The 576716-nt window shown below is 44.1% G+C and overlaps 1 non-coding gene across 1 annotated transcript; it reads right to left on the bottom strand.

The window, feature by feature from the left end:
* Nucleotides 1–415207: 415207 nt before the first annotated feature.
* Trnak-uuu (transfer RNA lysine (anticodon UUU)) lies at nucleotides 415208–415282 on the bottom strand. Its single transcript has one exon. It is a non-coding gene; the product is annotated as a tRNA-Lys (tRNA).
* Between the last annotated feature and the right edge of the window lie 161434 nt (nucleotides 415283–576716).

The following is a 576716-nucleotide window of genomic DNA, read 5'->3' as shown; positions in this document are numbered from 1 at the left end:
CACTCGTCCGCCCGTTGGGGTGCTCGAAGGTGTGTTCCCGCTGGGTTCCTCCGCCACTTAATAGAAGACAATAATGAGCAACGAAGGACCATCTGTGTGGAATTTCTTGAGTGTTACGAGGCCGTTCGTGACAATTTTATGTCAAACATCGGCACAGATGATGAGACATGGGTTCACCACTTCAAACCGGAAACAAAACGGCAATCCATGGAGTGGCGCCACACCAACTCTCCTCCGAAGAAAAAGTTCAAAGCCGCACCGTCAGCCGGTAAAGCCATGGCGAAGGTCTTCTCAGATTATTGTGTTTGATGTCCATCCTCATGATGCAACGATCAACTCTGAAGTGTATTGTGCTACTCTCAGGAAATTGAAGAAACTACTTCAGCGTGTTCGTCAACGCAAGGGCTCATGCGAGTCTGCACAACCGACAGGAGCTCACAAAATTTCATTGGAGGATTCTTCCTCATTCACCCTCCCTCCTTCCGACTTCCTTCTGTATGGTCCAATGAAGGATGCACTCCGAGGGAACCAGTACGAGAATGATGGGAGACTACTCATGCAGCGAGACATTGGCTCCGACGTCGGCTAGTAGAGTGTTATCATGCGGACATACGGGCCCTTCCAGTAACGTGGCGAACGGCCGTCACATTGAACGAAGATTATGTGCAGAAACAGAGTTTTGTAGCCAAAAGAGTGGGTAATAATATGGTGTATTGAATCCTCAACGAAACCAACCTGCTTTGAGAAAAAAAGAATGTCCTGCATCGCTTATTGAACGCCCCGCGTATATTGGTCGACTCTTCTAAGAATTTACACAATCGCAATATTAACAGTCAATGACACTGTGATGTACAAAGCCACTGAAGTTGAATAAGCATCTCTGTGACACTTTCGCGTTTACTAAACACGAAGCTGTGAAGTAACTCGCGTCTCCTCTATGCATCTTCGTTGTTTCGTCTGCCAGTCGTGTCCGACACAATTACGAGCATACTGAATTACCAGTCGAACGATGGTTTTGTAAGATACCTTTTCCTTGCGTGGACTACACTTCCTGGGGTCTTTCCAAAGAATCTCAGACCATGATCTGCCATTCCTATGATTGTGGTCTTTCCACTTTAAATCGCTTGAACAGACATCCATCTGAATAGGCCTCGGAAAGTCCAACGTTACCGACCGACCGCCGTGTGATTCTCAGGGGATAGGCGTCTTGAATGCGAATATGGAGAGTCATTTGGTCAGCACACCGTTTTCGTGACCGGAGCCGCTGCTTCTCAGTCAAGTAGCCCCTCAATGGTCTCAAAAGGGCTGAATGCACCCCGCTTGTCAACAGCGCTTGCAGTCCCGGGCGGTCACCCATCCAAATGCTGGCCAACCCCGACAGCGCTTAACTTAGATGATCTAATGGAAACCATTGTTATTACTGCACCAAGGCCGTTGGCCTGAGCACATAGGCCCAGATATATAATGCATGCAACGTGTTTCTGCCTATTTCTGCGTAATACGTTACATCTGTTCATGTTGATGGTCAACTGTGCCAAGAATAGAACCTCTGCAGGTCATCCCTCATTTCACTTCAGTTTTCTGGATTTGCAGCTTCTGTGTATGCCAACAGCAGTGTGGAGCTTCCGGTATTATCCGCTGTATTATTTATAAATGTTTTAAACTTAAATTGTCTTATAAATCTCCCTTGGATGTACCCGAAGCTACATTTACGTCTGAAGATTTCTCTCCGTTAAAGACGACATTCTGTGTTCTATTTGCTAAGAATTCTTTAATACAGTCACAAATATTATCTGATATGACAAACGCTCGTATTTTGTTCACTAGGCAACAGTGCGGAACTGTATACAACGTCCTCTGGAAGTCAAGCAACACAGTGTGAACCCGGCCGTCGGCATCTAGTAACTCTTGGGAATAACGGCCGAACGGGGCGATCTCTGTTTTATATCATCGTTGTTTGTGAAATCAAAACATACCTGTAGAGTAGGTTTTTTTTTAGTTTTAGAATGGTCATAGTATGCGAGAATGGTAGCTGTTTTAAATTTTCAACTGTCTGTCATCACCCATCCAAGTGCTTGCCAAGCTCGACAACACTTAACTTCGATGAGCTGATGGGAATCTGTATCACCACTGCACCAACACCGTTTGTTCGGCTAGCCTGCTTGAACGCGGACATAGCCTGCGTAGCTGTTGTAAGAGCAGCAATGTAACCACCACATCGTTGTATTATTGCCTACCGATTGAGGTGGTGCAATGATTAAGGCACTGAGTCCTTAATGAGGAGGAGCTGGTCCGAATGCCAGTCTAGACATCAAGAGGTTTCATTATAAGTCACTAAAGGAGAAAAACTAGTCTGAAGTCGTCCGGAGAACGACGTGCCACGCGGAGTGGCCGCGTGGTTTGGGGCGCCATGTCATGGATTTCGTGGCCCCTCCTGCCGCAGGTTCGAGTCCTCCCTCGGGCATGGGTGTGTGTGTTGTTCTTAGCGTCAGTTAGTTTAAGGTAGTTTAAGTAGTGCGCAAGTCTAGGTATCGATGATCTCTGCAGTTTCGTCTCTTAGAAATTCACACACGTTTGAACATTTGGGAACGGCGTGCCATGAAAAAGTTGATACCTCACGACGGAACCACAAGTAAGCACAGTCGGAACCAGACTCGGCGACGACTGAGAGACATCGGCGAGGACACCCACAGAAGACTTTCCATGCGCCGCCGCTGCTGAAAGTTTACGTCAGAGCAGAGTGCCGCTCAGCCCAATCTGCAGTCATCGCCGAAGACGACAGCATTGTCTCACTACAGTGCCAGCAGCGCGACAGTTGTATTATACAGAACTACGTAGCGCAGCTTGTAGTCAGTTGTACATTTAAGACAACAGACTATTATTCTGTACCGAGCGAGGTGGCGCAGTGGTTAGACACTGGACTCGCATTCGGGAGGACGACGGTTCAATCCCGCGTCCGGCCATCCTGATTTAGGTTTTCCGTGATTTCCCTAAATCACTCCAGGCAAATGCCGGGATGGTTCCTCTGAAAGGGTACGGCCGACTTCCTTCCCTACTCCGATGAGACCGGTGATCTCGCTGTCTGGTCTCCTTCCCCAAACAACCCAACCCAACTATTATTCTGTACTGCATGAAGTGATACGATAGCGTTAGGCAACTTAAGTATTTCATGTTGTTTAAGTTATAGTAAAGTGATCTCAAATTTGTGCGTGTGTATTATCCACTTGGCTTGATCCAGAAGTAAATCTAAGAACCCATCACACTGCCGATGAGTGTTTTCCGTCGGACATAACAACTAGGGCGATTCCTTCAGAGAGACATCAGTCTTTCTTCCTCTTCGCGCGCAAAACAGCAGCAGTGCAGCCCCCATACTGCACAGTTTAAAATATGAACCCTGATGTTATCGATACCCTGGAACGTTTGGTGGAAACGATATGAGAGTAGGAAAATTTCGTGATGTTGGAAAGCTATCATTACGAAGATTAATTTGGCAACCAGTCAACAAAATACAATGCCTTCAACCAAAGGTAGTATTAGCAACTGTATGTTATGGAAATAGGATATAATAGTTCCTGAAGTAACCGAAGAAAAAGTGGAACTGTTATCAAGAAAGGGCATAATGTTTCATGTACCTGACGACTGATCTCATGAGAGTGACTAAACCCCATTCCATTCGCTCCAACAATAAGACGTTTATGCGAGCGCCTATGTTCAAGCTTAATAAAATGTTCCTCGTATATAAGCCGCGTCACTTCGAATTGCTGCGCGGGATAGCCGCGAGCTCTGGGGCGTCCTGTCACGGTCCGGTCTTATTCATCTGATCTTGCGCCCTCAGATTTTCACTTTTGCCATTCTCTATTCAATAATCTTCAAGAAACTTCCTTTCCGGGTGAAAATGCACTCCGAACATGGCTCGACGAGTTACTAGTCTTAGAAGGACGCGATTTCTGCAGTCGCGGAATCGAAAAGTTTCCCCACCTTCGCAGACTATTGCAAATAATGGAGAAGAATACACTACTGGTAACTAAAATTTCTTTTATATATAAGTCCGTTGTGTTTACTAAATTACGAACTTACGCACCACGTAATATTTTGTCCAAGCCCTGTACGTCCTATGCCTACGTGACCCGTCACTTGCAGACATTTCTATGTGGAACTGAACACGCGAGTGCGGACGATGTTAGGAGGAAGAATCGGCGGCAGCAGCCGTGTGTCGGGGGCAGGTGCGCCGGTGGCAAATAAGCGGCTTTGCCGGCCCCATTAGCCTCCATAGGCGCGTGTCGCCCTGCTGTGGTCGCGGCCTTCTAATGCTATTAAGCGGCTACGTGCGCCGAGGCGCGCCACGCCGCCAAATATAGCCGCGTCGCCCATAAGTTGCAGCAGTCCGCCGCAGTAGTCACAGCCTCCGACAGGCAGTCCGCTCTGTGGGCGGGGTCCTTCCTGGGGGCCGGCGCGGCAGAGGGGCATCCGGCATTGGAGGGCGACAGTCTGTAGTCTGCCCAGTCGATCAAAATGGCTCTGAGCACTATGGGACTTAACATCGGAGGTCATCAGTCCCCTAGAACTTAGAACTACTTAAACCTAACTAATCTAAAAACATCACACACATCCATGTCCGAGGCAGGATTCGAACCTGCGAACGCAGCAGTCGCGTGGTTCCGGACTGAAGCGCCTAGAACTACTCGGCCACCGCGGCCGGCTGCACAGTCGATCACGAGTTAGTATCTAAAGGAGGGGAGTCCGATCCAACCCACGGCCCAAAGCAAGTATCTGTGCGGCCCAAAAAGTGAGCGTCTGTCACACGATCGTCAAAAAAAAAAATAAAATAAAATAAAATAAAATGTAAAAAAATAAAATGAAATAAAATAAAAAAATAAAAACACTTATCTTTAGTTGATAATAATATTTGAATATTTTCAATCTGAATCTCTCACAACACGATGCTGTTTTCTGAATGGTCCATTCTCTTCTTTTTTTCTCAGCAGTTATTATTATTGTGGCAACGGCCTTGCCGCAGTGGATACACCGGTTCCCGTCAGATCACCGAAGTTAAGGGCTGTCGGGCGTGGCCCGCACTTGGATAGGTAACCTTGTGGGTCGCCATGCACTGTTGCCGTTTTGCAGGGTACACTCAGCCTCGTAATGCCAATTGAGGAGCTTCTCGACCAAATATTAGCGGCTGCGGGCACAGAAAACCATCATAATGACCGGAGAGCGGTGTGCTGAGCACACGCCTCTCCTATCCGCATCCTCAGTTGAGGATGACACGGCGGTCGAATGGTCCCGATGGGCCACTTGCGGCCTGAAGACGGAGTGCTTTATTCTTATTGTAAAGTTATGAGTAGCGCAGAAATCCACGTCTTCTTCCAGTGTGGCCCAGGCAAGCTAAAAGTTTGGGCGTCCCTTATGTAAAAGAGTACGCTTATACTGCAGCCTCGCTGCAACCACATCGGTACTCGCTGGTAGCAGAGCATCTAGGTTTCCTGCCAGGTACATTTACCCTACAGCTGCTCACATCGCTAGTTGTGTGGACTACTTGCAGTTTCTGAAACAAAACAACTATGTTCTATACATCATCTGACGACGATAATTGTCGTTCCTTCACGCCAAAAATGTGGTTATTGGCAATGAGAAAGAAAAAGGCGTGTGGACGCATATTTTGAATACCGATCGTCCACCCTGCAGATAGCTTAATCAGCTCTACAAACAGATCAGAAGTTATCCACAGCACTTTTTTTAACAGTTAATAATGTCGTAAGAAAATTCTCAGTTTGTCTTAAATATTATTGAACCAGAACTGCTTAATATTTCAAGAATCGACCGAAAAGAATTAGCATAATTTGCCTTGAAGTTGTACAATGTGAAGCACCCACTGCCATGCGCTTCACCGAGGTTGCAGAGTGTGCATTTTGATGAAAATATACAAGCAGATCTATGGACTACCATAAACCGCGAAAAAAGATGCAGTGAAACACAGCACTTCTGAAGTGATCTTCAACAGTCAATCGCAGGTCATGTTTGAGGACTGATCGTTGCTCTACACACAAAGCAGCTTGATATCATCGCCTCGCTAGGATCATACCAGGCACTGGGGTAAGCAGCACTGGTGCGGGTTAAATGCACCAGTTAGACTCAGTGGATTTGTTTGGACACCGCCGGGGCTTGCCAGCTAGCAGCGAGAAACGACGTGGTAGGACACATACCTCCTAAGGGTGTGTTTATGCTGCTATCTCACGGCTCAAGGGTGCATTTATGCTGCCACCTCGCCGGCATGTTCTGGCGATGATAAAACAGACTCAAAGAGTCTTAACAGAACAGTGGCCGCTCGCTCTGGTGCACGCTAAGTTCCTCGGCAGACAATGATATCAAGCGGTGTATGTTTGCAGCAACGGCCACGGCCGCCAGTCAAACCAGAGCTACGATTGGCTGCTTGAAAGGCACTCCAGAAGCGCCGTTGTTCAGAGAGATGCACCTCACTTACGTACTTTCTCACAAAGCATACGTCTGCTTCTAGATCTACATCTGCAAACTGCAATTAGTTTAATCTTGTTTTCGCTATCGGTGTAAGAGCCATATTGTCTTATATTTCTAGAATATTCCCTTGATACTGGTAGCCTACTTGAAAAGACATATAGTTTTCGTTTTTCTTCAAGGATCTGACAACTCAGGTTTTTCTACGTCTCCGTGACACTCTCTCATGGAGTGAACAAATGTCGAACCACTGGCCTTAATCCTATTATTATATCTTCAACAACCCCTGATGGTCCTATTTGGTATCTATCTCACACACTAGAGCAATATTGTAGGAGACGTTTTGTAAGCTTTCGCCTTTGTAGACTGCATTTTCACGGAATCCTATCAATGAAACCACTACACAGAGGCGGTAACGTTAGTGAGAGCATATTAGATAATTTCTAAAGTGAGAACGACGATTTTAAACAGGCACTTATTTTAGCCTTTTCTGGATGCAAGCCTATCTAGGACTGGAGGCATACACATTTTCCCAACCTGTTTATGATGGACAATGTGAAGTGTAATAATGTCTGGAAATTAGTTCCTCTGCTTCACCTAATCGATCTTTTCCTTATTTTCTCGATAGAATAGCATTACGAAAATCTGAAAGTTGCCGCTGTAGTACGTGAAGTAGATGTGGATAAAACTGAGGAAAAAGTACCTCAGACTCAGTAGTCTTACGAATCGCTGTCCCACAGAAATTGCATTACTAATGTTGGTTGAATTTTCATATCTTTAACTGTTCTGGCTAAATAATACTGCAGAATTTTTTGCGATACTCGTAACTGTCTGAGAAATATCTCTGGATAATTTTTGAGATATTTTTAGAACCAGTGAAAGTATCTGCATTGTAGACTGGCTACATTCAAAGGATGCGTTAATACCCCTTCTTATTTCTCGATTTCAGTAACCACATTTTTAGCGTGAATGAACTATGTTATTGTTGTCAGACGATGTCGAGAATATCGCTTTCGCTTCACGCCTTCACTCACTCACACACACACACACACACACACACACACACACACACACACACACACACACACCGAAAGTAATCCGCTCAACTAGCGATGTGAGTAGCCGCAGTATAAAGGCACCCGACGAGAAGCGAGACCCCTGCGCGACCAGCAGTGTGCCAGTACGGAGGCTGCAGCGTAAATGCGACAAGGCCTCCGGCGAGCAGCAAGTTTCGATGTGCCAGCATCGAGCAGCTGGCAGCCAACAGCGCTGCTGCAACGTCAGCCTCGATGCACTCGACTCAGTAACTGCTTCGCATGCTCGCAGCATCAAATTCGTTTCAATACACACTCGGCGACATCGCAGCGATAATCACGAAGCATTACTAGATTGGAAGGCAACCGGTACAGATGCAGACACAAGAAAGCAAGTGTTATGGCCGTTACACAATAAAGCTGTTTATACACTGAATCAGCTGAAATCCCTGAATCCTATAAAAATTATGTACTGTGACCTCCTGAAAAGTAATGCCTCCGAATTTTTAATTTTTTATGTGAATAGTCGTAAAGCTCTCCAAACAAAACAAACTTTATTAACACTCTACATCTCTGTTCGCCATGTCTACATATTTACTTCTCAACATAGTCAGCCTGGCGGCGAACATATTTTCCCAAGGAGACACCGTTTTGATACGGTACCTGTAGAAGGTTTGACTTTACTGATCGAACCACAACCTCATCTCTGCTTGCATTGCTTTTTCGCTACCAAAGTGGAGTCTTTGAAGGTGTTCTTGAAGTTTGAGATACAGACGAAAATCGGATTGGACCATATTGGGACCGTATGAAGAATAACACAGGCCAATGAAATTTTTTTTAAGAAACTTTTGCTACTTTGATAGCTGATCTTTATAGGTTGTTATGAGCTGAATCCAAATTTAGCATTAGTTTTTCTGTATCACCCACAGTTTTCGATCAATATGCCTTTTATCATATAGTATAAAAATCCTATGCTATACGGTAAACGGGGAAATTAATGAATCTCTTTGTTACAACATAAGCATGGTATGTATTTACAGTAAGCTGCTTAAAACAATGATATGTGTTAATAGAAGTTTCACTTGTCAGCTGGAACTGGTTTGTATTTTCTTTCTCTTTTTTCTTTGGGGCTTCTTGTGTAGCTTTTTGTACGATGAGTGGCTTGCTGAACTTTTCGGTGAAGTGACCAACAATAGTCTCCCATCATGTTAGTGTTCCAGCGGCCTTGGTAGCGTTTTTCCGCCATTAGTTTTGGATGAATCAATAAACAGCCTCCAGTCTTCCTTTTTGTATTCAATACCAAACTCATTCATCAGACCAGGAATGTCTGAGCAGTACACTAAATCACCTTTTTGTTGAAAAAACTATGCTGGTTCCAACTGCCAATGAGTTATTTTCTTTCATTCTAGATCCAAGCAATTCAGCTTTTTCTTTAGTTAAATCCAGATCCCTAAACAAATCGTTAAGCTCAGTCTGAGTAAACAATTTGAGCTCTAGACTTTGTGTTTTGCAATGGAATTCATCATCATCTGGTTCATCGAAATCAGATTGTTGGAATAGAATTTAAATCATCTGGTGGTTCAGGAGCTGGCAAATCTACACCATGCTCTACTGGTCGGATGGTGGACGGGAGGTTATGGTAGCTTATTACTTTCTTGTTCTTCGAATTATAACCAGTAATATCAACACTTCAAAAGTAGCAATCATCGGAATGGTTTCTTGGCTCCCTCAGTATCATAGGATCAGCAAATCTAACGACTTTTTTCTCCTTTTTGGACCAATTTCTCAGATCTTCAACATACACATAATATACCTTATACGGCGTCCAAGATTTATCTTGATCACCAAGTTTAGATCCAAAGTATGATATATAAACCTTTTTCACAAAGTCTGTAATGCTTCTTTGGTGTTTTTTAATCACAAATTCACCACGAATATAACAAAAACAGTTAGCAGAGTTTTTACAACCACAATTAGACATTGACTGAGCAGATGTACAGGAAACAGGAAAGTGAGGTTACGCTGACAGTAAACAAAAGACAATATGTTAACACAAAAATAGAATCGACCTTTTTTGCCAGCAAATGTTTTTCAGCAGCGCTACCAACGTCATCTACATTCAATACACCTGCTATTAAAATTATTTTAGCTATATAAAAGCTGTTGGGCAAAGGCGTTGCCGCAGTAGATACACCTGTTCCCGCGAGATCACCGAAGTTAAGCGCTGTTGGGCGTGGCCGGCACGTGGATGGGTGACCATTCAGCCGCCATGCGCTTTTGCCAGTTTTCGGGGTGCACTCAGCCTCGTGATGCCAATTGAGGAGCTACTCGATCGAATAATAGCGGCTTCGGTCAAGAATACCATCGAACGACAGGGAGAGCGTTGTGCTGACCTCACACCCTTCCTATCCGCATCCTCCCCTGAGGATGACACGGCGGTCGAAAGGTCCCGGTAGGCCACTCGTGGCCTGAAGACTGAGTGCTTTTTTTATATAAAAGCTGTTAAATTCTTTAAAAATCGCTTAATTTAATCAATTAAACTCTAAAATGTGAACAAATGGTGGCTGATACAGTTTTTTTAAGTATCATATTTGGATTTCCCAACCAAAAAACATAAGAATAAGCATTTTCAGCAAAAACGTTTTTCCATCGTTGGCCTGTGTAATCGATGACAACAAACGAAGACGTCGGATTGCTGCAGATGTCGCAGTGCTCGTGTATCACCTGGCATTGTCATGCTGAAGGAGATGCTGCTTTATGCGTGTACAAAGTCTTCGAATTCATGCTTTCAATTTTCTGAGGGCCTCACAGTACCTAGCAAAGATTATAGTGGTCTCAAATGCATCATACTTTGAATATCCCAGAACAATATGAGCATGATCTGCCTGCGGATGGCATGGCATCGGTGATCCTCTGTTGCGGAACTCCATTGGTCCTCTTTTTCTAAAGAGTCAAAGTGATGAACCTAGCTTTCATTACTTGTCACAATGTTGTTAAAGCGCTCGTCCTTTCCGTGCACTGTCACACAAGTTGAGTTTAGAAACACCGTTTCCTTCATTACGAGCACGAACAACCCAACTTCGTACATTACTCATGTCGATACAATTATTATCGTACACAGCTTTCATTTTTCTATGGGCTGCAATTCGAGGCACGTTTTCTGCGCTTAGCAACCAGATTACAGCACGCTGTTCCTCATGCACTATCATACGAGTTACATTACACACCGCCATGTTACCCGCTACAAATCGGAGCAGTCTAGCGACAGAGGGCTGCAACTTACATGAGCGAAGTGAAAGTTGACCGAGTAATATGCATGACTTGAGATACCTGAACCTATATTGAGAACAGAAAACCACTTCGGAGGCATTAATTTTCAACATACCCTAGTATGGAATGTGTGTTTATTTCCCCCAGAACTACAGGATCGATTTCAGCCAAACTTAGCATGTATATTACTTACTGTCTGAAAAAAAATACTGTGGGGGTAAAAAGTACCAACTCCCCATTGAGGTGGGCCGGCCGGGGTGGCCGAGCGGCTCTAGGCGCGACAGTCTGGAACCGCGCTACCGTTACGGTCGCAGGTTCGAATCCTGCCTCGGGCATGGGTGTGTGTGATCTCCTTAGGTTAGTTAGGTTTAAGTAGTTCTAAGTTATAGGGGACTGATGACCTCAGCAATTAAGTCCCATAGTGTTCAGAGCTATTTGAACCCATTGAGATGGGGCTGGGAGTGATAGCGGGGTGATGGACGGGGGGAATGGAGGATGGTTCAAATGGTTCAAATGGCTCTGAGCACTATGGGACTTAACTTCTAAGGTCATTAGTCCCCTAGAACTTAGAACTAGTTAAACCTAACTAACCTAAGGACATTACACACATCCATGCCCGAGGGAGGATTCGAACCTGCGACCGTAGCGGCCTCGCGGTTCCAGACTGCAGCGTCTAGAACCGCACGGCCACTTCGGCCGGCGGGAATGGAGGATACATAGAAAGGAGGGAGAAGCAGACAGATAAACAGAAGACTGAAATAATTAAATACCGAGGCAATACCGGGTTTCTCAGCTAGTAAGAGAAACTACACTCCTGGAAATGGAAAAAAGAACACATTGACACCAGTATGTCAGACCCACCATACTTGCTCCGGACACTGCGAGAGGGCTGTACAAGCAATGATCACACGCACGGCACAGCGGACACACCAGGAACCGCGGTGTTGGCCATAGAATGGCGCTAGCTGCGCAGCATTTGTGCACCGCCGCTGTCAGTGTCAGCCAGTTTGCCGTGGCATACGGAGCTCCATCACAGTCTTTAACACTGGTAGCATGCCGCGACAGCGTGGACGTGAACCGTATGTGCAGTTGACGGACTTTGAGCGAGGGCGTATAGTGGGCATGCGGGAGGCCGGGTGGACGTACCGCCGAATTGCTCAACACGTGGGGCGTGAGGTCACCACAGTACATCGATGTTGTCGCCAGTGGTCGGCGGAAGGTGCACGTGCCCGTCGACCTGGGACTGGACCGCAGCGACGCACGGATGCACGCCAAGACCGTAGGATCCTACGCAGTGCCGTAGGGGACCGCACCGCCACTTCCCAGCAAATTAGGGACACTGTTGCTCCTGGGGTATCGGCGAGGACCATTCGCAACCGTCTCCATGAAGCTGGGCTACGGTCCCGCACACCGTTAGGCCGTCTTCCGCTCATGCCCCAACATCGTGCAGCCCGCCTCCAGTGGTGTCACGACAGGTGTGAATGGAGGGACGAATGGAGACGTGTCGTCTTCAGCGATGAGAGTCGCTTCTGCCTTGGTGCCAACGATGGTCGTATGCTTGTTTGGCGCCGTGCAGGTGAGCGCCACAATCAGGACTGCCTACGACTGAGGCACACAGGGCCAACACCCGGCATCATGGTGTGGGGAGCGATCTCCTACACTGGCCGTACACCACTGGTGATCGTCGAGGGGACACTGAATAGTGCACGGTACATCCAAACCGTCATCGAACCCATCGTTCTACCATTCCTAGACCGGCAAGGGAACTTGCTGTTCCAACAGGACAATGCACGTCCGCATGTATCCCGTGCCACCCAACGTGCTCTAGAAGGTGTAAGTCAACTACCCTGGCCAGCAAGATCTCCGGATCTGTCCCCCATTGAGCATGGTTGGGACTGGATGAAGCATCGTCTCACGCGGTCTGCACGTCCAGCACGAACGCTGGTCCAACTGAGGTGCCAGGTGGAAATGGCATGGCAAGCCGTTCCACAGGACTACATCCAGCATCTCTACGATCGTCTCCATGGTAGAATAGCAGCCTGCATTGCTGCGAAAGGTGGATATACACTGTACTAGTGTCGACATTGTGCATGCTCTGTTGCCTGTGTCTATGTGCCTGTGGTTCTGTCAGTGTGATCATGTGATGTATCTGACCCCAGGAATGTGTCAATAAAGTTTCCCCTTGCTGGGACAATGAATTCACGGTGTTCTTATTTCAATTTCCAGGAGTGTATTTCAAAGTGTTATTATTGACTGAAGATTTGTGCATTCAGATGAAATGACTCTCGCCAGGCAGTGAAGCATTTGCTGATTAAGTCTGTTTCAAGTTTTGAATGAAAGCAATTTACCAAAGACGTCACTAACAGAACACAAATACTATATAATTAAACACTGATCCTTGCCTGTATCGTTTCTGATCCTATTTTGCTGGAAAACCCTAAAAAATGTTTACACATTCTTAAGACTATGCGCCTCTCTTGTTAATCTTATCATGGTATCCCTTTGGAGATGTGATCCATACTTCATGGTACCTCCACCTATTTGACAAACGATTTCACGTCCAAAGCTGTTGCACCCATGGCAGGCCGACGACAGCTGATGCTAGGGTTGCGAACGATTGTGTACTGCGAAACTCTCACATTGCGAGTGCTGCTTCGTGGCAATCGGGGAGACGACTACGAACCAGCAGTGCTTGGCGAACACAGTTATCTTGACGCATCTTCGTGACGATTTCTCAGCTTCACTGCAATAGTGTGCGTGGCTTCGTTGGTTCATAAGCACCACTGAAACGCGTGAGGAAATTACATTGCGAGCTCGCGATAATAAATCGCTCCATTGTATCGAGCCTACTGTAGACAGATGAAAGGGGACATAGTAGTCCCACATTACAACGCAAAAAATGATGCTCGAACAGCGACTGATAATCTTTAACTGATATTCCCTCGCTTTATCCGTCCTAAAATCTAAGCAAGTAGCTGCTACTGCTCTGCCTTGAGGAATCAGTTGATTCCACATTAAATTTAACTGAATGATGGTATCGGTGAAGTATAAAGAAGTGCATGGAGAACGAACACAGACGTTTTCGTCTTTCGGGTGAGTGTCACAGAAAATCTACATTTTCTGAACCAGCAAGCCCATACACTAAGGCGACTAGTAGTTTGGGAACGCTTGGAACTAGTTCTTAGGGCTGCATCTACAGTCTTCCTTAAGTCCTCTGCACAATGTCCCTTAGCCGGCCGGGGTGACCGAGCGGTTCTAGGCGCTACAGTGAGGAACCGCGGGACCGCTACGGTAGCTGGTTCGAATCGTGCCTCGATCATGGATGTGTGTGATGTCCTTAGGTTAGTTAGGTTTAAGTAGTTCGGAGTTCTAGGGGACTGATGACCTCAGAAGTTAAGTCCCATAGTGCTCAGAGCCATTTGAACCATTTTTTAACAATCCCCCTTAGAGACCAAGATGTGAAAATCAGTCTATTAAAAATACCTTACGAGAGCATACAGGTATTTCTACATTTTATCTCTTAACGAAAATATTCTTAAATAAAATGGAACCATATGGCTATATATAACTGTTCAAGTCTCAAGCATCTGTGATTTATATATGCAGACAGAAGCGACGAATGAAAATTTGTACGAAGGCCGGGATTCGAACCCAGATCTTCTGTTCACTAGGCAGATGCACTGACCACTACGTCACCCTGGCACAGCGGCTTTTCACACTTGCACAGACTACCTACCCTAGCACACCTCCCTCCTCGAGAGAAATTCCCATTCACGCCTCAGCCGATTTGGTATTCGCCCTAAAGTCGAACAGCTTCGCAGTGGCTCTCCAACTGCATTGGAATGGGAACTCGGATCGAGGAAGGAGGTATGTTAGGGTAGTCCGTGCAGTTGTTCAAAGCAACTGTGCCAGGATGGCGTAGTGGTTAACCCGTCTGCTTAGTGAGCAGGAGACCCTGGTTCGAATCCCAGGCTTGTTAATAATTTTCATTCGTCGCTTCAGATTGCATATATACATCGAAAATATACTTATTGTACAATAACCACTGGGCTCTGTCAATAATTTTTGATATTTTATGCACAGTATAAGTACTGATTTTGATCCATTTTTCCAATAAAACGTGATTATTCAGAATAACACGTCCTGCCAATAAACGTCCGTGTTCTTCGAAGAACCATTAAAGAGATAATCGAGACGTCAACCGCACGTACGCTCTAGCGTGGGCGTTTCCAGCGACCAGCAGCGCATATTCCGGCCGCTTTTCCGGGCGCGCACAGCTCTTGGTGCGGGCTTCCGTCCTGTCACAGAGCACAAAGAGGAGGTTAATGACGCGGCGGAGCGTGGCTCGTCGAGACCACAAGAATCCCGCTGGTGAGTTTAGTGTTTCACGCGCGAACAATACGTTTATCAAAACGGGGGCGTTACAGAACCAAACGGGCGGGACAATATTTTTGTATCGCCATGTTGCGTGGGCCATAAATCAAAGGCGATAGTGAACACGAGCACCAGTGTTTGGAATAATTTCACGCCGCGGCCAGCGCTCTGTTTGAACGAACAGTTGTCCGACATGGGTGCTTGTTAGCGGGCACAAAACAAATGCGGGGCATCGAAATTTTAATTAAACGACACGGCCGTCAACATGTCCCGCGAAACCTCTATCATGGGAAACACAAGTGGCTGGACATGTGTTGCGATACAGAACAGCCATCCGGTCGCTCTCCCAAGACCCTTCTTTCGTTTATTAACGAGCAATGTAAGTAGACGTGATTTAAGGTACGGTAAGATAATTTCGCAGTATAGGTAATTTTTCGATACTTTGCCATAAGATAACTCCAATGATCCCATTCAGTGTAGTGTTTCCTAGTTTTGCCAACAATTGGCATGGCGTATTCTCGAATAGCACTACAGTTGCGCTCTAAGGCGGTCGAAAGATGAGCTGAAGAAACAAATTACTGTTTTGTGGTACATTTCGTTATGAAAGCAGAGCGGTTGTGTTCTTCATAATTGTGAATCCATTATAGGTCTGCAGTAAGCAAACAGTACATTTCATTTATACACAACAGGTACTGTGAGGCATACAGTGATTAATAAATGATTTGATTTTACGTATTTTGTGTAATATGTGACGAAATGTAGCTTACGAAGTCAACGCTTAGTGTCATGGCAATCAGACTCCATCTTGGGTTACTCACGAGCGGTTCTAGGCGCTTCAGTCTGGAACTGCGTGACCGCTACGGTCGCAGGTTCGAATCCTGCCTCGGGCATGGATGTGTGTGATGTCCTTAGGTTACTTAGGTTTCAGTAGTTGTAAGTTCTAGGGGACTGATAACCTCAGATGTTAAGTCCCATAGTGCTCAGAGCCATTTGAACCATTTTTTGGGTTACTCACTGGGACAACTGGGAACATTGCTCTTACATCAGGTCCACACCTTTCTAAAAGACGTTTACAGCAAATATTATTGGAGGCAGGTTTTTCACACACATAACTGATGTGAAGAAAAAACAGATGTATCATGGACACAATGCTCTTTTTGCTTTATACTGTACCATGACGCCGGCCGGAGTGGCCGTGCGGTTCTAGGCGCTACAGTCTGGAACCGCGTGACCGCTACGGTCGTAGGTTAGAATCTCGCCTCAGGCATGGATGTGTGTGATGTCCTTAGGTTAGTTAGGTTTAAGTAGTTCTAAGTTCTAGGGGACTGATGACCACAGCAGTCAAGTCCCGTAGTGTTCAGAGCCATTTGAACCATTTCGTACCATGACAGTTGCTAAAAACGGCCGACTAAGAGAATTGTCTACCTGCCTGATAATTGTTGTGAACATTTAAGTTCTGAAGGTGAGGACTGATGCAGTAGGGTGAAAGAAACTTTGTGTTGCGAAGTTACCTGACCGCTACTGCAGGATAACGTCACCTATTGCACAATTACCTTCCATGGTTCAACGTTATGTGCAATTATAAACAGTGCAATGATAAGAAGAGTGTAATACATTTATAAAAGGCGGCTCACATTTATAGTTACTTCATAAAATTAATTCCAAATTTTTTTGTTATTTTGTTCTAATAAAACAAACATTTCTATGAAAATACTGCCAAATGTCCTTTCCTTACCCTAAATTTTGGTGCAGGTCAGGTGCTTATTCAGGACATTCTGATAACTCGTAGCAAATTCCGCAATATTTTATTGCCCGATAAGTTTCAGGACACCAAAGCTTCATCTAACACATTTCGCGTTCTCTCCACTAGCGCCCGTAGCATCACATAGTCAAACGGCGTGTTTCATATTCTTATATAGCCACATATCTGTCTCGAAAAGACGTGAGACTTCAAATGCATTTAAGCGCATGGTAAACACTGTATGGACATTGTCAAAACTCCTGGGAGCACTGACGTGGTGAATAATGTACGACAAGATTTAAAATCTCACGTCTAATAGCTTAAAAACTATTCCTTCTTATCGTATATGAAGAATGGTTCGCGATCTTTCCAAGTGCTGGTTTTAAAACCATTCTAATACCTCGAAAAAATAGAAAATTTCTATTGAGCAGCTTAAAACAGTGCATTGTTTGGTTGCAAGAGAAATAAAACTCACCGTACGCAACTATTTATTTATAAATGTATAAAACATCTATTTTAGGCTTCTTAGGCCTTCATCAGGTTAACACCAATACCGATCCAAACTTCCATACGCAATCCGGGTCCGAGTGCCGGTCGGGCACAAATTTTCATGTGTCGCAGACAGCTGGTGTTAGTGCATATTTGCGGAATGCGTAGCTATTTCACAACGTTTACCACGGCTGAAGTCGACTATGAAAGAGTCTGAAGGACATTCTGTTGTGAATATGTAGACACTGTACAAATACAGGCATTGTAACCATGAATGAGATATCAGAATCATGCCTCAACACATATAACAATGACGATGAGTAGAGAAACTGGAGGAAAAAAGAAGAATGACGAAAAAGAAATGCATCGAGTTGCTTTAAGAAATTGATGCCCGGCCACTGACCTTCAAATGGAAGAGACCCTATGTGTAATGTCTGCTTGTAACTGCTCTGCACAAGTACGTCGCACAGAGCTACTGCAGCCCCTTTTCTTTTTTTTTTTTTCTTTTTTTTTTTTTTTTGCCGGACCGAGACTCGAACTCGGGACCTTTGCTTTGCCTTTCGGGGGTAAGCGCTCTACCGACATTTTTTTTTTTTTAAACCCCGTGACCGAACACGCTTTTTTTTTCGCGGGCAAGTGCTCTACCATTTTTTTTTTTTCGCGCGAAATTTAAATAAGTGGACTTTTTTTGTTTGCAGTCCGGTGTAGCAATAACAAACATAAACTGCTTCTAGCATTTTTTTATATAAGAAGACGACTTTTATAAAATAAAATATTTCTGGGAAACGTAAATACGTGAACTTTTTTTTTGACATAATAGTAAAAAAAAAAATCCTGATTCTGTCAGTATAAAACAATAACGGTCTACATTCCTCTTTTGAGCGCGGACCTCGCCAATCCCGTTATACCTCCCGTTGGTGTCGGGTACGTCTTCACGTGTGGTTGTGGATCCTCTCCACTGTCCTGGTCCTTTCTTGTTCTGATATTGATAATCAATAATTACATTCTCCTACCCGGGACACCCCAACTGGGTGGGGGATCAAGCAAGGCACTCCCTAAAAAATTTGCGTAATATGTTCGATATCTCGGATGTCTCATAAGCTGTGAGTGATGATCTTGTAGTAAGGCCCAAAAGTCGAGCACATTCTTACTGCCGTCTCGGAAAAGATAACGCACAGTCAAACCTCGAATCCAGGTCACTGCGTTTGTCTTTGTTCGGGGATAATATGTCCTATCTGGGAGAAGTAGTATCCGTGGTTCTATTGCTTGCGGCCCCACCCGAAGGAGGAAGGCCATCATTTTTTTGACCAAATACCATACGTCCGCCGAAGGTCCGCATATCAGGCGATGCTCCTCTGTGTCTATAACATTGCACTGCGGACACAGTGGCTCGTCCTCCATATGAATTGTATGCAACCTGGAACGAGTCACGTATTTCCCATTGACCACCTGATACCACAGTGCGCGCGTTCCCGTATCAAGGTGTGGGTGGTGCACTGTACGCCATACCACTGACCACGTAACTGATGGTTGGCGGCGCTCTACGGCATTATTCGGCCGTCGTCGAGTTAAGATTTGATATATATCACGAGCCGTTGCCGTCCTGGTTGTCGGTAGTTCCAGATGTAGATAACTGTGTTCCACAAAGAAGGTTCGCATATGGGCAAGCGATGGTGAGATGTGAGACACCGCAACTGGAGCCGAACGTGAAGGTGGAGCGAGTTCGTCTATCAAGGTGCCCGTCAGACTTGTCTGGTGTCGTGTCCACATTTTTCTCATTGTGGTTACATAAATAGCCACTGCTCGGTCGCGTACGTGGACTAGTCCAAGACCTCCACGACTACGAGGAAGCGTGAGGGTTTCGTATCCGACCTTAAAAAGCAGACCCGTGCTCACAAAATATCCCCACCGGCATAGGAAGAACTTGTGCCAGGTGGGGGATGCGAGAAGCTAGATAAGTGTTGGCAAAGGTGACCCGTTGTATCATATCCAGTGCCCTTAACCCGTGACTTCGGACACTCGCACGAATTGTTTGCAGAAGATGTCTGTAACTCAGTGCCGCCGTGCGTCGAACGTCTGTAGTGAAGATAATTCCTAGGCATTTCATCTTGTTAATCGGCTGTAATTGTGCTACACTTCCTGGTGGGAGTCCTCTCCCGATGTTCATCGCTCCCGACTTTGCCATGTTCAGGCGACTTCCCGTAGCCATACAATACAAATTAATCCAATGCAAGGCCACTCTTGCCTCGTCACCTGACCGTGCTAAAAACACTAGGTCATCCGCGTATGTTCTGCATATAAACGTGTTGTGCCTTATGGTCATTCCTTGGAGTCGATTCCGGAGCCCGCAGAGCAGCGGCTCGACAGCGATGGCATATAATATCGTTGACAGCGGGCACCCTTGTCTGACCGATCGTGAGATGGTGATGGGCCCCACCAAGCGTCCGTTGATGAGCACTTTGGATGCGGCTCCGTGGAGTAGTCGCATGACGACGGTGACAAAACTTTCCGGAAACTTCATTTGCTTCATCACGTCCGTGAGGTAAGCATGGCTCAGCCTGTCAAATGCGCGATCGAAGTCTATCGATACCAAAGCACCCCGGAGACGACATGTTGCTGCCAGTGCGATAACATCGCGGTAGTCGCTGAGTGCCGTTTGTATATTGCTATCTCCTCCTAGCTGGGTTTGGTCGAGTGATATCACTTGTCGTATTACGCGTTTAAAGCGTGCTGCAAGTATCCTGGCATAGATCTTGTAGTCGCAATTGAGAAGAGTCAGTGGACGGTAGGCCTGTATCCCTGTGCCGCCAGATGGTTTGTGGATGGGGATGATCATGCCTTCCACGAAGGAGGGTGGAAGAGGCACGTTGGGAGACATCAATTCGCAGTACATGGCAGTCCATCGTGGAGTCATAAGATCTTTAAATGTACGATAAAACTCTAACGGAAACCCGTCGGGCCCCGGCGATTTGTACGACGCTCCCTTATCAATCGCTTCCATTACGTCGTCAACTGTGACTTCTCCTGTTAACTCCAGGTTGGCCGACTCGTCGAGACACGCGGAGAGCGTTCGTCGGACCTCATGAAAGGCTGCCTGATCGTGTTCCGCTTCGTCATAGAGATGACCGTAGTGTTCCACAAAAGCGTTGGCAATGTCTTTTTGCGTTGTCATACGGCGTCCATCCGGCAGTACGACCGTCTGTATTAAGGTTCTGCGGCTACGTTGTTTTTCTCTGATAATGTGATACATCGACGGTGATTCTCCATGGACTCGTTCAAAGGCCCTTGCACGGATTGCGACACCCTCCAGACGGCGGCGCGTTATTGAAAGTATTTGAGCCTGTGCTCGTTTTATACCGGCACGACGCTCCTGTGAAGGTGCTTGTACAGAAAGCTCGCGGAGCATCGTGAAATAAAATTCCGTCGTGTGTCGCCTCCACATCACCTGCTCTCTTCCGTATCCAATTAACGCTCGGCGCAATGCAGGCTTAACGCATTCCAGCCACCACTGCAATGTCGTCGGATATGTCGGGAGGCGTCGTTCACACACGTGCCAAGTGTCTTCGATTAAACGTCTGCACTCAGGTTCCCTGAGGTGTGCAGTATTCAGTTTCCAAACACTGCGACTCCTCCACACTTGTTGACGACTCAGGGAGACCGTGCATATATATGCTATGTGATCTGAAAAGGTGACAGGCCACAATTCCGCATCGAGGATCGCAGCTTCGAGACGACGTGTTACGTAAATGCGATCTAGACGACTGGCAGAGTGACTCGTAACGTAGGTGTATCCACGTCTGTCGCCATGTATCGACTCCCATGTATCAATGAGATTCATGTCCTGTATGAGTTGCCGCAGCTCCGGGCATGAAGTGTAACGTGGGTGTTGATCTCTTGGTGCGAGCACGCAGTTAAAGTCGCCTCCAAATAAGACATGTTCATACCGACCTAAGAATAGTGTTGCAATCTCCTCTGCGTAAAATCGGGATCGATCGCGCCGTCTGTCGGACCCCGACGGTGCGTAAATGTTAACGACCCGTACCCCCAGCACTGTGAGCGCCAGTCCCCGCGCTAACGCCAGGTACACCACGTCCTCGGCTACTATGCCGCTACGTAGAAGTATCGCTGTTCCGCTCCCGCCGTCGGTAGTAGGTGTAATGTATGTATCGTACTCGTATATGTCGGGGAAGCTCTCGACATATACTTCCTGCAGAAGAACGATGTCGACGTCCGACGCACGCAACATGTCTCGTAGTAATTGCAATTTGACAGGCGTTCTGATCGTATTAATATTAATAGAGGCCGTTCGATATGCCTGCCGCTGTTCCTTAGTGCGTAAAGCGCACATGAACGCTTATGTGAATTGGTGTGCCGCTGCTCGGCGACATGCTGTCTGTGCGGCAGTCTGCATCTTCTGCGCGGTTAACATCCGGTGGACGCAGCACTCGCCATTGCGGGTGCGTCGTCGGTCTGTGGGTCAGTATCGGATTCGTCGGCCCAGTTCCTGTGCTGGTGTTCCAGCTCCCGCCGTGTTTCTCCGGCCTGGCTGACCGAAGGCGGTGGCGTTGCTCCGGTGGGTGGAGGGACTCCTTCCGTCGGCTTTCCGTCCGGTGTGTCTGTATTCAACACCTGTCTAGCATGCTTCGCGTCGTACAGCTGTGTGGGAGGTAGAACCTCTCGTTGCGCATCCGGATCCACTGCATCGACGTTACCCCCAAGTCCGTCTGACTTGGGCTGCAGTAAGCAGGTATCCGACGGCGCTAGTCGTCGTTTCTTGTGGCGCTTCGGCGATCGTTGTTTGCGCGTGTGCGCCTCCGTATCCGAGTGCGGAAGTGACTCCCGGTGCTCAGGGACGAAAGCAGCTGTTGGCACAACCGCAGGATCAATTTCCATATCTCCTACCGATCCTTTCCGTTCAGTTAAGGGCGTCGTCGTCTCCGGGGCGTTAGAAGTGTGCGTCGTTTCGTCACTGGAGGCGGTCTCTGCTGCAGTCGGGTGCCGTAAACTGTCAGTATTCATTAGCTGGTCATTCTTCGGGATGGGATCAGTTCGAAACGCGTCCGCGTACGTTAGTGGCAGCGGCGTCAACGTGGACTGAGGCACGGGTTCGCCGGTTGGAACTTGGACTACCCTCCGCTGCAGACATTCGGAACGGACGTGGCCCTCTTTCCCGCAGCCTGAGCATGTTTTGGGTTGTCCATCGTAGATGACTATAGCTCTACATCCGCCGATGAACAAGTACGAGGGTACATGTTGTGTCAGTTCTATTCTGATTTGACGCACCCCATTGAGAACGGGGTAAGTCGTGAAGTTGGACCATTTTTCCTCAACGTGGCTGAGCACTCTTCCATATGGGCGTAAGGCGTCAACGACCAAGTCAGACGGAACCTCGAAGGGAAGTTCGAAAATACGTATGTTTCGTAAGCCCAGTCCTGCGTGATCAATAGTTACTTCTCCAACATGTCCATCAGAGTGACGAAATTTGAGTCCATGTTTAGTATCTCGGATGATTCTGTCACATACTGCATCGTTAATCAGCTTGACGTAAACGACACTGCTCACTATGGAAAGGTGTATTCCGATAAGTTCGTTGTAGTCAAGTTTAACGTCGTCTCGTAGGAACCTTTCGATTTCGTAGGCTTTCGGTCTCGCGTATTCATTCGAAAAACTAATCTTGAGAGTCGACTTTCGATATGCATGTGCCATTCTATATCGAGTCGTCTAAACGCGCGAGTACGCCGAAGAGGTAAACAACTGCGCGAGCGCGAACGTCTCCGGCAGGGACGTAAACAGACGTCCGTGCCGTAGCACTGCCGAAGGCGACTGTCCTTTAAGGGGTAGCGGTGAGACCAGTCGGCCACCGCACGGCAGAAAAACAGCGCGGATCGGCGGCCTGTTGTGTGGCAGCGAGCAGCCAGCCATGCGTGACCTCTGTCAGGGTTAGGCAGGGCAGGCGGAGCGCTGGGTAGGGTAGGGGGAGCTCGCGAACGAGGGGGGCGGGGCGGTGCGGGCGGTTGTTAATGGCATAAGATGCGTCCGGAGTTTCTTATACGCGCTGCCGAGGCGGCGGGGTCATTAAGTTCTCATTAAACGCGCGGTCCATTCTTCAGGGAGCGCCGGAATGCGCCGCCTCGGCCGCGGCAGCTCTGGGGGCGGTGGAGGCGGTAGAGGCGGCGGCAGTGGCGGCGGCGGCGGGCAGCGCAGCTTTGCTTATTACGCGCGCCGCCCATTCGTCTCACTTAGCGCCGCTCCGCTGCAGTTCCCCCGGAGCTTATTCGCTTTCTGCTCGCCGTCCACGTGATGCGTGGGGCGCCCGCTAAGTCCCTCCACTCTTTTCCCGTAAGTCGGCACTTTTTTTTTTCTCTCTCTCTCTCTTTCTATCTCTCTTCTGGCCCCTCAATTCACGCTGCAGTCAGATAAAGCTCCCACTGGTGGGCGGTGCTGTGACTGCAGGATTGGCCGCCATGTTAGAGATGCTGTAGCACTCTCAGAAATTAACGAGATAGATGCCAGGAGTGCTGTTTGTCTTCCCGCAAGTCGACATGTTAACAAGCTCTCGTGAAGTACTCTCGTGTAGTACACAACACCGTTGAAGCCATAACGCTCCGTTGTCGATATGCAGCTAAAACCCAAACCGCCAGATGTCAGACCATCAAATTGGCACCGAACTTTGTATATTGATAGAGTATCAATCAAATCTCGAATTTAGTTCGCACTATGTGCTGTCGTCCGGGCCGGCCGGTATGGCCGTGCAGTTCTAGGCGCTTCAGTCTGAAAACACCGCGTGACCGCTACGGTCGCAGGTTCGAATCCTGCCTCGGACATGGATATGTGTGTTATCCTTAGGTTACTTAGGTTTAAGTAGTTCTAAGTTCTAGGGGACTGATCACCACAGATGTTAAGTCCCGTAGTGCTCAGAGCCATTTGAACCAATTTGCTGTCGTCCGGCAGAAATGGCGTAAACGTTACTTAAAAACTACGGAGCACAGGAAAAGCATAACTGTGAGTAACAAATACATGTAGTTCTGTGGGGAAGTTGGTTGAGTGTTAATCGTCTTTCCAAGGGTTGTGTGTTCATACCCCAATGACGACAATTTCTTTCTCTGTATTATGCGTGAAAGTGTTATATGCGACTACTAATACTTCCACACCTGTGATACAATTGTTTCTTTATTCTAGCGTTCCGTTTGCTTATACTTATCCTCTGAAACTACAAACGCACTAACTGCTTCGGCACATACAGTGTCTGTTCCATCGCACGTGTTCGACAGAACAACACACGTATCTATACAAATATACGCTATAGGTTTGCTGCTTTCAACTAATGAAGCGAGAGCAGAGTGCCAAAAGGACATTGTCGAAAACTCCGAAAGGTCCTTTTACGTGTCAGGAAAACCAGATCACCGATTTAGTTCGTGCTGTTTGCAGTCGTCCACTAGAACATGCATAAACGGTAATTTAAAAAAAATTTTTTTTGAAATGGCTCTGAGCACTATGGGACTTAACATCTGTGGTCATCAGTCCCCTAGAACTTAGAACTACTTAAACCTAACCTACCTAAGAACATCACACACATCCATGCCCGAGGCAGGATTCGACCTGCGACCGTAGCAGTCGCGCGGTTCCGGACTGCGCGCCTAGAACCGCTAGACCACCGCGGCCGCCGGTAATTAAAAGTAATACCAGAATTGCCGAGAACACGAAAGACGTATCTGTGAGTGATAATTTTGTAAATACCGCGTGGGTGAGTTAGCAGCCAGTACGGTAGCTTGGTGTTTTCGGTTAGAGGGTGAGCTCCTCTCGGTAATAAAAAAAAAACTGAACGAACAGATCCATTATGAGCTTGAACACGTGTCATGAAACGTCCACCCAGAGAAATGCAACAATAAGATGAGATTTTTTGAAAAAGAAAGTACGCACAAAAAACTCAGTAGAGCGTGAAGTTGTCGCACAATGGGCCCTGTGTACAAACACCACTAATGACGACTTGTTTTAACTGTTTACGCGTGAATCTGTTGTATGAGAGAACATTTTCCGGTGGAAGTACAGCTGTGAAGAGGGGTCGTGAGTCGTGCTTGGATAGCTCAGTTGGTAGCCGGCACGGTAGCTCAGCGTGTTCGGTCAGAGAGCTCGCTGTTCTGTAATGAAAAAAAACTGAGTGAAAGGATGAACAACGAACTTCAGCGGATGCTATGTGACGTCCACTATGACAAAAAAAGAAAAATGGTCGGTAGAGCACTTGCCTCCTAAAGGAAAAGGTCCCGAGTTCGAGTCTCGGTGTGGCATACAGTTTCAATCTGCCAGGTAGTTTCATATCAACGCACACTCCCCTGCAGAGTAAAAATTTCACTCTGGAAATACTGTAGTTATTGGAACACTAATTCTTAAACTATACAGAAATAAAAATAGTTCTTATTGCTCATATAGTGTACTAAACATTTATTTACCTTGAGCTACTTCTCTTTCAGTGTTTTCTAAATTTTTTCAGTCGTTTCTGTTGTAACTTCCCACAAAAATTAAAGAATGATAATGGAGCCAAGCGTAAACTCCCCACACAAAAATTAACGAATGAAAATTGACCATGAACCCACAATAATATTTATTAAATAATGAACCATGAACGAAATGTAAACTCCCAACAGAAATGATAATATCTGGTAAATTTTATAAGGACAGCAGCGCTGACCTTCGGCCCCGTATTTTGAATAAAACAAGCAAAAATTCTTACCTCAATAAAAACTGCAATTATATCTGCTCTTAATTATACATTCTTCGACACAGCTTCGTGCAATGCTGGCGTATATATATATATATATATATATATATATATATATATATATATATATATATATATATATTATTTTAATTATTGAAAGGAGTGATGATCCATTGGAAATGTTCTTTAAATTGAAATGAATGTTTTTCTTTAAAAAGTTACTTTATAAAAAAATTATTATTGGGGCATTTTTTTAACAAATTAATTACAATTAACATACATTATTAAATATGCGCAATGCTGCTTCTTTACCTTCTACAACAATACTCATCCTCCAGAATCCTGACCAGAGTCGCGAGCAGAGCACACAGCCGACGCATGCCGACTCCCGCAGACTACTACTGTCCACTCGCTACTAAAGCCGACCGACTACTACTGAGGACTGACTATAACTGCCGACTCGCGCAGACTAGCGCAGACTCGCGACAAGCAACAACTAACAATAAACTACTCTCTGGTCAGAGATTCTGTCATGCCTCGCCCATCGCCGGCGAAGCATACACCTTACACTGGAATTATTTTGGTTAATGTGCGCTGTCCTATTCGAGTGCTGTATTGTAAACTTGTGTAGCACTCTCCTGTTTCAAGCAATCGCAACGTTACGGTGAGCCCGTCTTCTACACATATAGCATTTTTCAAGTTCTGTTTCGTAATATGAGAGGCCTCTTTACTGAGCATATACTAAAATGCACTCTCATCCGTTCGTAAGCAATTTACATAACACTTGAGGTCTTTCACTTGCAGCTCTCGTAACAGAACTTCACCCAAGTATGTTTCCTTTTTCTCCGCCGCTTCCCTTCCAAAATGCGCACATGCTGTAACTGTGGTACAAGCAGCTGCACCGCATAATAACAAATTCTCATTGTCCACCACCTTGAACTTTGACGGAAAATACACTACTGGCCATTAATATTGCTACAGCACGAAGATGACGTGCTACAGACGCGACATTTAACTGACAGGAAGAAGATGCTGTGATATGCAATCATTAGCTTTTCAGAGCATTCACAAAAGGTTGACGCCGGTAGCGACACCTACAACGTGTAGACATGAGGAAAGTTTCCTACCGATTTCTCATACACAAACAGCAGTGGACCAGCGTTGCCTGGTGAAACGTTGTTGTCATGCCTCGTGTAAGGAGGAGAAATGCGTACCATCACGTTTCCGACTTTCATAAAGGCCGGATTGTAGCCTATCGCGATTTCGGTTTATAGTATCGCGACATTGCTGCTCCCGTTGGTCGAGATCCAATGACTGTTAGCAGAATATGGAATCGGTGAGTTCAGGAGGGTAATACGGAACGCCGTGCTGGATCCCAACGGCCTCGTGTCACTAGCAGTCGAGATGACAGGCATCTTATCCGCATGGCTGTAACGGATCGTGCAGCCACGTCTCGATCCCTGAGTCAACAGATGGGGACGTTTGCAAGACAACTACCATCTGCACGAACAGTTCGACAACGTTTGCAGCAGCAGGGACTATCAGCTCGGAGACCATGGCTGCGTTTACCCTTGACGCTGCATCACAGACAGGAGCGCCTGCGATGGTGTACTCAACGACGAACCTGGGTGCACGAATGGCAAAACGTCACTTTTTCGGAAGACTCCAGGTTATGTTTACAGCATCATTGTATTCGCTTCCGTGTTTGGCGACATCACGGTGAACGCACATTGGAAGCGTGTATTCGTCATCGCCATACTGGCGTATCACCCGGCGTGATGGTGCCATTGGTTACACGTTTCCGTCACCTTTTGTTCGCATTGACGGCACTTTGAACAGTGGACGTTACATTTCAGATGTGTTATGACCCGTGGATCTACCCTTCATTCGCCCCCTGCGAGACCCTACATTTCAGCTGGATAATGCACGACCGCTTGTTGCAAGTCCTGTACGGGCCTTTCTGGATACAGAAAATGTTCGACTGCTGCCCTGGCCAGCACATTCTCCAGACCTCTCACCAACTGAAAATTTCTGCTCAATGGTGTCCGAGCAACTGGCTCGTCACAATACGCCAGTCACTACTCTTGATGAACTGTGGTATCGTGTTGAAGCTGCATGTTCAGCTGTACCTGTACACTCCATCCAATTTCTGTTTTACTCAATGCGCAGGCGTATCAAGGCCGTTATTACAGCCAGAGGTGGTTGTTCTGGGTACTGATTTCTCAGGATCTATGCACCCAAACAGCGTGAAAATGTAATCACATGTCCGTTCTAGTATAATATATTTGTTCAATGAATACCCGATTATCATCTTCATTTCTTCTTGGTGTAGCAATTTTAATGGCCAGTAGTTTATGATGTCTGTGTAATACCCCTTATATGCGCCGGGTCATAGATCTTTGTCAAAGGTATTTGAGGAGTATTTGATCAAAGTTCTTTATCAAAGTAATATGGTAGTGTAGTACACGCCTCAGTCTATACCGACAGGAGTAGTTCACATAATAGTACAGTTGCGGCCGTGCGGAAAACATCAGGTTGTAAATTATTTGACACGTTTGTGGAAGTACTGTTCGATGCAGAGGAATAGGTACGATACGTAAACGTATGAGCGAATGGTAATATTGATTGCCCTCCTCCCCTCGGATGAAATTGTTTTATTTGTTGTTGTGGTCTTCAGTCCTGAGACTGGTTTGATGCAGCTCTCCATGCTACTCTATCCTGTGCAAGCTTCTTCATCTCCCAGTACCTACTGCAACCTACATCCTTCTGTATCTGTCTGGTGTATTCATCTCTTGGTCTCCCTCTACGATTTTTATCCTCCACGCTGCCCTCCAATACCAAATTGGTGATCCCTTAATGCCTCAGGACATGTCCTACCAACCGATCCCTTCTTCTAGTCAAGTTGTGCCACAAACTTCTCTTCTCCCCAATCCTATTCATTGCTTCCTCATTAGTTATGTGATCTACCCATCTAATATTCAGCATTCTTCTGTAGCACCACATTTCGAAAGCTTCTATTCTCTTCTTGTCCAAACTATTTATCGTCCATGTTTCACGTCCATACATGGCTACACTCCATACAAATATTTTCAGAAACGATGTACTGACACTTAAATCTATACTCGATGTTAAAAAATTTCTCTTCTTCAGAAATGCTTTCCTTGCCATTGCCAGTCTACATTTTATATCCTCTCTACCTCGACCAGCATCAGTTACTTTGCTCCCCAAATAGCAAAACTCCTTTACTACTTTAAGTGTCTCATTTCCTAATCTAATTCCCTCAGCATCACCCGACTTAATTCGACTACATTCCATTATCCTCGTTTTGCTTTTGTTGATGTTCATCATATATCCTCCTTTCAAGACACTGTCCATTCCGTTCAGCTGCTCTTCCAAGTCCTTTGCTGTCTCTGACAGAATTACAATGTCATCGGCGAACCTCAAAGTTTTTATTTCTTGTCCATGGATTTTAATACCTACTCCGAATTTTTCTTTTGATTCCTTCACTGCTTGCTCAATATACAGATTGAGTAACATCAGGGAGAGGCTACAACCCTGTCTCACTCCCTTCCCAACCACTGCTTCCCTTTCATGTCCCACGACTCTTATAACTGCCATCTGGTTTCGCTCCCTGTATTTTACCGCTGCCACCTTCAGAATTTGGAAGAGAGTATTCCAGTCAACATTGTCAAAAGCATTCTCTAAGTCTACAAATGCTAGAAACGTAGGTTTGCCTTTCCTTAATGTAGCTGCTAAGATAAGTCGTTGGGTCAGTATTGCCTCACGTATTCCGAAATTTCTACGGAATCCAAACTGATCTTCCTCGGGGTCGGCTTCTACTAGTTTTTCCATTCGTCTGTAAAGAATTCGTGTTAGTATTTTGCAGCCGTGACTTATTAAACTGATAGTCACCGAGCGAGGTGGCGCAGTGGTTAGCACACTGGACTCGCATTCGTGAGGACGACGGTTCAATCCCGTCTCCGGCCATCCTGATTTAGGTTTTCCGTGATTTCCCTAAATCGCTTCAGGAAAATGCCGGGATGGTTCCTTTGAAAGGGCACGGCCGATTTCCTTCCCCATCCTTCCCTCACCCGAGCTTGCGCTCCGTCTCTAATGACCTCGTTGTCGACGGGACGTTAAACACTAATATCCTCCTCCTCCTCCTTATTAAACTGATAGTTCGGTAATTTTCACATCTGTCAACACCTGCTTTCTTTGAGATTGGAATTATTATATTCTTCTTGAAGTCTGAGGGTATTTCACCTGTCTCCTACATCTTGTTCACCAGATGGTAGAGTTTTGTCAGGACTGGCTCTCCCAAGGCTGTCAGTAATTCTAAAGGAATGTTGTCTACTCACGGTGCCTTGTTTCGACTGAGGTCTTTCAGTGCTCTGTCAAATTCGTCGCGTTGTATCATATCTCCCATTTCATCTTCATCTACATCCTCTTCCATTTCCATAATATTGTCCTCAAGTACATCGCCCTTGTGTAGACCCTCTATATACTACTTCCACATTTCTGCTTTCCCTTGTTTGCTTAGAACTGGGTTTCCATCTGAAATTATGTGGACCGTTTTATTATACATTTCGAACTAATAAAGCAGGATGTCTAAATAATGAAGATCTGAAACTGGGCGTACTCGCGTCGATAACACACAAAAGGATTTGCACGTTTCATGCTTTCTTCCCGCAGTTTCGCTTGTAGAAAGCGAGCGTCAGTGTTATTGCGGTAGCACTCCGATTCGCTGGAAGGATACAGCAAAATGTGGGAGGATGTGGTAGTGTTTCGGTGGCGCAGGGGTTAGCCGCAGCTGCCGCTAGCTAGTAGTTTCATACAGGCGGGCAGCAGCCGTGCCAGCTTATACGGCTGTACCCAGCACAGCACACAGCAGACAGGGCGGAGTAGATGCCGGTGCCGCTGCAGCGGTATTGCGGCGACAGCTGGTCGCTGCAAACACGGAGCGCGCCGAGCAAGACGATCGGTCAGCCGTGGGCACTGGCTGGTAAAGAAACCTGCTGCTGCCGACTCACAAGAGGCGTGGACCAATGCCTGTGCTACGGAAAGGCCTTTAGCTACTTACCATGCGCACCCACCTAGTACGGTGTTGGATGCAACAGGTGTAGCCTATTAATTGCCTTGTGTATGTGTCCCAGACATCGGGGTGTCAAGATATACAAAAGTAGGACTTTGAAAAGAACGAAAGGTTGTTGTCTGGAAACATTTATGAGAACAGTACGACACTCATTTTGCTACTTCTCAACAACATACATGATGAAAGCTATACGGGATACCTCCGAATATCGTGTCGGGCGTCATTCTTGTCGGTGTACTGCAGCCGCTCGACCTGACATGCACTCGAAAAGTCCTTGGAAGTCCCCTGAACCATATCCCCTGAATCGTACTGCCTCTATAGCCATCCATAATTGCAAAAGTGTTGCCGGAGTAGGATTTTGTGCACGAATGGACCTTCGATTACGTCCGACAAGTATTCGGTGGCATTCATGTCGGGCGATCTGACTCGCCAAATCACCTTCTCGAACCGTCCAGAATGTTCTTCAAACCAATCCCCAACAGCTGTGACCTGGTGACAATGCTCATTGTGATCCATAAAAATTCCATCGTTGTCCGCCACATCATTTGAGGTCCATTCAGTCGCGATCTCTGCGTGTAGTGCCGCTCTTACACTGAGTTTCCAAGTACCTTGCGAACGAACCATAGCCTACGTGCATTATTTGTAACTGAGACAGTTTAATTCTTCACGTATTTCGAGTTACTTTGGATGAAGACTTTCATGCTGTTTATATTTTCCAATGTATGTAGATCTTTGCAGAATAAATGTATGGTAATGGAATTATTTTTGATATGATTTCGGTTATTTAAGTGATCTCACGTCATTTGAATGTAGATTAACCCAGACCATCAGCCATACTTACTTGTGAGGGACGTTCTTTCTTATGACAATACCGTAGTGCAAATCCTCTCGGAGTGGCCGAGCGGTTCTAGGCGCTACAGTCTGGAACGCGCGGCCGCTACGATCGCAGGTTCGAATCCTGCCTCTGGCATGAATCTGTGTGACGTCCTTAGGTTAGTTATGTTTAAGTAGTTCTAAGTTGTATGGGACTGATGACCTCAGAAGTTAAGTCCCATAGCGCTCAGAGCCACATTTTTTTTTTTTTTTTTTTTTTTTTTTTTTTTTTTTTGCAAATCCTCTTTAAATGCCTCTAATGTCCTATTTCGAGTACCGACCTCTCCACGTCCACGCCTATCTGTTATTTCATCCCCTTCGCCTCATACGGGCGGTGGGCGCGCTGTCAGCAGATACTCGGAGGTGTTCATGATCGAAGAGAAGGGCTAGAACTTTTGTAAGTTGGTGGAGGATTCAGTCGAGGCAGGCGCAGCGCGTGTCAAAAAAAAAATGGTTCAAATGGTTCTGAGCACTATGGGACTTAACTGCTGAGGTCATCAGTCCCCTATAACTTAGAACTAATTAATCCTAACTAACCTAAGGACGCCACACACATCCATGCCCGAGGCAGGATTCGAACCTGCGACGTAGCGGTCGCGCGGTTCCAGACTGTAGCGCCTAGAACCGCTGGGCCACCCCGGCCGGCGGTGCGTGTCATTCGAGGATTCATACGGCGCGACAGAAGGAAGAAGAAGCAGAAGTCCAAGCCACATTTGTAAAGCGGAAGATGCATCGGGTCAGGGATTTGTAGGTGTGGAGGATCGTGGAAACGTGCAGTCCCCATGTTCAGCAGTTTGTTTTACCTATCCTATTGTATTTCATTGGTTTTATACAGATAGGGAGAGACCAGTGCATGTCCTGTTATAATATCGAACAGTCCCCAACTTAGATTAATACAGTTTTGTTGTTTCATTAATTGATAGGATATTTTCCATAAATTACTAACTACATTTATGTAGATGCAGTTCCGTATGCTTCTGTAACCTTGGAAGCGCACCTTACTGTTCGCTCATAGAGCAACTGATGGTGCCAAAAGTTTGCTCGAATCCAGCATTAAAGATGTGGTCTCTCACTGCTTGCAGTAGCTATTCAGACATCGTTGTTAAAACTAGACTCACGCATGATTTTAAAACTTTTCTCAGTGATTTTACTGAAGTGAGATGAAAGATCTCTGTTCTCCTATAAATACCTACGTAACATAAATATCTACACACCTAATGGCAATGAAAGGAAATTGTTTTAATCAACACTAAGTAACCTGCCTTATGGTCATCTGTCCGTGAGTTTTTTGTTTAAGCAGCACTTCCGCTTCAGCATGAGATTGCTACTTTTGTCTCGGGCTTTGCTCTAGATTTATTTAAGGTATATTAGACCGCAGGTGGAATCCTGTGGCCTTTGGTAACGCATCTGGCTATCTTCGACAGCCCAACTCCCAACTCAACCGCCTATCGGTGCAGAAGTCCACCAAACTTTTGGAAAGCCACGAAGAGGATGAAGTAGATTATCAAAAAAATGAATGTCGAATATCTGCATTTGTTGAGATCTTCCCGTTCTGATACTTAAAGTTTGTTGAAGATTATAACAACTGTGAATAAAATGGACATATTACGGTTATTGTTGTGAACTTCAATCCAAAGACTTGATTGATGTAGCTGTATGTGCTAGTCTGTACTGTGCAAGCCTCATCATCTCCGAATAATTGACAATATCAATGTATTGACAATAACAAATATTTTTTAGACGACCCTGTAGTCTTTCATATTACATTGATTCATATTCTCTATGTGATAGTGTTGCGAAGACCACTAAAAACGGTGGTATTTCGTTGCAGCAGACATGAAACCCAAAAGATTTCCATGTTACTTAGCAGTATTATGGTATAGTAACTGCAGTAATAAAGCCCTGGCAGACACTCGGATGACAAACACACTTGATTTATCTGTTTCAGGTACGTGCAGTTGTCTTCTCATGAACGATTACGTGATCGTCATATGGCCGTATTGGGGTGAGTTCAAACTATCAATAGTTTAGATATCCGAATTATTTTTAATGCTTTCTTCTTTGATTATTCCCCAACTTTATATTTAAACAGCTGATGTGAAGTTCGTCCTCCACCATTCACTACTTTTTGCAAATCTAAATAATTCAAGAAGTCGTCATTTTATCTGTTTTCCTTCTTTCCTTAGTTGTTTTAAAATTTGTGGACGTATGTTCCATCTATGCAACTAATCGAAGGCAGTTCATTTATTGCCACGGCGTTTCGCTTGTTTTATTTGTGATGCATCTTCAGTGGCTTGTAAAACATGTTTCTTTTTATACATATAATAAACAAATTATGTGGTAGTTACAGTATGTTACTGTTTTACATTTTGTCGTGTTTTGCTCTTTTTTGTTTTGTTTTTTTTAGTGTAGAATCAACTTTTTCACATCGCGAAATTTGTGCTACGAAAGTTGATTCCAACCTAAAAACAAGAACAAAACACGACAAAATGTAACGTAGGAACTTACAGTAGCTACCACATAACAAGTTTATTATATTTAAAGGCCACTGAAGATGTTTCACAAATAAAGGAAGTGAAACACTTATGGAAATAAACAAACTGCCTTCAATTAGATGTGTAGATGGAACATACCTACACGAATTGAAGATGTATTTGCATGATAAGCTGTCATGCACTTTGGCCAAAACGTCAGTGAATCACAGGTTGCTGTCAAGGAGCTAAGAAAGGCCTTGACGAAGAACCTCAAGTGTAACTTTGAAACACTGATGTCGACTCTTCCGTTGGGAAAACCGTGTGGGAAATAAAAGCCGAAATACAGACGCTCGACGGACTTTTACGCATAAATTTCCGTTTCTCTCCGATATGATCATATTACTGTTATGTACAGGTGACTTACCTCCAAATGGATAAAGTCGCAGCAATATATTACTGTAATTGCTCTTCCTACAACGTTACACGGCATGTCTTTATATTGTTTTCAAGCACTGAATGGCTTCAGCTCTTAGCTGCGTTCTTCAAACATTGTTCAAATGGCTCTAAGCACTATGGGACTTAACATCTGAGGTCATCAGTCCCCTAGAACTTAGAACTACTTAAATCTAACCAACCTAAGGACCTCACGCACATCCATGCCCGAGTCAGGATTCGAACCTGCGACAGTAGCACCAGCGCGGTTCTGGACTGAAGCACGTATAACCGCTCGGCCACAGCGGCCAGCCTGCGTTCTTCAATCACTAACTCACACATCATAAAACTGTCAGGGAAGTAACTGGAATATTGAGAAATCAATGTTACTGTGTGAAACTATATATATTTCTTTAAAAAAAAGTTTTAATGATGAAGTTTACGAGTATCAAAATACACTTCTGGAAATGGAAAAAAGAACACATTGACACCGGTGTGTCAGACCCACCATACTTGCTCCGCACACTGCGAGAGGGCTGTACAAGCAATGATCACACGCACGGCACAGCGGAAACACCAGGAACCGCGGTGTTGGCCGTCGAATGGCGCTAGCTGCGCAGCATTTGTGCACCGCCGCCGTCAGTGTCAGCCAGTTTGCCGTGGCATACGGAGCTCCATCGCAGTCTTTAACACTGGTAGCATGCCGCGACAGCGTGGACGTGAACCGTATATGCAGTTGACGGACTTTGAGCGAGGGCGTATAGTGGGCATGCGGGAGGCCGGGTGGACGTACCGCCGAATTGCTCAACACGTGGGGCGTGAGGTCTCCACAGTATATCGATGTTGTCGCCGGTGGTCGGCGGAAGGTGCACGTGCCCGTCGACCTGGGACCGGACCGCAGCGACGCACGGATGCACGCCAAGACCGTAGGATCCTACGCAGTGCCGTAGGGGACCGCACCGCCACTTCCCAGCAAATTAGGGACACTGTTGCTCCTGGGGTATCGGCGAGGACCATTCGCAACCGTCTCCATGAATCTGGGCTACGGTCCCGCACACCGTTAGGCCGTCTTCCGCTCACGCCCCAACATCGTGCAGCCCGCCTCCAGTGGTGTCGCGACGGGCGTGAATGGAGGGACGAATGGAGACGTGTCGTCTTCAGCGATGAGAGTCGCTTCTGCCTTGGTGCCAATGATGGTCGTATGCGTGTTTGGCGCCGTGCAGGTGAGCGCCACAATCAGGACTGCATACGACCGAGGCACACAAGGCCCACACCCGGCATCATGGTGTGGGGAGCGATCTCCTACACTGGCCGTACACCACTGGTGATCGTCGAGGGGACACTGAATAGTGCACGGTACATCCAAACCGTCATCGAACCCATCGTTCTACCATTCCTAGACCGGCAAGGGAACTTGCTGTTCCAACAGGACAATGCACGTCCGCATGTATTCCGTGCCACCCAACGTGCTCTAGAAGGTGTAAGTCAACTACCCTGGCCAGCAAGATCTCCGGATCTTTCCCCCATTGAGCATGTTTGGGACTGGATGAAGCGTCGTCTCACGCGGTCTGCACGTCCAGCACGAACGCTGGTCCAACTGAGGCGCCAGGTGGAAATGGCATGGCAAGCCGTTCCACAGGACTACATCCAGCATCTCTACGATCGTCTCCATGGGAGAATAGCAGCCTGCATTGCTGCGAAAGGTGGATATACACTGTACTAGTGCCGACATTGTGCATGCTCTGTTGCATGTGTCTATGTGCCTGTGGTTCTGTCAGTGTGATCATGTGATGTATCTGACCCCAGGAATGTGTCAATAAAGTTTCCCCTTCCTGGGACAATGAATTCACGGTGTTCTTAATTCAATTTCCAGGAGTGTATATGACTTGAGTGGCCGTATCTTTTGGTTGCATTGATAAAGAAGCTTAAATTTTTTATATACCCACGGTACTGTAGACCTTGGTATTAGACACAAATTTCAACTTTATCCCTTTAGTCAGTACTGAGAGAAAGGCACCTTAACAGACGAACAGACAGACGGAAAACAAAGTGATGCTATAAGGGTTCCGTTTTTACAGACTGATGTGCAGAACCCCAAAAGGTAGAAGAGATATAATTTTTGGTGCTAGTTATGCATTACTGTCAGTTGTTGCTTATATCCGAACAGCAGATGCATCAAAAACTTTCTTATCATGTATTCAATTTTAGTGTTAGTTGTGTGAGGGGCACCTTCACTTTTAACCACCTATCCAGTGTTTTCTTGCGGCAGTCACTTTGCACTTTGTTGGGCGGAGTACGAAAGCACAAAGAGCTCTAAGACAATCCATAATTTCAAAGAAACAGTTTCCTTGCGACCCTGTTAGTTCACGGACCATTGCAGATACCCTCTCACCTCTCCGGCACTTAATTCTTCTGCAAAACGGACGTTTAACTTTACAGCTGCAGTAATAATCTTGCGGAGCGGCGGTCTCTTTCCTTCTCATCCCAGTTAAATGTCATTTAGCCTTCCCCACATCCACCAACTGCACATTACGTCCTCTGACCACATAAAAACTGATGAAAAATTGCACATAATTAGACCCAAGGTTTGGGTGGACGTGAATAAATTTGAAGAACGCAGAATGAAGGTAGCCTTTTGTCTTAAAGAATTTAATTTTCTTTTACTTCCTACCATAATTGTTTCTTTATGATGATGCTTCTACCTCTTCATTTTTCTTTCATAAATGAAAAGCAGTTGCTGCAGATGCTGTTTCGTCTCTTAGTGGTAGAAGTAACTGTAAAGGGTTTTGTAATGTTCTTCTGGTCGTCTCTGTCACGAACTACCACAGTACTTTGCAAGTCATAATATGCACGGCACTGCCGCAGTCTTAACAAGAATGTGGTCGGAATGGTGCATAGCCAAAGCACTAAATCAAGTAAGTTACCAGGTCGCATAGATATAGAAATGAAATCCCCTTCTCCTCCTGTCAGTCTTTCGAGTAGCGCTGCTCACGACTAGCATCCAGTATTTTAGCACGCTTCTTCTGTTGTTTCTCAACTGGAGAAAGACTCCCCCTATAACGACGTCTTATCTTGACTTCCTCTTTCTATCAAATACTGTCATAAACTGGAAAATGAACATAATTAAATACGTGTTTAAGTTACCATTGCGTTGGATCTGACGTTGTAGTTATTGTCTTCAGCCAAAAGACTGATTTGACGCAGCTCTCCACGCTACTCTATCCTACACAAGCCTCTTCATCTCCGAATAACTATTGCATCATTCAACCGTTCGGACCAGCTTACTCTATTTCTCTCTTGGTGTCCCTCTTCAATTCTCACGCCCCACCTCCACCCCCTCCCACATACACACTTCTCTCCAACACTAAACTGGTGATATTTTGACTTCTCATGAAGTGTCCCATCAATCGATCTCTTCCTTTAATCAAGTTATCCCACAAATCTCTTTTCTCCCCATTTCTGTACCGTACTTTCTCATTGGTTAAATGATCTACCCACCTAATTGTAAACGTTCTTCAGTAGTACCACATTTCAAAAGGTTCAGTTCTCTGCTTGTCTCAACTTTTCATTGTCCTCGTTCCACTTCCATATAATGCTACACTCCAGGAAAATAACTACAGCAATGACTTTCTAATACTTAAATTTATACTCGCTGTCAACAAGTTACTATTCTTCAGAAATGCTTTTCTTGCCATTGCCAGGCTACATTTTATATCGTCTCTACTTTGGCCATCATTATTTATTTTACTGCTCAAACAGCAAAACTCATATACTGCTTTTAGTGTCTCGTCTCCTAAGCTAGTTCCTTCAGCGTCGACTGATTTAATTCGACTACATTCCATAACCCTTGTTTTGCTTTTGTTAACATAAATCTTATATCCTCATTTCGAGACACTATCCATTCCTTTCAACTACTCTTCCAAGTTCTTTGCTGTCTTTGACAGAATTACAATGTCATCGGAACACCTTAAGGTTTTTATTTCTTTTCCCTGAACTTTAATTATTTCTCCAAATTAATCTTTGGTTTCCTTTACAGCTTGCTCAGTGTACAAATAAGCCGGCCAGTGTGGCGGAGCGGTTCTAGGCACTTCAGTCTGGAATCGCGCGACCAGTACGGTCGCAGGTTTAAATCCTGCCTCGGGCATGGATGTGTGTGATGTCCTTAGGCTAGTTAGGTTTACGTAGCTCTAAGTTCTAGGGGACTGATGACCTCTTGTATCAAGTCTCATAGCGCTCAGAGCCATTTGAACCATTTTGTACAAATAACACAGCAGATATGCCACAACCATTTCTCACTCCCTTCTCAACCACTCCTTCCATTGCTTGCTCCTCGACTGTTACAGCTGCCGTCTGGCTTCGGTACAAGCTGTAAATAGTCTTTCGCTCCTCGTATTTTATCCCTCTTTCCCTCAGAATTTTAAAGAGTGTATTCCAGTCAATATCGTCAGAAGCTTTCTGTAAATCTACAAATGCCGTAACCTTAGGTCTGCCTTTCCTTAATCCGTCTTCTACGAGAAGTACGGTCAGTATCACCTAGCGTGTTCCTATTTTTCTGCGGGATCCAATCTGAGCTTCTCTAATGTCGGCTTCTACAAGTTTTTCCATTCTTCTGTAAATTATTCGTATTGGAATTTTGCGGTTTTAACTTATTAATCTGTTAGTTTGGTAATATTAACACCTTTCGGCACCTGCTTTCTTTGGAAGTGGAATTATTGGATCTGATATAAAGTAGTAAAGGCAGACATATAAGTCGCCGTTCTACGTACAGTTCAGGTACCACTTTCTGAACAAGAGATCGCTGAGACTGAGTCAGTTGTATCTGACGTATTGAAAGAATGGTACGCTATTTCGAGCATTGTAATGGATTTATAAACTTTGGAAAGAAAAGGAAATATGATTAGGTTGCGTCGACGACGTGGTCGTTAGAAACGGACCCCGATCTCGGACGCCGGTAGGATGAGAAAGGGAATCGCCTGCTTCGTTTTTAAGGAACCATCCCACCGTTTGCTCTGAGCGAGTTGGAGAAACGCCGGAAGAATCTAAATCTTTCACGCTGGCGTTGGATTTCAACCACCTTCACTCTGAAGATGACTTCGATGTATTGCCACCAAGCCACCTCACTCGGTCTATAGAATTAGGTAATGTGAGTAGACGGGGACAATAGTTACCATTAACAGGCTTTCGGAGAGACCACACTGCGAATGTGCAGGTTGCTGGACGGTCTGTCCAAAAATCTGCCAAGCACTTTGAATATAATTTTGCAGCTGTACGTCACATTTATTCATGTTAGTTGGAAAAAGATACTCATGTTGAACGTCCCACTACCCGACGCAAGCGGAATCCACATTCAAAGCTGGATCGCCGCGTCAGAGGAGCAGTCATCAACGACTGAACAAGGAATGTGGCTCAGACCGGCACGAATGTTTTACCCAGAGTATTGGCTAGATACACGAGAATTCGTAGGTTAACATCTGGAGTAAAATATAGCATCAAAGCTTCACATTACAACCATCACCAAGTGGCCAAATCATGCGGTGCAGGGAAAGAGGTACCGGATGGACGAATTGCGCAAATTTGATTTTAGCACTGAAAGAACAGTGGATTCAGTGATGATCGTTGAAGCGTCCTTTTATTTCATCTCGTTGTCTCTCTAAGGCTTGTACCAAGGAAGCAAGGGGAGGATGTTGTTTGGTGGCCAGTACCCTCTTTCTATAGCACAAACTGCATGCAATTAATAACTGCGTTCTTTATTCCTAAGAACAGAAAATTACTTAACTCTAGATAGTCGTTGTGGTACAAGCTCTTCCGTTCTAGTCGACGTTAGCCTCACTGCTGGTGAAGTACAAGTCCGCGTCATGCACTATTCTGGTCGCTATGTGCTGGCTGATTCTGAGCTAGAGGCTGTGACTGCGACTCCGACTCGGTGACTCACTCGATGACAAACTGAAACTCCTGGGTGCGACAGACTGGAACTCGGTGCGACAGACTGGCCCCCTGGTCCGCGGCGGCGATCCAAATACTGGTGGCCGAGATGGCGTTGACGGCACGTTTCCTGCAAGTCTATCATTGGCCTCTATCGATCTTCTTGTAACCTCTATGCCGCATAGAGTGCTGGCGCCAGCTTACGCCAGCACACGTCCCATATCGATCGCTGTTGTAGCATTTACTGAAGTGAATCAGGCAACAACGTACCGTACCAAATTTGGGTATAATGGTGTGACAAAGCATAGGCACCAGTGCCCTGTGGTGTTTCTTGAAGAAAACGGACGGTTCAAAATACAGACAGCATATTTCCAGTCCATTATATATTTCTTTTTCCTGTGACGTCTCCCTCTTGGATAACATCTTTTCATTCGGTTCTCGTAGCACCCAGTGCACTGTTTAGTATGTTCAAAACCCATGGCAAGCTAAATTATGCAATTACCATGTGTGGTATATCATGAACCCTATTTATCAGCCATGTCCATTTTCAAGTTTAAAACCAGATAGAAATAGCGTAAATACAACATTGAAGTGACAAAAATAATGGGATACCTGCTGAAAACGTGTCAGGTTTCTTTCTGACCGGCGTACCGACGTAGTGCAACAGCTATATGTGGCATAGGCTCAACAAGTTGTCGGAAGTCCGCTGCAGAAATATTGAGCCTTGCTGCCCCTGTAGCAGTCTATAATTACGAAAGTGTTGCCTGTGCAGCAGTTTGTCCACGAATTGATATCTCGATCATGTTCCAAAAATGTTTGATGGGGTTCATATTGGGCAATCTGGATGCCAAAGCATTCGCTTGAATAGTCTAGACGGTTCTTCAAACCACTTCCGAACAATTGTGGCCCGGTGACGTGGTGCATTGGCGTCCATAAAAATCCCATCGTTGTTTGTGAACATTAAGTCCACAAATTGCTCCAAAAGGTCTCCTAGTAGTTGAAGAGACCAGAGGGCCTAACAATCACATCATTATGTAGCCACCATCAGCTTGCACAGTGCCTTGTCGATATCTTAAGTCCAACGTTTCGTGGGATTTGCGCCACAATCGAAAGCTGCCATCAGCTCTTACCTACTGAAATCGGGACTCATCTGACCAGGCCGCGATTTTCCATTCGTCTAGTGTCCAACGCTATAGTTATGAGTCCAAGAGAAGGACTGCAGGCGATGTCGTGCAGTCAGCAAAGGCACTCGCACCACTCGTCTGTTGCCATAGCTCATTAACCCCAAATTTTGCTTCAGTGTCCTAACGGACACGTTCGTCGTACGTCCCACTTTGATTTTTGCGGTTATTTCACTCAAGGTTGCTTGTCTGTTATCACTGACAACTCTACATAAACGTCGCTGCTCTCAGTCGTCAAGTCAAGGCCATCGTCCACAGCGTTGTCAATGGTGAGAGTAATGCCTGGAGTCTGGTATTCTCGGCACTTTCTTGACACTGTGGCTCTCGGAATATTGAATTCCCTAACTATGTACGCAATGGGCTGTCCCATGCCTCTAGCTCCAGCTACCATTCAAAGTCTGTTAATTCCCATCGTACAGCATAATCACGTCAGGAACCTTTTCACATGAATCACCTGAGAACAAATGGCAGAACCACCAATGCTCTGCCCTTTTATACCTTGTGTACGCGATACTACTGCCACCTGCTGTACCATGACTTTCGTCATCTCGGTGTATCCCCCAGTGGTGAAGATCTTAGTCCACGGTACAGTCTTAGTGAGACCTTTATACAACCGTCGGTGGCAAATGGCTGATGATGTTGGTGGTGGTGGTGGTGGTGATGGTGGTCTCATAAGATCACACGGAACACTTCTGAGATCATCTATACGCACTATCGTTGCAATGTATTGTAGCTAGACGAGGCTGTACGATAAACTGACACTTCTAGGTATATTTTACTGAGAAAGTGACATTATTTCCATACGTTGCTGACCATTTTAGTATGATTACATACAATGTACAACCTTCATAATGTGTAGCCAGCCGCTGTGGCCGATCGGTTCTAGGCGCTTGAGTCCAGAACCGCGCTGCTGCTACGGTTGCAGGTTCGAATCCTGCCTCGGGTGGCTTAGGGCCATAATGTATGAAAAATTTAACTCGTCTGGGACAATTTCTTTCAATTAACGCTTCTGAATGGAATCTAAAATCAGCTGTCCAGATTTTTGTGTTGTGACTCCTATCGGGAAAGAGAACGTGCAGGAAGACAGTTTAGAACGAAACAACAGTAGGGGATTCGGCAGAAGAGACCTTCTCTGCGCCCTTTCAACAATCGTTTCCCCCTGAAGTGTGGCAGAAACAGTTTCCTTCAGAAAGTGAAAAAATAAATATTGCATTTAACGTCTCGTCGACGGCAAGGTCAGTAGGGGCAGAGTGCAAGTTCATAATAGCAAAGTGGAAGGAAATCTGCTGTATCATTTTCAAAGGACCCATTCCGGAATTAAGGTTAATGGATCTGGAGAAACTACGGAAAACTTAGATCTGGATGCCCAGAGGAAAGCATGACACTAGCAGAATCGTGGGTGATATGCGTAGCGGAAATTCAGTGATGGTATAATTATCACAAAACAATGTAGATATAAAAAAATTAAACTAGACTATTGCTTTCGTTTATTAGGAGTCGTTGGGCAACCATTACAACCTGGAAGTTGCACAGCTCATGCCATGTCATTACGTCTGTGCGGTATGAGACTATTGATTTCGATTATTAGGAGTCACTGGCCACCCTGGAAGTTGCACAGCGAATGTCATGTTTTTACATTAGACTTAAGTTTCGGTACATCGAATTTGTGTCTTTTCTTTCACAGAACGCCGAAGCTTTCTTCACTCTTCCCTGGCACCCTTGATGGTCTACGACATCTCAGTTCAAACCGTCTGCGATAAGACTATTGCTAAACGGTGTGAAGTCGTTGAGCGAAATACGGAATCGGATTTGAATTAAGGTGTCTGTTGGTAGTTGAGAGACACATTTTCAGTTCAGCTTAACTGTTCAAACGAAATGAAGAGAAATTCTTTTTCATGTCTTTGCTCATTGTAAAAGTTTCGTTGCTGCTCCTTGCTATATAATATTTTGTAATTCGTTTGTTAGCCTCTATGGAGATAATTAAGTGCTTTCGTCCATTGTTCTTAGATCCCTTTGACACAGGTTCGTAAGCTTCCAGTTTGCCTCGACAATGAGGCAAATACTTTCTCCGCAGATATTTGGCGACAATTTTTCTTCAATTCTAGCCTGATTATTCTTTCATTAACTCTCTCACAACATTTAATGTCCTTTGACCGTCTTCTGTGAATTATTACGTCGAGTCCTTTTTCGACTCCCTCGTTCTGCGCTCTCCCCTGCAGGAGGGAATGTAGTTGTTAATTGTCTCATTTCCTCTTTGTTTATTCTTTCTGTACAAAAGGACAATAGTATTTATTTTCACTCTGCCTCTATTTTATGTCGCCAAATCCATATTCCGTTCACTTTTGCCGTTTCCGACTAATCCAACGCTTCAATGCTCCATTTTCGCAAATGATTTATTCACTCAGTTTATAATCCTGAGAGTCAAGACAGAGAAATTGTCAGATAACAATTTTTCTCTCACTCTTTGTTCTACGCCTCATTCAATGGTCTTGTATTTTTTCAGTGCGTTGGTCACTTCAAAGGTTTCCCCATATGCCAGTGATTAATAACAAACACCAAATTTACTATTTCCAGTACATCCTAGATGTTGTATTTTAAAATCTAATTATTTTAATGACTTAAGATAAAACAGAAGCTTATTTTCTTCGAACGGAACATTTTCTGCTACTTTTACTCTAAAATAGTGGCGTTCGTCAAAAATACGATCAAAAATATCCAGTGAAAGGTTGATGTTTCTTGTTGGGCGACTTACAGCATTTTCCGGAAGGAGGTTTTCCGTCTACCACGCAGATATCCTATCAAATAAAAGTTGTAAGCATCCCAAGTCTCTTATTCTCTTGCTGATCATTATAATAAATGTCACTAAAATGAGTTTGTAATATTTATCTTCCTTGACAAATTTTATAATCACCTGCGGTACTGGTCTACTGTCATATCTTTTTCTAATGTTCTGAGTTATAAGTCATCAACTTTCATCGCTGCATACACTAACGCTTGACTTTCAGTGCTATACCACCAGTTTACTGTGTTCTATATTTCAAATTAGTAAGATCTGGATGTCTTGCATACCTCCCATCAGGTTTTATTTCCTTCTGGTGAGAGTTTTTCCTGTTATTTTTTTCCCTTCACAGTTAATAAAATCATTTTGGCCATAAACACGCGGTCAAATGGATTTTCCACGTAACGTCAACAGTTCGTACCTCGGCGTAGTGGTCATCTTGATGGCTGTTTATGACTTTGATTAATCGCACGTGTCATCTCACTACTGACTGATGAGAAATGTCGTAGTGAATTACAGGGCTACTGTACATATAAAGCATTCATTCGTTTTCATGGTTCCAAAATACTACATTTACAAACGATTTATGAATGAATCCAACCATAGACTCATGCGTTTGCAATGTTCCCACCAGTTGGCGTTACGAGTGCAGTCCCTCCACAAAATGGCGACAAAAAAATAAAAAGTTTTTTTGTGTATGAACATGTGAGATGTCTTTCGATTACAACAATGCAGGTTTCATTCAGAAGAAGTTATGGAAAAGAACCACCATGAAAGTAGAGTATTATGCGTTAGTGTTGACAGTTTGAGGCACTGGTTTTCTTTGTAAATAGTGTAAATAGAAAAGTACCGATCAACCAAGTGTGTGAGACGCAACTGTGGAGAGAGTGGGGAAAAGTTTTGTACGCTGTAATGTTAAGGTTTCTATTGGCGCCAGTGTGGCACTCTGTGTCTCGACAGTGGAGTGTGCAAATTATCTACCGCACTTACGTTCTCGACATGAAACCGTTATACAAGTTAGTGTACACGTTGTTCAACATTAAACCAACAAGTTACTAGTTACAATAATTGTAACTCTCTATTATCTCAACACTGTGGTAAATACAAATGAGAGCAATTCTCGTTAATCATTAGTGTTGCAAATGAAGTAAATTTCTTACATCACCCATTAAATGTTCCATGTAGGGGACCTGTTCTTCAATGGAACCCCACAACAGTGAGAGCGTAGTGTAGCTGTGCAAAAGAAGCCGGACATATTTATTTTTCAGACAGTTTCGCCTGACCAGGTCTGTTGTAGGATGGAAGAGAATACTATCCTAAGCTTTAGTCTACGAGTTTATTTTTTCAAGTTCGTATCACAGTTAAATGATTTACAATTACTTACTTGAACCAAAATGTGAGTGTCAATTTCTTCAAAAAAATGTTCAAATGTGTGTGAAATCTTATGGGTCTTAACTGCTAAGGTCATCCGTCCCTAAGCTTACACACTACTTAACCTAAATTATCCTAAGGACAAACACACGCACCCATGCCCGAGGGGGGACTCGAACCTCTGCCGGGATCAGCCGCACAGTCCATGACTGCAGCGCACAGACCGCTCGGCTAATCCCGCGCGGCGTCAATTTCTTCAATTACGACAAGGCTAATTGCTTACTTGATCTCTAAGTAAAGTGTTATGTATCTCAAAATGAGTTCAACAAAGTCAATTCCACAACCAAATACACGTTGATGTACGCAAAATACAGTAAATGACTGCTTGAGTGAAGCTCAGCTGGTACAGAAGAAACTGTTAACAATTGGCAGGTACCTCAAATTAGGTGGGAGATAGTAACGGAACCGCGAATGTCTTTCCAGATCTGTGCAGCTCTGCAAAAAAATAGATTGATGATCCAAGTATGTGAAATTACTGAAGAAGCTATACAAGTTGCCAAATAGACCTTACAAATTGTGAGCCGTGTAGAGCAAAGACGGCGCTGATCCTGAAAACAACACTCACTCAAGGGTCTGCAAAGTACGTAGGGGTTGCAGGACAGGGCACCTCTCTCCCGACGCAACCTCGCACCACGAGTCTCCACACCGTCACTCTCTCTCCCTTCTCTACAGTCCTCTCCGCTACCAGAAACCGATGTCTTGAATTTGAGGATTGACGACTTTCGCCACAATGACGAGCGAGAATTTCCCTGAATACGCCAAAACCTAGCAGAAGCGTGTTAAAACTTCTGCACTATCGCATACCGTATGTCTATTAACTAACCAGAGGTTGGTGCACCGCATTTGTCGTGTCGCCAATCACTGGCGTAGACATTCCCGTCACAGTTCTGATGCATGTCAATGGCTGACAACATCCGGACTGTGAGATTCGGAAACGTCCCCACGTTCGAGACCGCACAATGGCGGTTTCGCGTGTTTGCATCGGCTACAGGATACGCAAATTCGTCACACCAGAGTACCCAAGAGATTCACGATCGCAATGATCTAATTTCCAGGGCCCATGCCGACGCTTAGACAGTAAAACAAGCCAGCTTTCGGCCAAGCAGTTCTGCGAACCCACAGTACAACGGGGGTTTGTAAGCCGTCCCTAATTCAAGGTGCCAAGACCTCCCAGACTTCTTTCAACAAATCCGCTTGCGTGTATGAGGGAAGAAAATTTGAAAAATCTTACTCCAGAAGCCACTAGCTCTGTATTTTCCTTCAGCAAAGTTATTAAAATACAGGTGCAAAATTTACAATTTAGACCAAAGCGATATGCGACTTTACTGTCGCAGCTCAGTCGCAAAGTCAACCGACCGTACTAGCCAAGAACTTGTAATACTTCAGCAGACGACGTGGAAGATTTTGTGATAGCGGTTACGTCTGTAAATCTTGCAACAGTTAAAACCTGAAGATTATTGCCGGTATGATCAATTTTGCATCACAGTGCAGGAAGCACTTGAGAATGACATTCGCCCCCAAGCTGATATTCAGGGCCGAAACAACCTTCCATTTGTATGGAAAAGTTAGATGCCACAAAGTGAGACTGTGGGGCACTGAAAATCCTCGCAAATTGTGGTGCATGAAAGAGATTCAGTGTTAATTTTATCAGTGCAATGTATGTTATGGATGAAGCCGTATAGGTCTTTTTTTATTTCGTTTTATTTTATCTCATTTTCTTGTGGGACGATTGTGATATATTGGAGTTTTGATGGTTTCCATAACTGACAGCTGACTCGGAGAACTTCATCTTCTCCATCGTTGGAACAGCGATGTTCGTAGCTACCTAAACGACGGACTTCCGCATCGCTGGATTGTGCAGTGTTGAAGATGACGGGATTTGTACCATTGCCATTCCCAGGTCGTCAGACTTAGTTTTGTGAGTTGTTCCTTTGGGAGTATATTAAGGACCTCCTTCACGTATCATCTCTGCCAAGAACGTTGGGACAGCTCAAGTAACAAATCAGTGAATCTGCGAGGACCATCGACAGGATGCTGCTACGTAAGGTATGCAACGAAATTCACTACCGCTTGGACGTGTGTCGTGTGACCTGAGGGGCACTCTTAGAACATTTGTAGAAGTGCAAAATGCAAAACTGGTGAGCTTAAGATTATATGCACACATCAGTCATGTTTGTATGTATAATATTTCGAAAAATATAGAACTCTGAAAACGAATGAATCATTTGTGGTACCCCTGTACACTCACGCCAGTGCGTAACGTCACACATATTTTTCATACATGATACCCTTGTGCAGGGTTTTCTAAACTGTGTTCGCCGGAACACTGGTGTTCCGTGGGAAGTGAATAAGTTTTCCAGGAAAAAGTTTTCTATTTTCCACATTTTGACCATACTAACTACTTATAATTTTATTATGATTTTTGTGTTTTTAGTCACTGAAAGAGACAAGATATTTTCATCTTTTTTTTAAAAAAATGTATTAACCTTGAAAATAATCAAGGTGTTCCGTCAGAGTACCAGGATACTTAAAGTGCTCGTTCAGAGGGAAAGTTTGGGAACCCCTGCCCTAGCGCTCTGTAGCTTACTACTAAACCCCACTTCTATTAGTAGAGAGTCCTACTCTATAGTGAGTCGAAATCACTACCTCTGCTGAAGGTATTTTCTACGACGAGAACGAAACGTTGCGTTGATCTAATATTCGATCAAGGTCTAATGGGCCGAAATGCTTAAATACCTGTGGCACATAAATCCGTGCTAGACTTCATTATTGTGAATCTCTCTTCTACCTTTACATCATTACTACTTTTATTAATAATATATATAGATAAACATTTTTAACCGACGACTGTGACTCCATAAAACGTATCAGTGACGTATCTCCCACTGTTCGCGTGGCATCTCTATGCATTGCCACTAGTTTCGGAAGCATGTTCTTCAAATCTGAACCAACGTTTTATCCTGCCTTTTTTTCCCTCTGTCTCTTCTACTTGGTCTATTTTCTTATAGTCCACTATGCCTCAATTCTACAATTTCTCAATCATATATTCAACAATTTTGTTGTCAATCTCATTCTTATTTTTTTTTTTAACTCTGCATACTGTCGGGCAGTTGATGCACGGTGCCTGGCGATTCTGACACAACCCTCGGCAGCGTACGGGAGATTTGAGAGCAGACGGGTGGGAACGGATAGAAACTTTAAAAAAATGGTTCAAATGGCTCTGAGCACTATGCGACTTAACTTCTGGGGTTATCAGTCGCCTAGAACTTAGAACTAATTAAACCTAACTAACCTAAGGACATCACACACATCCATGCCCGAGGCAGGATTCGAACCTGCGACCGGGGCGGTCGCTCGGCTCCAGACTGTAGCGCCCAGAACCGCACGGCCACTCCGGCTGGCGATAGCAACTTACATTAGTTCCGTGGAAAGGGGAAGGGTATATGTAACGACGCACAATATCTTACAAAAATATACTTAAAACTACATAAAAGTGTATCTGTTAAACAACAAGCATATTAACGCTTTTACTTTGTAATAATTACCTGCCGGTCGGTGTGGCCGAGCGGTTCTAAGCGCTTCAGTCTGGAACCGCGCTGCTGCTACGGTCGCAGGTTCGAATCCTGCCTCGGGTATGGATGTGTGTGATGTCCTTCAGTTAGTTAGGTTTAAGTAGTTCTAAGTCTACGGGACTGATGACCTCAGATGGTATGCCCCATAGTGCTTAGAGCCATTTGAAACATTTGATAGTTAAAATGAACTTAAGTGACGCAGTGTAGTTCGTATGAGATTTGTTTATATTATTTTTTTGATATGTAGACTAAGTTCAGATAGATACGACTAATTTCTATATTCAAAGTTGAGGAGCATTTAAAAAGGAAAACGCTGGAGATACGAAAAGAAACACAGCGCAGTTAAAGTACACTTCTGGAAGCTTTCAGAAACCGGAATGATTTCGCATTTTCAATTTCAAGGAAAACAGCGGCAGAATAAGTTTCCAAGTTCACGACAAAGGGCTGTGGGTACACATACTACTATTCCATATCCGTATCATGTTCTGATTTTTATCAAACTGATATTGAGTTGTATGTATGCAGACTGAAATGACGAATGAAAATTTGTACCTAGGTCGAGATTCGAACCCGAGTCTCCTGCTCACGAGGCAGATGCGCTAAACACTACGTCACCCTGCGATAGTGACTTTGCACAACTGTACAGACTACCCTACCACGCCTCCCTCCTCATTCCAGTTTCCCATTCACGCCTCAGCCCTAATGATATTCCAGCTAAACGCGAACTGCGTTGTATAGGATCTCCAAATGTATTGGTATAGCACTCAACATCGAACGAAACGGGGGATCCAGTCAGAAAGGTTCTGGAGACCTTTTCAAGTTTCAAACAAGTATACAGTATACATGCAGAGTGAAGTGACGAATGGAAATTTTTCTATAAGTGCCAGGATTCGAAGCCAGGGCTCCTGCTCACTAGGAAGATGCGCTGAACACTACGCCACCATGAACAGACTACCCTAGCACGACTCTCTCCTCAGTCCAGATTCCCATTCACGCCTCAGCTCACGTGGTGTTCCCCCTAACATTGAACAGCACTTCTTTTTTTTATGAACGATGTTTTAGGAGCGGAAAATGGAACCATTGTCCTTACCACCTGCCCGTGCCGCTCGCTGTGTATGACCTCGACAGTCTGCCATATGTTTGTTATTTCCAGAAACGTCTCTTCAGAGTCTACACAAAATTTGATCGTTCAGTGCACAAAAACTCGTTAAAGAATGTGATTATTCTACACAAATTGAGCACTTATCCAGTCACGCCTAATGTAACAGTTCAGCACGCAACAGTGAATTCGGAGAGGAAATACGATTTGGAGCAGAAAGTGCAGAATAATTTTCAGCCCTCCGAGAAAAGTAGCTGCATTCTTCGCTGGGACAGACGAATAATTGTCGAGACTAAGGTGCAGATTTATGGAGAGCCGGGAGGAGCGAGATTATTGGGGCAAATTACTGGCCCTGCGGATAGGGTTGTGTGTTCTCGTTATAAGCTAATGCAGTTCCCGGGGAGCAGCCGATGCATCACGGCCGGCGGAGTAGCCCGAGATGAGCGAGCGAGCGCCTGCCTTCCCCTCCCCCTCCTCACCCCCCCACCTTCACCTAACCCCTCTCCCTCTGCTGCGTTCTCGCCTCGAGCCCGGCTATAGACTGATACATTGCAAAATCAATTTCACGGTGGCTGCCCATTGAGATAAAAACATTGTGCAATTACGGCGGGAAGAGGGCGCGCGAGCGCTCTCTCATTTCATGCAGCAGAAGCAGAAGCGATGGTACTGCCTTGGTGGGCGGATGGGGGGAGAAGGACAGACACGCACACACACACACACACACACACACACACACACACAGAAAGAGAGAGAGAGAGAAAGCGAAGGAAACACTTTCTGGAACGACGAAAGACCTACATTGCCGAACACCATTTTGTGTGCGCCAAAACGAAGAAATAAAAGACAGTCGACTCTAACTTTCAAGCAAAGGACTGCTACGTCTTGTCTCTTTTCTTTTTCTTCTTCAGCTCCTGCTCGCACTGTTCCTCCTTCCCTTCCTTCCCTTGCTCCGCCTCCTACTTTTACTACTGCGACGAAGTTGCACTTTTCGGATTAAGTGTATCCGAACTGATATTCTGAAATACATGTTAATAAAGGGCACCACAGCTATGCTTCAGGTATCTTTGTTACGCCACAATCGGTTTCGTCGTAAATGAACAATCTTCAGGCGACATCGGAAGTTCATCGATACTCTTCGCCGGTTATCCTCACAAACTCGCTGGAAAGCGCTGGTCTCATGAATCGTAAATACCTAATCATCATAGAAAACATTAACAGGTGCATTCTGGAATACGAAGAGCACACTGAAACTGTTGTGATCAGGCGAAACTACTTTTGTCCGGCTACGAATGCGAGTTCATTGATTGCCCTGACAGAAGGCTCAACAAACTAGAAGACATGAAATATTAGTTCACTTCATTACATTCATGAATAAAACATAACTTTTCCATATTTGTCTGCCACATGAGTACTGGGTCATTTACAACTGTTATGCACCAGCAAAGCATCACTTGATGCACTAATCAACAAACTTTTCTCTCGCAGTATGATGTTCAACATAGTACTAGTTCGTCATATATTTTAACACTTCGTCGGTCCCATATGATGACGCTGACTATTATTCTCTTTAGGGCAGACGTGGTCTGCAGGAGCACTTCCCTTACGTCGTTGCAGAATACAACAAGTACTCGCTAACGTCTGTGGCATCGATTCGTGTTGCCAATGTTGGTGTGGTATCGCGATCTATGTACGACACCACAGAAGCGCTTCGCGCACTCCACAACCATCAGTGCATGCAGAGAACATAACAACCTACTGTGCTGTAGTGCACTGATTAGACGCAGTGGCTCTTAGAGTTCCAGAATGTGCCTTCTAGCGTTTTACATGGTGATTAGACACTTATGAGTCATGAGACCGGCACGTTTCTGCCACTGTATGAGGTTTAATTATGAACACTGTTGATGAGCTTTCGGTAAGGTGCTCACGTACTCATGAGTCAAAAATACTTTTACAAACGTCGGTAACATGTTCCTTACACTAAAACAACAAAAAAGTATTTAGTAAACACGGACTCTAACTTGAATACCTTAAGCGCTATTAGTACTTCTTCAGTAGAAGAGAAGTGCTCCACAGTATCCAAGATAAACACGTGCTCATAGCTCTTAAGATAACAATTAATTATCAAAGTTCGCAAAAGTGTTTTTGAAATCGATTGAGGCTTAGTAAATGCACCTGAAATACAGCTGTAATCGTTTCTACTAATATTTAGTTATGCAGCCTTAGAGCACAACACGAACAATATTATTCTAACCCCCATCAGAACACACTAGTGCATATGAGGTAACACAAACAAATGATTAAAGAATTCGCCCACTCACACAATCGTTTCACTACGGCTCTCATCAGTCATACTCATTCATACATCGGGGTTATAGAAGGTCGAAATCTCAATCAAGCCACTTGAACAAAGGTGGTTACCAGTAATGCTATTGTTTCATTTTCTATATAAATAGCTCCATCGTGCAGTGCAGAACAAAATATTTTTACAGATTTCATAAACTCAAAAAGTGAATTTATATGTCCTAGAAAAACTCTTTAATCTAGTATGTTTTACTAGTTGCTATTAACTTTTTAGAACAAAGGAAATGCGTACTTGATGCACTTGGTATATCGACTTATGAGTAAACATGATTCATTTTCTTTTTAAATTAATCCTTCCTACTATTCCCAGTACAGGAATCAGATACGAATTGTAAATACAATTTAAAAAAATCTGAGTAACATACTAAGATGCCGTATTAATTCTTTTTTTTTTCAAATCAACAGTACTTTGTCATTGCTATATATGTTACACGTACATCCGTGGTTTTTAGTCTAATTACAATCTGTGTCATAAATATTTATGAAAATGAGACTGGTAGTTTACATTTTGCAGTTAACACATTAATTATATGCCAAAAACTTTTTATTAAAACGTAAGAAGTATAATAAAAATTACACGCAGTTCGTTTTTGATAAATACGAAACACTATACCAAATGCAAGATTATCTAGATCGTACCCCACCAGTTTAATTATGTAAAACTAGAAACATTAGAAGTAACTGCGTGCTTTCTCCCATACAACTTATGATTACAAATGTCCAAAGGCAAGTAATTAAGTTTGTTGCTATATGATGATTTAAATCAAATAAGACTGAATGCGCTTCAGTTACGAGGACGTTCTGAAAAGCAATGCCTCTGAATTTGTTGTGTGAGTACTGTTGAAGATTTTTAAATAAAAGAAACGTTATTAGCACTTTACAGCTTTATGCTTCACGAGTACGTATTTGCAGCCCTCTTCCGTTAGAGCACTCCGAATTACAGCGTGTAACATGGCGGCGAATAACATAACTATGTTGGTACGCGTGAAATAGTGTGCTGTAATCGTGTTTTGAATTCCAAGAGTTCGTCAAGACATGGAACTCCCTCTGTTTCAGCATGACAATGCCAGAAAACAAACCTGCGCTGCTACTCTGCAATAATCCGACGCCCTGGATTCACCGTCATCGATCATCCTGCAGACAGCCCCAACTTGACCCCATCCAATTTTCATCTCCCCTCAGAACATAAAGAACACCTTCAAGAACTTCATTTTTATGGTGATGAAGCGGTGCAAGCAGAGATGAGGTTGTGATTTCGTCAACGAAGTCAAACATTCTACGTTGGCGGCATAAAACTAACTGGTTTCTCTTTGGAACAAATGCGTTAGTCGCCACGACGACTATGTTGAGAAATAAATACGCGGACTTGAAGAATAAAGATGTAGGATGTTAATAACGTTTGTTTTATTTAAAAAGCTTTAAGGGATTTCACGTAAAAATTTCAGAGGCATTACTTTTCAGCATACTTCGTATTTCTAACGAAAGAGTCTGTTGTATACTTTGAAACGTTGTGTAGACGAATATCTGTAAACAACAACCATGGTGAAGCGTATTTTGTAGATTGATCTCATTAACAGCTATCCTGTTAAATATATTTTGCCGTATTTTCAAAATTAATAGTTATCATTCGTATAATTTACAGTAAAACGTTTTTGGGAAAATACAGATATTTACAACTGTTCTCAATTCTCTTTCTCCTCAATAAGTAAAATTACGCTCAAAACATAAATATAAACTCTCTGTTATAGGCAGCTGAAATGGCGTAAAATTTTCCAATAATTTGCTTTGAGAGGCGTTTAAAATAAGTTAACGTCGGTATGTATTGTTAGCTGATTTTGAAGCTACAACGATTTCAAACGAAAGCGCTGGACCCGTACGCTCGGGACATTAATTAAATCAGTTGTACCACATAATCTGTTTTAATTACAGAATAGAGAATAACAAATTACACAGGGGCTGAGTGACTGCACTACCCGACGTCCAGTCGTTACCCTGCCAGCCTGTAATTGGATAATTTGTTTCAAATATATACTTAATTAGTAAATAGCCTACAAATCGACTGCCCAGAGAATGCACAGAATTTTTCGTAAAAGCGAGTGTAATCAGTGGAGCTGGACTGATCGAACGCCTTCCAGTAAAACTTTCATTCGGGTATTCATACATTGTTATTACTATGTCCAAGACAGGCAAGCTTTATTCGTGATATAGCGTACATGACTCTACAAACGAGGTCACTAATTCACTTCTTGTGGGCTGGCATTAGATCAAAATATACCTCTTTCGAATCCTCGTGTGGGAAGAAACTTGGTCTAGAAAAGAAAAGAGGAGAGGTGTTGGCGCAAAGCTCCTGATCAACAAACTGTGCGTTATTGGCCGTTGTTGAATCCCAAACTAACTCTTACTTGTGTGTTTAAATGAAGGCATATTGACTACGTTGTCTATGGAAGGAGAAGTTATCAAATAAAATGGTTCAAATGGTTCTGAGCACTATGGGACTTAACATCTGTGGTCATCAGTCCCCTAGAACTTAGAACTACTTAAACCTAACTAACCTAAGGACATCACTCACATCCATGCCCGAGGCAGGATTCGAACTTGCGACCATAGCGGTCACGCGGTTCCAAACTGAAGCGCCTAGAACCGCAAGGCCACACCGGCCGGCGGAGAAGTTATCTTCGGCAGCTGTCTTAGCGCCACTCTTCGAATTTATCAATAGTTACACATCACTCCACAAGCACCTTGTCATAGACCAATCATTTTTGAAGTAGATAGAAGTATTAGCCTAGTAAACCAAACAGCGATCTCTATATGTACTTATTACTCGTTTACTTGTCTCGATGCATGTCATCTTTTACAATTGTTTGTAGCTGAGTCGACTTCAATTGACCCCTGACATTTGCAGAGGGATGGGAGCAGTAGCTTCACCGGCCTACCTCAACCAATAACGTAACGCCATTTTGTAGACTTATCTATTGCAACTCTTGAGTGTTTCCACAGTTCCGCAGAGGGCTACTTCACAGTTGAAAGCTGGCAACAGCGTTGCAAGCTGCCAAGGATATTCTTACGCCGTCTCGACTGTAGGATGTATCGAAAAGGACTTTAGAGCTTTGAAAATTCGTACAAACTTACTTGTATGACTTACAGACTTAGTCTTGAAGTCATCTTGAAGGAAAATAGATCAAGCTTTGACTGCCTGGGAATTCTTAAATGCCCGCTTTCCACGCACTGGATGGCCGAGATGCATCAATTGCACGGCCCTCCCGTTCTCTGGAACTGACTTTTTCTTTTGGGGACTCATCAAGACTACCTTCTCCATGAAAGCAGAGAGCTAGAATCTACCTCGCAACTGAACAAGTCACGTCTCACATGCTGCAGCGAGTTTTGCAAGAAACGAACTTCAAATCGAATCTGAGTCACATAACCAGTGCAAGTCAGTTTTATACTGTTTCGGTATGCGGAAAAAAAACCTTTATGTATTTTTCTTTCTAATGACACCAAAACTACATCCGTAGGTTAAATGAATAAGTGATATGAGTCTTCAAACGTATAGTCTTTTTCTTTCACTCGCTTAGCTTAGATTTATCACTTCGCAAAGAGGTACATTTTAACTGTTAATGAGCATTTGAAGAAGTGGTAACTCACGGACCCACAGATGCCTGTGCTTTACCGCGCGTTAGCACGTGCAAGTGCTTGAATTTGCGAGCACAACGGCCTGATCGGCAAACTTGAGTTGTAACTACCTCGGAAAAAGGCACAAGACATCGAATTTTTTCTTAACAATTACTCCTTGGTACAGCCTCCCCTGCAACGCCCTTACAAGCTTTTCAGACAGTTTCTGGCCGCCCCGCATATATGGTATGTGCCGCGCGTGGCTAAACAATAAGACGAGCTGCGTGGTGAAGGTAACAGCTGACAGGTCCCTTTTTTTTATTGTTACTTCATTTCCTGATATGACGTGGCTGTTCTTCTGCCCAAAGCATTTACAATATTTTCTAAAAAAAATAATAATACACATACGGCCTTTTCTTAACTATTAGGAATGGCGGTTCTATAATGAAGATTTTAGGGTAAAGATTATTGGTTTTGAACACCTTTGACGGAAATGGAAAGTGTTAATCATAAAGCGCCAGTCGATAGACATCAAAATTTGAGGGAATGTTTACGATGTAATGATTTTTAAATAATTAAACTTCATTTTCATTCATAACTGATGTCTATTCATCAACTTCAAGACGACGTGCGAACCGCACGTGTTTGAATACACTCTAATCTTCGTTGTTTCATTAGAGAGAACTATCTCCGAATGTCGTCTTGAGGAATTTCTCTTTGTGCCGGAAACACATGTCGTATCAGTTGAAGAACGTACCTACTCGGAGGCTGGTGCGATAGTACGCGTCTTCCCATCGCACCCCAGATGTTTCTTATGGTTGAAAAATCATAGACCAGCCAGGCCAGTCAAGGATGCACATATTCCTAAAATCGTTTGTAGTATGAATTGCAAAAAAATGGTTCAAATGGCTCTGAGCACTATGGGACTCAACGTCTGTGGTCATAAGTCCCCTAGAACTTAGAACTACTTAAACCTAACTAACCTAAGGACATCACACACATCCATGCCCGAGGCAGGATTCGAACCTGTGACCGTAGCAGTCGCGCGGTTCCTGACTGAGCGCCTAGAACCGCTAGACAACCGCGGCCGGCGTACGAATTGCAATTTGTAGTCTTTCACTATCCTGCGGGAACGGCATTTGGTACCCTGGCCATGACAGGAATGGCTACAGGGTTTATTATTCTTGCCACATAAGTTCCAAAATATTCCTACCGTCACATCTAATGGTTCCCCACATCAAGACTCCAGAAACTGAAGAGGTACGGGTCATGAGAATCGCTGCATTCTCTGACGTTTCAACAGCTCGTCCAGCGACATATTGGCTTCGATCTGACGGCCACAAAAAGGAGCGAGACTCATCAATGAACAGCAATATTCACTCTGGCTCTACGCCGTTCAAGTCTCTGTTGTTTGAGCCGCATAGCAGCTCTGGACTTCAACGCAGCTTCCAACAATTCTTTTCCGACCGTTCATGTAGATACTACCCGTAACCTGTCCGCCTGCTTAGCTGGGTGGCCACGTGCCCGCCTCCCATGCAAGTGGGCCCGGGTTCGATTCCTGGCCGGGTTGGAGATTTTCTCCGCTCGGGAACTGAGTGTTGGGTTTGCAGTCATCATTTCATCCTCATCACCGGCGCTTAAGTCGCCCAATGTGGCGTCGAATGAAACATGACTTGCACTTGACGGCCGAACTTCACCGAATAGGGGCCTCCCAGCCATCGATGCCATGCGTTCATTTCCATCTACCCGGAACCTCAGCCCGTATTTTAGCGGCTGTCATTCATCTATTCCTCAGAGCCTGTCGAACAATTCTATGATCTTTTCATAGTAATTCTGCAACGACCCGCACGTACTACTACTTTCACTGTGTTTTGCTGGATCCACCTCGATCATCAGTCGTTGTCCTACAGCGAACTATCTCTGCAGTCTCTCTGTACGACACGCACTCACACCATTCTTCAAATCTAAGGATGATTTTTTTCCGCGCTGAAAATATTGAAAATAATTTTACGTACGAAACGTATTCCACAGGCACGGTAGTAATGAAGCTTCACATTCGTTGCGTTCAATCAAGCTGTCCGTGATGTAAGTGTGTATAGCTGAGAAGGAAAGGAAATGTCTTCGGCAGGCACAGATCTCAGCAAGGGAACCTTTCGAACGTGGCTGTCTCAGATCGTATCTTGTGCAACACGAGGATACGGGATCGAGCCTCGGTCCCGCACATGGGCGTCACTATACCGCTGAACTGTATTACTGTTCACACTTCGATGCACACTGTGAGATACTCTCTGAGGAGCTGCTCTAAGAGGATTCAGTTGTTAGTTAATACTATCCGGGTCGGGCTAGCGATACTTTAACAACGCAAGGTTAATACAGAAATGGAAACAAAGATTTTGAAACCCACACCGGGACTCAAACCTTGGGACCTTTACCTCTCGCGAGCAGGTGCTCAACCAAACGAGCTAGCCAAGCACGACTGAACGACTTGCCCTGACGACTTACCTTCCTCTCCTTCCTTCCAGACTTCACAGTTCTGTTGCAGACTTTGAGGGACTAGCATTGCTGGATGAAAGTATATTGCGGAGATACGGTATAGCCACAGCCATCGAAGAGGATACAAGAGAAGACTTTCTTCTTCAGAACATACATCTTTAACTACAGGAAGCTAGAAATAATAATATCCTTAACATAATCGTGTGTGTACATTTGTATATTTTGAGCGCAGGTTTTTTGAACAATGGAAGAAGTCTGGAACTGCACAAACATAAGGCTGTTTTTGAATCGCAACTTTATTTTTTTATTTATTATTCTCTTCTTACATACATACCTATCAGCTATCGCTGATTAAAAGGATTTCCAATCATATCAGAGTAAAACTTGACCCTTTTCCGATAATCATATTAGGGCACATATTTTTGAATTTATTGCCAGTTTGATGTATTCACCAACATGCAATTATGCTACAACATATAAATTGATAACTTTTCACTCCTTTGTATTAAAGTCAATGAATTCACATCCTTCATTAATGTCAGTACCGACCATTCCTTATAGATTTTGATGTATTCTTGTAAAATAAACCTAGCTATGACGTCATATGTACTCCTGATTCTAAATATTCGAGAATAAGAGTAGTACAAAGTTTTATGAGGTAATTTCACTTTAGATCGCTCTGGACGGTTACTCCGGGATATCTTACTGTTGTTCATTTTTCCAGTGATTTGTCTCCAATAGTGTAATCGAGCACTTCAGTACCAAGTCTCAGGCAGGCAGTGGCCAAGTCTCACGAGCGCCAAGAAAAATTCACTCATGTTTTCGCAATGCGCTTGCGCTGAAAGAAGATGTAATTTACTGCATCAGTGGTTAGGTCATTTCGTTGATAGTAGGATGTGTGCACTATGCCGATTTTATGTAACGTCGTATGCCAATGGACGCTATTATTTTCTTTGATTTACTATACTTTGCAAACCGTGGCTGCCTTGGTATGAACATCTGTAAACTTGCATAGTTTTTCTCTTTTTTGCGCTATGAGAGGACCGCTAGTTGTTTTATTTTTAGGAGGGAATCGGTGTATAGGAGTTTTACGTCCATGTGTCTTCCTCGTAATTGCGTCTTTTACTAGTCGATTTGCTATATCCTGGTATTTAGCACTTTTTACTCACAAGTAAATTAATGTTGTTTCGGATTATCCCATGGTTCGACTCCCATATCAAACCTAATATAATTTTTTATCCAAGCATACACCTCCAGCCTGTCTGGCGAGGCAAATTTGTGCCGAGGTTTCTGTTTTGTGGACGCATCTTACTTAGTATGTCGCCAGGACAACGACTCTGGTTGCTGCAGGCAGGGGCAGAAGGTGATGGGAGGCGCTGCTGGCATTTCGTCCAAATGTCAGCGCGGCCCAGGGCTGTAAGGGCGCGCCGCGTACTGCGGCGGCCTGCCCTCGCCTGCGGGACAGCTTCTCCTCAAAATGCCGCCTCCGACAGCGCCTCTCACGTGACTGCCCCACTTCCGATCATGGCAGCAGCCAGCAGTTGTCAAGTCAGAGGCAGAGCCCTGCTAAATAACCAGTTCACTGCCCTCGTTCTCCATCCTGCTTCGTTATACGAGAGCAAAGAGAAACTTTCACGGTCTTACGGCAAAGCAATGCTTTCGTTGGGTCAAAAATGTACTTTCTTTCCGACGTAGCCACGTTTTAGGCCACTGGGGTTCGTCCGGATTTTGTCCCTGAAAAGTGCTTCTCGAAGATCTCCTTATCTTTCCGCTTTAAGCTAAATACAAACTGACTGACAAAGCGGACCATATGCATTGGCGTTCTTCGCTTTAATTCATATTTACGGCATTTGAAAGTCATTGTCTAGACATGCATTGAATAAAGCGATAAGTAGAAATCCTCAAAAAAAAGCTTGTTTACTTAGTGGTGTCTAGCTAAGTTTAAACTGGTGGAAGAGGTATCACTATAGCGTGAGTGATTCCACCACATGCGACGCATTTTCGAAAAGTGAAGAACAATAGTCTTACGTGATTGTAAGGCAACTTTATTTGTTACATGGTATATAGGAGACGTTTAGACTGAAGCAAACAACACAAATTTTGCATCGAATTTGAATTCTATAAAGTATACAAAACGTAACATAAATAAGATACAAAATCACAAAATCTGCATTTGTGAAAGAAAAAGAGTAACTGTTAAGAAAAAATTGTAGATGTTAGAAAGTATAAGCTTCTTTAAAATGACACTGTATTTATTTCTTTCAAGTTACAAATGTAGACTACAAAAAATCAAAACAGTGCACCATACTTGGATTGAAATTATTAAATATGATACGGCTCATCCTAAATATTATACACATGTGATACTGTTCCTGTACATCAAAGATAGAAGGTTGAAGTCATAAATGAGACAGAGAAAACACAAAACGATACATATGTCTAACTGGGACTTTTATGTGAGCGATAATTCCAGGCTATTTATGGCAAGAAACGTAAGTCAGAAACAGCTATATAAATTTATCTAATTGTTTTTCATATTTTCATTACTATAAAATTAACCATCGTTCGGTAGGAACAGTTTGCAATTATACTTAATATATTCACACTAACACGGAAATAAGAGATACGCGAAACACAATCATCATCTTATAGTTTTTCATGGACAGCAGTGGAACTCTGACACATTAGTTCCTTCTTTGATGTTTCCCATTCCAATAGCAAAACAAGCATTTGGAAATTTCCCTAACATATCGTTTTTATTGATAAGAGATATGCCTGTTTCATTTAACTGAAAAACGATTTTGTCCTTATGCACAAACTGTAGAAACATAACTTTTAAGTCATTTTCCACTATTTTTTGTATGGTGCTGGCATGTCTGTAACTGCATGAATTACTCTTCCCCCATCGAAATCTAGCCAAACTATCATCTCGTCCACCGACATATGCTGGGTCTGTCATTACAATATTATCCAGTGTGGATTCTCCAAAGACTTCAACGTTATCCATGTTGTCATCATTCTTCCAAGATATCTCAGAGGCAGACTCCTCAGTTTCCGTCTCTTTCGTACACCTGTCACAGCTTTACTCACAGACACAGCTTTCTGGCTCTCCAGCTTTTGGCCTGCTCCTTTTTTGTTTGAAGGCTTTTCTTTTTCAGCGATGCGTTTACTGCCGGAGAGGTGGTCTCTGGCGGTTGTGCTGCTGACATATGAAAAGGACGGCAACCGATGGTATACTGCTGTGTGGCTGGGGATGGAACGTAGGCGACATTGTATCGCTTTTGGGAATCAAATGTATCATATTTTGGAATGGAGCGTATTACATTTAAACAAATTTATATACTGCTTAATAATGATCTCCATATAATAAATGTGACTATAATGAATGATTCAGCAGAGATAAAAGTTTTATGTGTATGTAACACATTGTGAAGGTGATATTGGTCGAAATAATTTTTACCGCAAAAGTGAAGTTTCTAACGGAAAAATGAATTATGAATAACTATTCCTAAACAAGGGCAGCATAACTAATAGAAGGAACATTTGTGATAAGCATGGCTTTTTTTAATGACCAGACTGGGTGAATCATTCTTTGGGAAGTTATGCCTTTACCACTACTAGGAGGCCTTACACTACTAGATAAGAACGCAATATAAAATTGGGAAATGTGTTAAGAATAATATTTCATTATCAAGGAAAAGGATAAAATGTAATGCAACTTCAATGGGACGAACTGTCAGAAACCAGAACTAATGAGCCCCATGTACTCAATACCTTTATCCGTATTCCATACGTCTATCATTTGTGAGTGCTTGCTGTAATGATGATTATGTGAACGTTGCCTTCAGACACACTGTTTAATGTGTCACGGGCAATTACAAAACAACAATGGTGATCCATTTATAACAGGGCATAATGTTTTATACACAGGTACTCAGATGACGAGAAGATGATTTAGAAAAGAAATGTGAACAGCATAGTGATCTTGTGATCGTAAAGTTGATGCTTTGAATGCCACTAGTGGTAACACTCTTTCTTATAGCTTTCATTTAAATTCCATTTTTCTTAACAAATGGGAAGGCTAATTAACAAATTTTGACCTATAACGTTGCAATAAAAGTAACATATTTTACTTATATGTATATTTTAAAGCTGAATCTCTAGAAATAAAAAGGACCATACTTTGTATTTGAGATGTTCCATTTTTTTACCAAATTTTGACTTCTCTTGAATACTGACACCTTCTTGTTGTAAGTAATTAAAATAAACCGATGTTATTTGAATTAAAAATGCTTCAAAATTTGTAAATTACTATTCAAATTTCTTGATAAAATTCTAATTTATATAAAAGTTAAATTAATGATGGAACTAGTGAATTTATGATCACAAGATTGCTACACTACACACTCAGCTACTGACCAATATTTTAATAAGTTATGGAAGTTTTACGCTTAACAGAGCTCTGAAAACTTGACAAGAACGATTTCTCGAGCTCTTTTTTTTAGTTTTATGGTTTATGTCTGGGCACTCCCTTAAAATATCATGAAGAAAATCGAAAAGGACCTTTGTGTAAGGTCCCCGAGTTAGTTACGACAAAAATTGGAAAGCAAAGGATCCCCAAAAGTGACTAATTGAAGTAATTTGATACACTCCACACTATCGCTTGCTAAGCAGAATAAAAGTGTACTAGCATCGGAACAGATCTGTAAATAGATTGAAGAGGTCCAGAAAAATGGAATCCGACAACTCGTTCATAATGGGACAAAAATGACTGACAAAACAGTAATTCTGGGAAAACTTAAAAGGAGTGTAATACATGTGATGTTGATTGCAACTGATGTAACTGATTTGTTGGATGATATTTGAAACTCCATAATGATAATTGATGCAAGGACTAGTCTTGCAATTAAATAAAACTAATGGATTGCACATAAACAGACGAAGAGATTCTTTTCTGTTTGATTATGCTTTTGGGAGACAAATCGTTGGAAAAATGAACAATAGTGATATATCTAGGAATAACCATCTGGAGGACCTAAAGTCACATTTCATAAAACTGGTCATAGGAGAAGCAGAAGATAGCTTGACATTCGTTGTGAGAATCCTAATGAAATATAGCTCTTCGACAAAAGAAGTGGCTTGCATAAGTCTGGTTGAGTACGTTGTTCCTTTCATGTTGAAGTCACTATAAATTTTCGTTGCAATAACTTGTTCAGGTAGATATTTAAATTAATGAAGACACCCTCAATTAGTCGTTTTTAGTTACAAATTATTATTATTAACCTTGCTTCTTGGCACCAGTTGTTAATGTACGAAACTAATAACGATTACAAAAAACATTGATCAATTGCGTTAGACACTTCATCAAAGATTAAAACAATTTCAGTACTTGGTTCATAATTTTGCTTCTAATTGTCACGTCTATATTGCACCTTCGACATCCAATCAAAAATGTTAATTTCATCGATTCTTCCCCCTCACTCCTGCGACAGCCATATCCAATCCAATCCTATCGCTGCTACAGTACTATTCAAACTTACGTGAAGTCACTTCAGCTGGGTGTCTCTAACCGCATTCCACACAGTGGTAATGTGGACAACATGCAAAGGTCAACAGCAACAAGGCATATGCCTTTCATGTGGTTTTCAGAGAAGTGCAATACTCTTCTGAACAGTTCGTTTGCCTTGCTATAATTTATGTTTAAACAGCTACATCAAAGGGGCCCTGAGATTGGGGGAATATTCAAACATTCGTTTACATATAAATAATTTCAATCACCTGTGAATTAATAAAAATGTTAGGTGACATCTGAAGCTTCTGAGGATATGGTCACCATAGAAACCTTCCTCCTGAAAACAAAAAGAAATTTTATTTAAAATTGAATATTATTTACAAATGTATATGATAACTCAACATTTAAAGATAAGGACATCTTAGGCTCTGAACTTGACACAACATGGTAAAAGAACATGAAAACTGAATGAAGTTAAACTTCAAAGAATTTGGAATTGTAAACACACTATGCAATATCCTGTTTAGAAGTCTGTTTCAGGTAACTTAACAAGCAATACAACAATATAAAAATCCAATAGGAAACTAACATTTTGAGAATCTTTATGAAATTATTTTCATTTCTTTATTTTGATTAAATATTCTTGGCTGATGAGGTGTTGATACTTTTGAATTATCCACAACAGTTGTAGTGTTACAGGTTCCAGGCATTCTCTCTGGTAACTTCTCATCTCAGATATTTTTATAAGCCTTAATTTACGTGCATAGGTATGTAATTTGATACATCATGCTTATAAAGCAGGAAACAAAAGAAATGGAATTAGTAAAAACCCAGACTATACAAAGTACTTGCATACCATATCATAACTCTTAATAACTAAGAATCTTCAAATCTGAAATATAAAAAACAGATATAGCAGAAATTGTTAACAGAACTATCGCAAAAACTGTTAATCAGTCTGGGAACAACGACAAACACAATAAAATTCCTACCACATGTCAGAACTGAAATTTAATGTTCTTAATCTAGTATGATGAGATTGCAGCTCTTACTACTGGGAAACTATGTCTATAACTTGTAGTCCTCGCCGTCTGTAACAAGCGTAATTGGTAGCGACAAGACCAGTTTTTTCAAGTTCCAGATATGTGGAACTTTCCTCTAGCCTCCTGCTACATAGAGCCTGCACTTCCACAACATTTGGATAGTGAAGATCTGGCAGTCGTAAAGTTCCCCAATATACTCCAATGACTTGTACCCTTACTTTCAAGTTTATTGGTAAAATAGTGAGTTTGGACTAAACTGTTTGCTGCACGAAGAATGTCTTCAGCTTTATATTCACAGTTTGTCTTTTGAACCTGGAGTCTACTGCTTTCTTTACATTTTTAATTTCGATAATTTTCTTACCGATGGAAAAAGGTAAAATCTTCATGTTTCTGTAATAATGTCACTATGTTCCTTATTGAAAATGTCTGTAGTGAGACACAATCCCGTTGACCCATGTAGTGTATTATTTAGCACTTCCTGAAAGTTTAAAGTCCTAAGCATTCTGACACTTGTGGGAATACAGGTGATGCATTTGCTCTAATTCCTTCTTCAGTTGTTTAGTTGGCTTTGGTGCAGGAAGATACAAAGCAGTATCAATGTATTTTATACCATGTCTAATAAGTGTTTGTTTCCATCTTTGTAAAATAAATTGTAGTCCATTATTAACAGTACTTCATCCACATGCCCTACACTTAGCTGTTGTATTTCACTTAGGAGCAAAAACTGTAAATCTTGAAAGCAGCTTCACTGGCGAAAAATCGTTATCCAGCCTTTGTTCGTGGTAACGACCCAATATATCCGCAGCTGCTAGTGCTTTTAATTTTCTTTGTAGATTCGAATGCATTGGAATTCTAAATGACATATTTGTTACTTTAGTTGAGTGACTTTCTTCACACACTGAAGGAACTCATCTCACTAACTGATCCATGTTGTTGAAATGTCAGGAGTCCTCTAATTTCTCTGTACATTTTTTAGATTCAAAACAAACGCAATTAACACTGTTATGTCGTATGAGCTGATTGATGAAGTCTTCAAGTATACAAAGGAACCAATGTGTATGTGATGGATTAGGTCTATAGAACTGGATGTCGTTTGTCACAGCACAGTATTCTCTAACCTTCATCTGAGATAATATCACTCCGATTCTTCTTAACCCTAGAAATTTACACCTCTGAAACTGTCGCATGAAATGTACGCTAGGGTTACAGCGGTCCTCAGTTATTGTCTGGAGAAACTGCCATAATAGAGAATATTTTATAATGAAATTGGCCTCTCATATACCAAACGCACTGTATTTCAACTTTCTCGTTTACTTTTTCAATCAATATTAATATTAACGCACGCAAAATGCGAGACAGAGAGAACCTCATGGAAGCTTTTCGATGATGAAACTTGAAAATGATCTGGGTCTAAAGATGTTAATTGCGGTTTTTAATTAGATGAAGATGCTATTCATTTAATGAAATAAGCATATTACACAATTTTTTTGATATGTTCTCTATTACTCATAAATCCACTCATTTATTGTTTCCACTCCCTTGGAACATAGACCACAACGTTATCGGCAACTGGCCGACCTATTTTACTAGGAACAGTTGTGTTTCGGCAATGACCATTCTTATCGTGGACTACTGTCTTTTCTTCATCTCTGCCTGGCGATTCGGCAGACTGATCAGTTTCCCCATTATCCATAACTGCTGCAGGAGCAGCAGCTTCAGAATCACTATTGTCAGATCTGTCACCTAAAGTCACGACTGAGCTCTTCTAGCATTCTATCCCGTGTACCTTCTTCCCTTAGGAGATTGTCATTTCTGTGTGTCATTTTCACATAAATTTTCTTGATAATCAGCGACAGAATTGTTACACAATGTGTACTCTAGGTTCACAGTGATCCTTTAAAAAAAATTCTGTAAAATCAGTTAAACAATAATGTCTGAGAACTTGGAACATTTGTCGTTTACTAGGTCTCACTCAGTGCTGAATTTACATTGTTGGCAGCAGGCTGAGTACGTGCGGTGGTGAAGGCGCAGTAACAATTAAAAACTTTAGGATCAGACTGACACTAGTGTACACATTTTTTAGGGTTCAGTACGGGGAGAGGGGAGGCAGCTTTGGCTCCTCTGTCACCACCTCGCTAGGGTGCGGTTTGGCAGTAGCGTCTGCAGGGAAGACACGTGGCGACAGCGCGGCGTGAGTAATGCGGCGGGTCGTGGCCCAGCCCGGCCACGTGGCAGGCGCGTGATGGAGTGCTGACAAACACGCCGGCCAGGCACAATTAATGGCGGCCGCGATGGACGTTGAAAATTTTATTGATCTGCTGATACGGAGTGGATGGTGGACGCGGCGAATCGAGGCGGTGTGCGCCGACGAGTGGCCGTCGCTCTCTGGTGTGGGGGGCAGCGGCGCCGGCGCTGACAGCAAAACTGGAAGGCATTCTGTAACGGATACTACACAAGCGGTTGCACTATTACATGACTCTCTTCCAGTATTTAATCATGACAATAAAAAAAATTCATTTACACATCGTCAGGGACAGCTGCTAGAGGACCACTTCGTACCGTGTTTAGCGTACTGGGTACTACAAGAGTTGTAGAACTACCATAGGTTACCGTAGACAATCACAAGCAAGCGTAAACTATGGTAGTTTCCTTGGTAGCTTTGGTCAGTTAAGATCGTAACCGCATTACATGTACGACAGGCATGTTGCATACCTATCAGGCGTCACCTCATTTCGATCGCTTTGTTTGCATATGCGATCAGTGTCTTACTAGATCCCCTGGAAACTGTAAGCAGTGAACCATCTAGAAACTGAGTGAGGATACATAAATGTCTGTTTAAAATATGGAAAATTTGTGTTAGACATAGTTATATTCCTGTCTGTCATTTAAAAGTGAACACTCTTTATAGCAAAATTGAACTTCTCAACGTTCAGTTCAGATTTTATGCGAAAATTGTTCATTTGTAACGTGGAAAATAGGGATGTTGTAGTAAAAATAAATACAAAGAACAGAAATATCATATGGGGCTGAAGAAAACATAAAAGACGCTTCAGTTTCTTGTCTTAGGAGGTTAATGGGGCCCCTTAGGAACACGGCTGCTAAGGAGGGAAAGGAAGCCAATGTGCACTCCGTGTGCATGCCGGGGGGAGGCATTCCCGGTGCGGAAAGGCTGCTTCCGGATGCCATGAAGAGTACAGGGTGCAGCCAACTGCAGGCGGTGGCTCATGTCGGTACCAATGGCGTATGTCGCTTTGGATCGGAGAGATTCTCTCTGGTTTCGGGCAGCTAATGGAAATGGTGAAGACTGACGGTCTTGCATGCAAGATTAAGGAGGAGCTCACCATCTGCAGCATCGAAGATAGAACCGACTCGGCTCCTTTGGTGCAGAGCCGAGTGGAGCGTCTGAATCAGAGGCTCAGGCGGTTCTGTGACCGTGCAGGTTTCGGATTCCTTGACTTGAGCCATCGGGTTGTGGGTTTCCGGGTTCCGCTTAATAGGCCAGGAATCCACTACAAACACGAAGCGGCTACACTTGTAGTGGGGGTTAAGTGGAAGGAACTGGGTGGTTTATGCCTCAGGGAACCACAGAAAGCGTGTTCATCTAAAAGGGGGCAGGTAAAACACAGTAAGCTAGTTGTGCAAACGATCGGTATTGCAGTTGTAAATCGTCGTAGCTGTGTTGGGAAAGAACCAGAGCTCCAAGCCCTAATAGAAAGCACTGAATGTCAAACAGTTATAGGTACAGAAAGCTGGCTAAAGACGGAAATAAGTTCAGCAGAAATTTTTTCAAACAATCTAACAGTCTTGAGAAAGGATAGTATAATACAGTTGGTGGTGGAGTGTTTATTGCTGTCAGAAGTAGCTTGCCTTGTAGTGAAATTGAGGTAGATAGTTCCTGCGAAGTAGTATGGTTAGAGGTCATACTTGACAATCGGACTAAACTAAAAGACGGAAATAAGTTCAGCAGAAATTTTTTCAAACAATCTAACAGTCTTGAGAAAGGATAGTATAATACAGTTGGTGGTGGAGTGTTTATTGCTGTCAGAAGTAGCTTGCCTTGTAGTGAAATTGAGGTAGATAGTTCCTGCGAAGTAGTATGGTTAGAGGTCATACTTGACAATCGGACTAAACTATTAGTTGGATCGTTCTACCGACCCCCCTACTCAGAAGATATAGTTGCTGAACAGTTCAAAAAAGACTTGAGTCTCATTTCAAAAAATGGCTCTGAGCACTATGGGACTTAACTTCTAAGGTCATCAGTCCCCTATAACTTAGAACTACTTAAACCTAACTAACCTAAGGACATCACACACATCCATGCCCGAGGCAGGATTCGAACCTGCGACCGTAGGGGTTGCGCGGTTCCAGACTAGCGCCTAGAACCGCTCGGCCACACCGGCCGGCCCGGTCTCATTTCAAACAGGTACCCCACTCATACAATAATAGTCGGTGGTGGCTTTAATCTACTCTCGATATGCTAGAAAAATTATACATTTAAAGCCGGCGGCAGACATAAAACGTCATCCGAAACTGTACTGAATGCTTTCAAAGAAAATTATTTTGAACAATTAATTCATGAGCCCACTCGAAGTGTAAATGGTTGCGAAAGCATACTTGACTTCTTAACAACAAATAATCTTGGACAATTAGTGAGTATCGTGACGAATCCAGGAATTAGCGACCACAAGGCAGTACCTGCTAGGCTGAATACCGTAACTCCTACAACCATCAAAAAGAAACGCAAATTATATCTATTTTAAAAAGCTGATTAAAATGCTCTTAACGCCGTTTTAAGAGACAGTCTGCACTCCTTCCGATCTTATCATGCAAGCGTAGAAAAGTTGTGGAATGATTTCAGAGAGATGGTGTCGTGTGGAATTGAGAGATATATGCCATATAAATTAATAAGTGACGGTACTGATCCCCCATGGTACACAAAACGGGTCAGATCGCCATTGCAGAAGCAGCGAAAAAAGCATGCCAGATTTAAAACAACGCAAAATCTCCAAGACTGGCCAAGTTTTGCAGAAGTTCGAAATATAGCGCGTACTTCACTGCGAGATGCTTTCATTAATTTCCACACCAAAACTCTGTCTCGAAATCTGGCAGAAAACCCAGAGAGATTTTGGTCATATATAAAGCACACCAGTGGCAAGACGCAATCAATACATTCACTGCACGATAACAACGGTGAAGTCACTGACGAAAATGCCACCAAAGTAGAGTTATTAAACACGGTTTTCTGAAACTGCTTCACGAAAGAAGACGAAGTAAATATTCCTGAATTTCAATCAAGAACAACTGCGAAGATGAGAAACATAGAAGTAGATATCCTCGGTGTAGCAAAGCAGATTAAATCACTTAATAAAGGCAAGGCTTCCGGTCCAGATGGTACACCAGTCAGGTGCCAAAGGAAGTATGCAGATGCAATAGCTCCATATTTAGCTAATGTATACAACCGCTCGCTCACAGAAAGTTCCGTACCCAAAGACTGGAAAGTTGCTCAGGTCACACCAATACCCAAAAAGGGAAATAGGAGTAATCCACTGAATTAAAGGCCCATATCACTAACGTCGATTTGCAGTAGGGTTTTGGAACATTATGAAGTACCTCAAAGAAAACGATTTACTGACACACAGTCAGCACAGATACAGAAAATATCGTTCTTGCCGAACACAACTAGCTCTTTATACACGTGAAGTAATGAGTGCTATCGACAGGGGATGTCAAATTGTCACCATATTTTTAGATTTTCAAAAGGCTTTCAACACCGTTCCTCACAAGCGTCTTCTAACCAAACTGTGTGCCTATGGAATATCGCCACAGTTGTGCGACTGGATTTATGATTTCCTGTCAGAAAGGTCACAGTTCGTAGTAATAGACGGAAAGTCATCGAGTAAAACAGATGTAATACCCGGCGTCCCCCAAGAAAGTATTATAGGCCCTCTATTGTTCCTGATCTATATTAACGACATAGGAGACAATCTGAGTAGCCCTCTTAGATTATTTGCAGATGATGCTGTCATTTACTGCCTTGAAAGTCATCAGATGACCAAAACGAATTGCAAAATGATTTAGATCAGATATCTGTGAGATGTGAAAAGTGGAAATTGATCCTGAATAAAGAAATGTGTGAAGTTATTCACATGGGTACGAAAAGAAATCAGCTGAATTTAGTTTACGCGATAAGTCACACAAATCTGAGGGCTGTAAATTCAACTACATACTTAGGGATTACAATCACAAGTAACCTAAATTGGAACGATCATATAGATAATGTTGTGGGTAAAGCAAACCAAAGGTTGCGATTCATTGGCAGAACGCTTTGAAGGTGCAACAGATCTTCTAAAGAGACTACTTACACTACACTTGTCCCCTCTATTCTGGAGTATTTTTGTGCGGTGTGGGATCCGTATCAGGTGGGACTGACGGATGATATTGAAAAAGTTCAACGAAGGGCGGCACGTTTTGTATTATGGCGAAATAGGCGAGATAGTGCCACAGACATGATACCTGAATTTGAGTGGAAAATATTAAAACAAAGGCGTTTTTCGTTGCGACGGGATTTTCTCATGATATTTCAATCACCACTTTACACGTCGCGTCACTGACTGCTGCGCGATACTTGGGTAGCAAAAGCTTAAATGTATGAGCACTAACATTTAGGATCACCGACGGTTTTTCTAAATAATTCGTTTATCATCCATCACAATAGACTTTACGGAGAGGAGTACGACTAAAACCTTTAACACAGTTACTTCATATCGCTTGTCTATTTCTGACGCAGATGCACGACTTCATTTTGCAATATATGAATAGGTGGGTGGGTTTCAAACTGTTGCGCTCTCTTATACAAGACTATGTTACTTTTGTATGAGTAGTTACTCTTGTTAAAACGGAAAGAAAAGACCATATAGCACAGTCACATTCATAAAAAATTTCACGTACAGACATTTTATAAAAATTTACCTGTGTGTGTTTCTCATCTCCTCCTAAACCACTGGACCAATTTCAACCAAACTTCTTACTCATATCCCTTAGTATCAGGCAACAATCGCTGTGGGGTTAAGAAGTACATACCTATCATAGTTCATGAGATATGATATCATAAACAATGAGATGCTTGAAAAAGTGCCACATAGTGCATATAGTTTAAATATATTACTTCTTTACTACTAATTCTATTCGCAACGTATGTCGCATACAGTATCCACATATATCGCTGAATGTATCTACTTATTGAAGCCTCTCGCAGTTTCCCGTGATTTTCCTGCATCTGTAAAGGGGAATGCTGAGACGTTTTTTTGAAAGGACACTGCCTATATTCTTTCACATTCTTCCCCAATTCCATGTTGTGCTCTGTTTATAATGACCTCACCGTTGATGGGGCGTCGAACCTTAATCTTCGTTTTTTCTATCTTCAATTATAGCTCTAACGTCCAGACACGTATCGCATAACGTCGACTGCAGATCACTTCAGTCTTTTCAATTATTTTCATTGAGTTCTTAGAGATAACAGCAAGTCATTAAGGAAACAAAACAATTACAAACTCAATTTTACGTCCTGGTTATAAAGAGGGATAAAATTGGGGCAAGCATAACAAAAGGTAGAGGACAAAAACTGGCCAGTTTGCCAGTGAGCTCTGGCTACTGCTGCGGGCCTCAGTCAGCTGAGAGCACCCACTCGCTCTGCTTGCTCCAAAGCTGCTACATGTGTACGCAGCATATTGCCGCTCATTAGCATATTGCCCGTGTTGTACCTGTAATAACATCCCGCTACGGGTGATTCTGTTAGTACATGGCAAACACACGCCAATATCAAGCGACAGAAGAAAATGGATTATTGCCAAATGAGTTACTTCTCAAAAAATTAGCTGTCATCTCACCTGATGAGTAAATAGAGCGTTATATTTAAGCAAATTTCGGGTAGTTAGAAGAGTGAAAATGGGCAGGGAGCTCAAATAAGCAGATACAACATAATTTGAGCAGAAGAACAGTTCTACCTCCCGATAAAAAGACTCACAGTTATATGTAATATTACCTTTACGACGATTGAAGTTTTTCTTGCCTCCAGCAGAAAAGAAAGGAAGATATTTCACAGGGTATCACTTGTTATAGTGTAAGGTATACACAAGTGAATTGCACAGTAATATAAAAGCCTTAGAGAGTAACAATTGACTAACAGCATTGGTACCACTTTCGGTCTTCAAAGCAGCTCAGACCCTTCCAAGGTTCCACGCAGTTCAGTGTAATCGATGGTTGAGTTGTATATTATCCCCCCCTCCCCCCCTTACGTTTAGGACTACATTTTTTATTCAGTTACAGTTTTTTTTTAATTAGAGAGTTGTGGAGTTCAGAGAAGAAATATAATTCTATCCTCACGCTCTTCTGAACAAATTCTCAAGTGTCTAGAAGAGTGATTATGTGAATTTTGGAGAATGCAGTTCCATAATACAGGGTGGGCAAATAAAAGTGGCCTGGAGAACAGAGCCCCAGGGTACAAAGAAACACAGAAGAGGAAAGTAAATACAGTACTAACTTGCTTACAACAGATGTTGAAAGTGACCACCATTCATCTCTTGGCACTTCTGGGTCGTGATCACCAAGTTGCTGAAGGAGGATCGGAGTTGGACTGCTGTGATTGCTGCGGTCTCATTCGAAATTTTCTGGTTCAGATCTTGAAGACTATGAGGGTTGTTGCGATACACTTAGGACTTGGAGACCTTCCAACACAAAGTAGTCGCACACTGACCAGGCCAGGCGACCTATGTGGCCAGCTAGGGTCCCATCAGACTGGCCTCTGCTAACAATTCTGTAGGCATGAAGATTGTGTAAATGTGCTCAAGGTTCGGCCGGCTGTACAGGCAGTTGCTCCGTCCTGTTGGAAGTAACTGTAGGTCTCTTCCTCCTCAGTTAATGCCCCCACAGATGGTTTCAAAATGTTGGCATGTAACGCGACGAAGTACGAACCACTTTTACTTACACCATCTTGTACAATGGATGACTGCGCCGTTGGACGAACATTGAAACCCGGGGCGTTCCAATTAGCTATCCCTGTGACCTTCCCAGCAGTGGATTATAGTGAGTACTGAGAACGACGATATGAGCACACAAATAACGCCTACCAAGGCACACAGTCGTCTGAATTACGTGCATACTCTGTTTCTCTCCACACATAAATGTGTCCTGAGCTAGCGAATTGTTTAAAACTACTGATAAAATCTTCTCGGACTTCCAAGTGGTTCGCTGCGTTCAAATTCCGCGACATTTCGATGAATGTAACTCTCATCATCTTCTGGTGAAGTGTCGAGATATGCGGACGTCCCGTGTACAGTGAAGAGCCAAAGAAACTGGTGCACCTGCCTAATATCGTGTAAGGCTCCCGCGAGCAGGCAGAAGTGCCGCAACACGACGTGGCATGGACTCGACTAATTTTTGAAGTACTACTGGATGGTTAGGTTAGGTTAGGTTAGTGGTGTTTAACGTCCCGTCGACAACGAGGTCATTAGAGACGGAGCGCAAGCTCGGGTTAGGGAAGGATAGGGAAGGAAATCAGCCGTGCCCTGTCAAAGGAACCATCCCGGCATTTGCCTGAAACGATTTAGGGAAATCACGGAAAACCTAAATCAGGATGGCCGGAGACGGGATTGAACTTCTGGATGGAACTGACACCATAAATCCTGCAAGGCTGTCCATAAATCCTTAAGAGTACGAGAGAGTGGAGATCTCTTCTGAACAGCACGTTGCAAGGCGTCCCAGATATGCTCAATAATGTTCGTGTCTGGAGAGTTCGGTGGCCAGCGGAAGTGTTTAAATTCAGCAGAGTTTGTCTGAACTGCACACACCCAACAGCATTACAATTTGAAACGAAAGTCGTCCGACCAGGCAACATGTTTCCTGTCATCAATATCGATATTCAGGGGCCCAGTCGAGGCGTAAAACTTTGTGTCGTATGTTCAAGGGTACACGAGTGGGCCTTCGGCTCCAAAAGTCAATACCGATGTATTGTTGTTGATGGCCCAGCATTGAAATCTGCGGCAGTTTGCGGAAGGGTTGCACTTCTGTCATGTTGAACGTTTCTCTTCAGTCGTCGTTGGTCCCATTCATGCAGGATCTTTATCCAGCCGCAGCGATGTCAGAGATTTGATGTTTTACCGGATTCCGGATTTTCAAGGTACTCTCGTGAAATGGGCGTACAGGAAAATCCTCACTTCATCGCTACCTGCTTTGTCCCATCACCTCGTGCGCCGGCTATAACACCACGTCCAAACTCACTTAAATCTTGATAAATTGGCATTATAGAAGCAGTACCCGATCTAAAACCTGCGTCAGAGACTTGTTGTCTTATATAGGCGTTGCCGACCGCAGCGCCGAATTCTGCCTGTTTACGTATCTCTGTATTTGAATATGCTTGACTGTACCAGTTTCTTTGCCGCTTCAGTGTATATACCTTACCGGCGGCCGACTCTCCCCACCCATAATAATAATATCTGACACTAATAATAATAACAACAGAAAAGGACATTTTGAATGATGGGGATCAGCATAGCACATTTGAAGCCATGTTTAAAATTTTCAGAAGCGGAATGGATAAAGGAAAAGGAGAAGACTGAAATTTAAGTAGCCGATAGGTGGTAGGGAAAAGGTGTGGGGGAGGGCAACTGATGAAAGTGAGCTGCGTAGAATATGGGAGAGGTCGATATTGTGAAGAAGGTGACGCATTTTGAGGTTTTGATGGAATTTAATTTCTCTGATATTTTAGGAACATTGTTCCATAGTCAGAAAGTGGTTTACAGTCATGGCATTGTTATGTGATGGTACAGAAAGTATTTTTCTTTGTTGAGAACGAGTCTTTCTGCTATGCTTTTCAGATAGTAGCGCAAGAGTTGAAGACAAATAAGAAGTAGTGCAGTTGTAACGTATCTTTCATATATGGCAAATAAAAGTAAGATAATATTTAAATTTTGTTACATATATACAATGCCTGAATAAAGGACTGCCTCCAGAAAGACACGCTACAAATACGACGGCACGATCTGGTTAGTAATATTACAAACATCGAGATACAATCAAACTTTCTACCGTATTGAATTACCGTCATTTGCATTCGTAAACCATCGCACATCATGACCTTTCGATGTACCAAGCCCTGGTGGGTATTGAGCATCATCTATAACTGAAGTCTTGTTAACCGTGAAAATACTATACTGACTTCCAAGTAAAAAGTTGGTGATGAATAATAGTTCACACTTCGTAAAAATAGACATGCAGGTTCGACTTGCGGAGAATAAAATACCCAAACGACACGACGCGATAAGCAATCGGTCATCTGACTTCAAACAATGTGCACACAGTTTCCTGATACATCTACCTAAAAAATATAAGATCGACAAAAAGAAATCAAACCGGTAGTAGCAAAAGATCTGTACAATAACTGCAGACCCTACTATACATGAATAAAATTCTTTCTATTTGATGAATCACATATTACGCAGGTAATCCGTATCTCCTAATCCATTGAGTGAGTAGCTGGAAGAGGACGTCTCTCTTTTGTGACGTAAGAGTATTTTACAGATTGATGGTTTCTTCTTAAAAATGATGAAAAACTTCTTATATGATACGCTTCACAGTGTTCGAGAAGATGAAAGAGTAAGCATAGAGTATATTAGTCTCTATGCTTATCTGCACTTGTTGTTGTTGTGGTCTTCAGTCCTGAGACTGGTTTGATGCAGCTCTCCATGCTACTCTATCCTGTGCAAGCTTCTTCATCTCCCAGTACCTACTGCAGCCTACATCCTTCTGAATGTGCTTGTGTATTCATCTCTTGACCAAGAGATGATTTTTACCCTCCACGCTGCCCTCCAATACTAAATTGGTGATCCATCGATGTCTCAGAATATGTCCTACCAACGGATCCCTTCTTCTAGTCAAGTTGTGCCACAAGCTACTCTTCTCCCCAATTCTATTCAATACCTCCCCTATAGTTATGTGATCTATCCATCTAATCTTCAGCATTCCTCTGTAGCACCACATTAAAGCTGCATGCCCTCGAGAAAAATTACGGCTGTAGTTTCCCCTTGCTTTCAGCCGTTCGCAGTACCAGAACAGCAAGGCCATTTTGGTTAGTGTTACAAGGCCTTAGCTATGATAATTGTTCTAAGACTGATGAGATACTATCGAAAAGGCTTACGCCACAGATGTATCGCACACAAGGATTCATCGCCGGTTCCAGCCTGGCAACTATCCTATTCAATGTTCCATTACCTGCATCGGTACATTTTTTTTCATCCTCTGTTATGTTTTCAGATGAAATTTTCGAACGAGCTCCTTATGCCCTTTTTGTCAGTGCACCGAGCGAGGTAGCGCGGGGGACCTGCACTCAGGAAGACGATGCTTCAAATCCCCGTCCGGCCATGCCGATTTTGCTTTTCCGGAGTTTCCCTTCACTGCTTGAGGCAAACGCCGGGATTATTCTTTTGAAAGGGCACAGCCGATTTTCTTCCCCATCCTTCCTTAATCCGAGCTTGTGCTTCATCTCTAATGACTTCATTGTCGACGCGACGTTAAACCTTGATCTTCCTATGTTCCTGGCCTATACAGTAGCTCTAGATGTTCCTGGTAACTTCTGAACTGTTGCACCAGCAATTTGGGGTCCAACGGTTTCATTTCGGTGGCAGTATGCAAAGCATGACATTATTTATTTTATTTATTCATTTATTTCACCTTTTCGTATTCGGGCCTTCTGGCACTCTCTCACATGCGACCACTGTTTTGGGAATACAATACTTTTAGCATAAGGTAATTTTAATATTTATGATAAATAATAATAATATGCTAGTGATATATTGTTTGTAACCTGAGAACCAACAGCAATAATGATTGTGCTGAACTACTACGGCGGTTGCTAATCATTCATATTCTTTTATAACTTCAAAGGTGTTTTGATGAATAGATGGAAATGAAATATTTTCTATATTACACTACAAACATAGTTTTTTTTCGTTCTGATTGAAAATTGGCAAAATGAATACCCGGGTAATGTCAGGTTTGTCAGTTAGTACTAATGATAATGCCATTAACGCGCCTAGTGATAGCATCAGTATGTCTAGGAGAGAAGTAGGAGGTTCACTGTTTCCACAGGATGTCGTGTTGCAGCAAACCTGAAGTGATCACCTGTGTCCTTTGTGTTGAGTACACTTTCTCATTTTCCAGCTCCACTCACCGCTCCTTACCACAAATGCGTGAGTTTTGAAGGCAGCTAAAGGCTTCAGATCGTGGTTTACTTTAATCGTCGTGATTTTTTTCTTGGTTTGTTTTTCAGTATTGAATACGATATTAGCACATTTTTTATCACAGTATAATTTGTACGGGTATAATGGACACAAACCCCATTTGGGGATCGGTCTAAAATTTTGAGGTTTCAAAAATGTTCTGCAGTGCTTAAAAATAAGAGTTTTTCTTACTATCTGGATGTAAATGAATAGTACTAAGGAAAAATTTTTCAAAAAAAAGTATTTTATGGCTTAAGATAGTAAAGGCAACCTCATATCTACACCAACGTGACTGGTCTGCAAGTCACTGTCGGCCGCTGTGGCCGAGAGGTTCTAGGCGTTTCAACCCGGAACAGCGCTGCTGCTATGGTCGCAGGTTCTAATCCTGCCTCGGGCATGGATGTGTCTGATGTCCTTAGGTTAGTTAGGTTTAAGTAGTTCTAAGTCTAGGGGACTGATGACCTCAGACGCTAAGTCCCATAGGGCTTCGAGCCATTTGATTTTTGCAAGTCACTCGTAAATGCCTGCCACTGGTTTACTGGCAACTAAAGATATTTCAAGATTATGGTAGAAGATGAAACAAAAAATAGCTTCATGGCGTTTCTTTTGAGTTAGAAATCAAGCTCCGGAACTGCGATGTTTGTACCAAGGTGCTTGGATTGATCCACTGTAGATTAGAATTATTTTTCCTATTATTTCAGTCATTTGGAGTGTCCGCTGCTGAATACGTGATAGCGTATCACCTACCCACTTAGTACACCAGAACATATATTACTGGAACAATGGTCTGCGACTAATGCTGATAACAGTGCAGTCGACATTCGCGGGCGCCGTGTAGAGCTGGTCGGGCCCTCGGGCTCTGCAAGGTGGCATGAAAATTCGCAGCGGTAATCTCTTCTCCAAACAACAACAGCTCGCAGCTTATCTGAATTATCGGCGCTATCATCGGGGCAGCCCGCCCGCTCGCCTCTTCCACAGGTAATCCCCTGAAATTAGTTTCGGCGAAAATGTGCTCAGCGGATACGGAGCAGATAGGCGGGAGCCTGCGATCAGGCCGGGGTTCTCGGCGGAAGCTCACGTATCGATACCTCAGCTGTCTACAAAAACACACGCTACGGTGGAGGGAGGAGGGGTGGGGGGAGGTGGGGCGGAGGACATACGGTATGCTTCTATTATCAGGTTAATATGCTCTATAGATAATTATTTTGTCATCAGTTCTCGCCCCGATCAGTTTGTCTTGCCATTCTCCTAGCCCTTAACTAGAATATCTGTCGATACACTAGGTCTTACTACTTCTTAACAAATGGTAACAGCAGGATAAGTACTAGTTTAACAGAACCGCAATAGAGAGACAAACCGCTCCCGTCGAAAGAAATAGAGTAGATCGGGGGAAGACCCCAACTTAAGGCTTGGAGTATCAGAACGTTAGACAGAATGGGAAGTTTAGATTCGACACTAAATTGGTGTTCACTGAGGAGCCTTTCCTGTGTGTAGGTCAGCTGGTATTATGCTACCATTTTTTTTATTTTTTATGAATGGTGTAGCTTAGGCATCTCACCCGAGCATCAGAGTGAGAAGGCAGTTATATCGGAAGCAGAATACAGCGCTAGTTTTTTGGATTTATAATACAATACATAACTCGGGAAGCAAACTTAATAGATTACAAAGACGAAAATATATAAATGCGTTTAGGTTCTAAAATGGTTCAAATGGCTCTGAGCACTATGTGACTTAACTTCTGAGTTCATCAGTCCCCTACAACTTAGAACTAATTAAACCTAACCAACATAAGGACATCACACACATCCATGAACGAGGTAGGATTCGAACCTGCGACCGTAGCGGTCACGCGGTTCCAGACTGCAGCGCCTAGAATCGCTCGGCCAACCCGGAAGGCGGGTTTAGGAAACTCGAAAATATCATCATTGCTTCCACATTAAATCAGAGCTTTACAATTACTGCACACGTTTTCTTCTTGTGTACATACACTCCTGGAAATGGAAAAAAGAACACATTGACACCGGTGTGTCAGATCCACCATACTTGCTCCGGACACTGCGAGAGGGCTGTACAAGCAATGATCACACGCACAGCACAGCGGACACACCAGGAACCGCGGTGTTGGACGTCGAATGGCGCTAGCTGCGCAGCATTTGTGCACCGCCGCCGTCAGTGTCAGCCAGTTTGCCGTGGCATACGGAGCTCCATCGCAGTCTTTAACACTGGTAGCATGCCGCGACAGCGTGGACGTGAACCGTATGTGCAGTTGACGGACTTTGAGCGAGGGCGTATAGTGAGCATGCGGGAGGCCGGGTGGACGTACCGCCGAATTGCTCAACACGTGGGGCGTGAGGTCTCCACAGTACATCGATGTTGTCGCCAGTGGTCGGCGGAAGGTGCACGTGCCCGTCGACCTGGCACCGGACCGCAGCGACGCACGGATGCACGCCAAGACCGTAGGATCCTACGCAGTGCCGTAGGGGACCGCACCGCCACTTCCCAGCAAATTAGGGACACTGTTGCTCCTGGGGTATCGGCGAGGACCATTCGCAACCGTCTCCATGAAGCTGGGCTACGGTCCCGCACACCGTTAGGCCGTCTTCCGCTCACGCCCCAACATCGTGCAGCCCGCCTCCAGTGGTGTTGCGACAGGCGTGAATGGAGGGACGAATGGAGACGTGTCGTCTTCAGCGATGAGAGTCGCTTCTGCCTTGGTGCCAATGATGGTCGTATGCGTGTTTGGCGTCGTGCAGGTGAGCGCCACAATCAGGACTGCATACGACCGAGGCACACAGGGCCAACACCCGGCATCATGGTGTGGGGAGCGATCTCCTACACTGGCCGTACACCACTGGTGATCGTCGAGGGGACACTGAATAGTGCACGGTACATCCAAACCGTCATCGAACCCATCGTTCTACCATTCCTAGACCAGCAAGGGAACTTGCTGTTCCAACAGGACAATGCACGTCCGCATGTATCCCGTGCCACCCAACGTGCTCTAGAAGGTGTAAGTCAACTACCCTGGCCAGCAAGATCTCCGGATCTGTCCCCCATTGAGCATGTTTGGGACTGGATGAAGCGTCGTCTCACGCGGTCTGCACGTCCAGCACGAACGCTGGTCCAACTGAGGCGCCAGGTGGAAATGGCATGGCAAGCCGTTCCACAGGACTACATCCAGCATCTCTACGATCGTCTCCATGGGAGAATAGCAGCCTGCATTGCTGCGAAAGGTGGATATACACTGTACTAGTGCCGACATTGTGTATGCTCTGTTGCCTGTGTCTATGTGCCTGTGGTTCTGTCAGTGTGATCATGTGATGTATCTGACCCCAGGAATGTGTCAATAAAGTTTCCCCTTCCTGGGACAATGAATTCACGGTGTTCTTATTTCAATTTCCAGGAGTGTATTTCATACAACCACCTTTTGTACATGACAGACTGAATCCAGTGGTCCATTTTTATCGTAGTAGTGCGTGGCACACTGAGCTCAATACCCACCTGACTGGCTAATCCTAGATGACCTTCCGGTAGATTTCTTGATTTTGGATCTAATTCGCTGTTAGTTACTTCTTGCCTCTTCAGTTCGACTGTGTACTGTGAGAACTTGAACTGGTTTCTTTCTGCCCTTAGATGATAACGGATGCGAGACAGGCACAGTAGCAATGACTTCAAAGGATGTTCCTGGCATCGCGCCACTCTCAGTCTTTGCTTCAAGTGTGCCGTTGTCTGTCTGTGAGATAAGACCCCGACCAGAGTCGTCTGCTTCCGAGCCTATCATCATTCCTGCCTGCCTCAACAGTAGCAACCATGTCAGAAATTTGAAGTTTCCTCTTGAATTGTTCCTGGGTTGAAAGGGTACAAGCCACAAGTTTCCAAACCCAGATTGAGCAATGGATGGAACTGCAGATTTCTTCCAGGCTTCACTGAGGAAGAGGGGGAACTGTACACTTGAGACTTTACACCCAGGCTGAGGCAATGTCCAATTGCACATTTCCCTGTAGGAAGTTTATTTTAACCGATTAGAAAACATACTTATCAAGAGACTGAAGATAGTGCATTATATGAGGAGATAAACAAATCAAGATCACCCGCAGCAAGCTGTTGCAATATCAGGATTAACTGAGTGTAGTGTATGGCCATAGAGAACCACTATTCTTTGTCGTTTCCTGTGACAAAAGTGGCGTTGCATCTATCTCATGAATATATCGGAGCTGACATACTCTGATTTCTCATTCATAAAAAGGAGCCGATCGGTCATACATCTCAGACTTCTTTCTTATACCCCCCCCCCCTCCCCCTCCATCCTTTCTGTGTAGATGACGAACAGTTGACAAAGATGGTGCCAGGAAAATAACTGCATAATTACACGAGATAGAACAGAATTTAGCTGTAAGAAGGAGCTGCTAACATTGAACATTAGTTTAACGCTTTTTCTTTTTTTAATGAACACACAGCCATTTGACTCCATGCTGTATTTTTGCTACGATCCAGGTTTCGGCGTTTTATGTCATTTTCAAGTGACTGAGTTCATGTCATTAACATAAGTGGAGAACTGTTTAGTAACACGGGGGAGGAAGGGGCCTTGTGGGAGTCTGTGGTGAAGCGGAGTTGTTTAGGCATTGTCATGAGGAAGAAAAAGTGTCAGAAAGGAACACACGAGAAAGACCACGACTACATTTCAACAGTCAGTAATACAAAATACATGCTCAACAATATATTCTGAAATGAAAATACATCCTAGAGACAAGGATAAATCACAACGAAAATTGCTGCTAATCAAGCAACGTCTGAAAATTCAAGGACAAGTGTCCCTGAAAATGTCATCGCCGCTTACATGCGTTTGATACCGTTCTACACTGGCATTTATCGCGTAAAACACGAGCTTACGGCATATCGCACCTGTTTTGTAGCGGAACTCAGGGCTTCCTTGATGACACAATTCAAAACATCGCTCTTAAAGGGACAAAATTGACAGATGTAGAGGTACGTTATGGAGTTTAGAAGGAACCGTGCTGGACCGTACATGATTACAATGTTTATAAATGATGTACTGGATAAAGTCTGAAACTCCATTAGTACGTCGTAGACTATACAGTTGTCTGTAAGTAGCTAAAACGCCCGAAGACAGCAGCGAATTGCAGGAACACATCCAGAGAATCGCTAATTGGCACGAGGAGGTCAGCTAATCCTGAACGTAAATAAATGTGATGTACTGCACATAAATAGGCGAAAGAATTCACTACTGTTTGTTCACACTGTGGGCACAAATCAGTGGAAGCACCATCTTCCGTAAAATATCTTGGGAGTAACCATCTGGAACAACATAGAGCAGATTGGAACATAACATAAAGTCCAATAAAACGAGATAACAGGCCGAGAGCCATTAGAACAATGTAATTCATCTACGAACAACGCGGCTTACAAAACACTTGTTCGACCGATTTTTGAGTACTGCTCATCAGTCTGGGACTCTTACTTCGAGGATCAAAAAGTGATTGAGATCCAAGGAAGAGCGGTGCGGTGCATTTCTTCAGGGGACTATAATACATTTCAGAAGCCACATTTCAGTCATAAAATCAATCATAACAATGCTATAGATCAGCAGTTTAGCCGCGTTGTACTAGCAATAAACAAAAGATGTATTAGAGTAAGTCCACCATTGAAAACAGACGTATTTTGTGGGCACCAGAAAGATATCAAACTGTTGCTCATGATTATCAAATAGCAAATTTCTGGACTATTTGCGACATTCCTGAGTGGATATATGTAAGTATAACTCGATATGTTAAAAATATCGCACAATATGCAGTTAGAAAAATCGCATGAGATCTATACATATGAGTACACGCTGTCTCTGACCATTTTACTATAACAGTACTTTCCACGCATTTTTATTATCTCGGAGTAAATCTTGTTGAAAAATCTCCGTAGAAACAAATGACCTACGATTTCCGGAAATGACTGCCGGCATTTCAGTATCATCAAGACGCTCCGGGACGTTTATTACGTGCAGTGTGAGTGTCAATGGATGTGTAATCAGAACTGTAAGGGAAGTATTCCAAAAATTCTTCCCTAACGATAAACTGAAGGAAACACCAAAAAATATTTATTGTAGAGTAATGAAATACATTTGTTCAGGTAATATATTTGTGTGATTAACGTTGGAAGTTCACAGATTAATGTAAGCTCGAGCTAAGCCGTTGCAAATGTGAAATGCTGGTACATTAATAACCGGTGTAACTGCCAATATGTTGAAGGAAAGCATGAAAACGTGTGTGCTTTTTGTTACACAAGTACCGGATGTCAGTCTGTGGGATAGATTTCCACTTGGTCGGCCGATATAGGCACGGTTAGTGCCTTGTGTGGATCACATTGGAGTTGTCGTCCGATGATGCCCCATTGGCCCTCGATTGGAGGCAGATCTGGTGATCGAGCGGGGCCAAGATGAAATGTCGACACTCTGTAGAGCATGTAGGGTTACGTCAGCGGTATGTGACCGAGCGTTATCCCCTTGGGAAACACCTCCTCTAACGCTGTTGATGAATGGCAGTAAAACAGGTCGAATCATCAGGTTCATATAAAGTTTTGGAACCAAGGTATGTGGCATAATCACGATAATGGTCATGCTGTCACACGATGTCATACCCCAAACCATAGCTCCAAGTGTCCCGCAAACATACAGGTTGGGTGCAGGTCGTCAAGTAACCTGCGGCCATCGCTGACACCGAGAGAGAATCAGCTTTCTTCAGAAAACACAACAGACGTCCACCCTGCCCTCCAATGATCTCTCCTTGACGCCACTGAAGCCGCGTTTGGCAGTGATTTGGGATCAGTGGAATACAAGCTACAGGGCGTCTGGCTCGAAGCTGTCCTTAAAATAACCGATTTGTAACAGTTCGTTGTGTCACTGTTGTGTCAACTGCTGGTGAAACTGCTCCTGCAGGCACAGTACGATGCGCCAGAGCCATACACCGGAAACGATGCTCTTACCTCTCTGTAGTGCCACTTGGCCGTCCGACACCCGGTCTTCTTGTCATCGTACATTCTCGTAACCACGACTGCCAGCAATCATGTGCAGTGGTTACATTCCTGCCAGATCTTTCTATAGTATCGCAGAAAGAACATCCAGATTTACGTAAACGTATTAACAGCCTCCTTCAAACTGATTGAGGTGCCTATAATGCGTCTTTCTCGTCTCAAAGGTCATCTTGACTAACATTAACTCGGCACGTCCAGTCTCAAACGTAACCACCGCTCACAATTGTTACAGCGGTTAGTTAAACCAAACTTTATTTGCATACTCATAGTGGCGCTACTTGGCTTCAAATGGCTCTGAGCTCTATGCAACTTAACTTCTGAGGTCATCAGTCGCCTAGAACTTAGAACTAATTAAATCTAATCTAAGGACATCACACACATCCATGCCCGAGGCAGGATTCGAACCTGCGGCCGGAGCGGTCGCTCGGCTCCAGACTGTAGCGCCTAGAACCGCACGGCCACTCCGGCCGGTAGTGCCGCTGCTAGCGCCACTCTTAGGCGACTAACACAAAATCTGAGTAAACAATATCTTTCATATTACAAACATGCCTATCAACTTTCGTTCTTGTCGCACAACTCCTTCTTGGTATTGCATTTTTTTTCCATCAGTGTATGTATCGCCTGTGTAATATAAACCACAGGATGTCCATACGCATTGACATGGAAATAAAAGGGGTTCTCAAATTTGCATTGTGTCAACCCCCCCCCCCTTTTTTTTAATGAGAGTAGGTCTCACATTTTGTTGACGTTCTCAACCTTACGTAATACATCAAAATTACACAATGGTGTGATTGTCTGTACAACTGGTTTCGTTTCGACATTTTCGACTTTAGTGAAAGGGAATGATGTGACAGCCTGTACTGCTGACTGACTTTCGTGGAAGAAACCAACATTTTATCACCGGTTTCGAACAAAGAAAAAAATATACCCTCTTCGTTTTTCAACCTGTTTTTACTCGCTATCTCAAATTCGACAGCAAGGAACCAAGTTACCTGCCACAGACGATCTATGCACTCAAGCTAAGTTCTGTCGTACATTGTATCCTGTCGCTCTACTCTTTTTTGAAATCTATAGTGCTTCTTGTAGTGATATTAATAGTAAATATTTACCCATTACATTGAAGTCTTTCATTTTTGACTTCTACCCTCAAAAATTTGTACATATAATATGTGGTATACGTCAAAGAATGAGAGACAAAATCTGAAGATGGGCTTATGAGCTGGAATGTGTCGTGTAAAACACTAAATAAACCTGTTTCATCACTAGTGTTATATGAGTTTTACATCAGTTACATTCCGCAGCTTCGTTAACAAAGGAATAAATATTGCGAATTTATTTTTGGCCTCTTGTTTACACTGTTGATGGCCTGATATTTCGGGGACAAACGCTCTAATTAATCCTTTGTGGGAGCGACTCCCGCGTTTACACTCGCCGTGTAGCGGCTGCCTTTAATTATATCCGCAAAGGCGGCGTGGAAGGCCGGACTAGCGGGCGGGAAAGGCAGATCTCCGCGTAATTTGCATTTCCGGACCAACTTCGGCTCTTTTTTAATCTCGCATAAGACGTAGGTTAATTAAAAATACTTCGAGCAATTTATAAAGTATTACGGCGCCGAAAATATCACTGCACTTGATGATGACTAGGGCCACTCTACTGTGTCTGCTTGAAGGTTTGCGGGTAGTTAGGGGGATAAACGTACTTTCAACATTATTCTCATGTCACAGCCCACTGCAGCCGTTTTTGTTGGGCATATATCTCTGCCTTTCCTAGCGTTTATATCGTATTATGAGGTCCGCTGTTTTAATGATCTGGCAGATTTATTTCATTGTAATTTTTATCGCGGTACCTTTTCCTTGTCGCACAACCGTCAGTAAATATGAGAAAGGAAAGTCATGTTTCCCATCTGTTTGTGAATTGTGTCAACTTTGATCTGCTGCTATCGTATTTTAGCTGTTTGCATCTCGTTGTTTTTGAGGCGGAGAATGCATACTACACACCATTCGCCGAAATGAGCGAGGAAAACCGCTTAACCCCTCTCAGGCTGGCCGGCATGCCGCTCGGTGCCGCTCCGTGTCCATTCACCTTCTGGACTGTCGAGCCAGAGCGATGCACGTTAAGTTATACGAGCAAGACGATTGCGAGTTATACACCAGTTAGTAATTTCCTTAACCTGCCAAAGTTGTTTCTAGTTACTACAGGTGAAGACGTATCCAAATCTGAAGTGAAAACGCCGTCTGTGTGGAAATGCAAACATTCACGGCAAATTTCACTGACGAAATCTTCTCAGATTATCAACCAAGTCGTAACTATGATATGAAACAAAGTTTCAACTGGTTTCCTACCTGTTATCTTCACACGTAAGCGGAAGGCGTAGTAATCTCGTTGACACTTTACTTCAGGCTGTCGCTGCCACTAGCCCGATAATTCGAGAATAACACAGGCCAACGAAAATTTTTTTTGAAAAACTTTTTTACTTTGATAGCTGATCTTTATAGATTTTTATGAGCTGAATCAAAATCTAGCCTTGCTTTCTGTATCACCCATAGTTTTCGAGCAATATGCTTTTTATTATATAGTATAAAAATCCTATGCTGTACAGTAAACGGGGAAATTAATGAAAACTTTGTTACAACATAAGCATGGTTTGTATTTACAGTAAGCAACTTAAAACAATGATATGTGTTAATAGAAGTTTCACTTCTCAACTGGAATTGGTTTGCATTTTATTTCTCTTTTTTCTTTGAAGCTTCTTGTGTAGCTTCTTCTATGATGAGCCGCTTGCTTCACTTCTCGGCGAAGTGACCAACAGTAGTCCCCCATCATGTTGGTGTTCCAGCGGCCTTGGTAGCGTTTTTCCATCACTTTAATTTCCTGGTGAAAACGCTCTCCTTGCTCCTCACTGACATCTCCAATATTGTCCGAGAATTAATCAAGGTGACTGTTCAAAAAGTGAACTTTCAGGCTCGTTAAACATCCTAAAGTTTTAAACTTCTTTACCATTGTAGCTATAACAGAAACATATTCTGGGTCTTTTACATGTCCTAAGAACTTTGTAACGACCTGCTTGAATGATACCCATGCTTCTTTCTCATTTAAAGTCATTGTGGATTCAAAGAAACATCAAACATCAATTTTCTAATGTCAGGTCCGACAAAGACGCCGTCTTTTAGTTTAGCTTCTGAAAGATGTGGAAACTTTTGGCAGAGATACTTAAAACATGGTCCATCTTTGGGCAAAGCCTTTACAAACTGTTTCATGAGGCCCAACTTTGTATGAAGAGGTGGTAGGAGTACGTTTTTTGAATGTACAAGGTTTTTGCATAGAATGTTCTTCTCACCAGGTTTAGAGACTCCCTCACAGGCCAGTTCTTTCTGCACCAGTTTTGATCCCTAGCCCTACGGTCCCATTCACACGAGAAACATGGAAATTTGGTAAAGCCACCTTGCTGACCAAGGAGCATGCATGTTGTTTTTAGACCGCCACATATCACCCAAACATGAACAGAATAGCCTAATTTACTTAGCACTATTTCTAGGTTTTCATAGCTTTCTTTCGTATGTACAGAAGGTCCAACAGGTATAGACGCAAACATGTTTCCATTTTGTAATAAAACCGTCTTTAAACTAGTTCCGAATGAATCAATAAACAGCCTCCAATCTTCCTTTTTGTATTCAATACCAAACTCATTCATCAGATCGGGAATGTCTGAGCGGTACACTAAATCACCTTCTTGTTGAAAAAACTTGGAAAATTGCTGCTCTCTCTTTCTATACGTGTATATGCTGGTTCCAGCAGCCAATAAGTTATTTTCATTTAATCTAGAGTCAAGCAATTCAGCTTTCTCTTTCGTTAACCCCATATCCCTAACCAAATCATTAAGCTCGGTCTGAGTAAACGATTTTCGGCTGTAGACTTTCTGTATTATAATGGAATTCATCAGCATCTGGTTCATGTAAATCAGAATATACATCAGAAAATGCTTCTGTTGGAACAGAATTTAGATCATCTGGTTGTTCAGGAACCGGCAAATCTACACCATGCCCTATTGGTCGGATGGTGGACGGAAGGTTAGGGTAGCATATTACCTTCTTGTTTTCAGAATTATGACCAGTAATATCAACACTGAAAAAGTAGTAATCATCGGGATAATTTCTTGACTCCTTCCATATCATAGGAACAGCAAATCTAAAAGCTTTTTTCTCCTTTTTGGGCCATTTTCTCAGATCTTCAACGCAAACATAACATAACTTATACGGAGCCCAAGATTTATCTTGATCACCAAGGTTTGATCCGAAGTATGATAGATAAATTCAGCTGATATGAACACACTGGAGCACATCTTTGACCCTATCGGAAACCAGATAAGCCCCCACGAGCCAACGGCCCGTAATTTGGGGGAATTGACTGACCTGCGTGTCAGGTGACGCATACTTCCTAAAATCTACTAAGAACCTGGCGAATCCATGACATCCATAATCGCTGCTTATTGCATGTAGAAGCGTATATCCACGGATATGTCTGTGAAAATACACATTTTTAATTACTGTTGTGTTAAAAAATAAGGTACAGGGTAAGTATTACGGTTTTTGTATCGTCATCACACACTATCTGTTATAATTACTGTTGTTATTAATATTGTTTTGTTGGTTTTGTGGTTTAAATTACGGGAACTGAGGCTACTATGGTCCACTTAAGTAAAATTCGTATAAAACTTTGTTGTTATTTTGAAATACGGTATGCCTGCATAAAACGTTTACTTGAACATTTGTTTTGATGTAACTGGTGTAAAAAAGGTTACTAACCGAAACGACAGACAACAACTCTCTGACTTAACAATTCGAGATGTTAAGAAAGTTTCTGTTAATAGGGGCGTTACAATAAAATATAAGTTTTTAAATAAAGACAAACGAATTAATCTGTTTACATATGAAAAGTACAATGTAACTAAAACAACAGATGGTTAGAAAACCTTTCAGCTTGCCTTCGACTGAAAATGACAATCGCATTAAACTTGTCTAACGAGGGTTTCTATAACACAGTTCTGGAAGCTTCTTCACAAAGTGTTCACAGAAATCTCTACCTGCTAATTCCTACTCCCTATTAAAAATGTGAGGCAGTTTTAAATTTTATGCCAAACTTTAATCCAATTTTTGAAACTCATTCTTTAACTTGGAAGCTAAATCTCTCACGTGTGCTGTAGGCATTTATTCGTTATTTTCCTCAAACGTTGGTTTGGAAAACACCATCTGAGTGCCACAGATGTCTGCTGATGCTGTACAGTGATTTTAATCTCCTTGTCATTGTAGTTCTAGCAACATTAAAAAGTTCGGCAGCAGACCTTTCCGTCATTTCGCCTTACAAAATACTTGAAACCTCTTGTCTCACTGCCGTTTCTGACGCTTCTATTTGAACTTTGGCATCAAGACCAGGAAATAAAACAAACTTTGCTTATATGACCCACACCACCCGACTTTGGTATGGCCCAGATTACCCGAATGATACTGCACATTAAAACATACCAGAAACAGAGACTGACTCCGGTGAGCAGAATTTCATTATTACGATATAATATACGTTAGAAAACTTAAATATTAAAACTAGCATGATAATTTTACTTCCTGTCCTTCAAGGGTGTAAGCCGATGCCGATAATTGCACCGTTCGCCGGCTTTTACCCTCGAACTAATAAAATTTACTTCTGACACAAACTTAACAGCTACGTCATTTAAGTTCTAGAAAATGGCAGAGTGATTTCTGCGCTTTGTTCCAAGCACTGCATGCGTTCGCTTTTACGCGGCAAACACGACAAAGACAAAATGACCCCATTCTACCCGCCGGCCCATACAGACCGCCTGATCCTCGTCTGTTATTACCCATTAGATTCGGAGCACCGCTATATTGGCTTCACTGCACAGTTCTCCACAGGATGGATGTGTTATTGACGTCCGCAAGAGCTTAACGTGTAGATTTTCCCTTCTCCCGTGTTTTTGCACTGTTACACGTGCATACTATTTCGGTCGTAGTAGCAGTTCCTTACGTATGAGGTTAGTGTTTCTTTTATAGAAGCAGAGGTAGTTTGTACAATTGTAGTGACCAATACGAAGGCTGTTCGAGGACAATCAACCTATCGGACTCTTCATTTAAGTGTCTGACTCATTTTTGTGTATCATAAACAACTTTTTAGTGTGGAATCAGGAAATCTGTCAGACTTTCTCTTGTATAGGAGGTGTGGCTATAAAATAGCGGGAACATTGCTGTAAAATAATTTATTTCAAAAACATTCATATCACCCTCAACATACACCTCTCCTCTAGCCGTAAAACACTCCCTGTGAATTTTCCATTAATGGAAACGGCGTTCGAAGTCTTTCTCCGTGAGCTCCTTGATGACGTGTGCCGGTTTTTCTGTTACAGCTTCAACGGACTGACATCTTGTTTCTCTTAATGCAGATTCGACCTTGGGGAATATACAAAAGTCACATGGTGATAGGTCAGGAGAATAAGGTGGGTGCTCTAACATTTTACAGAAAATGCGGTATGAGCTGGTGCGTTGTCTTGACGCAGAACCCATGGCTTGTTCTTCCACAATTGGGTTCGTTTGCTTTTTCTTATTTTTTCACGGAGTTCAGCAAGGACCTCAAGTAAGCAAATAATGTTAGTTAGTAGTTTGACCTTCAGGAAGGCAGTGAATATACACAACTGAATGACATCGAAAAAAGTTATCATCGCTTTGAATCTTGCATTGCTCATTCGTGCTTTTTACGCTGTCGGTAAAGTTCGCCCCTCCCAGTGCAGGGACTAGTCCTTAGTTTCTGGATCCTAAGTGAAAAACTAAGATCCGCTACATGTTATCACTCTTTACAAAAAATTATCGTCATTTTCAATGGTGTACAAAGTGTCAGTACAAATTTTTCGCAAGCTTCTTTTGTTCGATAATATTCGGCACCAGTTTCGCACGCACTTTTTTCGTGTTAAACTGATTACATATAATTTGCCTTACACGTTCTTCGTCAATTCCTCCAGTTTCAAAAATCGTTCCTATACTCAACGGACTGTCTGATCGAACCAGATTATCTACTTTTTCGATATTTTCATCCGTCTGTGATGTTTAAGGAATACCGGGAGTGACTCATCTTCAACATCTTCTCGGGCTCCTTGGAAACAGTCAGACCAAACAGAAATAGGTGTAACTTATAAACGATCTTCAACATACAGTTGTTTTAGTAAAAGGTATGTTTCAGCAGCAGTTTTTCGAAGTTTTATTTGAAACTTCACGATAATTTGTTGTTCTATTATTACATATATCAGTTCTCCGGTAAAACAAAATAGCAGCTCTTACACAAACAAAGGCCACAACTATTGGTCTACGGACACCAGAGATGCTGCATTTGACTGAGAAGGCTTCACGCTTGTCAGCTATTGGACGTTCATCTTTGGCGCATGCGAACTTACTCTGTAACAGTACGAGTCCCGTTATTTTATAGTCACACCTTGTATATTTAAAAGTGCATAAAACTAAAGCTTATTACATTGTGAAGAGTAGTACGTTAACGCGATTCAGCACTGTGGTGAGCCGTCGGACGTTTGAGCAATAAACAATGCAATTAGCCTTTGACAGTATGTAGTGTGTGACGTCAACTTTAACGCGATTTCATTGACAGAAACGTTGCGGAAATGTTCCACAAATAATTTCCGAAATCCATTGCAGGAATTACAGTATAAATTTTCAATTAAGAATATGACGGGCTATGTTACACTAAAATGTGTTCACAATCTGCCCCTACCTTCTTACACTACTGGTCATTAAAATTGCTACACCAAGAAGAAATGCAGATGATAAACGGGTATTCATTGGGCAATTATATTATAGTAGAACTGACATGTGATTACATTTTCACGCAGTTTGGGTGCATAGATCCTGAGAAATCAGTACCCAGATCAACCACCTCTGGCCGTAATAACGGCCTTGATAAGCCTGGGAATTGAGTCAAACACAGCTTGGATGGCGTGTACAGTTAAAGCTGCCCATGCAGCTTCAACACGATACCACAATTCATCAAGAGTAGTGACTGGCGTATTGTGACGAGCCAGTTGCTCAGCCACCATTGACCAGACGTTTTCAATTGGGGATAGATCTGGAGGATGTGCTGGCCAGGGCAACAGTCGAACATTTTCTGTTTCCAGAAAGGCCCGTACAGGACCTGCAACTTGCAGTCGTGCATTATCCTGCTGAAATGTAGAGTTTCACGAGGATCGAATGAAAGGTAGAGCCACGGGTCGTAACACATCTGAAATGTAACGTCCACTGTTCAAAATGCCGTCAATGCGAACAAGAGGTGACCGAGACGTGTAAGCAATGGCACCCCATACCATCACGCCGAGTGATACGCCAGTATGGCGATGACGAATACACGCTTCCAATGTGCGTTCACCGCGATTTCGCCCAACACGGATGCGACCATCATGACGCTGTAAACAGAACCTGGATTCATCCGATAAGATGACGTTTTGCCATTCGTGCTTCCAGGTTCGTCGTTGAGTACACCATCGCCATGGTCTCCGAGCTGATAGTCCATGCTGCTGCAAACGTCGTCGAACTGTTCGTGCAGATGGTTGTCGTCTAGCAAACGTCCCCATCTGTTGGCTCAGGGATCAAGACGTGGCTGCACGATTCGTTACAGCCATGCGGATAAGATGCCTGTCATCTCGACTGCTAGTGATACGAGGCCATTGGGATCCAGCAAGGCGTTCCGTATTATCCTCCTGAAGCCACCGATTCCATATTCTGCTGACAGTCACTGGATCTCGACCAACGCGAGCAGCAATGTCGCTACACGATAAACCGCAATCGCGACAGGCTACAATCCGACCTTTATAAAAGTCGGAAACGTGATGGTACGCATTTCTTCTCCTTACACGAGGCATCACAACAACGTTTCACCAGGCAACGCCGGTCAACTGCTTTTTGTGTATGAGAAATCGTTTGGAAACTTTCCTCATGTCAACACGTTGTAGGTGTCGCCACCGACGCCAACCTTGTGTGAATGCTCTGAAAAGCTAATCAGTAGTTTAGTTCGGTCGAACTTCAGCAGACGAAACTTCCAGCCAGACGCCAGCCTACCATCAGGTCTCTTGCATACCGAATTGATTAATGTAGTTTATAAGATTTTAATATCTGCAGTTGTGGATGAAATTTATTCGGGTAGTGGCATTCCCGATGCAAATTTCGTTTCTCTTGCACGTGCAGAAGTCTAAGAAAGAGAAGCGTTTTGAATGTCACGTATAAATTGGGCTCTGTTAATGACTGCTATCTCCTTTGGACAAGAACTAGTCCACAGGGTTGTGTAGGAGTTTGGAGCCCGAAGCACGCAGGCGGCGTACCGAGATGCTCGCTCGCGCCACCTCCCGGCTGCAGCTGTCTGCGCACCGCGCCCCGCCACGGCGTGTCGGCTTAGCGGCTGACGGCATTCGTGAACGATGTGACACGCGCCGCGACCCCAGGCCCCCTACACAGGGATAAACTGCGCCGGAGATGTCGCTGACGTGGCATAAACCTATTATGGACGGGTTTTTCGGTATATTAAACTTGATCTTACACAGCGGCGAGGGGAAAGGCCGCGAGGAACGGATGGGGAGACATTCGCGAGGGCATCGAGTGTGAGGAGGCGAACTATGCAACACGCCTGGCGCGCCGACAATGCGGTACATCTCCGAACGACATACGGCGTACAAATCGATCAGCAGTTGCTCGGCTACTGTTCTGTAGTACCGAACACAGCTAGACAGCATCACTAAATACTAGGACCACGGCTGGGTCACTTGTGATGCGTTCCTTAATCCATTGGCCACTATTTTGTGTTAATGTATAAGCTGGTGAATTTTTATGTCAATATACAAAATAAGTTAATTAATGATCACACTTAACCTTAACCTTAAAAGAGAAAAAAATCCAGCAGTTCTCCAGCACTGCAGGGAGGGAGATAAGGTTGAAACACGTCTGTACGTGTACTCATGTATAGCACAGCCAGTGCTTTTTTCCACGAAATACGGTGTTTTTAGTGGATTAGCTTCAAATGGCTCTGAGCACTATGGGACGCAACATCTAAGGTCATCAGTCCCCTAGAACTTAGAACTACTTAAATCTAACTAGCCTAAGGACATCACACACACCCATGCCCGAGGCAGGATTCGAACCTGCGACCGTAGCGGTCGCGCGGTTCCAGACTGAAGCGCCTTGAACCGCTCAGCCACACTGGCCGGCTTTTAGTGGATTCTAACTATATAAATAGTATAGATGCAGACTGAAGCGAGGAATGAAAATTTGTACTAAGGCCGGGATTCGAATCGAGGTCTCTTGCTCACTAGGCAGATGCTTCACCCTGGCACAGCGGCATAGCACAACGGTACGGACTACCCTTGCACGCCTCCCTCCAAGATCCAGATTCCCCTATGCGCTTCAGCCCACTGGCATTCTCAAAAACTCGAACGGCCCTGCAGATGCTCCCCAGCTGTATTCGCATAGCACGTTAGCATTGAATGTAATGGGGGATCCTGCCTGAAACCCAGGCACAGATGTTTTAGTCTAATAAAACTATGTGGTACCAGAGGTGTTGTCAGGTCTCAAACATTTATGATGTATATATTCATTATAGATATCTGTGACTTGATAAGGTCTCTGGAACCAAATAATTTCATTTAATTATACAGCATACAAGTTTATTATGGCAAAACGTTTAAAAACAGAAGAGAACATTTTAAATGACGTGAATGAAATTTTGACTCACGAACTTCAGGGTGAGCCGCTGGAATTTTCATGTGTGGAAAAACTGCCACAAACTGTACTTTCAGATTGTTCATCAGAAAATAACGTTAAACCACATCATGATTTACTGATTTCCGATGCAGAATGTATGCATGTTTCTTTATTTATTTTATAACTGTTTATCTGTCTCCTGCACAGACATATTTTTCAATTGCAACGATTATGTTTATACTTTGGTGTAACCAAACTTGAATGAGATAAGAAACATCACAGGTGACAATATTTTCTCCTCCCTGGCTGTCTCAGAAACCTTGAAAGCGAATGATACGAGTATTGAGGGTTGAGGGCAGCAGGGAAATACCAGTGTCTAGCAAGAAAGCAACAAGAGATTCTTGTTGGAGAACAAAGATACGACACTGACTGTTTTTAGGGAAAGAGCAGCTACGAATGTTCTGATTCTCCGTACTGTCCATGCTTATGTGAAAACTGAGGCTGGTTTGAAAAAGAAGCCGGCTACAGTTACATTTTATAACTGCTGAAAATATGGAATGGCCGTGCTCGATGAAATGGCTCGTAAATACTCAGTCAAAGCACCACCCTGACTTTGGCCTGTTCAGACATTTTACAACTTGTTTGATTTGCTTAGGAAGACAGCGCCGCTCCCGAAGATATGCCTGAGTGACAAGAAAAGCTAATACATTCCCTTGCAAAGTCTGACTGCGCTGGAAACAAATCATTTGTGAAGAGTCACAGGTGTAAGAAATATGTCTGCAATTAATGCACATCAATCTACTATTATTTGAGCTCATTATGTGATGCCGGCCAGTAAAGACACCCAGCAAAGATAAGTAAGTTTTCTTAATAATATTTGGTAATTTGAAAAGAGAGAATTTATTTTTGTTGATTTTATAATAAAATGTCCAACACTTTTAAGAAATATATTCATTATTAGCCACAATATCCCACTGACGCAGGATAACAAAAGGTAAAGATACTGAGTCATAAGTAATCCAGCCGCGGTTTCAGATACGACGAAATATCAGCGGTTCTAGTGTTAACCTGTATCGAACGAGGCAACGCAGTGGTTTCACCCGTCCGGTTTTCCTTGGTTTCACCAAACCGCTTTAAGTGAATTTTGTGAAAGGTCCTTGCGCAAAAGACAGGGGGGCGGGGGAATTTCCTGCCCGATTCTCGTCCAGGTAGAGCACTTGTACCATTTACATCTGTAATAATCTCGTCACCGACGGGACGTTTTGCACTTCAGCATGAACTTTTCTGAGATTACTCCGTCTTTTTTCCCTATGATAGAAGACATCCTACGTCTCCTTATTATTAAAACTCCTCACGAGCAGTACAGCAGCCTCAACTACGGCTGCCTGCAAGACGAACTTTTAACCTGTCGCTTTAATTATGTTGTCGGCGAGCGCGTTAGCCTCAGGTAAGCGTTTGTACGCTGCAGTAGTTTTAAATTAACAGCAAATATAACAAGATTCTCTTTTATGGCTGCTCTTGTTAAGAGAAAGCTAAAATAGAATAACAGCGAAACTCAGTTTTCAGAAAAATAGATGTTTGACTCAGATCCATTGTAAAGTCTTAGAATGTGTTATTCTTAAACGAACGACGTTGGTTACCGAAGGTTTATCGAAGGTAGGAGGCTTTTTTTTAATCAAAAAACACTTGGTTGATAATAACTACTGCGCAATATGGAATAGTGCTATACACTGTGAGTGCTGATAATTCTGACGAAGCTGTAGTTCATGTTACATGTTAGATATTAAACACTCTTTCAAGGACTCACTTCTGTAGCTCTGTTGCTTGAATGTTCCCGTATTCCCTGTTATCATCGAATATCATCAGCGATTGCAGGCATTTCCATGGTTATTGGAATACACAGTAGGGATAACATGGTGTGTTTGCCGTTGTGAACTACAACGCTGACGTCACAGGCGACATTACCACCGCTCAGTAGCCCACTACAGCCATGACATATTGTCCTGTCATTGTGTTTTTGAGTTTTTCGAGTGTGTACACTGTTATTTAGGTGTGCGTGGTATTTTAGCAGCGACTGATGATCAAGTGCAGAGTTATGTTACAGCTATTTATGTATGAATGGGTCTAAGACTAAGTTTTGAATTGTTTTCAGTGAAAGATGGCGGTTTTTGTGTGGTCAGGAGTTGTACTAACCACAGTAAACAACGAAAAAAGCTAGGAATTAAGTTTCGTATACTTCCTTAGAATAATGAAACGAAACGAGAATAAATGAATGCTTGTAAATGTGGCGGTTCATTTATAGCTGATAATGCTTGAGTGTGCTGGATACATTTTGACGATCCAGATTATGAAAGGTATATGAAAAATGAACAGTTAACTCTTCTTCTGAAATGAAACTCGACAAGTGATACTGTTCCAACTCTATGTCTCCTAGTGTTTTTAGGGGGCAGTAACGAGCCTAATAATGACAGAAAAACTCGGGAAAAAATAGAAGTTATCGTACAGAAACAGAAGAGATTTATCAGGTAAATGTATTACCAACTAATCAACAAACTGCTAGTAGGGAGAACATTAACTATGAAAACAACCAATAATGTTAATGCGACAATAAGCCTATGTGACAAGAATTAGAAACTACGAAAAAACAAAAAAAATTACGTAAAAAGATACACATTTACAAGGGCACCTCTATCGTTTTATTGCTGAGGTAATATAAAACACTATCGCAAAATAATTGAGGGTTCTTTCTCAGACTGTCAAAAACAAGTGGTAGATGTCCTTTGGAAGCATTGTCTCTGCGTTTCACCGATAATGGGAAAACTAGCCTAGATAAATTTTAGGAAACAAACCATCTTTTGGATATTTCTTAACCAAATTTCGGTTGAGAGAAAAACTTTCAAATAAAGCCAAATTTATTTTTTATATCAGTAACAAATAAGTTAATAACACGAAACATTCCTGTTGTAGTCACAATTGTGTACATGTTTAACGTATGTGTGCAGTGTGCTTATGAGGTTCTGTGAGGTGCGGTGCGTTGAGGCGACAGGATCAGCGATGACGTCACCGTTCACAGCACATCCGCGATTGATACTTGCCATGCATTCCAGTAACCTTTCATGTTTCCTGTATTGTGATAATGTTGCGTACCTTACCGGGAGAGTGATGATGATCTTTGGTTTGTGGGGCGCTCAACTAAGCGGTCACCAGCGCCCATACAAAGTCCCAATTTTTTCCACAGTCCAATTTTTTACACAATCCAATCTAGCCACTGTCACGAATGATGATGATGATGATGATGATGATGATGATGAAACGATGAGGACAACGCAAACACCCAGTCCCCCGGCAGAGAAAATCCCCAACCCAGGCGGGAATCGAATCCGGGAGCCCGTGATTCAGAGGGAGCTTACCGGGACAGTGCCACTCCGAACTCAGTTCTCGACGTTGCTCTGACCACGGCGACAGACACCCACAAATAACACCACCGACCCTTAGACGGTTCTCCACCCGCGCTACTAGAGTTCACCAGAGATGGGACAATCTGCAAGAGAGAAAAAAGAAGAAGGAGGGAGGCCGTATTAAAGTATCCCGAGGGAGCACCTGGTCCCGCGCGTTGCGTGCGCAGTTGCAGCTGCCGAGGAAATTTTCGCGGAGTCTGCACGGGCGGAGCGGCCAACAAACTTCTCGAAATTAGTTAATTAAACTGTATTCTTACGCAGATATCTGCGCCGGTTTAATTAAAATGGGACGGCAGGCTGGCAGGCGCAACAGCGCAGCCAGTGGCTCCCCGATATGACCACCAGCTTGCGCGCGGGCCGTCTTACAGGGCTACCAACCTCCTGCACACAAACATTTCTCTAGGCCTGCTCCACTCTCGACGAACAACGCTGCTTTTTTCCATAGCATAAAATAATGTTGGCATCATTTTACCGACTCAAGACAACAATTTGCATTAAATAACTCCGATATTGGAAAACCTTTTAAAAAGAACAAAATTTATGGTACGTTCAAGAACTCATTCTCCAGCACGGCACACAGTTTTAATTACTCCCAAATGTAAGGCACATTAAGTAAAAATGAATGCCAGGTGCGAGTACGACACGCGCACTGAGGAAAAAATTTAATCATGTATACAGACAGTTCTTCCATTTCGGGAATCGAGAACCTCGACGATTTTTGCCTGTTATGGACATTGATAGTGGCAAGACATCGCTCCCAGGGGTACCAGGACTTTCGAGGATGTTTTAATTTCAAGTCTGAAGTCAGACAACAAATGACAAAAGAAATACTTTTCCATGTGATATAATTACGAATCAATAATTTCCTAATCTTTTCCTTTACAAATGTTGTGAAATCTTTCTTCTTGCCAGATTTTATGATTCTCTATCAACGGGAAATACCTATGAGTGAATTTGGAAGTATCAAAATATGTGACATAAATGACCGTATCTTTCGTTTGGACAGATTTAGAAATTTCACTTGTTTATGTCACCAAGGGACTTTACACTGGATACGTGACATAGATTTCAACTTGATAAATGTATGCATACCTGAGAAATAGGGTTTTGAGAAGTTAGACCGACAAATAGTCAGACGAACAACGACGTGAACCTACAAAGGTTCCTTTTCTCCAGATTAGGTACGGAACCCTAACAAGACCAGAATAGCGCAGCTATCGAAAAACGTGTAGGCAGTTATTATTCAACTGAAGCACAAGCATAGCTTTTCTTCAATCAGTGCTTCACAGTCAAGGAATATGTTTGTCGCAACATAGTCACATTCTGATGTACTATATTCTCCACAGAGGTTGATTCAAGTTCGATTACCACCGTTATAGTTATAAATTTGATCCACCAAGGAAATCGTAGAGATAACCTAGACATGGCTTGGGGAACGTTACCTACTGAAGTGCACTTTGAGGCTGAGAACTGCTGAACTGACACATCTTCCATTTACGGATTATACTACTTCCTCTGGTTTTTATTGCTTTCTTGGTCGTAGTTCATCGCCTCTTTTCGTGGTTGTTTTACAGCAATCATTGCTTCTTTCATAGAGTGACGTTCCTCTTTGCAACTATTTGCAGTCGTAACTAACAGTCGCGTGTGTAGTTAATACTGGACGCTCCTATCATGTAGACATGGTGACCCAGTGGAGCCGGCACGGTAGCTCAGCATGTTCCACCAGGGAACTGACCACGCTTTGTAAGAAAAAAAAGGTGAAGTCTTCATCGATGGAATCTGAAACATGTCATATAACATCTGCACATAACTGTTGAAGTAAAAAACGACGAATAAAAAAACAGACATGGTGAAATATGACAAAAAATAGGCTACACTTCAACCTTGTAAACCTAAAAGTCGCGGGATCGAATCTCAGTCGGACCATGGAAGTCTACCTTTAATTTAGCCTTTAATCTAGCCTGCATCTCTCATAGATATGAAAATTCGACGACGTGTGAACCGAATTTCACGTTTCCCTGTTGGGGTACACAGGAGGGTAAGGGACACGCAAGTCGACGAAGTGGCGTCCAGTGGATAGACTTGCACAAGGCCTTTAAGGCACAAAGAACTATTAATCGCTTCTTAATATTACACTGCTTTTTGTAGCACTGAACTGAGCTCAGCACCATTGTTTTCACCACCTGTAATTTTGAGAGGCCTTTCTAAATGCTTATGCTTCATTGCTGTATGTCACGACTAAAATCTGCCGTATTTTGTAAAGGACTAACCAGGTTTCAAATTTTCATTATTTACACTCAAATCAAAACAACAAGTCCTGAAGACAGGCGTTGACTGTGGATATTTTATCACAGACACAGTCCCTTTGACTGTTTAGAGATATCACTAAACCCGCCCAAAGATGTAAACAACCATGCATGAGCAGCGCCTATTAGACGGAGGGGGTCCGACAGCTGGACAGATCCAGTCAATCCACCAGAAAGGAGGTACACTGTTCGTGTTGTCTGTAGTTCAGCCATGCCTAGGAGGTCAATACCACGGTTCGATCGCGTCCGCATTGTTACCTTGTGCCAGGGATGGATCTCAAGAAGTAAAGTGTCCAGGTGTCTCCGAGTGAACCAAAGCGATGTTGTTCGGACATGGAGGAGATACAGAGAGACAGGAACTGTCGATGAAATGCCCCGCTCAGGCCGTCCAAGGTCTCAGAGAAACCCTGACAGCAACGTCACCATGTTGAATATATGCTTTTCGTGCAGCCACAGAAGGTCGTGTTGCGACTCAAACTATACGCAATAGGCTGCATGACGCGCAACTTCACTCCCGACGTCCACGGTGAGGTCCAACTTTGCAACCATGTCACCATGGTTCAAGTGGCTCTGAGCACTATGCGACTTAACTTTGGAGGTCATCAGTCGCCTAGAACTTAGAACTAATTAAACCTAACAAACCTAAGGACATCACCCACATCCATGCCTGAGGCAGGATTCGAACCTGCGACCGGAGCGGTCGTTCGGCTCCAGACTGTAGCGCCTAGAACCGCACGGCCACTCCGGTCGGCTATGACACCATGTAGCGTGGTACAGATGAGCCCAACAACATGCTGAATGGAAACCTCAGGTTTGACATCAAGTTCTCTTCACCGATGAGTGTCACATATGCCTTCAACCAGACAATCGTCGGAGACGCGTTTGGAGGCAACCCGGTCAGGCTGAACGCCTTAGACACATTGTCCAGCTAGTGCAGCAAGGTGGAAGTTCCCTATTGCTTTGGGTTGACATGTGAGGCCGATGTACGTCGCTGGTGGTCATGGAAGGCGCCGTAACCGCTGTAAGATACGTGAATGCCATCATTCGACCGATAGTGCAACCATATCGGCAGCATGTTGGCGACGCATTTGTCTTCGTGGACGACAATTCGAGCCCCCATCGTGCACATCTTAAGAGTAACGACATCGCTCGACTAGAGTGGCCAACATGTTCTCCAGACATGAACCCTATCGAACATGACTGGGTCAGTTTGAAAAGGGCTGTTTATGGACGATGTGACCCACTAACCACTCTGAGGGATCTACGCCTAATGGCCGTTGAGGAGTGGGACAATCTGGACCAACAGTGCCTTGTTGTGGATAGTATGCCACGACGAATACAGGCATGCATCAATGAAAGAGCACTTGGTACTGGGTATTAGAGGTACCGCTGTGTACAGCAATCTGAACCACCAACTCTGAAGGCCTTGCTGTATCGTGGTACAACATGCATTGTGTGGTATTCATGAGCAATAAAAAGGGCGGAAAAGACGTTTATGTTCACCTCTATTCCAATTTTCTGTACAGGTTCAGGAACTCTCGAAACCAAGGTGATGGAAAACTTCTTTTGATGTGTGTATCATTTAATTAACCTTATACTCTAATTAAATTAGATTACAGGCTTGAGGTTTGTAGCTCAGTGACAGTTATTGGAGATTTATTTTCTGTTTGTTGTACAAAGAGTAATCTGAAAGCAAGTTCCGACGGAGACATACACACACACACACACACACACACACACACACACACACACACCTATCATTTTTTTTTACTGAAGTACCAGTCCTGCAGTCACTTTGCACGAAGACAAGCCTTATTGACATCTCCGTACCGCATCTAAAACTGGAGTTATCTGTTGTGACAGTCGAGTGGCAAAGAATGTTTCACAAAATATCATCCTGGAATATGTTGCCAGTAACGAAAACTTTCGAGTTCAAAATAAATTCAGGCTTGACGAAGCAAAGCCGAAAAGAATCGTTGAGAGTTGCTCTAAATTGTCAAAATAAGTCCTTTAGGTTGGTTCAACCAAGATTTTGAATTAGTATTTAAGAAGTGTTAAAAGGGCGTTGTGGACTCGGGGTAGAACTTGGATGCCTACTTTTGAAGGACAGCGTCGTTCGCATACAGCGTTCTTCCAACAGAAATATCTGAGTATATCTCATAGGACGCCTCAGAAATCTTCTATATCCTTCTACAAATGACTAAGTTAACTAACATCCTACGCTTCAAACAGCTGCAAGGAAATGCGATGATCTCGCTCGCGTCGGATGTACTGCGTTTCACTTCAAAGCGACAACGAGGACAACAACATCACACGTACAAGACACGTCCAACTACGTCATTTGTCGTTAACGTTCCCTCACTATCACAGCAGTCATTTTCTGTTGCGCTGTTCGTGGATGTAAATTTTTAAAAATATCTTTTGATGCGTTTAAGCAAATACTCTCTAACTGTTTCTAAAGCTAACGGAAGATTAGAAGGACGACAATTTTAATAGAAGGCGATGCTGTACAGCAACTATTAAAAATTAACGGTAGGGTGTCAGATCAGAATTCCGATCATGAACATCGCAAGAATGGGTCTAGTATCTTACTGTGAGGATTATCGCACAGAATGGGATTTGCTAGTGGCCTGGAATGTATTTTGTAACAGAGAGCCCTGTCGTTAACAGGAAACAGCATCGACGTTTTCCGCAACACACTGCGCGACGTGGGAAGTTTGCCAACCGCGCATCCGCGTTGCGGTGATGTGTTTGCACCGTGCCAGGCTGACAACATGATTGATGGGCTGGAAGCGCGACACACGGATTCAAACAGATCAGGCAGTGCCGGTTTCTTGTTCCTGTGTCTCCGCTCATACGTCAACGTCCCTACACGTGCCCTGCCTCTTCTGCAAGCAAATGCTGTACCAGATTCATTTGCATGCTTTTAGTCTAATAGGCACACCATGTCATACGTCCCTTGCTACTTCTGTCTGTTGACTAAATCGACAAGCGGAGTAGTAGCAAACCGTACTGTTCTGCGCTCGGACAGCTGAGAAACTGTATTGTGGAATACGTGAAGCAGAATGGCCCGTTGACCATTTAAGTCCCTCTGTTCACACACAGGCCTACACGAGATGACCAGTGATTACTAATATTTCAGGATTTCCCACGGAAAATAGAAGCTTGGGTAATCGGAATGCGGCTTGCAACCTACTCCTTTAGAATAAGCGTTCAGTGTGTTAACAGTTTCACCCCTTCGCTTGGCAACATCAAGCATAACAGCATCAGACTGCACATCTAAGTCACCCAGAACAGTACTGCTGCAACGACATAAGTACCTCAAATACTTACGCGGGGATAACCGTTCGCTGGAGACAAACAATTTGACTGATAAATTTATGTTTGTAATTTCTAATAAGTAAATGAATAAATACCCAAAGCAAAATGCAAGCTGCAGATAACACAGGAAAGAGGCTGAACGTGGGTAAAACTCACAAGTTAGCACCGTGTTGACGCAGAAAGTGAATTGGTGAATAGGCCTCTTCCCCACTCCTCTATGTCTTTAAGCTCCTGGGCTGGCTCCTGGCAATATAGTTTAACATATATTGCCGGTAAATAATACGGTCCACTTCAAGTAATGTAGGCAGTGCCAATATTTTATTACTCACGGTTTAATGCAATAAATATCTGATAGGCGCTAGTATATTTCTATATGTGCGTCTGCTCTGTTTAACAAGAGAGACAGACAGGGAGAGAGAAACGGAGAAGGAGACAGAGAGAGAGAGAGTAATCTTCTCATCTATTTACAAAATTCGGATATATATTGCTCAAGTGAAGGTCTAACCGATTTGCAAAATAAATGAACGTAAAATTAAGAGATAAACATAGTACAGTCATTAAGTTCCGAGACCAGGTGCATAGTCGCCGCGGTATGCTAACGTCCCGGTAAGAGACAGTTGAGTGCATGCACTTCAAGGAGAATTACGGTTGTTCTGCAGTACTGAAGATGATCCGAGGTTTCTCTACTGGATCATAAACGAAGAAGAAACATGGTGTTTCCTGTGCGATCTGCAACTGGGGCCGCAATCCTCCACCTGGAAAACGCCAACATCACCACGGCGGAAAACATCGTGACAAGACAGGTCAAAAGGTAGTAGTGATGCTTGAAATGTTTTTTGTAATCACTTTATTTACTTATTCAAATGGAATTGTTGACATGTTTACCCAGAAGGTACAACAGTAAACAAAACCCGCTGTAAGCAAATCCTTGAGCATTTAGACGATTCATTTCGTTGTAAGCATCCTGAGCTTTGGTGTGGGAAGAATTGGCTGTTTCTGCACGACAACAGTCCTACGCGTCGCTCTGTCCTCGTCTTAGAGAAATTTGTGAGGATATGGTCACCGTTACGGCACACGCTCCGCACTCACCTAACCTCGCACCATGCGGTTTTTGTCACTTTTCCTACTGAAAGCACTCCTACGTGTGCGTGGATCTCATTCGGCCGAAGAGATCGTGACTACCACAAGAGAAGACGTACGGGGCTTTCTTGCCAAAATGTTTCAGCAGTGCGTCCACCAGCTGTACGGACGCTTACAGTCGTGCATAACGGACAACGGCAAGTATTTTGATTGAGGATGAGGATTTGTTTGCGTGAAAACCCTGGTCGTATGGCGTAGAGGTCACAAGCCAATTAAAAAGAAAAATCGTAGTGTTACGCGGCATCTTGTGAGGCATAAGGGTCCTTGAGGGTGCCTACTCTCCAGGCGTCAGTCTCAAAACTTAATGGCTGTAGTAGAATAGCACTACTTTCAAAATCATGGAAGAAGACTGGTTGCCTTACGTCACAGCCGGTGGAGTTAGTGATATTATAGCTTGAAACAAATTTCCCGTACATGAAACAGAACATTAACAAATCAGTGGTGACGCTCTGTCATCTGCGCTAAAGTTCAGAACACATTTCGTGTGAGATTTGTTACAAGAATATGACTGAACTGTCTATAAACTGCTGCGCATCAAGAAATATACCTTTTGCAGTCTTTCTCAGGGCTCTAATAAGCTGAAGCAGGCATTAACATTCCAAAGAAATGATAACGAGATTTTCCAGTTTCTCTGTTCCAGAGCCAGCTTTCTTTAATGACCCCTGCACGTGATTTTCGGCCAGCCCATATTAGAAAGAAAAACATAAAAGAGGAGACGAAGGGACACTGACAATTTATACCTTTGAAATTAAATAAATGAGCGTTAGCTGCGAGTGCGAACTGTTTGCCTTAAGACTTCACCAAACCTACTGCAAAGGCACCATGCTACTGTCCAGATCAACACACGGATTCAGCAGTTGCGATAGCGTATTTAGGATGACTCTAGTCTGGAGATAACCGTTGCACTGAGGTGACAAAAATCACGGGATGCAGATAACCGCTCGACTGAGGTGACAAAAATCACGGGATGCCTTCTGATTCCGTGACGGACTAGTTTTGCCCAGCGTAGTGCAGCAACTCGACGTGGCATGGACTCAACAAGTCATCGAAAATCCCTTGCAGAAATACTGAGCCACGCTGCCTCTATAGCCGTCCACAACTGCAAAAGTGCTGTCGTTGCATGATTTTGTTCACGGAGTGATCTCTCGTTTACGTCCCATAAATGTTGGATGGGATTCATGTCGGGCAGTCCGAGTGGCCGACCCATTCTTTCGAATTGTCGAGAATGTTCTTCAAGCCAGTTGCGAACTGTTGTGGTCCGGCGACACGGCGCATTGTCATCCACAAAAACTACATACCTGTCTGGGACCATGACGTTCATGAATGGCTGCAAATGGTCTCCAAGTAGCTCAACATCCAGAGGACACAGTCCATTCCACGTAAATAGAGCCCACACCATTATGGAGCCGCCGCAAGCTTTCACAATGCCTTGTTGACAAATTGGATCCATGGCTTCGTGGGGTCTGCGCCGCACTCTAATCCTACCGTCAGCTCTTACCTATTGAAATCAGGACTCATCCGATCAGGCCACGGTTTCCCGGTCGTCTAGGGTCCTACCGATATGGCCACGAGCCCAGGAGAGGCGCTGCAGGCGAAGTCGCGCTGGTACCAAAGCCAATCGCGTCAGTCGACTGCGGCTGTAGCCCATTAACGTCAAATTTCGCCATACTCTCCAAAAGGATACGTTCATCGTAAACCCTACATTGATTTCTGAACTTATTTTACTCAGTAGTTTATACAAGCAGTTGAATGTCCTCATTTTCAGAAGACAGAAGGAGCGATCTGTTTTGCTTGCTAAAAACATTCTGAAGCCAAGATCACATAAATTTCTTCCTTTAAAGAAAGTCGATTTCGACAGACTTCGTTGTCATCTTCAGGTCTGTGACAAGGTGTATATACATGGAATATGTCTCACAACATTGATTAAAACGTAATATTTGAGATAAAAGTTTTAACCTGGCATTACAAAAAAAAAAGGAAATGGAATTGTATATTTTCATACTTTCAAAAATCTTTTTGTTATGAAACGTGCTCATTTTAAGTTGAACCTCACACCACGTCATCATGTAGACGATGCCTGTCAAAACTGGTTGTTTTAAGTAAAGAAATATTTATGCGATCTTGGCTTTGGAGTGTTTCTAGAAAATTTCATGCAGTGTTGCTTGTCTTTTAGCACTGACAACTGTACTCAAACGTCACTGGTCTCGGTCGTTAAATGAAAGCCGTGGCGTCTACGTTGTCACGGTAAAAGTTAATGCCTGGACTTCGGTATTCTCGGTACACTCCTGACACTGTGGATCGCGGAATATTGAACTCTCTAGCGATTCCGAAATGGTATGTCTCACGCGTCTGGCTCCATCTACTATTCCACGTTCAGTGTCTGTTAATTCCCGCCACGCATCCATAATCATCTCGGAAACCATTTCACATTGATGAGCTGAGTACAAATGACAGCTCCGCCAATGCGCTGCCATTTTATACCTTGCGCACACGGTACTACCGCCGTGTGTATACGTGCATAATGTTATCCTACGACTTTTGTCACTTTGTTGCGTACTGACCAAGGTAGAAGATAGGAAACTTGCGGATGCGGACGTGCCGAGAATAGCTTGCTGGATAACGGTTACTGGCAACTGAGAGTATGCCTGGCCACTTGGTCGGGGACTAGTGCTCTGCGAACGCTGGACACCGAAAATTCAAACCGTTCTCAGAAATGTTTGCCAAGGCGTCTCGTGACTGTTGGGCTCTTTGTGAAACCAAGGCGGTTGTGGAAACTCTGAGGCTATTTTGCAAAGATAAAACGAAGATCTCTCGAAGGCTGCCAAACCTCAGACACAGTCAAGTTAAGCCGTTCTCGGAAGTGTTTGTCACGACGCTTTGCGACTCCTGGAGTTGTTAAGGATCTTTAGAAGTTCTGGGAACTCCGAGGCTATTTTACAAACGGAGAATGGGAGTGTGTCTGTAGCTGCCATTGACTGTAATATCTGTCGTCCCCAGGCAACAGTTATATCCTAAAATTTCTCTGGCAGGAGCAAGAGAGGCAGTGACGTGGTAGGGAACTGAGTGACCATTGATAGCTCGTCGGTGTTATTATGAGATAGCCACTGGGGAGAGGGCAGAGGCTAGAATTTGTGTGTCGGGATACAGGAATGAAAAGAGTAGAGAAGGCAGCGGGTGCTGGTCCTGAGTCAGGGCCGGTAGTGTAATTGTGAAGTGATGACAGTGGATTTGGAAGCAGCCCGGAGAACGAGAGGGTAATTCAGTAAGGAATGATGAGAACGGAGAGGCGCAGAGCTCACTGTCAAAGGTAACGTACCGTAGCAGACATTCTGCAGTTCCATTTATGGGTGAGAGCAGGTAATTATGATCCATCGAAGATTGGATGACTTCTAGTTTGTGAATTTTACTAGCTGTCAGGAAGGAATGGAAGTGTCTAATGCTTAACGAAGACTACGTTGCATCTTATTGGTGAAACATTTATTAAACAGTATAAATACAGGGATTATATGAAGCCTTACTTGTCAGAGTGTAAAAGGATCGAAATGTTTATTAAAGGATGTAAACAGAACACTTTCACTTTCAATTTATGTTTCTGGGTCTCTTTAACAGTTAGTCTCTACACCCGTAAGTGTTTTTATATTCTACGTGTCACCGTTTCTTATTAAGTGTCCGACGTAATCTTTGTGTAGGGTATGTTTTTGTAGAGTGTCTGTATTTTGGCACTGATTTCCCTATGGTTCGACGATTCTTATGAACTGGCGCAGGGTCTTCGCGACTGTCAGATAGTCCAATGGTTCCCGAGTAGAGTAGTTAGCTTTGTGTCGCGTGTGAATATTTTATAGTGATGCTGCCGACCCAAAATAATTAGAATTATCAGTATTGGAGAATTGGTATCAAATGCTGCCGAGAACAGTCAACCCCATTTAGGTAGCATACTTAAGAAAGGGAACACTGAACTGTAACTGTAAAGTATAGTTTGGGTATGTAAGGTAACATTTTGGTCATCATCTCCATTCTAATTTACCGATTACCTCAGACATTTACCTAAAATTCATCTGAAAATATCACTTTGGTCCACATCTATTTTTCCCGTTCACGATGTTCACTATGTCAGTCCAAAATCTGAATACGTTAGGTGGAAGTCAGTGTGAGACCGCACAAAGACTTTCAGAAATACAATTCTGTACAGCAGTGGTAAAAAATATTTTGGTGGTGGGGAAGAGAGTGGGAGCCTGAATCGTGATGCGATTCGAGCAGCAGAATAGCTTATGTTTGCCTCTCTTGCTATTTGACCAAGAAGAGAAAGGTCTTAATGATATATTGGACACTTTCCATATTCTCTGCTGTTCATATATGCTTCTGATCTTCTGGTTATAGCCTGTTTATTCAGCATAGAGACCACACCTATGCTAATTGCATTGTTCTCACAAACGCGTCGATTAGCATTCGGCATTCTCAATGACTCAGATGACACCTTATTCCCCATACTTACTAATACGGTAAGACATTCGGTTATTTGAGTTTCAAACAGCGACTTCAGATCACTGTATAGAGACTTTCTGTTGCAGCGTTTTCTTGATAGTGCTCGCTGATAATGGTGTTGTGTGTGCAGCTAGAACAGAATGTTAAAACCGAGCGCCACTGTGCAGTGAGTAAGACGGTCCGCATTCCGGTTCAAATCCCCATCCGTCATCCAAATTCAGACTTCCCGCAGTTTTCCTAAATATAAGGGAAATAATGGAACGGTTCCTTCGAAAAAGACAAGGAATCTTCCTTATCAGCCTTTACAAATCGAAGCTAATGTTGCATTTATGGTGACCCTGCACTCATTTCATTAACGATACAGAATAACCCACCGCTTTGAAATGTAACGTGGGTCATGTGCTTCTAAATCTAACAGCAAAGACTTCTTATTATTAAAATCTTATCGATATACTGTTGTTAATACTTTTTTAAATAATACAAAGAACATAACATATGACAATTTCTTTAAGGCTACACAGAATTGAATGTTTAACCATATTTGAAGTGGGTCTGTATAATTTGTTTCTGCCTATTTGATGAGAATATAATTTACATAATGCAAATGTCAAAGAAAAAAAAAACAGTAAGTGTGGTGAAAACAAGTTGCAATATGTAGAGGGAAGCGATACACTATATTTGGATGTGTAATATAGTCTAAGGTGCTTGATGTTTAATAATAACCTATTTCTGCCTACTTCAGGCGAGAATATCTAGGTAGAACCTCGAGCTAATCTCATCTGAAATGGTTTGTGTTTATATGTCTATTGTGTTTGTGTACTTTGATATATTACTTGGAGTGTTGCGTGCCAGAGCACTACATGATATTCAGTAATTGTTTACTTGTCTTATTGTTGATAGATATATTATATTCTGTGTGATACCTTAGATACATACACCTGGTAGTACATAGATTAAATACGTACTATATACAGAAAAAACATTTGATATATAAAATCCATTGATTGTAGCTTTACACAAAGAGGAGAATATACTTCTGTCTACACATAATAAGACGGGAAATACATCACTACTTGTGTGCAGTATATTTTAAACAATATGGAATGTGTCACTGGGAAGGAGGAGCCTCAGAATAAAAGCCTTCTCCTTCCAAGTGACATTACTTTAGTATAAGAGTCTAAGTATGTGGTGTCGGTGTTTCTCTGTTTTATGATTGTTACTGCCTTTTGTGTTGTTTGCGATTCTGGTATGGCCTGCAGAGTCATGTGTTGTTGGTTCGGGTCCCTTGTGTGTTGATCTCTTCTGAGTCATGTTCACTTAGTGTGTTGGTTCCTTCCTCGGCTTCGGAATCTGTGGTCGTGCTTGTGTCCCTCCATGTGGTTTGTCGTGTTGTTCGTTCTTGTCTACGCCTCCTTCCATATGGGTTCTGGCGCTTGTATTCTTAATGCAGTGTGTTCAATACAATACCGGCTACGCTATTTATTGTGTTCTAATCATCGGTATTACGTATTATTCTGGCGATGTCACTGTCGTTCTGTAAAGGTCTCGCGTGTGCAAGCGTGTTCCATAGCAGTGTGACATGTTCTGGTATTGTACTGGACGGGGAGTTGAAACCTGATCTTCTCTCCCTTGCCTGATGCCCTTTGCTAGCAAAAGCAAACAGAAACAGTCGTCAGGATCGTGCGGAGCAGAGGTGCGCTGGAGGCGATCTCTTTACGCACGAAAGCACCGAGTAAACATTATTCGCATTGTCATGTTTATTAATCCGAAACACAGAATTGTCTTCCTGGCAGTTCAGTCGGGTCGCGGCGGACGGTTCCTGTCAGAAATAGCAGGCCGGTATCTGCACAGCAGTACTGTTGCATAGGGGATAGCTCGGGTGGCAGCCGTGACGTCACGTCCGATCGGTGGTCCTCACTCGTCGGTCGTAGCCGACGCTGCCCGCGGAGGACGACGATGGATACCAGCTCCACGAACTGATCGCCGAAACGCTCTCGTTGATTCGCGCGCCTAGGAGACTTGCCCTCCACCCCAAACTGAAGCAGTCGTTGCCTTGTGAAGTTCGACCCGCGGCTTCTAGTTAGGACACAGGGGCCGGCAGCATCATTGTCAGCTGCAGGTTCAAGGCGAGCAGCACAGCATAGATTAAGAAAGATTGCTGGCAGTTTCTGTGCGCTCTTCTGTCGTGGACGTAGCACTGACATCATGTGCACTACTTTCCTCTTGTAGACAGCTCTCCCAGTTGCTTCAGACTTTGGTAGCTTCGTCTTTCAGACTCTATTTTCTGCTGCATCAGTGGCTAAAAATATACTGTTGCGTTGTAACTAAGACTTTTGTTACACTCCGCTCTGTCACCAGTATGACAGCATCTGTCTGTTGCCATGATGTCGTTGCGTTTCATTTGTGGACTTCGGGTCTCGGCCGGCCCTGCTTGTCGTAATCGCTTCTGCGTTCACCTCGTCTTCCTCAACACCCAAGCGCTTTGCCGGTCATTGACTGAGGTGGCTTGGCTCGTAGAGTCGCTGATGAAGAACCTGTGATACCATTCTGAGGTGCAACAATTGCAACTTGACAGCCAACGTGGACATCTTGTTGCCACAGATTTATTGTTAACCAGCAAACTACGCGTGGGCACCATTACAGGAAGAAGAGCCCTGGAAGGCATCCATGAAAGATGTCTCTGAAAATGAACTAAGCTCACCGAAAAAAATGTTAGTCAACTACTAAAAAGAACACACTCGTAGCTTTCGAGCGATGTAAATGGTGTGGAACTTGTACCAGGCGGTCATGTAGCCCTTCAACGCTAACGTACGCCACGGCAGTGACATGCTGTCTGTTTGACAGTCAGTTGTATGAAATCAGCACAGTAAGGTGGGTCGACGTGGAGATGTGACAGAATGGTAGAAAGAAGGTACCGTGTCTGGACGTGCCCTTGAGCACACCTTCAATGAAGTTGTCCGATTTGTTGGTGCATCAACGCCAATTGCAATGTGTCTACAAGGAAAGATTTACCACTTGTATCCATGTAACATGACACAAGAATGGTGGTAGGAAAAAGGTTCTAAGGACGGGATTGCATACGAGTGTCACCCTTTGTCAATTACAAATGGTTTCAAACACCACAAGACGTGCTGCTATCGGTGGACGCAGGTTCATTACAATCAGTTTCCGAGCGAACTCTGGAACTGAAGTGTGTGCAATAGACGAGGTACTTCGCCGAAGGACATTGCCAACAGCGTCACTTAAAGCTACAAAGATTTACTGGAACTGGGCTGTAGCTGACTGGTGGCATGCGATGTGGTCGGATGAGTCGCGACTTCGTCTGCTTTGTCAAATGATTCAAGACTATGAGTGCACCAACAGCCCTATGAGATTTTCAGCCCACAGTGTGTGGAAGGTGTAGTTCAGTTCAGAGGTGGTTCTGCGATATTTTTGGAGTGTTTTTCGTATCATGACCCTGATCCATTTATTCAGGTTACCGTGAACACGAACCAGGTTATTTATTTCTAGATAGGCGGTGACCAGTGTATGCCTCTTCTACAACTTCATGACGCAAAGGCTGTTGACATCCCATCTTCCAAGATTACAACAGTCCTGTTGATAGGGTCCCAGATATGATGACCAGCCAGGCATCCTATCGATTATCGACAGTCCAGCTAAATCACCTGGTATTTATCACGCAGACAACGTGTGCAACTGTTTGTGACAGTGGACGACACGTCACAGTCACTGCCACCACTATCTAGTAGGTCTACGCGACCGAACCATATACGAGCGCTCCAGCTGGATACGAAGTGCCCGAAGAAACTTGTCTGCTCTCTTCCTCATAGAATTTCACTATGGAGGATAGAGTCGGTGTTACACGGTACTGCGTGATGTCTCTTGAGCGTGACTAATTTTTTCCGGTGTTCAAATGAACCTGTTACTGGAGTTTAGAATAATAGAGTAGTGCAAAAAATGCCAAGTAGGACACAAGTGCTAGACAGTTTCGTTATTATCACAGTAAGAACAGCTAATACAGTATTATTCATAAGTACCTTCAGGGCCTGAGAGCCGACTGCTTAAAACTATAAGACATATACAAAATCGACACAATCAGTAGACAGAGCACCTCTCCAAGTTTTTAACTCCAGTGGGCTTCGTTTTTGATGTGGAAAACGTGAATACCTGTATGCAGTTCATAGAAATACAAGGGCTACTACGAAAGTACGGTCCGATAGGTCCCGAAATGGGCAGTGTAAATTCGATGAAGCTTTGCACAGATGAGTTGGGCAGGTCTCTATCATGCCCGTCGATCGCGTCACACCGCTCTTATTAGTTCTGAGCGCACAGTGAGCCCGTTAGGGCGCCTAGAACAAAAGTGCCTCCTGCCCGGTATGGGTGTCCGCTGCGAGGTTTCGCCTGATTTCATGCAGCCCCACATAAAGTGCCTGTCATGCATTTCCCTCTTCATGAAAGTTCTCGGCCGTACACTGCAGAGGCAACGAGGACGCCCCTGCAGCGTTTTCCATGGAAATTGTTTGATCACCCATCTTACAGCCAGAAATTGACTTCCTCTAATGTTCATCTCTTCCCACATGAAAAACTGGTTACGAAGATAACATTTGACACAGACAACGAAATCCAGACCAACGTAGAGAAGTGGTGGAAGGCGTAGACGGCTGTCTTCAATGACGAGGGTATAGGAAAGTTGGTACAATGCTCCGACAAATTGAAACGTCCCCTTAGAAATACACTCCTGGAAATGGAAAAAAGAACACATTGACACCGGTGTGTCAGACCCACCATACTTGCTCCGGACACTGCGAGAGGGCTGTACAAGCAATGATCACACGCATGGCACAGTGGACACACCAGGAACCGCGGTGTTGGCCGTCGAATGGCGCTAGCTGCGCAGCATTTGTGCACCGCCGCCGTCAGTGTCAGCCAGTTTGCCGTGGCATACGGAGCTCCATCGCAGTTTTTAACACTGATAGCATGCCGCGACAGCGTGGACGTGAACCGTATGTGCAGTTGACGGACTTTGAGCGAGGGCGTATAGTGGGCATGCGGGAGGCCGGGTGGACGTACCGCCGAATTGCTCAACACGTGGGGCGTGAGGTCTCCACAGTACATCGATGTTGTCGCCAGTGGTCGGCGGAAGGTGCACGTGCCCGTCGACCTGGGACCGGACCGTAGCGACGCACGGATGCACGCCAAGACCGTAGGATCCTACGCAGTGCCGTAGGGGACCGCACCGCCACTTCCCAGCAAATTAGGGACACTGTTGCTCCTGGGGTATCGGCGGGGACCATTCGCAACCGTCTCCATGAAGTTGGGCTACGGTCCCGCAAACCGTTAGGCCGTCTTCCGCTCACGCCGCAACATCGTGCAGCCCGCCTCCAGTGGTGTCGCGAAAGGCGTGAATGGAGGGACGAATGGAGACGTGTCGTCTTCAGCGATGAGAGTCGCTTCTGCCTTGGTGCCAATGATGGTCGTATGCGTGTTTGGTGCCGTGCAGGTGAGCGCCACAATCAGGACTGCATACGACCGAGGCACACAGGGCCAACACCCGGCATCATGGTGTGGGGAGCGATCTCCTACACTGGCTGTACACCACTGGTGATCGTCGAGGGGACACTGAATAGTGCACGGTACATCCAAACCGTCATCGAACCCATCGTTCTGCCATTCCTAGACCGGCAAGGGAACTTGCTGTTCCAACAGGACAATGCACGTCCGCATGTATCCCGTGCCACCCAACGTGCTCTAGAAGGTGTAAGTCAACTACCCTGGCCAGCAAGATCTCCGGATCTGTCCCCGATTGAGCATGTTTGGGACTGGATGAAGCGTCGTCTCACGCGGTCTGCACGTCCAGCACGAACGCTGGTCCAACTCAGGCGCCAGGTGGAAATGGCATGGCAAGCCGTTCCACAGGACTACATCCAGCATCTCTACGATCGTCTCCATGGGAGAATAGCAGCCTGCATTGCTGCGAAAGGTGGATATACACTGTACTAGTGCCGACATTGTGCATGCTCTGTTGCCTGTGTCTATGTGCCTGTGGTTCTGTCAGTGTGATCATGTGATGTATCTGACCCCAGGAATGTGTCAATAAAGTTTCCCCTTCCTGGGACAATGAATTCACGGTGTTCTTATTTCAATTTCCAGGAGTGTATTAGTGAATGACTGTGCTGATAAACCTCTTCGTTATTTGATTTTCAAACAGCTGAGCAAAACTGAACGTACTCAGACATTACTCTCTTTACTTATTGTGATCAACCCTAAACTGACACAATATTTTATGCGCAACGCAATCTGACTTTCAAAAATCCCTTCAAAAGAATGGCCCTGACTAACAATAACCTACACCTTTCATGACTCACTTACCACACAAAAATCTTCGTTTCTCGAAATACTGCAATACAGCGAGCGCCACTACTGGCAGCTAAATAAAAGAATCTGGCTACTGAAGGCACTAACTACTGATAGGCATGGTCAGCTAATGAAAGATTTTGATAGAGAACAAACAATGTATTTACCTTAATAATGTTCCAAAGTCATCATATACACAGGGTGTTACAAAAAGGTACGGCCAAACTTTCAGGAAACATTCCTCACACACAAAGAAAGAAAATATGTTATGTGGACATGTGTCCGGAAACGCTTACTTTCCATGTTAGTGCTCATTTTATTACTTATCTTCAAATCACATTAATCATGGAGTGGAAACACACAGCAACAGAACGTACCAGCGTGACTTCAAACACTTTGTTACAGGAAATGTTCAAAATGTCCTCCGTTAGCGAGGATACATGCATCCACCCTCCGTCGCATGGAATCCCTGATGCGCTGGTGCAGCCCAGGAAAATGGCGTATTGTATCACAGCCGTCCACAATACGAGCACGAAGAGTCTCTACATTTGGTACCGGGATTGCGTAGACAAGAGCTTTCAAATGCCCCCATAAATGGAAGTCAAGAGGGTTGAGGTCAGGAGAGTGTGGAGGCCATGGAATTGGTCCGCCTCTACCAACCCATCCGTCACCGAATCTGTTGTTGAGAAGCGTATGAACACTTCGACTGAAATGTGCAGGAGCTCCATCGCGCATGAACCACATGTTGTGTCGTAAAGGCACATGTTCTAGCAGCACAGGTAGAGTATCGCGTATGAAATCATGATAACGTGTTCCATTGAGGGTAGGTAGACGAAACTAAAATGAACCCTAACATGGAAATTAAGCGTTTCCGGACGCATGTCCACATAACATATGTTCTTTCTTTGTGTGTGAGGAATGTTTCCTGAAAGTTTGGCCCTACCTTTTTGTAACACCCTGTATATATATCAGTTCATCATATCCAATATTACCTCTTTCTGATGGACACAGGTCCAGATCGTCCGCTCTCAAAATCCTGCCATCTCTCTTCCCACATCCACCACTGCTGGCGGCTCACCTCCAGCTGCGCAACGCTACGCGGTAATCACATCCAACCGCCCAACACTACAATAGCAAATTCCAACAATGCAAACCAGCCACAGACTGCACACAGCACAGTCAGTGGTTTTCACACAGAGAGCTACGTGGCGTTACCAACATAAAACCTAAATAGCCTACTTACAAAATGTGGAAGTAGCAGCGGCGACTATGTAGAGAAGTAGCTGGAAGGTGTAGCAAACTGTTACAAATGAAACATATTTGATTTTCACAGTCTTTCAATTTCGGAAAAAATCATACGCTACTTTCCGAACGGCCCTCGTAGCTCCCTCTGCTGCCTGCGAAGACGCAATCCATTTTGGGAATGTGTTTACTGGGTTGCCTATCTGGAGGTGCGGACAAAATCGAGGCAACAAAATGGAGCATTTGACTCTTCTACACAGCCCAGACACATTAATGAGACCACTGTCTATGTTAGAAGTCAATGTGAAATAGCCACGCACAAATGGCAGGTGGCCGCAGTAGCAGTGCAAGGTATATAAAGAGCGTTTAGGGAGCACAGAAAACAGTGCAGTCGTTGTCGTAATGCGGGAATGGAGCGATTTATCTGACGTCAAAAAGGAGATGATCATTGGCTTTTGGGCCAAGAGTGGAAGCATTTCTCAAAAAGTTACGTTTGTAAAGTATTCGCGTGCCGCTTTGGTTAAAGCATACCGTGCATAACAAACTAGTAATATCCAAAACCGGAGCCGAGGCAACAGTGGTGCACCACGGGCCATAGACTGTAGGGGTGTACAAGGACTACAGAGGTGTATAGGGGTGAATAGACGTGCAGATCCAGAATGAGGTTTTCGCTCTGCAGCGGAGTGTGCGCTGATATGAAACTTCCTGGCAGATTAAAACTGTGTGCCGGACCGAGACTCGAACTTGGGACCTTTGCCATTCGCGGGCAAGTGCTCTACCATCTGAGCTACCCAAACACTACCCACGCCCCGTCCTCACAGCCGCACTTCCGCCAGGACCTCGTCTCCTACTTTCCAAATTTCACAGAAGCTCTCCTGCGAACCTGGCGGAAGTACGGCTGTGAGGACGAAGCTTGAGTCGTGTTTGAGTAGCTCAGATGGTAGAGCACTTGCCCGCGAAAGGCAAAGGTCCCGAGTTCGAGTCTCGGTCCGGTACACAGTTTTAATCTGCCAGGAGGTTTAGACGTGTACATGACAGCCCACATGATCGATGGGTCTACCAACAGAGTCTTCTCAGCGACCAATCAGCGAAAGTTGCTGCGTTTGGGTCTCCTCAGCAACCGCCAGTTTCATGCACCCACTGTTCATGGGCTACGAAGGCTGAGATTTGGATGCCAGTACTGCAATTGGACCTCCACTGAGTGGTGGCGACAGGTGGCCTTTTAAAATGAATCACGTTTTATGATCCCTCAAACAAATGGCCTTTCGTGCAAACGGTCAAACAACAATCGCTAGGACTGACAAGGCCGGACGAGGGAGTGTTGCGGTCTTGGGAAAGTGTTATTGGCAGTCTCTGGGTAATCTTATCATTCTGCAAGGCATAGTAGATCAACACAAGTATGCATCTACCGTTGAGGACCATGTCCACTGCCACATTCAGTACGATTTTCCTTGGTACGATGGTATCTTCCAGCAGGATAATGCAACGAGTCACGCAGCTCGCAGTGCACGTGAAGGGTTCGAAGAGTATTAGGATGAGTTTACAGTACTCATGTGGTCACCATAGCCCCAATCGAGGATCTATGAGACCATCTCGACTGGGCAGTTCGCTCCATTTTTCCTTAAATGTGAAACCTAGCGCAGCTGGCCATTGCACAGTAGTGGGCATGGCTCCATATGCCTGTCAGTGGCTTCCAGAACCTCATTGACACTCTTGCTGCACGTCCGAAGCTGGAATGGTGGATAATCAGCGTCTTGACTGGTGGTCACATTTATGTGAGCTGACCGATGTTCTGACAAGCGTGCCTTCTAGTGGTGCACTCTGTAGCTACGCCACAGTGCGCATTACGAATGCAAACTTGGGGATATGCTGTAACCAGCGATATGCGTCTTTTTCAGTATGTCTTGTAGTTTCCGCGCAAATGTCCTCTGAAACCCCGGAGATATTTACGAATGACTACGTATAATTGACTCCTGAACGAGTGGCAAGTCACTAGGGCCAATTAACTAGTCACAGTGCTTCAAATCATTTTGAAAAGATGTCGGATGCGTTGTTAGCTACTCCACGGTCTGTAGTGTCGTTGTTGGACAGCGCGTGGAGTAGTGCAGGATGTGTCGGGCTGTGAGCGCCGGCAGTGCAGTGTCGGAGCGACGCGAGAACACGCCGGCTTACTTCCGGACGCGTGTGAGCCGCGCTGATAGCGGTGTCGTGTTTGCCCCGGGAACACCGCCGTCCGTCACAGCGGGCGGCGCCACACGCACTCGCGCGCGCTAATTGGTGGCGACCGTCCGCTTAATGATTAAAGCGTGTCAAGTGCTGCGACAGCCGCCGCCGCGCCGACCAATAAAACGCCGCCGTTTTGAGGACAATCTGAATCCGCATTACGTCCCGCCCCGCGCCGGGTTTGAGAACCGCCGCCTGCGCGTCCTCATCCTCTCTCGTTGCTGGGAGGGCCTCATACAGCAGGCCGCCCCTGCCCTCAGCGAGGCTGCTCACTTTTCAACGTGGAAACCTCGGCTGGAACGTCCTGAGCTCGTTTACTTCCATATCTGCGTAGAAAAGAAATCTACATATTCTCTCTCACGGCAAAAAGCTGGAGATCGTTACATGCTGCGATACTGAAACTTCAAGTAGAGTGTTATAATGATGCTATGAGTATGACATAGATGGAAAATCGGCCCCGAAAAATAAATTTTTTTTAGCATAGAATATTAGCGTTAGAAAGTCTTTTCTAGAAGTGCAGTGTGAGCCAGAAATTACGTTGATCTCGTCTTCCTTCCTAACGGCTGAGAGATGTTCAGCATTTTGGAGGAATCCATTTTGACACGTTCCACCACCATAGGAGACTGAATGGCTGTGGCTGTCAAGCCTCCTCTGCACTCAAAAGAACAAAGACGGCGTCATTCAAAAAATGGTTCAAATGGCTCTGAGCACTATGGGACTTAACTTCTGAGGTCATCAGTCCCCTAGAACTTAGAACTACTTAAACCTAACTAACCTAAGGACATCACATACATCCATGCGCGAGGCAGGATTCGAACCTGCGACCGTAGCGGTAGCGTGGTTCCAGACTGTAGTGCCTAGAACCGCTCGGCCACTTCGGCCGGCACGGCGTCATTCTGGCTAGTTACCACTGCACAACAGCTGGGAGCAACAAAGAGTTGTTTCCTATGGGTAAATGTATATGTAGGGTTTAATAAAGATACTATACAAGAATATTTGTTTTCGTATTTCCTATCAAGCCAAAAATCCCAAAGAAAGGCTTCCATGTACATGTATAGGAAGTGGCTAGTTGGGTGACGTTGGAAAGTAGTAGAAACTAGGTATTTGGAAATATAGTAACTCTCCTTTCGTATGAAATGATGGAGCTTACATCAGCGTTATCCGTTTTACGTATTAAATTATTCTCGTGACGTCACAATAAGAGGCTTGTGTTCAACAGAGTGCAACTGCGTTGCGTGCAAGTGGCTGACAGCATTACGGCCAGTGCGGGAGCTCTGGACGAGTGGGGGAAGGGATGGCCTTGTTTATAAAAAAGTGCTAATGTTGATCTCAATGATTCCCAGAATTACTGTGGTGCAAGTGACCGGATGCTATGATGGCAGAATTATCGGAACGGCCTCGATGGTAAGAAAGCGCTCATGCTAATGTCGGCGACATATAACAAGCGCGAATGCCTTGGAAGCGGATGTCATGACCTTGGAGATTAAAAAAAAAAAAGTACTAGGGGATGCTGTCAGGGCGTTCCACCAAAACATACTCTGACCCATTATTACTCTAAATTCAAAAAAATACAAGTTCTTATTAATGTACTTATTATGTACACACTCTATATATTTTCTCATAATAGATGGTCTTAATGTCCTCCATATGGTACAACACAGGCCTCAGCCCTTTTCTTGCTGTTAGCTGCTACCTTTTTGATGGTCGCCACACTAATGCGTGATATTTCGTCTTCGATGTTGTGATTCAGCTGGTCGACAGTGTGAAGGTTCTTGCTATAGACGTTATGCTTCAGGTGTCTCGAGAGAAAAAGTCGATGGAGAGATAAATCTGGGGATCTTTTTTTACTTTTTCCAACGGAGTTTCCCTACTACAAAGAGCCAAGACACAACAATAATGGAATCTGGAAGATCGGAAAAGTGTTTACAAAGGACACACTTTTGTTGTACGTGAATGATTCAAGTCGTCGAAGACGTCGGTATGCTTTCGAGCAGGACGAGTTCAATAGTGGCGTGACGTTCTAAGGATATTTTAATTACATACAACTTGGTCATTTGGTAGACGTAACACGTACAAAGAATGTTGAGGGGCGGGTACGCAAAGGCCTCCTGCAACAACGGGGCAGGCATCGAGAAAGTGATGTCAGGGCTTTGATCTTTTCTACGTGCCAATTTTGTGCAAAGTTTTCTGATCTTTCAAAGCCTCATTAGGATGAATGTTGACACAGCTTTTTCTGCTGGACTTTTCAAATACGATGATCTTTGTACTTATTGATCAATTTACATGTGAAATCAAGCATTTTCCTTATCAATTTTCATGGGAGATAACAGAAATTAGAGATCTAAGCCTACGAGCTAGACTGTTTTCGACTAAGTTGTGAAAAATATGCATGCTGACCTCAATGCAGTGTCCCATTATGGGTTTCGTTGTGCAATATTTCCAATTAGCAGAATTTTCTATGATCTATTCTGTTATTTCATTTTAACTGTAGCTACGATATGAAAGAACCATAAATGTATGAGCCATCGTATGTAACTCAAAAAACAGTCAGATTCATAACCGTCGACATAATGTAAAATAGGGAACCAAAAAATTGGCAGCAATACTGTCCGCATCGGACAGTAGTGTGTGCAACACAACAAATAAATAATTTGGAGAATTGTAAGAGGATCTAGTGGTGTAAACCCGAAGTGATCTCTAGCATTTGTGATGTTAGTCAAGTGAAAACACTATGAATTCAATCCGTCTTGAGTAGAAACTTGCGTGCGTGAAGGGCCAGCCCATAATGTGTCTCTGAATATGAGATAATAAAGTCGAAATCGTCCATGACTTGTTTATGTATTTTTTTGCAGGTAACAAAACTGATAACAATACGTAAACTTTAAAAGCACTGTTTTGCTAGAAGCTAAGAGGCGATGTATAGTAGTCATTATGATCCCCAAGTTCAAATGCCTCTGAGCCCTATGCCACTTAATTTCTGAGATCATCAGTCGCCTAGAACTTAAAACTACTTAAACCTAACTAACCTAAGGGCATCACGCACTACCATGCCCGAGGCAGGATTCGAACCTGCGGCGGTAGCGGTCACTCGGTTCCAGACTGTAGCGCCTAGAACCGCACGGCCACTCCGGCCGGCGATCCCCAAGTGAAAGTTCTATCCTGTGGTCAATATCTCTTAACTAGAAACCTGTGGGCGGGTGATTGGCCAGTCCGTAACGGCTCCGCAGGTGCAGCAGTAAAGCCGGTACCGTTCACGACCTGTGTGTGTGTTTTTTTCTGAGAATTGAGCTAAATATGTTATTTTTAATGACTTTCAGTAAAACAGTTGTTTAATAGAATTTACGCTTTTTGTTGTGTCTAGACAAGACAGCCTAGACACAATGAGAGGAAGCCGAAAGGCACGCGCTAAGCTAAAGCAGGATGGCGTGAGGTCTGAAACAGGATACGTAATAAATGCTATAAAGAAAAGTACGTAGCTTCTGGAATACTTAACTTTAATCCATCCTTTTGGTACGCCTGGAGATTGTGGCGATACAAGTGAGACTCTTTAGATACATGCAATGTTACTAATGGCGCCTTGCTAGGTCGTAGCCATTGACTTAGCTGAAGGCTATTCTAACTATTGCTCTGCAAATGAGCGAGGCTTCGTCAGTGTAGTCGCTAGCTACGTCGTCCGTACAACTGGGGCGGGTGCTAGTCCGTATCTCGAGACCTGCCTTGTGGTGGCGCTCGGTCTGCGATCCCTGACAGTGGCGACATGCGGGTCCGACATGTACTAATGGACCGCGGCCGATTTAAAGCTACCACCTAGCAAGTGTGGTGTCTGGCGGTGACACCACACTTTTCCTCTAATTTCAGTGACTGTCAGAGTCAACGTGTGGTAAGGCAATAAAATACAGCAAGACCACTTCAGAAGACACTCCCTCCCGTCCTTTCCGCACTCTAGCCCACACGTTAACGATAGTATAGGGCAAAATAATGGTGGAGAGACGGCTGCTGATTGCAAACAGCCTGACCCCAGCTGGTAGCGCCGAGGGGTAGGCAGATGGGAAGGCAACAAGGTTCCCCAACGAGCAGTTCCCGCGAGGGAGTGCCGCCGGAGACAGCTACGGGAATGTGACACCGGCCCGTATTGTCTCGGCCTCCGTCCCCATACAGTGGTGGCGAGGCCGGAGAGCGCGCTAACAGCCTGCGTGCCCAGCTCCGGTGTTTGGGTAGGGTGCAGCCCCTTACACCTGTAGTCGGACACAAAAGTCTGACGTTATCTCACATTTCTGCACACCGAAGGCTTCTTCTTATGTTACTCGTTTCCCCGGAGGTGTCTGAACTCTGATAACTGAAAAAAATTCATCAGAAGAATAATTTATTTTCGTATACACTAACTACAGTATTTTGCTTAACCTGCCTGGCATCCTATTAACGCTTTCTGTACAGGCCCTGAAACATGCGGTCGTGCACTATCCTGCTGAAATGTAGGGTTGTGCAGGGATCGAATTAAGCGTACAAAAAAAAAATTCAAATGTCTGTGATATCTTACGAGACTTAACTGCTAAGGTCATCAGTCCTTAAGCTTACACATTACTTAACCTAAATTATCCTAAGGACAAACACACACACCCATGCCCGAGGGAGGACTCGAACCTCCGCCGGGAACAGGCGCACAGTCCATGACTGCAGCGCCCAAGACCGCTCGGCTATGAAGGGTAGAGCCATGGGTCGTAACACATCTGAAATGTAACGTCCACTGTTCAAAGTGCCGTCAATGCGAACAAGAGGTGACCGAGACGTGTAACCAATGACACCCCATACCATCACGCCGGATGATACGCCAATATGGCGATGACGAATACACGCTTCCAATGTGCGTTCACCGTGATGTCGCCAAACACGGATGCGACCATCGTGATGCTGTAAACAGAACGTGGATTTATCCGAAAGAAATTGACGTATTGCCATTCGTGCACCCAGGTTCGTCGTTGAGTACACCATCGCAGGCGCGCCTATCTGCGATGCAGCGTCAAGGGTAACCGCAGCCATGGTCTCCGAGCTGATAGTCCAGGCTGCTGCAAACGTCGAACTGTTCGGGCAGATGGTTGTTGTCTTGCAAACGTCCCTGTTGACTCAGGGATCGAGAAGTGGCTGCAAGATCCGTTACAGTCATGCGGATAAGATGCCTGTCATCTCGACTGCTAGTGATACGAGGCCGTTGTGATCCAGCACGGCGTTCCGTAGTACCCTCCTGAACCCACAGATTCCATACTCTGCTGACAGTCATTGGATCTCGACCAACGCGAGCAGCAATTTTGCGATACGATAAACCGCAATCGCGATAGGCTACAATCCGACCTTTATCAAAGCTGGAAACGTGGTGGTACGCATTTATCCTCCTTACACGAGGCATCAGAACAACGTTTCACCAGGCGACGCCGGTCAACTGCTGTTTGCGTATTAGAAATCGGTTGGAAACTTTCGTCATGTTAGCACGTTGTAGGTGTCGCCACCGGCGCCAACCTTGTGTGACTGCTCTGAAAAGCTAATAATTTGCATATCACAGCATCTTCTTCCTGTCGCTTAAATTTCACGTCTGTAGCACGTCATCTTCGTGTCGTAGCAATTTTAATGGCCAGTAGTGTACATTGCCCTGCGACATTAATAGCAGCACCTGCCAAATGCCCGAATAACAACCTTTTGCAGCTCGGACTACTGTGAGACGAGCAGGAAGAGGGTCAGTGGGTTCCTGGAAGGTACCGACAGGTATGAGGAGCAATGCCCATTCCAGTGCCGTTTCGCTAGCTTTCTCGGTTGAGGATCCATGCCGAGAACAACTCGATCGAGATGGTACTGCCAATTCTCGATTAGGCTTAAATCCAGGATGACTGGTGGCCAGGGGAGTACGATAAATTCAACCTGGTGCTCTTCAAACCACCTACATAACACTGCGAATTGCGTGACACGTTGCGTCGTCCTGGTGTTAGATGCCATCGTGCTGAGGATGAATAAACTTCATACAGAGGTGGACATTGATCCAAAGGATAGATGCCTACTTGTGTTGATCCACTGTGCCTTCCAGAACGACGACGTCATCCACAGAATGCCTCGAAATAATTCTCCAGAGAAGAACGCACCCTCCTACGGCCTTCACACTTCCAACGATTATTACAGGGTGTTTGCTTTCAGATGTTTCACGGCATTGGAGCGTAAAACGTGATTTATCCGGAAACAGCACCTGTCGTCACTCGGTGAGCGTCCAGTTGCGGAATTGTCGTGTAAATTCCAGTCTTCGCCACCGATGAAGAGCAGTCAGCCTGGGTGGATGAAGCAGGCGCCTGCTGCAGCGGCCCATACGCAGCAACGACCTCTCAGTGGCCGTTGAGGGGACACTGTTGGTAGCCACGTGGCTAATCTGGGTGGTCAGCTGTCAACAGCTGCACCTATTTTCGCCTGTACACATCTCCGTAGCCGTCGTTCGCCCCTGTTATCTATGGCACATGGTGCACAACAGTTCTCTCAGATCCGGGTTTGGATAGTGCCATTTTGCCGTGCACTTTATAGTTTAACCGCAGGAGCACGCAAACATTGTACAAACTTAGCCGTCTTGGCAATGCTTCCGCCCTTGCGAAGAAAGCTGCTGATCATTTGTACATCAGATGAATCGCTCAGTTTCCGCATTAATGCAACGACTGCATTGTTTTCCGCGTCCCTCCCCGTTAGTTCTGCCACCTGCTGTCTGTGAGTGGTTATTCCACGTTTACCTCGAACATAGGCGGTGATCACATTAATGTGACTAGACCATATTTTTCTCCTGTAGCCTTCCAAAACTGTTAATGTTCTTCGGTATACAAGAGAAAAACAAACTGCAGATTGTTCAAATGGTTCAAATGGCTCTGAGCACTATGGGACTTAACTTCTGAGGTCATCAGTCCCCTACAACTTCTTGTTGTTGTTGTGGTCTTCACTCCTGAGACTGGTTTGATGCAGCTCTCCATGCTACTCTATCATGTGCAAGCTTCTTCATCTCCCAGTACCTACTGCAACCTACATCCTTCTGAATCTGCTTAGTGTATTCATCTCTTGGTCTCCCCCTACGATTTTTACCCTCCACGCTGCCCTCCAATACTAAATTGGTGATCCCTTGATGCCTCAGAAAATGTCCTACCAACCGATTCCTTCTTCTGGTCAAGTTGTGCCACAAACTCTTCTCCCCAATCCTATTCAGTACCTATACATTAGTTACGTGATCTACCCATCTAATCTTCAGCATTCTTATGTAGCACCACATTTCGAAAGCTTCTATTCTCTTCTTGTCCAAAGTATTTACCGTCCATGTTTCACTTCCATACATGGCTACATTCCATACAAATACTTTCAGAAATTACCTCCTGACACTTAAATCTATACTCGATGTTAACAAATTTCTCTTCTTCAGAAACGCTTTCCTTGCCATCCCTACAACTTAGAATTACTTAAATCTAAGTAACCTAAGGACATCACACACATCCATGCCGCAGGCAGGATTCGAACCTGCGACCGTAGCGGTCGCGCGGTTCCAGACTGTAGCGCCCAGAACCACTCGGCCACCCCGGCCGGCCTGCAGATTGTAATTCGTGTCCAAAACCGTCATCCATCAAGGCAACAAAGCACTGCATTTATAGAATACATAGCGAGTCTACGCAGTGGCGAACAACATTTTCTCTAATGGCGATCCTGACAATCATACCATAGAAGGAACGTCCCGCAATGGGAACGTCTCGCAATGTTGTTTGTTGTTATGTATAGCCATGCATACTCAAATACAGAGATATATATAAATAGGCAGAGTACAGCGCTGCGGGCGGCTACGCCTACATAACTCAGGTGCCTGGCACAGTTGTTAGATCGGCTACTGCTGCTACAACGGCAGGTAATCGAGATTTAAGTGAGTTTGAACGTGATGTTATACTCGGCGCACGAGCAATGGGACACAGCATCTCTGAGGTAGCGATGAAGGGATTTTCCAGTTCGACCATTTAACGAGTGTACCGTGAATATCAAGAATCCGGTAAAACATCAAATTTCCGGCGTTGCATAGACCGCTCGGCTAATCCCGCGCGGCTTTACAGGATCCGTGCATGTGATGCTACATGAGTGGAGCCAGGGTTGTTCGGAGCGCCGGATTCACTGCGACGAATGGCTAAAGCATGTGTGACAATACATGGTAATCACACGCTGCACTGCTCAAAGTGTCTGCTTCCGCGTGACAGACAGATGGAAATAAGGGCGGCAGATTAGCCTATATCTCAACAAGGTATTGATTTCCTGACATATAAATATATAAATTTTTCTTCTAGACCACCTTTTGCAGAACTAAGTGACTTTTTTTTTAAATATCACGTCATGGGGAATAACTCTTGCTAGAAGAAAAATGTTCTCTGCCGCTTCCCAGTGACACTAGACGTCCGTTTCTATTCGTTATGCCCCTGAGAAGCGGTGGGGCATAGGCACTTGGTGGTGTGTGTTTGCTTCGTGCACTGCCTGTAATCTGGTCATTTGTTCCGTATGAAAGGGGGTAGACGAGCAAAATTAAAGTTCTTGATTCCCTTCCAAAACATGTTCCTCTGCTTGGCTACATCTACCCTTAAGGTTCCTTGCTGGAACACTGTATCAGTTTATTGGGGCAGTTAGCGTCGTTTACGTTGGTGAAGAAGCTTTCGTAGTCGATATCGACAAAACATTTTATGGTTTCAAAAATGGTTCAAATGGCTCTGAGCACTATGGGACTTAACAGCTGTGGTCATCAGTCCCCTAGAACTTAGAACTACTTAAACCTAACTAACCTAAGGACATCACACACGTCCATGCCCGAGGCAGGATTCGAACCTGCGACCGTAGCAGTCGCGCGGTTCCGGACTGCGCGCCTAGAACCGTGAGACCACCGCGGCCGGCCCTTTATGGTTTCGAAAAGCAATTATAAGTGCGTCGAAATATCGGTTTTTGTTTAATATGTTTGTTACATGTTATAGTGTGAAGTGGTGTTCAGCTAAACATGATTTCGTCTAAGTTGCGATGTCATGCAGTCACCTGCTGATTTACACACGTCATTGTTTATACGTGCGTGCCAAAACAGTCGGTCGCATATTTCCATTACCATCTATTATTGCTAAAACGTACCTTCCCAGAATCTTTAAATTATCATTTTGACGGTGCTGAAGTCTGACAGTATTCAACAGTTTGGAATTTTTTAATGAAAGACTCCAGAACACGTATAAGTTAAATATGGTTACTCTGCACTAATTCAGCACGATCTTATTTATGTAATTAGAGATATCAAAACAGCTACTAGTACTGATCGACTTTTTGGCAGAACAAGTACTAATCTTTTGCCTTATAGCCCCAGGGCTTTAGAGCTGGTTGATTTACGTACACAGTTTCAGCGAAACCGAAATTTCATGTGAAGTGGCTTGTTTGGAGCTACGAATAATCTGCTCCGGTCATTTGCTTGTCCAACGCTATGTACACAATATGCATCGGCATCGAGAGAAATTACATGTTTTTCTGCAACCCTTTCCTCTCACTGGAATCCATTTGCTCATTAAAGCCCACTCGTTAAAACACGGGCTGATAGTAGCCCCTTCCAGGAACAAATGAACAGAAATCGAACCTCTGTATGACAGTTAACGGCGGCTGTCCTGGCGCATCCGCCATTACCAGCTGAAATTTGGACCGGAAATCTGCTCACTAGACAACGTACCATTACACCGTTTCATGTGTCACAGGCAAAGCGAATCGCTGGATGAATTATTATTCTGCCGGATCGCCGTTCTCAAACGCATAACGGCAGCAGCGATTGGTATCAAACACACACACACACACACACACACACACACACACACACACACACACACCATGCACATACGTACATGCTACGCCATAGATTCTCGTTTACTGCGGCGAAACAAGTTGACAAAAAATTGTTAGTGAACAGAAAGTGTGAGTAAAAACGTCTCCAGTCACGATTTGCTCGTATTTTAATTAATCACACGATGTATTTCGGACATTCTCGGTACATCGTGAAGTCCAAATTGTCTTAGAACATAATCTTTAGTTCTGCTCTTGAGTGAGTGAAATCTTTGTTCCTTTTATGAGAAGGTTAGATTTTAGGTTTTGTATTTCGTGAGACATCTGGGGAAAATATGGTGAAAAACAGCGAAAAAACCAGTGAAAAACTTGCCAAACAATCAAAGTAGAACATATCTAAGCTTCTCACGCCGGCAATCGCTGGTTTATCCTTTCTGTCGTCGCACATCATTGCACTCAAGGCACACATTCGATTATACATTTTAAAAGCAACTTCATAGATGCAGTTTAACATGACTCGATCATAGACGCAGCTCACCACGTAGTGTCAGTTATCTCATTATTAATTAAACAGACATCTGCAATGAATAAATCTGAAAAAAATTTCAAAATTACTAAAATAACTACGGACAGCGAAATCTGTCTGTTCATTTAACATAGAATTTGCGGAGGTTTATTTCCAGTGGTCCTAACAGACCCCAGATCTGTTAGAACAATTGGATATATGCCTCCATAAAATGAAAAAGCCTGAATCTATGTCAAATGCACTAACAAATTTCGCTAGACATAGTTATTTTAGTGATTATAAAAAATTATGGTTTTTATCAGGTCCTCCTTCCCTTAGCAGTAAGTAAATTACCGTAATCATCTCTTTCTCTTTCATTGTTATTGACCCGAAAATAGTTGTCACCGAGTGTCTCTTCAATGTTATTATCTATTCACTTGAATTTTATTCTGGCCTTACAGTCTGTCACGCTCCACTCGGCTTTCCAGTTGCTGGGAATGCAGCTTATATCGACACAAATTATGCTGCGTAAGACTATTCGGGCTTGTCATTGTTGGGCTTGTCACCACGAGAACGACAGAAATTACGATCGACTAGAACTTGTCTGTTCTTTGCAGGAAAATAATGTAGAGGAAGCCCTTGTAGAGTCATCCACTCCATTCCAGCGTACGTACTTTTATCTTGTGTCTAGTAATACGCCTTGGACACTCTTTTTCTACATAAATACCATTAGGATGAAGTGAACGGTGTTGCCAAGTTTATTATATGCTATTTCAAACAACCATGGAGGTAACACAGTGGACACAATAAACGAATAAAAGAAATGAGTTAAAGGCAAAAGTATTCTTAAAATATGACTCCTACGTCCCGTCCTATGTTTCATCTCTCAACTTTTCATATAGTCATTTAAGTATTTTTTAAAGCATTCACGAATATTCTTGTGGGACTCGGGTTTTCTCTACAGACTTCTCCTTTCGCTGGCAGCGTTTAGTAATGCCCACTTGAAAGCGTAAATAACTTTGTGTTTCACAGGCACACGAAGTTTGAAAAACATTTAGGCTGTATTATAGAACTACGCAGTATTTACTTGGATTTATTACGAATCCATCGAAGACACACTGAATGCTTGTTAATACTTGCTAAACTGAGCAAAATCTTTGAACCATAATCATCAAATTACGTACAGTGTAAAAGCGTAGAACTCGTGAGTAGAAATAATGAAACAGAACGTCTCGGAAGTGATTTTTTATCAGGAAGTTACCATCAGCCCGCTTCCCCGTCCCGTCCCCTCTCACTACCCACACTGTTATTTGAATCACCAATCCAGTTCGAGCAGTAGATCTTTGGACTTTTGCGAATTTCACATTTTATTTCCTGCAGTGTTCATTTCGTCTTGGGCCAGTTCGCTCTACGAAAGGTCCAACATTCATAATTATACACTGATCTTGGCAAACGATTAGCATTTGTATGTTCTTCGTAACACATCCTCCGCAGGCGATATTACATGATCATGTCAGCAAGATTTTGTTCATCAAACTCGATATTTTTCTAAAGCCTGCAAATGTCATTCATGATTTGAATGATGTAAAACTGCACCAGTTACTTATTCTCTCATACACAGGACAACGAGTTACGAGAATTTACTCTCATTTTCAAGTGCTTTTGTTTACCTGAGCATTTTTTTATGATGTGTGCATGTTCGATTGTGTGTCTCTTTTGCACTGTAGTTGTCGTTTTGAGGTTATAAAGCATTATGCCTCCTCCATTACACAGAATATCACACACGCGCAAGTCATCTACATATACTGCGCAACCCAGCATACGGTGCATGGCGGCGGTTACCCTGTACCACTACTAGTCATTTCCTTCCCTGTTCCACTCGCAAATAGAGCGAAGGAAAGACGACTATTTGCCTGCTTACGAGCCCTAACTACAAAGAAAGACAGGTTAAGAAATGATAGGATCAGAGAGTTAATGAAGATGGAACCATCACAGGAGGAGATCGAGAAATCAAGGCTGAGATGGTATGGACACGTTAAGAGAATGGAGGAGAGGAGGATACCCAGGAGGATACACGAGATGAGACTGGAAGGAAAGAGACCAAGAGGAAGACCGAGAGAAGATGGCTGAAAGAAGTAGGGGAATGCGTCCAGAAGAAAAGAGAACACTGGACCAAGGTGAAGAGGGAGAGATGGTGCCAAGACAGAAGACGATGGAGAGGCCTATTGAGAGGCACCCACATGCCTTGCTCATACTGTGGCATCAAGCAGTCAGGCCTGCAAGATGAGTGGTCTGCCAAGCGAGTGGATTCTTTCTTATTTGTCGAGTAACATGAATTCTAGTACTCACACTTAAGTTACAAGTTATCCTCCTATATAATTAATACGCAACGGAAACGCATATCTGACTATCAGTGATTTACAGAACTCTGACTGTTCACTACGCACTGGCAATACCACATTTTATTTCTGTCTTTTATTTAACGGCTTTTATCGACACGTGGCCACCGCACTGAATATGAATGGCGCACACATTATAAATTCGGGACATTATTAAAACCTACAATTCGAAGGAAAAGTCACCAATATTTTTCTTTTCACTATCTTATTTATTCCGATAAATTCTCTAACCTAAACACACAAATTCTACAACCTACAACAATAACACATAAGAAATTCGGCCCAGTGGGCATGGCTTTACAATGGTGAATCTCTATATTATGGTCTCGTAATTACTTTTAACGCTACAGTGCACTTTCTGGATAGGATGGTGGATCTTTTATTATATCTCACGCTTCGACTCTCACAATCATCATCACGAAACTTTCCTCCAGATCGAGCGATACAGAAGGAACAAGCATAACCCACAAATCTTTTGAAACTACCTTGCTACTCTCCCATGCAGACCACACATACCCAAATTACATGACATACACCACACTACAACATGAAATACTACACAGAGAATAGTCACAACATTATCACTTTCAGCTTTCCCACTTCAATTAATATTTATCCCAGTTTCACACGACACTGCCCCACTTTGTAATTCTACTTTCCTACTATGCACTCTGGAGATAGTTGCACGTCTTCCTGTGCAATGCAAGCCAAGTGGCGTTGCTGGATAGACGGCCGACTCACCTTGCTTCTCTCTCAGAGTTTAAATCTAGCGTCACACGGAACCATATCACACAATTTAACATTAAGAACTTCACACACGCGAGTCCTCAACTGATACCATGGACGAGTACTTCTCTTTATCCTTTGTCTCATACACAGACTGAGACTCACACAGTACTCACCACGTGGAAGTACTCGTCTCTAATTTCAAGTCCTGCACACGCCATTTCTTAAATATTTCAACTTATGGTACACACGCTATTTCTTAAATATTTCAACTTATTGTACACACGCTAGTAATTCAGCTTAACTTAAGCACACGGAAGTATTTCAACTTATTGCTACACGTGGTTTCATTGTGACCGTTGGTCACTTCTGAAGATTACTACAATCCCTTTAATATTACCTGCCTGACATCTAATTCTCCCCACAAAAGTTCCTGAAATAGAGAAATTATTATTTCAAACTACTCTTAAATATTCCACATGCATACCATGTCTCCACTCTTTCGTCATTACGGAGCTCAACTAAAACAGGTCTTAACAGCACAAGATCCAGCAGCAGAGTGTCGAAACATGGCCGTTCTCTAGGTCCTCTCGCACCTGTGTCGAGGTGGGGGAAGCACCTTGCTATCGTATTGGTCAGCCACATTTCAGACGCTCAAAGCTCTGGTAAATTTCATCTCTTTGGTCCCACCAAAGGTGGCCAAAGGATCGACTCAAAGATGATCATATATTCACATTCACTATCTGCGGTTAGCAGACGACCATACATTCATTCATTTCACAGATCTCACCAAACTGGATGTAGGGATTTACTTTGTGGGAGTGCACATGTGATCAACTAAATAAATAAATTGTCATTCTTTCCCACACTGGTATCCGGCTTCGCTGTATTAATTGAAATTGAGTTATTTTACCAAAAAAATGTGTTGTTCTGACAAAAATAATGAAGTATGTTGTACCTATTTTCAATGTCGGGTGGTACTGTACCCTTTCACAATGTTCCATACAGACCCGGCCAGAGGCTGGAAACTCTCCAAGATGATGATGATGATGACGAGCCCTAATCGGTCTAATCTTATATTCGTGGCCCTTAAGCGAAATGTTTGTTGGCGGCAGTAGAATCGTTCTGCAGTCAGCTTCAAATTCCCGTTCTCTAAATTTTCTCAATAGCGTTTCCCGAAAAGAACGTAGCCCTCCCACCAGGGATTCCCCTTTGAGTTCCGAAAGAAACTCAGTTAACACTTGGATGTTGTTCTGACCTACTGGTAACAAATCAAGCAGTCAACCTTTAATTGCTTCGATGTCTTTCTTTAATCCGACTTGGTATGGATCCCAAACACTCGAGCAGTACTCTGCGTCCTATAATCAGTCAAATTTACAGATGAGCCACACTTTACCAATATTCTCCCAACTTTGCACCCATGACAATGTCAAGCAGGACACTACTGTATCCGAATACTAAGGTTAGTTTTTATTACTCTCACTCATTCACTTGAATTTTCCCACGTTTAGAGCCAACTGCCATTCGTCTCACATGAACTAGAACTTCTGTCTAACTCATCTTGCATTCTCCTACAGTCACTCAACTTCGACATCTTCCCATACACTTCCACATCATCAGCAAGCAACCGCGGATTGCTGCCAACCCTGTCCGCCAGATCATTTATGCATATAGAAGATAGTATCGGTCCTACCACTTCACTGAGTCCCTCCTGACGATACTCTTGTATCTTGCATCTGATGAACACTCGCCGTCGAGCTCAACTACTTAAGAAGTCTCCAAGCCAATCACATGTCTAGAAATATATCCCATACACTCGTACCTTCGTTAACAGTCTGCTCTGGGCTACCGTATCAAATATTTTTCGGAAATCTAAAATTACAGAAGCTACCTGTCGCCCTCCATCCACAGCACGAGCTATACTGATTCGTGGACATTAGTTTTTCCATCTAAGAAAAAATTATTATGTTCGAACTTACACTGTTTGCTTTTGTAACCAATACATGCTCTGACTTATGGACCAAGTGTAACGCTGAGAGAACATGAAGAGCCACAGCGTAATGCATTATTATCACCTTCACCTGATGGAATAGGTTGCACTGCCTGTTCCGGCAGCCACATTGTCCTCGGGTGTTCGACATCTCGATGTCCAGTGGGCTTCATGGCGACTCTAGGCAGGCGACATCACTGCGTTCCCTCTAAATGGATACACCTGCTGACTTTTTTCAATTTTGTTATTCCATCAGTGTGTAGCCTTCGACTGCCCTGAGAAATTTCATCTCAGGTGACGCAATTTTCCACGTGTCTGTCTTCGGCAGTACCCACATTTGACCCTTCCATATATCATCAACCATACCGCCATTGTTTTATGAAGCTTCGGTTAAATTTACTTTCTGATTATATATTTCAGAGTTCTATGAACAGCCTCAAATAAAATTATTGAGGAATGGCTTTTGGGCATCACCCATAGAGCCAGCCTTCGACCCATAAAAAACAACAATTACCCTTTAAACTTAGGTCAAAGATGCAAGCAAATTGACAAATTTACTACATTATAATGTAAAAAAAATTCTCTTTCACTATATTTTTATTTGACCCTCTCTTATAAAATCGTATAGGAGCTTATGCACTTAAGTACTTTGTTGCTAAAGAGTTTTAATGTTTGTTGGTATAGGATATTAATAGATCATCACATGCTATATTAGTTTCGCAGTTTCTTGATGGCTTATGTGGCAGCGGAAGGAAATGTGATTAAAATTTTCCTCAGCGCCGCATTCAAAAGAAGCTGGTGTCATCATGTTGAGGCGGTAGAGATGTCACCGAAATCTCTCGTGATTGAATAGAAGTGGTGCAATTGTTATTATAAAGTTTCTACTGGTTCAAATGGTTCAAATGGCTCTGAGCACTATGGGACTTAACTTCTGTGGTCATCAGTCCCCTAGAACTTAGAACTACTTAAACCTAACTAATCTAAGGACATCACACATATCCATGCCCGAGGCAGGATTCGAACCTGCGACCGTAGCGGTCGCGCGGTTCCGGACTGAGCGCCTTAACCGCGAGACCACCGTGGCCGGCGTTTCTACTGGTGCCAAGGATATGATGGGAGAATAGGTACCACTGCTGCATAATGTTTCCCTTTAATTCTTCAATTTTATGAAACGACTGAAAGTTTTCATTCCATCAGGTCGTGAGTGTCGTCCTTGTGGTATGAAGAAGTCGCCAGTTGGCACTTTATCATAGTTCACTGAACCATTGTATACAGCTTCCTTGGCCAGAGTATCTACTTTGCAATTCCCTTTATTCCGCTGTACGCCTTCACCCACAAAGTGATGGTCGTCTTATTTAGGCGGAAAAGCTCCTGAACTGGTTCTATAATGCAGCATATTAGACAATTTTTGGTAGTTGACAACTCAACACACATTTTTTAAATTTATAAAATGTTTTTCTATGTAGTTATCTATTTGTGGTGATATTTCACATCCAACATAGTTAAAGATGGATGCTTACTCCGGTATTTTGCCTTTTATCTCAATTTTCGAAGCTTTCCCCGGAAAAGCCATTCTTTTGATTTGTGCGGAGATTCAGTCTATATTCCTCTACTATGTTTCTTAACATGTATAGCTCCCTCTGTGAATTATATTTTGCACAGTTATCTGCTTCACAATAACAACGTCATCTGTGCGATACTTGCCAGCCCACAGTAATTTTTGACTCAGAATGTAGGCAGAAGCTGACGCCACCTAACTGCAGAAACGAACTTAACTGCATGTCACGATACCCCAAGCCCTTACGGCCTGAAGCAAATGCAAAACATAACTATACAACAGTCGAAGCGCTCTCCCTTCGAAGAATTTAGCTCGTCAGTGATCTAGTTGCCACAACAAGTGTTTTCTTTCTTTTTTTTTTTAAATATATATAGTCTAGTGACTGGTTTGATCTGGCCCGCCACGAATTCCTCTCCTACACTAACCTCTTCAGCTCCAAGTAGCAGTTGCACCCTACGTCCTCGTTGGTGTATTCAGGTCTCTGTCTTCCCCTACAGTTCTTGCCGTCCACAGCTCCCTCTGGTCCCATTGAAGTCATTCCCTGATATCGTAACACATGTCCTATTACGCTATCCCTTCTTCTGGCCAGTGTTTTGTACATTCCTTTCTTCACTCTATCTTTGGAGAACCTCCTCATTCTTTATCAATCCACCTAATTTTCAACATTCTTCTGTGGCACAGCATCTTAAATGCTTGATTCTCTTCTGTTCCGGTTTTCCCAATGTCCATGATACATTGCCATACAATGCTGTACACCAAACATAAATTCTCAGAAATTTCTTCCTCGTTGTACGGCCTATGTTTGATACCAGTAAATTTCTCTTGGTCAGGGATGCCCTCTTTGACGGTGCTAGTCTGCTTTTTGTGTCATCCATGCTTCGTCCGTAATGGGTTATTTTGCTTCCAAGGTAGCAGAATTCCTTAACTTAATTTACTTCATTACCATTAATTCTGATGTTATGTTTGTCGCTATTCTCTGCTACATCTCATTATCTTTGCCTTCTCCCGTTTTATTCAAATGTTCAAATGGCTCTGAGCACTATGGGACTTAACATCTGAGGTCATCAGTCCCCTAGAACTTAGAACTACTTAAACCTAACTAACCTAAGGACATCACACACATCCATGCCCGAGGCAGGATTCGAACCTGCGACCGTAGCAGTCACGCGGTGCCGGACTGAAGCGCCTAGAACAGCACGGCCACCGCGGCCGGCCCGTTTTATTCTCTAGCCATATTCTGTGCTTGTAAGTTTGTTCATTCCACTCAAGAGTTCCAGTAATTCTTCTTCACATTCACTAAGGTTAGTAGTGTCATCAGCGAATCTTACCATTGTTATCCTTTCACCCTGAATTTTAATCCCGCTCTTTAAGTTTTCTTTTATTTTCGTTATTATTATTTCTTCGACCTATACATTGAACTGTAAGGGCGGAAGATTGCCTCCCTGTCTCATACCCTTTTGAATCCGAGCCCTTCGTCCTTGATCTTCCTATCTGTTGCCCCTTGGTTCTTGTACATATTGTATATAACCCTCTTTCCCTATAGCTTACTCCACAATTTCTCCCAGAACTGCGAACAACTTGTGTAGCTACCATTTGACACTGTCGAAAGCTTTTTTGACCTCTACAAATTCTATCAACGTGACTTCATTTTTTTCCAGTCTTGTTTCCATTATCAAACGCAGTGTCAGAACTGCCTCTATGGTGCCTTTGCGTTTTCTTAAGAGAGAGTGGTCGTCAACTAAGTGATCCCATGGTTCCTTTTCCGTTCTACTGTATATTACTCTTGTCATCAGCTTGGATGCACTAGCTGTTGAGCTAACCGTGGGAAAGTCTTCGCACTTATCTGCTCTTGCTACCTTCAGAATATTGTGGATGATATTGTCCGATAGTCTGATGATACGTTGCCAGCCTCATAGCCAGAAGCTGACACATATAGAAACTCGTTGAACTTGGTATATGATGAAGGATGTAAGTGATGCTGAAAGAAGGAAAACACTACTACTGTGGAAAGGAAGAACAGTACAGCAACGAATGATGTTAGCGGAGTTCATTTTAATTGTGCTAGTGTCAGTTCATCATCTGTGACATTGCACAGTGCAGTTCGGTGACGCCTCGGTCGTTCGCGAGGGCCCTGCTCCTCAGTCGTCACCCCACACCACACGGCTGGGGCAGCAGCGGGCACTGTGCAGTCTGCTCTGCTCTGCGCCGTGTTGCGTCCCGCGCCCCGGTGGCTGCTGGGCAGCACAAACAGCGCGCCGTGGCGGGGGCGCCGCCCACACTCCTCGTGTCGCGTCGGCCAACTTCTCCCGGCCGACCGCAGCCCGGCGCCGTTCCGGCTCGTTATTCACACGGGCTGGGCAATGCTTCACCCAGCCACCAGCGGCCGCCGCTCTCCAGTTCCTTCCACAGGCAATCGACCACACCGAACGCCACCAAAAGACCGCTGGACGCCGCTTCTAACGTATACTGGCTCTCGTAATTACTCTGCTGTTCGGACCGATTCATAAGTTCTGACAATTTTTCCCTCGACTCTAATTCTCTGTTGACTATTGCGTCATAAAAAGCGAACGAAATAAAGAGGCTTGAAAACACTTTTTATAGCCAAGATCGCATTATTTTTACTATTCAAAATGGCTCTGTGCACAATGGGACTCAACATCTGAGATCATCAGTCCCCTAGAACTTACAACTAACCTAAGGACATCACACACGTCCATGCCCGAGGCAGGATTCAAACCTGCGACCGTAGCGGTCACGCGGTTCCAAACTGAAGCGCCTAGAACCGCACGGCCACACAGGCCGCCTTTTTACTATTGACGATCACTTCCTAGTACAAACTGTCATTTTCTGATCAGTAACATAACGCATTTACACTAATGGCCATTAAAATTGCTACACCACGAAGATGACGTGCTACAGACGCAAAATTTAACCTTCAAGAAGAAGATTCTGTGATATGCAAATGATTAGCTTTTCAGAGCATTCACACAAAGTTGGCGCCGGTGGCGACACCTACAACGTGCTGACATGAGGAAAGTTCCAGAATGAAATTATCACTCTGCAGCGGAGTGTGCGCTGATATGAAACTTCCTTGCAGATTAAAACTGTGTGAGCACTTGCCCGCGAAAGGCAAAGGTCCCGAGTTCGACTCGGCCCGGCACACAGTTTTAATCTGCCAGGAAGTTTCATATCAGCGCACACTCCGCTGCTGAGTGAAACTTTCATTCTGGAAACATGGAAACATCCCCCAAGCTGTGGCTAAGCCATGTCTCCGCAATATCCTTTCTTTCAGGAGTGCTAGTTCTGCTAATTTCGCAGGAGAGCTTCTGTTAAGTTTGGAAGATAGGAGACCAAGTACTGGCAGAAGTAGAGCTGTGAGGACGGGGCGTCAGTCGTGATTTGGTAGCTCAGATGTTTGAGCACTTGCCCGCGAAAGGCAAAGGTCCCGAGTTCGAGTCTCGGTCGGGCACACAGTTTTAATCTGACAGGAAGTTTCATGACGAAAGTTTCCAAAAGATTTCTCATACACAAACAGCAGTTGACCTGTGTTGCTTGGTGAAACGTTGTTGTGATGCCTCTTGTAAAGAGAAGAAATGCGTGCCATCACGTTTCCGACTTTGATAAAGGTCCCATTGTAGCCTATCGCGATTGCGGTTTATCGTATCGCGACATTGCTGCCCGCGTGATCCAATCACTGTTAGCAAATATGGAATCGCTGAGTTCAGGAGGGTAATACGGAACGCCGTGCTGGATCCCAACGGCCTCGTATCACTAGCAGTCGATATGAGAGGCATCTTATCCGCATGGCTGTAAAGGATCGTGCAACCACGTCTCGATCCCTGAGTCAACAGATGGGGACGTTTGCAAGACAACAACCATCTGCCCGAACAGTTCGACGACGTTTGCAGCATCATGGACTATCAGCTCGGAGACCATGGCTGCGGTTACCCTTGACGCTGCATCACAGACAGGAGCGCCTGCGATGGTGTACTCAACGACGAACCTGGGTGCACGAATGGCAAAACGTCATTTTTTCAGATGAATCCAGGTTCTGTTTACAGCATCATGATGGTCGCATCCGTGTTTGGCGACATCACGGTGAACGCACATTGGAAGCGTGTATTCGTCATCGCCATGTTGGCGTATCACCCGGCGTGATGGTATGGGGTGCCATTGGTTACACATCTCGGTCACCTCTTGTTCGCATTGACAGCACTTTGAACAGTGGACGTTATATTTCAGATGTGTTACGACCCGTGGCTCTACCCTTCATTTGATCCTTGCGAAACCCTACATTTCAGCTGCTTAATGCCCGATCGCATGTTGCAGGTCCTGGTTCAAATGGCTCTGAGCACTATGGGACTTAACTGCTGTGGTCATCAGTCCCCTAGAACTTAGAACTACTTAAACCTAACTAACCTAAGGACATCACACACATCCATGCCCGAGGCAGGATTCGAACCTGCAGGTCCTGTACGGGCCTTTCTGGGTACAGAAAATATTCGACTGCTGCCCTGGCCAGCACATTCTCCAGATCTCTCACCAATTGAAAACCTCTGGTCAATGGTGGCCGAGCAACTGGCTCGTCACAACACGCCAGTCACTACTCATGATGAACTGTGGTATCGTGTTGAAGCTGCATGGGCAGCTATACCTGTACACGCCATCCAAGCTCTGTTTGACTGAATGCCCAGGAGTATCGAGGCTGTTATTACGGCCGGCCGGTGTGGCCGTGCGGTTAAAGGCGCTTCAGTCTGGAACCGCGTGACCGCTACGGTCGCAGGTTCGAATCCTGCCTCGGGCATGGATGTGTGTGATGTCCTTAGGTTAGTTAGGTTTAAGTAGTTCTAAGTTCTAGGGGACTGATGACCACAGCAGTTAAGTCCCATAGTGCTCAGAGCCATTTGAACCATTTTTTGAACCGTTATTACGGCCAGAGGTGGTTGTTGTGGATACTAATTTCTAAGGATCTATGCACCCAAATTGCGTGAAAATGTAATCACATGTCAGCTCTAGTATAATATATTTGTCCAAGGAATACCCGTGTATCATCTGCATTTCGTCTTGGTGTAGGAATTTTAATGGCCAGTAGTGTACATAAAATACATTTACCATCATGGTTTGTAAAAAGAATTTTGTCTGACATTAAAAGCAAGGAAATGGAAAGTGTACATTTTCAGATCATCAAAAAGTTTTTATTATAAATCGTCTTTCGCTGTGCATTTATCACTCGTGGCATGACGTCATTATGGTCAAGAATATACAGCTCGTTATACACAGGCCTGTCAAAAGTAAAACCATGTACAGATAAAAAGCACCTTGCTCAAATGGCCATGTTCACGCAAGTAGAACTGACTGAGACTTGTTAGTTCTTACATTGCACTATATATAATGTAATTTGTAAAATTGTTTACGTTTACGTGGGATGTGGTACACATCGTGGATACAGCTCACTCGAAGTATACGGTGCAACTGGATAGCAGCGGCAAAGATAAGACTTGCACATAGTTGTAAGCACTATATGCTCTTACGTAGATATCTTAAAACCAAAACGTAAATTACTTTCTTTCTACAAATTTTCTGTGAATAGTAATTTAACATTGTAACATAGACAAAAAACAACACACACACACATCACCACCGCTACGACCACCAAAGACTCATGGCGCAAATCAAAGAGATCGGAAATCTTATACTGAATCTTCGCAGGGAATACATTACTTTGTTTCTAATCATCAAACTTTCGACTTCCACTTCGTCTTTTACTGTCATAATCTTCTCATTTTCTGTATACCTATTTCGCCCAGAATGAAGCATGGTTTGTTTTAATTTTTACCTGTCTCTAAATTGTTTTCCTCCTCCTAGTAGCTTTGAGTATCGAATTAAATATTTACGTACCCCCGTCGGAGGTTCGAGTCCTCCCTCTGGAATGGGTGTGTGTCTTGTCCTTAGCGTAAGTTAGTTTAAGTTAGATTAAGTAGTGTGTAAGATTAGGGACCTATGACCTCAGCAGTTTGGTCCCATAAGATCTAACTTCAAATTTCCAATTTCCAACAACTATTTACGGATGTAATATCCCAATATGTAATACTACTCCAAATCATCTTCCGACAAGGGTTCTCCACAGATTTATTTTTCGATTTATTATTTACTATTCTTCTCATCTTTTTACTTCACTTCCCCTTTTATTACACATTAACCATTGGCGGTTTATATTGATATAAAATGTAACCAGTAATGTTCAAGCCAAATATGACCCCAGTTATATCAGTTTTAATTACTTTTTATGGGACGTGTATTGCGGGTTCGCTAAATTCATTCTAAGTGGCCAAAATAGTTTATTAGAAGTTCTCCAAATACATTTTAGCAATCACGAAGTTCGTTTTTCTTATTGTGTTAATCTAAAAAGTACATGCCTGAAAGAAGAAACTTTCGTTTCGTACTAAGCTTTCTAAAGCACTAGGTTGCATATCATCAGAATGTGGTTGGTAACGTCCACTGATCCACATTTTTCCTATTTTAATAAATGTTTGCTCTACATTTAGAAAGGCTATACTGCTTAATGACTTCAAATCCTTAGAACATATTTCCGCACACCTGTCTGCCACAAAGTCTTCATCTTCTTTCAAAATATTTATGGAGTGATGAAACAGCTGGTAAAATTTACAAACATGTATTAACATCCTCGAGGTTTCTGCATGAGTCTTTAGTAACTTTTTACATAATTTTCATTGCTAAACACCTACTGATTTATTTGAAGCTGCCTCATAAACAAACGACCACTTTTTCCCTGCTGTACTTGCGCTCTGTTTCGAGACTGTTATACATTCCTGAGTTCTTAATTTCTCCTCAGTTTCGATTAAGTTTCGTTTGCTTAATTTTTTGCTCCCACCGTTATGCATAAATGAGCTGCAGTGAAACTCGGTAAGCAAACTAATTGCTGGTTAGTCACGTTGAACTGATATCACAACCTGTTGTGAGGTGCAGCAGGCTGAACAGGTCCCGGGAATATTGCGAGGCCAGCGGAAGCCCAAGGTCACCTGCTTTAACCACTGTGCTTCAGTACACATGTCCTCTTGTGAAACTTCCTGGCAGAATAAAACTCTGTGCCGGACCGAGACTCGAAATCGGGCCCTTTGACTTTCACGGGCAAGAGCTCTACTGTGTGTGTGTGTGTGTGTGTGTGTGTGTGTGTGTGTGTGTGTGTCACACATGATATATGTAGGTGTCTATTCTCGAGACTTTTAAAGCATGCAATCCTGTTGTTGGTTCTGTTTGAAGTTCCTCATTTTCTCAACTGGTACAAAAACCCGAAGAATTTACTTTACTGCAGTATCTCAGTAAATTCTCCTCAAAATGAATATAACGTTTCATCTACAAAAAAAGCTTCTCCACGTTTTAGATTTTCCCTTCATTTTAATTCTATTAAGATGGCTTTTTGTGTGAAATTTCAACGAATACTGGGTCATCATAACTGTGATTCTTTCCATAAAGCTGCGATAAACACTGGCATATTTGTAGATTATCACAATTTGTCACCAAAACTACATGTTTCGTAAACCAAATAGAGATTTGTGCATGTAACGCTTGGCTTTGAATGCTCTGCCTTCCTAAAGCAAGGAGCGAGAGCGGCAACGACGGGATCCCGTTCGAGTGACAAGGCATCCGGGAGAATTTTGCGAACTGCACGCTGGGGCGGGACACCTTGACAACGCGAAGTCCGTTTGACGCCTGTCCTGTTATCGCACGCAGCGGCCGACAGGCGGCGCTCGAGTACAGAATGGAAATCTGCAGCCCCGCGCCCCGGCTCAAATCTGTCTGCTGACGCGCGCCTTTCACTGATCCCGCGTCCTGTGTCGAGTTCGTGACAGCACGAAATAGTATTCTACGCAACAGAAACCTGCAGAGTGCAAGTGGGAAAAAGGCTCGAAAGGATTTAAAATTTCATCGACTGTCGGATCATTAAAACAGGAGTTTATTTGAGCAAGGATGTAGACAGAATTCTTCCCTCTTATTACCAAAATAACTACTGAAGAATTGGACAGCAATGATTTAGAGAAACCGTGGGAAACCTGAAGAATAACGCTCGGACAGAGGATTGGATTTCACTGTTCCAAAGTGTGAGTCCACTGCCCAAACCACGCTGTTAGCTTAATCTAGATCAGTAACTAATGAGGTTTACATTGGGATTTTAGGAATGTCCACAGAATTATATGATAAAAAGAAGATGACTGAGGGATGATAGATAATGACTTTGGAAATTTGTGGTAAGGCCTTATGGGACCAAACCGCTGATATCATCGGTCCCTAAGCTTACGCACTACTTAATCTAACTTATGCTAACGACATCACGCACACCCATACTCGAGGGAGGACTCGAACCTCCAACGGGGGTAACCGCGCAGAACGTGACAAGGTACCCGAGACCGCGCGGCTACCTCGCTCGCTGCCTAGATAATGATGCTAAACAGTAAGTGAACTATAAAATAAGAAATGAGAAGATTCTCAGCAGAGCCGTTGAGGAGAGAGACATATGAAATTTGTGGTAAACTCACTGACGAGAAGAAGGGAGAGTGGTAGGACATTTGTTGGACATCAGAGGTAACTTTCTGGTAGTAGATGGAACCATACGTGACAATACCCGTAGTCTAAGAGTAATATTAGAATATATGCAACAAATCATTGACAATGTTGGGAGTAGTTGATATTCTGATATGAAGAGATTTGCACAGGAATAGAAATGGTGGCAACCTCAGCAAGCCATTCAGAAGATTGACGACCTCCACGTAATGCTGTTAGTCTCGAAAACGATTTATCAAATTGGGTGAATACAGTTATCAGTCACGGTGCTACTGTATACGAGAAAAGTATCATTGCAAACAAATGTCGAACGATTTCGGCAGCCGTCTGACTTACTAAAGTTAACGGTACGTCTCTTTCACTGTGGATAAATGCAGGATGGTGACCAAAAATAAAAGAAGTAACTCCACTACCCAATTACAACATTAGTCGCAAAATTTTGGGGCGTTTCACGTCATTGAAATACTTAGCGATAATACTGCAAAACGAATGAAATGATGTGTACTCGTAGTTTCGGTAGGTGCGAAAGCGGATGGAGAGCATATTTGTAGGCAACCACAGGTCTCTTACATGGCATTATACCTGGACTGCAATAACAAAGAGATCGATACAGTACCATATTTTACTAATGTTGTCGGTTCGTCGTCAACAGGGGACACGGTACGTCTGTTGCGGCAACAGACGTGCGGTTGCGTACTGAATATTTCCACGCGTTCTGTGTTAACGTGCAGCATTGCATTCGCTTGTTAGCATCGTAATAGCCTTATTACTTTTCTGATTACTTTCGCTGATATCATTTGACATTCTGTTTGGTGAAATAAACATGCCACGCGGAGGAACAATGATCACAACGAAAATGAATCACAACAGTTACGTTGTCGGACGCAATGGTCTTCTGACTAAGGTAATCGGAACCTGCGCTTGCAAAATGATAATAGTGATAGGACAACAGTGAACTGAATCTAAGATGTGGCGGAGTACATTCTCTGATTGGTTGATGCTATGATGGCCATCCTGCGAGTAGCAAATTTTCAATAACGTTGTGCCGGCCGCGATGGTCTAGCGGCTCTAGGCGCTCAGTCCGGAACCGCGCGACTGCTACGGTCGCAGGTTCGAATCTTGCCTCGGGCATGGATGTGTGTGATGTCCTTAGGTTAGTTAGGTTTAAGTAGTTCTAAGTTCTAGGGGACTGATGACCTCAGAAGTTAAGTCCCATAGTGCTCAGAGCCATTTGAACCATTTTTCAATAACGTTGTCATTATGACAGGGGTATAGTAGGCTATAACCTTTTCTAAAATGTTTGGAGCACATATCGAATAGGCCTAACAGCAGACGTAGAGAGACCTTTGAAGCGATTCCTAACAAGGATCGTAGAAGCTCAGACACCCAAAACTAAAGTGTAACAGAAAATGGAGTTTTCGGAATAAAGGTGAAACTGCTCCCGTGCAGGGTCAGTTTAGAGAACTGCTGTTCGAGATATCGCGGCTAACAGCTGACTCTACTGTACACCGTCCGTACAAAGAATTCCGAGACTGATTATATTCCGGCGTATAAGCGACGTCAGCGCAGTAACTAAGTTGGCCTCTTGAACTAACAACAGTAAATAATATATGTGCCTTCGGAGAGTCAACTGTGAGCAGGCACAGTGTTCGCTCTGGACGTGCGTCCGTAGTGTGTCACCGTTGCTGTGTCACAAATCGCAACTGAGCACCGTCACTAATTCAATTGGTCAAGACGTTCTCCAGAATGTTTTGATGAAGAGATAAGTATGCGACAAGTTTGTCCCTCACGCCTTGAATACCGAACAAAAACAACGATGCGTGGACGGCTGCCGCAACTTGACTGAAATGCAAACCGCGAACAGTTCTTTTGTGAAAGAATCGTCGCGGATGACGAGACGTGGTGTGAATCAAAGCGAAGCTACCACAAAACGAAAAACTGCAGAAATTAATACAGGACTACAGGGTCAACGTTTTGACGACATAACCGACAATCAAGCCAGTGTTCCACGCCAGTTTAAAAACATACCAAAGAAAGACTTTGCTGACCGTTTTACCTGGTTATGTGAGCATTCTGTGCGTTGTACTTAATTGAGGTTTGGGTGGGTGGGGGTACCATGTAGAAACACCTGAAGCGTTAAAACCACCATTTTAGCGTTTCTTTATTTTTTTAACAATCCAGCTACGAAACTTTTTGGTCTGACAGGCTATGTCTTCAATGGAGCAGAGAAGACTACGATGCGGGTGTTGGAAAACATGTAGACACTTTTTTCTCTCACTCAGTGCGTGAACGAGTCAGGTCAGTCAGTGCCTATTACTGATTCAAAGTTGCTTAAGTCAAGTTTTACACCGTACGTTGAAGAGCATCGCCGATGTCTGTCACCAACTATTTATCGTTTTAAATCATCTTTCTACGTGTCCATGCCGGTCCACCTGTTTGTGTAAAGTGATAGTCGCACTTTTCATCGACTGGAAACAGAATCAGTTACCTCAGCAGAATAAAGGGCAGCTGTCGATATGATAGCTGGCGCCAGACACTCATGCATGTTCTTAACACCGAGATACAAAACCGCTTTGGGCAGCGGGAAAAAGAACCATGAAATGCACATAGAACAGGAGCTCTTTGGCGGAATCCCAGAATGGATTTGGGCAGCCACAGGTGTGTAGTGCTACAAATCGTTTCACATGTCTTCCTCATTACAGGATAATTTTTCATATTTGGGACAATACGAATTTTGTGCCCGGGTTCCCGGGTTCGATTCCCGGTGGAGTCAGGGATTTTCTCTGCCTCGTGATGACTGGGTGTTGTGTGATGTCCTTAGGTTAGTTAGGTTTAAGTAGTTATAAGTTCTAGGGGACTGATGACCATAGATGTTAAGTCCCATAGTGCTCAGAGCCATTTGAACCATTTTCAACAATATGAATTTTTGTAAATAATGTGTCGCTATATGCTGAATGTTTGTGGCTCTGAGCACTATGGGACTTAAAACAGCTGAGGTCATCAGTCCCCTAGAACTTAGAACTACTTAAACCTAACTAAGCTAAGGACATCACACACATCCATGCCCGAGGCAGGATTCGAACCTGCGACCGTAGCAGTCACGCGGTTCCGGACTGAAGCGCCTAGAACCGCTCGGCCACCGCGGCCGGCGCTGAATGTTTATTAATATCCAGTTGCGTAGTTTGTATGTATGTGTTTGTTTGCAATATGTGTTGAACCACGTGGTCGCACAAGTATTGTGATTATTAAATAAACGCATTTCGTACGTAAATGTCTGAGTTCCGGCATATTTTATTTCGATTACCCCCCTCACTACATTTCCAGTTCACCGCTCAGCCTGTTTTATGTTTTGGGTAAAAATCAGATTCACGAAAATTTTTTATAGGAATCCGCAGCGTCACATGTAGGAATATTTCAGAGCGAGTCTTTCAGTCCTGCACCTCGGTGCATAAATGCATGCATGACTCTTTGGCGCCAGTGATCATATCGTAAGCTTCCTATCCTGCTACTCAATTAACTGATTGTGTGGACAGGGTGTGAAAGGTAACACTTAAAATGCTTAATATAAATGGGAATAGCGGCACGAACGCCAAGATGGATACTTTTCAACCATTCTATTGACCCATGCTAGGCCCAATGCACCAGTGTTTTCCTCGCGTCGTTTCAGTGTCAAATGTTCAAATGTGTGTTAAATCTTGTGGGGCTTAACTGTTAAGGTTATCAGTCCCTAAGCTTACACACCACTTAACCTAAATTATCCTAAGGACAAACACACAAACCCATGCCCGAGGGAGGACTCGAACCTCCGCCGGGACCATTCAGTGTCAAAGTTCATATGAAAGAAAGCTATCATTTCAATTAAACCTGTGTGCAATAATAATGTGTTTCATGCAGATCGTTGTCTGCGGCTGCACTCGCTCTGAAGGAGCTTCACTTAAAGAGTGGTTACTTCGCGTGTTTGCTAGAGAACCAAGTGATGATTTGACAGCTACACTGTGTCGTTCTCCACATGGGGTACCTCCGCTGTGCACTCCCTCTGCGACACGTATTCGTGTCGGCCGGCCGCAGTGGCACTCCGGGCATATATGGCCGCTGGTGTCGTAGCCATTTCGCAGCCGCCCGTTAAATTTATGGCGCATCAAATGGGAAATGGCGGCAGTAGCCTAGACAGCGGTAGTGGTCTCCATTATTGGATGTATCTTGGTCCAAAAATGTAACCCAACCAATTCCGTTACCAGAAATTGATTTCGTCTGAAAGTTTAGCATAAGCAGGCTTCTCTGATGGTTGCACAGTGTGTAGTAAAGTCCATGTAAATTTGTATCTCTAGTTGACAGTCTATCATCACGTTTTCTTTTTCTACGTTTTTATCCTTTGTGTAAGTCACATTGCATGTCTGCTCATTGGCGCTCCTAATATAAAACTGAGTGATTCATGTACTCACAGAACTTAGTAGCAGCACAGAAGCGTAGATTGTGCGTCTGCATTAGGTATGACTCATTGATACACTTGCTCGTACGGTGTAATAAGTAGAGCACCTGCTTTGGTGGGTCATATCTGTCTGATGGATTAACTTAGGGCAAATGGACCCCCCCCCCCCCCCGGATTACTATCTTTGTAAATGACACGACCTATTTCCCAACCTGATTTCGTGCTACATCTCGGATGATATCGTTAACGGGAAGTAAAATCCTAAATTTCATTTTTTTTGTTACATAAAATGAACCTCCACCCACAGACACATTTTTACTAAATCTACACAAATAAAAAACTTAAAGTACGTGGTCTACCATAAAAAAATTAGTTATGAGAAGAGGAAGAAGAAGTGCCCGTTACTTTCCACTGCAGTAGCAAGTAAAATCGCAACGAACGTCTAATACAAACGAAATCATGAGTTCACCTGCTTTACTCGTATTACGTGGAGTAGTCGTATGCCTAAATTATGGAGAAGATGAACGATCTTACACAGATATCTTTGGAAGAAAGACGTCGTTGTTTCAGGGAATTATTGGGCAAGTCCAGGGCACAAAAATTCGTGGAAAACTGTGAAATTGATACTACATAATGTTATATGTTCTAGAAAATTCACAATAACTAGATAAGGATAATAACGTAGTGATCAGATTGGTAGTGGAACAGGAAAGGATGCTTCGAAGAACGAAGAACAAAAAAAAAAAAAATTATCCTTTGAGTACTAACCTTCGGTATACACATAAATCATTTTTTAAAAATATTATTAATGTAAATAATGAAAGATGGTCATAGATCATGACATGTGTCTTTTCTAGAGCCTGAGTTAGAAGAAAATTTGTGTATTTTCTTGTCTTACAATCGAAAAGTATTGGCCTACTCAAATGGATGTATGCGCACCTTGCTTCATTATTTACGCGATCGGCTGAATTTCATAGCGCATATTCTTACTGCATTGTAGAAAAGCTCCATATTTTGAAGAATCTATAATTATGATGTCTGGTGAGCAGTACTAAGTTAACTGTTATGTCTCTTTAATTTCGTGTTCAGATTATTTTTAATGATTTTCAATTGTCTTACTTTTCTCTCATTTTGGCACTTTCGGCTGTATTTCCTGCATCCTACGTTTTGTCGCAGCTGAGTCGGTATTATCCGGCCAGATTTCGCTAGCGTGGTTCTGAAGGAATAAGTTGAACTGGGTTATCTGCTGTGTTACTTACAACGTAACACCAAATCACATACGCATTTTCATGGCTTAAAATTTTTTAAAGTGTTTTACAAATTCTCAAGCAAATAACTTCATAACATTTAATCCATTTAATTAGTAATTTCATGAATTTACTTATCTGTAGCCAATTTGCTCACAGAATACTTCTTTTGCATGTCACTTCTTTTGCTTTCGGACAGGGCTTCGAATCCGGACTCTTGCCTTTCACATGCAGCTCTCTAGGTAAGAGGTCTGTCACGTTGTGAGTCATGGCCCAACATAGGTAGTGTAAGGCATTCTTGCTCGCACACGTTTCTTTTGTGTCCTATACCTGTCTGGCGTAAAGGATAGCCTCTTTAGAATTCGGAAGAAAAGGGAGTGTGGCTGACTGAGGCTTTTAGTCGAGCCTCGAATGAGACGGTATTCGGCTCAGTCGGCTTGCCCACGCAAGGCAAACGTCGAACTTCGAGTTCGGACAGGGCGCACCCAGTCTGAAGCCGTCAGGAGCAGCAGAGGCCGCGTTTAATGGGTCTCCGCCCAGTGCTGTCTGCTGTTGCTGCCGTGAGCACCAGTATATAGCTTCCTGTCCAGACCGCAACCCAGGCGTCAACTTCAGGTCGTACTTGCAGGTGTAAGTAACCTTGATCTCTCGCTTAATCACTGTGATTATGGTCACTACATAGACAGAAGTTAAGGACAGGTGGTAAGATTACAATTCTACGTAAATGATAAATGTAATCAGACTGAAATAGTCAGATATACAAGGTGTATCACCAAGAATCATCCAATTTGGCATGTCTGTATTTCTGATACTAATAAACATGTAAAATGAATTTTGTTGCCGGCCGTGGTGGCCACGCGGTTAAAGGCGCTACAGTCTGGAACCGCGCGACCGATACTGTCGCAGGTTCGAATCCTGCCTCGGGCATGGATGTGTGTGATGTCCTTAGGTTAGTTAGGTTTAAGTAGTTCTAAGTTCCAGAGGACTGATGACCACAGCTGTTAAGTCCCATAAGTGCTCAGAGCCATTTTTGAACAGCATATGTCAATGCGGTATTCAGATTGTTCCCATTCTACATCGAGCATGTCTTGATCTACAGCTTCCACAGCTACTGTTATGCGACGACTCAGTTCATTCATAGCTGGTAACCGAGGCACAGAAATCCACCACAAGAAATAATCACATACAGTCAGGTCCGGTGACCTTGGAAACCACTAATGTAATGCTGAATCATTTGGTCCAGTGCGACTGATCCATCGTTCAGTAACCCTTTGATTTAAAAATTCCCGCATTTCCGGCAATGCACCATCCTGTTGGTCTCCAACTGCGGGAAAAGAAAATTCTCAAGCGTATCGAGATATGTGCTTCCTGTAACAATGTTCTCGGCAAAAAAAAATGGACCACACACCTTTCCCCGCGAAACTGCACAATATAAATTAAATTTTGTAGAGCCTCTTTCATGTTTTACAACTTCATGTCCTTGTTCCGTACCTCATATTCTCACGTTATGACAGTTCAACTTTCCATTTAAACAGAATGTTGCCTCGTCACTAAACCTAAGCGTGGAAGAAAACTGTCATCCTCCATCTTGCCAAGTATGAAATTACAGAACTCCACACGCTGTTATTTGTCACCTCCACGAAGAGCTTGCACTAGCTGACATTTGTATGGTTTCATGTGTGAACGTCGACGCAACACACGCCAGACGGACATCGGGGCATGCTGTGCTGCTGAGCTGCACGGCGAATGGATTTCTGCGGACTCCTTGTGAAACTATGGTGGATGCGTTGGACGTATGTATCAGACTCTCGGGAACGGCTCGGCGATTTGCCTTTAAGCAAAGAATCTGTTTCTCGTAATTGTTCATGCCATCATCTTATGCTCTGTGCTGTAGGAAGATCCACAGTATACCTAGTACGAAAGTCACGCTCAACACTTATTACTGACCCGCACTGCGCAAAACGTACAACACAAAACGCTTTTTGTTGTCCCGACACCCCATTTTTGGTCACACACTGCTGCTGCCTAGCGGGAACCAAGTAAGACTCGACAGTTTGCTCTTTCCAACGGCACGTTGTTCACGCACATGTATCAAAGAACACAATAGTTACGATTTTTTACAATCGGATGATTCTTTTTGATGCACCCTGTGTATTGAAGTAACAGACACATCTCACTTCATTAGTTAACATGATAACACTGAAGTGAGTGGCAAAGCGTGCTTAAGCTTTTTAAATTTAACAGATTATGGAAGCGGCAGTCACTGTTAGATCGACAGGAGAAAATCACACGTAATAATTACTTTAATACATGAGAAAATAACTATGAGCTGGCGAGAGATTTTGTGAAATGGTGCGACGACGGCAGTAGAACACTTAGCCCTACCTGAGCGGCAGCATATGTGCTTTGTGGTTCAGTTTTGATCGTGTTTTCAAGTTGTCATCGTAATACACTGACAAGAAAAATCCCAACACCAAAGAGTTGTGTGAGACAAACGAAAGCTCGTAGGCGTGTGTCTACATCTGAAAGATGAATTGTATTCAGACTTCGCGCTAGTCGCATAAGGGCGGCGCTAGTAAGCGCCACTACGAGGATGCACATCAGAGTCTGCTTTAAATACGCGCTGTTATGGCGATGAGCGTTTTCGTTTCCCAGAGAAGCACAGAAGCAAATATCCAGTTAACCGCTCGTTCACTTTCGCTGAGATGATCTATTACGATCGTACTAGTCACAGCGTACGGTTACAAGGGGAGGGGGGTAATCGTCACGCTCCCATACACCATTAGAAACAGGAATGCGAGGAGCAGCGCCTTTTTTTCGGGCGGTACACAACCAACTTTTTGTTTCATATGTTGGTGTCGGAAACAGGAAATTGCGCTCAGTTCATCTGCCACGAGTATATCAGCGTTTCTTGTTCTCTGGTGTTTTCACTGTTACAATCAGGTGTTTGGAATCTGTTCGTATCAGTGTTGAGTCAATCTAGTTTAAATCAAGGCAGTCAGTCATCAAAATGAGTAAAATAAGTAGTTGTTTTATGTTGATTAGTAAAAAAATTAAGACAAAAGAAATAGAAATGGCCTAACTGCGCTTAGTCGAGACAAGAAAGATTCTGTTTATGACTGTCTCGAATGTTGGACACTGTTGCAGAAAAATGACGGTTTAGAGAAAAGTGAGTGGGTGCATGTCAAGAATAAAATGTAGGCCTGTAAACTGTCCACTGATAACGGAAGTCTAGCCGTCGATAAACGGTTGGGAATGAAAATATCAGTGCAGTGGGCAAAAGATGAAATCAGTCATTTTCGAGAACTGAAGAGAAATATAGTCGATCACAAGGAGGGTCCCCTTTCACTCACTTCAAATCTATCATACGTGTAGATTCGTGGCTACTCCTAGGTCATCACTCATCATTATTCAGATGATAGGAAAAGCAAGAAGCAGTCTAGAAACAATTAGTGTACCTCGCCATATACATTAAAATTGTGGAAGTTGTTGGAATAATATTTTCTTTATGAGTACCGGCACCTTTTTCCCAGAAGAAAAGCGCTGACGAAAAGTATTTCTTTTTGCGTCGAAGTGCTGTGTGCTGGCTAGTTCTGTCATCGAGTATATTTTCCTCAGACGTCCGCCTCCGTAGCGTAGCGGTAGCGTTATCGCCTTCCACGCAGTGGGCCCGGGTTCGACTCCCAGCAGGGGACCGGGTGTTGTGTGTCCTTCATCATCATTGATTCGGAAGTCGCCGATGTGGCGTCACCTAGAAAGGACTTGCAATACGGCGGCCGAACTCCCCCGAATGTAGCCTCCCGGTCAACAGTGCCATACGATCATTTCCATTTTTGCTCAGACGGTTGAAGGAAACTTGAGCAAACGCTAAGTAACGATTAATAACGACAGCGCCGTCTGACTCAGTTGTCATTAGTCTCGCTACTTACATTGATAGAAACTGTTGCACCATTAAACATCGATCAACATTCATCAAATTTGTGTTGAGTAACGGATTTTAAAACAAACTCTGAGTCGATTCAGAATTGATGACCATCATCAACGTCAGTATGACGCACTTTTCTATTTGCTATAGCATGAGAGCAGACAGCCTTCATATGTCACCTTGACGCGAGTGAGAAACAAGCTGTATCACTTCATGATATTATCTGCATGGAGGCTCTCTAGGGTGGCAAATCGAGGGACTGGGGTGTCCAGCCAAGCTTCCGTATACTGCTCGAGGCGCGTGTGATGTGAACTATGACTACTGGAACAGTCCGGTTTCATGTTCAGTAGCTCCCCACTTTATCGTGATTCCAGAGGTTTGAGAGGTATGAGTCTCAAGGACTGCCGCTTCTTGTGAGATCCAGGTCGTCTCCTCACAAATTAACGTCGATCCTACCGTCACATATGGAAACGGCGATTATCGCTATAAACGACAAAATGCTGCTGAATATCCAAGTTTATCCTGGCTCTACAAAATGTGTGTCTTCGTTGTGTGTCGTGTGGTCTCAGTGATAAATGACATACGACAGTTCGAGACTCCAATACAGCTTCCAGGTTTGTGATGGTACTCTGCTTGGAAGCTCTGCCACCATTTCATGTACTGTCGTCTATTCGGCAGATCCAGTCTAACAATCGTAAGATTTTTCGAGCTGTAGTTCTTATGGAAAGTCTGTAGCTCCTCTTCTTGCTACGCTGATGCCCCTAGTTCTTTTCGTCGCCAATACTTCCGCAGTTACTGCACTGCAGCCAACTATCTGTGCGATCTGCCGTTATGATGCTCCTATGTCCCTCATACCAGTGTTTCCACCTTTCTCAGAGTCCGACAGACGGTGATGAACTGCACTTACACTCACTCAGGGAACTGCTGTGTTGTGATCTCCAGCTGGAAAGTTGCAGTAACGATAGACACACCCAATGGCGATCATGTACGAGGCATGTTCAGAAAATAAGTGCACTAGATTTTCACATCTTTTGACAAAACTGCATTTAAAAAAAATACAGGATAATTTTGATACAGCTGTTGACTATTTCTCCACGCAATCGCAATCCCATTCAATGCATGGGTGAGCCCTTGTACCACCTTCTCTACGCCCTCCTCGAAGAGACGTCCCATCATCTCCTCCCACCACTTCAAACCCTCTTTCTGCACCTGCGTCGGTTTAAAATTTAATTCCACTCGTAAGTGACTTCAAGGAAGTGAAAAGCTGACAATGTGAAGGCACAAACTGAGAGGAATACGGGGGTGGTTCAATACGTCCCCCCCCCCCCCCCAAATTTGTTCAAGAGCGCCTTAGTGGCTAAGGCTGTGTGAGGACAGGAGTTATTGTGCAACACACTCTTCTCGCCATCATTCCAGTCCTTCTGTTTTGAATACTCCTTTTGAGTTTTTTTTAGGGCCTCACAACGTCGTTGTTCATTGATGATCACCCCCTGATGCAGAAATTCTGCCAAAATGATGCGTTTTCGGTCGCAAATCTCTGAGACCATGATTTTTTGCCTGAAATTGTGGTTTTGAATTTTTTGGCAGAGGGGAATTGGTGTGGCGCTACTGCCTTTTTGACTTAGACGTGTAATGAGACAACGACTTTTCATCTCTAATCATAACAGAGCTCAGAAAATGCTCACTTTCCAATGCACGTCGCTTAAGGCACTTGGGGGCACTTTTGACCTAGTTTTTCTTGGTCTGCTCTATCAGCTGTTTTGGGACCGATCTTGCGCGCAGTTTCCAAATGGTTCAAATGGCTCTGAGCACCGTGGGACTTAACATCTGTGGTCATCAGTCATCTAGAACTTAGAACTACTTAGACCTAACTAACCTTAGGACATCACACACATCCAAGCCCGAGGCAGGATTCGAACCTGCGACCGTAGCGGTCGCGCGGTTTCAGACCGAAGCGCCTAGAACCGCTCGGCCACAACGGCCGGCGCGCAGTTTCCCGTATCCCATAGTTTACCCGAGTGTCTCGTATAAGAGAGAATTTTGGACAGTTGTGGAAATACCGCAGAAATTCATCCACTCTCAATCGGCTGTCTTGACGAACAGTTTCCTCGATTATTTTCACTAATTCATCAGTCAAATTGGAAGGTTTTCCACTCCTCTGTTCATTATGAACATTTGTTCTGCTTCCACTAAACTCCCCACTGCGCTTAAATGCACGTTCTGCTCAGAGGATTTCCCTCTCTCACTACTACTCAGCATTTTCAACCCTCAAAAAACAAAAACTCACAAGCTGTTTTAGTCACTTACTTCATGAACATGCCTCGTACACAGAGGGCGTGGAAGTATCAGTGCAAGCTGGCAGCGTTCGGTCAAGATTTTCATGATATAACACTTTCCATTTCTCTCGTAGTATAAGACGAGCCGTGCAGTTTGAAGGCGGAGCTGGTGTGGTCCGGTGGCGCAGTAAACAGCACTTGCTATGCAGACCTTCGTGCAGCGCTTACCCCGGGCTGCCAGCTGACGGCAGCGGCATTCGCATCTGCAGCCAGCGCCATCCCGCATAGCAGGCGCGGCAGTGGGCGGTAGGCGCGTCACGCGTGCAGCGCGCCACACGTAGCCGCGCAGCGGCCAGCAGCCAGGCAACGCCACTCGACGCGGTGCGTGTCGCGCCCACCTGCTCGCACAATGGCCGCGTAATTGGCGGGCGAGAGGCGCCGCGCCGCGCCGCGCCGCGCCGCGCCACGCCGCCATTGTAGCCTCTCGCGCCATTACACCCCTGCAATGACCCGGGGCCGTGCTCGCCCTGCCCGCCCCTCACTCCACACACAGCGCACACACAAACGCTCACAGACACAGATGCGCGCACGTAACATCCCAGGTCCCAGTGACGTCACCGAGGTCTGTGCTCTGAACCTCTTCCCCACTGTATTACAATCGTTCTGTTACAACTTCTGCACCACTTGTTAGCAGCAGACACAGCGACTGCGCCAAAGACTGAGACGGCGTGGAGTTTTACAACTATTTATTGAACTTTCTTTACAATTTCTCCCTCGTCGTCGCTGCTCAGCCCTGCGGATCCCTCCGCCTGGCTGCTGCTGTGTAGATTCTCCGACAATGCGCCGCTGATCGCACTCGGGAGCCTCAGGCCACCAGTGCTCCGCTGAAGTCAGGATGCCCTGTGGTTGAGATGAAATCGTCGCTGTGAGGTCGGCTGCCGACGCCTGCTGCACCGGCGGCTGGGAAGCCGTCAGTCGCGATGTCCGCGAGGTCCCATCACGGACGGACCACGCACCGTGGGGCCGGGTTGCCGTGATGTCCGGGCGTCAGTGCCCGGGGGCGCCTGTAACCGAGACCGTGTTGCGGCCGATCCTGCTGGAAGTGCTGTAGTTAGTCAGCCGTGGTGCCGACCGAACACGGGCCGACCTCCAGAGCTGGCGGCAAACGGATGACTCCTGCAAGCTGGAACAGACTTCCGGAATCATCACCTACGAAGATTGAACATTCGGACGCGGACCACGTGCGTCCTCAGATCCGAACTGCTACCTAATGGCTTCTGTCTGTTGCTGCCTGCGCTCCACTATTTATATCCGGCAGGAGGACGTTTCATACCCTCGGTGGTAGCTTTTTGTTATTACTTCCACAGTATATTGCAGTGTAACTTATCGTGCTGGCCTCACTTCCCCTTACTCAGCACTCTCCACGCACTGTGCAGCGCTTACTTCGCAACAAAAATGGCTCTGAGCACTATGGTACTTAACATCTTTGGTCATCAGTCCCCTAGAACTTAGAACTACTTAAACCTAACTAACCTAAGGACATCACACACATCCATGCCCGAGGCAGGATTCGAACCTGCGACAGTAGCGGTGGACTGCTACGGTCGCAGGTTCGAATCCTGCCTCGGGCATGGACGGGTGTGATGTCCTTAGGTTAGTTAGGTTTAAGTAGTTGTAAGTTCTAGGGGACTGATGACCACAGAAGTTAAGTCCCATAGTGCTCAGAGCCATTTGAACCATTTTTTTGACAGTAGCGGTCACACGGTTCCAGACTGAAGCGCCTAGAACCGCACGGCCACACCGGCCGGCCACTTCGCAACACCTCGGTCGCCAGCTTGCCTCTGTTTTGCTATTCTCCACTGCATGAAGCAACACTTACTACATGTGGCCGCAACAGTTCTAAGAAACGTCTAACATGTACACTATCTGATGAAAAGTATCCGGATACCTATTAGTGGACATTTATGACAGCTGGAGCTCTGATGGGAACAATTACAATGAGGTGTCTTGATGTCTGTGGAGGAATTTCAGCCCACTCTTCCTCAAGGGCCGAAACCAGAGAAGTTGACCACTGAGATCTGAAGCAAAGCCGACAATCTGACTTAGTGCAGGGGTGTGCCACTGGGTTCAATCGAGGCTCTTGGCAGACTGGTCCATACCAGGAAGATTATTCTCCACAAACCATTACCTCACAGATGCTGCATTGTGACGGGGTTTCTTCTCATGCTGGTACAAAGGTCATTATCTCCGAACTACTTAACTACCGTAAGCAGTCACAATGCTTTAACATCTCTTACATCTTTCCACATTTGCTGTCAGATAGTGAGCTTTCAGCCAACAAGACCTTTGTTGGAGATAGACAACACACACACACACACACACACACACACACACACACACACATACACACACACACACACACACACGCACACAAACACACACTCACTCAAACGCAGCTCACACACTCATGACTGCAGTCTCTGGTTGCTGAGGCCGAACTCCAGTGTGGCCTCAGCAGCCAGAGATTGCGGTCATGTGTGTATGAATTGCGCTTTCGTGAGTGTGTGAGTATATGTTTTTGATATCTGACGAAGGCCTTGTTGGACAGAAGCTCACTTTCTAACAGCCTTTTTATTGTGCCTATCCACGACTCAAAATCTCCGCTATGCGGTGAGTAGCACCTATTCTTTTCATAATGAAACTTATTCTTTACAAATGGCGTTAAACCACTGGCAACAGTAGCGACTGTAAAACTGGGAGTGTTTGTGAAATTAATTCTAAGAAAAGCAGATGCCAGATCAGGAGAATATTAATGAAACGTAACTTATCCACAAAAAAATGATTCGCAGCATATTCATTAACCAACACTAGAGTATTGCTCATTTGTGTGGGACCCTAGCAAGTTGGATTAATAGAAGACATGGAGAAGATTCAACGATGAGCGATGTAATCAGTCACATATTTTTGTGTTAGACATTACCAGAGAGGCGTTGAGTCTATCGGAAGGGGGGGCTACTGCTGAAATTCGGGCATCATGCGTTCGCAGAAGAGTCGGATAACCCATAACTTCGTCCCACATATGTCTCGCGAAATGATGCTGAATAAAACTCACAAGAGTATTTTTTTCCGTTAAGCCACAGATATATTCAGAGCAACTGTATCCGACGTAACACGGGCAACAATGAACTATCCTTATTACATATCTCACGTACTGATTATGAGATTAAGATAAATAAATGCCCCTGGTTGGAAACACAGATCATCTGTCCATACACGAGTGAAATAGGGTAGGGCTTATCTCATATTGTTGCGGAGTACCTTCGCTAAGAATAGTGCAGCTTCTTGCGGAGTATGTACGTACAAATTCAATTTGAAAAATTCTCGGACAGGAAGAGACATATTGATTTTTATTAGGTCAAAATCTGTTATCTATCGACATATACCATTTTAGGTGAACGGGTTGTTTTCAACAGTTTTCCAGCCAGAGAATTACACAGTAGAAGTATTATCTCCCAATGTCTTCAAACTAATAATCATGACGCTTTCAAGAAGCTTACAACTTGTCCTATCACAAATGTCTTTAGATGCAGAAACATGTGGAAAGCAGGTTTTAGACACAAATTAAACACTGCTGTGCTTGCTTCTAATTTTCATTATGTATTTCAAGCCAGATATAAGGTAAAACTTCTTTAATTCTTCAGTTGCACTATCCTCCGTCACGTCAGTTCATTATTCCTATCGAAGGAATGAAAAAATGAAAAAAAGACGTTTTCAGTGATGGAAACGATCAGTTGAAATATATAAGTAACTTAAGCAAATCAAATTTATCCATTTTTCTGCTATAAATTCCGGATATCTCCATCACCAGATTGATTCATTTAAGTTTACAATAAACTGAATATTCTTACATTACATTTTTCTAAGCCACTTTGCATCTGTGATACCAAACACAAAAAAAGTATTTGTGTTTGATTCAGTATATAAGCAGTAACACGAGGGTTATTTGCAAAGTAAGGTCCGATCGGTTGCAAAATGGAAACCACAGCGACAATCCAATGACGCTATGCACAGATGAGTAGGGCACTGCCTCTAATATGCACTCGCCCTTTTCAGTTCTGAGTTAGCAATTAAAGATGCCTAGAAAACATTGTCTCCCACCAAGTAAGAGCGTCAACTGAGAGATTTCGCCTGATTTCATCTCTTGACCATACAGCAGAGCTGCGTGCCCCCGTGTAAAATTGCCGCTTTAGTTTCCCCTTGATTTCAGCAGTTTGGAATATCAGCGTAGCAAGTTCGTTTTGGTTAATGTTACAAGGCCAGATCAGTCAATCATCCTGACTATTGCCCCTGCAAGTATTGAAAAGGCTGCTACCCATCTTCAGGAATCACACGTTTGTCTGGCCGCTCAATAGATATTTTTCCGTTGTGGCTGCACCTACGGTACGGCTATCTGTATCGCTCAGACACGCAACCCACCACACCGATGGCAGTGTTCATGTTTCATGGGGAGAGCTAACTGTTGCAAATAACACTTTTTTGATTTCCATTTCGCTACAATTCGGACCTTACTTTTCGAATAACCCTCGTGTAAGTAAATATATTTCAGTGGTTTTCCGAATATAATGAAGGATTATGTACTAGGAAGTAATGATAGCAACTCCCCCATCCCCCCCTCCCTCTCTCTCTCTCAGTGTGTGTGTGTGTGTGTGTGTGTGTGTGTGTGTGTGTGTGTGTGTGTGTATGTGTGCGTGTATTTTTCTCAGTGAAATTTCGTGGCAGATTTTCTGTATGTTTTGATCTGTAATTTCTATTTTGGCTCGTCCACTTAATCATCTTTAACATGGATACGCTTCCTGTTAGTCGCATGTTTATTGACTGTCAAAGTGAAAAATGATTCTTCTTAGGTTTCTTAATCGATTTTAGTTTCTAGTTGTTCGGTTTTCTCCGACTTGGCATAGTAGTCTGAAAGAAATAGGAACATCACAACTGTTTTAACAGACTGCACAAGCAAAACTATTCCAGAGACTGACGCGATACTTGATTCATCTCACTGCGCAAGTTCAGCTTGCATTAGTACCATCGCCGATCGAAGCTGAAGAACTTTCTCTTTATCTGGTACATGAATTAAGCTACAAATTTCTGGCTTACACAGCAACGTCTTGGCAGATGGGCAGGTGTTGGGTTACATAAGGGCCGAGGATGTTAATGGAATTACCGGATAACTATACACTCCAAAGTGGGGAAAGTACTTTAAAAGACAGTCGTCTCAGCACTTTAACCGACCCATCTGTATGCTCTCCCCAGCAGGGTTTTACGTGTTCCGTAACTCTCTTCTGTAACACTCGTCCTACATTCATCGGCTCGAGACGGGCAGAAGTTGCGACTGTGGGGGTCCCGGCCAGGGCGTGGCTTGCCTTATTCATCAGCCGGTGACTCACCTGCGGGCCGTCTTTTATGCATCAGGCCTCGGAACTGGCCGTTCCTCACTTGTGGAGTTATTCCGCTATTTGCTCTTCTTCCACTCTCTTTCCTCCTGCTCCACCTTCGGCACGTCTATTGCGTTCCCTTCGCCGACTCTTTTCTTCATTTCTTCCAGCTTTACCCGAAATGGAATTTACATCCAGCGGCGAGGCTGTTCTTTTCGCCTTATATTCTGGCCTCGCCGAGGTGCGCGCCAACTTTCATCGGCAGTGGCACCTTCCCTCCTGCGGCGCCAGCGAAATGTTCCCCCCTCACAGCGGGCCTCCCTCTTGGGCTATTCCTCCGCGGGCCGACGTCGCCGTCGCCTTATTCGTTTCCCGGTGCAACATCGAAATGAAAAGAACAGCAAATCTGACTGAGGAGAACGAACAGGGTGTCGTAGTGCCGTGAAGAAAGACCACTACTGTGCTACGTGTTGCAAAACACGACACGCTGTAGCAAAAGAAAAATTTAATTCATCCGTTGAAGATTCCCTAGTCAAATGGTTCAGGTAAACGGTACCTCCTACTGCTTCTCAACACTGTAATTAAAGAACTCAGCGCTCGTCATGTAGAGGTTTATTTCATTTCAGGAATAATCATCCAGACAACAAACGTTTTGTGATGTTATTGATTTGCGCCTAAGGCAAAGCAAACTTATATCCCTTCATCTAAGACACTACCTGACCACAAGTACTTATTAATACGCGTGTATCAACTCTTCAACTTCATGGCTGGGGACTTTCCAATGTATCTAAATGTATGTGGAGGAATGGCAGTCCACTCTTCCTCGAGAGCTGAAACCAGGAAGGTAGTCATGTTGGACGTCGGGGTCTGGTGCAAAGCCGATGGTCTAAATCATTACGAAGGCATTCCAAAGTGTTCAAGTCGGGACTCTGCGCGAACCAGGTCATACAGAAATGTTTTTGTCCGCAAACTATTGCTTAATGTCAGGGTGCATTGTCATAGTGATACAGTTACCGCCTTTGAACTGCCCCCTACTGTACACAGTACTCAATGCTCCAAAATGTGTTCATGCCCTACCACATCTGGCGTTTTCTTAAGCACAATAACGGGACCATACGCTAACAACGAATCGTACCAATACCATTACACGACTTCCTCTATACTTCACTGCTGGCAAAATACACTGCGGCGACTGAAGTCATGGGATAACTTTATGCGCATATACAGATGGCGGTAATATCGCTTACACAGGGTAGGAAAGGGCAGTGCATTGGCGAAGCTCTCATTTGCACGAAAAGGTTTCCGACGTAATTATGCCCGCACGACGAGAATTACGAGGCTTTGAATGTGGAATACCAGAGACACATGTGACATTCCATTTCGGAAATCCTTAGGAAATTCAATATTCGTAGACCCACAGTGTCAAGAGTGTACCGAGAATACCAAATTTCAGGCATTACCTCTCACCACGCGCAATGCAGTGGCCGACGACCTTCACTTAACGACCGAGAGCAGCGACGTTTGTTAGTGCTAACAGACAAGCAACTCTGCGCGAAATGATCGCGGAAATCAATATGGAACGTACGACGGACGTATCCGTTAGGTCAGTGCGACGAAATTTGCCTGGCGGTAATGGGCTACGGAAGTAGAGGACGATGCGAGAGCCTTTGCAAACAGAACACATCGCCTGTAACGTGACTCCTGGGCTCGTGACCATATGGGTTGGACCCTAGAAGACTGGAAAACCGTAGCTTGGTCAGATGAGTCCCGATTTCAGATCATAAGAGCCTATAGTAGTGTAGGGTTCGAGTGTGGCGTAGACGCTACGAATCCATGGATTCAACTTTTTTTTTAATCAGTACCGGCGTTAGACTGTTTTTTCTTTGCAGTGTTACATTTACATGATCACGATTTCGGGTTCAAAGTGCCATTATCAAGTGTTTCAATGTTATAGACTTATTATTATTTATAAGTGTTAAAACACTTGATATTGGCACTTTGAAGCTGAAATCATGATCGTATAAATGTAACACTGCAAATAAAAAACAGTCTAATGGCGGTACTGACATTAAAGAAATATTTTATGACTGTGACCCCACATTATGAAAAAATTATTCCATGGATTCAAGTTGTTAACAAGGCACTTTGCAAGCTGGCCTGTGTTAACATGGAATAGACTGGGTCCTCTGGTCCAACTGAACCGATCATAGACTGGAAATTGTTATTTTCGGTTATTTGAAGACCCTTTTCAGCCATTTATGGACGTCTCACTCCCAAAAAACGATGGAATTTTTATGGATTCCATGTAACTGGGTCACAAGTGCTCGCAAGTGGTTTGAAGAACATTGTAGACAATTCGAGCGAATGATTTGGTCCCCTAGATTGCCTGACGTAAATCCCATCGAACGTTTATGGGGCATGATCGAGAGATCAGTTTGTGCACAACTTCCTGCAGCGGTAACACTTCCTCAGCTATGGACGGCTATGGAGGTAACATGGCTCACCATTTCTGCAGTGGATTTCCCACAATTTTTTGACTCCATGCTTCGTCGAGGTGCTGCACTGCACCGGGCAAAAGGAAATCCGACTCGATATTAAGAGGTATCTCATGATTCTTTTAAAATTCAGTGTATATCATTGCAGATAACGTACTGCAGACATTCATCAAAACTTAACCCTTCCACCAAATGGTGTAGTGTGACTCATTGCTGTAAACGGTCGTTTCCATTCATTCATTGTCCAGTGGCGACCGACTAAAGTCGCTTAGAAATGACCACAGAAATGCGAGGCATATCAGGAGCTGTTTAACCATTATGACCCATTCTTTTCAACTACTCACGCACTGTCATTGTGCTAGCTGGACTACTGGTTACTCTTTGGAACTCACGAATAATTCCTTCCATTGGTTTCACTCGACTTTATACGATCACCCTCCGTGATGCTCGATGGTTCGTGTCCGTCTTTTTTTTATTGACCAAAAACAGTAACAAAAATAGCTACAATGAAATGACATAAATAAGGTGACAGATAATTGCAGTCATAAATTTCAGCATTCAAAGAATGAGTCTTTAGCAGTAGCACAATTTAGCACCTTCACTGTCACCTTCAACTGGTGGCAGATCAGTCAGTACATCCTGTCTGTTTGGTCATGATTTAACTGTAGTTGTTGTTTGAGTTGTCTGCTTCATAATCACAGCCCCAATAGCCGACCTGTGCCACTTCAGATGAATTTAAAGGTCACAGCTGGATTTATTACTCAGGAGACATCCACGTTCGAAGCGACTGGGCTATCCTGACTGTTCCATTCTGCAGCAACAGCTTCTCTTCTGCGTCCTGATTTCTAATGTATGCAACCCTCACCATTAGCCTCATACTCTCTGATCTCTACATGTTCTGATCGATCCCCTACTGTTTGAGTAGGTAGTAGTTCTCCTGCAGCACAAGGAAGCTGGAGATCTGTGTTATCGCATAAAGAAGTATTTTTTATTAATTTTTCTGAAGAACATTGTAAGAGGTCCATGATTAAGGAATTTGCTGCTAGCGCACTCGAGCAGATGTAATTTCGATGGATTGCTCACTCGCTGCCTGCGATATGTAAGCTATAAGAGGATCTCAGACCAGAGAGCAGTGTTGACTGCAGTAGGAACTGTGTAGCAGTAGGAGCAAGTAGTTGCTAGCAGTCTGGTGTATCGTGCTGGCTGGGCTGGTCGTGGGGAGCGATGGTGAAGCCTGAGCGATATAATATAAGGTAAAAGCAGCCTCGCGCATATGTACTATTGTTATGTCAAGCCCCATGTAAATGTTTTTAAAAAATATCTTAATAATAATCTTTCTTATAAAAAATTAACTTTTGATAATCATTCATCTCAATTTAAAGAACTTACTAATTTCTCCAATCCATGGTCATCCCGATTATTGTAAAGAAAAATCAGTTGTTTCTTTTTATACATGACAAATCTATCGGCCAGCATTGCAAAGGGCTGAGCCAGAAAAATTTCTTTTAGGAGCAGATATATACGCGTTATCCGGCGACCTTACTGAGGTAAGAATTTTCAAGTTATTCAGAATGATCTTTCAGGGCCATGAGGCAGCGCTGCTGACGTCCAAAATTCACCAGTTTAAGTTCACAGTCACTATTGAAAGGTTATAAGTGAGACACATTTTTTATTGAGAGATTAGTCTCATTGTATTATTGGTAGGTTACGAAATTTTACTGTTGGGAGGTTATTAGACGTATTATTTATCTGTGGGGAGGTTACAACATTCTTTCCAGTATTGCCAACCACTGCAGGTCCCCTGTTCACAGTCATAGGACCCTACTTTCAGTTCATTTTCTGGGAGGCGCTTTGTAACCGAACGCAGGGAGGACACAATGCTGCGAGTAGTGAGTTGCGCGGCGGGAAGCGTTGGGGACCGTCCTAATCGAAAATCCATCGCACGGCGCAGGACGCGGTTCTTATGTTGTCCGGCGCAATTCCATTTGGTAGCGCAGGGCTTCTGCGCTGGAGCGCGCAGCTGCGCCGTCCGGGGCAGTCGCCGAGGAAGCCGGCTTCCACCTGCCGCTGTGCGAGCCTCTAATGGCCCCAGAGAGGGCCGCGCCGCAGGGCCTGCTCTGTGCTGCAGCACCGGCGTTTTTCACGCCCTCAGGTCGTCCAGCCGTAGATAACGCTCACAAAGAAACTTCTCCGAACAGCAATGACGAGATAAAGCCGTTTTTCATTCATAATTCTTTAATGGAAAATGAAAGATGAGCTGTCCACATAACGCAGAAAGGTCGTAATACGGTGGACGCACTAAGAGTAATTTTTCAAACCGTGTGCTGTAGACTTAGTGTAATGCAGTTACTCAGAATAAAATTGCAGAGCACATACGCTGTTTAGTCTGTACATTATGACCACCTGCGTAGTAGCCGTATTGGTCTATTTTTGGCGTGCCATACAGCAAAGATTCTGCTTGACACGGAGTCGACAACTCCTTGGTAGGTTTCCGGGGTTATGTAGCATCAGATGTCTACGCACAGGTCACGCATTTTCAATAAATTTCGTGACCGCGATTTGAGGGCGTGGAGCTGACATCCCGTAACAAAAAAATGTTGAAATGTTTGTGAAATCTTATGGGACTTAACTGCTAAGGTCATCAGTCCCTAAGCTTACACACTACTAAACCTAAATTATCCCAAGGACAAACACACACACCCATGCCCGGACTCGAACCTCCGCTGGGACCAGCCGAACACTCCATGACTGCAGCGCCTAGACATCCCGTAACATTCCATAGGTATTCCATCGGGTTAAGATCAGGCTTATCTAGTGGTGAAGACATCAACGTGAGGTCACCATCATGCCCCTCAAATCATTATAACACGATTCTGTCCTGGTAATACGGACATTTACCCTACTGAGAAATGCCTTCGCCATCGTATTCCTCAGTATGGTGCCATCGATTGCTACCACATATCCCACGTGAATATGCCCCATGATGTAATATTGTTCCCAAGGACCTGCGCAGAGCATGTTTAGACCAGCTGTTCGCCTGGATGACAGTATATCCGGACAGGACCGCCGTCGACCTGATGAAACTAGAAACGTGAGTCATAGAACTAGGCGTCACGTTTCAATTGATCTAAGGTCGAATCTCCATGATCTCGTTCCCACTGCATTTGTACCTGACGAAGTCGTTGGGTCAACATACAGAAGGTAGACATGTTCCATGAGTGAACGCTGTGCTCCGAAATACTGTATCAGCATTGCACTCTGTCATCAGATCTGTCACAGATTGCCGCCTGTCTTGATTTACAAAGACGCATGTCTCCGATATCCACGTTCTGTAATGAGACACGGACGTCCAACACCTTCTCACCTACTCGTGGTTTCAGCATTCTTCAACCACTTCCCACAAATGCTCACGACGGTAGCACGCGAACTGCTAACCTGCTTCGCCGTTTCTCTAATACTCATCTAGAAGTGAGTGACTTCCAGAGGACGGTCCATTGTCCAATGAGCTCATACGTAGTGCAATAGGTCCTTAAGAATGAATCATAAACTGTAACAGAATTGAGTTTCAATAACAGTGAACTAGTGTTAAAAGATACCCTCGGCTATTAATGCTATTTGCATAATACAATAACCACTGGGGCACTTCACAGGTTGCCGTAGTATTCGAGACCTCTTCTGGAACATATGGCACATTTTTTATTAATTTAAAAATTCTGAAGTATTTCTATGAATGGTTATCTCTTATTCCACTAAGCCGCATGCAAGTGGTGACGCAGTGGCTTTATAAAATGCTACATTCCAGAATGAAATTTTCACTCTGCAGCGGAGTGTGCGCTGATATGAAACTTCCTGACACGTTAAAACTGTGTACTGGCACACAGTTTGAAGCTGCCAGGAAGTTTCAAATGTTACATTTTTCTTTGTCATATTGTTCAAGGAAAATTGTACCGTTTTCCAGTGGTAGCGACGGTTTCGGGTTGTTTTGCCGTCTTGTGGGGATGTGAAACTTTACAAAACACCGTCGAAATAGAGTACTCGACCTTTTCTCTGTCGCTTTCTTATACAGCCCTCAGTGAACTACAGAAAGGGACAGTGCTACCACCCAGAGTAGCACACAAACATGGCTGCCATATACTTGCCCGATAACCGTCCTGAATACCCACAAAAGCAGCCCTTTCGCCTGCACACACCTTAATCTCAACAGTAAGTTTGCATCTTGCACTTCAACGTTTGCTTGGACACCAGTCAGTTTTACAAGCTAGAGCAAGTGAAGGAGAGTACGAAGAACACGGCGACGCTATACTGTAGCTGTATGAACCTATACTTCATCCGCGGTCCAGAATACGTATGATATACAAATTTCTGCACTCTGCGAAAGGAAAAAATGGAGAAATATCAAGGTCAAAATGGTGTTTTGACCTTCTTAATTCATGGTTCTTAAACTAAATGGCATGAAATCTTGCACTACATGCAGCCATAGAGTTATGATACTGTGGTCCTTGCCGTGTCTAAACAGTAACGTGTCAAAGACCATTGTGGTTGAGTCCAACGCTGTTAAGAGTTTGTTCTACCGACCAAGTCTGTATTGGTTTTTGAAGGCTTCCTACGTCCATATTCTCTTTGGTAATGTAAAAAGACGTACGCAGATTCACCAACGAAATATGCTTGTCTTCAAGGTGAGATAGTAATCTACCTTAAAAAAATATTGAATGGGTGATTATCAAACGTGTAAAACTTTGGTAAGCTTTGTGTACTTCCCGTCAAATTCATTTCTTGGGGCACGAGACGTTCTCAGAATCAACTAATTAGCTGTTCAAAAATAAAACTTCTGGAACCTTGCGCCATCTTGATAAATTTGTGCGGGAGCTTAAGATTGTAGACAAATACATGTATGTGGGTCCCACCTTTCTGAGTTTCCAGTCGATCTTCTGGTGTTGCCACTCCTCTTGCGTAACTGATGGAGCATGGTGATAGTACTGTTCCATCTAGCTACAGGAGATTAGTGTCTCTCGCTAGCCAAAGGCGTAGTGAGTTAACCGTTACTGCAGCCTCTATGGAAGGCCGTGTGCGCGAAAGAATAATACAACACATGCGTGTGATTGCTCGGAGGAGGCGGAAGCCTAAAGAAAACGGAAAGTAAAGGCTGGCCGCGAAACCCAGCCGCCTAACACGAACTAGTGTGCCAGACCGGCGGTTAGCCGACAACCAAAGCGCTGGCGAATGTCAGTGCGGTCTGCAGCGGATTGCGCGATCTGCGTAGAATGAGTGCCGGACACTAGACTGATGGTAATTTGTAATAATTGAATTCCTATCAGGAAAGCAAAAGAGCGTCGTCACGTGTTCAAAGAGATTATTAAGTTTTTCATCCACCATAACGGGTTTATTTCTTGAGGCTTGCAGCTGCATACTCCCAAACGATTTACAAAACAGGCAGCCAGTCTTGGTTGGGCCAATAGATGATGACCTAAGACGTGTAGGTTGACCAACTCAGGAATTAAGCCCACAAAGACGTCTCTCCATGTCCATAAAACTCTGTACGCCGTTAAACACGTGTAATTTTGGAGACACTACGAACCCAAGACATTACCACATATAACACGGCGCAGGAAAACTGTAGGCATTCAAAACAGCTTCCAGCCATCCCGGATGGGTAAATATAGGTCCGGTATGCTTTTCAGGGGAATCTTTTACCGCTCCTCCTGTAAAAGGTAATGTTCACACAGATGGATACCGATCATGGACCCTCCTCTCCAAAGCAGACCACAAAGGCTCAATAATACTGAGATATGGTGACTGTGACAGCCAGGAAAGATGCGACAATTCATTCTCGTGCTCACAAAAAGAGTCCTGGACGATGCGAACTGTTGAACAGTGGCTTTGCCGTCTTCAGACACAGACTCACCATTGGAGAACTAATATTGTATCGTGAAATGGACCTCATCGGAAAACTGGCACTTAACCCTTGTCAGTAATGCGAGCTTCCAGCATGAGTCCCATGGAATAACACGATATGGCTGCCCAAGTCATCACTGAAACCCCGCCATGTTTCTCTCATGGGACGTAACTAAGCTAGAAGTTGGAAACAGTGTGAAACAAGACTCATGCGACCAAATGACGTTTCCTCCATTGCTCTATGGTCTAGGTCTTATGGCTTCGGCAACACATTTTCTTGTTACGGACATTTGCATCATTGATGAGTGGTTTTGGGTTTCCAGCTCACTCTGAAAATCCTTGCTTATGGAGTGCTCCTTTCGTGTTGTTTTGGTTCTGATAGTGTCCGTGAGTGCGGCATTCAGTTCTGCTGTAGTCCTCTTATTTTTCGCCACAGTACTCAGTTTGTCACCATCACTCAAGAAACAATTTCGTCCGCGTTGTGGCTTAGCGGATGATGTTTTTTGGCTTTTAACTGGACGCATTGTAAATCTTTGATATGGTGTCTCTTGAAACACCAAACACTTGGGCTATCTTGTGCTGCTACCCACGGAGTAGAGGCCGGGAAAGGAGTATGGATGAGCTGACGAGTTTACGCCCACAGGCGTCAGCGATACAGTGGTATTTGCATCACCGCGGACACTGAGCTGACAAAAGTCATGGGATACCTCCTAACATCGTGTCGGACCTCCTTTTGTCCAGCGTAGTGCAGGAACTCGACATGGCGTCAAATGAGCAAGTGGCTGACAATTCCTTGCAGAAATATTGAGCCATGCTGCCTATGTAGTCGCCCATAATTACGGAGGTGTTGCCGATGATCTATTTTATGTGCGAACTCACCTATCGCTTACGTCCCATACGTGTTCGATGGGATTCGTGTCGGGCGATGTGGGCGGCCAAACCATTCGTTTCGAATTGTCCAGTATATTCTTCAAACTAATCGCTAACAATTGTGACCCGGTAACATGATGCTTTGCCATCCACAAAAATTCCATCGTTGTTCGAGAATATGAAATCCATGAAAGGGTGCAAATGACCAGGTCACCGTCGTCTGGGATCTAACCGATATCGTCACGAGCCCAGGAGTGGTGCTGGAGGCGAAGTCGTGCTGTTAGAAAACGCACACGCGTCGGTTGTCTGCTACTATGGCCCATTAACGCATAATTTAGCCATACTGTCCTAACCGATACGTTCGTCGTACATCCCACATTGATTTCTGAGGTTATTTGACGGAGTGTTGGCTGTCTGTTAGGACTGATAACTCTGCGGAAACACCGCTGCTCTCGGTCGTCATCCACTGCGTAGTCCGTTGTATCCGTTGTGAGAGGTAATGTCTGAAATTTTGTAGTCTTGGCACAGTCTTGATTTTGTGGATCTCGAAATATTGAATTCCCTAACGATTCCCGAAAGGGGATGTCCCATGCGACTAACTCCAACTACCATTTCGCGTTCAAGGTCTATTAATTCCGGTCGTGCAGCCACAATCACATCGCAAACCTTTTCACATGACTCACCAGAGTACAAATGACAGCTCCGCCGATGCACTGCCCATTTATACCCTGCGAAAGCTATCTGTGTATGTGCATATCGCCAGCCCATAACTGTTGTCACCTCAGTGTATTTCTCGGGTTTAAGTTTACAGAGCAATAAAGTGTCTTCAGCGCGGTGGTCGGCAGCCGGCTGTGCGTGCGAGGAAGTGTTGAGTACACAGAAGCCTCATGACCACTACTGACGCTTGTAGCCTACTGAGGACATCGCAAAGGTGGCGCTAGTGGTCAAACACAACTGCACAACCTGCAGACTTGGCCAGTATCTGCACCTATGTTCAAGCATGCATTTCTCGTAGTGTTCCCATATTTTTGTCCAAGTATATTCGAGTGCGACCATTGCTTTAGGCTGTCCTGTCTCCATGTTCGACAAGTATAGTCAGTTTCTTGTTACATAAGTTCATATTAGTATTCCGATTTAACTGTGTTGGTCTTCGCAATTTGAGAACTGATTTTTCAGGATGGGGCAGGATAAGGTTACGATTGTGGACGGGGCCGTAATCAGTTACTCTCGGTTGCACAACAAACACGTAAACTTTAAATAAAGAAATTAAAATTTTAAAACAATCTCTTAAAAAACACATTTGACTGTATGACAGCTGAAGGCCTTATAAAAGGAAAGAAAATGCACAATTCTGGGGCCGAAGGCCACCAACAATAACCTCAAACAACCGACGGCTGAAGGCTTGAATTAGAAGTCAAAAACAATTCCAAATCGCACTTAGAATAAATCCCATACTTTTAAATCAAGTTTGCTTAAAAAAAATTTACTGTAACATGGCTGAAGGCCTTATCACGAAATAAGTGAAATTATTCCTCGGATGAAGGCCACACCAACAGTAATTAGAAAATTACAAATATCATTAAAGCAAACATCACAATCTAAGGAGTCAGGACAAGCGATTCTCAGCAAGTGTTCCAAGGGTCGGCCTAGGAAGGTAACTCAAACATAAGGTAAGGTCAGACAGGCAGCCAAGAGTTGTACTCAAGTAACAGGATGGCAACTGAGACCGACCGACTAAGCTACCCCTCCTTGATCCGGCAGTGGCAGCACGCCGCCGCCGGCACCGGCTTGCCCCCGCGCTGCATAGACCTGCTCGCTGCTGCACTCCCTACCGACCTGGTGTCCGTTCGCCACCCCTCCCCAAATCCAGTACGCAGACAGCATTACAATAACTGCTAATTTAAAACCACAAGATACACACGGTTCTGGGAAAACAATTCCACCAACAACTCGTAACACTAAAACCAGTCACTGTGAAACAAAACGGACGAATTATAAGTCGGCACAAACACAGATAATGCAGAAGCGGTCGGAAGACCAAACGCACGTCGTCCGCTGCGACGACCGAGCGAACGACCAACCAACGGTCGTCGCCGCTCAAGTCAGGCACGGCAAAGATCCCAGCATAAATCGTCGACTGACAACTTATTGCCATGAGGTCACTTCGACGTGCAGTCACACACACACAAGTGAAAGTTGCACTACTCGAATATCACGGTCCATTCAAGTAGAACTCACTGAACCCGGTCCTTGACGTGGTCGTGCACTCTCGCGACCACATCCTTCCGTCTGACAGTGCATGTGTATCGCCAGCGGTCGGGCAAGTACTGGCGGTCCGGCCCTAACTCCTGCTCCATCCCAACTCAACTAACTCGATATACAACGACCCGGAAATACTAGAGGCCGCTCCAAAGTTGGTACCACAGTACGCGCTATCGATAAGCGCTCCTGCTACCACTGACAGACAAGGCGAGCAAACGTAGTGGCGCCAGTGAACACACTAAGAAAACGAGACACCACTATCGCTATTACAAGATGCCAAGCTATGAACGGCACCAAATCGAGCCGCGCACGGCTCACAATTATTTTGCTGTCATAAGTACGAAACGTTGGATCACAGTTGGAATTTAGAGAAGAATAGAGATATATATGTGTCACTAATTACCTTCTGTACCTAGTGAAGTTATGTTATAGCATTTTTACTTTGACGGATGCTCAAGCTGTACAAGATATTTCTTAAGCTGTACAAGATATTAAAAGAAGGTTTCGTTTAAAAAACGTTAGACGAGTATTTTGTTGTACGACTGAAGCAGTACAGCTAGTGCTCCGTTATGAGATGTGTACGTGGAGGGCAAGACTACTTGCTCTCATCAGACTACATCCTCAAATTTATTACATTTTCCAGTCATTTTTTACACTATTTCACTCCGAACGTTGATACTTCTTGTATTCCGGAACTATAAATGTCATTCAAATGCGGCTTTAGAGATAGTTGTTACATTTTAGTAGAAATTTTGAATATACAGAGAGATACTATCGCCCTCGCACGAGTTGAGTACTAATACTTTTCCAAAACTTTCTTAGTCATCTTGCATTATTTCTTAAAAATTTTGGATGCTCAGGTTACATGGAAATACTGTATAAAATACAAATGCATGCGTATTAACTAATATGATACCCAGCATAAGACAGTACTGCACCCCGCAGCTTAGTCACACTTCATAGTTCTGAATATCAAAATATTCTGCGTTATTCTAGCACGCTTACCACAGACACAGATTACCTGCTACAGTTTAGTTATAGAAGAAGATATATCTCCTCCATCCGCTCATCGCTTTATGTTCCCTTCACGACCACTTCGTGTAAACTCCTACACAACCAACAACAGTTTTACACTTCTCAACAAGGCAACCAGATGTTTCCTCTGTGACTCTTTTCCTTTCTTCTCCTCTGCAGTATGCTATTTAAAACCGCGGAACGTACACAGAACACGCACAATCTACCAGTGCCCCAGTTACGTGTACCGTTACCGTGCATTCCAGCATTCCGGTCTTATCCATCATCAACACAGACAGAGAAATGTCCCGCACTCCGCAAAATTGGCGTAAATTGCTGCGTCGCGTGTGTTCTGGAAGGCAATTTGCAAGCGTAATGTACATATCAAAAAGCTAGATGGATCCTAAAGATAAATTTCATTAAAGCTTCTATATACTTTTTTAACTATATTCACGGATGCTCGTGGTTTCTTGTGTCACTGTCGCGTGAAACTGGACTTTGGCTAACAAGAGGCGGTGAGAGTAATGGAACAAAAACATATCCTGCCAAAGGAAAGTAAACTACCCAGAAGACATGGCTGGATTTCACTGTAACTTCGTCGAAGTGCACACTATCGGCAGATATATAAATGATTCCAGCTGCACTTCTTTGTGACAGGTAGAATGGCCAGCAGCGTGCGCTTGTGTTCTTCGTGTTTATTATTGTTACCAGGCCAGGTAGGGTATATAAGGGGCGTGACCAGCGTTAGATGTTGAGGGGTCACTGCAGAGGTCACGGAGATGACGCTTACTTGTGTGAGACCACATTATCAGCACCTGGCGGAGTTTGTAAGGAGGCTGGTCGAATCGTGCAGCATCCAGATTTGTAGGACACTTCGATGTGACAATAAATTTTAAAAAATACGCAGTTTTTACAGATATTTTCATAGTAGGCTAGAATAAATACGAACACCACAAAATATGACCCTTTAGCTCCACAGACGTCATACAACATGCTATTTGTTGAGCTTTTCTTCTATCATCCACCGACAACAGACAACGTATGATGTTACCAAACGTTTTCCTCGAGATACAACAGAACACTGAGAACGTTTTCTTTTTTTTTTAATTTATTCAATTTCAATTGAACTGTTTTGTAACCAGACAGACTGGTCTGTACTCTGCAGCACGCCTGTTAGGGAGGCGACTAGGCGGGCACGAATGGTCGCGCTTGCTCGCCGCCTGGGTAGTGAGCTCTCGCTATAAAATGTCGCGGTCAGGTGCCATCATACTGTGTAGTGCAGGGAAAGTACAAACCGTACGCACGCTTCAGAGGAATAACGATGTGTTAAGTTCCCCACAGTTTCAAACGCAAGCGTATATACTTACGTCGATGTTTAAACCTACATACTTGTGGCAGTAAGTTTCTTCCGCAATGAAGGGAACGAAATCTACCAAAAGAAGCTCACTGACAAACTTCACCTCGAAAGCTTATTTTCAAATTAGCATTGATGAGAAACTGGTAGAAGACGCAGATGCTTTAGCGAAAAGCAAAATAAGCAGCATATATTGACATTTTTAATGGGTCCATAAGATAATCAAAAGTTGATGTCAATTTAAATGTCTTCCAAAAAGAACATTCATCCTAAGGTTGCAGCATTCGTAAAGTATCGTTTTTCGTCTTTACACTATGTGATGAAAAGTATTCGGATACCCCAAAAAACACAGATTTTTCATATTAGGTGCATTGTGCTGTCGGGTACACCATATCAGCTACCTCAGTAGTCATTAGACATTGTAAGAGAGCAGAATGGGGCGCTCCTCGGAACTCACGGACTCCGAAGGTGGTCAGGTGATTGCGTGTCACTTGTGTCATACTTCTGTACGCGAGATTTCCACATCCTAAATATCCCTAGGTCCACTGTATCCGATGTGATAGTGAAGTGGAAACGTGAAGCGGCACGTACAGCACAAAAGCGTACAGGTCGACCTCCTCTGTTGACTGACAGAGACCCCGACAGTTGGTCGTAACGTGTATAGATATCCAGACCATCACACAGGAATGCCAAACTGCATCAGGATCCATTGCAAGTACTATGGCAATTAGGTGGGAAGTAAGAAAACTTGGATTCCATGGTCGAGCGGCTGCTCATAAGCCACACATCACGCCGGTAAATGCCAAACGACACCTTGCTTGGTGTAAGGAATGTAATCGTTGGACGATTGAACAGTGGAGAAACGTTGTGTGGAGTTACGAATCACGGTACACAATGTGGCGATCCGATGACAGGGTGTGGGTATGGCGAATGCCCGGTGAACGTATAGTGCCAACAGTAAAATTCGAAGGCGGTGGTTTTATGGTGTGGTCGCGTTTTTCATGCAGGGGACTTGCACCCCTTGTTGTTTAGCGTGGCACTACCACAGCACAGGCCTACATTGATGTTTTAAGCACCTTCTCGCTTCTCACTGTTGAAGAGCAATTCGGCGATGACGACTGCATCTTTCAACACGATAGAGCACCTGTTCATAATGTACAGCCTGTGGCGGGTGGTTACACGACAATAACATCCCTGTAATGGACTAGCCTGCACAAAATCCTGACCTGAATCCTACAGAACACCTTTGGGATCTTTTGGAACGTCACTTCGTGCCAGGCCTCACCGACCGACATCGACACCTTTCTTTAGTGCAGCACTCCATGAAGAATTGGCTGCCATTCCCCATGAAACCTTCCAGCGCCTGATTGAACGTATGCCTGCGAGATTGGAAGCTGTCATCATGGCTAAGGGTGGGCCAGCACCATATTGAATTCGAGCATTACCGATGGAGGGCGCCAAGAACTTGGAAATCATTTTCGGCCAGGTGTCCGGATACTTTTGATCACATACTGTAGCTGCCCATGTTCTTGGTTTGATCAATCAAAAGAAATGTAAGCTTCATTTCATTGTCATTTCTCATCAGTGCAACAGTTTTAGGACACAAAGTTGCCATGAAAGACATCAATTAGTCACCATCAAGCGATACATCTTCGTAGTACTATTGGCGCACGTAGAATAGACGAGTTGACAACAGTTTAGGGCGCGGAACTGCCTTGTTCCGATTTCTCCTCTCCTCCCATTCCCTCCCGTTCCCGTTCCATTCTATTACTCGCCGTGAGCTAGCCGTTTACTAAGTTCTGGGGCCTGAGAACGAGCCAGCTCGCATGAGCAGATCGGTGAAGAGGCCTCCTCTACAGCTTAGTAGGAGATCTAGCTTAGGACGAATGATGATGATCCAGTTGTGAGTTAGCGAACCCACGGCGTGCTAAGGCAAGAAGCTGATTATTGGCATGAAAATGATAGTGACAGCCTTATTTGTAGCGTATCCTGAAGACTAGGTTAGGGTTAAAAATAATAATTTGGAACTGAATTGGCGAAACGCCAACTCAAAATAATGAAATTTGATTCTGTAAGAGGCTGTCATAATACTATAACGTTCGCTAGCAACTGGGCTATTTCATTACGTGATCTATAATACATCAAGATCTAGTGCCTAATCTCGTCGTGTAGGGTGCAACAATTTAATGCCTATTGGACTTCGTTACATTTGTCGAATTATTCATGATGCTTACATCTGCAAGTTCAAAATAAAAGATGTCGACGTCAGAAAAGCGCATCCTAAGCAGCCAACGGGCAACTCACTGTTTCCGCTGTACTCGGGGTTGCCACGAAAGCCACAAATAGTCTCCGTCCCTGGTACAGGTCGAACGCCAGTTTCTCCACTTTTCCTTTCTTACAACCTTCCCTCCTCCTATCTGCATCACATTCTGTCGTGTAGATCTCTTTAAAAAGTAAAATTTCTACCTGAAAACTCCTACTTCAGATCAACCTAAGCTCTTAGCACAATTATCGGGACAACAATGAAAGACGACTCTTGACTTCAGGGAAGAAGCAGACGACATATAATCGCGAATAATAAAAATAAATTATCCAGTCGTCTCAATTTTTTTTACCTCCAAGAGATAACTTTCGTGGTGCTGCATATGAAAAAAGAAAGTAATAAAAGCGACTATTAATAATACTGATGAAATATTACTGAGAGAATTTGTCCTTTATGGCTCCAGCAACAGTCCATCATAGCGACATAATTAAACAAGTGAAAGTCTGTTGTTTGCAGTTACTATGGCCGGACCTCTAGGCAGTCTTTAAGTTCAAGTAGTTGCGGTCTTCAGAGTGCTGCTTTTGGTAATGTGTCGGCAGGCAGCTGCATATCTGACCAGACATTTTTTTGCCTCTTATAGTTTTGGGCGAAAGTTTATAATACGCATATTCAGTAATTTTTAAGGCTGCAGTAGTTGGAAAATCATTGGTTCAACAAATCTGTTCTGAATTTTATGATGTTATGAGTCCAGCAAACATAACAAAATAAAAATATGAACCATTTCTAAAGAGTTAATGTCAATTAATAAAATGTTCTTCATCAAATCAGTGTCTTTCTGGTTATTTGACTACTTAGTGACGATCTCTTCCTGTACATGCCGCAGCTATATTTACCTCTGGGACTAGTACTCACTCATCCTAAACGAAAGAGGCGACTTAGCCCGTAATTCTAGCTGGAGTTTCCAAAACGGCAGCCGAAGCAAAGCCTGCAATGGCAGCGTGAGGTGGAGCTGGTATCGTGTTGTTCGTCGCCGAGCCGTTTCGCAAACCCCCATTGGCTGCACTCGCCATCGCAAAGCTTGCCCACACACAGTGTCGTGCTTCAGTGTCTGTCGACCTGCTGCCTGCTTCTCTCTCACAAAGGATGAGCTTTCGTATCTCTTCCATCCCTCCTGCTCCCACGAAGAAACGTTCCGACCATCTTATTTACGTACAGTTACGTGGTTCAGAAAATTATAGAAACTTGGAATGTACTTGCAATGAATAAAATAGAACATGACATTGTTATTTGGTCATACATTCAGTGTTTAAAAAAAATGTTCAAATGTGTGTGAAATCTTATAGGACTTAACTGCTAAGGTCATCAGTCCCTATGCTTACACACTACGTAAGCTAAATTATCCTAAGGACAAAGACACACACACCCATGCCCGAGGGAGGACTCGAACCTCCGCCGGGACCAGCCGCACAGTCCATGACTGCAGCGCCCAAGCCCGCTCGGCTAATCCCGCGCGGCTGTGTTTAAAAGTTTGTAAAATAATATAAGAAGGTGCTGTTTGAATCTGCTCTTCTTGTACGATCTTAAGAATGTTCATCTCTCTATGTCTTCCGTTGCTGGGTGAAGGACACGAAGGCGTCCTTCTTCCCAACCTGAAGGAAGTATTATTGGACCAAATTTCGTAACCTTTAAAAGAAAACAAAAAAAATGCCTTACCAGTATATGAGATCCGTCACAATACATGTGCAAGATAACTGAAATTCTTATATTGGTTATATGACGACAGAGACAATTCCACGACATTCAGGATTCTGAGCTGCTACTTTTTTAATTCGTAAATCTCTTTGTTGTGACGCGCGCCATAGCCCCTGCTGATTAGTCCACCCTTCGATCGTGGATTGTTCATCGGGACCGCATAGACATCAGGTGAAACCAGACACCCGATCACCGGTGGTCCTCCACATAAGTCGCCAACAATAACGGACCACGTTGCGCGTCATTGCCACGTGCAGCCGACGGAGAGGTGACGCCGTATCACTCCGCACAGCACCGAATGGAACTGAGGCACGGAATCACATCGCTCAGCGGTCATTAGGTGCTGTATCACTCTGCCCGACTACACAGGCCACACTCCACGGCGTACCTGGAAGTTCATTATTAGGAGTTCACGGCTGCTGTTCATCGAGTTCGTCATCCTAGATTCTACCTAGTCGCAGTTCAGGAATGCAGCGCAAATCTTAGAGCTGGTCCGCTGCCGACTACAACAGCTCCAGCCACATACTGTTATCAGACGGAAGTGAATACTCTTCAACTGTTACAATAGGAGAGAGACTGGGTTGTACATTTGAACTTTAATCAATGACAGGACTGCATGGTCTTGCACGGTACATCAGAGTTGAGGTTAATTCATGTGTCACTGGAAACTGTAGTGTTATCAACCTGCAGTTACGAACCTAGAATGCTTGCCTGATGTGAAGTGGGGTGTGCGCCCCAGTAACCTGACATCAGATGCACCTTGAATGAAGTACAGGCACTTGTGGACTTACGACAGGTTATTGGTTTCCACTCTCTTGAGTCATCATCAGGACCAGTATGTTTCTATTAAAGTAACACCTCAAATATACGCCTATTGTCCATCGTAATCACATGAAAAAATGACGGCCCGTAAAGGCCGAAACTGGTACTCTGTCATAAAAAAACACTTTCTTTTTCAAAATAGATCACATGCTCCACTTCATCACTTTTCATTCTTACAAGTGAGCAGTGGTTGGCAAAATGAGCAGGTGTCATGTTGGATCAACTGTTTGTGAATCTGAAGTGCATTATTTGAAAGTTTTTGTATTTGAACTACCCTACTTCGAAATTATGACGTCGGTCCACCGCAAAGTTACCTGTGCAGGAGTGAGACGTCCCTATGAAATTAACCACCACGATCATTAAGCCTGGATGTGAAACATGAGACTTGTCAGTAATATTTGAGCTCTCAGCTCCCGCCTCTTCCTTCTTCCTAATAAGCGGCACGGCACACCGTGGCGCCAGGCGGCGGGCGGCGCGTGCGACTTTGCGGCGGCTGATATCGAGCCAAAGGGGAAAGGCGAGGCGAGGCGAGGCGAGGCGGCTCGCGTGTCGCTTTCTCTGCCCCCCCCCCTCCCCCTCACCCACCCACTGCAAGTTGCTGCACTAACGACCTTCCTGCCCGCTGCCGCGCCGATATTGGCGCAAGTTTTCTGAGTGCCAGTAAGCGAGCCCTCTGCAACTTGGTCTTCTCTTGATCAACGAATCTTCTGGCGCTCCCCCGCCTGCAGAACCCCCCCCCCCCCCTCTACGCCTCTCCCCCACCCACTCCCCTACCCAGAGGCCTGGACGGCCGACTCGTTTCCTCTAATTATCTCTGCGGCCCGGCGGTGCAAGCCACCGGGACCTGCAGAAATGCCGGCAGCGGCATTCCACACTTGTCGACAGCCCTAATCTAGTAATCATCTCGCGCCGTCTAGCGTATGCTGCCCATGGCCGATGTAAGTCACTACACAGTCTTTCACATTCAGACTCGTGGGGGCTGGGTATCGGGATTAATATCTGTCTTAACGGATCGTGAATTTTGACAACACGCACCTTTTTACTGTCGCCGCGGTCTGTCCCCTGTAAGCTCAGCTGACAAACTGTTACTAAGCCATAACAATTTTTTTCACTCCGCAGCGGAGTGTGCGTTGATATGAAACTTCCTGGCACATTAAAGCCCTGTCGTAGGTTCGAGTTCCGGTCCAGCATACAGTTTTATCTGCTACGAACTTTTATATCTGCACAACAGAATTAAAGGATCCCTTTTTCCAAACCTCTTAACTGCCTCAGTGCAGTGTGGAACATTCCTCTGCAATGGTGGCGCCATGCGACCTCCTCCTCGGGCTCGAAGACGCTTCAAACAGCAAGGTGTCGACACATACGAGAGAAAGTTAAGGTCAGCTGTAAGGAAGGTTAATGCTGTTACACGATGTGTCACACGATGAGAAGGTCGTCACAGCCCCTCTTACCCACATTTCTTTCGACGTCACTGCGATGAAGGTCAGAACCCCAGCGTTGAAATCGCGTAGCTTTCTTATGAGTGGGGGAGATAGATCACCGCTCGGAATCGACACGAATGGGCTCAGGCGGTGGCATAAAGGACGTCAACGAAACCACTGAAGAATGTGGCCCTTTCCCTGGGACGTTGATTCCCTCACATTTCGCGGTTGATAATAACAGTTTGCAGTATGATGAGCAACAGGAAGGTCTTTACAAACTTAAACACTGCCGACACCCTCGGACTTTCGTCCTCTCTATTATGGTGCTGCATTCCCACTGAAAGAGATCACCCTGCTGGTTTTGCTCTGGTGTACAGGTAGAAGCCACGAGGAACCGTCAAAAACCATTCAACTAATCATCTTGAGGTTGAAGCTCTTTTGTCTGTATTTACTTTAACAACGCATATCTTTTTGGATGGGGTCCTCCTTTAGCAAAACACAATTTTGTTTTTTTGTCCCCAAACATGTTTCACTGCAGTTGCAGCATCATCAGAGGGTTTTTTATTTTATGGCTTCTTACCACATGGTGTGGTTTTCCCGGTATATTATGTTTTTACAGTGTCTGTTTTTCTTTACAGTTGGTCATATTTTCCTTTTTCTTCTTATTCTTCACCGTCAAGTTCTGTGTATTGGGTTGTCACTGTCAATACAGCAGGAAAACCACACCATATGGCCAGAAGCCATAAAATAAAATAAAAAAATAAAACACTGTGATTCTTGAGTTTCTCCCGGCGTATTTGATAATCAAAATATCCACGGGTATGCTGCCGGTCTACAGTGTCCAACGGGCACAATATTTCGGCGATCAAACATGTCGCCATCATCAGGTGAACTGACGGACTGAGCTCCTGTGAACGTGCCGGCACGGAGATCCGTACGCTATGGCTGCTCAGAGGGAACTGGGTTCGGTCGCGGCGGCGGCCGATTTAAATACCCTCCGCCCGCGGCGCGCTCCCTCCGCCGTCCGCGCCCAGCGCCACGGCGCTGGGCGCGGACGGCGGAGGGAGCGCGCCGCGGGCGGAGGGTATTTAAATCGGCCGCCGCCGCGACCGAACCCAGTTCCCTCTGAGCAGCCATAGCGTACGGATCTCCGTGCCGGCACGTTCACAGGAGCTCAGTCCGTCAGTTCACCTGATGATGGCGACATGTTTGATCGCCGAAATATTGTGCCCGTTGGACACTGTAGACCGGCAGCATACCCGTGGATATTTTGATTAATAAAACACTGATGATGCTGCAACTGCGTGAAACATGTTTGGGTCAAAAAACCAAATTGTGTTTTGCTAAAGGCAGACCCCATCTAAAAGCATATCCATTCAACTAAATTTGAACGTGATCAGAAGCGGAGAAAGGTTCTTACACTTTTTCAGCCCTCCTGATTTCCATCCTCCTGTGGCGCGATCGCGTGGGAGTGCAACACTAAAATGTTCGTGAATAAAACATCAAAGAGTACATCTAAGAACCTGCAGTTCGGCAACACCGTCAATGCTACCCACAAAATTTTGTTGAGAATGTTAAAAATATATCTGTCAGAAACTTCGACACCAATTCAAACTGTCCCCTTAGTCTAGTGGCTAGCGTTGCTGCGTCTGTATCACAGGCTCCCGGGTTCGATTCCCGGGGACTGGGTGTTTGTGTTGTCCTCATCATTTCTTCATCATCATTCGTGACAGAGGCTAGATTGGACTGTGTAGAAAAAAATTTGGACTGTGTAAAAATTGGGACATTGTGCGGGCGCTAATGACCGCGCAGTTGAGCGCCCCACAAACCAAACATCATCATCACCAAATTAAACTGGTGGGTGATCTAGTGCCTGAATGTGCTGTCAAAGAGTTGCCTCACCTCGACATGTCCACAATGGAGCTGGGAAGAATTTTGGCGAAATTTGGTGCCAACGTGACAACCCACCTTACAGTTCACATGAACTTCCTAGCTGTAGCCTTTCTTTCGTACTTGTCGATTCCTTGCTATATGAAGCGTCGCCGTACCCTTAGGAGACGTCGAGGGGCGTCACGTGTTTGCACCATTACAGAACAAGGTTGTAGGCACCTTTGAGCCAAATTCCAAACTTACACGTCGCAATGGGAGGCAATTACAAGGTTTCGGAAAAGTGAGCCTTTAACTTCTTGACGCAGTGCAGAAACCCAATTAAAAGAGCACAATGACCACTTTGTAGTGGTTTCGATGCTGTAGAACTGATACTGTCTAGTCCTCTTACTGTCCACCGTTGATGTAACTCATGGTAGTGAAGCGATGTGTATGTGCTATTCGGTTGTACGGAATCAGCGTAGTAAGACGGGTCAGCGTATTGATGTGATAGAATTACAGAAATTAGCTGCAGTGTTTGGACGAGCCCTTGACAACTAGGTGAATATAGTTACCCGATTAGTTCGCATTTTTTGGGCGTCATCAGTCCACCGATTGCTTTGGTGCGACGCTCCAGGAATTTATGTCCAATGTCAAACTCTTCATATGAGAGCAGCCACTTACACTCAGTGTCATGAATTATTTGCTGGGTATGTCACAATCTCCGTTTTCCTCTCAAGCTTTGACGCTCTGCAGCTGCCTATAGTACCCTAGAGGTTATTCCATAATGTCTTTACCCATGTCCTACCATCTTATCTTTTCTTCTTATCAATATTTTCCACACCGTTCTTCCCTCATTGATTCTCCTCTTCCTTATTTTGTTAGACCACCAAATTTTCTACATCCTTCTGTAGGACCATATATCAAACACACAGACTCTGGTCTATTCCGATTGCCCGCAGCCCATGATTCGCATCCATACAATTCTCTGCCCAAGACGCACGTTGCTCGCATATCAACGCGGGTTGTCCACTTGTTTACAAGGAATTATGCACCAGTATCAGACATGGAACACAGCATAAGAACAGTGGTGGTAAAAAGAACATAATTGGCGGGGATTGGAGACAAGTCTCGCACCTTATCAATGACAATCGGTTACCAACCCGACACGAGCTGCTGCTGTCTCAATTAGTTTCCGAGTGAACTTTGGGGAAGTAACTGCACGTGATGGATTATTGAAGTCGCGTACCTCAAAAAAGGCCATTGTTCACACCACAATACTGAACTGGACTGGCTGACTTGAGGCGTATAGTGTGGTGGCGATTTCGCCTCTTTTCAAATGGCGAGGTGTCAAGGGCACTGACGACTTGATGAGGTGTTTAACCTGCAATAATTTAGGTCTGTAGTTCAGGCCGAAGCCGTGTCTGAGGTATTCTGGGAGTGTTTCTCATGCCATGATTTTGGCCCATTCATTTACCTTAGCGTGAACGTAAACTAGGAAATCTGTCACAACATTTTCGGTGATAAAATGTCCCCCTTCCTTCTACATATTCGTGATGGGTATAATGTAGACATTCACGTCTCACAAAACGACAACTGTCGTGTTAACAGGTCTGCATGCCTGCGTTAACGAACACACGGGTACCTTGTCACTCCCATTATACCACAAGCAGAATGTCTGTGACTTTTCGTAATAGTGGGTTACATGTAGAAATCAACAACGACACAATTTTGTAGCCATGCTGGCTCTAGCTATCAATGAGAGGCATTTTTTGGGAATGGCAAATCTGAAGACTCTTGTTCTGTATTTTCCTCGCTAAATCGAAGCCGTTAAGGGGGTTAGAGGCGTTTCACTTGTAATTAGCATTATGTCTCCGGCGGTGACTGAATTTTCATCCATTGTGCCCACTAACTGCCGTTTCCACTGCATGCCTAGCAAAATTTAGGACAATATGGCGTCGTAAAGACGTGGAGATTCAATCGAGGGATTGAAACAAATGATCAAGAAATTACAGTTGTACACAAAGTACTCTCCTCTTCACACGGTAAGGTAGCAGACGTAGATTTAGTAAGCAAGACAGCATCCCGTAGTTCTCTGGACACTTCAAAGTTAGACTCTACAAGAAAAGTGTACTGTATGATTAAAAAACTGCCTTTCAAATTTCCGAAAGCGTACTTGCAAATCGAGTCTACAAAACGGATCATTTCTTGTGTATGCAGAAGTGCTCGATTAATTTTCCTGTGCTGTGGGCAGAGAAGCAGGACGGTCCTCTCCAGAAGAAGAGGAGCAGAAAATATGTCTACTGTTTTATCAGGAAGAAGGTGTTGTTCCTCTGATTACCCGATGTATTTTTGTGCACTATTACCTTCTCCTCGTGAACAGCCTTTACCGCATAAAGAAAAAATTAGCGTTTTTGGGGACTGACGACAGTCGCTTCTCCCATGCAGCAATCTTCTATAGAACGGGAATGGAGCGAAAGCTTATGGGACACATTAACTCTCCGCCACACATCGCGCAGCAGCATGCGAGACACAAATACAAAAATATAAACCAAGCAAATAAATAAGTCGAACTGTAACTTTCATTTTACTCTCATATTAAGGCACTACGTGTTCCCATATTGAGCGCTGCAGCCTTGCATTTTAATTACTAGTTCTGTGAATTACAATGACTTACAAATTAAACTTAAGGTAGGATATAGTTTTCCATGCGCATTAAGAGGTGTTTTTAGGACAGCCAACAGTAAACCCCTAATTCTGTGACGAATCGAGCTCCCAGGCTTGGTTCAAATGGCTCTAAGCACTATGGAACTTAACATCAGAGGTCATCAGTCCCCTAGACTTAGAACTACTTAAACCTAACTAACCTAAGACCACCACACACATCCATGCCGGAGGCAGGATTCGAACCTGCAATCGTAGCAGCAGAACGGTTCCAAACTGAAGCGGCCGGCTCTCCCAGGTTTAAAAGAGATTCAAACATCTGATAACTTTACAAGCCCTATAGTGTTTTAAATATGTGACATTAAGCATGTAAGCGAGAAAATACATAGTAAAGGTTTGAAATTATGAGCAAAATTTATTGCAAGTCATTAAGTGCTCTTATTTTCATATAATGGAGCAATATAGTCTGGGCACTTGCGAGCCGTGAGTTGTACTGACTCACGAAATATACAGAGTTTCTAACAGTAACACCTCCTGCGGTAAACCTTCAACATAAGATCATGCCTCTTAATGGGTAGATAATGGCAGCATTATAAATTCTTTAAGTCACTCAATAATTAAATGAAAGACCGAAAATCGATTTTTTGCTGCCACTGGAAGTCGTTACACAGGCAACCTGCAACTTAAATCGTGCACCGTGACCCATGAACCATGACCCGCTTTAGCCGTTCTGTGATGCAGGTTTCTTTCAGAATGTTCATGAGTCAACGAAACTGATCAGAGAAATCTGTACAAACATGTGTTCTGTTACGTTCAAACACAAAACATTGTTGCAGTATGATTGCGAGCGAGCTGCAGCAATCTTAGGACGACTGATTCAATCGTGCAACAATTTGTGATCTTCGCAGAGCCTCAGCTTGTATCTTTTGCTAACAACAGAAACTTCCTCTTCTCTATAACCGTCCGCAGCTCGTGGTCGTGCGGTAGCGTTCTCGCTTCCCACGCCCGGGTTCCCGGGTTCGATTCCCGGCGGGGTCAGGGATTTTCTCTGCCTCGTGATGACTGGGTGTTGTGTGATGTCCTTAGTTAGGTTTAAGTAGTTCTAAGTTCTATGGGACTGATGACCATAGATGTTAAGTCCCATAGTGCTCAGAGCCATTTGAACCTCTATAACCTGTTAGAGGATGTTAATTCCCGCAGCCGTGTTAGAAAATGTTGTACGTTTGGTAGAATTTTCAGTTAGGAGACACCCGGGACAGAACTGTACTGTACCCTCGTACGACGACAGCAGAACACGGTCCTTCCCTCCCTGGAGGCACCGTTTCTGCGCCGGACATCCAAAATTAACGGCGGCCTATCTGCTGAGGCGCCGCAGGGAACATCCTCTCCGCCAGCAGAAGAGCAACTGCGACACTTGCAGTGGACATTCACGGGCCAAACTGCGCTGTTAGAACTAGTTGTTCGTTTCCCTTCCCACGCTCCACCAACTCGAAGGATTTCTGTTGTTCCTTACATCGCTCTGATAATCCATTCTACATCCAAATGTCTTCTGACTGTTAAGTATTGGCAATGCACTTCATTGAGATTTACGTCGTTTGCATTAACCAGCCGAATCATCATAGTGATCAATGGTGACTGCTTACTTCAAACAGAATTTAACATTTAAACAGCGAATTAAAAATTCTCCTTCAGTCATAAATAAATTTTATTGTGTATTAATCTCATGGTTTGAGGATGACATTTTCCAATGAGGAATTTTGGTTAACACAACGCACGTAAATCGCAGCTTGGAATGCTGTATTGCAGCAAGTATAAAACGGAAGCTTCGGCTCAAGGTACATTTTCAATTTTCAAATTATGATTCAACAGCGCAGATTGAAAATAGCGTCGCAAGTCTTGACATATGTTTAAAACAGTTAGTCCTGTCCAAAGAAACCAAATTAACGGAAGCTCATTTAATCTTATGAAAATCGTAATGAAAATACGGGTACAGCCAAAATGTGTGAGTACGCGCATAATCAGTTATTATTTGATGACGTGTAAGAATACAAGTACCTATCGCAGTTCAGTCCTCAATGATTTAGTGCATCTTAAAGAGCTATTTGTAGTCATCATCTATGAAATAGGCCGATACCAATTAAAAGGTATTTTCAATGACTTAGTTACACCTGCTGCATTCGTTAATGCATAGTGTGTGAGCAAGTATAGTAAATATTACGGTAAATGGTGATGTCTATCCACCAAGAAAGCCATTTAAAGGAGCGTTATTTTGTCACTTAGATCTTTTTAAAACAGTTTTCAAAGATTCCTCTTTCTTCAGCAACGTGCTTCAAACCGATTTCATTGCTTTCGTATAGACCACGTCTACTATGTATGTACAAGTTTAGCCTATCATCTGTCGAGCGATAACATGGATATGATTCTCCCTCATTTCCAGAAGCTCTTAGCTGGAACAGTCTACCCAACTTTCTCTCCCTCAGCAGTTTCTATGACGGAAAACATCAATTTTGTACGTCTACAAATATACTTTGTATTTATCATTATCACTGTCATTATTATCCCTGTTATTATTATTATTATTATTATATATATAAATAATTATTATTATATATATATTATTATATATATCAGTAATAATATTGCTGATCTTAATGTTATCAGTTCTTAGTCAGTACTGGTATTCAAATGGTTTTTAGACAGATTCATATATTTTTAAACAGGTTAACACCATTCTAATACTATTTATAATATTAAAATTATTGTTATTTTCTAAGTCACTATGATGTGTAAAAATTTTTGGTAACATTTTCGGAGAACAGCGATCGTGTAAGCTACATAAAATTAGTGAAAAACACTGTAGATCGCAACAATTGTTTTATTTAAAATGACCGGCTTCGGCCTAGTCTTATTCCATCTTCAGAATAGCACCATCGGCTGAAGTTAACGATGTCTAGAACACTCAGAAGCTTATAAAATAACCATTGCGATCTAGACTGTTTTTCACTAATTTTATACGTGTAAAAAACCACTATGTGCGTAACCGTGGTCTGAACTAAAGGCCATAATCTGATCTTTTAAGCAAATAAATAAATAAAAATATTCTAAATTCATCTCAGTTTTTGTAATAATCTGTCTGAATTTGTCCTTCATATGTCGAAGAGGACACCTCTTTCTGTTTCAGTAACTTAGTTATTGAGATATCATTAGCAATGTGTCTCTTGTACTTCTTTCCTACATTTTTTCTTATTTCAGTTGACAGCTGACTACAACAGTTTGTACCCGTTATTTTTACCATTACTCTTGTATATCTGTAAGTGCATTCATTTCTTTCCCTTTATTCACTGTGTGAAGGTTCTCTTCACGCTGTATTTCAAAACGTACGTATTCGCTTTTCTCAATTTGAAGATTTCTCAGTTACACGGATGTATTTCTGCATTTTTGTTTCATGCAACTCTTTGTATCAGTATCGAATCTTCTTTGCGTTATCTTTCTAAACAAAGTTCATTGCTTTGTTGTCTAATTTTCCTGAGACATTCTCTAAATGTATCTGAGGAAAATAACACTTATTCTACAGATATTTTCATAATATATTCTTTGATGTGAAAAATTTTGTGTATGAAATACCTCTGCTACAGCGAAAGCGAGGTTACGCAAGACGAGAGAAGCAAGTAAAATATTAGATGCATAAAAAAAAGGTTATCAGTTCTGCACGCGAGGCTTGATCGTGGTCCGGCTTACTTCCGCTGCAGATAAGCCAGCATCCTACTAAAATATCCCCCTTCCAAATAACATTAAACTGAGTAATTATCGTATACTCTAGTAGCTAGTCTAATCTGGGATATCCTTCATGAATCAATAAATAATCGCTGTCCATCTATTAAAGCGATTGTAATTGAAGCTAATTTGAAATTTTATAATCAGTGCTTTTCCTACTGTTAATTTGCATCTCTGTGTTATGATCTCTGGTAAGCTTGCTAGTTACATCGTAGTAAGTTAGGGCAATACGCCAGATCATCTCCGAACCCAGATTCTGTACGACTGACCATAGAGCACAGACAGTTTCTCTGATGATGAAATTAAAACTCAAAAACCAAATGTAAGTAAAATTATCTCATCCTTTACGATGTAGACAGTTCATTCTTCTTTGATTGTCACTGCACTGGTTGTATAATCTCTGGCGAATGAAATTACCGATAACGTGTTCCACAATATACTACACTACACGTCGAGATTTACGAGTATATTAATGTTAAGTAGATATCACTATACGAAACGAACGTTATTTGTTTTATTAACTTCGAAATGTTGGATCTACACGCATAAAAGTCTAGTAAACGAAATCAACTTTGTAGTGTCACTTACTTGGTAGGCACGCACAGCCTGCACAGAAATGTGAGGTCACTGGAAGAGAAATGAAGAAAGGAACGTGCCCTGAGAGGCAGGCTCATGACTGCCGCGTAAACCGCCCTACCGGGAGGAAGAGGGCGGGCTGCCTGCTTATAACCCATGGCTTGATTAAATGGCGCCGCTATAGACAGTAAAAAAGTCTTCAGAGAAATTCATTCCAGTGGCAAAATAAGTTGGATTTTTTCCGTCTCCCCGTGGTCGTACTTATACTAAAGGCCGGACGCTGCCCTAAGCGACAGAGACAGCGCTCATTCGTTCCTCCTCATTACGCGCCCACGTCCTTCTTATTCTTTCTTCACAAAGCACTCTTGTGATAGCTCGTATGGTTGACATTTCCATCAAATATAGGCTTCGGATTCATTTCTCGCTTTAATCTGTAGATAAATCTGGCGTGCTAGTAGTCGGCGAAATTACTTCTTTGTTAAATACATTGAATATTCCACTTGTCTCGAAGTTACAGCATTTCGATTGATAGCTTCTAAAATTAACTGCTAATTACTTATTTTGATTACACATTTCCATTTTTAGTAAATATATCATTAAAACGTCGTAGAACGATAGAAGTGTACCGCGGTGCCCCTTACGATTCTTTCTGGTTTTCTTCTTGTTCTTTTATTATAGGAGCCACACCGAACGAGTTGGCGCAGTGGTTTGCACACTGGACTCGTATTCGGGAGGACGACCGTTAAAACCTGTCATCCTGATTTAGGTTTTCCGTGATATCCCTAAATCTCTTCAGGCAAATGCCGAGATGGTTCCTTTGAAAGAGGACGGCCGACTTTCTTCCCCATCCTTCCCTAATCCGATGGAACGATGACCTCGCTATTTGGTGCTTTCTCCTGAATCAGCCAACTTATAGGAGTCTTGCCTTTTGAGATGTAGTAATGTGATGATTTCGAGATCGCTGTAAGTGAACACACATTAAATGGAAACGGAAATGCCGTGTGGTTAGGGCCTCCCGTCCGGTAGACCGTTCGCCTGGAGTTGACGCCACTTTGGCAACTTTCGTGTCGATGGGGATGAAATGATTATGATAAGGACAACGCAACACCCAATCCCTGAGCGGAGAAAATCTCCGGTCCAGCCGGGAATCGTTAGGTATGATATTCCGTCGCACTGACCACTGAGCTACCAGTGGCGGACACACATCAAATAAGACAGCGATAGAGGAGAAATCGATAACTATATTACCTAAGAATACGTTGAAATCACTTAACAAAATAAAGAAATACACTCCTGGAAATGGAAAAAAGAACACATTGACACCGGTGTGTCAGACCCACCATACTTGCTCCAGACACTGCGAGAGGGCTGTACAAGCAATGATCACACGCACGGCACAGCGGACACACCAGGAACCGCGGTGTTGGCCGTCGAATGGCGCTAGCTGCGCAGCATTTGTGCACCGCCGCCGTCAGTGTCAGCCAGTTTGCCGTGGCATACGGAGCTCCATCGCAGTCTTTAACACTGGTAGCATGCCGCGACAGCGTGGACGTGAACCGTATGTGCAGTTGACGGACTTTGAGCGAGGGCGTATAATGGGCATGCGGGAGGCCGGGTGGACGTACCGCCGAATTGCTCAACACGTGGGGCGTGAGGTCTCCACAGTACATCGATGTTGTCGCCAGTGGTCGGCGGAAGGTGCACGTGCCCGTCGACCTGGCACCGGACCGCAGCGACGCACGGATGCACGCCAAGACCGTAGGATCCTACGCAGTGCCGTAGGGGACCGCACCGCCACTTCCCAGCACATTAGGGACACTGTTGCTCCTGGGGTATCGGCGAGGACCATTCGCAACCGTCTCCATGAAGCTGGGCTACGGTCCCGCACACCGTTAGGCCGTCTTCCGCTCACGCCCCAACATCGTGCGGCCCGCCTCCAGTGGTGTCGCGACAGGCGTGAATGGAGGGACGAATGGAGACGTGTCGTCTTCAGCGATGAGAGTCGCTTCTGCCTTGGTGCCAATGATGGTCGTATGCGTGTTTGGCGCCGTGCAGGTGAGCGCCACAATCAGGACTGCATACGACCGAGGCACACAGGGCCAACACCCGGCATCATGGTGTGGGGAGCGATCTCCTACACTGGCCGTACACCACTGGTGATCGTCGAGGGGACACTGAATAGTGCACGGTACATCCAAACCGTCATCGAACCCATCGTTCTACCATTCCTAGACCGGCAAGGGAACTTGCTGTTCCAACAGGACAATGCACGTCCGCATGTATCCCGTGCCACCCAACGTGCTCTAGAAGGTGTAAGTCAACTACCCTGGCTAGCAAGATCTCCGGATCTGTCCCCCATTGAGCATGTTTGGGACTGGATGAAGCGTCGTCTCACGCGGTCTGCACGTCCAGCACGAACGCTGGTCCAACTGAGGCGCCAGGTGGAAATGGCATGGCAAGCCGTTCCACAGGACTACATCCAGCATCTCTACGATCGTCTCCATGGGAGAATAGCAGCCTGCATTGCTGCGAAAGGTGGATATACACTGTACTAGTGCCGACATTGTGCATGCTCTGTTGCCTGTGTCTATGTGCCTGTGGTTCTGTCAGTGTGATCATGTGATGTATCTGACCCCAGGAATGTGTCAATGAAGTTTCCCCTTCCTGGGACAATGAATTCACGGTGTTCTTATTTCAATTTCCAGGAGTGTATTTAATGACGTTGCTTGTACAAGGATTATAACCGAGCTGTTTCCAAATACTTTTCTGTTGTTTAGCGATATGCCACTTAGACGCGATCACCACGTCCACGTTGCAGTTTACGTAACGTTACAGTAAGAAGGGCAGCATCTCGTAGGATCCTCTCTGATGACTACGGCCCGCTAGGTTAGCAATGCCGTGGAGAGGTAGTAAAATGTTATTATCTAAGAATATAGATATTTTACCAACTTCCGGGAGGTGTACTCAATAGCAAATACTGACAATGAAGAAAAAGGTTCTTAATATTCTCTGAGTGGTCCGCACCATCATAGATTTTTAGATTAATTTTATTGTTCAATGAAGTAGAACGAAGACACAATAATGTATGCCTCGGGGCAGGAACGACGACCAACAATCATTTTCTGAACACTGGCGAGATGGAATTCATTTTCATTAAGTATAGTTTTTAAATTGCATTTTTCTCATTTCGTGATTCCATCTAGGCGAATTTTTAATAGAATGTCTAACGAAGATACTTTCGCTAACGAGCAGGTAACTGTTAGTGGCAATAACTTTTTAATGTGAAAAATGCCATGCAGCATTGTGGTTCGGAAAATACTCTTAATTGTAGGTGCGCGTGTAACTGCCTGGGTAAGTCAGTTCAGGGATCAAAGGAAGGCGAAAGCGTACCACTTCCAACAAGGACAATACTAGTACAGGTACTGCGTTGTTCAAACCAACGGTCAGCTTGATGAACACTTGAGCAAACGTAGTCAGAGAAAGTGGCAGTCTGAAGTACTGAATTGGCTTATTACACTTGCTCGAACGTATAGAAATGTTAAGAGCGTTGTCGCTGATCACAGGTGCAAAGTTTCACGGTCCGTATACTTCATTCGCAACACACAGTCCCACAGCTAACCAACCAACAGCCCAACCCTCTCACCGTCTCACAACTTTTGACCCTATGAAAGAATATCTTCCTCTTAGCAGCCCCTTCCTCTTAGGACGAGAAGCGAGCGCTAATTGGAAGCAATGTTCTCTTGGGAGACGCTGGTAGTCATAACTCACTTTCTCACGTTCCCCCGGGTTCTCGCTTGGAAAGAAAAACTGATCGCACACTACATCCCGACGGTTCACTTATAACCCGTTCTCGACTTACCAAAGCTAACAAACTGAAGACGCATTCAGCCCTGTATGTATTCTGACCGTTAGACTGTTCTCGTGGCTTCCTTACATTACTTAAGACGAAAGCCTAGACAGTTATTTTGAAATGCAGTACGGCTGGTGTTCTTCCCCAATCAGAGCTCGTCATGCTTCTCTAATGACATTGCCGTCGACGGGGCTTTAAGGCCTAGACTTCTTTCGTTCATATTTAGAAACGGTGGACTTAAAATAATCGTCAGATCATCATCAAGTAGATTTCATGTGGTTCTCCTAAATAATTTGAAGGGAATTCCGAAATTGTTAATTACACAGGACTACAAACGGTTTCTTTCGCGTAATTCTCGTTTCAAAAGACTTATTTCATGATGTGACGTCACATTCCCCGACAATTTTGCACAATAAATTACATCAAAAATGGTGTGGTTATAAGAGAAACGCGATACCACAAGGGCGTGCTGAAAAGTAAGGCCTCAGACTTTTTACTGTGAAAACTCATTAAAGGCCTTTAAATGTAACACTCGTTATTAATATTCTGCATCAGCACTCTTCTTGTCTACATATTTATTTCTCAACGTAGTTCAAAATGGTTCAAATGGCTCTGAGCACTATGGGACTTAACATCTGAGGTCATCAGTCCTCTATAACTTAGAACTACTTAAACGTAACTAACCTAAGGACATCCACACACATCCATGCCCGAGGCAGGATTCAACCTGCGACCGTAGTGGTCGCGCGGTTCCAGACTAAAGCACCTAGAACCGCTCGGCCACTACGGCCGGCGTCAACGTAGTAACCATGGTGACGAACACATTTCACCCGATGAGAGCCCAGTTTGTTGACACTGCCACTGTAGAATGTTTAACTGTGTTGACGGAAACACAAACTCACCTCTTCTGTCATCACTTCATCACTATCAGAGTTCTTTAGGTTTTGGAAAGAGATAAACATCGGATGGAGCCCAGCCGTCACTGCATGAAGGATGATCGATGACAGTGAGTCTAAGGCGTGGGATTGTTGCAGATGTCGCACATCACATATGTGGATACAGTCATCACCATACACAGCCTTCATTTTTCTAACGATTTCAAGTGGAGGCACGTTTTCTGCGGTTTGAAACTCGATAACAGCAAGCTGTTTCTCAGCAAATGGCATAGCTACTTATGCACCACCAGATTACACACACTACAATTCGGACCCCTCCAGAGGCACAGGGTTGCAACCTGCATCGGTGAAACAGGGTAGTTGATCAGTAATACGCATGAGAGGTAGTACAGCGACTGATATTGAAAACAGAATAAAAAATTCAGAGGCACGACTTTTCAGCTCGTTTTGGGAGAATTAAATGTTCGAATGTGTGGCAGTTCTTAAGGGACCAAACTGCTGAGGTCATCGGTCCCTAGACTTACACACTACTTAAACTAACTTATACTAAGACCAACACACACACACACACACACATACACACACATACCCGAGGGAGGACTCGACCTCCGGCGGGAGTTGGGAGAAATAAACAGCACATTTGGGTTGTACGCAAGTTCAAATACAATAACCCACAAATAGGTCAGTTCTGCTTGACAAACACTTACTCTATCTCTGCGCCTGCTCATTTCACATTTAGAGTTAATCGCAGACCTGTGTACATCACGTCACGCAGACGTGGTTTTAGAGCAGAAAATCGAGAAAAGTCTTTTTTTTAAATATTTGTTCAATATTCTTTTTAGTTACTTTCTGAAATTAAATTTTTGATTGAAAGACATCATGTTTACGCTAGTGACTTTTAAATTTTTTATTTCCACTACTGCAGTTTTGGCCATAGGCCATTATCAAGTGCAGATGTTTTGGCTTTAGGCCATGTCTACTTTTTGTCATTTGCTGTTATATACACACACATAAATGTGTCAGCTTGTATAAAGTAGACATGGCTTAAAGGCAAAACATCTGCACTTGATGACGGCCTAGGGCCGAAATTGCAATAGTCGAAATAAAAAGTTTAACAGTCACTGGCGTAAACATGATGTCAGTTATGAAAAGTTGGTTAAATTTTTGGTGTTAGCTTGATTTGTAGCGTATACCGCAGTCTAAGCAAGCCTGCAAGGTGAATTCGCGGTTGCGAGAAAGCGGAACCAAATAACGTAATTCCTTAAGAAGCTATCACGTTCCTCATGAATTAGGAATTAAAGTTTTCCATCACTCACATGTGGCGAGACTGAGACGTTACGCATCCTTTCCGGTGAGTGGATGATAGAAGGAAAACGAATAGGTGTCATGTAAGATGAAGTATTGGCTGGCTCTGAGCACTATGGGACTCAACTGCTGTGGTCATAAGTCCCCTAGAACTTAGAACTACTTAAACCTAACTAACCTAAGGACATCACACACATCCATGCCCGAGGCAGGATTCGAACCTGCGACCGTAGCGGTCGTGCGGTTCCAGACTGTAGCACCTTTAACCGCTCGGCCACTCCGGCCGGCAAGATGAAGTATCCCTGAATTTTACGAGGCACATTGTTGGTTTCGTGCTTAAACTTGTGTATTACGAAGACAGGCTGCTTAATTGCAGCACCATTTGAAATAACGTACCAGGTGGTTATAATTAGAGGGCAGCTACTCACTGCTGAGGTCATTGGTCCGTAAGCCTACACACTACTTAATCTAACTTAAACTAACTTACGCTATGGACAACACACACATCCGTACCCGAGGGGGGGACTCGAACCTCCGATGGGGGGAGCCGCACGGGCCGTGACAAGGCGCCCTAGACCGCGCTGCTACCCCGCGCAGCTAATTATAGTATGGCGGCAAAATTTGGTAGATACGCTAATGCGTTAATTCGGAACCGATTTACGCTGGAAAAAAATTAGCTCCAATTTTGGCCACCAGGTGCAAATCTTGCACTGTACAGCATCTCGTCGATGTCTCCGCTGCTCATATTGAACAAAATGTGTAAGCAGCGATTAGCAATAAAATCAACATTATGTCTTTCTCACTTGTTTGACCTTTCCTGCCCACATCCCGTTCCTAATACACTACATACGGAAACATTTCCGAACGTCTTTCTAGCGTTCACAACGTCAGACTTGCACCTGGTTGCCAAAACTGGAACTAAATTTTTTCCAGAGTTAATCGGATCCACATTAACGCATTGGACTATTTTTGCCATTCACACTGGACAAGTGTAAGAAGCTGCACTTTAATTATAGCCTCCCGGTACCTGTCACAAACGTGTTATTCAAATGGCTCTGAGCGCTATGGGACTTAACTTCTGAGGTCATCAGTCCCCTAGAACTTAGAACTACTTAAACCTAACCAACCTAAGGACATCACACACATCCATGCCCGAGGCAGGATTCGAACCTGCGACCGTATCAGTCGCGCGGTTCCGGACTTCGCGCCTAGAACCGCGAGACCACTGCGGCCGGCAAACGTGTTATTACCACTGCTGTTACACTGACGGGAAATATGAAGTCTGTCCATCATGATGGTACCTTTCCATCTCTAGTGATCTCGATCTCTAAGAGATAAACTCCAACCGTACTTCGTTCCCAGTACAAGTGTTTTACACTAAAGCCTTCCCATGAATAATGAGGTCGAGAATTCGTTTAGGTCTGTTCGACCGACAGTGAAGAACCTAGAGATATTCTACAGCCCATTATGTATCGTTCCCCTGTGAATTGTGAGGACAAGATTAGATTAATTACACACCCGACTGTAACGGGCAGCAGCCCGAAATGTATTACCATATGAAGTACCCTCAACCGTGCGCTTCCCAATGAACTGCAGAGCACTTGGGCAGATGTAGATCTGACGGGAGGATTTCACGCCGCTGTGACGGACGCAGGCCTCCGCGCCAAAAAGACGCGCGTAGCCGACGGCTCTTCCCATTCCGTGGTGCGGCCCGCACAGTACAGCTACCTCCCCCTCTTTCCCCGGCCGCCGCCACCAACACTCCTTGCCCAAGGCAGCCACGCTGTCGCTGTCGCGATATCGCCGGCTGCCCCGCCCCTCCTCGGAAACAACGACACGGCTCGCTTCCGGCACAATTTCCCGCGTGGGATTGGCCGCTACGCCAGCAGGCTGTAGAGAACGCCTTAAAACTCTGCCCCTTACACCCCACCTCCCTCCCTCCCGCCGCTACGGCAAGCTAGTGCCCTCCTATATCAACAGGGGCGGAACTCCGCAATGTTGCCGGAAATATCGCGTCTTTGTGCTGCGAGAACCACAATATTCCTGTAATCACGGCGGTCGCTTTCTTCACATTTCCTTGCGTCGGCGGCTTCGGCCTTCCAAATCTATTTACAGTACAATAGCTAATAAAGAGTAAGGCGAAGTTAAAAAGTTCCCTCCAGTTCTCTCATCGGACTAATATATACGAATTTTTGGTTTTTCAGCCTCGATTTGAAAATCATATCACACAGTTTGGTGGACACCCCTGGTTCGCCACGTTACATAAAGAAGAATAAAACATTATTGTTTTAAGCGTATATTTTTTGGGTAAATGAAATCTTCGTACTGTAAGTTCCAATAAAGTGAAAAGCGTTTAACAGGAAAAAATGGAACACCAAAAATTCCGTCAGTCTCATACATTTCTTTTCTTTTAAAGCGAAAAAACGATCGTTACTACGAAAGGATTTTACTTCTGGAACGAACAAACGTAGCTGCTCTCTGCAGTCGCGCCGCTACCCAGATTTATTGACTTATCTCCCTTTTTGTGGTCCCATACCTCTGTCGGTAAAAATGGAACCCCTGTACGATCGCTTCGTTACCCATCTATTTGTTAAGGATCTTTTTTCTCAGGGTCGGGTGGCGTATCAAGGTGAAACGTATGTTACATATTGAGCTTCTATGTAAATGCAGTCAGAAGATACGGCCGTTTATGTCACACATTTTGATACTCGAACATTCACTCCTCAAAACCTATAGGGTACTTCCCGTTGACCTAGAATCATGAATTATGGTAAGAATCAATATTTCACTGTAAACGTAAAGGAAAAAACTGCGAAAATAGTTAATATGCAGTTATGTCGCATAAAACATTTACTATGAGATCAAAAGTATCCGGACACCCCCAAAAACATACCTTTTTCTTATTAGACGCATTGTGCTGCCATCTACTGCCAGGTACTCCATATCAGCGACCTCAGCAGTCATTACACATCGTGAGGGAGCAGAATGGGGCGCTCCGTGGAACTCACGGACTTCGAACGTGGACAGGTGACTGGGTGTCACTTGTGTCATACGTCTGTACGCGAGAATTCCACATTCCTAAACATCCCTAGGTCCACTGTTTCCTATGTGATAGCGAAGTGGAAACGTGAAGGGACACGTACAGCACAAAAGCGTACACGCCGACCCCGTCTGTTGACTGATAGAGACCGCCGAGAATTGAAGGGGGTCGTAATGTGTAATAGGCAGACATCTGTCCAGACAATCATACAGGAATTCCAAACTGCATCAGGATCCACTGCAAGTTCTATGACAGTTAGGCGAGAGGTGAGAAAACTCGGATTTCGTGGTCGAGCGGCTGCTCATAAGCCAAACATAAAGCCGGTAAATGCCAAACGACACCTCGCTTGGTGTAAGAAGCGTAAATATTGGACGACTGAACAGTGGAAAAACGTTGTGTGGAGTGACGAATCACGGTACACAATGTGGCGATCCGATGGCAGGGTATGGGTATGGCGAATGGCCGGTGAACGTCATCTGCCAGCGTGTGTAGTGCCAACAGTAAAATTAGGAGGCGGTAGTGTTATGGTGTGGTCGTGTTTTTCATGGAGGGGACTTTCACCCCTTGTTGTTTTGCGTGGCACTATCACAGCACAGGCCTTCATTGATAAGATGTCGATTCAGTTTAATGAAAACCTGAGTAGATGACATTAGGAACCATGTAAGCACACAGCTAAAGACCGAAAGGCATAGAGAAGTTGAGGGCAGGCCTTTGTCCAGAATTGAGATCAGACGGCTGGTGATGCGACTGTGATCTCTGTGAAGAATGTCTATCCAACATTTGGAGGGTTGTGGTATAGTCAAACTGCATCGATAAAGTGCAAGACGTGTTCGTAACTAATCTTTGTGTGACAGATGAAGATACCTAAGGAACACCATCCAATTCACCCAATAGTGTATTGTAGAAACAGACCAGTCTGTAACTACACTGCTTGATAAACTTCTTAAAAGTACTTATACTTCTGACAACAGCGGTTCAGTGGATAATATTATGGCTCTGATTAACGAAATAAAGGAGAAACCAATCACTGATTCTTCCCATTAGGTTTCACTATATGTTATAATCTATACTCCAAATAACAAGGATAAATTTCCTTAAATACAGTAAAATTTCAAGTCAAGAGACCATTTATTTCTACGAACTTTTACAACTGATTACAAGTTTTAACTGTTTCGCTTTTAATTCTGAGTTACATATTCAAAACAATGATTTAACCATGGGGACCTGCATTTCAGAGACTGTGGCTGACTTTTTTTATAGATGACCTAGAAAATAATATTTTAAAGTCTGAGCACTCCATTATGGATAAAATTGTTTTATAATAAAAGTTACCTAGGCGATATGTTGTTGCTTATTAATTGTTCTAAGAAAGATATAGAAGAAATAGTAAAAAAGTTCAACAACGCTCATAGAAGTATTGAGTTTATTGTGGAGCACGAAACTGACGGCAGTTTGCAATTTCTCGGTTAGCACCTTAAAAGGCAGGGCGAACAACATTGTTTACCGTTTACAGGAAATCGACAGCGACTGATGCTGTGATTCCTAATGATTCATGCCATCCACAGGCTTATAAAGAACCTGCCTTCCATAGTTTAGCGCACAGGACAGTCAACAAGCCAGTGAGAAGGACGGATATAGAGTCGGAACTAGATACCGTTAAGATGATAGCTGTTGATAACGGTTACAGTGTAAATATTGTTAATGAATTGCTGCGCCAAGATAATAAGACCAGAAAGAATAAACCTAGCGAAGAAACAATGAAAAGGGTCACTATGCCGTAATATGGAACATTCTTGCAAAAAGACGCGAATATTTTTACACCGTATGGTGTTAAAATAGCGTTTCAGACAAACAGTCTAGTGAGGTATAACCTGAAACGTGGCGCCCGTAAAAAAGATGAATATGTTCGAAAGATTAGGAAATTATAAAATTCAGTGCGCATCGTGTGAAGCAAAGTATATTGGACAGACAGCAAGAACATTGTAGGTCAGATGCAAGGAACATAACGATGTCTTCAGATTGGGTAGTTATGACAGATCAGCTGTTGTGATTCATGTATACGAAACAAGTCATCCCCTCAAGGATATAAAATAACACTTGGAAATATTACACTTACAAAGAAAGGGAGAAAACTCGACTTGCTGGAAGAATTGGAGATCGCCATTCAGGAAAAAAAAAAGAAAAAAAGGCAATATTGTGAATGCGCAAGTTAATGAAAACGGAATGAGATTTCTTAACGCTTGTGTACAATTATTTTAACACAGATGCGCAGTTATAAATTCGCAGTGCCACTTTGACGAAGTAGCTTGAAGGTAACGACCTACACTTAGAAAATGGGGAAAATTCACGACCAATAGAACAGCATTACGGTTGAGCCAATAGCTGCGCCTGCGCAGTAACACTGCGAACATGTCAGTTCACAACAACCCCTGGAGCTCTGCCTCAGCGTCAATTCAACCCTCTTGGAGTCCACAGAGGACACCAGGCCATGGCCTAGTGCAGTGTGAGATGTGAGATGAGACGGCTGCGGAGAAAAGTCGTCGATTTTAATGTAAGGCGGGACCATAGTCCAAAACGTTTATATTTCATTTTATTTCCTGAACGCCACAATTGTGCTGATAGACTTTCTAGCGTTTTAACCACAATGAACTAAGTTTTACAACCTGACGAGGAGAGCATTGTGTCTCGAAACGGGTTGTTGAGCTGTCTGTAGGACGAACATTACAGTTGACTGTTACCAGCGATTATTATTGAACTACCCTTTAAGTTTCACTCCGTCGAAATACAGCAACTATATCTGATACACTAAAAAATAAAAAGCGGTATCATTTCTTCGAAAGCCTGAATGATTAGCATGTGACAACGTCAGCACATTGTCAAATATTCTATTCACTTTGCATCAGCGACAGTTCGCTCTGGACTTTTCCTCCATTTGTGTAATAGCGCACATGATTATCGCTACACCGAGCCGTGAGTTTCAGCCACGCCTATATTCGGCTAGAAGCGTGTACTCGCTTCATGGCCGAGGCGCTACTGAATGGCAATAAGTAAAATTGCCGACGTAATTACGCGACTCAAATGTACCGCCAGCTGCCGGAGAAGAACGCAAATAATACGAACGCAGAGAACCCACGGCATTGTTCGCAGCACAAAAGAGGACAACATTAAAAAATTTAACGGGGCAATTTTTATGCATTTCCTCCACTAGGACAGAACTGCGTCATCCGCCCGGCTGGAGTCGTCCATCGGCGACAAAAAGCCGTTGCTGCTAGCAGCCGGCTGCTGTGTCCCTCGATATAGTTGTCACTATTATCTGCGCCGAACACTTTGCTGGCCATATTCTGGGATTGACGTGACAGGAACGTCATCCGCATTCGATCGGCCTTGCAAGAGAACCCACGTTTAGATTTGTTACGATGTTGTCTCTAACCCGACTTAACAGATTCGTCAGAGACAGTATGAGACGAAAGAAAAGGAAGAACTGTTAGAGTTTAACGTTCCTCCGACCTCAGTGCCAGCTGGGACACAGTAATGTCAGAGTTGATGACGAAGAAAACTAACGGAAGCACTGTTTACTTAACTATTCCGGCTGTCACTGACATTTAAAGAATCCTCTTCTCTGGCTGTAATTTACCCCGATTACTCCTCTCTGACAGTGACGAAAGAGTGTTATCATTGTACCATATGGAGGGAATACTGTTACAAGTCCCCATGGCTAAATCACTGTTTTAAATATGTAACTCAGTATTAAAAGCGAAACAGTTAAAACTGTAATCAATTGTAAAAGTTCGTAGAATTAAATGGTCTCTTGCTGTTAAATCATTTATTTTTATCTGTTGAAGTTTTCTTCAGGTTATGGAAACGTACAGTGAATTTCTGGCGTTGCCGTTTCAAAGTCAATCCATAGATGGTGTACTGATGCCGACTTATTATTACCGAACTTTTGCCTATGCAAATTTGGTTCCTGATTGTATATTGTATATTCGTGAAAAATGGATAGTTAAAAATATATAACTAGGATTAGTCACTTCCTACGTTTTGTTAAAAGAGCTTCAATCGCTGCAAAATTATTTCACTGGTATGTCACTTTATGTAAATTCACTTCTCAAACGATAGTCATTAACAGTTTTCCTGCATTTTCGCTGACTTTTGTTTCTAATTTTGCAACACAACTTTCACACGTCTTAAACAGAACATTAAAAAAAGTGGCGAATATTTTGAGACGTGGTAGTACCAACCAAGACAAAAAAGTCAAATAACTGGCGAATCCAGCGGCATCTTCTTCTGCGGCTGACTGCCAGCTGCTGCTGCCTCCTCGATGGGCACTAAACAGACCCGTTGGCAAAGAAGTATACCGTACAGGTCTCTGCTGCCCTCGCCCTGTGACACTCAGCAGAAAAATGAAACAGAGCTATGCAGTTACATGTACTACTTCGGCTGTTATATAGCAAAGGCAATGCTTAAAAATAACGTCACTCAGCTCTCCAGAAACGTAATGCGCCGAAAAGTTTGGAACGCCACAGGTTGTCTATTCAGCCGTGCAGACATATGAAGTCCATTCCTTTTGTTACATACATCGTACTTATGGCCCTTCTGAACTAGATTGGAAAGATACGGTAAGTCAAACATCTAACATTACGTACGTTGCAGGTTATCACGGAGGGACTGAAGAGCTGAGAAAATTCCCAACTGGAATTTCATTCTGGTTACGATGTAAAACGATTCCTGGCTGCTGATAAATACATTATGGTAAGAATGGCTTGGCAAAAAATGTGTCGCACCTTTTGCTTGCGCTTACATTGATTTCCTCCTTTCTCCCCACTGGAGCCGAGATATGTAATCAGAAAAAACCTATAAATATTAGCTTAACAAACCAGTCTTTTGCATCGCTAGTAACCTTACTTTATGAAGTAATAATCCCCTACTACTCACGCACTCATTGTCCAAAAACTCTAAAATAAGTACGTATAATAACTGGAAATGTTTAGGAAAACACAAACACCTAGTTGAGGAGCGAAGAAAATATCCGACCCAACCGGGAGTGTAACCCTGGACCCTGCCATATAGAGGCAGCGAATCTAACCCACAGTCCAATATTAGAATGAAAATCGATGTAATATAATTATATACTTGTTAGAAATTTCACCTAATCATTCTACAGTAACTACACTTTTCAAAAAAAAAAAATGGTTCAAATGGCTCTGAGCACCATGGGACTCAACTGCTGTGGTCATAAGTCCCCTAGAACTTAGAACTACTTAAACCTAACTAACCTAAGGACATCACACACATCCATGCCCGAGGCAGGATTCGAACCTGCGACCGTAGCGGTCGTGCGCTTCCAGACTGTAGCGCCTTTAACCACTCGGTCACTCCGGCCAGCCTACTACACTTTTCCTCAGATTTTATATTCATGTTCTATTTTATTTATTGTTATTCAGATGGTTAAGGAATTGAGTAAATGTTTTACATCCCTTTAATATTGTAGTAATTTAGATATTTCACTCGTTTTCAGTTTAGGTGTCACCAACAATCAAAACAAACATAGTCCAAGCAGCAAATGCTAGTAACTATCAATCCGAAGACGTCATATTATTAATTAATAAAATTCTTCAAAGGAAACCTTCTAAAACGTGACGAAGTGCATTCATCAGTATTTTGCGTATCAGTGCGAGTAATTAAACAGTAAGCATTTTCAAAAACACTACTTATATTGAAACGACGTGCGGTAGCGTTCTCGCTTCCCACGCCCGGGTTCCCGGGTTCGATTCCCGGCGGGGTCAGGGATTTCCTCTGCCTCGTGATGGCTGAGAGTTGTGTGCTGTCCTTAGGTTAGTTAGGCTTAAGTAGTTCTAAGTTCTAGGGGACTTATGACCACAGCAGTTGAGTCCCATAGTGCTCAGAGCCATTTGAACCATTTTTGCGCATGGTATTGAAAATGAAGTTAAAACTACAGCACGGCCTTATATATAAGGCCGATCAAAAAGGTTCAGTTTGAGGGCGCTGCTGCAAAGTATACGCAACGCAGCACGACCTCGATGTGTGTATATAAGCACCGACATTTAGGCAATGGTTTAATGTTCGTGTCCTTCAGACGTGCGTGTGGTAAATGCAGAAACGTGAACTATGGCGTCGTTATTAGCGAATGCATCTAATCAAGATCAACGTGTTGTTAGCCTATTAGACGGAAGGGGTCCGACAACCGACCAGTTCCAGTCATTCCACCAGGAAGGAGGTACACGGCTCGTGTTGTCTGTAGATCAACCTGGCCTAGACGGTCAATACCGCGGTTTGATCACGTCCGCACTGTTACTTTGTGCCAGGAAGGGCTCTCAACAAGGCAAGTGTCCAGGCGTCTCGGAGTGAATCAAAGCGATGTTGTTCGGACGTGGAGGAGATACAGAGAGACAGGAACTGTCGATGCCATGTCTCGCTCAGGCCGTGGTAGAGGGCTACTACTGCAGTGGATGACCGCTACCTACTGATTACGGCTCGGAGAAACCCTGACAGCAACGTCACCATGTGGAAAAAAATGCTTTTCGTGCAGTCACAGGGGGTACTGTTGCGACTCAAACCGTGCGCAGTAGGCTGCATGACGCGACACTTCACTCCGACGACCATGGCGAGGTCCATCTTTGCAACCACGACACCATGCACCGTGGTACAGATGAGCCCAACGACATGCCCAATGGACCGCTCAGGATTGGCATCACGTTCTCTTCAGCGATGAGTGTCGCATGTGCCTTCAACCATACAATCGTCGGAGACGCGTTCGGAGGCAACACGGTCACGTTGAACGCCTTAGACACGCTGTCCAGCGAGTGCAGCAAAGTGGAGGTTCCCTGTTGTTTTGGGGTGGCATTATGTGGGGCCGACGTAAGCCGTTGGTGGTCATGGAAGGCGCCGTAGCGGCTGCACGATACGTGAATTCCATCCTCCGACCGTTAGTGCAATCATATCGGCAGCATATTAGCACATCTTGTGAATGACTTCCTTCAGGATAACGACATCGTTCGGTTAGAATGGCCTGCATGTTCTCCAGACCAGAACCCTATCGAAAATGCCTGGAATGGATTGAGAAGGACTGTTTATGGACGATGTGACCCATCAACCACTCTGAGGGCTCTACGCCAAATCGCTGTTGAGGAGTGGGACAATCTAGAGCAACAGCGCCTTGATGACCTTGTGGATAGTATACCACGACGAATGGAGGCATGCATCAATGCGAGAGGACGTGCTACTGGGTATTAGAAGTACCGGTGTGTACAGCAATCTGGACCACCACTTCTGAAGGCCTCGCTGTATGGTGGTACAAAATGCAATGTGTGGTTTTCATGAGCAATAAAAATGGCCGAAATGATGTTTCAGATGTGTGTGAATTCCTAAGGGACCAAACTGCTGAGGTCAGCAGTCTCTAGACTGACACAGTACTAAAACGAACTTAAACTAACTTATGCTAAGGACAACAGACATACACCCATGCCCGAACCTCCGAAGCTCCGGCGGGAGGGGCCGCGCAGTTCATGACATGGCGCCTCTAACCGTGCGGCCACTGCGCGCGGCAAATGATGTTTATGTTGATCTCTATTCCAAATTTCTGTACAAGTAACGGTACTCTCGGAACCGATGTAATGCAAAACTTTTTTTGATGTGTGTAATTTCGTCTCTGTTTTCCCAGTTCCGTAAAACGTAGTGAGTCTCGGACGGATCTGGAGTAATAGAAGCTCCACGGACAATAATTAAAAGCCGCGCGGGTTATCCGTGATGTTTGAGGCGTTTTGTCACGGCCCGCGCGGCTCCCCCGTCGGAGGTTCGAGTCCTCCCTCGGGCATGTGTGTGTGTGTGTGTGTCGTCCTTAGCGTAAGTTAGTTTAAGTTCGATTAGGTAGTGTGTAAGCTTAGGGACTGGTGACCTCAGTAGTTTGATCCCATAAGAGCTTACCACAAATTTCCAAAAATAATTTAAAATACATTCATGGTTGCCATCATAAAGATTCGCATTTGTCATGAATTTTGCACAGTATAGGTGGATATTTTTGGAAATTGTTACACTTACCCACTTCACCTAAGACATGTTCTTATTTGCACTATAAAACATTTCAAAAATATGAGAAGTAGTTTAAAGTATGATCGAAGGAAATTTACCTTTTGACTACAAAGAAAAATGACTGCATGAAAATGCGATACCTACTCATCAGGTTGCGTAGTAATGAGTCTTAGTAATAGCTCCCTGCTGGCAGACATAAGTAGAAGTTTTGGGGTTCATTCTGTAGAAAATTGTGCGTAGCTATTTAGCCATAGAATAATAAGTAAGAAAAGTAAAAGAGATAGGCGTAAATTTTCTAGAATTGTTGGTCTGTTAATTTCTCAGTAAGGTATGTGAAGTTCATGGGTATACTGGGCTACACTATCTGTATTGGAAAGCTTGTAGTGCTGTGTAGGAGTGAGGGAGACAGAGAGCAATGAAACGTTTCACTGGCGGACAGTCAACAGGCGGGCGACGTGGCCAGTCGTAAAGGGGAATTGTGGGCCGCGCGCTCACCTGTTTCCCGTGGCCGCAAATTGGCGGCGCGGCTGCACGAAGTACTGGCGCCACAAAAACTATGCTAATATATGGAGCGAGAACAAAAACAGCTGCTACGGCTTTCCGGGGGCGCACCGGCTTTTGCGGCCGAATCAAAGCAAACACTGGCTAGAAAAAAGCGCCGGACTGCGTGCCAGCGCGGAAAAACCACACAGCCCTCAGTCCGTCAGTCAACGCATCGCAGTCCCGTAATCTACCCTGCTCCGATACTCGACCACACTGGTTGTCATTTCCAATAGACGTTCTGTACAGGTTAAGCGTATGAAAGAACAGTGTCAATCAATATAACCGTCTAAGGTCCACGAAAGAAACCTGACCGCTGTCAGTCAGTCAATGAACATTTCGCAGTCCCCTATTCGTCCCATCTCCGATACTAGACTGCGCCGGTTGTGATTTCTTATAACCGTTCTGAACAAGCCGAACGTATGAATGAATAATGCCTATTGATATTGTTACTTACTCTAAGAAGGAAGCCTGACCGCTCTCAGTCGGTAAGCGAACACATGGAAGCCCCACGATCGACCCTGCTCCGATACTCTGCCAAGATGATTGTCATTTCCAGCAGCATCTCTGCAGAAGACAGACGCGAGAGTGAATGACGTCCATCGATATGTCCAACTGTTGGCTACGAATCAAGAGCTATTCGCGATTTTTTCTTGACGATTTCTTCAGATCTTTTTTTCAGCTGAAATGTTCCAGAAGTTTGATACTATGTTAGATTTTATTTTTGTACGAGCGAACGCGGCGTTGCTTCGGAGTTGTATGTATGGGACTTGTATATACAACATGAATTCCTACCCCTCCCTTCTCCTCCCTATCCCCTCCTCTCCCCTCTCTTTATCGATATCTTCCTCGATCCCCCCTTTCTCTGTGCGTCACCTCCTACCCCCTCTCTCTGTCCATCTTCACCTCCCACCTCTGTACGTCCATTTCCACCCCCTCCCCCCTCTGTCCTGTAACCCCTCTCTCTGATCTTCATCATTATTTACTGTTACTGCAAACGAAATCTAAATTGGGAATTCGGTAAATCGGTTGGGATCACTGGCATACGAAGAATGACAGACACCTCCACAACTCTTGGGTGTGTGAGGATAGTAGCCTTAAATGACAGTATTTCACACAGTTTTAAGTTGTGAATGGATAGGGTTACAAAGTATCGGACAATTCATACTCCGTAGGAGTAGCTAATCATAAGCCGATATTTTTTTTGTATTTATGACGATCCACAGTCTCCAGATGTTTAATAAACGTAAACATGGTCCGTAGCAGACTATAATGTGATTTTTTATTCATGTGATTAGCTAATTTCGACTACTTGTCACTGTCAAGCACCCGTAAAACCAACTTGGAAACTCACTACATTGTCTGCATACATCGCCACGTATAAATAACACTTCCACACCTCAGTGCAGTAATGTTTTATCTTAATGTGAAGTGTGAAAGTGTTATCTATACATGGCGATGTATGTAGACTATTTACCGTATTTCCAAGTTCATTTTACAGGTGCTTGACAATGACAAGTAGTCGAAATTAGCTAATCGTGCGATAAAAAAATCGGCTTACAGCCTACTGCGGACCACAGCCGATAAGTCATAAATACAACGTTCCTGCTTTCTGCAAAACCGACGGCGAGGAAGAAAACAAAAAAGCATACTCCTGTGTATACAATTTAATGTTTAAAAGAAAGAATACATATGAGAGAAACAATTTGTCTAATGGTTCCTACGCCCACTTATTGTTGTCGAAACTGTCATTACAGATATTTCACAAAGCTGCTTTGCATAAACGAACCACGTTCGTCGAAAAATCCCTGCGAACTTTGAGTCGTGAACCAGACAAAAGAGCGTCGTAATTCTGTAAACACCGTACTTGGTGCGAGCTCGGCCATCAGCACTTTTCTAGCACTTGCACAGTGTGTGGGAATTCTTAGGCTGCCTTTACGCGAAGGCTGCCCTTTTACGACCGCAGACATTTTCCAAAGTCGTATCTGTAAGCAAGAAACTTTGACGATAATTACTGACTGATCCTCTGGCCAAACAACAGATATGGAGGAGACATTTTGGTCTCCAGTTTGTCTGTAAACTCTTCTTAAGCAGCGAGAAGTCACTCATTATATATTCTTGACCGCAGTCCTCCGCAATATGAGACGAAATAACTATCCTTACTTATTAAATTTGTTGCAGTCGAAGAAACAGGTTCAATATACAACCACAAAAATTTTTCGTCATTTTCCCAATCACACTATCTGCCTGGTAACAAAGATAATTTTATTTCAAGTCCGAGATCATTTCTTTCTGTCAAATCCTTCTTTTCGCTAAACGAATATTTAATTAAACTCTAGTAGCTTATGCAGTTTAGTAGAGATAAATGGTTACTTCGTTGTTAAATGTTTGTTTCAGTTGTATATCATGAGTACTATCTTTCTTCTTTTTCTTCTGCCTCTGTCCCACATCTACTCGGGGTTGGCATCGTTACCATCGGATTTGGTATAGTTATTTTAGTGGGTCCCCTTCCTGTCACCACACCGTTACCCCGGAACGGAATATGTGTACCCCAGCAGTCTGCGAGCAGTGTTACTCATGTGAAACATTGCGAACGTTTTCTAAATGTTTGTGAATCGTGTAACTAAGGCAGGATTTGGTTACTAGCTCAGTATTCGCCTAATCGGATATGGGAAACAACCTAGAATCCACATCCAGGTAGGCTAGCACATCGGCGCTCTCCATTAAACCACCGAGCGGAATCGATCAGGGCTGGCGCACTTCCCCGAACCGGAAGCGGCGCTTTAACACGTACGGCTATCCTGGAGGGTGTATCAATCGTACTCCTGAGAGGTTCCATGCCCTCTTTTGCATGTCGCCTCTCATTTGCATCAATTTTATTAATGTTTTATGTCATTGCACGTTGCCAACAGACCGAATAAGGTTATTGTAGCTGGCCGGTGTGGTTAAGCGGTTCTGTGCTCTTCAGTCTGGAACCGCGTGACCCTACAGTCGCAGGTTCGAATCCTGCCTCGGGCATGGATGTGTGTGATGTCCTTAGGTTAGTTAAGTTTAAGTAGTTCTAAGTTCTAGTGGACTGATGACCTCAGATGTTAAGTCCCATAGGGCTCAGACCATTTGAACCATTTGAACCGAGGTTATTGTAATGAGAGTATTTGTACCGAGAGCTCAAAAATACTTTTAACTTGATTCCTATGCATGTTGGGATAGTTCCCTGCGTGGCCTGTGTGAGGCGAGCATCGGAGGTTGCAGCACACTGCATTTCCGGTTGGGGGCTGCACTTCCCCGAATTCTGAGGGAGACGTCTGAGTGTCGCCGCAGTTTATGTGTTTACCGTTCCGGCGCGTCTGGAACGAAGACTCCTGGCACCGACTGACTGCATTGTCCTCTTGATTCTCAGAATAGTTGTGCGACTGTCTGGCGCCGGATGGCCGGTGGTTTAGGCAGGTTGTTTTCGTAGCCGGTCGAATGGCAAGTTCAGTGCCTCAGCTGAATTGCAGAGGCATGACTGGTCAACTTAAACTTGGGCTAGTTGACGTCATAATACCCTGCTCGAAATTGGAGGGAGCGGTCGCTATTGGCGCGAATGACGATCTGAGACAATGTGGGGGAATTTTGGAATCAGCACTGAATGCTGATTCGGGTTTTCGAGGAGAGTAGGCATTTGAGCAACATTGGCTTCGCTCTTGCGTCGCACGGGCGCAGAGGATTCGGTATCTGATCGTCGGAGTCGGACGGTCTTGCGACTTAGTCGCACTTTTTTCGGCAGAACTTAGAATTCTCGGAAAGCCTTCGAGGCCAGGGGTTGAAACAGAGTTGCTGCACACCAGAAGTTGGTGCCTACATCATCAGAAAGCTGCCTACCGACGACCTGCTACAAATTTCAGGATTGGTAAAGTATTTTGCGGCTCTGGCATTGTAGGACCTATCAATTTTATACTTAAGTCCTCAGCAGCACGAGCGCTCGTTTTGCCACAAGTCCAGCTTGCTTGTTTCTCCATGTGATACCATGTGAGCTGTCACTACTAATCGCGACACTGCAAAATAGTCGAGACAGTAATATTTGATTGATTAGGACCTCTAGCCATTATCGTCATTATTTGTGACCGGGAGGGTAAGAACTCATCAGAAAGTTTTATCTCTTTATTGCCTATTAGCCTATATGGTTCAAATGGCTCTGAGCACTATGCGACTTAACTTCTGAGGTCATCAGTCGCCTAGAACTTAGAACTAATTAAACTTAGCTAACCTAAGGACATCACACACATCCATGCCCGAGGCAGGATTCGAACCTGCGACCGTAGCGGTCGCTCGGTTCCAGCCTGTAGCGCCTAGAACCGCACGGCCACTCCGGCCGGCTATTAGCGTATCATCTTCTTTTTTGTGTGACATAAAATTAAATATAGGGAACATAAAACCAGTAAAAGCCAGAGACAAAACAGTACACTTTCTTCAATCCTTAGGTCCCAGCATTTTTTCCTCTCTAATGTTGTTACAGCCTTACACCCTCATGCTTTCTTTTTTGGGAAAGAATCTATTACTTCATTCGTTCGTCAAACGTTTTGCTACATGAAAAATCAAAATGTCGTTGTCTAATTCTGAAAAACCTGTTAATACGTATAGTACCCAAGGCTGGTGTGGTTTCTATCTGATTACGTCTGTTCTTCACTGTCTGCTAGATAGTACGAAACAGGCCTTCCTAATATTGCAGCCGGCCGGGGTGGCCGAGCGGTTCTAGGCGCTACAGTCTGGAACCGCACGACCGCTACGGAGGCAGGTTCGAATCCTGCCTCGGGCATGGATGTGTGTGATGTCCTTAGGTTAGTTAGGTTTAAGTAGTTCTAAGTTCTAGGGGACTGATGACCTTAGAAGTTAAGTCCCATAGATCTCAGAGCCATTTGAACCATTTGAACCTAATATTGCAGCAATTGTAACATACGTCAAATAAGCGAGACTGTTTTGGCACAAATGATCATTTTTTAACTACCTCATGTACATAACAACACGACACAATATAATTGATAAAGTAGCAACATTCAAACGCCTATTGCGCCCACTACAAGAAAAAAGTTTCATGTTAGGAAATAGTTTCACATTTCGTTCGTACGCTCCAGTTTTTCAAGAATGAGATCGAAAAGTAGTAGTAGTACGAAATTTTTTTTATAATTTTGGAATCGTCATATTCTGCCACATAATTTATGTGATGTCCCTCTTCCTTTTCGTTCCTCGTTCTAACAAACAATCTTGTCATCACTGGTTCTGTAACTCTTCCTGCCCCTACCAAACCTTATTCTCCGGTTAATTCAGCCAAACCTACCAGAATCCTAGTTCAGTCATCCCGCATTTATTCTCCAGTTGCCGGCCGGTGTGGCCGTGCGTTTCTAGGCCCTTCAGTCTGGAATCGCGTGACCGCTACGGTCGCAGGATCGAATCCTGCCTCGGGCATGGATGTGTGATGTCCTTAGGTTAGTTAGGTTTAAGTAGTTCTAAGTTCTAGGGGACTGATGACCACAGATGTTAAGTCCCATAGTGCTCAGAGCCATTTGAACCATTTTATTCTCCAGTTAGGCATTATTACGTGTTCGTAAAACGAGTTTTCCGCACTATTCCGAGTATAGAACCTTAGCGGCTGCTAACCGGGAACTGTACAACTGGTCTTTAGTAGTGTAGCGATCTGGCAAAGATTTTCTGTCAAAATTTCATTTTCTTGGATACACCAAGAAGATAATATCCAATCTTTTTTACCTGTTGTTGGCGATAGTCGTTTATTTCCACTCTGTTAGTCTCAGTCTATGGTTTTCGCTAATTATTATAACAATGCTGATCATTCAAACAGCCAATCAACCACATAAACAAACAGCGATTGGCATTACCCGTTTGGGTTTACTCAGCTCAGCTGTTTGCGGCCATGTTTTTTATTTCTTGATGCGACGGGGATTCCCCTGGCAGAGACATTTCGTACCCTAAGCACGCATTTAAAAATCAACTTATGGTTCGTTTATAAATGAATTTAGAATGTGTTCAAAAATGTTCAAAACAAACTGAGACACGTTTCAAAATCATATGAGTGGTCGTTAGACCAACGTGCTCTGAATGCTAGGCGCTTTGTGAAACAAGGTTTCTTTTTCTTCAAGAACATTAATTTGGCGCCACCTGAAATAGTGGCGTGGGCCAGATACCCCGGTTTACCGCTACTTCCCCCCCCCCTTCCCCCGGCATCGCCCCCACCCCACACCCCCAACCCCTAGCTTCGGGCCTGCCAAGTGAGACGGCAGACCGAAACCGTTTGATATTAGAGTGTCCGCGATATCAGAAATAAAGACATAACTTCCTCAAGGATTCAATAAGAACAAGATTTCTCAAAGTACGTGTGACAAAATTCTTTCGGACTGTGTCAGTATTGACCGGTTTCAGAAAGGGGCGGATATCCAGATATAAAGCAAACGCAAAGGTAGAGGAAACTTAACTCCAGAGAGGTCTTCATACTCAATGCGCTGCCTGATAAATTCTTTCCCTATCAATTAGAAGCGACCATAAAAGTTGCGACATATGGACGGGGCTGAAGAACGAGCACTAAGTAAGCGGGATAACGTACATTACGCTCTTCATGCCGTAGGATAGCCGCGCAATCTAGGGCGCCTTGTCATGGTCCCTGCGGCTCCCCCCGTCGGAGGCTCGTGTTGTCCATAGCGTAAGTTAGTTTAAGTTAGATTAAGTAGTGTGTAGACTTAGGGACAGATGACCTCAGCAGTTTGGTTCCATAAGACCTTACCACAGATTTCCAATTTCGTAGGATGAACAGCTATATGCTGCTGCAATCTCGATGTTCGATGTATACGGAGGAATGTCTTCGGCGGCTGCGAACAATGATTCCCAGTTGCTACTGTGATGTTCTAAATAGTAAACAGTTATAATACTTTGACTTGTGCTATTTCCGTTGTAAAAAAGTATATCACGAAACAGATATAGTTTAACTTAAAAACATCTATGTTCAGTATAAGGTATACTGTAGACTGACAGTTTGTAAATACTTTCCCTGGATCGACAGATAACGAATAAAACCAATTAAATAAAGTTAAAAATAAAAAATGACAGAAAATCCGTTTATAAATTGTTGTCCACCGTACCAAAGTCCACCACCAAACTGCAACAGTCCAGTGAAGAGCAACCATACACGTCAAATAGCTTTCATCCGCAGATCCGCCGTCCTTGGGCGCTGGTTTTTTGTTCCCGGTAGGGGGAGCGGCAGGATTTTTCGCTCGGCTGTCGGGCGGCTGGATTTGGCGAAGCGAGTCCGTGAATGAGGGCCGTGGGCCGCGCAGCCATTAGGGCGCCGCCTGTCAGCGGCCGTCAATAGCCGCCTCCGGTTGACACTCTGACTGCGACTCTGACTGCCACGTGACTGCTAATGACGCCCCCACCCCGCGCCGCCCACTCGCTCTGGCCACTTGTTCGTCACAGGCGGCGCCCGTGGCCACCGTGCGATCGCGCGCACGTGTGCTGCTTATTAACGTCTCACCTGATGGACGCCGGACTCAGCTATTCTGCGTGTGGGCTGCAGCGCACAGTGCCATTCACTCCTGTGGTTGGACCAGGCACTGAACTTTATTTGAACTAGTCTGCCCAAAAGATTAAATTGTAAAGATAGGTGTCACATATTGTGTAACGACAATATACTGAAGTGAAAAATGGGATAGCGATGGCGGTAATATCGCGTACTCACTGTACAAAAACCCAGTATATTGGCGGACCTGTCATTTGTACTCAAGCGATTCATGTGAAAAGGTTTCCGGCGTGATTATGGCCGCACGACAGGAACTAACAGAATTTGAACACGATATTGCAGTTAGAGCTAGATGCATGGGATATTTCATTTCGGATATCGTTACGGAATTCAATATTCCGAGATCTACAGCGACAAGAGTCCGCCGAGATTTTCTGGTATTACCTCACCACGGCTGTGCAGTGACCGACGGCTTTCAGGCTTTCACTTAACGACCGGCGTATGCGTAGTCTTGTCAGCACTAACAGGCAAGCAACACTGTGTGAAATAACTGTAGAAATCGATGTGGGACGTAGGACCAACGTATGCGTTACGACATTGCGGCGAAATTTCGCGTTAATGGGTTATGGCAGCGGACGACCAGCGCGAGCGCCTTTGCTAACAGCACGACATCGCCTGCAGCACTTCTCCTGGGCTAGTGGCCATACTGGGTGGCCCTAGACGACTGGAAAACTGTGGCCTGGTCAGATGAATCGCGATGTCAGTTGGGAAGAGCCGATGGGAGGGTTCGAGTGCGGCGCAAACCCCGAGATCCATGGACCGAAGTTGTCAACAAGCCACTGATGGTGTCTCCATAGTGGTATGGTCTGTATTTACGTGGAATTGACTGGGTCCTCTGGTCAAACTAAACCGATCATTGACTGGAAATCGTTATATTCGGCTACCTGGATATCATTTGCCGCCAAACAACAACAAGACGTCACGTGACCGGGCCACACTTGTTTGCCATTGGTTTGAAGAACATTCTGCACAGTTCGAGCGAATGATTTGTAGAACCAGACCCCCGACATGAATCCCATTAAACATTTATGGGGCATAATCGAGAGATTAGTTCGTACACAAAATCCTATACCGGCAACACTCTCGCAGTTATGGACGGCTATCGAGACAGCATACTCAGTGTTTGCAAAGGGGACTTCCAACGACTTGTTGAGTCCATGCCATGTCTCGTTGCTGCACTACACCAGGCGAAAGGATGCCCCGCACGATATTACGAAGTATCCCATGACTCTTATCGCCTCAGTGTATTTAATTGACCATGATATGAAAAGTAGAGTGCACACAAAATAAGTTAGCCTGCGCAGACGACGGCGTGGTGGACAGGCAAAAGAAGGGGGGGGGGGGGGGGGGGGCGTGACAACGAGATAGCGGTGATAGTGAAGGTGCAGCTGAACATCGGAAACTCAGGCAAAAACGCATATTTCGCGTAACTTGTAAGCTATAACTAGTAACTTTGCAAAAGTTACTATTATGTCACTACGAGCTATAATTCGACAAATGCAGACATTCAAAGCCAATAATTTCTCACTACAGTACCGAAAAAGAAATCCACATAAAAATACATGTATGTATGCATGTTCCACACCCACTCCTAAACCACTGGAACGATTTCAGCCAAACTTGCTACACATATTACTTAGGCCTACTGCCTGGAAAGGAGCACTGTTGTATCAGGCCTTTAAGAAATTTTTCTCGCTGACACCCCCACAAAATGATGGAAGGAAAAAGTTTATAGCTGAACATATTTTCGCTCTTCGTCTAGCAGCAGGCACGTCGCTTTAATTTAGTACTTCTTTACTATTAATTTTATTTGCAACACATTTTTTTGACAATTGTGGCATAAACCACTGAATCTACGTGCAAAATTACATCATCGTACGAGACACAGGTCAGCAAAGATGTCGTCATAAAGAGAGATGCATGAAAATGAAACAATAGGGGGAAATTTACGAGAGATACAGGCTAAAATATGCGTGAAATAGATGTGACCTGTGTGTGCATAGCTAAGCCACAGATGAAATGCTCCTCCTAACCCCTGAATCGATTTCAACCAAACTTGGTATACAGATTACTTACGATCCGAAAAGCAATGCTGTGGCGGCAGTAACCACCAACGTCCTACTGTGGTGTGTTTGATAACGTGGTAGTGGGCAGAGAGCAGGTATCGGAGGTGATGCGCACACAAAGAGTGGGAAGGGGCAGATGAACACAGATAGAGGGAGGAGCAAATGGGCAGGGTGGGGGGGGGGGGGGAGTAAGAGACAGGCAAAGGGGGAGGAGCAGCTGCAGAGAGAGAAGGGGGAGGAGGAGTGGATACAGAGGGGCAGGAGGAGATGGACAGAGAGAGGATGGAGGAGGAAATGGGCAGGAAAAGGAGGAAAGAGTAGATGGACAGGGAGATGGAAGTAGGAAACAGACACAGATTTGGGGAGTAGAAGATGGGAAAAGAGAGGGGGAGATGAGGATGGATACAGGGGAGAGGAGGTGATGGGCTGAGAAAAGGGAGAAGAGATGATGGACAGAGGGAGAGGCTGAAAGAGAGGCAGAAGAAAGATACAGACGGAGAGGGGCAAGGGGACGAGGAGGGGATCGACAGAGAGAAGGGAGAGGAGGAGACGGAGAAGGAGTTAGGCGAAGAATAGACGAGAAGATAAGATGGAGGAGGAGATGGACAGAGAGTGAGGGACGAGGAGATGGTCAGAAAGATGAGCAGGAGGATAAGTAGGGACAGGGGTTCGAGGAGGCTATGGATGCAGATAGGGAGGAGGAGGAGTTGGGCAACAAAGGGGGAGAAGAAGATGAATAAGGAAAAGAGGAGGAAGAGATATACAGAGAAAAGGGACGAGAGATGGAAAAATAGAAGATTGGGTAAATACGTTCTTGGAAAACTCTGGATTGCCCGCCTAGCAGTCACATAAACAAAAGATTAACCAAAGCATACAAATCAAACCGCGTAGGAAATCTCATAAAAAATGAAATAAAAATATTGGAAAAAAGTTGGTCAAATGTTTTGTGAAGTGATTTGTATAAAAGCAGGAAATAAGACAGATTAGAGAAACAAGTGATGTGCCTTCGAAAGATGTTCGATATTATGTACAGAAAACGAGACTCCACGGTCTATATGATCCACCTGACAAACAGCCTCTAGTTCTCTTCAAAATTCGGAGTTAAACATTAAATTCTCAATCACCGCCACCTTTGTCATTGATTATTTTGAGCAGCAATCAAAGGCATATTAGATATTTCTCTAATAATTCGTTTATTAATTAAGGTAAGTCATTTCACAAAACATTTGACTGCCCTTTTATGCGTAGTTTTTCTTTATTTAAAGTTTCTTATTGACAGTTATAACACCATTGTAGCATTTTATCCGCAAAATAGTTAGCAGCAGCTGTTTGTAAAATGTTAAATGTTCCTTCAGTTCACTAATTAAGTTTTTGAAATTACTTTGATTACTTTAACACAATTAAGGCTTTTTTTTGTAAAACTAGATCTCATGTTGGTCAATTTGATAGCTCATTTGTCAATTTTACACACAAAAATCTATAGTTTAATTTCTAGAATGTGTTGTTTTTGATCTGCACAAATATTTGACCAATAAAAAAGGGGAAAATGGAGCGTAGCATCAACACCGCTTACTGCGGTACTGAGATGGCCCATGTGGAAAACCCCTGACAACTTGATCTTCGCACTATTACAAAATCTTTCCCGAATGAGTGATTTGGCACGTATTTCAAGGTATGCCTTTCCATCCTTCTTTAATCTCTTTGTTGTGCTATTGGAGTAGCTAGCGGTTCCCAAGCACAGTTTCTGATAGCACTTTTGTTTCCTTGATTTCCTCTTCTGACAAAAACTCCATGGCACCCCATACAATCACAAGAGTCTGATCAGGCAGAACTTTCCACACACCTGTGGTGTGTGAAGACTGTGGGCCAAGTTATGTAGTAAAGAGACAGCAATGAGAACGGTCTTAGTATGCAGGTCTCGGCGGTCAACAATCCCGTGAGTAGCTGCCCCATCAGGACAAGGGGATGAACTCGCCCATCACTGTGAACGAGAATGGATGTTGGTAGAAACACCACGTCATTGTGCGCAAGATTTAAGAGGGTTCATGGAGCGTTTCTAATGGTACCGTAGACTGATTGATGCGTCACCTTCGTGGTAACTCTGAAAGAGATGCCAAAGAGCTGCAGGCCGTACATAACACTGCTACAATCTCTCCGATACATGCCGGATCTCCAATAGTGGTGTCACACAAGTTAAAAAAGGTTTGCAGTTAAGGTTGGTGAAAAATAATAATCTGAAACCACAGTAGGCACTGGTACTCTGATTGAAATTCATTGCAGTTTATCGGTTCCCTAGTTGCTCTCAAAAATTAATTTAGTACTGTCGGTTGCCTGTTCATGGATAATATGCATTATAAGTTCTTAAAATAAGGAACTAAACTGTATGACACAGAAACAGGACCTCACAAACAGATTCCAAGTTTATTTATTTTTCTATCCGTCTATATGTTAACTCTAACTGTCCAAAATACAAACACTCATCAGCTAGTTCTTGACATTCATGTTAATTTGTAACTTCTCTTGTTTTATTGTATTTCTCACATATTATTTTAGTCTTATTGTAATTCATTTTCGGACCTTATTTCAAATTTGTGCCATTAAGTTGTATAATACCTTAATGAAATTTATCTGTACTAGAGGCTAACATAAAATGTTGTCAGCTAAACGAAAGTGGTTAGCTGTATTCCAGTAACACCGAACCTCCTTCATTTTCGAGTTATAGTATCTCAAAACGTTTTCTTCAATTTCTGAGAGTAATTCTAATTATAAGCTATTTCTTTGCCTGACTATTTCTCAATTTTGATATTCCTTGCTTAGTCTCTAATATTTCATAATCTCTTCATAGTTTCTTTTCTATTTTAAAATCGCTCACGTTTCACTTACTTTTCGGTTTCTGTGTTGTATGGATGACATACCTCATTAAAAAACTCTGCAATTCCAGACAAAAGCCTGAAGTTATCACTTTAGGATGAAATCATTTCATTCTGTACAAATATGGCATCTCTCTCTTTCTTCGCTTCGCTTATCTAAAGTGACAATGCTTTCTAGATGCCTGAATTCTTCATTTTCATCTGTATCTTTCAGGACACATTGTTTAGTGGTCGTGGCATTACTCCTCAATACTTTTATTACGTTTATTTTCCTACACAAACTTCTGTGTACTATTCCGAGACAAATAAATAAATCTAAAATATTTTTACTTGCAGCCAAAGGAGTAACAGCAGCTGTGATACGTAATATTGATATCTTCTCTTTGTACACTTTGAATCAGGTCGAGAATTTATATTTCACGTTCGTCTTCTTTTCCATGAAACTGACATTAAAGTTTTCGATAACGTTACACCGCTTTTAATTTACTACTTCACCGAGTATTATCGCCACATTAAGTGCTGGTTGGATGCCATTTAAAACTAATGTAAACTTGAAAAATACATTAAGGCGAATCGACAAGCTGGCGATAAACGTAATATCTCAGTAAGAGTACAGCTTCCTAATCATCAGATAGATTTAATGGAATCTTCTATATTTCTTCATTATTTGTCCTTGCTGCTCTTGCAGTGACTGTGATTATAAATTAAATTACTGGGTATAAGGTCCGCCTGTTACGCAAAAACTGTATTTTTTCCCATGTAAACCCAAGTACCTTTTAGCAAAAATGGTTCAAATGGCTCAGAGCACTATGGGACTCAACTGCTGAGGTCATTAGTCCCCTAGAACTTAGAACTAGTTAAACCTAACTAACCTAAGGACATCACAAACATCCATGCCCGAGGCAGGATTCGAACCTGTGACCGTAGCGGTCTTGCGGTTCCAGACTGCAGCGCCTTTAACCGCACGGCCACTTCGGCCGGCATCTTTTAGCACATTTGTACCGTAGCCAGTAGATCTTTTTTACTCAAAGCTGTTAAATGTGGGAAGGTTTACGTGCTAAGTATTCTACTAAAGTAGAATTTAAAATAGTTTTTGTCTGTCGTTAACATTACCTTAAATTTTTTAATTACCTGGGTTATGCAGGAACCTCTGTCGTATACTGGTAGCTTGTCATCTGCAACTAAATGGTGTTAATATGGGTTTGGCTGGCCAGTTACCTCGTCATTTTATATCAAAACGTAATTTTGTTGCGTGAAAATGTTTCTCGACTGTATTTTCGATTTCTTACGAGTAGCTTCCGAAAATCTTTTCGCTTCAGAGAAGCATACACAAATACTAAACATATTTCGGGAAATTTTGTTATTAAATTACACTTCTTAGTTTTACCAAATTATAGTGTTAATGTTGACACCGTGTTTCCAGCCTCAGTGGTTCACTTTTTATTAGGTCAATGTTTCGACAAATTTGGATTTTATTTACTTTATACCTTGCCTCTCCCCCTCCCCCTTCTCTCTTTCTCTCCTTCTCTCTATCTCTCTGTGTATAGCTGTTTTTCTTGTATTTTCTGCGAAGTTCCTTTAATATATTAACTAGTCTGTCTTTGCATAATGTAGTACAGATTTTCTTAATCTGTTTTCTTTCTTCTAAAGACTTTTGTATGTGGAAGTCCTCTTCTATTGTAAGTTTGCGATATAGGCTGTGATTCTATTTTCATACTTTTAAATCTCTTTCTATTTTGGTTGTGAAAGGTTGTGAGCTATTAGCTGGTCAGCAAATGTGCCATGGGTGCGCTTACTTTTTAGAGCTGTCAGGTGATCTGAATATCTTCCTTTATATTTCTGCATGTTTGGCTTATACGAGATACAGACTGACAAGAGTTAATGTATATCTGTGCTCTTGAATTTGTATGTGGGCGTTCCCTGTTTTCTTAGCTTTTTGTTTGTTGAGTTTCATATTTTGTTTATTATTTGCAGTCCCAGTTTCTTTAAAATGCTTTTTTATTGTACATGAGTATATGTCACTTTGTTTTGTGTGAGTTCTTGCTCTGTTTTGTCTTTCGTGTGACCATTGTAAGTGTGATATGCTCTTCCTTGTTGTTGTGCAAAGTATTTCGTACATGCGACCTGTTATTTTCTTTCCGGTTTATATTTATATACTCGATCATATTGGTATATAATCATTTCCAGTGATATTTCTTTTAGTGTATTTAGCTCCTGTATGTAGTTCAGTTTGCTTATGGATGTTCTGATTAATCTGTGGAGCATTAATCTGAAGCTTATTTGTTAGTGTGTGATTGATTGTGTAGGACCCTCTATAGGTTATCGGATACCGGTAGCTTAAAAATTCTGGTTCGCGGTGTCGGCTTTATAGCAAAAATAGGTGCGGAGACGCATGAGCATTGGCGGCTGTCACAGGAGTGTTCTCTATCGCAATCCGCGCTCTCTGCAAGTACTGTCACGTCTGTGGCAAGCAGGCACATTCGTACAGGTGAAACTACATGTCCGTACTCTGTCGTAAAGTGCGCTCGCGGCGCTAAAAACAAACGTCAGATTTCGCCAAATGTCTCATTGTGAATAAAATGTTTTCTCTCAGAACAAATTAGAGAGATCAACGGGTCCCAAGCCTCGTCTAGTTGAAAGCCGCTGTCACGAATTATAAGATCTTGTTCTAGACGTATTTCCATAGATTCTCTAATCACCGAAGCCCAAAAGGATCTCGCGGGGGCCAGAGTTTTTGTGGCAGAGTAATCCGCAAACTGTCGTGCGGTAATACAATGCTCAGCTACAGCCGACTTATTAGGCTGCGAAAGGTTAGTGTGGCGCTCATGTTCAATGCATCTTTCATGCACTGTGCGTATCGTCTGACCCATGTAAGCTTTGCCACACTGGCAAGGTTTTGCAAATTACGGCCTTCCCAGATCGGCCTTTACCGAACCGAGAAGAGCACTAATCTTCGTAGATGCCCGGAAGATAACTTCAACTAAACGTATGGAAGGAAAGCAATGGACTTGAACAGTTCCTTATCTTCTTGGTCTTGTGGGTGGTCACGTTTCTTCCTCTTGAACACTGTACTAATCTGATGTGGAGAGTAACCATAACCTTTGATCACAGATCGCACATGCTCTAGCTCCTTTGTAAGACTCTCTCCCCATCAGAAACAACAGGCGCTCGATGAACCAACATTCTAAGGTCGTCGATAGTTTGTAAAGTGTGATGGCAGCTCGACGCTTGCAGATAGAGGTCCGTATGTGTGGGCTAAGAGAGGTGAAACGACCTAATGACCCATCCACTTTCCTACTAACCAAGGCGTCCAACAACGGTAATAAACCATCCTTCACTGTTTCCATTGTAAACTGGATGTTCTTGTGGACTGAATTCAGACGTTACAAGAAACGTGACAATTCTTCTTCATCATGGGGCCACACTGCAAAAATGTCATCTACATACAGCCAGAAGCCTCTCGGTTTAGGCTCTGCCGAATCAAGCGCCCTTTCCTCAAAGTCTTCCATAAAAAGTTTTGCTACCAGATGGGAGAGAGGACTGCCCATGGTAACATCATCCATTTGTTCAAAATATTCAATCTAAAATAAGAAGTAGGTGGACAAAAGGACATGATGAAAAAGTGTTTTTATATCGGCCGTGAACTTATTGCTGATGAGTGACAAAGAGTCCATAAGAGGAAACTTAGTGAAAAGTGAAATGAAATCGAAGATCAGTAATAAGTTAGTTTCATTGATTTCCGGTGACTTAAGTCTATTGATAAAGTCAGCAGAATTGCTAACATGACTCAGTAAAGAGGCAAAATGTATAGCCAAATCATACGTTGGGACGTCTATGCTATTGACGGAATCTCTTTTATGAATCTTCGGAAGACCATATAACCTAGGTGGCACGGAACTATGAGGTCATAGTATTTTGGCCACTTCTTGCGGAATAGAAGAAGAATTTAGCAGCGCTGACGATTTTCTTTCCACTTCGCAAATCAAATGTTCAAATGTGTGTGAAATCTTATGGGACTTAACTGCTAAGGTCATCAGTTCCTAAGCTTACACACTACTTAACTTAAATTATCCTAAGGACAAATACACAGACTCATGCCCGAGGGAGGACTCGAACCTCCGCCGGGATCAGCCGCACAGTCCACGACTGCAGCGCCTTAGACCGCTCGGCTAATCCTGCGCGGCTTTCCACTTCCCCTCTGGGGTCTTTGTCAGTCTTCTGATACATTGGTTCACTCAACAAGTTATAAATCTTCCGTTTATAACCCTCACATGGAATCAGCACGGTGACGTCTCCCTTATGAGCTAGTAACACCAACGTGTAAGGATCTTCTACATCTACATCTACATACATACTCCGCAATCCACCATACGGTGCGTGGCGAAGGGTACCTCGTACCACAACTAGCATCTTCTCTCCCTGTTCCACTCCCAGACAGAACGATGGAAAAATGACTGCCCATATGCCTCTGTACGGGCCCTATTCTCTCTTATCTTATCTTTGTGGTCTTTCAGCGAAAAGTAAGTTGGCGGCAGTAAAATTGTACTGCAGTCAGACTCAAATGCTGGTTCTCTAAATTTCCTCAGTAGCGATTCACGAAAAGAACTCCTCCTTCCCTCCAGGGACTCCCACCCGAGTTCCTGAAGCATTTCCGTTACACACGCGCGGTGTTCAAACCTACCAGTAACAAATCTAGCAGCCTGCCTCTGAATTTCTTCTACGTCCTCCCTCAATCCGACCTGTTAGGGATCCCAAACGCTCGAGCGGTACTCAAGAATAGGTCGTATTAGTGTTTTATAAGCGGTCTCCTTTTCAGATGAACCACATCTTCCTAAAATTCTACCAATGAACCGAAGACGACTATCCGCCTTCTCCACAACTGCCATTACATGCTTGTCCCACTTCATATCGCTCTGCAATGTTACGCCCAAATATTTAATCGACGTGACTGTGTCAAGCGCTACACTACTAATGGAGTATTCAAACATTACGGGATTCTTTTTCCTATTCATCTGCATTAATTTACAATTATCTATATTTAGAGTTAGCTGCCATTCTGTACACCAGTCACAAATCCTGTCCAAGTCATCTTGTATCCTCCCACAGTCACTCAACGACGACACCTTCCCGTACACCACAGCATGCATCATTATCAAACAGCCGCACATTGCTACTAACCCTATCCAAGAGATCATTTATGTAGATAGAAAACAACAGTGGACCTACCACACTTCCCTGGGGCACTCCAGGTGATACCCTCACCTCCGATGAACACTCACCATCGAGGACAACGTTCTGGGTTCGTAACTTTCGTAGTGCGGCCCTTTCCGTGGCAGAAATGTTGCTCTTCTGAGGCGGAGCTTCCGTGAGTGAGCGATATATTTCACGTCTTGTTTCTCTACCTAGTGATCGTGACAGAAATTATGGATCCCAGCTTAGGTGAAATATTTACCATCAGATCTCGAATTGATGAGAATCCCATAACTCCACGACTAATCCATAAACTGCGCCTCCATCTTGGAGCTCTCATTACGTAGTGTATTGTAGAGAAATTAGCCTCAACGAAGTTCTTCTCGTCCTCCTGCCGGCGAATCCGCGAGGCCACAGTTGGAGGGCAGCTGCCGTTTCTATCTAACGCTCCTTTCTTTTATGCGATCTGGTTACAGTGAAAGGTCTGAGGTCCTTTTGTAGCGCGGCCCTCGTATAACACGGGTCGAATCGAGTAACTGAAGCAGTGGCAGTGAAGTTCCGATGGGCGGCCGCGGTCTCCCTCGGGACCAGCCGTAATAAAGCGGCCCGAGCGTCGTCGGATTAGTGTCGTCTTCCCCATCTCCCGCCGCACCAAATTCCATCACAAGATTACGTCTTCCTCGGCAAACTGCACACCCATCCCGCGACCACACCCTCCTCGGATCGTTGCATCCGTCGCCTGTTTACCGGTGGCCGCAGCATTCGCGCGTGATATTGAACAGCAATATCTCTGGTGCAGGCATTTTGTTCTGTGCATGTTGCCAACATCAAACGGAAACTGCCACCCGAATTGTGTATAACACTGTTTTTTGCGTTTTTATTACACTCACTTGACCTGTTTTTACACATTTATGTATTAGTAATTCCTAGGAGGGTGAAAGTAAATGCGACAATTGAAGAAATGTCCCACAAAGAAATAATTCGAATTATCATACAACGCCGAGTCGCTGTATGTGCTGAAGAACATGTAATACGACGTAGTAAATAGTTAATATCTTAGGGCTAATTTAAGTGACTTTATGGATCATGAAGCACAGCATTACTGACGTGGAGGTGGCTTGAGTCCTTCAGTGATACAGATAGCAATATGACGTTTAACCACAACGCAGGGGTATCTATGGAGAAGCCAGCCAAATATGTGGTTACTAAAGAGGGGCAGTAGCCTTCTCAGTAGTTACAGGGCCAACAGTCTGTGTGATTGACTGATCAGGTCTTGTCATATCAGTCAACATTGCTTTGCTGTGCTGGTACTGAGAACTTATGAAAGCAACGGGAAACTATGGTAGTGTTTTTACAGTGTACATGCAGCTATTATTCAATGATAATGGCATTCTCTTGGGTAAAATATCCCGGAAATAAAATAGTCCCCGCTGCCGATCTCCAAGTGGAAATTACTCAGGAGGATGTTGGCATCAGGAAAAACGGCGTTCTACGGATCGGAGCGTGGAATGCTGGATCCCTTAATCGCATAGGTGTGTTAGAACATTTAAATAGCAAATGGATACATTAAAGTTAGATACAGTGGCGATTAAGTTCGGTGGCAAGACGAAAGGGACTTCGAATCCAATGAGTACAGGTTTGGCACAGGACAGGAATTAGTCGCGGGCCGCATCAAACCAGTTAGAAGACAGACGACTCAAAAAAAAGTTGAAACCCAAATTAAAACTAGTTCACCCATCCGCAGCCCTGGAAACCCCACAAGGCGGTAAAGGACAGGAGATGAGCCGAGGCACGTCGTGTTTCATTCCGAATCGGGCTGACGTCTGCCAAGCCGGAAACACGCCAACTTAGTGGGCGGGAGGAGGGGGGGGGGGGTGGGGGGGGGGGGAGAGATGGAAGGAGTGATAAAAAAGCTGTTAAGATAATTAGCGAAATACGTGCGATAACGGGAACAGCACTCAACCCTAGCATGTGCAGTCCGCAAGTACTGCAAAGTGGGAGTGATGAGCATATCCATACAGATGTGCGAAGGTCCAGCCCTCTATCCAGAGAACCACCCGCGACTTAGTGCCAGGAAAATGTTTTACCCTTAGGTAAAGAAAAGCATTTTGCCAATAATATGCGGCGGCCCTCGTAGAAAACACGCGGCCATTTGTAAGCCCGAATAATCAGACATCCGAACCTGATGTGTGCAAACGAGGGCATGATGCTACCGACGGGGACAGGCGGAGAAAAGTCCACTTGCATAAGGATGGTAAATAAATGGTGCGTAATGGAGGCCTCGATACTGTGCCATTGTTTACACATCGTGGCTCTATAAAGTGCCGATGGCGTACGTTTGTAAGACCAAGTCCTCCTGCACGCGGGGTGCGAATAAGTGTGTTACAGATTACTTTGTAGATGAACCCACACGTCAGAGAAAATAATATCCTAACGCCTCTTGAATACAAGCACTATCATAATCGGCATCGGTAGAGTCTGCGCAGTATAAATCATTCTGGATGCCACATAGGCATTTAAGTAGACAATACGCTGCAAAGGATCGAGGCGGCATAGGGAGTTGTGACTGATCATCATAAAGGTAAGTCTCAAAACTTAACGAAAGTTGACCGCTGCTGTACAGCGCGTTGATGATGCTAAGGTGATCAGAAGATAGCGGGGGCGTTGGACACAGGGCAGGGGCACCGGATCTTCCGGAGGTAGCGCGCGGCCAATAGACAGCACTGTCGAATTGCGCGCATTCGTCACACTTCTAGCCACCCTCTTATGAGCCTGAATTGTCTCGAGGATTTGTACGACCTCCTGTCGAGAACGAACCAACAGCACGAGGTCATCTGCGTATGCGCGGCAGCGGAAGATGTAACCGCGTAGGAAGGGTCCAGACAAGAGGGCCGTCAGCAGGCATATGAGCGGCGCTAGCGCCACTGCACAAAAGTTCATTTATAGGGGGCATCATCGGCGTTGGATTGGTATCGGACCTGCAACACACCCATTGTCTTGGACCAACGAACGAGCGCTGATGAACCGGGGAGGGCCGGCCGCTGTGGCCGTGCGGTTCTAGGCGCTTCAGTCTGGAACCGCGCTGCTGCTACGGTCGCAGTTTCGAATCCTGTCTCGAGCATGAATGTGTGTGATGTCCTTAGTTTAGTTAGGTTTAAGTAGTTCCTAAGTCTAGGGGACTGATGATCTCAGATGTTAAGTCCCATAGTGATTGACCAATCTGAACCATTTTTGAACCGGGGACGGAAGCCCATCCCTTCGAAGACAGATATAGAAACACGTGGAGCCCTCTATCAAACGCGCTGTCAAAGTCTACGCTACGATCGCCGCAAGATGTGTCCACGCCTCTTCCAACTCAACCACATCACGTCTCTAGTGGTTTCTTGGATGATAACTGTGCCACCTGGCTCAGTAGAGAGGACATGTGGTAAGAGGGGCCTGTAGCGCGCCGCCAGTAACCACGCAAAAATCTTGTGATTAGTATTGAATAAGGTAGTAGGGTGGTAGTGGACCGTAGTAATACCCGATGCCTGTTTATGCCCGCGACAGAAGCTTGCGGAATTGCAGTTGCAGACGTGATCCGTTCATAATACTTCTCCGAACATCGTGTAGACACAAGGCCACAAATCGTACCATAAATTTCAGTAGCGAGTCCTTTGATGCCTAGCGATTTGTACAATGCACTCTTGAAGATAGTGATAGTGACAGTGATCTCCTTGGAGGTGGATGGTTCCATTAACATAACCCCCTCCTCAAGCGTGAGGGCTCGTGGAACATTCACGACGATAACATCGTAGTCCAGGACGGCCCATCATCGGCACGGTAGACATGGCGATGACATTCGACGAAGAAATCGACGAAGAAATCGACTATGTCCTCTTGGCAGGTGACTGGCTGCGTATGATGATCTGCGAGTTCGGTGACGAAGCTTTATCTGCAGTATCTGCAATCGTGTACAATACTGTATGATTCATGGTGGGATTCTCCCGCGACGCCACATCAGGTCTGCGAGCACGTGCCACATCGCCCTGTAGTTTACGGCGAATAGTCGCCAGTGGCTTCGCATTAATCATGCTGCGTCCAGTTTGCACTTCTCGGAATGGTGGCTGGCCATCAAGGTCGCGGAGGGCTCTGAAGTACAAGCCTGTAGTGTGCCTGTGCCAAGTGGCCACCTCCCTGCTGTAAGTGATGAATCTGCCACGGACATTCCAGGCGCCAGTTCACCAATGATGCACTGGATCTGAGACGCCGTTCTCACTTTGTCCACGTCTCAGTGAAACGTCAGATGCTGTGTGTTCAGTTTCCATGACGCCCGACTCCGCCAAACCTTCTGACGCGGAGGAGCAGTGTACACATGTACGCGCGCAGTGGTCAGGATCACCAAAGGACAGCGCTCTTCATCGGCCATTGTATCAACAAACTTGCCGAATGTCTCGTGTGAAACGTGAATCTCGGGTCGTGTGCGCGCCGTACGTCCCACGTATCCCGTAGGGCTTGATCGAAAACAATGAGGTGCAACTCCTGGCACGTTGTAAAATTCTGGTATTGATCTTTTCGGCCGAGAACAACTGCGCCGTCAGCAGGCCTATGAGCGGCTCTATCGCCACTGTACAAAAGTTCATTTACAGGAGGCATCCACGGCAAACCGAGTGCAGTCCCCTCCAAAGAGAAGATGTTCATGTCAACCTAAGAACGTTGGGGCAGTCTTCTCCGCATAAAATCGAGCCCTTTCATGTCAATGGTTGGTACCAGAAGGCGCATAGATATTATTGAGACGAGTGGAGAGAATCGTAAACGCTATACCGCTGGTAGACAGGAGAAACATGATGTCGGTTACATAGACAGCCACTCCACGGCCAAGATGCTCAACGTGACAGTCATAGAAGTCATATCCTGATATCCGTAGTAGTACTGTTATATGAAACTCCTGTGACGGTGCAACGTCTACTTCCGAAGCCCATATCATTTCTTTCAGGAGATGGATCTTGATGGGAGTGCGGACGCCGTTGGTATTTAGTGTCGCAATACAGTATGCGCGGAGCTACCGGAGTAGGGCCCACCAGTCGCTGCTGTGAGGATACGGGATCACGCGAAGACAGGCGCTAACACCCCTCGCTCAGCGAAAAAGTTGACTGACATCAGCATGTCGCGTCCCCTAACGGCGGAGACTCCTGTACGGGATCTGCTGTTTCTTCAAAACCTTCGCTCCAGGCCAGCGGTGAGTTCGTGGCCACAGAATCCACGTATTCGACGCCTGCTGACATCGCCAGATCGGGTGGTATCGTTCCTTCTTCCGTAAGGACTTCAGAGACAGGGACATCTCGTTCCGTCTATGTGAGAGCCAGTGAGTGCCGCCGTTCCACAGACGCACCAACGACGCCTTCCTTAACGGTCTGAGACGCTGAAACGTTGATTTTCTCAATAGAAAATGTATCATCTGGAGAGGGAGAGGAGTGCCGTCCGACCTCGTACGGCACCTCCTTTCCTCGTTTAGGGGAGCGTTGTTTGTGCGGTCGTTCTTCCGCGTCAGAAAGCGGGAGGGAGTCGCGCCGATCAGCAAAGAAAGAAAGAGTCGTCCAGCGAGTGACGTCCAACATCAGCGTCGGCCACTGGCGCAGCCGGAGCAGCAATCGTAACTGAGGAGAAGAGTGTAGACATATCGTCAGTCACCTCGTTCGCAACCGGTTCAGGAAGGACGGAAGACTACCCATCCATCAGCTGTTCACGTGATTCCGAGAGCCATCGGGCGGCCGGCGGCGGCGAGCGCCGTCGCGTATGTGATCGGAAGTATCGTAGACGACGAGAGAAGTACCACTCCTCCATTTTGTAGTTGCGTTATCTGTCGCTGCAGACATTCAGATGTGATGTGGCCCTCTTTTCCATACTCAGAACAAGTACGCGGCTGTCCGTCGTAAATGATTATGTCCTGACATCCACTATTGATCAGATAAGACGGTACATGGCTGCGCAGATCAATTGTGATCTGAAGCACCCCGTTAAGATCTGTCTTATGATCATGAACAGTGCCGTATGGCCGGAAAGGCGCTATGACATCCTTACCTCGAATGGCAGTTCAAACACGGGAATAGTTCTCATGCCTAATGTTATCGCCTATGCCTAGTATTATCGCGAAATATGGGAGAGAGTGTCACAGAAATGATGCAGGATTTGGACTGAACATCATTAAAAGAAAGGCGTTTTTCATTGCGACGGAGTCTTCTCACGAAATTCCAAACACCAACTTGAGCCTCTGAATGCGAAAATATTTTGTTGACACTGACCTACATAGGGAGAAACGATATCCACGATAAGGGAAATCAGAGCTCATACGGAAAGATATAGATGTTCATTCTTTCCCCGCGTTATACGAGATTGGAATAATGGAGAATTGTGAAGGTGGTTCGATGAACCCTCTGCCAGGCACTTAAATGTGATTTGCAGAGTATCCATGTAGATGTAGATGCAGATGTAATCCTGCATGTTCCACTTTGACAACACTGCCGTTACCAGAATCCCTGTTTGGTCGCGTTTAAAATGTGCCCGCACGCAGCATCATTGATCATTTCAACGTAAACTGTGTTACCGACAATCGATAGGAGAATACCCGGAAGTTCCGATGGCCGGGACTTTGCCCCCTCGAGGAGGAAACGTTCCACCTCTAAAGCTGTTGGTCGTGCATATTCATCTACATCTACATTGATACTCCGCAAGCCACCCAACGGTGTGTGGCGGAGGGCACTTTACGTGCCACTGTCATTACCTCCCTTTCCTGTTCCAGTCGCGTATGGTTCGCGGGAAGAACGACTGTCTGAAAGCCTCCGTGCGCGCTCTAATCTCTCTAATTTTACATTCGTGATCTCCTCGGGAGGTATAAGTAGGGGGAAGCAATATATTCGATACCTCATCCAGAAACGCACCCTCTCGAAACCTGGCGAGCAAGCTACACCGCGATGCAGAGTGCCTCTCTTGCAGAGTCTGCCACTTGAGTTTATTAAACATCTCCGTAACGCTATCACGGTTACCAAATAACCCGGTGACGAAACGCGCCGCTCTTTGGATCTTCTCTATCTCCTCCGTCAACCCGACCTGGTACGGATCCCACACTGATGAGCAATACTCAAGTATAGGTCGAACGAGTGTTTTGTAAGCCACCTCCTTTGTTGATGGACTACATTTTCTAAGCACTCTCCCAATGAATCTCAACCTGGTACCCGCCTTACCAACAATTAATTTTATATGATCATTCCACTTCAAATCGTTCCGTACGCATACTCCCAGATATTTTACAGAAGTAACTGCTACCAGTGTTTGTTCCGCTATCATATAATCATATAATAAAGGATCCTTCTTTCTATGTATTCGCGATACATTACATTTGTCTATGTTAAGGGTCAGTTGCCACTCCCTGCACCAAGTGCCTATCCGCTGCAGATCTTCCTGTATTTCGCTACAATTTTCTAATGCAGCAACTTCTCTGTATACTACGGCATCATCCGCGAAAAGCCGCATGGAACTTCCGACACTATCTACTAAGTCATTTATATATATTGTGAAAAGCAATGGTCTCATAACACTCCCCTGTGGCACGCCAGAGGTTACTTTAACGTCTGTAGACGTCTCTCCATTGATAACAACATGCTGTGTTCTGTTTGCTAAAAACTCTTCAATCCAGCCACACAGCTGGTCTGATATTCCGTAGGCTCTTACTTTGTTTATCAGGCGACAGTGCGGAACTGTATCGAACGCCTTCCGGAAGTCAAGAAAAATAGCATCTACCTCGGAGCCTGTATCTAATATTTTCTGGGTCTCATGAACAAATAAGGCGAGTTGGGTCTCACACGATCGCTGTTTCCGGAATCCATGTTGATTCCTACATAGTAGATTCTGGGTTTCCAGAAATGACATGATACGCGAGCAAAAAACATGTTCTAAAATTCTACAAGAGATCGACGTAAGAGATATAGGTCTATAGTTTTGCGCATCTGCTCGACGACCCTTCTTGAAGACTGGGACTATCTGTGCTCTTTTCCAATCATTTGGAACCCTTCGTTCCTCTAGAGACTTGCGGTACACGGCTGTTAGAAGGGGGGCAAGTTCTTTCGCGTACTCTGTGTAGAATCGAATTGGTATCCCGTCAAGTCCAGTGGACTTTCCTCTATTGAGTGATTCCAGTTGCTTTTCTATTCCTTGGACACTTATTTCGATGTCAGCCATTTTTTCGTTTGTGCGAGGATTTAGAGAAGGAACTGCAGTGCGGTCTTCCTCTGTGAAACAGCTTTGGAAAAAGGTGTTTAGTATTTCAGCTTTATGCGTGTCATCCTCTGTTTCAATGCCATCATCATCCCGTAGTGTCTGGATATGCTGTTTCGAGCCACTTACTGATTTAACGTAAGACCAGAACTTCCTAGGATTTTCTGTCAAGTCGGTACATAGAATTTTACTTTCGAATTCAATGAACGCTTCACGCATAGCCCTCCTTACGCTAACTTTGACATCGTTTAGCTTCTGTTTGTCTGAGAGGTTTTGGCTGCGTTTAAACTTGGAGTGGAGCTCTCTTTGCTTTCGCAGTAGTTTCCTAACTTTGTTGTTGTACCACGGTGGGTTTTTCCCGTCCCTCACAGTTTTACTCGGCACGTACCTGTCTAAAACGCATTTTACGATTGCCTTGAACTTTTTCCATAAACACTCAACATTGTCAGTGTCGGAACAGAAATTTTCGTTTTGATCTGTTAGGTAGTCTGAAATCTGCCTTCTATTACTCTTGCTAAACAGATAAACCTTCCTCCCTTTTTTTATATTCCTATTAACTTCCATATTCAGGGATGCTGCAACGGCCTTATGATCACTGATTCCCTGTTCTGTACATACAGAGTCGAAAAGTTCGGGTCTGTTTGTTATCAGTAGGTCCAAGATGTTATCTCCACGAGTCGGTTCTCTGTTTAATTGCTCGAGGTAATTTTCGGATAGTGCACTCAGTATAATGTCACTCGATGCTCTGTCCCTACCACCCGTCCTAAACATCTGAGTGTCCCAGTCTATATCTGGTAAATTGAAATCTCCACCTAAGACTATAACATGCTGAGAAAATTTATGTGAAATGTATTCCAAATTTTCTCTCAGTTGTTCTGCCACTGACGCTGCTGAGTCGGGAGGTCGGTAAAAGGAGCCAATTATTAACCTAGTTCGGTTGTTTAGTGTAACCTCCACCCATAATAATTCACAGGAACTATCCACTTCTACTTCACTACAGGATAAACTACTACTAACAGCGACGAACACTCCACCACCGGTTGCATGCAATCTATCCTTTCTAAACACCGTCTGTACCTTTGTAAAAATTTCGGCAGAATTTATCTCTGGCTTAAGCCAGCTTTCTGTACCTATAACGATTTCAGCTTCGGTGCTTTCTATCAGCGCTTGAAGTTCCGGTACTTTACCAACGCAGCTTCGACAGTTGACAATTACAATACCGATTGCTGCCTGGTCCCCGTATGTCCTGACTTTGCCCCACACCCGTTGAGGCTGTTGCCCTTTCTGTACTTGCCCAAGGCCATCTAACCTAAAAAACCGCCCAGCCCACGCCACACAACCCCTGCTACCCGTGTAGCCGCTTGTTACGTGTAGTGGACTCCTGACCTATCCAGAGGAACCCGAAACCCCACCACCCTATGGCGCAAGTCGAGGAATCTGCAGCCCACACGGTCGCAGAACCGTCTCAGCCTCTGATTCAGACCCTCCACTCGGCTCTGTACCAAAGGTCCGCAGTCAGTCCTGTCGACGATGCTGCAGATGGTGAGCTCTGCTTTCATCCCGCTAGCGAGACTGGCAGTCTTCACCAAATCAGATAGCCGCCGGAAGCCAGAGAGGATTTCCTCCGATCCATAGCGACACACATCATTGGTGCCGACATGAGCGACCACTTGCAGATGGGTGCACCCTGTACCCTTCATGGCATCCGGAAGGACCCTTTCCACATCTGGAATGACTCCCCCCGGTATGCACACGGAGTGCACATTGGTTTTCTTCCCCTCTCTTGCTGCCATTTCCCTAAGGGGCCCCATTACGCGCCTGACGTTGGAGCTCCCAACTACCAGTAAGCCCACCCTCTGCGACTGCCCGGATCTTGCAGACTGAGGGGCAACCTCTGGAACAGGACAAGCAGCCCTGTCAGGCCGAAGATCAGTATCAGCCTGAGACAGAGCCTGAAACCGGTTCGTCAGACAAACTGGAGAGGCTTTCTGTTCAGCCCTCCGGAATGTCTTTCGCCCCCTGCCACACCTTGAAACAACCTCCCACTCTACCACAGGTGAGGGATCAGCCTCAATGCGGGCAGTATCCCGGGCAACCACAGTCGTAGTCCGATCAGGGGATGCGTGGGACGAGCTGGCCGTCCCCGACAAACCCCCATCCGGACCCCCACAGTGATGCCCATTGGCAACAGCCTCAAGCTGTGTGACCGAAGCCAACACTGCCTGAAGCTGGGAGCGAAGGGATGCCAACTCAGCCTGCATCCGAACACAGCAGTTGCAGTCCCTATCCATGCTAAAAACTGTTTTGCAAAGAACGTCTGAACTAATCTACAGAGAGCGCAAACAAATCGACAAAATTTAAACGGTTATTAAAATACAAGATTGCCTGGTAAATGCAGTAATGCTGCTACTTGCGCACTGCTGACAATGCTCGGCGGCGGAAGGAGACTAAGCGAAATTACACTATTCAGGTACTAAAACACGATGCTACACTCTCAAATACTATAATACGCCCGAAATTTATGAATTAAACAATGCAAGTACCAAAAACACGCAAAGAAATTAAGAATTAAACTATGTAACAAATGAGTGAGCTAGGAGTATACGACTTGCTGCTGCAGCTGCTTATCCAACGGCGGCAGGGAGCACACTGACTGCGACCAACCGACACTGGTCGTTCAAAACAAAAACAGTAGACAAACGACTACGCGAATTTACACTATTCAGGTACTAAAACGCGATGCTACAACTCTCAAATACTATAATACGCCCGAAATTTATGAATTAAACAATGCAAGTACCAAAAACACGCAAAGAAATTAAGAATTAAACTATGTAACAAATGAGTGAGCTAGGAGTATATTGTGGACAATAGCTGAAACTAAGGGTCGATTTTCTGTATTTGTTTGCCGTTATGTCAGTGCGCGAAGCTCGCGAACAGGCTAAGTCGCAATGTAAACAAATACGAGCTCCCATGCTCCGCAGGCGCAAGTACGGCGCGTCCCGAGGCCTACGAGAACGACAGGCCGCGGCGCGTACGTCACGAAGGTAGTCCTGCGCTCGCTCGCTCCCTTAAATCAACAGACATACTACGTTTCTACACCTGCTAACTCGTAACTAGGCGTGTCCGTACAAATGAAAACTGAATCTTCTACTGTAATCCGCTATTATGGAATCTTACTGTTATTTGTCCTATAATGATGAGAAGTCCATGGGCCTGCTTATAATTTGTTACGGCTGTACTGGCTTACAATAAAATGATGCTAAAATGATTATCAGTTACATAAGGCACCACTTCCAGTATGTAATGAGTACTGTTAAGCAGAAGAGACTAAATGCTATAGACAAACCGATCGAGTATTAATCTTAATTAAATTTTGCTGTAGTACTGTTAATAAGTAAGACTTCGTAATAGCAGATTCAAGTGGAAGATTTAATTCTCGTTAATACTTACACGCCCAGCTGCGGGTTAGCAGGTTTAGAAACGCATTTTGTCTGCTGAGCTCAGCGAGCGAGGGTGTTCAGGACTACCTTCGTGACGTACGCGCCGCGCCCTGTCTTTCTCGTGGGCCTCGGGCGCGTCCTCTCTGGGCAGCCGCTAAAGCCAAACTTTCTGGGCTGTAGCTTCTTCGCAGGCCGGGGTGGCCGAACTGTTCTAGGCGCATCAGTCTGGAACCGCGCGACCGCTACGGTCACAGGTTCGAATCCTGCCTTGGGCATGGATGTGTGTGATGTCCTTAGGTTGGTTAGGTTTAAGCAGTTCTAGGTTCTAGGGGACTAATGACCTCAGAAGTTAAGTCCCATAGAGCTCAGAGCCATTTTTGTAGCTTCTTCTTTGGATTTCATCTTACAGTCTTCTATAGGTTAATCACTGGTATGTTATTAATTTACATTTAATTACAACAAACCCCAACAAGAACGACACGCTTTTCATGAATCTTCAATGTGTGGTTGTCTTGTAACGCCTTTCTCTGATAAAACGCGAGTTATAAGACGATAATAACTAAATACGAAAATTCTGTAACCATGAATAAGACGTTTCCCGTAGTTTTATTACAGCGAATAGTATCAATAATGATTCGTTCTCGAGACGTTCAGTGTGCTGGTATTTAGAAACAGCATATATTCATGGGGTACAAGACAAAACGCAACGAATATGGGCTTCTACTGAACAAGACGAGTTGCTTCACCTAACATAACGAGGAAATATTGCAGAACTCGTTTTATATTTCAAGCGAGGAAATGGCTCCTGAAAGTGAAATAGCATCAAGTGACGTCACAAAATTCGTAGAACGCCACGTCAACGCTAGCTAACTCGTCCCGTGTGCCGACGACTTTACAGTACAGGGTGTTTCCACACTGTCATCGGCGTACTCCACTGCTAGCCATCCCAGCCGTGGCCGCGTCCTTGGGAGAGCAGGGGCGCTGCGCGTCGTGGCGTGGCGCGGCGCCCGCTGGGAGCAGACCGCCAGCCCGTCCCGCACAATGGATGCGGCTAATTACGGCCGAGTCGCGGCATCATTAGCGCAGACGGCGCGGACAGCCGCGACACGCGATCGCCGTCACCGTTCCTCCCTCCCTCCCCGCCCTCCCGTCCTCCTCCACCCCAACCAACCGACGTCTTTCAGCGCTGTCGCAAACAACGCGCTCAGACGACCGCACTAATCTCTCAGACTTCCCAAGCAAAATGCGCAACCAACACGAAAGTCACACAGCGAGCTCAAGAACCACAGAAGTAACTGACGGTCCGATTTTTCACTATCGCTTCTGAAACGTCCCCTTAGAAAAATTTATGAATTATTGTGCGGGCAAACCCCTTACGTTATTTGATTTTCAAACAGCTGAGCAAAACTGAACGTACTCAGACATTTCTCTCTTTCCTTATTCTGATCATCACTAAACTGACACACAATATTTTAGCGCAACGCAATCTGACTTTCAAAAATCCCTACAAAAGAATGGCTCTGACTAACAATAACCTATACCTTTCATGAATCACTTACCACACAAAAATCTTCGTTACTTTAAATACTGCAATACAGCGAGCGCCAATACTGCCAGCTAAATAAAAGATTCTAACAACTGAAGTCACTAACTACTGATAGGCATAGTCAGCAAATGAAAGCTTTTGATAGAGAACAAACAATGTATTTACCTTAATAGTGTTCAAAAGTCATTATATATATATGTACCAGTTCATGACATCCAGTCTTACAAATTTACTCTTTCTGGTGGACACACGTCCAGATCATCCGCTCTCAAAACTCCTACATCTCTCTCCCCCATCCACCCCTGCTAGCGGCTCACCTCCAACTGCGCAACGCTACGCGCTGTTCACATCCAGCTGCCCAACACAACAATGGCGAATATTCCAACAATGCCAACCAGCCACAGACTGCACACAGCACAGCCAGTGATTTTTATACAGAGCGCTGGGTGACGTTACCAACATGAAAACCTTAACAGCCTACTTACACTTCTAGAGTTTGAACCAGATACAAAAAATAAAATTTAGTCAAAATTAATAAAATCACATAGACCTATTATAGCGTACAGGTACGAGGGTAGTTCAATATGTAAAGGAAAACTTTTTTTTCTGAAAGCAGGTTGGTTTTATTCAGGATTCCGATACACCACATTAATCCTCCATCTTTTGGCTACGAAATCCTATTTTTCAACTTTATTTCCGTTCAATGCGACGGCCATACTAAGTCTTACTAATAGGTCTAGTATGCCCCCATGGTACCAGTCTACTGGTCAAAAGCCGGCCGAAGTGGCCGTGCGGTTAAAGGCGCTGCAGTCTGGAACCGCAAGACCGCTACGGTCGCAGGTTCGAATCCTGCCTCGGGCATGGATGTTTGTGATGTCCTTAGGTTATTTAGGTTTAACTAGTTCTAAGTTATAGGGGACTAATGACCTCAGCAGTTGAGTCCCATAGTGCTCAGAGCCATTTGAACCATTTTTACTGGTCAAAATCGGAGCCGGCCGCGGTGGCCTAGCGGTTCTAGGTGCTCAGTCCGGAGCCGCGCGACTGCTACGGTCGCAGGTTCGAATCCTGCCTCGGGCATGGATGTGTGTGGTGTCCGTAGGTTAGTTAGGTTTAAGTAGTTCTAAGTTCTAGGGGACTGATGACCATAGATGTTAAGTCCTATAGTGCTCAGAGCCATTTGAACCATTTGAATCAAAATTGGAACCAACTTCCTTCACGTACTGCTTCCCGTGGTGTTTGTCCTTCATTGGGCCAAACAAAAAAATGGTTCAAATGGCTCTGAGCACTATGGGACTTAACATCTGTGGTCATCAGTCCCCTAGAACTTAGAACTACTTAAACCTAACCAACCTAAGGACATCACACACATCCATGCCCGGGGCAGGACTCGAACCTGCGTCCGTAGCAGTCGCACGGTTCCGGACTGAGCGCCTAGAACCGCTAGACCACCGCGGCCGGCTTGGGCCAAACAACTCAAAGTCGAATGTCTTCTGCTAGGCGGCGAGGATCGTAGTGGGCACACATCTCTGATTATCCCAACTGATGGACAACAGTGTCAGCACCACCGGGAGAGGTCCAGTTGAGCAGCGGGATGTTTGATTTTGATCCGTCGATCAGCTCGAATGTGAGTGTCCGCACGTTCCAACACTGCACGAGTCAGAACTGTGTGCTACCGACCAGCATGCAGCATACCCTACAGGTCTGCACGATCTTGTTGCGATGATGGGAGACGCCTCGTCCAACGAGTCTCCATGCTTTTGTTCACTGCCAGGTCTCCGTAGACATTCTGTAAGCGCCTATGAATATCTGCGACGCTCTGGTTTTCCGCCAAAAGAAACTCAATGACAGCTTCCTGCTTCTGTGTTTCAAATGTACTTCCGTTACAGATGCCACTTCGGAGGCTAGGTATAGCTCCGCGATCCATCGGAATTTCATGAAACCGTAGAGGATGAAGGGGGAATATTCCACGATGTCCCATAACAAATTCCACATTTTTCGACAGCAGCTGATCGAGAAAAAAATGTGTTACAGTACTTATTGAACGCCCATCGTATATATTTGTCGGCTGTATTCTTTGGAATATTTGCTTTGAAAGTCCGATCTTGCTAACATTTCAAATCGTTAAAAAGATTGACAACTTGTTTTAAATGTTAATAAACATAAAATCTGCAAACAATTTCAAAGATGCAGGAAGTTAGTTTCATATGACTACATCATCAGTGGTGACATTTGGTATGTGTCATACAAACACCTGAGTAAAAACATGTATGGGAATATGTAATGTAATGATGGTATAGGGTTAATAGAAGGTAAGCCAGGTGACCGGCTTCGGTTCATTAGGAAGGTACTGGAGAAATGCAGTCAGTCGACAAACGACATTGGTTACAAAACACTTGTGCGTCAATCTTAGAATATACTGCTAGTTGCTGTATTCCTTTAAGTAATAAGAACGACCTGATCGCGTTGTGAATATTAGCGTCAAAGATTGTGCCTCGGTTCAACATCAAAGATATAACGAGTGAAGTAAAACGAAATGTCATGACGCGAGTAAGTTCAAGGGGATAAGATCTCTAGGGTTCGTAGCTGACGAAGCATATTTTATGTAAGGTAAGTCAGTAGAAGAGTTCACCCACTTATTACGCATTTAGACCAGAAGATAAACGAAACCTAGAAGTGAGTGATAAAGAATCGCAGAAGCAGCAAAATTTCGGAAGTACTGTAGAGGAATGGAGATAAATCACTGTTCTTAGAATCAAGATTACACAGGATGACCTAAGACAAGGGTACATGTGCAGAGGATTGACGGATAGTCATCATCAGCAAGCTCGACTGATAATGTTAACATAGACTTGAGGAATATGTTTTTAAAACAGCACATCGGCAGCAGAGCAGAAACTTACACGTGGAACAACTGGAGAGGAAAGAACGCTTCTCAAATGTGGTGCTGGAAAAATATGTTTAAGTGGTCTTAGAAAAGTAACAGACGAGGGAAGACATTTTTGGAACATTCTTACCAGAAAGAACTGATAGGTTTAAATGGATAGTATCCAAGAATAGTTAACTTAGCACTTGAGGGAGCAGCAAAGATTCATAGTTGTAAATACAAGCGGAGATTATATACGTAAAATTGATTACTGGAAATGTTACGTACAGTAGGTGTGCAGAACCGAGAAGGATAGTACAAAAGAACGATTCTAGGCACTACAGTCTGGAACCGCGCACCGCTAGGGTCGTAGGTTCGAATCCTGCCTCGGGCATGGATGTGTGTGATGTCCTTAGATTGGTTAGGTTTAAGTAGTACTAAGTTCTAGGGGTCTGATGACCTCAGATGTTAAGTCCCATAGTGCTCAGAGCTATTTGAACCATAGTACAAAACAGGAAGAGATGGACGGAAGTGTAAAAACGGATAAAATACTTTTTATTAAAACAAAAACTGAATTTGCTCTTTCAAAAGTTGTTTTAATATTATTGTACTGACCCACATGTTTGCTTAAGTACGATGACAAGAAAGGAAACGACATACATTCTCGTAGTGTGCACAGGAACACGCACTTTTGTAGGTTGTGTATGTATTTTGGTGCCCTAGGATGTTGCGGCGGTAATGACTTGGCATAAAACGCAAATGAAACGTTTCCGATATTTTCCTCAAAGACTCACCCATTTGGCCCGCTAGTGCAATCGTCGTTACCTGTTACGCAGTCCCTGTCTGTTATTCTGAAATACGTGTCGGAATATTTTCTGTAGAGGCGATGGCACTAGTTTCCACTTTCCTTCTCTTATATCCTCACATACATTTTAACAGAGAGCCGATCACCTACCAAGATTGGATAATTTTTTTTTTTTTTATCGAACAATTTGGGAAAAATCTGACACTGCAAATAATATTAGGCGCTTAGTCACTAGTGTATAGCACGTGTACCCTCCGATGTACTTCAGGAGCTACACAGGGTAATTCAGCTGCCCGTACCTATGAGTCTTATACAACACCCAACACCTTCAAAATCCACGTGCTAGATTTTCATAATCAAAAAATGGTTCTGAGCACTATGGGACTTAACATCTACGGTCATCAGTCCCCTAGAACTTAGAACTACTTAAACCTAACTAACCTAAGGACGTAACACAATACCCAGTCATCACGAGGCAGAGAAAATCCCTGACCCCGCCGGGAACCGAACGATTTTCATAATCTCTCGCTCGCTATGCGCAAGCTACTTTTTCTACAGAGGGAATGAATAAAATGTTTTTGTAGAAAATTTAATGTAGTTATATTTTGTAGTGGGATACGTTTTCGCTAGAGGCGGTAGTTCTCGTATTATTAAAAAAAAACCTAAAAAGCGACTTACAAACGCATTTTTCTGTAATAACTCGAAAATCGTGGCCTCAGACGAAAACGTAGCCCAGTAAAAAAATTAACTACATTAAATTTCCCACAAAGATATTCCGTTCATTTTTTTTTTTTTGTGTGTGTGTAAGACTAATAGGTTGCACGTAGTGTGAGAGAGAATATGAAAATCTCGCACGTGGGTTTTGAAGGCCTTTTGGGATGCATAAATCCCGTAGGTATTAGCAGGTGAACGACGCTGTATATGACTATTCAAGGCTATGTCATGTATTCCTCTTATAACGAAATAATCGTTCCATTCGTAAATCCCGCTACACAAAAGATCTATGTACGCTAGACACTCAAAAGATTTTCTCTAAGTCAAGGTACACTGATTTATGGTAATTGCGATCTAATTCCGATAAAATGGAGAAAACTATATTTTTCTGAGTGATCAGTATGTTTGTTGTTGGAATGTGACACTTTTTCAAAACTTCTCTGCCGCCCACATACGCGCCTGAAGTGTAAAATAACGATTTAAATGCGGCTGAAGAGCGAAGAATACCTGACATATCAGAGCGATTATGCAAGGATGCTAGTGCCTCTGTGCTCAGATTCAGTGGAAAATGTTTACTCTGAGTGAGTGCAGACTGGGCTGGGATTCCCTGAGTAAATTTACGCTCCGAACACGTAGGACCGTGACGCGGGTGGGCGGTAATTCATTAGGAGAGAGCCAGTTTTAGAGTCGGCACGTCTTGGCTGTCTCGTGGGAGGACCGGAGTCTCTGCTGACGATGGGTGGCGAATCCCCGGCTGAGCACACAGTCGCCGCAGCGCCCCATCTCGCGAACACACACGTCGACGGCGCCAGCACGGCGACGCCGTCCCTCCGATGGCAGCCACTGTGCCCGGCCGCCGAAAGCGCGCACGTGACCCGGAATCCTGGGCAGCGCGGCTGCGGCGCTGACACACCAGTTTGTAGCTGATCCCCGCTGGAGCCAAGCTTCGTTTAAAGCAACGAGCAAAGGCGAGGACCCGTGTACACACACACACGTGACGTCTCGGCGGCGCACTGCAGAACTCCTCGCCATCTCCGAGACGAAGGAAAGCTGTTTGGCGGAAGATACACGAGAAATTTTATACTGCAGCTTTATCTTGAAAGCAGGTTTCATATGTTACGGCAAACACTTGCTTTTGTAGCGCACTCCAGACGAGAGTGCCGGAAGGGAATGGCCACGCGGTTATGCACCTTCTACATTTACTTTCTTCTTTGCTTTGCAATACACAACGAACAAAATATGATCTTACCGATTTTCGGACTAGATTTATGACTGGGGTTCGGAACTTTGTAAGGGACTGGCGAACACCGCAAAGCTTCGCAATCAATTGCTAAACATGTTTGGGATTGGATATACGAGGGTCATCCAGAAGGTGAAGAACGGCAGCGTACCACATCCAGCGCAGATCACCCCCACTAACGCGATTCCAAGCGTGCCAGTTAGCTCCTTCCCCCATCTCTGTGTGAGCCCAGTTTTCTTCGCGAGCAATTACGCCTCTTTGTTGTGTAACCTTTAGAAAGACCAGTGTCCATTGAAAACCCCGCCAACTGCAAAGTGCGTAGGGTCACTCGTTTTCTAAATGCACAAATTGTGTGGTTTATTGAAATTTATCGGCAAATAAAGAACGCTTATGGTGGTAATACAGTAACAGTTCATCCGCCCAAAAAGTTTATTTGGCAATGGGCAAGCTGGGAATTTTGAAGTACAGATTGTTGTAAAATCCACCGTATTCATAGATTTGGTGTCTTCTGACGTCTTCCTATTCCAAAATCCAGAGAAATGTGTCCAATGGAAAGCTGTTAGTAACCTCTACAGGGTATTTAGCTAATTTTGAAGGACCGTTCTTCGAGGATAAAATCTGGTCAATGGAAAGACATCGGGCAAAGTGCATTTACCTAGATAGGTACTGCCGCACACCAAGAAAATGACTGCATTCTAAATCTACAGGATCTACATAACGTACTTTAAGCGCCAGACCCAGAAATTGTCACTTTGGCCTCTTCTTCTCCCTAGCGTTTATCTTGTGTAGTACGGGGTCCATTTCTCAGTATTTGACAAATTTTATTTTACAATTTAACTTTGTGATTCATGCAGTTCCTAATGCCACGGTCCTCAAAGTAACCTAATGAAGAGAAGTCGCGGGTGCCATCTCTGAGTCGTGTAAATTATGTGCTGTGTGATCGTATCTTAACTGTTTGTGGACCGCATTCTGAGGAGGAGCCAGCACAACATTTGCCTAAACGAGCGAGGGAAACCGCCTAAAAACCACACTGAGGCTGGCCAGTGCGCCAGTCAGCGGTCATTAATCCGCCAGGCGGGTCCAATTCAGGTCGGGTTCACCTCCTAGTCTCGAAATCCACCGGGCTAGGCATTTCGCAATACGAGCAGCTCTTAGTTTGAGCTCGACATAGATGAAAACTTAGGTGTTTATCAGTTTCATCGTGGATATGGTCCGGAGTGTTAGTGGAAGAAGAATTTAAAGTCTCCAGTGCTGTGCTTGCCAGCAACTGGTCGTCACCAATGTTGAGGCGTAGAAAATAACGGAATATGAATGAGATATAGATTGGACAGTCCACTGTAAATTTCCCTTCATTTGGCATGTATGCAAGTGTAGAGGTTCCATGTATTTTAAGAGGTAATCATTTGCCTCTATAATGCGATGCCGGTAATATGACCTCCGAACGATTGCTGCCAAAAGTGAAATTCAGTGCAAAAATCGTGTGCTTTTGTCAGCTGACAAACATTTCAAAAGAGTAACCAAATCACGATAGCCATCTCTATCGTGACGGAAAGTCGCGCTTTAGATAATTTATTCTATTCATCCACAACGTAGTCCTTGGCAGTAAATTAATTCTTCCAGAATGAATCTTTGACTCTGTAGTGGAGGGTGCACTTATTTGAAACTTCCTGGAAGATTAATGGCCGCAGCGGGATTAGAACCAGGAACTCTGCCTTTCGCCCTCAATGCTCTTACCATATGAGGTATGCAGATACGAGTAACGACTCACCTTCATAGTTACAGGTATCTCTTCTGAAACTTGACAGGATCTCTGCTCATACCTGCTCTGTTAGCACTCGTGAAAGAAAGGAGAGAGGGGCGGTCAGAAGTGAAGCTGTGAGGGCGCGTTTGAGTCGTGTCTGGGTAGCTCAGCTGGCAAGAGCATTCAGACGAAAGGCGAGGTTGCTGGTTCAAGTCACGATCTGACCTACAGTTTTAATCTGCCGAGAAATGTCATCTCAGTTTCTACGTGGCACCGACTTTTCTATGCTGTCTAGAAGAAGAGGAGGAAATAAAAATGAAACTTCACGGGTTGTGGGGGTATGTTATGTAATTTCGGTGATTACAAAATCAGTCAGATTTAGAAAGAACTTGGGAGTCCACTTGTCAGTATGACGTCGCACCTCTTTTATACTGACTGCATGCAATGATTCTGATGGGAGTGTCTCATAGAGCCATTGTATGCTGTCTTGAGAAAATCAAATCCACAACTGTTTTAACTGGTCCTTGATATCATGGCTACTGGCGCTAGGGCTGACGTCAGAGTTTCTCCCACATAAGTTAAATCAGGGCTGATCTGGGCACCTGGTTTGTCATGGGAGTATTCGAGCGTCAACCAAAAATGTCCATGCAGGCAACTGCCATGTATGGGTGAGCACTGTCCTGTTGTAAAATTGCGCCTCGTTACTGTCGCATGAGAGATAGCACAAGAGGAAGCAGGATGTCTGTGAGGTATCACTGTGCTACCAGCGCTCGTCAGTCACTACCAGCCTCGACCTGAAGTCAGGCCGGGTGGCTCGCTACACCTTGACGCCAAGGGTGACACCGCTGTGCCTCTTCAAAACATTGCAAGAATGGGCTCTCTCCCGAGGTCACCGACATACACCCTGATGACGGGCATCCGTGCAGAGACGCGATTCATGGTAGAACACAGCTCGGTGTCATTCTTCAGCAGTCCATCCTTCCTGGTCCGACACCACTCCAAATGCAGCCACTTCTGTTTCTGTGTTAACGGTAGCCTATGTATGGGATGGTAATTCCTTAGTCCAGCTGCTGCTGGTCTCCTACCACTGGTGCAGTGAGTCCAGTACTTGTTCATGGATAGCCCCCGCAGATGTAATAGGTTATAATGTGCTATGTGCACAATATGACGTTCCTCCTTTGTGTTGACCAGATGTGGTCAGTCGGAACCTTCACAGCATGGCTGTGCTCACATTCCCAAGCTGTCCAACATAAGGCCACTGTCACATCCAAATGCCGCACAAATCCGGATAGTACATGATTCGATGATGCAACCAAAAGGAGAATCGCATTGGCGCACCTTTATAACACTGTCAGGTGTCATCAGATGATCAAAAAGACTCGCAAAATGATATAGATAAGATATCTGTACGGTGCGAAAAGTGGCAATTAACCCTGAATAAAGAAAAGTGCGAAGTTATTCACATGAGTACTAAAGGAAATCAGCTAAATTTCGATTACGCGATAAGTCACACAAATCTGAGGGCTGTAAATTCAATTAAATACTTAGGGATTACAATTACAAATAACCTAAATTGGAACGATCACATAGATAATATTGTGGGTAGAGCAAACCAAAGACTGCGATTCATTGGCAGAAAACTTAGAAGGTGCAACAGGTCTACCAAAGAGACTATTTACACTACGCTTGTCCGCCCTATTCTGAAGTACTGCTGTGCGGTGTGGGATCCACATCAGGTGACAGATGACATCGAAAAAGTACAAAGAAGGGCATCTCGTCTTCATTATCGCGAAATAAGGGAATAGCGTCACAGAAATGATACGTGAATTGGACTGGCAATCATTAAAACAAAGGAGTATTTCGTTGCGACGGGATCTTCTCATGAAATTTCAATCACCAGTTTTCCCCTCCGATTGCGAAAACATTCTGTTGGCACCCACCTACATAGGGAGAAATTATCATCAGGATAAAATAAGAGAAATCAGGGCTCACACAACATTTGATTCTGTTGCTATTCCTTATATACCTTAACGGGCCTGGTAGGAGCATAAACACAAATAACACTAACGCACTTTGGTTGCCATTCTACCTGTCACATCGAGTTACGTCTCTAATGATTTATACATCCACTGACATTCTGTACACGTACAAAGTTACACGGGCATCCCACCATGTTTTTTGGCTGCTTCACTATTTTTGGTCAAGAAGCGTATCTGCTTCCTCCACCCTCCATGTCCGACCCACTATTGGGGACTATTGGGGTGCTGTGACTCGGAGTCGAGAGGAGGGCGATTCAGATCCCCGAACATCCAACCAGACTCAAGTTTTCCGTGAAGGATGTCAAATTAAACACCTTTCAATCGTCTAGTTTCCATCATCATCATCATCATCATTTAAGACTGGGTATGCCTTTCAGCGTTCAGTCTGGAGCATAGCCCCCTTATAAAATTCCTCCATGATCCCCTATTCAGTGCTAACATTGGTGTCTCTTCTGATGTTAAACCTATTACTTCAAAATCCTTCTTAACCGAATCCGGGTACCTTCTCCTTGGTCTGCCCCGACTCCTCCTACCTTCTGCTGCTGAACCCATGAGTCTCTTGGGTAACCTTGATTCTCCCATGCGTGTAACATGACCGCACCATCTAAGCCTGTTCGCCCTGACTGCTACATCTATAGCGTTCATTCCCAGTTTTTCTTTGATTTCCTCATTGTGGACACCCTCCTTCCATTGTTCCCATCTACTAGTACCTGCAATCATCCTAGCTCCTTTCATATCCGTAACCTCAACCTTGTGGATAAGGTAACCTGAATCTACCCAGCTTTCGCTCCCATATAACAAAGTTGGTCGAAAGATTGAACGGTGCACAGATAACTCAGTCTTGGTACTGACTTCCTTCTTGCAGAAGAGAATAGATCGTAGCTGAGCGCTCACTGCATTAGCTTTGCTAAAACTCGCTTCCAGTTCTTTCACTATGTTGCCATTCTGTGAGTATATGCATCCTAAGTACTTGAAACCGTCCACCTGTTCTAACTTTGTTCCTCCTATTTGGCACTCAATCCGTTTATATTTCTTTCCCACTGACATTACTTTCGTTTTGGAGATGCTAATCTTCATATCATAGTCTTTACATTTCTGATCTAGCTCTGAAATATTACTTTGCAAACTTTCAATCGAATCTGCCATTACAACTAAGTCATCCGCATATGCAAGACTGCTTATTTTGTGTTCACATATCTTAATCTCACCCAGCCAGTCTATTGTTTTCAACATATGATCCATAAATAATATGAACAACAATGGAGACAGGTTGCCGCCTTGTCTTACCCCTGAAACTACTCTGAACCATGAACTCAATTTACCGTCAACTCTAACTGCTGCCTGACTATCCATGTAAAGACCTTTAATTGCTTGCAAAAGTTTTCCTTCTGTTCCATAATCTCGTAGAACAGACAATAACTTCCTCCTAGGAACCCGGTCATATGCCTTTTCTAGATCTATAAAGCATAGATACAATTCCCTGTTCCACTCATAACACTTCTCCATTATTTGCCGTAAGCTAAAGATCTGGTCCTGACAATCTCGAAGAGGCCTAAACCTACACTGATTTTCATCCAATTTGTCCTTAACTAATACTCGCACTTTCCTTTCAACAATACCTGAGAAGATTTTACCCACAACGCTGATTAAAGAGATACCTCTGTAGTTGTTGCAATCTTTTCTGTTTCCATGTTTAAAGACTGGTGTGATTACTGCTTTTGTCCAGTCTGATGGAACCTGTCCCGACTCCCAGGCCATTTCAATTATCCTGTGTAGCCATTTAAGACCTGACATTCCACTGTATTTGATGAGTTCCGACTTAATTTCATCCACCCCAGCTGCTTTATTGCACTGCAATCTATTGACCATTTTCTCCACTTCCTCAAATGTGATCCTACTTCCATCATCATTCCTACCCCATTCTACCTCGAAATCTGAAACATTACTCATCGTATTTTCACCTACATTGAGCAACTCTTCAAAATATTCCCTCCATCTGCCCAAAGGCATCAACAGGATTCACCAGCAGTTTTCCTGACCTGTAAAAAATACTTGTTATTTCTTTCTTACCTCCCTTTCGAAGACTGCTAATTACACTCCAGAATGGTTTTCCAGCAGCTTGACCCATAGTCTCCAACCTGTTTCCAAAGTCTTCCGAAGATTTCTTCTTGGATGCTGCAATTATCTGTTTGGCTTTGTTTCTTTCTTCAACATAACTTTCCCTGTCTACCTGAGTTCTAGTATGTAGCCATTTTTGATACGCCTTCTTTTTCCTTTCACAGGCTGCCTTGACAGTGTCATTCCACCAATCAGTTTGCTTCATCCTTCTTTTACACACTACTGTTCCAAGACATTCTTTAGCCACTTCTAGTACTGTGTCCCTGTACCTTGTCCATTCTTTTCCAATGACTGTAATTGACTACATTCAACTAACTGGTAGCTTTCTGAGATCGCTGTTATGTACTTGTGCCTGATTTCCTTATCCTGAAGTTTCTCCACTCTTATCCTCCTACATATGGACCTGACCTCCTGCACTTTCGGCCTCACAATCCCAATTTCACTGCAGATTAAATAATGATCAGTGTCATCAAAGAATCCCCTGAATACACGTATGTCCCTCACAGCCTTCCTGAATTCCTGATCCGTTATTATATAGTCAATGACAGATCTGGTTCCCTGCCTTCCCAAGTATCCTGGTGAATGTTCTTATGTTTAAAAAAGGAGTTTGTGATTACTAAGCTCATACTGGCACAGAAATCCAAGAGTTGTTTCCCGTTCCTGTTGGCCTCCATATCCTCTCCAAATTTACCCATAACCTTTTCATACCCTTCTGTTCGATTTCCAATCCTGGCGTTAAAATCACCCATGAGCAGCACACTGTCCTTGTCCTTTACTCTAACAACTACATCACTGAGTGCATCATAAAAACTATCCATCTTATCTTGATCTGTCCCTTCACAATGCGAATACACTGACACAATCCCAATTTTCTTGCTAGACACTGTCAATTCCATCCACATCAGTCGTTCGTTTACATACCTTATTGCAACTAGGCTGGGTTCCATTTCTTTCCTGATGTAAAGCCCTACACCCCATTGTGCTATTCCTGCTTTGACTCCTGACAGGTAGACCTTGTATTCTCCAACTTCCTCTTCTTTCTCAGCCCTTACCCGAATGTCACTAACAGCTAAAACGACCAGCCCCATCTTACTTACAGCCTCTGCCAGCTCTACCTTCTTCCCAGAGTAGCCCCCATTGATATTAATTGCTCCCCATCTCATTACCATTTGTTTGCCAAGTCGTATCTTAGGAGTCCCTGGTTTGTCAGTTAGAGGTGGGACTCCGTCACCTCCAAAGGTCCAACGCATTTTGCTCTGATTGTTGCCAGCATCATATTTAAAGTACCAGGGAAGCAGGTTGCTAGCCTTATTTGCCCCGAGTCCCATTGGGTATTACCCCTAACGGCTGAGGGACTAACCGGTGGATTTGGTAGTCTTTGCCGTATGAGCCCAAAGGTGACCACGACTCAGAATATGTCCGAGATGCCCAGCCTTATTCCAAAGTAACTGGTATCCGGACTGTCGGGCCTACTTACTTGGCCACTCATACGTTGCCCGTGGTTCATGAACTAGGACATGACTACAGGAACCCACACCAAACTTATTTTATTTGGCTTCCATTTTCAGAGTTTTATGCGCTATCTTCCCTGACCGACGTGTAGGAATATTCTACCTCGGTTCTGATAGAAACAGGGGCGAGCAATACTGGTGTTACAAGATGTTTGCTCTAGCGATCACTTCAACCATTATCTGCCGACTGTTAGACAAACATTCAACTGAAGCGATCGCTATAGCAGAAATCTACTAGCACAAGTATTGCTGGTCCCTCGCTAGATCAGAACCGAGGTAGAATCTTCGTACACGACGGTCAGGGGCCTGAAGATGGCGAAGTAAAACACTGAAACTGGTAGCCAAATAAAATAAGTTTGGAAAGTAGGCGGCTGGAAGGTGTTTGATTTGACATCCTGTATCGAACATCCGAGCCCGGAAACCTTCTCTATAAAGATGGACATACAGAGACTTATATTTTCCGTATTTCACCTAGATCGCTAAAGGAAAATGGCGGTTTGGTCCCACTGAAATGTCGCGGCTGCCTCCCCTTCCCAACCTTTCCTAGTCTGAGCTCGGTATCGTCTCTAATGGCATCTTCGTAACGGGACATTAAATTCCGCCGGCCGCGGTGGTCTCGCGGTTCTAGGCACCTAGTCCAGAGCCGCGCGACTGCTACGGTCGCAGGTTCGAATCCTGCCTCGGGCATGGATGTGTGTGATGGCCTTAGGTTAGTTAGGTTTAAGTAGTTCTAAGTTCTAGGGGACTGATGACCACAGATGTTAAGTCCCATAGTGCTCAGAGCCAGCCATTAAATTCCACTCCTCATCGTTAAGTACCTGCAACGCAGCGGAGAGTCCTCCTCGTAACGAGAGGACGCAAATGACCGCCAGAAATACCCGTGTTGGTCAATGACCAGCAGGCGCGGCTGCGACGCGGCGTCCCACGCAGCCGCGGCATTGCCCGTCGCGACGCATCGCGTCGCCTGCCAGTTTAGCGTGCCTTGGCCCCGGTCTCCCGGAGGTAATTACGAGGCATGAGCAGGTGCGTCAGTGAATATTATGAATCTGGCTCGTGGGCTTCGCTCTGAAAATAGGCGGAGTATTTCTGCGCCGCGGGCGGCCGCCAGCCGGAAACGGCGCCAACCCAGAGGACGCGGCCAGCGCTGCTCTGGCGGCGCCCGACCGTTCTTCAAAACTCGGCTGCTGCAGCGACAGCGGAAATACCGTATCTGGCACTCGAGCGGCTCCCATTTCACCTCTTCACTCCTGAACTAAAAAAAAATCTTTCGCAGGAAATGTTTCTTTTCATATTTTCCAGCAAACTAATAAACAGAAAGAACACATATCCAAATTAAATCCATTTTTTATGATTCATTACGGCATAAATGGAAGTCCACGTATGTGAACCTCAGGTCTCACTTGCGGTGAAAATGTAAGTTTTTGGGAATGAGAGTTCGAGTCCCGGTCCGGCACACAGTTTTAATCTGCCAGGAAGTTTCATATCAGCGCAAACTCCACTGCAGAGTGAAAATCTCATTCTGGAAACATCACCCAGGCTGTGGCTAAGCCATGTCTCCGCAATATCCTTTCTTTCGGGAGTGCTATTTCTGCAAGGTTCGCAGGAGAGCTTCTGTAAAGTTTGGAAGTTAGGAGACGAGGTACTGGCAGAAGTAAAGTTGTGAGGACGGGGCGTGAGTCGTGCTTGGGTAGCTCAGTTGGTAGAGCACTTCCCTGCGAAAGGCAATGGTCCCGATTTCGAGTTTCGGTCCGGCACACAGTTTTAATCTGCCAGGAAGTTTCATGTAAGTTTTTGCTTTGTATTTTCATTCCCCTTTCTTCAATAATAGTATTTTATCTAGCAATATACATTTTTTGTTTGAAACAGTAAACTGTATTTGCCAATGGACACTGAAAATGCTAGCTTATCTTAATATTTTTTTAATTATATTTGAATAGTTTTCGATACAGGTTCCTGATGATGCTCTAAAACAAATTTATAAATGGCAGAAAATAATAATCATCGTGTCGGACTTCCTTTTGCCCGCCGTGGCGCAGCACCTCTGTGTGGCATGGATTCAAGAAGTCGTTGGAAGCCTCCCGGAGAAATATTGAGCCATGCTGCCACTGTAGACGTCCATAAATGCGAAAGTGTTCCCCGCACAGGATTTTGTGCATGAACGGACCTCTCTATTACGTCCCATAGACGTTTGATAGGATTGATGCCGAGCGATCTGGGTGGCAAAATCAGTCTCTCTAACTGTCCAGAATGTCTCTCAAACCAGTCGCGAAAAACAGTGGACTGGCCACGTGGTACACTGTCATCCATTAAAATTACACCGTTATTTGGGAACAAGAGGTTCGCAAATGGCTGCAAATGGTCTCCAACTAGCCGACAATACAATTTGCAATCAATTATCGGTTCAGTTGGACAAGACAACCCAGTCCATTCCATGTAAACACAGCCCACCTCGTTATGGAGTCCCCACCAGCTTGCACAGTGCATTGTTGACAACTTGGTTCCATGGCTTCGTGTGGTGTACGCCACACTAGACCTCTGCTACCCGTTCTTACCAACTGAAATGAGGACTCATCTGACCGGTCCATGGTTTTCCAGTCGTCTAGGGTCCAACCGATGTAATCGTGAGCCGTGGAGAGGCGCTGCAGGCGATGGCGTGCTGCTAGCAAAGGCACTCGCGTTGGTCATGTGCTCCATAGCCCATTAACCCCAAATTTCGCTGCATGGTAGTAATGGATATATTCGTCGTAAATCTGTCATTCATTTCTGCTGTCATTTTACGTAGTGTTGTTTGTCTGTTGGCGCTGACAACTCTACAATAACGTCGCTGCTCACTGCCGTTAAGCGAAGGACGTCGGCCACAGTGTTGTCCGTGGTGAGAGGTAATGACTCAAATTTGCTGTTCTCGGCACAGTCCTCACACTATGTATCTCGAAATATTGGATTTCCTAACGATTTGCGAAATGGAATGTTCCATGTGTCTAGCTCCAGCTACCACACCGCGTTCAAAGTCTGTAATTCCCGTCGTGCGGCCGTAGTCACATGAATTACCTGAGTACAAGAGACAGCTCCCCTAATGCACTGTCCGTTTATACCTTGCGTACGCGATACTACCGCAGTCTGTGTATGTGCATATCGCTATCCCATGGCTTTCGTCACTGCAATGTAATAGTTTGCTACTGCCAGTGAACAAATCTTTACGTTACGGTTTATGACAGGCTTCCAGACAATTATTTTTCGCCGGCCGCGGTGGTCTAGCGGTTCTAGGCGCTCAGTCCGGAACCGCCCAACTGCTACGGTCGCAGGTTCGAATCCTGCCTCGGGCATGGATGTGTGTGATGTCCTTAGGTTAGTTAGGTTTAAGTAGTTCTAAGTTCTAGGGGACTGATGACCACAGATGTTAAGTCCCATAGTGCTCAGAGGCATTTGAACCATTTTTTTAAATTATTTTTCACAGTACATAAATACATTCCACATTTGACGCTCATGTCTTATTTTGGAATTCCAGTCACGTTTCATGAATTTTCAGGCATTCCTTGCCTCAACAAATTTTGGTATTTAGCCAACATTATAAAACCTAACTCCTGAAATTGGTTCCAACACTGCTGTTATTAGCTTCTTATTCGCGTTTTCTGCCTCCTGGACACCATAGCTGTCTGTGGCACTCACTGTACAAAGACGTCCTCTTTTTCTAGCTACTGGCACGATATCTTAAGGCTCATATTGCTTATCAGACAATTTCATGAACCTCAACAGGACATCTTCAGTCGCCGGTCGGGGTGGCCGAGCGGTTGTAGGAGCTATAGTCTGGAACCGCACGACCGCTACGGTCGCAGGTTCGAATTCTGCCTCGGGCATGGGTGTGTGTGATGTCCTTAGGTTAGTTAGGTTTAAGTAGTTCTACGTTCTAGGGGACTGATGACTACAGAGGTTAAGTCCCATAGAGCCAATCTTCAGTCACAAATGAGAACTGGTCATCTTCCCAATCAGATAATTCCGCATTTCGGACATTAAGAAGAGCTTCTAATCATTTAATATTTCATGCATTGCTATAGAATGTAGAAATAACGTTTATTCCAGTATTACATTACCGAAGGCCACATTGAAATTAGCAAAATATGCATTATGACTTGAGGTCAACGTTAGAGAACATAGAGAAAATAGGTTATTTCATAGTGACGAACAAAATTTATATAAATCTGAACTCATTTTCAACATCTAGAATAGTTAGCGACCATTAGGCAAAAAACACAGATTCTTAGTCTAATGTTTAGGCACTATAATTCTTTACATATATTTCCGATTTGCAGAAGTAACCATTTCCTGCATACGACCAACTTCACACTAATGCACGAATCGTTCCACACGAGGGTTTGCACCCTGGTTTTTAAATTAAGAACTAGACAGTCCACACTCTCGGAGCATTGGTCTATAAGCGGAAAAATACTTCTATTTACCTAGAAAAAATGAGCGAATGTCCACTTGTGTGGACCGAAGGAACGAAGAGGATAAATACATCCGCTCCGCTTTGCGTTGAACTGTATATATATAATCCTTAACTACTATAGTATCCAAACGTTAAGCACGACCCCGTAAAGAGAACACATTGCCCTAACAGGGTGTCGGAAGGACTTCTCATAAGCTACAGCTTAATCGCAAGATATTTGGCGTACAACAGTGGCAGGAACATAATGTTATAAAAGTTCTAATAGCTAAGATATACATCTGCAAGAAAATAACACAACTGGTAAACCTCTTCCACAACAAAATACGTTTTTAATAGGGGATATGGTTACCCCTAACAGCCACACATGCTGCACGGCAACGTGGCATGCTCTCTACGAGATGGGCCAAGAGCTCTCTTGGCAGTCGGTCGATTCCTCAGCAAGAGCGGTGCGGAGGTCTAGAAGTGTCCTTGGTGGAGGCTGACTGGATGCAGTTCGCCTCCTAAACGTGTCTCAGGCATGTTATATAGGATTCAGACGCAGTGACCCTACTGGCCACTCCAAAGGACAGATATTTTCACGTTTAAAAAAGTTATACAGCAGAGCAGCTCGAATGCTGACGTCAATAATGAGGACTGTGGACCATCTGCACCTCTGAGAAGGCGAACATGTGGTAGCACTATCTTATCTCTTTTCCTCTAAGAGTTTACGGAATTCCTCCAACCACCAAGGACGTCCAGCTCCGTAAGGCCATTCAACATAATGACGTCATCACCACCAAACCAATCATTTTACACAATGTTCCTGGAGTTCTATTGGCTACCGCGTTCTCTCCGAAGTAATGTGTGACGAGAAACGGTTTGCAAACTGAATTGCGGTTCATCTACGAGTAGCACCTTTGTCCAGTCATTCATGGTCCAATTTTGATGTTACCAACTCGACAATACGCGGGACTGTCTGTTCTGGTGTTAGCGGTATGCACACGGTCGGACGTCTGGCTGTAAACAATTCCACTGTTCTGACCTCCGACGCACAGTTTGTCGGGAAACAGCAATTCCTGCAGCAACTGCAAGCTATGCAGCCAACTGTGTAGCCGGTGTACTGCGATTTCATGGGGCAGTTACTGCCAAATGGTTCAAATGGCTCTGGGACTTAACCGCTGAGGTCATCAGTCCCCTAGAACTTAGAACTACTTAAAACTACCTAACCTAAGGACATCACACACATCCATGGCCGAGGCAGGATTCGAACCTGCAACCGTAGTGGTCGCGCGGTTCCAGACTGTAGCGCCTAGAACCGCTCGGCCACTCCGGCCGGCATGTAGAGTGAACAAGCAGGGTTCGTAAGGAAATATTTACTGCAATACGGGGTAATGGGTTACCTTTTCTCTTTTAATTTTCATGTACTCGTGATTACGCTTAACTTCTGGATACTAATGTAGTATATATAATGCGTACGCCTCCGTAACCAGATTCTGTTCAATTTTCTAGGTGTAGATGTTGTGAAATACCTTTCATTCATAAGATAATAAACCAGACGTTTAGGCTATACCAGAGGTTGAAAAAACTGCTACAGTTGTAAAGTTCTTTTCGTTATGACACGACCGGTTTCCGGCTCTTACAGGCCCATCTTCAGGGGTCGTAACTTGATGCTGTGAACCCCAAGCGCCGCGCCAAGCGCCGCGGTGGTCGTGTAGAAGGCGCGGTGTACTACCTACGAGCAAGTGCAGATAAGATCGAGAACTACCGCACAATCAGCTTACATCTCATGCATCCAAATTGGCGGCAAGAATAATAAGCCGGCCGAAGTGGCCGAGCAGTTCTAGGCGTTACAGTCTGGAACCGCGTGACCGCTACGGTCGCGGTTCGAATCCTGCCTTGGGCATGGCTGTGTCTGATGTCCTTAGTTTAGTTAGGTTTAAGTAGTTCTAAGTTCTAGGGGACTGATGACCGCAGCAGTTAAGTCCCACAGCGCTCAGAGCCAGCTCAAGAGTAATAAACAGAAGAACTGAAAATAGAACTGACCATATGCTAGATGACGATCAATTTTACTTTTGGAAAGGTAAATGCATCAGGAAGGTAATTCATACGTTGCGCTCGTTAAGTGATTCAGGACTTGAGAAAAATCAAGATAGTTTCATACGGTCTAGAAAATGTGATCGAGAACGTAAAACGGTTCAAAAGGACCGAAATTTTCAGAATTATTGGTATAAGCTACAAGAAAAGACTGACAGCATGCGGTATGTACAAAAACCAAAAGGAAACAGTAGTAATGGGAAACCAAGAAACAAGAGCTCGAATTAGATAGGTGTAAGACAGGAATGTAGTCCTTCGCCCCTTCTGTGTAACTTCAATGCAATCACGGAAGTACAAGAAAGGGTCAGGAATGGGAGTCAAATTCAGGGCGAAAGAATTTCAATGGTAAGAATCGAAAGATTCGCTGGTGATATTGCTTTCCTCAGTGAAAGTAAAGAAGAATTGCAGAATCTATTGAATGGAATGAAAAATCTATTGAGCACCCGTTATGGGTTGAGAGTAAACAGAAAAAAATAAAATGAATACCAGCAGAAACGAGATTAGTGAGAAACATAACATCAAAATTACAGAACATGAACCAAACGAAGTGAAGGAATTCCGGTATCTTGGAAGTAAAATAGCACATGATATTCGAAGCAAGAGCCGGCCGCGGTGGCCTAGCGGTACTAGGCGCTCAGTCCGGAACCGCGCGACTGCTATGGTCGCAGGTTCGAATCCTGCCTCGAGCATGGATGTGTGTGATGTCCTTAGGTTAGTTAGGTTTAAGTGGTTCTAAGTTCTAGGGGACTGATGACCACAGATGTTAAGTCCCATAGCGCTCAGAGCCATTTGAACCATTTTTTTTTCGAATCAAGGAGGACATAAAGTTAAAACTAGCACAGGTAAACAGGAGATTCGTGGCCAAACAATATCTTCTAGTACCAAACGTCGGTCTTAATTTGAGGACTAAACTTTAGAGTATGTTTGTTTAGAGCACAGCATTTGTGCAAGTCAATCATGGACTGCGGAACATAAAAAAATGTAACTGAAGCATTCGTAAATGTAGTGCGATAGAAGGATTTTGAAAATTAGATGAACTAAAAAGATAAGTTTGAGGAGTTCTCTGCAGAATCGGCAACGAGAAGAACCTGTTGATAAGAAGAAGAGACGACAGGATTTGTGTTAATATATCAATGAAAAATTTACATAGCACGTGACGAAGGTGTAGAAGACAATTATTTGTTGAACATACTCCAGTCACTGTATGTTCCTACAGTTTTTAAGTACCTGAGTGTAAGTACCACTCTGAAATGAAGACGTTGGCATACGAGAGGAATTCGTGGAGAGCCATATCGAAGAAAACAAGCCAGAAGACTGATTATATCAAATAAAGTGAAAAGTTTTATCTACTATGACGGAGGGCGAGCTTATATAGTGTCATGACTTATATTAATAGAAATATAACTTTTCATTTTTACATGAGTAAACCTATCCCTGTGTACTGCTTACCACTTTCGATACAAAAATGGCTCTGAGCACTATGGGACTTAACATCTATGGTCATCAGTCCCCTAGAACTTAGAACTACTTAAACCTAACTAACCTAAGGACAACACACAACACCCAGCCATCACGAGGCAGAGAAAATCCCTGACCCCGCCGGGAATCGAACCCGGGAACCCGGGCGCGGGAAGCGAGAACGCTACCGCACGACCACGAGATGCGGGCACTTTCGATACAAGTGTATGCCACTAAATTAATAGTGTTTGTTACAGCCTAAACGTCCGATGGTGATTATCTATGGGGTAAAGTTATTCAATGTAAGTTATGACAGCACTCAGTCACATCTTAATAATATTTGTTTGTTGCAGTTACAGAGAAGAAGCTCTGTATGTACCGAAATTTAAACTTGCGCATTCACAAATGCAAAGAGGTGAAAGGGTAATTACACAATTAAAGTTAACGCCTCATACTAATATTTGTGACTAACAATTCTTAGGGATGGGAAGCGGGACGGCGGTTTTTATTCAGCGGAAGTTGAGAAATTGGCAAACTTTGATTTGACTTTACATTATTTGGGATCAACAACCACAACCCCAATAATGGAATAGCATGTTGAATCAGTAGCTGATACAGAGGACATAAAAAGAAAGAATACGAAGTATAGTGGTAGGCTTGTTTGAGTAACGAGACTATGTTACAGAAACGCTAAAAAAAATGTGAACTACCAGACGAATTAAGAAACCAAATATGTTCTGAAAACCCAGTTAGAGCATTAAAAGTAGCCGCATTCAGCGCAGAATCGATGATTATTCTTCAGACGGCCATTACGACTTACGTAGCAACTGTGAATACTATGTATGCCAATAGTCGTTCTTCCCAAGGTGCACCTTCGGTAATAGAGGTTATGTACAGTACATAAAAATTGCAGCACACTTCTCAAAATATAAATTTTAAATCAGTTTCCGATCAAGAAATAAGTATACACCATGTGACATAGAGGAAGGAGGAGGGTGCAGTACTATGAGTGGTGTAATTCGAAGAAACAGTGGTTGTATATATCAAACCTACCGCGCCGTTTCTCCGTATTATCTTAATGCTGCTGACATTTTGACTTCAGTGTACTTCAGTAGAGGGGTTTCGATTCATTTTATCAACATCAAAGGCGAAAAATCTTTCAAAATTGAGGCGGTACGATCAGTATATACATCTATATGTGTTACCTATCTATGTTTAAACCTGCAGTGTTTGATTAAAAAGAGTAAACTGAAATCTGTAGCCAGTAGTGTTACCTGTAACATTTCTAATTAAGAGGCACATTTTAACTTTGAAAAAAGAGAGTTAACTTTTTACTTTGATTTGATCATACACTATAACTTCTGCTTTCTGTGTGAGTAAACTATCCGCCTACAGTTGTACCTCAAAATTCCTGGAATAATAAGATGTTTCTGCCCCTTAATGATAGATATCTACATGCTGAGACTCAGGTGACCATTACTTACAAAGGTACGCTCGCCATTAGCATCCATTTACTTTGCAAACCAGTATATTTGTTGTGAACGGTTGTTCGGAGATGTGGCATATAGAAAACACTATAAATTACGCTTTCAGGTTCAGGAACGTCACGTCAGTAACACTGTGTGCTTTCGAAATCCTGGACTGCCTGACGTCAGATATGGTCCCGCAGTGGCACTAATTCCTCGATCATCGTATTGTCTCCGTGGTATCATTTCATCAAAAAATCCGAGCGTCCATTAAGTACGAAATGAGAAAATGTTGTTTCCACGTATTCTGTAAATTAAGTCCGCGGTTTAGGGGCGGCTTTTGTTCTTGCGAATGGCGCTGTAATTTAAACCGACTGTCAGAGTTTCATTTGATGCCTGACAAATAGCGTCCGCATATGTCAGAGAAAGCCTGTAAGCTTTGCATAATTTAACACGCTTTTTTTTCTCCGCCGCCGAGTTAATTACAACACAGCAATAAAATTAATAGCGGCCTCTCCTTTCATGCTTCATTTAACGAGTTTTTCATGTTCTGACAAATTTGTTTACTGTCTCGGAAAAAAAGCAAGCAAATGTAGTGCAGATGTGCGGATTCCTATTACCTTTTACGTTTCTTCAGTTTATGGATTGTTAGTTTTGTAAAATTATTAATTTATTATACGCTTCTCATCTCGAATCTTAACACCCGCCGGTTTTCGATCTAGTTCACATTTATTTATTTGTATTAAAGTTTGTGGAAATTCGAAACTCCAGGAAGAATACATGTGGCTGAAGTGAACTGTGTAACAGACATTATGTACATGACAACATACGAATGACACGTGAATTTGAGAGTTCATTAAGGTGCAATGGCCTCATGTGTTGTAATTATAGCGTCTACGCTAGTGGCGTGTGACCAGCAGAGATACATACATATACAGTCATAATACCGATAAATTACGAGGCGTTACAGAGTGTGTTTAGAAGAACAAATTGAGTATAAAAACCAAAATTCGCCACTACAACCAACGACGCAACAAAGCATCGAAATTATAGGATTCTACTCCTGTCATAGTAACAACCATTTGGCAACAAACACGAGCCCGTTCAGCGACGGAATGTGGGCAGAGCTGTCCTCTCTCACAGGCGACGATGCGCTAGACGCCATGTGTCCCAATTTGCTCCTCGAGGCACACTGTTCAGCCCTTACAAGCTCATTGGTATAATTCTGTTACATCTAGTATATCCGTCGAGGATCTTAATTTTTCCGCCGGCCGCAGTGACCCGGCGGTTCTAGTCGGTAAAGTCTGGAACCGTGCGACCGCTACGGTCGCAGGTTCGAATCCTGCCTCGGGCATGGATGTGTGTGATGTCCTTAGGTTAGTTAGGTTTAATTAGTTCTAAGTTCTAGGGGACTGATGACCTTAGAAGTTAAGTCCCATAGTGCTCAGGGCCATTTGAACCATTTTTTTCTTAATTTTTCCACTTTGTGTGCGAAGCTACACACCACAAACAAAGTTTGCTAGAGAACCGCGACCTACAAGAGTTTTGACACTAAGGGGGCTTGAAAATTGCAGTTCTTTACAATAATAAAAGCAAAAATTTGTATGATTTAATCACACACGTCGTACTTTGAATTCACCAAAGCTTCGGACGAGGAGCTCCATTCTTAATACCAAAAGTTCAGAACTCTCTTGGAGCTCATCTTTCGCCTACGTGACTCAGATTGTATGTGTATGAAGGAAATCAACATTTTAAACTGCCTCAGTGGCAAGATCTGGCGTACAGATCGAACCACTCAGATAAACTCTCCGGTAATTTGTCCACATAAATATGGAAGCGAAATGTCTGTCAGAAAATAGAAGAGTTATCAGTTGAAGATCATTTTTCCTTATCAGTTCCTACTATAATAGTGAGGAATTGTTGGATGTAAATAAGTATTCAGTTACGAGTAAAAACCTGTAAAAGACGAACGTGAAACCATGTTGACGAAAATAACTGCTCTCATATTGCGTTTCAAACGAAATTTGTGACTAAGTTAAGGATTCTATGGCATGATGGACGCATCCTGTTACCTTGGACAGAACGTGATCGACAGACGGAGATCTGAAATCATGAGTGCTATAGAAAAGGAAAGTGTGTTGCGACCCATTCTGTCCCCAGTGTATATTAATGACCTGGGAGACATTTTGCAGATGATGCAGTTATCTGTAATCAAATTTTATTTTAAACAAGCTGCACAAATAAGCAGTCACATCTTGAAATATTATTTCATTCATAGCTGTAATTTTTCAGCAACTGTTACATATTCACACATAAAATTTTTTTTTTCCTCACCCCGGTTCACAGGACTCCTGAAGATAGACGTTGACTGTGGATATTGTTTTGCATAAACAGTCCCTTTGACTGCTCAGAGATGTCACTAAACCTGCCTAAAGATGTAAACAACCATGCATGAGCAGCGCCTATTAGAAGGAGGGAGTCCGATAGCCGGTCAGTTCCAGTCAATACCGCGATTTGATGGCGTCCGCCTATTTACTCTGTGCCACTAAGGGCTCTCAACAAGGCGTCTCGGAGGGAACCAAAGCGATGCTGTTTGGACATGGAGGAGATACAGAGAGAGACAGGAACTGTCGATGACATGCCTCGCTCAGGCTGCCCAAGTCTACTAAGGCAGTGGGTGACCGCTACCTACGGATTATGGCTCGGAGGAACCCTGACAGCAACGCCACCATTTTGAACAATGCTTTTGGTGCAGCCACAGGACGTCGTGTTACGACTCAAACTGTGCGCAATAGGCTGCATGATGCGCAACTTCACTCCCGACGTCAATGGCGAGGTCCAAGTTTGCAACCACGACACCATGCAGCGCGGTACAGATGGGCCCAACAACATGCCGAATGGACCGCTCAAGGGTTGGCATCACGTTCTCTTCGCCGATGAGTGTCGCATGTGCCGCCAAGCAGACGATCGTCGGAGACCTGTTTTGAGGTAACCCGTCAGGCTGAACGCCTTAGACACACTGTCCACTGAGTGCACCAAGGTGGAGGTTCCCTGCTGTTTTGAGGTGGCATTATGTGGGGCTGACGTACGATGCTGGTGGTCATGGAAATTGCCGTAACGGCTGTACGATACGTGAATGCCATCTTGCGACCGATAGTGCAACGATATCGGCAGCATATTGTCGAGGCATTCGTCTTCATGGACGACAGTTCGAGCCCCCATCGTGCACATCTTGTGAATGACTTCCTTCAGAATAACGACATCACTCGACTTGAGTGACCAGCATGTTCTCCAGACATGAACCCTATCGAATATGCCGGGGATAGATTGAAATGGGTTGTTTATGGATGACATGACCCACCAACCACTCTGAGTGATCTACGCCCAATCGCCGTGGAGGAGTGGGACAATCTGGACCAACAGTGCCTTGATGAACTTGTGAATAGTATGCCAGGACGAATTTAGGCATGCTTCAATGCAGTAGGACGTGCTATTGGGTATTAGAGGTGCCGGTGTGTGCAGCACTCTGGACCACAATCACTGAACGTCTCGCAGCACGCGGTGTGTGGTTTTCATGAGCAACAAAAAGGGCAGAAATGATGATTATGTTCATCTCTATTCCAATTTTCTGTACAGGTTCCGGAACTCCGGGAACCGAGGTAATGCAAAACTTTTTTTGATGTGTGTATATTTCAGAATGCACGGCTTTCCAGGCGGAAAGGAGCGCCTGGTCCCCGACACGAATCCGCCCGGCGGATTTGTGTCGAGGTCCGGTGAACCGGCCAGTCTGTAGGTGGTTTTTAGGGGGTTTTCCATCTGCCTCGGCGAATGCGGGCTGGTTCCCCTTATTCCTTCTCAGTTACACTATGTCGGCGATTGCTGCGCAAACAAGTCCTCCACGTACGCGTAAACCACCATTACTCTACCACGCAAACATTGGGGTTACACTCGTCTGGTGTGAGACGTTTCCTGGGGGGTCCACCGGGGGCCGAACCGCAAAATAACCCTGGGTTCAGTGCGGGGCGGCGGAGAGGTGAAGTGGACTGCGGTAGTCGTCGTGGGGTTGTGAACCACTGCGGCTGCTGCGGGGACGGAGCATCTCCGTCGTTTCTAGGTCCCCGGTTAACATACAATACAACACAATACAATATTTGAGAATAAACTTCAGTTGCCAGTTGCGAATGCATTTTTATTTCGCTTTATCTATTTCTACAAATTAATTTGTCATTCTTAGAAGCATGCGGAACTGGGAATATAATAAATCTATGTCAATATCTTCATCATAAAAGTCCCCACATGGACCATGGACCTTTCCGTTGGTGCGGAGGCCAGCGTGCCTAAGCGATACAGATGGCTGTACCGTAGGTGCAACCACAATGGAGGGGTATCTATTGAGAGGCCAGACAAATGTGTGGTACCTGAAGAAGGCAGCAGCCTTTTCAGCAGTTGCAGAGATGACAGTCTGGATGATTGACAGAGCTGGCCGTGTAACATTAACTAAAGCGGTCTTGCTGTGCTGGTACTGCGAACGGTTGAATGCAAGGAGAAACTACAGCCGTAATTTTTCCCGAGGGTACGCAACTTTATGTGTGGTTAAATGATGATGGCGTCCTCTTGGGTAAAATCTTCCGGAGGTAAAATAGTCCCCCATTCGGATCTCCTGGTGGGGCCTACTCAGGATGACGTTTTCTACGTATCGGAATGTGGAATGTCAGATTTCTTAATCGGGCAGGTAGGTCTGAAAATTTAAAAAGGGAAATGGATAGGTTAAAGATAGATATAGTGGGAATTATTGAAGTTCGATGGCAGGAGGAACAAGACTTCTAGTCAAGTGAATACAGGTTTATAAACATAGAATCCAATAGGGGTAATGCAGGAGTAGGTTTAATAATGAATGAAAAAAATAGGAGTGCTGGTAAGCAACTGGAACAGCATAGTGAACACACTATTGTAACCAAGACAGACACGAAGCCCACACCTACCACAGTAGTACAAGTTTATATTTCAACTAGTTGCACAAATGACGAAGAGATTGATCAAATGTGTGATGAGATAAAAGGAATTTTTCAGATAGTGAAGGGAGACGAAAATTTTTAGTCATTGTGGACTGGAATTCGAGAGTAGGACAAGGAAGAGAAGGAAAAGTAGTAGGTGAATATGGACTGGGAGCAAGGAATGAAAGAGGAAGGCGCCTGGTAGAATTTTGCGCAGAGCATAACTTAATCATAGCTAACACTAGGTCCAAGAATCATAATAAAAAGGTTGCATACATGGAAGAGGCCTGGAGATACTGGAAGGTTTCAGACAGATTATATAATGGTAAGACAGATTTAGGAACCAGGTTTTAAATTTAAGACATTTCCAGGAGCAGATGTGAACTCTGAACACAATCTGTTGGTTATGAACTGTAGACTAAAACTAAAGAAAGTGCAAAATGTGAGAATTTAAGGAGATGGGACCTGGATAAACTGAAAGAACCAGAGGTTGCATTGGCTTTCAGGGAGAGCATTAGAAAACAATTGACAAGAACGGGGGCAAAGAAATACAGTAGAAGAAGAGTGGGTAGTTTTGAGAGATGACATAGTGACGGCAGCAAAGGATCAAGTAGGTAAAAAGACGAAGGCTAGTAGAAATCCTTAGGCAACAGAAGAAATATTGAATTTAATTGATGAAAGGAGAAAATATAAATACGCTGCAAATGAAGCAGGCAAAAAGGAATATAAATGTCTCAAAGATGGGAGCGACAGGAAGTGTAAAATAGCTAAGCGGGGATGACTAGAGGACAAATGTAAGGATGTAGAAGCAAATGTCTCTTTGGGTAAGATAGATACTGTCTACAGGAAAATTGAAGAGACCTTTGGAGAAAAGAGAACCACCAATGAATATAAAGAGCTCAGATGGAAAAGCAGTTCTAAGCAAAGAAGGGAAAACAGAAAGGTGGAATGATTATATAGACGGTCTATACATGGGCGATGTACTTGAGGGCAATATTATGGAAATGGAAGAGGACGTAGATGAAGATGAAATGGGAGATATGATACTGCGTGAAGAGTTTGACAGAGCACTGAAAAAACAAGGCACCGGGAGTATACAATATTCCATTAGAACTACCGATAGCCTTGGGAGAGCCATCCCTGACAAAACTCTACCATGTGGTGAGCAAGATGTACGAGACATGCGAAATACCTTCAGACTTCAAGAAGAGTATAATAATTCCAATCCCAAAGAAAGCAGGTGTTGACAGATGTGAAAATCACCGAACTATCAGTTTAATAAGTCACGGCTGCAAAATACTAACACAAATTCTTTACAGACGAATGGAAAAACTGGTAGAAGCAGACCTCGGGGAAGATCAGTTTGGATTCCGTAGAAATTTGTAACACGCGAGGCAATACTGACCCTACGACTTATCATAGAAAAATTAAGGAAAGGCAAACCTACGTTTCTAGCATTTATAGACTTAGAGAATGTTTTTGACAATGTTGACTGGAATATTCTCTTTCAAATTCTGAAGGTGGCAGGGGTCAAATATATGGAGCGAAAGGCTACTTACAATTTTTCAGAAAACGGTTGGCGGTTTTAAGAGTCGAGAGGCATGAAAGGGAAGCAGTGGTAAGGAAGGCAGTGAGACAGGTTTGTAGCCTATCCCCGATGTTATTCAATCTATATATTGAGCAAGCAGTAAAAGAAACAAAAGAAAAATTCGGAGTAGGAATTAAAATCCACGGAGAAGAAATAAAAACATTGAGGTTTGCCGGTGACATTGTAATTCTGTCAGAGACATCAAAGGACCTGAAAGAGCAGTTGAACGGAATGGACAGTGTCTTGAAAGGAGGATATAAGATGAACATCAACTGAAGCAAATCGAAGATAATTGAATGTAGTCGAATTAAGTCAGGTGATGCTGAGGGAATTCGATTAGGAAGTGAGACACTTAAAGTAGCAAATGAGTTTTGTTATTTGGGGAGCAAAATAACTGATGATGTTCGAAGTACAGAGGATATAAAATGTAGACTGGCAATGGCAAGGAAGGCGTTTCTGAAGAAGAGAAATTTGTTAACATCGAATATAGATTTAAGTGGCAGGAAGTCGTTTCTGAAAGTATTTGTATGGAGTGTAGCCATGTATGGAAGTGTACCATGGACGATAAATAGTTTGGACAAGAAGAGAATAGAAGCTTTCGAAATGTGGTGCCACAGAAGAATGCTGAAGATTAGATGGGTAGATCACATAACTAATGAAGAGGTATTGAATAGGGTTGGGGAGAAGAGGAGTTTGTGGCACAACTTGACTAGAAAGAGGGATCGGTTGGTAGGACGTGTTCTGAGGCATCAAGGAATCACCAATTTAGTATTGGAGGGCAGCGTGGAGGGTAAAAATCGTAGAGGGAGACCAAGAGATGAATACACTAAGCAGATTCAGCAGGATGTAGGTTTCAGTAGGTACTGGGAGATGAAGAAGCTTGTACAGGATAGAGTAGCACTGAGAGCTGCATCAAACCAGTCTCAGGACTGAAGACCACAACAACAACAAAAGCGTAATGCCATGATATTTCCACCAATGTACATAAGGATTGTGATTTTGTAGTCACAGATTGATAATTTACATAACGGAATCACAGCCACAGATACATCAAGGTATTATGCCAGCAGCAAGAAACATATATAAAATCATATATGTCTTATATTTTACACACATGTGTAACCAAGGCCTAAAGATTTATAACATTCCTAATTTTGTAGACTTACGAAGGTAATAAATTAACTTGTCGAAACCGTTATGTTTGCAACTGACGACTGAATTTTATTTTGAAATTTTGAAATACTGGTAACGGTTCAAATGGCTCTGAGCACTATGGGACTTAACATCTGAGGTCATCATTCCTCTAGAATATAGAGCTACTTAAACCTAACTAAACTAAGGACTTCACACACATCCATTCCCGAAGCAGGATTCGAACCTGCGACCGTAGCGGTCGCGCGGTTCCAGACTGAAGCGCCTATAACCGATCGCTCACACTGGCCGGTCCGCCCTCTTCTCACAGATAAATATACCTCCTCGTTTTGCAGCATTTCACCGACAGATTTTCGTATCACTTATCTGCTCAGTCATTCATGACCGCTTTTATGAGCTTACGTGTAAGCAACTGAGGAACGTAAATTAGTTACACATCGGTACACTGCCCCACACGTGCTCAGAGTTCGTATTCTTTCATGCCAATCATTCCTAGTGTTCCAGTTATCATAAATGTTTATTCTTTTCTCCTGGGAGACCGTAGTTCAATAATTTCAATGTCTATCATGACTTTATTAAGACCGAATCCTTGATTTGAAACATAATTTAACCCAGTCCCTAAAATTTTGGTAAAATAAAATAAGTTCCGTATGTTTCATACTTCTACTCAAGTTTTAAACAGCGAAACTTGAGCAGGGAACTGTTGATTTTTTTTAAAAGTAAATAAAAATTAAAAAAACAGAAATAATACAACAGTAAATTAAGTGTAATGAACTCTCACGTATTTCACTGTAATTTCTTTAAAAAAACACACTATTTCCATAACACTTACGTAATATAATCGAATCTCGTTTAAAATACCTATTGGTCTGATGAAAATTTAGGAATAACGGTGTGGATCATTTTTGTGTTTCACTTGTATAGATTCTTTAGTTTACAGTTCGTAATTTACTTGCTGTTCACTGAATGTGCATTTAATCATTATCCATTATTTCGCAGGTACGTTTGGATCCGAAATTGCAGTTTTTCCGGCGTCAGGATTTCTGTAAGTAAATTTCCAAAAGAACAGACTTGCTTAGTTTTGAATGCTTTAATGTTACTTCGCATTACAAAAAAATAATTATTGGAATTTCTGACAGTCTAATCAATAGAATTATAATGAGTGAAATAATTACCAGAGAGCGCCCAAGTAATCTAACTACGACCCTAAAATAGACGAAATGGCACCTGATTCTTCATTATAGATTCATAAAGCAGTTAGCAGTCGATGACAGGAGAAAATGAAATTAGTATACACGATAGCGCTTTGTAACTGATTACGTATAAGTGTCCCGTGTTGCAAAAGAAGATGTTTAGAATTACCACATTTCAGCCCATGTCAGAAGCGTGTCACTTTATTTGGTACATTTAGGTGGTTGGGTCTTCTCTAATCATTTTGCCAGCCGCGGTGGCCGAGCGGTTCTAGGCGCTTCAGTCCGGAACCGCGCGACTGCTACGGTCGCAGGTTCGAATCCTTCCTCGGGCATGGATGTGTGCGAAGTCCTTAGGTTAGTTAGGTTTAAGTAGTTCTAAGTTCTAGGGGACTGATGACCTCAGATGTTAAGTCCCATAGTGCTCAGAGTCATTTGAACCATTTGAATCTAATCATTTAATTTCATATAAGTACTCACTTGGTAGTGTGTATGGTGCAAGGCAGACCTTGACTCATTGAACTACCCTTATGCTGTAATTTAAATCTGAAAGCAAGACTAAGTTTTTACGTGTACATCTGCTGCTGCGTCTATGCGGATCTCAAAACATTGTGTAACATACTCAGCACCAACGTAACTCACTCTTACTTCATTGTATTTATTGTGAATACTGGGAACAACAGCGTTCCTTGTGCATGACAATAACTCTATTGTCACTACTATGGAGTATTAACAAAAAAAACACCATACATTTAGAGTCGCCCTTCGGTTGTTAATTGTCAAAATCCTTGGAGGAAGTTCTCGCAAGAAGAATATCGCCTTCTTCTTCCACCAAATTACTTTGTATGCTTCGCTAGTGTGTCATTCAGTGTGTGCTTCAGTTTGATAAGTTACTCGTCGTCTTTAGATAAATAGAAAAGCATTAGGTTTTTAAAACCGTCTGCCAATGAATACTTCATCCATGTCTTACAAAATACTTACACCATTGATTGAAAGTTCATATGTATTTGTAGCAAACTGATATAGACGGAATAATTAACTGGCGGTGTACTCTAATCCGACTCCGCATAAAGAAATTTAAGTACAGTCAATAAATTTTTTCTGGGTGTGCGACAGCATTGTCAGTTATCAAATTCCGCAACTATTGCAAGACACCTTCCTCAGGATATATTGCTAACTGCTGAATGCGCTCTAGTTTAATTACTTATATACTATTGAGGAGTGCTGTCAATGGAGATGAGGGTGAGAAGGAAGGGTTTTAGGTGTTCTTTTATTGGTCTTTGAATTGCGTCTTGTCACTGGCGGAAATAGGCGTTTTCGATTGGAGTTACCTTTATTGCTTGCCATTGGTGGAAATCGGTGATAGGAAATTGAGCGGCGACTACAGCGTAGCGCTGTTTACTAACTGCCTAGAATCGGCTAGGTACCCTGTGGCCTCCTGCGCGCCTGTTGCTTTGCGAGAGCTGTCCTTCCGCAAAGCTGTCACTGCTGGCAGCCAGGACAGTGGGAGTCGGTAGCCGTCTTCTCTGTTCGTATTGTCGGGTGGCTTGACTATTTCTATAGCCCCTCTGATCTTACCCCTCAAGCTATAAACGGCTGTTCCGGCAGTAGACGGGCCTCTCGAAATTCGATCTCCATCCTGCACTATTCTTGGTGTTCTGCCACCGCTGATTTGTTGTAATGTTTGAGGCGATATATCTCTCGTGTTCAGATAACCTTGTGCTTATTGGAAGCCCAGACTCGCCTACACACACACAGCGGCGGAGGCTACACAGAGTGATGACGCTCCCTAGACGATTCTAGGCAGTTAGTAAACAGCGCTACGCTCCAGTCGCCGCTCAGTTTCCTATACGCCGATTTCCACTAAAGGCAAGCAATAAAGGAAACTCCAATGGAAAACGCTTATTTCCGCCAACGAGAAGACGCAATGCAAAGACCAATAAAAGAACACCTAATACTCTTCTTTCTCACCCTCATATCCAATAACAGCACTCCTCCATAGTATATAAGTAATTAAACTAGCGCCCATTCAGCAGTTAGCAATACACCCTGAGGAAGGCGTCTTGCAATAGTCGCCGAAACGTTGAAATTTTATAGTGGACAATGCGGTCACAAACCCACAAGAATTTTACTGACTGTGACAACGGCCGCCGAAGCCTACGTTTACAAATTTAAGTACGATTAGTTACGCAGGCAAGCTATTGTCTTTTAAACTTTGCAAGGTCCAGACTGAATAATCTACTGTGTTGTCTTGAACGGCAAGTGCTCATCAGAAAGAAGATGAAATCGGAAGTGACACGAGAGAGCGTCACAGGCTCGCGTAATCTACATATTAATGACTTGTCAGACGTTGGGAGCAGCATCCTAAGTAACTTGTTGACAGCATAGAAGTATAGATAGGTAGCTACGTCCTTGAATAAATGCAGAGAATTGCAGACTCAAGCACAATGACTGGTCGGTCTAAAGAGTGACAACGTGCAAAATAATGTACACCAGCAGGAGTAAACACCTGATATAGACACACTAAGTATACATTTACTGAATTGTCGCTGCAGTTGACCACGTCATCAGATATCTAGCCGTAGGACTGCGAAAAGCTTTTGATGAACTAACCCGAGTATACAAAACTAAGTTTCTAATGTGTCTGAGACAAAAATCTTACAGCTACCAATCTTGACTTATGGCCCTGAGAGACTGACTTTGAACGGGGAAACTGTCCAAAAATTAGGGCTTGCTTAGAGAACCTAGGAGGAACCCGTGATTGGCGTTCCTAGGTAAGATGGGAAAAATAAACAGATGGGTCCCAGAATTAACTGACCCGGGAAAAGTAATTTTGTCTGTGACAAAAATGAAATTGAGATGTGCGCAACATACAGCAAAGTGAATTCATGGAAGATGTACCAAATAAGATTTTTTTGCTGGATTAAGGTAGACAAGATAAGGTCAAGGCGAATACTTACTGTAAGGTACGTAAATTGCATAAGAAAACACAGATGAGCAAGGTGGACGCATATAGCCGGGGATCGTAATGTGCGGAGAAATCTGTACGTGCCCTTTATATATTAGTGGATGCTCTTTACCCATTAGTGGATGGCTTTTGTCGGCTAGTGGACAGCGTTTACTCATTATTGGATTTTCTTTAGCCATCATTGAATGTTGAATGGTGATAGAAAAAGACAGCGTCGTCTGCGTTGTTAGTTGACGATGGTGGTGTGTATCATATCTTTTCCGTTTTTGTTCGGACCGAATTTTGCTGTCCTTCATCTTTTTCTGTCCTGTGATACGTTTTTCATCCCTGCTTAACTACTACATCCAACAATCTCTACAATCTACCTTGCGTATTCAACCATTTATACGATACTATTTTGCTCCTACACTCTTCCTTCTTTGAACTATCCCTGACTGCAGTTGAAGTGACCCACTAACCTGTCGTTTCTTTCGGATGGACAAGATATTCACAGTTTGTTACTGATTCGGCCCACCCCTTCGCAAACACAGTGTGATTTTACTAAATGGGGACAAACTGCACAGGATAAAGACCAAAGAAGGTCAAATGGTATATGGTCGGAAATGCGATCCAAGGAAGGTACACTCACCTGATGAGGGAGATACAAGATACTTGACAGTGTAAGGTTCAATGATTGAAAGCACAGACTAGAACGCCTCAGAAGAGTGGCAATGTTCTGTCTGTACTAGTATTTTAACAGCATGGTGGCAGCGAACCATCGGCATCAGTTCAGCCTCAATATGTGGTTGGAGTAGATGTCAAAAGGACTTCGCATGGGAATCTGGAAGTGAGCTGTAACACCATCATATAGAAGCCACAGTATCCTTCGTACCTCCAAAGGCACGTCTTCCGGCGTGGGAGGAAGGGTCACCCGCATGTGGTGTTCTTCCTCGCCTGTGAAGTGTTTGGAAAAATCGTTGTTCCTATGAAGTGGTCGATTTAATCCACTCTCACAGATTTAGGCTGAACTGGTGCTGATTGTTCGTCGCCGGCATATCAGTTCAAAAAATGGGTCTGAGCACTATGGGACTCAACTGCTGTGGTCATAAGTCCCCTAGAACTTAGAACTACTTAAACCTAACTAACCTAAGGACAGCACACAATACCCAGCCATCACGAGGCAGAGAAAATCCCTGACCCCGCCGGGAATCGAACCCGGGAGGCATATCAGTAAAACACCAGTACAGACAGAATTTTCCCACCCGCTTGAGGTGTTCCTATGTATGCTTTCAATCAACGAAACCTATACGTCAAAAATCTTTGATCCCAATCTTCTTTATTTCATGTGGTTTCTCGGTCCTACCTGTAAACCCACGAACCGGTGAATAAACGCTATTAGTAAAATGGTTTTGGGAAAAGGATAGTAAGGGGGATGTCATGGCCAACTTTATCCCTAATCCCTCCTAGATTAGCCCCTATACTAAGGAGAGTCAGGCTGTAATTACGAAAAAAGTTGCAGAGGTGAGTGGCAAAATCTTTACAACAGAAAGATTTAGTTTCATTTGAGCGCTTTAGAAACTGAAACCATCCTCAGAAAACAACATGTACAGGATGTAGCACAAAAACAGGCACCAGTACAGACTGCTCGCCAATTACGGACCAATTGTTTCTCGCCATGAGTAGAAACAAAACAAATAGATAAACATAGAATAATTAGATACTACAGAATTAACAAATAAGCTAATGCAAGGAACAGCTTCGAAACAGTGAGAAATCTAGTCGTCGAGGCCGGTTCCTCGTGCACCACCCTGAGTACACACTGAGGTGACAAAAGTCGTGGGATGGCGATACGCACATGTACAGGTGGCTGCAGAACCACGTGCACAAGTTATAAAACAGCAGTGCATTGGCGGAGCTGTCATTTGCGCTCAAAGTGATTCATGTGAAAGAGATTCCGACGCGACCGTGGCCACACGATGGGAATTAACAGACTTTGAAGGCGGAATGGTAGTTCGAGCTAGACGCACGGGACATTCCACTTCGGAAATCGTGAATTCAATTTTCCGAGATCCACAGTGTCAAGAGAGCACCGAGAATATCAAATTTCAAGCATTACCTCTCATTACGGACAACGCAGTGGCCGACGACCTTCACTTAGCCACCGAGAGCAGCGGCGTTTGGGTAGTGTTGTTAGTGCGAACAGAGAAGCAACATTGCGTGAAACTACCGCATAAATAAATGTGGGGCATACAACGAACGAATGCTTACAGGACAGTGCCGCGAAATTTGGGCTACGGCAGCGGACGACCGACGCCTATGCCTTTGCTAAAAGAACGAAATTGCCTTCAGCGCCTCTCCTGGGCTCGTGACCACATCGGTTGGACCCTAGACGATTGAATAACCGTGGCCTGTTCAGATGAGTCCCGATTTCAGCTGGTAAGAGTTGATACGGTTCGAGTATGGCGCAGACCGCACGAAGCCATAGAACCAATTTGTCAACAAGGCACTATGGACGTTGGAGGCGGCTTCATGTTGTGGGCTGTGTTACGTGGGATGGACTGTGTACTCTGCCCCAGCTGAACCGATCGTTGACTGTAAATCGTTATGTCTGTCTACTTGTAGACCATTTGCAACCATTCATAGACTTCATGTTCCCGAAACAACTATGGAATTCTTGCGGATGACAATACTCCATATCGCTGGGTTCAAATGCCTATGAGCACTATGGGACTTAACATCTGAGGTCATCAGTCCCCTAGAACTTAGAACTACTTAAACCTAACTAACCTAAGGACATCACACACATCCATACCAGTGGCAGAATTCGAACCTGCGACCGTAGCAGTCGCGCGGTTCCGGACTGAACCGCCTAGAACCGCTCGGCCACCGCGGCCGGCCACATCGCTGGGCCGCAATTGTTCGGCATTGATGAACATTATGGACAATGGTAGCGAATCTCCCGACATGAATCCCATAGAACACTTATGGGACATAATCGAGAGGTCAGGCCGTGTACAAAATCCAGCACCGGCAACACTGTCGTAGCTATGGACGGCTGCAGAGGCAGCATCCCTCGGTATTTCTGCAGGGGTACATCCAACGATTTTTTGAGTCCATGTCACGTCGAGCTGCTGCACTACACCGGGTAAAGCGTGATCGACACGGTATGATGAAGTTACTTCAGTGTACATTGCGCATATTACCAAATTTCAGTGGCATCATTACAGATTGCCGGTGTTTTGGATCACTGATAACACACGTACGCCTCTGAACAAGAAGACGACCCCATGAAAAAGCTTGTGAAAAGACTTCTGGCATCCTTAAGACCACATAAGCACAACAGAATAGGGGAAACATGGTAAAACCAGAGAGACAATAGCGGACAAATACGAGCGCAGGTGGCCCAGGTAGCCAGTGCGCTAGCTGCTGGGTGCGATGGCGTTTTGTTTGTCCGGCTCGAAGCGGGCGTGAAATCAAGTTAGGGCGGCGCTGGGCGAAACTTTGTTGCAGTTGTTCTAATTAATGTGGTGTCAACGGGGTCCCATTCATCGCGGGGCGCGCGCGCCCGCTCTGCGATCGACGATATTTCCGCCCCTGCGAGCCCTACACGAGCCGTCCCTCCATCAATGTCGCCGTGTGTGTGTGTGTGTGTGTGTGTGTGTGTGTGTGTGTGTGTGTGTGCCCGCTTGTGCATGCGTGTGTCGCTGCAGCAGCAGCTGTTGCAGAGGCGCTGCCCAGCCACGTCGTGGCGTACTTGCGCAGTGGTTGGTTCACCAGTAGTCGCATTACCATCGTCGAGCTCAGCAGGGTACCCAGCAGGTTTTTGTGGCCAGTTTGTCTTTCATTTATGATGCTCTCTGAATCAAAGTTGCGGAGATATTTGTTTCCCTCTTTACTGGTTCTCTTAACACCGTTTGACTCACAGTGAGTGGCCGAGCGGTTCTAGGCGCTACAGTCTGGAACCGCGCGACCGCTACGGTCGTAGGTTCGAATGCTGCCTCGGGCGTGGGTGTGTGTGATGTCCTTCGGTTAGTTAGGTTTAAGTAGTTCTAAGTTCTAGGGGACTGATGACCTAAGTAGTTAAGTCCCATAGGGCTCAGAGCCATTTTTGGACTCACAGTGAAAAACAGACATGTATTGCTTTACGACTTCTGTTAAAAAACGATACGCGCACTTCAAATGAGAAGAGAATTTGTAGAGATTATGACAAATATAAGTCATGTTCAAATAAGCTGGTATCAGACATTGAGCAGGCTTGACTGACGCAGCTGCCGATACACCAATGGCTCCCTGGCATTTTCAGGTTCCATTGTATTGGCACGTCCGCTGCGCAAAAGATTGTACCTGACACTTCTCAAGCAGGAGACTTTTCCAGACCAAATAATGTCATCTAATTCAGCAAGAAACGTAACTATGGTCCTAATTAAAATAAACAAATATTTTTTATACATCACGACATTGTAGATACCTACACAAGTGAGTTTCAGTTCCTTTTAATTTTTTTTTAACTTCGGACTTACACGAAATAAACGTAATGCGATATGTAACTTGAGAAAGTTCCGTTGGCGATCTATGACTCTCGATAATTAACGAAAAAAAGTACTTCAGTGAGTTCTATAGTTTTCGGAATGTAGCTTGATAAGTTTGAAATTGTATCCCGGAGAGAAAAATTTCGTCTGTTTCAATAACGTTCAGGTCTGTCAGGAATGACGTGAGTAGATCAAGCACCTCGTCTGAAAGACTATTTCTCGCCGACCTTTAAATATATCACCTACGCTATGAAGAGATAAATGACGTTTAGTGTTTCAAAAATAAGGAAGAGCAGCGGACCCACAGAATAAATTTGAACTGCACGCCAACAAAAAAAGCATTGATCTATTAAGTTGAGTTGAAGAGAAAACTATAGTTTTTTGTGTTTTACGAAGCACAGGTTCTTCATATAATTTTTCGAGACTTTTTTTCACGTTTCTTCGAACTCAGTGGACACTAACCTGGTTATCCGGCAAATTCTGTGTACAATGAAAACTATTCTACAATATAACGAAAGCTCAGTAGATAATTGGAATTCTTAGTAAAAAGACATATTCGATTTGATCAATTACAAATAGTAGGTGAAAGATCGGAATGACTCTCTACTGTAGTCATTGTCAAGTAGTACACTTACTACAATGTACTGTGGCAGCAGCAAATCGAAATTCCCACATGTTTTATAGTGGTCGCTATCAGCAGCAGCTGTATCCCTTGACAACTCTCCTGTTCCGCTACACATTGACCTCAATCGCATTTAGAAGTAAACATGAAACGTGTTGGTTTGGAAAACACCAACACCGACAAATAACAATTCTACTTCTAATTCTTCGCAGGCTAATTAAGTTCGCTAGCAAGAATGTGATCTGAAATGTCCGAACGAGCCCAAATTGAAATAGCGACAATACTTCAGTGTCGTATACGTACCTGGAATTTACTCTCTCCTGAGCGGCGAGGGTCCAGTAGTGTTCTACCGCATTTGAGACTAAAGAATTCGATAAACAAGAAACCTAGAAACCTTAAAACCTTTTACTTTTTTCGAGAATAAACGGTACTCAGGAGGAAACTACGTGCAGAGGTTCGAAAGAAATCTCTTTCCCTACTGTACGAGAGATGTGTAGCAGGCGCCTAACTTCAGACAACCTGAAGCACCGCACAGTTACGCTGGTAGCCGCGCTTAGGGCGTCGACTTCATCTTGATTAGGAAGGATGTGTAACATCCAATCAATATTTACGATTTGTAATTACGTTCACTACTCACTACCAGTTTTTGTTGTATTCGCAGACATCTATCGAGGCTGCAATCTAGATTTAAACAACTTAGTGGAAACTGGAGGCCCGATGTGTTGCCTCCGACACTCATTATTTTCTTCTCAGAATAATTACTACAAAATCTTAGGTAAAAACACAACACTCATTGAATGACTCACACATAAGTTTTCGCAACACAACATGTAGTATCAAATGTGATCATAACCCTAGTCATGTGCCTCGCTGACAATAATCTAGCTAGCATGCACGAGGTCGTGCTAGTAATGACTCCAATTTTTTTCTGTGAAAACTAATAAAGCTTTTAAAGTAAAATAAACTTCATTAACATTCTACATCTTTATTCTTCATGTCTACATATTTGTTGTAAAGTAAACAAAAGACAAATTCGGAGTAGGTATTAAAATCCATGGAGAAGAAATAAAAATTTTAAGGTTCGCCGATGACATTGTAATTCTGTCAGAGACAGCAAAGGACTTGGAAGAGCAGTTGACCGGAATGGACAGTGTCTTGAAGGGAGGATATAAGATGAACATTTAAAAAAGCAAAACGAGGATAATGGAATGTAGTTGAATTAAGTCGGGTGATGCTGAGGGAATAAGATTAGGAAGTGAGACGCTTAAAGTAGTAAAGGAGTTTTGCTATTTGAGGAGCAAAATAAGTGATGATGGTTGAAGTAGAGAGGATATAAAATGTAGACTGGCAATGGCAAGGAAAGCGTTTCTGAAGAAGAGAAATTTGTTAACATCGAGTATTGATTTAAGTGTCAGGAAGTCGTTTCTGAAAGTATTTGTACGGAGTGTAGCCATGTATGGAAGTGAAACATGGACGATAAATAGTTTGGACAAGAAGAGAATAGAAGCTTTCGAAATTTGGTGCTACAGAAGAATGCTGAAGATTAGATGGGTAGATCACATAACTAATGAAGAGGTATTGAATAGGGTTGGGGAGAAGAGGAGTTTGTGGCACAACTTGACTAGAAGAAGGGATCGGTTGGTAGGACATGTTATGAGGCATCAAGGGATCGCCAGTTTAGTATTGGAGGGCAACGTGGAGGGTAAAAATCGTAGAAGGAGACCAAGAGATGAATACACTAAGCAGATTCAGAAGAGTGTAGGCTTCAGTACGTACTGGGAGATGAAGAAGCTTGCACAGGATAGAGTAGCATGGAGAGCTGCATCAAACCAGTCTCAGGACTGAAGACCACAACAACAACAACATATTTGTTTCGCAACGTCGTCACCCTGCTGACGAACATACTTCTCCCAATGAAAGACTAGTTTGTAGACACCGTCACTGCAGAATGCTTGACTTCGTTGACGGAGCGACAACCTCACCTCTTGTTGCACCAATTCAACACTACCAAACTGAAGTCTTCCAAGGTGTTCTGTAAGTCCTTGAAACGCTCCAAGCTCCGTCATACACGTCAAGATTAGCACGACTGTTTCCTTCATTACGAGCACGACCAGCCAGACATCGCGCATCACTAATGCAAGACAATCATCACCGTCACAGCTCTAACTCAACTACGGATTTAAATTGGAGGCACTCTTTTTGAAGTTAGAAACTCGATTACAGTACGCTCTTTCTCAAGCACCCACATAGTTCCGTTACACACCGCCACGTTAAAGGCTACAGTTCAGAGCCCTCTAGCGGCAGAGGGTTTCAACTTGTGCCAGCAAAGCGGGACAGACCGCCGAGTAATGTGCATGAGATGTAATACCTCAAATTAATTTGTGAACAGAATACAAAATCCACAGCCGTTACATTCCAGCACGCTCTCGTATTTCAACTATACGTTAAAATATTGACAACCCAATGTTGTGTCTGTAATACTAGTTGACCGAATACATAGCCCAGTGCGCATGGAAATATCTCAATGTCTTCAACACGATGCAAGTTACTGCCGCAAAAAGAAACAAACGGCGTAAGTTTATTATAACAACAGAAAATACAGCAAACGCTGAGAATGCTACCACTACAACATCTCCTAAAGATACCCATTAATCCTCTCATTTATTGCTTTCCCCTGTTTCATTCAACTACTGACTGATACTATCTCTGAAACTCTTTGCACCTACTGAATATTTCAACTTACCCAGGTTCCATATCTTTAATTTCTTACTTTTCAGAGATTACTCCAAAAATTAAGGCAGTTGAAAATGTAATAGTTATGGGGAATGCACTTCGATTATGGTAAAAAGAAAAGAAGAAAAAAGTCCCAAAATGGGGAAGGGGGAAAGGAATGTAAGTGTTCGCCCTCTGAGGGAATTCTTCATACATAGTGTACAATTTAACCATTGCTAATTCTTGGTTTAAGAATTTTGAAAGAAAGTTGTTTAAGTGGAAGAGACCTTGGATTTCCCAAGGCTTCCGATAGACAACGTATTGGTAAGACAGATTCAAAACCAGATTTTACAGGATGAGACGTTGACTCGACCACAATTTATTGGCTATGAACTGCAGATTAATACGGAAGAAATTGCAAACAATATAGGAAATTAAGGAGATGGAACCCTGCACAAACTGAAAGGACCAACGTTTGTTGAGAGATTAATAGGGAACATTAGGAAGCGATTCACAGGAACAGGGGAACTTAGACGTTATTACTATAACAGAAAAGAAAAGAGAAAAACCAGAGAGAACAGCATGTGGTCCAACCGGACCCTATTAAATACAAAACGTTTATAATGAATATATTTTGTAATCTTCCGACCGAGTACTGTCCAATCAACAACGCAGCTGCATCTGACACTTTATACAATTTCAGTGTATTTGCTTAGTTTCTTGCATATCTGCAGTTTCGGCTAGTTTGAGGAAGAAATTTTCGCAAAATTCAGCTTTTGGTTTTTCCATTGCCCACAGAACCAGAGGTACCGTCTAACAGACACTCAACGGAGTCGGTGAACCGTTGGTTTCGGTGGTGACTTGAAATTCGTATTATTCAACTTTAATACACCATAGGATTACACTACTGAAATAATCATCTATGGTATACAAGACAGTGGCCATCGATCAGTGAATTTAGTTATTTTTATAAAGCACTTTCATATTATGTATTTCTTCTAACGATATATATAAATGATGGCCAAGTAATAAAATAGCTGACTTTACTCCTTACAAAAGAAGTTGATTCGACAGTGATCAGAAATGTATAGAATACATTTTTAAAGGCATACAGTACTTATCCATTTATTATTTTATATTATCGTAATATTCACAGGAGGTTTGGTATAGCTTCAGGCCTCTTGTTGCAATAGACGGTTGTCGAAAACGTGGGTACTGTATCCGACGACGTGATAAACACGTGACACGTGAAGCATGGACGTAAACATAACAAATAAAAACAGACAAAATATTTGTGGTCTACATTAAACGAAAACATCACTGTAATAAACGCGTTTGTTAACCACACCGACGAGAAAACAAAAATCGCAACACCAAGAAGGAGTTGTGCGACATGAACGGAAGTTGGCAGGCATGTTTCTACATCTGAAAGATGATGCCCACTCAGATTTAGCACCAGAGGCATAGGAGCGGCGCTATTTAGCACACTATGGGACTGTAAATGAGGCTTGCGTAAAATGCACTCTGTAACAGTCGTAACCATTAACTACATTTGAGATCGGACGTGGTGGGTTGATGTTAGTCAAAAACGCCTTTAAGGCGACAAAGACACCATTATCAACACCTCACTCAGTTTGAAAGAGGTGGCGCGATAGAACTACGAGAAGCTGGACGTTCCTCCTCCGATATCGCAGAAAGACTTGGCAGGAATGTAGCGAGTGTGCGTGTTTGCTGGCAGAGGCGATCACGAGAATGTACGGTGGCAGGACCGGGCTTCGGATGCCACATGGCGCTACCAAGAGAGAGGACCGCAGTGGTCGGCATTCGGCTCTGGCGCGTCTCACTGCATCTGTAGCAGAGATATGAGCAGCAGCTGGTACCATAGCGACAAAACGAACTGACAAAAATCGGTTACTTCAAGGGCGACTTCACTGGTGTATAACGCGATCTCAATAGACGGTAGGGTGGAAGGCCGTTGTGTTTTCTGCTGAAAGTTGGTTCTACCTCGGTGGCAGTGATGGCTGTCTTGGTTAGATGGAGGCTAGTTGAGGGACTCAATAGACCTGTCTGTCTTCTAGACAGACTGGACCTACACCGGGAGTTATGGTCTGGAGTGTGCGTTCGTATGACAGGGGGAGCACTGTCGTGGTTATCCCACGCACCCTGATTGCAAGGCTATACGTTAGTCTGGTGATTCCATCTTTGTGCTGCCATTTACAAACAGCATTCTAAGGGTGTTTTCCAACAGGATAACCCTCGGTCACGTATCGCTTTTGTAACCCAGGATGCTTTAGTGTGCCGACATGTTGCCTTGCCCTGCTCGATCAACAGATCTGTCTTCAATGAGAACATAGACGACATCATCGGACGACAACTCCAGTGTGATCCACGGGCAGCATAAACCGTCCTTATAGTGACCGACCAAGTGCAACAGGCGTGGAACTCCAACCTACAAACTGACATGTGCTCCACAACGCAATGCATGGACGTTTGCGTGCTTGCATTCAACATTCTAGTGATTAAACCTGTTATTAATCTACCAGAATTTCACTTTTGCTGTGATTTATCTCATGCTTACATTTACCTGTGATCTTGCGATGTAAATCGCTTCAATATGTTACCTAGACAAACGTGTTCCTGAAGTTTCATTACTCTACATTAATTTTGTGTTTTAATTTGTTTTCCGTAAGTGTATATAGGGTACATACATCTTGTAGGAGGGAAAGATCTCTGTCATATTAGCGAACTCCTATATCTCTGCAAGATGCAACAGTAAAGGTAACTAAGATAAGGATCCAAGGTGATTTACCGAGTTAAATTATACTGCGTGTGGGTTTCCACTTCTCACCGTCTTCAAATGCTCGTTAGCTGACATTGGGGAGCGATAATTGTAAATCAATTTCGGCAATTAATCAAGGCCGTGCCAACGTTAATGAGGCTGGCAATTTACGTCAGCACAGTAACAGGTACAAAAAAAACGGCCACGCCAGACAAATAAAAAGAAAAAAAAAGAAGAACTGGCTCCCGATGACGGCAGAAGCTGCGGCGGCTGTGATCTCGTCACAAACAGACTGCATCGCTCACCTGCCTTCCCAAACATCGTTAAAGAAAAATCGCTCGAGCGCTCCGCAGCAAAGTTTTGTCCCTGAATAAATGAGGAGGGCCGCGCGCAGCCCGGGCGCCCAGACCGGGCCCAGCTGTTTATCTTCTTACGGCAGAAATTACCCGAGCGGCCGGCCGGCCGGAGCAGCGTTAATTACAGCAATTTACCCAACACCGTTACCCAGTGTTCCCATTGTTTTATGCTGCGTCCGCGAGCTACGCCCGTGTTCTTCGACGCCCGCCGTTTCCTCCTCTGAGAGCAGCGGCCAAGTCGGCAGAGAATGGGAACACCGTCCTCCACCCACCACCCAGCTCCCCATTCTCCTCCTGCCCCCCGGAGACGAATCTGAAACAGCAATAAACGACTGTGCCGGCGCGAGCATTTCCACGGCCAATTAATGCGCCCGCCAAACAAGTGGAGCTCGCCAATGGCGCAATCTAGGAGTCTGCTCAGATAAGCGAGGCGTTCCCAGGTGCCGGCGCCTCTGCCTGGGCCACGCGGCTGCGAGGTGCGGGGCGGAGGGTGCGCCGCACAGCGCGGTGCTGTGCGGGCGTCCCAGATAGCGCGCTGATTAATAGTCGCTCGGCGGGTAGCCTGAACAAAGGGGCGCTCTGTGACGCGTCCGACCGCTGTCCGGCGCATGGCGCGGCTGCGCTGGCGGCACACCACACAGTTGCCAGCACACGTGACCAGTTCACTCGTTCTTTTTTTCCATTTCAGAGGCGAATTACTCAATACATATATTTAGTTATTTACCGTATCAGAAGGAAACAACATAGTCCAGTCACTGTCTATGTTCTGCCTCAGCGTGCAATAACAACGCAGCGCCAGCAGTGGAGGGTATATGAAGCGTCTCGGGGGGACGCGGAAAACAGTGCAGTCGTTGTAATGCGGAAACCGAGCCATTTACCTGATGCGCGAGAGGTCATGATAATTGGCTTTCGGGCCAAGGATGGAAGCATTTCTGAAAAGGTCTTCCTTTGTAAACTGATCTCGTTGTTAAAATATGCCCTGACTGGCAAAATGGTGCTATCCAAGAAATGTTCCGCGTACGGGCTCCTGTTATACAATGGAATCCTGCCACAGTGTGAGCACCTCACAGTTACGCAAAAGAGAAATCGGTCACATTTACTAATTAGACCCGTCTGACCAAAACTATTGTAGGGCAGAAGAAAATATAAAACTTCCTGGCAGATTAAAACTGTGTGCCGGACCAAGAGTCGAACTCGAGACCTTTGCCTTTCGCGGGAAAGTGTTTTACCATCTTAGCTACCCAAGCACGACCCAGGACGCGTCCTCCCAGCTTCAATTTTTCCAGTATCTCGTCTCCTACCTTCCAAACTTCACAGAGGCTCTTCTGCGAACTTGCAGAACTAGTACTCCTGTAAGAAAAGATATTGCGCAGACATGGCTTAATCACAGCCTGGGGAATGTTTCCAGAATGGCATTTTCACTCCTCAGCGGAGTGTGTTTACTGTGAGGACGGGTTGTGAGTCGTGCTTGGGTAACTCTGATGGTAGAGCTCTTGCCCGCAAAAGGCAAAGGTCCCGAGTTCGAGTCTCGATCCGGTACACAGTTTTAATTTGCCAGGAAGTTTCAAATCAGCGCACATTCCGCTGCAGAGTGAAAATCTCATTCTAGAACTAAAAATAATCCTTGGCTTTAGCTTATTAATTTATTTCCTCTTATTTGTGTCACAATTAGATATATTGCCATTAATTGTCGGTACAAAATTGAACATTTATCCACGTAATTATGTCTGTAATGACTGCTTACTTGAAGCAAAATGAGAAGCATATCACGGGTGGGCGCGAACGCGGCTCGCGAGCCGTGCCGTAACGCTCACCCTAGCTGTCGCATCTCCCCTACCGGCGTCACAACGCCGATGCTCCTGACCCCTCTAATTGGCTAACAGCATCCGGCGTGTAAGATTCATAAATATCCCCACACTGGAGCCGGCAAAATAGCGGCTTCACAGGTCTGCATCGGGATGCACAGATTCGTCACGGTAGTAATATTCAGGAGACATGCGGTCGCTACGCTCGAATTTCGAAGGCAAATACCGACTTGCAGGCAACGGAACCAGGACCATTTGTAAGTAGGCTAGTTATGTTTTCTTATTGGCAACGTTACGTAGCGCTCTGTATGAAAATCACTGGCTGTGCTGTGTGCAGTCTGTGGCTAGTATGCATTGTTGTCTGCCATTGTAGTGTTGGGCAGCTGGACGTGAACAGCGTGTAGCGTTGCGCAGTTGGAGATGAGCCGCCAGCAGTGGTGGATGTGGGGAGAGAAATGGCGGAGTTTTGAAATTTGCAAGACTGGGTGTCATGAACTGCTATGTATATTATGATTTTTCAACACTATTAAGGTAAATACATTGTTTGTTCTCTATTAAAATCTTTCATTTGCTAACTATGCCTATCAGTAGTTAGTGCCTTCCGTAGTTTGAATCTTTTATTTAGCTGGCAGTAGTGGCGCTCGCTGTATTGCAGTAGTTCGAGTAACGAAGATTTTCGTGAGGTAAGTGATTTGTGAAAGGTATAGGTTAATGTTAGTCAGGGCCATTCTTTTGTAGGGATTATTGAAAGTCAGATTGCGGTGCGCTAAAAATATTGTGTGTCACTTTAGTGAATGTTTGAGTACGTTCAGTTTTGCTCAGCTGTTTGAAAAGCCAATAATGTAAGAGGTTTATCAGCACAGTAATTCATAAATTTTTCAAAGGGGACGTTTCACATTTCGGCCGCGGAATTCTGTGCAACCTATAGCCAACAGAGGGCTCTAAACCGTCTGGTATTCACACCACCGAGACCATCCAGGCTTTTCGCAAAACATCCGCTCAAGCGTGCCGCAGGGAAGAGAAATTTCAGAATTTTACTCCAGAAGCCACTAGCTATGTATTTCCCTCCAGCAAGGTTAGGAAAACACTACTGCGAAATTTACTTATCATTACAATGCCATACTGGACTGTGCTGCCACAAGCCGCACCACGGTAAGTGAACCCGTGAACGATCGACCAGTTTGTATTGGTATGTTGAAAAGTAGCTCCACTGATGAAGACAGGAATGAGGAGGTTCTCTACAGAATCGGCGAAAAACTAAAAGATGGAAAATACTGATAATAAAAGGGGACAGGATGTCAGGACTTCTATCAAGACGGCAGGGAGTAACTTCCATGGTAGTAGAGGGAATTACAGAGGGTATGAATCGCAGAGAAAGACAGAGACTGAAATATATCCACCAAATAATTGAGGGCGTGGGTTGCAAGTGCTGCTCTGAGATGGAAGGTTTGCACAGGACGGGAATTGCTAAGGGGCCACCAACCAGTCAGACGACAGGTGACTGGAACAAAAAATAAGAGCTACTTCAACTGCGAGAAGAGTAGTTAATAAGGTGAATGATCATAGGAGGCGGCAGGAGGAGAATGTAACGGAGAAAAAGAGTAGTACTTATCAGTGATTAAAGGAGATGCCTCAGATATTGAATGCATGTAGAGAGGCTTTCTTAGAATATAAAGAAATGAAAGTGAGTGTAAACATGTGAAGAGAATTGTGACTGCAAATCATCGGTGAATGAAGAGCAGCGGCACTTTAGCGTGGCGCTTTGCTCAAGTGTGTGTTTGATTACAACACAATAGTTCAGCATAGTGTCCGTACGCCGAGGCAGTACCTGCGCTTCGGTTTCGATATGCCAATATTAGTAAAAGAGACGGACGCAAGTTCCTTGCACTTTCTGAGGAAGAAGCGACACTCCTAGTGAACAACTTCACCTCTTTAAGTCAACATTACCTAACGAAAAAAAAAGAAAAAAGTTAACTATCTACTAGACTGTGTCCGAAAAGGGAGCTTCTTCAATAACCGTGCAGGCTTGAGTGATGTGGCAGGTCGCAGATCCCCCCCCGTCTTGCGGCGGCTGCGACTGCGGCTTTAGGCCGAGCGCGCACTCCCGGTCCGGTGACCCGGCCGCCCCTCTGTTTTCCCCATTGTGTGCCCAAGACAAGAGCCCGCGAGAGGGCGCTCTTATTTCTTCGATTGGCGGCCGCAAGATAAAACCCTCTCCTTCCTTTGTATAACGATTGCGGCGCGGTGCGGCCCGCGCCGAGTGGATCCGCTCGGTAAATACCGCGCAGCGGCGCGGCCAGCTCAGTCCGCCAGCCAACCAGCCAGCCAGCAAGCGTCTTCCTCGGCTCTTCCCAGTCTTGAGCGGCCGTGGGTCAAACGGCGTGCCGCGCCCTGCCTTCTTCCTCCAGCGCCGGCTGGCCTTTTTGTTCGCCAACAACAGAGTTTAGCTCCCCCGCTGCAATAAAACACCGCGGACAGCGAGGCGTCTCGGCTGTAGGCAGTTCACTGTTACCCAGCAACATACGAATGAAGGCGTCCGTCCAGTAGTGCAGAGTACTCTTCGCAGTTGAGTTCATCAGAAATCCTCCCACATTGTGCTGTATTCTGGTGGAAAAAACGCAGTTACGAAAAAAGAATGAGGGTATGATCGATGCGACGGGAGTTTCTACCCAAGTAGTAACTACACCTAAGGTCGTTGGTTATTTGTTGGATCTATCACAATTTTTACTCTCAACTGCACCCTCTTGTTCAATGGAGTTGATTTCCTAATGCTTTAACACAAGTCCTAACATCCTGTCCATTTTCTTGTCAGTTTTCCCTATGTTTGTTTCTTCGACGATGCTACGGAAAACCTTTTAATTTCTTATCATTCCACCTAATTTTCAATATTCTTCTATAACGCTGCCTCTCTAATGGTTCGACACTCTTTTTCCCCAGTCTTCCTGTAGACCATGTTTGACTGCCATACAGTGCTGCTCTCCAAACGTACATTCTCAGAAATTTCTTCTGCATATTAACGCGGATATTTGATTACAGTTGATTTCTCTTGACGTGAAACAAAATTAGCTAACTGCTGACGCTAGTAACTCAAGCACTCAAATGAAAACGGGACAACTGGATAAAAAGAAATGAACTGTTTATTATTTCAAAATTTATAACCATAACTGTTAATACAATTATTCCAATATGAGACAAGAAAGTCAGTGCCTTCACGGAAAAATCTTTGTGGTTGCCCACGTAACAGTGGTTGAACCCAGGCGTGTTCCTCTCCATCCGAAGCAAATCGAGAGCCACGAATGTCTTTATTCAGGTCTCCAAAAACATGGATATCTCATCGGAACTGTGCGGGCGCACCCACATGGTGTGGAAATTGTTTCCATTACGCTGCGAAAGTTTCAGTGGGAAACTCTTACACATCCTCCATAGACTTCCATTCTCTCCCCACGCTATTTCGATATTTTTGGAGCCCTGAACAAAATTACTTGTGGCTATCTATTTCCTTCTAATGAAAAGGTGCACGGCTGGGTACAATCATGGTTCCGTAGGCAACTGCAAACATTTTCCCATGAAGACATCGACGGTCTTGTCTTATAGTGGATTATATGTCGCGCTTTTGTTTCCCTGCCTCTTATATATCTTCCAACTATTCGCTTTAGAATTGTTATTATTACGTTTCTGTTATTTTTGTTCGTTGTCGACTAAGCTTCTGTGCTAAATTCGTCATCTACTACTGCACATCTTCCAAACCCCTCTGACGTTACTACTCACAATGTTATTCTGCGGAGATCTTATCTATCCCTCTCTCCGTTGTTACTTGAGAAAAAAAATGTTTAAAACTATGCACTTATCTCACACCATACAGAAGACGAACTATCTGACCTCAGTTTCCTCTTAGATAACCGTTGCCTGCCTACTGTATGAGGGCTATTCTAGAAGTAACAATTTTTTTTTTTGGTGGGGGGGGGTACCTTAACATTTGAGGTCATCAGTCCCCTAGAACTTAGTACTACTTAAACCTAACTAACCTAAGGACATCACACACATCCATGCCCGAGGCAGGATTCGAACCTGCGACCGTAGCGGTCACGCAGTTCCAGACTGAAGCGCCTAGAACCGCTCGGCCACTCCGGTTAGCTAAGAAATGATTCTTGGCGAAATGGAAACCACAGTGAAAATCGAAACTGTTTCATTTTCAACAGTTAGCTAAGCTTTCCAGTTGCTTCTCTCCTTAGTCGCCGCTCCTACATAGACATCCTTCATAGCGCTGTAAAAAAATTTCCAATACCCTCGTCAGAGAACGCAGCCGCCTGTCCTTTCCTCCAATTCTCTACACTGGTCTGCAGTTCGTTGTCAACACCAAAATGTTATCTTCATTGCCAGCGGTTTATGTGAGTAGATGAAACTCAGAGGTAGCCAACACCGGACTGTATGGTGTGCGATGAAACACTTCCCATCGAAAACTCTGCAGGAGCGTTCTCATTGCCCATGTTGTGTGCGGCCCAGAACTGTCATGAAGAAAGAAATGCGTGACAGTTACTGTATGTGGGGTTGCATGAAATCAGGCAAAACCTCACAGCCGGAATCCGTACATTAGTTCCAGGCATCTTTATGTGCTCACTGTGCGCTCAGAACTGAGAAGAGCGACGTAAGCTATCTACAGTCACACTAGAGACACGGTCGAACACATCTGTGCAGAGGTTCATCGGATTTGCACTGTGTTTTCCATTTCGCGGACGATCGTTCCTTACTTTCTGAGTAGCACTTGTTGGTACTTCGCTGTTGCTATTATTCGAAGAATTCTATCAACGAGGACAGACTCTACGTAAACCAAGCTCCACTGTACTGCTAGACAGATAGCAAATTCCTGGTGTGCGACAGTTGTAGAATTCTTCCAGGAAAGGCCATTTATCTCACTTTTCCGATTACAGTCTCCATATTACTAAGTAGCACCGAGTTTCATTTCGCAGTTCTCTTACCATTTCCAACTCTTGTATAACTCGCTCCTTTTTCGGGTTAGCAGAGCTAAACCGTAATTCACGCGTGTCTGCTAGCCTTGTTCCAGTATCTCGGTCTCCCGACGGACCTGTACCGCAGCAGAACTGGATTACGGGGACCCCGGTCCGCCGACGCGGTCTCTCGCCAGTTGAAAAACCGGTTCCTCCAGGAGGCGAGTGGAGCAGTGACTGGCCGTATGATAATGGCCCGTCCGCGACCTGTTGGTCCCGCGCCTCGGGCATTCCACCCGCACCAGAACACGCGATGAAGACGCCGGACAGCTCTGCGTCCCCTCTCGCGGCGCTAACGCAGCAGTGACTCAACCGTCATTTGCATTATGAGTCGTTAGTCGAGATCACTGCATTCGCTCTCGGACGGTGGCAACTGCCTGCTCTGACTGGCATCGGGTCCCCTCGGCTAACCTCGGCTCACATTCGGGAAAAAAAGTGAAAGAGAAACAAGCACGCGACTACTGTGCGGCCCAGCTGCTGACCAACGAGGCGCGTATCTGGGACCCCTCTTTTTGCTCGCGTCGCGACCGACACGAGGCAAGCAAATAACGTAAATAATTACTTTCATCGCGTTCCGCTCTTGATTAGCCTCACTAAAAGCGCTCCATCACTCGCCTAATTCCTCCGGCCACGCCTCGTCGGCAGCCAGAACCGGTCTTCCTTGTCCGCCAACTGAGCAACGTTGCGACCCGAGCTGTCAAATAAATACGCCGCCGAGTTTCCCGATTTCCATAACGAAAAATAAAGCCAGTTACTGAGCGCCGGTAAATAAAGGCAATAACGTATCGTACGGGCAGTGTATTTTAAATGATCTGCCATCCGAAAGCGGCTGAGTTAACAGGCGTAAACGGTTTATGAAAACAGTTTTACTCTGTTGTGGCGCGTCGAGTCCTACGTTTCTGGTAATGACATAACTCTGTTTTCACGTTATCGCCATATGAAACGAATAACATCGAGTACGAGACGCCAAACGTGTTCCGATTTTGATGTAAATCTCTGAAATACGGCTTGCGGAATTGCCTGCCTGGTTTACTTTCTCCACCCTTCCCCCCCCCCCCCCCCCCCCCCCCCCCGCTCCCGCTCCCATTTCGGCAGCGATGATTGCACAGTTTAATCAATCCAACATTTGACCTCATGTTCTCCAGCAATTTTACTGTTTTTAAACCAAAAGGGCTGTGAATTCAGCTTTTGTGCTGCGTAAAGATATGCCCGTCTCCTAAAACCGAGGTTTGGATCTTTAATAGAGGTAATGCCAATATGGAAAAATCGTCCTGAGCGTTGAGGCAATCACCCCATCGACGCACCAGGTCGAACGTATCTGCTTCCTAAAACACCATGAAGAAGTCCGTTAGTAACTGCTGCACGTCCTCGTCCGACAGCAGTCGTCGAGCCACCGAGGCCTTTTTTAAGGGACCTTAGGCGTGATAATCACATGGGAAGAGGTGAGTGCTACAGGGCGGGTGCTTGCGTGTCTTCCACTTGAGTACGACTGGCCTCTCAGATCGACTGGCGTCTTGTGTTGAATCGCGACCAGCATTGAAATTGGCACACCATTCACAACGGTGGTTTTCGATAGACGTACTGCCCCATACACATTCTTCATTGTCTGATGGATATCTGCCGGTGTTTGTGATTCGGCAACCAATACAACAATAAGAGCATTCTGGTGCTGTTTGAACACAGTTGGTAATAACGTCGCCATAGTTCTCGTTCCTGCATTTACAGCAAGCACTTCCAAAGACACGAATGTTACACTAATCCCTTGCCTTCATGCCAGTCCTTACATACCTGCACCGGAGTCATTCTACGTTGCATATCTTCTGTATCAATGCCCTGAAATTGAAATTTTCTCATCGCCTCTTATAGTTACAGGTCTGCAAGATTTCTGTCCTTCAAACAAGTCACCAGCATCGTGCATTACCCGTTGCCAAAGACGTGAGAATCGTAGGATACCCTTAGCGGTGCCATTCGTGTTGACATATCGATTTGAGTGGTTTACTGCCTGACCAACCTGTGTAAGAATTCTGAATCGAGTACCATGAAATGCTCCCTTCAGTTTATTAATCAAGCCGAAGTGACACGAGCTTAAGTACGGGGAGAGTGGTGCATGGTACAGCACTTCCCAACCCCATGGATCGAATCTATCATAGAATGAAATTTTCTCTCTGCAGCGGAGTATGCGCTGATAGGAAACGTTCTGGCAGACTAAAGCTGTGTGCCAGACCAGGACTCGAGCTCGGAACCTTTGCAGAGGCAGTTTCAAATCTGTCACAATTTGCGCCATACGCGCCACAGCATTGCCCTGCAAAATAATGGGCGGACCAGCAGAAAACTTCGCCGCTTCTTTCTCTAAACTGATCTAGGCTGTGTTCCATAAATGAAATACAGTAAAACTTTGAAACATGTATCTATTTTGCGTAAGTTGTAAATAAATAGGTGCCACTACTGCAGTTCCAACTCTCTTATGGTCAGAACACACTTTGAGTATTGGCCACATAAGGCTTTTATTCATTGGGAGATGGTGATAGGACAGTGAAACATGTGGATTCGAAGAGGTTCAGAATTTCTCGATTAAGTATCGATGGGGAATTCCGAATAGAAAAGTTATTTATCCCACATGTATTATTTTAAAAATGTACCTTTACAGAGAAAACCTGAGAAATATTCCAGGCCCCTACCGGCAGACAACTGGCCTCGGAGGTGCGTCAAGTGCTTACCTACCTGCAGGAACTTCGAGCTACTTCACAGATTTTCTTTGTAATGTGTACATTTTTAAAATACCCAATAATTTGGCTGGTGACATTGAGGGTTTTGCCGAACTGGTAGATTTTATAGAGACTCTTTGCCGCTTTAGTCAAGCATGCGTCACTGTTGCAACTCTTCGTGATCACACCACAGAGAGAAAGTGAAATAGGTACACTGAAAAAGTACAAGGGCCCTATATTGCTTCGTTTTGTATCCCGCCTGGATAGGCGGTGCGTGGGTCTGCTCCTGTGAACTGCTTCTGTAATATAAGCCAAGACTGAATGAAGCGAGTAAGAGCAGGAGTGGTGAAGCACTTCGGTACTGAATGTAACTTTACACTTTTAATAGAGTCAGAAACGTAAGTAAATACCAAATACATACATAACTTTGGCTAGGATGAATACGTAGGTGTAAAGCCGTAGTCCATGTCTAATCCTGTGAAGTTAGGACGACTGTTTTGTATAATCTCAAAACTAACAAATACTCGTTGCTGTCCAAACTTAAGCTGAACGTAACTAATACAAAGCCTCAATAGCAAGCTAGCCCACTAGGTAGTAGAAGAGATATTTCTAGGTCGTCTGCTCTTGATGAAAATGGGCGAAATCAAGACGGCACTCCCTGAACTCCTCAGCGTCGTTCAGAGGGCGCTGTGGTCGGCGTAGGTAGTCTTCTCTCGTAGTGCCATCTTAGGAGAGCGTGCACCTACGCTGTGGCATTGTAACTATCGACGCCGCACTTCGGATCACGTTCAAATTTCGTGGTCCCTAGTGGTCCCTAGTGGTTCCATCCTGAACATCACAGCAAAAACTGCGGTTTCGGGGCACTCCAAAGGGATGAGATCACCTTCAGTGGGGTTGCAGCCCCCAGATGTCCTTGGAGAATGACTGAAACGCGCAGAAGGTGCCAACAGTGGCAAAGGTTGTCAAGAACGTCTTCTTGTTGCTCATCGCACTGCGAACTGCCGTTTCCGACCTCGAAATGTGTGGGAATCAACATTCCAAGGAAAGGGGTCATTTCGTTGACGATCTTTATGCTACCCCTTCCCTTTTCGTCTCGATTCTGAGAGGCGATGTGTCTGAAATGTTTTCCCCGCCCACCCATAAGAAAACCGCGTGATTTCAACGCAGGGATTCGCGGTTCGGATCTCCATCGCAGAGGTGACAAAACAAGAGGTGAAATGTGGGTAAGGGGGGATGTGAGGACCGTCCCATTGAGACACGTCCACGGTGGTGTAGAGCTGAACTGTAGTAAAATTTGGTGTCAGTCTGACAGCATTAACCCACTTCACACGTCACATGAACTTCTGAGCTCTGAACTTTTTTTCAAATTTTTCTACACCTTTGTTGCTTGAAGCGTCGTCGATTACGAGGATAAAGTCGCTGGGCGACACGCCTTTGCACCATTACGGAGGAAGGTTGTAGGCACCTTTGAGCGAGATTCCAAACTTATGCGTCAAAATGGAAATGAGTTTCGAAAAAGTGATCTTGTAATTCTGTTGCGCAATGTAGACGAAGTTTGTAGAAGCTACGCGTAATGATGAGGCTTGCGCAGGACATAGTAGGGTGGAGAACAGCATAAAACCAGTCATCGAACTGAATATCAGAACAACAAAAACGCTCGAAACATTTTCCTTCTTGGTGGTTTGCCAACCACAACATCAAAGGCACAAGGTCAGGTCTTCCGTACAAGAGAAATGAAAGAAACGTCGCGGAATCTCCTCAGTTATATGAAGCAAACAGAGTGGTCTTGAACTGACTTACGATATTTTCAAGGATCGTCTTACAATCATTGCATCCTAAAATATTTCTTTAATAAACAATTCCAGACTTGAAGTTTCTATCTGGCGGTTTCCTCGTTCCCATTTTTTCCCAACAACGAAGATTCTTCTGGATACTTCGATGGACCATCAACCGTGGGGAAAAAGATGTGGCGCAGACTAGTTTAGCTGTAACCCAGATGTTTTTTCCAGTCGTTCTTTTCCTTACAGAAGTATATGAAGAAATAAACATGCATGGCAAATCAAAAGTACTCACCAGATCTAGTTTTGTAACGAGGCTTGATGCTATTTCAAAACATAAGCTAATTCACATATAGACGTAAAAGGCATCTCTTGGAATCACAAACTGTGTAGTAAATAATTTATTTACGAAATAATGCAAGACTTCTTTCCTCTAATATTGATCGGCAGTGGCACGTGCCTCGTTGTATTAATACTTCCTGATCGCCATATTTTTTAAGTAGACTCAAAGAGCCTGAAGTGCCTCATGGGATTAGGGAATGTGAGAGCGGTGGTAGCAAGTGTCCTTGGCACAGGCGCCTATAGCTCTCTGGTGTACAACATACTGTTACAGTAAGTTATGCACCTTTTCTTTCATTTCATAATCAAACAACACAGCGAAGTAACCAGTAATTCGTTATGACCCAATAACACGAGGATAACTGTGTCCTAAGGTTCGGATCTGAAATAATGACCAGACGTGTGTTTCTCAGCGGCCGTGTCGCGACACATTAGTGTGTCACTAATACGTGTCAGATGTGTCGTGAGGTTTTTAATCTTCTATTCTTCCGCACCAAAAATATGTAGACCACAAAAAATTTATCGCCAAATCGTTTCTTGGAGCAATAAATTTGTAAGATCTGTATCTCATAGCCTTTCAATAATAGAAAATATTATTGGAAGGCGACTGCCAACAGACGTCAAGTATTGTATAGAATATATTGTGTGTACATTATTTGTTTGTTTTTTTGTTTCTAGGAAAAAATCACACTTAGGGGTGACGCGAAAGTTTGAAACGTACTTTGGTGTGCCCCAAAGGTAAAAATGTTGAGAAACGCGGGACTAGACAACAACTTCCTGAAGCTGTGTTTGACCCTACTTACACAGGATCTCCAGTAATCCGTTAATTAACCACATTTTTCCCGTTCCAGTGGAAGAAAAGGGGTAAAAGAGTACAGAAAGTGCCATGTGTGTAGGATTAAAAACGTATACCCTCCCGACTTACATGTATTTAAGCCGGAACCTCTGCAATTACGGGTGCAAATTATTGATACTGGTTCAAGTTACGCCACGTCACATTGCAGGTCAGTGGTCAACGACAAAAAGGACTTATAGTAACATCGAACGGGAAAAAGAGACAAAATTATAGGTGTCTGGCGACATAATAAATATCTGCACTGCTTTATTGCCCGCTGCTACCGGTAAACGATGTGTGGCGTCTTACTGGAAATTTTTTAGTTACTGCGGAACCCAAGTGATCAGAAATATGAAGGCTGTCGTAAATTATGACATCTAAGTAATTACCCAAAGTATTAGGTGCAGTGTTGAAAGGTCTCTGTTGAATTCCTTTCATGTTAATTTTTTAAAACTGTTGTCATTTACGGCATACATTCCACTTATAAATTTACTGTGGTGTTTCTGACTATCTGGGAGAAGACTGAGCAGTGGAACGTGTTACTTTTACACATAATCAAGAACGATCTGTCACACTACTACACTTTAAAACACAGTTTATATGTAATTCATGTCACACAGTCTCATACGGAACCTACATTCGCTTTCTTTTATATACTGTATATGATAAGATACTGTCATCCCCCTTCCCTTCTGTGTGAAAGGATGAATGAGCAAATGTATTTCTAGTTGCATGCTTGATGGTAGCAGACAAGCCCGTCTGCTAGAGAGCAGTACGACCAACGTCGGAACAGGTAGCTACGCTTTCTAGAAGCAAAGAGGTTTCTATTCTTAGTACGGTCCTGTCCGTCCCTTGCCATGTTGGTATAGAAAGCTGCCTCTCTGGTCACTTCCGTTTTGTATCTGGAAACACCCTTGGTAGGGGCCTACGGGCAGTCTGTCCGCGGCGAGTTTCTGAAGTGGTAAGATCTCCGACTAAGCGCGTCTCTGCTAAGTCCGTAGGTCAATGGATTTCTTAAGTTCAGCCTAACTGAAAAATTAATCACCTTTATTTCAATTTTAGATCTAAAATATCTAATGTTATCTTACATTGCAACGCAGTGAAATTCGAGTGTGAAGTTCAGAATATCTTCCAGCAGTTGCTTTGTCACTACTTTGTGAGTAAAGTGGAACCACGTGTGGATGATCCGTAACTCTAAGATCATCAATCTTAAATGCGAATGTGCGTGAGATTATAGCGTCTCGTCTTGACAATATTTTTCAATATAGTAAGTTTTCTTTATGTTCAACCCACGTGGGGTGTACTTTGTGAGACCAGTACCACGTGCTTACACAATTGTTTGACCCATCAGGTTAATAGTAAGACGATTGTAACCAGTTCGAGGTTTTTCTTTTGTAATTTGTGTTTCGATGTAATTTATTTTAATAATCAAAATTATTGTGGAGTTACACTCTTTGTGTAAACCAAGTTGACCATGTGAAGCATGTAGTGTAATCATCAAAGTAGCCCTCAGCTATTCTTTTCGGGAAGATTTCACAAAGAGTTAGTATGAATTTAGTATACCAGTGTGTGGTAATTTCATGACGGACAGGATTGCACTACGAACGTAACTTCTTTGGGTGAAAATTGAATCGGTTGGTTGTGGTTAATTTCCTCTTGCATATGTTTCAACGTTCTTCGTGTGTTATTTTATGAATGCAGTGTTGTATGCAGTCTCCCAATCTTGGCTCCATATTTGATGTGTTCCGTAAGATTACAAACTCACATTTTCACAATCCTAAATAAGGCACCAGTTTAGTTATGAATCAAGTTTAATATGCTGAAATTTTAACGGAACAATGATCAATGTTAAAATAAATGTCCAAATGTAAACTGATTTATTTCTTTTTATTTAAATTGTCTTTTCATATATACAGGGTGTTACAAAAACGTACGCCCAAACTTTCAGGAAACATTCCTCACACACAAATAAATAAAAGATGTTATATGGACATGTGTCCGGAAACGCTTAATTTCCATGTTAGAGCTCATTTTAGTTTCGTCAGTATGTTCTTCCACCTACGCTCAATGGAGCACATTATCATGATTCCATACGGGATACTCTACCTGTGCTGCTAGAACATGTGCCTTTACAAGTACGACACAACATGTGGTTCAAGCACGATGGAGCTCCTGCACATTTCAGTCGAAGTGTTCGTACGCTTCTCAACAACAGATTGGGTGACCGATGGATTGGTAGAGACGGGCGAATTCCATGACCTCCACGCTCTCCTGACCTCAACCCTCTTGTCTTTCATTCATGGGGGCATTTCAAAGCTCTTGTCTACGCAACCCCGGTACCAAATGTAGAGACTCTTCGTGCTCGTATTGTGGACGGCTGTGATACAATACGCCATTCTCCAGGGCTGCATCAGCGCATCAGGGATTCCATGCGACGGAGGGTGGATGCATGTATCCTCGCTAACGGAGGACATTTTGAACATTTCCTGTAACAAAGTGTTTGAAGTTACACTGGTACGTTCTTTTGCTGTGTGTTTCCATTCCATGATTAATGTGATTTGAAGAGAAGTAATAAAATGAGCTCTAACATGGAAAGTGAGCGTTTCCGGACACATGTGCACAAACATATTTTCTTTCTTTGTGTGTGAGGAATGTTTCCTGAAAGTTTGGTCGTACCTTGTTGTAACACCCTGTATATCACCGGTTATCGTAAGATGACTACTAAAAGATTATAATTAATGTTAGTCTGGTTGGGAATTTTGCAAGCTAGACTGGATACCTGGTGAAACAGTTGCTCAATAATGCAAGGTTAACTTCCCCAGGTAGCACACAGCTTTTAACCCGCTTTTATTGTCTTGAATATCAGCACCGCTTTCAGAACAAATTAATGCAACAACATTACAGTATGTCATTAGTTTTCCAGGGAACCAGTATTGCTTTCTTTAGTGTGAACGTATGACGATGCAGGATTTTTCGTGTCCCTGAGTAACACGAAGCATGCATGTCACGTCGCAATACTGTCCCAGGCTCGTATGAGTAGGCTTACGGCAGAGCCTCAATCAGTTACGTGAGCCACAAAAACATGTTGTTTTTCTTACAAAGACGTCTTATTAGGTGTATTTTGTTTCGACTCTAAATTTAAGTTGTGGTACTAAATTTGTAATGGCTCCTATCGAAAACCAATAATGTTGAAGTTCTTGCGTCATTAGTTTTCACACTTTTCATCATAACACAAGCTTATTTGGAAATGGTGTATTGTACCTATTGCCGTAAAAATGTGAAGCATTCTCAGAATAACGTAATGTAAGATAAAAATAAAAAGCAAACATCTGTTTGAGAGCAAGTAAGGTAACAATTGTCATGTACGTATATTATTTTCAGAATTTTGTTTACAAAATAACGACGTAACAGTTAACAGAATGCCAACACTTATAGCTACTTAGCTACAGCAGTTGCCCTTCTGCCTCCCTGACGTAAGGCCTCTGTCCTTGTACGTCACTCTGCGTTCGTTGTTCCGGTATTGTTTACATACACCACTCTTCTTTCCTTGTTTTCCTTCTTAGTGCACCTCTACTATACATTTGTAAGCTGTATTGCAGGCCGCGCGGGATTAGCCGAGCGGTCGCCGGCACGGTAGCTCAGTGTGCTTGGTCAGAGGGTTAGCAACGCTCTGTAATAAAAACTGAGTGAACGGATCAACAAAGAACCTGAACGGCTGTCATCGGACGTCCGCACGAACAAATTCATCGATCAATATAGAGCAAAATGAGATTAAAAAATAAATAAAAAAAAGCAGTCTAAGGCGCTGCTGTCATGGACTGTGTGGCTGGTCCCGGCGGAGGTTCGGGCTCTCCCTAGGGCATGTGTTTGTCCTTAGGATAATTTAAGTTAAGTAGTGTGTAAGCTTAGGGACTGATGACCTTAGCAGTAAGGTCCCATAAGTTTCACTCACATTTGAACATTTTTGTATTGCGGTGTGAAAGGCTAGCATAAAGCAGCAAATCTTTGTGCGCCAAAACTCCTAAGGAATCATATCCTTATCTGGTGATCGTGCAGGCCAAGGCAATATGTCGATACTCTGTAGAGCTTACTGGGTTACAACAGCGGTATGTTTTCCTGTTGGAAAACACCCCCTGATATGCTATTCATGAATGCAGCACAACAGAAAAATGGCTCTGAGGACTATGGGACTTAACTTCTGAGGTCATCAGTCCCCTGGAACTTAGAACTACTTAAACCTAACTAACCTAAGAACAGCACATACATCCATGCCCGAGGCAGGATTCGAACCTGCGACCGTAGCGGTCACGCGGTTCCAGACTGAAGCGCCTAGAACCGCTCGGCCACTCCGGCCGACGCAGCACAACATGTCGAGTCATCAGACTGGTGTACAAATTTGCAGTCAGAGTACGTGGGATAATCATGCCAGTGTTCCTGCACCACAGATCATAATTCCAGACGTAGGCCCAGTGTGTCTAGCACACAGACAGGCTACTTGCAGGCCCTTAATTGGCCTCCTCCTAACCAGCACACGTCCGTCACTGGAGCCGAAACAGTTTCCATCAGAAAACACGACTGACCTCCACCCTGCCCTCCAATGAGCCCTCACTTGACACTACTGAAGAAGCAAATGGCAGTAGTTTAGAGTCAGTGGAATGCACGCTATGGTGTGTCTGGCTCGGAGCTGTGGTAAGGTTAGCGATTTGTAACAGTTCTTTGCGTCACTGTGGTGCCAGCAGTTGCTCAAATTGCTGCTGCAGATGCAGAGCCAGAGCCGTACACCATACACGACGTCTTCGCTCTCTGTAGTGCCACGTGGCCGTCCTGAGCCCGGTCTTCTTACCACTGTACATTCTTGTGACCACCGCTGCCAGCAGTCATGTACAATGGCTATGTTCCTGCCAAGTATTTCTCCACCATCGCGGAAGGAGTGTCCACCTACTCGTAGCCTAATTGTACGACCTCGTCCCAACTCAGTGAGACATTGATAATGTCGTCTTTACCGTCTTAAAAGCATTCTTGACTAATTCCAGTACACCACGCCCAATCTCAAAGGTAACTAACGCTCACGACCGTTACAGAGTGTATTTAAACAAACCTGGTTTGCATCCTCATAGTGGCGCTCTTAGGCGACTGGCGCTCTGCAATTACCTACTTGTGGAGATCACGTCGTGTTGTTTTGGTGTTGAAAATAGTCACGAGTGCGACGGTCAGTGACTTTCTTGGCTGTAGTCCCCTTATTTTTGGTCACACTTCTCTTCAATGAACTTCTGTCACGATTACTCAACATACACTTTCGTCCGCGTTGTGACTTAGTGATTGATTTTTTCCCTCTTTCGCTGAATGCGATGTAAATCTTCGATATGCTGTCTCTGAAATCATCAGACTTTTGGGCTGCCGTGATTGCGGAAGAACACACCGCGAGTATCAACTAAGAATTTTCCCACTTTTAAAATCACTTAGCTGCGACATAATGCACTTAAAGCTACACAGAAGATAGATTGTTCTAGCCACGACTGACACTTGCAATGTATTGAGGGCAGTGCACAGATGTCATTCGTTGTCGAATACAACATCTGCTTTTGTGTCCAAGATGTTCAATCACGCATTTCTCGTGGTGTTTGTATGTATGTAAGTATTAAACCGGGGACCTGGAAACGACGGAGAGGCTTCGTCCTGCCGTAGCCCTCAGTGGTTCAAAACCCTACAAGAGGCCACAGCAGTCCACTCACCCCACCGCCGCCCTACACCGAACCCAGGGTTATTGTGCGGTTCGGCCCCCAATGGAACCCCTCGGGAAGGTCTCATACCAGACGAGCGTAACCGCAGATGTTTGCGTGGTAGAACAATTATGGTGCACGCGTACGTGGAAACGGTGTTTGCGCTGAAATCGCCGACACAGTGTAACTGAGGCGGAATAAGGGGAACCAGCACAGATTCGCCCAGGCAGATGGAAAACCGCCCTCCACACTAATCCACCGGGTGGATAAAATGGAATAGGTTTGTTTCTAAACAAGACGCACCGCACATACCATTGGCATTTGCATTTTTGTGAGGAAAATTTTAGCGCAATACAGATACAACGATAAATGAGGGTAAAAAATCAAACAAAATGCAGTTACGGTTTGGCGACCCACTGAAGACCACGGGTTCCTTATAGCCAAATACTAGGATTGTATCCTTGAACAGCTTCCAAAATTTTGTCCGTATAATCCAGGTGCACGCGGCATAAGAACGAATTACGTCAGTTCAGGGATACTGAACGTACATATGTAAATATGGGTGCTTGCATCGTAACAGAAATTCTGCAAAACCTGAATGACAGACACATGGAGATAGACGCCAATTACCCAGTGATAGTTTGTTTACGAGTTAGAAGAACGAGTATTAATAGCTTAGAGATGTTCTCCAACTCACTGAGTTTAGCTCCTATAGTAACTGCGAAGACCAGATTAGGCTAATTTCAGAAGGCACACAAGCGTTTAAGAAGTCACTCCACATGCGATTGGTGCGGGAAGAAACGCTAACATGTTATACAGCGCAAAGTGCTCTCTGCCGAGCATGTCACTATACTACACTACCTTATCAATAGTACCCGCACACTATTAGTGGACATTAATAAGGCGTGTGAGCATCATTTGGCTTTATGAAAGTTTAAACTTCGTTGGGGACACTAAGGAGCCTCAATATCTGTGAAGCAATGACTGTCCATTCTTCCTCAAAACCCGAAAGTGGAGAAAATAGTACGGTGGACGATGGAGTCTGGGGCGAAGTCGAAGGTGTTCCATTGGGCTCAGGTCGGGACTCTGGGGAAGCCAGTCCCTTTCTGGAGTGTTATCGTCTATGAACGGTTGCCTCACAGGTGTTACCTTATGAAAGCGTGCATCTTCATGCTGATACAATCATCGTTCCTCTACTGTACGTCTCGTATTTAGTGTTGTCTTCGGCACAATAAAGGACCATACTCTAATGCGAAAAAACCCCCAGTACTTTAACACCACATCATCCGTGCTTCACTGTTGACACTACATCGGATGGCAAGTAACGTTCTCCACGTATTCACCAAACACAAAGCCTTCCATCAGTTTGACACAGGGTATAGCATCATTCATTGCCCAAATCACTCGTTTACAATCATCCACTGTCCAGTGCGTCGCTCAGGTGTCATTTAGCATTGGCTGCAGAAATGCGTGCCTTTAGAGGAGCTGTTCCACCATAGAACTCAATTCTTCTCAGCTCTCTACGCACAGTCTAGCTGGACTTCCAGCAGCATTTTGGAACTTCAGAGTGATTTCTTACGCTGTTTCTACGAATTTTTTACAGTGACCGCCGCCTGGTCTTGGTTTCGCTTCGGTTGTTCCTTCGTGTTTCCACTTCACAACCATATCACCATTAGTCGAAATGGGCAATTTCAAAAGGGCTCAAATATCCCTGATGGACTTGTTACTCAAGTAACATCCAGTGACAGCTCCACGTTCGAGGTGCTCAGCGCTCCTGACCAACCCATTCTGCTGATACCAACGGCGCCACCCTCCGCCCCCTCCCCCCCCCCCCACCCCCCCACCCCCCACCCCCCAAATCTTCTCTTATACTCGTGGCACTGTCTCTCGTGACATAATGGTCAGTTCCGCATTACCTACAGGTGTCCGTATGCTTTTGATCACATAGTGTAGATAGATGCAGATTTTATAATCTGCCGGCTCTAGGCGCTACAGTCTGGAGCCGCGCGACCGCTATGGTCGCAGGTTCGAATCGTGCCTGGGGCATGGATGTGTGTGATGTACTTAGGTTACTTAGGTTTAAGTAGTTCTAAGTTCTAGGGGACTGATGACCTCAGAAGTTAAGTCTCATAGTGCTCAGAGCCATTTGAACCATTTTATATAATCTGAGTCGTGGCGTCAGTGGTCTAACGAACATCTAAATAAGTAAGAAATCACTGTCATTCGTGAGTGATATGACTGCCTGTGGTTATGTCAAGAAATTACACTCTACAGCTAGTATTAATGTCGACCAATATAATCCTCTACATTATCCCCACTGTCTCCTGTCTCTCTCTCTCTCTATCTACTTGTACGAGTGTATATATATGTGTGTGTGTGTGTGTGTGTGTGTGTGTGTGTGTGTGCGTGTGTGTGTGGGCAGGTGCCGCTGCCTGCCGGCCCATTGAGTGCGTGGCGGCGGGGTTCGAAGCCAGGCCTTTTGTGCGTCCGGAGCGGCGTTTCCCACGCCACATCCACATCTACATTGTGATGCGACGGGCCCCATCTGCAGCGCGCTGCGCTCAGACCATGTACGCCGTACACTGTTCCGCTAAAATTTTACTTGTCGGCCGGCGCTTTCCGTGTTTACAACAGCGCGAAAACGCAACGCGCCTGCCTCGTCCGCCAGCTGCAGTATGTGGGAGCGGCACGCTCAGCGAGTCTGCTTTTGGCCGACCGTGAAACAAGCGCACTAGCGTTTCTAGCCTTCTGTGCTAGTTCACAAGCTCCATTGCGATGCGCTAGAAGACGACGGCGCACATGCATTGGCCAGAGTTAGTGGCGAAGAATTCTTGAATGGTTTAGACGTTCGGTGAAGGAGCACAGGAAGCAGTCATGTCCGTTAAACGAGTTGCAACACAGTATCAGTGTGTGAGCGAAAGTCTTTTTGTACTCAGGTTTTGAAGACGATCATCTTACAACTAAATTAACTAACTGGTATAAAATATTGTGGTTCGCCAATGTAATAAATATTTTTAAAAATTCATTCAATAACTGGGAATATGTGCACAGAGCGACTGAAAGTGGAAGGACCACGTAACACTAAATTCAGGAAAAGCGCTGCCAGTCTGAGGTTCAGTATATGAAGAGTCAGTAAGGGTAGTCCAACTACAAAGGAAGTAATTTACAAAACTGTCATTCGAGCAAGACTTAAAAATATTGCTCATCAGTCAGGAATCTATACGAAATAGGGTTGACAGAGGAAACAGAGAGGAGCCAAAGAAGAGTAGTGAGTTTCGTCACGGGTTTATCGAGTAAGTGCGAAAGCGTCACACAAATGCTTCTCCAACTCTAGTGGCAGACTTCACAAAAGAGCCGTTGTGCATCATGCTATTCTTTACTGCCAATATTGCGTGGGCGGATTCTCCTATAACAGTCAACCGATAGATTGTTTCAGCCTACGAGCGTACGTATAGACCGCGGAAAGACCATGCAGGTAAAATCAGAGAGATCGAGCACACACGGAGGCTTACCAACAATTTCGTTCGATACCTCATATTATACTACTTTCGTTAATAAGCAATGGATGGTGTTGAGTGAAATCCTTTTCGGATTTGAAGAAGTACTGCGTCTGCGACTGCAGCGGGAAACGGCGGCGTGACAAGGGAACGTAAGTTCCCCCACACGCCATAACGTGTCTTTAGAAGTATAGATGTAGGGAGTGTGAAAATAAAATAGTGAGCTATTAGTTCGTCACGAAAGCATGCCCCTTACGTCATCACTGTACTCCACATCTTAACAAGTTACTACACCCAGGTTTTTGACTCACTTGACTGATTCTGCTTGTGACCCACTGGTATTGTAAATGTGGAGTACTACTTTACTGCCTTTTGCCAGTCGCATAATTTTACTATTCGGAACAGTTAAAGTAAATTAGCAATCTTTGTATCACTTTGAAATCATATCAAGGCTTGACTGGATATTTGGGCAGCCTTGTTCGTGTTATAGTTCATTAGCAAAAAGTGTGATTAATCACTCAGTATTTCTAACCACCGACTCCTTCGCAGCAGCTAACAAAATGAGCACAAAAGAGGAGCCAGGGACGATATGTTAGATGTGTAATATCTGCATCTATGGAAAAACCTTATCGATCGATATCATGAGCAGCAGATGGATGACACAGTAGTAAGCCTGAGAGTTGTAGTGGTGTGACGCAATGGTTAAGCCTGTTTTTGTTTTGAGTGATTATGGAAATGAAAGAAACAGGCTGAAATTCGGTGCCGCCACATTTCAAAAAGTTTTGAATACACATACAGACTGGAGCGAAAAGAGGAAATTTTGTACCAAGGCCGAGATTGGAACCCAGGTCTTCTGATTACTAGGCAGATGCATCAACCAGGACGCCACAGTGGCTTTACACAACTGCATGGACTACGCTGGCATGCGTCCCTCATCAGTCCAAATTCTCAGTCGCGTCTCAGCCCACTTGGCATTCCCCCTAAACTCGAACAGCACTTCAGAGGTTCTCCAACTGCATTTGAGTAGCACCTCACTGTCGGACGAAATGGAGGATCCTGCCAGAAACACTGGTAGATGTGCTTTAATCCAATGAAACTTCATAGTTCCAGAAACTTTTTCTAGTCTCAAACATCTACGATGTCCAGGATTGTTAAGTTAAACTTTCAAACCGTTGTAGAAATAACACCACTGACCAGAATGACGTCAAATTGCAAAGGAATACTATCGGAGAACGGGGAAAACGTATGGCAGAATAAAAGTAAGTAGTTAAAAAAATCTAGTAATAGATGATGCTGTAAGCATCATAATTTAATAGTGGTCGACTACAAATGATAAATAAATCATACAACAATGCCTAAGGTGTGCGTTTGACGTTAAACAAACTGTAATACTCAGTGTGCCATCCACCACGGCAAGGTCATATCACATCGGATGGGAAAAATCGTTTCTTAATTGTCCTGAGGTCAGAAACCACATAAAATGCATCATGCACATCGGTTTTTAATTCTCCAGAGGCCAAAAACCGCATAAAAGGCATCAATCAAAATCCAATCGGATTATTAATTTCCGTGTGACTGGCGCAAAACATGTCCAATATGCAGTCCATCGTTTTCTGCAACAAGTGGAAATCGAGAATCAGCGTGTTCCACAGCTGATCGAAGTGTTTCCAGAGTCACGTTCAGGATGTGTTGTCAATGGGTGCCTTCAAATGCAGCTAAGTTTGCAATCGGAACACTGAACACACCATCTTTCAGATAGCCCCACAGCCAGAAGTCACACTGATTAAGATCAGTTGATCGGGACGGCCAGGCTGTAGGGAAATAGCGGCTGATAATTCTAGCATTTTCGAAATGGTGCTTGATCACCTGCTTAACTGGATTTGCAATGTGCGTGGGTGCGCCATCATACATGAAAAAGATCCTACCCACACATCCACGCTACTGGAGAGCTGGAATGACGCAAAAGACACTCGTAGCGCTTACCTGTGACCGTACAGGTAATGGGACCGGAAGCACCTGTCTCTGCGAAAAAATATTGCCCTATGATAAAAGATGCCGTAAACCCGCATCACACAGTGACCTTTGAAAGATGAAGTGGTACTGGTCGATTTGCGTGTGGATTTTCCGTTGCCCATATTCGACAATTCTGTGTATTGTCAAATCCTGTCAGACGGCAGTGGCCTTCGTCTGTCCACAAATTCTTCCACGGTCAATCATCGATCACTTCCATGCGAGCAAGAAATTCTGAAGCAAAGATCACTCTTGCTGGCAGATCAACAGGAAGGAACTAGTGGACATGGGTAATTCTGAATGGATAGCAAAGGACGATGTTTCGTAGGATTTTAACCACCGTGCTCACGAGCATGTCCAATCTTCGGGCAATTCTCGGTGCACTACACGTTTTCACACCACCACTCGTCTCCTCCTGCATTGCTGTGGCCACTGCTTCCACTGAAGTCGAATCAGTTCGATTTCTCCCTCTACCTGGTTGCACAACAAAAGAACCCGTCTTTTCGAATTTCCGAATCATTTTCTCCAGACCCACGGCAGTCATCGGACCAACGCCTTTTTTCAAAGCCTTCAGTGTCCGGAACTTCAGCACAGCGACGTGTGCACAGTCGTCATTCTTATAAAACAGTTTTACAACCAGAGCGCGATGCTGCATTGAGACGGTCATGGCGAACGCCGCAGACACGAAAGGAGGAAAAACCGTGTACCCGCCGTGTTTATACCACTATCAATGAGTCGTGCGCATGACAGGTGTTTTCAGTTACGTATTCTAACACATACAGCGCCATCTATTGATAAATTTTCACACTATTTTACTTTCTTCTCCCGAACTTTTTCCCCCTTCTCCGATATTCTATTGCAAGTTGACGTCATTCTGACCAGTGGTGTTACTTCTACAGTGTTTTGAAAGTTTAACTATAATCACCCTGTATATAAACAGACTGAAGCAATGAATGAAAATTCGTACTAAGGCCAGGATTTGAACCCAGGTCTCCCGCTCAGTATGCCGATATGCTAACCCCTATGCCACCTGACACAGTGGCTCTGCCCAAGTGCATGTACTATAACAGCATGCCTCACTCCTCAGTCCATATTTGGATTCACACCTCAGATCAGTCGACTGGGAATTTGAATTGAGGAACGAGATGTGCTAGGGTAATCCATGCAGTTGTGCGGATCCGCTGTGCCAGGGTGTAGTACTGGTTAGCACATCTGTCTAGTTAACAGGAGATCTGAGCTCGTATCCCGGCCTTGGTATAAATTTTTATTCGTCGCTTCAGCCTGCGTATATATGTCTCAGCCTTGAAAAAGTCTCTGGAAGCATAAAGTTTCATTTGCCTTTGGAATAGCATTTGCGTACTTAGCTTCTCTACCTTGAGCTCAAACCTGCAAGAGATAGGTAGAGAGAGAGAGCGATGATAACGCGCTAGTTCTCCCGCAAGTTCCTGCTTTTAATTATGAAACAAATAAACGGCTGTCTTAGAGATGCACCTTCATTGCGGCAGTACCCACATCAAGACGCGGGGACGTCGCGCTTAGACTTCGCCCGCGGGCGTTTTCATTAAGCGGCGCTACCCGGGCAGGTCTCCCCCGAGGTGGAGGTGGCGGGGGAGTGTGCAGTTCTGTGTGCGCTGCATAAACTGAGACTGCGCGGCCGCCGATCGCTCTCGCTCCTAATTGCCACAGCCCGGCTCCGGCTCCGACGGGCCCCGAAATTACGGGCGCGCCGCGGCGCAGCGCTAAACAAATCTGTTCGCTATTTGGCGCGCGCCGCCATGCAAATGAGCGAAATAAACGCGACCGCCAGCTGCGATCCGATACGTAATACAATCAAACGAATTTATGCGCGCCGCGCGGGCTTAACCTGCCGCGTGACAAACGCGCAGCACCTCGCCGCACCGGCTTTAAAACGCAATTATTCTGCCCGGACTAATTGCGATCCCGTGTCCCGGTTGCGAGTGGGATTAAATGAAAAAAATAGAAGGAAAAAAAGGCAGTGGCAGAGGAGGTAAGGAAGTGAAGCTTGCGAAGACAGCGCGGCTTTGGAGCGTGGACTGGGACGCCGCCCCTGGACAGGGCGCGGGAGGCGCCATGCATTCGTGAAGCCCGGGCGGCAGAACGTGCGTACAGCGCGTATACAGTCCGAGGACCACAAATGTATTTCAGCCGAGGGAGCAGTAATATTGAATTTGAATTTAAACTGCTTGTCCCTGTGAGAAATGGGAACCCGCTTTGTCCGAGCGGCAGCTTACTCGGTGCGTTGCGCGCTGCAGATCGTGTGCGGTGCTGTAGCGCATGTTTGTATTCGTTGTCGGTAGTGTTGTGCTCTACCAAAAATGCAATTCAATATTTTTGGTTCAGTACATAGATGACGTGGTAAGTCGTAGGATGCATGTTGGGATTACATTCCCCTGGAGACATGTTGAGTATCAACGTTATCTTCCATAAGGATAGAAGTCGAAGCAATAAATTAAAACTTTTAGCCAAGGACTGGACTTAAACCGGGATATTCTGCTTATTAAAATGGGGTGCTATTCCTGTATTAGAGAGCCTCGGTAGTACTGACGACTTAAGATGGAAAAATCAAGATGAACGAGGGCGTGAAATGAAGATTGCCGGCCGCGGTGGCCGTGCGGTTCTAGGCGCTTCAGTCCGGAAACGCGGAACTGCTACGGTCGCAGGTTCGAATCCTGCCTCGGGCATGGATGTGTGTAATGTCCTTAGGTTAATAGGTTTAAGTAGTTCTAAGTTCTAGGGGACTGATGACCTAAGATGTTAAGCCCCATAGTGCTCAGAGCCATTTGAACCATTTGAAATGAAGTTTGTGTCAGGGAGGGCACTGGAGTAGGGTAATATGTGTCGGTGTGTTAGCCACAATGCCAGAGTGGTGTATTGGATAACACATCTGCCTACTAACTAGGACACCTGGGTTGGAGTCCCAGCTTTACCTCAAATTTTAATTCACTATTTCAGCTTTTGTACTTATCCAAGATAACCGAATCTGTGAGAGAGAAACTAGGTGGCGAAAACTTCTCTTGTTTTTTGTTTCTTTGACACATAATTAAACCCGTACGTCTGCCAGTGTTTGTTAGTGCAGTGTGTATATTATATTCTTCCAAAATATAAATTGTGCTTCATAAATAATAAACATTGGTTAACAGCGTAACTTCTGCTCTTTCATATAAACAAAGAAATTACAGGGTGACAATTATAGAACTACATGAAAAAACATAAATTACTTACAAACTACGGCGTGCACACACTTTATTCAACATGTAAGCGTTGCTACGGATATTCAGATTTAGGTTACGTCATGTTCGGTGGCAGGAGGAACAAGACTTCTGGTCAGGTGACTACAGGGTTATAAACACAAAATCAAATAGGGGGAATGCAGGAGTAGGTTTAATAATGAATAGGAAAATAGGAATGCGGGTAAGCTACTACAAACAGCATAGTGAACGCATTATTGTGGCCAAGATAGATACGAAGCCCACACCTACTACAGTAGTACAAGTTTATATGCCAACTAGCTCTGCAGATGACGATGAAATTGAAGAAATGTATGATGAAATAAAAGAAATTATTCAGATTGTGAAGGGAGACGAAAATTTAATAGTCATGGGTGACTGGAATTCGAGTGTAGGAAAAGGGAGAGAAGGAAACATAGTAGGTGAATATGGATTGGGGGACAGAAATGAAAGAGGAAGCCGCCTGGTAGAATTTTGCACAGAGCACAATATAATCATAACTAACACTTGGTTTAAGAATCATGAAAGAAGGTTGTATACATGGAAGAACCCTGGAGATACTAAAAGGTATCAGATAGATTATATAATGGTAAGACAGAGATTTAGGAACCAGGTTTTAAATTGTAAGACATTTCCAGGGGCAGATGTGGACTCTGACCACAATCTATTGGTTATGACCTGTAGATTAAAACTGAAGAAACTGCAAAAAGGTGGGAATTTAAGGAGATGGGACCTGGATAAACTAAAAGAACCAGAGATTGTACAGAGATTCAGGGAGAGCATAAGGGAGCAATTGACAGGAATGGGCGAAATAAATACAGTAGAAGAAGAATGGGTAGCTTTGAGGGATGAAGTAGTGAAGGCAGCAGAGGATCAAGTAGGTAAAAAGACGAGGGCTAGTAGAAATCCTTGGGTAACAGAAGAAATATTGAATTTAATTGATGAAAGGAGAAAATATAAAAATGCAGTAAGTGAAACAGGCAAAAAGGAATACAAACGTCTCAAAAATGAGATCGACAGGAAGTGCAAAATGGCTAAGCAGGGATGGCTAGAGGACAAATGTAAAGATGTAGAGGCCTATCTCACTAGGGGTAAGATAGATACCGCCTACAGGAAAATTAAAGAGACCTTTGGAGATAAGAGAACGACTTGTATGAATATCAAGAGCTCAGATGGAAACCCAGTGCTAAGCAAAGAAGGGAAAGCAGAAAGGTGGAAGGAGTATATAGAGGGTCTATACAAGGGCGATGTACTTGAGGGCAATATTATGGAAATGGAAGAGGATGTAGATGAAGATGAAATGGGAGATACGATACTGCGTGAAGAGTTTGACAGAGCACTGAAAGACCTGAGTCGAAACAAGGCCCCCGGAGTAGACAATATTCCATTGGAACTACTGACGGCCGTGGGAGAGCCAGTCCTGACAAAACTCTACCATCTGGTGAGCAAGATGTATGAAACAGGCGAAATACCCTCAGACTTCAAGAAGAATATAATAATTCCAATCCCAAAGAAAGCAGGTGTTGACAGATGTGAAAATTACCGAACTATCAGCTTAATAAGTCACAGCTGCAAAATACTAACACGAATTCTTTACAGACGAATGGAAAAACTAGTAGAAGCCAACCTCGGGGAAGATCAGTTTGGATTCCGTAGAAACAGTGGAACACGTGAGGCAATACTGACCTTACGACTTATCCTAGAAGAAAGATTAAGGAAAGGCAAACCTACGTTTCTAGCATTTGTAGACTTAGAGAAAGCTTTTGACAATGTTGACTGGAATACTCTCTTTCAAATTCTGAAGGTGGCAGGGGTAAAATACAGGGAGCGAAAGGCTATTTACAATTTGTAAAGAAACCAGATGGCAGTTATAAGAGTCGAGGGACATGAAAGGGTAGCAGTGGTTGGGAAGGGAGTAAGACAGGGTTGTAGCCTCTCCCCGATGTTGTTCAATCTGTATATTGAGCAAGCAGTAAAGGAAACAAAAGAAAAATTCGGAGTAGGTATTAAAATTCATGGAGAAGAAATAAAAACTTTGAGGTTCGCCGATGACATTGTAATTCTGTCAGAGACAGCAAAGGACTTGGAAGAGCAGTTGAATGGAATGGACAGTGTCTTGAAAGGAGGATATAAGATGAACATCAACAAAAGCAAAACAAGGATAATGGAATGTAGTCTAATTAAGTCGGGTGATGCAGAGGGAATTAGATTAGGAAATGAGGCACTTAAAGTAGTAAAGGAGTTTTGCTATTTGGGGAGCAAAATAACTGATGATGGTCGAAGTAGAGAGGATATTAAATGTAGACTGGCAATGGCAAGGAAAGCGTTTCTGATGAAGAGAAATTTGTTAACATCCAGTATTGATTTAAGTGTCAGGAAGTCATTTCTGAAAGTATTCGTATGGAGTGTAGCCATGTATGGAAGTGAAACATGGACGATAAATAGTTTAGACAAGAAGAGAATAGAAGCTTTCGAAATGTGGTGCTACAGAAGAATGCTGAAGATTAGATGGGTAGATCATGTAACTAATGAGGAAGTATTGAATAGGATTGGGGAGAAGAGAAGTTTGTGGCACAACTTGACCAGAAGAAGGGATCGGTTGGTAGGGCATGTTCTGAGGCATCAAGGGATCACCAATTTAGTATTGGAGGGCAGCGTGGAGGGTAAAAATCGTAGAGGGAGACCACGAGATGAATACACTAAGCAGATTCAGAAGGATGTAGGTTGCAGTAGGTACTGGGAGATGAAAAAGCTTGCACAGGATAGAGTAGCATGGAGAGCTGCATCAAACCAGTCTCAGGACTGAAGACCACAACAACAACATGTTCGATATGCCTAACACCTTCGGAGACCATGTGGCATAGACCAATAGCGAAATTCTTCATGACTCGCTGAAGTGTCGGAACATCGATGACCTCCTGAATGGCTATTTTCAGCTCAGCAATAGTTTTGGGACTATTGCTGTACACCTTGCCTTTAATATAGCCCTACAAAAAGGAGCCGACCGGTGTATCCAAGCGGTTCTAGGCACTTCAGTTTGGAACCGCGCGACCGCTACGGTCGCAGGTTCGAATCCTGCCTCGGGCATGGATGTGTGTGATGTCCTTAGGTTAGTTAGGTTTAAGTAGTTCTAAGTTCTAGGGAACTGATGACCTCAGATGTTAAGTCCCATACTGCTCAGAGCCATTTTTTTACAAAAAGGAGTCGCATGTGTTCAGATTCGCAGAATAAGACGGCCAGTCGAGGACCATGCCAGTGGCCTCTTGGTACCCCAGAGCCAGAATGCGCTCCCCAAAGTGCTTCTCCAGGACATCATTCTACCGCTTAGATTGGGTCGAGCTCCGTCCTGCATGAACCACATCTTGTCTAAATCAGTGTCGTTTTGGATAACGGGGATAAAATCATCTTCCTAATCCTTCACGTAACGTTCAGTAGCCACCGTGCTATCAATAAATATCGCACCGGTCATTTCGTGACGGGACACTGCATACCACACAGTCACCCGTTGAGGGGAAGAGATTTCTCAGTCGCGAAATGCAGATCCTCAGCCCCCAAATGCGCCAATTTTGCTTATTGACGAACCCATCCAATTGAAAGTGGGCTTCGTCGCTAAGCCAAACGATACTAATTCCCGTCATACTCCGCGGAACCGAGCTGCTTGAACGTAGTAATGCAAACCGTTCAGAAGTTATGACAATTTTATTTCATATAGTTCAATAATTGTCACCCAGTAGTTTTGATGCAAGCATCCTACAGTTTATGTGCCCGAACATAAAGGAAGGAAGGAAGATTGGGCTTGACGTTCCGTCGACATGGAGGTCATTAGAAACGGCGTACAAGCTTGGACTGTGTCAAGTATGTGGAAGGAAATCGGTCGTTTCTTTTCGCAAGCTGATAAATCTGTTACCTTTTCTTTTTTTTCGTCCCAATTTTTGGAACATAGCTGCAACTAAACATTCTAAACTTTGATGATTTCAGTTTTGCTGTAAATAGTATTTACTTACAAGTAACATATAGGAGTATAACTACGTAGAACAAAAATATTCTGTAGGTTACACAGCCCTTTATATACCCTCCTCTCTCAGTTTCTAGACGGTTCACTGCTATCTATTTATAAGGGAATTTAGTAAGACACTGATAACATGCTCAAACAGATCGATTGAAACGAGTGGCGCCTGAAAGGTATGCAACGCTCGTAATGTACGTATGACGTGGTTACGATCTTAACTGACCGAAGGTACTGGAAAAACTGCCGTAGTCTACCGTTGCCTACGATGGTTTTACAACTCCAGTGGTCGACGTTTCTTACGCAAAATTGTAGTGCTACTGATGCATGTGCCGTCCATCCTACATGACCCGTCAGCATGGAATACACACTGTCCTTCGGATGTTGATAGGCAATGTCCATCCGACCTCGCCAAAGGAGATAACGTCACTGGACAAAATTTTAGTTAACATTTTCAAGGAGCACGTAGGACGTTTCAGGGCGTTGCTGAAGGCGGTAGAATTGGTAGCTACTTGGCGATCATCTGACCCTCTGCAGCTGAAATAAGTCTCTGCCGTGAAGTGTTGTGTGTGTGTGTGTGTGTGTGTGTGTGTGTGTGTGTGTGTGTGTGTGTGTGTGTGTGTGTGTACCATCCGGTTGTACAGAATCTGCACAACAAGATAAGACGGCGGAGAGTCGTGACAGAACTGCGGGAAGGAACTACCGTTTTAGGGCCATTTAGGGCCAATATTGTGAATCAAAGTGCAGGCAATGGACATATTTCGTCTGATACATCGCAAAAGGACATTGCTAACAGCGTCGCATAACGCTGCACGCTTCCAATGGCCGTATAACACAAAAACTTGAATGAAACTGACTGGATGTGTATAGTATTGTCCAAGGAGACACAATTTTGTCTGTTTACGAGAGATGGAACGCGTCGAGTGCACTAGCAGCCCAATGTGAAGTTTAACAAGCTGTTTGAGGAGGTTGCACTTCAGACTGGAAGTCGCTCTATCATGTCCTGGGCGTGTTTCTTCTGCTGTGAATGGAGCCGATTCACGCAGGTTACTATGAACAAGAACCTTAATGATTATCTTGTGAACAGCGTGATATACTCGTAAATAAAGATGGACTCTGGGTATTTATATCATCTCTTGCCAACAAACTCTTCTATTTTTTGACAGCTGCTGCAGGATAATAATTATTATATAATGATTATACAGAATTTACGGATGTACTTTATGTATGCATGTTCCACATTTCCTCCGAAACCACTTGATCGATTACAACCAATCTTGGTACACATATAATTCATTGTCTGAAAGGAATCGCTGTGGGGGTAAGACTCACCTACCTATGAAAGGAATGGGATAGGGGTGACGATCAGTGATAATGGTGCGAGGGTATCCATACTTCATTCAGCCATTATTTGAGAATGAGAGCACTTATTGATCTGAAACAAAGTTTATACACAATTTCATTCCTTTGCGAAACTTTTTCTCGCTAACAATCACCAAGAAATCATGAAAGGAAGAAATTTTACCGCTTACTACATTTTCGCTCTTCATGCGGTAAAACTGTCGCGTGAAGCATTACATTTTAAATTATTGCTTCTTTACTACTAACAGTATTGGTGACACATTTTGAAAAAAGTATTCGCATATACCACTAAATCTACCAGCAAAATTACATCACTGTACGGCACATGCTTTGGGAGTCAAGTACTGAGATGCAAGGAAAACTACCGAATCATTCATGACGTTTTAATTTATTACTTCTTTACTAGCAATTCTTTTCGCAACAAATTTCGCAGACACTATCATTGTGTATTACTGAATGTACCAACATAAATATATCACTATGCAATATATAGCTCAGGAGATACGACATCATAAACGTTGAGATGCGTGAAAACGAAATTGCACGTTGAGATATACAGGTGAAATATGTGTACAAATATGTGTGAAATGTGTTAAATATATGTGAAGTATATTTGACATGTACGTACGCGAACAAAGTTACCGGTAAAAAGCTCACCCTTAACCTCTGGAACAATTTCAACCAAATTACGTACACATATTAGTTACCATATGGAAAGAAATACTTTGGAAGTAAGAACAGCCAGCTTCCTGCTGGGGTAGGGGTGATAATGTGGAAAGAGAAGAGGGGGAGGTGTAGGAAATGGACAGAGAGGAGGAAGGATATAGACACAGATAGGACGGAAGGAGGGAACGGACAGAGAGAGAGGAAGGGTGAAATGGACTGAGAGAGGGGAGGGCGCAACGTGACCAGGGGGAGAAAGAAATGGGCAGAGAGCGTGGATAGTAGTAGATGGACTACTAGAAAATTGGAATAAATACATACCCGGCCAATGCTGGGTACTCAGCTAGTTGATTAATAGAATAAAATTCGATGAACTTGTAGGGGGGTCAGTAAGACTTATTTTATCATCATGTTCTTCTGGCTAATATCCATCAGTTTTAGCCTTGTGGTGGAGTATTTGTATCTTGAAAATCTGTATTCACCAACGGTCACCGCTATTATATGAGCACGGTGGCCTAAAATCATTTCCTAAACTTTGCTAGACAGCTTTACTTCCAGCGTAGGCAAAGGGTTGTTGGAAACCATTGTTTAGTCACAGCCTTCATTACGGACCCTTCATCATGCTTCATAGTTGGATACATTCAGTCTGAATTTTAGGCTTCTTTATAGATTCACCGTGTTTTCTCCAAGCTGTTTAAGGAAAATGTAGCGATGGTTGCTTAGAAAGGGTACTGCTCGTTTTCCTCTGCATCCTTCCCTTGCTATGTTTCTGATGACCACGTCGTCGACGGGACGTTAATCGCCGATCTTCCTTCTCTCTTCATCATGTTGAGCACAAAATGTATCTTTTGTTTGCAATATGCGTCTCTGCGCATGCAAGGGCAAGGTGTTCTAGAGTGTTGCTTTGGGAAAATCGGAAGGCGTTTGGTCATGCGCTGCTGAGCAGTCTCTCAGCTGTTGATCATTATGATGAGACAGACGACGTAGCGCTGCTAAGTGGATACAGTGATTTATTTGGCAAATTAGGGAATTTCACAGGCTTTCCACTTCGTAGACTGTGAAGAGCCAGATGATGTTTTCAAATTTCGGCATTTAGCATTACTGTCAAGACATCATCATCATCATCATCTTTCTCATCATTGTCTGCGTTAGAACAACAAGGACTATATGTGTGCCACAGTGAACGATTTTATCGTAATACAGCTGATTTTGTAACCACAGTTTCCGGCAGTCTTGTAGCTTTCTCACTGCACTCAAATGTTCAAATGGCTCTGCGCACTATGAGACTGAACATCTGAGGTCATCAGTCCCTTAGAACTACTTAAACCGAACTAACCTAACGACATCACACACATCCGTGCACGAGGTTAGATTAGAACATGCGACCGTAGCAGTCGCGCGGTTCCGGACTGAAGCGCCTACTTACTTAAACCGAACTAACCTAACGACATCACACACATCCGTGCCCGAGGTTGGATTCGAACATGCGACCGTAGCAGTCGCGCGGTTCAGGACTGAAGCGCCTAGAACCACTCGGCCACCGCGGTCGGCCTCATTGCACTGTTACATGGGATAAGACCCTGTTCTCTAATTCCTGATTAAGTCCCGAGGATCAATGGAAGACTATACTGGAAACAGTTAATAGTTTTTTAACCCTTTAACTGCTCTGGACGTGTTATCGCGCGCGCCTCTGTACATGTCCCTGTGTGCTCTGAAAGTGTTTACGCACGCCACCAGTCCTTCTACCTGGTACTCTGAACGTGTCTACGCGTAGACAAATTCAGAGTACCAGGTAGAAGGACTGGTGGTGTGCGTAAACACTTTCAGAGCACACAGGGACAGGTACAAAGACGCGCGCGATAACACGTCCAGAGCAGTTAAAGGGTTAAAGTTAAGTTTGTTCTTAAGTCTTATAAAATAGTTTTTCATCTGAACACTTTAGTCAGCAACAATAACAGACCTCCAGGGTAAAGACCATACGAATGATTAAATGCCATTTCATGAAAACTTAAAATACTACCCAACGTTACCCGAAACATTTAAGAGAAATGTCGTGTTACAATTCTGTGTTGGGAATCGTGCTGTATTTGTATGAGTTTACTCGGAATGCAGCATTCCTCCCATGCCGCCTATCTGGTGCATCTTGGAGTATGATTATTGACATAAAAAGCGAAATACATGCAGTTTTTTCCTTACACATATTATCCCAAATTGGTAGATAAAGTATATTATTTGGTTTGGACTTTTATTTTGCTAATGGTAGGGGAATTTTGAGCAATTACATGCATTTAATAATTTTGCAGCAATAATACAATTTTGTCTCCAAGTTACGGGATTTACTGTATAATAAACAATTCATTAAAACAAAAAAACTAAATTGCATGTACCGGAGACCGGTTATTAAATTACTATTATTATTGTTATGAGAACCTGTTACTTTTTGTGAGAATCTGAAGCCATTGTAGAATTTGTATTGGTCTGCACTATTAATTCACTTCGTTGAGCATTTTATGAACATCATTTAACTGAAAAAAAGGATACTGTTCGACAGAAAGCTCCGTACCATTCAATTTACTTCTTAACTGGTGCCTTATTTCCGAGCCCATTAGGTGCCTCAACATGGCATGAGGTGACTCACCGATCAGAGTTAGGGGCAGATTACAAACTTCATTGTCATTGTGTTCATGCAATTCTCGTCTAATATATATATATATGATGTGTATTTCAGAGACGCTCATTAAACTCAGCTGTCTTCATTCGCAGCTCTGACATTCTTGGTACAGATAACTAACACTAGTTGTCTCTTGGAGCGGGTCCAGGCGTGGTGTTTCCTCTTTATTTCCTCTCGCACACTGTCCGCCAGTGGACATACTCTGCTTCCTCAGTTAGCCTTTTTCGTCCATTCAGTACCGTGCTGGAGCGAGCACAGTTTTCTGAAGTTGTAGCCTTGCCATTGCTCACCCTTTATTCCAAATTCATACCGTCTAGTTCCCTCTATAACCACATTTCTAGCTCCTCCAGCCTTCTTTTCTCATCTTTCCTTCTGCACCATCCGTAACCATGCTCCGTAAATAACGTAGGCTAATCTTTTCCTCAGATTTATATTCAGTGGCCTGCATAGCAGCTTCCTCTTTTTGTTGGACTCTCCCTTGGTTATTACTGTTCACGGTCCTATTTCTACGTCTCATTTTGGGTGCTCCCACATAATGTTACGTAAGTAATAATTTTGCATCCTGCTCTGGTTCCTCTCTGTATCATGCTTTTAGTCTTTTTCTTGTTTATTTTCATTCTGAATTTTTCGCATTTGTTATTCAGGTCTTCCCCCATTTCGTCTACATCTACATTTGTACTCCGCAAGCCTTCTTACGGTGTGTGGTGGGCGGTACTTCGTGTACCATTTCACTTGCCCCTTTTCCTGTTCCAGTCACGAATAGTTCGAGGAAATAACAATTGATGTTCAAAAAATCTTCAAATGTGTGTGAAATCATATGGGACTTAACTGCTAAGGTCACCAGTCCCTAAGCTTACACACTACTTAACCTAAATTATCATAAGGACAAACACACACACCCATGCCCGAGGGAGAACTCGAACCTCCGCCGGGATCAGCCGCACAGTCCATGACTGCAGCGCCCTAGACCGCTCTGCTAATTCCGCGCGGCAACAATTGATGGTAAGCCTCCGTGTGCGCTCGAACCTCTCCCTTTTACCTTCGTGGTCTTTTCGCAAGATATACGTAGGAGGAAGCAATATATTGATTGACTCTTCCGGATGCGTACGCTCTCGGAACTTTGACAGTAAAGCATACCGTGATACAGAACGCCTCGCTTGAAGCGTCTGTCAGCGGAATTGGTTGAGCATCATCGTGACGCTTTCGTGTTTCCTAAACGAGCCTGTAGCAAAAAGCGTAGTCATTCTTTGGATTTTTCTCGATTTCCTCCATCAGTCTTATCTGGCACAGATCCCAAATTGACCAGCAATACTCACGCATTGGCAGAACGAATGTTTCGTATGGTACTTCCTTTGTGTTCTTCCTTAGTGTTCTTACAATGAATCTCAGTGTGGTATCTGTCATGCTTGAGGTTAGTTTAATATGTTCGGTTCAATTTAAATCGCTACGTACACGTACTCCTAGATATTTTATAGATGTGGTGGGTTTCAGCGACTTTTTTCAATCATATAATCATACAATAAAGGATCTTTCTGTTTGTCCACAATATACAGTATTACATTTGTTTATATTGAGAATAGGTTACACATTCCTGTACGGAAGGTCGATCCTCTGCGGGTCTTTCCTCATTTCGTTACGATTTTACAGTATTGCGACTTCTCATCATCCACGAAGAGCCTCCTGGCACTTCCGACATTACCTATGAGGTCACTTACACATATTTCGAAAAGTAATGGTCCTATACCACTCCCTTTAGCGTGCCCGAAGGTAGTTTTACGTCTCAAGATTTCTCTCCGTTGAAAATGACATGCTCTGTTTTGTCCGTTGGAAATTTTTCAGTTCAATCACACAGCTGGTCTGATATTCCGTGTGCTCATATTTTTGTTCATGAGGCGGCAGTGCGGAACTGTCTCCAACCTCCTTGCGTAAGTCAAAGAACACAGAGTCGATATGGACGCCGGCTTCTACCGCATTCTGATCTCGTGAACGAAGAGAGTGAGCTGGGTTTCAGACGACCGTTGTTTTCCGAACCATGTTGATTCGTTCAGAGGACATTTTCGATATCTCGGAATACCACTATACGCCAGCATAAAATACGTTTCACAATTGTACCACAAACCGAAGCCAAAGTTATAGGCCTTATAGTTTTGAGGGCCTGTTCGACGACACCATATTGTTGGATTCCGCACATACCATCAGGTCGACAGCAAATCGTAGGCACTCCACCCTTTTGCTCGTTCACACACTGCTCTCGTCCTATCAAGCACTCACCTATGATCTCTTACAAGTGTTAAACAGCCTTTCTTTACTCATAGAGTAGTAGCATGTATGGAGCGAGCATAGCTCGCTTCGAATGCAGCCAATATCAAACGAAAATAGTCGCGCAACATTCAAATTTGGACTTGCTTCCCTTTATTTACAGTGTCTGCAATTAAAATTCTTGTATATAAAGGCCGCCTGTTACGCCAAAATAATTTTTTCATGTGAGCCAAATATGTTTCAGTACCTCTGTCCCATCATCAGAGGGTTTTATTTATTAAAATTTGTGAAACGTGATAGTTAATTTTACATTACATGCTTCAGCAGGGCCATTCGGGCATTATCATACACTAGCATCGTGACATCTGCAACGGAATGATGTCAATGTGAATTTGGTTGGCAAGTTAACACATCACATTATGTTTAATCGTAATTTTATTGTGCCCAGATATTTCATGGATATACTTGCTCGCACTCACGTTTTGTTTTGGCAGATTCGTTTTCTGTATCGTTACCATGTATTATTAGAAGCAGCCACAAATAGTACACATATTTTTCAGAAATTTGTTATTGTAAATTTTGTTATTGTGTGTAGTATCCCAGTCGTCATCCACTTGTTCTCAGGTGAGTTTGACGCCGAGTTTGAATTTTGTTTACTCTCTCTCTCTCTCTCTCTCTCTCTGACACACACACACACACACACACCACACACACACACACACACACACAGAGAGAGAGAGAGAGAGAGAGAGAGAGAGAGAGAGAGAGATCTGATTTTGCTGTCTGTATGTGGAAGCTTCATGTCGTGTAGCGCTATTATGACAAGGCTTTTTACGTTTTGTGCGAAAATGTTGGAACGTCCCCTTAGAACAATTATACATGACTGTGTTTAAACTGACACACAATATTTTTAGCGCAACGCAATCTGACTTTCAACAATCCCTACAAAAGAATGGCCCTGACTAACATTAACCTATACCTTTCACAAATCACTTACCTCACAAAAATCTTCGTTACTCGAACTACTGCAATACAGCGAGCGCCACTACTGCCAGCTAAATAAAAGATTCAAACTACTGAAGGCACGAACTACTGATAGGCACAGTTAACAAAAGAAAGATTTTGATAGAGAACAAACAATAAACAATGTATTTACCTTAACAGTGTTCAAAAGTGATAATATATAGCAGTTCATGACATCCAGTCTTACAAATTTACTGTCTCTGATGGACACATGTCCAGATCATCCGCTCTCAAAACGCTGCCACCTCTCTCCCCACATCCACCACTGCTGGCGGCTCACCTCCAACTGCGCAACGCTACGCGCTGTTAACAGCCAACTGCCCAACACTACAATGGCCAACAACAATGCAAACCAGCCACAGACCGCACACAGCACAGTCAGTGATTTTCACACACAGTGCTACGTGGCGTTACCAATATAAAAACCTAAACAGCCTACTTACAATGTAAGCTTTAATATTTTACATATTTACTCTGTTTTCAAAATTTTTTTATTATTAACAGTAATGGTGCTGAATTGTTACGCAATTCGAAATTCCTCAAAAGAAGGAAAGTTTGTTTTCGTAGGGAAGAACTAAGTATAGTTATTACATTAGTAGGAGGTGGTTATGGAGCCTTATCTAATGAAGGTCTAAAATTGTAGGGCTATTTTATGCAGCTGTGTTGCTATATACTTCCGATATTGCAATATATTTCCAAGATAAGTGATAGAAAAATTCTGTATTATGTATGTTACCAGTCAGTACGTTGAATGTACGAATGTTTCAGACAGTTTTCAACTGTAGATAAGAACTATATTTCACGACTGGAGACACTATCTCCGGATTATAGAGATTTCCAAACCAAGAATAGCCAACTGCTGTAGTGATACCTATGAAGCGGATAACGATTTTGTGCGATTAACGTCTTAGTTTATCTGAGGATGAAGGAAGATTAAACATATAGAAACATACAGAAAGAAAAATGGAAGAATTTTGCCACTAAAAATACTCCAGACTGCGATAAATCGCTAATTTGCTGCACAAATGTATATTGGACGTTTTTGAGGACACGCACAAGTTCACATACAAGGAAGGTATTTCGAAATGCAGCCGCTGTATTGTTAAACTAGAGGCACACGATAAAGCTCTTTACATAACCTAAAAATAGCGGAGGCCGTCCCATCCTATAACGTAAAAAAATAGAGGCGTCTTAGCTGTGGTAGTTGTCGCAAACAAGTGAAATGTGAATCCATTTAACTCTTAAAAGCATTAAGCCGGGTCCAATCCATATACCGAATGCAAAGTGTTAAGATACCAAATAAATTCGTGCAAAAAATACACAGTTCTTTAGTGTTGCACCTGTCTGTACATTTTTAATTTTGAATCGTCACTTTACAGACTGGTTTTATGTGACCTGCCACGAATTCCCCTCCGCTTCATCTCATAGTAGCTCTTACACTCAACGTTTTCTGTTAATTGTTGGATGTGTTCCAGTCTCTGTCTACCCAGCAGTTTTTACCTTCTGCAGCTCCCGCTCGAACCATTGCAAGGTATTCCCTGATGTCTTCACACGTATTCTATCATCCTGGCCCTTCTACCTGTCAGGCTCTTCCACACGTACCTTTCTTCGCAGATTCTGCGGAGAAGTTCCTCATTCCTTGTCTTATTAATTCACAGAATTTTAAAACATTACTAGCACAGCACCACATATCAAGCGCTTCGATTGTTTTCCACGTTCCCATAGCCCAGAAATCACTACAATACAAATCTGTGCTACAAACGCCCAATCTCAGAAATTTCTTCGTCAAATTAAGTCCAATTTTTGATGCTAGTAGACTTCTTTTGGCCAGGAATGTCCTCTCTGTCTCTGGTAACTGCTTTCTATCTCCTGCTTGCTTCGTCCGACGTGCGTTAATTGGCTTCCAAGGAAGCTGAACCCCTTCTGCTTCCAGACCCTAATTTTGATGAGTTTATCGCTAACCTGGTTTTTGCTATTCTTCGGTACTTTGACCTCTCTCCGGTTTACTCTCAAAACACATTATGTATTAATTAGAGTGTATTTATTCTACTCAAGAGGTCCTGTAATTCTTCCTCACTTTCCCGTAGGATAGGCATATTGCCGACAAACCTTACGTTGATATCCTTTCATCCCGAATTTTAATCCCACTTGTGAACCTTTAATTTATTTCCGTCACTGCTTCATCGATATCGATACATAGGTTTCACATTAGGCTCGCAAGACTGAATCCCTGTCTTACATCCGATTCGAGCAGTCGCCATATTTGGTCTTCTATTCTCCCGTCGCGTATTAACGGTTTAATTACACTGAACATCTGCAGGGCTCTTAAAGGCGTAATCTCTGAGCAATACAGTCATATGACTACAATAATCGATGTGCATTGTGGATGAAAACTCCATTCTGTTCATCTAAATGCTCTCTCATAGGTATTCATGCGAGTAATCTACGGTCTCACTCATATATATTAATCATCTTCTTTCATGCATTACTTTCTGTACCAGGGAGTTTAATTTTTCTTGTGCTGCGTTTTCCTACACGCTGAGGTGAGTAAAGTCATAGGACATCGATATTCACATATACAGATGGCGGTAGTATCGGGTATGCAAGTTATAAAACGGCGGCGGATTGGCGGTTCTGTCATTTGTACTGAAGTGGTGCATGTGAAAGGGTTTCCGTTTTGATTATCGCCAATGGGAATGAACAGATTTTGAGCGCGGATGCTAGTTGGAGCTACACGGATGGGACATTCCATTTCGGAAATCGTTAGAGAATTCAGTATTCTGAGATCCACAGCGTTAACAGTGTGCCGAGAAAAACTAATTTCAGCCATTATCTCTCACCACGGACACCACGTAGAACGCACTGGCCGACCCTTGGTAATCTATTAGTCTGACAACTACATGCAAACGCCGCTGCTCTAGGTCTTTAAGCGAAAAGGCTGGAAAACCGTGGCAAAGTCAGATGGATCTGATTTCAGCTGGTAGGAGCTGGTGGTAGGGATCGAGTGTGCCGCAGACCCCACGAAGCCGTGGACCCAGGATATCAACAAGGAAATGTGCAAGCTGGTTGTGGCTCTGTAATGATGTGGGCTGTATTTACTTGGAATGGACAAAATCTCCTTGTCGAACTGAACCCATCATTGTTTGGAAATGGTTATGTTCGGCTATTTAGAGACTATTTGCAACCATTCATGGACTTCGTGTTCCCAAACAACGATGTAATGACACAGGGCCACAACTGTTCGCAATTCTGGACAAATTGAACGAATAATTTGGCCACCCAGATTGTCCGACATGAATCCCATCAAACATTTTTGGGACATAATGGAGAGATTAGTTCGTACACCACATCCTGCTGAAACGTCTCTGTCGAGTTTTTTCAAACATGTTTGCCTCATATGATTCAGTTACGTCTCATCTGATCCACTGCGTAATTGCGATTTTGCTTATTAACTCTCCCAGAAAGACTGAGCAGTGGAACTGAAAGTAATTCACTATATATCTAACGTAAAATGCAAGCAAATGGTGTCTTGTACTAGTATTTCAATGTATTGTATTCTAATTTTATGTTCTACGTGAAATCATGAGCCATATTTATCATGTCCCTCCGCTATGTTACCTTATGTGTGGTTGAATGTGAGTGAATGGGTGTTTTACGTATATTTTCGGGTTTATTTTGTGCTGGAAGCTAGTTGGTTGTCGTCTGCTGGGAGCAGAAGAGGAGTGCCTATCCTTTGGCAGGGTTCACAGGATCACCAACTTAGAATTGCTTACCTGAGCAAATAGGTTCATCCGAGGTTCATCCCTTTTGTCCCGAGATTTGGGTGTTTGCAAGGTTGGTGGCAGAAACGATCCCTCTGGTCGCTTCCGTCTCAGCCAGGGGTTGCTATGAGCTTTGTGCAGAGCAGGCATTCTTCTCCAGGCTGTTGGTGAGTACGGTTTGCAGCTCCTAAGTAAGGCTTATAGTAATAATGACAAAGTAGGAGGTAGTGTTAATCGCGATTTTCCTATGTTAAATTCGTTGGAATATTTAAGTCGTTCAGCCGAATCGAAACCTTAAAAAATTTGTGCTTGGACTGTGGTACAATTGGTTAATAATAGGTCATGATCGCGTTTAAAAATAGTTGTGGAGGAAATTGGCTTTGTTCCTTTGGGACATCGTCGTGTGGGGCATCCGCTATTGAACATCATTAGGAACAGCTAGTGAACTTATATCTCGTGCCAATGTGAAACTAATTGTGTGTTTTGCGTGAGTTGTTTTATTTTTGTTCTATTTTTTGTGGTTTCTTGCTGATAGTATATGCTTGTGTTCGTATTGTACTACGGGTTTGGTAAACCACGTACGTTTCCGCTTCCTACTGCATACCGATAAGTTTTTACAGTGCTAATTTAATCTGTTTTATGCGGGATAAATTCGTTGATACATTGGATTTTCGTGAATTAAGGCGAACTTTTGTAATGGTTTAATTCTTAACGGACCACGTGTACCGTGAATCATCGGAAGGTTTCTGCCATGATGATTTAGTTTTCCTTTGTAGTGACAAATTCATTTTATAGTCGTTCCCTAAGAAAAGAAACGCTTCTTGTATTTGTGCTTTCGGCTCAAATTCCGCTTTGAAACCATAAACGTGTGACCCAATTCACCACGTGGTGAATTGCGTTCTTTTCACGTGGGCGCACGTGGAAAATCAGTGGATGTTTGTAAAGGTGGTCGGTTATTCCTGTGATCTTTCTCTGTTGTGTGAATCTAGATTAAATGATTGAGAGGATGTTTCCAGTTTCCCCTTCCTCACCTTTTCCATTAATCACAACAGTTAAATTGCACAACATAATTTCACTTATCGAAAATAGATTAATGTAGTTCATGTTCAGGCAGCAGCTAAGTGTACCCATAGGATGTGCACGCTATTTCAAAATCTTTATTAACGAATGAATATGCCGTAAAGGATAATATTGTGTGTCCTGCTACTTCATTTGTTTCCATTGAATTCCAAATTTGAATTAATTCCAGTTCAGTCATTGTTGTATGTTAGGAAGGGGTTAGCTGGTGGCGATCCTGTAAATTTTATTGTAAAAAAATTGTCTTTTGTTGGTAGCTTAACCGCAGATATTTGCCAAGTGTGGATGCAATTCGGTACTTAATATGGTTCGATTCAGTCCATTATCATCGATAAGGCTACGACGTGTAGCTTACACCTACATATAGAAATAGCTCCCACTGTAGACCAGCGAAGTAGCGGTTTACGTAAGTAGCTTACACTGCAACTGCATAACTTTCGCAGTTATCGATGGCTATAGGCGCAGAATGGCTCAATATTTCTCGCAGTGGATTTCCAACGTCTCGTGGAGTCCATGCTTCGTCGAATTGCTGCACTACGCCGGCCAAAAGGATGTCGGACGCGATATTAGGAGGTATCCCATGAGTTTTGTCACCTCGGTGTAATTCTAGTGTACTGTCAGAACATCGTGTATAGGACCTGACGATACGGCTTCACCCATGGAAGAGGCATCGGAGTTTTACCTCCACTGGAAGTCCTTAGGATCAGCTCACCACCACAGTTATCACGGATTTATTGTCGGTTCCGAGCTGTTCCGTAGCTGTTACGTCACTACAGCAACAACAGTTAAGTTCATTGCGTTTACTGTTACGTCAGGAAACACGCTCTGGAACCGCGGTTTCTTTTTTTACCGGGGTTCCCATATTATTTTGGCTAACCTGTGTGCGCTGTGGCGCGGCGTGTAGATAGCAGATGGCAGGGTAAGTGGACGCGAATCCGGGCCGGATCGATGGCGTGGCCCCGTCGCCATGAATATATCAGCGCCGATTTATCGGGCCCGCCGCCGCCGCCGCCGCCGCCGCCGCCGGGCAGTGCCTGATTACAGCCCAGCCGGGGTCAGCGCCGCAAAGTAGCGCGGCTGCCCGCCTGCCCTGCCTGCAGTACGGCACGCCTGTCCCCCGCTGTGTTACGCACCCCCTGCATTCCTCGCCGCTTGATCCGAGGGTACTGATGCCGCGATTCATTAAGACTACCGTCAGTGCTTACACGTTTCTGAATGGTTCAGTCGTCTTCGACTTCGTGTACTTCTCGTTTTTTCTCGCCATTCATAATATGCGTTTGAAAATTCCTTATGCAGAATGTCGTTCTCACTCATTAATTCAATTATCCTTCAGCTTCACTCTCGTTCATAAACCCTTGCCTTGCCACTGTTTTTAGTTGGTAACGGCCTCCAATGAAACATTCGTCGACATGGGGATTGTCGCTAAGTAATGACTCCTTCAACACAATTACGTTAGAGAAACGTAAAATGTAATCTACATTTCTAACATTTACATGAAGTGAAAACTTAACCTTAGTTCAGAGACGCTAAAAATAACACAAAACGTGTCTGCGAGACAGCACTATATCCCTGGTCCTTCAAATGACTACGCGTAACAAACGACGTTTCGAGTGACGCCTTTATGCGGTTTCCGTACCATCGCAGCACTAACTCACAAAGTGAAACCCGCAGTGACCATCAAGCCCGCCATTCCCCTACAAGTCTGACGCGAGCGATGAGATAGGCAGCCAAGAGTTGCATTCACTTCACAAGATGGTAACTCAGACTAGTGGCAGTCTAAAGAATATCTAATGATAATCTTGCTGAAGCTACCTGACGTCCGATAAACCAAATGCAAGAATGGAACAACACGCGAAAGCCGGAACGGGTGGACTGCACTACGCCCCCAGAATATTGTGCTTAGAGAGCCCGGAACGAGAAAGAAATCACTACCATCAGAGTAGAAGAATCACCAACCGACCTACAATCAAGAAAGCTGTCAAAACTATACGCCTTACCGGACAGCAGCGGCAAGGCGAGGAAACGTACACTGCCGTACATACACTAACCCCCAGGACAGGTAACTGGGGCGTTAGCGGCCAACAGGCAGAAAAAATGCCGCTGGTTGAACTTAACAAATTGTAACAAGCTGAACGCAGTCAATAGTAATAAGAAGTCGAGGAAAACTAATCAGATCCGCTTTCCCCAAGCACTCACTCGCTGCTCTTCGCCTCGGCGACACCACGAGCAGCAACATGAACCCAAGTCACTAGAGAATCGCGAGATGTCACAATGGTGGAGGTTTCTCGACTTGAATTGAAATGCACTCAGCTTAAAGCCTACACGATCTGGTTTACGAGGAGGTCGTGCACCCTCGTGACCACAGGCCTTCCACTAGCAGTCCATGCGCACCGACAGCGCTCCCGGCGTGTTCTCGCACCGGGCGGACATTGCTGCTCCTCAGTCCCCAACCGAACTGCTCCACTCACACGACACGGAAACACAACGACTTCGCCCCAAATATAGAGCAACAGTTACTACATATCGATAACCTCCGCTGCCGCCACTAGCGGACAGGCAACGCTTGCGAAACCAGTGGCGCCAGTCAAGACAAGAAGAAGACAAACAACCGCAACCATACCAACTAGAGGATACGGTCTGGCCTCCAACAGAGGGCGGAAACCTACAAACAGCACCAACGCGAGCCGCAGCCCGGCTAACCCGCCCTTCCCCTACAAGTTTGACGGTCATCCACATTGTGCAGCCGCTTCCTGGAAGACAGTCTGACCACGAAGATCCAAACGTCCTACAACACGACTCTACAAGAATGACACGGCATGAATGCATATGACATTTTAACAGTATCATTCGGATTTTTTCTAGCGTCACGCGGCACACCGAAAAATCTAGGAAGTGCTCCCGCAAGCTTACGTATATAAGGAGCAGTCAAATGAAGATCAGACAGACTATATAAAGAGCACTGTGCAGACATTGGGAAGACGAGTAGGCGTTTGTTTACAAACGCCTTTCTTTAGTATCAAGATGGACGTGGGCGAACGTTCACCCCTGTGCCATTTGTCTGGTAGAAATGTTCGACGTGAGGTCAGCGATTCGTGTGTGAGTTCGACTTCACTATGGCGGCCGGGAATGAGCAACAGCAAGGTGAAGTGTGGCTTTTGATTTTGGAAGGAGTATCAGGAAGAGAAATTCATGCCCAAATGTCTGCTGTGTGTGGCGAACACAGTAGGTCACACGTGGGTGTATTTGCTAATCGAGAAGGTCTGGTGTCATCGATAGACAGCAGTCGACCAGGACAGCCTCACCTTGTCATTACCCCTTCTCTCATTGTTGCAGTGGGTGCTGCCGTCAGAAATGGCCGACGGTGAACTGTAGAAGACATTCACATGTTGGATGTGAGTCACGGTAGCCTCACAGCATCATGACAGAGCACCTCAAATATGTGGACAGGGGCTCCCCACAGCCTGACGGACGAGCAGACGTTGAATAGAATGTCGACATCACTGCACCATCTGGAACTGTATTACGATGAAGAATGTCGTTCCCTGTCCAGCCGTGGGAAATGAAACATGGTGTCATCATTTTGAGCGGGAGAGCAAGCATCAGAGCCAGCAATGGAACCACATGGATTCACCGCCGCCGAAACTATCCATAGCCGTGCACGGTAGTTCCGGGAAAGTCATGACGACATTTTCTTTAACTAAGACGCCTATTCGGAAAGTAAGGTCCCATCGGTCTTAAGATGGAAACCACTGTGGAAATCAAAAATGTTTTATTTGCAACAGTTAGCTACACCTTCCAGCTACTTCTCTACATGGTTGCCGCTCTGATTTAGACATTTGTCGTAGCGTTGTACCAACTTTCCAATACCCTCGTCATAGAAGCCAAGCCGCCTGTGTTTCCTCCCAATTCTCTACGCTGGTCTACAGCGTTCTGTGCCAGAACGTTGTCTTCTTAGCTAGCGGTTCATGTGAGCAGAGATGAAACTCAGGGTGAGTCATTACTGCTCTATTGTAGGTGATCAAACACTTCCCATCGAAGTGCAGGAGCATCATCATTGCCCCTTCAGTGTGCGGCCGAGAATTGTCGTGCAGAAGAAAACGTATGACAGTTATGTTATGTGGGCTGCGTGACATCAGGCGAAATCTCTCTCAGTAGGCCGTCGACTTGGAGGGAGACACTATTGTTCTGAGCATCTTTACTTGCTCAATGTGCCCTCAGAATTGGAAAGAGCGACGTGACGTGATCGACGAACATACTAGAGACACTACCCAACATATGTGTGCAAAGCTTCATTGTATTTTCGCTGTGGTTTCCATCTCGCACCCCATCGGACCTGACTTTCCGAATAGACCTCGAACAAGTGGCCACTGCTCACTGACTTTCTTGTACACGACCCCATAATTAACACACAGAGGTACGTGGACAAAAACACACTGTAGAAACTGAAGCGCGTCGTCAAGTCGAAACCCCGACGACAGTTTACAAACGATATCATTCTTTTGCAGGGTAAGGGCCGTCCACATGTTGCCAAAGATGTTCCGACTACGTTGCAGAAGTTTCTGTGAGAAGCCTTTACACTTCATATGCATCTTTACGTGCTCAATGTGTGCTCAGAAGTGGAAAGAGCGACGTGACGTGATCGACTAGCATACTAGAGACACTACCCAACATATGTGTGCAAAGCTTCATCGTATTTTCGCTGTGGTTTCCATCTCGCACCCCATCGGACCTTACTTTCCGAATAGCCCTCGTACAAGTGGCCACTGCTCACTGAATTTCTTGTACACGACCCCACAATTAACACACAGAGGTACGTATACAAGAAGACATTGCTGAAACCGAAGCGTGTCGCCAAGTCGAAACGCCGAGGACCGTTTACAACGATATCATTATTTTGCAGGGAAAGGGCCGTCCACATGTTGCCAAAGTCATTCCGACTACGCTACAAAAGTTTCTGTGAGAAGCCTTTACACATCCTCAATGTAGTCCCAATCTCTCCCCATGCTATTCAATTTTGGAGCCCTCAAGAAATTCTTGGCCTTCGATTTGCTTCAGACGATGAGGTGCACGCCTGGGTACAATCACGGTTCCGTAGTCAACCGCTAAAATTTTGCCTTGAAGCCACTGACCACCTTGTATTCACAGTTATGACGATTACTATTGGACTAATAAACAGTTTACTTAGCTTTTTTTTCATATATGTGTCGTTTTCGTTTGACCGCCCCTTATACTACTTTAGATTCTTGAAGCGAAATTCGGTTCACGCATCTGTTGATGCGCTCTTGTCGGCACGTGGCGGCTCTCAGACCCCTGGGGGGGGGGGGGGGGGGAAGCAACCAGGAAGACGCCGACAAAGTTGCTCGTAATTTTATCCCCTGCAAGTATGCAAATCCGGCGCCGCTTAATTCCCGCCGCTTGTTTCCGCGGCCGCGCGTCCCGTCGCGGGCTGAGTGACGGCATTAGCCCCCGGCAGCGAGCCCGGCGGCGCCCGCCGGCTGCGCCGCCGACGCGGCGTCGCCGAGAGGTGCGACACGCGCCATAATTTGGCGCTAAGTGGTCTCCGGTTCGAGCCGCGATCGATCGCCGGCGCCGGCCGCTCCGCTCCGCGGTGCTCGCCCACTCGGCGGGGACAGCAGCGGGGGTGCGGCGGCGCGGCGCCAGAGTCGCCCCATGAATACATCAACATGTAAATGCCGCCACGCCGCCGGCCTCACTGGGGGATCAAAACTATGCTCATCTGCATACTATATATTCAGGTTCAATGAACACCGCGGCGGCGGAAAAGCTGCCACCACCACCCCACCCCCCTCCGGCACCCACCGTCTGCCGCTGGCCGGGACTGCGTAATGTGTGTCAGCGATAGCATCGCGCGGCCTGGTCTCCGCGCAGAGTGTCAGCGGGCAATAACTCAGCCACGGCCGCCGCGCGCTCTCCTCGGTAAACCACGCCGCCCCCGTCTGTAAATCGCCTCTGCGTCCTCCCCCCCCCCCCCCTCCAACCCCACCCTCCAACACCCTACTTCCTTCCCGTTCCCTTCTCATTTACCCTCCTTCGTTTTGCAAAGAATTGCAGAGTCCTGCCACCGGGTTAGATTTATGGGCGTCGAAAGAACAAAACGGTATCTTCCCCGCAGAACGGGCGCGAATACGGTATTATAATGCGAGTGCTGCCTCACTGGGAAAGATCCATTACTCTCGAGCGGCATTGCGAAAAGAAATACGTTTGCGACTCTTCTCCCCCCTTTTGCGTGCCGCTTCTCCCTCCTGAGAAGTGCCTGTCTATGGAAACACTCTCGATGCAGAAGTAAATATATACCGTCCCCTGACACCCTAGTAAATATACGGCGTTGCCTGACGACCTATTGCCAATCTGCTGGCATCCGCCTACGCCCCATTGTTTTCGATGCTCGGAAGCCACAGCGCCGATGCGCTGTCATACTTGTTGCCTATGCCACAGACATGTCTGTTAATAACGTGGCACACTTTCTTGGATCAGGTCACTGCTTCACTGAAGAAGAGCAAAGCGCGGGTGTCAGTAACATCAATGCCTGCCTTTCACGGAACGGATTAACGCATTACTACAACAAACAGCCATGCATACAGTTTATAACACGAAATTACGTAAAAAGCGAAATTTTACTCTCCAAAGGTGGTCAGATAGTGTAGCAAACCATTTTAAATCCTAAGGACTGAGAGCTTTGTCGGAAGTATCTAGTCCAAAACCTGAATAAGACTGACCTCCACTTTCTCTGAAACTGAAACGCGAAGACTTTGGTCACTCTTACTTTCGTATGGCGTTAGGATAACTGTATTCACAAAGAATTTTCTTAGCACAGGGGAGAGTGGCCAACTGATCAACGATGTCGGTTTGCGAACTTCGTGCAGGAAGTTGTTCAAATATCTCGGAACTGTAACTGTGTGATCCCTGTACATATATCCCATCATCTGATTTGTTCTTGATACTATTGGTTTATTCAGAATAAGCTGCAATATTCATTCAGTCAAAACTAGACAGAAAAATGATATCTTATTGGATAACACTTCCCTAAGTACCGCCTAGAAAGATGTGCACTATTCAGTAGATATCATTTCCAGTAGTGGTCTAGCAGAACTGATAGCACCGAAATCCAATTTGAAACGTGTCCTTGTAGCACACTTGTTCTAATCTGTACAACAGTTCATCGTAGTTTATGAAGCCATTTCTCTATGATTTTGTTATTTCTTCGTATACTTCGTGTTTTTACGTCTTTTGTTGATTACTCTTTAATTCTTTGTTGATAAAATTCATATGCACCAGACTGTAAACAATGTACTGGCACTTTCCAGGAACAACTATCTGTGGCTCATAAGGTCCAACAGAACCTGATAGATAAATAAGTGCATAAATTAATGTCTTACCTTTGAAAGTTTCGCCGATGCCAAGAAGACTTCTTCGCAAATAAAAGAGTGCAGATTCAAAAAAATAAATAAACAGTGCTTAATCTATGTCGCTGGAACAATAGTGTATGCCAAGAAAATGGATAAAGACGTAACCCGACCCAATCCCATCTCTTAAGTAGGGTCATAAGATCGATGGGAAGAGTTACTGTACATGCAACCATGATGACAGCAGGAGCAGGCTCGTGGATCAATTACGAAGTGCGGGTTTTACAATTTTTCATTGCCTTTCCTCTTCTCTAAAAATATAATACATTCGTATCCAGTGGATGTTTGCCTGAGAAATTGGGCTACTTATTTCATTAATTTAGAGAGGCGGCATTTGAAGCTGGCTGCAGAATGTATCTACTGCCACCAACGCACATTTCGCATCAGGACCACTGAGATAAGGTAAGCCTAGTATAGAGGGATGTAACAGTCGTTTTTCCCTCGCACAATTTGCGAGTTTAAAAGGAAAGGAAATGAATAGTAGTGGTACAAGGTACCTTCCGAAACGCACCATGCGGTGACTTTCGGACTACTTAAGAAATTTAGATTTGTACACAGGGCTGTGTTTCTGTTTGTTGTCGGAGTCTATTGGAAAATTGGCAAGGAGGGCTGAGATACTTTCATATTTGCCATATTTTGACAGAGAGAAGTAGGGAGCGCGTTGCTCTGAATAATGCAGTCTAAAGCTCATGCAGCAGACTCCTGGTAACAACCTCACATGATTGTTAACCGTCCGCACTTTCAGACGCAGCCACTGGCCAAAAAGGATCTATAGGCTATTGAAAATGACTTAGCAGTCGAAATCGCTTAAGCCATGAGGAAATTTACGTGAGCATTTTACTGTATTGTTGGAAGGTCTGAGATAGGTGCAATTAATAGGCTGCCGATCAACATGTTCCGCTGAAAATGTAAGCATTTTTAAAACGAACGTTTTCCAGGAGGTTGCTGAATACCATTATAACAGTAGCGCTAGTGAAAGATTTCGAAACCACGGCACCGAATCAGCCTTTCAGAAGGCTGACTACTTGTGTACTGAGAAGATTCCTTAGCCTGGTGTGAGAGAGTAGAAGGGCTTCCGATGATATGACCACTTGCAGCAGTAAATGAGCTCGTTTCGTCGGAAATTCAGAGAAGTTGATGCTGTGAAACAGTAATTTCTACAGTGATAATCCCGGGCCATCGGATTATTTAGCCAGTGTTGCGGCATTTCCCAGTAGCACAATAATTAACCACAAGGATCTGCGAGTGCCACCGCCACCGCAGAAGACGGCTCAGTATCAGTCCACACAAACGGGACACGTGAAGTGGCTCATGCAACAGAAACTTCCCGAGTAGACCGACTAATCAGCGTCAGTTCTCAATTCATCACAAAAGTATGGCAGGTATTTCAAGAATAAAGATCCATATTCGTTCAAAATATTTGTAGCTTCTGCGCCGACTTCCGATGCAGTCGATGTAAACATCCTTGTAATGGGACGTAGACTGAGATGATACTTTTGTTGTCTTGAAACCCATAGAATGTGTCTGACGTGATGTCCTATACGGAGACAGTAATGTGTGTTGCTAATTGCGCCTGCCGTTGTGGCCGTGCGGTTCTAGGCGCTTCAGTCCGGAACTGCGCGCCTGCTACAGTCGCAGGTTCGAATCCTGCCTCTGGCATGGATGTGTCTGCTATCCTTAGGTTAGTTAGGTTTAAGTAGTTCTAAGTCTAGGGGACTGATGACCTCAGATGTTAAGTCCCATAGTGCTTGGAGCCATTTGAATTTGTTGCCAATTTTGGCATTGACCGAAAGATTGTGCCCCATATATCCCCGATGTTACACAGATAGATTTAGCAAGCAGTAAAAGAAACCAAGGTAAATTTGGAAAATATACTGAAGGAGAAAATTACAAATATTAAGGTTTGTCGATGGCGCGGTAGTTCTGTCAGAGGCAGCAAACCATTTGGAAAAGCAGTAGAACAGAATGGACAGTGGCTTTAAAAGAGATTAGTGTCTCTGAGATGAATTATGACTTGTCACTGTAGAGTAGTAGATGAGCTTTGCTGTTTTGTCCGGAAAAAAGAAAAGGTGTACAATGGAGACTGACAGCAGCAAGGAAACGATGACTTGACACTGTAGAGTAGTAGATGAGCTTTGTTATTTTGTCTGGAAAAAAGAAAAGATGTACAATAGAGACTGACAGCAGCAAGAAAAGCATTTCTGAAATTTGGTAACACCTAATACAAATTTAGATCTTATGAAGTTTTTTCTGAAGGTACTTGGAGTGTTGTTTGTAAGGAAGTGAAATGTGAATGATAAACAGTTCACACAAAAATAGAACAGACACTTTTGAATTACGTTGCCACGGATGAGTGCTGAAGATTAGAAGAGTGGATCGATTAAGTAATTAGAAGATCGAATAGGAGAGAAAAGAAATTTATGGCACAAATTGAGTAAAAGAAGGTATCAGTTGATAGTAGACATTCTAAGGCACGGTATCGTCATAGGATGTTAAAAAATTCCGTGCGTAAACTGAAAGATATTGCAATGGAGCAAACAACAAATATACGTCGTTAAGCAGCAAGGTGGCGGAAACGTGTGGTGACCGAGAGTTAAGCATGCGTCAGTACATCCGTGACAAAAAGAGATAAACAAAAAAAATGTTCCTGAAACATTGTTACACCAAATTTTATTTAAAACATGTGATGTTGTGACATCCTGGCATTTGCAGTGAGTTAGTAAACAGCAACACCGTAATAGAGCAACTTGTCGGTCTCAATACACATCATTAAGCGTTGCATATGGAGAGAACCGGGAGTCATGCACCCCATTAGATTCCATTCTCCGGGGCTACATGGAATCTGAAGTGTATTCTAACACTGTGGACTCAGACGAGGGATTAGTTACAAACATTATTTCAGCAGCCACACACGCACTGAAAGCGCCATACATTATCCATCGAACACGGGACACCCTGCTACGCCGGTACCGGCTCTGTGGTGAAGTTAATGGTGTTCATTTTGTATATTTATTGTAACAATGACCAGAACAACAAAGAACTGAAAGACAGTGAGCATTGTTTTATTGTCAACCACATCCAATGACCTCCAGGTAACTCCACATTCACTCAATATATATCTGACTCGTGGTTCCTTAACTAAAGATATTTGCTGTTGCCTCCGTCATCTTATCTGTCAGTTTAGGCTGTGAATTTTTGAACACATTGCATATATATTTAAACACAAACTCCTCACATTCTAATGTTTCCATTACCAAAGATGAATGAAGTGTCAGATACACTGGAGGACTAACTTCCTTTATTTATCTTTAACGCGGGAGCTCATATGAGATTATGACCTTGGTTGTAGGCCCTGAAATGTTACCGCTTTAAATTAAATCTGAGTCAAATGTAAGTACATACAGTCCGACTGTGAAGACTGAAGTTTCAGAGTGACAATTACTTTCGCAGAATGCAGCGCAAGAAAGGAGGGTTAACCAGAGTTAACTAAGACAAAAACTGAAATTAAACTCTTCGCTGTAGTAGACTCATGCATCTACTGACTGTCTATGTAAAGAAATTATGTCTAAAAAATACATCTGCGCTCTACACTAGCTAATAATCTGTAAAAAAAATCGATCTTATATTGTAGCAGGAATTATGGCAATGGTTCAGCATCCACAAGCACGAGTCTCGTTGAAGTTCGACAGCGACGTAAGCTTACCAGTGTAGCTAAAAATTCTCAAATCACACAATTCTGAGCATTTATAATTCAGACTGCTTCGCCTCAGTCTTGAATACAATTTAATGAATGGTCTGGCTACGCCTCGAGAAATAGTTCTCAAACGTAAACATGTGGAGATATAGAACACGTGGAAAGATTCATTGAACGAGGACCAGGGAGGAGAATAATAAATACACAGGATGTAATGCTTCATACGTATACCCAGTTCAACAAAGCACTTGCTTTACATCCTTATTGGGTATAAGAGACAAAACAAAACTACAAGATATTGTTATTAATTTCTGAAGCATTGTCTTCCGAGAGGAGAACAGTGAAATAAGTCACTTGAAACCTTGAAAGACTAAATCAGAAAAGGCTACTGATCACCACATGCGCTAAAGGAGACGAAAATGCTGTGTCGGAGATTTTCTTCGCTCAGGAGCTGGGTGTTGTGTTGTCTTCGTTATCATTTCATGCATGTGGGGATCAGTAGCCTTTTCTAATTTAGTCATTCAAGTTTTCAAGTGACTTATTTCACTGTTCGCAATCTTGACAGGACTAGCGAGCTGTGACAGGCTCTGGCCAGACAGAATGCTCTGCGGCACGTTTCGGTTTGGGGAGCATCGCGGCCACAGTACAAGATAACTCGTCTCCTGTTTCCGTTGCTGGACGACTGCCTTTGCTGGTGTTAGTCGTAGTACAGGTGCTCTCTCTTGTGATCTTTTCACGGTAGAGCCTACATTTTGCAGTGGTATTTGCTACGCGAACGTTAGATCCTAGTTCTACTGAAAGATGCATCGCGCTAGTAGATAGATCGACGAATGTAAGACTTTGAGGCTGACATGTGACTGTTGTAGGGTGCTCAATTACGCTGTAAGAAGGGCGTTCGCGCCAAAGAAGTGTGACGGCTGCGCGCACATTTCGAATTTTCGACTGGTTCTATAGTCAGAATCAAGTATGTACCACGCCATCTATCGAGAATTGGCGGTACGCGCAGTTCGCATACAGAAGCGGCGCACGCTGATATCCGGTGGCGTGTGGGAGCCTATCGGGGTTCGGCCAGTGTGCTGTGGACCAGAGGCAGTGGACCTGGGTTTCTAAGAAGATGCAGTGTTGGTGCAGTCACAATGGAACTTTGTCTTGAGGGCGGTAACTGAAACTTCGTCTGGCAGTAACCAAGATTCATATTGGAGATGATGAGACTGGCCAGTATATGGAAAGAAGAACATTTTGGTCATATTATGCTCACTGGATGGTTTATTGCATTAGGAATAAGATAATGTGGAGAACTGTGCTTATTGTTGCTGTTATCTTAAGAATCAAGGATATGTAGTGTGTTCTCCACCTACAAATTACAAGATAAAGAACTGTTGTTATACTATAATTTCAATGAGATAGGTGCCTTTAATCTATTCCATCTAACGAATGTTGAATGCAGTCGCCGAACGTTTGGTGTATCCATACTAACGGTACTGACATGTGTTAGAAATGCGGTGTGCGTTGCAACCTGTTATTCGGAGATTTATGGTTTCCTTTCCAGCATATATGCCACAAGCGTAATTTGTGCATAGTTGTTATCTTACGTAGCATCTTCTGATTGAAACGTTGTTAGGCCCTCCGCAATTTACCTAAGGCATTCGCCCTTGATTCCGTTGTGATCTGGGTGGTTTGAAATATTAATGCATACAGGAAACATCAACTGTATTGATTACGAGTCGTCTTGTATGAGTCAATAAGAGAACAAATTTATGTTACTGCCGAATGGTATTAATATTAGATCTTTTTTCAGATTGCCATCTACACATTAATCTGACTTGCCTTTGTTGAAGATGGTTTAGTAGTCAAATCAGAATAAGCGAACTGAATTTTAGTGGAGGTGTGATCCACGTTTCTGATTGTACATTGTATATGCCACTGGTCAGATTTTGTTCACATTTCTTTATGTGGGGGCCATAGTGGAGACGTCTGATAATGTCTGGTATTTCTGAAATTATTTCATATCCTTCATGAGCTTTTAAAAATTTAAATAACAATATATATCAAGATATTTTACACAGCTGTTGATTATTTTCCTAATATCAAAACTATTACATGTTAACTGATATTATATTTAAATGAGCTTGTCTTTTGATAAATTTTTCTTGATTGGCTTTGTTTTTAATTGTACAGACAGTAGATCTTTTATCTCTGTAAGTCCATCTTTACACTGGATGGTTTTTGGACTTCAGCTGTTAAATACAAAATGTCAAATCAAAAACACATTCAGCTGTCTATATTTTCGATTTCATTTTATTTTTGTGAGCAGTTTCCGGGTGTTCCACTGTTTTGGGTGTCTTTTAGTAGTTAAATGATTGCACTGTGACGTTAACAGAGCAAAAATTTATCTCCTCTTCTAGATACATAAAGCACAGTTTATGTACATGTGTATGTCCAGGATCTCGATTTAAACACAGAATCAGCAGGCTTACAAGTATCAGCACTGTGTGGTTTATAACTTCCTAACTCAAATAGGAGTAGAAGTATAGAGAGCCTCTGGTGTACAGACTGCCCCGCACGACAGGCGTATAGGAAGAGTATCAGCTGCCTGACTGACCTGCTTTGATGGGCAGCCTATGTGTCAGTGGAAACAAACCATTAACCAGCTCCCAATACATACACCTGGTATGCTGTGTTGGAGTAGTATCAGTCAGCTTTACTGGCCTGCTTTGCATTGTAGCCAATGTGTCAGCAGCAAGAAATGATTTCCCAGATTCTAATGCTTAGGCTAAACGGCAGGGATGTTGTGCTGGAGTTGTATCAGTCTAAACGGTGGGACTGATAGACAGAGACAGAAAGAGAGGCAGGAGGGGATGGATAGAAAGAAGGGGAAGGAGGGCAAGGACAGACAGGGTGGGAGAGTGGGGGAAAAGACAAACAGAGTGTGGAGGAAGAAAATGACATTACAAAGAGGTGGCAGAGTAGATTGACGGAGAGAGGGGTGGAGATGTAAAACTGTCTTTAGGTTAATGCCATTTGTGCGATTAAAAGCGCAATATGTACGCAAATTATCCCAGACTACCATACCATTTCTCCCAGTAAGTTTGATATTACGTTTTTTTGTCCACCCCAAGGGTAGAGGTGATAGCTGCGGCTGAGAAGACACCTTTCAACATTTGGCGACTGATCCAAGCATTAACAGGATATAAGCTTCGGATTAGGCTCTTGAAATTTGGTGTTAGATTGTCTCGCTTCTCTGTTTACGCAGCCCCCTGGTACCGCGGACTGATCCTCACGTCAACCCGCAACGTCAGCTCGGCTCTTCAGTTCCCAATGCCTCTGCGAGAGGACGCCGGCTCTGCCTGCAGATAATTTGCAGTTTGCCGGCCCGTGGCGTGCTGAGGCAGCAGGCCGCATAAGCGCCGCGCCGTTAAAATTCAAAGGCGCCGCCGGGCAGACGCCTTACCGAAGCACCGGCACGACGCCTGCCCCGGGCGGGGCCGGGTTATCAGGAGGCTACCAGCTCCGGGGTTGCTGGCCACTGGAGCCTCCAGCTCCCAGCTGGCGAACGGAAAGCGCCGCTGCCACGCGCTTCGCCGCTCCATTACGCGCCGGTCATCGCATGCACTTTGCATACATTACGCACCATGCAACGCCACACAACGCTCGCGGCTTTGCTCCCTGCGGCCGCAGATATCCCAACGTTCGGTTTTCGCTGGCGCGCCCCTCTCACACCTGATGGGCTGCAAGTCCCTAGTGGCGGCCCTAGTCAGAGCTAACGTCCCGCCTACGCCGCTTCCAATATCTGTGTTGCCTGCTGTTGGCCGGAGGAAAGGCAAGCTACAGTAACCACACAAGTGGGAAGCGCTTGCAGCTGCTTAACATCTGAACGCACTACACTACTCTGCAGTATAATGCACCGGCAAGTATAAATAATTCTCTATGGAAATCAGTCTTCAGAGGAGAGCAGTAGGTGGTGAAGTTTCGGTCACTCTGCTTGTTCCAACTACCCATCTTGCCATCTACAGCCGCCAGTGATACTGCCGATGCACGGCTTTTTATCTGATACGCCACATTATAGTTTGAACTTGTGTTTCTACCGGCGTACCAAATGAGCAAATAACATATCTGAATACAGCTGGATAATGCTCCAACAGCCGCCGATATTTCGACATGTGTACACTGCTTCATTTTCAGGGCACATATTCAAATGAGAGTCCGCCCCGATAGCTGAGTGGCGCCGGCACGGTAGCTCAGCGTGTTCGGTCAGAGGGTTGGCTGACCTCTGTAACAAAGAAACTGAGTTAATAGATCAACAACGAACTAAATGGATGTCTTACGACGTCCGCCCCGAGCAGATGCAATGAACAAGAGCGAAGAAAACGAGTTTAAAAAAAAAAAAGTGGTCAACGTGACAGATTTCCGTCCTACGGGCCCGGGTTCGATTCCCGGTTGGGTCGGAGATTTTCTCCGCTCAGGGATCGGGTGTGTTGTTGTCTTCATCATCATTTCATCCCCATTCGGCGCGCTGGTCGCCCAATGTGGCGTCGAATGTAATAAGACCTGCACCAAGGCGGCCGGACCTGCCCCGCAAGGGGCCTCCCGGCCAATAACGTCAAATGCTCATTTTCATTTTCAGTTCAAAGAGAGAGCGCTGTACAAGGAAAGTTAAAACCTCGGCAAGCAGGGCCACGATCACCAAGAACCATGCAAAAGCCTTGAGTGCTTGGCGCTCCGCAGCTTAAACATTTTTATTAAAAGTAACCTTCAAAAGGTTTGAAACGTTGAGTTGCCAAACCATTATTCGGAAGCATGACCCATCGTCCATGACATATTGTGTATGTCCATAGCAATGAAATACATGCCAGTTAATACAATAGCATATGAGAGCGCATCTCTAGATAGAACGGATTTCATATCCTACCGTATTAACTGAAACGCATGTCGTTGCTGGAAGGATACACAATATGCCACTGACGATGTGCTGTACACCCAAATACCGATTTGGCAAATTGGCAAATAGTCGTTCCAAGTCTACCTCATGGTTTTTAGAAGTTATCCTTTAATAAACCAAGAACCATAGTACGGCGTATGCAAAAAATGCAACACACACACACACCGTAAGCAATTAGCCACACAACCAAACATGATCAACAACCTGAAAAGTACACTGAATGTTAATTACCAGCGCGGGAGCAAGCAGCATGAATTCCGTCCCTTTGTTCTTTAATCAGCGAAGGAGCAGAGTTCCAAGCAGAATTTAAGCACAATACTTTCGTCTCTAAGTACAAGGTCACTTGCTAATTTAATCTCATCTGCGCAACTGCTTCCAATAGCTCGAACTGCACGCAAGAATTTCTGTGTTCCACTGGATGACCAGTACCAAGGCAATGATCTGCAATAGCAGATATGTTATATTGTTGTAATATTATGCTCTATGAACCAGTCCTCGAAGATCCTGATCTAATACATCCGCTTTACCCAAACTAAGGTCATCCTTCACAAATCCTGAAAGGGTCCTAAATTTAAGTCTTATGCGAATTAACGCTTTTCACGCCGATGTTCCCGCATAATAGGACCACTCCTGTTGGGAATGTCATTGCTTAAGGCAAAAAAGGCGTACGCTTAGATACCATCCGTTATGTTCATCAGAGTCACGGTTGGTCGATACCACAATCTTATTTGTCTTTCAATAAACCATTCGTACGAAAGGAGAATTCGAGGTTGTTCTTTCTGAAAGCATTCTTATATGCTGCTCCTGTGTCTCTTACTTCTTCATTTCCTCGGTTTCATAAAAGCCTTTCAAATCTGCCTTCTTTGTAGTTTCATTTTCCAGAGGCACAAAAATGTTTTATTGTCATATGTTATCCACAGTGAACAACGGAGGGGAAAAATCAATCTACTTATACAACTTAATACTTCACACCATTTTGCTAATTACGTCATTGTTTTGTAATAGATATACTGCTTTACATACGTAGCGAACAAGAGCTTTTCCTCACAATTCTTTTCTTAAATAACTCTAATTTGTGTAATTCATATTTAAACACTAAAGATTTGACGGAAATAGTGCCATTATGGTGTCAGTGCTGTGTTTTAATGCGTTACTTTTGCATGTATAGAGATCCGTGCTAGATTATAAGTAGACGAGTGAAAAAGTAATAATATTAACAACTGCAAAGACAAAACAAGCTTTCCAGAAAAAGAAACATTGATTACGCAAGGAAACGGGATTTCAGTTAAGAAAAATATCTGTCAAATGGTTGGTGTGAAGTGTATTTTGGGAAGATGTCATAGCTAGACACTGAAAAAGAGAGAAAGGTGCAAAATGGAAGCATTCTAGATTAGAGTTTGGAAGAGAATGGAGGAAACAAATAGGTAAGTAAAGTGAAGCTGCTAAGCATAAAGTAAGGAAGAACTGTATTAATGTGGTTAAAGGGAGGAAAGCATACTGGGTGAGAGATATACTGTGTTCTCTAAGGAATTTAAAAAGAGTATTATAGATGGCTGTGTATATTCAGTAACAGACATATAATTTGTGACATTTTAGAGACAATCTCATGTTTTCGCTGCCCTAAGTATTCGAGAGAGTTTTAACCAGCATGCCGGCCGGAGTGGCCGTGCGGTTCTAGGCGCTACAGTCTGGAACCGCGTGACCGCTACGGTCGCAGGTTCGAATCCTGCCTCGGGCATGGATGTGTGTGATGTCCTTAGGTTAGTTAGGTTTAAGTAGTTCCCTAAGTTCTTAACAGCAGTTAAGTCCCATAGTGCTCAGAGCCATTTGAACCATTTAACCAGCATGTTGAAGAAAAATTTTGAAACCAACTGTATTTCTCTCACCGGCGTTAATCTTTGAAATCAAATGAGTCCTCAGTGCCTGATCTGAGAGACCTGCCTAGAAAAGTATTCGCCGCAAGGAATACATTAGGAATGGCATGGAAAATATAGCCAAGATATTTCGATTCTGAATCCTAGAACCTATGGATTAAGGATCCAGTGTTTCTTTAGTGAATTCAAAGTGACGGGTTACGTCGATCTCATCATCAATTCTCGGATGAAAATATTGGCTTACTTCCATATCCTAAGTATGTGAGTAAACAAAATTGAAGAAATTTTGTAGTAGTGTATCACTTTGTTCGTATGTGAGCTGCAACTGATTTGCGTTGGAGTACTAGAAATAATAACGGCAGGAACTTCAGTTTTGAATGACTATGTAAAGCATTCACAAGCCAGAAATGACGCAACACGGCATATTGTGAACAGAAACGGTGAAATAGGTCTGAAGCGAGGAGTCGTTACAAAACAGATCGTGTTTTATCTATGAATGATAGATGAGCAACTTTTGTACTTTGTTTTAAGTGGTGCCAATTGCGCAACAGTTTACGTAATGCTAGAATAAGCGATCTTTGCTTCAGCAACAGAAAATAGAGCTAATAAAACCAGATGTTGCAGTCTGTCTAGCAAAAAGAGCATAAAATACCTTTAAAGCGAGTCATAAAATCTGGAAATGGGATTTTTCGTTAAAAATAAACAGTATCGGAGAAAAGCAGAACTCTCCCTTGGCTCGTTTCTTTAACGACGCACGGTGGGCAAACATCACAAGTCTTTATTAAAATGCTTTCTAGTTTTTTCCTGGATATACATGCCCTGAGGGAATTAAACTGCTTCACGATGACTTATTGCGTTCCACCTTTGCCATCCCTATCGACCGAAGTTACATTTGCATACAATATAAATTTTTATTGGAACCGTTTAAAAACGTTTTATATCATAAATATGGTGGAAGGATTGACCCTTTACCACTTATATTCTTCATAATTTTCTCCCTTGTTTATCCTTCATCATTAGAAACGGAATTGTGAGAAAGCATGTTTTCTTGATTCCTTTAGCAGCTACAATAATGTTGTTAGTTTCAATATAGTCCGCTTTACGTCGTTAGCTTCCAAATAGTTTTGCCATTTCACTCAGTTATCCCATTAAAACGGATGTTACGAGAAATAAGTCGCGTGCGAGATCCAGAAAAAGCGAAAATTACAGGCTAAGGATGTGACTACATTTTTAACGAAACAACGACAACCATCTGCAAAATTCATTTGGGGAAACACTTTGTTGTCACAGTCACTGTTTCTCACACCTCTCGAATGCCATTTACTCAAGGACCTCAGGAACTTTACCGGTAGGAAAAGATCAGCTGCTGTGGGAGAAGTAGACCGCTGCAGTGGACGCTGTATCTGGGACAAAATATTCGAACACGGATACTGAAAAAACAAATGATGACTTTCAAAGGCATTATGCTGAAAAGTAAGAGTGATCCATATGTTGGAACTATGTTCTTCCACTTGTACACCACAAAGAACTAAGAAATAATTTTTTCATTACGCAATATTGTTGCCAATTAAAATAGTTTGCAGTTAGTTATTTAACTACTGTTGCATGTTCCATGGATCATTTTGCACGATAGAGCGTAATGATGCGAAACGAGTCATTTTACGATCACATTGCAAATTAATTTGCACATGCATTAATATTCCGAACATTTCTAAGTCTTTTATTTTTTATTTTATTTTTTATTACAAAAATATATATTGATGCGATTTAGTAATTCCACCCACTGCCTTTCACACGTTATGGTAACAGGAATTCTTCTGTGGAATAGAAGGAATTGCAAAGGAGAAACTTTCTCAGTTCGTTTTCAAATTTTACTTTACTGTCTGAGTGACATTTTACATCACTGGGTAAGGGATCAAAATTTTTTTGTTGCAGCATTGTGCAGTCTTTTTTGTGCTTAAGACAACTTTAACATAGGGTAATGAATGTCATTTTCCCTTCTGATATTGTAATTATACACGCCATTGTTCCTCTTGAGATGTAGTGGATTACTTACAACAGACTTCATGAGGGAATAAATATACTGTGAAGCAACTCCTTAAACAGATGTCTATGAGATGATCGTGGGTGATCACCATATATTATTCTTGCAGCACATTCTCGTGCAATTAAGACTTTCTTTCTTAAAGATGAGTTACCACACGACATTATTCTAAATTTACTGAATGAAAATATGTAAAATATGTCAAATTACTGAATTGTCTCTTCCCAATAGTTGCAACGATTCTAAGCGTAAATGTAGGTAAACTAGGTTGTCTTAAGAGTTCCAAAATGTGTTTTTACAGTTTAAGTCCACGTCGATATGGAACCTTTAGAATTCTGAAGTTTTTCACACTATTTATTATTTATTCACCATGTGTTACACTTGTCATTGGTGTAGTACTCCTAGAATTGCAGAAGTGAATATGTTATGTCTTTTTAAAACTGAGGGTGGGACCGTTCACAGAAAACCAGCTAATGACAATTCTAAGAACTTTGTTTACCATTTCTCCAGTTTCTGTATGTGACGAAAGATTGTTTGTATATATGAGGAACAGCAGTGGGCGTTGAACCTTGGAGAATCCCACCTGTAATCTCTCCCCAGTCAGAATTATGTCCCAGGACATTACCTTGGACATCAAGGTCGCCAGACCTCTCCCAAACTGAGAACCTTTGGAACATTATGGGCAGGCTCGTCCAACCAGCTGAAGATTTTGATGATCTAAGGCGAAAATGCGACAGAAGTTGCACGATGTCCCTACCATTTTTTTCCTTGAAACTGTAATCATTTGTTTTCGTTTATCAATGCGTCACATGTACTGATTTCCCTTCTAATAGGTTAATTCCTTCGTGGTGTGACATTTTTTGTGTTAGGTTGTATATTATTACTAAAAAAATACTTTTACATCATTCACTTGTATCATATTATTGGTCACTGTCCACTCAACACACACACTATAATGCACTACACGCTCGCACACACACGGACACTCGTACACACACACACACACACACACACACACACACACACACACATGTTCGCTTTGTAACGGAATATGAACGGTACTTACCCATTCTATCGAATTCTTCATATCGTCTCCTTGGCCTGTCTGAAAAAGCTGACTCAGCTTCTCACCCCAGTGAATGAGTTATGGATCGCAACAGATTGAAAAAAGTTAGAGTTCTCCGACACAGATGCTGGGCTTAGGATAGTACAGTGAGCGTCGTTAGACCACAAAATCGTTGTTCTCTCAAAGACCAATGAGAGCGATTGCTCTTCTCGGGTACTGTATAGAACCTTTGGCCCCGAGAAAAAACTGTCGACAGACCAGAGCGGCACAACTTAATGATAATCCTAACTGTATCTATGTAGCAAGTTCTGGAAGGACCGTTCTTGATAGTTGAGTTGCCAGATTGTGGAGTCTTTTTACCTCCAATTTAAGCTTGCAAATGAACCCCTGCACGTAAAAGGAGGCATCTGCTACGCAAAGGATTGGTCTTAACGGAACTCACCATATTGGTAGTCATTTATTACTATCAGTACCATTATGAATATACACACATCAAAAAAGTTTTGCTTCACCCCAGTTCCCAGAACTCCTGTAGATAGACGTTGACTGTGGATACTGTATCACTGACACAGTCCCTTTGACTGTTCAGAGATGTCATATGGTTCAAATGGCTCTGAGCACTATGGGACTTAACATCTGTGGTCATCAGTCACCTAGAACTTAGAACTACTTAAACCTAACTAACCTAAGGACATCACACACATCCATGCCCGAGGCAGGATTCGAACCTGCGACCATAGCAGTCGCGCGGTTCCAGACTGCGCGCCTAGAACCGCTAGACCACCGCGGCCGGCTCAGAGATGTCACTAAACCCGCCCAAAGATGTAAACAACCATGCATGAGCAGCGCCTATTAGATGGAGGTGGTCCGACAGCCGATCATTTCCAGTCATTCCACCAGGTAGGAAGTACACGGCTCGTGTGGTCAGTAGTTCAGTACCGCGGTTCGATCGCGTCCGCCTTGTTACTTTGTGCCAGGAAGGGCTCTCAAACAGGGAAGTGTTCAGGCGTCTCGGAGAGAACCAAAGCGATGTTGTTCCGACATGGAGAGATACAGAGAGACAGGAACTGTCTATGACATGCCTCGCTCAGGCCACTCAAGGGCTACTCCTGCAGTGGATGACCGCTACCTACGGATTATGGCTTGGAGGAACCCCGACGCCAACGCCACCATGTCACATAATGCTTTTCGTGCAGCCACAGGACGTCGTGTTACGACTCAAACTGTGCGCAATAGGCTGAACGACGCGCTACTTCACTCGCAACGCCCATGGCACGGTCCATCTTTGCAGCCACGACACGATGCAGCGTGGTACAGATGGGGCTAACAACATGCCGAAAGGACCGCTCAGGATTGGCATCAATTTCTCTTCACCGATGAGTGTCGCATATGCCTTCAACCAGACAATCGTCGGAGACGTGTTTGGAGGCAACCTGGTCAGGCTGAACGTCTTAGACACACTGTCCAGCGAGTGCAGCAAGGTGGAGGTTCCCTGCTGTTTTGGGGTAGCATTGTATGGGGCCTACGTACTCCGCTGGTGGTCATGGAAGGCGCCGTAACGGCTATGCGATACGTGAATGCCATCCTCCGACCGATAGCGCAAACATGTCGGCAGCATACTAGCGAGGTATTCGTCTTCATGGACGACAATCCGCGCCCCCATCGTGCGCATCTTCTGAATGCCTCCTTCATGATAACGACATCGCTCGACTAGAGTGACCAGCATGTTCTCCAGACATTAGCCCTATCAAACATGCCTGCGATAGACTGAAAAGGGCTGTTTACGGACGACGTGACCCACCAACCAGTCTGAGTGATCTACGCCGAATCTGGACCAACAGTGCCTTGATGAACTTGTGGATAGTATGCCACGACGAATACAGGCATGTATCAATGCAACAGGACGTGCTACTGTGTTATTAGAGGTAGTGTACAGCTATCTGGAGCACCACCTCTGAAGGTCTCGCTGTATGGTGGTACAACATGCAGTGTGTGGTTTTCATGAGTAATGAAAAGGGCGGGAATGATGTTTATGTTGATCTCTATTCCAATTTTCTGCGCATGCTCCGGAACTCTCGGAACCGAGGTGATGCAAACCTTTTTTGGTGTGTGTAATTGCAGAAGTCTGAAAAAGTCTCTTGCTATGAAATATATGACCATCTCTCACCCTCACGACACAAATAAAATTAATATTCAATTTTTCACGGTCATTAATCAATAAAACGTTTTCGGTCGTTTTTAGCCTCATTGGTTTCTCTGGATTACTGCCGGCCGGAGTGGCCGTGCGGTTCTAGGCGCTCCAGTCTGTAACCGAGCGACCGCTTCGGTCGCAGGTTGGAATCCCGCCTCGGGCATGGATGTGTGTGATGTCCTTAGGTTAGTTAGGTTTAATTATTTCTAAGTTCTAGGTGACTGATGACCTCAGAAGTTAAGTCGCATAGTGCTCAGAGCCATTTTAACCAATCTCTGGATTACTTCTACGTAGTTATGGCCTACAGGATGACACAAAAGTCCATTACGATTGAAAACGCACTACCTCACCGAATAATGTAAGCCGAAATGCAAAAATTGACACGCATGCCTGAAATAACATGGGGTTTTATTGAAACCAAAAACGAGTGCAAAAACCGGTGAACCGACGGCGCTGGACAGCAACATGTCAGTGATGCCGCAAGAGAATCTTGTATAAAATGTCAGCGAGTCGCGTGTGAGGCATGCTGATATGTTACAGAACCGCGTCGTCCCTAACCTGGCTGATAAACAGCTGCTGGAAGGATGGCGCTTCATTCCATGTTGCTACATGTGTGAAAGATCACTTGCGCTTATCGTTTGGTGAGGATCGCTTGCTGAACCACCACTTCCGTCATTCCTGGCCTCCCAGGTCGCGAGACTTCAGTCCGTGTGATTATCGGTTGTCGGGTTAGCTCAAGTAGGAAGTCTGTTGCGACCGTCCGATCTCGTTATGGATGAGAGAAAACATTTGACGGCAGTTTCTCACCTCCCTAACTGATATGCTGTAGAGTGCTGTTCACAACATTGTCCTTCCACAACACGTACTGATGACGTACGACGGCTGTACATGTTGAGCATTTGTTATAAAGAACATAGTCTTTGCTAAAAATAAAGTTCTTGTGCTAATTATTGATTTTGTATCATATAAAGCGGCATCTTTCGGTCATTTTGAGCACTTTGTTTGGTTTCAATAGAGCCTCAAGTTATTTCAATCAAGTTTGTCAATTTTTAATTCTCTGCCTACATTATTCCGAGAAATACTGAATTTTCAAATGTTAAGCGACTTTTCTGTTGCGCTGTATAGTGTAGCATAGCAATGTGAAAAGGATTTGCACACCACACTTTCTAGTTATTTATCTGGATCTTTAGTCTTCTGATTGTTCTGAAACAGTCCTACACACATCTGCTAGAGTGAACACATTGCGTAGCCGTATTACGCCACTGTTTTACGTTGCCTTTTGCGTCTCTTTGCCGCTGCTGAGAGGCGGTCTTTGTAGCACTAACTGTAGTCTCTCATTTGGAGAACAGTACAGTGACTCCGCCTCTTCGGCCACCCACGTCCCTGGCAACGGTCTTTGTCATGCATGGCGAGTACTTCCCATTAGGTGCTCCTGGTTGCATCGACTCGAAATAAACCACTAATGAAGGACAAGCACGAGAGGCCGACGAACCTATGCAAGCGCCATCGATCCCGGCTCTCGTAGGCCTCTCGCGTTACAGACAGTAGCTGCAACTCAAAGCATGAACTCGAAAATCCTCATATTTCCTTTTTTCCCCTTTTCCCCCTAAGATTTAACCGCTTCCGCAATCGAATTAAACGCCGGCTGCGCCATTAAATTCAGCGGAACTGCGAAAATGCTGAATAGAGAACATCCCCCGGCTTAAAATTGCATTAGCGCAGCGGCAAATTATTGGCGTTCAAGCCTCGCGCTCGGCTACTAATTAACGTCTGATAGGACTGCGCGAGTTTATACGCCGGCGCGCAGTGCTGCCGCGCCCGTGACGTCACAGCCAGTGAATACTACGCCCCCGCTCTCTCGGCTTCCTTCCGTCTTTTCCATCTCGTTCGGACCAGTATCACAGGTATGTGCGGAGCACGGATATGTGTACCGTTTTACTCGCATTGCTAGGGTATTGAATTTACCCCGTCAGTAGATTTTACGAAACGCTTCGCTGAATATCACTTGTAGTCGTCCCTTACCTTCTGGTGTAACTCAGTTCAACACTCACAAGGTCATTGCTAAAATGTTCCTTGTTATTTACCGCTGGTCATCAAAATATTTATCCATATTCTTCCACTTTACATTTGTAAGTTATTTTTATTTTTTACGTCCACTGATCTACAGGGTATGGACAAAAATATGGAAACACCGCCAGAAGTGCACGCTTGAACAGAAACGCAGATGTTAGCCAAGCTTGCAGGTTGTGCTGTTGTCTTTGACCACAAGCGGTACACGTGCAATGTCCTCAATACATTGCAAGTCTCAGTCGTGTTCTCTATAGTTGTGAGCACATTTTGTCGGAGCTCAGTGCATTCGGACGTGGGCAAACTGTCGCTGCTCAAATCGTGAGTGCTTCCGTAACCAAGTAGTCGAAGTTTTCGTGTTTCAAGAGGCACCGTAACGAAGATTCATACCGCATAGAGAGAAGCGGAAAAACACCATCCGCCAAAGCAACGAGGACGAAAGTGTGTGTTGAGTGATCGTAACGGACGGTCATTGAAGACGACTGTGACGCAAATTACGAGGGCAGTTCAATAAGTAATGCAACATATTTTTTTTTCTGAAACAGGGGTTGTAATATTCAGCATTGAAATACACCAGGTTATTCCCCAATCTTTTAGCTACACAACACTATTTTTCAACGTAATCTCCATTCAATGCTACGGCCTTACGTCACCTTGAAATGAGGGCCTGTATGCCTGCACGGTACCATTCCACTGGTCGATGTCGGAGCCAACGTCGTACTGCATCAATAACTTCTTCATCATCCGCGTAGTGCCTCCCACGGATTGCGTCCTTCATTGGGCCAAACATATGGAAATCCGACGGTGCGAGATCGGGGCTGTAGGGTGCATGAGGAAGAACAGTCCACCGAAGTTTTGTGAGCTCCTCTCGGGTGCGAAGACTTGTGTGAGGTCTTGCGTTGTCATGAAGAAGGAGAAGTTCGTTCAGATTTTTGTGCCTACGAACACGCTGAAGTCGTTTCTTCAATTTCTGAAGAGCAGCACAATAAACTTCAGAGTTGATCGTTTGACCATGGGGAAGGACATCGAACAGAATAACCCCTTCAGCGTCCCAGAAGACTGTAACCATGACTTTACCGGCTGAGGGTATGGCTTTAAACTTTTTCTTGGTAGGGGAATGGGTGTGGCGCCACTCCATTGATTGCTGTTTTGTTTCAGGTTCGAAGTGATGAACCCATGTTTCATCGCCTGTAACAATCTTTGACAAGAAATTGTCACCCTCAGCCACATGACGAGCAAGCAATTCCGCACAGATGGTTCTCCTTTGCTCTTTATGGTGTTCGGTTAGACAACGAGGGACCCAGCGGGAACAAACCTTTGAATATCCCAACTGGTGAACAATTGTGACAGCACTACCAACAGAGATGTCAAGTTGAGCACTGAGTTGTTTGATGGTGATCCGTCCATCATCTCGAACGAGTGTGTTCGCACGCTCCGCCATTGCAGGAGTCACAGCTGTGCACGGCCGGCCCGCACGCGGGAGATCAGACAGTCTTGCTTGATCTTGCGGCGATGATGACACACGCTTTGCCCAACGACTCACCGTGCTTTTGTCCACTGCCAGATCACCGTAGACATTCTGCAAGCGCCTATGAATATCTGAGATGCCCTGGTTTTCCGCCAAAAGAAACTCGATCACTGCCCGTTGTTTGCAACGCACATCCGTTACAGACGCCATTTTAACTGCTCCGTACAGCGCTGCCACCTGTCGGAAGTCAATGAAGCTATACGAGACGAAGCGGGAATGTTTGAAAATATTCCACAAGAAATTTCCGGTTTTTTCAACCAAAATTGGCCGAGAAAAAAATGTGTTGCATTACTTATTGAACTGCCCTCGTAAGAAAGCGACAGCTGCAAAAATCACTATAGAGCTGAATGACGCACTCGCGAACACTTTCAGCACCAAAATAAAACGAAGGGAGCTCCATAAGCTGGGGACCGCACGGCGTGTTGGAATTCTACAGCCACTCAGCAGTGGTGCAAATATCCGCAATAGGAAGACGTGATGTCGAAGCCGTAACACGTGCGCTATGGAGCAATGGAAGAAAGTCATTCGTTCGTACGAGTGTTGTTTCACACTGTAGCCAACTTCTGGCCGAGTTTACGTACTGTGAGTGATCCATGGCGGGGGTTCGGTGATGATTTGGGAAGTCATATCGTGGTATCGCAAAGGGACCACGGTTACTCTGCAAGGATTATATGACCATTTTGGCTGATGAGGTCCGTCCCATGGTGCAGTTTTGCTGAGAAACAGATAAAATTCTGGTCATACGTAAAATCACCGACGGGGCGATGGCTTGTCTCCAGTCACTCGTCAACCAGTCTGGGGTGACAAGAAAAGATAGCAAAAGGAAAGTGAACTTTTAAATTTCACGTTTAAGAAATAATTCAGGCAGAAGGATAGTACAAACATACGGTCCCTTAATTGTCGGATAGTCTCCATGTTGGAGGACTCAGTTAGAGACATAGACATCCACGGCGTACAGAAGGAACTTAAGGAGTTGCAAGCATACAAGTCGACAGGTCCAGATGAAATCCCATATCAGTTTTACAGAGAACTTTACAGCACTTCCTCCTTTCATAGACAACGTTTATCGTGAATCTTTCGCCCAGAGTGAAGTCCCAAGCGACTGGAAAAAAAGGTACAGATGACACTTGAATACAAAAAAGGTAAATATACGGACCCACATAGTTACACCAATATCATTTATATCAGTTTGCTGCAGAGGTCTTGAATACATCCTGGGTTCGAATGTATTAAATTTACTTGAGGCAGAAATGCTTCTGTCGAAAAGTCGTTTTCGAAAACATCGCTTTTTATCACATAATATCAGGGGAACCATGGATGGAGAGTAACAGCAGATACCATATTCCTGGATTGCCGAAACGCGTGTGTCACGTTGCCCCACTGCAGACTGATGACGAACATTCGAGCGTGCAGACTAGGTTCCTTAAGTGGAAGTGGCTAGAAGACTTCTTAAGTAATATAACCTAGTACGTTGTCCTCGACAGCGAGTTTTCATCCAAAGCAAGTGTATTCTTAGGAGTACTCCAGTGTGATAGGATCGTCCTTATTCTCTTTACACATAAATGATCTGACGGACAGGGTTTGCAGCAACTTACGGCTGCTTGCTGCCGACCCTGGTACGGTGAGGTGTCGTCATTGAGTGATTGTTAGAGAATACAGAATGACTTAGGCAGAATTACCAGAGGTTGAAAATACCGCTTCAGTTGTAAAGTTCTTTTACAATCACATGACCGATTTCGGGCTCTTATACGCCCATCTTGGTGCTGTGACCCCCGAGCGCCGCGGTTGACGTGTGCAGGAGCGGTGTGCTACCTACGAGCACAGAATATGACTCCCACCTGAAGATGGGCGTATAAGAGTCCGAAACCGGTCATGTGATAATAAAAGAACTTTACAACTGAAGCGGTATTTTCAACCTCTGGTATAATGCTCAGTTGCGGATGTTCCTCCAACAGGATTGTTTGTTAGACAGAATTTTTAGCTGCTGTGATGACAAACAGCTTGCTTCATATGTAGAAAAATGCAAGCTAATGTGGATGAGAAGGAAAACACAATCTTGTAACGTTAGAATACAGCATTAATTAAATACCTAGGTATAACGCTACAAAGCGATATGAAATGGAACGACCACGTCAAGTTGATAGTAGAGACTTCGTTTTATGAGGAGAATTTTAAGAAAGCGTAGCTCATCTATGAAGATGACGGCGCATAGTACACTGGTGTGACCCATTCTTGAGTATTTCTCAAGTGTTTGGGATCCTCACGAGGACGGATTAAAGAAAGACATTGAAGCAATTCAGAGGCGTGTTGCTAGATTTGTGACCGGTAGGTTTGGTCAGAAAGCAACTATTATGGAGGTACTTCGTGAACGCAAACAGGAGGAAGGAAGACAACGTTCTTTTGATGAAACACTATTGATGAAATTTAGAGAACCGACATTTTAGGCCGACTGGAGGACGATTCTGCTGCCGCCAACTCGCATTTCAAGTAAGGACCACGAAGATAAGATGAGATAAACGAGGTTTCGCACGGATGGTTCTAGACAGTCGTTTTTCTTTGGCTCTATTTGCAAGTGGAACTAAAAAGGGAATAACTGGTGGTAGTACGTGGTACTCTTCGTCATGCACCGTACGGGGACTTACGGAGTATGTACTCGTATATATATATGATGTCGGTGCAGAATGTTTGTTCGCCAATGGTAATGCTGCATTCCGAGACAGGGCACCCGCTCACACACCTTGCATCGTTCAAAAATGGTTCAAATGGCTCTGAGCACTATGGAACTTAACATCTGAGGTCATCAGTCCCCTAGAACTTAGAACTACTTAAACGTAACTAACCTAAGGACACGTCCATGCCCGAGGCAGGATTCGAACCTGCGACCGTAGCGGTCGCTCTGTTCTGGACTGAAGCGCCTAGAACCGCTCGGCCACACCGGCCGGCTTTTCAAGCATATCTAGACACACATACTAGTGACACTTTTCTCCTTGAACAACCAATCTCAATAAAGTTCTTCTGTCAAGAGTAAATTGTAGGCCTGCTCAGAGATTCTTTAGCGCATTCGGTGCGAAATTTATGCGGAACAGTTGTTGCAAAGTTCGTTTCATGAAACCAAAAACGACAGCGAGCAGGCGCCGCACCAGTGAAAGTAGCCATTTTAACTGCCCCTCCTAGTGATAGATGGGGTACTAATACACTATGTGAATGAAACATGAGGTTGTCAGCTGCAAAATGACACGTTTTTCTTTAATTACTCGAAAACCGTGTAAGTATCAAATTTAAATACACTAAAGTTCCGGTTCATTTTTTCTGTAGGAATAATAAATGGTTCAAATGGCTCTGAGCACTATGGGACTTAACTAATAAGGTCATCAGTCCCTTAGAACTTAAAACTACTTAAACCTAACTAACCTAAGGACATCACACACATCCATGCCCGAGGCAGGATTCGAACCTGCGACCGTAGCGGTCTCGCGGTTCCAGACTGTAGCGCCTAGAGCCGCTAGGCCACCCCGGCCGGCTAGGAATAATAGTTTACACGTAGCGAGCGAGAGAAAATCTCCCCTGTGGTTTTTGAAGACATCGCAGGCTGCATAAAACTTACCGGTAGCTGACAAGTGCGAGAATTATTGCACAATCAGCATAACAGAAGATGGAAAAGAAAACTGAGGATGTGTTGCATGACGAACAATTTGGCTTTATGAAAGGTAAAGACATCAGAGATGATATTCTGACGTTGCAGTTGATAATGGAAGCAAGACTAAAGAAAAATCAATACACGTTCATACAATTTGTTACTGGAAAAAGCGTTCGACAATGTGAAACGGTACTAGATGTTCAAAATTCTGAGAGAAATAAGTATAAGCTATAGGAAGAGACGGGTAGTATACAACATGTGCAAGAGTCAAGAGCGAATAATAAGAGTGGACAATCAAGAGCGAAGGCCTCGGATTAATAAGGGTGTAACAGGGATGTAATCTTTCGCCCCTGCTGTTGAATCTGTACATCGAAGAAACAACGATGGAAATAAAAGAAAGATTCAGGAGTGGAATTAAAATTCAAGGTGAAAGAATGTCAGTGATACAATTCGCTGATGACATTGCTATTCTGAGTGGAACACAGAAAAGCACAATTTGAAGAGCAAAAATAAGAGAACACATTAACATAGCACTGAAGATAATATCTCGTTAATCGCAAGCGCAGCTGCGAAATACTTGGTGCAAATCTACATGCATGCCACAACTGTTTTACTGTACAACAATGAAAGACTGCAACTACAAAGGAGATTCTCTCTACAATTACGCGCTAGCAATAAACAAAAGCTACACTAATTACACAAACTACAAGAAAAAAATCAGAAGATTCCAGTGAGGTATCCTCGGCTAAGGGTCGACATATAAAACGTCCCCTTAGAAAAATTATACATGACTGTGCTTAAACTGAAACACAGTATTTTTAGCGCAACGCAATCTGACTTTCAAAAATCCCTACAAAATAATGGCCCTGACTAACATTAACCTATACCTTTCACAAATCACTTACCTCACCAAAAATCTTCGTTACTCGAACTACTGCAATACAGCGAGCGCCACTACTGCCAGCTAAATAAAAGATTCAAACTACTGAAGGCACTAACTACTGATAGGCATAGTTAGCAAATGAAAGATTTTGATAGAGAACAAACAATGTATTTACCTTAATAGTCATAATATATATAGCAGTTCATGACATCCATTCGTACAAATGTACTGTTTCTGATGGACACACCTCCAGATTATCCATTCTCAAAAATCCGCTATCTCATTTCCCCACATCCACCACTGCTGGCGGCCCGCCTCCAACTGCGCAACGCTATGCGCTGTTCACATCCAGCTGCCCAACACTACAATGGCAGACAACAATGCAAACTAGCCACAGACTGCACACAGCACAGCCAGTGATTTTCATACAGAGCGCTACGTAACGTTGCCAATAAGAAAACATAGACAGCCTACTTATATAGCCCCCATGCTCCCTACAAAAAATTTTACAAATTGTTTTGGGCAGTGGCCAATACAGATTTGAAAAATTTTTTCATAATTACAATAACAAAGAAATCAAATGCACACACTTACTGATACAATGTTGGTCAAAAGCTAAAATTTTCTCACAGTCCATAAAGACAGTCCTGATCATTCATCACAGTAAAATTGCAGTGTTGTTTTTTTTTCTCGAAGTATGGCAGTAAAAGAGAATGCACACGGAAATAGTGGATTTCCATGCAGCCTTGAAGAAGTAGTGTTGTCCTTCCAATGGAAAGACAGTGCTGATTCTTGACATGCAGACAGGTAATGGGCCACAACAGAGCAAACCAACAGCAGAGACAGTCGAAGTTTTGAAGAATATTGGTAGGTAGGTCATCAAAGAGCAGACCCACTGTAGTCCTGGTAGAGAGTATGGTATTGGTGAGTCATCAAAGGTGCAGATCCACTGCAGTCCTTGTAGAGACAGCCAGCAGCCATCTGTTGCGACTGTGCAGATGCACAATTACCATCGAAGAGTCTTGCGGAGAATCTAGCAAGTCCATAAACCACCACTTGTCCACTCACAAAAAATTTGTTTGAAATGTCCTTACAACCAGCAATGCTGTTATCCAGTTCCTTGCTGAATTATTAACACACGTGCAAACACTATCAGTCCCTACTTCTCACATATTGTCCACATACTATGACCAACAGAAACGTGTGCAGTGAAATGTAACTTACAAGTTACTTAATTTGATGAACTGGTATCAATTACAATTTTATGACATAAGAATACAATAACAAAGGTACAAAATACATCATTAAAGAACATAACAGTACAGACAACATTTGTAGTACCACAGGCTTTAGAAAAGAATAGAAATAAACATATACAACAGTGTTACAGGAATCATGACACAAGTACATACATAAAAGATCAGAATAACTTTCGAAACATCAACTTCACACATGATCATTAAAACAAAACAGAATAAATAATGTTTAAACGTCTTTACAAAGTAAATAATATATTATCAAAAAATTCTACAAGGTAAATCTTATTAGCAAACTCATAAAGACAGGAAAAACACAAATTCACATAGCGTAATAACACAAAAATACAGGACAGTGTTTGTTTTCAGTGTGACATTTGGTACTGCAGTCCACCCCAAACCTTCATTCGATATATCTTTCCTCTTATTTCAACAAAAATTCTATCCAAGCATGCTTTCTGTATTTATATGTTCACACATTTCTTACCTCGTTATTTATTTTCCATTATCTTACCTCATCATTTATTGCCAAGAAAATCCTACCTAAACCTGTTGTCCCTAAACCCTACTTTTTTCGTTCATATCCTCTTTCAAAATACTTTTTTGGCCAAACCATTTTCTTATAGCTTCTCAATGCATTTCTTCCAATTCATCACAGCTTGTTCTCTTATATGGCCTACCCCATCTTAAGCTAACTTAAATCTACTGAGCTCAGATGCTAAACTAAGGGACGAGGCAATGCAGCAGTGCAAAACAATTAACACAAACAGCAATGACAAAAAAAAATGCAAATTGGCAAAGCAAGCAGCAATATTACAAGTAATATAAGGCAGTGAGCAGCAAACAAGAAAAATAAATCAGTAGTAAAACTGGCTTAACAGAGTAATGTAAAGTGAAATTTAGTAGCACTATGCCTGGCAAACAGCAGCAGCAAATGCAATAACTTATATCTAAACATGAAATAGCTTTAGCAGAAAAAATATTACAGTAAAAATGGTCATGTTTAATACCTATGTCACATCTTAACACTAGAGTGATGCATCACAAAATCTTACTCTGCAAGAAAGTTACCAAGTTGTTAAAAAAATTATTTATGCAATTCCTGTGAAGGGAAATGTCTATTTGTGCTCTCTTTTCTAAGAAAGTACATCATAAACGTATTCTTTACTGGGTCTGTAGACAGAAAATAGTGATATTAGTACATCTATTAAATTTTATTTTAACCAATGCCGCAGTGCAGCTAGAAACTAGATATTAAACGAAATTAGCAAATATATATATATATATATATATATATATATATATATAAAGCAACATATGAAACGTCATTCACTAGGCAAATGGCGTCTCCAAAGGCAAAAAAAAATCTCTCAACTAGAAAGACAATAGATGTAAAATGTTTCTCATCATTTCATTAGGCATTTTAGTAAATATCGTAAATTAAGAGCTCCACAGTGTAATCATATATTTTTAAGTTTGAGCGTGTCGTATTTAGGATGCTTTCTACAAAGAAATGTCAATAGTGAGGATAACGGCCTCCTTTTTTCTCCACCTGTGCCTCTGAAAGGCACACACTAATGGCTTTTTTCCAGGCGACTGTCGCGCAGCTGGGTGCCCACGATGCATTACGTGAAGGTCATTTAACTTTCTTACCGAAGTATTTACAACACCAGTTTGCACTACAGTCACAGTCTCATATTAAAAATTTCACAGGTCGAGAATTTGCGTTGCAAATGTGTAGAAACAAAATCCTGTGAATATAACAGTGTCCAAAAAATTTTCGCCAGCTTTGTGATACATTCACGCGTTTACACACATTTCATAACTGTTAAGGTACGATTCTTGGTTTCCAACATTCTTTTTCACTAGTCAGAGTCCCTCACCACTACTCATTATTCTTTACCTTAATACACATATACATATTTGTCGACACTTCTTCAATATTTCATCATAATAAATATGTAGCATAATCAAATTCCTCATATAACATCAGCTTATTGATCATAAACATACCTCAACAGCATAATACACATTGTCATCATAATAATAACATCATAACACCTCAGTCAAATCTCAAAAACGTCATAGCTTTCTGCAATAATGTCAAAACCTAAATAAAAAACCTCTGCTCATTTCAACAGTGTCATCTACCTCCTACATACTTTAAAAATCATGATCCCATACCAAATACATTATTCAGAGCTTTCATAGTATCACAATGGTTCCGAAAAAATACGAACAGTTCACAAAGTACAGACGAAATACAATTTCATAAGTGTGAAGTTATCCATCTGTGTAATTGCGTAAACATATGTCACTGATGTAGTAAGAAAATGTTTGTTTCTCTGTTAAATAATCAGATAGCTGTGTAATTTGTCTGTTAGAGAAATATGGTACCGATGTGTAAAGTTGTATAAGCAAATACCATATTAGCTAGGGCTCCTTGTGCTTGCCAAACACATGGTACACAAAGTATGCGTGTACCCCCTGAGGATTAATGTAATTATACCCTCAGGTGTTACAGATTACAGCAATGTAATGAAATGTATTACAGAAAACCTTTGTATCATTGTACTTCAAATATCTTTAAAAATAAATGTTTTGAGTACAAAATTAATCACTCAAATACGTGTACTGTAGCACTAAACTGTGCGTCCTGTTGTAAGATAATCTCTGTGGAAGTGTCGTAGTTATCGTCCTCCGAAATCTAAGTTCTACAGAAGTCAATGTACTTATCTCATGATAAACAAAAGTGAAATGCCCTGCGTATAGATATCTTAGTTTTTACGCTTATTGCCGTGATGAAGAAAGTACTGTGCTGTAACGTATTGTTGTGCTGCGGAAAAGGCTGTCTCATTGTAGCTATACCACAAAAGTTACTACTAAAACATGTTTTACTTTCCAGAATAATTAAGAAAAACTGTGCAGATATAAAACAGAAACACCGCAAAAGCAACATTGTAAATTGTCACTCATTAGTAGTGTCGTGATAAAATCGTGTAGCTGTCACATAAACTAACCACTGTGTCATCTGGTATCACACAGAAAGTACTTTAAATCCAGAATGTATTTTCAAGTAAACCAAAATGTTGCATTAAAATCTCATTAGCAGTACTGGTAAATGTCCTAAGTATCTGAGCCTTATAGTCGTTACGTAATCGTGCAACTAACAAGCAAGAATGTACACACACAATAACACTGTGTCGTCTGTTCACAATAACAATGCATTCGTAATTTCTGTTTAAATAAGTTCTCTTGGTTCTTGACTGAATAGCTAACTTTAAAACATTGTTGCATGTTAACAGTTTCTAAGTCTCACAAAGCATACTAGTAATGTAAAGTGAAAAGTTATATGGCAAAGACAAAGTTAAAAAGCAGATTATCTTTCAATAAACGGTTTCACATGTGAAATGTGGTGTAAACCTATACTCTTCCTAGTACGCAGAGTTTCAAGTTCAATGCAATTATCATGCGGTATACGTCGGTAAAGAATACTGGAATTTTTCTCAAGGTTAGCCTCTATGTTATTTTTCTCTGAGCCAGCCGGCGTACGTGGCTGCCTGTGGTGCGAGTTATTGTCTGTCTCTTCGTTGGCGTGCGTCGTTATTGGGATTAGGAGACCTAACTTCTACAAATTCACCTTGTCAAGAGGGCCCCGCCCTGTTTGAATCCTGCCAGTTCTGATGCAATTCAGGTCTGTCGTTACGATCATATCGTCTGTCGTCATGTCGGTAGATTCCATAGTTTCTTTCTTGTCGTCATGTGGTGGAGAATTTCTCCCTGAATCGCAACTGCACTCTGGACCATTTCGTCTAAAGTAATTCTGTCTCCCTTGATAATAATTATTTTGGTTCCCATATTGTCTGTTTCTCTGATTGTCTCTGTGATAGTCACTACCGCGGAGAGGTGATCTTTCCCTGTAATTATTACTACTCTGCCAACTGTTGTCATACGGGTGGTGTCTGTTTTGGTCACGATTTGTGTTGTGAGAATAGCCTTGTCGTTTCCAGTTATTGTTTCTTTCATCGCGGAATTGTGACGGATCTGACCTGTAATTGTTGTGTTCCTGTTTCCACGTTCCGCGATTGTCAGTGTCGATTTCCAATTCTTGTAACAGTCCCTGAAAAGCTTCAATGTCATCTTTGCAACGTCCTGCCAAAATAATATGTCGTAAACGTTCAGGTAGTTTGATTAAGAAAATGCAGATGAGTTCTGAGGGGCTGTATGGGTTTGACAGGTACTGATTCTTGTGCAACATGTCTTCAAAATATTTCACAAGACTGGAAAATTCAGATTGTTCGAAATGTTTCATCATTATGATGCTATGTTTTACTCGGTCTTGTGTAGCTTGAGATCAATATACTGAGAGAAAGGCATGATAAAATTCTTCTTCACTATGTTAATCGTGAATGGCCGATCGCATTCTTACAGCTGGTTCATTCTCTAAATAGCCACACTTAAATTCTAATCTGTGCTCTAATGACCAGTTGAGAGGAAAACAATGAGAGAATTGATGGAGCCACGCTTGTGGATGAATGTCGTTGCCAGAATTCTTAAATGTTTTGAATTTACGTGTAGTAATGAACAGCTTATAGACAAAATCATTGTGTCGGCGAGTAGCATATCGGTCATTGTTACGTCGTGTCGGCGGTTCCATCTCAAAATTTGGTGCACCTTGCCTATTTCTTTCATAATTTCCGAAATGCCCTGTGTTATTATTTTGTGGCTTTTCCGTATTTCTAAGTCCCTCTTCCCGTGTTGGAGTGCGAGTGTCCTCTGAAATATGTAAGTTTTGTTTTACTTCTGCCAACTGATCTTGTACTTCCTGGATTTCTCTTTTGTACTGTGTATTGATTTGATTTTGATTTTGTTTGAATTTTCTAATTTGTTCATACTCTTCAGTGTCAGTGAAGGCTACAGGTCTTGCTTCATTCAGATCATCATCTACCTTTGTAGATAAGTTAGTGAACTGATCTGAAAGTTCGGCTACTTTATCCGATAGTGAAATTATTTCCTCTGTGTGTTTTTCTGAACAAGTACAGAGTGTCCATTTGTGTTGAAATCGTATCTACTGTGTCCTTTAAGTTTTCCTGAGTTTTTGCAAGTTGCGTAACCGAATCGGTAGATGCAACTGAGTCAATTTTAGCTTGCAAGGTCTCATGATTTTCATGAACAATAGTTTGCAGTTCTTTTATGGCTGCTTCGTGATTCTGTAATGCATTTTCACGCCGCGAAAAAATAGGTTGAAAATGCTCACAAATTTGTGTTCCTATGTCAGTACAGACTTTTTGACATTTCGATTCAATGTTATGTAACTCAGTAGTTAAATCTTCACGTGTTTGTTCAAGCGTGGTGTCTAACTTCCGAAGATTTTGTTCCATTGTGTCTAACTTTTGAAGATTTTGTTCCATCGTGTCTAACTTTTGAAGATTTTGTTCCATTGTGTCTAACTTTTGAAGCTTTTGTCCCATTTGTTGCATTAATTGTAATAACAATGGACTGGTGTCTGAAACATGTTCCTCAGTGCTATTCGGCAATGCATTTGAACCGGCAATATTCGCATTTGCAAAAGCAGGTAATGTGTCTTGACTTATTTGAGAAAACGGTGAGGACGCAAAACCTGAATCTACAGTATTTGCAAGATTGTGCCCCGTCATTTCGGATTCCTGAGGCGAGCTGTTGCCGACCGATCGATCGATAATGCTTTCCTGTTCACTATTTGTTTCACTGTCTACGCCATTATTTGCAGCCCGCTCCATTTCCCTATGCACAATTACCAAATTACTACTTTGAACATTAGTTAATTCATTACTCGGCGGCGCTAACACACTGCTTTCGTCTTCACTATCATTTCTCAGTTTACCTTGGAGCCTAGTATTACGTGTTTCACACGCCATTATTGTCACAATATTTCACACGATAACACAGAAAAGCACAATTTGAAGAGCAAAAATAAGAGAACACATTAACATAGCACTGAAGATAATATCTCGTTAATCGCAAGCGCAGCTGCGAAATACTTGGTGCAAATCTACATGCATGCCACAACTGTTTTACTGTACAACAATGAAAGACTGCAACTACAAAGGAGATTCTCTCTACAATTACGCGCTAGCAATAAACAAAAGCTACACTAATTACACAAACTACAAGAAAAAAATCAGAAGATTCCAGTGAGGTATCCTCGGCTAAGGGTCGACATATAAAACGTCCCCTTAGAAAAATTATACATGACTGTGCTTAAACTGAAACACAGTATTTTTAGCGCAACGCAATCTGACTTTCAAAAATCCCTACAAAATAATGGCCCTGACTAACAATAAACTATACCTTTCACAAATCACTTACCTCACCAAAAATCTTCGTTACTCGAACTACTGCAATACAGCGAGCGCCACTACTGCCAGCTAAATAAAAGATTCAAACTACTGAAGGCACTAACTACTGATAGGCATAGTTAGCAAATGAAAGATTTTGATAGAGGACAAACAATGTATTTACCTTAATAGTCATAATATATATAGCATTTCATGACATCCATTCGTACAGATGTACTGTTTTTGATGGACACATCTCCAGATTATCCATTCTCAAAAATCCGCCATCTCACTTCCCCACATCCACCATTGCTGGCGGCCGCCTCCAACTGCGCAACGCTATGCGCTGTTCACATCCAGCTGCCCAACACTACAATGGCAGACAACAATGCAAACTAGCCACAGACTGCACACAGCACAGCCAGTGATTTTCATACAGAGCGCTACGTAACGTTGCCAATAAGAAAACATAGACAGCCTACTTACAAAGTGAAGAAGATTTACATGATATGCTGAATGGAATGAATAGTCTAATAAGTACAGAGTATGGACTGAGAGTAAATCGAAGAAGGACGAAAATAATGAGACGTAGTAGAAATGAGAACAGCGAGAAAATTAACATGAGGGTTGATGGACATGAAGTAGATGAAGTTAAGGAATTCTCCTACCTAGGCAGCAAAATAACCAGTGGCGGACGAAGTAAGAAGGACATAAAAAGCTGACTAGCACTGTCAAAAAGGACATTCCTAGCCAAGAAAAGTCTACTAATATCAAACATAGGCCCCAACTTGAGGAAGAAATTTTTGAGAATGTTCTTTTGGAGGTAGTGAAACATGGACTATCGGAAAACTGGGACAGAAGAGGATCAAAGCATTTGAGATGTTATGCGACACACGAATGTTGAAAATTAGGTTGGCTGATAAGGTAAGGAAGGAGGAGGTACTGCGCAGAATTGGTGAGGAAAGGAATGGTGTGGGAAACACTGGCAAGGAGTAGGGACAGGATGATAGAACATCTGTTAAGACACCAGGTAATGACTTCCATGGTTCTAGAGGGAACTGTAGAGGCAAAAGCTGTAGAGGAAGACAGAGGTTTAAATACATCTACTGAAGTGTCGGCAGAAGTGCCAACACCGTGTTGTTTGAGGAAGCCGAAATGCACGCTATAAGCTCACGCAGGATGGCGTGAGGTCTGAAATAGGATACGGAATGAATGCTATAAAGAAAAGTACGTAGCTGCTGGAATACTTAACTTTAATCCATCATTTGTATACATCGTTCTTGATGAGACATGTTTCATACGATAACTATCAATTGCTATGGCGCCTTGCTAGGTCGTAGCCATTGACTTAGCTGAAGGCTATTCTAACTATCTTCTCTGCAAATAAACGAGGCTTCGTCAGTGTTGCATCGCTAGCTAAGTCGTCCGTACAACTGGGGCTAGTGCTAGTAAGTCTGTCGAGACCTGCCGTGTGGTGGCGCTCGGTCTGCTATCACTGACAGTGGCGACACGCGGGTCCGACATGTACTAATGGACCGCGGCCGATTTAAAGCTACCACCTAGCAAGTGTGGTGTCTGGCGGTGACACCACATCTACCAAATAATTTTTAAAAAAAGTGGGGGGGGCGGGCAGTTGTATGAGGTAACTGTATGAGGTCAAGTTGGCGATTTTTTCTTCTGACAAGGGAACTCCCCCATCGCACGCCCCTCAGATTTAGTTATAAGTTGGCACAGTGGATAGGCCTTGAAAAACTGAACACAGATTACTCGAGAAAACAGGATGAAGTTGTGTGGAACTATGAAAAAAATAAGCAAAATATAAAAACTGAGTAGTCCATGTGCAAGATAGACAACTTCAAGGAGAGTGTGAGCTCAGGGACGCCGTGGTCCCGTGGTTAGCGTGAGCAGCTGCGGAACGAGAGGTCCCTCGAGTGAAAAGTTTATTATTTTATTTTCAGACAATTATTTTGCGAAGCTGCACACGTACACAGAGCAGTATTGTTTACGTGATCGTGTGTCAATTATCAAAGTTCAGGCACTCACACATAATCAACTTCGCTCTCTAAAATTCCAGGACATGTTCAGATTTGATTGGACATATGCAGGATTGGACGGTCTACACATGGAAAAAATTGAAAACGTTAAAAACATATGTTTTGATAGATCACAGGGAAAACTGTGCGACTGTGAAACCGTTGCATTCATTTGTTGCAGTTTATGTGACAAACTCTTATGTTTTCATCACTTTTTTGGGAGTGATAATCACATCCACAAGAAAACCTAAATCGGGCAAGGTAGAAGAATCTTATTACCCATTCGCCAAGTGTACAAGTTAGGTGGGTCGACAACATATTCCTGTCATGTGACGCACATGCCGTCACCAGTGCGTATAGAATATATCAGACGTGTTTTCCTGTGGAGGAATCGGTTGACCTATGACCTTGCGATCAAATGTTTTCGGCTCCCATTGGAGAGGCACGTCCATTCGTCTACTAATCGCACGGTTTTGCGGTGCGATCGCAAAACACAAGACACTAAACTTATTACAGTGAACAGAGACGTCAATGAACGAACGGACAGATCATAACTTTGCGAAAAAAAAAAGAAAGTAAACTTCTCACTAGGGGGAAGATTTGAACTAAGGACCTCCCGTTTCGCAGCTACTTACGCTAACCACGGGACCACGGCGCTCCTGAGCTCATACTGTCCTTGATGTTGCCTATCTTGCGCATGGACTACTCAGTTTGCATATTTTGCTTTTTTTTTTTTTCATAGTTCCACACAACTTCTTCCTGTTTTCTCGATTGATCTGTGTTCAGTTTTTCAAGGCCTATCCACTGTGCCAACTTATAACTAAATCTGAGGGGGAGCGATGGGGAGGTTCTCTTGTGAGTAGCTTCCAGCTCTTGTAGCTGCTATTTGCTCTTCGAATTGCAATTACTCTCGATACCTGCAGGCGGTCACAGAACTGCCAGACTGCATTAGAGAATTACTTTGTTAATAGGTGCCCTGCCCTCAGCTGGTGTGACGTGCGCAGCAGCAGTAAGGCTGCGCTATGCGCCGTGCGGCCCACTTTGCCAGTATTACTGGGCCGCGACGTGCCGTGCCGCTGCGTGCTGACGAGGGCGAGGGTGGGCGTGTCGTCGCGTGACCAGAGGCTCTGGCGTCGCCGCGTCTGTTGCGCACTGCGGCAGGGACGACGCCGCGACGGCTGTTACGTGTTGCGGACAGCACGCTGCCGGCCAAACTCTGCTCCCTCCGCCGGTCCCAACTTAACAACAGCAACGCAAAATAAAGACGGGATTAGTCAAATGGCTGGTTCAAATGGCTCTGAGCACTATGCGTCTTAACTTCTGAGGTCATCAGTTGCCTAGAACTTAGAACTAATTAAACCTAGCTAACCTAAGGACATCACACACATCCATGCCCGAGGTAGAATTGAGCCTGCGACCGTAGCGGTCGCTCGGCTTCAGACTGTAGCGTCTAGAACCGCACGGCCACTCCGGCCGGCGGGATTAGTCGACCACAAAATTGTAGCACCTGGCAGTGAGGACACTTCGGTCGGCTTATCGTGAGTTTTTATCGCGATATTTCAGGCAAACACGTTGAACCATTTGATATTATATGCACAACTGTCTTGAAATCATTCACTGTGCGATGCACTTTCCTTAGTCACCGCTGTACTCGTTTATTGTAACGTCACCGCGTGTTTCAGATAATGGCCACGGGAGGCCAAGTGCAGTAGTATCGTGATCGGGCGGTACTGCTAGTTTCCTCTATTGAACTTCGTGAGAACCACGATGTGCTCAAGCCTAATGCACGTTAGGAATAATTCGATACTGGTGGGTGTCGATTATTTCATTTGCAAACAATAGCTTTATTATAAGAGTACATGAAGATACCATCTTCATATACAGTCAAGGCTAACAGGCCATTGATCTTCTTCTTCTGTGCTGGATGCACACGCATTGCTCGAACTCTTACGGGACACGGTAAGACTGTCTGCCGCGAGTAATGAGTGTAACGGGCAGGGGCACTACGAATGTAGTGTGTGGACATTAACTTCGGAGTGTGGGTCTGACGGGGAGCATGCAAGGGATAAATCCCTGCAGTCGCACTATTCTCTGTGCCCTCGGTGGCTGAGCTGGATAGAGCGTCTGCCATCCTGGCTTCTAGTCCCGGTCTGGGCACACATTTTCAACGGTCCCCGTTGATGTATATCAAAGCCTGTCGGCAGCTTAAGGTTGCAGCCCTCTGCCGCTAGACGACACCGAATTGGAGTGCGTAGCATGGCAGCATGTACCGTAACCATGACGATGCATGAGAAGAAACAGCGAGTTGTGAACTGTAAGAGTTGTCCACGCACTCACCATTACACTGCCGGTCGACCGCACACGAGCGCTGCGACATCTGCAATAGTCCCAACTTGGCCCTATCCGATTTTCACGTTTCCAGGACTTAAAGGACACCTCCTAGGACATCAGTTTGATAGAGGTGAAGCGGAGCAAGCAGAGGTGAGGTTGTGACTCCGTCAAAAATGTCAAACATTCTACAGTGACGTATCAACAAATTGGTCTCTCGTTGGGAGAAATGTGTTGGACGCCAGTGCAACTATGCTGAGAAATAAATATGTAGAAATGAAAAATAAAGATGTATATTGTTAATAACATTTGCTTTGTTTAAAAAGCTTTAAGAGTTTTCACATAAAAAATTTGAGTTTCCAGACAAAAAATTCGGAGGCATTACTTCTTAGCATGCCCTCCTATGTAAATGTCATATTTTGTGCAGCGCTGCTTTCATTGGACATTATTATTTTAATTTTTAAGTTAATGAACAAGAAAGATAAATTTGTAAATTTTGTAAAACTGTTCACATTCCCACTAAATTATGGCATATTTACGTAATAAATTCATATAAAGTTAATTTAAGTAGTATCGTTACCACAGACGCAAACAATTACAAATAGATTCTTGGCCTACAATTTAACCCTCTCTGATCTTTCAATCTTTCACACTTGGTGTGAAGAGTACGTGTAAGGAGTCTTGTAAAGTCGGCTGAAAAAGTCGGAAATGTTTGTGAAGTCGTATCGAAGAGTGAGAATGCGTAGCTCACGTATGCAGGCGGAAATAACTTTACTGCAGATGTTGTACAAGCGACAGTAAAAAATTACCGTCTGAGGGCGTTGCTATAGCATATACGCAACGCAGAGCGACTCCGATGCGTCTATGTAAGAACAGACATGTAGGCAAGAGATTAGTGTGGTATTCGTGCCTTTCTGACGTAGAAAATTTCATGCGGGAACGTAAACTGTTACCAAATTAGTCCAAACAGAACCAATGTGCTGTTAGTCTCTTTTGGCTGCCCGACGACAAACACTGGTTCACATCTGTGGAGAACGTGTATAGAGCAGCAAGTGTCTCGGAAAACACCGTTGCGAAATGGTGCACCAAGTTCCGTGGAAGGGGTGTCGCTGCTTCATGATGACGCACTTCTCCATATCGAAAATGTAACACAGAAGTAACGCCATCTCAAGTGGGAGACCCTCGAGCACCCGCACGCCCTATAGCCCTGATCCCTCGCCATGAGATTATCGCACCTTCGGTCCCTTAAAAACGGCAAAAAAGGGTCGACGATTCCTGTCCAACGAGGACGTGCAGCAGGCAGTTACGACTTCTTCACGCAGCAGGCCACGGTGTTTTAACAAATGCATATCTTCAACCAGGTGCCTTGGCGGAATGATTTTCCCAATGTTCACTGCAATTTTCATTGACTGGCTTACTCATTCTGGACTGTACGGCGTTCTAACGAAACTTTTTGACCGCACCTTACATAATTATTGCGGGCCAGTCACTTGAGTTTTTAGAAAACAGAAGCTAAAACTCGTGAATTTTTATTATTTAGAATCTGATGTCACCCACTGAACCGTAACGATTTTGGAATCTCCAGAATTCTTTCTGGAGGATAAATTCGAGACAACAGTCGTACCCTGAATTACACAACGGAGCCAATATAAAACGAGCTGAGCACCAAATTCGAAATAATTCTTTGTGGACAGGACTATTTTAAAAATACGGAATATTACATACTTGACGACCTTTATTAAACATGGCATGTCACAATACGAGCCAGTTTTCTCTCAGCCATCCGGCTTCGGCTAAGTCATACACTCTCAGCGACTGCAGAAACCTCTGTCCCATAGGCCTTGCGCTAACCGTCGCAAACGGTCTGATTATCGAGTCAAAAATACAGTGTATTGTTCTTGTGATCTTCAGTCCAAAGACTGGTTTGCTTCAGCTCTCCATGATACTCCATCCTGTGCAAACATCTTGATCTGCGAGTAACTACTGAAGACTACATCCTTCTGAATCTGCTTAATGTATTCGTCTCTTGGTCCCCCTCAACGATTTTTACCCTCCATACTTCCCTCCAGTACTGAATTGGTGATACCTTGATGTCTCAGAACGTGTCCTACCAACCGATCCTTTCTTCTAGTCAAGTTGTGCCACAGATTCCTCTTCTCCCCAATTCAGTTCAGTACCCCCTCAGAAGTTACGTGATCTACCCATCTACTCTCCACCATTCTTCTGTAACATCACATTACAATAACTTCTATTGTCTTCTTATCTAAATTATTTATCGCCCATGTTTCACATCCTTACATAGCTACACTCCACACAAATACTTTCGGAAAAGACTTCCTGACGCTTAATATACTCGATCTTAACAAATTTTTCTTCTTCAGAAACGCCTTCCTTGCCATGGACAGTCTACATTTTATATCCTGTCTACTTGGACCATCCTCAGTTATTTTTCTGCCCAAATAGCAAACCTCATCTACTCCTTTAAGTGTCTCATTTTCTAATCTAATTCCCTCACCTTCACCTCATGTATTCGACTACATTCCATTATCCTCGTTTTGCTTTTGTTAATGTTCATCTTATATCCACCTTTCAAGGTACTGCCCATTCCGTTCAACTGCTGTTCCAAGTCCTTTGCTGTCTCGGACAGATTTACTATGTCATCGGCAGACATCAACTTTTTTATTTCTTCTCCCTGTATTTTAATACCTGTTCCAAATTTTTCTTTGGTTTCCTTGACTGCTTGATCAAAGTACAGATTGAGTAACACTAGGGATAGGCATCAACATCGTATCACTCCCTTCTTAACCACTGCTTCCCTTTCGTGTCCCGCAACTCTTATCACTGCCTTCTGGTACAAGTTGTAAAGAGCCTTTCAAAAATTCAAGTGGCTCTGAGCACTATGGGACTTAACATCTGAGATCATCAGTCTCCTAGAACTTAGAACTACTTAAACCTAGCTAACCTAAGGACATCACACACATCCATGCCCGAGGCAGGATTCGAACCTGCGACCGTAGCGGTCGCGCGATTCCAGACTGAAGCGCCTAGAACCGCTCGGCCACCACGGCCGGCTAAATAGCCTTTCGTTCCCTGTATTTTCCCCCTGCCACCTTCAGAATTTCAAAGAGAGTATTCCAGTCAACATTGTAAAATGCAATAAACAAGTCTACAAATGCAATAAACGTGGTTTTGCCTTTCCTTACCTTGCTTATAATTTAAGTCGTAGGGTTAGTATCGCCTCGCGTGTTCCTACATTCCTACGGAATCCAAATTGATCTTCGCTAAGGTCGACTTCTACCAGTTTTTCCATTCGCCTGTAAAGAAATCGTGTTCATATTTTACAAAAATACAGTACTGAATATTTAAATTGCAGCACCAGGAAGGATAGCAGAAAACTAAAATTTACTGATTGTTCATGTACGCTAAGGTAACAAGAGAAGATTACTAAATTTGTAAGTACGGTGTTTAAGTGCCTGTGGTTTTCGAAAAACGATGCAATATTCCTTCGGACATTCATACATGTCGGAAGAAACAGGCACTGCTGCGACTACAGTCGTAATGAAATACATGAAATGTATTGGCAGTTGCGAATATGGATAAACATCAGCTTTATAACGGAATGATAACAATGAAAATTTGTGGATGCATGCATGTTCGAAGGAACACTGCATCACACTTCTGAACAACACAGGCACTGCAACACCGTATTTGTCCACCGATACTGGGCATCTACAGCGACATCTACGTGGATACTCTACAAATCACATTTAAGTGCCTGGCAGAGGGTTCATCGAACCACCTTCACAATTCTCTATTATTCCAATGTCGTATAGCGCGCGGAAAGAATGAACACCTGTATCATTCCGCACGAGCTCAGATTCCCCTTATTTTATCTTGGTGATCGTTCCTCCCTATGTAGGTCGGTGTCAACAAAATATTTTCGCATTCGGAGGAGAAGCGACTTTCAAGTGAAATGTCTCTCCTGCACCTACATGGGAGTATATATGATATATGTACGAGTGCAGGTCGTAAACCCATTGGGTCTTGCCGTGAGTTGTGCTTGGATAGCCTAACGGTAAGATGACCGCTAGCGATAAGCGGGAAATGCGGTTTCGAGTTCGAGTCCGGCACAAATTTTCATTGTTGTCATTCCATTATATATCTGATGGTTGTCCATATTCGCAACTGCGAACACATTTCATGTAAATTTGTAAGTGGTTTCGGAGCATACAGGGTGCGAAAATTAGTACACGGAGCTTCGACATCTAGCTGCAACGACAGCTCAGCATCGAGTTGAGCTGAGCTTGTCGGCAGATAAGGATACGTCATTCCACCTTGCTTTAACACGATGCCAGAGTTCATCAGTCATACCGTAGTGCCTGGCAAGTAATGGCATGCCAGAGCCTCAGCAACCCACGAGGAGATATTTTCACCGAATCAAAGATCTGGAAAACGTGCTGGGTACGGCAACAGTCAAATAACTTCCGTATCGAGGTGGTCGCGACAGTGCAGGTAACTGCCATGATACCGCCACAGAGCCTTCGAATATGAATCACAACAACCAGCGTTGAAATGTTAAAAATGTAGTACGTTTGCCGGCTATCGGAACCAGAGGTGATCGCGGTTTGTACCCAACGAGCCCTTTACCACCACGCAAGGTCTTGTCTCATCCGATGATGACAAATGCAATCTGACAATGTTTTCCTTTTTTTTTATCCATCACGATGCTGTACCCAGAACCGAAACTCGTCTCAAAATGTGACGTGGTGCCACCCTGCGTCCAGAGTTGTCGCTGGGTGCATCACTGTTGACACACCTCTCTCTGCTGCCGCGTCGAGGGAAGCTGCAACAGTCCATGGTGCTGCTGACGTCACGCCGCTTGTGTGGGTACTTGTCTTGAAGCAAAGCAATCCCATTTCCTGACTCTTTTCAGATTTATACTGACGCAGTTCCATTACGCACTGAAAACTCTTTGTGTCCACGTAGGTAGAGATAAGAGGCACACGACGTGTCTTTACAATGCTGTACGACCGAGTGAACAATATGTCTCTCCCATCTCTAGCCGAGTGGGGCCGCTGAGATCCTGCATTGGATGGCGTTGTAGGGTCCCGATGAAAGCGACAGCAGTGTCGCAAACGATAAACAGCAGTCTCGACTGGCAACGATCCTGTTTCTGTTGAATTCTGGCACGTGCTGATAAACGTTTCTCCTTCTTACAAGAGACGTGATACGGTCTTCTTAGAACCAATATTCAAGTGTGATTTTCAAGTGAGAAACCGGCTATATAATCATTATCCATATACAAAATTAGATGGCTTAAGTCCTAATTACTGCATGCGGTTGCGCTGAAACGCTAACCATTCGCAGATATTAGCATTTATTACACTTCCTTATTAATTTAACGTTGCTTGTATGCCGTCTTCAGCCGCGCGGGATTAGCCGAGCGGTCTAGAGCGCTGCAGTCAAGGACTGTGCGGCTGGTCCCGGTGGAGGTTCGAGTCCTCCCTCGGACATGGGTGTGTGTGTTTGTCCTTAGGATAATTTAGGTTAAGTAGTGTGTAAGCTTAGGGACTGATGACCTTAGCAGTTAAGTGGTTCAAATGGCTCTGAGCACTATGGGACTCAACTTCTGAGGTCTTTAGTCTCCTAGAACTTAGAACTAGTTAAACCTAACTAACCTAGGGACATCACAAACATCCATGCCCGAGGCAGGATTCGAACCTGCGACCGTAGCGGTCTTACGGTTCCAGACTGCAGCGCCTGTAACCGCACGGCCACTTCGGCCGGCAGCAGTTAAGTCCCATAAGATTTCACACACATTTGAACATTTTTGTATGCCGTCTTCTTGGCGTTGCGTTTGTAATCACCATCAGATCGCGGCGAAAATTTGCCTATCAGTATTTTGCAGTAGCATAGGAGTATGCATAAAGATCATTCTGACCAATGTAACTGGCGAAAAAAGTCACAGGAAAAGGAGAGAAACACGCAGTTTTTATCCCATGGATACAAAGCATTCAGACCCCATACACACAATCATCTCGACGGATCTCGCTCTCAACTTAAAGGTATTGCGTGCGCGTCCCCGATCAACAAATTTCAAGAGAAGACTATTAAGCACTGAAAAATGAATCTTTCACTGTCAGGTTTCTCCCACGAGCAATTTTATGCTGTTAGATCAAGGTCATTCAGAAAATGTATTCATTGTTGCTACTGAAGATGAAACTAAAAACGTTGTTCAAGGACAAATTTTACTTTGACATTATGAAAAATACTTTTTTTTAACTTTATCTCTGTGGTCAAGATTTCTTAAGCTTCTAAATATAATTAGTTACGTTTCACAAAATACACAGAAGTGATTTGTTTTCTTCTTGGAAGACTGTGATGACTGAGTAAACAGGAAAAGATTGTAATTAGCCTGTTAAAAATATTTCATTTGTCTCTAATTATTCAGAGTGAACGTAAAAAATCTGAAAAGCTTGCATGGTGATGCAGGGGAGCTAGCGCTGAGAAATAATTGTTAAGAAAAATATTGTATACGTTGTGCCGTTTCGGAGTTAATTAGTACTGAAGTCAGCCAGTCAGGCCGTTACACGCGCAAATTCATGCGAACCGCCAGAGACGGTCTAGCCAAACTTACCCTTCGTTTGATTTCCTTAACCGAACAAGAGAGCGATACGAAAATTGGACACGGGACGGTAGTAAGGACGGAAACCAAGCCAAAGGCTCAGCACTCTCCTGCGCTATGAGAACAACTGGCATTAATTGCAACGGTGTGATTGGCCAACCTGAAAGCTAATTAACTTGGAAACGGCTCAACGTATTCAATTTTCTCTGAACAGTTATTTCCGAGCACAACCTTACAATCTTTTCAGACTATTTCTGACCAACCTGTAGAGTGACGACTGTAGTTCCACATATACAGTAGAAGAGAGCCTGAGTGTACAAAATAAATTGCATTCAGAAATGCACACCACCATGTGTAGAGGTATGGGTGTTTAAAGTAGCTTTTCATAATGCAACCATCAAGTACAGGGCAGATTAAACATAACGTCGTTTTGCAACCTAGGAGACTTGACTGGCAATGCCGTCCCTACCAACTTCCATGTCTACACGATGGCTAACTGGATGATGTTATACCCAGGATATTGCAGATACATTCGTCGATCGCTTTCGGTGACACAGAGTTACAGATACCTGATGTTAATGGAAGACTCGTGGTCGCCCCAACAGAAGTAGTATCAGCTATGAAACAGCAGAACATTAATGATAGACTAGTTAAACCTCCTCGGCTGTCTGGTCAGTGCGGATGACTATCCGGGGGACCCGTGTTCGATTAACGGCACTATCAGCGATTTTTCGTTGGTAGTGGCACCGCTACGGCATGCACTCAGTTTTCTGAGGCCAGCTCAGGAGCTATTCGGGATCAGAAGCGGTTCCAGCGTCAAGAAAACCTGTAACGATTGGGGGAGCGGTGCGCTGACCACGTGCCCCTCTATACTGCATCCAATGACGCCACTGGCGGAGGACCACAAGCGGTCGGTCAGACACAAGGCTGAACTTCATTTAATTTCGTTAATAAACCCAGCAAATTGCACTGTTGATTTTTCCAACTGAGTCGAAACTCAGCGTCTCTACTGACCAACATTAGGTGGTTGTAATAAAATTCTTGAGACAGTATCAGCTGACTGCTATCAATGTTTCAACGTAAAGAGATACTATTTCTTTGTATCCCGTGAAATCGAAACGAAATTAGAAACAGTTCTAACCTCTCACTAGGCTTAGTATCAGCCGATGAGCAACGAATAAAAGTGAACAGCAAAGAGCTGTTATATTTTTAAAAAGCGAAAATAGATAAACGTGCTACGGGAGACTATAAAACGCGTACCGCTGCGTAAAGCATTAATAAACAGAACAAATCTTCCAGGAGGTCTTCGACATGGTGGTGAGAGGAACGCTATTTTTGCGCAGATGCGAAGCAGTTTCAGCACTGGAGTATATCATGGCGCTGCTTACGTAGACTGAAAGAGTTTCCAGCGCGCAGCGAAACTGCGCCAGTGTGTATTTGAAAAAGAGAGACTACAGAACAGCTGATAGCGCGGAATTCCGGCGTTTACAGCGCGCTGCCTCGTATTCCTCAGTCCCGCTCTGTGTTTAAGTTACGCCGGGAAAAACGCGAGCCGCGGGCCCCACCAAAGGCTGCCTGTAGCTCGTGTGTGAATACGGGAACGGCGTAACCAGAGATACTGCGATTCATTGGTCGTAATCGGCACCGGGGAAAAACATCATATTCCGCTGCATATTTTACGCTCAATTCTTTTGCAGACCACGCGCTTTTCCCTGAATTTTCGGCCTTTTATTAGCTACGCCTCGCACTGTGATTAGAGCGCAATTATTCTTCTTCGTGCCCCAATGGCACAGACCAACTCACACAATCTACTACTGTCTTTGAGAGCAGCATATGTAGTTCTACGATTTACTGTCGGAATCATTTTTATCATTTCCTCTTCTCTCTTTTTCTTTACTCTTCTATGTAGTTAATTTCCAAGGTAGGTTTGTTTACTTACTTTGAACTAACTACCTGAACTAACTGAATACCCCCAGGAGGAGTCCTTTAAACCCCCTACTCGTATTCTCCATCTCTCCCTTCAGACAGAGGGGCAATTACACTACTGGCCATTAAAATTGCTACACCAAGAAAAAATGTAGGTGATAAACGGGTATTCATTGGACAAATATACTAGAACCGACATGAGATTACATTTTCACACAATTTGGGTGCATATATCCTGAGAAATCAGTACCCAGAACAACCACCTCTGGCCGTACTAACGGCCTTGATATGCCTGGGCATTGAGTCAAATAGATCTACCCAAGCAGCTTCAACACGATACCACAGTTCATCAAGAGTAGTGACTGGCGTATTGTGACGAGCCAGTTGCTCGGTCACCATTGACCAGACGTTTTCAATTGGTGAGAGATTTGGAGAATGTGCTGGCCAGGGCAGCAGTCGAATATTTTCTGTATCCACAAAGGCCCGTACAGGACCTGCAACATGCGGTCGTGCATTATCCTGCTGAAATGTAGGGTTTCGCAGGGATCGAATGAAGGGTAGAGCCACAGGTCGTAACACATCAGAAATTTAACGTCCTCTGTTCAAAGTGCCGTCAATGCGAACAAGAGGTGACCGAGACGAGTAACCAATGGCACCTCATACCATCACGACGGATGATACGCCAGTATGGCGATGACGAATACACGCTACCTATGTGCGTTCACCGCGATGTCGCCAAACACGGATGCGACCATCATGATGCTGTAAACAGAACCTGTATTCATCCGAAAAAATGACGTTTTGCCATTCGTGTACCCAGGTTCGTCGTTGAGTACACCATCACAGGCGCTCCTGTCTGTGATGCAGCGTCAAGGGTAACTGCAGCCATGGTCTCCGAGCTGATAGTCCAATCTGCTGCAAACGTCGTCGAACGGTTCGTGGAGATGGTCGTTGTCTTGCAAACGTCCCCATCTGTTGACTCAGGTATCGAGACGTGGCTGCACGATCCGTTAAAGCGATGAGCATAAGATGCCTGTCATCTCGACTGCTAGCAATACGAGGCCGTTGGGATCCAACACGGCGTTCCGTATTAGCCTCCTAAACCCACCGATTCCATATTCTGCTAACAGTCATTGGATCTCGACCAACGCGAGCAGGAATGTCGCGATACGATAAACCGCAATCGCGATAGGCTACAATGCGACACGAGGCATCACAACAACATTTCACCAGGCAACGCCGGTCAACTGCTGTTTGTGTATGAGAAATCGGTTGGAAACTTTCCTCATGTCAGCACGTTATAAATGTCGCCACCGGCGCCAACCTTGTGCGAATCCTCTGAAAAGCTAATCATTTGCATATCACAGCATCTCCTTCCTGTCGGTTAAATTTCGCGTCTGTAGCACGCCATCTTCGTCGTGTAGCAATTTTAATGGCCAGTAGAGTGTAATAGGAAATTGGTGTAATGGACAGATTCCGCTCACTGAAGTGTGTTCCAGGCAAAGCTTAAGTAATATCATTAGTTTAAAATAATCTTCTGCGTAAAAGTACCTACAAGTGAACTCCTTATTATAAAGGCTGTCCGAAATTTGCCGTTGTACGCTTCTAGAAATAATAGAAGGGAGTCAGTACATAATATTTTGGATAGGAATCCATGTCCGTGAATGTAATCCAACGATACTAAATGGTTCAAATGGCTCTGAGCACTATGGGACTCAACTGCTGTGGTCATAACTCCCCTAGAACTTAGAACTACTTAAACCTAACTAACCTAAGGACATCACACACATCCATGCCCGAGGCAGGATTCGAACCTGCGACCGTAGCGGTCGTGCGGTTCCAGACAGTAGCGCCTTTAACCGCTCGGCCACTCCGGACGGCCCAACGATACTACAGAGCGTCAAAGTTACTGGCGCCGGATTATGGAGAAAGATAAATGCATCAATTTGGGATAAGCGTCCCGGTACCGGAAACGAACGAGTCGAAAGTTATAAGCGAAAACCTTTCTAATACCTCTGACAGTGGAATACGTGCACCGGTACTGCTGTTATTGGGTAGACAATTTTCAGAGGTAGTAGTATGGACCAAAAAAAAATTAAAAATTAAAAAAAAATTAAAAAATTTAAAAAAATTTAAAAAATGTCTAGTCAACATGGGTTCTGTAGAACGCGGACCTTAAGAGCTATGAGCTTTGTGAAACATGTGTCCTCTATCTAGAGAATTTAGTGTCCATCTAGAGGAGATGAGTTTCGCACTGGCGAACATGAGCAAGTACGCATAGCACATCGTAGATGCATTTGGAGCTCATGTTCACTAGATATGTTTTCTTCTTGTGGTTCGTACTACCACCTCTGAAAGTTCCATACCCTACATTCTTAGCAACAACAATAACGGTACATGTATTCCACTGTCAGAGGCATCAGAATTATTTTAGCTTCGACCCGTTCATTTCCGAAGCAGGAATTCTTATTTCAAATTGATACATTTACCCGTCTCCATTATCCCCGGAAGTTTGTGACATCATCATGCAATTACCCTGCGTATACATACACTTACAGGCTCTGGCCCCTCTAACTTTGACGGTCTGTAGCATCGTTGGATGTATATTCAAAGTAGTATGTACTCACACCCCTTTACAAGCATCAGAAGTCTGTAACGGGAATTTCGGAATATCCTGTACATGGTACTTCCTTCTCTTATAGTCATCCGTCCGTTGTTTAGGGTATTTAAAACAACAGCTTAACTTTTTTCAAATTTTATAATAAAATATAATAGTCCCTTTAAGCTTCAAACTGTTACAGTTCTACAAAGTGGTCACTGACGTGTTGCCAGAGAAAATTAGACATTTACTGTTGGCTGTGGAGTCGGGTCACTAGCGGTAAGGGCATTTTCCGACAAGTTGCACCGTTCCTGTGTATAGTAGGTAGAAGTTGCGGAATTCATGTGAGCAACGATAAATGGAGGCATCTTTGCTTAAACTCCTGTTTTCAAACGTATAAATATTACACAATCCCCTGCAAAATGCTTTGCTTCTGTAACAAACTTTTTTTTTCCTTGGTCTAGTCGTGAAATGAACTCAGGAACAATGACTACCTACCTTCCTTAGCCTCCTAAGCTATTTTATGGTTTAAATGATTACATAATAACTGAAATAACACCACAGACCTCTCAACCTGTGAAATTTCATTTCGTTTCCTCCTCCGATTCTTGGTGCTTCATGTTTCTGTTAGTTGCCGTGCACCGCATGCTGGAGAGACGACTAATTGCTCAGTACTCCTCCCCTCCCCCAAATCCTGAAGCCTTGTTTGCTTTGTTCTCTCTCACGTCTTTACGCCCCACTGAGGTGACGTTACGTATGCTGCGAAGCGTGACATTCAGAACAGAAACTTGATCTATCACACTGAAACATTTTGGTTATTTCATCGTAACATTACTTTTATAGAGAATAACATCGATTTCGTTAAAACCAGTTTCAAGACGCCATACAAAATATACATGCAGACGATACAAGAAACAATATCGCTCAAGAATGATCAACGACATTCGAAATGGAACAGCGCATGATTCAAATAAAGTTACTTTCCGACTAAAGGCAGTAGTTAAGGAAACATTCATTTGTACTCCATGCCTGTTACAATTGTTAGCAACCGATCGGTCCTTACTCATGTTCTGATCAAAACACATACCTGGTTTGTGCTCTCCTGTGCTAGATCAGTGTTTCTAGAATCCAGAACACGTTTTAGTGGTCAAAGAATTCAGACCCCATCATTTCACACATTTTATTAAAGTTTTCGTTGACACAGAAGGTAGTGGGCTCGTTACAGGCTGTTCTGATGCGTGCCTTATTTAAGACTTTCTCCACGTATAACATTTAACAATATGTCCAATGTAGTTCAATACCCAATGAGATGCGGAGCTACAGTTGAGTTAGAGAGGTCCAGAAAATGTATGATTACGCTCAGCATGTACTGTATGGACGTCAGAGTCGCACGACGAATCTTCAATCAAGAAGTTGCCTGCTGGCGAGTACCGTCACAATTAATACTGACCTGCAAACGACCAGGAAGACACAGCGGTCTTTAAGATGTGCCCATCTTTAGAAGAAGATAAATCCGCCGAGAACCTTCCTGATTGTTCGATTCAAAGATAAACTTCTTGGAAAACACTGAATCGTCTACGCAATACCAGATCCAGAAAGAGAGTTTAGATGTGTCAGTCGAGTTATTTCGAAAATAACGTTTGTTGCATAAAAGATTTCTTGCCACGTATATTCAATATAAAACCTCGAGCTTTCAACGATTATCTCCATCGTCTTCGTCGGGGGCAATTGACTGCCACAACTGCTGCTATGGTGGCCTCATACAGCCCACAGAGGGCTTGTGATTCGTCGGTAATTACGTAATGCTGTCGGAGACGGTGTCAAAGCCTGCGCTAGTGAATCCAACGACCTCGTAGTGGCGTAGACGTTGCGAGAAATACCTCTGGCTCTTCTGTGCATCAGAGACAGAAGAAGATGTCTCCCTCCTAAGAGTCGGCTGGCGGATTTCCCGGGTATTTCGGTATTCATCTGCAGGTTTGTGTATGCATTCCGTAGTCAGAGTCAGCCCGAACCACTACTGGTCAGCACGTCTTTCATGCGACGCGCATTGCCGACGGCAAGTTTACTGTGTTACCACGAATGATTTTTAAAGCGGACTTTTACGTGTCTTTTCAGTAGATCAGTCCCAAATTAGTGTAGTGCGATGTTCATTTTATCGATGTATTTCAAGAGAGACAGTTAAACACGAAGAGGAACCAGTACCCCACCAGCTACAGCACCACCCTGGACCGTACTTGCTCCTACCGCCATACAACAGCTTCGCTCAGTCGCTAGTGGAGTACTGATTACTCCTCCTGTTTTACTATCAACGTTCATACATATCTATGAAATGGACATCGCTCTACACTAATTTGCGACAGTTCTCGCGAACGAGCAAGTAAAACTTATTTTTTAAGGATCGTTTTCTTTGAAGTGGGAAACAAACCGACGTCACTTTCCATCGACAGTGGGCGCCGCATTGAAAGATGTGATGAGCAGTACTTGTTTGGGCTGACTTCAGCTACCCATTGCAGAAACGAAACTGCAAATACGTGTCGAAACAAGAAAGAAAATAAGCCTGCCGACTGTTAGGAGAGACACAGACTGCAGACTGAGGTGACAAAAGTAATAGGATAGCGATATGAACATATACAGACGGCGGGGCTGTCATTTGTACTCCGATGATTCATTTGAAAAGTTCTCCGACGTGATTATGGCCACACGAAAGTAGCCAACATATTTTTAACACGAAATGGTACTTGCAACGAGACATACGGGACATACCATTTCGAAAACCATAGATAATTCAATATTCCGGGATTCACAGTGGCCGGCAGGAGTGACCGTGCGGTTCTAGGCGCTACAGTCTGGAACCGAGCGACCGCTACGGTCGCAGGTTCGAATCCTGCCTCGGCCATGGATGTGTGTGATATCCTTAGGTTAGTTAGGTGTAATTAGTTCTAAGTTCTAGGCGACTGATGACCTCAGAAGTTAAGTCGCATAGTGCTCAGAGCCATTTGAACCAATTTGATTCACAGTGTCAAGAGGTAGGTATTACCTATCACCGCGGATAACGCAGTTCAAAATGGTTCAAATGGCTCTAAGCGCTATGGGACTTAACATCTGAGGTCATCAGTCCCCTAGACTTAGAACTACTTAAACCTAACTAACCTAAGGAAAACACACACATCCATGCCCGACGCAGGATTCTAACCTACGACCGTAGCAGCTGCGCGGTTCCGGACTGCAGCGCCTCAAACCACTCGGCCACAGCGGCCGGTGACAACGCAGTGGACGACGGCCTTCACTTAACGACCGAGAGCAGCGCCGTTTGGGTAGAGTTGTCAGTGCCAGCAGAAGAGCAACACTGTGTGAAATAATTGCACATTTCAATGTGGACCCTACAACAAATTAATGCGTCAGGACAGTGCGGCGAAATGTAGCGTTATGGCCTGTGGCAGCAGACGACTGACGCGAGTGCCTCTGCTAACAGCACGACTTCTCCTGGGCTCGTGACCATAACGGTTGGACCTTGGAAAACTGTGGCCTGATCGAATGAGTCCAAATTCCAGTTGGTAAGAGGTGACGGTTGGGTTTGGGTGTGGCACAGACACCACGAAGCCATGGACCTAAGTTGTCAAGAAGTCACTGTGCATGCCAATGGTGGCTCCATAGTATGTGGGTTGTATTTACACGGAATGGACTGGGTCCTCCAGTCCAATTGAACCAATCATTCACTGGAATTGGTTACGCTCTGCCATTTGGAGACCGTTTACAACCATTCATGGGCTTCTTGTTGCCAAATATGTCACCGGGCCCTAACTGTTTACGACTGGTCTGAAGAACATTCTGGACAATCCGCAAGAATGGTTTTGCCACCCATAAAACATGACATGAATCCCATCGAATATTTGTGGAACATAATTGAGAGGTCAGTTCGTGCAGAAAATCCTTCACTGTCGAACAATTTCGCAGTCACTGACGGCTGTAGAGGCAACATCTCTCACTATTCCTGCAGAGGACTTCAAACGACTCGTTGAGTTCATGCCACGGCGAACTGCTGCACAACCCCGGCAAAATGTCCTACACTATATGAAATGTGTTTTCTTATAGGACAACTATCCAAGGAGTTCCACCCAATAATATTCAAACAGCAGACTCTGTACATAATTTATTAAATTGCCAATACTAAACTCGTTTAAATAACAACAAATTCATATAACTTACGAAACTTAACAAATGGTTAAAGAGTGAGCTTTAAAAACAATAACGGCGGCTTGCCACCATAAAATCAAAGAACCTTTTACAATAGTGCTTTTAGAGTCTATCCAAAAGACAAAATCCAATAATAAGTTAACTTGGCATTACTATTTAAAATGATTTGTAAGATAAACTTTGAGAAAGATAATGGCGCTTGGCACCATAAAATGAAAGAAGCGCAACACACAACCAATAAATATAATAACAAAATAATAATTTGATACAACCAAAGGGCGAGGGCAACTCCCAACGCAATCACAGACGAGCGAGCTCTCCACACTTCGGAGCCTTCCCACGAGAAACGGTCCCCGAAATAAACCGCTGAGGGCTCCCCGACATGCCTCCCACAACTGCCCATCACTTACGCACCTTTGTTATGTTCTGCAACACACGACAGATAATATCAACACAAGATAAAATTCAAAAATACAATATAACATCCCGACAGCACATGTGCCGGCCGCGGTGGTCTAGCGGTTCTGGGCACTCAGTCCGGAACCGCGCGACTGCTACGGTCGCAGGTTCGAATCCTGCTTCGGGCATGGATGTGTGTGATGTCCTTAGGTTAGTTAGGTTTAAGTAGTTCTAAGTTCTAGGGGACTGATGACCACGGATGTTAAGTCCCATAGTGCTCAGAGCCATTTGACCCATTTGACAGCACATGATAGCCACAACGCCGTTAACTCGGGCGCTCTTAAGTGCCAGAAGCCAACACACACAAATCTGAAACAATTCTCGCTCCCTAAACCGAAACAATAACAGCCAAGCGAACATTAATAGTCAAACCACAGTCTTAGAAGTGCCTTAACGACACCAAACGCGACTATTCCACCAAGTTAATAATAACACAGTAAAAAAATACAGAACATACCACTAAATGCTGTTACACAACCAAATTGACTAGATCGTGTTGTTCAGGTCCCAGAAGACCACCTATGCCAAGCAGCAGTAATCCACTATGTATATACTGTACAAAACCGGCCTTCTTAGGCAGACTTTACCTAACACATCGACTGCCAAATGTACCATACATGAAAGAACTCCGAGCAGGACTCCAGTTGAGTAAATAAATTAGTACCAACAAATATCGTAACGAGCCACACACACAGCAAAAAGTTCCAACAACACCGTCCCACATCGGAAAGTTCAGAAACCGCTGATGGAGCTTCCAGGGAAAAATCTGAAGAGCCAACCGAGCCCACGCCCTAGCCTGGCAGACGACTCCAAAATTCAGCAACTAGTTGTCTCCGGACCAGAGTATCACAGGACCCCACCGGACCCCCACATCAGACAGGCAGGAAGAACAAGTACGCCGACCCCAATTAATCACCACCGCATGGCCAGCACAGAGGCGAGCCGCCTCCGCCCCAGACCACTCTGCTCATACTGCGAGGCACAACAGCCATAGCGCTAGTCAGTAGCAGGTCAGGCAGAGCGAACTTCACGTTCCGTGCAGTACCCGGAAAAACCAACTACCCTCTCGCTTTCCGCCGGCCACCGCAAACACACGCCAGCGACGTCATAGCAAATCGCCACCGGAGCGCCAACCACACCAGGACAGCGAACTATAATCGATTACAGTGCGCGCTCTGAAAAGATCACAGGTTAGCGGCGCGCGCCATATCACTATATTAAGAGGTATCCCTTGACTTTTGTCACCTCAGTGAACATAAATAACACCTGTCTTCTGTAATTCTACGTCTCTAATGCACCCTCACATGTTTTAGTTCGTTCTACTTTGCACAGATATACATCAACTTGCCGCCGAAACCCGCAAAGTTGCCATTTGCAGCGTGGGCAAATCCCTGACGTGCGGTCAGTGTGGGAATTAAGGCCGTCGAAGTGAGACGGTCGTCACACTAGTGCATATCGGGAGTTCGAGTGAGGCGTGGCGAGCCGGGGGACAGGCAATTAGCAGCAAGTGGCAGCTCATGGAGATTAGACGCGGCGCCGCGCGGCCGCTGGCCGCCAACTCCGCCGCCCGCTCCGGCCCGGCGTGCCTTTTTAATCGGCGGCCCGCCGGCCGTCCAGCGGCCGCCCCTGCGGACTTGGCAGCGACGCCCGCCTGCGGCCGGCGGGCTAATCGCCTAATGGTGTCCGCCAGCCGGCAGCCGGCACCGGCCGCGGCTAATCTAGTTGAGAGGCCCAGCCCAGCCCGGCATAGAGGCGGCCCGCAGGCCTTCCGGCGCCTCCCTACAGTAGCTGCGCCGCTGCCGCCGCCCCCGCGCGCTCCTGCCCGCTTTCTTCTTTTTACGTCGTGTTTTCCCGGTGCGAGTGCCGGGGCGGGTGGGGCGCGCCTCGCGCGTCGTGTTGGGGAGAAACGCATACCGGCCGCTATTCAGTCGCCTCGCGCGCCCGCGGCCCCCCTATACAGGTGTGACGAACCTTATCAGCCAGTCCGCACCGGGCTGCTAAGCTATAAGGATCGCGCTCGCTGGGGAGATGCTTCTGACGTATTCGCCGAGGCTCTGTTACAGAATCCACGCCCTCTGAAAAGTTCCTATATTCTGAGGAAACAGCCACAGAGGGGCTCACTTACCTTTCTGGAAAAAAAATAGGTTCGTACCAGGCGCATCTTAAAGCATCGGATACGTATTTCAAAAATGACTGACTGCGGTGACCAACATGCACATCTGTATCAGTATTTATGTTGTGTCCTGCCTACTCGCCAAATATGGGGTGCCTAGGAAACCTGCTTTCTCGTATCGCTAGACAACAGTTCAAGCAAATCGTATTAATGAAGTTCATTATAAAAGAAAATGGTTACAGTACTTCGTGAGTTACAGACATGTTTCGAACAAAGGGCGACAGACAAACAAGAAATCCCTTCAATATATACAGCTCGTAATACAAGAGAAGTAATACAGTTCCTAAGTCGCTGCTATACAAGTGCCTATTCTTAACGCCGCTGTGGCTAGTCTTCAACCGGGCCGCGGCCAGGCGGCGCGGCGCTTATGTCCTTTTCGTGTCGAGGGCGCTGCCGTCGGGTTGTCGTCTTAGATAGGAGTCGGTCCACGTGCAATTGGCTGACGTCTTCTCCACGGGCCTGTCTGCTGTAACGTTCCCGATCGGCGTGCCGGCGCTTGACTTAACGCCGGAATAATTTACTGAGAAGCAGAATGCGCTAGTGAACAAGGACCCACACATAACTCGTTGTCTTTCCACTGTGAAACAATCACATGGGCATAAAAATATACATGCACACACACTACACACGCACTGTCTGATCAAAAGTACTAGGACACTTATTACTGGATAATATTATAGAGTATATCCACCCTTCACATTTATAACGGCTTGAAGTCTACAGGTAAGCCGGTGTGGCCGTGCGGTTCTAGGCGCTTCAGTCTGGAACCGCGCGACTGCTACGGTCGCAGGTTCGAATCCTCCCTCTAGCATGGATGTGTGTGATGTCCTTAGGTTAGTTTGGTTTAAATATTTCTAATTTCTGGCAGGCTGATGTCCTCAGATGTTAAGTCCCATAGTGCTCAGAGCCATTTTTGAAGTCTACTGAGGATACTCTCAGTGGGGTGCCTCAATGTCTGCGGAGACATGGAAGCTCATTCTTCCTCATTAGTGAAAACCAGAGAGGATAGTGATGTTGGACATTCGAGACTGCTACGAAGTCAACAATTTAAATATGTATATCTAGGTATGTCAGAAAAGACACCACTTTTTGATAGAGCGGATATGTATATATGTAGGGTAATTCACAAAGAAATTTACGTAATTTCGTAAAAGTTTTAATTTATTAACTACTTGGTCCATAGTTTATGAGAACAGAGTCAATACACGCGAAGCAATAGATGAAACTAAGAACAACCCTGTGAAACTGAAACGAGCAACAAAATCTGTACATACACGTGCAGCTAAATGCGTTGAACTCAGTGGAAACATTTTTGAGCATTTATTGTGCATTTATTGTAAAATTGTATGTACACTGTACAACTTCCTTGACACTGAGCTTTGCTTTTTCCGGTTTAACATGAATTCACGTGTGCTACGGTATTACTAAAAGCAGATTATCTGACACATTCATATAGTTTCAATTAACCTTATTACCATCATTTTTCCAAAATTAAATTCTCTACAACTTCTGTTGAAAACTTCATGCAATTGTCTGGAATTTAAAAGACAAATTGGGCCAAGTAGTTAATAAATTAAAAATTTTACGAAAATACGTCTTTGATTCTCTGGATTTTCTGGAAAGCTACTGCAGATAAACGTCTGGGACATGTTTTATTAGATTCATCAGACCAATAACAACAAAATAAATGGAAATCGTGCTTTACTTTAACCTCGTACAGTTTTGCGATGGCTTCAAATCAGCGAACCTGCTAAATTTCAGGCAAAACCTTTTGTAAGCCATAACTCCGTAACTAAACATTTGCGGAACTATATTTATATGTACTTTTTTATTTACTTTTACTTGTAGAATAATATATTAAAATATTTGCGTATCTTCGTTCAAAATGGTTCAAATGGCTCTGAGCGCTATGGGGCTTAACATCTCAAGTCATCAGTCCCCTAGAACTTAGAACTACTTAAACCTAACTAACCTAAGGACATCACACACATCCATGCCCGAGGGAGGATTCGAACCTCCGACCGTAGCAGTCACGCGGTTCCGGACTGAGCGCCTAGAACCGCGAGACCACCGCGGCCGGCCGTATCTTCGTGAATCACCCCTTATATATACAGGGTGGTCAGAAAATGTCTGAAACGCTTGTCGCGGTGTTGTAGGGCATATTGTACTGAGACATAAATGTTAAGAAAAAATTGCGATACGTTGCGCCGTTTCCGAGTTATTTAGCATAGAATTTAGCCAATCGGGGCGTCGCGCGCTCGCATTCAAGCGGCCTGCCAGGGGCGGTGTTGCCCAACGAGTGCTTTGTCTCGTTAGCTGAAACTTGAATTTACGCGCGCGGAGATCTGACTGGCTAACTTCAATGCTAAATAACTCGGAAACGGTGCAACGTATCGCATTTACATTTAACATTTATGTCTCAGTACAACTTTCCGTACAACATCACTACAAGCGTTTCAGATATTTTCTGACCACCCTGTATATATTAGGAGAAACGAAGACATTGGTCGCAGTTGGTCACTGAAATAAATTCAAGGGTGCAAGTGAAAATTTGTGCCCAACCAGGACTCCTACCTGGATTTGCTGCTCCACGTCAACAGTCGCCTTCATCGCTTCGGCCATTCAGATACGCTTCCCAGATTCTGAACTCGTCACCCGCTAGTAGCGTCCACTATTCATTAACTCCCTTGCTCGCAGTTTCTGGCTGAGTCTCAATAGAGTTTGGACGCAGTGTGCATACGCACTGCAATTACGGTGAACTATATGCTTTTAGATAACTCTATAGGCTATACGAGGTTCATCCAGAAAGTAATTTCCGATCGCGTCCAAGGCAAGCATGAGTGGAGGGGAGGAATGTAGGAATAATGCAGTGCAATTTATCTTGTGACGGCAGTGGTTACTGCACAGTGCTAAGAAAAAAGGGTGCTCTGACATTGTCTCCCACCACCGCCGAGGCTCGTGCAGTTATCCGATTTTTTTACGCTCAGAGAAATCTCCAACCGGAATCCATCGCCAATTGTGCCGTGTCTATGGATACGACATTATGTGCGACATTATGGTCAGGGGATGGTCCAGACAATTCGCTGAAGGACGAACCATTGTTCATGACGAAGATTGTAGTGGTCGACCGTCCCTGGTGACACCGTAACTGATGGAAAGCGTGGGCAAGCCGTTTTGCAGAACGGGCGCTTCACGGTTTCTGAACTCTCTTGTCAAATGTACCCTGATGTCTCGTTCACTGTTGCACGAAATTGTATCCTGGCGGGTTGATTTTCATAAAGTGCGTGCAAGGTGGGTGCCAAGGCAACTCACAGATGAATAGCAAACACAACATCAGGCGACAGAATTGACATTCCTAGAGAGGTACGCCAAGAAAGGTGACGAGTTTCTCTATCGTTTTGTCACTGGGAGTGAAACATGGCTGTCACATGCCACAACAGAAATAAAACGACAATCCACTCATTGGTGGCATAGTGGGTGGCCTGCGAAAACCAAATTCAAGCAGACAGTCTTCGTCAAAAAAAAAATGTGCACTGTTTTCTGGGTTCGACGGGGTGTCCTCCTGTGCGAGCTTTTACAGTGAGGGGAGACCATAAATCTTGATCGGTATCGTCATACAATGAAAACTCTGAGGAAGGCGATCCAGAACAAGAGATGTGGAATGATGAGAGGAAGTATTACGCTTGTGCATGAAAATGCAAGACTCAATACAGCCAACGCCACACGAAAGGTGTTGAATCTGTTTGGATGGTAAATCTTCGACGACCCACCCTACAGCCCCGACCTCGCCGTAAGTGACTTTCAGCTCTTCCCTCTCATGATGCGTCTTCTGGCAGGAAATCGTTTTCACAGTAACGCTGATGTGCAGACGTAGGTGACTCCGTGGCTCCAGACGTTGGCGAAGATTCCTATGACATGAGCATACAACTGAAAGTGCACCATTGCGATAAGCGTCTGACCAATGATAGTAACTGTGTTGAGAAGTACCTAGTGAATCTTTGTAAATATTTCAACAAACATTTCTTACTTAGTGATGTTTTTGTTTTTTATCAGTCATCGGAAGTTACTTTCAGGACAAGTCCGACAGAACAGAAACGGCACATACATATCGTACGAGGGTTGTTCCGAAAGTAATGATTCCTATTTTTTGTGGTGATTTTGGATGTCTGCGCCAGATGTCGTTGAAGTGCTAATTCTTGAACCTTCCTCTTTCATTTGCAGGTGATTCTGTTGTTCTGCGGTAGTTGGCGCCAGCAGAGTAGTGTTCCAAAATGGAGTCTGATATGGAAGCGCATATAAAACAGCGATATGGGATTGAATTCCTCGCTGATGAAGAAATTGCACCGACTGAAATCCATCGACGCTTACTAAAAGTGTATGGAGACGATACAACAGCACAACACTCCCCGCCTTCTTTTATAGTCGCTGGTCCACCTCTGGAAACATCTAGAGGCCAACGCCGCCGCGTTACATAGGTGTTTGTGAACATCTTTGCTCAGATAGTGTGTAAAACTGAAGTCCGTAGTGACCATAGGTCACACACGAGTTGATCAGTGTCAAGTCGTCATTTCGGCCTGATTTGTTTTGTTACTGTATCATCAGTGTCTCTCGGGAAAGATACTAAGTATTGTAGGAGGTGATATTAGAGACTTACCAGTATAAAATACTCTACATTGCATGGTTACAGAGATACAGGTTGTTACAGAGATAAGTTTTCATTTCGGTACTCCAGTATTTGTCGATTGTCACTCTTTTTTGAAGTTCAAGCTGTGCTTGAAATTATATTGAATTTCTGAACTGTGATTGTGATCTTTTGGCCAATTCTTCTACATCGTTTAAGCATACCGACGCATCTGCATATGCTGAGTAAGTCGATATGTTATTTGTGTTCGATTTATGTAACTGAAACGCTTCTTGCAGGGAATACGATAGACGATTTCCTAACTCAGTGTCAGTGTACTTACCCAAGTTTTCATTAAATTGCCTGAGACTGGAGCAGCCGCGTCTCACGTGAACGTGCAAATGAACAGCATTTTTGTGAAGCGGAATACATTATTCAGGTAGTATATCATAATCCTTCAAAAATCACATGCAGAATTTCTCCACCTATGGGTGTTTCATATCAAGAAATATGTAGGATGTTTCGTACGTACGGCCTCTGTCCTTATAATCTACAGTGGATTCGAAATCTTCATAAGAAGATAAATGTAGACTGGAGTTCTGTCGCTGGCTGATTGCAGACCGCCAAGTAACACCATGAGTACTGTTTACTGACTAAGCCACTTTCACTAGTGATGGAATCAATAAGCCTCTTAGCTCACACCAGTGGTCCGACGAAAAACTACGTGCCTTTCTGGAGACAAATATTCATGAACGCTTCTCTGTAAATGGTTGTTGTGCTATGGTAGATAAGCTGCTGATTGGGCCTGTTGTATTACCGCATTGCCTTTATAGTCCCGTTATCTAGACTTCCTTGTAAATGCGCTTCCACCAGTACTGGAAGAGGCTCCTTTGTGTACAATGACTTACAACGTTCTCCCCTGAACATTCTAGACATCAGGGGACCCATCACCTCAACCTAACATTCGCGAAAGATGGATCGGCTGAAATGATCAGATTATTGACTAATAAGATTCTCGGATATTATACCTATAGGTTTTTGCCGTCGGTGCTGGATAAAAGCCGAAGTCTACAAAGAAAGAGTGAACACATGACCCAAATTCATCGTTCAGAGTATGAATAGTGTTGCCCTCATAAAATAATGCCAAGACTGGCTCAGAAGTGCTACACGTGATGCTGTCAAGTGAATTAGAAAGTATAGTGAAGTCGGAGGTAGAATTTACGAAAGTCAGCTTTCAACTTCATCGCTTTGCTTTATCGTAACACCTTCTATGACTGTTTGTTGGGTTACAAAAAATGGTTCAAATGGCTCTGAGCACTATGCGACTTGACTTCTGAGGTCATCAGTCGCCTAGAACTTAGAACTAATTAAACCTAATTAACCTAAGGACATCACACCCATCCATGCCCGAGGCAGGATTCGAACCTGCGACCGTAGCGGTCGCTCGACTCCAGACTGTAGCGCCCAGAACCGCACGGCCACTTCGGCCGGCTGTTGTATTACATTCGAACAGCTGTTCCTGTGTGACCAATAAAGACTAGGACACATACGCCTATTATGTCGGATTTTGATTCGAATTAGTCTATACTGCCAGATCTTAAAATATTTAGTGTTCCTCCTGAAACATCATAGATACAGGGTATTAGAGGTGACATTGTGATCATTGGTTCCTTAATGCGAGGGTTGTAACTTTAATAGCGGCAACTATTTATTTACAGATCGTACAAAATAGATACGTGTTTCAAAGCTTTACTAACCTTCAACGTACAACATAGTCACCAGCATTCTGTATAACCCGTTGCCAGCGATATGGAAGTCGTAGGATACTCTTAGCAGTGCCAGTTGTGTTGTTGTGTTGACAGTTCGAGCGGCGCGGTCTATTGCCCGACGAACTTGTAGCAGTTCTGAAGCGAATATCGTGAAGTGTTTCCTTCAGTTTAGAAATCGAGTTAAACTCACGAGGACTTAAGTCAGGGGAGTGCAGTAGCTGGTATAGCACTTAGCAGCCCCATCAGTCAAACAAATCAGTAACAGCTTTCACTGCGCGTGCTTCAGCATTGTCCTGCAAAATAATGGTCAGGTCCTGTAGAAACTGTCATCAGTTCTGTCTGTATGCTGTTCATTTTTGGAACACAACCTACGACAAGCTTAGAGACAGAAGTGATGACACTTTCTGCAGGACCTAATCATCATTTTGCAGGACAATGCTCAAGCAGGTACAGTGCAAGCTATTACTGATTTATTTGACTGATGGGGCTACCAAGTGCTACACCACCTACTGATCTCCCCTGACTTAAGCCCTCGTGAGTTCAACTCGACTTCTAAACTGAAGGAAGCACTTCAAGGTATTCGCCTCAGAACTGCTACAAGTTCGTCGGGCAATAGACCGCGCCGCTCGAACTTTCAACAAAACTGGCACTGCTAAGAGTATCTTGCGGGCAAATCGCTGGCAACGGGTTGTACACAATACTGGTGACTACTTTGAAATTCAGTAAAACTTTGAAACACGTGCCTATTTTGTACGAGCTGTAAATAAATAGATGCCACTATTAAAGTTCCAACCCTCATATGTACACACTTCAGTGCGTTAATGGTTTTTTGTTTGTGTCTAACAGTCTTCCCGGAAACTCATCACAAAATGTTTAATTTATTGGCTTTCGAGTCGTGCCCATACAGTCATCTCAAGAGTGCATTGCCAGTGATGGAGATAGGAGTGTAAGGACAACTCAACAGCCAGCCGCGAGAGGAAACAATCTCCGAACTGCCGAGAATCGAACCTTGGTCCCTTTGCTTAGCAAGAGCGCGCTGAACGAGCAGTTACCGAGGCGGACGGCATTCACGCTTCTAATCGTGACCTGCTACCAGTGGAAAATAACCATTAATGGCTTAGTCTGCCTATCACCAATTGCCTCTTCGAGGTACTAAACAACCTAAAAAATACTTCTCCTAATGGCTATAATTATTAGTCTGCAAACGAAGTAAATTATGATGTTACCCAAACCGCTCTTAGGCGTTCCTGGAGTCCATAGCTTCCTTGTGATCGGTCACCTGCGTTATAGGCAATCAACCTCATTTTCTTTTTGTCCCTGGAATCCACCTTCATGTCTTCTTCGGCTGTCTATTGTTATCCCTTACATCTAGACCACCATAGGCCGTGTAAGTACACTAATGAGTGTGAAAACGGCAGCACCAAAAAGAGAACAAATGACTCAAACGACATCACAGACATGGTGCGCTGCGCTACACGAATAGAAAAGATTGCGGAACAGCAGAGAATCTCAGAATTCAGTATTATGCGAAGACCCATAAGCTGAGTTTATGAACGTTGTAGGATATGATCCCAGAGTGCTTGAATATGTTCCTTGGGAATCTGCCACTAAGCCCTCTGTATGCGAGTCCTCAATGCTTGACAGTGGCTGAATTAGTGCTTTACCTGAGACGAAAATACGCGATAAATTCTTCATGAAACAGGCTCAATTCACCAATCTGACTGACATCTGAAATGCTTCTGCTACTAGCTTGGTACTGATTTAGTAAGAACTGCTCACCTCTTCCGAGAGACAAATATTACAATACTCTGCGCGCTGCCTATGCTACACATTCGCTGAGACGACCGTTAGCTATCCTTGTTGCTCGCGTTTACGCACTTGCAGCAATGTTCCGGAGTCACAGTAGAAATTTCCCTGAAATCTACAGTGTCTTTCAATAGGCAAATGGCACTGCTGAAAGCTCGCGGCACCAGCCCTCCGCAGCGTGGACGACCCAGCGCACGGAAACGAAGTGTCCAGCTCCTTTAATGTACACTGCGCAACACAATTACAGTTAAAAGGTTACTTTTTGAAAGCCCATCATCTCCCCCCCCCCCCTTCTTGAGACACAGAAGAATGAAACCTATCTCAAAGGTGTCTGCAAGCTTCCTGTCTAATGGTGCAAAAGCGCGACGCTCTGCGATGCCAACCTCATGCTCGGCGACGCCTTAAACGGCAAGGTTTCGATATGTGCCGTAGAAATCCCGTAGGTCAGTTCTTGTCAGTTGTAAGGTCACACTGGCACCATATTTCGTCACAATTCTGTTCAATACCACCGTAGACGAATCACATGATCGGAAGGTCGCCCCACCCCTCCTTACCCGCATGTCACCGCTTCTCTTGGAGCCCCTGTGATGGACGTCAGGACTACGTCGCCCAGCGTTGAAATCACGCAGATTTCTTATTACTGGCTGATGAAACCATTTCAGACTTACCACCGCACTGAATCGAGACGAAAACGCCTCAGGAGGTGGCACGAAAGAAGATAATGAAACCATCTCTTCCCTTGCGCCATCCGCTTACGCTCATTTTGCGGTCGAAAACGACAATTTGCCGTGCGATGTACAACAGTAGGACGTTCTTGATAATTCTGACACTGCTGACAACCTCCGGAAGATTCAAGCCTTCTGTGAGAACACTGTGGTGTTGAGACCCCACTGAACGTGGTGTGTCCACTTTTTCCTTTGGTATGCGGACCGGAACCATTAGCGATTATGCAAAACCATTCGAAGTAGTTTGAATGTGATCTGAAGCAGTAGAGGGTGCTTATGGTTTTTCAGCCCTCCTGTTCCGCATCCTCCTCTGTTGTGATTATGAGGGAGCGCGATATTGACACACGCCTGAATAAAGAGGCTAATTGTCCATCACGGTGACACCATCGGTGCCAACTGTGCACCTCTGTTGGACACTTTAAAAATATACGTGTATGAGGGGCGTTTGAAAAGTCTATGCAAAAATAAAAACTACTTACGTGTTTGGGGTAAACCTTTTTTTATTTTTCGGCATACTCTACTTTTAGACTGATACACTTCATCCAACGCTGTTCTAATTTGTTGATCCCTTCCGAATAATAGGAATTGTCCTAGTCTGCAAAATAGCTATTAGTTGCTGCAGTCACCTCCTCGTTTGAATAAAATCTTTGTCCTGCCAGCCATTTCTTCAAATTGGGGAACAAAGAGTAGTCCGAGGGAGCCAAGTGTGGAGAATAGCGGGCATGTGAAACGAGTTGGAATCCTATTTCCATTAATTATGCGACCACAACTGCTGAGGTGTGTGATGGTGCATTGTCGTGATGGAAAAGGCCTTTTTTGCGGTCCAATCGCCGGCGTTTTTCTTGCAGCTTGGTTTTCAAACGGTCCAATAACGATGAATAATATGCACCTGTAATAGTTTTACCCTTTTCCAGATAGTGGATGAGGATTATCCCTTGTAGATCCCAAAAGACAGTCGCCATAATCTTTCCGGCCGCAGGACTGGTCTTCGCCTTTTTTGGTGCAGATTCTCCCTTGGTAACCCATTGTTTAAAATGTTGTTTGGTCTCAGGAGTGTAGTAATGTATCCATCTTTTATCCACAGTGACGAAACGACGCTTAACGTCCTGCAAATTCTTCCCGAACAGCTGCAAACCATCCTTGCAACACTTCACACGATTCCGGTTTTGGTCAAGCGTGAGCAATCGTGGAAACCATCTTTCGGATAGCTTTCTCATGTCCGAATATTTATGCAAAACATTATATACCCATTCATTAGAGATGCCCACAGCACTATCAATCTCATGCACCTTAACTCTTCTGTCATCGATCACCATATGATGGATTTTATCAATGATTTCTGGAGTCGTAACTTCCACAGGGCGTCCAGGACGTTCAGTATCACTTGTGCCCATATGGTCACTCCGAAAATTTTGAAACCACTTATAAACTGTTCTAATCAAAGGTGCAGAGTCAGCGTAAAATTTATCATGCTTCTCTTTAGTCTCTTGAGGCGTTTTGACTTTCATTATGTAATGTTTAATCACCACACGAAATTCTACTTTGTCCATTTTCTGACAGTCACTCGACTTCCTTGATTCACACGCATTCCAGACACAAATATGGCTGAAAGTTGTTGTGCGTTCTTTCCAAAGATACTACTAACTAAACATGAGCTCGATACGCGCCGGTGATGCCATCTCTCTGTGGTGTGCGTACTGTAAGACCTTCAGTACACACACCATCAGATTATTTGACTTGTCGCTCTAACGAAGTAGGCGAGTGTCAGCAATATGTCTCGTGGTCTTATCGTGACGCGTTTATCTTCTGCCTTTTAGGTCAGACGATAGAAATGCCACTTGCACGCTTAGAGTAGCAGATTGACGGTGACCAACTTCAAACAGAACTTGATTAATTTTCACACACATTTGTTAAAATAATAACAAGCATAAAAAGTACTTAACTTGGTTCTGGATGCTATTTACAATTGACAATATGAAGTTCCTTTGGTATTGGTACGTTAATCTTATTCTCACATATATCTCTGATACTTGACAAAAGTGTCTATACATTTGTCTTCATGGCTATGTACAGGAATATGTTAATCTTATTAGGCGCAGACTGAAACTTGACTATAGACTGCTACAGACAAATGCAGACAAAGGCAGACTGACTAATCGGAGGTCTGTACACTCGTTATAATACCTCGGGCGTTCATGTGTCACTGCGCGAGTGAGATCCGCGAGGAGAAAAGGTTCTACGTTAGCAGCAATCTCATTGGCTGCGTTACATATTATACGCGGATCGGCGGAAGCAGAATTTGGTCGGTCTCTATGGCATGGCCATCTCGTAGTGCGGAGACGGACGAGCGCTGCGCCTGCGCTGTTGTGCTTAGCGGGGCGCGCTCTAGTGGGAAAGTTGTGTACGCGCTGCGGCTACCCCCATCGAAGGTTCGAGTTCTCCCTCGGACATGGGTATGTGTGTTGTCCTTAGCGTAAGTTCGTTTAAGTTAGATTAAGTAGTGTGTAAGTCTAGGGACCGATGAGTTCAGCAGTTTGGTCCCATAGGCACTTACCACCACCACTCCTGTGCGACTAAGGTAGGCAACCGCTTCGACATGCTTCTGTTAAGTAGCGCTACGTTGCTGCTGTAACGATCGCTTGCGTAGATGCGGAATCAGTGTGGTTTTAAAAAAAGTGCCCCTTTTAATTCTTTTACACAGTGTATTTTAACAGAAGTAAGGGCAGATGGAAGGGACGAATGGAAAAACTGGTAGAAGCCGACCTCGGGGAAGATCAGTTTGGATTCCGGAGAAATATTGGAACACGTGAGGCAATAGTGATCTTACGACTTACCTTAGAAGAAAGATTAAGGAAAGGCAAACCTACGTTTCTAGCATCGACTTAGAGAAAGCTTTTGACAATGTTGACTGGAATATTCTCTTTCAAATTGTAAAGGTGGCAGGGGTAAAATACAGGGAGCGAAAGGCTATTTACAATTTGTACAGAAACCAGATGGCAGTTGTAAGAGTCGAGGGGCATGAAAGAGAAGCAGTGGTTGGGAAGGGAGTGAGGCAGGGTTGTAGCCTCTCCACGATGTTATTCAATCTGTATATTGAGCCAACAATGAAGGAAACAAAAGAAAAATTCGGAGTAGGTATTAAAAACCATGGAGAAGAAATAAAAACTTTGAGGTTCGCCAATGACATTGTAATTCTGTCAGAGACAGCAAAGGACTTGGAAGAGCAGTTGACCGGAATGGACAGTGTCTTGAAGGGAGGATATAAGATGAACATCAACAAAAGAAAAACGAGGATAATGGAATGTAGTTGAATTAAGTCGGGTGATGCTGAGGGAATTAGATTAGGAAATGAGGCACTTAAAGTAGTAAAGGAGTTTTGCTATTTGGGGAGCAAAATAACTGATGATGGTCAAAGTAGAGAAGATGTAAAATGTAGACTGGCAATGGCAAGAAAAGCGTTTCTGAAGAAGAGAAATTTGTTAACATCGAGTATAGATTTAAGTGTCAGGAAGTCGTTTCTGAAAGTATTTGTATGGAGTGTAGCCATGTATGGAAGCGAAACATGGATGATAAATAGTTTGGACAAGAAGAGAATAGAAGCTTTCGAAATGTGGTGCTACAGAAGAATGCTGAAGATCACGTAACTAATGATGAAGTATTGAATAGAATCGGGGAGAAGAGGAGTTTGTGGCACAGCTTGACAAAAAGAAGGGACCAGTTAGTAGGACATGTTCTGAGGCATCAAGGGATCACAAATTTAGCATTGGAGGGCAGCTTGGAGGGTAAAAATCGTAGAGGGAGACCAAGAGATGAATACACTAAGCAGATACAGAAGGATGTAGGTTGCAGTAAGTACTGGGAGATGAAGAAGCTTGCACAGGATAGGGTAGCATGGAGAGCTGCATCAAACTAGTCTCGCGACTGAAGACAACAACAACAACAACAACAAGGGCAGATTCTGTTGTTGTGTCTAGCAGACGACACCGCCTCGCAGAACGACGTCAGGTGTATGACAACACCGTAAATGGGGGATTTGCCGTTAGGAAGGACTCGTTTAGCCGAAGCCGCAGCGAAAATCTCCCACTGACCGAAGTAATTGTGTGTGTGTGTCTTCCGTTATGGGTACGTCTGCGCGGGTCGTGCAAGCACCTGTGGGGGGCACGTGCGACTGGCAGGCGCGGCAGCCGTCCAGCCGGCCGTGAAGCCAGCGCCGGCGGACGAATTACGGCCGGCAGCGCCAGAGCCGGCGGCGGGGAATCCGCTTACCGCTGTCACCGGCAGGCCGCGCCGGCAATTGGCTGCGATCTGGGCCGCTCCAATCAGCGGCGATTCGCTCCGGCGACAACTTCAATTACCTGCCATTCGACATGCGCCCGCCGCGCCACCCCGCAGACGTGCCGGCTGTACCTGCTGCCCGGCCGCCCTTCTTGCTCCGCGCGGCGCCGCGCCTCGGGGCGGGCGTGGGCTGCGCCGGCGGCTGCGCTGGCTGCGGCGGCGGCCGTCGGAAGCCGCGACTCGGCGGGGCGCCGCTCGATCGTCTGGAAGAGCGGCAAATGGAATCTCGGCTGCCAGGCACCCGCTGCGCCCGTCCGTCGCAGAACACTCCGTTGCACACGCATTCTTTTCTAATTTACCTCCTGCGGCGTGGGGAAGAGGCCGGTAGACGCCGCTCCTCGGCATAAAGAGCGTGTTTTTCAAAATTGTGTTTCTCGCAAGATATCGGATTTGTGCATTGTCTCAATTTGTTTCTTGATCAGGTTCGTGGAAACTGCAAATGGAAATTCAAAAACTTCTTCACATTTTGTTAGTTATGATTAAACTTCCCCTATTTAACACGTTAAAACACAGAAACTAATTACCGTAGCAGTACCAAACTTGGTAGCACTAATGTCCAGATTATGGGGTGCATGATTTGCATGCGTCACAGCGCCACCGTCCAGTTACAAGTATAGACACCAGGTGCCGTTATTAATCACCGTCCAGCCAGTGTGGCCGAGCGGTTCTAGGCGCTTCAGTCTGGAAACGCGCCACCGCTGCGGTCCCAGGTTCGATCCTGCCTTGGGCATTGATGTGTGTGATGTCCTTAGGTTAGTTAGGTTTAAGCAGTTCTAAGTGTAAGGGTTGATGACCTCAGATGTTAAGTCCTATAGTGCTCAGTGCCATTTCAACCATTAGTCATCGTGGTTCATAGACTCACACACCAGTCGCAGTGCGCCGGCCGGAGTGGCCGAGCGGTTCTAGGCGCTACAGTACAGAACCGCGCGACCGCTACGGTCGCAGGTTCTAATCCTGCCTTGGGCATGGATGTGTGAGATGTCAGGTTAGTTACGTTTAAGCAGTTCTAGGTCCTAGGGGACTAATGACCTCAGAAGTTAAGTCCCACAGTGCTCAGAGCCATTGGATCCATTTTGAACCAGTCACAGTGCTCTTGACGTGTCAACATGAGCTTGGACAAAAAGAGCAGGGCATCATTGGTGAAGCTCTTTTATAAAAACAACTGTAATGCTGCAACTGCATTTCGAGAATATCGCAGGCTGAAAGGTTTATGGAAGCGTCCTCTTTCTCCATCTGCTGTGCGGAACATGACGAAGGAGTTCGAATCAATTGGAGAACTGGGCGTCGCTCCGGAAAGAGGCCGACGACTTGCACCACAGCTGGTTGATGCAATCGTCAGGCAGGGCGCGCGCTGTGTCACGACAGTTGAATACCTCGTGGTCCACTGTAAGGAAGGTGTTTCGAACCATTCTCAAATAGTATCCGTATAGGATCCATATCGTACAGCAGCTTGCTCCACAGGACGCGCAATGACTTCTTTCTCCACTTTCTCGCAAGGATTGAAGTTGACGAGGGCTGGCCCTGGACCGTCCTATGCACCGAAGCTCAAAAAGAAAAAAGTGTTCAAATGTGTGTGAAATCTTATGGGACTTAACTGCTAAGGTCATCAGTCCCTAAGCTTACATACTACTTAACCTAAATTATCCTAAGGACAAACACACACACCCATGCCCGAGGGAGGACTCGAACCTGCACCGGGACCAGCCGCACAGTACATGACTGTAGCGCCCTAGACCGCTCGGCTAATCCCGCGCGGCCACTGACGAAGATCATTTTTCTCTGACGGGTGATACGAACACACAAATTTGCCTATTGTGTGGATCTTCACATCCAGTCACTGTGCATGAAGCTCCTCTGTGTGGTGAACGTTTCACTCTACGGTGTGGCTTCACAGCTACATTCACCATTGCCTCATTCTTTTTTGAACAGTTTGGCGCTCGAGGACCAAAGACTTGCAGTGTGACTGGCCAGCGCTACTGCGATATGCTTCGCCAGCATGTTATACCTGCCCTACAAGAGAGACGCATTGAACTCAACAGTTTTCATGCAAGATGGGGCCCCACCGCACATCGCTCACCCGCTTCTCGGAAACACATTTGGAAACGATGGAATTATCAGCCGTTCGTTTCTAAACGTTTGGCCGACACGATCACATGATCCCACTCCACGTGATTTCTGGTTGTGGGGGTACACGAAGGACAGGGTTTACCAGGGGAACATTCACACGTATGCTGATCTGAAGCGCAGCATATTAAGAGACGTAGCCAGCATACCTACGGACATGCTTCCTTCTGCTGCGCTTTCAGACTCTTCGGGACACTGATGGGAGCCATATTGAGCCCCTTTTGTAGCAATGCTGGTATTGGTACACAATGGTATGATGTACCGTAGCAGAACATTAAAACTGTTTCACTTGTATTGATTCTGGATTATTTCTCTTCCCTATGTCCTTAACATTAATGCTACCAAGTCGGGTCCTCATAAGATAATTAGTTTCCCTGTTCTAACGTCCTAAGTGGGGAAAGTTTAGTTATACTCACCCAGTATCTTCATTAGAGTAGTGGGTCACTGGGAACTACGGCGGAATTCACTGACTCATCATCCATCAGGTCTTTCTTATCTTCATGGTCAAGGCAACCAGCTCTCAGGCAATCAAATGGTTCAAATGGCTCGAAGCACTATGAGACTTAACATCTGAGGTAATCAGTCCCCTAGACTTAGATCTACTTAAACCTAACTAACCTAAGGACATCACACATATCCATGTCCGAGGCAAGATTCGAACCTGCGACCGTAGCAGCAGCGCACTTCCGGACTGAAGCGCCTAGAACCACTCGGTCACTGCGGCCGGCCCTCAGGGAGTCATCGTTGTTACATTTCGCTTTCAGTATCAGCACTTGGTCATCAAGGCTGTTCCCACAATTCTCCCCACCTTCTGGGTGGAGGGATAGAAATGTGGAAGCCCTAGGGGAGGGAGTTGGGTGCTGGCTGGGGGAGGGGTGGTCTAGATGACAAGAAAGGACTGACGCTGATTTCAGGATTCCCAGAATGGCTGTGGTGCACGTGACTGGATGCGAATTCTGGGAATAGCCTTGATGATACAAAAGTGCTGACGCTTATGTCAGCTAAATATAACAAGCACAACAGCTTGAAATCGGATGTCATCACCTCGAAGACAAGCAAGTGCTGATAGACGCTGAGACAGTGAATTTTAACAGAATGACCAGTGACCCATCACACATTTTTTCAACGGATATCCGTTCAGGACGGATGCAAGTGGACTAACGCAGCAGGTTTTCAATGTGTTTGACAGCAGACCTAATGTGTCTGATAAATTAATCTGCTGATCTTCTGCTTGTGGCGTCGACATGTATACCTGAAGTAATGTTGTCTGCACTGGCTGGCTATAGATTCTGACAAGAAAAAACCTATCACCGAATTGTTCTCAGTAACTCACTTTCTTCCTGCATTCATATTCATAGCGAATCGTACTCCCATTATTCTAGTTTCTGCTGCTGTTGATGCAACCTGCTACTCGTCTGACCAAAAATCCTTCTTCCCATTTCATTTCACTAAGCCGCACTATATCTTGACTGAGCTTTTACCTTTGAAATTTTAGATTTTCAATCTTCCCTACTCAACTTAGACTAATAACATTTCATGCTCCAATTCGTAGGAAGACTCCCATTCGTTGGGTAATCAAACGTTTTGTCGTGGTTACTCCTCCTTGGCAGCCCTCTCTCGAAGATTCGAATGCGGGACTAATGCGGTATCTTTTGCCAGTTGACAGATCATCTGACATCTTTTGCTCAAGTCACACCAATACCCAAAAAGAGAAGTAGGAGTAATCCGCTGAATTACAGGTCCATGTCACTAACGTCGATTTGCAGGAGGGGTTTGGAACATATATTGTGTTCGAACATAGTATATGTTCCAAAACCCTCGAAGAAAACGATTTATTGACACATAGCACGGATTCATAAAATTTCGTTCTTGTGAAACACAACTAGCTCTTTATACTCATGAAGTAATGATTGTTATCGACAGGAGGTGTCAAATTGTTTCCATATTTTTAGATTTCCAGAAGGCTTTCGACACCGTTCCTCACAAGCGTCTTCTAACCAGACTGCGTGCCTATGGAATATCGCTTCAGTTGTGCGACTAGATTCGTTATTTGCTGCCAGAAAGATCACAGTTTGTAGTAATAGACGGAAAGTCATGAGTGAAACAGTATTAACCTCCGGCGTTCCCCAAGGAAGTGCTGTAGGCCCTCTATTGTTCCTGATCTATATTAACGAGATAGGAGACAATCTGAGCAGCCCTCTTCGATTGTTTGCGGATGATTCTGTCATTTACCGTCATCAGATGACCAAAACGAATTGCAAAATGATTTAGATAAGATATCTGTATGGTGCGAAACGTGGCAATTAACTCTGAAATATGGAAGGTGTGAAGTTGTTCACATGAGTACTAAAAGAAATCCGCTCAATTTCGATTATGCGATAAGCCACACAAATCTGAAGGCGGTAAATTCTACTAAATACTTAGGGATTACAATTACAAATTACCTAAATTTGAATGACCACATAAAAAATTATGTGGGTAAAGTAAACCAAAGACATCGATTCATTGGCAGAACACTTAGAAGGTGCAACAGGTCTACTAAAAGAGACTGCTTACACCACGCTTGTCTGCCCTATTCTGGAGTATTGCTGTGCAGTGTGGGATCCGCATCAGTTGGGACAGACGGATGACACCGGAAAAGTTCAAAGAAGAGTGGTTGGTTTTGTATTATCGCGAAATAGGGGAAATAGTGCCACAGACATGATACGTGAATTCGAGTGGCAGTCATTAAACCAAAGGCGTTTTTCGTTGCGACGGGATCTTCTCATGAAATTTCAGTCACCAGATTTCTCCTCCGATTGCGAAACAATTCTGTTGGCACCCACCTACATAGGGAGAAGTGATCATCACGATACAGTAAGAGAAATCAGGGATCGTACAGAAAAATTTAAGTGCTCGTTTATCCCGCGCCGTTCGAGAGTGGAACGGTAGAGAGGCAGCTTGAAGGCGGTTAATTGAACTCTCTGCCAGGCACTTTATTGCGAATAGCAGAGTAGTCACGTAGGTGTAGATCTTTTCAATTAGAGACCACATTTATTGTGGACACTAACGATGAGTCCTTAATGCTGTGGTTCCCATTGCCTTCTGCTTCCTCGAACTCTTTGTAAGTGCTCATTCTTCTCCGACGAAGGCATTTTCTAACCGCAAGGCTATCCGCATATCAGCACTCTTTGACAACGCCGCTGGTAGGATGAGGGTGACTTCTCATAAGGAAAGTATTTAGCTGCCATTACTGATTATTTTTATTCAAGGTTCACGCAGTGCTTGGAGTCTGACCAGGTATTCAAGTACTTATGATTGCTAGACAAATGCGCGTGAGGCTTTTTGCAAAGCCGAAATATTCGTGTACGAAGTCGATGTTGCGAATGGGCGAGTACACTAGCGATCGACCTGGAGCTTGTTTGAAGCCTATTAATGGAGAACATTTTATAGCCACATATTTCGCCTGAAAAGTGGACAGAGGTAGTGACTAAAGGTTTCTCATCACCTGACTACAATCCACCATCCTGCACAATATGAGGCAATGTACCTGGTTATCCTTCAGTCGGACGGCAGTCTACACTACTAAACAGCTAAAACGGTGCACAGTTTCACTTGCAGATTTCCTGTCTAACGGCTTCCAAGGGCAATACTATTTGGATTTTCGATATTTTATATATTAGGGCCAATCGAAGGAAAACGTAAATAAACGGTTTATTATTTCAAAAGTAATCGCCATACAGTTATCCCACTCTGAGACACGACGGTCAGCAGCTTCAAGGAAAAACGAAACCATGACTGTCGCAGAAGTGTGCCTCCTCTTCGGGAACAAATCAATGATCGCAAATGTCTCTCTTCAGGACTCCAAAAATATGAAAATAGCTTGGGGAGAGATTAAGACTTTATGGAGGAAGTGTAAGGGCTTCCCAGCGAAACTCCTGCTGCGTACTCGAAACAACCTTGGCAACTTGCGGGCGGGCATTATCCTGCAACAGAATGATGCCGTCCTGTCAACATTCCTGGGCGTTCGGAGCTGACAGCACTCACCAGTTTTTTGCAAAGTATCCACGTAGCGATGTGCGTTGATTGTGGCACGGTGTTCTAGGAAGTAAATGAGCAGCGGGCCCTAGCAGTCAAATAAAAAAATCATCGTGACTTTCCCGGATGTGGCATGCCTGCTGTTTGTACTACGCAGCAGAAGTTTCGCTGGGAATCCCCTGCACATCGTCCACACAGTCTTCATCGATCGGCATGCGATTTCCATATCTCTGGAGCGTTATGAAAGACATTCGTAGCCGTCGATTTACTTCGACGATGAGGTGCACACGTCTGGCTACAATCATGGTTTCGTAAAGATTTTTCTATGAAGTAAAAGACCGTCTTGTCGCACAGTGGGATTTATCTATTGACAGACCTGGTGATTATTTTTGGAAAGAAGTTTGCCTCTTATAATTATTGACTGAATTTAAAAATTTAAAATGCTGTCATAGTCCACTCGTTAAGCTGTGTAATGATCCGTTAAAGGTTTAGACCAACAAGTCAAATATTAAAGTTAAAAATCGTGTATAGGTCTAGAGGAAGCGTATCTCAGGGCGCGCTGGTTATCCAGACTATACTTATCCTGTATTTGAGAATGAGAGCACTTATGACTTACAACGAACTTTATACATAATTTCGAACCTTTTAGGTACACTTACTCGCCGACACCAACCACATAACGGTGAAAGAAAGACATCTATCAGTTGATATATTTTCAGTGTTTCCATTTGCAGTGTTTCCGCAGTAAACGTTCAACATCAGGTACGACGTTTTAATTTGTTACCTCTTTACTTTATTACTTCTTTACTACTTCTTTCGCAACGCATTTGCAGATAGAATCCGCGTACAACCCTGCTCTACCAGCAGAATTATGTACTTGTAAGATATGTAATTGAGGAGATGTGACGTAATAACCATAGAGGTGAATGGAAAAAAAAGCAGAGCAGAGCGCAGGCTACTCACACTGTACTCATCCAATGTTTCACAATACTACGGCAGAGGCATTGGTATTAAGATACGCTGAAGAGCCAAAGAAACTAGTACACCTGCCCAGTATGATGTAGGCCTCCGTAAGCACACAGAAGTGCCGCAATATCACGTGGCATGGACTCCACTAACGTCGGAAGTATTACTGGAGGGAACTGACACCTTGAATCCTGCACTTCTGTATATAGATCTGTAAGAGTACGAAAGGAAGGAGATTTCTGAACAGCACGTTACAAGGCATCTCAGATATGCTCAATAATATTCATGTCTGGGGAGTCTGGAGCCCAGCGGAAGAGTATTTCTGGAGCCACTCTTTAGTGATTCAGGACGTGTTGGTTATCGCATTGTCCTGCTGGAAGTGTCCAAGTCCGTCGGAATGCACAATGGACATGAATGGATGCAGGTGATCAGACAGGATGCTTACGAACCTATCATCGGTCAGAGTCGTAACTAGACTTATCAGGGGTGCCATATCACTCAAAATGCTCACGCCACACACCATTACACAGCCTCCACCAGCTTGAACAGTCCCCTGCTGACATGCAGGTTAACGGATTCATGAGGGTGTCTCCATACCAGTACACGTCCATACGCTCTATACAATATGAAACGACACTAGTCCGACCAGGCAACACGTTTTCAGTCATCAAAAGTCCAATGTCGGTGTTGACGGGCACAGGAGAGGTGTAAAGCTTAGTGTCCTGCAGTTATCAAGGCTACATGAGTGGGCGTTCGGCTCCGAAAGTCCATATCGATGATGTTTCGTTCAACAGTTCGCACGTTGACACTTGTTGATGGCCCACCATTGAAATCTGCAGCAATTTGAGAAAGGGTTGCACTTCTGTCACATTGAAAGATTCTCTTCAGTCGTCTTGTAGGTCCCGTTCTTGCAGGATATTTTTTCGGCCGCATCGAAGTCCGAGGTTTGATATTTCACCGAATTCCTGATATTCACGGTATACTCTTTGAAATGGTCGTACTGGGAAATTTCCACTTCATCGCTACCCCGAAGATCTTGTGTCCCTTTGCTTGTGGACTGACTATAACACTTCGTTCACACTCACTTAAATCTTGATAACCTGCCATTGTAGCAGCAGTGATCGATCTAACAACTGCGTAAGACACTTCTTGTCTTGTACAGACGTTACCGACCGCAGCGCCGTATTCCCTGAATCCTCATACCCATACCAGTTTCTTTGGCTCTTCAGTGTAGGTGACCGAACTTGACAGTGAAGTATGTGCGGTGGCATCGCTATTAACAGCATAAATACGTCTCCACACCAAACACACACTCGTCACACGTGCCTACTGTAAACAGTATACTTAACGACTGCACCTAACATCCCATAAAGGAAAGGTAGCCACTGTGCGAGAAGAAAGGAAACAACGCTTTCAGAGGCCTGCCAGCCCACAGTGCCGGAGGACTGTCTCTGCTGCTACTCTCGCTGCCTGTTCTGTGTTGCTGACGGTATCTCGAGCGATTCACTATAGGGCTGGCGCGTGGCTGCAGCGAGCAAGAAGTTCGCCTCTCCGCCTTTGGCAGGCGCGATGTAAGCCGCTAACGTCACCCGGCAGAAGGGTACTCGTGCGTGGCGGGATGTGTTGCGCGGGGTTTGCGCAGGCTTAGGGCCCATGGCGAGCAACGGAATGCGACGGCATGGCTCCGCTGGCAAACTGCTTTGCTCTGCAGGCATATGTCCACGGGACAGAAACGCATATAAGTTTTGCGGAGGAGAGTTCAATACGCTATTATCATTATTATTATTATGTGCGATTAGACTCTGCTGGATCGTGCAAAGCTTCTTGATTATTTTTCCTTTTTTTCCACACTGTTCACATTTTTTTCTGCATGGGTTCTCTTCCTTTTCTCTGTGCATTTTTTTCCTGCGTCCTTCGGAGTTCCGTTCTCCGACTTAACTTCTCATCTGTCAACTTTCTGCTTAAATACCGTTCTGTTCAAAATATCTGAATAATTTATCTGAGCTTTTTCTAGGACCATTTTGACCTCTGGTATACAGGGTATAGTTTTAAGTCCTTATGTGTATTTAAGAAATTCGTGCCTAAGTCTTGTTTTGGGAAGCCAGGAGACGTGCCCATAAAATTTAATATGATGCAAGGTTGGACAATTTCTCAGTTGTTTGACGAGACTGTAGTCTATAGCCCTCTTCTGTTTTCTTTGGCCCTAGTATCTTCCTGATGGCTTTACGTTCTTCCTTTAATAAGTTTTCTAGGTCACCTTTTATGTGGACTGTCAGGATTTCACTGGCATACAGGACATTGTATTATACTGCCTAATTTTAGTGAAATGATAATTAAATGGACACCCTAGCTGCAAACAGGCGTTGATATACTTCATTGAGGACATGTTGGAAATGAGTGCCCCGACCGGGACTCGAACCCGGGAACTCCTGCTTAAATGGCAGACGCTCTATCCATCTGAGCCACCGAGGGCACAGAGGATAGTGCGCCTGCAGGGACTTATCTCTTGCACGCTCCCCGTGAGACCCACATTCACAACATGTCCACACGACTACATTCGTAGTGCGCCTAGTAAATGTTTGCCCCATCATACTCATTGCTCGTGGTAGATTAATCCACCAAGTCCCGTACGAGTTCGGGCATAGCGTATGCGTTGGCACAAGAGTAATGAGTATGATGGGCAAACATCTCACTTGATCGTTCTGTGGAACTGCTGCTCGTGTTGATCGTGAGGAGGGTCACAGTCAGCGCTATCTAATTCAAGATCTTAATAGGTCCACGCGACTAGCGCTCGAGAGGACAGACACTCGGACCACTCGGCTGTGTAGGATCGTACAGCCACGTCATGCACTTTCACTTAGTAAATGGGCCTTCAGAGTGGAATTATCGAGAGCAGCACCGACTGTCAGCATGGTGACCGTTGTTGCAGCTTCCCTTGACATGGCAGCGGAGAGAGGCGCGCTCAGAGTAATTCAACAACCAACAACACTAGATGCAGAATCGGAGCCAGTTCATCTTTTCAGACATATTCTGGATCTGCATAACATATCCAGATGGACGTATCCGCGTATTGAGAGTCCCAGGAGATATAACGTTATCAGATTGCTTTCGCGATCGTCATACAGGCCAAATAACTGTCATGATGGTGTGGAGCGCTATTGGCTGCCAAACACGATGACCTATGGTTCACAGAAATGGTAATTTGGACTGCAGAAGTAACATTTTTGACGTTTCAGAACCAGTGACTCAGCTGTGCCTTGGAGATCTCTACGACGTTGTCTTTCAGCAAGATAACGCAACACAACGTGTTGCCAATACTGTCCTGGCGTACCTCGATGTAGCGGTGGTTCGACTGTTTTCCTGGCCAGCACATTGCGACATCAGATCATGCGTGGGTGAGAAACTGGGACACCACCACTCGCCAGGCGCTACGATACAGACCAAGTAACTATGATGATGGTATGGAGTGCGCTGGGTACTAAAGACGATCACCTCTGGTTCAGATAGACAGTAATTTTTACAGCAGCAGACATATTCTGGCGTGTTAGGACTGCCAGGTCTGCTACATCTTCGAGAGTTCTGTGACGTTATTTTTCAATAAGATAACGCAACACCTCATGTTGCCAGTATTTTCCTGACGAACGCGATATAGTGGTTGCTCTACTCTTGCTCTGACCAGCACATCGTGATAATATCAGATCAACCATTGGTGAGAGACTAGGATACCATCACCTGGCAGCAGCTACGGCAGACGAAGCAGCATGGAATACCATACCTGTATCTTAACATCGAGTACAGATTTAAGTGTCAGGAAGTCGTTTCTGAAAGTATTTGTATGGAGTGTAGCCATGTATGAAAGTGAAACGTGGACGATACATAGTTTGGACAAGAAGAGAATAGAAGCTTTCGAAATGTGGTGCTACAGAAGAATGCTGAAGATTAGATGGGTAGATCACATAACTAATGAGGAAGTATTGAATAGGATTGGGGAGGAGTTTGTGGCACAGCTTGACAAAAAGAAGGGACCGGTTAGTAAGACATGTTCTGAGGCATCATGGGATCACAAATTTAGTATTGGAGGGCTGCGTGGAGGGAGAGCAAGAGATGAATACACTAAGCAGATTCAGAAGGATGTAGGTTGCAGTAAGTACTGGGAGATGAAGAAGCGTGCACAGGATAGGTTAGCATGGAGAGCTGCATCAAACCAGTCTCACGACTGAAGACAACAACAACAACAACAACAACAACAAGGGCAGATTCTGTTGTATCTAGCAGACGACACCGCCTCGCAGAACGACGTCAGGTGTATGACAACATCGTAAATGGGGGACTTGCCGTTCGGAAGGACTCGTTTAGAGGAAGCTGCATCAAACCAGTCTCAGGACTGAAGACCACAACAACAACAACATCTGTCATACAAAGTCAGTCCGATTCCATGCCTATCCGGGTAGCATGCTGCCAAACTATGCTGCTTCAACTTTCAACTCTATGCCAGAGTGCAACAATCGTAGTGACTGCCGAGTGTCGCATCCTAGTCTTCGGTAACGATCTGATGTTGTCACAGTGTGCTGGCCAGTGCAACAGTCGAAGAACCGCTGTATCGAGGTAGGTCAGGACATTACTGACAACACGCGGTGTTACGTTATCTTATCTTCTGGTAAACCTTCCGGGATGTAAGGTCGTGGTCCATGAAACTCTTCAGCTCCTAACGTTTCGTCCAGAGCTGCGCTGGACATTTTCAGAGGGGTGTTTCTCTTCCGGTGAGTCTTGTCGACTGACGGGTCGGACGTCTGAGAGCGACTTATATATCGTAGAAAGTGGGCGTGACCAGAGTTACACGTGATATGCAGAGATAATCGTTGTCAGAGATAAAACATATCTATCGATCGTAATCTCGTCACGGATAAAACTGTCTAGCAATTTTATCTCTGACAAAGATTATCTCTGCATATCACGTGTAACTCTGGTCACGCCCACTTTCTACGATATATAAGTCGCTCTCAGACGTCCGACCCGTCAGTCGGAAAGACTCACCGGAGGAGAAACACCCCTCTGAAGATGTCCAGCGCAGCTCTGGACGAAACGTTAGGAGCTGAAGAGTTTCATGGACCACGACCTTACTTCCCGGAAGGTTTACCAGAAGATATGTCATCCGGTCTTGAATGCTTTCATACTATGATTACGTTATCTTGTTGAAAGATAACGTCACAGAGCTCTCGAAGACATAGGAGACCCAGGAGTCACGTGAGAAATTTAACTGCTGCAGGCCAAATTACCGTCTGTGTGAACCAGAGGTCATCGTTATTGTATCCCAATAGCGCTCCAGACCACCATAACGGTTCCTTGGCCTGTGTACGATGACGAATGCAGTCTGAAGACGTTCAATCTCGTCGTATATGTCCATCTGGATCACTAAGAAAAACCGAAACATGTCTGAAAAGACGAACTGGCGCCACTCTGTATCTAGTGATGTCGTTTAACAGCATTTTTAGTAAATTTGGCACTGTGAATACCTCCAAATCACCTACAAATTTAATTGTGAATCCTTCCTGTCACACTGTATACGCAAAACAAGTCAAATTCAGTGATATGTTATCCTCCCTTGTAACGAAATTTTAGTGCCCAACAGTGACTGGAGAACGCCGCATAATCAGATAGTGCGTGAGTAGAACTTCATCCGTGATGGTCGATTGCCTGAAGGTGCTGCTTTTTCGTTTCCCCTCTGGCAGATTACGCTCGGCGTGCACCTCAAGCACGCAGGGCGGCGTCTTGTGTGGCGTCGTGGCACGGCACTTGTATTGATTCTCGGCACCGCAACGGGCGGCTGGTGCCGCCTCAGCCTAAGGCGCTTTGCCGAAGACGGCTGCGGCGGCGGCGGCGGCGGCGGCGGCGGCGGTGAGACGTCTCCTCCTCTCCAGCACACACACGAGATCGGCAGAGTGCCGCGAGCGCTCACCGTCCACACCTCACATACGCCGGGTGACGTCAATGCGACCCAGGGTGGCATATCAGGCGTTGCGCGTTCCGCCTGTAGCGTCCATCTGGCGAACTTGCATTTGTTATACCTTCCTCATGTCAGTAGGCTTCCTCTCAAAGCAAAGACCGACTGACACTTTCGGAGAAAATGGGATGCAGTATCGCTTAAGATACTGCATTATTAACATTTCATTTCCGAATCTCGCCTGTTTACCCGTTTCTGTAGCTACTGTGTACTTCAGGGAAGGAGGTTATCTCCAGCCTGGAGGTAATGGTTCGGTGTTTCCCTTTACAAGAAAATGGTTCAAATGGCTCTGAGCACTATGGGACTTAACTTCTAAGGTCATCAGTCCCCTAGCACGTAGAACTGCTTAAACCTAACTAACCTAAGGACATCACACACATCCATGCCCGAGGCAGGATTAGAATCTGCGACCGTAGCGGTCGCGTGGTTCCTGACTGTAGCGCCTAGAACCGCTCGGCCACCCGAGCCGGCTTCCCTTTACAGAATGACTTGCAGAGATTTGAAGAATGGTGCAGACTTTGGCAGTTAATCCTGAACGTAAATAAATGTAACATATTGCGCAACTGCACTGTCGATGATAAATTCCCTGAAACAGTAACCACAGCAAAATATCTAAATATCCGGTACGACCTAAAGTGGAACGGCCACATAAAACACATACCAGGAAAACAAGAAGACAGACAGATTCATAGGAATAATCTTAAGGAAATGTAACTTATCCACGAAGAAAGTGGCTTAAACCCATTTCAGAGAAACTTCTGTAAGTCCGAACAGAAAGCAGCATCTTGCAGGAGCGCTATCGGCTGGAGCAGGAAATGAACAACGGTAGTGCCTATATTCTTCTCCTTATTCTGATTGGCCGGAGGGCCCCAGTGTTAAATACTTCCGTGAACTGTTTTTGGAACTTGCAAAATCTACATCTACATCTACATCCATACTCCTGACGGTGTGTGGCGGAGGGTACCTTGAGTACCTCTATCGGTTCTCCCTTCTATTCCATTCTCGTATTGTTCGTGGAAAGAAGGATTGTCGGTATGCTTCTGTGTGGGCTCTAATCTCTCTGATTTTATCCTCATGGTTCCTTCGCGAGATATACGTAGGAGGGAGCAAGATACTGCTTGACTCTTCGGTGAAGGTATGTTCTCGAAACTTCAACAAAAGCCCGTACCGAGCTACTGAGCATCTCTCCTGCAGAGTCTTCCACTGCAGTTTATTTATCATCTCCGTAACGCTTTCGCGATTACTAAATGATCCTGTAACGAAGCGCGCTATTCTCCGTTGGATCTTCTCTATCTCTTCTATCAGCCCTATCTGGTACGGATCCCACACTGCTGGGTAGTTACGTGATCGGTAGCCGTCCTTGGTGTTGTAGTTGTAACCTCTGAGGAGTGGAGGACTGATTCGAGAGTATATAACTGGTAGCTGTATTCTGAGATGTAGTCATCCACGAAATATATTTTTCAGTGTGGAAAGCTAAAGCAACTGCAAAACGTGTTTCTCGTACATGGATGTTGAGTGCTCAACGATTGTATGGTTGGATGAAAGAATGTTGCCTCGCTGTGGAGACGAGGTCCTTAAACTAGGTAGTGTGGTCAAGACACAAATTGGACGGTTGATGACTTAGTGAACGACAAGGTCTTGGCGAGGTTTCCATTAAAGTCAATAAATTATATTCGTATCCGGGGTATTTGTGGAAATTGTGGTTTTTTTCGGTGACTCCTTCCCTACTGACTTGGAACTGTACTCTATAAAGTTCGCCGGCCGGGGTGGCCGAGCGGTTCTAGGCGGTTCAGTCCGGAACCGCGCGACTGCTACGGTCGCAGGTTCGAATCCTGCCTCGGGCATGGTGTGTGTGATGTCCTTAGGTTAGTTAGGTTTAAGTAGTTCTAAGTTCTAGGGGACTGATGACCTCATATGTTAAGTCCCATAGTGCTCAGAGCCATTTGAACCATTTCTATAAAGTTCCCTCTTAACATTAAACGTTCAATGTTATAAGTCCAAATTTAATGCAAATAAGTGAGTAACACTCTGAATGTAATATTTTAGATATGTTTTAAGAGGACAACTTCACATCGAAATTGAATTTACTTAAGTTCCAGTGGTGTCAGCATCTAGGGTTCGTATGCAGTTGATAACCTTAATGAAAACAGAAGTTGATCCAAGATCGTCTTTCAGCGGTGACTGTAGTAAATCTTTAATTTCTTCATATCCACCTTTTATTTACACTTCTTTCAATTCATAGACATATCATGAACATTTTCCGCAACAAATAGTCACAGTTAGGATAACAAAACTTTGCACGCAGTAGCTCTTTCTTCACACCATTCACAAAAAGAGTCTCGTTAGTTGAACTCGAGAATAACCGAAAAAGTTGTGATGATCTATCCTGTGTATTAACGCAAATTTACAGTATATTTAGTCTTATAATGTTCTAGAAGCATCCAGAACATTCGTTGTTCAAACTGGTACTGTATAACCTTCGCTTTAAATATTTAAGGCAAATCAAAAATATTTTTCAAAATTACAAATGTTAAGGCACATCATAAGAGAATATCATATAGGTTGGTAAATTAAACAAATGTAAGTTGCATTTTTATTAAGTTACGTTAAATTAGTTTTATAAAACAAAATTAGGAGAAAGACTATACAATATATTTTGCTGTGACATCTATGGAAAGACTACTTCTCGTGGCACAACTCGGCGGTATCGTGAAAAACTACCGATATACGCTATAAGACAAAAAGAAAAGAAGGACGCACCACCAAAGAATTATCGGAATGAAGCGCAAATCGGTATATGTGATGTACATTACCGATAAACAAACAATTACAGTTTGAGAAAAATTGCATTACTTATTTAAAAGAAAGAGCTTTACAAACTGAGCAAGTCAATAACACCTTGTTCCACGTCTGGGCCTTATGCAAGCGGTTATTCTGCTTGACATTGATTGATAGAGTTGTTGGACGTTCTCCTGAAGGATTGGTACCAAACTGTGTCCTACTGGCGTGTTAGATCATAAAAATCCAGAGCTGGTTGTTTGGAGGGCCATACGGACGAAAGGAATGTTTAACTTTTGTACTGTGAATTGTTTCCCAGTAAGAATTCATAATTTTAATTTCGATTATAAAACGTTAGTTACTTGAAAAGTTGAAATATTTTTACATTAAACTCTTCAGCATCCATTACGTTTGCCCATGGAAAACAGTAACGGACAAATGCCCGCTAAAACTTTTTGCACAAACTATTACTCTTTTTACAAAATTTTATTGACATTTTCGCTCATTTCTGGGTCGTGTTTCGCAATTACACTTTCGATTTGGTCCTTCAATTCTGGAACCGTTCTCTGTTTGTTCGCATAAACTCGTGATTTTGCGTCACCGCACAATAACAGTTAAGCACCATCATGTCACAAGCTCTTTATGGCCAGTCCTGGTGCGCATGGCGTGAGACGGTAAGACCTGGAAGTTTCTCCTTCAACAACGCACGTGATTCGTGTGTGGTAACGCAGGTCTCGCCGTACCGCTCGAACCAGTTTTCGAGTTCTATTCCCCTGCATTTGTGGCCAAAGATACTCATCGTGTCACGATAATGGACGCTCTTCACCATCACAGCATTGCTAGTAACATTCTCGAAAAAGTAAAACCTGCCTCCCTTAACACACAGTGAATCTGTGTGCACGTATCGGCCGTTGAAGTGTTATGGAAGCTGTGTCGTCAAGCTGAATCCGAAAGTAAAATTCGTCGACGTAGCCGTCGAGTTGAAAATGCCACTCAGTGCTAAAGGAGACACTCTTCGCGAAACTCTCATGCACATTTTGGTTTTCCAGTACACATTTGGCGATTTCACGCCATTGCAAATAGTCTGTTGGCACTAGTTGTGACGTCAGTTGAACTTTGTAAGGCTGTAGATGAAGATCCTTCGTCATAATTTGTTACATAGTGACCTTCGATAAATTCTGTTCTCGTTATCGAGGTTCGGGGATTTTGGGCTCCTGGGAAAATATTTTTAGCAGATCAGCTTTCGTGTAACATCAGCAAGTGAGCCACTTTACTCAAAAGTCTGAATTAACCGTCGAATTTTCAATGAATTGTGTATGCCGATCGAAAGCTGTACACTATCTACAAAATGTGTATCGAACTTTACACGTATTTATAATAAGTATTTATAAATTGTGCACCATTTTCATTCCGATCGGTTGGCGACGATTGCTGCTACAACATTGCGATTAGTGAAAATGAATCGCTTGACCATAGAACAACGCACTGTCATCGTCGAGATGAAAAGAACTGGGATTACAGTACCTAGCATCGATCCGGGCTCTTCTATTACAGCTATCTACATTTCACAACTGAGCAACCTGATCAGAATATCGCTCGTTTTTGCTAGCAGAACAGATGTTTGTGCCAAGTCTAATATCACTGCAGATGCACAGATGACGAAATTCGACAATGATAATGGAGGAAATCAACTGTTGTCATGGTGAAGGAGGTATCTTGGCATCCATCTAAATTGTTTAGGAAGAAACCATAATCAGAATGGCCTCTGCTCTATATGGTGCTTCAGTAAGATTGCACAATTTAAATTGTGCACCATTTTCATTCCGATCGGTTGGCGACGATTGCTACTACAACATTGCGATTAGTGAAAATGAATCGCTTGACCATAGAACAACGCACTGTCATCGTCCAGATACCTACTTCACCATGACAACAGTTGATTTCCTCCATTATCACTGTCGAATTTCGTCATCTGTGCATCTGCAGTGATATTGGACTTGGCACAAACATCTGTTCTGCTAGCAAAAACGAACGATATTCTGATCAGCTGCTCAGTTGTGAAATGTAGATAGCTGTAATAGAAGAGCCCGGATCGATGCTAGGTACCGTAATCCCACTTCTTTTCTGTAGTCTAGTAAACAAAGTAAGGCTTGATGGAAACAGAATTATGTGTGTGGCTCGACATAATGCATGTTCTCACGCAAAACGGAGTTGAGAGCTGTGCGCGAAATTTGAAGCGTCAGTTTCAAGTATGTTGATAGGATCGGTTGCTTCCTCCTCCTTTCGTACTTGTTAAGATTCTTTACTTAGGTTTTTACCTGAAAAAGTAATTTCATCTGTAAGAAATTGTGCTACACGTGAAAAAATTACACTGCGTTGTGTTTCTTTGTTAAACTATCAGTTCTCCACTATATAGTGCACTGTGTCGAGCCTTAGGTCACATGCAGGTAAGGTACAACGGCAGAACCATTTCTAATAGGTTCATGCTTAATAAAGCATTTTCCCTTAGCTTAATGGCTGCTTTACTCGTGCAGGAGTTAACAGTCAATGTCTTCATTTTCTGATGCCTTACGCGGACAATAAAACAAAAGGAGGTGGCATTGTCAGGAAACTGCTGCGATATACAGTTGACAGACGCTTTGTTCTAGGAATGGCATCAAACAGTCAGCGTAAGGAAATTTAATGTGATGTATATGGATAGGAGTGAGGAACCGATATTTTTCGGTTGCACCGACATCGATCACTCAGACAAATTAATCGTGACCGTCATATACCAACCCTTACCGATAAATGACTAAATAATGAGGAATTGCAACTTAAATCAGTCGTGGTTAAGTCACGTATTAGAGTAACATTCATTAGAATAACCTTTTTTGTTAAGTGGTTGGACTGCTTTCGTGCCGTCGTTCATCTGTTGATAGACTGCGAGCAACTCCTGGCCTGTTGCAGTCGCCTTACCTTACTTACTCCACGAAACTAGGGAAGTGTGTATTCGTAACGGTTATATGGGATTGACCTACCGTAATCATCTAGATAATTCGCTATGGTCCTTTCTCTGGACGAATAAGGACTCCTGCAGGAAAACTGTTCCAGAATGAACAGTTTCTAGCCACTTAAATCATTACGTAAAACTACAACACCCATCTGAGCTATAGTTTTAAACCATGTAACGAAATGCGTTTGCGCAGGAACATGAGGAAACTAAATTTTACCTCAATCAGTAAGGAACAAGCGTTTGAATCGGACTTCATAGAAGCTGCAACCAGCCTTGAAGATATCTTTCGCATATGCAGACGACACGTTGGGTTTCTGTTGAGAGAGCCATTCGCCCACAATAGCCCGGCATATTTTAATAACTTTACCATCTCACTGTAGACGATGAAAGACTTAGAAAAGAATGCTTTCAAGGAAATGACAATACGTCAGTACGTTTTTCTATTTGTGTCGTCATTTGTCTGACTGATTTGATGCGACCCGCCACAAATTGCACTCAGAGTAGTCCTCGCATCCAAAGTCCAATATCCTTCTTCCCATAGAGTTTTTACCCTCTATAGCTCCCTCAAGTGCCATTGAAGTTATTTCTTGATGTCTTAACACTTGTTCTACAATTCTCTCCGTTCTTCTTGTCACTGTTAACCATATGTTTCTCTCTTCGCCGATTCTGTGTAAGACTTCATTTCTTATCACTGATTTTGAACACGACGCCATACCTGAAAACCCCTCGATTTCTTTTCCAGTTCCCCCACAGTCCATGATTCACTGCCCCACAGTGCTACGCGCCAAACGTACATTCACATGACTTTCTACTTCACATTAAATAGACTCTTTTGGCCACGCATGCTCTCTCTGCCCGTACTAGTTCGCTTTCAATGTCGTCGCTGCTTCACCCATCATGTGTCATTTAGCTTCCAAGGCAGCAGAATTCCTTCACTTTGTCAAATTCATAGTCCTCAATTTTGAGGTCAAATTTACCGAAAATTTCGTTGCTGTCAATCCTCGTGTCGAAGGTCTTAGAATGTATATCCCACGACTGGCTAACAGACTACCTAACTACAAACAACCTACTATACGAATACCAGTCATGCTTCTGCAAACATCGCAGCAGACCATTGGACTTAGTAAAGGTAAAGAATGATTTGAAGTCGTTGATGCACAAGAGGCCACTATCAAGTGCTTCTTAGGCTTCAACAAAGCCTTTGACATCGTCTACCCACTATTATGACATTTTACTTGCCAAACTCAGCAGCTTAAATTGCTCGCCAAGTGTAGTGCAGTAGTTTCGCTCATACCTAAGTGTCTCCAGCAATGTGGCACCATCAAATCACTATGGAGGCAGGTAGTATTAGGTGTCCCACAGGATTCGATATTGGGTCCTACACTTCTTAACTGTACGTAAATGATGTGCCATCAGTTTTGTACCGTTGCAAATACCACATATATGCTGATGATCTCCAGTTATATCTAAGTGCAAAACCTACAAACCTGAAGCCCTGTGTGCACTATCAGAACTGGCGCAGGAGACAGGGCTAAAGCACAACCCATCCAAAACTCAAGCGGTACTGGTTGGTCATTCTAGGCTCATTAGCCCGAAAAATCGCGAATCCCTATCATCTTTAACACTAAATAGGACAAATATCAACTTCTTTTTATTCTCTAGACTCTTGTCTAGAAGTAATAATAGAAGAAAATCTAAATTGGACTTAACACGTAACTGCATTGTGCAAGAAGGCACCAGCGTCTCTCCATGCTCAAGAATATAAAAAGCTCTTCCCTCTTGACCTGAAAAAGGAACTTGCACAAACACTTGTCCTTCCAATTATTTATTACAGCAATGTTATCCTGCAAGGCCTTTCCCGGGAAAGATCACGGCGCCTGAAACTGATTATGAATGCCTGTATTCGTATATCTGTGATGTTCAACTCTTAGTCAACATTTCACCATCATATGCACAGCTATCAATGCTACGTGCAGACAAGTGCACAGATTTCCATACCCTCTGTCTTCTCTACAGTCTTATCACAGAACATTGTCCCTCATATCTCTTCTCGACCTTAACGCTCTAGTCTGAAAGATATGGCAGAAATACCCATTCCCATCAGAACAAAGTCCTTTCTGTCCCACTCCATCATCCAGCCACCTTCTCGAAGACCTTCCCAGTAGCAGGAACCCGTATCTGGAACAGCCTCCCGCGCATTGCATTAGAGAATTAAATAACATCTCCAGCCCCAGAGGACAAGTAACGATATATCTACTAAGGCAACGATAAGATATCACTTGTCCCTGTACGCACTCGTTAGCCTTGTACAACCATCTTCCCAAACTCTGGTCTTCCTCATCTCCCAGTATTCTTAGCCGATATAGTCTGTTTAAATTTCCTTTTTCCAGAACTCGCTGTATCAGAAAATAATTTACTCACACTGCCACTTCCGACATTCAAATCATTTTAATACTGGTTGTCGTATTAAAAATTGGTATTTCTAAGTTAACTATGATGTAATAGATATTGTATGTGTGAAACCATGGTCCGATGTAAAACACAGCCTGGATGGCCCTTGTCAGATCAGGTTAAATAAATAAATAATAAATAAAAATATAATTAATTTCGTCTTATTTATTCTAAGTCCACATTATATGCTCATGAGACTGTTGATTCTCTTCAACAGGACATGCAGTTCAGCACTTTCACTGACAGTGTCATCAGTGAATCTTATCATTGACCTCACTCTCGAATCTTTCAGTTCAAGTAAAGAAGAAAATTACGTCTTAAAAGCAGGAACAACGTATGGATAACATCTGAAGGGATAACGTTTGAAGTCGAGGAATTGGAAGCGAGCTAGAGTTCTCAGGAAACGATCTGGTGGCCAAACGTAAGGGAAGCGTACGCGTGGACAATTCCCATGTTAACAGACTGAAGAGTCTCGCGGGGCACATGCCCTACTTCGGCGGTGTCCTGCATGTGCACGTGTTTGGATCGAGGCAATTTCGTCCTCTTTCCGGTCTCCATCTTTTAGGCGGCTACGCGCTGCACAGCGTACGCTCATGTTTCGTCCGGACGCATCTGCAAATACGCCACGTCGCGGTGAAAGAGGAACGAATCAAAGGCAGCCCGGCTGGGCTGGGAATGTCTCCCGTTCGACAGCAACTGCCCGCCCAGAGAACTGCCCCCCCCCCCCCCCCACTCCCTCCCCCTGACCATAGTTGCGCGCCACGCGTGTACACAGCCGGGCGTGTTTGCAGTGTTCGGCTCGTTTGAAAGCGCTCGGGCAATCGCGCCGCACCCGGTTTTGCAACGCTCGCGTGCTGGTCCGTGTGTGCCGTGTACACAACGCCGCCTGCCTGCACCGAGAGAAAATATTTCCCCTCCCGTTTTTTCATTGCAAACATATTTGCACCGAAACTCGTTCGTCTCTCACTGTGCCATACAACAGACGCAAAAACCAGAGGCTGAAAATCGTGAAACTCCGTGTTACTAATCGTAATAAAGCACTGTCCTTGTATACATCAAGACAGTTCTCGGGTAATTTTAGCACACAAATTAAGAAAACTAAAAGAGAAATTGCAGAATGAATTTTCTTTCTGCAGCGGAGTATGCGCTGATTTGAACTTTCCTGTTAAAGATGGATATCAGACTCCAACTCAAACCTGGGAACCTTTGCCTTCCACAGGCAAGTGCTGTGCCAACTGAACTACTTCTCTGTCCTCACAGCTTTACTTTGGCCAGTTCCTTCCAAGTTAGATGACAGGTACAGGACTGGAGGGAGCAATGCTATGAGGGTGATTCGTGAGTCATGCTTGGATAATCGAGCGGGTGGCGCAGTGTTTAGCCCATTGGACTCGCATGCTACAGGACGGCAATTCAAAAATCCCCTTTCGCCCATCCAGATTTCCTTATGTGGCTCAAGGCAAATACTGGGACGGTTCCTTTTGTGACAGTGTGTTCGGATGGCCTAGAGTTGGCGAGACATGCTCTACTGATGACAGGTGTGTGTGCGGCAGGAGGAGGCAGCCCCTGCATACAAATGCCCTTTATTTGTTACTACCCTTTCCCAGCAGCTTCGCCCTTGCATGCATTAGATATATTTATTGAACTTATCTGCTCCTCACGTCTCGGTATCCACCTCTTCCCCCTTCTGACTCTCCCCTTCATCCCCCCACTTCTGTGTGTCTGTCCTCTCCTACCCACTCTCTCTATCCATCACCTCCTCCCCCTCTCCTTGTCCATTTCCTTGCTCCCTCTCTGACCCTATCTTCCTCCCACCTCCATCTGATCATATCCTCCTCCCACTCACTCTGTTCATCTCCTCCTCTATCATCTGAACCTATCCCTAGCCTAGCTCACTGGTACATGTAGCCTCAGCAGCACAGTTCAAAAAGAGGCCAGTAATAGTCGAACAGAGCTTGCCTGTCATGCAGGGAAGCCTACATATCGGGGGGCCTGGGAAAACAGTTATTTCGCCTGATATATAGGCTGCACTGCAAAGCAGGTTGATTTGTCAGCCCGATACTGTTCCCAAACAACTTACCTGTCATGAGAGCAACCTATACACCAGGGTCTGGAAAAACATGTTTTGGTCTAAATTTCTGCTCCTACTGGAGCTCGGTCATAAGCCCTACTGTGCTGATACTCATGAGGCATGCTTTTCTGGTGCCAGATTTGCTTTCAATTTGATTCAAGCATTTCCGAGCAGATCCCAGACATAGACATGTACATACACTTGGCTTTATTTATATAACAGGCAGAAACAGATACTTGGTCACAGGTGTTGGTCTCTGGAATCTCGGCGAGTGTAGCAAAAACACCACTGTGGCACAGCTGTCCACACAGTGGCAGCCTCATCAGCAGTACTACATGCCAAGCATCAACTGATGCTGCATCAGGCCCTGTGAATGTTTCGTGTAACTAAGCCCATAGAGGTCTAGCCACGTCATATGCTGTTGTACTGGTGAAGATGGCCAAGTGACCCAGTGCCCTAAACTCCACACTGGAAGATGGACGACTATGGCTGGGTGCTTCAGACCCACTGGTGCAGGGCACAGGAGACCTGAGTTCAAGCATCGGAAAATGTGAAGGCTGTTGGATCCCAGTGAGTAGACATGCAATATCAGCACAGTGCAAGCCCGCCAAGAGCCTGGACGGTCAGGCAGCAGTCGACGGCTCGAGACCCAGTCAGAGTGCTAGCAACTGTTTCAGAGCTATGTATCTTCGCGACAGCTTCCGACACAGGGTGATCCTCGTAACGAAGTCTAACTGTCTGATGATGACTGACTGGCCCTGTTAGGAGTAAATAATGTTGTCAGGAGGCTGATTATGTGGAAGACGTGGCACTGCCGCATTCTTACAACACGCAGAAGCTTAGCGAAGGGTGGTCAATATCCGAGAACTTCGTCATTCCCTCGCGGAGGTACGTCGGAGTGCTCGAGCGCCTGGTTGCTGAGGGTGCTGTATCGTTATTAGTCGTTGGCTGCGGAGCCAGAGCCCAAAACAGTGCGCTCGGCACCGGTTGATTCATTACACTTTGAAAGGGTACGAATGATTATCTTCCCCACCTTTGCCTAACCCGAGCTTGCGCTCAGTCTCTAATCGCCCCATTGTCAATGCGACGTTAAACTCCAATCTTCGATTCTTCATTAAACCTCAGTAAACTCAACACCTCGCTCCACAATTGATCTTATAAGCAAAGAAACTCGTATGTAGACCATATGCAGATAATCTGTGCACATTTTTATCGAGACAAAACCATATAACGCACGAAAACATTTCTCAGTACTTACTGTGAAGCAACAGGAACCATGATCAACTCCAACAGAACCAATATAATGAACTAAGGGAAAAGTCTGAAGCATGACGAACAACAATGGTTGCCCACAGCAACAAACATACGATGTCTAGGGCTAGATGTCGCACCGAACTCAAGAGAAGATGTAGACTACCAATTGCTGCTCACTGCTGAACAATGTTGAACCTTCCAGGCAAAGTCTCGATACAAGCCAGAAAGTAAAACTAGTGAACAACCTCATTTTACCGGGAATGTATTACATAGAGTGTATTCTGTCAATACCAGCGTCTATAGCCAAACGTGTGCAGTCGGTGATTGGACATTGGTATACCGTGGAAATATTGTCAAAGTAAAATACAGCACACGAACATTGCCTGAAGCAAAATTCAAAGCATTACTGCAGATTGCAAGTGTAATATTTATGAGGGTATTTCAAATGTAATATTTACGTACATCCATGCACTTGTTCAAACTATTTCCTCACTCAGGGGGAAGGAAACGCCTATTAGCGGTTTTCCCAAAATATGCAAACTGTAACCCTCATACTACACGGCGGCTTCCTGAATGTGACTCTTTCCACCATAAAGATATGCCAGGTGCAACGTGCACGATGGATTTCTTAATTTCAATTAAGTCCCCTTAACTGCATTACGATAACTCTAACACACTAAAGGGAAAAGCAGTGACATCTCGTCAGGTATTGGTGATACAGAGCACCTGAAGTGAGTTTTCTTTGATTTCCGCAAATCATTTCACGAAAGTGATAGCTCGGTTCCTACTAAAATTGATGGACCGGAACCTTGATGTTTCTTTAACCACAACTAAGACTTGTAAAATGAATACTTACGCTGGATGATATTGTCATTATTATTATTATTATTATTGAATTCATTTTATTTTCGTAGCTAAACGTTGTATGGCATAAAAAATGCTTGGATCTCTTGCAGCGTAAATTCAGAGTAAAACATCGAGCTTTCGACGATTACGTCAATCGTCTTCGTTAGGACCAACTCTAAGGCTCGAGGTTTTACCCTTAATTGACGCGGCAAGACGTCCGAGAAGGTTTTATACAAGAGTGCCGTCGCGAAAGACTTCGTTCTCAAACGTTTTACTACGACGATTTTCTTCTACAAATTTTATGACACATTCAGCGACCCTGTGTCACTGTCAATGAGCTTCCACAGAATGAAAATTAAAGCAAATAGATAAAAATAAAACAATTAATTCAATGCTACATTCACGGTATCCCACGTGACGAATTAAATTAAGCAGTCAAGGGTCTCGCGGTTCTAGGCGCGCAGTCCGGAACCGTGCGACTGCTACGGTCGCAGGTTCGAATCCTGCCTCGGGCATGGATGTGTGTGATGTCCTTAGGTTAGTTAGGTTTAAGTAGTTCTAAGTTCTAAGGGACTGATAACCACAGCAGTTGAGTCCCATAGTGCTCAGAGCCATTTGAACCATTTTTAAGCAGTCAAGGAAACTGAAGGGAAATTGACGGAGTATTCCAATACCCTATCCACAAGACGCAATTTGTAGGCGTTGCTGGTTTTTACTTTTAGTTTTTACGGCTTTTTTTCAGAAAATCTCGTTTTTTTGGTGCCGTCTTGAGATGAAAGTGTCGAACTCTTAATTTTTCGATTAGGTCTACATGAATTTCAGTAATACGTAAGAATCAACAAGCGTCTTTGCAATACCTCTGGTAACATTCATTCCTACATCGAAGGGTATAGAGCGCCGTACGGGATCCGACAGATCATGAAACCCAGTGCTTTTCAGTTAAATACCACACCAGTTTCCAATGGGTCAGAGGAGGTATGAAATGGGAATGCCTGCTATTTTCTTTACATCAAAGGGAAACCACCTGGAAACGTTGATGGCTATTTTAAATTTATTTCAGGATATTACATCCAAGTCAAAAACATGAAGGCCTAATGGGCATTTGAGTATACCTTTGTGTTCAGAGAGTTAACGTCGATGACTTGCTAGACACGTGCAGTGTACCAAATCTCCCGTGGGCGAGTCTGCAGTATCTAGGCCCTACAATTATATCCCAGCTGCCGCCTTTCCTAACACAAGGAGACCATGGGCTACACGCCTGCCACATGGTATTAAAATTCCCTCGGAATCTCAGGCCTCGAATCAAGTACAAGAATAATATTGAAAGGGGTGCGAGGAGAAGGAGCCGCGGCGGTGCAGGGTTGGATTTGGCGGCCGACTTGGAGGGCGCCGCGCGATACGCAACACCCAGACCGGGCCAGCCGCGTGCGCTATTTATTGCAGCCCGCCCCACCCCTCGTTCGGATTCCTTGGCGTTCCTTGCTCCTTGTATCCTAGCAACGAAACTGCAACAACTGTTTAATTAAAATACTTGTAAGACTGTATTAGTTTATGAAAGCAGTTTGCCGCCCCGCTGCAGGGTAGCTCGTTTTTAGGAACTGCGGTTACTCGTCCCTGGCACGTTCTCTTAACCCTTCCTCTCTCTTCCCCTGAACCCCACCTTCCCGCCTCCCATGTTACTCCACGCTCTCTCCCTTCCCCTCCTCCAACTCCCGCCTCACGTGCCCACCCTCGCATTCGCGATTTAGCGCGCTGCAACATGTTGCCTCCGGTGACTCCACACCACACCGGTGCGGCCTAAGTGCTCTTCCGCCCACGCCCATACGGCGCGCCGTAATTAGTGAATTAAGTCCTTACGGCATCGAACCGTGTAAAAACTAATTACGGGAAAGGTAAGCAAACGGCACCGAAAGTTTGTAGGCGAGACGCCAGCCGGGGTCTGGACGAACGCCTGGTGATTAAACCGCCGCTACGAATCCAAACGGCCCGCAAGAATTTTAATACGCTGCGTGCCGCCCCGTCGACAAATGCAAATTGCTGTCACCGCAGACAAATAGTGGCCATTCTGTTAATGCTTATTTATTTTGTCGCGCCCGTTTGTGCCTACTGCTGTCCTGTGTGTGTGTGTGTGTGTGTGTGTGAATGTCTACGTGAATGTGTGGGTGGAAATGGGTGGGGGCGTGTCGCGCGGGAATAGTACATAGGATTGAATAAAGTCTCGCTCTAGTGTATACCTGACCGCAAAATGAAATTTGTCATGGTCAAGGGAGCACGGTTGACTGTACCGCCAACTAAAGTCCAAATGTAATACAGTCGTGTTTTTCACTGTACGTGCCACATACACGACACGCGGTAAACTACACGGAAATATTCATTTCTAGTTAATCAATATACGTAACCAATTCAGTTCAATTCTACCGTCGAAAGGTATTCTCGATAAATGATAGGAGAACAGTGGCTAGAATGGGACCCTTAACGGGAGTTGGCACATCCTATATCGACAATGTTAAATCTCATTATCTTGCTTTCAGTATTTCAGAAATCATCGTAGCAATGGTCATGAAACATACACAGGATATTACGTTCTTAGAATACAGAACTAAAATTATTGCATCTCCGCCAGTGGTTTGAGCAATTTTCGGGTAAAAGTTTGTATAATTTAACGCCATGTTTTTATTTTACTTTATTAGGCTCAGTGTATCCATATTGAAATACCCCGGAAAACTTTAAACTAAAATCGAGTATAAAAACAAAACAGAATTGACAATAACTCAAATGGTAGAGATGTCACATCATTCCGAGCCATATATTACGCATGAAGATGTTATGAACAAAATCAATATTTTACGCATACAGTAACATACAAGCGGAGTGGAATGAAATAAAAGAAATTGAAGTTCCTCGGTTCTTTCACGAAGATGTGAGATATACTGTCCCATAATGTGGTATTTTAATGAACTGTCATTCGAGAACAGTAGACGAGAATACATTTTCTCGTACTTGTCTCTTCTTTTTCAATGTGAGGGCGAAGTAACTCTAAACAAGTTTCACTGTCCATCCGCAGACAGTTCTACGTGTAACATTTCCATTAACGGATTTCCAGTTGTATATTGCTCGTTGTGAACCGATTTCTGGACCAGAGTCTTGTTTTCTTCTTCTTTAAACACATTGCCAGAGGATATGTTATAAACGCTTTATCTATATTTGTAGGCATTTCCGCTAGTGCCAAAATACAGCATACACCAAAAGCGTCTGCTTCAAAGGTAACCTTAAATTAACAAGCTTTCTTGGTACGTGTTCGGGTTTGTTTGACACATCCGTGGCTACATAGGACCGAACTTGACAGGCAAGTTTGCTCTTTTAGCAAGGCTTTAACAAGTTTATAAAAGTTCTAGCACACGTCCTACGTCAAATGGGACACTCATCTGAAAACAAAACTCGTTTACAAACTTCGGTCGAAAAGGTCTGACTGTAAGGTTTCTCATGTGATCTTGCATTCTCTTCCCCAATATACCGGGTTTCGAAGCATCTTTACGTGTCGTCTTCACAGAGACTCCGGCACAAGTTTCTTCTCGTGTCTTCTTCCTTTCACTCCGCGGCCTGTCTTTGACATTGCCGAAAGCATAGGTACATCTTCTCCAATCGAGAAGTGTTGCCTTTCGTGGTGGAGCATTATTAAATCTTTTCTGGTATGCTTCGGTAATCTTCCTCATTTTCTGTCCTGTGTTTTTTTTCGTTCGTGCACCCACACACTTTTCACAAAGCGCTCCTCAATAGTGTAGCTATGACCACTCAAGTCTGCCATGGCTAAAAAGTAAAACGCAACAGCGACTGCGACTGCTACTGCAAAAACTAGTAAACATGAATTCCAACACATGATAAGAAGTAGCTACCAACCGGCATAATAATATTTTATGCTAAACAAAGATTCATGGCTAAGAGGATTTCTCGCTACTCTGTATATTCCAGTCAACACTTCTTCTATACTGTATACCAGAGCAACTATGTCATAGGGATGGGAAGGATCAATCGGTTCAAACTGATACCGGTACTTTAGTTCTGAATAACCGATTTTTTAAAGTTTTCTTTGGTCTCGGTTATAAGGGGCGTCTTATTTTTTTTACTGATAACCGAGTAAAAAACCGAAATATCAGTTAACCTTAGGAGCAGTGCAAATCTTTTTTTGTTTTAAATTAACTTTTTTTAAAGAAGGAGTAATTTTTATTCGTAATATTTGAATTGGAATGAAATATTGCGTTATTACAGAAACTGAGAAAAGCGATGAGAGCTATTTTAATAACAATGCTGACAGAAAAGAGCAACAAACACTTGCATAGGAATTGATACAGCATTGCTGAGACAATAATGCCCCTGTTGCCGTGTGTCGCGGCTTAAGGTATGCGTGTACGTGCAGTGTGCAAGAGTTGCCCCCACCTGATTTATGCTCTAGTTTCTCGCTCTAGTCGCGAGACATCCGATGAATTGCAGAATATTTTTACGAAGTGACGTAGCAATTAAATACAATGCTTCATTTGCTTAAAAGATTGAAGATTTGTCTTCCATTTCTATGAAGTAAAAACTTAACAATAATTCATTCATAGCATACAATAAATGTAGAAAGTAGCTGGTCTGCTGCATGTGTCTACATAACATGGATTCATCCGCTTGTAGCGCTCGTAAACAGACAAATTAATACAGAAAACAGAATTCTTCAATCTCAGTTTTCACCCTTTAATACTCGATGTTTATAATGCTGAAATAGTGTTATGATCCCCGATTATAACACGATGTGTGAACAGAGTTTCAAAAATTTACAATTAGCGGTAGAACACTGGTGAACTTTTGCTGCATTCAACCACTTGTCACTTTTCGAGAAAAGCACCGAATGGTGGAGGGACTAAGTTTCCATTTATTTGTCTATTCAATTTAATATTTTGATTTTATGTATCTTGAAATAGGGAGATTCAAAATTTTTCAATCTTCGTTCGATTTATATCTTTATTGCAGGAAACAATAGGAATAAAAAACCGAAACTGTTATTTCAGAACCGGTTATTTTGAGCTGTTTTAACTTCCAGTTTTAACTGGCGAGGAGGAAAAAGATATAACCGGAAACCGGTTATTTCAGCGATAATCACCATCCCTACTGGATTAAATATATTCATAGTTGTGAATACGGACAAACATCAGCTGTGTAATGGAATGACGACAATGAAAATTTGTGACGGACCGGGATCGAACCCGGATTTCCCGCTTATGGCGAGCGGTCGCTTTACTATTTGTCTACCCGAACACGACTCGCGTCCAGACCCAAACTTCCATATGTCGTCAACCATGTGTCTACAACCTTTACTGGCACATCCATTATGTATATTCCCCTACAGCAGAGACACTTTTTCTGAAAATTTCTCGCCCAGTATCGGCGGATAAATACGATATTGCAGTGCCTACGTTATTCATATGGTTCAAATGGCTCTGAGCACTATGGGACTTAACATCTGAGGTCATCAGTCCCCAAGACCCAGAACTACTTAAACCTAACTAACGTAAGGGCATCACACACATCCATGCTCGAGGCAGGATTCGAGCCTACGACCGTAGCAGCAGCACTGTTCCGGACTGAAGTGCCTAAGAACCGCTCTGCCCTACATTATTCCGAATTATGATGGATGCATGTCCGAAGGAACTTTGTCTCGTAATTTGTAATAACACAGGCACTGCAATATCGTAACCATCCATACCATGCCGTCGATGAAGCTAGACGTGTTTGTATTCCAGAGCAGCGCGAGGACTCTATTATGGAGCACGAGTGGCTTATTGAGCCGGTGTGAAAGTATCGGTGTGTTCCGCCTATGAGGCCCGCCCCTTCCAAACAGAAGCAGTAACAGCCTGCTGGAGCACGCAGCCACTCGGCAGTCTCTGAGAACGCGGGCGGCGGCTTTGAGAAGAAATGCCGGCCGCTAAATACCAGCCCACTCTTTAGCGACGGCTCATTGGCCTCGCCGAGAGCCGGCCGACATTATTCGGCACCGTTAGGCCGCTGAATGCTGCCGCAGGTGCCTCCCAAGGACGCCACGTTCCTGCAGCCGTGCTCCGACACCTGAAGCAATAAACCACCAGTCGCAAGGCACCCGGCGACGCTGAATGCACTCCAGTATTAACGGGCGCCGCTAAACTTCAAAGCGCCTAAGAGACGGTATAACCTAAAGACCTAATCGTAAACTACTCTAATCCATAAGGCTTGGCATTGTTAATCCCGTCTGTAACTACCGACCCGTTTCATTACTGGCATCAGTTTCCAAAATCTTTTAAAAGGTGTTATACTTCAAAGCAGTATAGCACCTGAGCAACAATAATACCCTCAGTTAATTACAGTTTGGATTTCAAAAGAATTGCTCACCTAAAAATTCCACTTACACGTTCATTCAAACAATTTTGCAAGCATTAAATAATAAGATAGCAGCGATTGGTATTTTCTGTGAGCTAACTGAGGCATTTGCGCGAATCACAATATCCCCCTACACAAATTAAGGTTACATGGAAGTGGCAATATAACCAACAAATTAACTCTCTCTTTTTTCCAGAGGGTGAGTTAAACTGACGAAAAAACTGCAGACTGTACTTTTACGATACACAAAATATTACTCTTTCAGAACAACTGGCTTGCCTTCTTATTTTCGCGAACGTAGAAGTCTGGGATATCTTAAGAGTGCCAATTTTATTCGCAGTGAGCAATCGGACTTCAAGAACTGAATAACAGGCTCTAAGCAGTCATAGCAGTTCGTAATTGTCTCGGTGAGATGGCTGCAATGCCTGCTAAACAGTTAACGCGCAAGCCGATTATTTCCGTTCATACAACAAAATTCATCGACACTTCCACTTGGAAACATTGATACCCACATCCTAACAGATCGAGGGCAGGAGGAGGAAAGGTAACGAAGGAAGTGACAAAAGAAGTATGTCAAACAAAACACGGATATTGCCTTAGAAGGATAACTTGGTTACTAAACTGGTTAAACACTATGACCTTGTGCATTACATACGTGAGTCTTTTCTTTGTCACACATAGCACACTTCATAGCCGAAGTATTACATTTACCCTTAAAAAGACAGTTCTGCTAAAACGAAAAAAGAGAAGAATACTAATATATTATTACAGTATCCAACAAAAAGAACGTAGAAAAATACACTTAATAATTCACCCAATTTAATGAAAGGAGATTCTTCTGACTGGGGAGAAATCAATTACGGAGTTACACAATCTTTGGCCTTCTATTGTTTGTCATATGTTTAAACGACTTTCTGCCTAATATACAGTAAGCAAGATTAGTTATTTTTGCAGATGAAAATATTTAATGTATCCCTCTAAACGTATTAAAAACTAGAATGCGTGATTTCATTGCGCCTCCGAAAACTAACGATTCGTGAAGTGGGATACATCACAAAAGCAACAGCGGGAGTGGGTCATGTGCAAATTGAACTATAGGTCATATTTGAGTAAAACTCCCAACTGGAGAAGGATCTGCGCTTCTACCTTTAAGACTGTATTTTATGGTGAAATTTGGCGCAGATATCGTCGTTGGAGAGCAGACAAGCTGGGTGACGGCGGTCCGTCATAATATGTAGTACAACGCGACAATAGAGTTGCACTGGGCAACAAGAATTCGTATTTAAAGAAACTTTGTGTACAGGTTCGACTTGAAAAGTTGCAAATATGCATACAATACCACGCTGGTAGCACGTTATCGACACGTCAAACTAATCGCTTCCCGATATAATTAAGCTGCTAAAATACCCACAGATCTTTACAATGAATAGTAATGATTAAGGTACTTTCACAATGAGACTTAAATATGAACATCATTATTCTAAAGTTGCATAGAGTGGCAAAATGGCGATCACACATGTCTTAAGACAAGAGAAGAAGAAATGGGTTACAGAGAAGGACGCCAAGTGTGCCTCGTCTGTTTTGCAGTAAATGATGAATGAAACTGTTCAGTCAGTTTTAACATACATAGGTCAAACATATATATTTTGTCCATCGCAGAGTTTGAATTACTGACGAAATTAATTTGTTATACTAGTATTGTAATTAATCTGAACGTATGTACATTCAGCAACAGAAGAAATGGTAAATAATTTTCTTAAAAATGTTAAAGAATGGTTTTCTGAAAATAGTCACGCTCTCAATCTCAAAAAGACAACATATCCAGCTCTGCAGATCTAGAGATATTACGTCATTGATAAATGTAGCACCTGGTGGGGAAATAATACGTAGGGTGGAAACCTAAAAAAAAATTGTCCAGCTTGATGAGCATTTTAACTGGAGAAAACTCATTTTCAAGAGCCTAAAACAAATTAGTTCAGCCATGTTTTCACTTAGAATTATTGCAAATCCTGAGGAGAGACAAATCGGTAAGTTAACATATTTGCCTATTTTCATTCAGTAATGTGATATTGAATAACTTCCTGGGTAGCCCAAAAACGTACTGTAAGATTAATATGTGGTGTTCACCCATGATCATATTGTAGACATCTGTTTAAGGAGTTCTTCATTTAGACTGTTATTCACATTTTGTTTATTTCTTCATGAAATGTGTTGTACCTATCTACTACAGTTCAAAAGGTACAACGATATACATAATTGCAATACAAAACAAAAGTACCTGGCATTCATTATTGCACATTAAGATTGCCTTTAAAACAAAAAGGAGTGTACAATGCCGCCATCAAAATTTTTGATCACCTACCAAATGACAGAAAAGTGTGACTGCATACTAGTAGTAATGCGGTACGTGTCATACGATACACATCAAAAAAAGTTTTGCATCATCTCGGTTCCGAGAGTTCCGGAACCTATACAGAATATTGGAATAAAGATCAACATTAACATGATTTCCGCCCTTTTTATTGCTCATGAAAACAACACATTGCATGTTGTACCACCATACAACGAGCCCTAAAGAGGTTATGGTCCAGACTGCTGTAAACACCGGTACCTCTAGTAGCCAGTAGCACGTCCTCTTGCATTGATGCATGTCTGTATTCGTCGTGGCATACTATCCACAAGTTCATCAAGGCACTGTTGGCCCAGACTGTCCCACTCCTCAACGGCGATTCGGCGTAGATCCCTCAGAGTCGTTGGTGGATCTCGTCGTTCATAAACAGCCCTATTGAATCTATTCCAGGCATGATCGATAGGCTTCATGCCTGGATAACATGCTGGAAACTCTATTCGAGCGATATCGTTATCCCGAAGGAAGTCATTCACGAGATGTGCACAATGGGGGTACGAACTGTCGTCCATGAAGACGAATGCCTCGCCAATATGCTGCTGATATGGTTGCACTATCGGTCGGAGGATGACATTCACGTATCGCATAGCCGTTACGGCGCCTTCCATGGCCACCAGCGACTTACGGCGGCCCCACGTAATGCTGCCCCAAAACATCAGAGAACATCCACCTTGCTGCACTCGCTGGACAGTGTATCTCAGACGTTCAGCTTGACTGGGTTGCCTCCAAACACGTCTCCGACGTTTGTCTGGTTGAAGGCATATGCGACACTCATAGGTGAAGAGAACGTGATGCCAATCCTGAGCGATCCATTTGGAATGTTCTTGGGCCCATCTGTACCGCGCTGCATTGTGTCGTGGCTGCAAAGATGGACCCCGCCATGGACTTGGGAGTGAAGTTGCGCATCGTGTAGCCAATTGCGCACATTTTCAGTGTTAACACGACGTCCTGTGGCTGCACGAAAAGCATTATTTAACATGGTGGCGTCTCTGTCAGGGTTCCTCCGAGCCATAATCGATAGTTAGCGGTCATCCACTGCAGTAGGAGCCCTTGGGCGGCCTGAGCGAGGCATGTCATCGACAGTTCCTGTCTCTCTGCATCTCCTCCATGTCCGAACTACATCGCTTTGGTACATTCCGAGACCCCTGGACACTTCACTTGTTGAGAGCACTTCCTGGCACGAAGTAAAAATGCGGACGCTATGGAACCACGCTATTAACCCTCTAAGCATGGTTGAACTACAGACAACACGAGCAGTGTACCTCCTTCCTCGTGGAATGACTGGAACTGATCGGCTGTCGGACCCCCTCCGTCTAATAGACGCTCCTCATGCATGGTTGTTTACATCTCTGGGCGGGTTTAGAGACATCTCTGAACGGTCAGAGGAACTGTGTCTGTAATACAATAGCCACAGTCAACGCCTGTCTTCAGCAGTCCTGCGAACCGGTGTGATGCAAAACATTTTTGATTTGTGTATTTCGTAGGGATTACCATAATTATTAAACTGTGTTCCTTTTATTTTCTACTACAACATTATGAGTAGTTCCTAATATACAAAGTAGACAAAACACCTACGTGGTTCTTGGTTCTGTCTATCTCGATTGCTACTAATATTATATTAATGATTTTTTTTTGTTTTTATCTGTATACAACTGAATAATTGCAATATTCCGTCTGTCATACGCAATTCGACAAAATTTAGGGAAGCTTATTTAGTGTAGCTTGTAATTGATAATGGAGGGAAGTGTACGTTGGGAAGAGGGGAATGGGGATTGAGGGGATAAAAATTGTAGATACAGACCAACAGTCGAATACAATAGCACATTGTATAGCAGTTACAGACTAAGCGGTTGACACAGGATAGAATAGCTTGGAGAACTGCTTCAGACTAGTCTTCGGGCTCAAGACCGTAACAACATATTGTGCCACCCGACTTATAAGGTACAGGCCCCAGCATTTTCTTGCTCAGTAATAAGTTTTCTATCTTAAAACCTGCACTGAAGGCTTTCAATCGTGTGCTTATTGTCTTGCTGTTCAAGTTATACTTCTGTATACACCAATAAGAAATCTCGCCAGCACACAAACTACGCACATACCTTTCAGCGATGTTACTATATTTGTTTTGTGCTGTTTTTAAGACAGAAGAAAATGTTCATGTGGTGTCCAAGGTCAAATATCTCGTTCCCCGACATTCTGAACTGAAATAAGTCACCGTCGGCATGATGAACTCATGTGTATGTGAGTGTGCGAGTGTGTGTGTGTTTCGTTATTGGTACTTTTGTGGATCCTTTGCACGTTCTGAGTTTCTCATCATTTTTTGGAGGTTAGTAACCCTCCAGTACCCTCCACTCAATTTTAATTTTTTTTGTGGTGGGGGTGAAGGGAGGGGGAGGAAGTAAAACGTGTACATCGCTTAGATATTTATTAATTGAGCTGTAAGTCTTTATATTCTAGTTTCGTTCGCTCTGTTGCTGCTTTCCTCAGTTCCGTTTCGCCACCAACACAAAAGGCGCATGAGGATATTATCTACTCATATAATAAGCTACAGATATTCTAGAACATTTTTCTTTTCAATAACACCAGTCGTTGAGCATATGTCTTATGAGCAGAAGTAATGAAGAGTGTGTGTAATATGACATGTTAATATTAATAATTATATCTGCTACTCGACCACACTAACGACAGCAGTCATAGAACGATGTGACACCATCGTGTTTTCCTTTCTGAATCGATCATGGATCAAAATACTGAAGGTCGACAGTAAGTTTAGAACCACCAGCCAACTATTGCCATCGGCAATGACTGATAAGCTATGCAACATCGCGGATCATGTTTAAAGAATGGAGAACCTACGCTGAAAATTTTCATTTACTCTGCTTTTAAATAGGATACTTTCAGTGGAGAACGTTTAACTGCTTATTTCTGCCGGCTGTGGAAGGACATCATTCACTACCCGTTGCAATGACATCAGAAATAGTAATTACTGTGATAGGTGCCCAATGGATACCACCTGTTCCATTTCAGTTATGACGCTGGTTTACAACTTGCAGGTCACATGCACATTCTAATAGTAATTATAGTGGTGAACTGTCGAAATGCTGGATCTCGAATGGCAAAATGCATTATTTCCTGAAAACTACTATTTCAAATTTGTTTTATAAGGGGCAGTTAAGTCAAATCGTAGACACATAGAAAAAGTAAGTAAACTGTTTGTTATTTCAAAAGCAATCTTCATAATAATGTTAATACCAACTGTTAATACATTACTCCCAGTGTGAGACAGGACGGTCAATGCCTTCATGGAACCGTGATAGTAACCATGAGGGCGCCTCTTCTTCCTAATCAAATCGACAGCGACGAGTGTCATTCTTCAGGGCTCCAAAAATAAGGAAATCACATGTGCAAAGATCGGGACTGCATGGAAGACGTTTAAGGGTTTCTTAGCTACAATAAACATGTGAGCGGCTCAACATGTTGCAGAGGTTGTTTCGACTGAGTTACAGAAATTTCGCTGGGAAGCCGTTACATATTTTCCACGAAGTCTCGAACCCTTCCCATACGATTTTCATATTTTTGTAGCTCTGAAGAAAGATCTTCGTGGCCTTCGATTTGCTTAGGACGAAGAGATGCATGCCTGGGCATAATCATGGTTCAGTAGGTAACCGCAAACATTTTTGCGTGAAGGCAATGATCGTCTTATCACACAGTGGCATAAAAGCTACTTCTTTATTCATCTGTCTCGTTTTCATTTGGTTTTCCCTTAATACATACTGGTAACCTTTACATGGCCGACCGCGGTGGCCGAGTGGTTCTAGGCGCTTCAGTCCGGAACCGCGAGACTGCTACGCTCGCCGGTTCGACTGCTGCCTCGGGCATGGATGTGTGTGATGTCCTTAGGTTAGTTAGGTTTAAATAGTTCTAAGTTCTAGGGAACTGATGACCTCAGATGTGAAGTCCCATAGTGCTCAGAGCCATCTGGACCATTTTTGGTAAGCTTCCGCTTTAATCAAAAATGGCTCTGAGTACTATGGGACTTAACAGCTGAGGTCATCAGTCGCCTAGAACTTAAAACTACTTAAACCTAACTAACCTAAGGACATCACACACATTCATGCCTGAGGCAGGATTTGAACCTGCGACCGTAGCGGTCTCGCGGTTCCAGACTGACGCGCCTAGAACCACACGGACACACGGGCCGGCCCGCTTTAATTGGCAGTGGAAAATACGCGGCTCTGTAGTGTCTTGCGGGTCAGCCTACTTGTGAATTTCAGGCGTTGTATGAGAGTGCCAAGAAATATACATGACCGTAGTTTTGTCTCGCATAAAACTACACTGACGGAAAAAAAATCACAGCACCAAAAAGTATTTGATGTAGAGTGATGAAATTTCAGGAATACGTTTCTCTACGCAACATATTTAAGTGATTAACATTAAAAAATTACAGTTTAATGTAAGCGCGAGTTAAGTCCTTGCAGCTGGGAATCGCTGGCACATGAATAATCAGTGTAACCGTCAAAATGTTGAATGCAAGCATGCAAACCTGCATGAATTGTGTTCTACAGTTGCCGGACGTCAGTTTGTGGGATTAAGTTTCACGCCTGTGGCCCTTCGTCGGTCAATACAGGAGGGCCAATACATGACGCAGGAGCTGTCATCCGATGGTGTCCCATATGTACTCGACTGGAGACGGATCTGATGAACAAGCAGGTGAAGACAACATTCCGACACCCTGTAGAGCATATTGGGTTATAACAGCGGTATTTATGCGAGTGTTACCCTATTAGAAAACATCTCCTGGAAAGCTGTTCTTGAATGGCAGCACAACAGATCGAATCACCAGACCGACGTACAAATTTGTAGTTAGGGTGCGTGGGATAACCACGAGCGTGCTCCAGCTGCCATACGAAATCCCATCCCAGACCACAACTCCAGGTGTAGGTCCAGTGTGTCAGACTAGTTGGTTTCAGGCCCTCCTTCTAACCAACGCACGGCCATCATTGTCATCGATGCAGAACCAGATTTCATCAGAAAACATAACTGACCTCTACCCTGCCGTCCATTGAGCTTTCACTTGACACCACTAAAGCCGCAAGTGGTGGTTGTCTGGGGTCAGAGCCACGCACGCTTCAGGGCATCTGGCTCGGAGCTGTCCCTGAAGTAACAAATTTGTAACAGTTCGGTGTGTCACTGCGGTACCAAGTGCTGCTCAAATTCCTGGTACAGATGCAGTACTATGCACCAGAGTCATACGTCAAACACGATGGTCTTCCATCCCACGTGGCCGTCTGGAACCCGATCTTCTTGCGACCGTAAATTCTCCTGACCACAGCTGCCAGCAACAATATACAGTGGCTACCTTACTGCCAAGTGTTTCGGCAATATCTAGCTTCTCGCAGCCATCGCTCAAACTCAATCAGATGTTGATAATAGCATATTCCTCTCCTTAGAGGTATTCTTGACTAACATCAAGTGCCGGCCGCTGTGGCCGAGTGGTTCTAGGCGCTTCAGTCTGGAACCGAACTGCTGCTACGGTCGCAGGTTCGAATCCTGCCTCGGGCATGGATGTGTGTGACGTCCTTAGGTTAGTTAGTTTTACGTAATTCTAAGTCTAGGGGACTAATAACCTCCGATGTTGAGTCCCATAGTGCTTAGAGCCGTCTGCACGATTTTTTTGAACTAACATCAATTCACCATGTCCAGTCTAAAAGATAACTAATGCTCACGACCGTTACAGCGTATATTTAAAGTAAACCTGACTCGCATCCTCATAGTGGCGTTACTAGAGCCACTCTTGTACGACTAGCACCAAATTTGAATAGATATCATCTTTCTGATGTAGAAATGCGCCTACAATCTTTCGTTTATGTAGCACAATTTCTGGTTTGTTTTTATTTCTATTTCTTTTTTTTCGCCAGTGTATTTAGGCATCGACGTACACCATATAACTGATGAAGATAGAGGAGCCTAAGGGTGAATATCACAAGTCAATGTACTGGCGAAAAAATACTCATTTATGTGTTCTTTATTGGTACTCTAGTTATTTATTCGTGTGACTGACGTCCCATTGTAAGAAGTTTCATTTTAGATGCTTGGGTGTCATGTGTACAAAGTGGATATCTTTAGTGTAAGTGACTGTCAAATTTTGTAGCGACTAATGTGTCGTGTATATATTGTTGATGATGGCAGAGAAGGGAGAGGGAGAAACACAGAATGAAAGAAAGTAAGATTTGGGTGCACCGTCCCGCGGACGAGAAGGCCATCGTTGTCGGAAAACGAGCTTGGATTCGGAAAGAATGAATAAGAGAAATGTACCATATCCTGTTCACGGGAACCAACCAGGTATTTACCAGAAAAGAAGAACAATTCTAAACATTATAAACAGCCTGAGTTTCGGAGCCAGCTGCTTTTGCATGAGAGGCCCGTGCCCAGTGTCTTGACCATTGCACAACCTGACTCGAACCGCTCTCGAATGGCTGCAGTAGGGAGCGCCTCGCTCTACGAGACGCAACTGACAGCTTTGAAATTCGACTCAGACATTGATACATACTCTGGTGGCGTAACTTTGCGTCACCAATTCTCGTTCTTCTGCCAAACAAATCCTCTATCTACGAAAGTTTCTTCCACCCGTTGCATATGAAGAGGGTTCCATCAGCTGCTGTCCCACCACGTAAGCATGTCGGCGTCCGCTGTTATGGTAGCAAGATTTTATATAGTCGAGGAGAGGGGTTTCAACATTCGTCCGCTATGCCAATACTATACCACAGCTTCATTAGTCATCACTCTGTTCCTACAGGACATCCCAGACTACAAAAGCTATCACGAAGAGTTCTCACTGCACTAAAGACGCAGATAATCAGAACTTGTACAGTAATTCTGACTTCTTTTTTCCGAACAAGTTTAATCCCGATCAAAGTGTTCCGTATCATTGGCGTGAACGACAGAGGATATTTAAAGGCTTATTTCATAGCTTTCCTTCACTTCATCAGCCAAGGACTGGGAAGTGAAATACATACAAAAAAAAAAAGCATGGATGATAATGCCAGAAAATCAACGGTCGGTTGTGAGGTCAGCAGAATAGACAAAACTGACGCAACAATATCTGTTGTTGGCACTCTAGAAAATAATAGTTATTGTGGATATGGGTGGTTTGATAATAAGGCCGCAGTAAAACATAAGAAACAGAAAGAAACGTTCAAGGTAGTCCTTGCTCTCAGTAAGAAGACATACAGGGTGTCATGGCAGACGATTAGTAGCCAATTGAGAGCGCTGTGTTTCTGACTTTTCCTTCAGTGTTACTGGACGTAGGAGCAAAAAGATGTAGGGGTTTTATTTCATCTGTTTTCATTAGAGAACAGCGCAACTATTTTCATAAATTACACAGTTTTTTTAATAACTTTATTGTACCATTGCTAGTGTCGGGCCTGATTCTATCGTCAGGTGGTAGCACTGACTTCTTTGCAAAACTCTGGGCACTTTGTTATATTTTAGGAAATAAATGTTAAACTTTCAAAGAGGTCAACGCTACCAACTGACGATAGGCTCAGGCCAGAAACTAGTTATGCCACAATAAAATCATTTGAAAGAGAACTTGTGGCTACTAGCAGTATTTTCTGTAGTGTAACGTAGGTGTCAGATTTGGATTCGGTTTGAGATTAAACAAGATCTGTTTTCGGTGACCGTACCTGGGAAAACTATTTTAAAGGTGTGTACGTCGTCATGCTTAACGAACAGGTTTTATGGAAACAAGGAGACTGTCGAAATGCGCGATACAACGAGGGAGCCAGCCATGAGAACCCAAACTGGCGGTGTTAACACCGTAGTAGCCGATTCCTGACGCCCCAACTTCCAGTTTAAGCACATATCCCACATATTTACTGCGGAAAAGATTCAGAATAAGTATTATCAAGTTTTACGTTCCTGCACTCGTCTTTTCAATAGCTTTCAAACACTGTTAAAAATTATATCGTTCCGTTTAAGAAAAAGTATAGTTGCTTAGGCATCTCGATTGGGAGACGAGTTAAAAGGATTAGATACACAGCAAAACTGTGTGCTGTTTTCCATACTACTATTTGTCGAAGTCCTCATTTAGATATATTCAACCTTTTACAAAATAAAATGTGTGTTACGTCTTACGCGAATCGCCCAGTTCTCTAGTTCCAATAGTTTGTAAGATCTGACATCACCGGGTGAAGGAGACGCAGCAAAGTGTACAATTTCTTAAAAGTTTTAAGATCGCAATGAGATATCAATTCGCTGATCACCACTTCCGGTTGACTAAGTACCATCCTCAGATCATACTTACTAAAGAATCAATACCTATGTGTAATGTTGGCCACGACACCATCGTTAATGAGTGTAACGCAGATCATGTTTACTAAATAATTAGTAGTTACGCACAGTGGTGACCATAACACCGTCGTTAATAAATGATGCTTACTAATAGATCGCTACCTATTTAGAATATTAGCCACATCTTCGTTGCCAAGTGTAGATCGTCAATAGTAAAAAGTTGGTCAAAGCATGGGTGCTCACGTACACCACCAGAAGACTAGTCATATGATGCTTCATACGTGAACAGCCAGTAGACTTGTCCTCTGACGGTTTTATATGTGATCAGCCACGCTTTGACCAAGTTTTTACCACTGAAGAGTTACAGTTTGTAACGATGATGTGCCAAACATTTTGCTGACTTCGGGTCATGGCCGTATAGTAAAAAAAGAAAAAAAATGCAACTGTGTAGTTAAGACACAGTTCCTAACAATTACGAAAGCTGTCCAAAATTGCATACACAAAATAAGAAAGCGTTTCTTGAAAAAATAAAAAATTCGTAAGTACCTAATCTGTTGACTTTCAAACAGTTCAGTGTGGTTGTGAAACACCTGTACCTCTTGCAGATCATTCTCAACTCTTCTTGAACCCAGGAACGAAACTGTTCCATAGTTCTTCGGATGAAAGGAGGCACGCTCAAAGGCTCTTGCGCCTGTTGTGCCTAGTTCTCGAAACTTTGTGCAAAATCTTATTCAGTGTTAACTGAAAAAAGCTGTCCAGTGTTAGGGGAGAGTACGACAATACCGCGCGAATTAGAAGAAAAATATTTTTTATCGCAGAAAACGAAATTCGGCGCAGGGTAAGACGATACTTTTTTAATTAGAAGTTAATGCTACTGCCTATGATGCAAGATAGTGAAGAAGCAAACGACATTCAGCCAGATTAAACCGTTTAAGTCGGCTGTCCAAGTTCGTGAAAAACTTATTAAACTCGACTTAGACTTTTAATTACTCATTATTGGATTGTTTGCCTTGCGCGGGGGTGTTTTCCATCGCGGCTGAGACGGAAAAACCGGGAGAGGGGAAAAAATTAATAACCGGCGCTGTTGTCACCGCCTCCTGGCCGTCCGTCAACAGGGCGCCGCGACGCCGCGACGCCGCGACGCCGCGACGCCGCGACGCCGCCGACGCTGCCGACGCCGCGCACTCGCCGCTGCCGCGTGCGGACGCAGCGCGCCCAACACCACAGATTTCCCCACAACAGCTAACAATAGCCTCGAATAACATACATGCAACTGCCAGGCAACGTATTTGGAATGGAAAGCATTGTTATACGAAAAATAGCTTTAATTATCATTTCGAATAAATCAAGGTGCGATAGTGAAACATGATGTTAGGTGTTAGTCCTTGCCGGCTGGAGTGGCCGAGCGGTTCTAGGCGCTACAGTCTGGAACCGCGCGACCGCTACGGCCGCAGGTTCGAATGCTGCCTCGGGCATGGATGTGTGTGATGCCCTTACGTTAGTTAGGTTTAAGTAGTTGTAAGTTCTAGGGGACTGATGACCTCAGAAATTAAGTCCCATGGTGCTCAGAGCTGTTTGAACCATTTGTTAGTCCTTATCTATGTTTTCTCCCTTCAGTGCATCCCATTCTTCCAACGATGAGGCACGGTGGAGACCTTGATTGTTGATGTCCACACCTTCCTCTGTTCAGGCAACATTACACCTCGAGTCATCTAGGCGTACATTGGAAAATATGGTGGGTGAAGCAAAATTTTAATATCCTACACTGAGGTGATGAAAGTCATGGGATAGCGATATGCACGTATACAGATGGCTGTAGTACAGCGTACACGAGGTGTAAAAGGGCAGTGAATTAGTGCAGCTCGAATATGTGTTGAAGCGATTGATGTGAAAAAGTTTCCGACCTGATTGTTGCCACACGACGGGAATTAGCAAGACTTTGAACGCGGATGGTAGCTGGAGCCAGACGGATGGACATTCCATTTCGGAAATAGAGAATGCAATAATCCAAGATCCACAGTGTCAAGAGTGTGCCGAGAATACCACATTTCAGGCATTATCCCTCGCCATGAACACTGCAGTGGCCGACGGCCTTCACATAATGACCGAGAACGGCGGCGTTTGGGTACAGTTGTCAGTGCTAACAGGCAAGCAACTCTGCGTGAAATAGCCGCAGAAATCAATGTGGGACATGTGACGAACATATTCGTTAGGACACTGCGGTGAAATTTGGCGTTAATGGACTATGCCAGCAGACGTCCGACGCGAGTGTCTTTGCTAAAACCACCACATCCCCTGCTCTACATCCCCTGGGCTCATGACCATATCGGTTAAATCTTAGATCATAAAACCGTGGCCCTGTCGGACGAGTCTGTATTTCGGGAGGTAAGAGCCGACGGTAGAGTTCAAGTGTGGCGCAGACTCCACGAAGTCATGGACCCAGGTTGCCAACAAGGCACTGTGCAAGCTGTTGGTGACTCTGTAAAGGTTTGGACTGTTCTTATATGGAATCGAGTTTGTAATCTGGTCCAACTGAACCGATCATTGACTAGAAACGGTTATTTTTGGCTACTTTGAGACCATTTGCAGCCATTCATGGACTTCGTGTTCACAAACAACGACGGAATGTTTATGGATGATAATGAGCCATGTCACCTTGTCATAATTTTTCGCGATTGGTTTCAAGAACAGTCTGGACAATTCGAGCGAATGATCTGGCGACCTGTCGAATATTTTTGGGACGTAATCGAATGTTTAGTTAGGTCAGAAAATCCTGCACCGGCAAATCTTTCGCAATTACGGACGGCTATAGAGGCAGCATGGCTCAATATTTCTGCAGGGAACTTCCAACGACTTGTGGAGTTGATGCCATGTCAAATTGCTGCACTACACCGGGCAAAAATAGCTCAGACACTACATTAGGAAGTATGTCGCGTAGAGTGAGCTGGGATGTTGTTGTGAAGCAAAAACACCCCTTAGGATTGCTTCCTGCGACGTTTCAACTTAACAGCATCCCTCAACCTGACCAGGAGATAGAACCAGCAGTAAATAAACCAACAACAGTATTTTGATCTCTGATTTATTGCAACTGAACCAACAGAACCAACCTGTGTCGGCATTGCATTCTGTCTTCTTCAGACTCTTAATGGTAACATAGTTCAAATGGTTCAAATGGCTCTGAGCACTATGGGACTTAACATCTAAGGTCATCAGACCACTAGAACTTGGAAATACGTAAACGTAACTAACCTAAGGACATCACACACATCCATGCCCAACGCAGCCGGTCGAAGTGGCCGTGCGGTTAAAGGCGCTGCAGTCTGTAACCGCAAGACCGCTACGGTCGCAGGTTCGAATCCTGCCTCGGGCATGGATGTTTGTGATGTCCTTAGGTTAGTTAGGTTTAACTAGTTCTAAGTTCTAGGGGACTAATGACCTCAGCAGTTGAGTCCCATAGTGCTCAGAGCCATTTGAACCATGCCCAACGCAGGATTCGAACCTGCGACCTTGGCGTTCGTGCGGTTCCAGACTGGAGCGCCTAGAACCGCTGGGCCACACCGGCCGGCGGTAACATAGTCACTGAGTTTATATTACCAGAAAAAATTTCATGCAAAAGCGAACGAATATCAGTATGTAACACGGCAGTATACTCGTGACCAATCTGCGCGCTCAGAACTGTTTACGAGTGTATGCCGTGTTACATACGCTGGCGAATGCCAACCTGACTCTCGTCCCCCATCTCAATGGAAAACAGATATTGATCCTCACGTATTCTACAAAAGATACGAATCGGACGAAGAAAATACACAGTTGTGATGTACGTCCCGTAGATGAACCTGAAAATTCATGTAACGTATAATTACACCAGAGTAGCGCGAGAAGGCAACAGTCTTGCCAAGAACCGTGGATGGCGTTGCTTCAGAATACGTAAGACAGTATCACAAGACCGATCCCAGTCGGCGGCAGGCAGAACAATGTTCACAGCGCCAGGCGGAAATCCAGACTAGCGAAGAGAATAGAATGAGTGTTTGTCGATCATGCTGCCCATCTGAACTCATAGCCTGGACGCCAAGGATTGTGATTCGTTGGCTAAATTGCATTTCAAAATACTGACTAAATATTGTTTTACACTGCTCAACCAAAGATTAGTTTAGTTTAGATGACGAAAAATATTGACTACAGAGTCCTCAGGTCATGCGAGTGCTTCGCATCTCGCTTACTGATGCAGAACATGAACGTCGTTTATAGCACATGGCTTTCAGTATGTAATCAAGAAACATATTGTTTTGACTGAGTAAGTTTGCGTGGCTCAGTAGTTATCTACCAAGATTCAAATCTAAAGGTCCCAAATCAATCTTGAGATGTTTTTCCATCACCTATTGCTTCTTTCACCTTGCACAATGATTTGGTAATGAGAAAAATACCTTCGTGTGGAGTCTTCCTTTAACCGGGTAAGTCACATCTAAGATTGGAAAAAGCAGGTGCATACCAGAGGAAACAAAACTAAGGCCATTAGAGCACTGCAGTGTTTAAGAAAACCTCCAGAATGGACATAGATTTACATTTTATGTCAGAATGAAGGTCAAACATGTAGCAGTAGTAGAAAAGCAAACGGACGAAATAAGTTCATGTGTAGAACCAGTCACTGTTAGTTAAATAATAGTCCCTTTAAATTCAAAAGCGGTCTTCAAATCTTCCCTCAACACTCTAATAGTCTAAAATCTATTAAACAAAATAGCTAGTTTTATGCATAATTCATTATTATTAACTCGGATGTTTTGCCCACGGTCATTCTAAAGATATATAGGGTGAGTTAGTTGCCCCTATCCATTGGTCTTTATTAAAGCCGTAATGCTTTCAATAGTCACAGGTAAAATTTATATATTGTCTCATAGTGACGTACTAACCATTAGTCATACAGAAAAAATGAACGTGACCTTTTTGTAAAAAATTTAATATTGTTAAATTTTTTACTGGGATACGTTTTCACTAGAGGCCGCAGTCTTCGAATTATTCAAGAAACACGTACAAAAATGACCCTAAAATCCGTTTTCATTGAGTAATATGAAAAATGTGGTCTCCAAAGGAAACGATCCCAGGGTAAAATTTAACTACATTAAATTTTCTACAAGAATGTCCTGTTTATTTTTCCTATAGGACTCATAATTGGCTCATAGCGAGCGAGGGAATATGAAAATCTTGCGCTTAGTTTTTGAAGGCATTGTGGGTAGTATAAAACCCTTATGTAGGGGCAGCTGAACCACCCTGTATAAAAAATAGCTAATCTGCATCTCTAATCCATTTAAAGCACGTATAAATATGATAATTTCTGATGACTTATTTATTAAACATTTATCAAAACTTCTGACGAAATCAAGAAGCAGTCAGCTTCTATTTGATCTTCCCGCCCTTTCTGTCTCGGAGTTTCCGAGTGAGATGGTGTGAAAATTCCGGTTCCGGAAAGTCCTCTCTGTGATGCGAACTAGCTTTGTTGAAACAGGGACGCTATAAGCAGGAAGTTACTTATAACACTAAGGCTGGCGGCATTAAGACACAAAAACAAATGTAAGTTCTTTCACTTTGTCTTAAGGCAATCACTGGCATAATGACAGATTTCAGCTCTGATCTACAGCCATCTTCAGATCATGACACGCTATAAGAAGCCTCATAACACGGAGGCGAAGTTGCAAATAACGCACCTCTCTTTCACCAAGTAAAACGTCATTGCCCTGGGCCCAGCGTGGTTCCTCCTCCGTCCTCAGCATGATGCTCTCATATACTCACTGTGCTACTCTGTGTTGGTTGGCAACGTGACCCAAGTCCTGAGATCGTATGTGTGGCTCGTCTTTCTGACTTCCCCTCTCCCCTCCTCCTTCCATACAAGTGACTGACAGTGGGATTCATTCCTGCTCGTACCTTCTTCAACAAGGCATTAAGTTTCGTTATTTTACCCATCGATATTTTTTTTTATTTCTTGATGTTGTATATGTTATTTCCATTCAGCATCAGCGAAGCCCAGATTCCTGACAACTACACGGAAGACCGGGGTATGATCATTGTTACTTTCTGGAAGAACTACTTGGAGAAAAAAACTGGAACAAGATCAGGTAATTCTTGTATCGACAATAAATAAACATTTTGAAAGTAGACGTTAACGTCTAGGACAGCGGTGTGAGGAGCGTACGCCCCTCCAGCAACTCTCTTGTCTTACCAGCCTACGCATCTCACTGTCACGCTGAGGGCCCTGCAGTGAACTCCTTTACTGCCAAAGAATTTACCCCAGTGAAGGAAACTAGCAAAGTGGCAGCGCCATTACGGCTAAATAGTCACAAACGAAAGGAAAGGATTGCATTAGCGCTTCTGGACATCCAGATTTGGGTTTCCACGGTTTTCCCAAATCACTCCAGGTGCATACCAGGAAAGCCAACGTCTGCTTACCTATGCATCTTCTGATTAATCTTTTACAATCTCGTCTCCAGCGAGACGCTAAATCGTAATAAGCCTTCTTCCTTCTGTGAAAGGACCAGAGGGAAGTGTGTTGATTCTGTTAAACCATTGAAGAGCCATTTGAAGGAGAAGTTACGGTTTTTGTTTCGTATCGTGTAGTAACGGCCGGAGTAATTATGTGTAACACAGACACTCTTCCAACGTTGTAATTTCGTAAGGCCTTAGAGAATGAAGAACTAGTCTGGGCAGTTCACTGGTGTCGTGAACTGCTTTTCTTCGAAAGAAAAGCATGCAAGTAACGACTGAAATGATTTATACATAAAAAATACAGCCGCAAGCGGAACAAAAGATTGGTACTGCCGCCGTAAAACGTTGGGTACAACACTAGCGGCCTGGTCATTAGTTCTGTCCTGAATGTTGCTTGTTCGTGCGTAGTACTGAAATACCGTTAAAGTCAGCACTGACACTGTTGAGAAAAATATGAAGGGCCCAGAAGGGGAGGAGGGAACCTAATGAAACTTCACGAGTTGAGAGGCTAATGATGTTATTTTACTGGTTGCATAATCAAGACCGATATACAACTGAAATTCCAAAGAAACTGGTATAGGCATGCGTATTCAAATACAGAGACACATAAACAGGCAGAATACGACGCTGCTGTCGGCAACGCCCATAAAAGACTACAAGTATCTCGCACAGTTATTAAAATGATTCCTGCCGTCACAATAGCAGGTCATCAAGATGTGAGTTTGAACGTGATGTTATAGTCGGCGCACGAGCGATGGGACACAGCGTCTCCGAGGTAGCGATGAAGCGGGTACTTTGCCGTGCGACCGTTTCACAAGTGTACTGTGAATAGCAAGAATCCGCTAAATCATCAAATGTCCGACATCGCTGCGGCCGGAAAACGATCCTGCAAGAACGGGACCAACGACGACTGAAAGGAATTTTTCAACATGACAGAAGTGCAACCCTTCCGCAAATTGCTGCAGATTTCAATGCTGGGCCATTAACAAGTGCCAGCGTTCGGATCATTTAACGAAATATCATCAATATGGCCTTTCGGAGCCGAAGGCCCACTTGTGTACCCTTGATGACTACACGACACAAAGCTTTACGCTCCGCCTGGGCCCGCCGACAACGACATTGGACTGTTGATGACTGGAAAGTTGTAGCCTGGTCGAACGAGTCTCGTTTCGAATTGTATCGAGCGCATGAAAAATCGAGTGGAACGTATTAGCACTGTGCACTTTCGGTGTTACTTTGGGAGGATTCCGTCACGACAGCTGATGCAGGCGCTGCCGTACCTTATCTCCAGCGCTCAGAGAGCCGCCCTAGCCGGCGCGACGCACGCCCTCGCTACCTGCAACCGGCGTAAACAATGCTCAACAGGCGGGACACAGGACGCGGGGCGGCGTTCTCCGCGGCTGCCGCTGCGTCTGCGTCTGATCCAGAAATAACGACGTGCTTGTGCGGGCCAGTCTCCCAAGCATTCGCCTAACGACCCGGCTCACTCATGTCTGCAGCGTGACCCGAAAACGGCAGTCCGTAGAGGTGCTGCACTAACCCTCAACTCAACTGCAGCGCAAAACAGACTTTCTGGTTCGCTAGAGAGGGTGTATATACCATGGTTAGATTATTTCAGACCATGTACAATTTCACAAAACGCAACTGGAGCTTGAGAAACTTGTACAAGAATGAAACAGTTCATCAGAGACGTGTGACGGAAAAGTGCTGTTCTTTTCCGTACTTCTAACGTGGTTCTCTCTTTCCTGGAGACTGCAAATAACGGGAAATTGATCATGTTGGATTTAAGAAACTCGTTCTTAAATGTTTTTACCTGGATACGTTACTGTCAGTGTGCAACGCTATCTCACTCAGGTGTAGGGCAATGTGGAGAAAACCACCTTTGCGTGAACCGAAGAATGCATTTTGTGTGAGACTTCATACTTTAACAGTCTGCGTCTTTTTGTGCAGAAAAAAAGGTTTTCTGTCCCATACTTTGTTAAGATGGACGTTAAAAACTTCCATAGAATACATCCAGGCTGGTCAGTGTACTGGACTAAACATTTATCATCCTGCTCCTGTATTTGTTCTCTGCCTGAATCACATCTCAACTGCCCAATTTATCATTTTTCCTTAGCTAGAAGACCTTATAGAAAACTAATACGATAAAATACATAAACTTTCGGATGTTTCCATACATGTGTTTCCGTATCCCTCCATACTCTTGGCAAGTCGCGGCTGTTGTGATTCGTGGAATGGCCTTGTACATAAGGAAGTGCTGATGCTGATGTGGCATGATAGACGGTCCCCCTCCCCTCCCCTCCCCTCCCTCGCTTGGCCTTGGCACATGGTTCCCAGTTCGACCTTACAGACGAGGATGTGCCGACGCCGCTGTCGGCGAAATATAACATCCACATTTGTCTCAGCCGTAATATTACAACACAGATCAGAAAGCGCTGAAGCTGATGCCAGCGAATTGCTGGCCCACTGCCTTACTACTACCGTATTGTACCTAATACATTCCGTGGCAGATATCGATGTAGGGCTTTGCACAATGCAAAAGTAGCTCGGGTGCTTAACAGTGCTGATACTAGGCGGGAAAGTGGAAGAAGGAAGAAGTTGTTACCTCACCAAACTAACAACTAAGAAAAGAATAACAGTTGATTAATTCAATTCACTTAACATTGTAGACCCTCCATACAATGCCCAGTGACATCTTAGTGCCTCAAAAGGCCCTTTTCTACTGCACTACACATATCCATATCGTAGCAGTGTAGGCCTGTACAAGCAATCGTGGCCGTAATGGCGCTGCTAGCCGTAGTAAGATAGAGCGGAATTTCGTCACCATATCCATCTTGGTACGCAGGTGCGACCGTTCGGTCAATGAGCAACTGTGTTATCGAAACCTCGGACACTTCGGCAGCAAAAAATGGTTCAAATGGCTTTGAGCACTATGGGACTTAACATCTATGGTCATCAGTCCCTAGAACTTAGAACTACTTAAACCTAAATAACCTAAGGACAGCACACAACACCCTGTCATCACGACTTCGGCAGCACAGCAGTAAGTGGCATACATGACACCTGGGGCGTCTGCTCACCAACAAATCCACACTGGCACGTAGAAATACTGGTCATCCATCCAGCGACTGGTATAAAATCAGTGATTGCTGTAGATCAGAGTTCTACTCACTCGCCATCCACTGGAGCAGCTATCTCTGTTCGCCGTCCTCCGGGGTCACTTACTTGCGGGTCCAGTTCGAATATCGATTGATCGAGGGTCGAACTGAGGTCTGCCATGCCGCTGATCCACTGGGCGCCCTCCGATGCCACAGGCGAGGCCGGGAGTTTGTTATCGAAGTCTCCACTGTCTTGCGGGAATGCTTCCCTCGTAAGGTAGCCACACCAGTGGGCCTCACTGCGCGTAGCCCCTCCAGGGGCCATTTCGATAATGTATTTAGCACCGAGGTCCGTGGATCGACACCTGCCGGAGGTGGATATGAATTTGCTGCAGTAAATTGTTGTAAATGAATGAACGAATCAGCTGTCTTCAAGCTGAACATGACTGGAACTACCTTCCTAAGCCCACAGAGAACCCGATCCCCTACAACAGCTGCGAGATACAAGGAAAATAATCATTGCCTTGTGTCAATACAATGTGGACTAAATTGCTCTCCCCCGACCTATTTCCCTAAAGTGGTTTCTAGGTCTGAATATTGAAGTCTGGAACGCATTAGGAACACATGACGTCATTCATGAGCAGTCTGACCGACTGGCAACTGAACTCTTGAACCTCAAAAAAATTATTCAAATGGCTCTGAGCATATGGGACTTAACTGCTGAGGTCATCAGTCCCCTAGAACTTAGAACTACTTAAACCTAACTAAGCTAAGGACATTACACACATCCATGCCCGAGGCAGGATTCGAACCTGCGACCGTAGCGGTCTTGCGGTTCCAGACTGCAGCGCCTAGAACCGCTCGGCCACTCCGGCCGGCTCTTGAACCACAGCATAGAGAGCATGTCTCAGCAGTATCAAGGGTATGTGGCAGCTAGAGCAACTACAAATCGTATCAAATACTCTGGTGTTATTGAAGAAACGTTTTAAAATGTATCATAGACTTCAGAATTTTTGAACTGCACATTTTGAAAACGATGACGGGTTTTGATTGAGCTTCACTCTGTTCTGTCACCTGTCTGACAACCGGCTCATGATATATCCTCTTATTTTATTTATTATGCGTAACATACGGACTCAGGTATTGGTATCTTAGAAGACTCTAAACGAAAGTTCATAAATGGTGTAGAAGGAGCTATCAAATGGATTTGTTCTTTGTCAGGCGCTTTATATCAACACGAAATTGATCAAATACTTCGGCTGCAGCATCATACACGTCTTTCTTAGCTTAGGTAATGAACTCATCTGTTATAGTACTGCGATTGTGAGCGTAAGACAATTTTTTTTTCATCTAGTGGTATAAATACGGATACCATCATCACTTTCGAGCTGTTGAAGGTAATTTACACCCAACTTTGGGTCTGCTGTTAACTTTCATAGCTTCTTAGGTAGTTTCCTACAAAAATTGACGTTGATGGACTAATCACCCTATTGCAGTCCAATGCTTTAGATGTTTCTTTCTTTAAGGTGGCTTACTTCATAACAGAATTCCACATGACATTATTCACCAACAACAAATAAATTACATTAACTTAGGGATATTTTCCGGTGAATATAATGATACGAAATGTGAAAATGATTGTGCTAAGTTGTTTAAGGAATATCAAAACCTCTTCTAGCTATCTTCATTTAATTACGTGACACAATTTCATATGGCATATGCTTCGCGTTAGCCAGTTTTGCCCATGGTTGCAAATGCTGCTTGTAAAATATGGTGAATCTCTATATTGTGTTCTCGGTTTAACAACCATTCTGAGTTTGTAATTGTGATTTACTAAAAAACCAAGTTGCCTTTTTTGCACACTGTCTTGAGGTAGGTCAGCTGGCATCTGTCGGAAATCTCGCTTTTGTCGCAATGTTTGTATTTGTAATCGCTGGTTCACGTATTCGTAAATTTTGCAGTTGAGGTCATGACAGAAGAAATTGTTTATATCAAGGACTGTAAAAAACTGTTTATCGTGCGGATTAAAAAAAAACTAACAAAAAGCAACACCAATGGATATTATAAAACAGACTCAAGACATGGCAAAAGAAATCCAACATGTAAAAATCAACATTAAAACAAGAGTGCATTGGTTTTTTGACATGAGAGGGCTAGTCAACCATGAATTTGTTCCGCAACTACCTTGAAGTACTTAAAACATCGCAAGAGGAACTGCAAAAATAAAAGTACTTTTTGATGATCTAATGATTAGCTAATCCACCAGGACAATGCTTCCGGTCTCAAAGGCTGGATGAACACCGGGTGGCAGAGCAACGTAGCGCAGCGTGGACCACAGGCAGCCGCAGCGGTGGCGACAGCCTTATGCAAACAGTACTTGCGGGAAGCGGCCGCACTACTGAAGATTCTCGCTGTGTATAGTGCCATTTCGCGCTTGCTCGGGATTATCAGTCGAAAGCAAGGCTCTCGCTACACCAAATGTCTTACAGCTCAGAATCCGATTTACCTACATGAGCCGACCCAAGAAATGTGAAGGAAAATTAGCACCCACTTCGAAACTGGGTGTGGTACAATAAATAGATGATAGACACATAACCGTGGTTACACCAGCTTAACCGGTTTTTCTTTTCGTAACTAAAAAAAAAATTATTTGTTTCGTTCTACTTATGGCGCCATGCGATACGAATATCAATTGATGTTGGCTCAATTGGTCGATTTACTGATAGAAACGTATTCGTCAATATGACATCTAAGTTGTACGCAGCGGTAACCCTGTAGAATGTCATCTTGATGTTCAGACTGCAAGATTAACATCATCATCTTCGTCAGCAGTTTTAAATCTGATTTGCCGTGGTCTAAACACCGAAGAGAATTTATACAATATTCGCCAATAGTTTCTTAGTGGCAGGTAGCGGCGACGAGTGGCAAACCTGCGCTAATACACGCTGCGCCATTATTAATCACGCCAAAGCCACAGCCACATCACACAAAGCTGCACTGCTCAGCCCTGCCCTGCCTAGGCCACCTGTGCTCCACTAAAAGCTGGTTAAAGCGGTGAGAGTCAAGCAGTTTTTGGCCACAAACAAATTGGCAACCGTTTTGCCCTCAACCTGCTCTACCGATCTGTAGTCTATAATCACATTTTGTTTCTCATAACGTAAACTGTAAAGGGACCAAAAGCAAATCGGTTTCAAGACACGAAAGATGTAAAAAAACAGTCGAACACGTTAAAAGAAGTTCACCAAAACAAAACTCCGACCTCACTTATGTATCCCGATGGTTGACAGTTGGCCAGCTGATTTAAAATAACGTGCATTGTACGCACCTAGCGGAACGATACGTTACATCTCTCGGCCCGCAGGAAAGATGTTTTATGCCATTTTGTATCCTAAATCGTATTAATACTGCCCTGATGCGGGACTTTTCTTTGGCTCCTTACTTTCTCTAATATGATATGCCGTGTGGCTAGGGTCTCCCGTCGGGTAGACCGTTCGCCTGGTGCAATTCTTTCGAGTTAACGCCAAGTCGGCGACTTGCGTGTCGATGGGGATGAAATTATGATGATAAGGTCAACATAACACCCAGTCCCTGAGCGGAGAAAATCTCTGACCCAGCCGGGAATCGAATCCAGGCCGTTAGGTATGACATTCCGTCGCGCTGACCAGTCAGCTACCAGGGGCGGACAATATAACATGACCGTATTAATAAGGAATCTAGTTGGTAAACTTTGATATCTCCTCCAACAGCCTCATTTATTAAATGAGTTAAAGGTGTGAAGTGCGCAAGATGAACAGTGTTACATTGTTATTTCTCTTTTGTTACAGGTGCGTGACTGCACATCGCTCTCCTGGATCAGTACAGTGAGTAATGAAATCTTTTATACCACTTCTGCGATGCAAAATCGTTTGTTAAAGTGCTTCTGAAAGCCGTGAAGTTGTGATCTAAGTTGACTCACTGCCTCCTACAAACTGAAGAGCAGTTCCTAAGCATTATTGACAACAGAATTTCAAGCGGAAAATTCATTTAGTCCGTCTTTATTATTGCTTAAATGGTCTAATGGGGGGAAGCTCATACTGAAAGCAGCTGCCTCGCAACGAGACCCGTTCTTATGGTGATGTCGATACAGTACCGTCTCATTGCCCAATGTATGTAAGAACATATGTTGGACAATGATACACATATAATCAACACAGATTCTCAAACTATGACGACAATGTCACATACAAGTACAATACCATCAGTCATAATATACGAGTATGAGAACAAATTAAGAATAAAAATGAATCACAATAAGCCCGATCTTATGCTTAAGGAAGGCGGAGGTATACCATACTTCCCTATGGTCGCTAAGCTAGACTGAAAAACAAGCACAGGAAATACCGCTTCATTGCATTGCATATTTCAGGATTCTCTTCGCGTGCGAGACGTTCCCTCGCTGTGCAGGATTCACGTATGATGAACTTCTGCTCATGCAGGGTCTAACACATGCTCCGATAGTATGGCGATCTTCCTGACACGAAAATGACTTCTTAGTACAATGGAAGGAGTGCTGTGAAGGCTACGTGTCCCCCAATTTTGCAAACTAGTGTAAGAGTTAAGGTGTTCTGTTTTTAACGTGTACACGGAGAATGTTGTAAGTTCATACCACCAAAGAAACAATTCTGGAAAGAACAGCAATACTTTATTAATTTACAAAAGGGAAAGCGAACTTAATGGTTGCCTAGAAATGCATGTCGAATGAATACAGCACGTACCAGCCCTCTGTTCGGGAGCAGAAAGTAAAATACAACGCTTTATGCGTAAATGAAATACATGTACTGTGAATATTCTTTCATCACACAACATTTCCTTGAGACACCAAACGCAGTCTCCACTACACAAGGAAATTATTCCACGTCAACTGGTTGTGAAATCCAAATGATAAACTATCTACACAGAAGGAAACGCATGAATGCAAACAGAATTAGTTAATCAGTTTTCTCCAAACAATTGCATTTCGTGCCCATTTATCAAAACATTATCAAATTTTCGCAGCTATTAGGACCGCCAATCCGGCTCTGGAAAGATATTAAGCTGTAGCGCGCCCCTCTCCAGACTGCGATCGAAAATCCCACTACGTTAATTCTCTATTATTAGGTCCATCTATGCGCTAAAATGCCTGAGTACTCTCGACCCGACAGTAATCGTCTACCGCACATGAAATTATTCAGTACTTCACCACCGTGTCGGCAGGATGGCAGATCGCTGCCCGGGCTCGCCCTCATTCACCGCTTCTCCTGCGCTTTCGTTCTCTCGCCACAAGCCCACCATGAAAGCGCCGTTCTTCGCCCACTTCCTGGTCATTCCCTTGTTTAGGTCCTTCCGACTGAAGTCAGGAAAATTCGCATGCTTGTTGGTAAAACTGTTATACAGGCAAACACCCGTCATTCGGTATAATGCACTCTTTCCAAGATTATCTGCGATTTCCTAGCCCCCTTCCAATAGGAGCCATCTACATTCCTGCCACCTTATCGGTTCCCCTCGAATTCGAAAGGCTTCGTCTCTCATAAAGTAAAAGTGAGCTACTGTATATACAGGCTACTTGTTCACTGAAAATCCAAACAACAGTATAGAGAAAGTGGAGAAATTAGCAGCAAGAGTGGCCCAAGCAGCAGAAGTTCCTAGTATGACTGTGATAGTTCCCGCACTCCGGCAAGAGTTGGCAGTGCGAACTTCTGGCTGGCTACTCGACGTGACTGTTTGTAAGTGACATATTCCTTTTTTCTAACACATAATATAAACAGAAGTATTGTCCAGTCTTTTCTTGAAGTACACTGAGATGAAAAAAGTCATGGGACACCTCCTAATATCGTGTTGGACCACCTCCTGCCCTGCGTAGTGCCACAACTCGACGTGGCATGGACTCAGCAAGTCGCTGGAAGTTGCCTGCAGAAATAAAGAGCCGTGCTGCCTCTATAGCGATCTGTAATAGTGGAAGAGTTGCCGGTAGAGGATTTTGTGCATGAAGTGACCTCTCGATTATGTCCCATAAACATTTGATGCGATTTATGTCTGGATGGCTAAATCATTCTCTCGATATGTCCAGAATGATTTCAAACCAATCACGAACAACTGCGGCCCCATGACATGGTACAGTGTCGGCCATAAAAATTCCGTCACTGTTTGGGAACAATTAGCTGAACATAACCAATTCCAGTCAATGATTGGTTCAGTTGGACCAGAGGACCCAGTCCAGTCCGTGTAAACATAGTCCACATCATTATGGAGCCACTACCAGCTTGCAAAGTGCCTTATTAACAAATTGGGTCAATGGCTTCACATGATCTGCGCACATTATAAACCCACCGTCAGATCTTACCAACTGAACTCGGGACTCATCTGACCAGGTCACGGTTTTCCAGTCGTCTAGGGTTCAACCGATGTGGTCATGATTCCACGCGAGGCGCTGAAGACGATGTTCTGCTGCTCGCAAAGGCACTCGCGTCTGTCGTTTGCTGCCATAGTCCATTAACGCCAAATGTCGCCGCACTGTCGTAATGGATACGTTCGTCGTACGTCTGATATTGATTCCTGCGGTTGTTTCATGCGGTATTGCTTGTCTGTTAGCATTTACAACTTTATGGAAACGTCGCTGCTCTCGGTCGTTAATTGAAGGCCGTCGGCCACCGGCCACTGTGACGTCCGCGGTGATAGGTAACGCTTGAAATCTGGTATTCTCGACACTCTCCGAAATGGAATGTGCCATGCGTCTAGCTCGAACTACCAATCCGTGTTCAAGGCCTGTTATTCCCGTCTTGCGGTCATAATAACGTCGGAAGCCATTTAACACGAATCAGCTGAGCACAAGTGACAGGGGGCTCTGCGCACTTATATCTTGTGTATGCTATTCTATCAACATATGTATATGTGCATGTCGTTATCCCGTGACAATTGTCACCTCACTCTATGTATCAGGAGTATACCCATACATGGAAGTCAAACGTGCACGATACACACAACAAATAAGAAGGAACTAGAAGTGTTTGATTTGTGGTGCTACAGAAAAATGCTAAATGATAGATGGGTATACTCAAAAATGTTTGGCAAAATACTCATGCAAGTAATGGGACACTCGTCAAGGTATTTTAAAGAGACGGAAGCTATTTTGATTCCTTAGAATATTAATAAGAAACACTAAAAATATTCATATGTCTCATAGTTCCATTTATGTACTCTCAAATTAATTCCTGCATATGCTACACATGTTTTTCTCGTTAATTTTTGAGTAGGTGAGGCCTATCTCCATCATTCAGTTTAATCTGGGTGGTTGTCTGAGTTTGAACGGATATATATATATATATATATATATATATATATATATATATATATATATATATATGTGTGTGTGTGTGTGTGTGTGTGTGTGTGTGTGTGTGTGTGTGTGTGTGTGTGTGTGTGCGTGTGTGTGGATGTGCTCTCTGAAAATTGAGGCCGAAAGCTCTTGAAATGCCTCTCAGGCTTTGGTTGTTCTTTCAAAACTTATGAGTATAATATTGGAAGCCCAAATTTCGGGCGAAAAGTCACATTCTGAGGCTATGAAGTTCATGGTCAAACAATCAGCCAATCATGAAACATTTTCACCTTCACGTTTAATGCCCATTAAATCTTCAACAAAAGCACTCTCAACTTCGGCAGGAGCGAGAAAAGGCAGACAAAACACCGGTTTTCCTACACCAGTGTAATAATTACAAAATTATTTGGTTTACAATCGTAACAGAACCCTAAAGCCTGAAATTTGCTACGTACAACAACAATCAACTTACGTCTTCTTTAACTTGTGATATGCTCCACAGGAACGTTACAATCCATTTCTGACTTACTAACCACATACGACACGTAGGAACTGGCATACACAGCACAGCACTCAGAGAAAGTGACTAATGGTAACAGTCGTACCAACTGATCAGCGCAAACATTACCAAGTAGCAAACACAACACTCGCACGCAGTCGGCTTGTTTATAATATACCTCATGTCGCGCAGTCGACCTGTTTCATGAAGCAATGCTGAATCTGTTCTCGCGCAGATGGGCAAATGATAAACCTTTTCGCCCACAATCGGCACCCACCCACTTCATCAAACGGTACAGAAGCTCCGAGACAACGGACTAGGAGGAACATTTCATCACTTCCAGCACCAAGAAAATTTAAAATGCTCTCATCTACTCACTAAGAGATATAATATGTTAGAGATTTAACACAGAATGATACATATTACAGTTGAAAACAGTGTATATATGTTGAGGCAGCTTAACTCACCGTATACAAATACCCGGACGATATGCAACCAGTATTTGAGAACGAGGAAACTTAGAGACTTCCAACAAACTTCACACATAATTTCAAATCTTTATGAACATTTTTCTAGCTGTCTCCCTCTACAAAATGATGAAAGGAAAATAGTCTAATGATTACTACATTTTTGCTGCTCGTGCAGTAAAACTGCAGTATAAGGTACTACATTTCAGTTTACACTTCTTTACTACTAACCCTACTTGCAACACTTTTTAGAGACAGTGCCCACATATTCCTCTGAATGTATTTGCAATTGCACGACACACAGATCGCGAGATATGAAGATTTATACATGGGAGTTCAGGTCTCCAAAGAGCACAGAGTCTTCAAAAAATAGGGCGGAAGGAGAGGACTATAAGGGTGGTGGTTGGAGGGGGAGGTGGGGTTACTAGTCAATTATTAAACTGAGTAAACAGGGAGACAGAGAGGCTGCATTCTTAAAGATTAAAGATTTTCGCATCATTTACTAAATGTAAAACCAATATCCCGGCTCCTAACACATAATGATACAGTGTTTTGTAACCATACATCGTGTGGCACCTGATATTTATGTATGAAACGACCAGTAGAGTGGTAATACAATAATGGGGTGATTCACTTTCCGCTACGGATATTATGCATCCCGCAATGTCCTCAAAAACCATGCGTAAGATTTTCATATTCTTTCGCTCGCTATGCACAAACTAACAGTGCTACAGAAAAAAATAAGGAGAACTTTTTTTGTAGGAAATTCAATGAAGTCAAATTTTGTACTGGGATGTGGTTTCGCTGGAGGCCAAGGTTTTCGAGTTATTCAAGAAGAAAACGTTTGATGGTCAGTTTTTAAGTTTTTCTCAAATAATTAGGAAACTACGGCCTCCAACGAAAACGTATCCCAGTACAAAATTCAACTCACTAAGATTCCTACAGAAAAGTCCCGTTCATTTTCTTTCTGTAGAAGTGATAGTTTGCGGGTAGCGAGCGAGAGAATATCAAAATCTTGCACGTGGTATTTGAAGGTGTTGTGGGTTGCATAAAACCCATTTATAGGGACAGCTGAATCACCTTGTACAGAGGCCATGTATGAGTGCGTGTGTGTGTGTGGGGGGGGGGGGGTATATTTTACTTCGTAGCGAGATCCTCTCAAGGACACCGGGTGCCTGGAGAAAGGAGCGCGCGCTGGAGCTCGTGTTATTATTTTTCGATGTCCGGCGCGGCGCTGCAGCGTGGGTTGCGGCGCTATCTGTGTCCGGCGGAACACCTGCCGGTGATTGATGGCGGCCGCTATCTGGGCCGGAAGGAGCGGCCAGCCCAGCACCCTCCACCGTGGGAAACCCAACCCAGCCGCGGGGACCTCCACGTCGGGGCACGCCTCACTACGACGCTCTTTAATTCTAGGCGACATCACAAAGACGATCCTTTGCCTAAGTCATGTTGCTCTTGTCTTCACTCTGAAAACTGGTTTGATGCAGCTCTCCATGCTACTCTATCCTGTGCATGTCTCTTCATCTCCAAATAACTGCTGCAACCTACATCCTTCTGAATATGCGTACTGCATTCTTCTCTTGATCTCTCTCTACGACTCTCCATGACCCACACCCCCTCCCCCCCCGCCCCCCCCCCCCCCCCACACACACACCTCCCTCCAGTACTAATTGGTCAGCCCTTGATGTCTCAGAATGCGTTCTACCAACCGATCCCTTCTTCTAGTCAAGTTGCGCTACAGGTTCCTTACCTCCATTATTCTATTCAGTACCTCCTCATTAGTTACGCAATCTACCAAGAAATCTTCAACATCCTTCTGTAGTATCACATTTCGAGAGCTTCAGTTCTCTTCTTGTACGAATTGTTTATCTCCAAGTTTCACTTTCATACACGGATACATTCCATACAGATGCTGTCAGGTAATGTTCCTAACAATTAAATCTATATTCGATGTTAACAAATTTCTCTTCTTAAGAAACGGTTTTCTTGCCACCACCGGTCTACATTGTGTACCCTGACTACTTCGGCCAACATCAGTTATTTTCATGCCCAAATAACAAAACTCATCTATTGATTTAAGTGTCTCGTTTCCACATTTAATACCCTCGGCATCACCTGATTTAATTCGAATACATTTCATTATCCTTGTTTTGCTTTTGTTGGTGCTCAACTGCTCTTTACACGTCATTACAATGTCACCGGTGAACCTCAAAGATTTTATTTCTTCTCCCTGAACTTTTATTTCTACTCGAAATTTTTCTTTGGTTTCCTGTATTGTTTGTTTAATGTGCAGACATGAAATCGTTGATAGACTATAATCCTGTCTCACTTCTTCCTCAACCACTGTTTCCCCGTCATGTCCCTCGACTCTCGTAACTGCCGACTGGTTTCTGTACAAGTTATATATAACCTTTCGCTACCTATGTTTTACCGCTGCTACTTTCAGAATTTCAAAGATTGTATTCCCCTAGGCGTTTTCAAAAGCTTTCTCTAAGTCTTCAAGTGCTATATACGTAGGTTTGCCTTTTTAACCTAAGGTAAGTCGGAGAGTCAGTATTGCCTCGCGCGTTCCTACATTTTCCCGGAATTCAAATTGATCTTCCCCGAGGCTGGCTTCTCCCAGTTATTCCATTCTTCTGCAAAGAAGCCGACCTGTGTGGACGAGCGGTTCTAGGCACTTCAGTCGGGAACTGCGCGACCGCTACGGTCGCAGGTTTGAATCTTGCCTCGGGCATGGATGTGTGTGATGTCCTTAGGTTAGTTACGTTTAAGTAGTTCTAAGTTCTAGGGGACTGATGACCTCAGATGTTAAGTCCCATAGTGCTCAGAGCCATTTGAACCATTTTTCTGTAAGGAATTTGTGATAGTATTTTGCAACCATGACTTATTTCATTTATAGTTTGATAGTAACAACCACACCTGTTAGCACTTGCTAAGCCTGCTGCCTAAGCCACAGACCAGGAATATCTATGAAGTGAGCACTTATCCTGTGCACGTTGGCGATACTAAATCGAAACAGTCAAGTGACGTTGCTGTGGCGTTTTTGTTTACATCTTTCACTGTTACCTAAACTTTAATTTTACTTGTATTTGCTCCACTTTCATATCTTTATTTATTTGCAATAGTAATGGTGATAAATTTTTGCTGCTCCAGATGTAAATCTAAACTCAGTGAAGGAGGAAAATTTACTTTCACTGTGACCTAAACTTTAATTTTACAAGTATTTGCTCCATTTTCATATCTTTATTTATTTGCAGTAGTAATGGTGATAAATGTTTGCTGCTGCAGATGTAAATCTAAACTCAGTGAAGGAGGAAAATTTACTTTCTAGAGGTAAAAACCACAGAGCTCTAATTAGTGGTAAGAGACAGTTTGTAAATATCGAAACGTAGTGTAAGTAAACCATATAGTAATAGTGATAATTTATCTCACTGCATGGAGAGTATCAGATAAGTGCTAGGTAAATTCGGCACAGTGTGGATGTGCTTACAGTCAATCCATTTTACGTTCAATAAGTAACGCAACACATCTTTTCCTCGGCCAGTTTTCATTGAAAAAATGCAAAATGTGTTGTCGGACATCGTCGAATATCCCGCTTCAGCCCCTACAGTTCCATGGTGTTCCTATAGGTGGCGGTGCTACACATAACCTTCAAAATGGCGTCTGTAATTGACGTGCGTTCCAAGCAGAGAACTGTCATTGGGTTTCTTTTGGCGGTAAACCAGAGTATCTCAGATATTCATACTTGCTTGCAGAATGTTTACGGAGACCTGCTAGTGAACAAGAGCACGGTGAGTCGTTGGGCGCGGCGTCTCTCACCATCCCAACAAGATCGCACAAACCTGTCCTATCTCCCGCGTCCCAGCCGGCCGCACGGCAACTGTGACTCTTGCAGTGTTGGAAGGTATGGACACTCCCATTCCAGGTGATCGACGGAGCACAATCACACACCTCGCTGCACAGTTGGACGTCTCTGTTGGTAGTGTCGACACACTGGCCCACCAGTTGGGGTACTCGAAGGTGTTGCCCGTTGGGTTCTTCGCCGTGTAACAGAATACTACGAGCCTTACGAGGCTGATTCTGATAATTTTTGTCTAACATCGTCTCAAGCTATGAAATAAGAGTTTATCACTTCGAAACGGCAACAATATGGCAATCCATGGCGTCACACCACCTCTCCTCCGAAGAAAAGTTACGAGGTCGCACCCTCAACCGGTAAAGTCATGGCGAGGATCTTCAGAGACTCTGAAGGAGTTATTTTACTCCATGTATTCCCTCCTAGTGCAACCATCAACTCTGAAGTGTTATGAGCTACCCTCAGGAAATTGAAGAAACGACTTCAGCGAAACGAATTTCTCTTTCTTCATAACAATCCAGGAACTCACACCACTCTGCGAACCCGAGAGGAGCTCACAAAACGTCGTTGGGCTGTTCTTCCTCATTCACCCTGTAGTCCAGATCTCGTACCTTCCACCTTTCAGCTTCCGTCTGTTTATCGAATGAAGGATGCTCTCCGCGAGAAGCAGTTCGTGAATGCTGGGGAGGTTATTGATGCGGCAAGGCGTTCGCTCGGACGTCAACCAGTAGCGTGATACGATGCGGGCTTACAGGCTCTCCCACTAAGGATGTGTAAGGCCGTTCCATTGACCAGAGATTATGTTAAAATACAGAGTTTCGTAGCCAGAAGAGTGGGGAATAATTTGAAGTATGGAAATCCTGAACAAAGCCATACCGCTTTCAGAAAAGAAAAAAAAAAAACCTGTTCCATTAGTTATCGAACACCCCTCGCACCGAATTGCAAGAAGACATATAGAGGATCTATGATTGCTGAAGGGATTGACGGTTGTGGTAAATAAATGTAAGCTATTGTGCATAAATAGGAGAAGAAATATAGCTCTGTTCGACTGCACTATTGGCGACAAGTACCTACAAGGAACCATTCGAAACGACCTGAACTGGAGTGATCTCTTCCATTTCACCGATTTTGGAGATATCTTTGGAAACGTTCTCCTCCCAGATTGTATCAGGCGGCTCAGCTAAACCCGTGATCTCTCCAGACGGCATTTTAATTTGAGTCCCATACATTAATTTGGTGGGGGCATATCCTCTAGAGTCATCGACCAACTTGTTGATAATGTAACCGATCTGCGGTATAAACTCACCGATTTGGAATGTCATTCATTACGGAAAAGGAGATGCGAGGCTGGGAGCCATTAAAAGAATCACAGTGCGACACTTCGATGTTTTCGTATTTCTACATACATTTTTGGTTTCTTATGTATACGTGATCTGGACGTGTACTCTAAATTACAAACACATTTAATCAGGAACTCTTCTCTATAAGCCAGAATCCAGACGTTACACGAATCACTCCCTGTCCTTTGATACGCCTCAGAGGAGAATTAGGCCAGCCCTTTCACGGTACAGCGGAAGCCGTCTCGTAGGTTGCTGCGACATTTGTTGACTTATTCGGATTATCCGATTAGAGCAACAGATGAAGGTCACTTGTAAGGCACTCCAGGAAAGCAGGAATGGTTGATTTTGGAAGACAGGGGGAGAGGGCGGCGTGTTTTCTGAGGAAACACCAGCGGCCTGTACGACCTGGCAAAGTTTATCTGTCCAAAATATACGACGACTACGAAATTGAGGGAGCTCGCCCGCCCGCCTCTTACGCTGTGTAAACAACGCCGTGGGACGGTGAAGGGAATGAAGTAAGCCGTGGTGTATAACATGCAAAAACCAGCTGTTCCGTATTGAAATTCTTTGATTGAAGTTAAAGACTCAGTGCTGTCTCTCAGAGACATTTAACGAGGCCAAACACGGTTCCATTTTATTCTTAGCTCAGCTTTCCTACAAAAGGCTGAAGTGAACTGCTCAGTTTGCTAGTTACATTAAGTTACTACTCCGAAATATATCTCAATCATTGATCAAGCACTGGAATTAAAGATCAGTATTTCTCTTGATTGCGAGGAGACAAAACTCACGAAACTTCTCGACTAGTTCGCTATATTAACAGAATTCAAAAAGGATAAATTCAAACTCCACCGACATAATTTCATAGATTGTTCAGAAATATTTTCTCAGTATTTTGGTGTTAGAAACCCTTGGTCTCTGGTGGCTCGTTAAAACGTTTTTAGATTTGTTCGATTTCCTATCGCCCTCCTTCCTGTATCTTTGTACCTTTATTGCACTGAAAATACTGCAAGGCAGTGTAGACGTCGACAGTAACCTCTGGGTTTTTTTAATAAACTTCTTGCATTCGCGAACAATACTTGCTGCTAACAACATTAATGCTCGCTTTACTGCTCGTCCTTAGGCTTGTATTCAATACTGCTCCGTTCTGTCAGTAGATTTTTTTGTTAGTTGTGTGTTAACAGCGATACACAGCAGTATGGATAAGTTTACTAATGAAGAATTGGCCGATATGTACTTAATATGTGGGCTCAACGAATGGAATTGAAATGGAAATGAACGTTTGGCGTCATTGGCCGGGAGGCCCCTTGCGGGGCAGGTCCGGCCGCCTTGGTGCAGGTCTTATTACATTCGACGCCACATTGGGAGACCTGCGCGCCGTATGGGGATCAAATGATGATGAAGACATCACAGCGCCCAGTCCCTGAGCGGAGAAAATCCCTGACCCAGCCGGGAATCGAACCCGGGCCCATAGGACGGCAATCCATCACGTTGACCATTCAGCTGTGGGGATGGACAACGATTAGAATGTAGGAGTGGCATGTCGCTGCTATTCACGCAGCGATGGAAACAATATCACTGTACTTTCGTATCAGTACATTGGCGCCTACGAAAACTTGGAACCATTCGTGTTGCGGTGCTTGCATAGTACTGGTTTTCTGACTGAGGTGGTAGCATTTTCACAAAAACGAAAGTATTTCTCGGGAAAACCAAGTGGTAATCTTGTCACAGTGACAGCACTGGCGTGTTTATGACCGACAAACAGGGAGTGAGAATTAATGTCGGTTACACCCCAGTATTCTTACAAGCGCAGTGGTGTCTCACGCCACCCGTCATTACTACGTTTGGCAGTGACACCATTTACAGAAGACAAAAATCTAATTTCAAAATCGGAATGCAATATCCACTGCTATGTTAGGCCTGAATCTATTTTGCTAACGTGATCAAATATCGGTTTCCGAGTGTCACTTGCGTAAAACGAACGAATTGCGTAAATATGCTGTTCCGGTTTGGTCAGCTCAGTGAAGTGAGACTATAGAGAGGTGAAGGTGTTCAAAAAGAGATGTTCAAAAATCTTATCCATGCAACGTAGTTTTATTATTCCTGCCGCACCTTGCGCCTGATGGAAAATTTTTGCGACTTGATCATTGGCTAAACATTATTGTAATGAAACTATTTTAAACGCTTAAAATGGCTGGAAAAATTTCGAATGGGTGAAGACATTACGACCAATCAACAAAAAGTAATTCGCTTGAAGCGCCAAAGTGTTAAAATTATTCTATGTATTATTGAAAAGCAGTATTTCGCTAGCACTTGGCTGAAACTCAGGTTTTCGCTGCAACTCTGCTACGCCTTAGTTGAACAAACAGCAAGTCCGTTAGGTCGGAAAGACATCTTGCGGAGAGTTGTGACGCAGTGATTTTGTCAAGCATATAACGCACGTAGCGAGGCCACAGCGTCTACCGAAACCTGTATCCGCCGCAAAGGAAGAGAGAGTAATAAAACTAATCTTTTAATTTTAATCACAGATTCGAACTCCCAAAAAAAATCCCAGTAAATTGATACCAAACATAGACCCGTTGGCCAATTAATTAACGAGCCATCAATGTTAATAACTCATTTAAAAGTACTAACTTATTTTACCAGGTCCACGGGCACTACCAAGATATTGTCTGCATAGAGAATCATCGGTAGCAGGGGGAAGGATAATTTTGGCACTTCCCATTTATTTTATATAGGTAACGACCATGATGGTGAAACCTAGCTTGGTTTCCTGGACGTTATGTCGCACCGTCGTTGAAGCCACAGTGTGGCGGAGATATACAAAGTTTTCTGCATTCTGGGAATCCGCACCAGTTCGAGTAGCCCGACACTGCAGTCGGCCATAAAAGCAGGAACGGTTACACCTCCAACCTCTGTTAGGCTGGCTACAAGCGTCTTTTCATATACCGCCGAGGTGCATTGCAGTTCATCAACCGAGGCTTTAAGTAGCCTTGAGAGCAGCTCTCCGTCCTATTCTGTCCCAGTTACTAACGGTGTCGACATCGCTAGGTTCATCGTGCAGCAGTTACGGCTATTTTGTCGCAAGTTTTGTCTTATTATTCCTTATCTTAGCGATCCGCTAGTTGTTTTGATGTTTCGAATTACGAAGCACTGTGCAACTACGATAGTTGTGTTTGTGCTACGCTTACACCGCGAAATACCAGCGCTTCATATCGACATGTAGCGTGGTAAGCCCTATTGTCCTGCCCCTGCGACTTGACCGCATTCTTGACCCAACGATAGCTTCTTTCATAATAGTGATTCGTGTTCGTTTCAGCGCTCTATCTAGGGACTAGTCTTTATTCTGAAGACGTTATTGTTTGTGTCAACTTATGATCTTTTGACTTGTCCCACAGTAAGTCTATTGCTCACCAAGTGGCTTCATTATTATGAGTGACAGTTTAGGAAAATTGTGACTGGGTTACCTCTCATTTACGTCTCCTTTTCTAAACAGATGCATTGCCATATTATGCTGAATTTCATTGGTCTGTAGCTTCCCTGCTGTCCCCTTTTTTTTACCAGTTCTTTACTAGGCGACGAAACACCTGCTGTATGAAGCGCCGTCCGACTCGTTGTACAGAAGATCAGCAAGGTTAGTGATCTGCTAGAGGGCAACGATAGTTGGTATATCTCCAAAGATTATTTCTTTTGCCTTTCGACAATCTATATTAATTCAGACTCTTAAGACGGGAGACAGCAGAGACCACGTCCACAGCTACAGCTATTCACCCAACCAGCGCACACCGCTGTGATTCAGGCAGGAACATCGGCATGTCCTTGTCTGTAACAATAACAACATAGCCCTAAGTATAACGTATCGCATATATAATCACAACAATAATTAGAGGTAGATGGACAAAGTAGTTACTGATAGTCTCCTCCTTCCCAGGTGATCGCTGCTGGACAAAGTACAAATGGCAAATAACAGCCCTCATGCAATCCAATTATAAAATTCCTCGTGGGTTGGGGGACTGAACTTGCACGCCATTGGCCAAAACGTCAGTGATATGGGGCCCCGCAGCGATTGAGTGGGAGCAATGATGATGTTGATGCACATATGTAAAGCTACTGACCACAGGGTCCAGGGGCGAGAGGAAGGGGTGGAGAGGGTAGGGGGATTCGGGGAATGCTGATAGTGAAGTCATCAGTTCCAGAAATTCTGATGCTGACATGAGCATATTTTGGGCCAGAACCTACAGTGATCACCTACTGTTATCTTTAAGCGACCTAATATAAGTTATTTTTGCATACACTGAGTATTTTTCTCTCCATCGTTCCATCTTAAATCTCAACCTTCGAAGCTGACTTAAAGTTTCGATGTTCTACGTCTCTGCTTCCAATATAAATCTGTATAAATATATCTAAGAACAAACTTTATGTGTTACAAACAGATGAAGTGTTCTTGTAGAATGATACATTCAAACAGAGATGGAAAAATGAAAGAAGTGAAGTTTCTAAATCTGTATCTACATCTAGTCGCAAGCCACCTCGCGGTGTGTGACGCAGGGAACGTCTGGTCGCCCTATTATTTCTCCCCTTGTATGTTCCATCCATGAATGATGCCTGAGAAGAACGATTGTTGATAAACTTCCATATGAGCTCTAATATCTGTGATTTTCTCAGCGACCTTATTCATGGCTTACAACGACTCTGTCGTAGCGACTGCTACTGGAAGTTTGTTGACCAATGATCTCGCGGTTGCTATACCATCCTGTGATGAAAGGTGCCCTTCCTCCTTCGATTCTCTCTATGTCCTCTGTTAATCCCACTTGGTAAGGGACCCAGACTGATCAACAATTCTCGGTAGTCGGTCGAATAAATGTTTTGTAAGTCACTTCTTCAGTGGACGAATTGCACTTACTTAAGATTCTCTCAAGGCATCTCAACCTGGTGTCTGCTTTTTCTACACTTTGTTTTATGTTGTCATCACATTCTCCTAGGTATTTTACGGTTGTCATTATTTCCAATTATTTGTGCCCAAAAGCGTAATCGAAGAGTAATGGATTTCTTCGCCTCTTCCTTCCTAGCGATATATGTACACAAAAAGAATGAAAAAATGGAAGTACATATATTATAAGAACACCAATTAAGGCGCGTAACGACTCGTATAATAAAGAACTGTGTCACGCTCTGCGTTCCCCTCTCCGTGAGACCCGTTTTGAGAATAAAGCATTCGCTAAATTTGAGGTCAGAAAACGACCTACCGGCGGAGAAAAGTACTTGTGCACGAAGTTCCGCTAAACAAACATTTCCTCTTCGCTCAGCAGGAACGGATAATGAGGTCATTAGAGGCAACCTGCATGCTGGTGCGGGAAGCTAATATTTGCGCGCGATGTTTTCCGGCTTTTCGAGGACTGACTGTACCGGCCCTAATGAGAGCGGCTGACGCCGCACGAGTCCAGAGGCCTCGCCGCCGTTTCTTCTCCTCAGTCAGCCTGTTATTATTTTCACTAATCAATAAACAGTACTCAGCTGTCTGCCACGACAAACCATCCATGTACATCCAAAGTAATCAGCAAAACTTCTTTCGATCACAGCCAGACTCTTGTTGAATAGAAGAAACACAAAGTGCGTTAGAAAAACTTATAGTTAAAAGTATACATAAATTATTCTTGGGGTTACTAACCCTAGAACGTTAGTCACAGGGGAAGTAACAGAATCTCTGTACTTTATTAACTTTTTCCTGTGTATAAGTTTTTCTGTCAGAAGAGAAACAGGCATTGCTTGTGCACCATTTACGTGTCACTAGATCCGCCAGTTATTAGTCTAGAAAGTTCCTAAACTATCGTACCAAAATGAACAGAGTACCTGCATTACATACAGGGGATGGACAAAAGTATGGAAGCACCGAAAAGCATATTACATGCCTAATATGCTGTAGGAAGCCCGCTGACATTGAAAACAGCTTCCAACCGTCTGAGAACAGATGTGCGCAGATACTGTTTGGTTTTGAAGAGAATACCACTATCCCTGCAAAATACGGGCAAATAAGAAACCGTAAATACCTAGGAGAGTGCGATGAAACATAAACCGAATTCTAGAAAAAGCAGAGTCAAGGTTGAGATTCATTCATACAGAGTTGGAAATACTGACCGGACACGAAAATGAATGAATGAATGAATGAATGATGAGGATGGATGGAGACCATGCACCCTTCTCTCCAATGGAGATAACAAAGGGCCAATAATATCTGGCAACTGTGGTGACCAATGGAGATACAACAATTTATCCTTGTGCTCACTAAACCAGTCGCCTACGAGCTGCGTGAACAGGGCTCATGTCGTCTTGGAACACAACACCACCACTGTGGAACAACATTGCTCCATAGGTTGGACCGGCCAGCAAAAATGGTCTACAAATCCTTGGCAATAATGTGATCTTGCAGAGTAACCAGTTGACCCATGGAATCGCATTATATTGTAACACTCCACCTGTCACTTATCTGGTTTTGGTGTGTGTTCACCCCAGCTAATTGACTAACAGATCAACAGAGAGTGCAAAACTGCCGCAATGTCGGATAACGCAAGGAAAGTAATAAGGCCCTGTGACTCCTGATTGAACTGCGGTGGCAGTGTTGACATTAATTGATTCAGAATTGATCCCTTTTAATTAAAAAGAGGTGCACATTGATGTTATATTCAGCTATTGAACACCAGATGCAAATGTTGAACATAAAATTAATTAAGAAAGTGACTTGGGATTTCAACTACTTGACTGAAAACAGATGCAGTCGATTGGCACAGATTTATTTTAACTCACGACCTTCAATCATCACATTACATGACTCTCCTAACAGGCAGTGGTAATAAATTGCGTTTGCGTGGAGTAAAGCGCGATAAATCAAATGTAATGCCTATCGACTGACCCAGGCGTAATGCGAAGTGCAAGAAGAATTCTACAATACACGGCCCATGAAACCCTCATGGAAACTTTGCCAAAGCGATCCAACAAATTAATCAGTGGCCGGAGCGGGCGCAATATTACCGAATTCAGCGTGGCAGAGTGGCGTCGTTGTGTGGACGTCGGCCGACCTCGCGGTGCTGCAAGGCTGTGCTCATCTATTCACTCCTAGCTATCTTGCTCAGTACATAGCTGAACCAAAACTTCCTATCTCCAAGCTCAATCGTTCCCTTTGCTAAGTCCTAAACTGCAGAGACGCTCACTCTTTCTCAGGCAAGCTGAGTCAAGAACGCCACGTCTGCACTCTAGGCAAGCTGGGAACAGAAGACCTCTATGGAGACTTCTCACAGTCCACTCTTCGCCTCGGTTTCCCCTCCAGCAAAATCACTTACCCCAATTGCAGCGCAAGTCGCGTTAATTATGCATCGCTTCCCAGCGCCGACCAATGCCTGCTCTGGGAAGTGAACAAATTCCCACAAAATTTCCCTTCCTCTCAATTTCTCTTATTTAGCTCCTCCCAGGCCACCCATCAAGGTTAGAGTCTGCACAAACACCAATTTTTCCGGATTTGACTCCCAGGAGAGTACTTCAAATTCCATGGTCCTACGTCCCCATCGGAGGCCGGCGTATTTAATTCTGTCGCTCTTCACCTGATTTACTTCAGACCGTGAATTCAGCGGACCGTGAATTCAGCGGACCGTGAATTCAGCGGACCGTGAATTCAGCGTGAAGTTGCTATAGTCACGAACATGCATATTTTGACCTCTCTTGACCGCTCCACCATAGCTTTGCGCGGCTTTCTCGCATGTTTCACTGAAAACGGGACAACGGTCATTTAGCAACAGGTGTACAAGTTCTCCATCTGCTTCACGGTACACCAGCATGGGGTCGGGGTCAACCACCCATGCTGTCACTCATCTTAAGGTGGCTGGAGGCCGCGCCCCGTTACTGCTTTCTCAGAGCTTGAGCTGCCCTAAGCTGCCCATTGTCGCTTCCCTTAGCCACTCCCCCGGCGACCACGGTCAACTCTGAGTACTTCCCTGGGATAAACTAGCCTCCAGTAAATCGACGTGTTTCCACAAAGTTTTCATGTCGTGTGAATTACTTTAAAACCATCACCCAACATTAATTATTTCAATACGTCCTACTATACCCACTACAAGATGCATTGTGCCTTGTCAGTCATTTTTTGTTCAGCCCTACTGTTCGCTCAACGTGAGTTAGGTGATCTTTAATGACTTCATGTAAGGGGCATAGTTCTTGCCATCTTACAATATGGTTGCCTAAATAAACATCGAACTCTACCATGATTCATTGATGGCGGCCAGCAGCCTGCCTCGTAAGTATGGGACATAAACTCGGCCAGAAGTTCGAAACATTGTGAAACAATACTTATCCGAGCAAATGAGTTTCCTCCATGCTCCATAATCCAGGTTTTATAGGTTCGGCACTACGCTTTACAGGCATTTGCATCACTGATGTGTGATTTTGAAATTCCAGCTCGCCCTGCAATTCCCAGATTGTGGAACTTTCTCGTGTTTTTTTCGATGCTGACAAGGTTTACGATTGTGACATTCAGTTCTGTATTTACTTATTCAGGACTCGAACCTCCGGCGGGAGGGGCCGCGCAATCCGTGGCACGGCGCCTCTAACCCTGCGGCCACTTGAGCGGGCACAACAGTCTCACCTGCAGGCGTGGCTAGCCTGTGCATTTGTGTTCAGGCACACATCACCTCTGTGTTTCCATATTTTTGTTCAATCCCTGTATGTTACTCATGTCCTGAATCGGAAAAAAACACTAGTGTGGTTTGATAAGCCTGATCAGTTTCTGCTACAAGGGGTAAATTTTGTAATGCAGGATCGCTCTTGATAAGAGTAACTCCTGTAACGCTTTTATTCGAATATTGAAGCAGCCACAGCTCCTACTTGCTAGTTGGCACCTATCTGGAGTGATCTTGTTACAAATTTACTACCCATCGTTAAAGTTGAGTGAAAAAATAATAAAAATCATTTTCATTTCAAATTGACTGTAACGAACGCAGTCATAGACAGAGTTGAGAGAACTTAGTGGAAACCCAAGAGTATTACTGGATAAGTGAATTCATGAGCGCTGCTGTCAGTGTACGGTCCTTTCGCCAGTGTGGTTCCGTCCGAAGACAGGGTCACAGGGTCAATAGTAAGTGTGGCCTCGTCATACAAGGTCGTCAACATAAGACTAGTGAAGCTGTTGAAAAGCTATGAAACTCATATGAACGGGTAGATATTATCCGGAACGAAACACTGTGTATATAGCTGCTAAATGCGCGACGCTTAATATGTTTTCTGAATACAATGGGACCCCGTTTATCCGGACAGCTTATCAGATTATAGAAAATCCAAAAACTCAGTAAAAAATTTAGAGTGGCAAGAGTTAAATGCCGTAAACATATACGTTATATTCAAATTCTCGTAAATACACGAGCTCTACAGAACACTGACGGAAAAATATAGCAACACCAAGAAGGACATAAACGGAAGTTTGTAGGCGTGTTTCTACACCTGAAAGACATTGTCTATTACAATTTCGCACCAGTCCCATATACTATCAGAGTTTCTTTAAATGCAAGCTGTAACGGTCATGAGCGTTAGTTACCTTTGACACTGGACGGTGTGAACTGATGTGAGTCAAGAATGCCTTCAAGGTGACAGAGACGCCATTATCAGCATTTCACTGAGTTTGAACGAGGGCCTTCTCCGATACTTTACAAAAAACTTAGCGGTAAAGTTGCCACTATATATGACTGATGGCAGCGGTGGCCACGAGAATGTACGGTCACACGGAGAGAGGTCTTCGGACGACCAGGTGGCACTACCGAGAGGGAAGACCATAGTTTTCGTCATAAAGCAGCAGCAGTTTGAGCAGCAGCTGGTGCTACGGTGACACAACGAACTGTTACACATCGGTTACTTCGAGGATAGCTCTGAGCGAGACTCCCTGTAGCGTGCATTTCCCTGCATAAGTTTCATTGAGACAAAATTACATTGACGTACGAATTTTGATTTCTGCAAAATAAACTGATTTTTAAAGTTTTTCTATGAATCAGTGCAAACTTGTAAAGAAAACTCGAAAGTAAAAACCTAATGGAAAACTCGCCTGATTCACATACGTGTCATCGCTATGATATGGTTCAGTCTTATACTGCCGCGAATATCTTGACCTACAGTCAAAAATCATGCATGATTTATGGCATCAACCAATAAATCTCACCTGCAACTGCTAGTAAAATGTCACTTTCGTCGGCATCAACGTCAGAAACAGTAAATCCTCGCCAATTTGGAATTCGTAATAATGCGGACAGTTCTACTGTTCTGTACTGAAACGCAGCCGTACTGTAGCGGACATCCTTCGTCCCAAGCTCATTTATTCTAAAATGTCGCACGCATCCCGTTTCTTCTCAGTCGCTTTATCCGTCCCGATGACGGGATATAGACGCATCATTGTTCGTCACAAACAAGCAATAATCCTCTCGTTGAAGCACACCAGACGAGTTACGGTAAACTCCATCTCTGGTATCACTAAACTGTCGTACAGTACAATACAGTAACGAAGATGAATATTAGGACCACGTACAAATTGTTGATCGTAATTACATGACGTAGCATGGAGACAGCAATTTGAGCACTTGGATGTAGTAGATTTTAACAAAGCCTTTATTGGGCCAAGATCGTTACTGAGGTTTACTGTACGAGTAACTCTGTAGAAATATAGTCCAAATAGAGTCGTATTCCTTACGTCTTCCAAGGATTTACAAGTATAATATACTGATAATATTATTATTATATTTTTGTTTAAGTCTCTCTGTACAGTGTTATAAAAGGCTTTAAAATGTAAACAAGCACAGAAGTTGGTCATGCGTTACAGAAGTATGTGAATATAAGAATCGAATACAGAAACCAAAAAGTCGTAGGAAATATTGCTAAATGCTATTTGTAACTGACAACTGAACATCGCATAAAATATGTGATATGCATTGAACTGCGCCTACGTAACACAATACGCAAATCTACACATTTGGTACACAAGCAACTGTAGTTCTTAAAGTACTCTTTGCCTTCTGCGACGGCGTTTAATATTCTTCGACGAGAGACGTGTAGCGTAAGACGCTTCCTAATGTATCGACTGAAGTTTACAGCAAAACAAGGTGAGAAATGTGTTAAACGGAGATGCGTAGATTTTGCTCTGCTATGAAATGTTACCTTTAGAACACGAGTGAAATTTTTGATTCTCCTTTCTTTCAAATCCTTTTAGACAAATTTGACTGCAAAGCACTAGGTGGTTCACAGAACTTCCAGAGCACACGAAATTATGTAGCTGCATTACAAAAATAAAAAAATTCTAGCTTCTGGATCTGGCAGATAAAAAGAATTATGCATAGCCTACTCATTCTTTTCTTGCTATAATCTGTAAATTGAAATGCGAACAGCGATCCTGTCGGTGGAAGTGGCTTTTCCCGCCATATCGGTACACAAAAACGCAGTTTACTATTTAACAGGCTACTGTTACTGCAACATACGGCGATTTTCGTAGATTCTAATGTATTAGTTATATCATCCACCAATTTCGATATTCGATGTCCAGCGAAAAAGGAACGTGCCGGTCGTGTCTGAACACTGCATTGTCAGTGGTTTAAAAGGCACGCTGCGTAAGGTCGGCGTAACTTCGAGAAACTTCTTGTGACTTAGGTGTGTTCTCGCTGCTCAGTTTGCAGGAAAACTGTTTCGCTAGTCAATAATGTTCTTCTCCGAGTAGTGTCGGGTATCGTTGCAGGAAGGTACGCGACAGATGGAAAGGCCATGTACAGTTTTACACAACACTGGTAAACATTTTCTCCTGACCAGCTGAGCTACACAACTCGACAACAACGGTAACGCAACAGGTTTATTTACACCGCTCGATCAACGACGCGCGACAAATGCGTAAACTGCCTCCGTCAGACAAGGGGAATCCGTATGCCACCTAGGGAAGTTTTTATTTTTTTCTAGGCCGGCAGAAATTGTCCATGGTGGCCCGGCGGCAGGGGGAGGGGCGCAGTTCCGCCCCGTACCAAGATGGCCGCAGTTGGTGCCCCCTGTCAGAATTCGCGCGCCTGCCCTGGGAGGGGTACAGGCAGTGGGAGGGGGCAGGGGGAGGAGAGGGGCGGTCCTGGCGGCACGCCTACCCCACTCTGCTGCTGCAGCCACGGCGGCCGCGGGCGTTGCCAAATTTCGAGGCAAGCCGGCGCAGCTCGCAACGTCCGCTGCAACAGGTTCAGGCACACAGGTAGACGGTGCAGGCTGCAGCGAGAGGGCCCACGCTGCCCCCAAACGTGACAGGACACGGCACGACTCGCTTTCTCCCCCGCGTTGCGAAACTGGCCGGACACATTCTTCTTTCTCCGCGGGAGGGCTCGCTGACTCTTGTACCGTTGGCTTCTTTGTAAGCCGTGACTGTACACTAACGACAACTATATCCGTAAAATGTGGACTTTCACGGGCGGAAATGTACTTATTAAAATATTCCTTGCTGTTACGCCGTGGTGGAACGGATTTCTTCGAAAAGGCCTACGTTTCGTCCCTATATTCGTCAAACATTTTCAAGGGAGGTCGTAATTACCACAGAACACAAAAATATCAGAAGTGCAAAGGCTATGTTAGGATAGGGAATGTGAGACCGACAGTAGCGCTCCGAGTGGCCTGGAAGGAAACTTTGAATCCGGGGAAAATATGGCGCGATAATCTGTATTCACAGAATTTGTATTTTATGGGTGGGTCTGGTAGTCTGGCGGTAAAGTGTATTTTTTTTAGTTTCAACCTTATGGCTGTTTGTTTTTTTCAAGTGGAAATTACGTTCGTAATTAACACCTTCCTGTGTGTATTGAATTTCAATGTAAATATGTTGCTCCTATTCTGCTTAATTTTTCTCTCATCCTTCATATTCGATGGCGTAACTGAACCCGTATTTCTTTTTATTTCATATTAAACAGAAATTGGTTTCGTCGCACGGTATACTGTGGGTTCATAACTATTTACTACTGCTTACGTATCCGTATGTGAACTGCTCCATTTATATGAACTGTAAGTAAAATGCTCGTATTCTACGTTATTTCTGTTCCCATCCGTTTTACGTACTCTTGCATTTAATGGAGGCCACCGAAATTTTCATTAACTTCTACTAAAATGTATGGTCTGCAGCACTGTTAATAATGTGTGAAAATGTTTGCGTAACTACTGTCGCATTTTTAGCATTTGCAAGAAAGCCCTACTCACCAAGAGTACAAAACATACATATCTACATCTATACTGCGCAAGCCACCGTGAAATGCATGGCACTCAGTGACAAAAGCAACACATTCGCATTACATACTCATTCCGTGAAAGACGTAATAATGTTGAACATCAATACTGTCAAAAGCTGCTAACATACAGTTCTCCATTAAATGCGAGGATCTTCGTAAAACGCATGCAAATAAAAATAACTTAGAGTACGAGCAATATACTTACAATGCGCTTAAATCGAGCAGTCCCCACACAGATTCGTGAGCAATACCAGAAACACGTAGGTCGACATAAAATCATGCAAAGAAAGCAGCTTCTGGTTTACACGAAAGAAAAGGAAATATGGAATCATTAACGGCACCCAATATTGTGGATGCAAGAAGAACTCAACCAGAATACGAAGAAGAAATTTAAGATGGAGTTCAAATATTGCAATACATGAAAGATGTAATAGGAAACACAATGTAAATTTTTGATGCAGTTGAAATAGTGCTACATAAACGAGAAGTAATTGGATACACAATGTGACGAAACCAGCTTCTGTTATGATGAAGCGAAAACGAAAATGAAAGACTATAAATCACCCCCTAAGAAAGTGAGATAACAGATTGATAAACTTGTCCTGGCAGTGAACCAACCTCGTCGTACAGGAAGTCTCTACATGAGCTTCACCTCCCTGATAACTACTATTAATGTTCGATCCACACACTGGTTTTCTAATGCGCGCAATAACAGCCCAGTCTAGAATACAGTAGCGACTCAACGCTGGGAAAATTGTTACCGTCCGACAGTTGAAGCGACACTGGCGCCCCAAACGGTGAGAAGGCCAACAACTTCGTATCATCATATACGCCATAAGAGTGATATCTACTTTTAATTATTTTTAAATGTAATTTATGAAATAGTGATTACACACTGTCCAGTCAGATTAATGTGATTTCCTGTCAAGAGCCTGAATAACCACGTTTTGCAGCGTGAACCGCTGCGAGACGTGGAAGAAGAGAAAAGTGAGTTTCTGTAAGCTACGGACAGTGATGTGAAGCCGTGCCGACTCCAGTGACGTGGCTAGCTTCGCTAGCTTTCTCGGTTGAGGACTGATGCTGCGAACAGTCCAATCGAGGTGGTTCCACAGATTCTCGATTGGGTTTAAATCCGGGGAGTTTCGTGGCCAGGGGCGTACAGTAAACTCAACCTGTGGCTCTTCGAACCACACACTTAAACTGCGAGCTATCTGACACATTGCATTGTCCTGCTGGTAGATGCCACCCTGCCGAGGAAAAAGAAAACTGCATGTACGGGTGGACATGGAACCCAAGGATGGATGCATACTTGTGTTGATCCACTGTGTCTGCCAGAACTACAAAATCGCCCAGAAATGCCACGGAACATTTCCTAGACCACACAATGCTTCCTCCTGCGGCCTGGATCTTTTCAACGATTTTTGCAGGCTGATGGAGCATAAAACACGATTCATTTGAAAGTCCACCTGTCGCCACTCAGTGGACGCCCACTTGCGGTACTGGCGTGCAGATCCCAGCCTTCGTCGCCGATGAACAGCAGTCAGCATGGGTGCATGAACAGGTGCCTGCTGCGAAGGTCCATGCGGAGCAGCGTTCGCTGAACGGTCTTTGACAATTAATTGTAAATGGCTGGTTCAAATGGCTCTGAGCACTATGGGACTTAACTTCTGAGGTCATCAGTCGCCTATAACTTAGAACTAATTAAACCTAACTAACTTAAGGACATCACACACATCCATGTCCGAGGCAGGATTCGAACCTGCGACCGTAGCGGTCGCTCTGTTCCAGACTGTAGCGCCTAGAACCGCACGGCCACTCCGGCCGACAATTATAAAAGACATCATATTTACCCCAGTGACTGTAACACTTTCTTTATTTCACGATTGCAATTTCGGCCTTAGGCCATTGTCAAGTGAAGATGTTATGGCTATTAGGCCATGTCAACCTAAAATTAGCTGACACATTTATATGTCGTTGTGTCAAGACCTACCAGTGAACAAAAGCACGGTGAGTCGTGGGCGAGGCGTCTGTAACGATCACAAAATAAGGTCGCGCAAACCTGTCCTATCTCCCGCGTGCCGGCCGTCCGTAAATAGCTGTGACGCCTGCAGTGTTGGAACATAAGGACACTCTCATTCTAGATGATCCACCGATCACAATCACACACCTCGGTCATGACTGGTCGTCACTCTTGGTAATGCTGACAAACTCATCCATCAGTTCGGGTACTCAAGGGCGTCTGTCCGCTGGGTTCTTCACCGCTTAACAGAAGATAATAAACAGCCTTACGAGGCTGATCCTGACAATTTTTCGTTGAACATCGTTACAGGGGATGAAATATCGGTTCATCACTTCGAATCGGAAACACTACGGCAATCCAAAACGCCACACCACCTCTCCTCCGAAAAAAAGTTACTAACTCGCGCTGTCAGCCGGTAAATACTCGTAGCAATAAAGGACCACCTGGACGGGATTGATTGCGCTTTACGAGGCTGACCGTGACAATTTTTTGTCAAACATCGTCAACACGATGAAACATCAGTTTATTTCTTCGAACCGGAAACAAAACGAGAGTCCGTGAAGTGGCGCCACACCACCTCCCCTCTGAAGAATGAAGTTCAAAGCTCCAACCTCAGCTGGTAAAGCCATGGCGACGGTGTCGTGGGATTGTGAAGGGATTATCCTGTTTGACGTCCTCCCTCATGGTGAAACGATCACCTCTGAAGTGTATTGTGCTACTCGCAGCTTGTCCGTCGTCACAAAAATGCAAACGAACTTTTCCTTATCCATGACAACACAAGTCTAGGCACCCGAGAGGAGCTCACAGAACGTCATTGGACTGTTCATCCTCATTCACCCTACAACACCGATCTCCCACCTTCCGACATTCATCTATTTGGCCCACTCCGTGGGAAGCAGTGCGTGGGTGATGGGGAGGTTGCTGATGCAGCAAGACCTTTGCTCCGGCATCGTCCAGTACCATACGGGCATACAGGCCCTCCCAGTAAGGTGGCGCAAGGTCGTTGCACAGATCGGAGATTGTGTTGAAAAATAGTTTTGTTGCCAGAAGAGTGGGGAAGAATGTGGTGTATTGGAATCCCGAATAAAAACCGATCTCCGTTCAGAAAAAAAAAAAAATGTTTCGTTGCTTATTCAACGGCTCTCGTATTTGTGACTGCTTGCGTTTGGTCGACGAGATCTACAATGGATTAAATAACATGACTTTCCGCAAAGAACTTTTTCACCCATCCAAGGATTCGCTTGCGATTTTACACACCATTTCCATGACATCCAGGTGTTGATCGAACCTATCAGTAACAAATCTACCAGCGCGCCTCTGAATTGCTGAATCTCGTTGTTTCGTACGTTAAGCTTTCACTTCATTATTCTGAATCGTAAAATGAACTATAATAAATAAATTCCGCAGAAAATGTTCCGTGAGTCGTTAGTCGCCTGCTGGAAGCGATGCTTACGCTTTCCCTTCGTAGTAACGTGTAAAGGTGGAGAAGTGGAGTGTGTCGTGTGTTCGTAGGCTGGCCGGGCCGACTTTCGCAGAGGTGGACAAGCGTTGTCTGCGCAGTTTTACTGCGCGTGCCGCTGCGGGGAAGTTAGTGCTTTGCGCTCGCCTCGGAGAAACTACACAGAGGGCGAGCGCGCGCGCTATGTAATCAGCATCCAAATTAGACTTTCATTTTCCTTCCTAAAAGAGAAGATAATTAGCGCCGCGGACTCGTCTTCCTGTTTCGCATCGAGCTGTATCGCAGTGCGCGGGCAGGGTAAAACTTTTGTGACAACTTGTGTCGCAGAATCAAATTAGCGTTTAGCTTTCGCTTTGTGGCGAGTTTTACAAATCCAGTTTATGAATTGGAACACAGTTCACGTGCTGAAGAAAGGTCCGCCGGCGAGGCTAATTGCGAGGCGCTGTCGCACTCGCCGTAGGGTCGCCTGCTCCTCGCCGATTCCGTATTCACTTCTCGCCCCGCAGGTGCCGCACCTACATAAACTCTCGGCCTGAGATGACTTTCCTCGAGTTCTCAAAACGTTTTTACTCATATTTTGCTTGTCAACTACACGCTAGGGGGAAGACAGGAGGGTACACTAAATAGGGCAGCAAAACATTACCAACTGGAAACCATTAGACACGGAGATAAGAATATCTTTCTGTAGTCGACATTTATTCACAGATAATACCCGTTACTTTCCAATATTATAGCGATATCGATATTCCAAGTGACTGAATGATGTATAAATAGTCCGCCCCCGGTAGCTGAGTGGATGCCGGTACGGTAGCTCAGCTTGTGCGATCAGAGGGTTAGCTACCCTCTGTAATAAAAAACTGAGTTAATCGATCAATAACGAACTTAAACGGATGTCTTACGACGTCCGCCCCGAGGAGATGTAACGAACAAAAGCGAACAAAATGAGACTTAAAAAAAAAACAAAAAAACAAAAAAAAATGTGGTCAGCGTGACAGAATGTCAATCCTAAGGCCCGGGTTCGATTCTCGGCTGGGTCGGAGATTTTCTCCGCTCAGGGACTGGGTGTTGTGTTGTCCTGATCATCATTTCATCCCCATCGACGCGCAAGTCGTCGAAGTGGCGTCAAATCGAAAAAAAAAAATGGTTCAAAAGGCTCTGAGCACTATGGGACTCAACTGCCAAGGTCATTAGTCCCCTAGAACTTAGAACTAGTTAAACCTAACTAACCTAAGGACATCAAAAACATCCATGCCCGAGGCAGGATTCGAACCTGCGACCGTAGCGGTCTTGCGGTTCCAGACTGCAGCACCTTTAACCGCACGGCCAATTCGGCCGGCTCAAATCGAAAGACTTGGCACCAGGCGAACGGTCTACCCCACGGGAGGCCCTCGTCACACGACATTACTATATGTATAAATACAGACTGAAGCGACAAATGAAAATTTGTACCAAAGCTTCGATTCGAACCCAGGTCACCCGTTCGCTAGGTAGAGATGCTAATCACAACGTCACCCTGGCACAGTAGCTTTGCACACTTATACATACTTCTGTACCACGCCTCCCTCCTGAGTCCGAATTCCCATTCACACCTCAGTCCATTTGGTATTCCCAATAAACTCGATCCACATCCAACTGTAATGGAATAACATATCATCATCGAACGAATCGGGAGATCCTGCTTCAAACCCTGACACAGGTGCTTTAATCAATTGTTATTCCAACACAGTTGGAGAGCCTCCTCAATGCTGTTCGAGTTTAGGGAGAATATCAAATCGACTGACAAGTGAATGGCAGATTGGACTGAGGAGGAATGCGTGCTAAGGGTAGCCCGTGCATTTTTCAAAAAAATGTTCAAATCTGTATGAAATCTTATGGGACTGAACTGCTAAGGTCATCAGTCCCTAAGCTTACACACTACTTAACCTAGATTATCCTAAGGACAAGCACACACACCCATGCCCGAGGGAGGACTCGAACCTCCGCTGGGACCAGCCGCACCGTCCATGACTGCAGTACCTAAGACCGCTCGGCTAATCCCGCGCGGCGTGCATTTTTCATTCGTCACTTCAGTCTGCTTATAGACATCACACGTGTTTGAGACTTGAAAAGGTCTCTGGAACCATATTATTTCGTTTCACTGAATCAGCCGCATCTCACACGCACCTACAGAAATGCGACATATCTCATCAATAAGACAACCATCTCTTTTTTGTGCTTCTTCGTATTCCTCCTTTGAAATTTGTATTTTAAAGATGAAAATCGTAGTTTATTTAGAAAAGAGTTATTTCACTCTATCTATTTGACATAGATGTTGTAGAGTAAATACGATACAGTCTTACTTCATCATGCGTTCCGTTTACAGGTCTGAAATACCAGCAGCTAACATATAGACATATGACTAAAAGAATACTTTTCATTGTCTCACCTCGTTAGGTTAGTCTTCTGTAATAGCCTTATTTAACTGCAGTATTTACGCAAAATTCACGGCATCGAGAATATAAATACAAATAGACGACTAAAAGAAGACATCGAAATAACGCAGTTATTTCCGTCCTAGATACTGGTAAGAAGACCATAAATTTCATTTGTGTAATCGATCCTGGTGGTCTAGTAGTATAACGTGTAACTGTAAACCGAAAAGTCGCCGAATCGAATCCAAGTCGGACCACGCAATATTTCTGTCTGCCTTTAATCAAGGTTTCACCCCTCAATACCGCGAAGCTTGGATTGGTTCGGATTCCACGTTGAAATGTAGGTCGCCTTTCCCAGTAGGACTGCTACTATAGGTCAGGAATAAGCGAGTCCCCAAAGTGCCGTCCAATCGAAAGACATGCAGCAGGCATAGATGGACTGTTTTCAACGTATAGTCACTACAGTTAGCAGACAGAACCGTATCTATTCAGCGAAAAGCACTGGGAAACTACGTAAACTATGTCCACAGGTCCTGGCGGGCTCATCGGTACTGACCGCCTTATATAGGATGGGGCCCCTCCATGCCCGCACCAACGTGGTGACCAAACCAAAAGTTCTACTGTCACCTCCGTCAACATGTTATGTAGTAGGTGGATCACAGGATGCTGGGCTGTGATTTTATCCGTGCGTCTGGGTAGGACTACGCATTAACATGGTCCATCAGGTTATAGATAGTGGACGAAACGAGAATGAGGGTAGCAATTCAGCCGCGCCGACCACTCAATTACGTAGGCGGACACTGCTCAGATACCATGTTCACGTCTCATTATAATTAAACACCACTTACCTTCCGGGTACGGTTAGAAGTGAAATTCTTTACGACATTAAGCGTGGACTTCCCAAAAATCATGTGCAGTGCAATACCTATTTCGTGCACTTCATGCATGATAGCCCAGTCAATTCAAAGGACAGCAGCTCTCCGACCCTACGGAATGATTTATCAACTAACAGTGACACCACTTTTTCCTGTACGGCAATTCATACAGGGTGACAATTTTTGAACTATATGAAATGAAATCGTCATAACTTCTGAACGGTTTGCGTTAGGACGTTCAAACTGCGCAGTTGGCGCGGGGCTTGATGGGGATTAGTATGGTTTGGTCTGGTTTGGTTTAGCGACGAAGCCCACTTTCATTTGGATGGGTTCAAGAAAAACTGGCGCATTTGGAGGACTGAGAATCTGCATTTCGCAATCGAGAAGTCCTTCATCATCAATGGGTGACTGTTTAGTGTGCAGTGTGGAGTCACTGAATAATCGGTGCGATATTCCTTGATGGCACGCTGGCTACCGAACGGTACGTGGAGGTTTTGGAAGATGATTTCATCCCCATTATCCAAAGTGGCCCTGATTTCGACAATATATGGTTGATGCAAAACGGAGCTTGACCCTATCGAAGCAGGATAGTGTCTGACGTCCTGGAGGAGCACTTTGGGGACAGCATTGTGGCGCTGCGGTACCCAGAGGGCACTGGCATGGGCCTCCATTGGCCGCCATATTCTCCGTATTTGAACACATGCGACTCCTTTTTGTGGGACTATATGAAAGACAAGGTGTACAGCAATAACCCTAAAACTATAGCTGAGCTGAAAACAGCCATTCAGGAGGTCATCGGCAGCCCTGATGTCCCGACATCAGAGGGTCATGTAGAGTTTCGCTATTCGTCTGCGCCACATCATCGCCAATGATGGCAGGCATATCGAACATGTCATTACCTAAATCCGAACATTTGTTGTGACGTTTACATGTTGAATAAAATGTGTGCACGCCATAATTTGTAACTAATTTACGTTTGTTTTTCGTATAATTCAGTAATTGTCACCCTGTACATAGATATAGAAGCTTATAATGTGGCTGTCGTGAATTTATAATTTAATAGTACCGACGTATACTACAATATGACTGCGGGCATCGGGCTACCCAAGACCACGGTATAACTAAATCTCAAGTACACGGAAGAATACTGTTGGCTGCGCACGTACTGACAATTTTGGAATCAGTGGAGTGTTGGCGGAAGTCTGCAAATGATATTGCTCATCTCGTTTTGGGTTACACAATAACTTGCGGTCATAGTACACACAATATTCACTCACTCTGTCACACATACAACTGAACTACTGATTATGAATCAAGCAAGATAATTACTTGTATAGGGAATACTGTGCAGTTTTTGATTCTTTCAGTTTACTGCAATGGCAAAACAGAAAGTGGGTTAGAAAAATAATCAAGTAAAGCACGGATACACTTTACTGTCTTTAGTGAACCGTACTACCTAAACTGATAGTAAAAAGATTCTTATTTCTTGGGAAAGTGCTCTTTAAAAAGAGGAGGCTCACTTAGCTGGGTCGTTGTCATCTTTATCGTCTTCCATCTTCGTTTTATGGCAATATCACATCATCCTAACATTCTTGTATATTGTGTCATTTTACAGGTAAATTTCTCTTGTGAATTCCTTTATGATCACAAACACGTGCTGCTGCTGTATTCCGACCACATCACACAACAACCAGGTACCACAGACTGTGTCAGAACCCTGAGCTGTTTCTGCCTAGGCAGTGCAGCTCTTGTACAACTACGTTAATTTGTTATACATGTGGCATTTTCTTTCACTACATATTTAATGGTTTCTACACTATTAATGTTTTGAAAGAACTAATCTTGAAAATAATAACATCAGCATTTACGAGTTTCCTCATACAGGAAAATGGCAACATTTGTGCAAATAGTTCTTTACGCCTCTAACATACAGCGTTACTTGTTATATTCACAGCATAGCATACTGGCACCTACTCTGTTCGAGTGGTGTTGGTTGCAAGCACAGGTTTTGCGCAGATGGTGCGAGCATACACGACGAGGCGTTATTCTATAATAAATATGTAGTAACATCAAGTCGCCTCTCGACAAAATGTTAGTCTGATGCGACGATTCACATCTAGCTCTTGATGAATATTAAGTTATTGCATTCAAGTCACCCGGCACATTTCTGATCGTTGGGATGCTGTAAAATGATGCCGAAGCTGTGTCAGGCGTGATAGTAGTGATACCACAAAAAAGATATCGACTCACAAAATTTTGATTAGAATTTGAAGGAAAAGTACGACTAAAGGTCATTGCCATTACGCTTACATGTCGGGATAATTCTGTTATAGCTACAGTTTTCCTTTGATATCCTTCCTAGAACAAGAAGCTCCCTAGACGGCACTACTCCACTGTTCAATACATTATCTGCATAATCTCTGCTTCATTTGTGTATCACTGCACGAAACGTTTCAGTTACCGTTTTGCACGAGTTTTAATAGCCTCTCTCTCTCTCTCTCTCTCTCTCTCTCTCTCTCTCTCTCTCACCCTCCGCCCTCCACCTCTCTCCCTCTTCTCTTCCGCACGAGGAGAAGTAGCCCAGATCCATCTTCTAAGAGCTTCTTTTTTTATTTTTTGTCTCAGCAAAGACCCCCTTGTCGTATGCTGTCGTAATTTGAAGACATTTTTGTCCCAGCAGTCGGACTCCTACGTCATTTGGCGGTGTAATTAGAAAAGTCTTTGTCTCCGTTGTTATACCCTTCCGTCCCGTATCCCTGTTTATTGGATTCCAGATATCTTCCAACGAATCAGTTGGCAATTCGTCGCGAAATAAGGGCAAAGCAACACATAAAAGAAAGAAAGAATATGATAGTTGTTCGTGCTAATCTTTCAGATAGCCTTCCACGGTGATTAACATTATTACAATTCGTATATATTACGTCAGGACAAGATTTAAGGTGGGAAGCAAGCAGTGGATGTTTACCCTCGAAGAATATGGCAAAACTGATTTCCAGGAGACGTCATTTATAAAACTTCTATCTAACATAGTCTATGGTACCGTTGTACATCGTAGATGAGTAAGCTAGATTGTCTATAGTAAACTGAACGACAGATTTCTAACGAGAGGTAACATTCTTTTTACAAAGAATTGTTAACAGAATTCCTTGAAGATTCTGAAATCGTCTGCCTCACTCATCGAAGCTAAAAGATTAACTTCGCAAGAGCAAGTATCACGGCCCACTAAAAACCATGGACACAATTTAATTTCTTCCTTATGGCAGAGGAACCTAAATTTAACCTAAAAGACGAGCCGGCCGGAACTTTTTCAACTGAATGATTTATTTTGCGGTCACCGGTTTCGGCTATCAACTCACTTTTAGTCCACTCCTAACTACATCTGTGCACAACGGTAGGATTTATTTAATTCTTTATTGTTGAATTTAGCTTACCTGGGGCAGATCTAGGTAGCCAAGAGCAAAACACAGCATCGTCATGTCCAGTACGACCGATCCAACAGTTCAGAAGATATTGATTAAAAATGTGCAAACCTCCATATTCCAATAAATATTAATCTGAACTTACATTCTCTGAAATTCTGATCGATGTATCGCTGTGCACTAAATAATAATAGCCGTCTCTAATCTGTAGATTCATTTTGAACTGCCCTGTATTACGAAAACTTTAAACTGGTTAATACGAGGTGCGACAATAAAGTAATGAGACTGATGTGAAAAAAATGTTTCTTACCGTTTTAGTCAAGTTTAGTGTTGTCTCCTTTAAAGAAGTTCCCTTCTCACTGCACATATTTTTTCCAGCGCTTCTGCCATTGATGGTAACGTTTCTGGAACTCGTCTTCTGTAATATCCTCCAAGATCCTCGTCACAGCTTTTTGGACATCTTGTGTTGTTTGAAAATGGTGTCCCTTGACCGCCGTTTTGACTCTTGGAAATAGAAAAAAGTCGCATGGAGCAATATCTAGTGAATAAGGTGGCTGTGGTAGTACTGAAATTTGTTTTGAGGTTAAAAATTGCTGTACTGACAGAGCAGTATGGGATTGCGCATTATCGTGATGCAGAATCCAACTTTCAGCAATGTTGGCACGGACACGAAGAACTCTTTTTACGGAGTCTTTCTAAAACTTCTTTGTAGTATTATTGGTTAACTGTTTGTCCAGGAGGTACCCACTCTTTATGAACAGTTCCATTGGAAGAAAACAAGCACACAAGCATGCATTTCACTTTTGACTTTGACATGCGAGCGAGCTTGTTTAGGTCCGGGTGATCCCTTTGAGCATCACTGCGAACTTTGGCGTTTTGTCTCTGGATCGTACTGAAAAAAACAACTTTCATCACTAGTGATAACATAGCTGAACAGTTCTGGTTTGATATCCGTTTTCTCTAACAGATCGGCTGCCACATTTTTTTGTGTTCCTCGCTGTTGTGGTGTGAGATTTTTGGGAACCATTTATGCACAAATCTTTCTCAAACCAAGATCTTCAGTTATTATTAGACGAACCGTTTCTCGATTGATGTTCAGTTCTTCTGAAATCATTTTCACGGATAGTCATCGGTCAGATCGTACGACTTCACGCACCCTGGCCAAGTTGACATCCGTCCATGAGGTTGCTAGTCGTCCACTGCGCTCTTTATTTTCAACATTCATTCTGCCTTTACTAAACATTTTATGCCAAAATAACCTCCTCTCCAAAAGCCTTCTGAAGCTTACCATAAGTTGTTGTCACGTTTTCACTCAATTCAACGCAAAAAGGAATGGCATACCGTTGCGCAATATTATGCGATTGCATTTCCGTGACCAGAGACACAAACACGTGTTAACTTATTACAGCACAACTCACGACTGACCAGTTGCATCGATGTGCCGCTTGGAGTAGAAGCAGCTTATAGACCAAGGTCAAATATATTGTGCCTACGCAAGCCTACAGAGTTGCCACATCTTGCAAAGAAAATCAGTCTCATTACTTTATTGTCGCACCTCGTAGGTGGACGTAGTAGTTAAATTCTGCAGATTCTGTATGAGCGTACAGATTTGCCGAAAATTTCGTATATTAAACAGTCGAATCAATTGAAATGGTCCTGTGCATTCTACTTATACATCAGAAGAGATGGACAACAGTTGTTTTGTTAGCTGGCGAAACAGCGCAACTTACGTTGGGGAGGGAATGAAGCTGAACTTCTGTAGCTTGGACGCTTCTCTCCCCTTCCCGTTTCACTCGTCAGATCCGGCAGTCTGGAATAGAGATAGGGCATAAATTTTATTCACCGTGTCAGTCATTTCGACTCGGAATCCCTCTGCTCAGAGGGAACGTTACGGCGAAATATGGCAAATCCATTTTCTTGTATGTCTGCGGAATGACAAATGAAAGTTTACGGAAAGTCTCATGGCGCTTGTGTGCGGCCTTATGGCTTCCATCTTATAAAAGCGGGGCGGGAAAGCGAAGTTCCCGCGGCGCGGTACGGTTGTCTTTTACAGCTGGGCTGACCGTAAGCGGATTTACAACCTGTAATCCCTTCGCCGGAAATGTCGTCGGCCGCAACTGCGCGTGCAGAGACGAAGCGTGCAGACGCGGTCGCGAGAGAAGCGCCTTGCGATGTGTCAGAAATACACGCAGCACCGTAGCTCTCCAGTGACTAACTGGGACGGATTTTCTCTCGGGCGTAAGGCTGCAAACGCCAAAATTGTAGGTTTTCAGCGACGGAACCAATGAAAAAGTATTTTATTTGGGTATATCTGCTTCACTTTCACAAACATTGTTTCTCGCTCGTTTGCTATTTAATAGACATCGAAATTTATAACGAGTTACGCTGTTGTAACTCGTCGTTTATGTAAGAAGCTGTTCTTATTTGTTTCACTTTTATATATATTATTTTACTTAGAAAGTTTCTTCCACCCAACGCAGCACAATTAAAGGATTACTTTTTCAAAACGACATAATTGTTTCACATTGCGATGCAGAAGTTTGAAATTTGACTCAAAGTTGCCTACAACTGTGGTGCCCTGCGATGCCACCCTCGGTTTCGACGACGCCTTAAACAGAAAGGGGCCGACGCATGCGAAAACAAGGCCAGAGCTCAGAAGTTCATGAGAGCTGTAAAGTGCGTTAATGGTGTCACATCGGCACCAAAGCTCACCACAATTCAGCCCAACCTCATCGTGAACGTGTCACACGATGGGAAGGTCGTCACAACCTCTCTTACACACATTTCACCCTGTCATTTGACTCCTCTGCGAAGGAGGTCACCACCACCAACCCCTGCGTTGAAATCACGCGATTTTCTTATGATAGGCCGAGGAAAACATTTTAGACACGCTCAGAATCAACACTAAAAGACCTCAGGAGGTAGTGTAAATGGCGTCATTGGAACTACCCCTTTGCTTGCGGCGTTGATTCCCACACATTTCACTGTCGGAAATGACAGTTCACAGTGTGACGAGCAACAGGAAGACATTCCTGACACCCTTTGACAGTGCTGATACCCCCCGCACGATTCAAACCTTCTTTCTTTCTTTCTTTTGCTTGTGCCGTTTTTCCCGCGGATACGCAGGGTCGGCATGGTTAATCGGATGTGGAAACGTTAGTTGAAGGGGTGGCCGCATGCCCTTCCTGCCGCCACCCCGTACCCCCCGGGAAGGAATTATGTACCCCAACTGTCTGCGACTAGTGTAAACCATGTAATAGTGCGAAAGTGTTGAGATGTCTGCGAGCCGTGGAACTGAGGCGAGACGTGGGAACCAGCCCGGTATTCACCTAGGGGGATGTGAAAAACAGCCTAAAAACCACATCCAGGCTGGCTGGCACACCGGCCCTCGTCGTTTATCCGCCGGGAGGACTCGATCCGGGGCCGGCGCGCCTACTGGAATCCAGGTAGCAGCGCGTTAGCGCGTTCGGCTAACCTGGCGGGTCACGATTCAACCCTGCCCTAAGCCGGCAGTTACACTGAACGTGATCGTACCCCCCTGGAGAGCAGCGCAATTGCCTGTTTTACTCTGGTGTACACGGTGGAAGCATTAAGAATCATTAAATATAGAACGCAATCCGAAGCAGAAATGGCTGTTTATACTTTTTCACCCTCCTATTTTGCGACTTCCTGTGGTGTGGTCATGGAGGGATGCGACATTGACACGTGGGTGAATGAAACAGCAAAAGGACCCTCTAAGACCCCACTCCCCAGTTCAGCAACACCCTCGGTGCGACCAGCCCGCCTTTCATTGAGGACTTTAAAAACTACGTGCGTGGAGACATACTCTGAAGAGAGTCCTAAGCGCCTGCAAGAGGGCTATGCTGCTGCTCTAGCGCCTGCTAGTAGGCAGGCAGAATCAGAGGCGTTGGCTGCCAGCAAGCGCCTAGGACTCCATCACAGTTTGTCTCCGGTTCTATTCCCTCTCATCCTCTCATCTCTGGTATAAGGGCTGATTAGAGTAATTACAACAGCATCACAAACTCACACTGCTATCAACGTCCCGTTTGCACCACACAAGCCGTACCGACTCTGTATTTGTGGACCTGTGCTGGGTCACAACATCTGTCTCGGTGTCTGTAACCAGGCTATCAAGAACCAGTTACAAAAACTGTGGGCCTGCTTGAATAAGGAGAGGATACAATGGCTTTATCATCAACTTGTCAACCGGATCAGTGCATGTATCCAAGCCAGAGAGGCTGCAACATGGTATATACACTGAAGCGCCAAAGAATCTGATATAGGTATGCGTATTCAAATACAGAGATATGTAAACAGTTAGAATACGGCAATGCAGTCGGCATCGCCTATATAAGACGACAAGTGTCTGGCGCAGTTCTTAGATCCGTTACTGCTGCTGCAGTATCAAGTTGTCAAGACTTAAGTGAGTTTGAACGTGGTGTTAAAGTCAGCGCACGAGCCATGGCACACAGCATTTCCGAGGTAGCGATGCAGTGGGGATTTTCCCGTACGACCATTGTACGAGTGTACCACGAATATCAGGATTCCGGTGAAACATCAAATCTCCGACATCTCTGCTTCCGGAAAAGATCCTGCAAGAACGGGACCAGCGACGACTGAAGACGAGCGTTCAGCGTGACAGAGTGCCACCCTTCCGCACATTGGTGGGCCATCAGCAAGTGTTAGCGTGCGAACCATTCAACGAAACGTCTTCGATACGTGCTTTCGGAGCCCAAGGCTCACTCGTGTATCCTTGATGACTGCACAGCACGAAGCTTTACGCCTCGCTTGGGCGCATCAACACCGACACTGGACTGTTGATGAGTGGAAACATGTTGCCTGGTCGGACGAGTCTCGTTTCAAATTGTATCGACCGATGGGCCTGTTTGGGTATGGAGACAACCTCATGAATCCATTCACCCTGCACGTCAGCAGGGGACCGTCCAAGCTGGTGGAGGCTCTGTAATGGTGTGGAGCATGTGCAGTTGGAGTGATATGGGACCCCTGATAGGTCTGGATACGACTCTGACAGGTGACACGTGCGATGCACTCTGTCTGATCATCTCCATTCATTGATTCCATTGTGCATTCTGACGGATTCGGGCAGTACCAGACATGAACATCGCTGAGCATATCTGTGATGGCTTGCAACGTGCTGTTCAGAAATCTCCTTCCTTTCGTGCTCTTATGGGTTTATGGACAGCCCTGCAGGATTCATGATGTCATTTATCTCCAGCACTACTTCAGACATTAGTCGAATCCATGCCACGTCGTGTTGCTGCACTTCTGCGTGCTCGCGGGTGCCCTACACGATACTGGACAGGTGTACCACTTTCTTTGACTCTTCAGTGTATTTTGTACTCACTCCGCTCTACAGGTACTAGAAGTCTGTAACCGGAATTTCCGAACCCACTGTGTACCGCAGTGAATCCACGATGACTTCCCATAAGTTTCCCCTGGGTGTCGTTGGTGCGACGTGGCCGCTGCGCGAGGCGCGGTCCCCAGTACACAGTTGGGGCCAGCTACACGGCCGGCCGCCCGGCAGTGGAGTCCCTTTGCCTGCTCCCGCCGCCCGCCGCTCGCGGCCTCGCCGGCACACTTGCTGATTTCTCGGCCGGCCGCGCATAGCCTTGAGAATGCCTCGCGCCACACTCGCTCGCCCTTCGCAGTCCATTGCCACTTTGCCCAGCTCTCTCCAGATCCTCGCACTGCACTGACCTTGGATTCTTAACCTTCCTTTTCTGTTGTCAGCACTAATTCTGATACGGTGATCATCTGTCTGAGATGGGACGCTCGAAGTGCTTCCTGACTCCCCCAAGGCAGAGCTGCAAATTGTGGCTCTACTCTTTTTATGCTAAAGCTTTCATATCTATATTTTTCTCCCCTCTTGTACGTTATTTTTGGTACTTATTTTAGCATTTTCATTCTTTACTAATGATATTTATCATATTTACATCTACATGTCTTATCTACAATTCACACAACAGTGCCTGTTGCATGGTTTATCGAACCACTTCGGGACTCTTTCTCCACAGTTCCACTCTCGAACAGTGGGCGGGAAGAGTGAACGAAAACTTAAATCTTACCGTGCGAGCTCAGGTTTCTCTTATTTTATTTCGATGCTCGTTTCTCCTTATGTAGGCTGGCGTCAACAAAATATTTTCTCATTCGGAGGAGAGTGGTGGTGATTGACATTTCATGACGAGATCTCGCCGCACCGGTAAATTATGTTTCAATGATTGCTATGCCAACTCAGGCATCTAATCCGTGATACTCTTTCTCCTATTTCTGCGTAAAACAAAACGACCTGTCCTTCTTTGAACCTTTTTTTATGTATTCCGTCAATCCTAACTGGTAAGGATCCCCTACCGCTTAGCAGTACTCTAGCAGAGAACAGACAAGCATAATGTAAGTAGTCCCTTTAGTAGACAATGTTACATTTACTAAGTAAATCGCAGTCTTTGGATTGCTTTCCCCACAACATTTTCTCTGTGTCCGTTCTAATTTCTGCTGTTCGCAATTGTGATACCTAGATATTTAGTTGGATTGGCAGCCTGTAGATTTGTGTGATTCATCGTGAAGCCGAAATTTAACGGATTTCTTTCACTATTCATGTGCATGAGTTCATACTTAGCACCATTTAGAGTCAACTGCCACTTTTCGCACCGTAAAATATGTCATATCCAAATCAGTTCCCAATTGGGTTTGTTCTTCTGATGATGATAGCATCATCTGCAAACAATGTAAGAGGGCAGTTCAAATTATCTCCTAAATCATTTATATAGATTAGGAAGATCGGAGGTCTTATAACACTTTCTTGGGGAACACCAGATATAACTTCTGTATATTCTATGACTTTTCGTCAGTTACTACGAACTGTGCCCTTCTGACAGGGCACCACGCCAGTCGCACTGAGACGATGTTCCATAAGCACGTAATTTGATTAGAACTCGCTAGTGAGGAAACAAAATACTACACCGGATACTCCTTATAACAAGACAGAAAACCTAATGGTCGCCGGTCTGAGTGGCCGAGCCGTTCTAGGCGCTACAGTCTGGAACCTCGCGACCGCTACGGTTGCACGTTCGAATCCTGCCTCGGGCATGGATGTATGTGATGTCCTTAGGTTAGTTAGGTTTAAGTAGTTCTAAGTTCTTGGGGACTGATGACCTCAGCAGTTAAGTCCCATAGTGCTCAGATCCATTTGAGCCTAATGGTCGGCCTCCTAGCTTGAGGGAAACTGTCAACGGTGTCTGTTTAGGAAGCGCAGTAGGCGGCCACCGACTCCTTCGGTCAGCAGGACACTGGGTGTGACCAAACGATTATCTTCAACCTGGTGCGTCGGTGTGACGACTGCCACACTGCTCGCGGCGATGTTGCCTTCTTGGAAAAACCTATTCTGGACTACACAGCCTCCGAACAGAAATTTTTTGTTCGCCTGTTACAGGAAACTGCAAATAAAAATAAAGCTGGCACACGACGAGAATTCCTGCCTTGCGTAAATTAGTTCATCCCTGATGAAAAAGACAGAATATCACCTGAAGATCGTATTTCCACTTCTACGCATAAGTCAAGGCAATATTTACTTATAAGAATGGAACTCAGCCACTTTGGGAGACGAAAGCTGTTTAGTACATTGACGCTTTAGAAAAGCATCTGATCCTATTCAGACAATCATCAGGTATTCTATGTTCTGATGTTGTCGTAGAATCAGGAATATTTTCGAAATGTTAAATCTGACGATAAGACAAGAGATTTCAGTACGGAATTGACTGCCACAAGAGATTTAAGTACGGAATTGACTGCCTCACAACAAATTCTTAAGAAATTCAGTTTGTTTACTACAATGAAAGTAATTTTCATCTTAAAAGTAGGAATTATCTCACAAATAATCATGTAAGCTAAGCGTAGCACTTATAGTGGACGCCATAATTAGGAAAGGTAAAATTTTGACCGTGGTATTGTTTCACATAAACCTGGAAGTCTATAATCATACCTTTATACAAAAATAGCAACAGTAAATGGGAAAACTTGAACAGTAAAATAATAGCCAACAATGCAGTGCTCACTCTCAAGACTGATGGTATGAGCTAAGGACTGATAGGCTCTACCATACGATCCTTTTCTGATATTCTTTTCTATGAAACAGGAAGTGTGTCATACGTACATTATTATTTCTTAAGATCACGCTGGGGTGGATCGAGATACTTTGCACACATTATTTTTACGGCGTAACAGCGTTATACGTAAATACAGAGCAAATTCGTAATGACTTCTTAATCCATTATCCCCCAAATTCCACTCCTCTAAGGAATCAAACTCACTGATGTGAAACAGCTTCAAACGTATGATTACTTTACAAATGCATTAACGTGTTACATATTTGACGTTAAACATGTAGAACCTTTATGGTCGAAGACATTGTAGATTTTTACGCTCCTAAATGTTTATGACGTCATATCTCTTGAACTATGTGTCTTACAATGATATCAGGGTGATTTTTCTAGTACATTCAGTCGTATAAGTGGATACCGTCTGCAATAAGTGTTGCGAATGGAGTTAGTTGTGAGACAGTAATAAACCGCCATGACTGATGCCGAAGTTTTACTGCATGACCAGCGAAAGTGTAGTAAGCTATAAACTTTTCTCATTTTATGATTTTGTGTGGGCTGTCGGAGAGAAAATGTTGCGAAAAGGTTATTAACTATGCGTGAAGTTTTTTGGAAGTCGGTAAGCTCTTTCATTCTCAAACACTGAACGGATAGTCAGGGCAATTTGCGCGCCGTGACTTACATTGCCTCAAAATACATATACAGGTCTTAACCTTAATACTTGTCTTACTGTGTTGTCCCTTTAATGTAAGATTACATCTCTTAATGAGTAAATTACGACAGAATTTTAAATTTTTAAATCCCGTCAATAATTATGTGAAATGCTTAAAATCAAACTTTTTTTGCCCCTTGAAGCTGTTGGGTAGGCAAAACCTCAACGGGTACTAAGTAAGCGTGTAACTTATGTAACCGTTTGTTACAACGTTGTATAGATAAGTTACGCGATTTGTCGTATAAATGAAAGGGAAAGGGTGCAACTATTAAATGGTGTACTGACTGCAAAAAAAGTTTCTCAGTGCTATTCAGTCTTATTACTACGAAAGCAGTAAACAGAATGTCTACTTAAAACATTCTGAAACGCTGGCTGCATCATGGACACGTATTCATTTGAAACTGCAGCAGGTTCTCGATTTGCGCTTTGCGGATTGCCCATGCGTAGTGCGGCGATTTAAAAAATAATAAAAAGAACGCAGCCTGAAGTATCCTGTTTTAACACATCGAGATGACGCGTACAGAAGTCCCACAGCCGGACATCGCTGAAATCTCTTTCCATTGTTTGACATTTATTGTTCAGATAATGTAGAGAGCTGCACTTGTAATACGTCAGCGGTCGATTCCCTGTCTTCATCTTTGTCTAGTCCTTTCCCTAGGACCTAACGATCGATTTTTTCCAGTCTGTTGTTTCAGTCTGGTAAGGCGTAAGTAATGTTGTGGGCTTTCACATGTGACATGTAGCATGTATCTTTAAATTCCGTTAATAGCGCTTTCCGGTATAAACACATTAATTTTGGATAAGCCGTGTTTTTCGGCTATCCACACAGTCTCTGGTTCGCGTTTAGCCGGATAATCAGTAGCTTGCTGTACACTTGTTGCGTTCGTCATTTCCTCAGTTAGCTAACAGTGAATCCCATATTTCATTATGTCGGGAAAATTAATAGCTCTGCTTCCGTTTACTCTGTTTGCAGACAGAGCACTCACACGATAGTTGAAATTTATGCGATGGAGCTCATTTAACTTCTATGTATGACAACTGATGGTGTCCGAAGTAGAGAAGACAAAAAATGTAAACTGGCAGGGGTAAGAAAAGGGTTTCTGAAGAGAAGAAATTTGCTAACATCGAATGTACATTTACGTGTTAGGAAGTCTTGCCTGAAGGAATTCATCTGGAGTTTAGCCTTCTACGTAAGTGAAACATGGACGATAAGTAGCTTAGACAAGAAGAGAATAGAGGCTTTCGAAAAGTTGTGCTATAGAAGAATGCTTAAGATCACATGGATACATAGCGTTACTAATGAGGAACTACGGAACAGAACTGAGAAGACAAGAAATTTGTAGCGCAACTTCAGTAAAAGAAGGTATTGGTTGATAGGACACATCCTGAGACTTCAAGAGATCACCAAATTTAGTTTTGGAGGCAAGTGCGGAGGAGAGGGGGCGGGATTGAAATCGTAAAGCGACACCAAGAGATGAATACAGTAAGCAGATTCAGAAGGATGTAGGTCGCAGTAGTTATTCGGAGATGAAGAGGCTTGCACGGGATAGAGTAGTATGGAAAGCTGCATCAAACCAGCGTTCGGACTGAAGACTATAACGACGACATACAGTTTCTCATACTTACTGGTCATGAAGGTAGTTAACACGGCTACTCTTAAACACTGCTTTCTTAAAGAAAAGCGCTTGGCAGACAATAATTGTTTCAGAACAGTTGGGAGAACAGATGAAACACTGCTAAAGGTTAGTCGGTATGAGTTACCAGAAGTATCTTGGCTGGCTCTGAGCACTATGGGACTTAACATCTATGGTCATCAGTCCCCTAGAACTTAGAACTACTTAAACCTTACTAACCTAAGGACATCGCACAACACCCAGAAGTATCTTAGCGTTAGCAATACACGCAAATACATTAGCACATTTGAGCACAGAAATGTGTAGAAAGTTATTATCAACTGAAACCGTTCACCATTTATTGCTTTATTCAATCTACGACTAGATAAAGAGTCCTCACAATAATTCCTGGTTTACTGCAACTGTCCACATAGAAAGTATCAAATTTTATGTAGTTCTTTTTTCAGCAATATGCATTTCTAACAGCGTGGGGACCATTTTAGAAATAGGAGAACAATGAGCCATTTCTTGTTAACTCCTGCAGTAGACAGTTTTGCAGTATCGGGAAGTAAATATGATAACCGTGAGTTCCGATCAGGAGACACAGGGAAGGTTCAGGAGCCTTACGCCATATTATCTAATAGTGAGACTGGAACTGTAATGTACCGGCCGTCTTGAACCGATATTTGCAGCTCGTGGCGTGTCTATATTCACATAAAATTACCTTCCAAACTACATTAGCTACAACTACATGTTCTTGCTTTCAGCAGCTGCTGAAAGCAGCCAACAAAGGATATTGAAGAGTTTAGAAAACGTTACAATTGTTTCAGTATCTCTGTAGAGAAAAGAATTGCTGGTCTTGACCAGCATGGAAAATATTCTCCCCGTTGTTGCTCTCATGAGCATGATTTATGAAATACGATGGATGGGACGTACCTTGTAAAATGAGTATGGGTGGTAAACCTGCACTCTGTGGTGTGGCAATGCCTTATGCGTCACTGTGAGACTTAAACGGTTGTCGACACTGCTCACAAACTTAGCCCGCATCGGGGGCTACGAGGTCAGCACGGCAGACTAATAAGCAAAGGAGCTCGGGTTCGATGCCCGACCGCGTCGGAGATTTTCTCCGCTAGGGGACTGTGTGCTGTGTGGTCCTGATCGTCGTACCGTCATAAATGACACTAAAATCGTCACATGACAAGTCTAAGCTTCTGTATCTTCGTACCACGGTACGGCTTGGCCCTAATGAATGTTCTGAATTGTCGAAACACACTGTCGTTTGTTCCAATGTGATATGGCTGTATTGACATGTCCCGAAATAAAATTTGAAAAAATGCTCGACATTTTTCCACTCATCTTCTTGACGTTCCCTTGTGGTCACCCCGTTGAAAATGGTTCAGATGGCTCTTAGTAGTATGGGACTTAACATTTGAGCCGGCCGGTGTGGCCGTGCGGTTCTAGGCGCTTCAGTCTGGAACCGCGCTGCTCTACGGTCGCAGGTTCGAATCCTGCCTTGGGCATGGATGTGTGTGATGTCCTTAGGTTAGTTAGGTTTAAGTAGTTCTAAGTTCTAGGGGACTGATGACCACAGATGTTAAGTCCCATAGTGCTCAGAGCCATTTGAACCATTTTTAACGTTTGAGGTCATAGTTCCTTTAGACTTAGAACTACTTAAACCTAACTATTCTAAGGACAGCACACATATCCAAGCCCGAGGCAGGATTCGAACTTGCAACCGTAGAGCAGCGCGGTTCCGGACTGAAGCGCCTAGAACCGCTCGGCCACAACGGCCGACTGGTCGCCCCGTCACGACCGCTTTAATACAAGCTTCTGAATGGCTGTCTTCGCTTCTGTTCTCCCGGCGAAACCTGTTTCTATCCCCATATACTCTCTCTAGCTGTCATTTCCAACTTGATTCACTCTAGGGATAAAAGTGCATTACTCCAGAAGTCTTCCAGTGCGAGTGATACTGACTTTGTTTGCTCCTCAGCCTAAAATCCTGTGCACCACAAGTGGCAATATTGTTCAACGGAAGCGAACCTCGTTGGCCAGGTTGGGAACTGGGCCTATTCTCTAGCAGCTGTAACTGCTAATATGTGATTCCAAGCCGCCACCGACTCGAGTATGAAATATTCTTCTGGTCAGTACAATTGTATTCGAAATTTAAACCATTCGGTTAAGTCCTCTCAAATTTCTCCAAGCCTCACCTTAACAAGGAACACAGTACTACTTCAATATGTTGTATGTCAGAATTTAACGGACACACGTACCTATTTAAAAGGTCTTCCATATGCCCTCGATTTTGGATGTGATACTTCACATGACTTCTAATGTACCACTTACGATCGTCCTATCCAGCTGACTAACATTAAAATATCTTGGACTAATCCTCGACCGGCAACTAACGTGGAAACCTCACCTACTAATTTTCCAAAAGAAGGGCCAGCCCGCAATAGACCAAAACTACTAATGGGGCCATACTTGGGGATTATACCCCTCCACTATTCTCCACACCAACAAAACCCTGATCCTGCACATCCTATGTGCAAACGTTGCATAGATGTCCATACCACCATAGTTCCCTAACCCTAAAATCCTCAAACGCAGCGGACTCTGGCTCGCTTTCAGCATCCGCTTACCTTCTACCACATGGATCCTCTACCATCTCATCAAATTCGAACCGCCGCTCACCCAAATCGAACACTTCTGCGTCTCCTACACTATACGCAAACTAGATTCCAATAACCCCATTGTCTCCCCTGTAGTCACCAGCCTTGGTGTGCCGTCGTGCCTTTACAAACACGTCCCACCGTTCCCACACCTACACACAACTCATACCCCATCCCAACCCAACTTCAACCTACTACCTTTCCCAGATCATGAAATCCTCTCCGATAATTATCTTCGAGTCCTCCCTCGGGCATGGGTGTGTGTGTCGTTCTTATCTTAAGGATAGTATATTAAGTAGTGTGTAAGCTTAGGGGCGATGACCTCAGCAGTTTGGTCCCATAAGACCTTACCACAAATTTCCAATTTCTGATAATCATCCCTCCCACCACCTATAACGTTTCCTACTTATTACCACTTCAGATCAGGGAACCCCTCTCTCTTCCCTCTCTATGTCACTCACTGCCTTCCTCTCCTGATACCAGCCACCACACACTTCCTTTCCGTCTTTCCTAACACCCACCTTACCGCCTAACATCTTTCTACAGATACCCCCCGGCGGCTTATAAATTTATAGCCACCATCATCGAAACGCTTAATCTCCCCACAGTTTCTTCTCCAAGCGCGGGTTCTTGAGCTCTTTAGTGAAATTGCAGTGATTCATTTCACGAACATTGCCCTTTAAATTTTCATTTTAAAGTTTTAAATGTCCATTTTTATCTTTTTATCTTTACCTGTCACACTTTTTATTTTGTTTTTGAATTCAAACGAAGAAAAAACACTCAGTATATTTGTAATCACATCTTATTGTACTTCAAAATCTCTTCAAATTTTTGCATCCATAAATATCTTTGTTCATTTCTTCACTAATTTTTGCAAATTTTCTAGGCTTCAAGCGGGATATTATACTGATAGAATCCCAGCCCCCCCCCCTCCCCCGCCCATATAGGGCGACGGAGATGAAATAACAATAAAGAAAAAAATAGTACCTCACTCGTGTCTGTATTGAATTACAAATTCTTTCCAACATGGCCCAGTTAGATGGGAACTTAATCGAAAAGTCTACATTTCTGACATTCTAACTAGAACACACACTGAAGTCAGAGCGGGCAGTTCTCTCGCAAACGGCTCCTTTGTGGATACATCTTTTCTGGAACGTTTTTCCTTCTGTTATCGTACACTTAAGCGCCAAAGAATCTGGTATGGGCATGCGTATTCAAATAAGAGATATGTAAACAGGCAGGACACGGTGCTGTTGTCGACAACGCCTACATAAGACAACAAGTGTCTGGTGCAATTGTTAGATCGGTTACTGCTGTTACAATGGCAGGTTATCAAGATTTAAGTTAGTTTGAACGTGGTGTTATAGTCGGAGCACGAGCAATGGCACCCAGCATCTCAGAGGTAGTAATGAAGTGGGGATTATCCCGTCCGACCATTTCACGAGTGTACCATGAATATCAGGAATCCGGTAAAACATCAAATCTCCGACATCGCTGCCGCCGGAAAAAGATACTGCAAGAACGGGATCAACGACGACTGAAGAGAATCATTCAACGTGACATAAGTGCAACCCTTCCGCAAATTGCTGCAAATTTCAATGCTGGGTCATCAACAAGTATCAGCATGCGAACCATTCAACGAAACATCATCGATATGTGCTTTCGCAGCCGAAGGCCCACACGTGTACCCTTGATGACTACACAATACAAAGCATTACACCTCGCCTGCGCCCGTCAACAACGGCGTTGGATTGTTGGCGACTGGAAAGTTATTGCCTGGTCGGACGAGTCTCTTTTCAAATTGTATCGAGCGGATGGACGTGTACGAGTATGGAGACAACCTCATGAATCCATGGACCCTGCATGTCAGCCGGGGACTGTTGGAGCTGGAAGAGGCTACGTAATGGTGTGGGGCGTGTGCAGCTGGAGTAAAGTGGGACACCTGATATGTCTAGATACGACTCTGACAGGTGACACGTACGTAACCATCCTGTCTGATCACCTACATCCATTCATGCCCATTGTGCATTTCGACGTACTTGGGCAATTCCAGCAGGACAATGCAACACACCACACGTCCAGAATTTCTACAGAGTGGATCCAGAAACACTCTTCCGACTTTAAACACTTTCACTGTCCACTGACCTCCCCAGACGTGACATTATTGAGCATGTCTGGGATGTGTTCCAGCATGCTGTTCAGAAGAGATCTCCACCCCCTCGCACTCTTACGTATTTATGGACAGCCCTGCAGGATTTATGGTGTCAGTTCCTTCTAGTAATACTTCAGACATTAGTCAAGTCCATGTCACGTCGTGTTGCGGCACTTCTGCATGCTCGCGGGAGCCCTACACGATATTAGGCAGGTGTAACAGTTTCTTTGCCCGCCCGGTTGGCCGTGCGGTCTAACGCACGGCATTCCCGGCGGGAATGAGCGCCTCGTCCCCGGCACGAATCCGCCCGGCGGATTTGTGTCGAGGTCCGGTGAACCAGCCAGTCTGTGGATGGTTTTTGGGCGGTTTTCCATCTGCCTCGGCGAATGCGGGCTGGTTCCCCTTATTCTGCCTCAGTTACACTATGTCGGCGATTGCTTCGCAAACAAGTTCTCCACGTACGCGTACACCACCGTTACTCTACCACGCAAACATAGGGGTTACACTCGTCTGGTGTGAGACGTTCCCTGGGGGGAGGGAGGGGGGGGCGAACAGCACAATAGCCCTGGGTTCGGTGTGGGGCGGCGGAGGGGTGAAGTGGCCTGCGGTAGTCGTCGTGGGGTTGTGGACTACTGCGGCTGCGGCGGGGACGGAGCCTCTCCGTCGTTTCTAGGTCCCCGGTTACCATACAATACAACGCATACAACAGTTTCTTTGGCTCTTCAGTGTATTTTTCATAAATTATGAAACACCATCAACCAAAAAGTTCCGAGACTGCTTTTATTCCTGGCGTAAATGTGACGTCAGCGCAGTAAGTACGTCGGCAACTTGAACTATCTACTGTAAACGACAGACATGCAGTTGATGGTCGTGCAGTCGTTCCCCACGACTTGACTGAAAGGCAAAACGTCGGCAGTTCTTTTCTGGAAAAAATCATCGCAGGTGAGGGGACTTGTTGTTTTCAGTACGAACTTGCTAGAAAATGATGAAGTGCAGAAATTCACGTATTGGGTAGGTGGTCTGACACGCGAGTTCACTAGCTTGAAAAGAAGGACGTTTCTGGCAGTTTCACATGTTTGTACGAACGTTATGTACTCTGTACGCAAGTGGGGGTAGACCATGTACAACACTTGAAGCTTTAAAACCATCATCTTAATTTTCCTATATTTTTCATTAATCCGCTTTCGAAAAGTTTTTGGACTGACACGATATGTTCTGTATATACTTCCATCAAGTAGACTTCAGACTCCAAGGAAAAGAATCGACGCCGTTACAAGATTGTTGCCTTGGCTAGAAAGAAAGTGTCTGGATATTGATGCCTACTTGTTCGCGGTCTGCACACCTATGTACTCCTGCTCATAAATATCGCCAGCCGTACGGGGCGCTCCGTGGTAGAGCAGTCGCTCGAGTGCAGGGAATAAAACGGCCCTTTCGGCGCGTTGTAATACGGCGCAGGCGCTGCCGAACAACCCTCCATCTGATGGCGGTCGTAAAGAACAGCCGAGCTAGCAGGCCCTGGGTGACGTCATATTACAGAGCAGTCGGCAGACGTGTCCCCTCTTTGCCTCCATTTCCCTCCGACTGATCCTCCTCATGATTTTCTCATTCTTCTTTCTCTGCGTTTCTTTATTTCTTCTCCGCTGAATACCACTACAGACAAAGACACACTAGGAGTTTACGTCAACATGAAAGAACCGGCGTTCTTTGTCGTAATACTTAACGAAGTCCAGGCAGAGCACTGTGTCACAGGACCACAACGTCATGAACGCACAGTTCCTGGTTTCGATTACTAGTGGTACGCGAACATCGCCTTGAAATATGACCGTACTCGTTTGGTGAGTGTATCCTTGCATGTACGAAAATTTTATAAGAGTCGAAACAGAATGGAGATGTTGAATAAACTGTGTCATAGCGTATCAGGACGAGAAAATGGTAGAAGCAATGTAAACTTGAAACTTGAGTAAACTTGGGCGTACGTCATTGTGGCAGGCCACCAGCTCGACTTTATGTCACACCTTAAGAAGCAACGTAGTCAACTTTAGGAAACAGTAGAAGGGATCGCATCAGGTGAAATAGAAATTATGTTGAACAGTTTTGTAACGAGGGCGGAATATCGTGGGTGGTGTAAACATTATACATATGCTGATGACACACTAATGCGGTGACGTAAAGATTTTAAAGAAGAATTACTGTAAGATGAGAAAATAGAGCCAATTTTTACGAGACAGAATATTGCACATTGAACTTCGTTCCGCGTAATGTAGCGTTGGTGCGGAGATGTTCTGTTTTTCACAGTTGGCTGAAAAAAATTCGAAGCGTTCTTTAGTCGACTTCCATAGTCACCGATCTCCACCTCTGCAGCACTTTACATGGGCAGGGCTTAGGAAACAGACTGCTTTAAGCAATGTCGAACATAAAAAATGTCATTGTGTGTGGTTCTCAGACTTAATGTTGTTATTCCGATGTGTGCAAAACAATTATGGTCATAAGACGTGGAAACAAGTGTAAAACAGTGACTGTTTTTTTGTAGACCAGTGTGATTACATACGGAAAGCTATCGTGAGGCAACAACTACATCGAAAGCGGCAACTCGCTTTTAATTTGCTGTTATACATCTGCATATTCTTTCCACAAGCCAACTTATACTTTATATAAGAGGATACGTCAAGTATCAGTCACTTCGTCTCCTTTCTCGTTCGTCTCGTTAATGGTGAGCAGGGAGAACGATCGTTGGATCTGCTCTGTGCGAGCTACATTCTTTAAGTTTGACTACTCGAACTTTTCGTGAGATAATCGTAGGAGAAAGCAATATACTGATTGACTCTTCTAGGACCGTCCGCTCTTGAAATTTTAAGAGTTAGCCACATTATGATGCACAGCACCTACTTAAGTGATCATTATATCCAACTCGGTCTTGCGACAACTAGGCGAAGAGAGTACCTGGTATATCTTCCACTTAACACTCTTTACAACGTAATATTAAGTTGTCTTCATTGTTGGAAAGAATGCCATGTCCGTAATACTACGGTAATATAGTACTGAGAACTTCTGTGCCCGTAATAAATGGATAGCCGGACGCTGTGGCCGAGCGGTTCTAGGCGCTTCAGTCTGGAACCGCGTTACCGCTACGGTCGCAGGTTCGAATCCTGCCTCGGGCTTGGATGTGTGTGATGTCCTTAGATTAGTTGGGTTTAAGTAGTTCTAAGTTCTAGGGGACTGATGACCTCAGATGTTAAGTCCCATTGTGCTCAGTGCCATTTGAACCAATATTATGGATATGTTATTCTTTCCAACGTTGAAGACCATGTCATTAAGAGTCTGGCACTGAAAGTGTACATCTTATACATTATGTTAGAAATAAATATGTGTGAGGTAAATAACATAAAAGTATATATAGATTCCACGTGCAGTCACAAAATAATTGTATTTAAATTATACACTCCTGGGAGCGGGGGTAAAGATGATCATTAAGAGTAGTATGGTAGCTGGTAAAAGGTTATCGGGTATCTAACAGTGAACATCGATGTGAGGTGTGTCCATTATTCGCATTTACGACAGCTTGAACTCTACTGGAGACGCTTTCTCTGAGACGTCTGAATGTGGAGGTGTGGCAGCCCTTTCTTCCTCAAGAAACCAGGAATGTAGTGATGTTGCACAGTAGAGGCTGGACCAAAGTCTATGATCTAATTCATACTGAAAGTGTTACACTGGGTTCAGATCGGGACACTGGACAGATCAGTCAGATTCAGGAATATTATTCTCCACCAACCGTTGCCACAAAGATGCTGCTGTATGGCAGGGTGGACTGTCATGCTGACGCACTCATCGTCTCTGAATTGTTTCTCTATCGTACGCAGTCTTCGTCTCCGAACTGTTTGCTTCTGTATGCAGTGCAGTGTACATTATGTTCATATCCTTCATCATGTAGCGTTTTCTTAAGCACAATAAGGGGACCACACCCCAACTACGAAAAACACCTCATACTCTTAACACCGTTCCTTCATTCATTTCCGTTGGCACTACACATGATAGCAGATCACACTCTCCAGGCATTCGCCAAACCCAAAACCCTCCCACCGGATTGCGAGAGGGTATAGCGTAATGCATCATTCCAAATCACTCGTTTCCAGTAATTTAACGTCCAGCGGCGTCACCCTTCACGCCTTCACAAGCATCACTTATGCCATTCACTATGGAAATGTGTGGCTTGCGATGAGCTGTTCGATCATTGTACCCCATTCTTTTTTATCATCCTACCCACAGTCACTGTGTTGACCGTGCTGCTAGTAGCAGTTTGGATCCCACGACGGATTCCTTATACTGATTCCATGCAGTTTGTTACAGCCACCTTCTAGAACGCTCGACTGTTGCTGGCATTCAGTTTGTGAGGTCTTAGTTGTCTTGGTGTAGCTGCTGTTGTTCCTTCGCGTTTCCATTTCATAATCAAATATCACCAACAGTCGACTTGGGCAGCTTTGGAAGGATTGAAATGTCCCTGATGGATTCGTTCCTCAGGGGACAACCAGTGACTAGTACAAGTTCGAAATCACTGAGGTCTTCTGACCACCCTACTCTGCTGTTGCTGCTTCTCTAATGACAGCACAGTACTGTCCACTTCTCCTGACATCTAGCGGTCAACTTCTCATTAAATAGTGGTGCCGAGATACTTTCGATTACATACAGGTATTCGAGCCCACACGGAGGCTTATCAGAAATCGTTCTTCCCGCGAACCATACGCGACTGGAACTGGGAAAAAGGGAAGTGACAGTGGGACGCAAAACACCCTCTACCACACAACGTGAAGTGGCTCGCTGAGTGTGGCTGTAGATGCTGACGCACACAGTGTACTTTTGAGTGTATTTCCTGTTTCGTCATTTGCCTGATAACCAAAGGAACCTTGCGAAATGCCCGATAATTAAGGGATACCACCAAAATACCTTGCTCGAAACCAGGTGGTTGGAACTACTTTAATTTGTTTCTGGGGCAATAACGCACTTATTTTGTACATCTTTGATGCCTTACTCTGAGAGCTGAGCGGGGTGTTGTTGGACTTGCAGCCTATATTCCCAGTCGAGAGTCTTTGGGAAGGGATTAGCTGTTGCGACACTCGCGTCATGACCACGGGAAACCTGCCGGAATCCTTGGTCGGAACCGTGGGGCTAGTCTTGTCCAGATATCAGTCCAAGGGCTCGTACCAGCAATAACAGCCGAGTCATACCGCTACTTCCAGCTGCTGGACACGAGCTGTACGTAGCATAGCCCTTGACATATGACACGTGACGTTCAGATCACAGAAGTTAAACCAGATGACCAACAGGCTGTCTGTACCCATTTCATTTAATTTGGCCGGATGTGGGAGGCGCAGGTCGATAATCACCGGGGTTCAGACTATGTGTGCACCGGTGCTCAGGTTCATGCTGTGTTCCTTGACTAGAGGAAGGCGTTTGATACTGCCTTTTCCTGAAAAAATTCTAGCTTACGGAGCATCGGACCAGATTTGTGACTGGACCCAAGACTTCTTTGCGGATAGCAATCAACACGTCTCTCTTAACGGAGCAAAACCGACAGATGTAAAGATAATCTCAGGAGTATCACGAGGAAGTGTGATAGGCCCGTTACTGTTTACAATATCTATAAATGATGTAGTGGATAACGTTTGAAACTCGACGAGGCCTTTGAAGACGATGCGGTTTTCTGTAAGAAGGCAGCAAAGTCAGAAGACTGTAGCGGACTGCACGAACACCTGCAGAGGACTGATGAATGGTGCAGGTACTGGCAGTTGACCCTGAACATATTACGAATACATAACAGAAGAAATCCACTACTGCACAATTACGCTGTTGGTTACATATTGTTGGAATCAGTAATTACCGCCGGCCGGTGTGGCCGAGCGGTTCTAGGCGCTTCAGTCAGGAACCGCGCGACCACTACGGTTGCAGGTTCGAATCCTGCCTCGGGCATGGATGTGTGTGATGTCCTTAGATTAGTTAGGTATAAGTAGCTCTAAGTTCTAGGGGACTGATGACCTCAGATGTTAAGTCCCATAGCGAAAAAAAAGTAATTATTTACCACAACACACCCAGAAGTTAGCATCCGGAGAAGTGGAATGGCCAAATAAAACAAACAGTAGAAAAAGGAGATGTTAGACTGAGATTTGTTTGAAGAATCTTAAGAAAATGTAATTCATCCATGAAAAAAGTGTCTTACGAGGCACTACCTTACTAATTCTTGAGTAATGCTCTTCAGTCTGGGAACCTTACCTGGGTGGACTAGTATAAGAGATAGATCTAGCAAAGAGTGGCACTTTTTGTCATGGGATTCTTTAGTAAGCGCAACAGAATTACAGACAAATTCCAGAGGCGTTGAACACCACGGAGAGTCTTACTATTGACTTTCCGAAAGAGTAAGTTCCTCCCACAAATAGGCCTCTCGCGGAATGACCGCTACAAGAAAATTCGAGAAACTAGACTTAATACGGAGGTTTAGCGTCGATTATTCTTTCCACACCCCATTGTAAATGGAACATGGAAGGGAGTATAAGATTTTAGTATCCTCAGCTACACACCATCAGGTGGTTTGTGGAGTATAAATGTAGATCTCTGAAACAGCGAAGTTTGTGTGTTATTATGGTGTCTCTGTGATAAAGTGTATCAAGGGTGGTATAGTGGAATTCTTATGAATAAGCGTCAAACAAATTGTTTATATGTGTGTGTCTGCTTGAGTTTGAATTGTGTTTGTCCTGAGACAGCTCCATAGAGCTTAACTAATCACGAGCATTAAACATCTGATGCGCAAACAGGGTGCTCATAAGCTGTTCACTGTTGTCTTTCAGGCGTTATCCCTGATGACGTTTGTAACACAGATTTAAGGTGCGCGAAGAACAGCAGCTTATTCTTAAAATTACCATTGGCTTGCCCGTGAGGCATTTGACCCCAGAGACACGATAACACCTCACATACTTCACACTTTGAGAGAGACCTAGAAGAGAGGCGTAGTCCATCACAGTGTCCTACTGTTAATATTGCGAAAGAGTACGTTCCTCCCATGGTCCGAATATCAGTGACTATCGACTTTTGCTTTCCATATACGACCAATATCAAACCGTATGTGCAGAGATAGCCTGCCAGTCCTCATATATTTACTTAGTTGTGGATGTCACGCGTCATACTGTTCGTCACGAGTTAAGATCAATTCACACCTGGCGAAACGGAATGAGACGGATCTGTACATCAAAAAGTTCCGAAATGCTTTTCAAATGGCGGCTTTCACACAGACCGTCAGCGTAACCGTATGGGACGGGACGAAATGGAACGTCAACGTAAAGATTTCCTGTGATGACTATTTTCATGCTGCGTTTGTGATGAGACGCTGGTGCCACCTGCTAACATCGGAAGTTAGGCTGTAATTGTCGCGCTCAGTACTGTTATAGGACTAGATTTCGTGCTTTTGTTTCTTCGTAGTCCATTATTGTTTGCTTTGTTTTTGTGACTAACTGCAAACGTTTCATGACAGCCTCGTTATGTTTTCCATGAGAGCTCTTCCATAATATGGTCACATACCTGAAAGTGATAATGCTTTTCATTTTGTAACACGCTAGCAACGGACTAGCTGCGTTGTGCAGAAACAAGAAAATTGTTTAACCATTTTCACTCAGTAACCTCTAAAAGAGATAATGTCAGTTCCATTGAAGGAGAAAATTACTGCTGTTACCTGCAATTTAGAAAGAGAAAAACTTTATGACATAGTTAAAAAGGCTCAATATATAATCTCATAAATGTTGTTTAATGGGTTTGTGTGTATTATATCTCTTAGAGCCAGAAAATGTTGATCTTCTGAAGAGTTTGGATGACACTCGTTGTATTGTTTGCTTCTCTGCAGTTTATCGCTGCGAACTTTGGTTTACTCAATAACGAACTCTATTACTGCTTGTTCCTTAATTTTTATTTGACACCGTGACTTCATAAAGTTCCGAAGACTGATTTTATTCCTGGAGTAAAAATGACGCCAGCGCAGTAACTGCAGTGGCTGGTCGAACTAACTGTAAACAACAGGTGTTCATTCGGCACGTCAGTTGTGAGCAAGTAGTTCTAAGCAGTGGGTGGGCGGCCGCGGTGTGGCAATGTTGTGCCTTTAAACGCAATGGAGCAATATCTCTAAAAGAGGTATTTAAGATATTTTTCAGAATGTTCCAAAGAAGAGAAAAGTATGTGCGGAGTTAGTCCCGCACACCTTCTCTCCAAAACATAAACAATGGAGCATAGATACCTGCCGGCACTTGATTGAAATGCCAAATGCGGAAAGTTCTTTTCCCCAGGATCATCGCGGATCACAAGACCTACCAAAAAAACTACAAAGTACAGAAATTCACATGGAAGATCAACTCTTTGACGACGTAGTCTCCGTTCAAGCCAATGTGAAACGCCAGTTGAATAACATCCCAAAGAAGGACTTTTATGACCGGTTCACATGGTTGTATGAACGTTCTGTGCGGGAGAATATGTAGAACTGATGCATTAGAACCACCATCGTAACTTTTCTCTGTTTTTATTTAGCTAGTTTCGAAAATTTTTGGACAGGTGGCGATTATTCCGACTTTTTGTGTCACGGGTGGTATCTCGCGATCTCGCTGTAACCGGTCAGCAGCGAGCTAAGCGATGTGACATTATTTTGACGTCTCGTCTAGTGTGAACTCACGGCCACCAGCCGGGACAGGGAGGCCTGTGATCCCTGTGGCGTACGGCACAGCACGTGACACTACGGGTCATACCAGCTGCAGCGACTGTCTAAGGCGGGGAGCGAGCTTCTATTTCAGACTACTTTCATACTTCGTAGCTGTACATTTAAATACACTTGAGCTCCCGATGACAAAGTTAAGGACTTTAAAGGGTACCTTTTTATTGGGATACTGATCTTCTGTGGATCGACCAGCCAGGTTAGCCGAAAGCGCTAATGCACTGCTTCCTGGATTCGGGTAGGCGCGCCGGCCCCGGATCGAATCCGCCCGCCGGATTAACGCCGAGGGGCGGTGTGCCGGCCAGCCTGGATGTGGTTCTTAGGCGATTTTCCTCATCCCTCTAGGTGAATACCGGACTGGTTCCCCCGTCCCGCCTCAGTTACACGACTCGCAGACATTTGCCACACATTCGCATTTTTCCATGATTTACACTAGACGTAGACGGATGGGGTACTCTGATTCCGTCCTCGTGGGTACGGGGTGGCTGCAGGAAGGGCATCCGGCTGCCCCTTCACATTAACAGGCCAAATCCGATTTAACCACGCCAACCCCACGCACAATGCGGGACCCAGGCGCAAGCGATAGATAGAACCGATCTTCTGTGGACGCCGACCGTAGCCGAGCGTTCGCGATGGATGTCGTGTAAGGCAACTTGTGTGACGTCACAGGTTCGTTACGGGGTCCGAATTTCCATTGGGCCCAAGGTCATATGACAGTGACGAGGTCGTATGACAGTGACGTAGCTTTCGTGTTCCGCAGAGGTCCTGTGTGCATTGGCCTTCAGGTAACGTAGAGGACACGCCCAGCAGATATTGGTGGCGCTGTGAGTCTGCATGTGGCCCGCCTGAGCGTAGCGGCCCCTAAACCTCCCCCCGCCTCCCGCACTCTCCCGCTGCCGCTGCAATACTGTGTGCACAAAGAGAGCAGCCGCGGCCCATCATCTCGCCGCCGGCCGCCAGACCGGACACAGCCTGCACGCCCAGGCGCGCACGCCACCAGTTCCATTAGCCGCCATTACTAAGGACCTACTCTCCCTGTACCAATTCCGGATCGCTGCCCCCTTATTTCCTAGGCGTGCTACGAAACATTCACGTACCGCCACTCCGTTTTCGCCACGACAAGTGCACTTACCATTCACTTTCGCCTCACTCTTATTAACGCTAAAAGTTAAATAAATTGCAAGTGTAATTACTCTTATTACAGCAGAATCCTTTACGCCAGCTATTGAATGACTTGCTCCCAGAGTTGCAAAACTACCGTAGGCTATCGCAGAGTACCATAAGTAAACGTAGGATGTGGTACTTCTGCTATAGTTCAATTCTTTTATCTTGGCGGCTCGCGCATGCCCGCCCAGAAGCGGGAGATTGCTGCGTTGCCAGTTGCACAAGACGCAAGCGCCAATAGAAGCAGCGCCATAGTATAGCATAGTTCGCAAGCTTACGTTTAGGGGGGAGCGCGCAGTTCATGAAGTAAAGCCACCATGGCCGCATTAACCCTTTCGCTGCCAGAAAGACGTGCTCCCTGCATTCCGCGCTGTGCGCGATTTTGTCACTGCACTGCTCGCCTGTGAAGACACATCGTGTTCCGACTGCTTTGACACTCTTATCATTCGATTCCACAAAAACTATTTGGCCCAAAAATTAGATTTTTACACTTCTTCTTGACTGATACTTCCCCCCATAAATGACTTAATTTTGTTATACAGTAAATTTTGTTATACAGTAAATTTTATATGAAATTTAGGTATCTTGTCCACATTTCATTCTCAACATTGTGACAACTAAAATCGACCATACGGAAAGTATGCGCTATGGACTTCTACCTCTGCAAACTCTTCAAAATTTCTTGCAATGGTTTACTACATTTAATGCTGCATAATAACTGCGTTGAACATCGAAACAAAATTAAGTCATTTATGGGGAGAAGTATCAGTCAAGAAGACGTGTAAAAATCAAATTTTTGGGCCAAATAGTTTTTGTGAAATCGAATGATAAGTGTGTCAAAGAAGTGGGAACACCATGTGTCTGCACAGGCGAGCAGTGCAGTGATGACAAAATCGCGCACAGCGCGGAATGCGGGGGGCACGTGTCTGCAGCAGCGAAAGGGTTAATGAAGAGACAAAGCACTAGAAATTTCAAAAAATTGCATACAAACGAATATAATTCGTGATGTAAGGCACTTTGATATTGTTTTTAAATAATGAAAATATTAAGCACCAGACAAGGTCTGAACTCATAACCTTTCGCATAGAAGCTTAACACCTTAACCGTTACGCTATCGCACCCTGTGTGACTGCACAACGCCATGAGGAATCTAACCAAAATACTGACAAACACTGTTGGTATGATTATGAATTACTCACGTTTCGTCGAAGTACAATAGGAAATAAACAATTACCGCTGTTCTTTATTGCGAAAAAGCGATTCGTGACATTGATACAAACACCTTTCCTTGCTATCGCCTGAATTAGGAGTCTTATTGCTTGTTTGGTTTAATTAATTAATAGAATATGAAGCAATTGGTATAAAGAATGCTTTTTCCAAACTTTCTATAAAAGAAAGTCTGCTATGAAGACATTGCTTTTGTTCTATTACTTCATTTATGACTGAACGTTTCTAAAACTGAAGACACTCGTCCATGCTCTGCACTGCAGTTGAGATCTGGCAACGTCGTTCTCTGTTCATTGGCTGACTGTGTTTTGTGACGTCAGATGCGCAGAACGAAACTAAACTCGGCCGCCAACATAAATGACGCGCACTTTAGTAGCTTCTGTCAGTTAAGATCATACCTGCTTTACATGTACATTGGGTGTGGTACATACCTATCAGGCGTTATCTCATAACGATCGCTTTCTTTACAGATGTGGTCGATGTCTTCCCAGATTCCCCTAAAAACCGCAAGATGTGAACCATATAGAAACTGAGGATATATATGGGACCGAGTAACCTACGGAACGTTTCTATTCTACATAGATCTCCAGTCTGTTACTCGTAAATAATCAGTATTTATAGCAAAACTGGAATTTTCAATGTTTAATTCAGGTTTTGTTCGAAAATTGTTGATTTTTAACCGGAAGCAAACGGATGTTGTAGAAAAAATAACGAAAACATACAGACTTTTCACATAGCTCTAGAAAACCCAATTTCCTCAACACAAAAGGAAAATACGAGTAAGAAAACTGAAAAATCAAAAATATGTGAAACATCAGCTTCAGTACTTCGTCGAACTTATATAAAACATGTTTCTCTTATTCATAAACAACTTTCGCATTTATCAGCAATAACAGGAAACTCTAGCATTTGATCATGATAAAGAACGGTCTACTGAATACAAAAAAAAAAAAAAAAAATTGGCTCTGAGCACTATGGGACATAACTGCTGAAGTCATCAGCCCCTAGAACTTAGACCTACTTAAACCTAACTAACCTGAGGACATCACACACATCCATGCCCGACGTAATTCCTGCAACCGTAGCGGTCGCGCGGTTCCAGACTGTAGCGCCTAGAACCGCTCGGCCACCAACTGAATACCAAATAACAACAATAATTAAGTATATTTTTATGTGTGTGTATGTAAACCATAATTACATCAAAAGTAATTGCTTTGCTTAAATAAAAGTGCTGAAGTTACGCGATCAACTAGTTTTGATTACTTACAAAACGCAGTTTATATTCTGTGAGGATATAAAATACACAACGGACTAACACTGAGTGATGTGCGGTTCTAATCATTAGCAAAACGAACAACCAAACAGACAAAAAACAAAGAGAAATAGTCGTTCCGTTTTTCTCTCTTACAAATTAATTTCGTTTCTTTCCGTACCAGTTCTACCAATGCTACAGGTAATTTTACTATTTACTCCGTCGTTTATGTACCAAAACCACCGAATCGTAGTTTTGGTAAAGTGCAACTCTAGTTGCTCCTATTTAACTTTGTAGGAACTTGACGTAATTCCATGATCAGGCTCAATTATGCACATTGTGCCGCTAACTGGATGCTTCTTCATCCTCTCCCTAAAGGTTGATGCACATTGGACGTCAAGGTAATGTAATCAAACGTGGCCATCAAATGGCGGTTTGTTCACACTACACGAGACGGCAGTATAACGCCACGTCTCTTAGCTCAGTACTGAATGTCGAAAGTGAAATTCGTAGAACCATTCATTTAAAAAAAAATCGAAATGTATAGAACTAAGGAGATGAAGGGATGAATGAATCATAATCGAAATTATTAAATGAACTAGCCAAAGTAGTAAATTTTACTAACGACCAAAGCAAAATTCACATCGGATTTGCTTGATATAGACTATATAGTAAATTTTCCACGTTGCTGAAACGCGAAAGAATAGGAAAGGCATCCAAACATTTCAAAACCTCAACCTTTACTAGCTAGAAGAATTGTACAGTCTGATCAAAAGCATCCGGACGCCCAGCTTAAAGCTGACCACTGTTCATGGCGATTCAGCTTCCCTACTCTGGGTCTTATGTAACCCGCAACGCCTTCAAAAACCAATCGCGAAATGTTTATATTCTGGCGCTCACTACAAGCAAGCTATTAGCCTCACAGAAAAAAAATGAGCAGGACCTTGTAACGTTCTTTATAAAAGGGTAACGTTCTTTAAAAAATGATATGTTTGTTTCCCAATGAATATGAAATATGCGTAATGTTTGTGCCAAGAATATTTACTGTGTGATGTGTTGTTGAGGAAATGGTGTGCTTAATCAGTTTTACTGTAATCCAAAAAAAAAAAAAATTAAACAACTTTACCCGCAAAACCAATACGCAATGCTCATAATGAAATCAATCCCTCCGAAATTTACCCAGCCTCGAGACCACCGCGTTCTATGACCCTGAACAATAAACTACTAAAATTCCCTGCGGAAATAAACAATGAAAGACATTTTCCTTAACTCTAGAGTTGCAACGGATGTAATCTTGGTATTCTGTTCTCTCCACAGTAGGCATAGAAAATATTCAATCTTGGAGCAGCGAAGTGCAATGCCGACCGTAAAATACCTTCATACGAATGATATCAGCAGACTGGCTGATAAATGAATCTCCTTGCAAATGTTTAGTGAAAATACTGGGTATTGGCTCGGCGCTGTGCAAAGCTGCCCACATTGAAACTGTTACAAACATTAATACTTCTCTGATTCTGGCACTTTAGTATTTTTATGATTGAAAAATGATTTGTTTTAGAAAAATTCTCATTGGATTTAAATAGACACGACATTGAAAAGGATGAGGTACTGATGGGGGACATGCTAAGACCGAATGCTTCAGTTTGAAAACTGTATTGAAAATAAAGTTTCACATTCACAAAATCAGATATAAACATTTTACAATAACTTCAAAATAAGTGAAGTTCTCAATTGTTCTACAACTCTCGCTTACTGTCGTAATTAAAAATAATCGGATTGTTACATGAGAAAAAGTCTGACATCGTTTGACAAAACAGATTCCAAAATTTAAATTCTGTGTATCAGGATTACAAAACACACAAAATATTACAAATGGGATATATCTACTCAATCTATACATTAAATCTGATGGAAAATACTTGGTTCCTACATTCAAGGGTCAGTATTGTGAAACTCAGCCATATCTACATATTACGTTGCTGCATGCTTAAAACTAAATGTACAAAGTTTCATTACCTTACAAATTTCTTCCAGTTGCTTTTCCTTTGCGTTACAGTATAAACTCATTACTCTTCTATAATTGCCATGGACAATAGTCAATATTTCTTAACGATCAGTTTCATTTCAATGTTTGATAATCTTATAGCCTCAGAAATTAATAATACATGCTTCATACTTTTATAGAAATAGCTACAACCTAACATATACTGGCTCTGTGTGAGCGCCGGCAGCGGTTCTAGGCGCTTCAGTCCGGAACCGCATGACTCCAACGGTCGCAGGTTCGAATCCTGCCTCGGGCGTGGATGTGTGTGATGTCCTTAGGTTAGTTAGGTTTTAGTAGTTCTAAGTTCTAGGGGACTGATGACCTCAGATGTTAAGTCACGTAGTGCTCAGAGCCATTTGAATTTTTCTCTGTGTGAGCATAAACATTATCATTCATCACGTCATTTTATAAAAATTGCATTATGCTGCGTCCATAGACCAACAATTAAATTCTGACAACTAGCCACTTGCTGTAAGTCTTACGTCCTACCTACGGCATAGTACAACAGCAACTGCCACTGCGCTCCGCGCGCTCCTACTTTCAATCTATTCCGCCAACAAAGCAATATCATTGGTTCAACGGTATCAAGGATACAATCTCTTCTATGTATGACAACCGTTTCAGGTCATTTTTCATGAATTATATTACAAACTCTGGCGCCACGTTCAAGTGGACCCCTCACAACCTTTTTGTAGGAACTTTCATATAGTTAAATTTTGTAGTGGGATACGTTTTCGCTGGAGCTCATAGTTTTCGAGTTATTCAAGAAAAACGCGTTTGAAGGTTGCTTTCGTAAGGTGTTCTTGAGTAATTCTAAAATTACGGCCTATAGCGAAAACGTATCCCAGTACAAAGTTTAACTACAACAAATTTACTACAAAAGTTGCTGTCCATTCTTTCTGTAGGACTAATAGTTTGCGTGTAGCGATGGAGGGAATGTATTATCTTGCTCATGGTATTAAAAGGCGATGCGGATTGAATCAAACCCATAGTAGGCGCAGCTGAATCACCTTGTATGTTACGAGAGATGGACTAACCGGCGGGGGGCACTGTGTTGTCAGTAGAGAAACAGTGACACGAGACTCGGCTGGTTAGGAGAGTTTAGTGATTTCGAACGTCGCCCAGCCACGTCAGATGAGAAACAGTTCCATGAAGCTTAATCCAGCGCTTTCGTAGTTGCCCAAGTCGGCTGCTGGTAAAGTGACTGTGAAGTGGAAACCCGAAGGAGCAGCCATGGCGGAACCAATAACACACAGACCTTATGTACTCAGAATGGTTCAAATGTCTCTGAGCACTATGGAACTTAACATCTGAGGTCATCAGTCGCCTAGAACTTAGAACTACTTAAACCTAACTAACCTAAGGACATCACACACATCCACGCCCGAGGCAGGATTCGAACCTGCGACCGTTTCAGTCATGCGGTTCCGGACTGAAGTGCCTAGAACCGCTCGGCCACGGCGGCCGGCAGCGGAAGGAATCTCTGGTGACTTCAAAAGTTATCCCAGAAGTCCAAACTAGCACAATTATTGCGGACAGGGAGGTAAAAAGAATGGAGTGCAGTGGTCGAGTAGCTGCTCGTAAGCCCCACATTTCTGTAACCAGTGCTAAGCAAACCTTGAGGGGACGTGAAAGGGCGACGCCGCTGGACGTTGCATGTCTGGAAACAAGCGATTTGGAGCGATAAGTCTCGATGCACGCTGTGACAATCCGATGGGTATCTGAGCTTGGCGAATGCGTGGAGGACGTCACCTCCCAACATGTGTGGGACGAACAGTGACAGCCAGGGGAGGTGGTGGTATGCTATACGGGTATTTCTTTGTGGTTCAAATATGGGGCCCCTTATTGCGCTTAAGGAATGGCTAAATGCAAAAGCATATGAACACGTTTCAGTGATTTGTATACAACGTACAGGAACTGAATAATTTGGAGACGATGTTTGTTAGTATCACCATGTCACTGCATCCCGTCATAAAGTAGCATCTGTAAGGATATGGTATGTGAGCAGCGTCATTCATGAAATGAAGTCCAGACCTGAACCAATGGAACACCTTCGGGATGAGTTAGAATGTAGACTTACTTCCAGGCACAGTGTCCTACGTCACTGCCTTCTCTGGTTTCGACTCCTGAGGAAGAATAGCTGCCTTTCCCCTAAAGACGTTCAGACGCCTCATTGAAAGTGTCCCCAGCAAAGTTCAAACCGTCATAAATGTAAAGGATCGACACGACCCATATTAATGTCCACTAGTAGATGTGTGGATACTTTTGATCAGATAATGTATACGCCGCGCGGGATTAGCCGAGCGGTCTTAGGCGCTGCAGTCATGGACTGTGCGGCTGGTCCCGGCGGAGGTTGAAGTCCTCCCTCGGGCATGGGTGTGTGTGTTTGTCCTTAGGATAATTTAGGTTAAGTAGTGTGTAAGCTTAGGGACTGTTGACCTTAGAAGTTAAGTCTCATAAGATTTCACACACATTTCTTTAGATAATGTATACACACACAAACACATTTTTGCTTTTGTCTATTCAGATACTGGAAAACCTAAATAGTTCTCCAGATATTTGATTTCTTTTGAGGAAGAACTGTCACGGGGAAACATCTAAGTACTTACGCAACCCTAGCAATGTGTCATTTATTTAGGGTCTTGTACACATGAAGCAAAGGAGAGGTCGTTGCTTTGGGTGGCCGGTATATTCTTTCTACAGCGCAAACGCACGCATGGATTAAATATTCAAATGTGTGTGCATTTCTAAGGGACCATGTTGAGGTCATCGGTCCCTAGACTTCCACACTACCACACTACTTAAACTAACTTACACTAAGAACAACACACACACCCATGCTCGAGAGAGGGAGGACTCGAACCTCCGGCGGGAGTGGCCGCACAATCAGTGACATGACGCCTCTAACCCCACGGCCACTCCGCTCGGCACACATGGATTAACACGGTTCTTTATTTACGTGAAAACGAAGTTGTTACTTCACTTGAATAGTGTCCGTATGTTGTGATACAGGCTCATCAGTAATAGTCCCCCAGCAGACAGTATCGGTATTCTTGCTATTAAAAACTTTAGTCTCGCTATGGGTAAAGTGCAAGTCCCGCTATCAACACTAATCTCGTCGCAATGTACTGTCGCAGCCTGTCATCACAGACGCCTGTCATCACAGACGCCTGTCATCACAGACGCCAACTGGAAATGTGAGTCAGTGAGACCGTCCGATCAGCGGCGGCGGCCTATTACTTGCTGTCGAGAGGGTGTTGGGGGCTTGTTGTCAGTGTGTCTCTGTCCTCTCTCGTGATAGGCCTGCTTGATCCAGCACCTACTATCGATCTTCACGCTACATCTTTGCCAACCGGTGTGCTGGCGACAGCTTACGCCAGCGCAACTTACGGGGACCGCACCTTGGTTCAGGTCGAAAAAAATCGATTTTCGGTTTTCATCATATTTCGATAGATTAAAGATTTATTTATGTACACAGAAAAGAATTTTTCTGAAAAATTTTTTTTTTTCGATCATTTAAAGAGCATTTTCCTACCACGTGTGTTTATGTGCCACGCCCAGTTTTCTGTCACCCACTTTTCTGCATATAAAAATGGTTCAAATGGCTCTGAGTACTATTGGACATAACTGCTGAGGTCATCAGTCCCCTAGAACTTAGAACTACTTAAACCTAACTAACCTAAAGACATCACACTCATCCATGCCCGAGGCAGGATTCGAACCTGCGACCGTAGCGTTTCTGCGTATATTTTAGATCTTTATATCCCCTACATTGCACGTTAGGGATTTTTTTTTACTCCCGAGTGTGTTGGCTATCCTTGAAATGCAATGGCAGGTATTCTTTTGTCTCTGCTGTTTGTAAGCAACACCCTTTCAAATACGCGGTTAGTTTTGTTCAAGTGTGATTGCGAGTAGTTGCTCTTCTTACGTTTGCAGTGCTTGTTTATGTGTGTTTTGTTGTACTTATTGAAGATGACGATTTTAGATCTTTATATCTCCTACATTGCACGTTAGGGATTGTTTTTTTTACTCCCGAGTGTGTTGGCTATCCTTGGAATGCAACGGTCGGTATTCTTTTGTTTCTGCTGTTTGTAAACAACACCCTCTCAAATACGCGGTTAGTTTTGTTCAAGTGTGATTGCGAGTAGTTGCTATACTTACGTTTGCAGTGCTTGTTTATGTGTGTTTTGTTGTATTTATTGAAGATGAAGAAATGTAAAGGCATTTTCAAGAAACGACAATTTAGAGGAAACAAGTTTAGAAAGCATTCTGTACAAGAGGTTGTGTCGCCTGGCAACGATGTTTCTGATTGTAATTCTTCAACATGTGCATCATCAAAGGAGCTCTCACCATTTTTCTTCCTGCTGCTGTTACTACAGCAATTAAACCTATTTTCAGAGACTTGGCTCATCCTGACCTTCTAAGGAAATGTCTGCATGGACAGACACAGAATCAAAATGAATGTTTCAACAGCATAATTTGGAACCGCCTTCCTAAAACTGTATTTGTAGGCATGCATAAAATGAAACTAGGAGTCCATGATGCTGTTATTATATTTAATTGTGGTAATATTGGAAAGTCTTGGGTGCTAAAAAAGCTGGGAATTAATCCTGGTGAAAATACGATCACTGGGTTGCAACAGTGATAAAATGAGGATAGCCGATGCAGACAGGTCTGCATCTAATACGGCCAAGAAAGCAAGACAAACATCCAGGAAGGTGAAAAAGAAGCTGGGAGACCTGCTAGAGGCCAAAGAAGGGCCATCATATGCAGCAGGCCAGTTTTAATTATCTGTAAGTAACAAATTTCAAAAGTTTTTTCTTTAAAGTCAATTTCCGGCGAACTAAAATTTTCAGTACATATGCTCTATTATATCAGAAACTATCATAGATAAATGAATAACATTTTCAGAGATTCTATATACATAAAAAGCCACCTCTGGTACTACATTCATTAATATTCCCCCATTAGGAAGTTCACAAAAAATATTTTCTGCATAAAAAACTTAATATTTTTTGTTAATAAATTTAATAAAGTACTTCCAAAAAACTATAAAATGGATAAAGTAGATTTTAGTACAGTTGACTCTATTAGTATCATGTAACATACAGTAAAATATTAAGGTCCGGCACCAAATAGTATTTTTCAGAAAGGGGTCAAATACTTGCCTAAATTAACATGGGTTAGATAGGCAGGGTGTGGTCCCCTTAAACAAAGTAAACAATAAAATAAAGATAAGGAGCCGCAAAAGAACAAAAAATGGCTCTGAGCACTATGGGACTTAACATCTTAGGTCATCAGTACCCTAGAACTTATAACTACTTAAACCTAACTAACCTAAGGACTTCACACACATCCATGCCCGAGGCAGGATTCGAACCTGCGACCGTAGCAGTCCTGCGGTTCCGGACTGCAGCGCCTAGAACCGCACGGCCACCGCGGCCGGCACCCGCAAAAGAACAAAAAAAAAATGGTTCAAATGGCTCTGAGCACTATGGGACTCAACTGCTGTGGTCATAAGTCCCCTAGAACTTAGAACTACTTAAACCTAACTAACCTAAGGACAGCACACAACACCCAGCCATCACGACGCAAAAGAACAAAATCCAGTATTACAACATGAGTGAAAGCGGAGAAAGTAGGAACGTTCTATGTTAGCAGACGTCAAAATCAACCTTTCTTGCCGACAATCCTTGATGTTGACGTGGGGTCTCGTCCTGTTCCGCAGACTATCTGTGTGAATGCCGCCATTGCAATGCATTTATGAAAAGTTTTACCGTTACTATCCGTGACGTCCAATATGAACGATCTTAAGACATCGTCAGATAGGGTCACTGCCCAGGTGCACGAGGCACGCAAGCACGGGCTGTGAACCAGTTACCCCTCGGAGGTGCCCAGAAGTCAGCTGATGTCAATCTGCAGCAGGCCTCAGCTGGAAGGCACCAGTTTCCTGCAGCTTCAGCCCTAGACGCGGCCCATACATCAGCAACCAGCAGAAGCAGCGCATAGTTGCAGACGAGACTGGATGACCCACAAAAGGTCGACAGCAGGCGTGGAGACGTCCCCAATGTAAGCAGCAGTAGGTGACAGATGCTGCTAAGTCTCGTTGTGGCTAGTATTTACGCCTGCTCACCTTGGTACGGGATCCAGACAGTAAGCGTCAGGATCCGGCGTGTGGTAACCACGCTCGGCACAGTTCGGTGCATAGGCTTTCGCCAGGGCGACTCAGCACTTTTCGAACTCTAGCAGCAGAGTTTGAAAGACAGCTGGCCCGTTCGCCAGGCTGCAGGTTGTGGAGCCGGCTTGCGAAGGTGGTTGCGTGACAACATTTATGTTAAAAGCTCTTAAATGTAAACCTGATTCTCACTCTAAAAATTTGTCCTCCATATGACAGACCCATACACTGACCTCTCATCTACAGGTGCGTACTTCCGAATACACTTTCACTCACAGCAGTTGAATTACTGAAATGAGTTTAGTAGAGTGCAGCACCGGTTTTTGCCTCAAGATGGCGAAGGTGCCTCTTAGCATGCAGAGCACATTCATGGACATGTGCGTATGATCTGCCGCTGAAGAGTCACGGGCACTAAGCAACTCATTTAGTGACATCTTGACATGAAACTTTGTGGCAGATTAAAACAGTGTACAGAGTCGAAATTCAAAGTGGGTCCTTCGCTTTTCACGGGCAAGTGCTCTGCCGACTGATCTATCCACGCACCACTCACAACTCGCCATAAAGCTAATGCCGCACTAGTTTCCCTGTTCGATAACTTCCCCTGTTGAAATATTCACTAATAGATGCCACACTTGGATAGATTGTACCCCCACGAGTAATCGGGGCGTCGTGGCGGATTAATACGAGCCATAATAAAACACAGTATCACACTGATGCCACTCATCTGTTACTTTCGTAGTTGATGCGTTGCAAACAGTATACGAGAGACGCCTTGCAAGATGAGCTGTCATTCTAAACTTAAATATTTAGTTGCAGTAGCTTTATATGTTGTCTGTCGTCGTAGAAGATGTGACTTCCTACACAAATTCTCGGTTCATCCAATTACTATCAATCGTCCAAGTGAGGGAAGTATGTGGCACCTTTTAACATACTTCCATATTTCTGTCTTCAACACAGGAGCTTCATAATATGGAGTTTTTGTATTGTAGAGGAACGAATATTTCACTGCCTAAATTATTGTTAGTTTACTGTCCAAATGGTCCATACGACGTGATTACTGCACAGTTATCAGATATTATCACACAGGGACGAAACAGAAGACAGTAAACCTTATGACTGCTGCGCCACTGCGACAAAAACAGTCTAGTGTGACAGGGATGCTAACGACAGTATCCATGAAAGAACAGCAATATTAGCCTATTCCCAAGAGTTAGCAGCTTTCACTCAGTTAATACTTGGCAGAAATCAAATCTGCATGTGGAATGCACTTCCTTGACTCTTGGCTCTGGCTCTGAGCACTATGGGACTTAACATCTGAGGTCATCAGTCCCCTAGAACTTAGAACTACTTAAACCTAACTAACCTGAGGACATCACACACAACCATGCCCGAGGCAGGATTCGAACCTGCGACCGTAGCAGCCGCGCGGTTCCGGACTGTAGCGCCTAGAACCGCTCGGCCACTGTGGCCGGCCCTTGACTCTTGTGCAGAAAGGAGTGCAGTATTCTGCTGCATCCATTTTCAATAAGCTACAACAAGAACTCAAAAATCTTAGCAGTAACCCAAACACTTGTAAGTCTAAACTGAAGAGTTGATTTTCTTTATTTAAACTTACGACTTTTCGCCTGAATGTGTTTCTTATATTTCATTTTATCTGTTTCTACTATCGTGTTATAATTTCATGAATTGACTCGTTCCTTGACCATGGAGACTTCTCCTTAATTTAGTCCCACGGAACAATAAATAAATAAATAAAGTTGAGGGCGGAAACTTCACAGAGCCGTAATGTCAGCCCATTGTGGCACTTTCAATTTGGATGTTAGTTCTATTTCTTCCGCAGCAAAAATCGGTTAACTTCATCGGAGAAAATAGTATACATTGCCACTGGCTCACTGTCATACATCTAGCAGCACCTCCTCCAGGAGAACTTCTGTGAAGTCTGGAAGGCAGGAGAACAAGAACTGGTGGAAGTAAAGCCGTGAGTTCAGTCCGGCACACAATTTTATTAATCTGTCAGATAGTTTAGCGTTTGACCCGATAATGCCTCCACTACCTTCCTCAGCGGTGGAATCGGGCGAGGAGTGTTTACGGAGCTTCTGCAGCTTGGCAAGGCCTGATTTAGGGAAGCGAAATTCTGAATACAGATGGCAGAAAGCGGATTTGTGTTTCGTTTCACACTGATTACCCCAAAGGAGATTTTTGGTCTCTATAAAGGTCATCCTAAGCGTATGAAAAGTGTTCAAAACTGTGCAACAGACTGGCGCCAACGATTTAGGCCTGTATTTGTGTGCATCCGTTCGACGACCCTTCTTGAGACCAGGAATAACCTGTGCATTTTTCCGATCACGTAGATCGCTTCGTTGCTCCAGCGACCTGCTATGAGACACACACTGAAGCACTAAGGAAACTGGTATAGGAATGCGAATTCGGATACAGATATACATAAGCAGGCAAAATACGGCACTGCGGTCGGCGACGCCTACATCAGATAACAATTGTTTGGCGCAATTTTTAGATCAGTTACTGTCGCTAGAATGGCAGGTAATCAAGATTTACACTATGTGACCAAAAGTGTCCGGACACCCCCCAACACATACTTTTTCGTACTAGGTGCATTGTGCTGCCACCTACTGCCAGGTGCTCCATATCAGCAACCTCAGTAGTAATTAGACATCATGAGAGAGCAGAATGGGGCGCTCCGCGAAACTCACGGACTTCGAACGTGGGTGTCACTTGTGTCATACGTCTGTACGTGAGATTTCCACACTCATAAACATTCATAGGTCCACTGTTTCCGATGTGATAGTGAAGTGCAAACGTGAAGGGACACGTACAGCACCAAAGCGTACGGGCCGACCTCGTCTGTTGAAAGGGGCCGCCGACAGTTGAAGAGGGTCGTAATAGACAGACATCTATCCACACCATCACATACGAATTCCATACTGCATCAGGATCCACTGCAAGTTTTATGACAGTTAGGCGGAAAGTGAGACAACTTGGATTTCATGGTCTAACGGCTGCTCATAAACCACACATCACGGCGGCAACTGCTAAACGACGCCTTGCTTGGTGTAAGGTTAGTAAACATTGGACGATTTAACAGTGGAAAAACATTGTGTGGAGTGTCGCATCACGGTACACAATGTGGCGATCCGATGGCACGGTGTGGGTTTGGTGAATGTCCGGTGAATGTCATCTGCCAGCGTGTGTAGTGCCAACAGTAAAATTCGGAGGCGGTGGTGCTACAGTGTGTTCGTGTTTTTCATGGAGGGGGATTGTTCACCTGGTTGTTTTGCGTCTTACTATCACAACACAGGCCTAAATTGATGTTTGAAGCACCTTCTTGCTTCCCACTGTTGAAGAGCAATTCGGGAATGGCCATTGCATCTTTCAACACGATCGAACACCTGTTCATAATGCGCGGCTTGTGGCAGAGTGGTTACACGACAATAATAGCCATGTAATGGACTGACCTGAATCCTATAGAACATCTTTGGGATGTTTTGGAACGCCGACTTCGTGCCAGGCCTCACCAACCTACATCGATACCTCTCCTCAGTGCAGCGCTCCGTGAAGAATCGGTTTCCATTCCCCAAGAAACGTTCCAGCACCCGACTTGAACGTATGCCTGCTAGAGTGGAAGCTGTCATCAAGGCTAAGGGCGGGCCAACACCATATTGAATTCCAGCATTACCGAAGGAGGGCACCACGAACTTGTAAGTCATTTTCAGCCAGGGGTCCGGATACAATTGACCACATGGTGTAAGGGAGTTTGAACGTGGTGTTATAGTCGGCGCATGCGCAATGGGACACAGCATCACCGAGGTAGCGATGAAGTAAGGATTTCCCCGTACAACCATTTCACCAGTGTACAGTGAATATCAGGAATCCGCTAAAACATCAAATGTCCGACATCGCTGCGGCCCGAAAAAGATCCTGCAAGAATGCGACCAACGAAGAGTGAAGAGAATCGTTTAAAGTGACAGAAGTCCAACTCTTCCGCAAATTGCTTCACATTTCAATGCTGAGCCATCAACAAGTGTAAGCGTGGGAACCATTCAACGAAACATCATCGATATGGGCATTCGGATCCGAAGGCCCATTCGTGTACCATTGATGACTGCCTGAAACAAAGCTTCACTCCTCGCCTGAACCCGTCAACACCGACATGGGATTGTTGATGACTGGAAACATGTTGCCTGGTTGGACAAGTCTCGTTTCAAATTGTATCGAGCAGATGGATGTGTACGGGTGTGGAGAAAACCCCATGGGTCCATGAACCGTACACGTCAGCAGGGGACTGTTCAAGGTGGTGGAGGCTCTGTAATGGTGTGGGGCGTGTGCAGTTGGAGTGATGTGGGACCCATGGTAGATCTAGATACGACTCTGACATGTGAGACGTACGTAAGCATCCTATCTGATGACCTGCATCCATTCATGTCGATTGTGCATTGCGACAAATTTTCACAATTCCACCAGGACAATGCGACATCCCACACGTCCAAAACTGCTACGGAGTGTCTCCAGGAACACTCTTCTGAGTTTAAACTGCCCAGACATCATTGAGCAAGTCTGGGGTGTCTTGCAACGTTCTGTTCAGAAGAGATCTCCAGCCCTGGTACTCTTATGGATTTATGGACAGCCCTGCAGGATTTATGGTGTCAGTTCCCTCCAGCAATACTTCAGACGTTAGTCAAGTCCATGCCACGTCGTGTTGCGGCAATTCAGCGTGCTCGCGGGAGGCCTACACGATATTAGGCAGGTTTACCAGTTTCAGCGCATAACGAGATTGAGAAGTTGCCGTACCGAGGGTAAGCAGTGTGTCTGATAACAGCGGGGGCATCCCCCGCAGGTGCCGCTAGGTCGTCGCGCGCCGTCAGCACAGCGAGCCCATACGTCGGTCGTCGCTCCACAGCGACCAGCGTATATAGTGGTCGTGTCTGTTCCAGCCAAATCGCGGCCTGCACTGCCGGACGCTAGACCGCACAGCTTCCGGGAAGCTGACCGCCAGCCGCTAGCCGCTGGTTGGTGCGTCACGCCCACGGCTACGCAATTTCCTGTCCGCTTGCATCATCGCCGAATTAGCGCTGCCTACTCATATTTTCAGCCGCTGTGTTTTCCTTTGCTATAACGACAAATAAGTGAAGGGACTTGAGGGAATATGCAGGGACAACAAAAAATACAATTTTCTTGTCATCAAAAATGGTTCAAATGGCTCTGAGCACGTCTGAGGTCACCAGTCCCCTAGAACTTAGAACTACTTAAACCTAACTAACCTAAGCACATCACACAGCCATGCCCGAGGCAGGATTCTAACCTGCGACCGTAGCGGTCGCGCGGTTCCAGACTGTAGTGCCTAGAACCGTTCGGCCACTCTGGCCGGCTTTCTTGTCATCTCTGAATTATGGCTACATACCTTGTACCGTCTCCTTACCTAAAGCGGCTAGGAGAGTAGACGTTTCGTGGCATGGTGATACGCGCTTTGTACACCAACGGGAAAAAGTCTCAACGCCAAGAAGAAGTTGTGCGACATAAACAATAGTTTGTAAGCGTGTTTCTACATCTGAAAGGTGATGTCTAGTCCAATTACGCGCCAGTCGCAGAAGAGTGACGCTAGTAGCACCATTATGAGTGGCAAATAAGGTTTGCTTCAAACAGACGCTGTGACGGTCGTGAGTGTCGGTTACTTTTGATACTGTACGTGGGGAGTTGATGTTAGTCAAGAATGCGTTCAAGGTGACAAAGAAGCCATTATCAGCACCTCATTGAGTTTGAACGACGTCGTGTAGTAGTGCTACGAGAAGCTGGATGTTTCAAAAATAGTTCAAATGGCTCTGAGCAATATGGGACTTAACATCTGAGGTCATCAGTCCCCTAGACTTAGAACTAATTAAACCTAACTAACCTAAGGACATCACACATATCCACGCCCGAGGCACGATTCGAACCTGCGACCGTAGCAGCAGCGCGGTTCCGGACTGAAGCGCCTAGAACCACTCGGCCACAGCGGCTGGCTGTGTTATATAGCTAGGGAAGGCCGAAATGCACGCTATAAGCTCACGCAGGATGGCGTGAGGTCTGAAACAGGATACGTAATGAATGCTATAAAGAAGAGTACGTAGCTTCTGGAATACTTAACTTTAATCCATCATTTGTAGACATCGTTCTTGATGAGACATGCTTCATACGATAACTATCAATTTCTATGGCGCCTTGCTAGGTCGAAGCCATTGACTTAGCTGAAGGCTATTCTAACTATCTTCTCTGCAAATAAACGAGGCTTCGTCAGTGTTGCATCGCTAGCTAAGTCGTCCGTACAACTGGGGCGAGTGCTAGTAAGTCTCTCGAGACCTGCCGTGTGGTGGCGCTCGGTTTGCGATTACTGACAGTGGCGACACGCGGGTCCGACATGTACTAATGGACCGCGGCCGATTTAAAGCTACCACCTAGCAAGTGTGGTGTCTGGCAGTGACACCACAGGCTGGATGTTTCTTCTGCGATATCACAGAAAGACTTGGCATAGATGTAGCCACTGTACATGGTTGTTGGGGTGTGGCAGCGGGGGCTAAGAGAATGGACGGCCACAAGAAGAGTGGCCTCTGAATGGCCACGTGGCGCTACCGAGGGGGGAGATCATCGTGTTCGGCGTGTGGTTCTGGTGCATCATACTGCATTTGCAGCAGCAACCTGAGCAGCAGTTGACACCACAGCCACATAAGGATCCTTTAAAAATAGGTTATTTCAAGGACACCTCCGAACGAGGCGCCCTGTAACGTGTATTCCAGTTGCGGCTTCAGTGGTGTCAAGCGAGAGCTCATTGGACGGCACTATGAAGGCGTGTTGTGTTTTATGATGAAAGCTGGTTCTGCCTCGGTGCCCCTGATGGCCGTGTTGGTTAAATGGAGGATAGCTGAAGGCCTGCAACAAACCTGGGAGGTCCTGCAACTAACCAGTCTGCGCGCTAGACACACTAAACCTGTACTTGGAGTTATTGTTTGGGATGCGATTTCGTGTGACAGTAGGAGCACTCTCTCGCTTATCTCACACAGCATGACTGCAAAATTGTACGTCAGTCTGGTGATTAGATCTGTTGCGCTGCCATTCCAGTATTCCAGGGGGTGTTTCCCAACTGGATAATGCTCGCCCACATAGCGATGTTGTAACCCAACGTACTCTACAAAGTGTCGGCCTGTTGCCTTAGCCGCTCGATCGCCAGATTTGTCTCTAATCGAGCACTCATCAGAGGACGGCTCCAGTGTCATCCACAAACAACTTTAACCATCCTTGTATTGGCCAAATGAAACAGGCTGGAACTCCATCCTACAACTGACATACGGCACCTGTACAACGCAATGGATGAATGTTTGCGCGCTTGCATTCATCACTATGGTGGTTGTACCTGTTATTAATGTACCAGCATTTCACATTTGCAATAGTTTATCTCGCGCTTACATTAAACTGTGTTTTTGCAATGTTAATCAATTGCATATGTTACCTAGACAAACGTACTCCAGAAATTTCATTACTCTTCATTAGTTATGTTTTGGTGTAGCGATTTTTTTTCCGTCAGTGTATTTTGCACTCTCCTTGCTGTTGTTGGAAGCTTCATTTTCCCATATTTGCGAACTGAATTTTTTAAGGCTCTGATATGTGCAGATTATGTAGTTTTAAACATTCTGCCTGTATGGACTGTGTAGGCAGACTGTCATGAACAACAACTTAACTGATGTAAGTGTTCACTAAAATCCCGCTTTCGTGTAAAAATGATGTGAAAGCAGGTTGAGAGTGAAATATGAAAAGTATGGAAAACAGTGTATATAATTACAATAGATAAATAAGGCACACTAAAGATGCACAATCCGACGAAAAATGTTTTTACAGAAAGGAAGAACGTTAGGATTTAACGACTCGTCCACAACGAGATCATTTGAGAAGAAGCACAAGCTCTGATTGTTTCAGGGATGGCGATGGAAATCTGCCGTGACCTTGCAAAGGATCTATCCGGCTGAAGCAACTTAGGGAAATTACGGAAAACCTAAATGAGGTTGGTCGGATGCGGATTTGAACCGTGATCTTCCCGAACACGAGCGCAGAGTATTAACTACTGCGCCATCTCGCTTAGTCGTTAGTAAAGGACACACACAACACCTACTAAAGCAAAAGTACCCTAAAAAATTAGCAACCTCGTTTCGAATACCTTGTAGATGTTAAAACAAGCCGACCTGTAGAAATGCATTTACACAAGTAAGTACTTTCAGATGAGCAATCGAAACAAAATAAATAGAATGCGAATGTTATAGTTTTAGGCCTAAAACAGAAAAACAAGCATTATCGTTCCATTATATTTTAGAGTAATAAATCGAGACACGCCGAAGATGACATAGTCGTCGAAACATGTTTGAATAAATAGTAAAAGAAATACATTCAGTTTTGCAGAAGGGAGAATTTTAAAAAAAAAAAACAATTTGCAATCTCCAGTGTCCGCAAGGGAACGAGAAACGAGGAATAGTTTCGACTGTAAGGATAAGTTACGACTCGGTGACTCATGAAATTTCTATCGATTGCGTTCTCCATTGCAACCGGTTCTCTCTTAATACTTCGTTTACATCTAGCATCCTCTTCGACTACGTCCAACGATCTAATCTTTGTCTGCGCTATATTTTTTGTCATATCTCCTTACCCGAGGTGGCTAACGCACGTCTATGAGGTAAGCCAGTTGGAATCCTCGTGGTGAATGAAACTATCACTACCAGTATTTTGCCGGTAAGGCGAGGAGAGATGGTGGCGTAAAGTTCCTAATCTCCAGTCTTTGCGACAACGTTCTGCATTAAATACCAGACCTCTCCTCAGTGTGCCATGAAGTGAGAGCGTGTATCACTATTGACGGTAATCCGTCCGTCGGATGGGGAGGTGAACTCGGCGGCACCCCAGGTGGCGTTCGAGAACCGTAGGCTGTGTACCGGCCACGTTCTCTCATCACCACCATACGACACAAACACGACACACACATAAACGAACACCGTTTCCGACAGGTCGCTGAACCAACCCGTGGGATATCCGAGTCTAGAATGGCATAACCCTTTTTTAATTGTGTTCTTTGATGGTCTTCCCAGTGCCAACTTCACTACACAAACGAAAACGTAAAGTGTGTGTTTCCGTAGGTGAACGATCAGCGCATCTGATTGTCATAAGGAGGACTTGGGTTAGATTGTAGATACTACCAGGGATTTTTTCTTGATAGCCGAACTGGCTGTCTTCGACTCTTGAGGCTAACACAGGTTCTACCTGAATGAGAAATAGTGGCTCTAGCTCCCGGAAAGCTGACAACGGCAAGGAGGGGGCGGATTGTTAACACCACGGCCCTCTACAACGCAAAAAAGTATACAGTCGTAGGTTCAAATTAGCTGAAACTTGAAAGGAGACATCGCTTATCTGCAAGGAAGTTGTTGTGAAACACTCAAGTTAGAAATTACGCTTAAAAAATTATTTGAAGACATATTAGCAACAATGACTCTGCGATCTGTATATGATCAGATTAAATAACGAAAAAAATAGCGTACTGTTTGTTTCCGAACGCAGTAAGAACACGGTGGAATAAAGGTGTGCTTACTGTGCACGTCACGTGAACTTGCAAAGGACTGACGAAAGGGAAAATGGCAGGGCGCTAGGAGAGAATCTCGTGATGCAGGCGGCAAAGAAAGAGGCGTGAAAACGAGAGACGTGGCGTGTCGGGTGTCTGGGCCGCGAAGCGTAGCAGCTCCTCAGTTACAACAAACCAGACAAGCCCAGTGCACCAGAGTGCCTCCAGAGCGCTAAGCTGTTCGTGCAAGACCTTCGTGCCCTTACGCACAACCAATAACATCCGAGGCTGAAGCTAGGACGGAAAAAACAAGTCCGCAGCAAAAAAAATTCACGTTAAGTTCCGTTGTACGCCATAGCTTGTGTGGCCTTTCAGGAACCGACTCAGTAATCATCTCCATACATCTTTGCATGTTTAAAATAACGTACAGCTTACACTGTACTTCCGATGTTATCTGATTTTACAACTAATATGGCATAAACTCCGTCTTTGCGACTGTAACAAAAGTCTTATTTAGATCAGACGCGTTTCACATTGTTTTAAAGCATCTTCAATAGTAATTTTTTTCGTTCCTACTTCATTTTCTAACGTTACTTTACTGACACAGAATATATTAACATTTTTATGTATTGTCACATTCACCTAGCAAGACAGGCCTAAAAGACATGTAGCTCATTTCCATTGCAGTGAAAGCTCCTTGGTGTTGCGAAAAAGCAAAAATCTATCAAAGAAAATGGACTACTTCACTGTGATTGAACTTAACAGTGATTTAAGATAACGTAAACGACTTACTTATATAAGAGCCAAGGTCGTTTTGCGTTACTGACAGACACCAGATTTGCCTTTGTAAATCGCTGTGTTTGTCTGTAAACATCTATGACCGAAATACTTACGTGTGCGTGTGTGTGTGTGTGTGTGTGTGTGTGTGTGTGTGTGTGTGAGTGTGTGTGTGGTGTGCCAAAAAAATGTTACATCTTGCTTATATTCTACGAAATATGAACTTCTTCAAAAGCAGTCAACACTGTTGTAAAATTACATTGTAATATAAGACAGTAACCCAAAACTAAACTAGCTCTTATCTTAGTAAGTTGTCTACGTCGTCATAATTCGTTATTAGGACCATTTACTGTAAAGTAGCTCTTTTTGTTGCGTCCTTTTTTGCTGTAGGACACCATCATTCCAAGGAACATTCGTCACAACGAAAATCGGGTAAACATCGCATGTACAGCATAAACTGTATGTATATTATATCAAACACGAGCAGCCGTCTGATGATGAACATGTCAGTTCGAAACCGAGAACGTCGCTATTTGTTCTTAATAAATAGTACTGTTAACCGTAGGTGGTCGCTGTTTTTGCTTATTGTAAGAATTAACCTGCATTTTCAGACGTCCACCGTCTCACCGTGTCAGTTCTCGGCAAAATAGCAATAACCTTTCTGTGGTACATTAAGAAGTTTCTTTCCCGTAAATACAAGAATTTAGAAAACAAATGTTCTTAAGCTATTTCTTGATGTCATTGTCACATTACAACTTAGAGATGTGTTAAAAAGGAATGACTCTTTCACCTAAATTGTATGTTTAGAGCGTCAGGGTACCCTCAAGCTACCTTTAAAGTATAAGACATTACTTATCTATTACTATGGCGGCTACGACATTTTTAAAAACCACCATTTTCTGTGTTTGGTTATGGTAATTTATGTACTACTTTATAATTTAAGTATGAGCTTGGGCTGCATCACTTGAAATCAGTGGACAAGTAAAGTCAGTAACTTGTGTGTTAAAAAGTCTTTTGACAGAGATTTGTCTGGAAAGCAGCATGATACGGAAGTGAAATGTGGACGATAAACAGTCCACACCAGAAAAGAATAGCAGTTTTTGGAATGTTCTGCTTCAGAAGAATGCTGAAGATTGGTTGGGTATATCGAATAATTAAGTAAGAAATAATGATACGAATCAGGGAGAAATTTGTAAAAGTTGAATAAAATAAAGCGTAGGTTAATAGAACACATACAAAAGCATCAAGTAAAAACTAATTTGATAACAGATGCCAGTGTGGACGTTCAAACGTGTTGAAGAAGACCATAGCAAGCCAGTCCAAATTGATGTATGTTACAGCAGATACACGGAGATAAAGAGGCTTGCGCACTATGTACTAGCGTTCAGAGCTGCGTCAAAATAGTCTTTGAATAAAAGACTACAACAACAGACTTGTAGATTTCTTGTGACAGGATGCGACCGTACGACTCCTTACTATTATTACGAAATGTGTGTGCTGCAATAATATCAAGGCATGCTAATACATGATCTCGTCACTTTGTAGCGGTTTGGTCTAATGCTTGGCTACTGGAATGAGTTTAGCAGAAATTATTTGAACAACGGGAATAGAAAACACACCTACGCTTATCGTGTGTCCGGGATTTGCCCGGACAGTCCTGGGTTTTTAGTGCTGTCCGGGATTTCAAAAATTTATTGAGAAGTTTATGACTGTGGTAGATTTATTTCATTTTTAGACCTATATGTCCGACATAGCGTTTTTAAACATTCTGTAACGGCTGTGGAACCAGCTCTGACGTTGATGGGGAGGCATGGCTAAAGTTTCCGTCACAACTTTCAAAAATGTTCAAATGTGTGTCAAATCTTATGGAACTTAACTGCTAAGGTCATCAGTCCCTAAGCTTACACACTACTTAATCTAAATTATCCCAAGGACAAACACACACCCATGCCCGAAGGAGGACTCGAACCTTCGCCGGGACCAGTCGCACAGTCCATGACTGCAGCGCCCTAGACCGCTCGGCTAATCCCGCGCGGCTCACAACTTTCCATTTACTGTTTCTTTTCGGGTGTGAAATAGCTCGTCTGCGCATTTCTGATCATTCTATTCGTTTTCTGCCTATCGTTTAGCGATGGGAAAAAGAAAGTGTGTGTTTAATGTTAATCTGCAAAAGCCTATCCGGAAAGTCACTCCTTTTCTTGCAAATGTTGTGTGTGCTGAACTAAATGATTTTACTATTTGAGTTACTATGGTTTTATTTTGTTGATGTTGTTGTGATAATGGTGGTCTTCAGTCATAAGACTGCTTTGATGCAGACCTCGACGTTATTCTATCCTGTGGAAGCCTCTCCATTTCCGAATACCTACTGCAGTCTACATCCATTTGGACCTGCTTACTGTATTCATATCTTAGTCTCCCTCTACGATTTTTACCCCACGCACTTAGTTCCAGTACTAAATTGGAGACCCCTTGATGTCTGAGAATGTGTTTTCAACTGATTTCTTCTTTTAGTCAAGTTGTGTCACGAATTTCTTTTCTCCCTAATTCTATTCATTGTCTCCTAATTAGTTACGCGATCTAAACGTCCAATCTTCAGCATTGTTCTGACTCACAACAGATGGTTCTGGACAATTCCCAACATTTAAATTTATATTCAATGTTAACAAATCTCTCTTTTTCAGAATCTGTTTTCCTTCTATTGCCATCCTAGATATTTTGCTGCGCAAATAGAAAAACTTACTGACTGCTTCTAGCGTCGTATTTCCTAATTTAACTCCGCAAGCATCGTCTGAACTAATTTGACTGCATTCTGTTATCTTATTTTACTCTTGTCGATATTCTCTTATATCCTCCTTTGAAGACAATGCCCATTCCGCTTAACGTATGTTTCGTATTTCTAAAACCTGGCTATAGCCCGTACAAATATTACATCCTACAAAATAACGCAGATTTATTTCAGGGAATTCCTGCATGATCTATAGGCCATAATTGTTCATTCTGGGCTCTCCTTTATAACCAGTTCTTTGTAATATAGAGATACAGTGAGATGGTAAAGTGGTTACGGCACTGGACTTGCACGTGGGAAGGCCGCAGTTCATATTCCTGTCCAATTACTCAGATCTAGATTTTCCGTAACAACTTAAATCGAATGGAGTGGTGGTTCCTTTGAAAAGACCACAGTCGTTATGTCGTCACAATGTTGATCAGTCCAAGCTTGTACTGCGGGTCTAACGCGCTGATCGCTCAACTCAATCAAACCATAATCTTCTAGAACTCTCTTTTTTTTTCTCGAAGGAACCGATACCAGGTAGTGACCGTTCAAATGGTTCAAATGGCTCTGAGCACTATGGGACTCAACTGCTGAGGTCATTAGCCCCCTAGAACTTAGAACTAGTTAAACCTAACTAACCTAAGGACATCACAAACATCCATGCCCGAGGCAGGATTCGAACCTACGACCGTAGCGGTCTTGCGGTTCCAGACTGCAGCGCCTTTAACCGCACGGCCACTTCGGCCGGCGTAGTGATCGTTACTCAGTTTCAAAGTAGAAAACCCGACCATGAAGGCCATTTATTCAAAATGTAGAATTTGGTAATCGATGCTACTCTTGAATTCGGGCAATCATTTTCAGGTCTAGACAAATGATCAATTTCGAAGCTGAAATGTCGACGCCCAATGTTATTTATTGAAAAGTTTAGTAAGTGGTATTCGATGCTTTCTTGAGTTCGGGAGGAGCCAGTTTCAAATCCTATGCGGCCGTTGCGATCCACGCTGCCTGTAGTTCCAATCCACTAGAGCTCTTCCGACGACTGCTTGTGTGGAACCTTAAACAGGTCACAATCGCTTCCTTCCTCCACGCTTCCCCAGCAGAGATGGTGAAGCATCTGTGGTTACCTGGACATCGAAGAGATGTCAAATGTCACATTCGCCTTGAAACGGGGAAGGCTGTACTTTTAACACCAAAGTAAAAACTAGCGGAGTGCCCCCTGGAGGCGAAATAGGATCGCTGATGTTCTCTGTATGTATAAATGATTTGGCGGACAGGGTGGTCAGCAATACGCGGTTGTTTGCTGATGATGCCGTGGTGTACGGTAAGGTGTCGACGATGAGTGACAGTAGGAAGATACAAGACGACGTAGACAAAAATTCCAGTTGGTGTGATGAATGGCAGCTACCCCTAAATGTGGAACAATGTAATCTAATGCGGATGAGTGGGAAGATCAAACCTCTAATCTTCGGATGCAGTGTTACTAGGGTCCCACTTGACATGATGAAGGCGTTTAAATATCTGGGAGTAACGGTGAAAAGGGTATGTGAGAACTGTGGTAGAGAAGACTAATGATCGACTTCGGTTTATTGGGAAAATTTTAGGAAAGGGTAGTCTACCTGTAAAGGAGACCGCATATAGGATGCGGATGCTAACTATTCTTGAGTACTGTTCGAGTGTTTGGGATCCGTACGAGGTCGGACTGACGGAAGACATCGAACCAATTCAGCGGCGGGATTTTACCGGTGCGTTCGAACAACACGCAAGTGTTACGGAGATGCTTCGACAACTCAAATGGGAATCCGTATACGGAGGCATACAGGCAGTCGTTTTTCTCTCGCTCTGTAGACAACATTCCATTAGAACTACTGACAGCCGTGGGAGAGCCAGGCCAAACAAAACTCTACCATTTGGTGAGCAAGATGTATGAGACAGGAGAAATACCCGCAGACTTCAAGAAGAATATAATAATTCCAATCCCAAAGAAAGCAGGTGTTGACAGATGTGAAAATTACCGAACTATCAGTTTAATAAGTCACGGCTGCAAAATATTAACACGAATTTGTTACAGACGAATAGAAAAACTGGTAGAAGCCCACCTCGGGGAAGATTAGTTTGGATTCCGTAAAAATGTTGGAGCACGTGAGGCAATACTGACCCTACGACTTATCTTCGAAAATAGATTAAGGAAAGGCAAACCTACGTTTCTAGCATTTGTAGACTTAGAGAAAGCTTTTGACAATGTTGACTGGAATACTCTCTTTCAACTTCTGAAGGTGGCAGGGACAAAATACAGGGAGCAAAAGGCTATTTTCAATTTGTACAGAAACCAGATGACAGTTATAAGAGTCGAGGGACATGAAAGGGAAGCAGTGGTTGGGAAGGGAATGAGACAGGGCTGTAGCCTATCCCCGATGTTACTCAATCTGTATATTGAGTAAGCAGTTAAGGAAACAAAAGAAAAATTCGGAGTAGGAATTAAAATCCACGGAGAAGAAATAAAAACTTTGAGGTTCGCCGATGACATTGTAATTCTGTCAGAGACAGGACCTGGAAGAGCAGCTGAACAGAATGGACAGTGTCTTGAAAGGAGGATATAAGATGGACATCAACAGAAGCAAAACGAGGATAATGGAATGTAGTCGAATTAAATCGGGTGATGCTGCAGGAATTAGATTAGGAAATGAGACGCTTAAAGTAGTAAATGAGTTTTGCTGTTTGGGGAGCAAAATAACTGATGATGGTCGAAGTAGAGAGGATATAATGTAGACTGGCAATGGCAAGGAAAGCGTTTCTGAAGAAGAGAAATTTGTTAACATCGAGTACAGATTTAAGTGTCAGGAAGTCGTTTCTGAAAGTATTTGTATGGAGTGTAGCCATGTATGGAAGTGAAACATGGACGATAAATAGTCTGGACAAGAAGAGAATAGAAGCTTTCGAAATGTGGCGCTACAGAAGAATGCTGAAGATTTGATGGGTAGATCACATAACTAATGAGGAGGTATTGAATAGAATTGGATAGAAGAGAAATTTGTGGCACAACTTGACTAGGAGAAGGTATCGTTTGGTGGGGCATATTGTGAGGCATCAAGGGATCACCAATTTAGTATTGGAGGGCAGTTTGGATGGTAAAAATCGTAGAGGGAGACCAAGAGATGAATACACTAAACAGATTCAGAAGGATGTAGGTTGCATTAGGTACTGGGAGATGAAGAAGTTTGCACAGGATAGAGTAGCATGGAAAGCTGCATCAGACCAGTCTCAGGACTGAAGACCACAACAACAACAACATACGCGAGTGGAACAGGAAAGAAAATGACAAGTAGTAGTTGTACAGGGTGCCCTCCGCCACGCACCGTATGGTGGTTTGCGAGGTACCTATGTAGATGTTGATACAGATGTGAATGACGGTGCACGCATGCCGTACTGCGTTTCGTAAGTGGTGACATGTTACACACAAGCAGTTAGTGGGCGAGCGGCGCCGTCGCTGTCCATATACGAGAGCATCAATTTTTGCTCAGACGACAGCAGTCGTTTGGAGCGGATATACGCGGCGTTTTACACTGGCAGTTGCTAGCAAACTGATAATTCACCACGGAGCAGTGCGGGGGTCCCCCCACGGACACGCCGGACCCTTACCTTATTACGCGGACCACAAAGTGGCGCGCCCGCTATCGGAGGTCGTAAAGCGGCCTCCGTAGCCGGACCGACGCACTCGGCCGCACCGCACCGCGGCGCGCCACGCTCGGTTATTCATTACGGCCGTCGTGGGAAATATCGGCGATTAGACGACGTAACAAGCCAATTCCTGGGCAGCCGCCTCTCCTCTCCGCTCCGCCGCCGCCAGTTTTTATCGCGCTCACATCGGCCACCTCCCCCCTTCGGCCTATTAATCCTCGCCCCCGCGGGGCCTGCTCTTCGCGAGGGTGGTCCACTTACACACATTTCACTCCCAAGGAGCCCCGCGTCCGTCTCTTTCCGGGGACGCCGGTTTGGCACGAGCGCGGCGCGCCCAGTCTCTCTCTCTCTTAATAATGGCAAACATCATAAACCGGCACCGGTTTATTTCGCGCAGCGCCGGAAGGGGCCAGCGTTAGGGAGGGGCTCGCAGTCGTAAACGTCCGATTGATGGGTTTACACGGCTACAATAAATGTTGTACGACCTTTTTTTTGGTCTCCCTTCCCCGCCCCCCCCCCTCCCCCTCCCCGCGGCCTTCCCCTCCCGCTCAGTTCTGCCGGCGAGCCCGAGGCAGTTTTGTGTTCGCAAATTGACTCTGCCGCGCTGTGAGTCATATCTGGGGCCGCCCCTCGTCTCGCTCCGGCTCTCCTCGCCGCTGGATATTAAACTGCACGCCGCCGCCGCTGCCTGCTCCGCGCCGCGCCGCTCTTTCTACGGCTCCGCTGCCCGGGTCAGCTGGCTCGCTTTCACTTAATAGCTACTGAAAGCGCAGCCCGGACGCCCGACTCATTCGACGTCGCTCTTACAGAAGCGCCCGGTGGGAGTCGGTAGGGGTGGGGAGGTGAAGGCGTCATTATACGCGCCAGCATCCGTATCGGCGCGGGCCAGCTCGCATGTGAGCCGGACGTTCTATTGGCTTCCTTCCACTGAACAAGCTGTCGCTGTTGGAGGAGCAGAAAAAAGAAGCACGCCGGCCGGCATCCTACGTCGGATCGAAGTTCATGTGGAATGCAGTCTCGGAACCCTGTTCCAGAATTTCAATGTTCGCTTTGGAATGTTTCCTTGGTCTTTATTTCCCTGATAGGAGTGTCAGGAGTAGGCCGGTGAAAGAGTCCAATAGTCGATCCGTAACTTCAGTTTCTTGCTACCTTTCGTGCTTCTCTTACTTTTTTTTCATGGCGGTCGCCGTACAATACCATTGCTGCAAGGATCTTGCTATTCAGTGCCCTTGAACCGTGACGCGGCTTCTTCCCCGCGGATTTCGATCCGTTGTGTCCAATATGGTGAAAGAGACTTTTCTTGTTCCAGTGGAATAACACACTCAGAGACGTTGAACTCAATGTATTTCCTATAATGTACAACTCATACTTTTCTTAATAAATTGACTACACATGCGTTACATTCGAGCTAGATGGTGTCGTGCGTCCGTCTCACACGGAACTCGGAGCAGTAGTACAATGAAAAACAGAACATCAGCGCCGTGATGATTTCTTTGGTGTCACTGGAGGTCACGTGCGCTTCATGCCTTTCCCTCGCGCCAGCCGCTGTGACCGAGCGGTTCTAGGCGCTTCAGTCCGGAACCGCGCTGCTGCTACTGTCGCATTTTCGAATCCTGCCTCGGGCATGGATGTGTGTGATGCCCTTAGGTTAATTATGTTTAAGTAGTTCTAAGTCTACGGGACTGATGGCCTCAGATGTTAAGTCCCATAGCGCTTAGAGCCATTTCAACCTTTCCCTCGGGGGCCCACGGAGTAAACGACTCAACGCAGCAGTTAGAAGCGCCAGTCGACGGCCCGCATCGCCGACAGCAAAGGATCGCTATAATTCCGATCTGCACAAGCCATCAAAATACCTCCTGAAAGTGGGGTGCGTCCTACTTGCTAACTGCCTCAACCAGCGAGTGTCTTTCGTCGACCAATGGATATCAGGGACGTGGAACATCTCATTCTGTGAATGGCACATTACACCTCAGCTTCCACCATTTGTCGCACCTCTATATGCAAATGACGCACTGTTTCATCTCCGGTTCAGACATAAAAGATGAAAAGAGGTCAGGAGTAGTATAGCTGTGGCGACTCTGGTCTACATTTTTTTCACATTTGTGAAGACACATGACTGAGACCATTAACCTAATCACTTCACAAATGTTAAAAAAAAAGGAAAATGGGCCGGAGTTGCCATGCAGAAGGAGAAGGTGCTCCACGTGTGGACGATCTCTTCAAATTTGAAACTCGGTTACAGTATGCTGTTTCTCATACACCGACAAAGTTACGTTACAGCGCCATGCTAGTAGCTACAGTTCAGAACCCTCCAGTGGCTTTTCAGCACGCCCTCACACACAAGCAAACGACTTTAAAATGCACATTTTGCAGATAGCTTCCTTACGTGCCTTACTCTTCTATTCTCCATTAAGGAGAGGTTAACTATCTTTTGCCCGAAAAAAGCTTGTTCTTTGAGGTTTTTTTCTCGGGATGTGTTATAAATGTTAATGTCAAATTTGGTCAAAATGTTTATTGATATTTCCTCTACAAACTGGAATTTTTTCGACCGGGAATGTCGAAGAGCAAAGGCGGAAGTGCCGTCGGAACGAAACAAAATTTCGATGTAGACCTCCACGCGCGGTATGTCACAGGTCGTCGATAAGGCGAGTCTTGAAACAAATATGATTTCCGCTGTCTTGTCTACGGAAGCACCCACCACAAGAGCACCAACAATTTGCCCACTCTCAAACTCACTTAGCTCCGACGTAACGCTCTCAAAACTACACAGAACACTGCTCTGGACACAGCTGACTATTGCAACGCATTAAGGACACTGCACACAGGTGACATTCGTGATCAAATACCACAGCGCCACCTGCAGGCTCGACTGGCATCGGCATTTATGTCCAAGCTTGCATTTGTCGCGGTGTTTCCATATTTTTTTCCAACACGCATTCAGCAGAGCACGGAGCTGTGTCCCCGATGGCCAGAGCCAGCCAGTACTCTGCCAGCCCGGAGCGCGATGTTTTGAGGTCTCGTCCGCCAGACGCAGTCGCAGCCAGCGGCGGCCACAGCCCCGCCCACGCGCCTGCTCCTCTGCCAGCACCAGAGCGGCACACACTGCGTCACGCGCAGCCCTGAAATACTCGCTGCTGCTCGCACTGACGTCTCTCTGCGACTGAAAATATTCCCACTTTTATCTCTGACCACAGCGCCCGCCCGCGTCCTCGCTGGATTCGAGGCAGTTCGCAGATCTTAGTACCAGAACGCGAGCAACTGCAGCATTTATTTATGCTGTGTAAGCTACTGAGATAAGCAAGGAAAACGTGTTGCCAAGGACGTACATCATTTGACGAGATTGCTAATTAACCATGGAGGACTGTATAAAGAACTACTGCTTGCACGAATATGAGTGAAACCTACAATTAGCAGCACACGTCGGTATAATTTCTAATTTTTATAACTTCATCTTCATGGACAGCATGCGAGTTGCAGCCTATGTAGAGTAAATACACTGAGGTGACAAAACTCATGGGATACCTATTAACATCGTGTCGGACCTTTATGTCCATTGTGCATTCCGACGGATTAGAGCAATTCCAGCAGGACAATGCGACACCTCACACGTCAAGAATTGCTACACAGTGGCCCTAGAAACCCTCTTCTGAGTTTAAACACTTCCGCTGGCCACCAAACTCCCCAGATATTTCAAATGGCTTTGAGCACTATGGCACTTAACATCTGTGGTCATCAGTCCCCAGCCGGTCGTTGTGACCGAGCGGTTCTAGGCGCTTCAGTCCGGAACCGCACGACTGCTGCGGTCGCAGGATGTGTGTGATGTCCTTAGGTTAGTTAGGTTTAAGTAGTTCTAAGTTCTAGGGGACTGATGACCTCAGATGTTAAGTCCCATAGTGCTCAGAGCCATTTCAACTATTTTTTTCATCAGTCTCCTAGAACTTAGAACTACTGAAACCTAACTAACCTAAGGACATCACACACGTCCATGCCAGAGGCAGGATTCGAGCCTGCGACCTTAGCGCCTAGAACCGCTCGGCCATTCCGGCCGGCCAAACTCCCCAGATATGAACATTATTGGGCATATCTGGGATGCCTTGCAACGCGCTGTTCAGAAGAGATCTCCACCTCGTCGTACGTTTACGGAATTATAGACAGCCCTGCAGGATTCATGGTCTTAGTTCCCTTCAGCACTACGTCAGACATTAGTCGGTTCCATGCCACATCGCGTCGAGGTACTCTTGTATGCTTGCGAGGGCCCTACACGCTATGTGGCAGGTGCACCAGTTTCTTTGGCTCTTCAGTCTATTATTATTGTTATGTTGGTTTCAGTTATCATTATTCAGCTACTTCATGTCCAGCTGAACTCCCATCGTCCCCCATGCATTACGAGAGCCTTAAAAGATTAGTTTAATGGAAGAGCTGAAGAAGATCCAACCAAAAGCGGTGCGTTTCCTCACTGGATCGTTTCGCCAGCGATAAGTTTACGGATAATCTAAGGAGACAGCAGTGGAATACGCTACAACAGAGGCATTGTGCATTGTGGAGTGTAGAAACTGTAGAAACTCTTACAGCTTACATTCAGAGAAGAGTCGGATAACAAAGTACTTCTTGCCTCGTACATCTCTCGAAATGACGGCGTGAAAATCAGAAACGGAGGTTTACCGACAATCATTTTTCCAAAGTAGCAATCCTGACTGGAAAAAGGAAGAGGGAAGTAATGTATCAGATGTACTCCCACTACACACTCACTCTGAATGGTGGCTTGTGGGCTATACATGTAGAATATTCGTAACGTCTGTGGCTGATTACAACACGCTGCGCACAGTGGGACGGGACATCCAATTAGCCGGCAAGCCTCCTGAGTTGGAGGTGACGAGCACCAGAGGCCGCAGTAGGCAAGGTCGCAAGCGGGTGCGGCTGAGTTCCGTGACGTCACGGCCGGCGGCAGCGGCAGCGGCGTTATCACGCGACAGCACGGCGGCGCTGGGCGGGGCGACGGCTTATCGGGTTATCTGGACACCGGCCCGCGGCCATGAAATACGGGGGTCGCCGTCCCCACCTGGCCCGGGAAAAGGGCGGAGCGCGGCCGGAGGCGCTCGGAGGTCGCGCTTCCCGCAGCGTTGGCGCTCTTCTGCGTTGCTGGCCATTATAACTGCAACACCATAAAAGTGGAAAGCAAAAAACAACGTCCAATCAACATGAAGGATACTACGAGGACCGTTCAATAAGTAATGCGACACATTTTTTTATCGGCCAGTTTCGGTCAAAAGATGCAGAATTTGTTGTGGGACATGGTAGAATACTCCTGCCCCAACCCCAATAGTTTCATGAAGTTCCGATAAGTGGCAGTGTCATGCGTAACCTTCAAAATGGCGTCTGTAACGGAGTTTCCAAGCAGAGAGCTGTCACTGAGTTTTTTGGAAGGGAAACGAGAGCATTAATGATATTCATAGGCGCTTGCAGAATGTCTACAGAGACCTGGCAGTGAACAGAAGCGTGATGAGTCATCAAGAGAGACGCCTGTCACCGGAGCAGCAAGGTCGAGCAAACTTGTCTATCTCCCACGTGCTGGCCGGCCGCATAACAGCAGTGACTCCTGCAATGCTGGAACGTGCGGACACTCTCATTCGAAGTGATCGACTGGTCACAATCCAACACCTCGCTGCTCAACTGAACGTTTCGGGTGGTAGTGCTGACACACTCGTCCATCAGTTGGGATACTTAAACGTGTGTGTGCGCACTTGGTTCCTCGCCCTTTACAGAAGACCATAGACACCTTCTCACTTCCATTTGTTTGGCTCAGTTTAGGATGCACACCGCGGGGAGCAGTACGTTGATGATGGGGATGTTATTAATGCAGGAAGACTTTGGCTCCGATGTCGACCAGTAGACTGGTACTATGAGGGCATACAGGCTCTCCGAGTTAGGTCACGTAAGGACGTCGCTTTGGATTAAGCTGAGAAACAAGGTTTTGTAGCCAAAAGAGTGGGGAATGATATTGTGTATTGGAATCTTGAATACAACCAACCTGTTTTAGTTATTGAACGTCCCTCGTACAGTCTTAGACATGCAAATAATTAGCTCTTCAGCGCATCCGTAAAATTGGGTAGGAGTGATGGGGTCAACACAAGCTGATCAAAAGTGTAGTGCGGAAATGACCACTAGATCTTACGAGATTCGGAATCGCCAATACAAGAGGAGGCGGGGAGTACTGTGCTGTCAGTAAAGAAGCTGTAACTGCAGAGTGGGTCGGTGTGTAGATATCAGTCACTTCGAACGTCGACTACTCTTTGCTTGTAGCCTGAGCAACAAATCCCTGAGAGACATTTCAACCCTTCTAAGGCTGCCCATATCGACTGTGGTAATGTCACTGTGAAATGGAAAGGCGAAGGAACAGCCACGGCTAAATGAAGGCCAGGCAGGTCTCATTTACTGACAGATAGAAAACTTTGGATATTGCGAAGGGTGGTTATAAAAATCGCAGGAAATGAGCGGAACGTGTGATTTGTGAGCTCCACAATGCTACAGTATCATCAGCGCAGCTAGCACATTGACTGTGCGGAGAGAGTTGGAAGACCAGGGTACAGTGAACGAGCACTTCCTAACAAGCCACGATTGAGGTGGTATAAAGAGCGATGCCACTGGGCAATGGATGACTGGAAACGTCAATTTGTAGTGATGATCCACCCTGTACCCTGCGGCAGCCCGATGGAAGAGTTTGGGATTGGCTGCTGCCTGGACACCGTTAACTTCAAAAATGGTTCAAATGGCTCTGAGCACTATGGGACTTTTCTCAGGTCATCAGTCCCCTAGAACTGAGAACTACTTATACCTAACTAACCTAAGGACATCACACACATCCATGCCCGAGGCAGGATTCGAACCTGCGACCGTAGCGGTCGCGCGGTTCCAGACTGTAGCGCCTAGAACTGCTCGGCCACTCCGGCCGACCACACCGTTAATTCCCATCACTTGTAGTGCCAGCGGTGAAGCAGAGATGAGGTGGTGTTTCACATGGTTACGGTGACGTCGGTTATTGTGCTTAAAAAAACGCTAAGTGTGGAAGGATATGAACACGTTTTACAATACTGTGTACTCCGTACAGCAGAGGAACCTTTTACAGACTATGGTTGTATCAGCTTTACGGTGCTCCCCTGTCATATTGCAGCATCTCAGAAGCTACGGCTTGTAGAAAATAACATCCCTGAAATGACCTGACATGACCTGGGAGGAGACCAGTCCTGAACGCAATGGAACACTTTTGGGATGACTTAGAACGTCGATTCCGTTCCACACCCCAGCGTCCAACATCGCTACCTTCTTTGGTTTGGAGTGTTGAGAAAGAATCGACTGTCATTCGCCGCACAAACATTCAGACGTCTCATTCAAAATGTCCGCAGCGGTGTTCAAGCCATCATAAAGTTGAAGGGTTGACACACCCTACATGTATCTTCGCTAATAGACTTCGGATACTTTTCATCAGACAGTTCACATTCTATACATAAGGAAACGTAATGCAGCGCGTCTGTTATTCAGAAATCGCTTTTGAAAGATGTTAGTGTTTGAGTGAAGATCGTGTTACCCCTCGTGAAGGAAGCATAAACATCTTCCAGCACGTTCCGCACCAGTGTGTAGTAAGCAGTCTCCTTTGTAGGCTCATCGAATTTCCGCAGTATCCTGCCAACGAGTCCAAGTCAGCAGCCTTCGTTATCTATGACTGAGCCTACGTAATCGAGCCATTTAACATCCCCATAAATTATTACTCCAAGTATTTGCATGAGTTGACTCATTTCAGTTGGACCTCACTGATTTTGTACTGATAGCGTAATGCGTCTTTGAGAATTTTGAAATGCACAGTTTTACATTTCCGAACGTTAAAATCGAGTTGGCTGTCGTTGTACCACTTTGAAATATTACCAATATCTGACGGGACATTTACCCAGCTTTTTTTCGGATAGCCCTTCTTATAAATAACTGCGTCATCTGCGAAAAGTCTGACGTTACTTTCAGCCCATTAATGTACAATATGGACAGATAGAGCCTCAGAACTCGTTCTTGGTGCACTCCTGAACTCAGGCCTGCGTTTGTCGGTGGCTCCCCATCGAAGAAACTATGCTGCGTCCTCCTTACCAAGAAACCCTCAACTCAGTCATAAGCTGCGTTTCACACTCCATATGACACCACTTGACGTTTATATGCAAGTGAAATACAAGGTAACATGTATGCATTTGCTAAAACGTATTACTTGCGGCTGCACCAGATTTTAGTAAATTGCATCGAAACTACAATACTGGCCATTAAAATTGCTACACCACGAAGATGACGTGCCACAGACGCGAAATTTAACCGACAGGAAGAAGATGCTGTGATATGCAAATGATTAGCTTTTCAGAGCATTCACACAAGGTTGGCACCTGTGCGAAACCTACAACGTGCTGACATGGGGAAAGTTTCCAACCGATTTCTCATACACAAACAGCAGATGACCGGCGTTGCCTGGTGAAACGTTGTTGTGATGCCTCGTGTAAGGAGAAGAAATGCGTACCGTCACGTTTCCGACTTTGATAAAGGTTGGATTGTAGCCCATCGCGATTGCGGTTTATCGTATCGCGACATTGCTGCTCGCGTTGGTCGAGATCCAATGACTGTCTGCAGAATATGGAATCGGAGGGTTCAGGAGTGTAATACGGAACGCCGTGCTGGATCCCAACGGCCTCGTATCACTAGCAGTCAAGATGACAGCCATCTTATCCGCATGGCCGTAACGGATGGTGCAGCCACGTCTCGATCCCTGAGTCAACAGATGGGGGCGTTTGCAAGACAACAACCATCTGCACGAACAGTTCGACGACGTTTGCAGCAGCATGGACTATCAGCTCGGAGACCATGGCTGCGGTTACCCTTGACGCTGCATCACAGACAGGAGCGCCTGCGATGGTGTACTCAGCGACGAACCTGGGTGTACGAATGGCAATCCAGGTTCTGTTTACAGCATCATGATGGTCGATCCGTGTTTGGCGACATAGGGGTGAATGCACATTGGAAGCGTGTATTCGTCATCGCCATACTGGCATATCACCCAGCGTGATGGTACGGGGTGCCATTCGTTACACGTCTCGGTCACCTCTTGTTCGCATTGACGGCACTTTGAACAGTGGACGTTACATTTTAGATGTCTTACGACCCGTGGCTCTACACTTCATTTGATCCCTGTGAAACCCTACATTTCAGCAGGATAATGCACGAACGTATGTTGCAGCTTCTGTACGGGCCTTTCTGGATACAGAAAATGTTCGACTGTTGACCTGGCCAGCACATTTTCCAGGTCTCTCACCAATTGAAAACGTCTGGTCAATGGTGGCCGAGCAACAGGCTCGTCACAATAGGCCAGTCACTACTCTTTATGAACTGTGGTATCGTGTTGAAGCTGCATGGGCAGCTGTACCTGTACACGCCGTCCAAGATCTCTTTGACTCAATGCCCAGGCGTATCAATGCCGTTATTACGGCCAGAGGTGATTGTACTTGGTGCTGATTTCTCAGGATCTATGCACCCAAATTGCGTCAAAATGTAATCACATGTCAGTTCTAGTAGAATATATTTGTCCAATGAATACCCGTTTATCATCTGCATTTCTTCTTGGTGTAGCGATTTTAATGGCCAATAGTGTAGTTGTTTCATCGTGTCAGTTTCGGTCTGATAAAAGAGGAACTGAATAAATTAACTATCAGTCTCCCGCTTATGAAAATACCACCTTTTTAATTGAAGTACCTACATACTATTTCATTTGCTCCTCCATGTGCCTTTTTTATACCCTCATCTCCAACCACCCCGTCTCTCTCTGTGGAACGCGTTTAGTCCAATTTCGGCCGGAACAAATGATTTGGCAGAAGAGTTGTACAAATATGAGAACGTCAGTTTCATCAGAAAGAGCGATGTTTACCTGCTACTTTGCCTGCCCTACTAACTACGGAAGCTCTGGTAATGCTGAGCAGGTTTACAGCACGTGAGGTGGAGAGCGCGTCGCTTGCTTCCCACAGAGCCGCTCTGCTCGCGGCGCTTGCCTCCCTTTTTCGCGTCGCGCCGGCTCGCGCAATTGTTTAGCGAGCGCCAGCCAAATATTTTAAAAGTTGTCCATAAACCTTGTACAGTTAACTGCGGCTAAGCGGATAGCGCGCCTTTGTTTGTTTGTTCAGGGCGGAGCAATCAGGTGCGATTAGTGCGTTTCTGCGTAATTGCGCGCCAGCCGCGGCGCCATCGCAGCCGCCGGGCCGTATACTGCGCAGTGTATAGCGGCTCTGCTTCTGCTCAGGACAGCAGCAACGCACACTACGGTTGCTCCGACACTTCTCTGTCAGCCTTTGATGGCGTTTTATAATCATTTCTATCTGTTACTCACACATTCATTTGTGTATTTATTCCTTTTCCCGGTAATTTTTTACATGTGTCGGAAAGCAGAGCGGATCGCAAGTTTGCAGAATAAAGTACAGATTAAGTGAGAGAGATTTGCTATAAAATAGTGTTGTCGTAGTACCCTACCTGCTCGTATAGTCTAATGTGCTGCAGTGCAGGAGCTTTCGAAACAGGGAGGTTAGCTAGACGCGGATAAAATCCTCGAAGCAGATTAAAGGGGCTGGTCCGATACACTGGCTAGTCCGAGTGTGACTTTAAGACGGCTTTCCCCGTTCCTTTAGGCGAACGTGGGGCTGTTTCCGAATGTACGTCTTAGAAAACACGACACACGCTGAATAAACTTTATACCATTTGAGACAGAAGGCCCACTCGATTTCCCTCCCTTAGGTTACCTTGAAGATTGTGCCATCAGGGAGTGTAGCCGGCCTCAAAGTTGAAATAAATTTTTAAATCACGAAAACAGTGGACTCTGTGCAGCGGGATAAAAGCTAAGAAAAAGAGTGTTGTGATAGTAACCTGTGGTCGGTTTCCGTTTGAGATAAAATGTTATACCATGGCTCATTACCTCGACTGACTGTACCTCTGTGGTTCATTGAGGTGAGCGGATGACGCTCAGTTACCAGATGAAAGTAATCTGGCTGTTCACCGGTAAGAGTAATGGTTCAAATGGCTCTGAGCACTATGGGACTCAACTGCTGTGGTCATAAGTCCCCTAGAACTTAGAACTACTTAAACCTAGCTAACCTAAGGACATCACACTCATCCCTGCCCGAGGCAGGAGTCGAAGGTAAGAGTAACCACTTACATTAATAAAAATATTGCCTACAGACATGCTCTCTGTCAAGAGCATCAGTTTGATCCCAAGCAGGGTAGCGATACTGGGTTTCATAAATTAGTTATACAAAAGTAACCTTTCATTGTGGAAGAGTAAGTAACTTACAGAAACGTTTGATACAGCACTGCACGCAATAAATCTTGAAATTTTATTTACAAATGTTCATTGTGACTGCCTATTCCTACACGACAAATCTCCCACCTGTCCTGTACATGCTGAATTACGTTACGTGGTTTCTGCTCACCCGATATCCGCACACTATGCCTATTCACTTTACGGCAGGTATGGAAGGTGGCTTCGTCACTGAACACAGTTTTTGTTAAGAAAATAATCTTCGTCAGCATCTTGTTAAACATTTCTACACAAAACTCAGTTGGTTCTTGTTTGTCACTTTCTCTTAAAGATTGCAACAGATCCAATTGTAGGATTTGAATGACAGGCATTGCCGTAATACCTTCAACGCTGTAACACTAGGCGTATTGAATTCTAAGCTGGCACGTCCCGTAGATTTAGCCAGACTACGAATGTAGGACTACCTAAGTAGTTCAATTCCTGTGTCAGAGACTACCGGCCGACCCTGACCCGGCGTCCCGTGTCAGAGACCACTTTCGGTGAAACGATTGTGCCAATCAATAACAGTATGTCTTTGACACGGTGGCTTGCGAAATTTAGTCCTGAATTGTCTCTCAACTGTGGATTCGTGGAAGTGTGAACAACGCTGTGCACTCTGTGCACCGCTACACGACCTTCACGATGACTGTCGGAGTTACTCATTCACACACGCCACCCAGTGGAACGTCGAGGGCGAACAGTATTAGGTGGGAATAGACCTTGACGGTACACTGCATTTAGTACCGTATAAAACATTTTCGTAACTTATTTACCCTCTTCACAATTAAAGGTTGCTTTTGGGTAAATAATTTATAATCTCTCTGTATTTTGATTGTCGATCGATTCAACAGCTTGTAATGTTGTTGCTTTAATTTGTTCTGAAAGCGGTGCTGATGTTCAAGACCACAAAAGTGGGTTAAAAGCTGTGAGCTGTCTGGGGAAGTTAACCTTGCACTACTGCGCAACTCTTTCACCAGGTATCCAGTCTAGCTTACCAAATTACCAACCAGACTAACATTAATTATAATCTTTTAATAGTCATACGACAACCGGTGATATATCTATAAAAAAGAGAATTTAAATAAAAAGAAATAAATCAGTTTATATTTGGAAATTTATTTTAACATTGATCATTGAAATTTCAGCACATTAAACTTGATTCATAACTAAACTGGTGCCTTATTTAGGGTTGTGAAAATGTGAGATTGTAATCTTACAGAACAGATCAAATATGGAGCCAGGATTGGGAGACTGCATACAACACTGCATTCATAAAATAACACACGAAGAACGTTGACACATATGCAAGAGGAAATTAACCACAACCAACCGATTCAATTTTCACCCAAAGAAGTTACATTCGTAGCGCAATCCCGTCCGTCATGAAATTACCACACACCGGTATACTAAATTCATACTAACTCTCTGTGAAATCTTCCCGAAAAGAATAGCTGAGGGCTACTTTGATGCTTACGCCACATGCTTCACGTGGTCAACTTGGTTTACACAAAGAGTGTAACTCCACAATAATTTTAATAATTAAAATAAATTAGATCGAAACGCAATTTACAAAAGAAAAACCTCGAACTGGTTACTAACGTCCTACTATTAACCTGATGGGTCAAACAATTGTATAAGCACATGGAACTGGTCTCACAAAGTACAACCGACGTGGGTTGAACATAAAGAAAAGTTGCTATATTGAAAAATATTGTCAAGACGAGACGTAATAATCTCACGCACATTCGGATTTAAGATTGATGATCTTAGTTAGAGTTACTGATCAACACGTGGTTCCACTTTACTCACAAAGTAGTGACAAAGCAACTACTGGAAGATATTCTGAACTGTACAATCGAATCACACTGCGTTGCAATTTAAGATAACATTATATATTTTAGAGCTAAACCTGAAATAAAGGTGATTAAATTTTCAGTTAGGCTGAACTTAAGAAATCCATTGTCCTACGGACTTAGCAGACACACGCTTAGCCGGAGATCTTATCACTTCAGACGCTCTCCACGGACAGACTGACCTGCTGGGCTCCTACCGAGCGTGCTTCACAAATACAAACGGAAGTGGCCAGAGAGGCAGCTTCCTATACCAACATGACAAGGGATGGACAGGACCATACTAAGAACAGAAACCTCATTGCTTCTAGAAAGCGTAGCTACCTGTTCCGACGTTGGTGCTACTGTTCTCTAGCAGACAGACTTGTCTGCTACCATCAAGCATGCAACTAGAAATACATTTGCTCGTTCATTCTTTCACACAGAAGGGAAGGGGGATGACAGTATCTTATCATATACACTATATAAAAGAAAGCGGATGTAGGTTCCGTATGAGACTGTGTGACATGAATTACATATAAACTGTGTTTTAATGTGTGACAGATCGTTCTTGTTTATGTGTAAAAGTAACACGTTTCACTGCTCAGTCTCCTCCCAGATAGTCAGAAACACCACAGTTAATTTAGAAGAGGAATTTGTGCCTTAAATGACAACAGATTTAAGAAATTAACATGAAAGGAATCCAACAGAGACCTTTCAAGCTACAAGATGACTGGAAATAACAACATAATATACAGCATGGGCTGTTCATGAAAACGAATTTGTGAACCTGGGAGGTCTGGTTCAAATGGTTCAAATGGCTCTGAGCACTATGGGACTTAACATCTGTGGTCATCAGTCCCCTAGAACTTAGAACTACTTAAACCTAACTAACCTAAGGACATCACACACATCCATGCCCGAGGCAGGATTCGAACCTGCGACCGGAGCGGTCACGCGGTGCCAGACTGAAGCGCCTTTAACCGCACGGCCACACCAGCCGGCGGAGGTCTGGTAGATATTCCGTACGGTCTTTATAGTTTTCGTATGAAATAATCTGTGAGTAGTACCACACACAGAATTCCCTTGATCGCAGGAGAAATTAGGGCAGAACTTGGGCCAAGGTCTTGTACTATGCACAGAGAGTGTACCTGCATACTGCAACGCTAATTTCGGCGCTGTCTTGGTGGTGCGGACTTCTGAACCAGGCCGGCTCAGGTGATGCAAGAATTCCAGCAAGTGCGTATGGCATCCTAACGAATCATCATTAGTTCAAGCATTACGGGAAGTATTGCAAAAATTATTAACTGAAAATAAAATGTAAGAGCGTATTGGTAATAAAATTTTGTATAGAGTAACTTTTTCATAATACTCATTCCAAGATAGCAAACATGGCCAAAAAAGTTGCAAAAAATGATTTTTGTCAAATAATTAAAAAACTATAGCTGCGATCGATAAAAGTCGCATGGCTTGAAAAGATCTTTCGATTACTATTTTGTACGCATCGATTGCTCAGTTACGTTTTGAGATATATCAAAATATCGTTAATAACCTGGTTCTCTATCAACATTTATGTTCTAACACTTGCTTTGTACTGAAACTATAGAGGCCATGGTAAGTAAAAGAAAGTCCTTGTTTGAAAAACTAAGAAAATATTAATTATTCTTCGATATATAACGATTTTTTGAAAACAAACCTACAACCATCCCAAACCAGTTATCAAGAGCGCCTTTTTACAAAAATTTTCGATCGGGCCTATAGTTTTTCACTCGTTTCAGAAAGACCGTTTTTTATACATTTGCGGACTTTTTTAGTCATGTTTGACATCTTGTATTGAGCCTCATGAAAAACGGATTCTGTTTAAAGTCTGATTTGCCGGCCGCGGCGGCCGTGCGGTTCTAGGCGCTCCAGTCCGGAGCCGCGCTGCTGCTACGGTCGCAGTTTCGAATCCTGCCTCGGGCATGGATGTGTGTGATGTCCTTAGGTTAGTTAGGTTTAAGTAGTTCTAAGTTCTAGGGGACTGATGACCACAGCAGTTGAGTCCCATAGTGCTCAGAGCCATTTGAACCATCTGATTTCCTATACGCACTTATCTTTTTGTTATAAGGTAATAATTTTTGCAAATTTAATATTCGGCCGTCTCAGAACGTTTGGACTACCTGCAAACAGAAACGAACAATAAATATCGTGCGTTTGAAAATGCTTCCATAACATTTCAAGCAGTGGCTGGTCTTTCAAAATAACGGTCGTTACAACACTCTGCTCCCTTATACTGGCCATCGAGAAGTGGTCTCTTGTTCGAGCACGGCTGTTGGCCTTTTTGCCGTTTGGCTCCAGAGAGTCTCTTGTACCCAGCTCGTCCCATGTCACCAGCCTAACCGTTCTCTCTATGCTCGCTCTTCCCCCCACAAAAAGAAAAACGTCTTCCCCAATACTCATCGCCACATATATTTGTAAACTCGATGGCCAAAATTCAGTGGAAGGTTTGTCCCATTTGTTAGTGTTCCGTGTACTACTCCGAAACGTCGCAGCTAGATGCGGTCTATGGCGAGTGTAGACACGACATATGAGCAGGTTGTTCAGGCAGGTGAATGGTGAACGCGGCTGGACGTCACGAGTTAACTTACTTTGCATGAGGGCTGATATTCGGTACACCAGAGCTTAATAGCAAAATCACAAACCGCACCTATTGACATCTCCGACCACTATGCCCACCACAGTTACATTAATTTCGATCGCCAGGCTATACCGTGGGGGAGGATACAGGAAGCTCAATGTAAATCTTCTCATCAGTCAGTAACTTGATGAAATGATTCAGCGGCAATGGCAGCAGATTCTTCGGGGCAAAGATAGACACTTCAGCAGTCTGGAATGGCGGCTCTACTACGCAAAACCACAGTTGCCACTTATATTATCAACTATATAAGACAAAAATACTTCTGTCAGTAACATATTGTAGGATTTATTATCAGTGGCTTCGAGAATTGTATCAGGATGGAAATAGCCTTAACGCTGACACTTACTCAAAAAATAAAAAATACGAAAAAAAATTACGAATATTGGACAACACCACCTAGAAGGTGTACTTACATCCAAACCGAAAGACACGACCAAAGATGAAATTCCGTCAATGTATCACATTTTACGATCGGTGGACGGCACAACGCCAAGATGTTCGGCAGTGTCTACCACAAATACGGACAACACTTACATACACCACACGAGCGCACACGCACCTTTACTAACAAGCAAATACCAATGCACAACTAAGCAGCAAAATACTGCAGGAAGTAGAAAACAACCCCAAGCCGGAAAACAGAGCCATTCTTGAAGAACCCTTCCCGGACGAAGAAATCAAACTAGCGGCTTCTGAGGCACAGAAAGAAATATCACCGGGTCCTGGTAGTACTTCTGCTAAATTTTACCAATATTTTTGGTACATTATCGGAGCATGAGGCCTACCACAATTTTCAGTGCGGACTTCAAAGTAAAACGCGACGAGACGTCAAGCTAAAGGTGGAATCTGATTTCGGTAAAAGCCTCTGAATGTATCAGCACTGCGACATACCTGAGCGAAGCGTTATAACTGCATCTTGTTCATTCAGACATGTCATTTTCACAGCTGCAGAAAGTAATACCGAAGGTGGCTTACTATTCAGCGAATTTGAAAAAAAGTCGTTCGCAACGGACACTCCAGAAAATGGATTAGGAAATTTCCTCGATCGACATGGATTGTCATCCAGAGAGACGTACACAACGATCACCTCAGATAAATTCCAGGCCAATGAAAAACTCCACAAAATACGCCTTAGAAAGACTGACGACCGCATTATACTTGTATGTAGAAATGTTGATCCAGTAATCCACAGATTTACTTCTTGGCGCGCAGGTGATAAGGGGAATTTCCTTCGTCAGAAATTGACAGTGATCGACAGGACAACTCATGCAAATGCAGACATAACTGAATTGATTCGACTGGAAAATCTGAGATACCCAAGAACAAAGAAAACTGAAATTTGGATGTAATCTTGATCGCATACTGTATACATACTTGTATATAACCATAACCGAGCAGCAACGTACTACGACTGTTGAAAACGAACACTGGAAAATCACGACATACGCCAAATATACGAAAAGGTTTGGCAACGTGCTAAAAATAGTGACCATGCCATAAACACAGGAAGGAGAAGGAGAAAAAAGGAAAAAAACTGTCAACTGTTGGCAATGACAATGCTGTAACTCGAGCCTATAAAAGAAAGAAATGCTAATTATTCTGAAACTATTTAATACGCCGAACAACAAAGATATTTTTTGTGTCCTACTTGGTGTGAATATGTCTGTATTATGCTGATAAATTGTGTAGTTATTATCGATAATTTCTGAAAAAAAACTTCGGCCGTATCACATGTTTGCAGCCATTCAATAATCACTCGCAGAGATTCCTTGCTCAGCCGCAATTAAAGCCCTTTGGGTAGGATGGAACAGCTTTCATCTTCAATTGCCACTAAAGCTTTCATTTATTTATTCTAATCTGTTTCACGGCTTCTCAGTGAAGGGAGTCGTTGTTTACAGTTAAAGTAGGTAACTCCAGACGGCGGGAGGATCACAGGAGCAAAGGTCTCATTACTTACGGGCTCCGTGGCAGCCGAGCCTTGGGACTTAGTGTCGAAGCTCGGTGTAATTTGTGAGTTGTGGCCTCATAGCAGATTTATACATCGCGAGGATTAGGAACGCCGCGCCGTACATCTCGCCGAGGTCGCGTCTTCCCTCTCCCCTGCTGTGAGTGTGGCCGCCTGTGGGTGGCTCAGTTATGGATGCTACTACTCATCTCCGTGTTTACCCTTAGGTGACGAAATTCATGAGCTACCGATACGCACATGCTCAAATGACGGTAATATCGCGTATGCAAGGTATAAAAAGGCAGTGCATCGGCGGAGCTGTCAGTAGTACTCAGGTGTTTCATGTGAAAAGGTTTCCGACATGATTATGGCCGTACTACTGGAATTAACAGGCTTTGAACGCCGAATGGTAATTGGAGCTAGAAGCGTGGGACATTCCATTTGGAAAACACTAGAAAATTCAATATTCCAAAACCCACAGTGTCAAGAGTATGACAGAACACCAAATCTTAGGCAATGCCACTCACCGCGGGCAAAGCAGTGGCCGGCGGCCTTCACTTAACGATCGAGAGCAGCGGAATTTGCGTACAGATTTCAGTGCTAACAGAGAGAAACACTGCGTGAAATAGCCGCAGAAATCAATGTGGGTCAGGAACGTATCGGTTGGCACAATTAATGAAATATTCCGGGCTATTAGGCCGCGGTGGAAGGGATTTCATTATAAAACCCTACGTTTCGTCCGCTATGGGGAGCCTCTTAAGCCCGGTTATAGCGAACTTCTTTATGGAAAAATTCCAGCAGCAGGCATTGAAAACTGCGAACAAGAAACCGAATATTTGGTTCCGGGATGTGGATGATACGTTTGTTTTGTGGCTGCATGGCAGGGGGAACTGGATCGTTTTCACAACACTCATGTTAACGGGGTCACTCCGAAGATTCAGTTTACCAAGAAGGAGGAGGCAGGCGGAAGATTAAATTTCGTCGACGTGCTAGTTTTCAAGAAAGAAGAAGGTAGCTTAGGCCGCACAATTTACCGAAAACCCACGCACACAGACCGTTACCTATACCGGGATTCGAACCACCAACCACACCAAAAGCGAGACATCATAAACACATTGGCGGATAGAGCAAGGAAAATCTGTGAACCAAAGCTGCTTCAAGCAGAATTAAAATATCTCACCAATGCATTGCTCAAGAATGGCTGCTATTCGTTCGCTGAGATGAAATGAAATGAGCGTTAAGACCACCACTTATAAATCATACTGATTCTCAAGCGCTGGTGAAATCGAAAGTTTTCCTGCCATTCATTAAGGACGTGACTGGCTGCAAACGAATAATCTTGAAACAGCGGGACATCGCGGTAATTTACACACCCACATGGAAGATACAAGACCGCTTAAAATCGGCCAAGGATGCTCGCGAACCCCTGGAAAAAGCAGGAATTTATAGGTTTCGGTGTAATTGCAGGGAGCTTTACGAGGGTACAACAAAAAGAACTGTTAAAAATCGACTCGAAGAGCACAAAGGCAATTGCAGAGGAGGGGAGGTTGACAGAACAGCTGTTGCGGAACGTGCTGTACAGCCAGGAGACCACGACAGTCATTTTGATAGGACTCAAGTATTGCCAGCCAAAAGCGGATACTACGAAAGGCTATACAAAGAGGCCTCAGAGATTGCGAAACACCCCAGGAATTTCACTAGAAAGGAGGAGGGCATGAAACTGAATGGTACTTCGATTCCGGTCGGAAGAAGATGTGCACCAGTCTACCATCCCACCATAGGATGACAGTAACAGCGGACGACGGCAGCCGGCAACGGCCATTTGCGCTTGTGTATTCAAAGCATGTGACGTCATGCCACTGCGCGGGAGCTCGTGGAAGCGGAATTTTGCTGTAGTCAGTAGTGGGCCAGGATATGAATCGGACATTCAACAAAGCTACGATCCCCCTTGAAAATGTACTCCGCAGGTGGGGGCGAAACGTCGGCTTTTAAAGCGAAATCCCTTCGACCACAGCATAATAGCCCGAATGTTTTATTAATTGTGACAATTTGGCAGTGAAAGTTTACATTTTACATATCGGTTGTACTCTAGATGACTGGAAAACTGTGGCCTTGTCAGATGAGTCTAGATTTCAATTGGTAAGAGCTGATGATGGAGTTCGAGTGTCCCACAGACCTCACGAAGCCCTGGACTCAGGTTGTCAACAAGGCACTCTGCAAGCTGGTGTCGGCTCCACAATGGTGTAAGCTGTGCTTGGATTCTCTTGTCCAACTGAACTCATCATTGGCTGGAAGTGGTTATGTTCGACTATTAGTCCACTTGCAGCCATTCGTGGACTTCATGTTCCTCAACATTGATGAAATTTTTGTGGATGACAATGCACTATGTCACAGGGACACAATTGTTTGCTACAGGTTTGAAGCACATTCTGTACAGTTCGAGTGAACGATTTGGCCATCCAGATCGCTGGACATGAATTCCATCAAACATTTATGGGAATTAATCGAGAGGTCAGCTCGTAAACAAAATCCTGAACAGGCGAACCTTTCGCAATGATGGACAGCTATAGAGGCAGCAAGGCTCAATATTTCTGCGGGGGACTTCGAACGACTTTTTGAGTCATGCTACGTCGCGCTTCTGCACTACGCCGAGCAAAAGGAGGCCCAACACGACGTTCGGAGGTAGGCCTATCCCACGACTTTTGTCACCGCATTGTACAATGTCGTCCGTAAGCCTGCACTCTCCTCGCCAAGACGTTGGCCGATGCTATAGGTTTCTTGAGATACCAACATTTTACAAATTCTGAGATATTAAACATTACCTGACTATCTGGGAGGAGACTGAGTAGTGGAACGTGTTACTTTTACACATAAACAAGAACGATCTGTCACACTACTACACTTTAAAACACAGTTTATATGTAATTCATGTCACACAGTCTCATACGGAACCTACATCCACTTTCTTTTATATACTGTATATGACAAGATACTGTCATCCCCCTTCCGTTCTGTGTGAGAGAATGAATGAGCAAATGTATTTCTAGTTGCATGCTTGAGGGTAGCAGACAAGCCTGTCTGCTAGAGAACAGTAGCACCAACGTCGGAACAGGTAGCTACGCTTTCTAGAAGCAGAGAGGTTTCTATTCTTAGTATGGTCCTGTCTGTCCCTTCTCATGTTGGTATAGGAAGCTGCCTCTCTGGTTACTTCCGACTGTATCTGTTAGCATGCTCGGTAGGAGCCCAGCAGGTCAGTCTGTCCGCGGCGAGCGTCTGAAGTGGTAAGATCTCCGGCTAAGCGCGTGTCTGCTAAGTCCGTAGGACAATGGATTTCTTAAGTTCAGCCTAACTGAAAATTTAATCACCTTTATTTCAGGTTTAGCTCTAAAATATCTAATGTTATCTTAAATTGCAACGCAGTGTATTTCGAGTGTGAAGTTCAGAATATCTTCCATTAGTTGCTTTGTCACTACTTTGTGAGTAAAGTGGAACCATGTGTTGATCAGTAACTCCAACTAAGATCATCAATCTTAAATCCGAATGTGCGTGAGATTATTACGTCTCGTCTTCACAATATTTTTCAATATAGCAACTGTTCTTTATGTTCAATCCACGTGGGGTGTACTTTGTGAGATCAGTACCACGTGCTCATACAATTGTTTGACCCATCAGGTTAATAGTAAGACGATAGTAACCAGTTCGAGGTTTTTCTTTTGTAAATTGCGTATCGATGTAATTTATTTTAATTATTGAAATTATTGTGGAGTTACACTCTTTGTGCAAACCAAGTCGACCACGTGAAGCATGTGGTGTAAGCATCAAAGTAGCCCTCAGCTATTATTTTCGGGAAGATTTCACAGAGAGTTAGTATGAATTTAGTATACCAGTGTGTGGTAATTTCATGACGGACAGGATTGCGCTACGAACGTAACTTCTTTGGGTGAAAATTGAATCGGTTGGTTGTGGTTAATTACCTCTTGCATATGTTTCAACGTTCTTCGTGTGTTATTTTATGAATGCAGTGTTGTATGTAGTCTCCCAATCTTGGCTCCCTATTTGATGTGTTCCGTAAGATTACAATCTCACATTTTCACAGTCCTAAATAAGGCACCAGTTTAGTTATGAATCAAGTTTAATATGCTCGAATTTCAATGATCAATGTTAAAATAAATTTCCAAATATAAACTGATTTATTTCTTTTTATTTAAATTCTCTTTTATATATATATATATATATATATATATATATATATATATATATATATATATATATATCACCGGTTGTTGTATGACGATTAAAAGATTATAATTAATGTTAGTCTGGTTGGGAATTTGGTAAGCTAGACTGGATACCTGGTGAAAAAGTTGCTCAGTAATGCAAAGTTAACTTCCCCAGACAGCTCACAGCTTTTAACCCACTTTTATGGTCTTGAATATCAGCACCGCTTGCACCTTAAATTAATGCAACAACATTACAAATGCATTAGTCTCAGTATCAAGGAATCCCTGTGATGTAAGTTGTGAATATTATAGAACCATCTGTTTAATAAGTCTTGGTTGCAAAACACTGACACAGATATTATTTCGAAAAAACTGGTAAAGGCGTCCTCGGCGAAGATCACGTTTGGTCCCGAAAAAATGTAGAAACGTGTGAGGCGGTAGTGACCCTACGACTCGTCTTAGAAGACAGACTGAGCGGAGAAACACCTAAGTTTATAGTTTTTGTAGATTTAGAGAAAGCTTTTTACAGTGTTGATGGGAATAAACCCTTTGAAATCCTGAACGTAGCAGGGATAATGTACAGGGAGCGAAAAGTTACCTACAGGCTTGAATAGAAACTAGACTGCGACTACAAGAGTCAAAGGCCATGAAAGGAAAGCAGAGATTCAGAAGGGAGTCAGACAGAGTTATAGCCTATCTTCGGGATTATTCAGTCAGCACATTCAGCAAGTAGTGAAAGAAACCAAACAGAAATTTGCAAAGGGAATCAAAGTTCAGGTAGAAAAAAATAAATACTCTGAGACTTGCAGATGACATTGCTATTGCGTCAGAGATAGTAAACGAGCTAGAGGATCAGCTAAACGTAATGGATAATGTCTTAAAAAGAGGTTATAAGATGAACATCATCAAAGTAAAACATGGGTAATGAAATGTAATCGAATTAAATTAGGCGATGCTGACGGAATATTATTACGAAATGGGATATCAGACGTAACAGATGAGGTTTTTTTTATTTGGGCAGCAAATTAACATACGATAAAGTGGAGAGGATATGAAATGAAGTCCGGTAACAGCAATAAACTCGTTTGTGAAAAAGAAAGATGCACACACATCAAAAAAGTTTTGCATCACCCCGGACCCCAGAACTCCTGAAGATAGACGTTGACTGTGGATATTGTATCACAGACACAGTCCTTTTGACTGTTCAGAGATGTCACTAAACCCGCCCAAAGATGTAAACAATCATGCATGAGCAGCGCCTATTAGACAGTGGTCCGGCAGCACATCAGTTCCAGTCATTTCATCAAGATGGAGGTACACGGCTCGTGTTGTCTGTAGTTCAACCATGTTTAGACGGTCAATACCGCGGTTCGACCGTGTCCGCATTGTCAGTTTGTGCCAGGAAGGGTTCTCAAAAAGGGAAGTGTCCAGGCGTCTCGGAGTGAACCAAAGCCACGATGTTCGGACATGGTGGAGATACAGAGAGACAGAACATGCCTCGCTCACGCCACTCAAGGGCTACTACTGCAGTGAATGACCGCTACCTAGGGATTACGGCTCTGAGGAACCGTGCCAGTAATGCCATCATGTTGAATAATGCTTTTCGTACAGCCACAGGAAGTCATGTTACGACTCAAACTGTGCGCAATAGGCTGCATGATGCGCAACTTAACTCCCGACGTCCATGGCGAGGTCCATCTTTGCAATCACGACATCATGCAGTGCAGTACAGATGGGCCAAAAAAAAAGCCGAATGGACTGCTCAGGATTGGCATCACATTCTCTTTACCGATGAGTGTCGCATATGCATTCAGCCAGTCAATCGTCGGAGACGTGTTTGGAGGCAACCCGGTCAGGCTGAACGCCTTATACACACTGTCCAGCGGGCGCAGCAAGGTGGAGGTTCCCTGCTGTTTTGGACTGGCATTATGTGGGGCCGCTGTAGGCCAATGGTGGTCATGAAAGGCGCCGTAACGGCTGTACGATACACGAATGCCATGCCTGCGATAGATTGAAAAGGGCTGTTTATGGACGACGTGACCCACCAATCACCCTCAGGGATCTACACAGAATCGCCGTTGAGAAGTGGGACAATCTGGACCAACAGTGATTTGATGAACTTGTGGATAGTATGCTACAACGAATACAGACATGCATCATTGCAAGAGGACGTGCTACTGGGTATTAGAGGTACCATTGTGTACAGCAATCTGGACCACCACCTCTGAAGGTCTCGCTGTATGGTAGTACAATATGCAATGTGCGGTTTCCATGAGCAATAAAAAGGGAGGAAATGATATTCATGTTTATCTCTAATCTAATTTTCTGTACAAGTTCCGGAACTCTCGGAACCGAGGTGATGCATAACTTTTTTTGATATGTTGTTTTACCATCTGATATAAACTTCAGTCTTAAAAAGACTTTTCTAAACGTATTAGACTGGAGTCTAGTCTTACATGGAAGTGAAACGTGGACGATAATGCCTATGTTTAGACTGAAAAATCGGTTAAATAATAAAAAGGTGATGAATCGAATCGGGAGAAAAGAAATTTATGGCACAACGTGACTAAAAGACACGTCTTGAGTCACCAATGAATAACGAATTTGATAACAAAGGGAAGTATTGTGGTGACTAAAATTGAAAAGGCAGACAAAAGTTTGATTCACAGTAAGTATGTTCAAATGAATGCAGTGTTCATGCAGACGTGAAGAGGCTTGCACAAGATAGACTAGCTTGGAATGCTGCAACGGACCAGTCTTCGGACAGTAGACCACAACAACAGGCGTAGTGACTTTCATTCGAAACGAAGACAGTAAAGTGGATAGAAAATTGATGAAATAAAATCCATCAACTTCCAAGACAGTAGATTATTTTATTAATCAATGTACATCTCGAACTACGGCTTCTTCTAGAGGGTTTTAATGGGCTATCGAAGCCCCTTCGTTGCTTCATCAACAGGACAGAACGCGTATTTGTGAAAGTTGATACTCTCTTGCGTTTTGGCATCTCAGTAAGTTTACTCTACAAACTTAAAGTTTTGCGTACAATGTTTTTTTAATCGAAAACAGTAAGTTTGCCGTGCAGATAAAGTGAGACAGAAACGTCATTTCGATGTCACATGCAAGAAAGCAGTAACATTCCCAAACGTATTTGTTTCTGCCCCGTTTACAGTGTAATGAAGGTCCTACGATGATCTTTAGAATGCCTAAAGATGAAGCCATGCTTCGAATCGTACATTAGCTAATAAAAATGTTTTTGTAATGATAGTAGACAGATATTACGATCAATTTTTATATTCTTAGCTATGTCTTTGTTTGTGTAGCCGTCTTTCGCGGGCACTGCTTACAACACACAGGTTAGAAAATTCGTAATATGCTGCCGAAACGCGTCCTGCTATAAGTTTCAGTAAAAAGTCATTGAAGAAGTGAAAATTGTTTCGTACATGCTTAACAGTATTCAGTTAATGCCAGGTGTATGTTGATGGTGTATTCTATAGCGTAATTCCAAAAGGATTTTACAACCTCATATAGATATAGAACTGTATTGGGACTACTAAAACATGTGGTTAACGAGCTATATTGTAGAAAAATATTTCAAGCTTCATTCACTTATTGTTGTAGTAGCGAATTCCACCACTAGGAACGTCAGAAAATTGGAAATCCTGTGGTTAAGAAGCCATCTTCTAGGAACCGTTTATTCAGTTATTGTTGTTGTACCGAATTCCGCCACTAGGAACGACAAAAAGTTTAAAACCAAAATGGCAGCAGTCACAGGACCTGACGTGGTCGTTGCGTCTTTTGGATGGAATAAACAAAGTCGGCAACACAAGGAACCTCGTAGTAGGCTTACAATTTACTCCTGACATCAGAATTTCATTCAAAACGGTTGTAGTGTTTGTCATAACAAGCAGTCCACGAGTATCAGAGGCTGACATAGATTGAGTGAGTGAGAGAGAAAGAGAGAGAGAGAGGGGGGGGGGGAGGGGGGGGAAGAGTTTTGTTCGCGGTGCCAGGAAATCAACGCTTCGTGCGTCGCGAGCGCTTGGAGTTCCTCAACCAACTGTCTGGAGAGTGTCAGGAAAATGACTGCACCTGAAAGCGTACAAACTGAAATCGCAGAAGTGATGCCAGATATTCTGAATAAAGTGTGGCAAGAAACTGACTTCACATGGGAAGTTTGTAGTGTGACAAATGGCAGTTACGTACAGACAAAGTTAAAGTGGAAGTTAAAGTGAAAGTGAATATGTGGGATGACACTCGTAGTGTCTTGCTAGAAGATTATTCAAATGGTTCAAATGGCTCCGAGCACTATGGGACTTATCTTCTAAGGTCATCAGTCCCCTAGAACTTAGAACTACTTAAAGCTAACTAACCTAAGGACATCACACACATCCATGCCCGAGGCAGGGTTCGAACCTGCGACCGTAGCGGTCGCGCAGTTCCAAACTGTATCGCCTAGAACCGCTCGGCCACCCCGGCCGGCGCTATAAGATGACATTCCACTACCTACATAAGCCTTGTCAATGAAATTCTGTATGTAAGTAAAGTTATAAACTCCTTTTAGAATCACGTTATATTGTCTTTTCAGCGAGAAGAGTAACTGTCTGGATACGAGAAACAGTTGAGAATCTTTGCGAAGTCCAGTATATGCAGCTGGCCTAGAGTCTGCGACTAAAAGTCATAAGTGTATGATTCTGTGTAGGCCTGAGAGGTATTTGCTCCTGTCGTGTTAACTCTTCAGAATGTTACTGGAAGAGCCAGTAGGCGCTTGCCCTGTGTAGATACGAGACCGCGCCGGTGACAAGTTAAGGCCTCGCCGTACCCCCCCATCGTCGCTAGTACCACCGAGCTGCGGTGGGCCCTGGGCCGGATGACGTCGCGACTCGGCGAGGCTAAGTTATCTTCGAACGTAGCTGGATCAGCTAACCTCCAGCCGTCACTGGAATGTCAGGCAGGAAGCTAGATATTGCTCCTGAAGGAGAGGCCCCAGTGGCCTCTGCCACCTCCTCTTATCATACGTCTAAAGGCTGCTTCTCAAAGTGCGGTACAGTCTGTGGCAGAGGGTACAGAAAGAGCCAGAGATTGTCGTCCTTTCTACTCCGTCCACTGATGACGCACAGAAAGAATAACTGACGGTAAGCGTCTCTATAAGCAAGACTTGTCACTATCATGCTAATTATACGAGTTGAAAGTGTGATGAACTATGGTATAAGGGTCATTCAATAAAAAAAATATTAAAAAACGGAAAACTTAAAGCATCTATTACGAGAATGGAACAACACTTATTTATTTTTCAACGTAATGCCCCTCAATTTCCATGCACTTACGCCAGCGCTGGGCAAGGTTCTCAGTTCCATGCGCAAAGACTTCTTGTTAGTCACTGTTGCCTGGGCTTCCTCATTATCAGCGAACCTTGAGCCACTAAGAGCATCTTTCAGTGGGTTGAAAATGTTTTAAACTGAAGGTGCCAGATACAGGAAATATGTGGGGGGGGGTTGAAAATGGGGGGGGGGGCATGCAGACGAACTTCAGTTCTTCCTTCACACATTCATGCGCTTTTATTTCATATCCGATGTCAACTGTTTTGGAACCCAACACGCACACTCTTTCTTAGACGTCAGTTCTTGAACAACTTGGTGGTCTGATTCGAGACTGATGTTCATCGTTGCTGCAACATTACTCACAGTTATACGCTTGTTTTCCCGTGTCAACTCACGAAGTCTAGCAATGTTGTTCGTCATTACTGCACAGACAGAGCGTCAGGGACGCGGCGAATCTTCAACTGTTATTACTCCCCGTTTGAACTTAAAACTACCCACTCGTACACTTTTGTTCGATTCAGACAACTTTCACCATATTGCACCGCCATCCGTCGGGGACTTTCGATTGGTATGAACGCTTTAGCTAACAGAAATCTAATGACACTCCGCTTCTCCACACAAGCGCAAATCTCCAGGAGTGCCGACATCTTGTTTCACTGATCCCCAGCATCCCGTTCGCGAGACAGGTGAATCAGCCGGATCTGATGCTACTTCTAGGCCACCATCTAAAATTATAGAAGAAGCACAAACTTTGTAGAAGTTCATTACTTTCATACAGCTTTTCGGGTTATTTATTGAATGGAGATTATTATGTTATCTCTCTTGACTCTTCGTGGAAACCTCTTCCGCCGTTCAAGAAGTCTGATTCTCCATGGCGCATAACGTGGATTGCTGAGCCTTTCTGTGCGTTTTCCGAATAACTTCAGAAATCTTTGGCGAAATGCCCACTTCTCATTTGACTTTCTCTCTCCTTTCCGCTCCTTAAACCTGATACAGGTCATAGTTCAAGAAAATGAGCTTTTTGTAAGAAACCTCCTCCGTGTATAAAACACCACTCTCTATGTTTCTCATTCTGTCATCAGCTTTGCCGCAGCTAGATTCGCAATACTGATTCATCTCTTCAGACCGAAAGCTTTAGATATTAGAGGACTGAAGTCCAGTGATTGGCTTCTGCTGAAGACGTGTTTGCACTTCTCTCTGTTCACTTGCATCTCTTCTTCCATCATTTTAAAGTTTTTTTCCAAAGATTGGTTCTCCTTTATTGTCCCTTTGAGGATGACGTCCTGAACTGAATGGCTCTGAGCACTATGGGACTTAACATCTGAGGTCATCAGCCCCCTAGAACTTAGATCTACTTGAACCTAACTAACCTAAGGACATCACACACATCCGTTCCCGAGGCAGTATTCGAACCTGCGACCGTAGCGGTCACGCGGTTCCAGACTGAAGTGCCTAGAACCACACGGCCACACAGGCCGGCGCGTCCTGAACTACAAGGAAGTCCTCAATGTACTCACATACTTCATCTGGCATCCCGTACCATCCAACAGTGCGGACCTGTATCGGAAGCTTTCTGTAATCAAGGAACAAGACAGCACCCTGGTCTCCGGCATCTACAGCTCTCTTGATCTCGTCAACGAAAAAGCGAGTTTACCTCTGATCAAAAGGTACTTACTGAGTCGAAGCTGAACCGTAAAGGCCGGCCGGTGTGGCCAAGCAGTTCTAGGCGCTTCAGTCTGGAACCACGCGACCGCTACGGTCGCAGGTTCGAATCCTGCCTCGGGCATGGATGTGTGTGATGTCCTTAGGTTAGTTAAGTTTAAGTACACTACTGGCCATTAAAATTGCTACACTACGAAGATGACGTGCTACAGATGCGGAATTTAACCGACAGGAAGAAGGTGCTGTGATATGCAAATGATTA

The sequence above is a fragment of the Schistocerca serialis genome, chromosome 2 (assembly GCF_023864345.2).
Source record: "Schistocerca serialis cubense isolate TAMUIC-IGC-003099 chromosome 2, iqSchSeri2.2, whole genome shotgun sequence".
Taxonomy (NCBI): domain Eukaryota; kingdom Metazoa; phylum Arthropoda; class Insecta; order Orthoptera; family Acrididae; genus Schistocerca; species Schistocerca serialis.
The sequence above is the reverse complement of the archived record's forward strand: the minus strand, read 5'-3'. Positions and strand labels throughout refer to the sequence as shown.